Source organism: Balaenoptera musculus, chromosome 13, assembly GCF_009873245.2.
Source record: "Balaenoptera musculus isolate JJ_BM4_2016_0621 chromosome 13, mBalMus1.pri.v3, whole genome shotgun sequence".
NCBI lineage: Eukaryota > Metazoa > Chordata > Mammalia > Artiodactyla > Balaenopteridae > Balaenoptera > Balaenoptera musculus.
In genome coordinates, this window is record NC_045797.1 from 38,441,223 (window position 1) to 39,003,073 (window position 561,851).

Below are 561,851 nucleotides of genomic sequence, written 5' to 3' on the forward strand. Positions count from 1 at the left end.
GCAACTGGGCCCGTGAGCCACAGCTACTGAGCCTGCGCGTCTGGAGCCTGTGCTCCGCAACAAGAGAGGCCGCGATAGTGAGAGGCCCGCGCACCGCGATGAAGAGTGGTCCCCACTTGCCGCAACTATAGAAAGCCCTCGCACAGAAACGAAGACCCAACACAGCCATAAATAAATAAATAAATTAATTAATTATTTAAAAAAATTAAGTGGATACTAATGATTCCTTTAACGAATTTTCACCTTCCAGCAAAAACTTTGCGCCAACTATTTGGGAAATGTTGCTGACAGGTCTGCGGGTATTTATTTAGCAGGCAGAACAGGTATGGAATTTTGGAAGTCTGGAAGTACCTCACTGTTCTGTTCCACTGTGATGGACTGTCCTCTGCCTGTGGTCTGTTCTCCTCAATGAAATAAACTGGTAGAGAATACTTTCTCCATTTGCTTACCAGAGCTACTACATTCCAACGTCATTTTCCAAAAAGCTACAACAGTTTTGTAAGCAGACTGTTTACCAAGTGCTTTGACCCCCAAACAAAATGACATTTTGATTTCACCTTTTACACTTTACTTCACCAAATGCATGGACAGCTAACACAAGGTATCCAAAATTGCCTATTGGATAGGCAATACTAGTGCGTACTGTTTTCTTGTGAATTAGCTGTTCATCTTTTATTCAGTTCATAAAGAATATTACCAATGGAACAGCACATAGTGAGATATGTATCATTGGAACCTGGGGTAAGACTTACAAGAAAACTTACAGTATATGAAGTACTGAGAGTAGTCAAAATCACAGGGACAGAAAGAACAGTGTTGCCAGGGGCTGCGGGGAGAGGGAAGTGGGGAGTTATTGTTTAGTGGGTATAGAATTTCAGTTTTACAAGATGAAACAAATTCTGGAGATGGAGGGTGGTGATGGTAGCACAACATTATGAATGTACTTAACACCACTGAACTGTACACATAATGGTTACAATGGTAAATTTTTTATGTGTATTTTACCACAATAAATTTTCAAAAAACCCTCTAAATCAATGAGTAAAATGTTGCTGGGGAAGAGGATAATCATGCAATATGGAGGTATATCAAACATACCCCTGCTCAGTTTACTTACTAACTACATTCAAAAGGGAAAAGTAATCTTTACAAGGGAGAAATCTGGCAACTAACCACCTTAACCAAATGGTCAAACTCAGCATCACCAACAATGGAGCAAACTGACAGGTGTACACCATCACCTAAGTAGCATTCCTGCCAAAAATGCTTATTCTGAATCTAATCATGAGCAAACAATCAGAAAAATCCAAATTGAGGGAAATTCTGCAAAATGGATCTGGCCTAAACTCTACAAAAATAAACATTTCATGAATGTCAAAAGAAGACTAAAGAGACGTGGCAATAGATGCAATGCTTGATCCTAAATGAGCTCCTGGATCCAAAACAAACAGTTTAAAATGACATAATTGGGGAAATTTAAATTGCATTTCAGACTGCATACTGGATAACGTTGTGTCAATGTTAAATCTTCTGAGCAGTTAAACTTTGGTTACAAAGGAGAACATTCTTGTTCTTTGGAGATTACATGCTGAAATATTTACAGGTAAATTGTCACGATGTCTTCAATTAACTCAGACAGAGAAAAGCAGATAAAGCAAGTGTGGCAAAGGTTGACACCTGGTGAATCCAGGTGAAGTGTATCTGAGGGTTCCTTGAACTATTCTTGCAACTCTTCTGTAAGTTTGAGATTATCTTCAAAAGAAAAACTGGGGGGAAAAATTGAGTCAAACATCTTCAGGGTCAAAGCATGGGTTCTAGCCTTTTGTAACCATCCAGTACTAGGGTGGGTAAAAATTACACCACAACATTTATCGAGCATCTACTGTGTGTCCAAGTCTGCTGTATGCTGGAGTGATCACGAAAATAAGACATGGGGCTCAGGCAGTAGTGGAGGAGACCAGTGTGAATTCACCTTCATGGTAAATCCAGTGTGCCCTGGGAGCACAGAGGAGAAAGTGCCTAACTCTCCCTAGGGGAGTGTGGTGCTGGTGTAGTTCTCTTCTCAGAGGAGGCTTATAGAGTGAGGACTCTTGTCTTCAAGAGAGCAAAGGGGAGCAGCAAGTGCCCAGGCACAGAAGCATGGAGAAGCACACTGCACCAAGGGGGCTCTAACAGAGTCATGTAAGAGGGGCTACAGGAGATGAGGCTGCAAGGGGGCAAATTGCCCCCTCATGAAAGGCCTCATTTGCCCTGCTGAGGATCGTGGACTTTGTTCTGTAGGCAACAGGAAACCACTGAGGTGATCTAAATGAAGAAATGACGTGATCGGACTTGTGTTTTAGAAAAATCATTCCGATGACAATTTGAACAATGGACAGGAGTGGGATAAAAACTGGAAGAGGGGATATTTGTCAGAGTGGAGAGGAGGTGGCAGATCTGAGAGGCATTATAAGTGGAACCCGTGATATGGGCATGCAGTGGAGGAAGTGTTTTTCAGAGCCTGGGACTTGCACCTTGCTTAGTCACCATCATTCTGAGAGACTAGAATGAAAAGAGGCTGGCAGAGGGCTTAGGTGATCACCCTGGAGATCAGCATGCAGGGGATGGGCAGAAAAATGGAGCCTGAAAAGGGAAACCGAAAGAAGGAGGAAGAAAACAGAGAAGACATTTGATCATGGAAGCCAAGGGTCGGGATGGAGGGAGTGGTCAGCAGCGTTAGACATGGAAGAGGGCAAGTAGGATAATAAAGAAATTGTTCTTTGGATTTGACAGGAGGGCCATTGGGCCCTTTGCAGGGAGCAGTTTCAGTGAACGACTGGGGCAGAAGCCAGGTCACAGTGGACAGAGGAGGTGAGAAAGTTGAGACCATGCTTTCAAAATGTTTGACAGGATGGGTAAGAGAAATGGACAGTAGCCAGGTACGGATAAGGAGTGAAAGGAGATTTTGCCTTTTCCTTTTAAATGTTTTCACATGCTGATGGGGACTAGCTGGTGAAAGAGGGCCAGGTGGTAAAGCAAAGCCCCAGAAGCAATGGGAAGAGATGAGTCCAAAAGCAGGAGGGGCTCATCCTGGGATAGGAAGACCCAAGGAGAAAGGATAAGGATGGTTGTTGCTATACCAAGCTTGGTTTTGATCAGTTTGATCTGGGGAGAGGGAGAGGAGATGAATGAGGTGGCAAGTTGGACAACTTCCGGTGGCATCTTACCTGCAGCAAAGTGAGGGTGATGACACTGACAGGCTTTGGGGGAAGAAATGCAAAATGCTGTAAGAATGTCTTTTTTTCCCAGAACCCATCTATACCAGGGTAAGCCCAAATCATTGTCACCTTTTCTAAACACAGCTGTGCCACACTTTCTCTGTCTAGAGAAAGGGGTTGAAAAGATTGTATCCAGGATCGACTTTCGTTAGCAACGCACTAGAATCAGGACTTTGATTCAAGTTTCACACCACAACAGGTCTAGAAGAGGCTAAGATTCTGCTTTTATGGAAGTCACCACTCTAATTTATTTCTATAATTCTGATGCCTATCTCTCAGTTTAGTTTAATTCCGTTAATATTCATTTACCAGTATGCACGTCTGCCCCGCAGCCCACCAGAGCTCGCAGTGCACAGAGAGCAGGCGTTGCTCTTGGGCTCTGAGCTGTGCCCAGCACACAGCAGGCACCAGGAAATGTTTGTTTGGATAACAGAATGGAAAAGGGAACGAATATTTCTCAAACCTGTCTTTCCAACCTATTAGTAGGCTGTAAAAACAGTTCAGCAGGCATCCACCATCAGTGTTATCTCAATGAAAGAGAATAGAGTTTAAACATCAGAGTGATGACATGTGGTAAAGGTAAACATTGCTTCTTAAATCATCATATGTGTGGGGTATGTTATGGTTATATTGAGTGAGTTTGTTGTTGTTTTGGTTTGGGGTTTTTTTTTTTTAGTGTTTGAAAGCCACTGTTGCAGCAAACACAAAGGTAAGTATGATAGCTTACAACTAACTGTTGATCTGTTTTGCGCATTGTAGAATCCCCAGTGCCTAGCACACAGCAGATCTCAATAAATACTGGTTGCATGAATGGGGGCAGGGTTAAGAAGGGGAGAAGTTAAAAGGATTTATTTTAACATGGTTCCCATAGATGAGTTTATATAATAACACTAGGGACTATTTAGCACAGGAATTTCCCGTCTTTAGCTTTTCCATATGCTGTAGATTGAGCGAGTCTTTTATACTCTCTAACTTCAGTTTGCATGTCTATTATTAGACTTTCTCAACTAGGGCTCCTCATATGAACTGCAGAACACAAAATGACTTGAGTGACTATTTTCTTGATTCTTCCCAGGATGGTATGTAAGTAGTGTCATTCTTAATACATAGGAGAAAAAAAATATTGGTTGAATGAATCATTTCATACGAGTAAAAGAAGACATTGGTTGAAGAGATATGAAAGGAGAGAACTGGGCTTTGAAGGTAGAAATGGGAGAGGTCGGTCCAGACCAAAGAAGAAAAGCATCAGCAAAGATGTGAACGTCAGGAAAGTAACTGGGGGGAAGTAGGCTGGACACAAATGGAATGGGCACTAAGACTGAAATGAGGACATTTTGAGGAAGGTGTGAAAGCCAGTGTGAAGAGTCTTCTTACGCCAATGTGAAGGAAATGTGTGCCGAGTTGTATCTCCCATAGCAGTATCAGACCACGCTGGCAGGCTCTGCAGCCCTGTGCTTGGATCCAAGTCTTGGCTCTGCCACTTACCAGTTGAGTGACCTTGGGCAAATTCCCTAACCTCTTTGTACTTTGTAAAATGGGGGTAGTATTACTACCTATCTGTATTACCGTTAGATTCAACTGCTAGTAACAAAGTAGCAATAACAAAATAATACAAGATAGCCTTTTCCTTTCATGTAAAAATAGGCAGTCCATGGTGAGTATGGAAGATATACAATCATCAGGGACCTGAGCTTACATTAGCAATCCTCACCACATGGCTTCCATATCAGGGTCCAGTTCCAGTCAACACAACCACATTCTAACCAGAAGGAAGAAGAAAGACCAAGAGTACATCCTCAACTTGTAAGACATATCCCAGCACTTCTGCTTAGATCCTATTGGCCAGAACACATCACATGGCAACACCTAGCAAAGAAGGCTGGGAAGTATTATCCTTATTCTAGTCAGCCATGTGCCCAGCCAACATTTGGGAGTTCTGTTCCCAAAGAAGGGAAGAAGAGATATTGGGGGACAACTAGCCGTGTTTGCCACCCAACCTCATAGGTAGTGTGACGTTAAAGGAATTAATACAACTAAAGCTCTTAGAACAGTTACAGGCATGAAGGAAGCACTTAAAAATGTTTTTGTCTTATCCTCATGCTCCCTGGGTGGTCTCCTTTACTCCCAAACACAAGCTACCACCAAACTCCAAACACTCCTCAACTGACACTTCTAGATTTACCAGCCAAGCCAGGCAACTCCTAGAGGCAATGTTCCTGTCAAAGGAGTCCTGCATCTTGCAGTAATGGTATCCTTGCCAGTTCAGACATTAGTTAGGAGCACCCTGAGGGTAGCCTTGGCACAAATGCAGCAGTGTCTCAGAGAACAGCAGCAGGGCTGACTCTCAATTATGCATCCTGCCCAGGAGATCTGAGAGGTACATTTTCCTCTGTCACTTTACACCCCACTTTTACATAGCTTCTCTGATAGTTAGGATACAAACTAGGCTTCTGTAGCAAGAGACTTTCCCCACCCCCATCCCCCATTCCCCATCCCCAAAGTGGCTTAAACCAGTTGGAAGTTTATTTCTTTCTCACTAGTGGTTTAGGACCAGTGGAAGCTGGATGTGTGGGGCTTTCAGATTGTATGTTGCTGCTCTGCCATTTCTGAGATGCTACCCGCAACTGCTTTGTCAAAGATGGCTCACAACCACTTCCCTATTCTTACCTGCAGGAAGAGGGAAAGATAAAAGGCAGGTGCGCTTCTCTCCTTTCAAGGGCAAGACTCAGAAATTGAGACATCACTGCTATGCTCACCTCAATGGCCATAACTTAGTCACACACTCCCAGATAAAATATAGAGGAGGGAGTTGTTAATAAAGGAAGAAGAGTAGAATGGACATTTGGAGAATAACTTACAAGCCCTGGCTCACTGCCACATCCCTGAGCCTGCTTCTCCTCTTGTTCCCCTCCTGGCTTCCCTCTGTAGGCCTGTGGGCAACATCACCTATCATCCAAGGGCTGGATGTTTTATTCATCTGTGCTCCACTCTGCCCTAGTCTCCAGAGCTCCACCCCACATAGCTCAAGGGGGCACCGTCCATGTTGCTGTCTACACTTCACAACAAGTTGTACAGTAAGGCAACCTTGCTTATGCCTCACAGTTGACTGGACAGCCTATCAAGTCTACCTTCTGTGTTTTTCTTGAATCATTTTTTTCTTTATTCCATCCCACCCTGTTTTGCTCTGGGTCTTCACTTTTTACTGCTTGGCTCTTTACAATGTCTTTCCTAATGGTCTCCCTGCTCCCACTAGTTTCTTTCCTCTCCAATCTATGTTCCACGGCCTCCATAGCAATCTTTCTAACAAAACCATTATATAATAGCTCTGCTTTACATTCTTGACCCCCTGCCTGCATCCTGTGCAGCAGCCACGCTCTGGGGCTCTCCGGCACATCTGTACCTCCGCACTTTCAAGACCCTCTGCCTGGGGGGCCTTTCCTCTCTCGCCTCCTTCACCAAGACTTTGCTCTAATATTTTCCTCTGCAAAACTTTCCTTGATGTCTCCTTCACCTCTCAGAGAGTGACACTTCCCTCTGCCAGTACATTATATCATAACATTATAATCACATCACACATTTTAATAGCTCTGAAATCAGAGGGCATCTTCAATTGGCAGTGCCCTTGACCTCTATTGAAGTCAAGTTCTCCCAGAGAGGACTGCCCAGTCAACCAAGGCAGTACCGACCAGAGACTCTGGTAGACAGCCTCTAGGATGACCATCAACAACCTCTGCTTCTTGGCCTTCATGTCCTTGTGTATCTCCTTCCCTTGAGTGTGGGCTGGACCTAGCAACTTGTTTCCAATGAACAGAGTACAGCTGAAGTCATGGCATGTCATTTCCAGGATAAGGTTGCCAAAACCCTGCTCATCTTCTTGTTCATTCTGGCTGCCTGTCTCTGAGAACTTGCTAGAGAAAGCCAGCAAGTTTATACATTCGTAAAGTTTTTCAAGTGTATCATAGAGTAAATTCCAGACAGTGGGATTGCTAGCTCAAAAGGTGCTTAATATTGACAGAAACTGCCCAGTTATCTTCCAGAGAGACTTACCAACTTATACACCTATTTATGCTTTTCCCGCATCCCTTTATCAGTGTTGTCCATCTTTCTAATATTTGACAGCTTGATAGATTTAAAAATTCACACCTTATTGTTTTGATTTGAATTTAATTATGAAGTCAGGATGAGCATTTAAAATTTTTGGCCATTTATTTTTCTGCCTATACATATTATCTTTGCCTATTTAATTTTATTTATTTTTGGCCACACAATGCAGCTTGCAGGATCTTAATTCCCTGACCAGGGATTGAAACCGGGCCCTGGCAGTGAAAGCACCGAGTCCTAACCACTGGAATGCCAGGGAACTCCCCTCTTTGCCCATTTTAAAATTAAGTAATTTATATTTTTCTTATTCCTTTGGGTGAAATAATTCTTATGCCCCTGAGTGCTCTTAATAATTTCTTTATAAATATGGAAATCATCCTTTTGTCATAAGTGTTCTTAAAAATAGGCTTTCCCACAGAACTAGAACAAAAAAATTAAAAATGTGTATGGAAACACAAAAGACCCCAAATAGCCAAAGCAATTCTGAGAAAGAAAAACGGAGCTGGAGGAATCAGGCTCCCTGACTTCAGACTATACTACAAAGCTACAGTAAACAAAACAGTATGGTACTGGCACAAAAACAAAAATATAGATCAATGCAACAGGATAGAAAGCCCAGAAATAAACCCATGCATCTATGGTCAATTAATCTACAGCAAAGGAGACAAGAATATACAATGGAGAAAAGACAGTCTCTTCAATAAGTGGCACTGGGAAAACTGGACAGCTACATGTAAAAGAATGAAAGTAGAACACTCTAACACCATACACAAAAATAACTCAAAATGGATTAAAGACCTACATGTAAGATCGGATACTATGAAACTATTAGAGGAAAACAAAGGCAAGACACTCTTTCCCATAAATCACAACATCTGTTCAGATCCACCTCCTAGAGTAATGAAAATAAAAACAAAAATAAACAAATGGAACCTAATTAAACTTAAAAGCTTTTGAATAGCAAAGGAAACCATAAGCAAAACAAAAAGACAACCCACAGAATGGGAGAAAATATTAGCAAACGAAGCAACAAACAGGAATTAATCTCCACAATATACCAACAGCCCATACAGCTCAATATCAAAAAAAAAATCCAATCAAAAAATGGGCAGAAGATCCAAATAGACATTTCTCCAAAGACACACAGATGGCCAAAAAGCACATGAAAAGATGCTCAACATCACTAATTATTAGAGAAATGCAAATCAAAACTACAATGAGGTATCACCTCACATTGGTCAGAATGGCCATCATAAAGTCTACAAACAATAAATGCTGGAGAGGGTGTGGAGAAAAGGGAACCCTCCTACACTGTTGGTGGGAATGCAAGTTGGTACAACCACTATGGAGGACTGTATGGAAGTTTCTTAAAAAACTAAAAATAGAACTACCATATGATCCAGCAATCCCACTCCTGAACATATATCTGGAGAAAACCATAATTCGAGAAGATACATGCACCCCTATGTTCATTGCAGCACTATTTACAATAGCCAAGACATGGAAGCCACCTAAATGTCCATCAACAGATGAATGGATAAAGAAGATGTGGTACGTATATACAATGCAGTATTACTCAGGCTTAAAAAAGAGTGAAATAATGCCATTTGCAGCAACATGGATGAACCTAGAGATTATCATGCTAAGTGAAGTCAGACAAACATAAACATCATATGACATCACATATATGGAATCATAAAAGATGATACAGGGACTTCCCTGGTGGTCCAGTGGTTAAGACTCCGCACTCCCAACGCAGGGGTCCTGGGTTCGATCCCTGGTTGGGGAACTAGATTCCACATGCTGCAACTAAAATATCCTGCATGCCACAACAAAATATCCTGCATGCCGCAACAAAAGATCCTGCATGCCACAACTAAAGATCCCGCGTGCCGCAACTAAGACCTGGCACAGCCAAATAAATAAATATTAAAAAAAATAAAAAGATGATACAAATGAATTGACTTACAAAACAGAAACAGACTCAAGACTTTGAAAACGAACTTATGGTTACCAAAGGGGAAAGGTGGAGGGGAGGGATAAATTAGGAGTTTGGGATTAACATACACACACCACTATATATAAAATAGATAATCAACAAGGGCCTACTGTATGGCACAGGAAACTCTACTCGATATTCTGTAATAACCTACATGGGAAAAAATCTGAAAAAGAATGGATATATGTATATGTATAGCTGAATCACTTTGTTCTACACCTGAAACTAACACAACATTGTAAATCAACTATACCCCAATATAAAATAAAAATTAAATTTAAAAATTTTATTAAAAAATAGATTTTCCAGCATAATAATCACCAAAATCAATGGTGCTGGAGCCAAGGATATGTGGCCCTGTGTTTGGTGGAATAGTGACATACAGTGGGATTGATAAAATGCATAAATGAATGGAGCATAATGGGAACCAGGTTTCTCACTATTGGAGAAGGAAATTATAGAGCAGGTGAAACTAGAGTAGACCTTGCTGGATTGGAATTGGAAGTATTGGTATAAGTTCATGATCTTTCTTAAGGATAGATAGCTATAGATATTGATATTGTGGTGGTTTTAAAGTAGGTCCAGGGCTTCCCTGGTGGCTCAGTGGTTAAGAATTCGCCTGCCAATGGAGGGGACACAGGTACAAGCCCTGGTCCAGGAAAAGCTCACATGCTGGGTAGCAACTAAGCCCATGCACCACAACGACTGAGACTGCACTCTAGAGCCCGCAAGCCACAACTACTGAAGACTGTGCACCTAGAGCCCGTGCTCTGCAACAAGAGAAGCCACCACAGTGAGAAGCCTGCACACCGCAACAAAGAGTAGCCCCCGCTCGCTGCAACTAGAGAGGCCCTCGCACAGCAACGAAGACCCAACACAGTCAAAAATAAATAAAATAAATAAATAAATAAATAAATAAATAAATAAATAAATAAAGTAGGTCCACATTTTGGTGGGTTTTTCTTTTATTCTCTTCCGTTCAAAGGTAGAGTATAATCTCCTTGCCCTTGAATGTGGGCTGAACTTAATGCCTAGGTGACCTCCAATACTAGGTCATGAAAAGGATACAGCATTCACCTTCTTTCTCTCTCTCTCTCTCTCTCTCTCTGCTTGACTTTGGAACCCAGTCACCAACTTGTGAGGAAGCCAGGGTCCCATGGACAGGCCATACATAGGTGTTCCAGTGACAGCTCCTGAGCTGACAGCCAGCAGCAACTGCCACATATGTGAATGAACAACCTTTGGATGATTCCAGCCCCAAGGACCCAAACATCATGGCACAGAGAAAGTCATTCCCCACTGTACCCACTTTGAATTCCTGGCCTCATAAACCATGAGAGACAATACAGAATTATTAATTACTTAAGTCACTAAGTTTGAGGGTAATTTGTTACATAGCAATAGATAATTAATACATATTATATGTCTGCATATACGTGTATTATGTGTTTGTACATACATATATTTCCTACCTCTGTCCACTGAGAGAGTCTAGAAACAATGATAACTCAGGAGTAATGAGCATACCTAGTGTGCAGATCTTGTTTTCAGAATACCAATCTCCCCTAAAGAAATAGCTGATTCAGGGTCTGGGGCAGAGAAAGTACAAGATGAGCTTGGAACATCCTGTATAGCAAAGTGCTTAAGTATGTCTAAAGGACCAAGAGCCAACTTGAAGGGGTCCCCACTGGCCATATCTGGGAACATATGAACATCCAAATAAATAATGATTGTAAAGGATTATAACCCACTGAATAAACAGGAATCTAAAAGTTCATACTGATATATTTAATGAATGAATGAATGAATAGGAGAGAAGGGAGAGCCTTCCTTTCAGTAGACTTCCAACTAATATTGTTTATTAATAAGTAAAAACTACTTATTAACTTTACAGGGGAGAAATCTGACAAACACCATCTCAACCTAGTGGTAAAAATTAAATTACATCAATACATATGACAGCACATGCCTCCTGATATGATGCACTGAGATCACAGGATCACCTATGGAATATTCCTGCCAAAGATACATGACCTGAACCTAATCATGAAGAAACATCAGGTAGACTTCCCTGGTGGCACAGTGGTTAGGAACCCGCCTGCCAATGCAGAGGACATGGGTTCAAGCCCTGGTCCGGGAAGATCCCACATGCCGCGGAACAACTAAGCCTGTGCTGAGCCTGCGCTCTAGAGCCCGCGTGCCACAACTACTGATGCCCACGCCTAGTGCCCGAGCTCTGCAACAAGAGAAGCCACTGCAATGAGAAGCCCGCGCACCGCAACGAAGAGTAGCCCCCACTCGCCGCAACTAGAGAAAGCCTGTGCACAGCAACGAAGACCCTACACAGCCAAAAATAAATAAATACATACATACATACATTAAAAAAAAGAATCCGCCTGCCAATGCAGGGGACACGGGTTCGATCCCTGGTCCGGGAAGATCCCAAATGCCGTGGAGCAACTAAGCCCTTGCGCCACGACTACTGAGCCTGCGCTCTAGAGCCCGCGCTCAGCAACGAGAGACGCCACCTCAATGAGAAGCCTGCGCACCACATGAAGAGTAACCCCCACTCACCGCAACTAGAGAAAGCCCACGCACGCAGCAATGAAGACCCAATGCAAATAAATACCAAAAACAAATAAATAAATTTATTTAAAAAAATTAAGTCTTTATAAAAAAGAAAGAAAGAAAGAAACATCGGGCAAACCCAACAGTGAGGGACATGCTACAAAGTAACTGATCTGTAATCTTCAAAAGTGTCAAGGTCAGAAAAGTCAAGGAAAGTCTGAGGAACTGGTCCAAACTGAAGACACTAAAGAGACATGACAGCTAAACAGAAAGCATTATCCTGAACTGGATCCTTTACCTATAAAGAATATAACTGGGACAACTGGCAAATTTTGAATGAGGCCTGTCAATTAGATGGCAATAGTGTATCAACGTTAATTCATGGATGGCCTTGGTTATGTGCATGTCCCAGTTTGTAGGAAATATGTGCTGAAGTGCTAAGGCTGAGTGATATAGTGTATTTGCATCTTACTCTCAAATGCTTTAAGCACGAATTTTATGGAGAAAGAGAATGATAAAACAAATGTGTTAACAAACTGTTAACTGGGGAATCTGAGTGAAAGCATACAGTTCTTTGTACTACTCTTGCAACTTTTCTGTAAATTTGAAATGACTTAAATATAAAACTTTTTTTTAAAATAGGTTTTCCCAGTTTGTTGTTTGTCTTTTGACTTTATTTTTTCCTAAACAGAAGTTTTTGTAAAAATACTCTACCAAGCTTTTCCCTTTTGGCTTTTGGGTGATATGTCTTGCTTGGGGTAATCATTTGAAGAAGGTCCCTGGGTCCACAGCTAATTAAAGAGGAAAGGTGGTGAGTTTGATCCCACTTCTACAAGAGAAACACCAATGGGCATTGAGAAGGTAAGCTCAGCTTTTAACTGGAGCCATAGCTTAGCAGATGGAAATGGGGAGTCCTACAGCTTTGCTGCCCCCTGGGCAACTTCAGTTGAATTTCTGGTGGACACCTCAAATTTGGCAGAGCTATCCCTTCAACTAGTCACCTCTCTGGACATTCCTATCTCTGACAGTCAGATATCCAAACTCAGGAGTCACTTTTGTGTCCTCTCATTTTTCCCATATCTAGCCAGAAATTGACATTCTTTACTCCTGGTGTTCTGCCACCTCCCTATTCCAGACCCTCATCCTTCAACCCTGAATTGTCACGAGAGTCATCTCCATTCATCTCCAAGTTGCTACTCATCAATAACCTAATCCTGTAGAAGAGTTCTCAGGGACCCCCCCCCCCCTTAACTGCCTTAAATTGTTTATTATACACAGTGTTACTTTAAACCATGTAGAAACATAAAACTGGATATCAACTCATTCTTAGAGCTCTCATTCAATTCTAAAATCAAAACAAATTTACAAATAAAATACAAACAAAAGTATAAAACTAATAAAATTCAAATTAACATTTAGTTAATTTGACTCACCCCGTAGTTGTGGCACCATTGATTGGCTCTTCTGGAATTCCATGTGCCTGTACTATCATGGGCACTGATGGCCAATTTTCCCACTATTTTCTTCTCCTGGAAGTTTTACAAAACCTCAGCTAGTACAGTCAGTCACCAGGAAATTGGCCTTCACTTTGACATAGATGCATTACTTATGGATTCATTCCTTCTCTACTCTTTTCTTGTTAGTTTATGACAAAGTAACTTGGTTTTATAAATATGGACTCAGATACAGGCAATGAAACCATGACATCATATGGGAATACTCAGCTATAAATGGTCATCTAGCTATGTCTGAAATTTCTTAGAATTTTAAATATTCAGAGCAACATGATTCACAATAGACAAAAGGTGAAGCAATACAAGTGTCCATCAACAGATAAATGAATAAACAGATGAATAAACAAAATGTGGGATATGCATACAAATGGAATATTATTCAGGCTATAAAAGGAAGGAACCTCTGACACATGGATAAACCTTGAGGACATTATGCTGGGTGAAAGAAGCTGGTCACAAAAGGACAAATACTGTGATTCTGCTTGTATGAGGTACTTAGTCAAATTCGTAGAGAGAGAAAGTACATTGGTTGTTACCAGGGGCTGGAGTGGTGGGGAATGAGGAGTTCATGTTTAATGGGTACAGAGTTAGAGTTTTGCAAAATGAAGAGTTCTGTGGATGGATGTGATAGCTATACAATGTGAGTATACTTAACATTACTTAACTGTGCACTTAAGATGGTTAAGATGGTAAATTTTCTGTGTATTACGGGCAAAGGATTAATCTCCAAAATATATAAACAGCTCATGCAGCTGAATATTAAAAAAACAAACAACCCAATTAAAAAATGGGCGGAAGACCTAAATAGACATTTCTCCAAAGAAGACATACAGATGGCCAAGAGGCACATGCAAAGCTGCTCAACATTACTAATTATTAGAGAAATGCAAATCAAAACTACAATGAGGTATCACCTCACACCAGTTAGAACGGGCATCATCAGAAAATCTACAAACAACAAATGCTGGAGAGGGTGTGGAGAAAAGGGAACCCTCTTGCACTCTTGGTGGGAATGTAAATTGATACAGCCACTATGGAGAACAGTATGGAGGTTCCCTAAAAAACTAAAAATAGAATTACCATATGACCCAGCAATCCCACTACTGGGCATATTCCCAGAGAAAACCATAATTCAAAAAGATACATGCACCCCAATGTTCATTGCAGCACTATTTACAATAGCCAGGTCATGGAAGCAACCTAAATGCCCATCGACAGATGAATGGATATAGAAGATGTGCTACATGTATACAATGGAATATTAGCCATAAAAAGGAATGAAATTGGGTCATTTGTAGAGACGGGGATGGATCTAGAAACTGTCATACAGAGTGAAGTCAGAAAGAGAAAAACAAATATCGTATATTAACGCATATACGTGGAACCTAGAAAAATGGTACAGATGAACCGGTTTGCAGGGCAGAAATGGAGACACGGATGTAGAAAACAAACATATGGACACCAAAGGGGGAAAGCGGGGGTTGGGGGTGGGGGTGGGATGAATTGGGAGGTTGGGATTGACATATACACACTAACATGTATAAAATAGATAACTAATAAGAACCTGCTGTATAAAAAATAAATAAATAAAATTCAAAAAAATTTTTCTGTGTAGTTTACAATTCAAATTTTAAAAAAATTTTAATGTTACCATCAGGTGAAAGATCAATATTTTTAAGTGCCTGTAGACAACTCACAGGCTGTGAATGAATACTTCTGTAGACCCCCTCCCCCAGTGCACACTGCTTTACTCCATTCTCCACCCTATACCTCTAGTCTGGGATCCTCAGAGTTACCTTACTCTGACCCCTCACTACACTTTGCTGTTGCCTTTCAACTCTCCTCAATGCCAGCCTGGCTCCAGCTAACTGGTGCCCACCAAACTCAATACACATTCTCACCTCTTTGCCTTGGCTTGTGCCTGTCGCCATTGGAAATACACTCTTCCCTCTGCTTGTATTAGCCAATCTTTCCATTCCGTTAAGTCCCTTCTCCTCCCCACAGTGGAATGGTCCCAGACCACAGGGACTTCGCCCCATCAAAGGGTGTCAATACTCCCCATTTAGCATTAGTCACACATTCTAAATTATTTTATCACTTATTCTCCCAGTCACTCAATAAACATTTATTAAGCATATGCCGTATACATGACAATGCGCTAGTCTCCTGAATCAAATGCTATGTTTTCTGCTTTTTACCTCTCTCATAGCCCCTTACGTATCTTACAGATGTTTACTGCAATGGTTTGGATGATGTTGTACTGGTCTGTACTGTCATATTCCACATATGAAAAGGAAATTTTAAACTACTGAAATCAAGAATAGTATAGGACTTCCCTGGTGGTGCAGTGGTTAAGAATCCGCCTGCCAATGCAGGGGACACGGGTTCGAACCCTGGTCCGGGAAGATCCCACATGCCGTGGAGCAGCTAAGTCCGTGCGCCACAACTACTGAGCCTGCGCTCTAGAGCCCGTGAGCCACAACTACTGAGCCCACGTGCCACAACTACTGAAGCCCGCACGCCTAGAGCCCGTGCTCCGCAACAAGAGAAGCCACCGCAATGAGAAGCCCACACACCTCAACGAAGAGTAGCCCCTGCTCGCCGCAACTAGAGAAAGCCTGCGTGCAGCAACGAAGACTCAGCGCAACCAAAAATAAATAAATATATTAAAAAAAAAAAAGAATAGTATAATCTCAGGATTTGCCTAAATAACAGGATATTCTGTCGGTTGATGGTAGTTGTTTTGGTATCAATCTTAAAAAGCAGTTGTCAGGACAAGAAAGGTTTCAGGACTGAATTCAAAGGGAATTATATAGTAGGAGACGCTACATGAAAGTTTCCATGATGATAGCAGTAATGTTATTTGGTCATAAATGTCTGTGATCAAAGCATCAAGAACCTGTGCTGTTTCCAAAGTCCCCCTTGAATATTATTTACCTAAAAGACATCTGCACAAACACAAATAACTTTATTCACATGTTAGAACAGTGTTTGAGCAGACAGAGTTTTAAGGACACAATACAATCAATTTCTTGAGCTCAGATTTGAGTTTTTAGAAAAAGCTGTATTCAAGCTCTGGGTATTCTACTTACAGAATTTTGCACATAGTCCACCTTTTATGCACAAAGGTGAAATACTATCTGTATTTACTTAATTCCCCATTATTTTGCTGTTTCAACATGATTTTGTACCCCCAGTCATTTCATTGTTAGTCTAAGGTTGCATCTCTTTCACTCTCAGCCTTTTTTGAGCTTCATTTTCTCTCTTTATGTAATCGAGTATAGCTTCGAGCTATAGGATTGTCCTTTCCAAGGTCCACAACAATTACCTCCCTAGAAAATGTCACTCCTTTTAAAGGTCTTTTATGGTTATCAACAACTGAAGGACTTCCAGTGACAGGTATGGGTGGTTTTTGCAAACAGTCGTTCTGTAAGAGAATGGAACAAATAGTATAAGTGATCAATTTATGAATGCAAGAGCCCTGCTTTTAAAAATATAGGTTATATGTACCTTGTTAGTGAGAAACAGAAAAAGGATTTCTAAATGATATAGGAAAGCAGTAGTAATCCATCATGATCTAATTTTCATATTTCTATGGTTATAAAAGCACACATTGCTATATTCAAATAGCAGTTGGTGACGTGTTATTCTCTCTACAAAGCAGTCAAACCCAAGAGCCACCTGGACCATCATTCCGTCTCCAACTGGCCATGGGTCTTATGTGGGGAGGGCACGTGAGTTGTTCTTATTAGGGAGCCCCAAACATGGAGCTCAAGAAGGCCCTGGCAATGTTTACAGGCTGTTGTAGAAGGAGCCTGGAAGTAGAACAGGCGTTTGGGGTCTGGTCCTGAGCTCAGCCATGGCGGAGAAGTGACTTTGAGCAATTCATCTTATTTTCTCATTTGTAACATGAGAGGGCTGGATCCCCAAATGATCTCCAAGGCCTCTTCCAGCTCTAACATCTTAGGATTCTGAGTAAAGCAAAATGAAGGGGAATTATTAAGAAAACCACAAATGTAAGAATGAAGATGGAACAAGTGTCCAGGCATGGCATGTGTAACTGACTTAACAAAATGAAGCAATAAGCTAAGAAGAATGTTTTAGATGACTGTGAACATTGCACTCCTTCCAGATACAAACCTAAGTTACAGACAAGACCATCCTTCATTATACCTAGCCAAGGAATTTACCTCTTCTTCAATCAAGCTCTAAATGCCCCTTAAGAGTAGAAAAGCCCATCACCTCTTGACCATTTTCTCCAGCATTCTCAGCCTTTTGCTTCTCTTTTATTTTGTCCTCCTCTTCATCTTTCACATCCCCTCCATTTCCTAAGCGTGTGGCCACCACTGCTTTACTCCGTCTCTGGACAAGAATGCCAGGTCTCGTGGGTACAAGAGTCCTAGAAAATCAATCCGCAATGTTTTTAAAATTCATACGTCTCAGCCACCATTATCACACACAAAAATGGCATTCTACCACAGTCTAAGATGCAGACTTACTTTTCTTTGTCTCCTGAATTGTTCATCTCTGTATTAGCAGCTGTACAATCTTCACCTCCATTAGCATCTATACAAGGACGTTTTTCTGTCTCTTCATCTGTCCTGCTTTGGGAACTGAAATCAAAAAGGAAAAAATTTGGAAAAGAAAGAATGGTCTTGATGTTAAGGCTTGGAAAGGAACTTCACTTTTAAACAGGAAATTAGCATTTCTAAAACCCTGAAATAGGAAAAAACAGAAAGCTACAGCCTTATTATTTGCTGCATTTTAAATTGTTTTATATTATTTCTAGATACATTTACTAGTGTGACTTTAAATCTGATCCCAATTTATCAGCATGGATTTATACCATTTATATAAAAAAACCACCAATAAAAAGAAGATGCAACTGAGGCAAATTAGAAGGATGACGAAGAAAGTGAATGCTGTGGTTTCAAAGCTCATAGGGTTAGCTAGAAGACTCATCCACTCTCACAGTCACAGATCGTCCAGATATACTTTTCCAGCTCAGTTTGAATGTAGTTCTCTTGTTCTTTAAATTTTCTGGAAACAGAAGAATAAAAGGGTGCTTTCATTGTTGTTCTCCGGATCCGCTTCATCAGATATGCTCTGCTTGCTTTGGTGGCGTGGACTCACACGGGTTAATTCCTCTCCATAAACATGGTAGGGGCTGAGGTGGCTAGAGGGGAGACTGAGCTGGGGCACGTGGGACTCAGTCCACCTCCCCTCACCCCAAAATTCAGAGGACAGAGGAATTGGAGCAGCTGGAGCCGAGCCCAGCTCCCCATTCTTCCTCCTGCAGTGACATCATAGAATCACGGAACCGTTGAGTTAGAGGGATCAGAGCACCAGGCCAACCCCGCCCACCACCTGAAGTCAGAAGAATCACGAAACTGCCCCCTGGGCGCCAGTCTATCTGTCCTCCCCTCTGAGAGGGCCGGAGTGGCTTTGGATAAGGATTTTCTTCCTACACTCCAAATACCATCTCTCAGAAACAAATACTGTTTCTTTCACAGACTATGAACAATCAGTCCACTTCCTTCTTACACAATCCGTCTCCACAGCCCTGTGGTCAGTAATCGACTTACTTCGTAATGGTGTTCTCTCCAGGCTAACTAGCCCACGTCCTTCAGATCCCACATCATCGGACGTAATTCCTGGACATACAAAAAAAGTAGCAGCTCTGCAGGCCAGAGCTGAAGAAGCAGGAGTAGAATAAGACGATCAGAGTAAAGATGACCCCCCGCCTGATGCCCATGACACGGCCGGGGAGAGTAGTGCTAGAGTAAAGATGACCCCCCGCCTGACCTAACTTCAGGTGAGTAGGTGATGCCCATGACACGGCCGGGGAGAGTAGTGCTAGGATTTTCTGAGAACAGGAGGATAGAAGGAGTATGGCAGCTGCTGCCAACCATGTCTGAAAAAGTCAGAAGGTGAGCCCTGGGGGTTTTTGGGCTGCAGTGACACTGGCTCTTCTCTAGAGGGGCAGGGACATTGATTTCTTTATCTTTGAATTCTCCACCAAGTCAGAACCTGCAAATTCCATAAATGTTGAATGAATGCGTGTGGGTGGGTGTGTGGGTGTGTGGGTGTGTGTGTGTATAGAGTTTGTTGGAGGGCTCAGGCCAAAGCTGATTTTGCAGAATATGTGAACATCTGAGCCACTCCTGGCAGAGTGAATTTTTGCAGAATTTTTGGAGGCTTCCTCCAGCTAAAGCTCCCAGATGAAGACTCAGAGCCTGTCTCACCCTCCTTACACTACACTGCTGCCAGACTGAGATTTTAAGAGCCCAGATCTTCTCATGTCTCATGTATTCTAGCAACGCACAATGGTAATATTTTATATCTACCTACTGGTGGTTACACAGGTCCAGACATGCATAAAAACCCATCAAACTGTGTGCTTAAGATTAGTGCACTTCATGTGCTCTATGGTGTGGATATTATACCTGAATAAAAAGGTATAATTTTTCATCCCCGTGCCTAAATTTGAGTGTGTGTGGTGCAAAGAGTAACGCGGGACTAGGGTGCACCCTTGCTGGTTGGCTCTGTCTCCAAGATTGTTTGCTACACATAACACATATTCTGAGACCAGGGACCTTTGGCAAGAATATAGTAGTAGTAAAAAGTAAGGGCTGGTAAGACTGTATCATTAGGGCTTTCTTTCACTGAATGTGGCTTGCGAACAGATACCCTAAATTGTTAGTTAACATAATTCTGAATATGTATAGTTAATATAATTAGAGTATAGTTAATACAAATTCTGAAAACTGGAAGGTTATCAAACTTTGGTCTCTAAATCACATTGTAAATGCATTGGACTGTAAACTTTGTGATGCCATGGAATCTTACTCAGAGATAGGTCTGCAGAACCTAACACAGTGTGCCTTGCACACAGAAGGCATGTGTTCAAAGGTTATTTGTAGTGGAACATTATTACCAATTCTACAGAAATAAAAAATATTCTAAGAGAGTACTATGAACAATTGTATGCTAACAAACTGAATAACCTAGATGAAATGGAAAAATTCCTAGAAACAAAAAACCTACCAAGACTGAATCATGAAGAAATAGAAAATCTGAATAGAACTATAATAAGCAGGCTGAATCAACAAACAAACAAACAAACAACCTCCCAACAAAGAAAAATCCTGGACCAGATGGTTTCACTGAGGAATACTATCAAACATTTAAAGAAGAACAAACATCAATGTTTCTCAATCTAATCCAAAAAAATTGAAGAAAAAGGAATACTTCCTAACTCATTCTATAAGGCCAGCATTACCTTGATACCAAAGCCAGGCAAAGATACCACACACACACAAAAAAAGAAAACCTAAAGACCAATATCTCTCATGAATATTGAAGCAGAAATCCCCAACAAAGTAATAGCAAACTGAATTTATCAGCAGCATATTAAAAGGATTATACACCATGACCAAGTGGGACTTATTCTTAGAATGCAAAGATAGTTCAATATACAAAAATCAACATAATACACCACATTAATGGAATGAAGGGGGGAAAATGATCATCTCAATTGATGAAGGAAAGGCATTCACCAAAATTTACCATCCTTTCATGATAAAACACTCAACAAAGTAGGAATAGAAGGAAACTACCCCAACATAGTAAAGGCCATATATAGAAATGCCACAGCTAATATCATACTCAATGGTGAGAAAATATTTGCAAATCATATATTTGATAACAGATTAATATCCAGAGTATATACAGAACTCCTATAACTCAACAACAACAACAAAATCCAATTCATATATGGGCAAAGGACTTGATTAGATGTTTCTCCAAAGAAGATATACTAATGGTCAACAAGTACATGAAAAGATGCAACATCACTAATCATTAAGGAGCCAATCAAAACCACAATGAGATATCACCTCACACCCCATTAAAAGGCTATTATTAAAAAACAAAGAAAAAACAAAACCAAGTGTTGGTAAGGATGTGGAGAAATTGGAACTCTTGTGCACTGCTGTTGCAAATGTAAAATTGTGCAGTCGCCGTGGAAAACAGTATGTCAGTTCTTCAAAAAAATTAAACACAGAATTCCATATGATCCAGCAATTCCACTTCTGAGTATATACACAAATGAAGTAAAAGCAGGGGCTCTAACGGTACACCCATGTTCATAGCAGCATTATTCACAATACCCAAAAGGTAGAAACAACCAAAGTATGCATAGACAGGTAAGTGGATAAACAAAATGTGGCATACACATACAACGGAACGCTGTACAGCCTTAAAAAGGAATGAAATTTTGGTATGCTACACGTGGATGAACAGTTGAAGGCATTATGCTAAGTGAAGTAAGCCAGATACAAAAGGACACATATTGCATGAGTCCACTTATATCACATTCCTAGAACAGTCAAATTCATAGATACAGAAAATAGAATAGTGGTTACCAGATGCTGGGGCGAGGGGGAAATGGTGAGTTATTGTTTAACGGATATAGCGTTTCAGTTTGGGATGGTGAAAGAGTTCTGGAGATGGATGGTGGTGATGGTTGCACAGCAATGTGAATATACATAATGCCACTGAACTGTACACTTAAAAATGGTTAAAATGGTAAATTTTGTGTTGCACATATTTTATCACAATTTTAAAAAATTATTTGTGCAAAAAAGGAAGGGTAACTAATCTGTAAAGTGGCCTGGTACAAGGCAGGCACAGGAGAAACAAGACACCCAGCACATAGAGATCTTGTTTCAACCTCCATCCATTTGCTCAGTTTGTTTCCCCACTGTAATTGTCCTCTCCCTACCTCAGCCCTGTACGTGTCCCCACCTCTAAATCCTCCAAGACTTGGCTCTTGGACCGCTCTTCCATGGTGCCATCACCACCCACTGGCCTTCCTTCCTTCTTGCTTTTGCTCAGTGACATACCATGTCACCTGCCTGCATCCCAAACCCTTGTCCCGTTCAGCTCCAGCCACAGACATGCCTCTCCCTCCTGCCTTCAGTTTCCTTTGGGGTGGTGGCCAGAGGATATGGACTCCTGGCAACAGGGTCCACAGCAAGTTGTGCTCCAGATGGGTCCAGGGTGCATGTAAATCCCCAGCCATCTCCCTAAGGCCTTGATCCATGTGATCTGGTGAGCTCCTCTGACAAAGTATGATCCCTGAATTGCAGGACCAAGATGAGGACATTCAGAGGACCCACAAGTCACAGCTGCCTGAACTTGGAAATCAGGCATGAGCACAGGACCCAGGCCTGGCTGATCAGAACAGTCTACAGTTCAAGGGTCAACATGTGACCTAACCAGCTCGGTTAGTCTCAATGTCAAGACATTTGCAGAAACTAACAGCACAGAAGAGAATAGGGCTGAGAGAGGTGTATGGAGAGAGACAAATTGTACATGACTCTGCTTGATCTAATCATGCTTGAAGCCTTGATTTTCAGTGTGGTCTGGAAGTGGGGCTTTCAGTTATATGAGCCAATGCTAATATAACATTTTGGCTTAAGCTGGTTTGAGTGGGGTTTATGTCTCTTGCAATCCAAGATTCGTGACCAAAACACAGAGTGGGGTTTATGTCTCTTGCAATCCAAGATTCGTGACCAAAACACAATGTAACCAACATCATACTGCCTCCCTTTCTGAGCCCTCGATTCCTAACCTGAGATTCCTTGATTCCTCACACAAGAGCCACTGAGCCCGTCAACCATGTCCTGACTTTGTTGAACATCAAATATGTTCCCTCTAGCCTCCAAGGACAAGTGGAATAAAATGAGTACCTTTTCTCTTTCATCAGATTAGTGCAGCCTTTTTCCCTACCACAGCTAGTGGGGCTGCTTGGAGGTCTTATTTTAGATTTTGGAAAGCTAAATGGAAGTTACTGAAACTCATCAACATCGAGCTATGATATTTAACAGGGCACTTGGATTGAAACAGTTTTTTCCTTCTACCTTAATGGCCAAAACCTGTCACTTTTTACTAGAGGAAGGAAAAAAATGATATTAAACATCAAGGTAAATGGCTAGTATGTCAGTACATATAATGTCCACACAAGAGAAACATTCTGTTGAGAAACCTTCATTATTTATGATTCACAGTTAACCTTTTCACACAGAAACTGTTGAAAACTTCAGAAAGTCACTGCAGCTTGATAAGGTTTTTAGGCAATCCATTCATCACCCCGTTGTTTCTCATGGAACAAGTAACACTGAGCTAGACAACAGGAAACGCTGCCCTTGGCAGAGGTGATGACACCAAGACAACACTTCTCTCATCAAGGAGACGGGCACCAATTCCAAAATGCCAGTTAAGCAGAAGAGCCTACAAATTCACTGCAAAAGATTTAGCAACACTTTATAGCTAATATCTATCCATCTGGAATTGAAATGTCTTTGAGAGAGGGTATGTCAGAAGCAGTGTACTATTAATATTACATTATAACCACTAAAATTGGGTAAATACATTCCTGGCTTCAACCACGATAGCCACAACACTTCTGAGATGTCTGGGAAGAGTGTTAAAGCTGACCTGATTCATCGGTTCCTGGGAGACTTCCTGACCTCAGGAATCCAACCCAGGGAAGAGGCAATAGGACATTCTTTCCTACCTCAGGGTTTGTATAGGCTGCTTTTGCACTTAAATTGTTCTCAAGCCCCTTTCCCATTTCCCATCCCTGCAAAAACCTGTAACAAGCAGTGAGAGCCATAACCAAGGGGCAGATGGGAGACTTCCTTTGGTGTTTTAGTTTGGAAGCTCGAGGCTTAGAGGTTGATGGCAGTGGTTTTGTTTTGTTTTCTCCTTTTCTATTCGTTCTGTTCAATCTGTAAGCTTTTTGCTTTTATTTCCTTCTAAACATAATTTTCTCTAAATCATTTGTACTGTTATGATTTTGCATATCTTATTTTAATGTTTTAGTTTTTAGTTTTGATCAACCCTTTGATCTCAACATTTCTGAAAAGGATATTAAGGAATTATCTAGGGCAGAGCTTCACTAACTCGCTGTGGTGAAGGAGCAGGTTTTTATTTTTAATCTCAGTCCACTGAGGACCAATATTTTAGTAAAACAAAATTAAAGCAATGATACACTTGGATATTACAGCAATGTAAAATAGCTATTTAAAGTTTCTAGGTATTTACTCTCAATTTCTGCATTTAGTTGCAGACCAGTGACAATTAGGGACCAGCACCAGTTCACAGGTCACATTCAGAGTAGCACTGGTTACCAGTTCCCTCATTTATTTGTTTTAAATGGCATTTTTCATTGTAGAAAATTTGGAAAATGAAGAAAAAAGAAAACAAAATCTCTTATGATTCCACCACCTAGAGAGAAAAACTTGAAATATACTGATATTTTATACTATATATACTGATATATGTGCTTACATATGTATGTGTGTGTATATATATATATAGTGGTTGCACAGCCATCATCACAATCTAAATTTAAAGCATTTTTATCACCTCTACAAGAAACCCTCTACCATTAGCAGTCACTCCCTACTCCCCACTCCCTAGTCCCTGGGAACCACTAATCTAATTTCTGCCTCTACAGATGTGCCTCTTCTTGACATTTCGTATAAATGGAATCATACAATATGTGTTTTTTTGTGTTTGGCTTCTCTCAACTTAGCATAATGTTTTTTTTGTTTTTTTAACATCTTTATTGGAGTATAATTGCTTTACATTGGTGTGTTAGTTTCTGCTTTATAACAAAGTGAATCAGTTATACATATACATATATCCCCATATCTCTTCCCTCCTGCGTCTCCCTCCCTCCCACCCTCCCTATCCCACCCCTCTAGGTGGTCACAAAGAACAGAGCTGATCTCCCTGTGCTATGTGGCTGCTTCCCACTAGCGATCTATTTTACATTTGGTAGTGTATATATGTCCATGCCACTCTCTCACTTTCTCCCAGCTTACCCTTGCCCCTCCCTGTGTCCTCAAGTCCATTCTCTAGTAGGTCTGCGTCTTTAGTCCTGTCTTGCCCCTAGGTTCTTCATGACCATTTTTTTTTTTTTTTAGATTCCATACATATAGCATAATGTTTTTAAGATTCATCCATGTTGTGGCATGTAACAGTATTTCATTCCTTTTTATTGCTGAATAACATTATGTTCTATGAATATATCAAATTTTGTTTATCCATTCATCAGTTGATGGACATTTGCGTTGTTTCCACTCTGGCTATTATGAATAATGCTGCTATGAACATTCATATGTATAAGTTTTTGCATAGACATATGTTTTCATTTCTCTTGGGTAAATACCTAGGTGTGAAATTGCTGAGTCATATGGTAACTCTGTGTTTAGCATTTTGAGAAAACACATATCTATTTTATAATTTAAAAAATTAGAACCAGTGTATATACACTTTGTTAAACTTAATACCATGTTTATTATGAACATTTTGCAATGTCTTTCAATAATCTTCAAAAAGATGACTTTCAATACTTATACATTTTTCCCTTTTATATAAGCATTGCAATTATTTTCTTATTGTTGGAACCTACTGCTTTTATACATAGCATTGATGGGCATATTTGTACATAAATATGTGAGCACAACTCTGATACTATTAAATCTTTACTTTTATTAAATGTTAATCTTTTCATTTATTTTCAAAAGCTTATTGGCTTCTGGCTCTTTTATTTTAAATCTCATCCATTTTGTGTCATTGCTTTTTGGCTCCAAATATCTCACATATTGATCCATTATTTTTAACTTCTATTTATTCCTCCCCCCCTTTTTTTTTTTTTTTACCTTATTTCTAGTTTCTTAGATTTAGTCTCCTCTCAACCTTTGTTATGGCAAAAGTAATATTCTGCTTTAGGTTTAGAAACTGTTAAAAAAAAACACTTTGATTTCATTATAATTTGTCTCATTAACTTATACAAAGGGGGATAACAAAAGGGGATAATAAATCACAATCATCTAAAGAACCTAACACTTATTCTTGCTTTTTTTTTTTTTTGCTTTGGGGAAGAAAAAAATTAGAAAAAATACATGCATCGATGATGTGACTTGAATTTTAAGAAACATATTTCATAAATAAGCACTATTTCCCATAAATGCACTCTTTCTGATTCGAAGCAATTTTCTTCTTCTTTTCTTTTTTGGCAAAATATTTAATGTCTGTAAGTGTGCCTCACCCTCCCATTCCTGTTATGATTCGATAGCCTCTCCAAACTGGCTGTACCAGAGAAAACATGGGCATATTTTCCCAGCGGGATTCGAAAACCATTAAAGCCCTGGTCCTCTTGACTCAAAAATGACTGCAAGTGAGTTCCTTCCACAGCATGCCTCAGGCGTCTCTGCTCAAGGGAAAAAGCCCCCCATTTCTACAAGACTCCTGAGGTGTTCTGTTATTCTGCAGCTTGGCACTGGGAGCTGGGCAGCTGGAAATAGTGGTAGGCTCGGGCACTGCAGAGGTAGTCCCCATACACAGTGAGAAGCATCATGGAGGTGGAGAAGGTCTTGTAGCCAATGTTAGCTAGTTTCTTGGCAGTTGGCATGTTGTCCCCCTCTAGGATTCAGCTCCCAACGCGAGCTAGGGCCCCGCGGGCCAGATGTAGCATAACCCCCCGCAGCAAGGCTGGAGCCCGCAGTGGTTGCCCAGAGCAATTTTCTTAAGTCTAGAAGTTAGTTTCTCTTGTAGATGTCAAAGTCTTTCTTGATCATGAGCCTTTATTACCCTATTTGAATTAAAAGAAACCCCAGATTCACAAATTTGCCATTTGAGCAATTTAGTTTTTTAGAAACTTGCTTAAACTTCATTAATCAAACACTTTCAACTTTTCTGTTACCTTTTCAATCTCAAGGTAAAAATGATCATGGTACATCACTGATTACCTAATACTTCCTCTCTGTATAAGATTTTGGTTACTGCTGGGTAAAAAAAGGAAAAAAAAAAACAACTTTTTTTTAGTCGACTTTATTTTTTAGAACATTTTAAAATTTACAGAAAAATTGAGAGGATAGTACAGAGAGTTCTCATATACCTCATACCCAGTTTCCCCTATTACTAACATATTACATTAGTGTGGTACATTTGTTATAGTTAATGAACCAACATCAACACATTATTAATAACTATAGTCCATAGTTGTTTCAGATTTCCTTAGTTTTTGTCTAATGTCTTTTTCTGGTCCAGGATGCTACATTATAATTAGTTGTCATGTCTCCTTAGACCCCTCTCTGCTATTAAAGTTTCTCAGACCTTCCTTATTTCTGATGACCTTGACTGTTTTGAGCACAACAGGTCAGATACATTGTAGGATGACCCACTACTGGAATTTGAACATATATATTTTTAATTCCAAATTTTCTCTGAAGTAAGACACATCCTTTTTTTTTTTTATTTTATTTATTTTTGGATGCATTGGGTCTTCGTTGCTGTGCGCAGGCTTTCTCTAGTTGCAGCGAGTCGGGGCTACTCTTTGTTGCAGTGCATGGGCTTCTCATCACGGTGGCTTTTCTTGTTGCCGAGCATGGGCTCTAGGCACTCAGGCTTCAGTAGTTGTGGCTCGCAGGCTCTGGAGCACAGGCTCAGTAGTTGTGGCACATGGGCTTAGTTGCTCCTCAGCATGTGGGATTTTCCTGGACCAGGGATCAAACCCGTGTCCCCTGCATTGGCAGGCAGATTCTTAACCACTGCACCACCAGGGAATCCCAAGACACTTATTCCTTTTTTTAAAATTTATTTATTTTATTTATTTACTTTGGCTGCATTGGGTCTTTGTTGCTGCGCGTGGGCTTTCTCTAGTTGCGGCAAGCGGGGCCTACTCTTCATTGTGGTACACGTGCTTCTCATTGCGGTGGCTTCTCTTGTTGCAGAGCACGGGCTCTAGGCACGTGGGCTTCAGTAGTTGTGGTTCGCGGGCTCCAGAGTGCAGGCTCAGTAGCTGTGGCGCACAGGCTTAGTTGCTCCGCAGCATGTGGGATCCTCCCGGGCCAGGGATCAAACCCATGTCTCCTGTGTTGGCAGGTGGATTCTTAACCACTGTGCCACCAGGGAAGCCCCCAAAACACTTATTCTTAATCCCACATCTTCTATCCTTCTATTGTTGATTTACTCAAACATTTTAAATTGTCTTCTCCCTCTTTGTCTACATTTATATTTTTCCTTTATTTACATAGATGTTTGGTAAACAGCATAGCCAGGCTATAGGCATAGTTTTAAGAAAACAGCCCACTCTATGGCAGGGGGTTAGCGGCACCCCCATCCTGCACATCCTAACGCATTCTCTACACCCGATCATTCTACTTCTAGCCTTAGCACTTAATCACCCAAAGGCCTCACTTCCTAATAACCTTGGGGGTTAGAATTTCAACATGAATTCTGGTGGGACACAAACATTCAGACCATAGCATCAGCCAACACCAAGTGGAACAGATCCCAAGCACCCAGTTGATCTAAGCCAACCCATGGAATTATAAGAGGTAAAAAAATCCCAAACCCCATTTCCTAACACATCAAAATTACAGGCTTTATTCTACATCTGAGTAGACCCCAAACCCCTTTCAAGATTTGTCTTGGGAGCAAGGGCAGAGGGGTCTCTTGACACTCAGGGAAGATTAAATGTCTGATGTTCAGCAGGGGTGGGGAAGGTGGACCTTATTAAAAGTAATCAAAATTCAAAGAGACTATTTGAAAAGAGGATTCTGATCAAATACATTTGAAAAGAGGTCTAATAAATACTTGAAAAGAAGGGGAGTCACGGTGTTTCTCAAGAAAAACAAAGGAAAGTATGCCATTGAAGATCTGTAAAGGGATCATGATGTTTGTTTGAGGGGGTAATACACTAAGACTAATTTTTGTTCAAGTTTTAATTAACTATGTGACAAGAGAAGTTGCTGGGAGTTTTGGGTTTTTTGTTTGTTTTTGGCAAATGGATTAGGCTAATTTCCCCATCTTTATAATTTATCACTTTCACACTGGTTATTTCTACTTGGTGGAACCAACTGTGAAATTATCTTGTACTTTTCTCTCACTCTATCTGGCTCTGTCCTCAGTATCCCTTTTGCTATGGGACCCTTCAAGTTCATTGTATCACTGTCAGTAGGGGAGAGGGTTGTTTAGAAGACTGAGACTTGTTTGCTCTCTAGGGCACACATGCTCTAAAGATGTCTACAATTGGGTATTGGCACTTTGACCAAGACAAGTCCTGTCTTGGGAGGAATCATTTATCACAAAGAATGAAAAGATTTTGTAGTCAGTATTGTTCTACTCCAGCTAATTTTATTTATTATCAAGGACAAATGGGGCAAATTCAATCAGTACTTGCAGGGTATCAAAAGCGAGAGTGGGTGAGACATATAATATTTCCTATAATTAACATATCTATAACAATTTGACATTTGAATATGCTGCTTTTGTAGAATATTTGAGCTTTCAATGTTTAGGACTTTTAGTAAACATTCAAAGCAAAAATGTCAGTTTTCCCAATAATTGTTCCATATGTCATATTTCATGATTGTTGGAAAAAGAGCAAAAGGCTGGGAAACAAACAATAGATGCCTGTGTGACAAAAATGAGATGGATCCATTTGGAAACAGGATTCTACTAGATAACCAACTTTAAAAAAAATTTTTTTTTATAATTATTACTTTTTAAAATATTTATTTATCTATTTGGCTGCACTGGGTCCTAGTTGTGGCACATGGGATCTTCGTTGCTGTGTGCAGGATCTTCCTTGCAGTATGCAGATCTTTAGTTGCGGCACACGGGATCTTTTAGTTGAGGCGTGCGTGTAGGATCTAGTTCCCTGACCAGGGATCGAACCCGGGCCTCCTGCATTGGGAGCGTGGAGTCTTAGCCACTGGACCACCAGGGAAGTCCCAAGATAACCAACTTTTAGATAATAATATATTCATACAACTCAAAACATTTTAAATATAGAAAGGTTATTTCCCATCATGAGAAAAAAATTTGTAACTATATGTGGTGATGGATGTTAACTAGAATTATTGTGATGATCATTTCTCAGTATATACAAATATTGAATCATTATGTTGTACACCTGAACCTAATATAATGTTATGTCAACTATATCAATTTAAAAAGAGAGAGAGGTTACATGGGAAAAACGTCTCCCACACGGCCCTGACCCATTCTGTCCAGTTTCCACACCAGCATCCATCCCATCCCCAGGAAACCACTGTTATTAGTTTCTGGTGTTTTCTTCCAGAATGTCTTTAGGCATATAAGCAATACAGATATATATTCTTATTTTGTCTTAAAAAATCTTTTTGTTGAAGCATAACATTGATACATATAGTAAGTTCTAGTATCTGCAAGAACATTTCCCCAACATCTTCCCCAAAACCCTCACACTCCCTTCTAGACAGTATCCCCCAAAGATAACCACTATTCTGACCTTTATCACTATAAATTAGTTTTGTCTGTTCTTGAGTTCCATATACATGGAATCATGCAGTATATACTTTTCTGTGTATGGCTTCTTTCACTCAGCATTACATCTGTGAGGTTCATCCATGTTTCTGTGTATGTCAATCTCTTGTTCTTTTCTTCTTTGATATGTATTATTCCACTTTCTGATTATACCTCCATTTGCCTACCCATTCTACTGTTGATAAACAGTTTAGTTGTTTCCAGTCTGAGGCTGTTAAGAATAGTGCTGCTATGAACATTTTTATACATATCTTTTGGTGGATATAGCACTCATTTCTGTTGCCTATATAGAATGGTTTAGATGGGCCATATATAGGCCTTAGAAGATACCATAAGACAGATTTCCAAAGTAGTTATAACAATTTATATCCCCCCAGCAGCGTATAACATCTAGTTGCTCCATACCCACAACAACCCTTTGTTATTGTCAGTCCTTTTAAACAATATGAAACAAAGTATCATTATTCACCTTGGGAGGATGCTAGGGAGCCAACTTATTATTTAAACCAGTAAATAAAGGGGGGGAAAATCAAGCATTTTTCTGTTTTTCTTATATGATCTCTACTTCAGGATAACCAAATAATGAGAAATTTCTTTTTCTGGATAAGAGTTTCAGATAAGAAACAGAGGAGAACTATATTAGAACTCAGATATTATCATTTTTCAGTCCATCATGTATCAATGGATATAGGCATTGCTATTAACATCACAAAAAAAGAGACAGTCAGACACCAATTAGACTCCTAATGGGATTACACATCAACACCTATAATGTAGTCTTACCACACTTCCTTGAAAAAATTTGAATCTCTATCTGAACAAGCCTCTAGATCTAATTACCAGTTTACAGGAAACATAAGGGCCAGAGGAACATGTCAAACAACATCACAGGGGGCAATCATCTAAATGCAGACTACAGGGAAATCATATAGGAAGAGAACCTGGTTTTGTCAACAACAAGAAATAAAGGAGTTTTTTAAATGATAGAGAGGAAAACCATAGATTAAAAGAGATTTAAGATACCTATGAAACAACTATAACACGTAAACCCCATTCAAACCCTGATTCAAACAAATTGTACTAAAAAAGAAATAAGACATTCAGAGAAGTGTGAACACTGATTGGGTAGTTAATAATATCAAGGAAGTGTTAAAATGCTTTTAGGTGTGATAAGGTATTGTGGTTATGTTTTTAAAAACATTCTTATCTTTTAGAGGAATATACAGAAATATTTACAGATTAAATTACATGATGCCTGGGATTGTTTTAAAAATAATCTGGGACTTCCCTGGTGGCAGAGTGGTTAAGAATCCACCTACCAATGCAGGGGACATGGGTTCGAGCCCTGGTCCGGGAAGATCCCACATGCCATGAAACAACTAAGTCCGTGTGCCACAACTACTAAGTCTGCACTCTAGAGCCCATGAGCCACAACTACTGAGCCCTCGCACCACAACTACTGAAGCCAGCATGCCTAGAGCCCGTGCTCCGCAACAAGAGAAGCCACCTCAGTGAGAAGCCTGCGCACCACAACGAAGAGTAGCCCCCGCTCACCGCAACTAGAGAAAGCCTGTGTGCAGCAACGAAGACCCAACGCAGCCAAAATTAAATAAATAAAATTTTAGAAAAAATCTGGATGGGGAAAATGGAGGGTCTGGATGATATATGATTATCCATATGTTGATAGTTGATGAATCTGGGTAATGGAAACATTGGGTTCATTATATTATTCTCTCTGCTTTTGTATATGTTTGGAACTTTCCATAACAAAGCTTTTAAAAATACTTTTAAAAACTGTCCCTGTGGTATTTGCTATAATAGCAAATATTTGGAAACAAACTAGATGTTCACAGTATGAGAACAGCCAAAATAAACGTAGTATATTTGTATAGTGAAATAATATATACAGTAGTTCTCAAACTTTTTGGTCTTAGAAACTTTACACTATAAAAATTATTAAAGACCCCAAAAGTTTTGTTTATGTAGGTTGTAACTATTAATATTTTCTATATTACAAGTTAAAACTGACAAATTTTAAAATTTGTATGGATATATTAATCATTTTAAAATACTGATAATAAACCCATAAAAATTTATTAAACAGAATATGGGACATGTAATATTTTACATTTTCAGGATGCTTTCAACTGCAAGTAATAGAAAATGTGACTAGGGAATTCCCTGGCAGTGCAGTGGTTAGGACTCCATGCTTTCACTGCAGGGGGCACGGGTTCGATCCCTGGTCAGGGAACTAGCCATGTGGTATGGCCAAAGCAAAAAGAAAGAAAGAAAAGAAAATGTGACTAAAAATAGCTTAAATAACAAGAGATTTATCATCTCACATGACAAGAAGCCTGAAGGTAACAAGGCTCCAGGGTTGATTAATTTCAGGGTCAGTGACATCATCAAGGGTCAAGATTCTATCTTTCCTCTTTGCCACCTCTGTTTATGAACAGGCTCCCTCGTAGTTATGAGATGACTATCACAGCTCTAGGTACCACACAAATGTCAAAGGCAGAAAAATGGGACCTAGAGAAAGCCTGTGTGCAGCAATGAAGACCCAACGCAGCTAAAAAAAAAAAAAAAAAAAAAAAAAGAACTGGTCTCGTACAGTGCTTCCCTAACTCAGCTATCAAAAAGAAAAATGGGACCATCTGGGGTTCAACATAAACATCAATGACTGGTTCTTGTTCATTTAAAACACCATAGCAGGGCTTCCCTGGTGGCGCAGTGGTTGAGAATCTGCCTGCTAATGCAGGGGACACGGGTTTGAGCCCTGGTCTGGGAAGATCCCACATGCCGCGGAGCAACTAGGCCCGTGAGCCACAACTACTGAGCCTGCGCGTCTGGAGCCTGTGCTCCGCAACAAGAGAGGCCGCGATAGTGAGAGGCCCGCACACCGCGATGAAGAGTGGCCCCCGCTTGCCACAACTAGAGAAAGCCCTCGCGCAGAAACGAAGACCCAACACAGCCATAAATAAATAAATTAATTTAAAAAAAAACCATAGCAACGTTGTAAATCAACTATACTCCAATATAAAATAAAAATTAAATTAAAAAAAATAATAAAACACTATAGGCCAAGTTATAGTGTTAACAGTGAGAATGACCTCTCCCCCCTGAGGTTTCCCCTGAGCACACTGGAAAGGATGCCAGCAATCCAACTGGATGTCCCAAGCTAGTAAATATAATCCAAATGGAATATTAGGATAATAAGCAAGAAAAGTCCTCAGATTTAAAGAATAAACTAATCATTTTATTTACTGCATACTTTTGCATTTATGCCAACATTTTCATCTATATCATCTATTTTCTCAAAGGTTATAGTTTAAAGTACCAACTTGGAAAGTCAATCTATCACTTGTTGCCAGGTGTTCTATATGTATTTGGCTCATTTAATCCTCACAACAACCCTGGGAGTTAGGCATTATTATCATCTCCACTTTCCAGATGAAGAAACTAAAGCATCAAGAGATTTTGTGACTTTCCCAACTCACACACCACTCTGTGTGGAGCTAGGATTCAAATCCTAGCAGTCTGGCTCCATTGCTTTCAACTAAATGCTTACCTCTATATGGTTTTAGAAAAATATGCTCAAGCACATGAGTTGAAAATTTAAGGCTAATTGGTAGAAGCATATAGAGTATAATTTTCAAAACAATAGAAGAAAATAATCAAATAAAACTTGATCGATTCAGCAGAAGGCCAAAAAAAGGTGGGGGAGGGGAATCTTTCTCTCTGGCTGATAATTAACCACCGTCATAAATGACAGAGCAACTACCTACACCAGGAAGTTGGTGACAAACCTACTGCTTCAAAGGGTCATAGCTGTCCTTCACCCTAGAAAGGCAACAGTACCTAAGACATTAACTCTGCAAAAACACATGTGTGTGCAAAATCACAGATGTTATCTGTGTTTTCAGATTCAGACCCATTTTGTCATGGCTTTGGCATGAACTATTATTTCTAGGATTACACAAAGAAAAATAAACTCATGGCCTATATTGAAAGAGAAAGACCTCAAGAAAACAGCAAAAGGATTACAAGAATAGATGAAGAAAGTCATGGGGTGGAGAAACCAATGTTGGAGCTAGCAACAAAGAAGGATTAAACGCCTTGATTTGCTTCACTAGAGAATAAACTGTATAAAAACGAAAAGGGGATGGATGGGATGGTAACAAAGAGAAAGGACAGTAAGTTTTAAAATGCATCCAACTAGTCCAAAACTGAACTTTGTCTTACCTAACAAACATGTCCTGCCCCGGAGCTCAAAGCTTCACCAGCTTCTCGGTCCCAAGCCAGAAGTTTGGAAGTCAGCACAGACTCCTTGCTCTTTCTCCCTGTGTATCCAATAATGACCAAACCCAGCTGATTGACATCTTACTTATTTTCCAAACCATTCCGCCTTTCCATCTGTACCACCTGTGACCCGGGTCAGTCAGGATGTTATTAACCCTGCCTAGTCTATTACAAGAGCTGCCTAACTGGTCTCCTTACTTCTGAATTTGTTCCTCTTCAATTCACCCCTTACCAACTCATCAAAGTTATTGTGGTCAGATACAATTCTGGTAACGCCACTCTTGGCCTAAACCCTTCGGCAGCTCCCCATCACCTACCAAATAAGCTTTCGGTTCAAGTCTCCGCCTCTTTTCTCCAGCCTCATTTCCCATTGCGATTCTTAGCATTCTCTAAAACTGTGGTGCTGTGCTCTTGCTGCACACCTGTCCGTACACTTGTCACCCCAGCCTGAACTCCTAATCATTCCTCATGGTTCATCTCATGTTGTCCAAGAAGCCTTCCCTGCTGCCCAGCCACCCTCAGTGCTCTGCAGTGCTTACTATGATGCACTGAAATCATTTCTTTTCCTGTCTGCAGTACCACTAGACTGAGTTCTTTGAGGAAAGGGGTTGAAGCTTATTTATATTTGTATACTCCGAGTCTGGCATCCATTTGAAAAATATTTATTGAGGACCTGCTATGTGGCAGGCACCATTCCATGGGCTGGGGATACGGTGGTGAACAGGGCAGACAAGGCACCTGCATTTCATGGTGCAGACAGTCTGCTTCTAAGAGACACAAAAGGCACACCTGTGGAATGAGCTGGATTCTATAGGTGCAAATAGAAAGTATTTTTTCTTTCCCATCTGTCCTAGACAAACTCCCTTTGCTGAATAACGTTTTCCCTGCCCCCACCTCTTAGATAATAAGTGGATAAATAAATGAATGCTCTCTTTGTTTTGACTTTTAAAATCCTAGCCCAGTGAAATGATCAGATCTTCAAACTAATTTAGAGCATCTCCCCTTCTCTAGGAGGGGTCTGACAAAGCCTTGACCAGTGAATCACTGCTGTTTCTTTCCACTCCAGACTTCCTCTCTAACACTCTGGGTGATACTGGGTGGAGTTAGAATGCTCTCAGCCATTCTGAAATCTGGGGAAGTTGAACTGGGGATATATTCAGTTTGGGTTCAATGGGATACATTTATATGATTTCCAGTTACTTCCATGTATAGTGAAATTATTGCTAGCTGTCCTGGTATAGGAATAGCTTCCTGGTAGGGAATACTCCTCCCTACCACTCACAGGGCTCACTGGCTCTGCAACATGAGACAAAGGTGCCAGGCCAGGGCTGGATAACAATATGAAAGTGTCCTACAGGAAATATTTTAACAACGGAGGAGAAACAAGTTTCAAATGTAAAGAGCTAGAAGCTAGTGTGTGGGAGAGTTGTCTAGTTATTTGACTTGTATCATTGTAAGCAGAGGACTCATTGGAGAGCTCATTGGTCAGAAAGAAGTTCTCTCTTGGGCAGGAATGTACACAGTCAATGTCATATGAAGAGGTGATTGAAGAGCATGCAGCCAAAACACAGAAGAAAAAGTATTATTGAGATGTCTCAGGCAGTTCATTTTAAGAAAATATTATCTTGGGACTTCCCTGGTGGTGCAGTGGTTAAGACTCCACGCTCCCAATGCAGGGGGCCCGGGTTCGATCCCTGGTCAGGGAACTAGAATCCCACCTGCATGCCGCAACTAAGTGTTCACATGCCACAACTAAGGAGCCCGCCTTCTGCAACTAAGTTCCGGCACAACCAAATAAAAATAAATATTAAAAAAAAGAAAATATTATCTTATTTTTCTGGATGTGTGACATTTGTGATATGTTTGTGATATATTTTTAAATTATATAACTTGTTTATTTTCTCTTCTTAAGTAAATATTTACTTTAATACCTCATTTTATTTGTAACTTTATGTTCTTCTTTTTAAAGAAGTACCAAATGTAGTAGAGCTTCAGGGTCCAAAGAACTGCATCCAACCCTGAGCAGGGTATGTACGTCAGAAGCCCTCCAAGAAGTCTCTTTTAAAGAGGGGTTAGCCCCTCCCTCCCCACAACCATGGGAGGGGCACACATGCAGAGCATATTGACAATGATCTCTCCTGGGAAATCCTCCCTTGAGATCCCCCAAACTCTTTTATGGGTTATGGGTGGGTGATTGCTGTTGTAGGAAGAACCAATTTCTCCATCCCTTACTGTGCGTGGGGTCCTAGGAGTACTTGCTACCTCCTATACCATGCTTGGCCTTTGAAGTCTCTGCTAAAATTCTAAGTCAGAGCCCCTTTCTAACATTCTACAACATGAGTAAACAATCATGAATTTCAGATCTTGGGTAATGCTATTAGGAAACTTAAATGATAGAGATTAAGAATGGAGACTACTTTCCATGACCAGAACCTAAATGAGGAAAAGGAGCCACTATGAGAAGATCTGGGAGCAGAGAGAAGAGCAAGTGCAAAGACCCTGAGGAGAAATACCTGGGTGTAATCAAGAGTCCAAAAGAAGGCCAGTACATCTAGTGTGTAATAATCAAGGGGATGAGTAGTCTGAGTTGGAGTCAAAGTCTGGCAGGAGCTAGATCATACGGGATTTTGTGAATTCTACAGAAATTTATTTCATTCTAAATAATGGGAAGTCATTGGACAGCTTTAGTAGGGATGTGATGTGCACAGCTTTTTAATTTTATTTTTTATTATCATTATGGTTGCTATGGGAAAGCAGATTGTAGTCAGGAAGGAGAAAAAGCAAGGAGGCTGGAAACTGTTCAGATGAATTGGATTAGGTGATCCAATCAAACCACTGAGGATAAAAAAAAAAAAAAAAAAGAAAGAAAAATCACTGTGGTGATACAGAACTAGCCTGAGACATGTGGATGCCCTAAGCAGGTAAATAATTCAGCACTCCTTCGGTCAGCAGGTAAATAAAACAGCCCCCAACTGGCTGTTTTCAGGGTTGGTGACAGTCAAGCCTTCAGACAACATTGCAGACCTTGGGATGCCACCCTGATTGCAGCCTTAAGGGAGACTGTGAAGCAGAGGACCTAGTTGAGCTGTGCCCAGAATGCTGACCTACAGAAACAGTGTAACACATGTGTGTTGTTTTAAGCTGATAAATATTGGGATAAATTGTTACACAACTGGCAGGTAACTAATGTAGCTCTCAAGTGAAACTGATGTTCTTGATCTGAGGACCACACTGAGTAGCCAGGAAGTAAAGGAGAAGAATAAGTTCACTGAAGAAGGGCTAAAGTAGTCAACAGAAGGCACTGGGTCTGTGGTTTGAGAGTGTCTTGGCTACTGTTTGTCTCCCTGGCGCAATTACAACCAGCATAAAGAAACCAAATGTTTGCGTGCACGTCTTTCTTCACCTGTCCCAGAAGTTGCTAATGATTTGTAGGTTCTCTGAAGAAAGAAAATCATTGGGATAGGGAGTCAATAAAATTGGCAAATTCTCTTGAAAATTTACTTAGGATTAGAAAATTACAATTTTCTGTAAAGTTCATTACTGATGATCTCAGTTATCTTCACAGACTTGATTTTAAAAACCAATACCTTCATTTTAGGTATTGATTTTTAAAAAACCGCTACTGAATTTAAGAACTTGAAAGAAAAATTCAAGGCCATTGTTTCTCTCTTAGAATGTTGTATTACCTAAGCCAGCCAATCAGATCTTCCAAGCGTGTGGTGGGATAAAAAGAAATACGTGCGTTATATTTTTAAGAATGTACAAAATTGTTCATAACATAGCAGCTCTATTCATCATAGTAAAAAAAAAAAAACTGGGGGGAAAAGCAACATCTAACAACTGGAAAATGAAGAAACAAATTGTGGAATATTCATACAATGGAATACTATGCAGCAATAAAAAGAATGCACTACTGATATATAGAGCAACACAAATACATTTTTAAAACATTTTGTTGAGTGAAAGGAGCCAGACACGAAAAGATAGACACTGTATGATTCCATTTATATGAAGTACAAGAACAGGCAAAATTGTAGTAATACTAGAGACCTCTGAGTAGGGGGTATTGAATGGAAAGGCCACAATGGAACCTTCAGGCATGACAGAAATGTCTCACGTATAGATCTGGGTGGTGGCTATATGGATGTATATACATGTAAAATTCATTGAGCTGTAAGTTATACCTTATTTTTTTTTAATGGAAAAAAAAAGGAGGTAATGGGATAGAAGATCTGGTAAGATATCTGAGCTGCAAATGTAAATTTGAGATTTTTCTGCACAGAAAATATTTAATGTCATATGTCTGCACAAGATCAATTGAGAAGAGAGTTTAGATAGAGGAGAGACCCCCAGATTAAGCTCTAGGGAACCAGAGGTTGGGAAAAGGAAAATAAGTCAGCAAAATAGAGATCATGAATGAGAGAGAGAAGGAGGAGAAGAATAAGGTCTCAGAGAAAATGAAGAATGGAGTGGTCCACCTGCATGAAACACTACTGAGAGCTAGAGATGAAGACCGAGAAGTTTCAGTACAAAAGAGACATCCAGCTGTCAGAATAGGCTCTGTCTAAGGTAGTCCAATTACCCTCCACTTCCAACTCTGACTCCACCACCCATGACCTCAACACACAGCCCTTAAGTCCTGAGAGCTTCTGATTTAAAGAACAATCATAGCTTTTAAAAAGTCTGGGGCTTCCCTGGTGGCGCAGTGGTTGAGAATCTGCCTGCCAATGCAGGGGACACGGGTTCGAGCCTTGGTCTGGGAAGATCCCACATGCCGCGGAGCAACTGGGCCCGTGAGCCACAATTACTGAGCCTGCGCATCTGGAGCCTGTGCTCCGCAACAAGAGAGGCCGCGATAGTGAAAGGCCCGCGCACCGCGATGAAGAGCGGCCCCCGCTTGCCGCAACTAGAGAAAGTCCTCGCACAGAAACGAAGACCCAACATAGCCATAAATAAACAAAAATAAATAAATTTTTTAAAAAATGAAATGCTTAAAAAAAAAAAAGAATAGGCAATTTAGATCAATTTTCCTAGAGGACAACTGGAAAAGCCAGATAAAATATTTTAAAATATCTGTTTTAAAGCATATGAGAGCAAATAAGGCCATGAAGAATTACACGCCAAGATTCAGGAGAAAACAGAAAGATGGAAATCTAGGTAGCTGAGTTCAGTATTTGGGGCTCTGCCAATCTTCCAATTTCAGAAGGTGCAGCTGAGAAGCTGGACAGAGCTTTGTACAGACTTATGGGGTTGGGGAACATGATTTAGGGCAAATCCTCAGGCTTTGGGTTGGGACGCAACAGGTCACACTAGAGGAGTAGGTTAAATAGGCCCTTATAAGCACTAAAGCCCAATTCTGAATTATCTCAATTTTGGAACAGATTAAGTTGTTCTGAGATTGACAGTGTTCCTAGCCATCTGTCAGAAGCAAACATGAATTCTCTCTTGAGGGAAAGGGCACTATTTTAGGCTTCAAATTATCTCTATAATTTTTCATAGACAATGACCACATTTCAAAAAAAATAGCCAGGCATAAAAGGAGACAAGTTGATATATTCGAAAATCAAGGGGAAAAAAAAAAAAAGACCCAAAGGGGAACCAGCAAGTGGAGTTATCAGATATAAATGTTAAAATAGCAATTCTTAATATGTTCAAAGAAAAAAGACAACTTTGGTGCAGAGCACTGAAAACTAAAAGAAATAAATGGGAATTATAGAACTAAAACAAACAACCCCCCCCAAAACCCCAGAAACTAAGAACTCAGTAAATATGTTTAACAGCAGATTGTTTAAACAGGGCCAAAGAAAAAGTACCACCTATCTAAAAAAACTGATAATTGAACCATGTTAAAATTAAGACCTTCTGTTCATCAAAATATATTAAAGTGAAAAGACAAGCCAAAATGAGTTCATGTACAAAGGAAATATATTCAGAATGTATAAAGAACTACTCCAAATAAGAAAAAGACAACCTAATAGAGAATGGGCAAAAGACTTGAATGAGCACTTCACACAACAGGATATCCAAATGACTAACAAACATAAATGGTGCATAAATTTAAACATATAACAGACCAAGAGCTTTTGGTTTTAAAAACTCTGTCCTGCATATTTCTGAAGGATGTAAATAGTATACATCATAATTAAATTTTTTAAAATATTTTTAAGATTAAAGCAAGTAAGATGTTGGAAGAACATACACCTATCTATTAAAAGTAGTTACCTTTAGAAGGGGAGGATTTTTCATTTTTTATATTACATATTTCTGCATTAAAAAAAGTTACTATAATTTTATTTTTGTTTCTAATGGATAACATTCACATGGTTCAAAAAGCAATACATTATAATGCATACACTGAGAAGTCCCTCACCCTGTCTCTGTCTTCCCCTCCACCCCACAGGAAATCATGATTATTCGTTTCTTATGTATCTTTCCAGAATTTATGTGGAAACAAGAAAGGATCATAGAATCTTATTCTCCTTTCCTACACAAAAGGCATATCTTACTTACTTGCGAAGTAAAAAGCCCAGATAGGTACCTGGGCTTTTTACTTAGCAAGATATCCTAGAGATCTTTCCTTATCAGTACATAGGGAACTTCCTCATTCTTTCTCACAGCTGCATAATGCTCCACTGTGTATATGTACTATTTATTTATGGCTGCATTGGGTCTTTGCTGCTGCCCGTGGGCTTTCTCTAGTTGTGGCGAGCGGTGGCTTCTCTTGTTGCAGAGCACGGGCTCTAGGCTCGCAGGCTCAGTAGTTGTGGCGCATGGGCTTAGTTGCTCCACAGCTTGTGGGATCTTCCCGGACCAAGGATCGAACCCCTGTCCCCTGCGTTGGCAGGCGGATTCTTAACCACTGAGCCACCAGGGAAGTCCCTGTACTACTGTTTTCAAAACCAGTCCTCTGATGGATATTTGAGTAGTTTCCAACCTTTTGCTAATTACAATAAACAACTTCATACGTCATTTCATATGGAAGCAAGTGTATCTATAGGAAAAATTCCCCAAAGTGGGATTGTTGGATCAAATTGTTTGATAACCACGAAGGGTTGCGACATTCTTCTCTCCCATCTGCACTGTGAGGCAGCGCTCGTTTCCCCATATACCCCTACAGAGTACAGTATATCGCCAAATGTTTCAATGTTTGCCAATCCAATGAGTGAAAAATAGTATCTCAGTGTAATTTGCCTTCTCTTATCACAACTGATGCTAAGCATCTTTTTGTATGTTTAAAGCGTATTTCTAATTATTTTTCTGGTAAGTCTTTGTTTTCCAGTCCTTTGCCTATTTTTCTAGTGGGCCGTTGAACGTAAATTGTTAGATATTTTACAAGGCGTACTCAGTATATATTTGTATTTGGGAAAAAAATGATTTAAGAAGGAAAAAAAGATGTTAAAACTTCAGTCATAAAAACGAATATACCACCAGCCTTTCTGCCACGAGCCTGGAATCCGGGCAAGGTGGCGGTGGGGACGGGAATCCTCAAGGAGTCTCTGACCACTGCGACAGGCGCCAGACCCGACGACGCATGCTCGGAAAAGTCTCGCCTGACTCCGTACATCTGTTGCGCATGCTCCCCTGCTTCCAACACAAAATCTGTGTGCGCATGCTCCTAAACCTGCCTTCCTGGGAGATTTCCCACAAAGAACTGAAGGCGTTTGCTGCTACGGATTGCTGGCGCTACAAGTCTCGCGTGCTCCCCTGCTGTCAGAAAATGTCCTGAAGCACCATCCCTGATTTGAAGAAGGAATTCCACTACAAAACCAGGCTTCTTCCTGTGGCTCTTAAACAAACAAACAAAAACCCCACTGCATTACGTCAGCGGGTATTCATCACCGCCCCTCTCTAAACAGTGTCTACAGCGAGTCTTTCAAATTGATGCTTTATATTGAGGAGGAAGTAGATGATAAATGACTTTCAAGCGTGTCAGGATTCTAATAGTAAGCTATATACTTTTTAATGTTCCATAGGCTGCGACAGAGAGAGAGAGAGGCTCCTAGACAGAAAAGGCTGGGGGGGGGGGGAAGAATCTATTATTCAAGGAGAAAAAGATGCTCTGACTTTCCCCGTTTGGTTGACGCGATGGAGAATTAAACCTTACCGAAGGATACCATCGACTCCAAAAAGAATGCTGCACCAGTCACGTTTCTGCATTTTGTGAGGCTTTTTGAAAGCTCTAGAGGTAATGCCCAGGGTTTTTAAACTGAATCCTGGAAAGGCGGTTCTGGATGCCTGAGGACTGTTTTCCCCAATAAGAAGCTGTAATGTTGGCTCCACTCTCCCCTCCCCGCAAAACATCTTGTGTTCAATACCTGGTTATATGTGGCCTAAAGAGAGAAGTTTGTTTAGGGACCAGTGAATTTTTTGTTAGTGAGTCCTGCCAAACTTTACCTTAATATTTTAAATTTCCCTTTCTAAATAATAGTTTGAAATGTCAGATAGTACCTGCTAAGAAGAGGGTGAGATAGCGATGGCTGAGCCAAATGTTTCTTCAAAACACGCAGTTTTTCCTACCATTTCAGAAGCTGCCAATGCCTGGTGAGATACTTCATCAAAGCTCTAATGGGCCAGCTTATTTCAGAAAATGGACCAGAGCCATGGCTGCATAAATGCAGCTTTGCACAACTATGGCGCTCGTGCTTGGAGCCAGTTGGATCAGGAGACCTGTCCCTAAACTAATGTATCCCGTGTCCTGGTCTTTATTAATAAAGTTAGTTATAAAATAGGTGCACTGTGTTCGACCACTGTGAGAGTAAGTTCTTTAATAGCAACTTTGGGTCAGATTTCTGCATTAGAATTTCTTTTTATCTTTTCCTGAAGCTTATAACTACTTCTTCCTCTTGATGTTTATTTGGATTTAGCAATGTGGATATTGTTGATGGCCTTTGTAAAAGTATTTTCAATGGCATTGTGGGGTCAGAGGTGCAATTAGGGTGGATTTTAAGAGAGAATAGGAGTCAGTAGAAAAAGCATGTGTATACCAGTGGTCTTTAAACTAGGACACACAAAGACTTTCCAAGGGACTAATTTTCAGGTCTTCAATTTCATATAAACTCTTTTCTAAAATTGCATTTTCCTAAAAACACTCTTCTTGAGAGCAGGCCTGTGTTGTGGGCACAGGTTCCCCTTTCCCACTTCAGCTTCCACAGTCACTCTTTTCCCTTTTTCCAAAAGAAAGGCATACATCTCCTCCTTGTATGACAATGGCATGTTGCCCCAGGGTGCAAAATGTCCAGGGATGACAAGCAGAGGGACAATTCACAACATTGACATTGAGTTGAGAAAGCAGTAACTCCAATAAATTATTTTGAATGTTGGGTGTTTTCATATTCTTTCAACAAAATTGAAGAAGATGATAATGTGATAATAGTACACAGAGTCATTTGGGGCATTAATTTAGGAGTCCAAAGAAATGACTGATATTGCTGCAACAGATTTTCTTCTATTTCTGTCTACTTAGTAATGTGAACAAGTTTCTTATCACAAAAAAATGAAAAATTGGAATTTAATTGATGCTGAGCCCCATCATTCTGAGCAGTAAGCTATCATCAAAGATATAAGCCAATCAGGGAATTCTCTGGCAGTCCAGTGGTTAGGACTCCGCGCTTTCGCTTTCACTGCCAAGGGCCTGGGTTTGATCCCTGGTTGGGGAACTAAAATCCTGCAAGCCATGCAACCAGAAAAAAAAAGAGAGAGAGAGAGAGAGAAATATAAGCCAATCAAAAAAATCTACTCATTTCACTTAAGATAGCATTTCCAATAAAATTTTACTTCAATGTGATTTTGATCTGTTATGTTTTAATAATTACAACAAATTCACAAGCCACTTTAACTTTTAGAGACTTCTGGTCACAGGAAAAATGTAAACATTTTAATTTCATATACTTTTTTTTCAAGAAAGTATGATAGGGCTTCCCTGGTGGTGCAGTGGTTAAGAATCCGCCTGCCAAGGCAGGGGACAAGGGTTTGAGCCCTGGTCCGGGAAGATCCCACATGCCGCAGAGCAACTCAGTCCGAGAGCCACAGCTACTGAGCCTGAGCTCTAGAGCCCACAGGCCACAACTATTGAAGCCCGCGCACCTAGAGCCTGCGCTCTGCAACAACAGAAGCCACCGCAATGAGAAGCCCTCGTACCTCAATGAAGAGTAGCCCCCACTCGCCGCAACTAGAGAAAGCCCCCGTGCAGCAACGAAGACCCAACACAGCCAAAAATAAATAAATAAACTTTAAAAAAAAAAAAGTATGATAGGTAATCAATAGAAGACTTTGAAGCATAAGATATGTTACATTAGGATAAAATTCTATGAAGAAAGTGAATTAGAACTAGGAGTTAAACTTAAAAAAAGGAATGATGTAAAATTTGTGCGCTAAAGACGAGCTTTTTAAATTGTTTTTGGTTTTCTAGTGAATGATGAATATCATGTTTAGATTTACTGATATATTTTAAAGACTGATGTGGCAGTGTTAAAACACCAATATTTACAATATTCTGGAAATTATAGCCTTTGCAACTATATAAACAATGTGAAAAAATTTAAAAGTTAAACTAATAACGTGCCAAGGGGGTACATAGCTTTACAAAATTCTTCTAGGGTGTTGTAAGCAAAAAACTTTGAAGACCACTACTGAGGAAAAATTCTTTCAGGTTTTGCTGTGAGGGAGAATGGAGAAATGGGATAGTGGCTGAAGGGTAAATATTGGGTCAAGAGGGATGATATAAAGTATGAGATGAGGCATGTTTTGAAGCTGATGGGAGTGGAGGGGAGGAAAAATTCTTCTCTACCCTCTTAGGGTCTCCAGGTGGGCTTCAGAATTAAGCTAACATTAGGACAGATGAGCAGGAGAAAGGTATACAAGTTTTATTAAATTTTTACATGTACATGGGGCCTTTACAAGAGACTGAAGGCCTGAAGAATTGACTAGATTAGAAAGTTTTTATACCTTTTAGACGAAGACACCATAAACTTGTGAAGAAATGACAAGATAAAGGGGTTTGGGCTGGTGCAGTAAATTAAAGGAAAGTGGCTTCAAGATATATTGGGGCAGGGAAAAACAGATGAGTTATTTTAGTAAGTTTGTTTGTAGAGATCTATTTCAGCATTGATTCCCAGTCTATGGTGATAAAAGTTTTCTTCTCTTCCTGGTACAGGGAGGACACCTTTCTCATGCGAAATTTTATGGTGTTTTTTAGGTAGAAAAAAGGAGGCCAGAGAGCCCTTCCTGCATCTGCTGTTTCTTAAGTGCCCTTGGCTCAAAATAATCAATATGCCAAAGTGACATATTTTGGGGTGGTATGTCCTGATAGAGCTGATGTAGGAGAGGGGAGTGAAGTTCTAGGCCAGTGAGAGCCAAAGGGATCCAGGGTAGAAGCAGAGTGATTGGTCAATTTTGATACAGGAGGCAAGGAGAAGGAGGCTGGAAGTATAGGTAAATGATAGATATGGTGGAAGGAGATGAGATAGTCTCCCTTTTTTTTTTCAATAAAAAATGGAATGAGATGGGGCATCAGCTGAGAGGTGTGGGTGTTGTGAGAAGTGAGTGTTTAGGAGATGTTGAGAAGTAGGAGACAGACCACATTGTATATAAGTATAATCTTATCTGAAATCTACATTTACAACCTAGATAGATGTCCAAATGTGTTTGGTAGTCTGTGGAAAAACATATGCTTTTGCTTTATGGAAGGGAACTTGTGATCTATCACGCAAGGAATTCTTATCAAGAGAGAAAACATTAAAATGAAAATTTTTTTCCTATTATCCAACCCCATATAAATACTATCACAGTTTTCACTCATATTTCCAACATTTTGAAATCCCCTTATAAATCTCAAAAAGTCCTTAACGTTTGATATATATTGTCACCTCTGACTCTGAAAGGCTATGCTGGAATACTAGAGGATCGTCACTGCCTTTTTTTTTGGATATTTTCACACGTTTTATGTCAACTTGAGAAAAAATACGGCAGTCATATAAGTCAAATAATGATAAAAGTCCGTGTTATACCAGAAGTGAATACGGAAGAAATTTTTATTTTAAAACTCTGCTAAGGGCTTCCCTGGTGGCGCAGTGGTTGAGAATCTGCCTGCTAATGCAGGGGACACGGGTTCGAGCCCTGGTCTGGGAAGATCCCACATGCCGCGGAGCAACTAAGCCCGTGAGCCACAATTACTGAGCCTGCGCGTCTGGAGCCTGTGCTCCGCAGCAAGAGAGGCCGCGATAGTGAGAGGCCCGCGCACTGCGATGAAGAGTGGCCCCCACTTGCCGCAACTAGAGAAAGCCCTCGCACAGAAACGAAAACCCAACACAGCCATAAAAAAAAAAAAAACAAAAAAAACAAAAAAAATTCTGCTAAAAGTGCTTTGTTCCTAACATCAAATTTGTTGTTTTCTTCATTGAAATCTTAGAATGGTGCTGAATATTTTAAAAATTGCATTGGTTTGTGTAAAGATAATAGATTTTTGTCAAATTGATCACTCGATAGCAAATATATTTCCTTAGTTCTTAACAAGCCTACTATGTAAAACTAAAATACTAAAAAATAGGGCTTCCCTGGCGGCGCAGTGGTTAAGAATCCCCCTGCCAGTGCAGGGGACATGGGTTCGAGCCCTGGTCCGGGAAGATCCCACGTGCTGCGGAGCAACTAAGCCCGTGTGCCACAACTACTGAGCCTGTGCTCTAGAGCCCATGCACCACAATTACTGAGCCCGCGCGCCCAGAGCCTGTGCTCCACAACAAGAGACACCACTGCAATGAGAAGCCTGCACACTGCAACGAAGAGTAGCCCCCGCTCGCCGCAACTAGAGAAAGCCCGCATACAGCAACGAAGACCCAACGCAGCCAAAAATAAATAAAATAAATAAATTTTTTAAAAAAGTTAAATAAACTTGAGTAATTTCTTGATTTCACATGGTACTTGTTTATTAGCAAAGAAAAGGATCCTCTGCTATTTATTTTCAGAATTGATTGATGTCACAAGGGAGAACGTAATGGTGGCCCATATAAGGATGATATCAGAGCAGGGCAACAGGGATAACTCTATGGTAGCAGGTAATGGCAACCCATTGTGAGGAGAGCATTGGAGAGAGGGGCAGGGGCAGGGGCAGGAGACTGGCTCATACAGAGGATTCAACACATAATAAAAAATATTTCAGGGACTTCCTTGGTGGTCCAGTAGGTAAGACTCCACACTCCCAATGCAGGGGGCCCAGGTTTAATCCCTGGTCAGGGAACTAGATCCTGCAGGCATGTCACAACTAAGAGTCTGCATGCCTCAACTAAGAAGTCCACATGCCGCAACTAAGAAGCCCATGTGCCACAACTAAGAAGCCCACATGCCACAACTAAGAGTCTGCATGCTGCAACTAAAAGATCCCGCATGCCACAGCGAAGATCCCGCGTGCCGCAACTAAGACCCAGTGCAGCCAAAATAAATAAAATATTTTAAAATATATATATATTTCAGATAATGGTAGCCAGATTTCTCACTGACTGACAAGAAACAAAAAGAAAAAGGGAGAAAATTAGATGAATCCCATGGTACTGACCTGGGTTTGGAGTTATCAATGTGAAATAATAGTTTACAATACAAAAAAAAAAAAAAAAAAAAATAGTTTACAATACAGGTGGATAGTTACAGAAATAAATATAGAAGGAAGGTATATACTTATACTTCCTAGGTCTGACCACAGAGTGGGACTGGAAGCAGAAATATCCCAGTAGAGTGTATCTAGGACCTAGATGTTGGTTTCTAAATAACATCGTCACTAAAAGGAACCAGTGTTCCTTGAATAAATAGCTGATTCCAGAGAGGAATAGGGAAAATACAAGTTGAGCTTGGAACATCTTATTGTGCTGAGAAGTATGGAAGTGATAAAAATAAATGACGGAGCGATGCCAAGAGGACTCAGGATCCGGCTTGAAGGGGCTCCCACTGGCCAAGTCTGGGATAATTTGAGCATCGAACCAATGATATATATATATATATTTAACCCCATTTCTGGTACATTCTAGCAGAGTCACCACAGGCATTTAATCACCTTGAACCTCATTATATTTCTTTTTTAAAAAAAAATAAATTTATTTATTTTATTTATTTATTTTTGGCTGTGTTGGGTCTTCGTTGCTGCGCACGGGCTTTCTCTAATTGCGGGGAGTGGGGGCTACTCTTCTTTGTGGTGTGCGGGCTTCTCATTGTGGTGTCCTCTCTTGTTGCCGAGCACGGGCTCTAGGCACATGGGCTTCAGTAGTTGCAGCATGTAGGCTCAGTAGTTGTGGCGCATGGGCTTAGTTGCTCCGCGGCATGTGGGATCTTCCCAGACCAGGGCTCGAACCCGTGTCCCCTGCATTAGCAGGCAGACTCCTAACCACTGCGCCACCAGGGAAGCCCGAACCAATGATATTTATATATTATAACTCATTGAATTAAATAGAATCCATGATATAAACAAATGAATAAAATAGGGGGAGAAGAGACAGCTTTTTCTTATAGTAAGAGAGAAATACAAAAATACCATTTGGCAACTATCACAGTAGTAATTGAAGAAAGAATCATCAATAGGTGCTAACCCTAGTAGATAAAAATGTGATGAGGAACTAAGTATTTGTATAGTTTCATAGTATCTCCACACAAAATACTTATTAATTACAAAGAAGAAAAATAACTTCACAATGGAGAAAATTAGAAGACATCATCTTAATCAAGTGATCAAATTTAACACCACCAACAATGTACAAATTGGCACTGTGTATCACTCAATAGGATATGAGTGTTCATCGGACAAATCCAAACTGAGGGACAGTCTATGAAAATACTATGTCTTATAATCTTCAAAAATGTCAAGGGCGTGAAACTCAGAGACTCAGGAACTGTCCCAGATTTAAACAGTCTGGAGAGACATGACAATTAAGTACAAGGCACGAACCCAGATTGGATCCTTTATAGGTAATATAAAGAATATAATTGGCAGAATATAATTGACAGAATATAAAGAATATAATTGACATCATCAAAAAATCTACAAACAATAAATGCTGGAGAGGGTGTGGTGAAAAGGGAACTCTCCTACACTGCTGGTGGGAATGTAAATTGGTACAGCCACTATCGAGAACAGTATGGGGATTCCTTAAAAAACTAAAAATAGAGCTACCATATGATCCAGCAATACCACTCCTGGGCATATATCCAGAGAAAACCATAATTTGAAAAGATACCTGTACCCCAACGTTCATTGCAGCACTATCTACAATACCCAAGACATGGAAGAAACCTAAACGTCCATTGACGGATGAATGGATAAAGAAGATGTGGTACATATATACAATGGAATATTACTCAGCCATAAAAAAGAACAAAATAATGCCATTTGCAGCAACATGGATGGACCCAGAGATTGTCATACTGAGTAAAGTAAGTCAGGCAAAGACAAATACCGTATGATATCGCTTATATGTGAAATAGAAAAGAATGGTACAAATGAACCTATTTACAAAACAGAAATAGAGTCACAGATGTAGGAAACAAACTTATGGTTACCAAGTGGGAAGGGGGGTGGTGGGGAAGGGATAAACTGGGAGATTGAGATTGACATAGACACACTACTATATATAAAATAGATAACTAATAAGAACCTACTGTATAGCACAGGGAACTCGACTCAGTACTCTGTAATGACCTATATGGGAATAGAATCTAAAAAAAAGTAGATATATGTATATGTATAACTGATTCACTTTGCTGTACAGAAGAAACTAACACAACATTGTAAATCAACTATACGCCAATAAAAATCAATTTTATAAAAAAGAATATAATTGGGACAATTCACAAAACTTGAATGTGGTCTTTGGGTATATATGGGAATTCTCTGTACTATTCTTAAAACTTTTCTGTAAGTTCAGAATTACTTCAAAATAAACTGTTTTTTTAAAAAAAGATTAATTCAATCGGTTTCAGAAATCACTTTAAAAAAATTAATTCATTCATTCATTTTTGGCTGCGTTGGGTCTTTGTTGCTGTGTGCAGGCTTTCTCTACTTGTGGCAAGAAGGGGCTACTCTTCCTTGCAGTGCGAGGGCTTCTCATTGAGGTGGCTTCTCTTGTTGCAGAGCATGGGCTCTAGGCGCATGGGCTTCAGTAGTTGTGGCACATGGGCTCAGTAGTGGTGGCTCGCAGGCTCTAGAGCGCAGGCTCAGTAGCTGTGGTGCACGGGCTTAGTTGCTCTGCGGCATGTGGGATCTTCCCAGACCAGGGCATGAACCTGTGTCCCCTGCATTGGCAGGCGGATTCTTAACCACTGCGCCACCAGGGAAGCCAGAAATCACTTTTAAAAAATATATTTACTATCTTGGCCAGAATTCCTTAGAACTCTTTTTTTTTTTTCCCCCTAGAATTCTTTTGGCTCTGTTAGGATGCATTTGCTTGCAAGTAACAGGAAATCTAACTCAACTGTCTGAAACAATAAAAAAAAAAAAAACAGGGGCTTCCCTGGTGGCGCAGTGGTTGAGAATCTGCCTGCTAATGCAGGGGACACGGGTTCGAGCCCTGGTCTGGGAAGATCCCACATGCCGCGGAGCAACTAAGCCCGTGAGTCACAATTACTGAGCCTGCGCGTCTGGAGCCTGTGCTCCGCAACAAGAGAGGCCGCGATGGTGAGAGGCCCGCACACCGCGATGAAGAGTGGCCCCCGCTTGCCACAACTAGAGAAAGCCCTCGCGCGGAAATGAAGACCCAACACAGCCATAAATAAATAAATAAACAAATTAATTAAAAAAAAAAAAAAAAAAGAATCTACTATTTAAAAAAAAAAAAAAAAACAAAAACATGTTCTCACAAAATGTTCTGGGGTAGTTTAGCCAAAGTGTTAATCACCAGCCCCAGATTTTCATTAAATTGTTCCCCTCTTCCGTCTCTCAGCATAGCAGCTTTGTCCTCCTCTCTTGGCTCTCCTCATGACTGCAATACGGTTTCAGCAACTCCAAGCTTAATGTTCTGACATTACAACATCCAAAGGCCTGAAAGGGAAGAAGAGTACATCCCTTACTCATGCCTATTTTTAAACATCAGGGAAAATTTCCCAGAAGCGCTACAACAGACTTTCCCTCACCTCCCATTATCCATAATCACATGCTCCTGCTTAAATGAACCACTGGCAAGGGAATCTGAATCACCATTACTAGGCTGGACTAATCAAAATTCACCTTCTGGGGCTAGTAAAGGGTCAGCTTCCTTTACAAGCATTTTACCACTTAATACCTGAACAAAATTGGAATTCTATTAGCAAAGAAAGAAGGGAATGGCTGCTGGGTAAGCAACCAACATTATCTTCCACATAACACTCCTTAATTTGATTGAATAATCTTTAAAGATTTCTTTAGATAGCTCTGTTTTCCAGTGTATAGGAAAGTTAAAAGAATATATGTTATATTTAGTGGATTAATGAATTTACTTCACCACATTCAGGGATTTGATTTTTATAAATCCAATTATAACCAGTTCAAACCTCCACTCACAGTCCCCTCCTTTGAATCACATCCATCCCACTGCTGGCTTCCCTGGACACATAATTCATTTATCTAGTCACTGGCTTCCTCTCAACCTCAGCAGTCACTGATACGGATTCACATCTTCATCTGATCACCATCTGTGTGGCCCAGTAGAGACCAAGGTATAGCTTGAATGGAGTAGGAAAGAAGGGTGAGCGATGAACAAAGGGATTGTAGGGACGACCCTGCCCCCTTCCCACATATGTTGATCCTAAAAGTGGAAAACCAAACAACAATGTTTACATTACTATGATTGTGTAAATACTTTTCACTGAAGAGCCAAAGACTTTTTTCTCTGATTGTACTTTCTTCTCTGGTTCCAGTGCATGACTGAAAGAAGGTCCTCTTCATGTCTCTCCTCTGTTGGGTCCCTTGTTTTTTGGGTAACCACACCTTCTTTTCCTTTTGTTGGTGTATTACATACACAAATAACCTCCTGAGACAGTATGTATGGAAGGTAAACTTCCTGAGTCATTGACTAACTAAAGATCTCTCCACTGTGCTCTCATACCTGATAGTTTAGGCACAGAATTCAAGATTCAAAGCATTTTCTATTGTCTTCTTTGCCTTGCTCCATTGTCCTCTACTTTCCCATGTTGCTCTTGAGAATACAATGTCATTTCAATTCCCTGTAATTTGACTATGGCTTGGTTTTTTCCCTCTGCAGAAGGTTTTAGAGTCTTCTCTTTATCTGTGGCATTGTGAATTTCACTACGATATAGATACACCTTGTTTTTTCATTCTTTTTTTTGGGGGGGGCATCACTTACTTTTACTTTTTATTGTAAAAAGCACATACAAGAATTTTAAGAAATGATTAATATAAGACAAATCAGAACCACGGTTGAGTTATTAAACCCCTTTTTGTATACATACACTAAAATTCCAAAAGTAGAATATCATTAAATATGAGAAATATGGTAGCACTATCATATATACACAGCTCACACAGAGATCTGTCTGGGTCATCTCTGAATCTTTTATGTACATGCCATTGATACAAAAAGCCTGCAATTAAACTTCTACTCTCCAGTTGTCCTTTTCCTGATATATATGGTTAAATATTTAAGGAACTTTAGAGATATAAAGAAAATGCATTGAATGCTAAGAGCTCTATGTGCTTTACTCTGAACAATTGTGCACTGTACCTTGGGAAAAAACTTTTGTAGTCCATTCCTAGCTAAGGTAGTGGAAGACTCTTCTAGTTCCTTTTTAGTCAGTTTATTTTTTTCCTAGTCAGTTATTTGAGGGCGAAGTACAAAAATAGCTTGGGAACCAAATCCCATTTTTACATTGTTAAGTTCATTATAAAATGCCAATCAATTTTTAAAAGTCACTAAAAGGACACTTTCTGTAGCAAAAAAGGGCTAAGTTCAAGTTTTTGTTGTTTGACAAAGACACAATAATGCAATACATACGTCATATAATCATTACAGCCTAAAGTGAAGTGTATGCAGTTTAGGGAAAAACAACTTTGCAATTATTTGTTTCTCGTCTCTGTCCCAAACAATGAGGAGAATCTCTTGTCATTTTATCTCTGTACTTCTTTTTTAAACCTTAGTTTATATGCTGAAAGTTTACTAATCTATTTATATTCAAAACATGTAATGGCACTTTTCTAGACACAGTGGCTTCTCAGTGGTTTAGCTGAGTTCTTCTGCATACAATGAATTGACTTCTAGGTAGCTGACAACTCCTGGGTGGGGCTCTCTCCTAGAATGTTTGTTTCAGTGTGAATGACAAGAAGCTGGGCACAATTCTACCAGATGCCCCAATCCAAGTCTGCTCTTCTATTTTAATTTCTCATTTCAGCCAGTGGCTCTTCCAAGAAAAAATCTTGAGATTATCCTCAATTTTCCACCCCGTCCTACCATTTCATAACTCAATTTCCAAGTTTTGTTGATTTTATTTCCTAAACAGCTCTTGACTCTCATGCTTCCTATTTCATCCCCACTTAATCATTTTATGTGTCAATTTGGCTACGTTATAGTACCCAGTGAATCTATAATTGAGACAGGAAGGAAGAGGGCAGGGCACAACCATTAAGAACAGGATACCACGAAAACCGGTTAGAACCTACTAGGCCCAAGATGGCAGAAGATTCGACTGCCAATAGACCTTGAGCCTTATTATACACTCATTGTAATATATTAGCATATGCTAAAGGACACACCCACAGGTGCCATGACAGTTCTGAGGCCCACCATAAAAGGCCAAAAAGTGGGTGGTGCCCCAATTCCTGGAAATCCCCACTCCTTCTCCAAGATAGTTAGAATATTCCTGCCACTTGTTAACCTGTGAAATTACCCAGTCCATAAAAACTAATCATCCGCACACCTTGAGGCCGCTCTCACCTTCTGAGATGGCCCAAACTCTGTGAAGTGTGTTATCTCTCTAAATAAGCCTGCTTTCACTTTACTATGGCCTGCTCTTGAATTCTTTTCTGCATGAAATGAAGGACCCTCACTTGGTGGCTGGTCCCAGGGACTCACTCAAGACATGGGACAAGACCATCCTCTGGTGCTCCATTTTTTCCTACAACATAATGATTTCAAAATAAAGTTTTTAAAAATAAAAACTATATAAAGAGTTATGCTCAGAGAAGCCTAGCTTCTCCAACCCTAACCCCTCTACCTCATTCCTGCTGCCCATTGATAACCAGTTTTTTTATTTTTTGGTTGATTTCTGTTTCTTTTTGCAAAAATAAATAAATGTGTTTGTTGTTGAACTAAAATGGATATATTGCTAAGCAAAATAGTGAATATATATATTTTTTTAAAAATAAATTTTATTTATTTATTTATTTATTTTTGGCTGCATTGGGTCTTTGTTGCTGTGCGTGGGCTTTCTCTAGTTGCGGCGAGTGGGGGCTACTCTTTGTTGCAGTGTGCGGGCTTCTCATTGCGGTGGCTTCTCTTGTTGCGGAGCATGGACTCTAGGCGTGAAGGCTTCAGTAATTGTGGCTCACGGGCTTAGTTGCTCCGTGGCATGTGGGATCTTCCCAGACCAGGGCTCGAACCCATGTCCCCTGCATTGGCAGGGAAGCCCCACCTATTTGGATTTTATTCAAATGAAAGGTAAATTTCTATTGTGTTTGAGCCATTTTGGGATTTGCAGTTAGAATTACCTTAAACCAGAATTTAGTGTGTAATAAATTCAGCATCTCAAACTAGTGGAGGAAAGAATTCTATCCAATGAGTGTTTATCGACACCTTGGAAACTGGGTAGCCATCTGAAGAAAAATAAAGTTGCATCCATAGTTCACACATTATACCATGAAAACTTTCAAATGAATCAAATACTTAAATGGGAAAAATAAAATCATACAAGTTCTAGAAGAAAACATGGAGAATTTCTTTATAGCCTTTAAATGTGAAAGACCTTTCTACATGTGACTCAAAATCTAAAGTCATGAAAGATTAGATTGGTAAATTTGAGTAGCTAAACATAAAAACTCTGAATGGCCAAAAGACACCATTTACCAAGTAAAAGTACAAATGATAAATAGGAAACTTCTTCACTTTGTTTCCTCAGCCTTAAGGGTGGTGGCTATACCTACAATTACTCTAGTACCTCAATGTCCTCTTTTCATTTTTTAAATCCTCCATTGCCTGTTTAATCAATTTCTTTTTTTTTTTTGGCTGAGCGGCTTGTGGGATCTTACTTCCCAGACCAGGGATCAAACCCGTGCCCCCTGCAGTGGAAGTGTGGAGTCCTAACCACTGGACAACCAGTGAAGTCCCTAACCAATTTCTAATATTAACACCCATCTAGTGAAACACCTAGTATGGTTTCCGTTTCCTGACATGCAATCTTTTTATAGTCTTTAATTTTTAAACCAGGTAAACTATTTTTAAAAAACAAGGGACTTCCCTGGTGGCGCAGTGGTTAAGAATTCCCCTGCCAATGCAGGGGACACGGGTTCGAGCCCTGGTCCGGAAGGATCCCACATGCCGCGGAGCAAGTAAGTCCGTGCGCCACAACTACTGAGCCTGCGCTCTAGAGCTCACGAGCCACAACTAGTGAGTCCACATGCCACAATTACTGAAGCCCGCGTGCCTAGAGCCCGTGCTCCGCAACAAGAGAAGCCACTGCAATGAGAAGCCCGTGCACCGCAATGAAGAGTAGCCCCCGCTCACCGCAACTAGAGAAAGCTCGCGCCCAGCAACGAAGACCCAACAGAGCCAAAAATAAATAAATAAATAAATAAATAAATAAATTTGTTTAAAAAAAAAGAAAAAAATAGAACAAGGTAGTTGGACTTAATCAGATATAAAGGCCTTTAAAAAGCCATAGTAGGGACTTCCCCAGTGGCACAGTGGTTAACAATCCACCTGCCAATGCAGGGGACACGGGTTAGACCCCTAGTCCAGGAAGATCCCACATGCCGTGGAGCAACTAAGCCCGTGCGCCACAACTACTGAGCCCGTGCACCACAACAAAAGAAGCCACTGCAATGAGAAGCATGCACACCACAACGAAGAGTAGCCCCAGCTCACTGCAACTAGAGAAAGCCTGTGCGCAGCAACAAACGCAGCCAAAAAGAAATTAAAAAAAAAAAAAGTTAAAAAAAGAAAGCTGTAGTAATTAAGACAGTGTAGTTCTAGCACAGGATTAGACAAAGACCAATGGAACAAACTAAGGATCCCAGAAAAGCTTATACATAAATGGAAACATGATACTACATGACAGGCAGCATTATAAGTCAGGGAAGAAAGTATGAATGAAGCTGAAATCATTTTATATTTAAATGGAAAAAAATAAGAATCAGATCCCGGGACTTCACTGGTGGTGCAGTGGTTAAGACTCTGTGCTCCCAATGGATCAACTAGGGTTCAATCCCTGGTTGGGGAACTGGATCCCACATGCATGCCACAACTAAGGAGCCCGTGAGCCACAACTAAAGGAAACTGCCTGCTGCAACTAAGGAGCCCATGTGTCACAACAAAGGAGCCTGTGAGCCGCAACTAAGGAGCCTGAAAGCCACAACTAGGACCCGGCGTGACCAAATAAATAAAATAAATAAATATTAAAAAAAGAAAAAAGAATCAGATCCCCACTTTGTATCACACACGAAGTCAATACCAGATAGATTAAAGTTCTAAGTGTGAAAAGGCAAAACTTTAAAACTTTTAAAAAACTTTTAAATTTATTTTTGGCTGTGTTGGGTCTTCGTTGCTGCGCGCGGGCTTTCTCTAGTTGCGGCGAGCGGGGGCTACTCTTCATTGCGGTGCACAGGCTTCTCATTGCAGTGGCTTCTCTTGTTGCAGAGCATGGGCTCTAGGCGCACGGGCTTCAGTAGTTGCAGCACAAGGGCTCAGTAGTTGTGGCTTGCAGGCTCTAGAGCGCAGGCTCAGTAGTTGTGGCGCATGGGCATACTTGCTCCGCGGCATATGGGATCTTCCTGGACCAGGGCTCGAACCCGTGTCCCCTGCATTGGCAGGCGGATTCTTAACCATTGCGCCAACTGGGAAGTCCCAAAATTTAAAAACTTTTGAAAGTAAATATTGGTGTAAATATTTGAATAAGAAAGGATTTCTTGGGCTTCCTTGGTGGCGCAGTGGTTGGGAATCCGCCTGCCAATGCAGGGGACAAGGGTTTGAGCCCTGGTCCGGGAAGATCCCACATGCCGCGGAGCAACTAGGCCCGTGGCCACAACTACTGAGCCTGTGTGCCACAACTACTGAAGCCCACGCGCCTGGAGCCCATGCTCCACAACAGAAGAGGCCACGACAATGAGAAGCCCGTGCACCACAATGAAGACCCAACACGACCAAAAATAAAAACAAACAAATAAATAAATTTAAAAAAAAAAAAGAAAAAGAAAGGATTTCTTAAATGAGACTCCGAAAGTACTAACCATAAGGGAAAAAACTGTCAAATATGACTACGTTAAAATTAAATTCCACGAACAAAGTCACCTTAAACAAAGTGGAAAGCAATGCCACAGTCTGGAAGAAGATATTTATAGTGCATAGAATCAATAAAGGATTAGTAGCCAGATCATAAACATATCCTACAAAATCAGATTTTAAAAACTCAATAGAAAAATGGGCAAAGGATATCAACAGGCAATTTTCAAAAGACTAAACACACTTGGGCAATAAACATCTGAATATATGCTCAACCTCAGTAATAAATAATAAAATAATAAAATAAAAATAAATAAAAAATAAATAAATAAAAATAAATAAAAATAACAAGTCACCATTTCATACTCATTAGACTAATAAAAATTAAAGTCTATCAGTACCTTGGTAAACATTCACAAACATTCAGACCCTAAAGGTAGGAATGGGGATGCTTTGAGGTGATCACGTCTTGTTTTGGCCAATTAAATGTGAGCAGAAGTGATGTCCGTCACTTCTGTGCAGCAACTTTCACAGCCAGAGTGGGAGCCCTTTAGTTCTTTCTCCCTGCCTCTCAGAAGCACGTGTCAGGATGGATCCTCTCAGCCCAGGTCCCTGAGTGACTGCGACGAACGGCCCTTCACTGTTTACCTGCACTGCACTTGCAGCAAGAAACAAACCTTTGAATTAAGTCACTGGTGGTTCTTGGTTATTGTGGCTTAATTTAGTCATCCTGACTGATACAACCTTCATTGTTGGTGAGGAAGCTGAACAACAGGGACTCTCACATACTGCTAGCAGGAGGCCAAGATGGTACAGCAACTCTGGAGAAAAGTTTGGAAACTTTTAGTCAATTTGTGCAACTCATATATGCACAAGGACAATGATGGAAAGTTATTGCAGCATTATTTTAAGAAAAAAACTGAAAATAAACTCACTGCTCACTGACAGGAAATAGATATATACATTTTTGTAGATTCATAGAATAGATGACTATAGAGTAGCTAAAATAAATAAACAGAAGCTATCTGTCTCAAAATGTATAAATCTCAAAAACATAATTTAGAGTATAAAAAATCATATAAGGAGATGAGTTCACTATATAAAGTTTAAATAGTATATTATGTTATGGATACATAGTATATGTAGTAAAAGTATAACAACATGCATGGGCATAATAAACATCAAATTCAGGGAAGTGTTTACTTCTGGGAAAGGAAGAGCTAGAAGCAGTGTTATCTATGTAGGGTGAGGGTATCTGAAATGCTTCATTTCTTAAAAAAATATATATATCATATTATTATGTTAAAATGCTGGGTGGTAGGTACCTGAATGTTTGTTGTATTATCCTCTGTACTTTTCTGTCTAGTTGAAATATTTAATAATAATTAAAAAGAAAACACAGGCAAACAACAATGAAAAGAAAGAACATCTATAATTCTGCCTCACCTGCTCCATCCCTGAAATGACCTCTATTAACATATTGGTGTAAACCTGTCTAATGCTTCTCTGTGTCTTTGTGTCTCTGCCCAGCTGGCTAGGAGGAACAGGGTGGCAAGCCTTCAGATAACTGCAGTGAGGACACTGCAGAGTTTTGCAGGCTAGATATTTTGGACCTCAACTTACTCATTTAGAAGACATAGTTTTGCTAAGTTAAAATATTTATTAAAAGGAGAAACATTTCATTATTCTATATTTAAGAATTTGCATTAATTCATTTCCCATCACTTATTTTGATTTTTTTAACATTTTTCCTCTCTCAATTTTTCAGAACTATTAGAGACTTCTAAATGCATATAAAACCTTTAGAATAAACATACAAAAGCATGGCTATGAGAATAGACAATTCTGGCATTGAAGAAGGGCGTCATATTTAAGCTTGATCTTTTAAGTGGTGTTTCTCGTTTTGTTTTTCTGCTTTTCTACCTTTTTCTCATTTGCCTTCTAGGATTCCTTATTAGCTAAAATTCCTCTTGTCAGCTCTTTCCCCAATATTCTGTTTCCTTCTACAAACAATATGCGTATGCACACTTGGTAAGGAAGACTAAGCAAGCATGAAGCTTAATGTGATTTAATTTAAACTATGGTTTCCTTGAGCTTTTAGCGCCGCCTTGTGGCAGCACTCTGATGTCAGAATCTATGCTTTCCTGATTTCTTTTTATGCTCCTGAACACAACTCTGACTGAGGTTTACAGTATTAGTCATTTAAAGATATCATGTCACATAGCAGTATGGTTCTCAACGTGTCTGCAATAGAGTCACCTGGTGATCTTTAAAAAAATACTAACCTAGGCCCACTCCAGAACCACTGTCAGAGAGACTTACACTGATTTGTTGGACAAAGCTAGATATTTAACAAATATTCAGCTATCGCACATCACTTACTGGGAAAAAGTCATGTTTCTTCCCTGAGTATATGACTACTTAACATTAGAAATGAATAATGCACTTTAGAAATCCCCCCTCAAGTATTTGTTCTTGATGTAAAATAATTCTGACAGTTGCCTATGTTTCTTGCTGAAGTTTCACTTTTTCTTAATTTTTTTTGAAATTCTCACCGGCATGTGGGATCTTAGTTCCCCGACCAGGGATCAAACCCGTGCACCCTGCAGTGGAAGCGTGGAGTCTTAAACCACTGGACCGCTAGGGAAGTCTCTTGAGAGTCTCATAATTTCAATGGTCAATAGCTTCTGGTTGGCTCAATTTTTTTTTTTAAAGAATTTTTGATGTGGACCATTTTTAAAGTCTTTCTTGAATTTGTTACAATATTGCTTCTGTTTTATGTTTTGGTTTTTGGCTGTGAGGCATGTGGGATCTTAGCTCTATGACCAGAGATCAACCCGTACCCCCTGCATTGGAAGGCGAAGTCTTAACCACTGGACCACCAGGGAAGTCCTCAATTTTTTCCTTTAATTTGGGAAAATATATTATCTACAGACAAGCATAGTCTAAAACAACCTACCACTCAAAATTAACAAATGTGAACACCGTTGTTTGTTTCATATATAATTTTACTAACACAGTATTAAGAGTTGGTTGGGGAGTCAAGGTCAATAACAGCAGCAAAAGCAGTGAGAACATCTGACTGTTAAACTGTGGCAACGTTGTGAATGCAACACGATTCAGAGAAGAGAGAGGTCAGCAGATTCATGGAGAAGGTGACATTTGAGCAGGGACCTGGAGCAAGGGGAAAACTTCAATAGGTAGCAAAGCAAGAGAACAATCTAGATGGGAGAACAGCATGAGGCAAGGCCAAAAGTGGGAATGAGCACAACATAGTTATTTCTAAATGACAATGGTCTAATAATATTTTACATTTTTTGAGCACTTACGTATGTCAGGCACTGTTCTAATTGCTTTACATGCATGTGTTAACTTGTTTAACATAGCAATACCGTCATCAAGGGCACATTGCTCAGGTCATTCTTTTCTGTTTCTCTTAGACAAGTTGCCATGTCTGAGACTCAGTTTCTCCATCTGGAAAAAAAAAAAGCAGATAATACTGTTCTGTGCATGGATATGTGCATATAGGTAAACACAAGAAGAGACTAAATAGAAAATGATATACCTGTTAGGGTAAATTGGTAGATAAATGGTAACTCTATGTTTAATTTCTTTCGAGGAACTTCCAGACTGCTTTGCAAAGTGCAAAATAGCTGCTCCATTTTACATTCTCACCAGGAGTTCATGAGGATTCCAATTTTGCCACATTCCTGGCAACATTATTAGGTGGTTTTTTGGTGATAGCCATTCTACTGGGTATGAAGTGGTAACTCATGGTTTTCATTTGCATTTCCCTCATGGCTAATGATGTTGAGCATCTTTTCAAGTGGTTTTGGCCAAATGGCCATCTTCTTTGGAGAAATGTCTATTCAAATCCTTTAACATTTAAAAAACTGGGTTGTCTTTTTTAAATTTTGAGTTGTAAGAGTTCTTTATAAATTCTGGATATAAGTCCCTTATCAGATATGTGATTTGTAAATATTTTCTCCCATTCTATAGGCTGTCTTTTCACTTTCTTGATTGTGTCCACTGAAGCACAAATGTTTTTAATCTTGGTAAAGTCCTATTTATCTATTTTTCCTTTTGTTGCTTGTGCTTTTAGTGTCTTATCTAAGTATCCATTGCTAAATCCAAGGTTGTAAAGATTTACCCCTGTGTTTTCCTCTAAGAGTTTTACAGTCTGCTTTTACAATTAGGTCTTAGATCCATTTTGAATCAATTTTTTGTATATAGTGTGAGATGGGGTCTAACTTCACTCCTTTGCATGAAGCTATCATTTTCCCAGCACCATTTGTAGAAAAAACTGTTCTTTCGCCATTGAATGGTCTTGGCACTATTGTTGAAAATCAGTTGGCCATAAATAGATGGGTTTATTTCTGGACTCTCAGTTCTGTTTCATTGATCTGTATGACTATCCATATGCTAGTACTACACTGCCTTGATTACTGCACCTTTGTAGTAAGAGTTGAAAGCAGAAAGTGTGAACCCTTTGTTCTTTTCCAAAATTGTTTTGGCATTTCTGGATCCCTTGAGTTTCCATATGAATTTTAGGATTGGTTTGTCAATTTCTACAATGAAGCCAGCTGGAAATCTGACAGGAACTGTGGTGAATCTGTAGATCAAGTTGAGGGGTATTACCATCTTAACAATATTAAGTGTTCTGATCCATGAACATGGGATAATCTTCCCATTTATTTAGATCTTCTTTAATTTCTTTCAACGATATCTTGTAGTTTTCAGAGTACACATATTACACTTCTTTTGTGAAATTTTTTCTTAAGTATTTTATTCTTTTTGATGCTATTGTAAAGGGAATTTTTAAAAATTTAATATTTATATTTTTCATTGCTAGTATATAGAAATAAATTGATTTTTGTATATTGATTGTATATCCTGAAATCTTGAACTTAATTATATGTTCTAATAGTTTTTTAGTGGATTTCTTGGGATTTTCTATATACAAGATCATGTCATCTGTGAATAGATACGGTTTTACTTTTTTTAAAATTTATTTTATTTATTTATTTTTGGCTGCGTTGGGTCTTCGTTGCTGTGCATGGGCTTTCTCTAGTTGCGGTCAGTGGGGGCTACTCTCTGTTGCGGTGCGCGGGCTTCTCATTGCGGTGGCTTCTCTTGTTGCAGAGCACGGGCTCTAGGCGCATGGGCTTCAGTAGTTGTGGCTCGCGGGCTCTAGAGCGCAGGCTCAGTAGTTGTGGCACACAGGCTTAGTTGCCCCGCGGCATGTGGGATCTTCCCGGGCCAGGGCTTGAACCCGTGTCCCCTGCATTGGCAGGCGGATTCTTAACCACTGCGCCACCAGGGAAGCCCTACTTCTTTTCCTATTTGGATGCATTTCATTTTCTAGCATGGAAGACAAATTGCAAACCGACAGACAAAAAAGAAAGAAAGAAGGGGTTTCCCTGGTGGTCCAGTGGTTAAGACTTTGCCTTCCAGTGCAGGGGGTGCGGGTTCAATCCCTGGTCGGGATCCCACATGCCTAGGGGCCAAAAAACCAAAACATAAAACAGAAGCCATATTGTAACAAATTCAATAAAGACTTAAAGAAAAAAAAGAAAAGAAAAAAATAATGATGTAATAATGTCAGATTTGTGATTTGTACAGAAATAAACTATGATGGTGTAATGAGAGTGACTTGGGTAGCTACTTTAGATTGGGTACATGGAAATGCCTCCTGTGAGGAAATGACATCTAACCTAAAATCTGAATTATAATAAGGCTTCTAGACAGTGGGAACAGTAATGTGAAGGAGCTAAATGGTGGGAATGAGCTTACTTATTGGAGGACCAGGTAGGCCATGTGACTGGAATGTAGTAGCAAGAGGGGAAAGGAGACTGAGAGGCAACCAGGGGCTAGGCTGTGTGGGACTTTGTAAACCCGGGCAATGGAAGTAGGATTTTATTCTAGGTTTGATGAGGTGCTACTGGAGTGTGATGTGATCTGATTCACATTTCAAAATTACTGTAGTTGCTTTGTGAATAATAGAGGTTAGAGTGGGAGCTGGAATCACTTAGGAGGCTTGGAGATGTTAATAACTTGGAGTGATGGATTATGGCGATGGAGGGAAGCAAATGGATGTAGGTTTTATATCAGACTTGCCGATGAATTGGATGTGGGGAGTGAAGGAAAAAGAGGAATTATGAGGAATTTCTAAACATTCGGCTTGTGCACTTGAGTGGGCAGTAGTGCCATTTACTGAACGAGCAGGGAGTTGGTGGTGGGTTGGGGAGATATAACACAAGTCCTGCTTTTATTATGTTAAGTTGGAGACACCTACTGATATTCCAAATACAAATGTCAAGTAGGCACTTGGATAAACAAGGCTAGAACCACAGGGAGTGAGCTGGGATCACCTGTTTTCAGTTTGAAGGAGCTGCCAGTGAGCCAGGAGGCACTCTAAGAGAAAATGTTTCAGGTAATCCAAGGTAAAATTGTTTCAAGGTGTTGGAATGTGCTGATAGGCCTAGACTTCAATCCCAGTGTGCGGATTACTTTAGCTCCCTGAACTTTCTTCTCCACCTATAAAATGGGGATAATACCCGATTTGGGGGTTTATTGTGAGACTGAAGGAGATAAGGTACTTAAGAGAGCTAGCAGCATTCTCAGCAGCTACTAATTTAGCAACCACTCTTCCACAGTTTGATAAGAACTACTCTTGTCATAGACAAGTAGTAAAAGCGAAACTAGCTACGTTTTCTCAAGGAAAGATAATCTTGGAAGGAGAGCTGCTATAAGACCATGCTGCAGCCTCACTCTCTCCTTCAGTAAACCTCTCTGAAGACAGCCCAGGTCACTCACCACCACATAGCAGGAAATAGTTTTCCTACCTCTTCCTACAAATCCTGTTTGTACTGCTTAAATAAGGCAAGAGGTTTAGTATAACGAAGTAACAAACGATGTCACAGCAACCACTGAACTATTATGTGCCTCTTTTCTTTCTTGCATTAAACAAACACACATCAGTCTTAGCAACTCAAGTTACAGGAGGAGGGATATCAATCTCCCATCTTAAAGACTTTTAAGGGCACTTCCCAAATATTAAAATAACGGAATTCCCTGGTGGTCCAGTGGTTAGGACTCCACACTCTCACTGCGAAGGGCCCGGGTTTAATCCCTGGTCAAGGAACTAAGATCCCACAGTGCAACAATAATAATAGTTAACATTTCTGGAGGCCTTACGATTAGCCAGAAAATACTGTGCTAATTGTTTTAGATCTCTAAATCATTTACCTGCCCCCGCAACAGTCCTATAAAAGTGGAAATAATATTATCCCCATATCATCCTCCCCGATAGATCAGCTTTAAATGAGAGAGTTAGCCAATTAGAATTGAACTGGCTAGGGGCTTCCCTGGTGGCACAGTGGTTAAGAATCCACCTGCCAATGCAGGGGACACGGGTTCGAGCCCTGGTCAGGGAAGATTCCACATGCTGCGGAGCAACTAAGCCCATGTGCCACAAATACTGAGCCTGCGCTTTAGAGCCCGTGCACCACAACTACTGAGCCTGTGAGCCAAAACTACTGAGCCTGCGCGCCTAGAGCCCATGCTCCGCAACAAAGAGAAGCCACCGCACTGCAACGAAGAGTAACCCCCGCTTGCCACAAATAGAGATAGCCCGCGCGCAGCAACAAAGACCCAACGCAGCCAAAAATAAATAAATAAATAAATTTTAAAAAAGAATTGGACTGGCTAGGTATCCCCAGTGCCTTTTTTTTTTTTTTTTTTTTTTTAATTTTATTTATTTATTTATTTATGGCTGTGTTGGGTCTTCGTTTCTGCACGAGGGCTTTCTCCAGTTGCGGCGAGCGGGGGCCACTCTTCATCGCGGTGCGCGGGCCTCTCACTATCGCGGCCTCTCTTGTTGCGGAGCACAGGCTCCAGACGCGCAGGCTCAGTAGTTGTGGCTCACGGGCCTAGTTGCTCCGCGGCATGTGGGATCTTCCCAGACCAGGGCTCGAACCCGTGTCCCCTGCATCGTCAGGCAGATTCTCAACCACTGCGCCACCAGGGAAGCCCCCCAGTGCCTTTTAACTGAGCCGTGTGAAAAGGTGAGGTTCATAATAGTTCTTTAAGGAATAGTTGAGGGTTGAAGAATTAACTCGAGGTACTGGAGATAAAAGGGTTTTTGTTTGTTTGTTTGTTTTTATACTAAGATTTGCCTGTGGCAGATTAGCATGATAGGGCTTCAGCCTCAGCTTCCAAAGCACTTAGCATATCTCACAATACCTGGCTGAGCGTTCTGAAGAAGGACAATAACAAAATGACCCAACAGTATGGAATCAGCACTGTTACCAAATTATCTTTTCTGCAGTATTTTACCCTTAAATGTTTTGTTGAATCTTTACCAGGATAATCTCATTTAAAACAACCTTAAAATTTACAAAGTTCACCTCTTCCATGAAAACCTGTGATCTAGAGCCCATCCGAACATTTTTGAGAAGATGGAATGATTCAGATCAAGGGACTTTGCAAACAACTTTTGTCATTAATGTTTATTTCAATTAAATAAATGTGAATTCGGAATTAATGGAAGATAAAACCTCAAAGTATTTGGCAAAACAAATGCTATTACGAGTTTGATTAAAATGTTTGTGGTACCTGTGCTTGAATTACAGACGTCCACAAAATTAAAAGCACATTCTGAAGAAAATCAAATTCTGATAAATTCTGTTTGTAAAAATTCAGTGGTACAGTCCCCCCAGGGGAGAAGTAATTTGCCTTGTTACCATCAGTTAAAAATCAAATGAGCATATTTTCCTCTTTTAATTGTGACCGTCACAGCACTGTAGAACATGTACAAACCTAAACCCTTTTGATCAGAGTAAACTAAACAAGACGCTGGTATTTAACAGGGTGTACAGATCATGTAGTATAAAACATTTTCTTTTGAAAATAAAAATTTTATAATCTGTTTCAAAAATATCAAACAATTGAAAAATATATCGACTGCAACAAAATTTCCAAACAGAAGTTCAAAAATCTTGGCAAAGCCATACATATAACATCAAATAAAATCTAGCTTCACTTACCAACTAAAACACTCATTAAAAATAATGATTTCTGTATGTCTAAACTGAGTGTAACACTTGGACATTTCAATAGAAATTGCTGTTCTGTCATACACTATTAAAGTCTGTTCTCTAATTTGAAGAAATTTCAATTATAAGGCAAAGGAAGACTAAAAATAGAAACAGTGCATCTTAAAGTTTTTCAGAGACCTACATATAAGTAATTTCCAAACACATAATTTTTATATGCTTATGGTTTGGAACAAATTTTCCCTGAGCACTCTTTCTGCTTGGTTAGAAAATTAAGACATGATCTATAGAATAGAATTTGATTTTGATTTTTCTTAAATATATGCAATTTTTCATCCATCAAATGTATTTGGGAATATTTCCTTCTAGACATCTCTAAAGTAATAACTAATTATAACTGTTTTAAGGGGCTATTCGAATGGCTATAGAAATATGGTTGAGTTTTAGTGCCCTGAGAACTGTCTCATACAACTGAAATGATTTACTAGCTTTAAAGTTATCAATGGTTATTTTAACAAATTCAGAATGGTACTAGCTTCACAGAAGAAAGAGGTAATAATCAGTAATTCCAGCTCAGATGACCAATAATAACTACTAAAAACTAAAAAAAAACAAACCAACAACAAAAAAACACAACTAAAAAAAAAAAGAGTTGGATTAACATTGTGCTTTCTATGGAATAATGCTGAAAAAAATTAAGGCTTCTGCCCAACACAGGAATACTTCATCTTGAAAATTTATTTAATGCAGTCTTGAGATCTGTAACTCCTTAATAGTCATGCAAACTTAAAATTAGCATCACTGGAAATTTCATCACACAAATTGCAGTTCTCAGTGCTATCCCAAGATTTACAGCCCAAAAGACATACTATAATTAGTGCACATGTACCATACCACTACCAGCTGTGTTCCCCTAATTTTTAAGGTCTTAAAAAACTCTTAGCTACTTGAGAGTTTAGACCTCTTCTCTTTCAAATAAATAAAGGATAACAAATACTAGGAGCCTTAACTATGCAAATTTGTAAATACTAATTTTCTACATAGCCTAGCATCACACCAAAGGAAAATTAGGTTTAAGAAGTTTCATATTTACAATTAGATTTCATAAGACCTAACTATATATTTCCCTTAGCACTACGATTTATGTGGCTTGCAAGAATAATTAATAAATAACTTAAAACATTTAGAAGTCATCGTTCTGAAGACCTTCAAGAAGTGATGAGCAATTTCAAATGTCCAGAGGTGAGTCTTCTGTCTTCTTAGTAATATTTTAAGGTGCTTTACGCAGGCCGACCTTGACCAAAACGACTTTTAGACCTAGATTTTTTAAACAGAAAAGAAGGTCAGAGGTGCTTCTAAAACAATAAGTTGCCACTGCTTTAGGTCATGTTTGCTTGACAGTGTCAAAGTTTAATGAAACTTCATGTAGCTCCATAATCCATTTTCAAAAATTCTTGGAGATGTATTTTGGAATTCAGATATTTTTTAATTTGGGGGAAATAATATGTACATATATTGTATATCATGAATCTGGAGCAGTGCCCCACAACCAAACACATTAATACTTCTTCAGTGAAACAAATGAGCATTTACATTAAGTGGGATAAATAAAAACTATAAATAGTACCACAGTAGCTCAGGTCAGGCTTGAGTTGCCACAAATGTATGAAAAAAGCTTTTGGCTTTCTGAGCTTTCTGGATTTCAGAATTGCAGATAAGGCATTTGGATCTGTAGTATTAATAATCAAATCTCAGTTACTGTTAATCTTTCAAAGAAAATCTGTGCTGTAAAATGACACAGAACATACAAATTAGATTTTATTAAGAGAGATAGAACAAGAAACAAGAAAGGTTTCAATGATTTATATAAAGTAGTAATATATTATCTACAAATAGTATAAAAATTCTGCTAATTCACACTATAGCTTACATTTTTATCACAGTTGGATCAGAATGGAGCTGACTCAATAAACAAAAAACTTTAAAAAAAGTATACTTTCATTAAATTTTGTGATCATGACCTTTTAAAGTCTTAACTTTTAAGTTAAAATCTGGTTCTAATTAATGTCTTGATGATCAAATCCCTGAAACAAAATAAAACCAAACTCAAATTATGTGCTTCTAGTGTTCATATGATTTTTCCAAAAAAAAAAAAAAAAATCACTTCAAAGCTAGTGGCATTCTGAATTCATTTATGCTGATTCACCTTGTGTTTTTCTCTGAGCTGCTTTGCCGTGCATTGACTGGCACTGAGGCCTTGATTTGTGCTTCAAGCCTGGAATAAATACCTCCTGCAAACTGCAGAGTAAAGGAGAAAAATTAAGTTATTATCGTTAAGGAACCAGTAGAAGCTCTGCTTTATTGAAATGGCATTACTTGTTAACTTAGAAGTAATTTTATTTTGATTTTTTAAATTCAGGCTCTGAGTTACAATTTATTTTTATTATTTTATATAAGTAAAATTCACCCATTTTAGTGCACTGTTCTGAGTTTTGACAAGTGCATACAGTTGTGTAACCACTCATAATGGAGACATAAAACAGTTCAAACACCCCAAGAAAATCCCCTTGTGCCCCTTTTAAGTCCAACGATTTGACACTACCCATTCCTGGCAACCACTGACTTGTTTTATGTCCCTATACTTTTGCATTTCCCAGAACATTATATAAATAGAATCATACAGTCTGTAGCCTTTTGAATCTGGCTCCTTTTGCTTAGCATAATGTGTAGGATATTCATCTATGTTGCAACATGTATCAATAGCTCATTCTTTTTATCTATTCTACAGTCTTACTCATTTATCATGTAAAGAACATTTGGGTTGTTTCTAGCTCTTGGCAATTCTAAATAAAGCCACTGTAAAGATATGTGTGAAATGATCTGTATGGTGAGTAAACATTTAATGCTATAAGAAACAGCTAAACTGTTTTCCCAAGTAGCCATTCCCTTTTGCATCCTTACTAGCTATATACGAGAGTTCCAGTTGCTCTATATTCTTGCCAGCATATTTAAAAAACTTTTTTAGCTGCAGAGCAACTAAGCCCGTGTGCCACAACTACTGAGCCTGCCTGTGCTCTAGAGCCCTCAAGTCACAACTACTGAAGCCTGCACGCCTAGAGCCCATGCGCTCCACACAAGAGAAACCACCGCAATGAGAAGCCCACACACCACAACGAAGAAGAGCCCCCGCACGACACAAATAGAGAAAGCCCGCGCGCAGCAACGAAGACCCAATGCTGCCAAAACAAAACAAAACAAAACAAAACTTTTCTAGGCATTCTAGTGGGTGTATAGTGGTATCTTGTTGAGGTGTTAATTTACATTTCCCTAATGACTAATGTTGTTGCATCTTTTCCTGTGCTTATTTGCCACCTATATCCCTTCTTTCTGAAGTGTATGATTAATCTTTTGCCCACTTATTGTCACTGGATTGTTTATTTTATTATTGAGTTTTGAGAATTCTTTATATATTTTGGATACAAATCCTTTACCAGATAAATATTTTACACATATATTCTCATAGTTTATGGCTTGTCTTTTCGTTCTCTTAATAATGTCTTTCAAAAATAAGTTTTAAATTTTGATGAAGTCCAATTTGCCAATTTTTTTCTTTTATGGGTAATGCTTTTGGTGTGGTAGCTAAGAAATACTTGCCTAACCCATGGTGATAAAGATTTTTTTCCTGTGTTTTCTTCTTGTAGGGAAGTAAATTTTTAAATAAAAGAATTAGGGGCAAGTGTAACTGTGACTACATAATACTGGTACTAATGATGATACATAATGTTATGACTAACATGTAATTCCGTAAGAGTACAGGTATTTCTTGTGATCATTTTCAGCAAGATAACATCTTATTTTAAAGATAATGTCTAAGCAGTGCATGCAGAGTTGATGAAAATTAGCAACTTCCAGGGGGTCACCCTCTGGACAGTCTGCAGTGCAGAGCTAATCTGCTCTTGGTTGGACATTACACTTTCAGTAACAACGTACTTTACTATGTGTGTTATAGAGAGGACCTATGGACTGTAAGAGGTGGTGAAAAACTTACGTGAACAAACAGGCTAACTGGTACAGAATATAAAAAAAAATAAAAAATTTATTCTTTTAAAATTATAAAGCATCTTTATACTTATGATGAAAATAAAGTAGGAAGGCATATCCAAGCAAGCACAGTACACGAGTAAATAATTCTTACTTCTTTTGCTTCCTTTGACTTGACTCGGTCCAGATCACCCAATCTCATCTTTATTAGGTGCCCTGTAATTTCAGACATCCGCCGTTGATCTGAAGGTAAAAATTAATAAACCTTACTTTTTATGAGGATGTTTTATTACTTTTATTTCTTAAAGAAGATTGCAATCATCAAGAGTTTATGAAAATATCATTGGATATTATTTATAGACACATACACCTATTTATCTTTGAAGTATTTTAGGCTGCAAGTGGCAAAATGGCTCAAATACAGATAACTGTGCAGCTTTTAATATTACTGTAAGTCAGCCTAAGACATATTCAGCCTTCTTGAGAGTGAAGTAGTGGGTGAAAGTCAGTCTGAGAGGTCTCAAAATGACAGATACATAAAACAACATATTATCTACTGGGATTGTCTAGTAATGAAACTCTGGTTGATGCCTAAGGGAATGTGCTAATTCTGGGCCTTATTCCAGTTGGAATCTTTAAAGCTATTCAGCATACTTCATAAAATAAAAGATTCCTATCATTGCTATTTAGACCTAATTTGTACATTACACAAATAATAAAACTTACCATCTTCTCTTTGCGCATCTTGGTTGAATCTCAAGGATCTTGTGGCATCCCACTTATTCTTCTGCATACTCACACTATTGAAAAAATTAAACAAAAATCAGCACTGATGCTTTTACAGTGAACATCTGACTGGATTAAGGAGCAATACTCACATGAAAGGAGACACATCTCTAGAAGTTGACTAAAAAAAAGTAGACAACATTAAGGCCCAATTAGAACATATTTACTGATTAGCGTTATAGGTAATACAAAAAGAGTTTACATTTATTGGGTGAAAGATACTGTACCAAGAGCATTACAAGCATTCTTTCACTGAAGCCTTGCAACTACCATGTGAGATAGGTGCTACTATTATCTCTATAATAAACAGCGTCAGAGAAGTTAAGAAACTTGTCCACAGAGAAACAGACCTAGAATTTGAACCCAGTTTTATTTGTCTGACCTGGAAGCCCCCCACCTCTATGCAATCTTTTAGAATTCACTCATTCTGTGCCTCTGGTCCTTAACATGGAGATGAACGTACAACCCGTCCAACATATATTGTGTGGAACTTGTTTGAACTCCAGCTTTTCACACATTTTTAGAATCTATAGTTTCTCTTTTAGCCAACTGTAGTTATACTGTTCTCTTATTCCTACCTGGCTTTTTACTCCTTCCTTTGAAGGCATGGGGAAATAAGAATAATTTTAAAAGGTCATAAAATATTTATTTTAAAAATTTAAAGCCTACTTATTTTTTGAGTAAGTAATACTGGTTCAAAATTCAAGAAGTACAAACAGCACATACAGTAAAAAGCCTCTGTCCCCCAGACATTCAGTTCCCTTCCTTAGAGGCCACTAATTTTATCAATTTCCTGTATAGCTTTCCACAGATATTTTATGGATATACAAGAAAATTCATATATATTCCTTCATCTATTCTACACAAATGGTAGCATAATATGCCACTATACATACTGCTCTGCACTTTTCCTTTTTTCTTTTTTTTTTAATTGAAGTATAGTTACTTTACAATGTTGTATTAGTTTCTGGCGTAAAGTGATTCAGTTTTATATATATATATGTTCTTTTTCACATTCTTTTCCATTATAGTTTATTACAAGACATTGAATATAATTCCCTGTGCTATACAGTAGGACCTTGTTGTTTATCTATTTTATATATAGTAGTAGTTTGTATATGCTAATCCCAAACCCCTAATTTCTCTCTCCCAAACTCACTTTCCTTTTTTCATGTGTCAACATACCTTAGAGATCTTTAATCTCGGTCTTTATAGTGATTCTTCACTCATTTTTACACTGCTAGCATTCCACTGTGACACTCATTACTCTTCTTTTTCGAATTTTTCCTGGCTGTACCTGCTTATTTCTCAATATGAACTTTAGAATAGTAATAGATAATTTAGTGTTACCTTCTCCAATGCCTTTTCTTTCTTCTGACCACAGGGTGAAGACATCTGCTTTTTTGGTTGTTTAGTGAATTTCTTTGGCTTCTCCTTTTTCCCTGATAACAGAAGGTCAATGTTATGAGCATAAGTCCCATATACTTTTCCCATGCACTTGTCACAGTCAAACAATAAAACCACTGAAAAATAAAACATTGTTTTTAAAAACTAACAAATTACCTTGGGATAAAAAGTAAATATATGGAGAAATCAAACTAAAAGTGCTTTACAGAGGTTCATTTTAATTACTTTTCTTCTTTCTACTTGGTAAAAATCTTTGCAGAAAAAATGAGGGCAATGAATTCCAAGTGCCAGTGAAATTAAATACAGAAAAATGTTGGGGAAATTATCCATATTTCTTTCTCTGAATCTAATTTGACAGTGGAGTCACACCTCCTAATTCCAAATTTTTTATATAAAAAATAACTATAACCCAGAAAAACACAATCTGAGAATGGGAGGAGAGAAGAGCTCACAAAAAATCTTTAAAATGTCTTTTGGGGCTTCCCTGGTGGCACAGTGGTTGGGAATCTGCCTGCCAATGCGGGGGACACGGGTTCGGGCCCTGGTCTGGGAGGATCCCGCGTGCCGCGGAGCGGCTGGGCCCGTGAGCCACAATTACTGAGCCTGCGCGTCTGGAGCCTGTGCTCCGCAACAGGAGAGGCCGCGATGGTGAGAGGCCCGTGTGCCGCGATGAAGAGTGGCCCCCACTTGCCGCGGCTGGAGGGGGCCCTCGCGCAGAGACGAAGACCCAACACAGCCAAAAACAATATAAAAAATAAATAAATAATGTTTAAAAAAATAAATAAATAAATAAAAATAAAATGTCTTTTGTTCATGCAGGAGGTGGGCTATGAAGGTAAAAATGGAGGTAGAACATAAATGATCTTGTGAAGAACCAGATCTGGGACAAAGTATATTTGAAACTAAGGCATTCCTGCAGTCAGTATTCTGCTTTACTCTGGCTGACAGTTTAGTGGAGAAAGGAGAGAGGCAAAAAAGAGGGAAGGGAAAGAAATATTTCTCTAAAAACAATGTTTGAAGGTTAAGAATAGCACATTAGATCATTGTTTCCCAAATGTCAATTATTTGTACACCACCTTCACACTTTTTGCTCTATCTTAAAAGGGAAACTTTATCACTACCATAAATGAAAAACCTGTAAAATGTGCTACATAAAAGATAATTTTGAAGATAACAGAATAAAGACAACACAACATCAATAATCTGGATAGATTTATTTGCCTGCTGGCAAACCCTGAGCCCCTGACGTGTCTCTTTGTTAAAGTGGGAGATTTAAGTTATAAAATTTCTAAAAGCCATGATAGGGTGGGACATATGATAATGGCAGTGTGAAAAGGTTGGACAATTTCTTCCCTAAAAACAGAACAAAAATATTATAAACAACCATCTGCAGGTACTGGGGAATAGTCAAAGGAAGATAGAAAGTTCAATGTTTACATTTGAAAGATGCACGAGCTAAGAACTGTGAGTTTGTGGCTTTCTTGTCTGAGGGCACCTCCCCACCTCCCCAGTTCAGGGAGGAAAATTACAGCCTTGAGTTCTAGGGAGAAGATGATAAAGTTCGAAGCAACAGAGAAGCTGGAATTTTTTTTTTTGGCCGTGCCACGTGGCTTGTGGGATCTTAGTTCCCTGACCAGGGATTGAACCCATGCTCCTTGCAGTGGAAGTGTGGAGTCCTAACCACTGGACTGCCAGGGAATCCCCAAGAAGCTGGAAATTTGAAGGGGAAAATATGGAAGGAAGAAAGAGACTTGAGGTCTAAAATGCGAGTATAAACTACGCCCAAATTTCTAGCTGAGTGTTAAACTCTGCAGGTATATGGGAGACCCGAGGAAGCCCAGCTAAAAAGGCAAGCAGAAACTAGGGTGGGGTGTTGATCCTTGCAAGACAGAACTGTTCTTTGTGAGATGTGGGAGTTTCTTGTGCCTTCTGACTGAATGATTTCCCCGAACTGCCTTTAGCTTGAGCTTCTAAGAGTCTTATAGGCTTGAGGTATCAGAGGTCAGACTTGGGAACTGGGAAAACAAGTAGGAATCTAGGAGGGAACCCAAAAAGCAAGGAAACCACTAAGCAGGTGAGCCCCCAAATCTGAATATAAATTCTGTCCAAATCCTTGGCTGACTACTAAATTACACAGGCTGGTGTGGCCCCTGGCGGGGGGGCAGGCTAACGTAGTAGCAGTCAGCAGCCAAAAAACCTATGAAAAACACCATCCACTGCATACCAGCCAGGAGACGGATTTTGCAGTTTGGCTCCGGCAGGTTAATTGCTTACTAGAACAAAAATCCCAACAATCCTCAGAAGAACAAAAGAGATTTCAGAGTTGCACAAAGATAATGTACGATGTCCAGTTTTCACTGAAAAGTTATGAGATAAAGAAAGTGAAAAGAAAAGAAACAGAAAACACTCAGAAAAGAAACAGTCAATAGCAACTGATTCTGAGAGGGCCAGCATGTTGGACTTAGGAGACAATAACTTCAAAGCAACTATTATAAATATGTTCAAAGGAAAAATGGTAGTATTGAATAAGCACATAGAGAATCTCAACAGAGAAACATAAAGTATGAAAGAACCAGGGGGAAATTCTAGAGCTGAAAGGCACAATAATTGAAATGAAAAAATGTACCAGATGGGCTCAAGAGAAAATGTGAAATGGCAGAAAAATGAATCAGTGAATGTGAAGTTATCAAAAGGTCATAGGTGTACTGGAGCTCCAGAAAACGACTGAGAGAAAGGGGCAAAAAACATAAAGAAATAACGATTGTAAGATAACATTAATTTACAGATCCAAGAAGGTCAACAAATCCCAAGTAAGATAAACACAAAGAAAGTCACATCTAGGCATATCATAGTTAAGCTTCTAAAAGTTAAAGATAAAAAGAAAATCTGTAAAGCAGCATGATTAAAAGTGCACATTACATACAGAGGGGAACAATTTTATCACAATGACTGACTTCTCATCAGAAACAATGGAGGCCAGAAGACACTGAAATGACATATATTTATTTTTTAACTCTGGCCAATATTATGTTTAATGGTTAAACACTAAAGGCATTATCATTGAATAAAGAACAAGACAAGAATGAAAACTACCACCACTGGAAATTTTAGCCTCTGTAAAAAACAAGGAAAAAGAATGAGATATATGAGACCAATTTTATCAAAATGACTGACTTCTCATCAGAAACAATCAAGGCCAGAAGACATTGAAACGTCATTTAAAGTGCTAAAAGAAAAAAGAGTTATTAACAAAGAATTACATATCAAGAAAACTGTACTTCAAAAACAAAAGCAGGGACTTCCCTGGTGGCGCAGTGGTTAAGACTCCGCCTGCCAGTGCAGGGGACACGGGTTCGAGCCCTGGTCCGGGAAGATCCCACATGCCGCGGAGCAGCTAAGCCTGTGCGCCACAACCACTGAGCCTGCGCTATAGAGCCCGTGAGCCACAACTACTGAGGCTGCGTGCCACAACTACTGAAGCCCGCGTGCCTAGAGCCCGTGCTCTGCAACAAGAGAAGCCGCCGCAATGAGAAGCCCATGCACCGCAACGAAGAGCAGTCCCCGCTCGCCGCAACTAGAGAAAGCCCGTGTGCAGCAACGAAGACCCAACGCAGCCAAAAATAAATAAATTAATTAATTTAAAAAAAAAAAAAACCAAAAGCAAGGGGCTTCCCTGGTGACGCAGTGGTTGAGAATCCGCCTGCCAATGCAGGAGACACGGGTTCGAGCCCTGGTCCAGGAAGATCCCATATGCCGCGGAGCAACTAAGCCCATGTGCCACAACTACTGACCCTGTGCTCTAGAGCCCGGGAGCCACAACTACTGAACCCACGTACTGCAACTACTGAAGGCCATGCGCCTAGAGGCCATGCTCTGCAAGAGAGAAGCCACCACAATGAGAAGCCCGTGCACCACAAAGAAGAGTAGCCCCTGCTCACCACAATTACAGAAAGCCCGTGAGCAGCAACGAAGACCCAACATAGCCAAAAATAAATTAATAAAATTAATAAATTTTGTTTTTAGACAATGATATGGATTTTCTTCTTTATTCTGTTAATATGGTAAAATGTATTTCCAAATGTAAAACCAAATTTGCATTCCTGATATAAACATTACTTGGTCAATTACTTGATATATTAACCTTTTTTTTTTTACTGGATTTTATTTGTTAATATTTAAAAGGTTTTATTTTGATGATCATATGATTTTTATTCTTCAATTTGTTAATATGGTGTATCACATTGATTGATTTGCATATATTGAAGAATCCTTGCAACCCTGGGATAAATCCCAGTTGATCACAGTGTATGATCCTTTTAATGTGTTGTTCAATTCTGCTTGCTAGTATTTTGTTGAGGATTTTTGCATCTATATTCATCAGTAATATTGGTCTGTAATTTCCTTTTTTTGTAGTATCTTTGTCTGGTTTTGGTATCAGGGTGATGGTGGCCTCGTAGAATGAGCTTGGGAGTGTTCCTTCCCCTGCAATTGTTTGGAAGAGTTTGAGAAGGATGGGTGTTAGCTCTTCTCTAAATGTTTGATAGAATTCACCTGTGAAGCCATCTGGTCCTGGACTTTTGTTTGTTGGAAGATTTTTAATCACAGTTTCAATTTCATTACTTGTGATTGGTCTGTTCATATTTTCTATTTCTTCCTGGTTCAGTCTTGGAAGGTTATACCTTTCTAAGAATTTGTCCATTTCTTCCAGGTTGTCCATTTTATTGGCATAGAGCTGCTGGTAGTAATCTCTTATGATCCTTTGTATTTCTGCGGTGTCAGTTGTGATTTCTCCTTTTTCATTTCTAATTTTATTGATCTGAGTCCTCTCCCTCTTTTTCTTGATGAGTCTGGCTAATGGTTTATCAATTTTGTTTGTCTTCTCAAAGAACCAGCTTTTAGTTTTATTGATCTTTGCTATTGTTTTCTTTGTCTCTATTTCATTTACTTCTGCTCTGATCTTTACGATTTCTTTCCTTCTGCTAACTTTAGGTTTTGTTTGTTCTTCTTGCTCTAGTTCCTTTAGGTGTAAGGTTAGATTGTTTATTTGAGATTTTTCTTGTTTCTTGAGGTAGGCTTGTATTGCTATAAACTTCTTAGAACTGCATCCCATAGGTTTTGGATCGTCGTGTTTTCATTGTCATTTGTCTCTAGGTATTTTTTGATTTCCTCTTTGATTTCTTCAGTGATCTCTTGGTTATTTAGTAATGTATTGTTTAGCCTCCATGTGTTTGTGTTTTTTACGTTTTTTTCTGTGTAATTGTTTTCTAATCTCATAGCATTGTGGTCAGAAAAGATGCTTGATGATTTCAATTTTCTTAAATTTACTGAGGCTTGATTTGTGACCCAAGATGTGATCTATCGTGGAGAATGTTCCACGTGCACTTGAGAAGAAAGTGTAATCTGCAGTTTTTGGATGGAATGTCCTATAAATATCAATTAAATCTATCTGGTCTTTTGTGTCATTTAAAGCTTGTGTTTCCTTAGTAATTTTCTGTTTGGATGATCTGTCCAATGGTGTAAATGAGGTGTTAAAGTCCCTCACTATTGTTGTGTTACTGTTGATTTCCTCTTTTATAGCTGTTAGCAGTTGCCTTATGTATTGAGCTGCTCCTACATTGGGTGCATATATATTTATAATTGTTATGTCTTCTTCTTGGATTGATCCCTTCATCATTATGTAGTGTCCTTCCTTGTCTCTTGTAACATTCTTTATTTTAAAGTCTATTTTATCTGATATGAGTGTTGCTACTCCAGCTTTCTTTTGATTTCCATTTGCATGGAATATCTTTTTCCATTCCCTCACTTTCAGTCTGTATGTGTCCCTAGGTCTGAAGTGGGTCTCTTGTAGACAGCATATATACAGGTCTTGTTTTTGTATCCATTCAGTGAGCCTGTGTCTTTTTGTTGGAGCATTCAATCCATTCAGGTTTAAGGTAATTATCGATATGTATGTTCCTATTACCATTTTCTTAATTGTTTTGGGTTTGTTTTTGTAGGTCTTTTTTTTTTCTTTTGTGTTTCCCACTTAGAGAAGTTCCTTTAGCATTTGTTGTGGGGCTGGTTTGGTGGTGCTGAATTCTCTTAGCTTTTGCTTGTCTGTAAAGCTTTTGATTTCTCCATTGAATCTGAATGAGATCCTTGCTGGGTAGAGTAATCTTGGTTGTAGGTTCTTCCCTTTCATCACTTTAAATATGTCATGCCACTGCCTTCTGGCTTGTAGAGTTTCTGCTGAGAAATCAGTTGTTAACCTTAGGGGAGTTCCCTTGTATGTTATTTGTCGTATTTCCCTTGCTGCTTTCAATAATTTTTCTTTGTCTTTAATTTTTGCCAATTTGATTACTATGTGTCTTGGCGTGTTTCTCCCTGGGTTTATCCTGTATCGTACTCTCTGCACTTCCTGGACTTGGGTGACTATTTCCTTTCCCATGTTAGGGAAGTTTTCGACTATAATCTCTTCAAATACTTTCTCTGGTCCTTTCTCTCTCTCTTCTCCTTCTGGGACGCCTATAATGCGAATATTGTTCCGTTTAATGTTGTCCCAGAGGTCTCTTAGGCTGTCTTCATTTCTTTTCATTCTTTTTTTTTTTTCTTTATTCTGTTCCACAGCAGTGAATTCCACCATTCTCTCTTCCAGGTCACTTATCCGTTCTTCTGCCTCAGTTATTCTGCTATTGATTCCTTCTAGTGTATTTTTCATTTCAGTTATTGTATTGTTCATCTCTGTTTGTTTGTTCTTTAATTCCTCTAGGTCTTTGTTAAACATTTCTTGCATCTTCTCGATCTTTGCCTCCACTCTTTTTCCAAGGTCCTGGATCATCTTCACTATCATTATTCTGAATTCTTTTTCTGGAAGGTTGCCTATCTCCACTTCATTTAGTTGTTTTTCTGGGGTTTTATCTTGTTCCTTCATCTGGTACATAGCCTTCTGCCTTTTCATCTTGTCTATCTTTCTGTGAATGTGGTTTTTGTTCCACAGACTGCAGGATTGTAGTTCTTCTTGCTTCTGCTGTCTGCCCTCTCTAAATAAATTTATAAAAAAAAAACAAACAAAAGCAAGGGACTTCCCTAGTGGCACAGTGGTTAACACTCCATGCTCCCAATGCAGAGGGCCCTGATTCGATCCCTGATCAGGGAACTAGATCCCACATACATGCCTCAACTTAGAGTTCACATGCCACAACTAAGGAGCCCATGTGCCGCAATTAAGAAGCCAGTGAGCTGCAACTAAGGAGCCCTCGAGACGCAACTATGTAGCCCGCCTGCCGCAACTAAGAGCCAGTGCAACCAAATAAATAAATGTTAAAAAAAAACACCACAAAAATAAAATAAAGACATTTTCAGATGAATAAAAATAAGAGAATTCACTAGTATACCTGCACTACAGGAAATAATGAAAGAAGTCTTTCAGAATGAAAGAAAATAACATCAGATGGTAACAAAGACACAGAGACAAATGATAAATATAAAAGACTAATTGTATATATTTTCTTTTATTCTTCTCTAAATGACATATAACTGTGTAAAGCAAAAATATACATTTATGCATATAAATGTATATGTATATCATGATATATGATATTTATATACACATATATATGACAATAATAGCACAAAGAAGGGGAAGAAAATGGAACTATATATTATTTTAAGGTTCTTCTATTTTACCTGGAATAATTCATATTACCTTTAAGTAGATTGTGATAGGTTAAAGAGGCATGTTGTAATCTTTAGAACAAATGCAAAGAATATAACTGAAAAGCAAATAAAATAATTTAAATAATATCCTAAAATTATTTTCTTAGCACAAAAAAAGCAGGAAAGGCTAAACAGAGAAGCAAAACATCTGAAAAAATTAGAAAATGAATAGTAAAATGGCAGACCTGATACAACCATATCAATAAACACATTAAATATAAATAGAATAAATGTTCCAGTCAAAATGCAGAGATTGGGCTTCCCTGGTGGCGCAGTGGTTAAGAATCTGCCTGCCAATGCAGGGGACACAGGTTCGAGCCCTGGTCCGGGAAGATCCCACATGCTACAGAGCAAATAAGCCCATGTTCCACAACTACTGAGCCTGCGCTCTAGAGCCCACGAGCCACAACTACTGAAGTCCACGTGCCTAGAGCCCGTGCTCCACAACAAGAGAAGCCACCGCAATGAGAGGCCGTGTACTGCAACGAAGAGTAGCCCCCACTCGCCACAACTAGAGAAAGCCCGTGCACAGCAACGAAGACCCAACACAGCCAAAAATTAAAAAAAAAAAAAAAAGCAGAGATTGTCAAACTAGATAAACAAGCAATTACCAACAATATGCTATCTACAAGATACACAATTTAAATTTTATTTATTCATTTATTTTTGGCTGTTTGGGTCTTTGTTGTTGCGTGCGGGCTTTCTCTAGTTGAGGCGAGTGGGGGCTACTCTTCGTTGTGGTGTGTGGTCTTCTCATGGTGGTGGCTTCTCTTGTTGCGGGGCACAGGCTGTAGGTGTGAGGGCTTCCGTAGTTGTGGCATGCAGGCTTCAGTAATTGTGGCACACGGGCTTCAGTAGTTGTGCCTCGCGGGCTCAGTAGTTGTCGCTCGCGGGCTCTAGAGCGCAGGCTCAGTAGTTGTGGCGCATGGGCTTAGTTGCTCCGCGGCATGTGGGATCTTCCCGGACCAGGGCTTGAACCCGTGTCCCCTGCATTGGCAGGTGGATTCTTAACCACTGCGCCACCAGGGAAGTCCCCACACTTTAAATTTAAAAACACGAAGAAGGGGCTTCCCTGGTGGCGCAGTGGTTGAGAATCTGCCTGCTAATGCAGGGGACACGGGTTCGAGCCCTGGTCCGGGAAGATCCCACATGCCACGGAGCAACTAGGCCCGTGAGCCACAACTACTGAGCCTGCGCGTCTGGAGCCTGTGCTCCGCAACAAGAGAGGCCGCGATAGTGAAAGGCCCGCGCACCGCGATGAAGAGCGGTCCCCGCACCGCGATGAAGAGTGGCCCCCGCTTGCCGCAACTAGAGAAAGCCCTTGCACGAACCGAAGACCCAACACAGCCAAAAATAAATAATAAATAAATAAATAAAGTAGCTATAAAAAAAAATTAAAAAAAAAAAAAAAAGAAAATCATAGACTTTAAAAAAAAAAAAAAATGAAGAAGTTCAAAATAAAAGGATAGAAAAAAGATATGTCATCCAAATGGTAAACAAAAAAAATCCAGAGTGATTATGTTAATATTAAACAAAACAGACTTTAAGACAAGCAGTTTTACTATAGACAAGGAGGGGTACATCATGATAAAAGAGTCAATACACTATAAATGTATATGTGCCTAATTACAAAGCTGTAACACATACACAAAGCAAAAACTGACAGACTTGAAAGGAAAAATACGTAAATTAACAAGCACAGCTTGAGATTTCAATACTACTCTCTTAGTAATTGATAGAACAAGTAGTCAGAATATGATTAGAGAAGACTTGTACCAGAAAATCAAACCAACTTGACCCTACATTTAAAGACTACTCCACCTATAACAGCAGAATTCACATTGTTTTCATGCACATCTGGAACATGTGTCAATAAAATTTAGAAGATGAAACCACAGAGTACATTTTCCGACCATGATGGAATTAAATTAGAAACCGACAATTGAAAAGTATCCAGAAAAATCTGAAAATATTTGGAAATTAAACACATTACTAAACAACACATGGGTCAAAGACAAAATCGTAAGGGAAATTAGAAAATATTTCGTACTGAATATAAATGAAAAAAAGATATATCAAAATCTGTGAATACTTAAAAGCACTGCTTAGAGTGAACCTTGTAGCTTTAAATGCTTATACTAGAAAAGAAGTAAAAAACCAATGATTTAAGTTTCCACTTTAAGAAGCTAAAAAAAAGAGGAAATTAAGTCCAAAGTAATTACAAGGAAGGAAACAGTAAATATAAGAGTGAAAATCAATGGAATATAAAATAGACAAACTATAGAGAAAGTCAATGAAATCAAAAGCTGGTTCCTTGAAAAGATCAATAAAACTAATAAACCCCTAGCTAAACTGACCAAGAAAAAGAGATAAAACACAAATTATCAATATCAGGAATGAAAGAGGGACATCACTAGAGATCCTTCAGACAGAAAAGGATAATAAGAAAATACAATAAGCAACTTTATGCCAATAAATTTGACAACTTGGATAAAATGGATACATTCCTTGAAAGAAATTATCAAAACATCCAAGAAGAAATAGAAAACCTGAATAGCACTATATTAATTAAAGACCTTAATTGATAATTAAAAAGCTTCCTATAAAGAAAACTTCAGGTCCAAATGAGTTTACTGCTGAATTTCACCACACTTTTAAGGGACAAAGAATACAAATACTACACAAATTCTTTCAGAAAAGAGAAGTGAACATTTTCCAACTCATTTTATGAGGTATTAACTTGATAACAAACTTGAAGAAGACATAACAAAAAAACTACAGACAAATATCCCTCATGAACAGAAACAAAAAATCTTTAACAAAATACAAGCAAGTCCAATACAGTGACACATAAAGAGAAAAACACCTCACGACCAAGTGGAATTTACCTTGGAAGACTGATGTAACACTTGAAAAATCAATGTAATTCATCATATTGATATAATAATGGAGAAAAACTATATTATCATCTCAGGAGATGGAGAAAAAGCATTTGACAAAATTCAACACCCATTCATGTGGCAAACTAGAAATAGAAAGGAACCTCCTCAACCTGAGAAAGGACGTTTATGAGAAGCCAACAACTAACGTTACGTACTTAATGGTTAAAGATTGAGGGGACCTCCCTGGAGTCCCAGTGGTTAAGACTTCTCCTTCCAGTGCAGAGGGTGTGGGTTTGATCCCTGGTCGATGAGCTAAGATCCCACAAGCCTCGCGGCCAAAAAAACCAAAACATAAAACAGAAGCAATACTGTAACAAATTCAATAAAGACTTTAAAAATGGTCCACATCAAAAAAAAATCTTTACAAATATAAAGATTGAATGCTTTCCCCCTAAGATAAGGAACAAGGCAAGGATGTCTGTTCTCACCACTTCTATTCATCAGGTCCTAACCAACGCAAAAAGGCAAGACAAAGAGATAAAAGGCATACATACTGAAAGGAATCTAATAAGCAAAGAAAAATTAAGTCAATTTAGCAAGGTCATAGGATACAAAGTCAATATACAAAGACCAGCTGTATTTCAATATTACCATTAATGAACAATTGGAAAATTTAAAAAACCTACTTCCATTTATAAAAGCATAAGAAAATACTTAGGAACAAATTTAACAAAAGATGTTACGTTTGCATAGTGAAACTACAAAACATGATTGAGAGACATTAAAGAAGACTTAAATAAATGGAGAGACAGTCCGTGTTCATGGACTGGAAGACTTGCCATTGGGAAAAAAAAGAGCAACATACAGCTTCAACACAATTCCAATAAAAATTCCAGCAATATCTGTGTAGAAATATCCACACTCATTCTAAAATGTATAGGAAAAGCAAAGCACCTAGAAATACCAAAATAATCTAAGACAAGAGAACAGTTTTGGAGGACTCACACCACTAGATTTCAAGAGTCACTGAAAACTACAAAAATTAAGACAGTGTGACATTGATATACTGATGTAAAGACAGAAGAATCAATGGAAGAGAACAAAGTTCAGAAGTAGATCCATATGTAATGGTCAACTGATTCTTTAACAAAGATGCTAAAGTAATCCAATGGGGAAAGAACAGTCTTTTCAACAAATGGTACTAGGACAACTGGCTATGCCTATGGAAAAAAAAAGGAATCTTGACTCTTACCTCATACCACACACAAAAATTAACCTGGAAGGGATTGTATGCTTAAATATAAGAGCTAAAGTCATAGAACCTTTAAAAGAAAACATAGAAAATCTTTGTGACTTTGGGGTAGCCAAAGATTTCCTAGCTAGTAAAGCCTGAAACATAAAAGGAAAGCTAAAAAATTATAGTTCACAAAATTAAAAACTTTTGTTTTCAAAAGACAATGTTAATAAAAGTAAAAGGCAAGTCATAGACTAGGGAAAAATATCTGCAAAACATATGGACTTGTATCCACAAATATATAAAGAACTCTTACAATTCAATAAGGCAAGCAATTCAATTAAAAAAGATTTAAGGCAAAGATTTAAACAGACACTTCACAAAAAAGACATATAAATGACCAAGAAGCACATGAAAAGATGTGTAGGATTACACATGCACTAGAATGCCTAATATTAAAAAAAAACCACAATAATACCAAGTATTGGTACAAATGTGTAGTGACTGGAACTCTCATACATTGCTGGTGGGATGCAAAATGGTAGTCACTTTGCAAAACAGTTTGGCAGTTTCTTATAAAGTTAAACATACACTTAGCATGTGACCCAGCAATTCCACTCCTAGGTATCTACCCAAGAGAAATGAAAACATATGTCCACACAGACTTTTACGCAAATGTTCACAGCAGCATTATTCGTAACAGCCAAGAACTGAAAAGAACCCAAATGTCCATGAAATGGTGGATGGATGAACAGATTATGGTATATTTCTACAATGGAACACTACTCTGCAATAAAAAGGAACAAACGACTGATACACACAACAAATGGATGAATCTCAAAAACATCATACTAAGTGAAAGAAGCCAGACACAAAAGGCTATTCATGATTCCATTTATATGAGATCTTAGAAAAGGTAAACCACAGTGACAAAAAGCAGATTAGTGGTTGCCTGGGATTGGGAGTGGGGAAAGGGAGCTGAGTGTAAAGGGTTAAAAGGAAACTTTCTGGAGTGATATTCTAGGTCTTGATTTTGGTGGTGGTTACATGACCATGCTTAAACTCATCAAAGTGTACACTTAAAAATGAATGAATTTTATTACATGTAAACTATACCTCAATCAACTGTGAAACACACACACACACACACACACACACACACACACACAACATAGTAGCATTTTCTCCTTCACTAATTAGTATTGAAAAATAATTGATAAATGACTAGTTTTTTCATTAGGGGAATTCAACATGTAAAGAAAAATTATATAAAACTTAGAAATAAGACAAAGGGAAGACTGCATGTCCTTTAAGTGATATATTGGAGGACTGCTTACTTAATCCTCTAAGAGAATGTCCTTATGTTTGACTTTCCTGTCTACTATTGATTGAAGGCCCAGATGCTGTGAAGTTTCACGTTACCTTACAAATTTTTCTAATAGAAATGCAAATGATTTCTGTCTAATAGAAAAGATAACCCTGGGACTTCCCTGGTGGTCCAGTGGTTAAGACTCTGCGCTTCCACTGCAGGGGGCACGGGTTCAATCCCTGGTTGGGGAACCAAGATCCCGCATGCCGCGTGTCGGGGCCAAAAAAAGGAAAAAGGGAAAACAAAGATAACCCCAGTGGTTATGGGTTTATTGCCTTGTATGACATTAATCAGTTTTGTATCTAATTTGCAATCTTTTTTTAACATTCTTTTTTCAAATGCCTACAAATACCTGAGCCTTCAAATGCTTAACCCTAATCCTAACTTTCCCTGCTATTTCTCTCACTAATGGGTTGAAAAATTTTGACACAAGTTCATTCTATAGGTGTATAAGGTTATGGCTTTAACTTAAAAAATCATACTTTGATGACTATTATTTAATGCTTCATTTGAGTGTCACTTCAAATCATCTCAGGTACAATGAGATAGTCACACATTTTGAGAAACCCATTAGGTTACACCTGAAATGAAAACTCGGAGGATTATTTCTTAGTATACTGCACTTTTAAAAAAAAATAATTTTATGAGTATTCTGTGTTAGTGTCAAGGTTAGGGAATCTTGATGAAGCCTCTATTATTTATTTTTTCCACGTTGTAAACTACCATGTAGACTTATAAAGCCAATTCTTCATCCCTTGCATTAAATCCTTTGGAATATACCCTCCTCATAAAAGTGAGACTTGATTTTTAACTTAGAAATCCATACTTTGTTTCTTGGATACTTCTTCTTCATCTCCAACTTCATCTTCAGTGACCTCAGACCCAGTGGTATATTCTTCTTCTTCTGAAAATAATGACTGTTGTTTCTGAATTAAAAAAACAAATACATCGTATTAAAACTGTATATTATCACATCACCAATGAATTCTTTCAAACACACCCATCTAAATTTATTTTGGATGAATGAGCCAAACAAGAACTGATAAAATGACCACTGTCTAGCACAACTTTCAGGAAATGGATGTAAGAATTTCTACATTTAGGACAGGATAGCATTACATTAAATATTTTAAAAATTTATTTCCTTCACAGATTCTAGCAGAGTGATGGGCACATTATAAGTACTCAGTATTTGTTGAACTGCACTTCTATCACTCAATTGAAAGTATTTTCCTTGATATTAAGATTAAATTAGGGACTTCCCAGGTGGTCCAGTGGTAAAGAATACGCCTTCCAATGCAGGGGGATGCAGGTTCGATCCCTGGTCAGGGAACTAAGATTCCACATGCCGTGGGGCAACTAAGCCCACGTGACACAACTACTGAACTCATGCGCCTCAACTAGAGAGTCTGCGTGCCGCAAACCAGAGACCACGCTCTCTGGAACCCACGTGCCACAACTACAGAGCCCATGTGCCCTGGAGCCTGCGTGCCACAACTAAAAAAGAGAAAAAAAAAAAACCCCACATGCCGCAACTAGAGAGAAGCGCGCGCAGCGCAACGAAAAATCCCCTCATGACTCAACGAAGATCCCACGTGCTGCAACTAAGACCCGATGCAGCCAAAAATAAATAAATAAACCTAAAAAAAAAAGATTAAACTAAAATACACTAATTGCCAATATGAATGTAGTCTCATAAACAAGTAAATGTGCACATTCTCTGGGTGAATGTGGCACTGGATTATCTGAACGTATCGGCATCAGTTTCCTCCATCTATCTACCCTACTGTCTGTTATCACTGATACAAATTTCTATTCCATTCTTGTGAATACTGGTGGCAGATAGCATAGTAATGGCAAATAGGTAAAAAACAACAAAAAAATCAATAAATCAATCAAACAACCAAATAATTGGAACTTAATTGATATGTTGTTTTGTTCAATGTTCTAAATGTGACTTAAAAGTGACTTTAAAAAAGTCATTTAAGAAAACTTATGGATTATGCAGCCAGATAATGGAGTATATGTCTGTTTTAAACAATGGCTTTTTAATAAGTGTGAAATTACAGAAGCTGAAAAGGATGATATACATTTAACTAAAATCTATAAAATTAGATACTCATGAGATTCTATTAAACTGAACTTTGATTTAGGAAGAAGGAGATTCATGAAAGTGAAATATAGTTGCTCACTTACCAGCTGCAGTGTCCAGTTTTTCAGTGATAAGAACTATAAAAAAGACAGAGGAATAAGAGATTAATATATCTGCATCTACCCAGATTGCAGCTCCTTATTTTCATATGGATATTGTAGAAGAGTTGGAAAAAGTTTAAAAAGTTCATTCCCTTCTAGGTTGAAACATAATTTTAAACTCATCTAAAAATGATATAGTACAATCTTTTGTATTCCCTGCCCAGAAAAAATGTGTATGTCTACAAAAAAGAAAAAAAAAAAATCAACATTTCCTAGGGTCATTTCCAAAGGACAAGTAAATCACATATAGAGATAATATAATTTTATATTGTGAATTATTTCAATCACTTTTTAATGTTTATATTCTATTATAAATTAAGGAACCAGATTATATATGGATATTCAAGAAATCTAATTTGCTATTTTGTATATAATTTATAAATAAATGTTAGTAATTAAACACAGCCATCTAAAGTTTATAATGCATTTTACATGGAATATTTCACTTTCTCAAGTAAATGCTACTTCAACTAACACAGACAGGAAGTTCACAGGCAAACAGAGACTCCCTGGCTGTTAGTAACAGGAATCAAAGGAATCAAAGCTTTCCAGTCACCTTGAAAATATCTCAGTTTTGAAACACTGGAAAAACTAAATGCATTACTGAATACAATTAACAAAAAGAATTTCATACCAAAAAAATGTTTACAGGACTAGGAGGGGATAAAATATCCCATTCATACTATCTTCATTTCTCAAATCATTATTTGTCCATAATAAACCCTGAAGACTATATTTTTCCCCCAAATTTAAGTTGATTAATTATTAATTCTTTGAGTGCAAGGAATGTATCATCCTTATAGTCCTGTTAACTCAGCATAATACCTTGTTATGAGAGTTAATGCATATTAATGGCAAATTTCAATATTAATTTAAACCGATCAAATTTCTGTCAAAGATTAAATATTATCAATTGTTTTTATAAATAAAGAATAAATGAAGCAAGCTACTTACAGCATTGAGCTCCCCACTCTTGGGGCCCCATGGTGTATTTGGCTCCAGTAAAACATCACAGTCTAGACCCTTTTCATCACAGGGACCACCAGAATCACTTGAAAGGAAAAGACATTTTATGGAGAAGTGTTCAATTTAAGATTTTTTTTTTTGGCCTTGCTGCGCAGCTTGCAGGATCTTAGTTGCCCAACCAGGGATCAAACCTGGGCCCTGCCAGTGAAAGCTGCCGAGTCCTACCCACTGGACCGCCAGGGAATTCCCCAATTTCTTAAGGATTTAAATGTAAACAGTATCTTTTCTTATTGCAAATGTTTTATAAATTGCTCTTTAGAAATACAGTTCTTGAGTATAAGGTATGCCACTTCAACATTTACATTTCTTAATGCATCTAGTGACTCCCCCAGCATAAGTCACTCCATATGGGGGGAAGCACCACTATACTCCAAGCATGGTACCTGCCAGGTGGTGAAACAGGCTGCTATGGTGGATACTGCTTTGAGAACAGCTTTTATTAGAGTCCTCCTACCCGCAACCTGACAGCCTGCTGCAACTGTAAAATGATGGAAGTGACTTCATTAATTACTGAATCCAAGGAGTTCAAATTTATGCAAAGATAACCTCAACCATCAATTTTTTTTTCTAGTTCCATCAGTTAGCTAAGATGGGCTTCAGTAACTTGGAATTTTTTAAATCCTCTAAAATTGGAGTGTGGGCCCCACCCTTTGAATCACCAGGAACTCCTATTATTAGTTTTTCTTCCCCTTGGACTTCCAATATTTAGAGGTTTTTTTTCTATCAAATAAACACCTGCTTGCTCTTATTGTAAGCTAACATATAATTTCAGCTAGGCTTTCTGAAATAACGAAAATGACTGCCATTACTGATTTGGGGAGGTACTGGGGGGTAGAGGATTCCAGGATGCGAACCATTGAATAAAGCCGCAGTACACCGTTTCCCCCACCTCACCTGACTGTATCTTTAACAAAAGGCACAAGAATGACATCTTTGTGTTTCTGCAGATCATCCAGTATTCTGGCAGTTGGGCAGGACAGCAAATCTTCACCTTCACCTTGATCACGAACAGCAACCATGTGGTCCTTCACTTTACAACCCTGTCACATAAAAGACTAAATTTGAGAGGTTGGTTCATTATAGAAACATTCCTTTAAAGACGGCTGTATGTTTCTGTTCTTCTTTGCCCCGTCATACCATCCTACTAACAATTTTACACCTTTCTCAGTATCTCAAAAAATAATATTCATACAGAAAAGAGCATGAAACATAAATGTATACCTTAACAAATAACCATGTAACACTATCCACACTAAAAAACAGAATATTGCCAATACTCCAGGATTCCTCTTGGGCCCATTCCCAACCATAATTGCCGCCTCCATCCTCCCCAAAGGATAACCTCTACCTCGACTTTTATGGTTCTCACTTTCTTGCTTTTACCTTTTACCACTTGAGAATGTATTCCTAAACACTACAGTTTAGTTTGTCTCATTTGTTTGTTGTTTTTTTTTTTGAAATAAATTTATTTATTTATTTATTTATTGGTTGCATTGGGTCCTCGCTGCCGCACACGGGCTTTCTCTAATTGTGGCGAACGGGGGCTACTCTTCGTTGTGGTGCGTAGGCTTCTCATTGCAGTGGCTTCTCTTGTTGTGGAGCACAGGCTCTATGTGCACGGGCTTCAATAGTTGTGGCACATGGGCTCAGTAGTTGTGGCTCATGGGCTCTAGTGCTCAGGCTCAGTAGTTGTGGCCCACGGGCTTAGTTGCTCCGCGGCATGTGGGATCTTCCCAGACCAGGGCTCGAACCCGTGTCCCCTGCATTGGCAGGCGGATTCTTAACCACTGCGCCACCAGGGAAGTCCCATCTCATTTGTTTTAATACTATGTTTTTGTGATTCAACCATGTTACTACATGTAACTAACATTTGCTTTAATGGACAGTATGCCATTGTATGAATAATCACAATTTGCTTATCTATTCTACAGCTGGTGGATGGGTTATTTCCAGTTTGGAACTAGTCCAAGTAGTAGTATTATGAACATTCTTTAACATGTTTCCTGATGCACAAGTGCTCATGTATACCAAATTAAATTACTATCAGCAGTGTATGAGAGTTCTCATTACTCTATGTTCTTGATAACACTTAGTGAGACATTTTAATTGTAGTCATTCTGGTGAGCATGTAGTGGTATCTGTGGTTTTAATTTGCATTTCCCCAATTAAAAATGAGGTTGAGCTCCTTTTCATGTTTACTGAACAGCAAGGAACTTTCTGGTGTGAAGTTCCTATTGTCATTTTCTTATTAATTTGTACAAGTCAAAAAAAATCTTAATATGAACCTTGTATGGATATGTGTTGCTAATAACTGGTCCCACCTGTGAGTTTGTCTCCTCAGTTTCAGTTTATTTAATGTAGTTAATGTACTTGAATTTAAAATCTCTCCCTTTATGGTATTATCTTTTAATAGCTTTATTAGTTTTTTGTTCTTTTTTGGCCACCCTGCACGGCTTGCGGGATCTTAGCTCCCTGACTAGGGATCGAACCCGCTCCCTCGGCAGTAAGAGCACGAAGTCCTAACCACTGGACTGCCAGGGAATTCCCAGCTTTATTAGCTTTTGTTTCACATATAGGCTTTTTTGGGGGAATAGTTTGGGCTATTTTTTCCCCATTTTGATATCCCAGTGTCCCAGTACCTCTTATTGGAAAGTCTATCATTTGCCCACTGCTCTGTAATGTCACCTCTGTCACAGTAGCTAAGTAGCTTTGAGTACAAAGTACTCAAAGTATCTAAGTAGTTTTGAGTACAGACATTCCTTGGTATCTGTGGGGGATCGGTTCTAGTAGTCCCCGTATATACCAAAATCCACAGATTCAACTAACCACAAATTATGTAGTACTACAAAGATGTAGTACGTCTTTATTTTTTTTAATTCATGTATAAGTGGACCCACACAGTTCAAACCAGTGTTGTTCAAGGGTTAAACGTACTTCATTCTCTGCTACTTGTCCATCTGTTTAATCTTTATCAGTATCACTCTGTCTTAATTACCTAAGACTTATAATAAATTCTGATACTGAGCAGAGAAAGTACTTCTACCTTTGTGTTCTCTGAGAGTATCTTAGCTATTCTTGGCCCTTTGTATTTCCATAAATATTTCAGGATCAGCTTAGAAAAGTTCCTGATAAAAACCTGTTAGGATTTTTAGTGAGATCGCATGGATCTATATAGGTCAGTTTGGTGAACATTTATATCTTTACAATATTGAGTCTCTGAACCCATGAACACGGTATAAAAATCCATTTTTTAGTTTTATTTTCTCTGAATAATGTTTTATGTTTTCTATATAGAGTTCTTGTACTTTATTAGATTTATTCCTAGGTACTTATTTTTGAGGCTACTGTAAGTGGTTTCTTTTTATAAATTTCATTTTCTAATCTCATTGGTTTATAGAAATACAATTGATTTTTGTAAACGATTTTTAATAGATCAATCTTAAATTCTTACTAGTTCTAATGATTTGTCTGTAGATTCTTCAGGGTTTTCTACATTCACAATTATCATCTGCAAATTATGAGAGTTCCATTCAATCTCTATAACCTTTTAATTTCTTTTTCTTGTGTTAATATACTGTTCAGGACCTCCAGATCAATTTGAATAGAAGTATGTTGACAATGAGCATCCTTATCATGCTCCCAATTTCAAAGGAAAATTTTTCTACATTTCACTATCAAGTGTGATATTTGCTGTAAGTTTTATATTATGCATCCTTTATTAGATTACATCATTTCCCTTTTATTTCTATTAGTAAGAATTTTAAATTTTTGTTTCTGCTTTTTTATCATTCCACTCATTCCCTTCACACACATTAATTCAGAAGTTATACACTCTTCTATGCTTTCAGTGGTTACCCTAGAACTTATAACATGTATCCTCGACTTATCAAAGTCTAATTTGTTAATACACTCCCTCATGCAAGACCTTTTAAACTCCATTTCATCACTCTCCCAACTTATAGGCTATTATTATGGGTTTTAATATTATACACTAAAATGTATAGTATATAACAATTATTTTAAAATTATCTATATGATTAATGCAATTATACATTTACTACAAACACACACATAAAGCATTACCACTATTGTTTTACCATCATTGCTTCATACAGCTAATGTTCATTTAGATTTACCAATATATTAATTTCTTTCTTTGGTCTTCATTCCTTCCTGTATCTTGAGAACATCCATTAGTATTTCCTTTCTTTAAAAAAAAAAATTTATTTATTTATTTGGCTGCACCGGGTCTTAGCTGCAGCACGTGGGATCTTTGTTGCAGCATGTGGGATATCCTTAGTTGTGGCACGTGGGCTCTTAGTTGCGGTATGTGGGATCTAGTTCCCTGACCAAGGATCGAACCCGGGCCCCCTGCATTGGGAGCGTGTAGTCTTAACCACTGGACCTCCAGGGAAGTCCCAGTATTTCCTTTTTAAAGAAGTTTGCTAGTTGCAAATCCTTTCAATTTTTCTTTGCCTAAAAAATCTTTATTTTGCTTTCATTCTCAAAGGATATTTAAGGAAGGCACAGATTTTCTAGATTATTAACTATTTCTTTTGTCACACTGCAGACCTACTGGAGGGACTTCCCTGGTGGCGCAGTGGTTAAGAATCGCCTGCCAATGCAGGGGACACGGGTTTGAGTCCTGGTCTGGAAGATCCCACATGCCATGGAGCAACTAAGCCCATGCACCACAACTACTGAACGTGCGCTCTAGAGCCCGTGAGCCACAACTACTGAGCCCGTGTGCCTACAGCCCATGCTCCGCAACAAGAGAAGCCACCACAATAAGAAGACCGCGCACCACAACAAAGAGTAGCCCCCGCCCGCCGCAACTAGAGGAAGCCCGTGCGCGGCAACGAAGACCCAACACAGCCAAAAATAAATAAATAAATTTATAAAAACCAACAAAAAAGACCTAGTGGACTATACCTTGGCTTCCATTGCTATTGCTGAGATGTGAACTCTAATTATTGAAGTTTTGAAGAGATTCTATACTTTTTCCCTCTGGTTGCTTTAAAAATGCTCTTTTTGTTTTCTGCAGTTTCACTATGATAGGTATGGGTATGATTTTTTTTTTTTCCTGAAAGACATTCTTTTTTTAAACTAAAAAAATTTTTTTAACAGTGGTTAAAGACTCTGTTATTAAATTTCAACATCAATCATAAAAGAAATTTCACCCTTGTAGCATTCAAATAATTATCCATAATCTATGGTATTAAATACAGGCATGGAATGAATAATTAAAATTCACAGAAAATGGGAAAGTTTTGGATAACGGTTAAGTGTTCCATTGGATGCTTAAGCCTTTTCAATTTTTGATACACCAGAATAGCAAATCTGATTAATCACCATTTTATATTTTCTTTCTTCCCTTGCAAGGGATCTGAGAATTAAAATGGTAGGCTATAGGACAAATCCTAGGCCTTGCTGAAAACAAGGTCATGGTTTGTAAAGTACTGATTAACTGTCCAGAAATAGCTAAGTTGACTTTTTTCATTTCTAACTCAATAAAGCATCAAAGCTATATTTCCTTCCCCTTCACTCATTTTTCGTAAAATCTCAGAGTTGGAAAGAATGCAAGCATACACCAGTGCTTAGCTCCTATGTGGATTTTTGACAAGGGGTCATACAGTTTCTGCTTTTGTGGTGCCAGTGATGGGGAAGTCCAATTTATTATCCAATTGACTTCAGCTCTGTTTGCTATAAAGTTCTATCTCAAACTGAGCCTAAATATGTTGCCATAGTACTTTCACCCACTTGTCTCGGGCCTGTACCCAAAGTCACACTATGTAGATTTGATTCCTCTCCCACAATATAATCTTTCAAAGAACATTTTTAAAAACTGTCATGTTTTTTACTCGACATAAACAGCTATACTTTTTTCCCACTTCTTTTAGTCATTCTTCATATGATCTTCTACCAGCCAAACCCTTGTCTTCAGATCAGCTCCAGAGTATTGTTTTACAATTCAAATACTACAAATAAGGACAGCCCAACTCAGAGAGGATCTGACCTATGAAGGCCTCTATTATACTTCTATTTGGATAACTTAAAATTCCATTTGCTATTTTTAGTATCTATATCACATCGCATTTGTTGCTCTTAAGCTGTACTCCTGTGTGGTTGGTTTCCTGGGCCAAGTTCCAGCCATTACATTTGTCTATATTAAACTTTATTCTCCTAAAAAAAAAAAAAAAAAAAAAAAAAATTTTTTTCTTCCAGTTTATTGAGACATAATTGACCTACAGCACTGCAGAAGTTTAAGGAATACAGCATAATGATTTGATTTACATACATTATTAAGTTATTATCACAATAAGCTTAGTGAACATCATCTCATATAGGTACAGAATTAAAGAAACAGAAGATTTTTTTCTCTTGGGACAAGAACTCTTAGGATTCACTCTCTTAACATTTATATATAACAGTTATATTTATCATGTTGTATATTACAGGATTTCTTATCTTATTGGGAGTCAATGAAATTCTTGAATCTATAAATTAGTATCTCTCAATAATTCTGAAATATCTTAGCCATTATCTCTTCAAATTTTGCCTCTGATCCATTCTTTTTCTCTTCTAAGGGGAAACCCCATTAAAAACTTAGACCTTCTCACACAAAAACACAAATACTGTATGATTCCACAATAGAGGTAGTCAAGTTCATAGAGACAAAGTAGAGTGGTGGTTGCCAGGAGGCAATGGGAATTGTTCATTAGGTAGAGAGTTTCAGCTTTGCAAGAGGAAAGAGTTCTGGAGATGGGCTGCACAGCAACAGGAATATATTTAACATTACTGAACTGTACGCTTAAAACATGATGATGGGGACTTCCCTGGTGGCGCAGTGGTTAAGAATCCGCCTGCCAATGCAGGGAACATGGGTTCGAGCCCTGCTCCAGGAAGATCCCACATGCCGTGGAGCAACTAAGTGCGTGCGCCACAACTACTGAGCCTGTGCTCTAGAGCCCGCGAGCCACAACTACTGAGTCTGCGTGCCACAACTACTGAAGCCTGTGTGCCTAGAGCCCGTGCTCTGCAACAAGAGAAGCCACTGCATTGAGAAACCCAGGTACCACAACAAAGAGTAGCCCCTGCTCACCGCAACTAGAGAAAGCCCGTGTGCAGCAACGGAGGCCCAATGCAACCAAAAAAAAAAAAAGATGGCAAATATATGTTATGTTTATTTTACAATTAAAAAATATTAGACATGTACTCTCTAGGTCTCTTACTTTTTTTTATATTTCTCATAATTTTGTCTGTCTGTGCTTCATTCTGGATAGTTCCTTCTGACTTTTATCTTTCATTTTACTAATTTTTCAGCTATAACTAAGCTGCTGTTAAATTTGCCACTGATCTTAAATTTGTTATTACGTTTTTCAGTAGTAGCATTTCTATTTGTTTTTATTTAAACTCTTTGTCACTTTAAAAAATATATATTTATTTATTTATTTGGCTGCGCTGGGTCTTAGTTGTGGCATGTGGAATCTTTTCAGTTGCTGCATGAGGGATCTTTAGTTGTGTGCATGTGAACTCTTAGTTGTGGCATGTGGGATCTAGTTCCCTGACCAGGGATTGAACCCAGGCCCCCTGCATTGGGAGCGTGGAGTCTTAGCTACTGGACCACCAGGGAAGTCCCTCTTTGTCACTCTTTATAGTTTATAATTCCCTGTCAAAAATTTCTGAACTTGGCTTCTATCAACTTAAACTAGTAATCTTATTATGTGTCAGTAATTCCAATATGTGAGTTCTCTGTCATTTATTTTTGTTGTCTAAGTTCTGCTGTTCCCATTCTTGGTAACTTATTTTCATCTATGTCAGGTTATCTTTGTATGCTGAATATTTTGTTTAAAAAATTTTTTGTAGAAATAATTTGAGGTATAGAATAATGTTCTCTTTCTTCAAAGAGGATGTTTACTGCTTTTGCCAGATGCCTGGGGACCATGGCAATCCAGGATTACCTTAACCCAAGTTCAGGGCCTGAATTTCTTAGGCTACCCAAATAAATCAAAACCAGGTTGCTATTCAATCAAGGGATGGTTTGCTTCTCATTTGCTCTTATTTTCTTTGGGATACCAACACAAAGTGTAGGGTTGGGGATGTTATTCATTAATGTCCCCATTCTTGGCATCCTAACTATGCCCCTAAATCCTGATAGGGCACCAAAAGCTCAGCCCAGACTCTCAGCTGTCTCTTTCAGTTTGGTCAACACCTCCAGGACAAAAATGGCCCTAAGTGCTGGCTCACTTCTTTGGGTTCCCATCATCTCTTATATCTTAACACTAATTCCCCATTAGCTCTTTGATGCTTTTAATATAATCTTTACATTTATATTTCATACGTCTTTTTTTAGTTACCTTTTGATGGGAGGATTAGTCTGAATTACTTAGTCTGCCATTACTGGAAATATAACTCACCAAATGAGCTATTTATATTTCACTTAGTCTAAGAAATCACTTTAATCAATATCCATGATGTTGCACACCAGACTTAAAATACAATTTAGTTGCTATTTATTCCTGAATCTTCTCACAATGAATGGAATATCAGTAGTCAATACAACCAGTAAATAGAAAACAAAAAGCCAAAGAGTTACAGCTTTTAGAAATATTGTTCAAAGTGATATAAATGTGACAGTTAAAACAGAAGCTTGACCATAAAGAAATGCAATGACTAAACCATGTTACTGCCAAAACATAACAATAATCATGAATTAATGCAATTATCTTGGGCCTATCAAAGCGAATCCCATTTTGCTTAAAGCCTCATGCCCCATTTAAATAGCTTTGGTATGAAAAGCATTATCTAAAACTTTAAACATGAACATGAACATTATAAGGGTAACCTATTTATTACTTCAGCAATAAAATTTCTGACTAATCAAAACTGCTAATTGATCGTAAATATAACAAATTTCCTAATCCAGCTTAAATTTCATGATCCATCATTTTAATAACATTTATGGCTAATACTCCAAATTCCTTACCCCTAAATTTCATTATACTCATCGGGATGAGCTCAAATACCTACTTTCTCCATGCCTGCACTCAAGCAGCTAAGGACTGCTGGAGAGAGTAATATAAAAAGGCATTTTGGATTTCACTGTAAATTCACGATCACCAATCTCCAAAGGGCTTTCAAACTGCCTAACAACCTACAAGATTTCTTTGGAAAATTCACTCTCCTGGTTTCCAAAAAGACTATTTCAAACCTTTGGTACTTCTTTCAAACCTTGGACCCTTCCCTCTTCCCTCTCATTCTTTTTTTTAATAAAGAATTCTTTTTTTTTTAAGATTTATTTATTATTTATTTATTTATTTTTGTTTTTATTTTTTGGCTGCCTCAGATCTTAGTTGCTGCACTTGGGATCTTCGTTGCGGTGCACAGGTTTCTCTCTAGTTATGGCGTGTGAGTTTTCTCTCTCTAGTTGTGGTGCACGGGCTCCAGGGCACGTGGGCTCGGTAGTTTGCGGCACGCAGGCTCTAGTTGAGGCGCGTGAGCTCAGTAGTTGTGGCACGCGGGCTTAGTTGCCCTGCAGCATGTGGGTTCTTAGTTCCCTGACCAGGGATCGAACCCGCTTTCCTTGCATTGTAAGGCGGATTCTTTACCACTGGACCACCAGGGAAGTGCCTTCCCCCTGATTCTTAGCAGATGACTTTACCTTCTACTTTACAGAGAACAGAAAAGACAATAGGTTAGAACAACTTATCATCCAAATGACAAAAACACAATTTTACTATTATCTGCAACCATCCTCTTCTCTCCTGTTATAATAGAGGGGCTGCCCTTCCTCCTCTCTAAACGAATCCTGCCATATGTGCTTAAAATTGTACCTTATCCTGCCTCCTCATAAACCTTGTACTATCAATCTCTCCTCCTCAACTGGATCCTTTCCACTGACTTTTAAAAATGTCTCTCCTACAGTCTCTTCAATAAGTGGTGCTGGGAAAACTAGACAGCTACATGTGAAAGAATGAAATTAGGACATTCTCTAACATCATACACAAAAATACACTCAAAGTGGATTAAAAACCTACATGTAGGGGCTTCCCTGGTGGCTCAGTGGTTGAGAATCTGCCTGCCAATGCAGGGGACACGGGTTCGAGCCCTGGTCTGGGAAGATCCCACATGCCAAGGAGCAACTAAGCCCGTAAGCCACAATTACTGAGCCTGCGCATCTGGAGCCTGTGCTCCGCAACAAGAGTAGGCCACGACAGTGAGAGGCCCGCGCACCGCGATGAAGAGTGGCCCCCGCTCGCCACAACTAGAGAAAGCCCTCGCACAGAAACGAAGACCCAACACAGCCATAAATAAATAAATAAATAAATAGATAGATAGATAAATAAATAAATAAATAAAAAACTCAACCTCACAACTCTCACGTTGTGCATTTAAAAAAAAAAAAACCTACATGTAACGCCAGATACTATAAAACTCTTAGAGGAAAACATAAGCAGAACACTCCCTAATATAAATCGCAGCAATATCTTTTTTGATCCACCTCCTAAAGTAATGAAAATAAAAACAAAAATAAAAACAAAAATAAACAAGTGGGACCTAATTAAAATTAAAAGCTTTTGCACAGCAAAGGAAGCTATAAACAAAACGAAAAGACAACCCACAGAATGGGAGAAAATATTTGCAAATGATGAGACCGACAAGGGACTAATTTCCCAAATATACAAACAGCTCATGCAGCTCAATATCAAAAAAAGCAAACAACCCAATCAAAAAATGGGCAGAAGTGTACACACTGCTATATTTAAAATAGATAACCAACAACAAGGTCCTAATGTATAGCACAGGGAACTATATTCAATATCCTGTGACAAACCATAATGGAAAAGAATATAAAAAAAGAATGTATGGGGCTTCCCTGGTGGCGCAGTGGTTGAGAATCTGCCTGCCAATGCAGGGGACATGGGTTCGAGTCCTGGTCTGGGAAGATCCCACATGCCGCAGAGTGACTAGGCCCGTGAGCCACAATTGCTGAGCCTGCGCATCTGGAGCCTGTGCTCCACAACAAGAGAGGTCACGATAGTGAGAGGCCCGCGCACCGTGATGAAGAGTGGCCCCCACTTGCCACAAATGGAGAAAGCCCTCGCACAGAAACGAAGACCCAACACAGCCATAAATAAATAAATAAAATTAAAAAAAAAAAAAAAGAATGTATGTATGTGTATAACTGAGTCACTTTGCTGTACAGCAGAGATTGGTACAACATTGTAAATCAACTATACTTCAATTTAAAAAAAAAGAAAGAAAGTAAAAATAAAATAGACAACCAACAAGAACCTACTGTATAGCACAGGGAACTCCGCTCAATATTCTGTAATAATCTAAATGGGAAAAGAATTTGAAAAAGAATGGAAAAAATAAAAATATTTTTTTAAAAAAAGAAAAAAATGGGTGGAAGATCTAAATAGACATTTCTCCAAAAAAGACATACAGATGGCCAAAAAGCACATGAAAAGATGCTCAACATCACTAATTATTAGAGAAACACAAATCAAAACTACAATGAGGTATCACCTCACACGGGTCAGAATGCCCATCCTCAAAAAATCTACACACAATAAATGCTGGAGAGGGTGTGGAGAAAAGGGAACCCTCCTACACTGTTGGTGGCAATGTAAATTGGTACAACCATTATGGAGAGCAGTATGGAGGTTCCTTAAAAAACTAAATATAGAACTACCATATGACCCAGCAATCCCACTTGTGGGCATATACCCAGAGAAAACCATAATTTGAAAAGATTACATGCACCCCAATGTTCATTGCAGCACTATTTACAATAGCCAAGACATGGAAGCAACCTAAATGTCCATCAAAAGACGAATGGATAAAGAAGATGTAGTACATATATACAATGGAATATTACTCAGCCATAAAAAAGAAGATAATGCCATTTGCAGCAACATGGATGGACCTAGAGATTGTCACACTGAGTGAAGTAAGTCAGACAGAGAAAGACAAATATCATATGATATCGCTTATAAGTTGAATCTTAAAAAATGGTATAAATGAACTTATTTACAAAACAGAAATAGAGTCACAGATGTAGAAAACAGATATTGGGACTGACACACACACACTACTATATATAAAATAGATAACTAATAAGGACCTACTGTATAGCACAGGGAACTCTACTCAATACTCTGTAATGGGACTTTCCTGGTGGTCCAGTGGTTAAGACCCCGTGCTCCCAATGCAGGGGGCCCGTGTTCTATCCCTGGTCAGGGAACTAGACCTCGCATGCTGCAACAAAGATCCTGCATGCCACAACTAAAAGATCCCACATGTGGCAACGAAGATCCTGCGTGCTAAGACCCAGTAGAGCCAAATAAATAAATATTAAAAAAACAAAACTCTGTAATGATCTATATGGGAAAAGAATATAAAAAAGAGCGGATACATGTATATGCATAACTGATTCACTTTGCTATACACGTGAAACTAACATAACATTGTAAATCAACTATACTCCAATAAAAATTTTTTTAAAAAGACAGAAACAATAAATATCCATAACTTAATTATTGATCCATCTTCTCCCTTTCTCAAATTTCCCAAAAGAGTTGTTAATCACACTGTTTCCATTTGTTTTTCTTCTACTCACTCCTCAACCCATACTAATCTGGCTTCTGAATCTAGCACTCCACCAAAACAGTTCTTCGCACTTAAGAATTCCAGGTCACCAAAGCCAAAAGACACATTTCTTTCATTATTTTATTTGACCTCTTAGCAATAATTGGCATCGTGGACACTCTCTCCATCTTCAAATACTGCTCCCTTGACTTTCATGACAACATTCTTGGTTTACTCTGTCCCCTCCTGATCATTCTCCTTTGCAGGATCATGCTTCTCTATCCAGCCAATAAATGTTGGAGTTTCTCTAGGCTCTGTTGTAGACCCTCTGCTCTTATGCTCACCTATACCTGCTGGCTTCAATTATCACTTATTTGCAAGGCTTAGAAATTATTATCGGGCTTCCCTGGTGGCGCAGTGGTTGAGAGTCTGCCTGTCAATGCAGGGGACACGGGTTCGAGCCCTGGTCTGGGAAGATCCCACATGCCACGGAGCAACTAGGCCCGTGAGCCACAACTACTGAGCCTGCGCGTCTGGAGCCTGTGCTCCGCAACAAGAGAGGCCACGATAGTGAGAGGCCCATGCACCGCGATGAAGAGTGGCCCCCGCTTGCCACAACTAGAGAAAGCCCTAGCACAGAAACGAAGACCCAACATAGCAATCAATCAATCAATAAATAAATCTTAAAAAAAAAAATTATTATCTATAGCCTAGCCACTCTCTAAGCACCAAAACCCACGTATCTAACACTCTTTGCCTGGTTATCTCATAAAGTACCTCAAACTCAAAATGTCCAAAACAGAACTCATGAGCTCCTCTCCAGACCTGATCCCTCTGTTATTTTCCTCCTCAGTGAACAGCACCACCATCTATCCAGTAGCAGAAGCAAGAAACTGAGTCATCCTTGACTCCTCCAATCCCCTCTGTGAAATAATCCAACAAGTCAATTCAGTTTTACTTCCTAAATACTGAATTCATCCATTTCTCTTTGTCTCCACTGCCCTAGTCCAAGTCACTGTCATCTCCCTAAGACTATTCTGATAGTTCCTCTTGTACCTGACTCCACTGACTATTCCCTAAGCCGTTCTCCACACACAATTGATATTTTCAAAATCTGAAATAAAGAAGAAACTAAAGCACGGCCTAGGAGGTCCTGCCCCTGCATGGCTGACACCTACTGACCTCTCCAGCCCCGTCTTGAGCCATGCATGTTTTTTACAACAGGCACGGTTTCTTTCAGTCTCATTTACCCACTGTGTTCCTTTTGGCCTTGCTGTTCTGACCAAAGGGCTCTTTCCCTTCCTCTTCGCCTCACATACTCCTACCCACCTTTCAGATCTCTATGCCACCTCCTTAAGGAGGGAGGCTTTCCTTGACTTCAAGGGCCAGATCAAACCAGCCTATTACAGAAATTCTTCAAACATTCCTTTGCCTGCTTTTCCCCCACTTTTGACATTATTGCCTGAACTGTAAGCTCCATGAAGGCAGAAACTACCCAATTTTACACACTACTCTCTGCCTTGCACAGTCTGTGACACAACTTTGGCACTTCATAAATATTTACTGTGTGGATGGTGATGATGAAGACCTGAAGGTTCCTTTCGTCCACTCACGAAACTTAATTACATAGCATTTTCAAAAATGTTAGTGATCAAGGACTCTAAGCTAGGGCAATACTCATATATTGCACCAAGATATATGTGCAAGGATGTTCACTGCAACACTGTAATATTATTAATCTGGAAACAACCTAAATGTTCATCAATAGGAGATTGGTTAAATAAATTGTAAAATATGCACAGCTTGGAGTATTTATTACACAGCAGTTAATATTACACAGAATGATCACCTAATTATATTATTGAGTGAAAAAGGCAAACTACAGAATAACATGAATAGTCTGATCCTATTTCCAGAAAGAAAAACAACATATAGTTTGTGCCTGAAACGTATAAAACAAGGTCTGAAAGAACTGTGAACAGTGGTTACCTCTAAGAAGAGATGTAGAATGAGGGAGTGGTGTGAAGAGAGATTTCTACTTTTTACTATACTTACCTATGCATTGCTTTAAGTCTTTTCTACGTGAATGTATATTTACATTTTAAAAACACTAAAAGAGGAAAAGATTTAAATACGAAGTGTTAGTGAGTGCTGTAATTACAAAAGGGCAACATTCAGAATTTACCTTTGTAAGCTGAGTGGGGTCAAACCGAAGAACCTTTTGGTTACAGCAGGGATAGATTCCAGTGCCAACAGTACTTAGCGAACTTCCTGCAGTAGGATAAATCACTGTTTCTGAGTGATATTGACAATGTGAAAACTCTATACACAGAAAAGCCTGAATAAAAGAAATACGTAAAATCAAGTATTATTCCCACAATGAAATTATACATCTCAAAAATACTTCACTCAAGACCACATACTGTATGTTCCATCACATAAAATGTACAGAAAAGGCAAATCTCTAGAGACACAAGGCAGATTTGTGATTGCCTGGGGTTAAAAGTGAGATGGGGTTGGGGAATGGCAGCAAATGGACATGAGGGATCTTTTTTGGGGTGATGGAAATGTACTAAAGTTGGATGGTGGTGATGGTTGCACAACTCTGTAAATTTATTAAAAATCAGAAAATTGTACACTTAAAGTGAGTGATTTTTATGGCACGTAATTATACCTCAATAAAGCTATTAAAAAACAAAATCAAAAACACTATTTAAGTTCATATGAATTAAATTCATCTTGATGTACATCTAATTTTATAATTGGCCAATCACATAAGAGGTTTTCCAATGGAAAAAACTAAATAAAAATTTACCTCACTTATTCTTTGACATATTTTTTTAAGGTAAATACTTAGCATCGGTATTAGTGACAACTATGGAGTAACCTTGAATCACTGGTGAAAATCTTATCGAAGTTTAATTATAAAATTAACAGTCATGTTTCAGATATGTTTATAAGTTGGTAAGATAATTTAAAGAAAATAAAAAGATCCTGAACACAAAAGCAAGAAAGGATAGTCTATAATTCAGAATTCTTAGTTGTTAGTTCCAATTATGATTTTCAAATAATAGTTTTTAATTAAAATTTTCTGCATCTGATAAAATCTATAAGGTGCACACTCATACAAAGTATTTTGCATACAAACTATTTTATGAGTTTATGAACTCTCCATAGTAAAATATTAAATATTATAAATCAAGACTCAATTTCCTATGAAGAAGGGAAAAAAAATCCTTCAAATTTTCTGCGTTCTGACATGCTAAACAAGCCAGGTTTTAGAAGCCCGATATCCTTGATTATAAGCGACACTCCATTGTGGGGAGGACCACTACATAGCTATTAAGTTAAAAAAAAAAAAACAAACCAAAAAACCAACCTGACAATATCAAGTGCTAGTGAAGATGTGGGGCAACTGGAACTCCCATACACAGCTGGAAGGAATGTAAAGTGGTTCAGGGACTTTGGGAAACTGTTAGGCATGGTAAATGTTAAGCTTACGTTTACCATCAATCCAGCGATCCTACTTCTAGGTAACTACCCAAGAGAAACATATTCACATGAAAGCCTGTATGGGAATGTTTATAGATGCTTTCTTCATAATGGCCCCAAACTAGAAACACCTACAGTCCTTCACTGGTAAGTGGGTAAACATACTGTGATATATTCATATGATGGACTACTACCTAAGGCTAAAAAGGAACAAATTGATAGATACAACAATGTGAATAAATTTCAAATCCATTTTCCTAAGTAAAAGAAGCTAGACTCAAAAAGCTAAATACTGTATGATTCTATTTATATGACATTCTGGAAAAGTCAAAACTATAGAGACAGTAAACAGATCAGTGGTTGTCAGAGGCTGGGGTGGAAGAAGGAATTGACTAAAAATGGGCACGAGGGAATTTTTTAGGCTGACAGAAGTGGTTTATGCTTTGATTGTGGTGGTAGTTACATGACTGTATGAGTTTGTCAAACCTCACAAAAAGGATAAATTTTACTGTATGTAAATTATACTTCAATAAATCAAGCTTTTAAAAATTGTGGGGACATAGGGAGTCCACTGCTCTTCATTCCTTCTACTGAAAATAATTACCCAAGTGAGAGAGGAAAAGAACTGGGAGCTGGGAGACCTGAGGGATTCATAAAAAATTTTATGTAGAACACTCTGGATTTATACATAAGACTAATTTGGAATGACTGTGACCAATAAAGATCTATTTATTCTAGAAGAGGATTTATTATAGGTACCTTCAAATAGCAAGCTTTCTTGTGCTTTTATGATAGACTTCATTTAGAAGAAAATGAACAAAACCTTTTTGGTAACACAATTATTTTAACAAGAAGGGCATATCTCAATAGTATCCTATCTGCAAGGGTGTTTCTGAATTTCTAAAGAAATTTATGGGCTAACAGAGAAACAGTTTGGCTGGAAATAATGAAAGGCAGTAAGAATTCTGTTATCTTTTTTCCATTGAAAAAAATGGATTTGATCACTTAAAACCTGTTGGTTTTATAAAAATTCATCAAGTCATCGATTGTTTCAGCAATGGAAATAAGAAAGAGGAAGAACCATAGTAAGAGAAATGAAGTCAGATGCAAGCAATGTTTAATAGCACCATCGTTTTGACACTAGTTTCTTAAAAAGATGTCAGATATTGTACAAACACACCCTAATTAAACAGCATATATCAAAAGAGGCTGCTCTCAATGTTTGCAGAGCAGGATATTAGAAAAAGACAAAATTCACCTGATAACATCTTGAACAAGTTAGCCAGTTGACTGTTCCCCACAAGCGCCAATATACATCTCTCCAAGATTTTAATTCTTCAAAAAGACTATTCAAATACTCATGAACATCCCAAGTCTTATCTCTGGGGAAAAGAGCCTCAGTTGTTATATTATTTTACACACAAGCAATATAAACAATTTGGTTTAAACAAATATTTAAATATTTGTGACATATTTCCAAGAACATTCCCCAAAAGACAGCTGTGGAATGGACTACACTGCATGGTAGATAAAATTTCATTTGGGAGTTTGTTTATTCTTTTATTTTCCTGTGGACAACAGAAAAAGTTGTGACAGACTGAATGCCAAATTATTTTACTATGCTAGATAAAGGGTTACAAATTAAATATAGTTTGAGCAGGCTAACATTTGGGACTTAGGCTTATGTTGCTAAATGGAACTTTTTATTCTAATTGTACATATTATAAAATAAGTTATTAATTATCGGTGATTCTAAACATTCCATTAATGTATTAGTTCTTTATATTATTTTCACAAGGCATTTTCTAGTAATTGAGTAACAAAGTAATGCAAAATCAGGTCTTGGTAATAACACATTTTTAAGTTATGTGATATAAACTTAAAAAAACAGGCAAGGCTTATAACTCCATTTGCTATGGTCATATGTAACAGGTTCCTATTTTTGTCTAAGTTCCCAATCTTTTTGAACTTTTGTTATTTTTGTCCTTAGTTCAATAAATAACAAAATGCCATCATGTTATTAGAAATTACATCTGTTTTAAGTTTAAGACATTTTTGAAAAATGTCATCAACAGCTGACTTGCAGGAAAATACTTTGAATAAAACAACAAAAATGGATATCAAAGTTAATAACCATTTTTTCACATAGTAATATTAATAGTTATTGCTGTCAAAATGGAAGTAATTTTCAAAAGGTAAATCAAGTCTCAAGATAAAAAAGTATAAAATTTGATAAAGGAGGCAAGGATATACAATGGAGAAAAGACAGTCTCTTCAATAAGTGGTGCTGGGAAAACTGGACAGCTACATGTAAAAGAATGAAATTAGAACACTCCCTAACACTGTGCACAAAAATAAACTCAAAATGGATTAGAGACCTAAATGTAAGACCAGACACTATAAAACTCTTAGAGGAAAACATAGGAAGAACACTCTTAGACATAAATCACAGCAAGATCTTTTTTGATTCACCTCCTAGAGTAATGGAAATAAAAACAAAAATAAACAAATGGGACCTAATGAAACTTCAAAGCTTTTGCACAGCAAAGGAAACCATAAATAAGACGAAAAGACAACCCTCAGAATGGGAGAAGATATTTGCAAACGAATCAATGGACAAAGGATTAATCTCCAAAATATATAAACAGCTCATGCAGCTCAATATTAAAAAAGCAAACAACCCAATCCAAAAATGGGCAGAAGACCTAAATAGACATTTCTCCAAAGAAGACATACAGATGTCTGAGAAGCACATGAAAAGCTGCTCAACATCACTAATTATTAGAGAAATGCAAATCAAAACTACATTGAGGTATCACCTCACACCAGTTAGAATGGGCATCATCAGAAAATCTACAAACAACAAATGCTGGAGAGGGTGTGGAGAAAAGGGAACCCTCTTGCACTCTTGGTGGGAATGTAAACTGATACAGCCACTATGGAGAACAGTATGGAGGTTCCTTAAAAAGCTAAAAATAGAAGTACCATATGATCCAGCAATCCCACTACTGGGCATATACCCAGAGAAAACCATAATTCAAAAAGACACATGCACCCCAATGTTCATTGCAGCACTATTTACAATAGCCAGGTCATGGAAGCAACCTAAATGCCCATCGACAGACGAATGGATAAAGAAGTTGTGGTACATATACACAATGGAATATTACTCAGCCATAAAAAGGAACGAAATTGGGTCATTTGTTGAGACGTGGATGGATCTAGAGACTGTCATACAGAGTGAAGTAAGTCAGAAAGAGAAAAACAAATATCGTATATTAACGCATGTATGTGGAACCTAGAAAAATGGTACAGATGAACCGGTTTGCAGGGCAGAAGTTGAGACACAGATGTAGAGAACAAACGTATGGACACCGAGGGGGGAAAGCCGTGGGGAGGGTGGGGATGGTGGTGTGATGAATTGGGCGATTGGGATTAACATGTACACTGATGTGTATAAAATTGATGACTAATAAGAACCTGCTATATAAAAAATATATATATATCCCAAGTGCTTATAATAACTAATGAATATTCCCTTTATTATATGGAGAGGAAAATGAAATATTTTAATGTTGACTGTGCTATTACTAACACTAGGGTCAAATGTCATGTGTTTCTCTGTGTTTCTGTTTTAATGTTTAAAATATGAAATCTAACATTTGTAGGGTTTTTTCTTTAGTAAAAGTACTGTACATTTTTAATATAGGAAAAAAAGCAAAAAGCAAACGAAAATCATCCATAATACTATCACTCAAAGGTAACACCACAGTTAACATTTTAGTGAACATGTTTCTAGTTCTGTTTTATAACCTGTTTTTTTTCTTATTTAATTTACCACTAACAATTTTCTGTGTGAGTATATATTCTTTTACATTCTCAAAGGCTGCATATTAAGAATTGATTAGATGCGTTTTATATAGATATACTATTTTACGGATATATTTTTAGTTCACTTAATCATTTCAGTGCTTTTTTTACTTTTTCTTATTTATATAGAGCAATAAATGTCCTTATTAAGTGCTTTCACAAATCAGCATTACCTCTCTGAATAAACTCCTAGCAGTAGGATACTGTCAGAGAATATACATATATATTTTAAAGTTTTTGTTATCCTGAGACATTATACCAATTTATAACACTCTCTCCCTACTCCCCAACTCAGGATGAGAACTAGTTTTGAACTTAAAGGGGAATTAAAAAGGACTATGCAATAATGGAATACTGACGAAGTATGAAGAATAAATTATGAAAAATCCAATTTTAAAGACAATTTGCCTCACTCACCAACCAAAATTTATCTGAAAGTAAATTTGGTTGTCTTCTCAAAAACACTTATATAATAGATAACTAAAATCTGTTAGTGAAAAGAAATCATTTTAATGGCACTGATCAGAATATCTCTCAAGATAAAATAAAGCTTTTACAACAACTTTGTTTTGAAAGTAGCACCTTTGTAAATCAAAGTTGGATCATGTGCAGAAAAGATATTATCCTATTCCTTATAAGAGTAGTTTTGCTTTTAATAAATACACTATTAATTCACATTTAAAAAGCTGTATTTTCTTTTCACTGCACCTTATATGAATGTAGATAATATTTCCGTGTTGATCCACATTGATTTTTCCAGGAATGCAAGGAATTCTTCTTTCTGTTTCTTTTGTTAAAAGTTTCTTACACAAACAGCATCTATAACACAAAGACACAATCAAAAAAACAAACAACCCGATTAAAAAACGGGCAGAGGAACTGAACAGACATTTTTCCAAAGAGGAAATACAGATGGCCAAAAGGCACATGAAAAGATGTTCAACATCTAATCATCAGGGAAATGAAAATCATGACCACGATGAGATATCATGTCACATCCATCAGAATGGATATAATCAAAAAGAACATAAATAACAAATGTTGGCAAGGATGTGGAGAAAAGGGAACCCCTGTACATTGTTAGTGGGAATGTAAATTGGTGCTGCCACTGTGGAAACAGTATGGAGGTTTCTCAAAGAACTAAAATTAGAACTACCATATGACCCAGCAATTCCACTCCTGGGTATATATCCAAAAAAAAAAAAAATACCCAAAAAACTAATTTAAAAAGATACATGCACCCCACAATGATCATAGCAGCATTATTTGTAATAGCCAAGATACGTAAGCAACCTAAGTTCCATCAACAGATGAATGGATAAAGAAGATGTGGTATACACACACACACACAATGGAATATTACTCAGCCATAAAAAATGAAATTTTGTCATTTGCAGCAACATACATAGACTTGGAGGGCATTATGCTAAGTGAAATAAGTCAGACAGAGAAAGACAAATGCTATATGTTATCACTTATATGTGGAATCTAAAAAATACAACAAACTAGTGAATATAACAAAAAGGAGGCAGACTCACAGATACAGAGAACAGACTAGTGGTTACCAGTGGGGAGAGGGTAGGGAGGGGCAAAATAGAGGTGGGGGAGTGGGAGATACAAACTATTGGGTATAAGATAGGCTCAAGGATGTATTGTACAACACAAGGAATATAGCCAATATTGTGTAATAACTGTAAATGGAAAGTAACCTTTAAAAATTGTATAAAAAATTTGGGACTTCCCTGGTGGTCCAGTGGGTAAGACTTCACACTACCAATGCAGGGGGCCCAGGTTCAATCCCTGGTCGGGGAACTAGATCCCGCATGCATGCCGCAACTAAGAGTTCATTCACATGCCGCAATTGAAGAAGTGCGCATGCCACAACTAAAGGATCCCTCATGCTGCAACTAAAGATCCCATGTGCCACAACTAAGACCGGGTGCAGCCAAAATAAATAAATAAATAAATAAATATTTTAAAAAATTAAAATTGTATTAAAAATTTTAAAAATTAAAAAACAACAACAAAAAAGAAGATACAAAAACATCCAAGAAGAAAATTTCAAACGTAGTAAGATTAAAGAATTTAGCTGCATTATATAGCATACCAAAGAAAAACATATCACTGTACCTGTATAATGTTGCTGCATTATTCTGAGAATCTGGATTCAAGTACTCAGGATCAAATAGTCTCTCAATCTTCTTACAAAAAAGTTTACTATTAAGAACAAATGAACAACAAATTAATTTTTTATATCTACTTTATTAAAGTTACTTGATAGTGATGAAAATAAACACTGACCTATCTGCACATGTAGAAAATAAGACTAATAAATCCTTAGAGAGCCCTTCCTTGGGAATTTATAATAAATTTTTAGTGTTCTAAGTAAATAAACCTACTAATGAGAACTGCCTGATCAAGAATCCATTTTCACAAGAAAAATGAGACAGATGGATATCTACCCCTCTTTCAGTCCTTTGTTAAGGAATATTCAAGACCGAGGATTTTGGAAATTTAACAATCCGGGGTCTATCAATAATTTGGTATGTGATCTTTGGCAACTTAACATCTTTGAACCTTATTTTCTCCATCTATGAAATGGGGTTAGTAATTTCAAATGCATAAGATTTTATGAGGGTTAAATGAGATAGTCCTTTTTAAAGAGTGCCAGACAGTATTAAACATTCAATAAATGTTAATACTTTATTACTATGCATAATATAATAATGTTCTGCATGAACTTTAAGTCTTTTAAGTATGTCATTAATTCCAAGTGTACACCCTGACTGTCTCCATTTTCTCTCAAGTAATGACTGCTATTAAAGGCCAATCTAGGGAGATGCAAGAGGGAAGAGATATGGGAACATATGTATATGTATAACTGATTCACTTTGTTATAAAGCAGAAACTAACACACCATTGTAAAGCAATTATACTCCAATAAAGATGTTAAAAAAAATAAAAAATAAATATGAGCAAACCGCCCCCCACCCCGCCAAAACAAAATAAAAAATAAAGGCCAATCTGGATTTAGGATCCCGATTCCATTTTCAAGTATTTAGCTCTTGGATAATTCCCCTGTGTCTCATTCCCCTTAAGGACTAAACTCTTAGATAATTCCCTGCACTATCAATTTCTCCCACTGTAAGGAATCATCCTCATCCTGATCAGCATATATAAATATAATCTAGTATCTCCCTTCTTAAAAAAAAAAATCCTTTCTTGAGACTACCTATCTTTAATAGCTACTGCTGAATTTTTCTGCAATCATTCAGAGCAAAACATCTGGAAAAAAGTTGTTTAAATCCAATTGGCCACATTTCTGTTCTCATCTTACTCTACATGGTAGCAGCATTCCACACATTTGACCACTTAATCACTTCCTCCTTTTTGAAACCCTCTTTCCTTCTGCCTTCCCTTTGACCCCCTGGCTCCTCCCCCTCAGGATCCTCGCTGGCTCCTCCCTTGTTGAACCTCCAAATGTTGGACAGTCTTTATCAATACTCTCTTGCTAACAGTTAGAAAATAAAATAAATAAAAATAGCATTTACAATAGCACCAAAAAATTCAAATGCCTAGGAATAAATTTAGTTAAAAAAGGAAAAATATCTCTCACTAAAAACTATAAAACATTGCTAAAATAAGTGGAGGGTCATACCGTGTTCATGAACTGAAAGACTCAATATTATTAAGATGTCTCTTTCCAAATCTACAGGTTGAATGTTAACCCTCAAATCTGCAGGGTTGTGTGTGTGTATGTATGTGTATGAGAGGGAAAGAAAGAGAAAATGGGCAGGCTGATTATAAAATTCATATGGAAATGCAAAGTATATAAAATGACCAAGACATCAATCTTGAAGGAAGGCAAAGCTGGAGAATTCAGATTACTAGATACCAAAAAATATTAGAAAGCTACTGTACTTAAGACAGTGTGCTACTGATAAAAGTACAGACAAAGAAATGAACAGAACAAAATGGAGAATTCAGAAAGAGACCTCACATGTATAGTCTCCTGATTTACAGTAAAGGTGCCACTGCAATTCAGTGGAGAACATATGGTATTGTTAGGAAATCTCATTCACTTCCATGGTTTCAAACCTCACCTACTCTTATATTTCTATTTTAAGCCCTGACCTCTGACCTAAACTTCAGACTTACATATCCAATTATCTCCCTGCCATCCTACCTGTGTGTCCAAGAAGTATATTAAATATATTAAATAATCTTAACAAGACCTAAACCCATCTCCTGACTCCCCTCACCCCAGTCATTGCCCTCTCTATTAATGACACTAGCACGCTTAGTTGCTCAACCTTAAAACCTAGTAATTATCCTAAAATACTCTCTCTCTTCCCACATCATTCCATTTGAAAATCTGTCGAATCTTTCTATTAACATATTCTGAATCCATCTACTTTCTTCCAGCTCCCCTGCCTCCACTCTAGTCCAAAGCCTTTCATCTCTCACTAGACTGCTGTACTAGACTTCTAATAGGTCTTGCTTCTTATATTCTTAGTCTATTCTCCACATAGAATAGACTGAGCTCTTAAAAACAAATCAAATCATGCCACTCCTCTGCTTCCATTCCACCTAGAATAAAGTATACACTCCTTGCTATGACTTAAACAGCCCCTAAGTGCTGCTGACCTCATCTCATACCACTCTTCCCCTTTATACTAAGGCCTGTCTTAATAATTTTTAACATAATTCACCACTACAATCTGCTTATATGTGCCTTATTCAGAGTAACCAATTTAATTACTAATTTTTACCTGAGCCACTGGCTCAGAATATATTTTACTTCATTTAAAATAAAATGGAAATAGATTTCTAAATATATTCTAAATATAGAATTTTTACTAAAATGAAATAGAAATAATACATTTCTTCTAATAGGAACATTACTTTTAAAATTAAATTTAGGGACTTCCCTGGTGATCCAATGGTTAAGACTCTGTGCTTCCACTGCAGGGGGTGCAGGTTCGATCCCTGGTCAGGGAACTAAGACCCACATGCCGGGTGGTGCCACCAAAAGTTTTTTTAAAATAAATTAATTAAATTAAAATTTAAAAATTACCTCCTAAACTTATCTTTCTTGTCCTTTAAATCATCAACTTCACTGTGTGTGAACAGATCAGCTATACGTGTAAGAAGATTTGCATTAATACAGTTCATGTTGCATGGGGTAGCTACTATGGCATTCATATTTTTGTGGCAATACTGAATACATTGTTCAACCTAAACAAAAAACACAATAGAAAATGAATATTGAAGATAGTAGCATAAAGGATAATGTCATACCAATACTTTTCAAAGATAAGATTCATTAAAAGCCTAATCCATGTATTGCTACACAATAACTTAGTTCTGCCTATTTGGGTTAATCTACACTGTTCCAAAGTGGTCTAGCAGGCCAAATTTGTACAAACATAGCTAGAAAAATAATTTTCACACTTCTTAGAATATTTCGAACGATAATGTAATGAACATCTTTCATGACTGTGGCAGATATAAATTTTAGTCCACAAACTCAAGGATACAAGATATGTGACTTCCTATAACTAAACTTAGTGATAATTTTAAGCCTCCGTTTCTCTGAGTGGCAGAAACACAATTTCAGTCACTTCAGGGTTTTCTCAGTTGTGTTGTGCTTGCTCGCTGACTTTCTTCCTCTTTCTTCACTGTGAGGTATATTTATTTACTTTTTGAGGTAGATTTGGGTTTTGGGGAAAAACAGCACTGGTTAATTATGCATTCTTCTAAATATTTTGCTATGGCATAAAAATCATCCTTTAGGGCTTAGATTTCAAAAATCAAAACTCAGAGACTCTTTTAGTCTCTGCTTTTTTTCTATAACCCTCCCCTGAAGCAATAAATACCAACAACTGAAAGGAGAGGGACTAAGGAGTACAAAGAATACAGGGAACTAATAAAACTTCAAACAAATAAACTTCACATCTGTTAACACAGCAAAGGGGTATTTTGCTCTGCTTAGTTTTACCAGAGGTTAAAAGCAAATATTCATTTAAATGTTAATTTAAACCACAAAAACGTATAAAAAACATTTGAACAATAAAGAAATTTATTAAATAAAAGGAAAAAGAAGAAAAACAAATATATCTAATGTTAGAGCTTGATATGTATATGTATATATTATGCTTTTATGTTTTATCAACTATTCTTAAACAACAGACATGAGCATGTGGATTACACATATAAAATTACATTTTTTAGTAGTTGGGTATTTGTTCTTAATTCGCTGAACTATAAATGAAAGACACAAATAAGTAAAACATGCTTAAACCAATTACTTAAATAGTAAAACAAATGTATTCCAATTAATTTTCATTTAATTTGGTTTCAGAGCAAAATCCCTTTTGGGGTAAAATTAATTCTGTTTAGTTTCATCTAATGCACCAGCTAACTCCTCCCTTGAGGATAAATTGTTTGTTTTATAGGCATCATATACTAATGATATATAGTAGCCTGAACAATAGCCTTCCCAATAGAACAAAGTACCTCCAAACACCAGCAGTTTATTCTAATGAATCACACTCTTGAATTAACAACTACTTCAGGAAGATGTCTTAGAATTTTCCAGATACTTGAAGGAAACATCAAGTTATATGTTAAATCAAGTATGGGTGAATAGAAGAGCTTGAATCTCTTTTTAATACTTACTAATGAATCCATTTTCAAAAATTCTGAAGAAATAAGAATTGAAATGACATTTCCTGGCTCTAAAAAAAAAGAGAGAAAAATTAAATTCTTTTGATTTGTACCTCAATCTCCTTAGAACAGGCTCCTTCTCACCTTAAAAGAGGATGTTACTTTAATAAGAACAATTTAATAAAAGCTTACTATGGCTTATATACATGAAAGAAAGAAAACGCAATGTTAAAACTTACAGTATAGAGAAAATGCATAGTAAATTTGCCTTGGAATTAGATTCATATCAAGTAAAAAGACTCCGGCTAAAGATATGATATATGCAAACTCCTTAACTAAACCAGGGAAAAAGATAATTAAAATTGTGAATATAACTCATCACACAAAAATGACAGTGAAGCTACTTCAAATGTGGTTCAAATGATTGTTATGAACAAATACTTAATTTAAAAGATTCTGAAAGATAATATAAAATTTACTATTGCAGAAATGCAAAATTACTTTCTAAAGGCAGACTTCGGAGGCACAACCAGGGAAAGGGGGATGCCGGCTGATGCTATCATTTTAGTAAAACAACCTCAGTCATCTCCCATGAGGTATATTTTTAAGAAAAAGAAAACAACTGTGATTTTTACCATTATAGTACTAAGACAATCCCCCTAAATAAAGGACTATGCAGGCAATGATTAAAATAGGTAATCCCAATCTTTCCTTAAGTAACAATTCTAGATTAAAGGTTCTCAAAGAGCAAAGGTAAAGGGAGGAAAGAGCTGGTGAAAAAGTTCCTCAAGAAACTATAATATAACCCATTCCAGTTAAGACACAAGGTCTGGATTATTAGCAATTTAATTAAGCATTTTGGTAGTTTTCCTAGTTAGAATAAAGATTGCCTTTATAAAAGCTTACATTTGTAGCCACTGATTTAAGGTCCAAGATTACAGAGACTAGTTTTGCACCACTTTTTCAACCTTTACTATGTTCTTAAACATGTTAGATCAAACAGTAATATTTTTCTCTCTACGTATTTTGATTTTTATTTCACACATACATATCTCCATGGTCTGGAATCTCTGGGCTCTGACTGGTTGAAAATTTTGATTTAGCAATTTTGTAATTTTAAGGACCATTAGAAACCTTTTCTATTAATTTGGTCACAAAAATGTATTAAATTATGAACTTCCTCAGAAGACTTCTTATATACTGTCAGTATAGGTTTAGTTACTAACAAGAGTTTAGAAATATTTTGCTACTACTGTAAATTGCAATTCTAGTGCACAGAAAGACTTTATTAAACCACCAGTGTGATTTCCTATACAAGTCAATGCCGCAAAAAGATTACTTAGTAATTAGTCTTCCGATCCTCTAGAACACTGGTTCTCAAACTTTTGCTCTCAAAACCACGTTAAAAAAATCTTAAAAACTGAAATTCCTGGAGAGCTTTTGTTTATGTGGGTTATATCTATCAGTATTTACCATATTGGAAATTAAAACAGAAATTTAAAAAAAAATTAATTCATTTAAAAATAATGAACTAATTACATATTAACATATTTTATGAAAAATAACTATTTCCCAATAGAAACAAAAAAAAAGTGAAAATAACACTGTTTGACATTTTTTATAAATCTCTTCAATGTCTGACTTAAGGGAAGACAGCTAGATTCTCATATCTGTTTCCACATTGAATTTCTGAGTAGTCTTTCTTAAAGGTTAGTTGCAATGGGAATTGAAATCATATCAATGAACTTTTCCTATTCTGCTATCTCAAAATCCACTGATTTATCTTGTACTTTGAGTGGACCTTCAACCCATGCATGATTTTTTTTAACATCATGCATTGGTCATTAGGAAGATATTGGTTCACTGAGTTATGCAAATCTTCCAAATGTTGAAACATTTCATTGCACAATACACACACACACACAAAATCTCACCAGTCTCATCAGAAACATCTTTAAGTACTGAGGAATTGTCAAGCACATGCAAGCAGATACAAGTTTTCCAATACTCTCTTACTTGAAAGCTTGAATTTTATCATTGGCAACAAATATTGTTAGTTGTTTCCCTTTAATTGACTGGCTCATTTAATTCATTTTCAAGAAAATATTTGTCTGGGGAGTTCCCTGGTGGCCTACTGGTTAGGATTCTGGGCTTTCACTGTCGTGGCCTGGGTTCAATCCCTGGTCGGAGAACTGAGATCCCGCAAGCTGCACGGTATGGCCAAAAAAAAAAAAAAAAAAAAAAGAGAGAGAGAGAAAATATCTGCCAAATGCCTAAGTCTGAATAACCATAACTTGTCAGCCATTCTTCCAAGTAAAAATGGTTTCGTAAAAAAGCAGCTAGTTTGCAACTCAAGTAACTGTACAAATGCTTTTCCTTCAGACAACCATCATACTTTGGTGTGTAGCAGGAATGCACTTCCTGTGTCATTACACAGAATATCAAAACGATGTATACTCAAGAGTCAAGAGTTAATAAAATTAGTAATATTTACTGCCTCATCAAGGATATTCTTACGTGAAACTTTTTTTGTCTTCTTTTTTCCTATGAGCACATGGTGTTGAAGAACACAGTGACCACTAATACAGTGTGATGCTCCTTGCTTGATGTGTGCTAAAGCTCCAACAGTTTTACCCTCCATTACTTCTGCACCATCTGAACAAATGTCAACACAGAGAGAAAGACAAGCAACATCCTGGCATTATTAAGCAGATTCTCTTGACCTTGTGGATCCTCTAAAAGGATCTTTAGGACTCCAGTGGTCGGTCACTGTACCATACAGTGAAAATAGCTGATCTAGAGACCTGTCCATTTGCCATAAATTCACTATAATTGGCTTAGAAAGGGTGAGGTATCAGTTTCCTAAAAGGTGATTACTAATCTGAGCATAAATACTAATGTTTGAACAATTTTCCACATTTCATGTTTGGCCTGAAGCAACTTCCAGCTGACACAAAAATTGCACTACAAAATAAGCAATAGATTGTCTTTTACCTAAAGTGGGCATCTCACAATCTTTATTCTCCTTAGTGTTCCTTTTAACATATTTTATCAACCAGTTGAAAATGTGAACGTCACAATGAACTGAAATGTCCACCTCTTCCCAGCGCTGGGCGTCCACAGATAAATATTCAGCAAAGTACTTCATTTCTGATATCAAAAGATCTCGTGGGCAAATAAAATCTTCTTTCAAGTTTTTTGCTTCATCACATACATGGATCACCATGTTTGGCCTTCATAAAAAATGTTACACAGAAATGAAATTATTAGAATTTTAGAAGAGGAGCCAATAATATTGACATTTATTGGAAGTATGAGAACAAGATAGTTTTCAAGGTTTTAACCACACATCAGTTTCACAGGGTCTGACATTCAGAAGTTTTCATAAGTGTCTTGCTAACCTGATCTGTATCTGAAAATTGACTAATTTTAGTTAAGCTATTGATTTAATAAAACAAATAAAAATATTTTTACTACAGAACTTATAATTTACAGGGTTTTACATTTATTTTCAAATTATAAGTTAATTATAATGTTTTTAAAAATACCAATTCACAAAGAAAATTTAAATTATACATTCTAATTCTTGTGAGGAACATAAAACAGCACTTTTACATGGTAATGGGTATGGGAGGGAGATATAGATTAAATACTAAAATTTTCTCACTATTAATAAATAGGAAAAACAGTTAAAATTATTCATTGAAGTATCAAAAAATTAGCATAGCTACTTTGTTATTTTTTTTTTACTTTGTTATTTTTAACAGCAAGAATGCTTGTTTCTAGGCATTCAATAAATATAAATTAGTAAATGTGGTTAAAAAATTCTTAAGACTACAATGTGCTTATTTACATATTTAAAAAACAATTTAAGAATAAGTTTAGATGATGCATCAGAAAGATTGCTTCAAAAATTATAAACTCCTTGAATTTATATGCTCTTGAAAATTACATCACCACAAAAAGAAACACTAGTGTGATCCACAACTGCCTTCATGTCATTACAAAAGGAAGAGATTAGATAGGAAGTGACAGACTACCCTATAATATGAATTTAATGTGTGTTTAATTGAACTTCAAACAATTTTAATAGAGAAATTACATTTGAAATAAAATTGGCTACAGAAAAAGGATTAATAATCAATGCTCTGTCAAAGTCAAAGGAATTTAAGTAACTTTGCAAGTTTTTCTTTCAAAGAAATTGTGGTCAAAATATAAACAGGTAATGGCTGGTATAATGAAGTATGAAATTTCTGTGGCTTTTTGGGCCACAAAATGAAATTAGATAATCCTAATTAATTTATCAGATAAATTTTTGTGCCATACACAAAACCTATCAGTTAAAAATCTATGTGAGGGGGGGCTTCCCTGCAGTCCAGTGGTTAAAACTCTGTGCTTCCAATGCAGGGGGCGTGGGTTCAATCCCTGGTCAGGGAACTAAGCCGTGCGGTGCGGCCGAAAAAAAAAAAATCTATGTGAATAAACTAAAATTCACTAAACTATAAAAGGGTGAATTTTTTTATTGTGGTAAATACACACAACATAAAATTTGCCATTTTTAAATGTACAGTTCACTGGCAGTAAGTGCACTCATATTGATGTGCAATTATCACCACCATCCATCTCCAGAACTTTTCAAAAGGATAAATGTTATGGTATGTGAATTATATATCAATAAAGCTGTTATAAAAAAACTATCAGAACTAAAAACATACAAAGGAGCTTTTAGAGATGATGAAAATGTTCTGTATCTTCATTGGCTATATGGCTAAAACTCATCAAAGTGAATACTTAAATATGTGCAGTTCATTGTATATAAAATACACAAAACAATACAAAATTATCAAAACTTGCATTATATCGAAAGATGTATTTTAATTTTTAAATATTTCTACAATGAGTAATTATATTCAAATAGTTCTAAAACACACATCCAGTTTCTTTAATAAAGTTGGAGAACTAATGGCAGAGACTTTTCTTTGGGTTTTAAAATTTACTTTTCAAAATTTTATGTTAATAGATGTTATTTCTAATACTTACAAGATGAAAATGAATTTTTAAAGTGGAAAACTGTTGTCCAATTTATAAGTAATATGAATAAGCCATACGTTTACCTATCAAGCAATTATTTATAGTTCAACACATCAACTACCCTCATTTCAATTATTTCAGCAATTGCATAATGTGAAATTCCTAAATTATGGTAACTGATATATAAAATTAGCAATCATATTTTTATAATTTAAAGTTGATATTCATATTAAAGCTTATCTAGCAAAGAACCAGCCTCCTACCCTTCAGATTCTTCAGTCTTTTCTCCACCATTATGAGTAGTACAATTTTCACTTTCTGAAGAACAATTCCTTGTGGAAGCTATACTATGTCTTCCTTAAATACAGAAACAAACACATACAAAAACAAAGGGGGGAGGTTAGCATTTCTAACTGACAATGGGTTTTTACTTATTGAATGGTTATACTATAAATTCATGGTTTCCAAGAGTACTTAAATATGGTACTTTGTCAGGTGCCTTAATAGTTCTAAAGGTATATGGAAAAAACAGTACGAAAAAAGGATCACAAATTGTTAACACTACACTGAAGATTTAAAAAATACTAACATGGTGTGAAGGGATGGGGTCAAATTTTCAAAAGCCTACATATAGTTTTCTCTTCCTGAAGCAAATTTTTATATCAATACTCTGCTGCTGTTGAAATTAAAATAATTCACTACACTGAAGATTTCTAAAACCAGTTATTATTTCCAATGAAGTTGTGGAAAACATCACTTCTACACCGCTGCTATGTCATCTGAAGCTACTGCTGACTCCAATAGAGGGGAGCTGTAGAAAAGACAACATGAGAGGCAAGCAAGATTCTCCCAGTAAAAAAAAAAAATTAAGTAAAAGGTACAGGTCAAATCCCTTTAAAATTTACAACATAACATAAATAGGCTGATGGACTGGAGTAGTAAATTTTGATACAGTAAAAAGCTCTTTTGGGTAATAGTGTTTGACCTGTATGTTAACATCTATACTTTTTTTTTAAATACAGCAAGACAAATTTCTAAAGCTCAGGAAAATACAAATACTAATAGATTTTTCTATTAATGTTTCTATTAGCCTTTACATAAAGAAAAGTTGATGGGAATACATAGTATTTTGTAGAACTGTCATAAGGACAAGCACTGCATTTTGTTTTTAAACCCTTACCTGTTTTAGAAACTGCATCCTGACCAACTGGAGTCTCCTGAAATTCTCTTTGTGTGCCAAGAAGCGAGGATTTGATATACGTGGCTAAAGTTTCAACAGGACTCTCTCCAGCAGCCATGAGGGGACTATAGTGGTTGTCCACAGGTGAGCTTCCACTGTTCTTCAGTTCATCAAATCTCTTTGCACACTGTAATGACATAAAGGAAGGAAATGTATGTCTGGGGGGTTTTAAATCATTTTTTTTTTTTAGAAATTCACGTTCTTTTATTTATTTATTTATTTATGACTGTGTTGAGTCTTCGTTTCTGTGCGAGGGCTTTCTCTAGTTGCGGCAAGTGGGGGCCACTCTTCATCGCGGTGCGCGGGCCTCTCACCATCGCGGCCTCTCTTGTTGCGGAGCACAGGCTCCAGACGCGCAGGCTCAGTAATTGTGGCTCACGGGCCCAGTTGCTCCGTGGCATGTGGGATCTTCCCAGACCAGGGCTCGAACCCGTGTCCCCTGCATTGGCAGGCAGATTCTCAACCACTGCGCCACCAGGGAAGCCCTTAAATCATTTTTTATAAGTGAATCTCTTGGGTAACATCTAGAAAATTAGTGCACATTTCAATATATGAAAGCCTCTGACTTACTTTTTTCTTTTTTAAAATTCAGGGTAGTTTTTAAAAAAATATGCTTTAACTCAAAGGCATAATGTATTTATGCTCTTGTAGAAAAATGAAGAATGCCTTTATCAACCATATTTCCCCATGGTCTACGTCTATCATCAGTTGATAATTTTAATAATTTAGTTAAAAACTTGGCTTTTATTTTCACACTGAGTTTCCACCAGGAACAAGACCAAATTCTAACCTTCAAAGAAAAAAAAAAACAAAAAGTATCTTATTTGTGACACTAGATTTTCTTTATTAAAATAATGAGTCTTTGTTCTTACTAACAGTGAGGTTCACCATGCACAAAATACTGTAGTAACACTTCACAGACACATATTTGGGCAGTTTGTTCTAGAACAGTGTTTTCCCTTAACCCATTGTTAGTCACGGAATCAATTTAGAAAAGTCCAGATTAGCAACTAAAAAAAAAGAAATAAAATACAATAGATTAGAAAATACCAAGAGTGCATTAAGTATAATAAGGCTAAGTAGTCCTTCATGAAAATGTCATTTCTAAGTGTGTACTACGTCACAACATAAAATGCGGGTCTTGGTCAAACAACACTTCCATAGCATTAATGTTTAAATATCCATCAGTAGCAACATGGGTGGCAAATTGCATAGCAGACCAAGTAATCTGGGAGGTGCAAAAGGAGAAAAATATATATCATGTATACACGTATATGTTAAGTGAATAATGCATTGGGTATGGCATCATTCATTTATTACACAAAAATTTATCAAGTACCCACTAGATATTAAGCACCATTTTCAGAAAAGATTGTTTACTAATAGTACTATAGTACTATTACTACAAAGAAATCCCTATTCAAGGCTTAGTCCTTTGAAAATGCATTTAAAAGACACGTAAGTGTAGGACTTCCCTGGTGGTCCAGTGGTGAAGACTCCATGCTTCCACTGCAGGGGGCATGGGTTCGATCCCTGGTCAGGGAACTAAGATCCCACATGCCCCATGGCACAGCCAAAAAAATAAACAAAAACAAAAACAAAACAAAATGATACATAAGTTTAGACTAAAATATTATACTCAGTATGTATGCCTACCTCTTTAAGCAAAGTCTTAAAATTAAATAAAAATAATTAATATGATAAATGAGAACAAAATATTTTTGTATGAGGACTGAAAAAAGCAGTGATGAAGACCTGGCAAAGAAAAAAAATGCTGTAATGATTAGAAGAATGTACAGGTTCACAGGTACATCTATAGGATAAAGAATATAAGTGATTTAATTGAATCCATTTTTCATACAAAATGAGTTTATTTTCTGTAACAGAGAAAGTGGTTAGGTAGGCTTTTTTTAAAATATAAATTTATTTTATTTATTTTTTATTTTTGGCTGCGTTGGGTCTTTGTTGCTGCTAGCGGGCTTTTCTCTAGTTGCAGCGAGCAGGGGCTACTCTTCATTGCAGTGCGCAGGCTTCTCATTGCGGTGGCTTCTCTCGTTGCGGAGCGCAGGCTCTAGGTGCGCAGGCTCAGAAGTTGTGGCGCACGGGCTTAGTTGCTCCGCGGCATGTGGGGTCTTCCCAGACCAGGGCTTGAACCCATGTCCCTTGCATTGACAGGCGGATTCTTAACCACTGTGCCACCAGGGAAGCCCTAGGTAGGCTTTTAAACTGTAGATTCTTCTGATATCTTTTAGGTAACGCTTATAGCTATATTGGAAATTGAACGTAGATTTATCTTATTTAACAAAGCTTACAACAATTTCTAATACTTATGAAATATGAAAATTATGAAACCTGAATATTTGAAATGAACACATGATTGCTTAAACAAAAAGCAAGTGAACTGTGAATAATTTAAAGTACATTGTTAAATCTTCTTTTGTGTTTAAGCAAAAATTACATATCTATATGCAAAAGAAAGGTTGGACCCCCTACCTCACACCATATAAGAAAATTAGCTCAAAAGAGATCAAAGACTAAGTATAAGAGCTAAAACTATAAAATTATTAGAAGGCAATATAGGTAAAAGTCTTCATGACCTTGGTTAGGTGATAGTTTCTTAGATATAACACTAAAAACACAAGCAACAAAGAAAAATTAGATATACTAGTCTTCATTAAAATTTAAAACTTTGTACTTCAAAGGACACCATCAGGGAAATGAAAAGACAGTCCACAAAATAGGAGAAAATATTTGCAAATCACATGTTTGACAAGGGACTTGTATCTAGAATACATAAAGAACTCTTACCACTCAATGATAAAAAGACAAATAACGCAATTGAAAAATGGGCAAAGGATATGAATAGATATTTCTCCAAAGAAGCTCTATAAATGGCCTATAAGCACATTGAAAGATGGTCAACATCATTAGCCATTAGGAAAATGCAAATCAAAATCATAATGAGTTAACACTTCACACACACTAGGATGGCCATAATAAAAAAGACATAATAAAAGTGTTGGCAAGGATGTGGAGAAATTGGAACCCTCATACATCGCTGGTGAAAATGTAAAATGGTATAGTCACTTTGGAAAAATTAGATACATTATTTCAGCTAAGGTAAATGCTTATCTAGAAAATTTTAATTCATCCTTTCTCCACTTTCAAAATACCAACAGGTCAACTTCAAAATGAAAAAAAAAAAATCCGGGAGATTAAGAGAACATTCAAGAAACTTAAAAAATATATAATTTTTGGGACTTCCCTGGTGGTCCAATGGTAAAGAATCTGCCTTCCAATGCAGGGGACGCGGGTTTGATCCCTGGTCAGGGAACTAAGATCTCACATGCTACGGGGCAACTAAGCTTGCATGTCACAACTACTGAGCTCGCGCACCTCAACTAGAGAGCCTGCATGCCACAAACCACAGAGCCCACGCACTCTGGAACCGGCGCACCACAACCACAGAGCTCACGCACCCTGGAGTCTGTGCGTCACAACTAGAGAAGAGAAAACCCACACGCCACAATGAAAGATCCCATATGCCTCAACAAAGATCCCGCGTGCCGCAACTAAGACCGGACACAGCCAAAAATAAATTAAATAAAAAAATAATAAATAAACCTTAAAAAATATATATATATACAGTTTTTTTTGTCCACCAGATAGTATAACAATATTGAAAATAAGTCAGTACGAACGGTCAATAGGATTAGATAGATCAATGGATTAGAATGGTTAAGTCGAGAAATAGATCTGAAGGTAAAATTTCAAACCAGTAATAAAGAATGGACTATTCAATAAATGTTGAGGCAACTAACTAGTAATTAGGAAAAAAGTTAAAACTAAAAAAATTCCAGGGACTTCCCTGGTTGCACAGTGGTTAAGAATCTGCCTGCCAAATGCAGGGGACAGGGGTTCGAGTCCTGGCCTGGGAAGATCCCACATGTCGCAGAGCAACTAAGTCCGTGTGCCACAACTACTGAGCCTGCACTCTAGAGCCTGTGCGCCACAACTACTGAGCCTGCACTCTAGAGACCGTGTGCCACAACTACTGAGGCCCGCATGCCTAGAGCCTGTGCTCTGCAACAGGAGAAGCCACCGCAATGAGAAGCCCGCGCACCGCAACGAAGAGTAGCATCCGTTAGCCACAACTAGAGAAAGCCGGTGCGCAGCAATGAAGACCCAATGCAGCCAAAAAATAACTAAAAAAAAAAAAATCCCAAGTGGAGTCAAGATTTAAATGTAAAATAAAAAGTAGTCCGCAAAATGTAGGTGACTTTATATTATACACAGTCTTCAGGTTGAGAAGGTTTCTAAACATGACAAAAAAGAAGAACATCAAAGTAAAAGATTCACAGATTTTTAACATAAACTTTTAAACATTTGTATATAAGAGACTATCATTAATAACTTATAGCTGAAAAAAAACTGAGAAAAATAAGCTAGATTAAGGGTTAATATATTCAATACATAGAAAACTGTTATTAAACTAGTAACAAACAAAAAATTTACAAACAGAAAAAGGATATGGAACAATAAAATATAAAACATTCATCCTTTAGGATTTAAAGAAAGAAATGAAAACTGTGGTAACATTTATTAAAATCAAATATATATTTATTTACATATAAATAAGAATTTTGAAAAGACACACAGAGAAATAATATTTAATATATAAAGTGCAAGGATCAGGCACTCAGCTATTTTGACTGGAGTACAACATGGATGACCCTTCCAGTGGACAGTATGTAACAAAAGCCTTAAAAATGCACATGCCCTCTAATGAAGCAATTCTGCTTCTGAGATTATCCCCTAAGAAAAGAATAAGATATTTGTTACAGTGGTATTTGCAGTAGTCAAAAGTTGGAAACAATAGCTTAAATATCCAATAAAAGGTTCAATAAATTATGATTTAGCTCAAATAAAAGAATGACAGTATACTGTCATCAAATGTAGAACTCTAGCAACTGACACATAAAGATGTTCACAATATGCTACGTGAAAAACAAAGCAGCAAAGTAGTACATTTGTTACATGTCTTTAAGAATTCATATATGAATAGAAAAGAATCTGGAAGGATATATACAAGGTTTCAACAGCTTACTTTAGGTAGGGTCAGATTTATAATTCTGATTTTTCACTTGTTTCCTTGTGTGTGTGTGTGTTATGTGTGTGTTTGTATTCTTTGAGGATATGTCTTGTCTAGTAATAAGAAATGAATTAAAAATTCACATTACTTAAAAATAGTCTGATTCACATTCAGTTGCATTTTAGTTAAAAAAATAATTTCTTGGGAATTCCCTGGTGGTCCAGTGGTTAGGGCTCCGTGCTTCCACTACAGGGGACACGGGTTCAATCCCTGGTCAGGGAACTAAGATCCTGCAAGCCGCACAGTGCGGCCAAAAAAAAAGTTCTCAACTGAGTGAATTTGAATATGCAGTGGATATTAGATGATAAGATGGAGTTATTGTTAATTTTCTTAGCTTTGATCATGGTACTGTAGTTATGTAATAATATCCTTATTTTAAGATGTATGCTACAGTCTATGAAGTATCGTGATGTCTGAAACTTACTTCTAAATGTCAAAAAAAAAAAAAAGTTACATAAAGAGATCAAGCAAACACCTAGAATTGCTGACTCCAAATAAAGGATATAGGGATGCTATACTACTCTTTTAACTTTTCTGTATGTTTGAAAATATTCACAATAAAAAGTTGGAAAAACAGTCAAATTCACAGGTTTGCCTTGTTTTAAAACCTAACATGTAAAAATCCAAAAGATGAAAAAGTATAGATTATGGAATGATAATATACACTTAATAATAAATTCCCTCATCATTTCACAAAGACCTATAACATAACCGAGGGCAAGTAATCCCTGTGGGTACTGGTTTTCTCAGCTGTAAAAGCAGAGGGTAGAATTTGGTTCATTCACTGATCCTATAGGTATTTATTGACTGTATATTATGGGCCAGGTAGTGGTGCATATGCTTCAAACCTACTGGGTAAAACCACTAATGTCCTTTCTACTTCTAGAAATCTGAGATGATTCATCCACTTTAGGGTTCCTTTTAACAGCAAAAAATTCTGATGTCAGTGTTTCTCCAACCAGGGTTCACAGATGAATTACCAGAAACCTAAGAGTTCCCTAGAAGAGTTTTTAGATTGTGAGTTTTGATTCTGAGGATAACCTTAATAAAATCATCCAGGTCATCAGGATGACAGAATATTTCCATGCCTATTTGCTTTTCTGTTGTAAATTAATTGTAAATTAAGTTGGTACCAAGAAATATTTTAATTGTCCGTGGCTAATTTTATTTTTTTATTTTTTATTTTAAAAAATTTTTATTTTATTTATTTATTTATTTATTTTTGGCTGCTTTTGGGTCTTCATTGCTGCGTGCGGGCTTTCTCTAGTTACAGTGAGCGGGGGCTGCTCTTCGTTGCGGTGTGCGGGCTTCTCACTGCGGTGGCTTCTCTTGTTGCGGAGAACGGGCTCTAGGCGCGCGGGTTCAGTAGCTGTGGCGCACGGGCTTAGTTGCTCCGCAGCATATGGGATCTTCCCAGACCAGGGCTCGAACCCGTGTCCCCTGCATCGGCAGGCAGATTCTCAACCACTGCGCCACCAGGGAAGCCCCCACGGCTAATTTTAATAAAGGGCAATGTGGAGAAGAAACCTGGTGTAGAGAAGAGATGTGTTAGTGCCAAGGGAAGGCAAGTAATGTCCTGGCACAACACACGGCTTCACGGTAGAGGGTTAAAGAGAGAAAAGTGGAGAAAGAGTAAAGGCTTTGAAGGGCACATGGCAGCACAGGCTAAACGCAAAAAAATTTTGTGCCACAAGAGGCTACATAAATATTTGCATTATAATCAGCAATTTAATTTCAGCAAAATACTATTACTTATCACATTAAGCTTATTAGTTTGAATTGTGTTGGTTTGAGTTTTCACTTGTGTCTATAAAATGTAAATTTGGTTTATGATCATATAGGTGTGTTTATACCCAGTATTGTTAGTGCACATTTAATTTCCACTATAATAATAATTTAAGTCATCATTGGGAGTTTTCAAGTTTTTTTTCCTTTAAAAAGGTCTGTACATTACTCAAGTTTTGAGAAGCATAGCGTTAGCAATTTAATAAAACTGGATTTACAAAAATGTTATCTACCCATTCAGTTGTAAACATGTAAGATAAGTTTGAATTTAAACATACCAGGTGGGTTAATATATAATTTACATAGATTATATTTAGCCAAATTGCATCATATGTACGCATATTCAGTATTTATATGTGCATATGAATATGTAAAACTCAAATATTTCTTCTTAGTATAACAGCTATTCCTTTAAATTGATCACTTTTTCTGATTTCTTTTCAGTAGATATCTGAAAGACTGTTATTTACCTCTTTAGGTGTTAATCCAGGCACAAGCCTTGCCACTGATTCCCAGTTGATGGTCTGGTGGATTCCAATTAATGGGTAAAGGATCATGTCCAACACCATTTGGTTGTTATTGTTTAGGAAATTGTTGTTTTCTGAATATCCACGACTCATCTTTGGGAACTAGAGACAGAGAAGACAAATAGATTTATTTGCATCTGAAATCCAAATATTTTCAGAACATTATAAATCAGTTATAATTCATTCCTAAGAATTATCTACTACTACATAAAGGAAAGATAAAACTGACCTAAAATCAAAACAGAATATATAGCTCAAATCTCTTCAAATATAACAGTATTTGAATATTATGGATTGGTGGGTAGATAGATAGATAGAAGGATGGACAGATGGGTAAATATGTGATTAAAAAGTATGATAAAATGTTAAGGGTAGAATATAAGTGACGGGTATACAAGTGTTCACTATAAAATTCTTTTGATTTTGCCGTATGTTTAAAATTTTTCATAGTAATATGTTGAGAGAAAAAGTTGAACACAATATATCTTCTTTAAAAAAAAATCCTTATGTATGCCTGATCTGTTATTTTGATTAGCAGTTCATGGATGGTAGAACTAAACTAAACTAAACTAAACTGAAAAAAAAAAAAGCTAGTTAAAAAGAATGATAATTTCATTGCAGTCCTAAGCCATATTTCCTTTATTTCTCTGTGAGTGAATGTCCATGCTATAAACAATCGAGGCTGAGTATACTTAATTTTGACTGATGTAATCAAATGAAACTTAGAACTAAGTTAATCTGACATTTTAGGATAAGCATAATCATTGTTACTGTGCATGTGATTATGAATTACATATGGTGGGGAGTACATCAACAAATGTAATTAGCATTGTTTTTATATGTTTGAAACATTTTTTGGAAAGTCCTCTTATTCCTTATCTTCAGAAGCAATGTGACAACTGGCCTGATAAGGTTTAACCCTTACACACACCCAAACACACACCCTGACTCTCATATATAAAAAGCCAAGGCACCTCCACACACATACACACATGCACTCACACTTGCAGAGTGGAGGCTTCGCCTGCTTCTTCATCTGGCTCCCCACCCTCTCTCCTACCATCACATGTCCTCTGGTTTAATCCAGGAGACCTTGAATCAAGTGACTAAGGGTGTGTCCAAAATCATCAGGCAACAGGATGACCAAGAAAAAAGTCTCTAGAAGGCTTTCCTAATGGATGTAGCTCAATAAACATTTAGTGAGTCCCAACTATAAGCCAAGCATTGGGGATACCATGATAAATATGGCATGGTTCCTGTCCTCAAGGAGTTTACTAGTAGAGAGTTAAGGATACAAACAGACAAACATCATCTTAATATCATTTGTTGACAGCCAAAGCAGAGGGGAGCCATCAAGGGGCAGAGGAGGGACACATAATAGCTGTTGGTATTGTGGAGGAGGGTAAGACCGAGGTATCAAAAAGAAGCTACCTCCTTCAACCTTAGAGAATTTTAAGAGCTTATTTACTGAGTATTTACTAGGAGCCTGGAGCTGGGCTAAGCCTTCTATATAAGTTATTTCAATTCTCACCACAACCCTATAAGATTGATGCTTTCCCCAATTTTACAAGACCAAGAAACACATTCAGAAAAGTTAAATAATCCGTACAAGGCCACAGAACTAACAAGAGGCAGATCAAAGACTCAAATCCAGGTAAAACTGACTCTCAAATCCATGCTCTTTCCATTATATTCTAGAAGGAGAGTATAGGGGACACAGCAGTTGGGAATGATGGCTTAGGGTAGAGAGAGAGTCTAAATATTTTGAAGTTAGTTACGATTCAATGAAACAATTTTGAAAGCTGTTTGTGAGGCAAGGGAGGGAGAAGGCTGTGGTATCGAAGAGAAAAAGAAGCTACTCCCTTCAAATTTAGAAAATTTTGAGAATTTATGTTGATTATATCTCAATAAAGCTGAAATTTAAAAAAAAAAAGAAATTTAACATTTACTGAGGCCTCACCATGTGCCAGGCATTATATATGAAGTCAGAACATAAATTTACAGATGAAAATAATGACAAAGATTTACAGCTAGTCATATCTATGACTTAATTGATGTTGAATCTGGGTTGGGAATATAATCTCCAAATATAAGCTGTTCCTATGGAAAAATATTATCTATTTTAGGACAAGAACTATAAAGCAAAGATCCACTGAGAGACCAGTGTAGTGGAAGAAGCAATGCACATAGGAGTCTGAAGCTCTGGTTTGAGTTTTAACTCCACACAAGTTAGTCAAGGCAAGTCATTTGAAATTCTGCAATAAAAATTAAGTGCTGGTAATACCTCTACTTGACATCATACAAATAATCAAAGGGATTATTTTTGTGAAGGCACTTTGAAGACAATAAAAGCACCTCACAAATGTGATGCAACATAAAATAACAGTATCTACCTTCTAGGATCCTGCTAAGGATTATGGGAGATGTTTAAATGTTGGAATGCAGAAGCTCTCAGTTAAGTGTTAACTATGATTAGTACTATGTAATTTTTTACATAAAATACTGATGTAGGACATCAGGTGGTAGACATCATAAAGTTATCCTACATGTTTCTGCATGAACATTAAAAAGAAACAAAGAAAAACACTAAGCACTCTAAAAATCACAGCTTCCTAGCAACCAGAGAGGTACCTTGTTGATGGGCCAGAATCGTGTTGGGTATGGACCCTGGAGCCAGACTACCCAAATTTTTGTCCTGGTTCTACCACTTAAGGTATTATCTGGTTCTGATTACGTATCTCTATGCCTCAGTTTCCTCATCTGTAAAACAAAGAAAAATAGTAGCTAGCCCACATACTTTTGAGGACATATGGACAGTACTACCTGGCACATAGTACTACATAATGTTTGTAGTAGTAACGTTACCATTCCAAAGATCCTCAGATTAAACGGATTCAAAAAGATAAATGTGACAGATGAAAGGAGAGACAGCAACTTTCCAATGAAGTATGCTCTCAGCAAAATGAGTAGAAAGTCAGATCTAGATTCTTACCTAGTTTACCATTTCCAGCAGTACAACCTATGATTTCAGTGGTCTCGGCTACAACATAAGGAAAATAATACCTACCTTTGAGGTTATTGTAAGGATTAGATAATATATATAACACACTACCTGGCATACAAAAGGTGCTCAATAAATAATTTATTATTGCTATTATTATTTTCCTATTTTGGCCATTATTGGCATAAAAATTTCCAAAAATTAGTTTAAGAACTGTAAAACAATGCCTTGAGACCAGTTGAAAATAGATTTTACAGAACTTCACTGTTCTCTACTTGTGTGCCTAGCACATCATCACTTTTCATACCACGCAATTTGAGAAGTATGTTAGAGGATGGGGTATTTTATTACAATTTGTTTGGGCCTCAATAAAAATTAGTCTGAAAGAGAATTCAGGGAAAGGACGTGGGTGCTGTTTTTTACTTCACTTCCAAAAAGATTCATTTAAAATTTCTAAAGTATTTATTGTGGCCTACAATGTGAAGGCACCTGTTAGCTAATCAAATATACTGTTCATATAAAATAATTAAAACTTGTATGTGTATTTCCAATATAATACTACTCATTTATAATATATACGTTTAAGAATAATTTAAACCATCTAAATGTGAAAAATTTTTTTCTGTTAACATTTTCTTTACACAACTGAATCATATCAAGCAAGGGAAAACTACCCAGTATTAATTCCAGTTAAACGAATGTTCAAGAAAGCATCCCTTAGAGTCAGAATGTAAGTATGAAAGGTATAGCATTGACGGATAACCCTTAATAAATTCTCTCAGAGTAGCTGTCACAGGGCACCCTATTCTGGAAAAGAAGTATAGACTTATCGAAAACTGCCAATAAGAAAAAGTCTGAAGCTCAAACTACACTTTTACTAGATCTACGCTCATTCATGATAAAACATGAAAAAGATGTTAAAGTTTAATGTGAAACGTGTTATTTACCAAAAATAAAAATTCTATTTGTTTAATACTCTACACTTTTAAAGAGCACACCTCATGTCCTCTCCCCCATTCCCACAATCGTAATTTAAATGTATTAATAAAACCAATGTAATTAAGACCAAACAGAGGTCCACGACTGGCACCTGTATTTTCGTTTTCTTTTTTCAAACAGAAAAAGGGTCTTGTAGACAGACTTTTTCCCCTAGGCAGAGGAAGATGGGAAGCGAGGGCAGCCAGTAGGGCAGGTCAAAGGCCTCTGGCATAACAGAGGGTGGGAGGTAACAGAGTTATTCCGCATTAGGGTAGAAGCCTTGTGCCCAGGCTTTCTGACCACGAATGAGAACGGAAGCAGCTGGCTTTCATCGTGAAGGGGAAAATAAAATCACAGCTGAAACCCAGGAAGACTAGATCAAAGCCCTGCAAACCTTCGGCCCAGAGGCTCGCTGCGCAGCACGTCCTTGGGGCAGCCCAGACCTTCGCGATCTCCCCGCCTCCCCCGTAGGGGCAGAAACTCCGGGAGCTGAGCGGGTGAGGGGCGGACAAAGGCGCGGGGCGGGCAGCTAGGCGAGGGAGGGGAAGATGCGGGTCAGGGACCCGGGGCGAGGCCGGGAGGCAGACGCTGGGGCTCCCTCAGCTGGTTCGCAGGCTGGACGGGCTTCGGGGACCTGGAGTAGGCACGGCTGGCGGGCTGCGGGTTGCGCGTTGGGGCGTTCGGAGGCACTTTGGGCGAGCTGGACCCCGGCCGCCAGGGGAGGAGGCCGCAGAGGGAACCCGCTAGCTGCCAGCGGTACCGCCTCTCGCCGCACTTCCCGCCCCCAACCGGCACCCGAGCCCCCTCGGCGTCTCGCTCACCTCTAAGCCGGGGCGGCCCTTGCTGCGCCTCCGTCACCTGCAGAGACCGGTACCGCCCGCGCCATGAAGCTGCCGCGACCACAGCCGCGACCCCGGCCGCGGCGCCCTCACAAGCCACCCCCGCCCGCTAGCAGGCGACTGCGAGGTACCAGCTCCGCGGGGCGGGGGAGCGCGGGGATCGACGCCGCCAGCCAATCGCAGGCCAGCGCCTCTGCGGCGCAGCCAATGAGCGACAAGCTCCTGCCGGGAGGGCGGGAGCGGAGGAGCTGCGGCGGCGACTGGCCGCTGCGCCTAGCCTTTGCCTTCCTCCTCCCCGCCCCTGCCTCGCATTCACTCTAGTCGCAGTGCAGCGTGCCACCTTACCAGCGTCTTGTCTCTTAGCAACCAGATACCTCGAGCCAGAACTTAACGTGATCAACTCTGAGTCCAGAAGAAAGGGGAACGTAGGGGAGATAGAAGAACTCAGATAAAAAATGGCTGAAATTGTTGGAGTCTTTGGTACACCTGCTTAGGTAGAATGGGAAAATTGCATGATGTGAGCGACATCAAAAGAATCTAGGGTGAAGCATTGTCTTCATCAGGAGGCATCTCTTGAAAAATGTAAATAGCTCTGGGTTACACGTTGAGTTTTCATACATTAATATGTTCAGCAAGTATGTTATTGTGGTGACTACTGTTGGGAACCTAGTCAGATGCATAAAGTTCAGTCTTGTAGGGTAAATGCTACCGGTTAGTATTCCTTTTTTAAAAAAAATTTATTGAAGTATAGCTTATTTACAATGTTGTGTTAGTTTCTGCTGTACAGCAAAGTGATTCAGTTACACACATATTTTTCATTATGGTTTATTACAGGATATTGAATATAATTCCCTGTGCTATACAGTGGAACCTTATTGTTTATCCATTCTACATATAATAGTTTGCATCTGCTAATCCCAAACTCCCAATCCACCCCAGCCTCTTTCCCCCTTGGCAACCACAAGTCTGTTCTCTGTATCTGTGAGTCTGTTTCTGTTTCGTGGATAAGTTCATTTATATCATATTTTAGATTCTACACATGAGTAGTACAATATGGTGTTTGTCTTTCTCTTTCTGACTTCACTTAGTATGATAGTCTCTAGGCCCATCCATGTTGCTGAAAATGGCATTATTTCGTTCTTTTTGATGATTGAGTAGTATTCCATTGTGGAATATATATATATATATATATATATACCACATCTTCTTTATCCGTTCATCTGTCGATGGACATTTAGGTTGTTTCCATGTCCTGGCTATTGTGAATAGTGCTGCTATGAACATAAGAGAAGCCATTTGGGCCTAAGCCATTTTGTGATCTAAGCGTGGCTTCGATGCTTGCCTTTGAACATGTCTCAGTAATTAATGATCTTAAGGGAACAAAAGGACGCAGGAACAGAGAAAGTACAGTGATAAAGCAGAGTCCTAGTTCCTCCTCAAGGGATATACATAATAATTATACCTTTGAGTTCTGCAGGAACTAAGGCCCCCATCCAGGTGAAGGATGGAATGATGATGTTGACCCTCCTGACTTCAGTCAAGTAAGACTTGGACTCTGTTGACCTTTGCACCAATTTTATGCTGAATCCTCCTCTGCTCAAGCTCCTTCATGAATATGCATGTACCCTTAGCTTAAAACTTCCCCAATTTTGCTGTTCGAGAGACACTGCTTTGGGAGATTCCCTGGTGTTCTCCTTACTTGCTGCAACCCAGTTTTCGAGTAACACTTTCACACAAGCTGAAACTCATTTGTGATGGTGGTGAGCCAGCTTAAACCATGAGGGCAAGAACAACCCATACAGGATTGATTACAAAGCAATTAACAGAAGGAACCTGGGTCCTGAATTACCTTGTGAAGCAAAGCTGCCTAATAGGCCCTAGACTGCCTGCCTACCTGAGGAAAATGTTTTGTCTCGCTTACAGAAACCTAGTGTATTCCCTAAAAGAGAAAGTCCCTGAAAGTGATGTGCTACAATAACTAAGATCTAAGATACATATGGGATTGGTGGGTAGAAGCAAATTGCAGGCTGCTGACTCTTCCCAAATGTATTTTCACCTGTATTAACTTGAAAGGCAGATTATCAAGCCTATGGCTTTGAGGTAAGTGGTTTAGAAAAGGTCAGAATGTGAGTTTATTTTTGACTGCCACCTCTTGCTTTTAGCAAGGTTTGACCAAAAGAAATGAAATCAGTTAAGAATTAACCAATCTGCAAGCAGAGATAGAAGAGAATAGAGCTCTACTACTGGACTCCATCCATAACTGCTCCTGCTGTTGATCCACGTACTACCATCCATCTCTGAGGGATCAACTTAGGTACTTAACATGTGAAGCTTTTCCTCACCACTCTCCAAGAATATACATTTACAGAATGACAGAGCTAGAAAGGATCCTTGAGAGATAACTTCTTCAATCTTCATTTTAAGGTCAAACAGAGAAAGTTTTAAGTGACTTGTCCAAAGTCAAAGGAGCCAACTCTTTAGGTTCAACGACCTTTGCCTGAGGAAGAATCTTTCTTTGGAATTGTGCAGAGTTCCTTCCTGAGGCCTTTTATGTGGAATGGGCAATTTCACTTAAGACTTCAATACACTTCCTGTCCTCACCCAGTCTAAACCTTTTGTGTTCATAAGATCATCTATCCCTCCCTTAGTTTTAGTACAGACTAAGTTGCTTTAATAAAGAGACCCAAAATACTGTCGCTTAAACAGGCCTCTGAAATGGCTGCTGATGGCTCACTTTTACTTCCACACCCCACGGAAGGAATGCGAGACAGGGTAAGGAATGCATGCCCAATACTTTTAAAGATATGATCCAGAAGTCACATTCATCACTTCCACTTCTATCCCAGTGGCTACAACATAACCACAAGGGAGGAGGCTAGAAAAGGTAGAACCCACTTGAGCAGCTGTGTAGCCAATTAAAAGGTGGGAGTACTACTTTTAAATTACAGGAGAGTGAATATTGGTGGCCAATTACCATTCTCTACACAATAGCCTGGTTTCTAGGATTATATGCTACCCAGACCTCTTTTACTGACTTCACTAGAATCATTTTTTTTTTTTTTTTAATTTTTATCTGTTTTTTTGCCATGCCACCCAGCTTGTGGGGATCTCAGTTCCCTGATCAGGGATTGAACCCATGCCCCCTGCAGTGGAGGCATGCAGTCCTAACCACTGGACCACCAGGGAATTTCGTGAAATATTTTTAACTACAGTGAAATGTGAAACTAAAAAAGAACTGCATTATTACTGCAAAAAACATAAACAAGGAAAAATGTTTATGGATAAAAGGCAATAAAAATAAATGCAAATATCTTTTGTACTCCAGCTGCCATCAAATATTACTGGAGAACATGATTTAAAATTAAACATGACTTTCTTCATGATAAGGCAAAGGGTTGTATAAAACAACAACAAAAACAAAATTAATGTGGAAAAGTAAAAGATAGGTATCTATAAGCACATTTCCTTCATCTGCCTTAAGACCTGAAAGAAATTAAAAAGGTATGTGTTGGAGGCCATGTTCATTTCCCAAAAATGTCTCCAATGGTTACTATATCCCAGCATAGAGCTTTTTTTTTTCAACTACCAAAAAGTAGAGGCCCCTGTTCACAATACCCACTTAAATTGATATGCCACATGCTCAGCCTGCAAGTCCTGCATCTGTGTACATGTGTACATATACATACATAGTCTACACATATGTGCTATGTGTGTGGCAGTTCTACGCTCAACATTGTAGAATCTTGACTGCTTACTCCTGAACAATAACTTTTCCCCTTGTCCCTCAGTACCTGTGCTAGTAACAGGTAGAGATAATTTCCCACTCTTCTAATAGGCTGCTACTAGAGAACATCTCTGTTCCAAGCGCACCGTTCCACCTGATCCCCTGAGCAGGTCCTTGGTCCTTAAAGACAGCTCCTGATTCAAAACTGCATCTTGATAACATGGTTATTAAGAAGTACTTATCACCTTTAACAAGAGCCCTTATTATATGCTAGGTACTTTGCTTAACACAGAGTATCCTTTAGACCTCTCAACAACTCAATAAAGTAGATATTATTTTGAACTTAATAAATATTACCAAGTTTCAGTTAGAAAATGTGTTAACCATTCATATCAAGAAATTAATTTTTGCTGGCTTTAAAAATTTTGTTCTTTCACATACAAATGGAAAAAGAGTAAAGCATTAAATGTTTAATCATTAATACAGTGGTTAAGAAGTGGGTTTTTCCAATTAATTTATGAGTTTAGTTGCCTTATCATATATGGTTGAACATACATGGATGAACAGTTTTCAAAGAACTTCAAAGAATATTGCCATCGACTATAAAAAATACATAAAACTACACTATTATAAACGTATCTGACTTTCCTTTGATGAGCCAGAAGTCACTTAGGAATCTTCCTAAATCTTAAAGCAAAAGTTTCCAAATATCTGTCTTAATTTAAGGACCTGTGAAGATCTGTGGCAAATGAGAAAAATAAGGTGAAATATATATGCTTGCTGGTTTATTAAGTTTATTAATAGAAATTATGCTTTGTTTACTTTCTGGTATTAATATCGTTTCTTCATTCCTGGTTTCTCCTCATGTTCCATTGGGGATATTGAGATTCCCAGTCAATTTCAATGTAAGGATTAGTTTTTATAAAGTAAATATTAGTTTTACAAAAAAGTCTCAAAGAAACAAAAACACAGATATATTGGATGTTCCACAATGTAAAATTTGAAATAACTGTTTATGAGAGTCTGGAAATTGGAGGAAACTTCTACTTTTGGCATTGTGGTGGGCTACACGTGAGACTCTCCTGCTGAACAAGTAAGACTCTGGCTGGGATACGCACATTAACGCACTACTGATCTCATACGAAGTAGGGGGAGAGGCAAAATCCATCAAAACTGGTGGAAACTGCAGGCAGAAGAGAGGGGTATGAGTGTCCCGAGAGGTGGATGCCCATAGCAACTTAGCTGTGAGGATTCTGAGCTTTGGCTCAGAAGTAGAGTGAGGGGGAGGGGAAATTAACTATCCCCTACACTTACTCAAGACCTTCAAGGAAGGACTGAAATGGTCCCAAAATAATGATGCCTGTATTATACCAGCAGAGGCAAAAGTGAATCCTCTGCAGTCAAGCCTTACTCAGTTTTGGCCTGTGGAATTTACAGATTAACAAGCAGTGAACTCATAAAGGGCACCATAAATGTGAAGAGGCCAGATACTATGTGTGAGAGTCAGCACAAGCAGTAAGCATTTTAACTTCCAAGGACTGCAGATATTTGAGTTCTTGTAGACATTAACATAGCATACTTAAATAAAGGGCATAATAAATGATCAATAATAAATAGGCAGCTTGAAAAAAAACAACTTCTAGATACAATTATTGAAATATAATTAATTATAATTATTTAAATTTAAAATATAATTATGGAAATTTAAAGAAACCTCAGTGAATCAGTTAAATGGTAAATTAGAAATAGCTGAAGAGTGAATATGCAGATGCTGTATACATGAAAAATTAACCAGATTGCAGCACAGAGACAAAGAGATGAAAAATATGAAAGACAAAGATATGGAGGGTAGAATGAGGGCTAAACATATGTCTAATATGAATTCTACAGAGAACAGAAAGGAGCTAATTGTAAAATTTCCAGAATTGATTAAAAGATGAATCCAAAGATCCACAGATCCTGAAACCAAATGTACGTTGAATAGAATAAATAAAATGAAGTTGCTGGGGGCAATTACAGTTTCAATTCTAATTATGTCATCTAAAAAGTATGCTATCTAAATGACTTGTAGTCTTTTCTCTGGGGCTTAATTTCTAACTGAAGCTTACTAAAGCTGGCTTTAAACTAAAACTTTAAGTATGCTAGGTTATGCACATATTATTGGAGTTGAAAATCAACCAAATTTAAACTACACAAAATGTAAATGATAAAGGGCAGTTTGATATTTCTATGGATTTTAATCTTAATTTATTATTGTCTATTAATAGTATAAGCCAGCAGTCCCCAACCTTTTTGGCACCAGGGACCGGTTTCATGGAAGACAATTTTTCCACGGATCGGGGGTTTGGGGGGTAGGGGAGAGAGATGGTTTGGGGATGATTCAAGAGCATTACATTTACTGTGCACTTTATTTCTATTATTATTACATTGTAATATATAATGAAATAATTATACAACTCACCATAATGCAGAATCAGTGGGAGCCCTGAGCTTGTTTCCTGCAACTAGATGGTCCCATCTGGGGGTGATGGGAGACAGTGACACACGAAGTGTGTCCAGTGCTTATGTCCAGTCTACTCCGTAATCTCGTTTTGGTTGCTGTCACTGCAGAAAACCCTGCTTCACAAAGATAGGATGTTGGAAATGGAAGCAGGCTTTTCAGTGCTCTTGTGGCAATCTCAGGCTATTCCGCCTTGACTCTAATCCAGAACGTATGGAAATTTGAAGTTGTCTCAAACATACTTTTAAGGCCATCGTCAACTGCGATCTCAAGCAGTTGATCCTCTTCTAGCACGGACAAGGTCGATTCACCTGGCTTATTCACAAATGGGTTGTGGATCCATTCCTTCCCAGTTTGGGGGTCTTTTGTGGTTGGGAAGTAATGCTTAAACTCTTTTGAAAGCTGAGATGGGTGATCATGCACCAGCTGGGAGAAAGAAGGCCCTGGCTCAGTCTCTTTCAAAATCTCTGCTAATCTTTGAAACATGTCAAAAATCCCAATGTTCACTAGTTGCCCCCATAATTCCAGTTTGGCTTTGAATGCAGCCACATTATCTGCACACTTGAATACAGTTGTCGTTCTCCCCTGAAGTGACAGATTGAGTTCATTGAGCAGGTTGAATATGTCACACAAGCAAGTTTTGCGACCCATTCTGTGTCACTGAAATGTGCTGCCAGTGGTGACTGTTCTTCTAAAAGAAATCTCTGGAGCGGCTCTTGTAACTCAAAAACCCTGGCCAGTGATCTACCTTTAGAAAGCCATCTCACTTCTGTGTATGAGAAGACGTGTGTGCTCTGGGTCCATCTCCTCACAGAGCTGCACAAACAGACGTGAGTTAAGGGCATGTACTTTAATGTGGTTGATAATTTTAATCACATCCTGCAAAACGTTGTTAAGTTCAGGTGACATTTTTCGACTAGCCAGCATTTCTCTATGGATGACACAGTGCGTAGACTCACATTCAGAAGCGACCTCTTTGACCTGAGTAGTGAAACCACAAAGCTGTCTAGTTATGGCAGCCGCTCCATCCGTGCAAATACCAACACAAAATGACCAATTCAGTTTTCCTGTTATGTAATCATTCAAAGACTTGAATAGTTCTGCAGCTGTGGTGTTGGTTGACAACACCACAAAGTGCACATAACATATCCTCATGCACATCCTCCTGAAAAATATATCACACAAAAACAAGCACTGTTGCCTTGTTGTCAACATTGGTAGACTTGTCAACCTGGATTGTGTACCACGGTGACTCGTTAATCCTCTCTAACAATTGTGTCTCAATATCCTCTGCTATTTCATCAATTCATCTAGTTATGGTGCTAGCCAAAAGAGGAACACGTGCCACCTTTTGAACTGCAGTCTCTCCTAAAATTTCACAACAAATGTCCTTAGCAGCAGGCAGAATCAACTCTTCACCAATGGTAAAGGGCTTCTTAGCTTTAGCAAGGCGGTTAACCACTAAAAATGATGCTCTCGGGACTTCCCTGGTGGCACAGTGGTTAAGAATCCACCTGCCAACGCAGGGGACACGGGTTCAATCCCTGGTCCGGGAAGACCCCTCATGCCGCAGAGCAACTAAGCTCGTGCGCCACAACTCCTGAGCCCGTGTGCCACAACTACTGAAGCCCACACGCCTAGAGCCCGTGCTCCACAACGAGAAGCCATTGCAATGAGAAGCCCGCGCACCACAACAAAGACCCAACGCAGCCAAAAATTTAAAAATTAATTAATTAATTAAAAAAAAAAGAATGATGCTCTTAGTGCAGACACATTTGATGAAGTGGTGGCCTTCAATAATTGCTTCTGTTCTTTGTGTTCACTTTTTTTTCTTTTGAAAAACTCCAAAGGCTTGTCTTTTAATGCAGGGTGCTTGGTCTCTATGTGGCGAAGCAGTTCTGAAGGTTTCATGGCTTCGTTGACAGCCAGTCGCCACATATTATACAAAGTGGGCTTGGAGAATGTGAATCACCTGTTGCAATGAACCCGTAATTTAAGTACGACTCTTGGTATTTTCTTTTAAATGCAGCTTTCTTTTTGTTGGCAGTCTTAGAGTCTTCTGCTGTCTCATCACTGGGTCTTTCTCCCTTTTCAAAGAAGCTCTCCAGCGACGTTTGTTTTTTTACTCATTTTGGCTAGGGTTAGCTTGTGGGCTTACCAAAACTGTGACCGAGACAAGTGCGCAGCGTGGGAAAGAGGTGTGGATGGAAGTGGTAAATAAAATAATGGGCAGGGTTCTTCCCTGGTGGCGCAGTGGTTAAGAACCCGCCTGCCAATGCAGGGGACACAGGTTTGATCTCTGGTCTGGGAAGATTCCACATGCCATGGAGCAACTAAGCCCATGTGCCACAACTACTGAGCCTGCATGCTGCAACTACTGAGGCCCACCTGCCTAGAGCCCGTACTCCACAACAAGAGAAGCCACCGCAATGAGAAGCCCGTGCACATTGTAAGGCAATTATACTCTAATAAAGATGTTAAAAAAAAAAAAAGAAGCTCGTGCACTGCAACGAAGAGTAGCCCCTGCTCGCCGCAAGTAGAGAAAGCCCGTGTGTGCAGCAACAAAGACCCAACGCAGCCAAACAAAAAAAAAATGGCAGGCCATGTGTGGACTAAAATTAGTGTCAGATTCTGATTTAAAGCCTGCCACCAGATGCAGCTGTACAACTGAAGTACATCAACTCACTTGCCACTATAAAGCCTGCCACCAGATGCAGCTTAATTGTCACTTGCCACTCACTGATAGGGTTTTGATATGAGTCTGCAAGCAATTGATTTATTATGGTCTCTGTGCAGTCAAAACTCTCTGCTAATGATAATCTGCATTTGCAGCTGTTCCCCAGCGCTAGCACCACCGCCTCAGCTCCACCTCAGATCATCAGGCATTAGATTCTCATAACGAGCGTGCAACCTAGATCCCTCATATGTGCAGTTCGCAGTAGGGTTTGCGCTCCTATGAGAATCTAATGCCACTGCTGATCTGACAGGAGGAGGAGCTCAGGTGGTAATGTGAGTGATGGGGAGTGGCTGTAAATACAGATGGAGCTTCGCTTGCTTGCTTGCTGCTGCTCACCTCCTGCTGTGCAGCCCAGTTCCTAACCCCTGGTAGAAGCAACAAAACATTGATGAATTATAAATATCTAGGGAAATATTGCATACTTAGCTAGTAGTTATGAATTTAAGCCATTAACTTACCTTGCACTGTTTGTCATTTACTATTAACATTAGTGTTAATTTCATAACAGTCGTATATGCTCTTTTTATAGTGAAACGTTTTGACATTAATGAGAGTATTAGGAACAGGTAACTACTATGATTTATCCACTCATTCTTTCAATATAAATGAATGCCTAAATTTGCCAGGTAGTTTCAAGTATGGGGATGCAGGAGGACACAAAGCAATATATGCTGCAAAGAAAAAAGCCAGAAGGATAAGGGAATGCAGAGGGAGAAGGAAAGGGTTGCAGTTTAAAATAGAGTGACATGGATGGGCTCACTGAGAAGACGACTCTTGGGCAATGACCAGAAAGATGCAGAAGAGGGCTGTGAGGATATCTGGGAGAAAAGGGCTCCAGACACAAGAAAAACTATGTGCAAACCTCCTATGGAAGCATGCCTACAATATTCAAATAACTACAAGGGGGCCAATGTGACTCCTGGGAGGAAAGTAGAAGGCAAAGAGCAGAAAGGGTCAGATAGCTTAACACCATGTAGACCACTATAAGGACTTCGAGTTTTTACTGAGTCAAATGTGAAGCCACTGGAGAGTTTTTAGCAGAGGAGTGTTGTATTATGACTTAGATTTTTTAAAAAAAGGATCACTCTGTTCCTGTCTTGACAACAGACTATAGGTCTGGTGAGGTAAAGGCAGAAGCAGAGCCACAAGTCATAAGGCTATTACAATAATCTAGGCAAGCAATGATGTGGCTTAGACCAGAGAGAGGGCAGTGGAGATGGTAAGTGGCTAAATGCTGAATATATTCTAAAGTTACTACGAACAGGATTCCCTGATACATGTGGGGTATGAATGAAAAAAAGAAAGGATTCCAAAATTTTTGGCCTAAACAAACGGAAAGATGGAGTTGCCATTTAGTGACACATGGAAGAGAATGAAGGAGAAACAGGTTTTGAAGGAAACATCAGGATTTTTAAGCATACTTAACCTAAGATGCCTAGTAGATACCAAGTGGAGATAGTGAAGTGGCAGGTGGATATGATTTTGGAATTCAAATAAAAGATGAGGCCTGAAGAAGGCCTGAAAAATTTTGTAATCAAAACATATGGTATTGTAAGTCACCAGACTGGATGAGATCATCAGGCAAGTGAGTATACAGTAGTGGTCCAAGGTCTAAACTCTGAGGTCCAACATTTAGAGGTAGGGAATATGAGGAGAAACCAGCAATGAAGACTGAAAAGAAGGGTTCAGTGATATTGCAGGGAAACCAGGAGAGTATGGTGTCCTGGTAGCCAAGGGAAAAAAGATTTTCAAGGAGGAGGAAGTAATCAACCATGCCACCTTAAGTCAAGTAGAACGAAGACTGAGAATTGGTCACTGGAAAGCAGTGTAATGGTCACTAGTGACCTCAACAAGAGTTTTTTTTTAAAATTAATTAATTAATTAATTTATTTATTTATTTATTTATTGTTGGCTGTGTTGGGTCTTTGTTGCTGTGTGTGGGCTTTCTCTAGTTGCGGCGAGTGGGGGCCACTCTTCGTTGCAGTGCGCGGGCTTCTCGTTGTCGTGGCTTCTCTTGTTGCAGAGCACGGGCTCCAGGCACACAGGCTTCAGTAGTTGTGGCACGTGGGCTCAGTAGTTGTGGCTCGCGGGCTCTAGAGCTCAGGCTCAGTAGTTGTGGCTCACGGGCTCTAGAGCTCAAGCTCAGTAGTTGTGGCACACGCGCTTAGTTGCTCCGCGGCATGTGGGATCTTCCCGGACCAGGGCTCAAACCTGTGTCCCCTGCATTGGCAGGCAGACTCTTAACCACTGTGCCCAACAAGAGTTGTTTTGATGGGGGTGGCGGTGGTGGGAAAAGCCTGTTGAATTGAGTTCAACACAGAACAGGGGCGGTATGGAGGAATGAATGGGCAGCACTATGGATAACTCTCTCGAAGGTATATAACACATGGTTGCAGAAAACCACTTTGTTTTCTAGTTAAATACAAGAGATTATTCACCTTGTTCTCCTTTCCCCTCAAAATCTCCCCCAAAATGACAAAAAAAAAAAAGAATGCGAGGTATTAAACAACCAGGACAAAGCATAAAAGACAACGTTTTTTTGTTTGTTTTTGTTTTTTGGCCACACCGCACAGCATGTGGGATCTTAGCTCCAGGGATCAAACCTGCACCCCCTACATTGGAAGCATGAAGTCTTACCCACTGGACCACCAGGGAAGTCCCAAGAGAAGACAACAATGAATGAGACTTTCAGAAGCAGTAAGAAAGCAAATGGATGTTAGGTAACTGACTTAGCAGAGGGGATGAAATTATACCAAAGACTGGGATTCTGACAACTAAGACTGTTTACACTGCAGAACTCTTGAAAGGCTCAGCACTTTGAAAGCATTAGGCACCACTCCTTTTAGCCAGGTACAGTACATAGAAACTAGGCAAATAAAAAAGCAAGGCAATGTCAACACCAGGAAAACCAGAGAGTTACATAAGAAATGAACAACAGAGAAGAAAGAAACAATATTTACATGGTCACAATAATGCAAACATTTTCACTGACTTGACTAAAAGTTAAAATAATATTAGGGAGCTCTGACTGCCACAGCAACAGTCAGCTCTACCCACCACCAGAGCCTCCCATCAAGCCTCTTAGATAGCCTCAACCACCAGAGGGCAGACAGCAGAAGCAAGAAAAACTACAATCCTGCAGCCTGTGGACCAAAAACCACAGTTACAGAAAGATAGAGAAGATGAAAAGGCAGAGGGCTATGTACCAGATGAAGGAACAAGAAAAAACCCCAGAAAAACAACTAAATGAAGTGGAGATAGGCAACCTTCCAGAAAAAGAATTCAGAATAATGATAGTGAAGATGATCCAGGACCTCGGAATAAGAATGGAGGCAAAGATTGAGAAGATGCAAGAAATGATTAACAAAGACCTAGAAGAATTAAAGAACAAACAAACAGAGATGACCAATACAATAACTGAAATGAAAACTACACTAGAAGGAATCAATAGCAGAATAACTGAGGCAGAAGAACGGATAAGTGACCTGGAAGACAGAATGGTGGAATTCACTGCTGCGGAACAGACTAAAGAAAAAAGAATGAAAAGAAATGAAGACAGCCTAAGAGACCTCTGGGACAACATTAAACGCAACAACATTCGCATTATAGGGGTCCCAGAAGGAGAAGAGAGAAAGGACCAGAGAAAATATTTGAAGAGATTATAGTCGAAAACTTCCCTAACATGGGAAAGGAAATAGCCACCCAAGTCCAGGAAGCGCAGAGAGTCCCATACAGAATAAACCCAAGGAGAAACACGCCGAGACACATAGTAATCAAAGTGGTAAAAATTAAAGACAAAGAAAAATTATTGAAAGCAGCAAGGGAAAAATGACAAATAACATACAAGGGAACTCCCATAAGGTTAACAGCTGATTTCTCAGCAGAAACTCTGCAAGCCAGAAGGGAGTGGCATGATATACTTAAAGTGATGAAAGGGAAGAACCTACAAACAAGATTACTCTACCCGGCAAGGATCTCATTTAGATTTGATGGAGAAATCAAAAGCTTTACAGACAAGCAAAAGCTAAGAGAATTCAGCACCACCAAACCAGCTCTACAACAAATGCTAAAGGAACTTCTCTAAGTGGGAAACACAAGAGAAGAAAAGGACCTACAAAAACAAACCCAAAACAATTAAGAAAATGGTCATAGGAACATACATATCGATAATTACCTTAAACGTGAATGGATTAAATGCCCCAACCAAAAGACATAGACTGGCTGAATGGATACAAAAACAAGACCCATATATATGCTGTCTACAAGAGACCCACTTCAGACCTAGGGACACATACAGACTGAAAGTGAGGGGATGGAAAAAGATATTCCATGCAAATGGAAATCAAAAGAAAGCTGGAGTAGCTATACTCATATCAGATAAAATAGACTTTAAAATAAGAATGTTACAAGAGACAAGGAAGGACACTACATAATGATCCAGGGATCAATCCAAGAAGAAGATATAACAATTATAAATATATATGCACCCAACATAGGAGCACCTCAATACATAAGGCAACTGCTAACAGCTATAAAAGAGGAAATCGACAGTAACACAATAATAGTGGGGGACTTTAACATCTCACTTACACCAATGGACAGATCATCCAAAATGAAAATAAATAAGGAAACAGAAGCTTTAAATGACACAATAGACCAGATAGATTTAATAGATATATATAGGACATTCCATCCAAAAACAGCAGATTACACGTTCTTCTCAAGTGCGCATGGAACATTCTCCAGGATAGATCACATCTTGGGTCACAAATCAAGCCTCAGTAAATTTAAGAAAATTGAAATCATATCAAGCATCTTTTCTGACCACAACGCTATGAGATTAGAAATGAATTACAGGGAAAAAAACGTAAAAAAGACAAACACATGGAGGCTAAACAATACGTTACTAAATAACCAAGAGATCACTGAAGAAATCAAAGAGGAAATAAAAAAATACCTAGAGACAAATGACAATGAAAACACGACGACCCAAAACCTATGGGATGCAGCAAAAGCAGTTCTAAGAGGGAAGTTTATAGCTATACAAGCCTACCTAAAGAAACAAGAAAAATCTCAAGTAAACAATCTAACCTTACACCTAAAGAAACTAGAGAAAGAAGAACAAACAAAACCCAAACTTAGCAGAAGGAAAGAAATCATAAAGATCAGAGCAGAAGTAAATGAAATAGAAACAAAGAAAACAATAGCAAAGATCAATAAAACTAAAAGTTGGTTCTTTCAGAAGATAAACAAAATTGATAAGCCATTAGCCAGACTCATCAAGAAAAAGAGGGAGAGGACTCAAATCAATAAAATCAGAAATGAAAAAGGAGAAGTTACAACAGACACCGCAGAAATACAAAGCATCCTAAGAGACTACTACAAGCAACTTTATGCCAATAAAATGGACAACCTGGAAGAAATGGACAAATTCTTAGAAAGGTATAACCTTCCAAGATTGAACCAGGAAGAAACAGAAAATATGAACAGACCAATCACAAGTAATGAAATTGAAACTGTGATTAAAAATCTTCCAACAAACAAAAGTCCAGGACCAGATGGCTTCACAGGTGAATTCTATCAAACATTTAGAGAAGAGCTAACACCCATCCTTCTCAAACTCTTCCAAAAAATTGCAGAGGAAGGAACACTCCCAAACTCATTCTATGAGGCCACCATCACCCTGATACCAAAACCAGACAAAGACACTACAAAAAAAGAAAATTACAGACCAATATCACTGATGAATATAGATGCAAAAATCCTCAACAAAATACTAGCAAACAGAATCCAACAACACATTAAAAGGATCATACACCACGATCAAGTGGGATTTATCCCAGGGATGCAAGGATTCTTCAATATACGCAAATCAATCAATGCAATACACCATATTAACAAATTGAAGAATAAAAACCATATGATCATCTCAATAGATGCAGAAAAAGCTTTTGACAAAATTCAACACCCATTTATGATAAAAACTCTCCAGAAAGTGGGCATAGAGGGAACCTACCTCAACATAATAAAGGCCATATATGACAAACCCACAGCAAACATCATTCTCAATGGTGAAAAACTGAAAGCATTTCCTCTAAGATCAGGAACAAGACAAGGATGTCCACTCTCACCACTATTATTCAACATAGTTCTGGAAGTCCTAGCCCCGGCAATCAGAGAAGAAAAAGAAATAAAAGGAATACAAATTGGAAAAGAAGAAGTAAAACTGTCACTGTTTGCGGATGACATGATACTATACATAGAGAATCCTAAAACTGCCACCAGAAAACTGCTAGAGCTAATTAATGAATATGGTAAAGTTGCAGGATACAAAATTAATGCACAGAAATCTCTTGCATTCCTATACACTAATGATGAAAAATCTGAAAGAGAAATTATGGAAACACTCCCATTTACCATTGCAACAAAAAGAATAAAATACCTAGGAATAAACCTACCTAGGGAGACAAAAGACCTGTATGCAGAAAACTATAAGACACTGATGAAAGAAATTAAAGATGATACCAACAGATGGAGAGATATACCATGTTCTTGGATTGGAAGAATCAACATTGTGAAAATGAGTATACTACCCAAAGCAATCTACAGATTCAATGCAATCCCTATCAAATTACCAATGGCATTTTTTACGGAGCTAGAACAAATCATCTTAAAATTTGTATGGAGTCACAAAAGACCCCGAATAGCCAAAGCAGTCTTGAGGCAAAAAAATGGAGCTGGAGGAATGAGACTCCCTGACTTCAGACTCTACTACAAAGCTACAGTAATCAAGACAATATGGTACTGGCACAAAAACAGAAACACAGATCAATGGAACAAGATAGAAAGCCCAGAGATTAACCCACGCACCTATGGTCAACTAATCTATGACAAAGGAGGCAAAGATATACAATGGAGAAAAGACAGTCTCTTCAATAAGTGGTGCTGGGAAAACTGGACAGCTACATGTAAAAGAATGAAATTAGAATACTCCCTAACACCATACACAAAAATAAACTCAAAATGGATTAGAGACCTAAATATAAGACTGGACACTATAAAACTCTTAGAGGAAAACATAGGAAGAACACTCTTTGACATAAATCACAGCAAGATCTTTTTTGATCCACCTCCTAGAGTAATGGAAATAAAAACAAAAATAAACAAGTGGGACCTAATGAAACTTCAAAGCTTTTGCACAGCAAAGGAAACCATAAACAAGACGAAAAGACAACCCTCAGAATGGGAGAAAATATTTGCAAATGAATCAACGGACAAAGGATTAATCTCCAAAATATATAAACAGCTCGTTCAGCTCAATATTAAAGAAACAAACACCCCAATCCAAAAATGGGCAGAAGACCTAAATAGACATTTCTCCAAAGAAGACATACAGACGGCCACGAAGCACATGAAAAGCTGCTCAACATCACTAATTATTAGAGAAATGCAAATCAAAACTACAATGAGATATCACCTCACTCCTGTTAGAATGGGCATCATCAGAAAATCTACAAACAACAAATGCTGGAGACGGTGTGGAGAAAAGGGAAACCTCTTGCACTGTTGGTGGGAATGTAAATTGATACAGCCACTATGGAGAACAATATGGAGGTTCCTTAAAAAACTAAAAATAGAATTACCATATGACCCAGCAATCCCACTACTGGGCATATACCCAGAGAAAACCGTAATTCAAAAAGACACATGCACCCGAATGTTCATTGCAGCACTATTTACAATAGCCAGGTCATGGAAGCAACCTAAATGCCCATCAACAGACGAATGGATAAAGAAGTTGTGGTACATATACACAATGGAATATTACTCAGCCATAAAAAGGAACGAAATTGAGTCATTTGTTGAGACGTGGATGGATCTAGAGACTGTCATACAGAGTGAAGTAAGTCAGAAAGAGAAAAACAAATATCGTATATTAATGCATGTATGTGGAACCTAGAAAAATGGTACAGATGAGCCAGTTTGCAGGGCAGAAGTTGAGACACAGATGTAGAGAATGGACATATGGACACCAAGGGGGGAAAACTGCGGTGGGGTGGGGATGGTGGTGTGCTGAATTGAGCGATTGGGATTGAAATGTATACACTGATGTGTATAAAATTGATGCCTAATTAAGAACCTGCAGTATAAACAAACAAAACAACTAATACTAAACTTTCATTGGGCTATTTGTATGGAAATATGTTAATATAAATGTTTCAGACATTACATGAAATTTCTAAAAATCTTGTATTTGTATGGAAATATGTTAATATAAATGTTTCAGACATTACATGAAATTTCTAAAAATCTTATATGTTCTGGTATAATGTTATAAGTAATAATCCTAGTTATTACTTTAAAATGTATATCTCAGAAATAACTAATTTTCTTGTCAACTGCATTATTATGAACTTTCATCAAATCCTTAACCGTGGTCATTTTTAAGTCTTTTGTCATTTACAGACAGTTCTGGGTGTACTCTGATGATTTTGCAAATATGTTCCTATAAAAGGGTTTCATCTTCAAGAAAGTCATGGAAAAGACTCTGACAAGTACAGGTTTCTGGTAACTGACTGTACTGCTGAACTGAATGAATAAGCATTTTCAGAACTCTAATGAAAAACTGATGAACTCATAAAAGTGCTAACAAAAGATCAAGATGAAAAAAAATTAATTACGTGGGACTGAGTGAACTGATGAGGATGAGTATAATTTTTGTGACTTTCTGTCTGAATTAAAAAAAAAAAATCCCACAAGGACTCAGAAGCAAAGAATATACAAATCAATTTTCACTGCAAAGTAAAGGAGCTGTTACAGTGGAGGATTACTGGATTGAATGTCAATATTATGACATAGTATGAGTATGTTTCATGTTTGGTAATTGCAATCATTGTTGCTTTTGTTGTGGTCATCCATGTACAATGCTTGGTGTCAGTCTATTTATCTCTTGTAAAAATAAAATACAGTGTGTGTGTGTGAAAAAAAAAATAATAATATTAGGAAGATGAGTAAGAGGAAGTGTGGGATAGTAGTGTAAGGTAGCCAAATCCTCCATGGCAGGGGGTGGGAAGGAGAGGGTAATAGATAACTTCTAAAGTTGGTAAGTCAAAATAGTGAGATGACCACATTATTTAGAAATAAGAAGATAAAAACAGATTAGCAAGGAGTTAAACGTGGTTGATTCTGGGATCAGGACTCTGGAGTGAGGCAGGTGACTACTTTATTTCCTTATGTGTTTTTAATCACAATTTGATCTTTAAAACCATGTGATTATTAGTTTGATGGTTAAACACATAACTGAATGGATAAAACATATATAGGAATTAAGGATAAATAGTAACCTCAGACAAGTTATTTGTTCTACTAGGCAAATATTCAAAATAAAAAATTAACTGGAATAAAAAACTCCAAGTGATACCAACAAGTGAAAGAATAGGGGCAGGGAGACAATAGGAAAAGTGTCTGCAGAAAGCAGGGAGGATGATAGTGTGCCAACATCCTTGTGTTATTGTAAGACTCCAACACTGATAACTTTAAACGCTGGTAGAGAAAAATAATCATAATCATGGGTTAGAAGTAACCACAACGAGAATAAAAATAGAATGTACAGCTTCCAAACCTGCAGAAAGAAATCTATAAAAAAAAGAAACAGAAAGCATGCTAAGTACAAAACTTATAGTAAGGTAGCAAAAATATACAAAGTAACAACTGATAAAACCATAAGACTATATCAACAACTGGAGATTTTTAAATATATTTCTCTTAGAAACAGCAAAGACCCCCCCCAAAGCAAATATGAAGACAAATTTAAAATATACATTCACTTTAACATACTGTACAATCTAACATAATTCCCTACTCCATTTTTTCACATGGAAGTATTTCTCTAGAATAACACTGGTGCCTCTTTCTCCCTCCTTCTCTCCCTATTTTACTAACAGCTTCTTAGGGAAGGAGTGATTTAGCTGATTGGCGAGTTTGGAAGGAGAAACTATACACATGCAGTTTTCCATTCTCTCTCTACTCTCATTGGAGCTGCCTGCCTACCTACAGTTAAAGTGCTTTCTGTTCTGTTTTCCTGACCATTCTGTAAGTTTGGTGGGTCACTCTACCTGAGACTGGATAGAAAGTTTAATTTAGGGAAATATTAGCAAATCGTATGTCATGCGTTCCAAACTACCTTTAACACAAAGTTCACCGACAACAAGCCCTCCCTATCTGCTCAAAGTCTTCAATCAGCTGTTCAAACTCTTATTCTTAAATATAAGCAGGCAGCCAAAGTTCAGCAGAAACCTGAGGAAAATCTTTATTGTGATAGAGATAAAACATAAACACACACACACACACACACACAGTAACACAGGGGAAAGAAAAGACTATGTAGGAAAATGGAAACTTCAAAACAAAGTAATTTAGGGACTTCTCTGGTGGTCCAGTGGGTAAGACTCCAAGCTACCAATGCAGGGGGCCCAGGTTCGATCCCTGGTCCGGGAACTAGATCCCGCATGCATGCCACGAGTAAGAAGTCCACATGCCGCAACTAAAAGATCCTGCATGCTGCAACTAAGACCTGGTGCAGCCGAAATAAATAAATAAACAAATAAAAAACAAAGTAATTTACAATCATTAATGTCCTCAGATGGATCCTACAAGCTTCTAGAGAGGAAAACAAAAACAAAAACAAAATAGAGCACATATAAAGGATCAAGAATCAGAACAGCTTCAGCCTTCTCAGTGGCCACAATGGAAGCTAGAGACAACAGAGAAATCCCTTCACATTTTTAAAGAAAAACAACTGCAAACTTGGAGTTCTATATCCATACTATTATTCAAATTGAGATTAGAATTAAAGACATTTTCAGACATTCAAGGACCCACACTTTACCTCCCATGCAGCCTTTCTCAGGAAGCCTTTACTCCAAGAGAGTAAACCAAGAAAGAGGCAAATGTAGGGTACAGAAATAAGAAAGATCATAGGACTCCTCAGGAAAATACAGAACCCGGGGTAATTGTGCACCAGGCAAAGAGAGCAGCCAGTTCAGATTTGTGCAGAATGACTCAAGAGACTTCAACTGATGTTTTCTTACGGTATACCTTATTTTTAAGAAATCTGACAGTGCCTGGGTGAGCCTGGCCTAGGTTATTAGCTGTACTTGGCTTGCGAGACCATGTGCTGATGGTCTAGCTCTTTCCTTCTGCTCCCTGGATCTTTTGAGAACACACAAGTGTTCTGCTTTGACCTACTCCTGAGTGCTGAAGGATAGCCATAAGGAGCTTAAAAGCGGAAAAGCCTAAGCAGCCCACTCCTCCTGTGTCACAGGCAGTATCCAGCTCTAGGAGCTGGCACATATTTCAAAATACATAAACTGTGGATAACCCTGTTTCCCAATATTTGCTCAGGGCCTTGCCCAATTACTTTCTCCAGAAACGGCTCTTGTAAAATTTCAGAGACAATGAAGCCAGACTATGACCCAGTGCCTCTTTTCAGCTTATCTTCTGGGACACCTCAGCAAACAGTGGCAATTCTGCCTTCTGAATATAGTTACATTTCTGCATGATACCCCACTTTTATATTAATCATCTTCCATGCTCATTTATATGTGTATTTTTGATAAAACAAATTATTTCATTGAAAAAAATAACATCAAGTAGGAATGCAAGAATGGTTCAATACCAGAAAATCAATGTTATACTCTATATTACTATTACTAAAGGTGAAAAATCAAAAGATCATCTAAACAAAGGCACATTTAAATTATCAATAAAAGGGAACTTCTTTTGATAAAGACTAACTAGCATAAAACTCCAGCAAACATCACATTTAATAAAGCAACTTTAGATTCTGAAGTAGAAATAAGATAAAAATGCCAGCTACCACAACTACTGTCAAATACAGACTGGCAACCTGGCTGAAACAATAAAGAGGAAAGAAAGGTGTAAGGACTGAAAAGGAAGAAATAAAACTCATTACTTGCATTTGCACTTAGATAGACAACCAAAGAGAATCAATAACTTTAGAACTAAAAAGCATTCATCAAAGCTGGAAATACAAGATCAACATCAAGTTCAACATATTTCTCTGATCAGAAATAATAGGATACCATTTTCAATGGCAATGAAAAGTATGAAGTACCTAGGAATTAGCCAAAAAAACAAACGAATAAAAAACCCATAAACACATGATGTCCAGAATAAATGAAGAGAAAAATTATGTTCACAAATGTGATGATTTGACCTTGTAAAAATGTTAATTCTAAATTAATCTGCAAATTCAATTCAATTCCAATAAAAATCTCAGCAGCTTGTTTTGGGGAACTTGATAAACTGATACTAAAATGTATACATAGAATAAAAATCCACAAACAGCTAAGGTAATTTTAACAAAGTAGGACAAATAGATTCACCTATTAAGACATATTACAAACTTATATTACAAGTGTTGTACTGGGAAAGAAATTGACATTTATCAATAAACAGAACAGAGAGCCCCAAACAGTTTCATGCTTATGGAAACTTGGTATGTAATGAAATGGGAAAATATGGAGTTAATAGATGGTGTTAGAAAAACTTACAATTCTACTCTGCATGCCCGGCAGACATTCACACTCACAAGACCCAAAAGGCACCAAGGTCACTTAGCTTGCCAGAAAGGTATAGCACAGTAAACACAGCATATAGAGGAGAGCATCCACTTTAGGTAAGCCTCACATGCCACAGGAACCACTATGGTGTAAAAATCCCTAAAGGTGGGTTCCACATCTCCCCAAGGAGGAACAAGCTTGGTTATCAGTTGTACCTTACTCAGAGAAATCTCAAAGCCTGTGCTTTTTACAATAAAAAAATGTTGCTGGGTAAACAGCTGGCATTCCTTATTTATCTTAACCCACTGTTTCAAGGAAATAGTGCTAAGGAGAAAGTAAATCCAAGATAATTTTCCTCTAGAGAGAGAGAGAGAGAAGTGGTTTTGTTAATAACACTTTTCCCTTAATGATTAGCTGAAGAAAAAGTTGGATTCATACCTTACACTATATCCAAAAATAAACTCCAATTATATTACATGTAAATGGTAAAACTATAACACTGATAGAACAAGACCTAAAAAATACAAACAACTGGGGGCAAAATTTAAAATGTCTATTCCAAGAAGGACACCAAAGACAAGAATTAATAAATGACAAGCCTAAGTTATTTCCAATACCTGAACCTGACAAGGAAACATTATTTAGACTATATAAAGAATTTCTTGTACTATAATCAGCAAGAAAGAGAAAAGTCTAATAGAAAAATGGGCAAATTATACGTATAGGCAATCCATAGCCTGGAAAACCAGAATTACTAAAAAGCATATGCTTAGACTTATTAGTAATCAGATAATGCAGATTAAACAAAATACAATTTCATACATTATCAGATTAACAACAATCAGAAAATATCAAGTACTGCTGAAGATGTAGAGAAAATGAAATCCTCATGTCTTGCTGGTGTAAGTGCAAATTGGTACAACCATTTCCGAGAACAATCCAGCATTACTAACTGAAATTAAATATGCATATACTCAAAACCCCAGCCATTCTACTCTAGGACATATATACCAAAGAAACTACAGGGCAGGGTCATAGGAAGAAATGTACAAGTTTGTAGAAGTGGGAACAGCTGGAAATAACCTAAATATCTATGACTAGAGGAAAAGATAAGCTATGGTATGTGAATACAATAGAATAATATGCAGCATGCTATATACAGTAACATGAATAGATCTTAAAAACCTAATATTTTATAAAAGTTAGAAGCAAAATTAAATTTATATCATATCATTTATATAAAATTTAAAAGTTATACAAAATAAATGTTATTATATAGTTTTTCAAAGAAATATATCAAAAATTTGGGAGATGGCTTGGAAGGATAAACATTAAATATAGCAGAGAGTGGGGAGTATGGAATTGCAGGCAGGAGATGAAGAAAAACTATTAAGGTAAAATGAAGCAGAACAAAAGTGTAGGTTTTCTAGACCAATGATACTGCTGTCATTAATAAAGAGTATAATCAATGATTGAGTCAATGCTGAGCACATGAAATCCTTAAAAAAAGAAACGATTTATATGAGGAGAGAAACACAGTTAGACTAAAACATTTCTTCATTAAATGTGAAGAACTATCCATAGGGCATAATATAGTAAGTACCCCATAGGATTCGTGAGTTAGCTGTCTTTAAAAGAAACAGTTCATTCTCCCAAATAAGATAAGCTAAATAAAAACAACATATAATATGAAAGGACACTTAAAGGCAATGCTTAAAAAACAAAATTTCTTTGTGTTGAACAAATATTTCACTGCATTTTTCTAGGCTGTTCTGGTATTCAGCAAAATAATTTAAAATTACATTTTGGGCAAAGTTATAAGTAAAAGTAAACTAATTTTAATTTTTAATTATGTGTGAATCTGAAATTTTAGAATGATATAAATACCTTGTGACATTTTAACAGGATGTAAGAAATTTAAATATACATGGAAAAAATTACAAATAAGTAGTTGCCATAATCTCTTACTTTTGACTGTGCTTCATATTTTAAAAAAAGTACTCTCATGTGAGGCAGATGTAGTAGCTATCTCCAATGTTATCAATGAGGAAACTGAAAAATAATCTTACAGTAAGTAAGTAGTGGTGTCCAGACTAGAATCTAGGTCTCCCAAAACCTAGATTTGAGGCCTTATTTTTATTTAACTCACCTTCTAGATAATTTTTATATAAATGTAAATTTAATATTTTCTTTAAATCACAAGGAAATAGAGCAGACACATTGGTTTGCAGTAGTTAATATACACAATGTTATGAAGAAAAATACAAAGACTTTTACATTAATTGCAATCCTGCAAAAAGAGTTAACAGTTTGTCTTCAAAAAATGTCAGTGAAGTTTAATATATTTTTATTTGTCCAGTAAAAGTAACTTCACAATCTATTAAAAATAAAATTTTAACTGCATTTAATATCATTCTTTTTTATACTAAAGAAAGCACAAGATAAAGGACAGCAGTATTCAAGTAAATATATAATTATGACACACTGATAGACTAAATCAAGTACCTAAATGAAATGTTAAAACATGAAAATTTATAGTCCTCTTACCTTTTCCTTTCTACACTGATAAACTACAATCAGAAAAGAATTTTAAATGAAACCTGTTTTCTTGTTGTAACGTGTGATTTATTATTTTATTTAATTGAAAGTGTTTTAGTTTCAGTTAGTAATTTCTGTAAAGCAGCAGTCCTTAAATAAGTTCCTAAAAATAACAATATTGGAGCCTTAAACTTTACATTTAGTCATCTAAAAAAGGTTACAAAATTTCTCTGCTTATTCTAGTCCTAAATTCCTTTTCTAGATTCTTAATAGAAAAGGAATTTTCAGACACAAATCGTTACCAGTCAGATAATATACATTGCAATTTAGCATTCTTAACCAAAAACAAACAAACAAAACAAAACCAAAAACACCCTAAGAAAAGTCAATTTTTTTTTTTTTTTTGGTCATGCCATGCAGGCATGTGGGATCTTAGTTCCCCAACCACCAGGGATGGAACCCGCGCTCCCTGCATTGGAAGCTCGGAGTCTTAACCACTGGACCACCAGGGATGTCCCAAGTCAAATTATTTTTGTCATTCATTCTGTACTATACTCTTCTCCCTATACATCTTTAATAGCAATCACAAGTACTATCTTAAAGACCCACCTTTTCTAATCTAAATAGCGCCGACTCAACATTTCACCTCTACTTCACTTCTAGTATTCAATTTAGATGTCTCAATGCCAAATTTAATAATTTATCAAAAATTGTTTCAATAACAAAATTTCCATAAATTACTTTCTAACAAACAAAGCAGGACCTCTAATTGTAGAACACAAATGGAAAATAATATATAAGTAACTTTATCTCCTTAACTTGAAGGTTTGAAGAACCGGATGTTAGAAAAATATGCCTAAGATAAACAGATTTTACTATCTTATTACTTTTTCTGCACAGGATCAACATTTGTATTTTAAATGATATATTACTTATTATATTGTCTCAAAAGAGAGATTCCCAAGAAGCCTTTAGTAAAATTCTATGTTGCTTATACACATACTTGGTTCCTAATGTTTTAGTTTGAACTGTTCTAGAATTACTTACTTGTTGAACATAAAGACTGTAAGAAGAAAGATAAAAATACTAAATCAAAATCTTTATCAAATAATTCCAAGTTTTCAACAATATATGTAAATGTATTCTTGTACCCTGTATTCCTGATAGTATTATTTTTGGAGTATGATCACAGCAAGTACATGAATTTTCCAGTTTTGTGGGGAAATATTCAGTGTTCTGAAATTTAACTAGATTTAAAATCATTATTAAACAAAAAACAAGTCAAATAGCACTATCATATTCTAAATGGCAATTCAGCATTGTATTTATAGTCTCAGTAGTAAAAACCAAACCTAAAAGAAATGTGTACCCAATATGACACACTCTCAATGTTTAAAGAACAGCCTGAATGTGGAATTTTAAAAAGTTAATTATATTAGGTAGAAGCAGAGAATCTATGAAAAGATTTAAAATCGCTGCTGCTAGAACTGAGTTGGAAACTCAAAGGACTTGAGTCTTGGCTGGAGGAAAACAAAGTAAATCTTTCATATATGTATTCTGATTCACCCAGGATGAAAACTAATCATACTGTAAAGGGATATGATCCTCTGAAGAAATGGAAATAATCTGTAAGAAAGATAAATTATAGCCTCTTTATTAGCAGGGAAAACTATTAGGGCTATATGTCACCCTGGAACCATTTCCTTCACAATGCTTCTAGTGACTTTTCCAAGATAAATTTTTAAAAAATACAATAAAAGATAAAAGTATCAATTGTCGGTGGGTGAAAACATATTACTACTGCCTAAAGCAAACCCAATACCGGATGTAATACACATCAGAAAATTTTTATTATTCTGTTTAATTAAAGTTGTAGAAAAATTAGCCTTTTTGCCTGTTCTGATATTTATATGTTGTCACTCAACTTCTGAGGATTCCAAGTCAACTAATCTAGAATTTTAAAATGCATTAGTGATCCCTACTGCAGCAAACTGTGTATTCTATAGTTCATGAATCTTATTCTTTCAATAAACACAGGGTTTTAAATAAGATGAAAATGATAGTCTCCATAATCTTAAAATCTAGGCAAAACAAATATCCTCATGGTCCAGTAACAACTCATAAAATGTAACCAGGTCACTAGACCAACATACTAGTGTACAACTTTAATAATTTCTAGCAGCAAAACATCTGGAATAGCCATTAGCAAATGTTTTCACTGGATTGAAGATTAATTTCTTTGTAAGAAGAAATTTTTTAAAAGTACTCTGAAGTATAGTTCAGCTGCAGGTAAACATGAAAGTTATCAAAGATCTTGTTTATCTCCATTTTTCCCAGTGGAATCAAGTGCAACTGGAACCTTATTACTTTCAACAAAAACAGATTCAAAGGCAGCTTCCTGTTCATCCAAAGAATCAGCAGCTGTTGCTCCTTTCATTAGTGTTGTGTTGGTAAAAGACTGTTGCTGTTTGGAAATTTTACTGGATTCCACTGTTTTTCTACCTCTTCTTTTACCAAGAATTTTGACATAATTAGCAGGTATAAGTCCTGTTGTTTGACCATCAAGACTGGCCAGAAGCCAACCACGCACTCTGGGTTGCTGTTCTGATGGAAGAAAAGACAGCCTTGTAATTATCATACTTTGAGGGTCCAATAGAATATTGATAATAAAATGTTAAGTAAAATCTCTGTTACACTTACATAATAAAGTACATAAACAAATAGTGTACATGAATATTCAAAAAATCAAGATGAGTAGGTTTAATTTAGGATCCCTTCTTATAACTTACACTTTTAATTTTATATTTACTAAATATTTTTTCAGCCTTGAAGAACATGAAGTTTACATCAGTTGGTGCATTCATAGAGTAAAAAGATTCAGTTCTATCAAAAGATGAAAACTAACATCAATGTCTTTCATATTTTAAATTGAAATTTAAGGAATGAATATCTCATCACTTCTCAATAGGATAAGTTAGGGGTAAGTATAGAAAATATATACATTTACGTAAGGCAGCTTTCTTTATATACTTTTGGCTGAAATATAAAATTCATTCTATATGATTGTGATGTATAATCCTGAAGGACAGTGAATGTTAATTTTAATCCAAGGTGGGCAAAAATTGAAGACCTCAGTTACCTATAGCTACATAACAAAAAGTTAAAGGCAATACTCTAAGCTTAAAGTAGGAAGGATTATTTAAATATTCAATTTTGTACTTTGATATTCTCCCACCTATTTTATCCATGTCTTTAAAAACCTGTTTAACTGTTAAGTTTTAGTTCAACACTATAATTTAGGCACAATATGACATTTTCATGTTTAATACTACTCTATAATAAAAAAAAAAAAGTTAAATTAACTATGTTTGTGACTGATTTTGTTCTAAATGCCCACACACAGTTTACTTGAGCAATGGAGGAAAGCAACGAAGCAAAGCCAAAGTGTTAAAAGGCACTATTAGTTGAAGAATAATCTGAGATATAAAATTTTTCTGGAATATTATAATTTAGTTGAAAGAAACAACATTTGATCTTTATTCTTTAATTAGATTTATTAAAACTAATTATCTGTATTTTCCTCTAACAATAAATCTTAAAAAGAAATAATTCTTTTGAAATCTAAAATAGTAAGTTACTATTTTCACTAGAAGAGAAACATGAATATAATACCTAAAAGCCAGGATTTTTGAAAAGTTACATTTTATTTTATTATTTATTATTTAAAAATTTTTCTTGGAAGCCTAGGTTTTGTGTGTGAAGAGATGAGGCAGAGATTTAGCAAATTTGATCCAAAATTTTCTATTATTTATACATTAAACTAATGATTTGAACATTGGAGGTATTTTTCCCTTATGTAAACAGTGACTAACACCAATAAAAGTTTAAAGTTTCCATTAATAGATCACATGGAAATCAGCCAAAGTGGTTAAAAATACAGGTTCTGAAGTCAGATAAACCTAGGTCTAGAGTCCAGCTCCAACACACTGGACAATTTACTCATTCCGAATCTTGCTTTCCTCATGTGTAAATCAGGAACAGGATAATAACAGTACTCACTTTACAGCATTATTATAAGGTTTAAATGAAATATGTAAAGTACAGTGCCTAGTACATTGTTTTTTTCTTTTTTTTTGGCCGCCCCATGGCTTGCGGGATCTTAGTTCCCCAACCAGGGATTGAACCTGGGCCCTTGGCAGTGAGAGCGTGCAGTCCTAACCACTGGACCACCAGGGAATTCCCCCTAGTACATATTAAGCAGTCTATAAATGGCAGCTGTTATTATTGTTACTAGTATCTTTACCAACAAAATGTGACTTTTCGTAGCAAACCTGAATCCCCACAAATACACAAAAAATCTTTTTTTTGTAAATCCACAAAAATTCTGATCATTACTGGGGAAAGGTGGAGGAAAAGGCCATTTTGTCTGGAGCCATTAAAAACTATTAGTGACCTCGTCTGAAAATTAACCTGAATGCCTATAAATTTCTTGCTGAGGTTCTTTAATACGTCATGACAGTAATTCCTAAATGTTCATGTTGAAGTTTCTAAAGTAAACATTATTCAAGTAAAAAAGAAAGCAATACTAGTCCCAGCAATAAAAGACCAATAGGGATGCTTAGATGATGCTAGACAATTACTTTGGTTTATTAGATTTGTTACACTTAGCGCTTACCTCATGTTTTGGGGTGGTGATTAAAAGTGTTTTGAGTTTAGAAGAGATTATATAAACAAAATCTTTCCTTATCTCAGTGAAATATTATTGGAACAACTCTGATGGGACATTTTTCTCCCACTCCCCCAGATTTAGAAGGTCTACATTGACAAAGAGAAATCCTAGTAACTACTTCTGAGTTAACTAACAGTGACCAAGATCCTTTAATGCAGTTTTTAATATTAAATTTACAAATTCTAAAAATGCACAGATAATTCCAATTTATTCATGTTTTGTTACCTTTGAGAGCTAAGTTTAGCATATCACCAGCACGGAAAGAAATTTCTTCTTCGGATACAGCAACAAAATCATATTCTGCTCTAGCAACTACATGGTCATCCTCACCACTTGCCCAGTTGGTATTGTCTATAAACCAAATTAAGAATTAAGATTAGGTTAGTAAAACTTAAAAAAAAAGAAAAAACATATTTCAGTGTCTATGTTTTGCAAACTGTATAAACTTATTTGCCAAGAGAAAAGTTCCCCCCAAAGTAAATTCCACAATTAACACTGCGTAAAATCAACAATATGTTCATTACGATACCTATTATAAACTTTTTCCTATTCTTTAAGCTCCAAATTCTAGTTCCCTTAAAGCCAGGGGTCAGCAATTATTTTGTAGAGTAAAAAGATTTTTGATAGTAAATATTTTAGGCTTTGTAGGCCATGAGGCAAAATTGAACATGTTGTATAGTTTCTTATATAAAGAGAGAAAAAAATTTTCCATAAATTTTATGAAAAATTCAAAATGTAACAATTGAATTCTTTTTTTGTAATATAGGTCTACTACAAAGAACGGAATCTTTTTGGGATAGGATAATATTTCACTTAATTTGGGGTTCAAAGGTAGTGTTATCATCAATATCAATTGCAAATATTCATCTGTTAACGCTAATTTGTAATGAGATTTGAGGTATTTCATTTTGAAAATGTTTTTTCACATAGATATGTATTGCCAAATTCTGATATCAATACATTGAACATGTGGTTTTAATTGAGCATATTCATCCTAAGAAGATGAATAGAGTAGAATTCTGTTAAATTCCTTCGATATTAACCTTTTAACATGTCCTTACATTAGATACTAATCACTTCCAAATGAAGATTAAATGGAAACTCCTCAACGGCAGTTAAATGGATTTTGAAATATGGACATTTCCTTCGCACTTGCATGGAGGTCCAAAAACACTTCTGAATTGTAGTTTGAGCTTGAAAAGTGTATCTGCTGCAAATTTATGTGGGAAGGGAAATCTCGTTTCTTTAACTTTTGACAACCTGGGTGGGGAGTGTATAAAGCAGTGTGACATTACTTGCGAGTCAAACAATATTAGTTGTTGTCAAAATAACTTCACTCCAATGTAAGTTTCACAATATAATTGCTATTCTGCCTTATAGTTTTAGGTTGAATTCATTAAGAAGATTACCAAATCTGCAGCAAAAGCTGATTTCCAAAGCCATTAGGCGTTTTCTAAGAGTGGCTGATGGTGGTTCTTGTTTTTCAGAAAAATTTCAGTCTTGGCCTTGATCCCTCAAAAAGAGTAATAAAACTTAACCACTGACTGCTCAGCCATCTAACTGCTGTGTGGTAGGGCAAGTCAGGATCTTCAGCTTCTACTTCTGACAAAAATTCACAGAACTGACAATAGTTATGTCCACAAGGGTGACTGAAGTTCACCTTTGACATTACTAATTCAGTAACACATGATAAATTCAAATATTTTCTGCAATGTACCTGCTGATGAAGAATACAATGAATAACTATAGGCTTTAAAAACCTTATATTTTCAAAACTGTAAATTTTGTCCAACTAAGCCTTTTTCTGTTCCACACAAATTTTTACCACCATCAGTCACAACACATCTTTGCAGATGAGTGTTTTTTCCGAATTCTTTGAAAATATTCTTGTCTCTAGTTGTTCCATGCAGACTATTCAGAGGCTACATCTTCAGCCACTTCAGATTCAACATTGACTCTTCCAATAAACCACTGAGCAGTAACAATATCTATTGGGTCATCATGAGCCAAGTAAATCCATTTGAACTCATCTGCCTTGTTTTAAAATGACTATTAAAATGATGTTGTTTCAAATACTCTTCAAGAAACTGTTCTCCCTGAAAGGTTAACAGTCTTAAACAAGTTTACTTTCTCTGACACATTTCCTTGGCTGTTGCAATAACCACTGGTAAACAGATTTCCTTGCTAATCTGACAAATGAGCCTCTCAGAAACTTATTTTGGTTGCAGGCTTATTTTTTCTTCTTTTGCTTATTTATTTGTTTATGGCTGCGTTGAGTCTTCGTTGCTGCATGCGTGCTTTCTCTAGTTGAGGCGAGCAGGGGCTACTCTTTGTTGCAGTGCACAGGCTACTCATTGTGGTGGCTGCTCTTGTTGTGGAGCACAGGCTCTGGGCGCGTGGGCTTCAGTAGTTGTGGCACACGGGCTCAGTCGTTGTGGCTCGCAGGCTCTAGAGCGCAGGCTCAGTAGTTGGGGCACACGGGCTTAGTTGCTCTGTGGCATGTGGGATCTTCATGGACCAGGGCTTGAACCCATGTCCCCTGCATTGGCAGGCGGATTCTTAACCACTGTGCCACCAGGGAAGTCCCTTCTTTTGCTCCTTCCCCCGACCCCTTTTGGGTGAGGAAATTCTGCTATGATGAGCTATTCCATTTTAAATTTTCTAATTTTTCTGACTGTTGACTTCCTGTGAATTGGGAATATTGGGATGAGTGCTCAGTCTGGTAATGTTGATGTACTGGATTGGCCAAAGAGTTTGTTTGTTTTTTTCTGTAAGATGGCTCTAGTAGTGCTTAGTTGTCTTTAACTTCATTTGAAACAATTTTGTTAGACTGTTTTGTGACAGCTGTTATATCAGCAAAAAAAAAAACAAAATTGGTGAATTTTTGTGTAGCCATTTTAATATTGAGGATGGAAGGAAAAAAGCAACATTTTCAGCATATTATGCTTTATTATTTCAAGAAAGGTAAAAACACAACTGAAGTGCAAAAAAAGATTTGTGCAGTGTACGGAGAAGGTGCTGTGACTGATCGAACGTGTCAAAAGTGGTTTGCGAAGTTTCGTGCTGGAGATTTCTCGCTGGACGATGCTCCACAGTTGGGTAGACCAGTTGAAGTTGATAGCCATCAAATTGAGACATTAATTGAGAACAATCAACGTTACACCACGCGGGAGATAGCTGACATACTCAAAATACCCAAATCAAACGTTGAAAATCAGTTGCACCAGCTTGGTTATGTTAATCGCTTTGATGTTTGGGTTCCATGTAAGTTAAGCGAAAAAAACCTTCTTGACAGTATTTCCACATGTGATTCTTTACTTAAACGTAATGAAAATGTTCCTTTTTTTTTTTTTTTTTTATGGGAAGCCACTGAGGAGTGTTAGTTTGAAATGACTAGTGGTCAGATTTGCGCAGCATTGTGCAGGATACACAAAGCACGGGGTGCCAAAGGGGCTTTTTTTTTTTCAATTTATTAATTTATTTATTTTTGGCTGTGTTGGGTCTTCGTTTCTGTGCGAGGGCTTTCTCTAGTTGCGGCAAGCGGGGGCCACTCTTCATCGCAGTGCGCGGGCCTCTCACTATTGCGGCCTCTCTTGTTGCGGAGCACAGGCTCCAGACGCGCAGGCTCAGTAGTTGTGGCTCACGGGCCTAGTTGCTCCGCGGCATGTGGGATCTTCCCAGACCAGGGCTCGAACCCGTGTCCCCTGCATTGGCAGGCAGATTCTCAACCACTGCGCCACCAGGGAAGCCCTGTTCTGTTTTTAAAACAAATTATGACGGGCGATGAAAAGTGGATACTGTACAATAATGTGGAATGAAAGAGATCGTGGGGCATGTGAAATTAACCACCACCAACCACACCAAAGGCCGGTCTTCATCCAAAGAAGGTGATGTTGGGACCTCTCTGGTGGCGCGGTGGTTAAGACTCCACGCTCCCAATGCAGGGGGCCCGGGTTTGATCCCTGGTCAGGGAACTAGATCCCACATGCATGCCACAACTAAGAGTTCACATGCCACAACTAAGGACCCCATGTGCTGCAACTAAGGGGTGGGTGAGCTGCAACTAAGACCCGGTGCAACCAAATAAAAATAAATAAGTAAATAGATATTAAAAAAAGAAGAAAAAAAAAAAAACAAAGAAAGTGATGTTGTGCATAAGGTGGGATTGGAAGGGAGTCTTCTATTATGAGCTCCTTCCGGAAAACCAAACGATTAATTCCAACAAGTACTGCCCCCAATTAGACCAACTGAAAGCAGCACTCTATGAAAATCGTCCGGAATTAGTCAACAGAAAACACATAATCATCCATCAGGATAACGCAAGACCACATGTTTCTTTGATGACCAGGCAAAAGCTGTTAGAGCTTGGCTGGGAAGTTCTGATTTATCCATGGTATTCACCAGACATGGCACCTTCATTCAGATTTCCATTTATTTCAGTCTTTACAAAACTCTCTTAATGGAAAAAATTTCAATTCCCTGGCAGACTCTAAAAGGCACCTGGAACAGTTCTTTGTTCAAAAAGATAAAAGGTTTTGGGAAGATGGAATTATGAAGTTGCCTGAAAAATGGCAGAAGGTAGTGGAACAAAATGGTGAATATGTTGTTCAAGAAAGTTCTTAGTGAAAATGAAAAATGTGTCTTTTATTTTTACTTAAAAACCAAAGGAGGACTTCCCTGGTGGCGCAATGGTTGAGAATCCGCCTGCCAATGCAGGGGACACAGGCTCAAGCCCTGGTCCGGGAAGATCCCACATGCCGCGGAGCAACTAAGCCCGTGTGCCACAACCACTGAGCCTGCGCTCTAGAGCCCGCGAGCCACAACTACTGAGCCCGTGTGCCACAACTACTGAAGCCCATGCACCTAGAGCCTGTGCTCCTCAATGAGAAGCCACCGCAGTGAGAAGCACGTGCACCACAACGAAGAGTAGCCTCCGCTCATCGCAACTAGAGAAAGCCTGCACGCAGCAACAAAGACCCAATGTGGCCAAAAATAAATAAATAAAATTTTAAAAAACACAACAAAAACCAAAGGAACTTTTTGGCCAACACAATATACTGTAATCCTTTAACATAGCTATGTTGTCTCTGCATAATAAATGTAATAATGGTTTACCACCTAATTCAGTAACAAAATAATCCAGACTATACTGTGCCTTAAAAGTGTGACCTTCAAAGTCCACTTCACTCTTCTTTTCTTGTGTGGCATGTATGTACTCATAATAAAAATATATATTGCAGTATAACAATACATGTGGCACTCAACACATTGCCAAATTATGTTACTGACATCTGCAGCGTGCAGAACAAGTGCAAAGCAATGAGAGTGCCAACATAGATAGGATCTCTATGTTACAAACTCCTCAACTCTGGTCTTTCAGTACAAAAGTAGCCACAACAATACATACATGAATGAATGTGGCTGTGTTCTAATAAAACTTTACTAATGGACACAGATATTTGAATTACATATAATTTTAACATGTCACAAATAGTATTCTTTTGGATTTTACTGTAAAAACCGTTCTTAGTTTGTGGGCTGTACAAAGACAGGAGCAAGGCAGATCTTGCTGACAGGCTATCGTTTGCTGACCCCTGTCCTAAGCAGCTAAGAAGTCACAGGGCCTAAGCTTCCTCAGTTCCACTTTTCCTCAAAAATGTCTTAGTATCATTACCCATTGCTCCCTCTTTGGCCTCAGATTAAAAAATCGCCCCTCCTTTTCACCTGCCTTGGATCGTATCTTCTCCCACCTCTTACAGGAGGCTTCATCTTTTGACTCCTGTTTCTCCCTCCTCAACAATCAATCCTTCTCTACAGACTCCTTTCTTTCAGCCTAAAAACATTCCCAGATTTCACTTCATAAAAGACAAAGCACAACAAAAAAACTGAAAACTACCACATCAACTTGCTCTTACCCAAGCAGGCTGTTGATTTTTCTTCCTCCATTCATTGTTAATCTTTTCTTTTTTCACACCTTCTGATTTTATATACCCTTTATACTCCTCCATGGTTTCTGTCTCCTCCACTTTACTAAAATTGCTTGCTGGAGCTGATGACCTCCAATTGCCAAATCTGATGATCTTTTTTCAATTCTCGATCTTATCTTACTACAGCATCTGACACCAGGCATCATCCTTCTCCCCCTTCTTGAAATTTCCTCCTTTCACCTTCACTTCTATAACACAGGATTAACACAGTTCTACTTCCGCTCTTCCTGGTTTCCATCTTAGTCCCTCTTTTCTCTCTACCACTGTAATATCATCCACTAACACTATTTCAACTCTCACTTTTATGTGGATGACTCTTAAATATTTCATTTTTCACCTCTTTCCTAAGATCCTTTCCTGCCTTTTAAACTGCTTTCTAAAACTTTCTCAAGTTCCATTTGAATGTCCCACTGGCACAACCAAACTCAATATAGCTCTAATGAAATGAATGATAATCATTCACAAACCAGTTGTTCCATGTGATTTCTCTGCAATTATTTTATTGACTTTGCCTTCAAATAAATATCCAGAATGTGACCCACCTCAGAACCTGCATCACTGTGACCCAGAGCCAAGCCACCATCATTTCCCACTTGAATTACTATTAATGGCCTCTTGATTCTCCAGACTGGTCTCTTTGGCCCTAGCTCTACCTAAAAACCGTTCTCAGGAAAAAGATTTTTTTTTTAAACATAAGTCAAATCATATCACTCCTTTGCTCAAAATTCTGCCATGACTTCGCATTTCAGAATAAAAGCCAAAGTTCTTAAAAATGTCTACAAGGCTTATACCATCTACACACTGTACTCTTCCCTCCTTCATCTCCTGGTACTCTGACTTTGCTCCATTCGTACTGGCCTCCTGTCGTTCATGTGACATGCCAGGCACACTGCCACTTAAATAACTTTGCAGTTCTGCTGTTCCCTATGCCTCCAGCAGTTCTCTCATACAGCTTAGCCCCTTTATCTCCTTCAGAGAGGCCTTCCCTGTGTGTAGCTCTGTAACCCCATTTCCTATCACTGGCACTCTGCAACACTCTTCCCTGCTTTATTTTTTTCCTATGGCACTTATTACCTTGTGACTTACTATATATTTGACTTACTTGTTTATTGCTGTCTCTAACCACTAGTCACAAGGGCAGGAACTTTTAAAATCTGTTTTACTCACTGCTATATCCCTAGATCCTAGAACTGTGTCTGGTATGTAGTAGGCACTCAACAAATATTTGTTAACAAATAAAACATTATCCCTCTCATAACTCAATTTTAAAGGTCTAGGGCATTTCAATTCCTCCTTTCCCTTTATGTACTCCATCTAGCTAGTAACTAAATCTGTTACATCTATTATATCTTTGCTGCTTTTCACACACCCTAGTTCAGGTCTTCATTATTTCTCATCCATTCAAATGTAAAAGCATCATAAGTGATGTCCCTAAATTAATAAATATTTATTAAGCACCTTCGATATGCTGGTCAGGTTGTTAGCTTTTGGGAATACAATGGTAAATATAACCCAAAATTGTTTATTACTCTTACCATCCAATTTCAACCTGTGTTAACCTGCACTGACCTATTTTAAACACTTAAGACAGACTAACCTCTTTACAGCACTGTTTATATGTATGTCACAAGCCTGCTTTAGAAAACAAAAACAAAAGCAGACAACCAAAAAACCATCCTTTCCTTACTAAATGAAGATTAAGTCTTGTCATGGAAATTAAGATCTTCCATTATTAGGCTCCAATCTAATTTCTCAGCCTTACTTCTTAATATCCTTCTATTCAATACTACAGGACAGCTGATGAACAAATATCATATTTCCTACCTATATACTTTTGTTCAAACTACTCCATCTGCTTCAGTCTTTTTTTTTTTTTCCATGTAACTGATGGAATGTTACCTATCTTTCGAAAATCTAACTTAGATGTTACTTCTTTCTGGATACAAATAGTCAAAAAATGTCAGCTTCACTTCTGACCTGAGATAATACTCTGTACCAGTTGACAGAGTAGAGGCTTAACAGTCAAATATGCCTGGTTTTGTTTCTGGTTCTGGCTTATTAAAGATGTGACCTTGAGCAAGAGACTTTGAACCTCAGTTTTATCACTTGTAAAATGAGGATAATTTCTCTTAGGATTGTTGTAAGAATTAAATGAGTAAAATACACGAAATACTTAGCACAGTGTCTTGTATATAAAAAAGGCTCAAGAAGAAGGAAGAAGAACTACAGTCCTGCAGCCTGTGAAACAAAAACCACATTCACAGAAAGATAGACAAGATGAAAAGGCAGAGGGCTATGTACCAGATGAAGGAACAAGATAAAACCCCAGAAAAACAACTAAGTGAAGTGGAGATAGGCAACCTTCCAGAAAAAGAATTCAGAATAACGATAGTGAAGATGATCCAGGACCTCGGAAAAAGAATGGAGGCAAAGATCAAGAAGATGCAAGAAATGTTTAACAAAGATCTAGAAGAATTAAAGAACAAACAAACAGAGATGAACAACACAATAACTGAAATGAAAAATACACCAGAAGGAATCAACAGCAGAATAACTGAGGCAGACGAACAGATAAGTGACCTGCAAGACAGAATGGTGGAATTCACTGCTGCGAAACAGAATAAAGAAATAAGAATGAAAAGAGGGGCTTCCCTGGTGGTGCAGTGGTTGAGAGTCCGCCTGACAGTGCAGGGGACACGGGTTCGGGCCCTGGTCTGGGAGGATCCCACATGCCGCGGAGCAACTGGGCCCATGAGCCACAATTGCTGAGCCTGCGCATCTGGAGCCTGTGCTCTGCAACAGGAGAGGCCGTGACAGTGGGAGGCCCGCGCACTGCGATGAAGAGTGGCCCCCACTTGCCACAACTAGAGAAAGCCCTCGCACAGAAACGAAGACCCAACACAGCCAAAAATAAAAAAACGCACCATAATGGGGGGGGGGGTATGGGAGTGCAGAGGAAGGATGGGGCGAGGGGGAGGGGAATGGTAGTTTAAAAAGAAAAAAAGAAAAAAAAAAAGAATGAAAAGAAATGAAGACAGCCTAAGAGACCTCTGGGACAATATTAAACACAACAACATTTGCATTATAGGGGTCCCGGAAGGAGAAGAGAGAGAGAAAGGACCCGAGAAAATATTTGAAGAGATTATAATCGAAAACTTCCCTAACATGGGAAAGGAAATAGCCACCCAAGTCCAGGAAGCGCAGAGAGTCCCATACAGGATAAACCCAAGGAGAAACACGCTGAGACATATAGTAATCAAACCGGCAAAAATTAAAGACAAAGAAAAATTATTGAAAGCAGCAAGGGAAAAACGACAAATAACATACAAGGGAACTCCCATAAGGTTAACAGCTGATTTCTCAGCAGAAACTCTACAAGCCAGAAGGAAGTGGCATGATATACTTAAAGTAATGAAAGGGAAGAAACTAAAACCAAGATTACTCTACCCGGCAAGGATCTCATTCAGATTCGATGGAGAAATCAAAAGCTTTACAGACAAGCAAAAGCTAAGAGAATTCAGCACCACCAAACTAGCTCTACAACAAATGCTAAAGGAACTTCTGTAAGTGGGAAACACAAGAGAAGAAAAGGACCGACAAAAACAAACCCAAAACAATTAAGAAAATGGTAATAAGAACATACATATTGATAATTACCTTAAACGTGAACGAATTAAATGCTCCAACCAAAAGACACAGGCTTGCGGAATGTATACAAAAACAAGACCCATATATATGCTATCTACAAGAGACCCACTTCAGACCTAGGGACACATTCAGACTGAAAGTGAGGGGATGGAAAAAGATACTCCATGCAAATGGAAATCAAAAGAAAGCTGGAGTAGCAACACTCATATCAGATAAAATAGACTTTAAAATAAAGAATGTTACAAGAGACAAGGAAGGACACTACATAATGATCAAGGGATCAGTCCAAGAAAAAGATATAACAATTATAAATATATATGCATCCAACATAGGAGCACCTCAATACATAAGGCAACTGCTAAGAGCTCTAAAAGAGGAAATCGACAGTAACACAATAATAGTGGGGGACTTTAACACCTCACTTACACCAAATGGACAGATCATCCAAACAGAAAATTAATAAGGAAACCCAAGCTTTAAATGACACAATAGACCAGATAGATTTAATTGATATTTATAGGACATTCCATCCAAAAACAGCAGATTACACTTCCTTCTCAAGTGCGCACAGAACATTCTCCAGGATAGATCACATCTTGGGTCACAAATCAAGCCTCAGTAAATTTAAGAAAATTGAAATCGTATCAAGCATCTTATATGACCACAACACTATGAGATTAGAAATCAATTACAGGGAAAAAAACATAAGAAGCACAAACACACGGAGGCTAAACAATACATTACTAAATAACCAAGAGATCACTGAAGAAATCAAAAAATACCTAGAGACAAATGACAATGAAAACACAACAATCCAAAACCTATTGGATGCAGCAAAAGCAGTTCTAAGAGGGAAGTTTATAGCTATACAAGTCTACCTCAAGAAACAAGAAAAATCTCAAATAAACAACCTAACATTACACCTAAAGGAACGAGAGAAAGAAGAACAAACAAAACCCAAAGTTAGCAGAAGGAAAAAAATCATAAAGATCAGAGCAGAAGTAAATGAAATAGAAACAAAGAAAACAATAGCAAAGATCAATAAAACTAAAAGCTGGTTCTTTGAGAAGATAAACGAAATTGATAAACCATTAGCCAGACTCATCAAGAAAAAGAGGGAGAGGACTCAAATCAATAAAATTAGAACTGGGCTTCCCTGGTGGCGAAGTGGTTGAGAATCTGCCTGCCAATGCAGGGGACACGGGTTCGAGCCCTGGTCTGGGAAGATCCCACATGCCGCGAAGCAACTAGGCCCGTGAGCCACAATTACTGAGCCTGCGCGTCTGGAGCTTGTGCTCCGCAACAAGAGAGGCTGCGACAGGGAGAGGCCCGCGCACCGCGATGAAGAGTAGCCCCCGCTCGCTGCAACGAGAGAAAGCCCTCGCACAGAAATGAAGACCCAACACAGCCAAAAATAAATAAATAATTAAAATAATAATAATAATAAAATAAAATAAAATTAGAAATGAAAGAGGAGAAATCACAACTGACACTGCAGAAATACAAAGAATTATAAGAGATTACTACCAGCAACTCTATGCCAATAAAATGGACAACCTGGAAGAAATGGACAAATTCTTAGAAAGGTATAACCTTCCAGGACTGAACCAGGAAGAAATAGAAAATATGAACAGACCAATCACAAGTAATGAAATTGAAACTGTGATTAAAAATCTTCCAACAAACAAAAGTCCAGGACCAGATGGCTTCACAGGTGTATTCTATCAAACATTTAGAGAAGAGCTAACACCCATCCTTCTCAAACTCTTCCAAAGAACTGCAGAGGAAGGAACACTCCCAAACTCATTCTATGAGGCCACCATCACCCTGATACCAAAATCAGACAAAGATACTACAAAAAAAGAAAATTACAGACCAATATCACTGATGACTATAGATACAAAAATCCTCAACAAAATACTAGCAAACAAAATCGAACAACACATTAAAAGGATCATACACCATGACCAAGTGGGATTTATCCCAGGGATGCAAGGATTCTTCAATATATGTAAATCAATCAATGCAATACACCATATTAACAAATTGAAGAAAAACCATATGATCATCTCAATAGATGCAGAAAAAGCTTCTGACAAAATTCAACACCCATTTATGATAAAAACTCTCCAGAAAGTGGGCATAGAGGGAACCTACCTCAACATAATAAAGGCCATTTATGACAAACCCACAGCAAACATCATTCTCAATGGTGAAAAACTGAAAGCATTTCCTCTAAGATCAGGAACAAGACAAGGATGTCCACTCTCACCACTATTATTCAACATAGTTCTGGAAGTCCTAGCCCCGGCAATCAGAGAAGAAAAAGAAATAAAAGGAATACAAATTGGAAAAGAAGAAGTAAAACTGTCACTGTTTGCGGATGACATGATACTATACATAGAGAATCCTAAAACTGCCACCAGAAAACTGCTAGAGCTAATCAATGAATTTGGTGAAGTTGCAGGATACAAAATTAATGCACAGAAATCTCTTGCATTCCTATACACTAATGATGAAAAATCTGAAAGAGAAATTAAGGAAACACTCCCATTTACCACTGCAACAAAAAAGAATAAAATACCTAGGAATAAACCTACCTAGGGAGACAAAAGACCTGTATGCAGAATACTATAAGACACTGATGAAAAATTAAAGATGATACCAACAGATGGAGAGATATTCCATGTTCTTGGATTGGAAGAATCAATATTGTGAAAATGACTATACTACCCAAAGCAATCTACAGATTCAATGCAATCCCTATCAAATTATCAATGGCATATTTTACAGAACTAGAACAAAAAGTCTTAAAATTTGTATGGAGACACAAAAGACCCCAAATAGCCAAAGCAATCTTGAGGGAAAAAAACGGAGCTGGAGGAATCAGACTCCCTGACTTCAGACTACACTACAAAGCTACAGTAATCAAGACAATATGGTACTGGCACAAAAACAGAAATATAGATCAATGGAACAGGATAGAAAGCCCAGAGATAAATCCACGCACCTATGGTCAACTAATCTATGACAAAGGAGGCAAGGATATACAATGGAGAAAAGACAGTCTCTTCAATAAGTGGTGCTGGGAAAACTGGACAGCAACATGTAAAAGAATGAAATTAGAATACTCCCTAACACCATACACAAAAATAAACTCAAAATGGATTAGAGACCTAAATGTAAGACCAGACACTACAAAACTCTTAGAGGAAAACACAGGAAGAACACTCTATGACATAAATCACAGCTAGATCTTTTTTAATACACCTCCTACAGTAATGGAAATAAAAACAAAAATAAACAAATGGGACCTAATGAAACTTAAAAGCTTTTGCACAGCAAAGGAAACTACAAACAAGACGAAAAGACAACCCTCAGAATGGGAGAAAATATTTGCAAACGAATCAATGGACAAAGGTTTAATCTCCAAAATATATAAACAGCTCATGCAACTCAGTATTAAAAAAAAAAAAACAACCTAATCAAAAAATGGGCAGAAGACCTAAATAGACATTTCTCCAAAGAGGACATACAGATGGCCAAGAGGCACATGAAAAGCTGCTCAACCTCACTAACTATTAGAGAAATGCAAATCAAAACTACAATGAGGTATCACCTCACACCAGTTAGAATGGGCATCATCAGAAAATCTACAAACAACAAATGCCTGAGAGGGTGTGGAGAAAAGGGAACCCTCTTGCACTGTTGGTGGGAATGTAAATTGATACAGCGACTGTGGAGAACAGTATGGAGGTTCCTTTAAAAAAGTAAAAATAGAATTACCATATGACCCAGCAATCCCACTACTGGGCATATACCCGGAGGAAACCATAATTCAAAAAGACACATGCAGGGCTTCCCTGGTGGCGCAGTGGTTAAGAATCCACCTGCCAATGCAGGGGACGTGGGTTCGAGCCGTAGTCCGGGAAGATCCCACATGCCGCGGAGCAACTAAGCCTGGGCTCCGCAACTACTGAGCCAGCGTGCCACAACTATTGAAGCCCGTGTGCCTAGAGCCCATGCTCCGCAACAAGAGAAGGCACTGCCGTGAGAAGCCCATGCAGTGCAACATAGAGTAGCAACAAAGACCCAATGCAGCCGAAAATAATAAATAAATAAATTTATTAAAAAATAAATAAATAGGGCTTCCCTGGTGGCGCAGTGGTTGGGGGTCCGCCTGCCAATGCAGGGGACATGGGTTCTAGCCCTGGTCTGGGAGGATCCCACATGCCGCGGAGCAACTAGGCCCGTGAGCCACAATTACTGAGCCTGCGCGTCTGGAGCCTGTGCTCCGCAACAAGAGAGGCCGCGATAGTGAGAAGCCCGCGCACCGCGATGAAGAGTGGCCCCCACTTGCCACAACTAGAGGAAGCCCTCGCACAGAAATGAAGACCCAACACAGCCAAAAATAAATAAATAAATAAATAAATAAATAAATAAATAAATAAATAAATAAATAAATAAAGGCGTTCCTTTAAAAAAAATAAATAAATAAGTTAATTAAAAAAAAAAAAAAAGACACATGCACCCCAATGTTCATTGCTGTGCTAGTTACAATAGCCAGGTCATGGAATCAACCTAAATGCCCATCGACGGATGAATGGATAAAGAAGATGTGGTACATATATGCAATGGAATATTACTCAATTATAAAAAGGAACGAAATTGGGTCATCTGTAGAGACATGGATGAATCTAGAGACTGTCATTCAGAGTGAAGTATGTCCGAAAGAGAAAACCAAATATCGTATATTGACACATATATGTGGAACCTAGAAAAATGGTACAGATGAACCAGTTTGCAGGGCAGAAATTGAGTCACAGATGTAGAGAACAGACGTATGGACACCAAGGGGGTAAAGCAGCGGGGGGTGGCGGTGGGGGTGTGATGAATTGGGAGATTGGGATTGACATGTATACACTGATGTGTATAAAACGGATGAGTAATAAGAACCTGCTGTATAAAAAAATAATTAAAATAAAATTCATAAAAATAATTTTAAAAAAAGCTCAATAAGTCTTATGTTTCTCCCCAAGTGTCGTACTACTTACACTCTTTATGCCTCATTACAATTACCTATTTATGTGTCTCGCCCACCTCTCTCCCAGTAAGTTTTAGAAAGATAAAGGGATTATGCCCTATGTTATCTTTGTATCTTCCACAGCATCAAGTTCAGTGACTTGTGAACAGCAGTTAAGTAATGTGTGCTGTTAAACTGAACTAACAAAGAATAAATCAACAAGCCTGTTTTTGCTACATGTTCCTCTTCCAGTTTTGAAGTTAACTGAAAATATAACTGGATCAAAATATTAAATACAAATGAATAAAGAAAGCTAATTTAATCTATTCTTGAAATTTGAGATTGTTATATGGTTTTTGAACCCATTCTATTACTCTTACCTGTTACTTCGTCACTGTGAGTAGACAGCAGTTTCCAGATGAGGTAAGGACCACCAAGGATAACAGCAAAGAACAAGAATATTGGCCAAGATTTTGCTGAGTTAGTTGCTCTGTCCTCAGCACCAAGGCAAGCGACAGTTCCTTCACTTTCTGCCCATAGGTCCTCATTCTCAGAGTCTCTTCTTAAACCTATCATCCATTGTAACCGTCTGTAAAGATACCTTATAGTCCTAACTAATGCAAAAGCTGAAAAAACCTTTGTGAAGTGTATTTTTAATCGGGAAAAGTGGTTTGCTACATCCAATACAGCCCTGAAACTGTTATAGACAGCTGAAAAGGTAGCATCCATCATCATGCTGACAGAGGCAAATGCATGCACAATACTTTCAATGGACTGAAATGCACCTCTGCTGCTTTCTTCAGCTTGCTGAACAAATCTACTAGGTGGAAGATCATCTATACGAAGGCGGTTATAGCCCAACCCATTATACCCATAACTATAAGGGCTATAGCTTCCATAAAATGAATTTCCATAGGCACCATATCCAGAAGAAAATGAACTGTAAGCAGGTCTGAAAGTGTTCACATTACTGCTTCCTGTCTGCTGAGATGGCCTTGGAAGAATAGGCGGTGGCACTCTGGTAAGTGTTGGTTGTCCAGGTCTTGTCAATAAAGTAGGACCCAAATCAGCAGATCTAAAACCAAAAAGGATTCAAAGTTGTAACTTAAGCACACAATAAATCCATTCAAAGTAACTATTAAACACTTTGTATATACCTAGTGTTATGACAGATCCTACTAAAGATGTCTTAAGAGTAAGGAATAGTCTCTAATATCCAGATGCTTAGAATCTGTGTTAAGACAAAATGGATAAAAGAGCTAACTGAACTCTATATTCTTGTTTACTTATGCTGCATTATTAGTAGTATCTTCAATCTGTGGTTTCCTTTTAAGACACATGTCCATTTCCTCAGGGTTAGTTACAACTCGATATCTGTCCATCCTTACACCTAAATGGCACTATCTTAATTACTGTAGTTTTATAATAGGTCTTAATATCCAATAAGACAAATCTTCCTACACTATTTTTCATCTTCAAGAGTGTCTTGGGCTTCCCTGGTGGTGCAGTGGTTGAGAATCTGCCTGCCAATGCAGGGGACACGGGTTCGAGCCCTGGTCTGGGAAGATCCCACATGCCGCAGAGCGACTAGGCCCGTGAGCCACAATTGCTGAGCCTGTGCGTCTGGAGCCTGTGCTCCACAACAAGAGAGGCCATGATAGTGAGAGGCCCGCGCACCGTGATGAAGAGTGGCCCCCACTTGCCGCAACTAGAGAAAGCCCTCGCACAGAAACGAAGACCCAACACAGCCATAAATAAATAAATAAATAAATAAAATTAAAAAAAAAAAAAAAAAAAAAAGAGTGTCTTGGCTATTTGACCCTTTGAATATCCATATATATTTTAGAATCAGAGTTTGAAGTTCTACACTGTTCTCCCCACAAAAGCCCTACTGAGATTCTGGTTTGGGATTACATTAAATTCGTAGATTAATTTGAGGTGGTCGACATCTCCATTATATTGAGAGTTTCAACTCAATATAACATCCTCCATTTACTTATGTCTTTTAAAGATTTTTCTTAATAATAGTTTTTTAAAATAACCACTGAGGGACTTCCCTGGTGGTGCAGTGGTTAAGAATCCACCTGCCAATGCAGGGGACAGGGGTTCGTGCCCTGGTTCGGGAAGATCCCGCATGCCACAGAGCAACTAAGCCTGTGAGCCACAACTACTGAGCCTGCGCTCTAGAGGCCACAAGCCACAACTACTGAGCCCATGCACCACAACTACTGAAGCCCGCGTACCTAGAGCCTATGCTCTGTAATGAGAAGCCACCTCAGTGAGAAGCCTGCGTGCACACCGCAACAAAGAGTAGCCCCTGCTCGCGCAACTAGAGAAAGCCTATGCACAGCAATCAAGACCCAACACAGCCAAAGATAAATAAATTAATTAATTAAAAAATAAATAAAATAACCACTGAGTCTCAATGTTTTATAGTTTACTGTGTGGAGGTCTTTCTTTAGATTTATTTCTATATATTTGATTGTTTTGATGCTATTGTAAACGGTGTCTTTCTAAAATTTCACTTTTTTGCTGTTATATAGAAATAATTGATTAAAAAAAATATGGTCCTTATATCTAGCAACTTTATTTTGGATTCTTCTTTTGTATTTTCTAGAATCTTAAGGATTTGCAGTCATATTGTATGTGAATAACAATAGGTTGTTTCTTCCTTTTTTCAATTCTTACAGCTTTGATTATTAAGGTATTGCATCTAGGACCTGCAGTACAATCTTGAATAGAAGGGATGATAGAAGGTATCCTAATCTCATTCCTAATCTCAAAGGGAAAATTTTCAAGACGTCACCAATAATTATGTTTGTTGTAGATTTAGTAGTTCCTTTTCTATTTCTTTTTGATAAAATTTTTTTACCACGAATGAATGCTGAATTTTATCAAATGATTCCTTAGCACCTATCAAGATGATTATATGAATATTTTCCTTTGTCTTTGATGAATTACATTAATTTTCAAATGTTAAAACCAACCTGCATTCCTGAAGTAGAATCAAGTAGGCCACAATATATTTCTGAATTTGGTTTGTCAATATTTTATTGAAGATTTTTTTTATATCTATGTTCATGAATGAGACTGTCCTAATATGTTTTTTTTTAATTAATTAATTAATTTACTTATTTTGGGCTGTGTTGGGTCTTCGTTTCTGTGCAAGGTCTTTCTCTAGTTGCAGCAAGCAGGGGCCACTCTTCATCGCGGTGCGCGGGCCTCTCACTGTCGCGGCCTCTCTTGTTGCGGAGCACAGGCTCCAGATGCGCAGGCTCAGCAATCGTGGCTCACGGGCTTAGTTGCTCCGCAGCATGTGGGATCTTCCCAGACCAGGGCTCGAACCTGTGTCCCCTGCATTGGCAGGCAGATTCTCAACCACTGCGCCACCAGGGAAGCCCCCTAATGTGCTTTTATTGTAGACGTCTTTGTCAGGTTTGGACATGAAGGTTGAACTAGCCTCTTAAAAAGAGTTGGGGGAGTATTTCATTCTTTTCTATATTCTAGAAAAGTTAATTATTTCTTCCTTAAAGGTTTCTAGAGTTTACCAGTGAATCATATGGGCTTGGAATTCTCCTACTGGGAAGAATTTTCATTATGAATTTAATTTCTTTAGTATCATGCTACTTAAAATGTGGTCTGTGGACCAGTGCTATTTTATGAACCATTTTATACCAATCTATAATAAGAAAAGTACAGAAAACGAGATTGTGTTTAAGTAATTTGACACTGCTATGATATTTTTACTGCATTTTATAAAAAGTATTAGTCATCATCACAAATATTTTGAGAAGCACTGCTTCAAGTGTTAAAGGACTACTTATCTTTTCTATCTGTAAAATATACCTTGCTTCATCCTCTAAATCTCTTCCTTTCCTTTCTGTATTTTCCTGTCCTTTTGTCTCTTTGTACTTCCTTCTAGATATTTTCTTCCCAACTATTCTTTTTTTTTTAATTTTTATTTTATTTATTAATTTTTGTCTGCGTTGGGTCTTCGTTGCTGCACGCAGGCTTTCTCTAGTTGCTGCGAGCGGGGGCTACTCTTCATTGCGGTGCACAGGCTTCTCATTGCGGTGGCTCCTCTTGTTGCGGAGCACGGGCTCTAGGCACGCAGGCTTCAGTAGTTGTGGCACGTGGGTTCAGTAGTTGTGGATCGCGGGCTCTGGAGAGCAGGCTCAGTAGTTGTGGCGCACGGGCTTAGTTGCTCCGTGGCATGTGGCATCTTCCCGGACCAGGGTTCAAACCTGTGTCCCCTGCATTGGCAGGCGGATTCTTAACCACTGTGCCACCAGGGAAGCCCTCCAACTATTCTTTAGGTCACTGCTACTCAAGGGGCCAATCCGCAAGATAAGGAGCTTGCACTATAATGTAAATCAACAAATTCTTTCTTCACAGAGAAAGTTTTGCTATCAAGAAAATGCCACTTGAGTGGTGGAGGGATAAACTGGAAGATTGGGATTAACATATACACACTACTATATATAAAATAGATAACTAATAAGGACCCTACTGTACAGCACAGGGAACTCTATTCAGCACTCTGTAATAGCCTATATGGGAAAAGAATCTAAAAAAGAGTGGATATATTTATATGTATAACTGATTCAATTTGCTGTACACCTGAAACTAATACAACATTGTAAACAACTATACTCCAATAAAAATTAAAAAAAAAAAAAAAAGAAAATGCCAGTTGAACTAAATGGTGTGCTCAGGGTCAATTTGTTCTACATTCTGATACAAATTTCCTATCTTGTTGTGGACTGTTACTACATAGTTCAAAAAATAGCAGCCAGCCCATAGACTCTCAGTAGCTAAAGAACACGCTTCGAGTAGTACTGCTCTAAGTCACTAATTCTCTATGTAATGGTGTCTAATCTGTTTCTAAACCTAACGAGTTCTCAATTTTGGTTACGTATTTTTTGTTCTAGAAATTCCTTTCCTCTTTTAATAGTTTCCAATTCTCTGCCAAAATTCTTCATCTTCTCTTTTATTGCCCTCAACATATTAAAGATAATTTAAAGTCTCTTTGCTAACTCCAATATCTAGAGTCCCTATGAATTTGTTTTTCCAGATGTTAACTTAGCTGCCATTTATGTTACATAATGTCCTCCTGGGTCTGGCTATTTGATTTTGCTGTGCGTCAGCAATTATTATTGTAGCAGTAATTTGAGATTCTGGATGATGTTCTCTTTCTCCAGATGTGTTTCATTCTGGATATTATTTCATTTTTTTTTAATTGAAATGTAGTTGATTTACAATGTTGTGTTAGTTGCAGGGGTACAGCAAAGTGATTCAGATATATATATATATATATATATATATATATATATATATATATATATACACACACACACACACACACATAAAACTGAATATGTGTATTCTTTTTCACATTCTTTTCTATTTTAGGTTATCACAAGATATTGAATATAGTTCCCTGTGCTATACATTAGTTCCCTGTGCTATACAATAGGTCCTTGTTGTTTATCTATTTTATACATAGTAATATGTATCTGGATATTGTTTTCTGAACTATTCTCTAATTTGGTTCAGGCAGGCTGCTAAGGCTACTATGAATTCATGATGTCCCTAATTTAATTTCAGGAATTGATGATTTCAAGCTGGGCTTCTGTTCCTATAAGGGCCTGTCTACTTCTTTTATACCCTTATATCTAGATGTACCTAACACTAGGTATGGGTAATTTATCAGTATCTCATCTTGGAAGACGTCTGAACTCCAACCATGCTTCAAGAGTCTGCCAATGTATATACACTGATCTGTATAAAACTGATGACTAATAAGAACCTGCAGTATAAAAAAACAAACAAACAAAACAACTAATACTAAACTTTCATTGGGTTATCTGTATGGAAATATGTTAATATAAATGTTTCAGACATTACGTGAAATTTCTAAAAATCTTATATGTTCTGGTATAATGTTATAAGTCATAATTCTAGTTATTACTTTAAAATGTACATCTCAGAAAAAACTAAATTTCCTTGTCAATTGCACTATTATGAACTTTCATCAAATCTTTAACCGTGGTCATTTTTAAGTCTTTTGTCAGTTACAGACAGTTCTGGGTGTACTCTGATGCTTTTGCAAATATGTTCCTATAAAAGGGTTTCATCTTCAAGGAATTCATAGAAAAGACTCTGACAAGTACAGGTTTCTGGTAACTGTACTTCTGAACTGAATGAATAAGCATTTTCAGAACTCTAATGAAAAACTTATGAACTCATAAAAGTGCTAACAAAAGATCAAGATGAAAAACAAAATTAATTACATGGGGCTGAGTGAACTGATGAGGATGATTATAATTTTTGTGACTTTCTGTTTGAATTAAAAAAAAAAATCCCACAAGGACTCAGAGGCAAAGAATATAGAAATCAATTTTCACTGCAAAGTAAAGGAGCTGTTACAGTGGAGGATTACTGGACTGAATGTCAATATTATGGCATAGTATGAGTGTGTTTCGTGTTTGGTAATTGCAATCATTGTTGCTTTTGTTGTGGTCATCCATTTACAATGCTTGGTGTCAGTCTATTTATCTCTTGTAAAAATAAAATACAGTGTGTGTGTGTGTGAAAAAAAAAAAGAGTTTGTCAAAAGTTCTACTCAACTAGCTTCATTATCTAAGCTGCTTCTTCTGAAATCAGCAGAAGTTTCTATGGGAAAAGTGCTTTCAAAGGCCATGCTCACCTTTGTGAATTTTTAACTTTCCTGAATCTGGGCTCCATAAATCTTTATTTTCTTTTTTGCCCTATAATGCCTTCCAGCAGATGTTTTATATTCTGCTTAGCTTTCTACTTGTCCTCAATAGTTTTTTTTTTTTCCTAGAGTACTTATTCTGCCATCATCAAAAGTCCTTCCTATAATTCTTTGTCCATATTTTGTACAGTATCTTACATTTATTTATACATCTGACTCTTCCTGTAAACGGCGAGCTCCTCAAAGGCACAGGAGCTTTCCTTGTTTCTCCATCACCTAACTATAGTGCTTAGCATATAAATAGGTACTGATACAAACACTATACTGGAGTCTTTCATTAGTAAATATTTAATATACATATATCACACAGACTATTAATACAGATTTTTCTTTATATATCTTTGTATTGTTTCATAAATTGTGATGAATATGTAACTTAAAAAATTATAGGGAATTACATTTAAACATTTGGTAATAAAAAAATAAAGAGCTTTCCTCTTACTCTTCTTTGTGTTTTTTTTTTTAAATTTTGGCTGCCCTGCTCAGCTTGTGGAATTTTAGTTCCCCAATCAGGGACTGAACCCAGGCCTTCGGTAGTGAATGTGAGGAGTCCTAACCAGTGGACCACCAAGGAATTCCCTCTTCTTTGGTTTTAATGTGGTCTGTTTCCGGCATACACAAGTGCATTCAGTGTGCATGTACAGTCTTGCTTTCTGTTACAACAAGCATAATAAGAACTAAAGAAGCCTATGACTTAGAAGAACAAATGATTTATTCTCATTGCTGAATGTGCAAAGTCTCCCCCACCCAATTTTTTATCTTGAAAAGTTTCAAACAGGAAAAAAAAATAACTTGAAAGAAAAGTACAATGAGTATCCACATACCTTCTATCTAAATTCAACAACTGCTATCATTTTGCCACATTTGCTTTCTCTTTATCACTCTCTAGTCTTTTAAAACTTCTTGAACTATTTGAAATTAACTTGTAGACCTAATAAATTATTCCTAACTACCTCAGCAGGCATTTCCTAAGAATAAAGATATTTTATACAAAAACATAATACTGTTTTCCCATCTTTGAAAATTAATAATTCCATATCATCTATTACCCAACTGATATTCAAAACATCCATTAATCTCAAATATCTTTGTCTAAACAGCTTTATTGAGATAAAATTCACATACCATAAAATTCACCCATTTAAAGTATAAAAAGCAACAGTTTTCCATATATTCACAGAGGTGTATAACTATCACCATACGCAATTTCAGAACACTTTCATCATCCCAAATAGAAATCCCATATTTATTAGCAGTCACTCCCCATTTCTTACTCTCCTCCAATCCTGCGCAATCACTAATCTACTGTCTGTCTCTATAGGTTTGCCTACTTTGGACATTTCCTATATAATCGATTCTTGTTATTTGCGATAGTTATGTTCTATAAACCTGCAAACAGTGAATCAGCAAATACTGAATCACTGCTCCTGGAGGAAACAAAGGGTTAGGTTCCTTCAAGCCTCTGGTCACAACATTTTCATCTACTGATCAATACATATACTTTTTTATGTATGTTTCTGTTTAAAGATACTTTATCTAATTACATTGTTGACTCATTAACAATGAATTCATGGCCAAAAGCACCACAACTCATGTCTGAACAAAGTTTATCTAATGCTAATATTTTCTCCATAAGGCCTTCTAGGAACACTTCAGCACTATGCTTAGGGGCCATTTAAAGACAGTGAAATCATCAACAAAAATGTGAAAAACGCGGCTGGCACTTAATTGATTTTGAAAAGGACACCTGTTTACAGTATGAGAGCTGAAACAAGAAGCCAGAATGTTGCTTTTTGTTCAACCTTAGCTGAGAGATGACTCAGATCTCTCACTGCTCTATGTGTGTCTCAAAAGATCATGAAAATGCCTCAAGTACTGATTTTAGGGTTACAAATAAAAATCATCGAGTAGGAGAGTTTGCAAATACTGAATCTGAAAAAAATGAGGATCTACTGTAAATGAAACTTACAATATGTAGTATTTTGTGACTGGCTTCTTTCACTTAATGTTTTGAAGGATCATCTATGTTGTAGCATGTATCAGTACCTCATTCTTTTTTATTACTATATTATATTTATCCATACATCAGTTGATAAACATTTGGGTTGTTTCCACTTTTGGGGTATTATGACTAATGCTTCTACGAACATTTATGTACAAATTTTTGTGTGAACATATGTTTTCATGTTTCTTGGGGGTGATACTGCTGGGTCATATCGTAACTCTGTGTTTAACCTTTTGAAGAACTGCCAAATTGTTTTCCAAAGCAACTGTACAATTTTACGTTCCCACCAGCAGTGCATGAGGGTTTCAATTTCTCTACATTTTGCCAACACTTGTTATTATCTGTCTTTTTTACTATAGCCACCCTAGTGGGTACGTCACTGTGGGTTTGATTTACATTTCCCTAATGGTTAATGATATTGAGTGTCTTTTCATGTGCTTATTGGCCAGTTTTAGATCTTCCTTGGAGAAATGTCTATTCACATACTTTGCCCATTTAAAAAATTAGGTTATTTGTCTTTTTATCATTGAGTTGTAAAAGTCAAAATGTCTTTTTAGGTTTTTTTGAAACAAAAATTCAATTAAGTCTCACATATTGCATTTGGTTGGTTGTGTCCCTATTCTCATCTAAACAGAACAATAATGTCCTGGACTTTTTGAAGAGTCCAGTCAATTTCTTCTAGAGTGTCCCACATTCTGGATTTGTGTTTCCCCCAAATGTTGTTTAACTATTCCCTATCCTCTATACTTCCAGTTAAACTGGAAGTATAAACTGGGAGTATGAACTGGAAGTATAAACTGGAAGTATGCATCTAAAGGTTTGATCTAAAGGTTTTGGCAAGCATAAATCATGAGCGAAGTTGTTTACCTCAGATTGTATTACATCATAAAAAAAGGAACAAAACTTGAAAAAGGGTCAGTAGACTACCAAATAGTGTAGTATATTCAGGTTTGGATGAAGCAGCTCTGAGGGTAAGTGCTCCACTCAAATGAAACTAGTTCATTGCTTGAGGCTGGGGACTGGGAAGTGCCACCTTGCCTCATAAAAATTTGCTGACAGTGGTAAAAGAGTTTGCTGAGGACACTTTAGGATTTTTAGAAAGTTACAAAACTAAGAATGGGGGAAGACTCTGATAAAGCCTCAAACTCAGGAAATGAAACAAGTTAACAACTGACTCAATGACTTAATCTGTGATATCCTTAATCTAACCCACTTTATACCAGATTCTTACATGGAGAGTGGATGCTGAGCAGGAGGTACAAGCAACAGGAAGCCTACCAGATAGACAGAGCTGAATGTAGAAGGAAAAGTGAGACAACAGAACCCCAAAATTCCCACTCAAAATGGACATATCAAAAATACTACACACAAGAAGAAAAAAAAACACAAAGAGACCAAACTAACAAAAATCAACAATAAGAATGAAAAGTCATTCAAGGAAAAACTAATTTTATATAATAGCTCATCAAAGATTCTAAATATGTTTAAAATGGTCAAAGAGATAAGCAGAACAAGAATAATATGAATTGAATGAATTGATTTTAAAAAAGTCAAAGAGATAAATGTAGCAATAACATCTGTGAAATAAAAATTGAAAAAAAAAAACACATGTAAAAATGAAAAAAATTTCATTAGAAATCTTATACACAATGCCCACAGCCACAAGGCATCTTGTAACTATGAGGCAAAAAGAAAATTAGTTGTTGTACACTAAGGAACAGAGTAGAAATATAAAACTTGCAGAATTCTACTTCAAGTAATGGTATTCTAGGTAATCAGACCAACTCTTTCACAGAAAACAATTAGAAAAGCTAGAAAAAACATAAAATTATCTGTTTAAAGCATGAGAGGACAAGACACTGAGGAATTAGAGTCAAGATTCAGGAGTAAGAGGAAACCTAGAGAGCCCATTTTAGATGTTTCTCAAGGGAAGAGGGCCAATTCCAGAAGAGATGGCTGACAGGATGAGAAGTTGAGTAGAGCTTTTAATAGACTCTCTGGGCTAAGGAGACAAAAACTAGAGCTCAGAAGCCCCAAAAGAGGGACAAGATAAATGCCCACACTTCAGACTGGGACTTTAAACAGCCACATGCTAGGAGTAAGGGGGAATAGGTTAACAAGAAATAGACTAGCCCTGGCAGAAACTGAAAACCACTATTTCAAGTTAGCTCAAATTTGAAATTATTAAAATGATCTTAGATTGCTAGTGGTCCAAGGTGCCTGTCAAAAGTAAAACTCTCTGGAGGAAGAGACCATCCTAGGCCTCAAATCGCCTTAAATTATCTATATACAATGCCCAGCTCTCACTGAAAAATAATTGAGCCTCTATGATGACAAAACTACACGTTAAAAAAAAATGAGTGACATTAGCCAATATAAAATGATCCATATGGATCCAGATAATGGAGTTATCAGGTGGATACCTAAACAACTATGCTATACATATTCAAGGAAAAAAAGGCAAGATTGAGATTTTCAGCAGAAAATAGAAACTATAAAGCAGGACCAAATGGAAATTCTAAAACTAAAAAAATAAAATACTTGAAACTACGAACTCAATGACTGATTCGTTTACTATCAGATTAGACACACTGAAAGAAAAATACCGGTGAACTAGAAGAGTTCAGAAGAAAATACCCAGAATGAAGCACGAGTAACAAAAGGATACATACAGAAAAGAGTGTAAGATACAGAGTGTATAGTGAAATATAGAGCATATATGTAATTGGGGTCAGAGAAATGAAAAGAGGATGGGCAGAAGCGATCAAGTCAGATTCAAGTATCTCTATGAATCCCACCAAAAATAATAAAATGAAAAATACACTGAAGCCCAACAAAGTATAACTGCTGGGGAAAAAAAAAAAAAGATTCCTTTAGAAGGAGCAAGAGTAAGACACAGATGACTGAAAATGTCAGAAAGCTGACAGAAAAAGGAAGCCAAGAAAAATGTAGGTCCCTTGATGACAATGGTGAGTTAGCAGATCTCTAGACTTCTTGTCAACTAAACAATAAATGCCTCTATAGTTGAAAGCACAGAAAGTCAGATATTGTTACTTGGAGCAGAACTATTCCTGATATGTTTAATAGTAGTTCCAGAAGAAGAGATGGGAAAGAATAGTGCTCAAACAATATTTAAAGATAGGATTCGTGAGAGTTTTCCTGAATTAAAGACAGACGTGAATCCTCGGATTCAACACTGTGGGTACTGAGCATGAACACTGTAGCTGCTGAGCATAAGGAAAACATATACACGTACATATGTATATCTGAATATTTGAACCTAGATAGAGCCTAATAAAGCTGTAGAGGACCAAGGTATCAGGGAAAATCTTAAAGGCTGCTAAGGAGAACATAGTCTGTAAAGGAATAAAAATTAGACTCAATAGAAAAATTTCTGTAGCTACAAAACTCTGATACCAAACCAGAAAGGTATAATACAAAGAAAGAAAATTATAGGCCAATTAGGAACATATATGCAAAGATCTTAAAATATTAGATTTCAGCATTGTATTTTTTTAAAAAAATCAAAATTAAGCAGAGTTCATCCAGAAACGCAAGGATGATTCAACACTGGACAGTTAATCGATGCAATAAACCACATTTTCATATTAAAATAAAAACACATAATTATCCCAACAGATGCAGAAAAGTTATTCATAAAATTTGATACCCTTTCATAATAAAAATCTGAGCAAAGTAGAGAGATAGAAGTTTGATAGGATATCTATTAAAAACAAAAAGCAAACATAATTTATAGTGAGACTTGAGAAGCATTCCAATGAAAGTCTGGACCAATACAAGGATGTTGGCAATTTATGCTGGCTTATTTGTAAATGATAGGATTGTCAACATGGGGCTCAAAAGAATTTCAACCAAACCATCAGAATAAATTAAGAGTCTGACATTATGTGGATAAAATATCTATATCTTATAAATGATGGGAAAGGACTTCATGGAAACAATTATAAAACACTACTTAAAGCAAAAAAGAATGTCAAAATCTCACCAATTGCACCTTACACAATATTCATGGATGAAAAGGCTTACTTGATCTTTACATAAAAGTTCCAATAAAATATAAAGTTCTAATAAAAATCCCAATAAATCTTTTTATAAAGGCTAAGTGCAACAAAGGCAATTACGAAGAAGAGCAATGTGTGGAGGATCTTGACATACCAAATATCAAAACTTATTATAAAGACAGTGTGGTGTTAGCATAAGAATAGATAAATAGAGCAACAGAACATATTATAAAGTCCCCCAAACAGAACCACACATTTAGGAAAACTTGGTATGACATAGATGGCATTATAAAGTAGTATGGAATAAACTACTTAATAAATGGTGCTGGGACAATAAGTTATCCACATGGAAAAGAATTGAATTCTCTATTTCACACTGATTTTTGTACAACAAAGCCAGTTCCAGGTGGATTAAAGATATGAATGGGAAATGAACAGTTAAAAGAAGATATAGAGAAAAATTTTCCTTATCTGAGGTAGAAAGGGTTTCTTAACCAAGACAGAAAAAGCACAAATAAAATATGAAAAATTTGGCTATATTAAAATTAAAATATCTGTACAACAAAAATGAACATGAATGTAAATAAAGCAATAAAACAAGCCATAGATTGAAAGATAAAAACAAAATAGGATCAGTACAAACAATAAAGTACTCCTACAAATTGATAAGCAAAGATAAAGCCAACATAAAAGTGGGCAAAAGATGACCAACAGAAAAAATTTCAAATGGCTAATAAACATTCAAAAAGATCCTCAATTTTATTACTGATCAGAGAAGTGCAAATTAAATACCATTTCACATCTATTAGATTGGTAAATACAGTACTACAAAATAACATCAAGTGTTGGGAAAAATGTAGAGAAACAGAATACCTTGCTAGTGAAAACGTAAAAATTGGTATACGACCACTTCGAGGAGCACCTTGGTGATAGTCAGTACTTGAAGATAAGCATACCCTTCCAACAAGCAACTCTCCTCCCAGAAAACCTCTTGGAAACGTGCACAAGGAGAAAGACACAAGAATGTTGATTGCAATAGCTTTAAATGTTTAACAACTAATACTCTAATATCTATAACAGAACAAATAGTTTGCTTTTATATAACAGAATATCCTATGGCAGTAAAACGAACTACAGGCACACCTGATTTTATGATGCTTTGCTTTACTGCACTTTGCAGATTGTGCTTTGTACAAATTGAAGGTTTGTTGCAACCCTGTGTCAAGCCAATCTATCTGCACCATTTTTTGAACAGCATTTGCTCACTTCATGTCTCTGTGTCACATTTTGGTAATTCTCACAATATTTCAAACTTTTTCATTACTATTATATTTGTTTTGGTGATCAGTGATCTCTTATGTTACTATTCTAGTTGTTTTAGGACACCATGAACTGTGCCCCTATAAGACAGCAAACTGTCAAAATAAATGTGTGTGTTCTGACTGCTCCAGCGACCAGCCTTTCCTCCCATGTCTCTCTCTCTCTTCTTGAGATTCCCTTATTCCCTGAGACACAAGAATGTTGAAATTAGGCCAATTAATAACCCTACAATGGTCTCTAAGTGTTCAAGTGAAAGGAAGAGTCACACGCCTCTAAATCAAAAGCTAGAAATGATTAAGCATAGAGAGGAAGGCATGTCAAAAGTCAGGATAGGCCAAAGGCTAGGCCTCTTGCACCAAACCGTTAGCCAAGCTGTGAATGCAAAGGAAAAGTTCTTGAAGGATATTAAAAGTGCTACTCCAGTGAACACGCTAATGATAAGAAAGTGAAACAGCCTTATTGCTGACATGACGAAAGTTTTAGTGATCTAGCTAAATCAAAGCAGCCATTAACATTCCCTTAAGCCAAAACCTAATCCAGAGCAAGGCCCTAACTCTTTTCAATTCTGTGAAGGCTGAGAGGTGAGGAAGCTGCAGAAGAAAAGTCTGAAGCTAGCAGAGGTTGTTTCACGAGGTTTAAGGAAAGAAGCCATCTCCATAACATAAGAGTGCAAGGTGGGGCTGCAAGTGCTGATGTAGAAGCTCCAGCGAGTTATCTAGAAGATCTAGCTAAGATCATTAATGGAGGTGGCTATGCTAAACAACAGATTTTCAATGCAGACAAAATAGCCTTCTATGGGAAGAAGATGCCATCTAGGGCTTTCATAACTAGAGGGAAGGCAATGCCAGGCTTCAAAGCCTCAAAGGACAAGCTGACTCTCTTGTTAGGGGCTAATGCAGCTGGAACTTGAAGATGAAGCCAATGCTCATTTACCATTCTGAAAATCCTAAGGCCCTGAGGAATTATGCTAAATCTACTCTGCCTGTGCTCTATCAGTGGAACAACAAAGCCTGCATGACAGCACATCTGTTTACAATATGGTTTACTAAATATTTTAAGCCCACTGTTGAGACCTAGTGCTCAGAAGAAAAGTTTCCTTTCAAAATATTACTGCTCACTGATAATGCAACTGGTCACCCTAGAGCTGATGGAGGTGTACAATGAGATTAATGTTGTTTTCATGTCTGCTAACGCAATATCCATTCTGTAGCCCATGGATCAAGGAGTCATTTCGACTTTTAAGTCTTATTATCTAAGAAACAAATTTCATAAGGCTATAGCTGCCATAGATAGTGATTTCGCTGATGGACTTGGGCAAAGTAAATTGAAACCCTTTCTAAAAGGATTCACCATTTTAGATGCCATTAAGAACATTTGTGATACATGGGATGAGTTCAAAATATCAACTTTAACAGGAGTTTGGAAGAAGTTGATTCCAACCCTCATGGATGACTTTAATCCATGAAGCAAGTAACTGCAGATGTGGTGGAAATAGCAAGAGAATTAAAAATGGAAGTGAAGCCTAAAGATGTAACTGAATTGCTGTAATCTCATGATAAGACTTTAACAGATGAGGAGCTGCTTCTTATGGATAAGCAAAGAAAGTGGTTTCTTGAGACGGCATCCACTCCTGGTGAAGAAGATATGAAGATTGTTGAAATGACAACAAGGGATTTAGACTACTATGTAAATTTAGTTGATAAAGCAGCATCAGGGTTTGAGAAGATTTACTCCAATTTTGAAAGAAGTTCTACTGCGGGTAAAATGCTATCAAACAGTACTGCATGCTACAGAGAAATGTTCAAGAAAGGAAGAGTCAACCAATGTGGCAAACTTCATTGTTGTCTTATTTAAAGAAACTGCCACATCCACCCCAACCTTCAGCAACCACCTCCAATGAGTCAACATCGAGGCAAGACTCTCCACCGACAAAAAGATTACAACTGGCTGAAGGCTCAGATGATGGTTAGCATTTTTTTTTAGCAATAAAGTATCTTTAAGGTTATGTACATTGTTTCTTTAGACATAATGCTATTGCACACTTAATAGACTACAGTAGGGTGTAAACATAACTTTTACATGCACTGGGAAACCAAAAACACTCATGTGACTCGCTTTATTGCGATATTCAATTCGCTTTATTGCAATATTTGATTTACTTCGGTGGTCTGAACCCAACCTGCAATACCTCCCAAGTATGCCTGTACAGTTACAAGAATGAACAAGATAAATCTCAAAATAAATAATACTTAGTGGAAAAACACTTTGCAAATGATACATACAGTTCGAATGTATTTAAAGTCTAAAAATATACTGAATAATAATACATACATATATACATACGTAATGTACACACAAAGCTAAATACTGAAGTATAAAAACATTGTATACAATAAAAACCAAATAGGGACAGTAGTCACCGTAGGAAAGAAGAATGGGAGGGTTTAACTGTTGCTCTAATTTTTATTTTTTTAAAAATCTGAGGCAAATGTGGTAAAATATTAATATTTCTTAAAGCTGGGAGCTAATACACAAGTATTCATCATCTTACTCTCTACCAGTCTCTAGGTGTTTAAAATACTTCACATTTTCTTAAAAAGTGGGAAAATGGTTAATTTTACATAAACAGAACTTTAATAGATTCAAAAATAAAACATCTCTCTTCTAAAGAGCAGTCCAAATTTTTAAAGAGGGTCAAACCACTCATAAAAAAAGGTAGCAAAGGGGCTTTCCTGGTGGCGCAGTGGTTAAGAATCTGCCTGCTAATGCAGGGGCCACGGGTTTGAGCCCTGGTCTGGGAAGATCCCACTTGCTGAGGAGCAACTAAGCCCATGCGCCACAACTACTGAGCCTGCGCTCTAGAGCCCACGAGCCACAACTACTGAGCCCGTGTGCCACAACTACTGAAGCCCATGCGCCTTGAGCCCATGTTCCGCAACAAGAGAAGCCACTGCCATGAGAAGCTCACCCACCGCAACGAAGAGTAACCCCCACTCGCTGCCAACTAGAGAAAGCCTGTGCACAGCAACGAAGACCCAACGCAACCAAAAATAAATAAAATAAATAAATTTATTTAAAAATAGTAGCAGAAAGTGTCACCCCAACTTAATAGCATAATTAAAGCTTACTACTTATGTACCTTCATTATTAAAGTAGCAATTGTGTTCAAACACCTTAAAAAAAATTACAAGATTTTAGAACATAGCAGAAATACATTCCAGTATGGTGGGGATTTCTATGTAAGTAAACCTACCACAGTAGGCAATCTGACATTCGAGTCTCACCATCTGAATTAAGATGCCCAGATCCACAGACTTAGAGAACAGAACTTATGGTTACAAGGGTGGAAGGGATAGATTGGGAGTTTGGGATTGACAATGTACACACTGCTATATTTAAAATAGATAACCAACAAGGACCTACTGTATAGTACAGGAAACACTGTTTAATGTTCTGTAATAACCTAAATGGGAAAAGAATTTGAAAAAGAATAGATACATGTATATGTATAACAGAATCACTTTGCTGTACACCTGAAACTAACACATTATTAACCAACTCTGCTCCAATATAAAAAATTCTTTAAAAAAATGTCCAGATCCACCCAACACAAAACACGCAAGGCTGTGAAATTCTTCTCTTTTATTCAATTTTAACCTTTTTTGAGTTGTAGACCCATTTAACACTGATTAAAACCAAACAAAAAACCACAGGCCTTAGGAAAAAATCACACACTATCTAGCACACAAAGGCCACTCGTAGGCCTCAGTTTTTAACTCCCGCTTTCAAGTTGCTTTTCCAAATCTTTATCCGAAACATTGCTGAGTTATGCTGGAAAAGAACGCAAACTGTACAAGCTTGAGTTCCAGTTGTGTGAAAGTGACCTTTTGGGCTTTTACCAACTTGTCGAGAGATGGTTAAAAGCTTTAGAGAGACTTTGCTCCCTAACGAGCCGGGGCGGGCAAATGCCTCTCTCACCTGCTACGGACCGAAAGTCTTAACTCTTTAAGGTGGGGGTGGCGGGGGGAAGAGAGTCGTGCAGTTCAGTCTGGGTGTCCCCCAAACAGAAGGGACAGCTACCTGACCCCTTCTTCCAAGCACCGGCACCCAGACAAGAACCCAGGACTATCGCCACCCACACCCCCACCCCCCCCGAAAACGTCGCTGCCGAGAGCCGCCGAGTCAGAAACAGCTGACACCGAAATTCCCCTTACAGGCGCCCCGGCAGCACTTCGACCCCCCTTAAGACTAGGGGTGGGGGTGGGGGCTGGTTGAGAGGGGGAGGGGACACTTCACACCCAACAACGGCCTCAACCGCCTCTTGCCAAGTCCCCGCTACGGCCCACAAAACTCGCAGCCTGAAGAATCGCACACTCACTGGAAAGTGGTGCCGGGTCCTGACCCCGGCCCGGCCCCAGGAATCCGGCGGGTCTCCCATGGTTTCGGGGGAGGCGGCGGCTGGGACGCCATCTCCGCCTCCTCTCAGCTCCCGCTCTGCGCTGGGACTCTCCAGGCCCGAGGACACCAGCTGCTTGAGCGCCAGGCACAACATGCAGAGTACCGAGCCCTCCACCCGGCCCTCCCCTGCAGTCAGGATGTGGCTTGTGGTGCTTTGCTGGCTGAGATTACAGCCTAGGAGGATGCCACTAACCTATGGGAAGAAACGCTCTCTTTTTATTTGCCCTGGAAAGAATTTCCGTTCTAAACGGAGGGTAAGCGCTCATCGATATTTCTGGTGGCGGCTATAATGTCCTAGACGTCAGAGTCCCACGGAGGCTGCCTGGGACAAGTCCTGCACCCGGACGGGAGTAATGCCCCACGCACTCCTCCACCCGCGGGGCAGCTAGGGTGCGTGGCGGCCGGCCAGGCATCTTGACTGATTTCTCTGCAAACAAGCAGAGAAGAATTCACTCAGTCCTCGCGTGAGGGAGCTGGTACTTTTCGTTCTATAGCTCTCGTTTCCTCGGGGAACAGAATTGCTAGACGCAATAGGTGCGTTGTCTTTAGTCTTCCCCGTTCCCTCCGAGGGCTGGAAGGGGTTAAATCTCTGGCTCTGGCTCCGGCTCCGTGGGAGAAGGTGAGGCAAGGGAGGTCTGAGGAGAGGGGCTGAGGACTGCGTGCCGGAGAGGTGTGGATGGAAGCGATCGTTTCCTTCCTGTGGGAGAGGCTTTGTTAGCAAGGAGGGGTGAGTGGGAAGTGTTTTTGGACCCGACTGAAGGTGAGAAGGGCTTTCTTGGTTGGCCAAAGGAAAGACTGGAGGTTAGACCTGGGGTTGAACTTTCCAGAAATCTAGAGTAGATTCCACTGCTGAGTGTATCGGTAGCGCGATGAAGTTACGAGCGCCTTTCTTTAAAAATTCACACCCCAACCCCACCCCACAAGACGAATGACACCCTTCTGTATGAAAATGAGTTTTAAAAGATCCCGGGATGTGAGACTCAACCTGGTTATTTTGCCTGCTCCTGGCCTGTTTGTAATAAACAGTTTCTGTAATCGTTCGAGAAGTGAAAAGAAAAACCATCTTCTTTAGTAAACCAGAGACGGGGCTAGTTACCATTGATTTGTGGCGCAGGGAGTCGATCGCCGTAGGATCCTGACACCTGGGAAGAGATTCTGTTGCAATGATATGTTGCAGTTCTTTGGGTAAAGTAAACACGTAAACGAAAAGCAAACATCTTAAAGGCAACCGACAATGAAAACCTTACAGTACGGGATGCATTTCTCAGGGCTTGGTTTCAAAGATAATAAATCTAATATGGAACAACTGATTTCTGATGTCTTATGAAATCCTGTCATTTCAGCGCTGTACATCAAGATGAAACAACCAAATTTAAGAACGTATTTTTTCCTAATGTTAACGCGCTTGGGAAGTCGCTAGATTGTTGCTAGGTGAAAATGATCTTGAGAAATTTGTAAGCCCATTCGATTACTAACATAATTACGGAAGAGGGTTTTGTTTTGCTCTTTTAAGACCTCTTCAAATTACTCAAGACAGGAGATTTCCTAATTCTGAACGGGTTTGGAAACTTTTTAGAGCCAAGAGATTATAATGTGTCATTTATTGACTAGCGTGATACCTTTATTCTAGTGAACCTATTGGAGAAACAAACATTGTCTTTAAGCCAAAGGGGGGAAAAAAGCATACATTTTAATACAACTATTTAACTTAAGTCTCCTGGGAAATCTTTGATACAAAGTGTTCTTAAGCACTCACTCCTGGATGTATTTATTGGACAGGAGTGTTTATTTGTTTCTCTTTCTGAGTTAAAGGTTAATTCTCAATTAAATGAAATCCTTGACCTTAGCTAATGGAAAGGAGGAGAAAAAAAGGACGAGATAGAAACAGTTTCTCTGTGAGGGGAATGCAGTTGGGATACACTTTAAATGCTGATAATCAGCTCCCCAAAGAATCCCAACCCCTTATCAGCATCAAACTATTAGATTAAATGAGCTGGGGGAAGGGATTCAGATCGTTTGTAAATAACGATGATCACACAGAGCTTCATTATGCAGAGGGTGTTCTTTACATATTCTGTACTTTCTGGAGCTCAAATTTACTTAGGCAATCCTAAATCAGTATTTCCCAATCTGGGTGTCTGAAAGTTTTCACTGGTGTGTCCAGAGAAGCTTGGTTTTCTTCCCTTCCCCTCCCTGACAACTCACGTATTCACCTGAATTAGAACCCAGCCACAGGCAATCTGGTTTTTGTAGTCCTGCCTGCTGAACTTATTTTTATGGTGAAGAGTTCCATAGTACTATCTATTTTCTGTCAAGGATCTACTCTTGATAAGTGGCCACAAACATTTAGAAACTTGCAAGTAAGTAGTGGGTTTTAAAGGGTTAGAAAACACAAACTAATTCTAAGAGTCACATCTTTATAGTAAGCAGTTGGTAAGAGCTTCACCCTCCACAAATATTAAGTTCATTTGAATTATGAAACTGCACAAATTAAAGGTGCCACAATCTTTTATCTCTATGACCTCAGTACCATTACCATGCAATCATGGTTTTATAAAATATCACTAGTTCCTCATTTTAAAGTAATGTGAGCTGATTCATTAATCAGAAGACCTTTTTTACCCTCCAAACAGAATGACTACGTAATTTAATTTTTATTACCCCCTCCTTCCTGGCAACAAGAACCCATTCTCTATGTAGTATTTACTTCCAAGTGAGTTTGTTCAATTTGCAAAAAAGTGGCAACTTGTTTTAGACAATAATCACTCAAATATTTTGCACTTAATTTGTTTTTGTTGGAGTTTTTACTTGTGTATGAAAGGAGAAGCTTTTTCTCATTTTGCTAATAGTTGGTTATTTAGTTATTATTTCATCAAAGTAAAGTTGATGTTTTTGAATCTGATCAGTTTGCTTTGAATACTTGACTGCTTAACTATCATTAAGGTCAGTCAAGTATTACATAACGTAGACTGATCTGATTATTTTTTCTAGCAAACTCATTTCTTATTTCTAACAGGAAAGTTTATTGAATTTACAACTCTGTGTTCTCAAGCAATACTGAATGGTACAAAATAAAAAGCAAAATTACACTCTGTATTCTTGTTTTCATTACCCTCCTTAGAGACAGCCATTTTTTATTAGTTTTTATGTCTTTTGATTGATTTAGTTATGTTGATGCACTTTATCATAATCCAGAATGTTAAAGTCCTTGACAGTTAGAAACTTTTACCTGATCCATCTAATAAATTGCCTTCAAGTTTTTGTTTCAATATGGATATAATGAAAGGGACATTATTGGAGAATACCAAATAGTGATTTTCAAATATAAATGTATTATCTTTAAAGATTTTTATCCTTAAAGGCAACCATATATTTGTCTGTGAAAGTAAAACACAAAAGGTGCTCATTAGTTTTACTTTTTCTTTTTTTCTAGTTGTAGTTATTTAATATGTTTCCACTGACTGTGGAAAACAAGCATGTGGCCCAGTTGTTGCTCAGTACTGGTACCTGTCCAAGATGTATCTTCAGATTCTGTGGTGTGGATTTTCATGCACCATACAAACTTCCCTGCAAGGTAAGAGTATTTTTTCTTTCTTTCTTTTTCCTTCCTCCTTCTCCTTCCTCCTTTCTTTCTTCTTTCTTTCTTTCTTTTCTTTCTTTCTTTCTTTCTTCTTTTCTTTCTTCTTTCTTTCTTTTCTTTTCTTTTTTCTTTTCTTTTCTTTTCTTTCTTTCCTCTCTTTCTGTTAAGAAAGGGTCTTAAATCAATACCTGTGTATTTGAGGGCAAGTATCTGTTCATAACTCTTCATTAAATTTTTTAATAAAATAGTTACCGATAATGGTAATTTTGGAATTGCCATTACCATGTAAAATGTTAAGTTCCCTCTTAAGTGATTATATTTAACATTTAATGTAGTGAGATCTTTGTGAAGCAATTCGCTGGTGCATTTAATGTTTGCATAGACCTTTCCTAAAGAATATCTAAACAGAATATCACAAAATAGTGCGTCTCACCAGATATTAGTAAAATGTAATGGGGGGGTGGAAGCATGGTGGGTTTGGTTGCCTTTTTTCTTTTTCTGTTTTCTGTATTACCACTTGTTTACACATAGGTGTTTGCAACTCTCTAGAAGTAAATGCTTATTATCATTTACCACTATTAATAGCAAAAGTAATACACTGAGGTCTTTGACATTTATGGTAATATACAGAGAGCTTTGACATTTAATAGAATATTTCATATAAAATATATAACATTTTGTGAAATATATTTTATTCTAACAGTGGTGTTCTTTTCAGAGGCAGATAGTAATTATATACATATGTGTAAGTATGTACTTATAAACAGTACGAATACACCACAAACACACACACACACACACACACATTCAGTTTCCTATAATTAAAAAAAATTGCCCAGGAGTTAGCAATAGCAGTCATTTCTCCTATGTATTTCTATTATTTTGGAAATAATTATATCCAGTATTCATATAGCATTATTATATGTCAAGCTCTCATATAATCCTCACAATAACCTATTAGGTAAGTACATACTATGATTGTCTCTATTTTCAGATGAAGAAACTGAGGCACAGAGAGGTTAAGCAACCTGCCCAAAGTTACACAGCTATTAAGTGAGCAAGCTAGGATATGAACTGTCTGTCTGAATCCAAAGCCTAGAATTTGGAGCTAGAAGACATGGATTTGAATCCCAGTTTCAGCACTTTCCAGCTTCAGTTTTCTTCTCTGTAAATGGGCGTGATGATAACATCCACCTCACAGGATTTTAAGGGACAATATCTAATAAAGTATGTGAAAACACTTTGAAAACTGGAAATGGTACATATGCTATGATGATTAATATATACATCTATATTCCTTTATATGCATAATGACTATGAAGTAATAAGATTGAGTTTGTGTAACTTGCCTTACAATTTTTTTCAGACACATTTATAATCTATTATTTTATACATATGTTGTAAGTTTTAAAATATATATTATAGAAAGAAACTTAGTGTTACCAACTTTTGTATCATCTTATGTAAATAAACATGAAAATATCTGAGGACTTTTCTGGGTAAATATATTTTGATACTTTCTATTCATGTGATATATGTACACATGCATGTATCTGTATGATATATTGACATTATAGGTCTTAGGTAATAATAAACATATTTGTGTGGGCCATAATATGCCTGTATGTGTATATGTGTATGAGTATGTATTTCTCTGTTAAACATTTCATAGGAGAGCTCATGTCTTAATAAAATGAATTAAATTTGTTTGAGTGAAAGATTTTTCCCTTTAGAGTCAGTAAATTGTAATATGAGTGAATTTCAAAAGGATATTTATTCAACAACTGAATAATAAAACCTGCCTAAACAGAAGAAAATTCCTCTGAGTATTTAGATGAGTGGAATGTCTGAAATATGATAATGGTTTGAAAGGAATGCCACTTTTTACATTCCAATACAAAAAGTGACAGAAATTAGGCAAACCAGAATGTAGTAGAGGGCTTTTTTCAATTAATGCCTGTAAATGGTTTGTAATTATGATGCCAAATTTCAGCATTGCCAGCATCTGTTTGCCTTTGTTTAGTAAATTGCCTAGAAATTATTTTTACTTAATAGACTTCTAATCTATGTAATTTTTCATATTTCATATTAAATATTGTACATATGAAGTTTTAGTGGTTGTGAGATTATTAAATAACCTAGCATAGATGGAAATTCAGTTTGCATTTCTATTTGCTAATAATTAGAATTGAAGTTGGTTTTTTTTGTTTCTGTTTGATTGTTTTGCTGAAATTAGCAAGTGAACGACCCTCACAACAGAACTACAGGCCAAATTAATAAATTTGTTAATGGAGCCTTTCCATCTCAGATTTAGGATTTTAGCTTCACTGATGTATGAAACTCTTCTGAAAAAATATTCACACATATATTATAGGAATTAGGAATTCTCTTTTAAATTCTCCTGAAAGCCAGTGCTGGCTAATAAAACTAACTGATTGCTCCAGAACTGATATAAGTCAGCATTGTATAAGTCTGTGATATATCATAATTTTCACGCTTCATCTTACCCTTAAGGACATTGTCAAAGGGTCATTACTTTTTTTCTTTTTTTTTTAATTAACTTTCCAGGAGTTGCTCAATGAACTGCAAAAATTTCTGGAAACTGAAAAAGATGAATTAGTTTCAGAAGTTCCAAACCCACCTCCCAAGAAAATTCGACTACAAGAACTAGAAGATGGGATTGATGGGATGGATAATCTGAGTCAAAATGGAGAGGGAAAGACCTCGATTATTGAAGATGGAAGCATTGCTTCCAAGAACTCAAATTTAAATGTATGCAATGTATGCCTAGGAATTCTTCAAAATTTCTGTGAAAAAGAGTTCATTAAAAAGGTAAACTGTTTTTTTATTAATATGTGATTCATAAAGATTTTCAGTTCTAAAGCCTAGAATTCTTGTATCCAAAGGAGCAATGCCATTCGTTTCAACTTGTTTCACACAAATGGATCATTAGAACGTTTTCTTAATTTTTTTTTAAAAAAGCCTACTATTCTCAAATTACCTTTAGTATCAACATGTCTGAAAATTAATGAAATATGTATCCATGTATTTCAGTTATGAGTGCTGTTCAATTGAACAAAAATGTAGCAGTTTTCCCTTTGCTGTTTAACATAGCTAAGGATTAGAGAAAAGTTCTTCTTAGCATACCTTTTAGTGTCTAGAAAAGACTAGTGTTACAGCTCTGAGGAAGGTACATGATTGAAGGTGGGATTGCTTTTTGTTTTTCCAGGTATCAAGAGTGCTATTTGGCTTATTTGTTTAAAATCTTTTCTGAATTACCAGGTGACTTAATAGAAAAGTTATTTTGACATTCAACAGGTTGTTCTGCAGGTGAGTCCTGGCTCTTTTGGCACCTTGTGATATCAGTCCTCAGGGTCATAGTTGGCAAATATTTGATTTCAGGATGTTTGTGAGAGTTTCCTACTCAAAGGTAAAAGTTTAGGAGTTTTGCAGTGTCATCTCCTGGACCAAAAATTTCATGTTATGAAGATTAGTGTAAAATTTTCAGCAATTCCTGGGAATTTATATAATACTTTTTTATATACTAAAAAATATTTTTTATGTAATACTTTTTTAGGTGTGCCAAAAGGTTGAGGCCTCTGGGTTTGAATTCACCAACTTGGTATTGTCAATCTCCTTCCCACCACAGCTATCTGTAAGAGAGGTAAGGTCATTTACATACATAAAACTATATGTGAAGTACATAATAGAAATTTCTAAAAAAATAGGAAAGTATAAATATTCCTTCCCATATTATATTTTCACATTTTATGAATTTATTGAATGACTGAAAGCATTACATTATTATAGCTGCTTAATGATGTTGAGTGAATGGATGAGAAAAGGAATTATTGGTTCAAGTTAGTTTATTCATCACAGTACTGCCATCTTTTAAAAAAGTCCTTATTCAGTAGCAACATTCATTGAGTGGCATGTTGATCAGAGAAAGATATTTGACCAGGACTTCAGAGATCTTTTGGGGCAGATGTATGTGTTTTATGATGGTCCTAGGATAAGATCATTTAATTTTGATAAGCCTTCTCTTTTCCAGAGTAAAATATAAAAAGACGGCACCTCTTTTAGTCAATGGAAAAAGGGAGAGAACTAGCCTCATATTTATTTTAACTTTTTTCTTTTGGTAAGTGAAAAAAATAATAGTAGTCATTATTGTAACGTTCCTGTGTGTAGAGAAATGATGTGAAACACAAAACTATCTTTGTTAATACTGTTAAATGTAGTTAGAGAGAATGGCCTCTGTAATCTCAAATTATAATGAGCTTGTAAACACATCCATTTATTTGTATGAGGTATATTTTCCCCAAGAATCCCAAAGCATCACCTTACATCTTATACCATCATTTTCTTTGGGTGAATATGTTTATTAGTCCCTAAAAGGCTAAAGATTGACTTAAGACTTGTTGAGGCTGGATAAATGATAGTGAAGAGCTGGGAAGTGAAAAAGAGTAGAGTGATTTTAAGTAATATCTCTGTTGATGACAAGATAATGGAGCAAATGGAAGAGTAAAGGCGGTGATAATGATAATACTGAGGTTTATAAACACTTAAAGTCATTTTCTAGTCAATCATCAATGCATTTCTCACAGATAGGTCATCTCCAGGGTCCAATTTTGGTAGAGAAAAACAGACTTCCAAAAGCTAAGTGACTCACAAAAGCTTTCACTGTTTGAGTAACAAAAATAGGAAAATAAATATATTTTCTAAGTGTGGTTATATATCTTACTACCAATCTTCATCTCAAAGTTTATATTTTTACATTAAAATTTGTATTGTCCATTTTTACCACATGTGATGATTTTAACAATATTAACTTAATATTTGTTGAATACTTATGAAGTATTTATATTCCATATTAGAAATAGAAGATGCTGTTTTAAAAAATAGAATTATTCTGCATAAACTCTTCTTGCTTTTATTTATTTATTTTTGGCTGCGTTGGGTCTTCATTGGTGCATGAGGGCTTTCTCTAGTTGCGGCGAGCGGGGTCTACTCTTCATTGCGGTGCATGGGCTTCTCATTGCGGTGGCTTCTCTTGTTGTGGAGCACAGGCTCTAGGCACGCAGGCTTCAGTAGTTGTGGCTCGCAGGCTCTAGAGCGCGGGCTCAGTAGTTGTGGCGCACGGGCTTAGTTGTTCCACGACATGTGGGATCTTCTCAGACCAGGGCTCAAACCCATGTACCCTGCATTGGCAGGCAGATTCTTAACCACTGCGCCACTAAGGAAGTCCTTAAACCTACGTTCTTATACTTGGGTTTAGAAAAACAACTGCCAAGTAAAGGATGAGGCACAAGTGGCTTGAGCTATGTTTAATTGGAAGATTGGGATTGACATATACACACTACTATATATAAAATAGATAATTAATAAGGACCTACTGTATAGCATAGGAAACTCTACTCAGTACTCTGTGATGGCCTATATGGGAAAAGAATCTAAAAAAGAGTGGATGTATGTATATGTATAACTGATTCACTTTGCTGTACACCTGAAACTAGCACAACATTGTAAATCAACTATACGTATACCAATAAAAATTTTAAAAAAAAAAGTGCTGTGTTTATAGCGATGGCTTAGGAGTTTTAGTTAGTAGCCCAATGAGAATTATGGGTGTGATTAGATAAGTTCTTTGGATTTTCACCCAGATGTTAGAAGTATAGTATCTGAAAAGATGAAGGTGACAATCCTTTTTTACTCAGTGCTAGCCATTCTTAGAGTACCATATTCAGATGGAATGTTCTACTTTAGGAGGAACAAATACAAATGGGAAGGCATTTTGTAGTAGTCCATGTACTAATCCCCCAAACTTGTGAATATGTTATCTTGCATTTTAAAAAAAGGGACTTGGCTGAAGTAACTAAGATTAAGGATGATGAGATACAGAGATTATCCTTAATTATCTAGGTGGGCTCAACCTAATCATGTGAGTCCTTAAAAGTACCCTTCCTGGCTGAGGTGATGGTAAGAGAAAAAGGTGATTGTGGAAGAATGGTCAGAGAGATACAATGTTGCTCACTTTGAAGATAGTGGGAGGGAGCCTTGAGCCAAGGCAAATGAGTGGAATCTGAAAGCTAGAAAAGGCAAGGAAACAGGTCCTCCTAGCCTAGAGCCTCCAGAGAAGAATATGGCCCTTTTGACCCAGTGAGACCAGTGTCAGGCTTCTGACCTAAAGAACTGTAAGATAATAAATGTGTGTTTTAAACCACTAAATTTGTGGGAATTTGTTATAGCAACAATAGAAACAAACACACACTTAGATGAGTGCATTTAGAATGTTGGAGACATCTGAACCCTGGTCACAGGAGCTGCTGCCAAAGGAACTTGGGTTATTTAATTCAGAGAATAGATGATTTAGTGGGACAAATTTGCTCTCCTTAAATATTTGAGGGGTTTTCTCCTGGAGAGATAGAGTAATTTTCAGCTGTAAGGAGGATTATCCAAAACAGGATAGACTGTTTTCAGGAATGGTGAGTTTTCTGTCACCAGAATGTTTAAGCCAAGGCTGGGCAACTACTTGGCAGAGATATATATATAAGGAAGTTGTGAACCTATAGTTGGTTAGACTAGAGACTTTGTTCAGCCTTTACAAACTTTAAGATCCTATATAGTTTTAAGAAAAATATTTATTATAGTAATTTTTAAATGTTACCTTATATTCATGATTGATTCCTCTAAACTCCTACACCACATTACATTACTGCCACACTAAAATTACCATAGAGTGAATAACCCAGACTTATGCTAATATTAGGCTAACCTGGTATTAATGGAAAAGGAGCATTCCAAGTAGGTCCTTTTGAAAGTAAGCACTTTAAAGTCCTGTTCTTCTAGGTTTATCTTTACTAGTATAGTTCAGTAGGGGGCAATATTGTACTATCAGTTTGGCCTACTGGCCCCACCTCAGGAGCAGCGTGTGGGAAACCGTTGTTTACTACTGACTTTTTTGTTTTTAATTTTTATTGGAGTATAGTTGATTTACAATGTTGTGTTAGTTTCTGCTGTGCAGCAAAGTGAATCAGTTATACATATATCCACTCTTTTTTAGATTCTTTTCCCACATAGGTCATTACAGAGTATTGAGTAGAGTTCCCTGTGCTGTACAGTAGGTCCTTATTACTATTGACTTTGAATGTTAATTGTCCCTTAAATGTTACTTTGGTCATATGAAACACCTACTTCTCTATATGCAAATTGGTATAGTTTGAGTTTTATTTGTCAAGTCAAAACCTTTTTTCTCTCACTTGTTATACTTTGTAATATTTCCATGCTTTGCACTAAGTACTATAAGTTATACACAGCCCTAGAAAAGTAGCCAAAAATAAAAGCAGTACCATTTCTGTGGTAGCAGTTTATATTTACAAAATTGTTCTTTTCTTAAATTCTGACAAATGGGTATTCAAAAGACTTTGGATTTTTACTTAAATCTGTGCAGTCTTAACCAGTTTGGGACCATCATCTCATTAAGAATCTAAAGAAAGCAATGACTCCCTTGTCCTAAAAATGCATATATTCAGACTTTTGCATGTATTTATATAGGCCTCTTAAACTCCCAGCCATCAACCTAGGATCTTTCTTAATTGGACACTCCAGTAATTTTTCCCCCTCTGTAATTGATTGATGTGCTTACTTTTTCTAAAGGGCAGTGTTTTTTCTAATTATGATTAGCTCATAGTACAGAATTTGACGAAATCTCTTTGACTTCAAGTACAGAGAGCTACACTTTCAATTTCATATTGTATGTGTAGGCCTGAGCTGGCTATCTTCATTCATTAACCCAACTCTCTAATTTAGCATGCATATTTTTACTTTTCGTTCATTTTCCGTGACTTCTCAATTTTTATTTTGTATGACAAACACCCTACTTAGATCAGTTTTTGTTCTCTCTTACCCAGCATTTCGTACCAACTTAAGGTTCACTTCAATCGATAAACTTTCTGAGCTTACTAAGGAGTTTTCAGACTTTGTAACCCTATTTTTTGGTTAGGTTAGTTAGTTAAGACTTGCTTCAATCTCTATATCGTCCATTTATCCATGTAAAGCATTTTTACAGGGTTGCTGAATGAGGCACTGAAAAGCATGCAAAATTATAGCAATCACTGTCTCGGCCTCTTAGGGATTTTTCAGTAGATTCTTTATGGATGGGTTGAGGGGATGTAACCTTGCTAATGTTTTGCATATACAGGCTGCAACATTTTAAGCCATTCAGAGGACATGAAGCAAACCCATCTTCCTTATGGGAGGTGACCCCAATAGCATACCTCTGTGAGCACAACATCAGTATATGGAAGTCTGCATGATCAGAATCACAGAATCATAGATCTATAGGAGACCTTGGTGACCATCTAGCCTCATTGAAAAATGACATGTATATGGTCGTGATTTGTCAGAGCTCTGGCCATGCCACAACCCCAGGTATAAATCCCTTAAAACCTACTGAGAATCTCTGATAGAGTCCAGGAGTTCCCAACCTTTTAATCTCTGAAAATTTAACGGATCCCCAGTGTCTGTGAATTGGAAAGAAGATATGTTTGGATGATTTTTTTTCAGCCTCACAGATTGGGACTACTTCACTAATCATCTCACTCATCTCATGTGAAGGGGAGAAAACCATAGCTTGCCCAATGTGTCACATTTATTGGAATTTGGGTGTGTCTCCCTCATTCATGCTTTTTTTTTTTTTTTTTTTAATCCACACCATCTGTCCATCTTTTATACTTAGGTGTGTTTTATTTACTTAACTACCTTGGCTCTATGGGCATTGCCTTTTCTTAACTACTGCACTTGTTAAGCCATACACTCGAGAAGGATCAGGGGACAAAAGAATGATAAAATCTAGGTAGAGCTGTTGCATCAGGGGGAACATGGGACTAGACATGGGAGCAGGTTCAGGATTCTGTTACTCCATCTACAATTGGGACGTGTGTTCCAAGGAAGAAAGGATGAGTGACCTGTGATTAGTCAAGGTCTTTGTGGAACCCAAGTCCTGGTTAGTTTAGGGTGGGCAGTCAGCAGTCCAGCTGTCAGGGAGTCAGAGCAGGTATTGAATAGGTTTAATAACTCACTATTAGAGGGTACAGGTGCAGGGAGACCAACAAATAAAGCAAGAACCATTTCCTGAAGTCACTGAGCCTTGTAACAAGGAAGAAAAAATCATATTCCCACGAATGAGATGCCATGGTGAAGTAGGAAAAGGAGCAAGGCTAATTCTAAAAACCATCACAATAATGTATATTGGATTCAGGAATGCAGTTGGTGGAGTATTCAGACATATGTTTAAATACTTGAAGATGCGTATGTTTACTTCCTAGCTTTGCTTTTTTCTTGGCCTGAACCAGCTAAGTACAGGCAGAGGAGGCAGCAAGAAAGAAAAGGTTGCTATGGCTAATCCACCAGTGTGGGTGGTTGAGAGGTAGCAGGGTGTGTTAAGAGCATGAGGCAGCCTTAAAATTTTGAAGTTTATGTTTTAATTTGTATGGTCTTATTCTCATGAATTGTTACATTTTGCATCTTTAAAATTTATAGTGAGAAATGGTTATATAACAGAGTTAATAGGAATACAAGATGAAGCAAATCCTTTTTCTATTTCCCCATCAAATGCAACATATTATCACATTGCTACTTACCAACTGTTGAGTTCCTTATCAAACTTTCTTTTTTTTTCATTCAGTTTTAGGACTGCATGGCCTAGTGGACTAAGTTTCAAAAAAAGGGAGCTTCTAAATTAGACTCTGCCTATTTCAGATTTGGGTTTCTTTTGTTACATAGAGAAGTCATCTCAATTACCCTTTTTGCTGAGATCACCACCGTGTTTTAGACTTAGTAATTCTCAACTACTAAGTGATTATTTTTGAAAAATCATTCATAATAACTTATATATACAATGTATGTATATAAAGTGATAGTTTATATGTGAAACAGCCACACCACCACAATGTGTGCTTATGTTTTAGGAGCAGTAAGATACAACCCCTTTCTTGGAAAAAACAAGGGGCAGTAGCTGCTACCATTTATTGAGTATCTGTAGGACAGTGTGCTGCCTGTGCTGTCTCATTTAATCATAACAACCCCTTGAAGTAGGTAGTGTTATTATTTCTATTTTACAGGTAATGAAATTGAAACTCAAGGTTACACTGCTAATAAATAACAGAGCTAGGATTTAAATGCTCATGTATCCAACTCCAAAGTATATGCTTTTGATTATTGCTGTCCCCTACTTACTACCTACACTGTGATTTGGTCAGATAGATATCAGAAGTGGGTTATTGTGTATCTGTGTTTACAGGAGAGGCTTAGTCTAGGTTTTGACCTTTACACTCAAATGGTATAGTATCTTCAAAGTTAGGGAAAGGATTCTTGGTAAAAATATATATATATATAAAAAATATATATATATATATATGGAACCAGAGCTCTTGTAATATTTTAAGGAGAGTAATAATTTAACAAACATGATGATAAACCACCAATTTATTTGGTGATTCTCTAAAATTACAACTTTGAAAGTAAAATTAAAATTACATTTTTTAGCACTTTCCCACCACACTTGAGCTCAGGTTTTGTTATCAGATGACTGGAATAGGTACAGAAGAGGTTTTAAATCAAATATCTTTTTGCAGCAGGTGTCTTAAAATAGAGGAATTTCCATTCATTTTTGTGAGGAGCTACTTCTGTTTTTCCTTTAATCTTAGGACGATTGGTAGGTGTGTATGATGATGAATTATTATGTTATTCCCTTAATAATTAGAGGTGGGCATGTCAGGATTTCAGCCATGTCCTTTTGTCATGTATACTCCAAATATCCAAAAAGAGGGAGCTGGTGCCACCCTGAAGTCAGACAAATCCAACTTCATTATTGACTTCTCAGAAACCTCTTTCTTGAGAACTAGTACTGGTACTTTCTTACCTTTAAAAATAAAGAAGAATTAGTAGTATTAATTAATGGTAGTGCTGCAGCTGCTCCTGCTTCTTTTTTAAAAAAAATTAGGTTGTACTGCTTAAAATATTGGATGTTATCTTTACAAATCTTTCCTTTTATTTTTAAAAATATTTATTTATTTATTTATTATTTTGGCTGCACTGGGTCTTAGTTGCAGCACGTGGGATCTTTGTTGCGGCATGTGGACTTCTTAGTTGCGGCATGCGAACTCTTAGTTGCAGCATGCATGCGGGATCTAGTTCCCTGACCAGGGATCGAATGCAGTCCCCCTGCATTGGGAGCACGGAGTCTTACCCACTGGACCATCAGGGAAGTCCCACAAATCTTTCCTTTTAAATGAAACTGTTTTTCCTTACCAGTATTAATACAGGATCAATATTAGTGGAACCTATTTTCTAGAGTAAATACCATTCAAGGAAATGGTATCTGAGAATTTTTTTTCCTAAGAAAAACTGGGTATCTTTTTCCTTGCCATTATTTTTATTATGCAGAGTTATCTGATTTTTTTTTTAATATGATAAATATTTTTCAACCAATTTGGACACTCATCGTTTATAAAACTCTCATGTGAAAGGCCTTAGTTTAGCATTGGATTGTCATTTCACAGTGTTACTTCCTTTTTATTGCTTGTAGCTTTTGGTTTAACAGTTAGTGGGTCGGAGATCAGATGGGTGTATGGCTGTCTCTACAACCTTGGCAAGAGTGCTCAGAGCAGGTACTGGCAGAAGGAAGAGGGCAAGTTTTTTATTTAAGAGGTATATAATTATATAAATTTTTTATTTAAAAATTTATATATATGGCAAATTAAAGAGTCATATATTATTTTTATTATCATTTAAAAGCTATTCAGAGAATTCCCTGGTGGTCCAGTGGTTATGACTAGGTGGTTTCACTGCCGTGACCCGGGTTCAATCCCTGGTCAGGAAACTAAGATCGCACAGGCCGCGCAGTGCAGCCAGAAAAAAAAAAAGACAGTTATTCATATAAGTAACTGTTGAAGTATTGATGTGATTGAAACTCTTGATTCTTTTCTCTGGTGGAATCTCAGTTTTTCTCTGAGGTGGTTGTTAAAATGTTATTGTGAGTATCTGGGCAGGTATAATATGAGGGGAACTAATTTGTGGGGAAAAATAAAATGGATTTTATTTAGATGTGGTCATGATGTATAAAAAAGGAAATGAAATAATGAAATAGATACGTTGGTATCAACACAGGTAGCCCTTTTATTCTTATATAAAGAATCATATCACACCTATTAGAATGGTTATTATAAAAGAGACAAGAAATTGCAAGTGTTGGAGAGAATGTAGAAAAAGGGGAACTCTTGTACACCGTTAGTGAGAATATAAATTGGTGCAGCCACTATGGAACACAGTATGGGGATTCCTCAAAAAATTAAGACTAGAACTATGATATGATCCAGCTATTCCACTTCTGGGTATTTATCCAAAGAATACAAAATTACTAATTTGAAAAGATATATGTACCCCTATGTTCATTCAGCATTATTTACAATAGCCAAGATATGGAAACAACCTAGATGTTCATTGAAGGATGAAAGGATGAAGAAGATGTGGTATATATACACAGTGGAATATTACTCAGCCATGAAAATAATGAAATCTTGCCACTTGCAACAATGTGAATGAAACTTGAGGATATTATGCTAAGTGAAATAAGTCAGAGAAAGACAAAACTGTATGATTTCACTCATATGTGGAACTTAAAAAAACAAATGAACAAATAAAGCAAAACAAAAATAAACTCACAGGGGACTTCCCTGGTGGTCCAGCTGTTGAGAATCTGCCTTCAAATGCAGGGGACATGGGTTTGATCCCTGTCAGGGAACTAAGATCCCACATGCTGCAGGGCAACTAAGCCTGCGCGCCACAACTAGAGAGCCCACGTGCCGCAACTACTGAGCCCACGCGCTCTGAAGCCCACGCACCACAACTAGAGAGAAGCTGGCACACCACAACAAAAGATCCTGTGTGCCGCAACGAAAGATCCTGCATGCTGCAACAAAAAGACCCGACACAGCTAAAAATAATAAATAAATATTTTTTAAAAACCCCTCCAAACTCACAGATACAGAGAACAGATTGGTCGCTATCAGAGGGAAAGGGGGTTGCAAGATGGATGAAATGGGTGAGGGGGGTCAATTGTATGGTGATGGATGGTAACTAGACCATTGGTACTGATCACTTTGTAGTATATACAGATGTCAAATTATAATGTTGTACACCTGAAACATATAATGTTATATACCAATTTTATCTCAATTTAAAAAATCAGGGCTTCCCTGGTGACACAGTGGATAAGAATCTGCCTGCCAATGCAGGGGACACAGGTTTGATCCCTGATCCGGGAAGATCCCACATGGTTTGGAGCAACTAAGCCCATGCGCCACAACTACTGAGTCTGCACTCTAGAGCCCGTGAGCCACAACTACTGAAGCCCGCGTGCCTAGAGCCCGTGCTCTGCAACAAGAGAAGCCACCACAATGAGAAGCCCGCTCACCGCAACGAAGAGTAGCCCCCACTCACCGCAGCTAGAGAAAAGCCCGTGTGCAACAACGAAGACCCAACACGGCCAAAAATAAATAAATAAAATAAAAATAAAAATAAATTAAAAAAAAACTCAACTCATTAAAAAAAAAAGAATCATAATATAAAATAGTTTCTATTTAGAATTCAGTTCACATCTAGGATTTAAATTTTTTGTGAGGCTGGGGTGTTATGTGTATTGATAATATTCTGTTCATTTGGTATTATCACTATAAATTCATATTAGAAACTGTGAGAGAATGATTTTAGTGAGACTTTGGATCGTATTTCTGAAAGCATTACCTATCAAGGTAGAATCTCTCCTTATGAAGAAAGTGGGCATGTACACTCAAGCCCTATTGAATAAATCAGTAACCAGGAATGAATGCTAAATTGGTATTTCAAAAGATTTTTTAAAATGCAGACATGTATTCAGGGCACTTCTTTTGGATAACATTTTTATTCATGATGCAACCTGAGTTATTTTGCAAATAAGATTAAGATGCACCACATGTGTCTTTTGAAGGGCTTTTAATCATACTCACTACAGGTATAGTGTAATGAATCAGAGTGAGTGTTCAGATAAACAATATTCAATTAGCATAGAGACTTTTTTTTCCTGAGCTTGTGATACAGTACGTCTATTGGATAGCTTGTTGGACATCTTAGGTAGTCTTTTTCCAGTTTGTTTTGTCTTTCATGTTTCTCACATTTTAAGTAATTGCCTCATAGGAAACACAGAGATTACATGATGTGAGTCCTTGAAGTTGAAATCTATCCTGGAATAGAAATATTTTCATTTTCTTTTTAGCAATTTATGTTTTTATATTCATCAGCATTTAACCCCTTCCTTCTCACAGATAACCATTGTCTTTACTCCTAAAGCCAGAGTTGAAATGGGCCTGATTTTGAACTTTATATAAAATGGAATCATAAAATGATAAATCTTTTGTGTCTGGCTTCTATCATTTGATGTTATTTTTAAGAGATTCATTCATATTGCTATGTGGAGCTGTAGTTTGTCATTGCTATATGGTATTCAGTTGCATGAATATACTGCAGTTTATTCATACTACTATTAACGGATATTGAGGTCATTTCTAATTTTTAGCTACTTTCAACAGTGAAACCATCAACATTCTTGAAGCTTATCCTAGTGCACATATGCAGGAGTTTATCTATGGTATATGCCTATGAGTGGAATTGCTGAGTCATAAGGAATACATTTCTTTGAGTTTATCAGATTATGCCAAACTATTTTCAAAGTGGTTGTACTAGTCTACATTCCCACTTTCATTTATTTTGATCTTTAATTTCTTTCAGCAAAGGTTTACAGTTTTCAGTGTACAGATTTCACACATATTTAAAATAATTCGTCCCTAAGAATTTCATTGTTTTGGGTGCCCTTGTAAGTGGAATTGGAGTTTTATTGCATTTTCCAATTTTTCATTGCTGATCTGTAGAAATGTAGTTGGTTTTTGCAGACTTGTAACCTGCAATCTTGCTAAACTTTTAAAAATAGTTCTAATAGTTTTGTTGTAGATTCCTTAGGATATTTGACTATGTTTTTTATTACAAATTCAGTTTCTTCAGTTGATAGTGGGTTATTCAAGTTTCCTATTACTTCTTGTGTCAGTTTTGATAATTTGTATCTTTTGAGGAATTTGTTTCATCTAAGTTGTCAGATTTATTTTCATAAAGTTTTTCATAATAGTCCCCCTTCTTATGGTTTAATGTTTTATTCCATGACAATGGTAATTTGTGTCTTCTCTTTTTTTTCCTGTGATCTGTGCAGCTAGAGATTTACCAATGTTATTGATCTTTTCAAAGAACCAGTATTTGGTTTCATTGATTTATTCTGTATATGTTTATTTTATATTTCATTGATTTCTGTTCTTTATTATTTTCTTCCTTCTACTTATTATGGCTTTAATTGTTCTTTTTCTGTCTTCCTAAAGTTGGGAGCTTAGATAGTTTATCTTAGGTTTTTCTTCTTTTGCGCTACAATAGCAGAGTTGATTAGGTGTGCTAGATGCATATGTCCAGCAAAGCCTAAGATATGTACTATCTGGTCTTTAACAGAAAAATGTTGCCAACTTTTGCTCTAGGGGCTATAATAAGCATCTTTATCTTAACTCAATCAGGAATATTATAATCTTACAACATTATATTTCTATTTTACTGTTCTTAGTGCAATTGTTGTATATCTGTTATGTCTATATATGTTTTAACCCTACAATACTGTTATAATTTTTGCCCTGAAATATATATCTTTTAAAGAAGAGATGAAAACAATATGCCTACCTATTATATTTACCACAAATTTACCATTTCTAGTGCTCCTCATTTCCTGTAGATCCAAGTTGCCATCTGGTGTCATTTCCCTTCATGTGACTCATGACCCCCTCATTTTACCTTCTCCAGAAAAAATAGTCTTTTAGAGGAGTTAGGGCAGGTCATGCACCTGGCTGAATGAAGTGGTGTGAGGGATTTGAAGATCTACCTGTTTTTTCAAACAGATTTTCAGTCAAACTTCCTTCTTTTGCTCCTTCTATCCCCACTTCCAGAATTCCATGGTGGTGTGTTTACTCCTCAGACTTTTGCTGATTGTGGCGTATCAGTTATGCGTGCTGCCAGTTTAGGATTCAGCTTTTTGTGTGTGTGTGTGTCTCTGTCCTTTACCACTCCTCTATCTGCTTTCCAACTTCCAGATTTCTAACTACACTCCCACTGTCCCCACCCTGGTGGATTTTATGCTCTTTTAACAAATCTCGTTACTTGTTGTTTTAGAGGATTAGCAAAAGTACATACCTGAATTTGATATTCTCTCTTTACCCAGAAGTCCAAATACACTTTCTTACTTTTAAAATATAATTTTTGCATTTGTCTCATTTTAATTTTTATTATAGTTACATTATTTTTATTTACTACATGAAACAAATTACCAAAATCAAAGTATACTGTCTAGTTTCTTTCATCTGTGAGGTTAGAAATACTTCTTTATGCTATAACAACCCTAATGGAAATCTGTCAGTTTAGTTTTTATTTTACAAATTAATTATATGGAAAAATATGAAGAAAAAATATTCTTGAAGACATTTTATATTCTTTTTTGGCAGTTAATAGTAGGGTTCATACCCAATAAGACCTTTACAATGTTTGCATATTTTAAGGTTATGTAATGGAGGAATGGTAGGTGGAAGAAAAGGGTAGAAAAAATTCATTACCAATTAGACTCATGACTGTATTTAATAATCATTTTTGACATCTCATGAACTTAGGCCTTTTTTATTTGTTTAATTATTTTAGCTTCTATTTTTATATCATATTGTACAAATTAATGGTAGTATATGAATAACTCATCACACTGCCATTTTCTAGAAATGCACTTGAAATGTCCCAGCCACCAAAGCTTTGTCATTAGATCTTGCCGTTAGATAGTCTTCACCAAATTATTCGTAGGAATCTGTGGTTCCTTTTTCCTTCTTTTCCTCTCACTGTCTCTATCTCTTTCTCCCCCTTTCCCTCTCCCTTACCTTCCTGCCTTCCCTTGCTCCCTCCCTTCCTTCCAAATACTATATCAAGGTGTCCTAATAAAGATATTGGCAGGATTCAAACTGCACAAAACTTAAGGTCCAAGGGCCCCTGCCTTTCTCCTTTCCCCAGCGTCATACTGCATTTTGTTGTTGGGTGTATGGTTTGATCTGCCTTGATCATTTGCCTTTATGTCTTGCACACCTGTTAACTAGCATTCATGGCTAGAAACTGGCCCAGTGCGGATGCTGTTCCATTCTAAAATTCACAACAAATCACCTTCCTTAAACTTTTAGACTAAAACTAGAACTGAAAGTTTGGAAGGGGCAAGGCTTGAGGAGATCCCCTTTTTTGTTTAATGTGCATTACTAAACAGAGTTAGGAGACCTGCATTATAAAAACAACAATTAACATTTTGGTAGAATATCTCATTTAAACTTCCAATTATGCAAGAAACAGCATTCTCCCTGTTTTACAGACGAGGAAACAAACACCAAAAGGGCATTTAATTGCCCCAAATTACTTGCTGCTAAGTAGGAACTTGAACCCAGTTCTTTCCATTTCAGACTCCCATACTTTTTCCAGGATGCTTTTTGACCTCCTTCCCATCCCGCCTCTGACACTACTTAGGCAAGTTCCTGGAAAGAAAAAGTGGTAGGCACACTAAACCTTACCAGATCAGAGGAGTTTGTCATTTATTTGGAAAGATTTTGTTTGAAGTTTTCAGGACATTGTTTTAATAAATTTAGAAAGCCTCCAATATTAATACCTTCACACATAAGCTATTTCTCAAATTATAAAATTCATTAACTTGGAGAAAGATTTTTCTCTAAAAATAAGATCATGATATATGGGGTGGGGGAGGGTGTTGTGTGTACATTTTATAGTTTGCAAAACATTCATTCTGTCATCACAGCACTTCTAAAGATAGCTATTGTATTTATGGGGAATGAGGTTTACATTTAAAATGGGTAACTCTTCTCTTTGAATTGATTAAAATTTTGATAAGTATTTCCAAATTGCCCTCCTAAAAGATGTTACCAGTTTACAACAGTGTATTACAACCTTGTACCCTTGCCCAAACTGGGTATATCATACTCTTTCGTATTCTAAACCACGCAAAAATTATCTTGTTTAATTTACACTTGTTTGATTTTCAAGTGAGGTTTCACATCTCTTTTGCATGCTTATTAACCATTGGGGTTCCTTTTTATTTGTTTATTTGGCTCTTTAAAATTGATTTCTAAGAGCTCTTTGGACATATGGTTATTGATCCTTTGTCTATTTTATTTCTTCCAGCCTGTCATTTGTCATTTACCTTTGTTTATGATCATTCAACAAACTTAAATTTCTAATTTTTATGGAACTTTTCAACTAGGAACAAATTTCTCTACATTTTTTCAATTCTTTGTTTGGGCTTACAATTATTTTACAGTTTTCATCTCACATTTCATAAATTTATTCCTATGTGGGTTTTTTTTAACGTGTTTTCATTTTTTATTTTAATTGTAATCTGAGGGGTTTTTTTTAATAACATTTTCTATTTGGTTACTAGTAAAGTAATGTGTGTATGTTTGTGTGTCTTGATATTTATCTTGTAACTGCCCAACTTTCTAACCTCTATTATTAATTCTAGTGGTTTTTCAGTTGATTATCTAAATATGCTATTACCTTATTTGCAAATAATGATCATTTTTCTATTCTTTTTTTTCTACTATTTATGTGTATATTTATTGTATATGTGTGTGTGTATGTATGTGTGTGTATTTATCTTATAGACTTGATTAGGACCTCCAAAACATGTTACGTAACGGTAATACTAGTGACTCTTGTCTTGACCCTCAATAATAGGAATGTTTCTAGAGTTTAAATATTAATTACGTTGTTAACTCTTTTCTGATACATACTCTTTCTCTATTTAAGGAAGTTTGCTTCTATTCCAAGTTTAGGAAGTTTTTTTAATCAGGAACAGATATTTGCAGACATGTTTTTCTCATTTTAGCTATTATTATAGCCAAGTAAATGAATTGATTTTCTTATGTTGAACTTTTGTTGTTTTCCTGAGATAACATTTTTTAGTCATTTTATTTACATAAAAATTTGACTTATTAATATTTTATATAGGATTTTTACATATATACATACATATGTATATATGTATATACATATGTACAGCATAAAAACCATTTTTATGCTACCTTTGGTTTGGGTATTAAATTATGCAATTAGATTACATATTAGATTATGGTTTGAATATTAGATTATGTAAGCCATGTGGATTTAATTAACAGGCTTTCTATCCTTTTTTTTTTAATTTTTAAATTTAATTTTATTTATTTTTTTATACAGCAGGTTCTTATTAGTCATCAGTTTTATACACATCAGTGTATACATGTCAATCCCAATCGCCCAATTCATCACACCACCATCCCCACCCACCCCGGCTTTCCCCCCTCAGTGTCCATACATTTGTCCTCTACATCTGTGTCTCAACTTCTGCCCTGCAAACCGGTTCATCTGTACCATTTTTCTAGGTTCCACATACATGCGTTAACATAAAATATTTGTTTTTCTCTTTCTGACTTACTTCACTCTGTATGATAGTCTCTAGATCCATCCACGTCTCAACAAATGACTCAATTTCGTTCCTTTTTATGGCTGAGTAATATTCCATTGTATATATGTACCACAGCTTCTTTATCCATTTGTCTGTCAGTGGGCATTTAGGTTGCTACCATGGCCTGACTATTGTAAATAGTGCTGCAATGAACATTGGGGTGCATGTGTCTTTTTGAATTATGGTTTTCTCTGGGTCTATGCCCAGTAGTGGGATTGCTGGATCATATGGTAATTCTATTTTTAGTTTTTTAAGGAACCTCCATACTGTTCTCCATAGTGGCTGTATCAATTTACATTCCCACCAAGAGTGCAAGAGGGTTCCCTTTTCTCCACACCCTCTCAGGCATTTGTTGTTTGTAGATTTTCTGATGATGCCCATTCTAACTGGTGTGAGGTGATACCTCACTGTAGTTTTGATTTGCATTTCTCTAATAATTAGTGATGTTGAGCAGCTTTTCATGTGCTTCTTGGCCATCTGTATGTCTTGTTTGGAGAAATGTCTATTTAGGTCTTCTGCCCATTTTTTGGTTGGGTTGTTTGCTTTTTTAATATTGAGCTGCATGAGCTGTTTATATATTTTGGAGATTAATCCTTTGTCCATTGATTCGTTTGCAAATATTTTCTCCCATTCTGAGGGTTGTCTTTTCGTCTTCTTTATGGTTTCCTTTGCTGTGCAAAAGCTTTGAAGTTTCATTAGGTCCCATTTGTTTATTTTTGTTTTTATTTCCATTACTCTAGGAGGTGGATCAAAACAGATCTTCCTGTGGTTTATGTCAAAGAGTGTTCTTCCTATGTTTGCCTCTAAGAGTTTTATAGTGTCCGGTCTTACATTTACATTAAACTCCATTTTGAGTTTATTTTTGTGCACGGTGTTAGGGAGTGTTCTAATTTCATTCTTTTACATGTAGCTGTCCAGTTTTCCCAGCACCACTTATTGAAGAGACTGTCTTTTCTCCATTGTATATCCTTTCCTCCTTTGTCATAGATTAGGTGACCATAGGTGCATGGCTTTATCTCTGGGCTTTCTATCCTGTTCCATTGATCTATATTTCTGTTTTTGTGCCAGTACCAAATTGTCTTGATTACTGTAGCTTTGCAGTATAGTCTGAACTCAGGGAGTCTGATTCCTCCAGCTCCGTTTTTTTCCCTCAAGACTGCTTTGGCTATTTGGGGTCTTTTGTGTCTCCATACAAATTTTAAGACTTTTTGTTCTAGTTCTGTAAAAAATGCCATCGGTAATTTGATAGGGATTGCACTGAATCTGTAGATTGCTTTGGGTAGTATAGTCATTTTCACAATGTTGATTCTTCCAATCCAAGAACATGGTATATCTCTCCATCTGTTGGTATCATCTTTAACTTCTTTCATCAGTGTCTTATAGTTTTCTGCATACAGGTCTTTTGTCTCCCTAGGTAGGTTTATTCCTAGGTATTTTATTCTTCTTGTTGCAATGGTAAATGGAAGTGTTTCCTTAATTTCTCTTTCAGATTTTTCATCATTAGTGTATAGGAATGCAAGATATTTCTGTGCATTAATTTTGTATCCTGCAACTTTACCAAATTCATTGATAAGCTCTAGTAGTTTTCTGGTGGCATCTTTAGGATTCTCTATTTATAGTATCATGTCATCTGCAAACAGTGAGAGTTTTACTTCTTCTTTTCCAATTTGTATTCCTTTTCTTTCTTTTTCTTCTCTGATTGCCATGGCTAGGACTTCCAAAACTATGTTGAATAATAGTGGTGAGAGTGGGCATCCTTGTCTTGTTCCTGATCTTAGAGGAAATGCTTTCAGTTTTTCACCATTGAGAATGATGTTTGCTGTGGGTTTGTTGTATATGGCCTTTATTATGTTGAGGTAGGTTCCCTCTATGCCCACTTTCTGGAGAGTTTTTATCATAAATGGGTGTTGAATTTTGTCAAAAGCTTTTTCTGCATCTATTGAGATGATCATATGGTTTTTCTTCTTCAATTTGTTAATATGGTGTATCACATTGATTGATTTGCATATATTGAAGAATCCTTGCATCCCTGGGATAAATCCCACTTGATCATGGTGTATGATCCTTTTAATGTGTTGTTGGATTCTGTTTGCTAGTATTTTGTTGAGGATTTTTACATCTATATTCATCAGTGATATTGGTCTGTAATTTTCTTTTTTTGTAGTATCTTTGTCTGGTTTTGGTATCAGGGTGATGGTGGCCTCATAGAATGAGTTTGGGAGTATTCCTTCCTCTGCAATTTTTTGGAAGAGTTTGAGAAGGATGAGTGTTAGCTCTTCTCTAAATGTTTGATAGAATTCACCTGTGAAGCCATCTGGTCCTGGACTTTTGTTTGTTGGAAGATTTTTAATCACAGTTTCAATTTCATTACTTGTGATTGGTCTGTTCATATTTTCTGTTTCTTCCTGATTCAGTCTTGGAAGGTTATACCTTTCTAAGAATTTGTCCATTTCTTCCAGGTTGTCCATTTTATTGGCATAGAGTTGCTGGTAGTAATCTCTTATGATCCTTTGTATTTCTGCAGTGTCAGTTGTGATTTCTCCTTTTTCATTTCTAATTTTATTGATCTGAGTCCTCTCCCTCTTTTTCTTGATGAGTCTGGCTAATGGTTTATCAATTTTGTTTGTCTTCTCAAAGAACCAGCTTTTAGTTTTATTGATCTTTGCTATTGTTTTCTTTGTCTCTATTTCATTTACTTCTGCTCTGATCTTTACGATTTCTTTCCTTCTGCTAACTTTAGGTTTTGTTTGTTCTTCTTGCTCTAGTTCCTTTAGGTGTAAGGTTAGATTGTTTATTTGAGATTTTTCTTGTTTCTTGAGGTAGACTTGTATAGCTATAAACTTCCCTCTTAGAACTGCTTTTGCTGCATCCGATAGGTTTTGGATTGTTGTGTTTTCATTGTCATTTGTCTCTAGGTATTTTTTGATTTCTTCAGTGATCTCTTGGTTATTTAGTAATGTATTGTTTAGCCTCCGTGTGTTTGTGCTTCTTATGTTTTTTTCCCTGTAATTGATTTCTAATCTCATAGTGTTGTGGTCAGATAAGATGCTTGATACGATTTCAATTTTCTTAAATTTACTGAGGCTTGATTTGTGACCCAAGATGTGATCTATCCTGGAGAATGTTCTGTGCACACTTGAGAAGGAAGTGTAGTCTGCTGTTTTTGGATGGAATGTCCTATAAATATCAATTAAATCTATCTGGTCTATTGTGTCATTTAAAGCTTGGGTTTCCTTATTAATTTTCTGTTTGGATGATCTGTCCATTTGGTGTAAGTGAGGTGTTAAAGTCCCCCACTATTATTGTGTTACTGTCGATTTCCTCTTTTATAGCTGTAAGCAGTTGCCTTATGTATTGAGGTGCTCCTATGTTGGGTGCATATATATTTATAATTGTTATATCTTCTTGGATTGATCCCTTGATCATTATGTAGTGTCCTTCCTTGTCTCTTGTAACATTCTTTATTTTGAAGTCTATTTTATCTGATATGAGTGTTGCTACTCCAGCTTTATTTTGATTTCCATTTGCATGGAATATCTTTTTCCATTCCTTCACTTTCAGTCTGTATGTGTCCCTACGTCTGAAGTGGGTCTCTTGTAGACAACATATAGACGGGTCTTGTTTTTGTATCCATTCAGCAAGCCTGTGTCTTTTGGTTGGAGCATTCAATCCATTCACTTTTAAGGTAATTATCGATATGTATGTTCCTATGACCATTTTCTTAATTGTTTTGGGTTTGTTTTTGTAGGTCCTTTTCTTGTCTTGTGTTTCCCACTTAAAGAAGTTCCTTTAGCAGTTGTTGTAGAGCTGGTTTGGTGGTGCTGAATTCTCTTAGCTTTTGCTTGTCTGTAAAGCTTTTGATTTCTCCATCGAATCTGAATGAGATCCTTGCCGGGTAGAGTAATCTTGTTTGTAGGTTCTTCCCTTTCATCACTTTAAGTATATCTTGTTCCTTCATCTATTACATAGCCCTCTGCCTTTTCATCTTGTCTATCTTTCTGTGAATGTGGATTTTGTTCCACAGGCTGCAGGATTGTAGTTCTTCTTGCTTCTGCTGTCTGCCCTCTGGTGGATGAGGCTATCTAAGAGGCTTGAGCAAGTTTAGGCTTTCTATCTTTTGTGTTTGGAAAATTTTAGCAACAAAGGAGTATTCTGTTTCTGTTTCTTGAAGTTCTGGTAGACTACACTTAAAAAAACATTTTAGGGAGTACTAAGGGAAGATCTTTATTACTTTTTCAGTTTATTCTTTTGAAGGTTATTGGTCTGTATGGTTTTGTTCATTCATGTTTTGTCAAATTTTAATTATTTGTATGTTCCTTCAAAATTGTTCATTTCAGTCACATCAGTAGTTCTCAGAGTGTGGTGTAGGGACTACTAGGGGTCCTTGCAAGAGGTTCATAAGGCCAAAAGTATTTTCATAATAATATATAATTATTTGCCTTTTTCCTTCTCATCCTTTCAAGAGTATACAGTGGAGTTTTCCAGAGGCTACATGATATGTACTATTGCAGCAAATTGAATGTAGAAGCAGATATGAAAAACCAGCTATCTTTTATTAAGATGTATACTGAGGAAATTGCAAAAATGTACCGCATTGCCATTCTTCTAAATTATTTTGTTTGAAAAATATAATATTTAAAAAGTGTTATTTATGTTAGCATGTAGTAGATTTATTACTTTGTTATCAATTTTAGGTGAATTAATATTTAAAAAATTTTTAGTTTTAATTACTAATATTATAAATATTGATAGATATAACCAACATAAACAAAAGCTATACTGGGTTCTCAAAAATGTTTAATACTGTAAAAAGTCCTGAAACCAAACTGAGAACCACTGATCTAGATTTAATAATTTAATTTTTTTGAAAATGCATGTACTTATCAGCTATGTTTCTTGAAATCTTCTTTGAATAGAATATTCTGCCTTCTGCCTTATGGGTATGTGTGTATATACATGTATATGTATATATATATATATATATATATATATGTATATACACACACACACACACATACATACATATATATATGCGTCTGTACGTACACATACATATTTGCTGCATCTATGATTTTTACATATTTATTGTGTGTCTCTTCATGTGTGCTTGCGAGCAGAACCCCAATGTAGATAGAAGAACTGGCCCACTTGGTATTTTGGATCTTCTTTGTGGCTGATTTTGTCCACAGGCCATGTTTACAGCAGTGACTTAGATATGTGAACTGACAGGCTTCTGATGGTCGGCCTGGATGAAAGGCATGGAGTTCCTGAGCCGTAGCAGGAAGAGTGGGAGGCTCTCCCAGGGAAATTGCTGTCATAGGCCAGCCCCATGCTCTGATGGTTACATTGGATTTCTTGAAACCCATATTGTGTCCAAGGTAGGAATCCAGAAAACTCCCTAGACTGAGTCTGCTATGTACAGGATCCTGGCCACTATGAATCCCATGGTCAGTACTTTTCTGGGGCCTGCAATCTATGCATGCCAGCTGTCTGTCCTCAGTGTACCCTCTTCCCCAGTCCCATCAAGCTGGACTATTTGATCTTCTTATCCATGATGGCTGTCTAGAAGCCTCTGGCTCTGAAGGCCAGTGCCTGTGGAGATGTACTTCAGGGCACAGATGAGATGCCTGGGCCTGGTACCTCCTGCTTGCTACCTGTGCACTGGGAGCTCCTTCTTGGAAGGGAATAATCCAGCACAGTATGAGGCATAGGGTTACAAGCCAAGACCTAGGACAGGGTTTTAGCTGGTAAAGCCTCAACTTATTCTTTCAGCAAATGGGCCAAGGACTGTTGAACAAGGGTTAGTTTGAAGGCATTCAGATCCAAGACTGGAATAGACCCTAATCCTTCTCCTTGCTGTACCTGTCAAAATCATTTCCTTTATCCAGAGGCAGGTTGAGCAATTGCTTGGATTTTTACGGTAGCCTCCTAAAAGCTGTCCCTGCTTCCATGCTTGTCCCCTACCACTTTAAAAAGTAAATCAATTCATGTCCTTCCTTTGCTTACCCTCCTATGTCTCCCCATCTCCCTCAGAGTAAAATTAAAGTTCTTTAATTGCCTACAAGGTCCTATACTGGCCCTACCCTACCGCTGCACCTTAGTTCTTTGACTTCATCACTTGATACTTGTTCTCTTCCCTGACTGTTCCAGCCACATTGGACACAACAGGCACACTTCTGCCTCAGGGCCTTTGCATTGCTATTCCCTCTGCCTAAAATATTTCTCCCTCAGATATATGTATGGCTTATTCCCTCACCTCCTTCATATCTTTTTTCCTTCTCAGTGAGGCTTTCCCTTACTACCCTGTTTAAAATTGCAAATTGCTCTTCTTCCATTCCTCTTTCCTGTTTTACTTTTCTCCACTGTATCTATCATTTCTCATTGCATTTATCACATAAAACAGCGTGTGACTTATTTATTTATTTTGCTCGTTTTCTGTTTGACTATAAATTTTGTAAGGACAGGGATTTGTGTCTGTTTTGTCTACTAATATATGCCTACCACACATGGACACACAATGTTATTTGTCATTGACTGTGGTCACTCTGGACCATATCCAGCATGTCTTACCCAGGTTGCCAGCAGCAGCAGCAGTGGCAATTTATACCTATCCAATGATCAGAGTAAGAGGAAGAAAGGGGGAATGGGAGGAAGGAGGTCTTTCCTTCTCCACTCCCCAGGGACCCTCATACTTCTTTATTTTTTGCTGAAAAAACACAAAACCTTTGAGGTTGAGATAATATCCTTAGAGAAAGAGAGAGAGAAAATTACGTTCCACAGTAAATAACAGTATGTTCTATACTTTTTAACATGTTATATAAAAAGAACAGAAGATGAGAAAAAAAAAAAAACCCTTCTCTGCACACGTGGTTCTAGTCCCTTTTTCATTTCTAATGGTGTTTGTCTATTCTAAGGTTCAGTAAATGCTTTTCACACTTTTTTGCTTATGTACCCTTCTCCAGCCCCAAAAGAATTTTGAGAAACGATGTACTTCCTTACATATTTTAAAATTGACATCAGAAATGTTTCACTGTAAGTTTAAATGACAGCAAAGAATATTGCTTTTAAAAATGTTTCCATTGGAAGATATTCACAGGTGAAATTGTTTGAGATTTTCTTTTAATAACTCCTACCCACCTCCCTCTTAAAAAGAAAAAAAGTAATAGAGATAGATAAAACATGTTTGGCAAAACGTTGATAACTTGAAGTCAGCTTGAAGGGTACATGGGAATTCGTGCATTATTCTTTCCACTTGTGTTTGATGTTTTGGTTTCTTCCTTTCATGTTAGAGATTTTCTTCAAATGACTAGTGATATCTGTCCATTCATTTAAGCATAGAACATTAAAAGGTGATTGAAAGTTATGTGTGTATGGTGTGGGATGGTGGTGCTTGTTGACTGGGTTTTATTGGAAGAGAACAGGTAGTAAACTGACTTTTTATAAGGAAGGACCATATGACATTATCTGAAAAATTTCCCTCAAAAACCATCCAGTTTCTCCAGAGAAGAATCCTCTAATCTCCCATCCAGAAAGATATAAGCTTGGCAGCCTGAGTTCCCAGAGCAGGGTAGGAAAGGGGGTTGCAGGTCTCTGATCAGACTGTAAGCTCTCACTGACCCCTCCTGTTTTCCTTGCAGGGCTTCACTCCAGCTGTCCTCTAGCCAGGGGCTCCTTAGTGCAGACACCTCTAGTTTAGTTTCTCAGAGTATAAATCTCCTATTGCTTGGTGTCAGGGAGCGGGTTGGGGGTCTATCCCTTCTTTATACAAGCCTTCAGCTATTCCCCTTCTTTTTAGCCCATGTTTCACCCTCTATTGTCTTAGGCCTCTGGTCCTCAGCTTTGCAGGGCTTGGAGGAGCAAGCATCTCCCTTTGCTGAGACTGAGGGATCAGCTTCCTGGGCTCTGCTACTTTCTACTCCTGCATTCCCTTTCTGTCACCTATCAAGAGTTGGGGTGATGAGTATTTTCTTGTTTCATTGTAGATGGAGTTTCTTTTTCTGTTTCTCATTCTCCTGATTTTGCGATGATTTTCCAGAGAAGTGGGCAGAAAGGGCTTTTTTCCACCATCTTGAAGCCAGAAGTCTGATTATTTTATAATTTTCTTTTAGTATATTTAAAAAGTAATATCTAAAAATTAATTTTTAAAAATGCAATAAATAAATCCTTATCCCTAAGAATACATTTAGTGCAAATCAAGTTCAACACATGGAATGATTCCAGTCTTGTAATTTTCCTGTGATAATTTTGAATAATTTTAAAATAATTCTGTTTTTAGAGTTCTTGAGTTATTTATTGAAGAGACCTTTTTCAACAATTAGTAGGTTCTCAGCAACTAACAATTAGTTTGTCTCCTTGGTATTCCAAAACTTAAAATTTACTTTAAAATCTGTTATTCTTGTTAGTTGTTTTGAAGTAAAATTGTATTTATGACTATTGAAATTGAGCTAGTTGATACATTGAAGCTTCTTGAATCTGCACATTCACTTCACATTAACCAGTATTTCAGTGAGGATGCTAGTTCTCTAAAATCAAATTCTAGGAGGAAACACATTTGCACTCTCAGCCACACCCAGTTGCTAACAGATATTTGTCGAGATGTCTCTGTTTCACTGATGTTTTGAGCTCTAGAATTACCTGAAATTCAGTTGCCGGGTTATCTCCTCGTTAGTGTATGACGCTGAAGGACAAGACTGAACCGTATCTGTCTTTATTTATGTCTGTCCCAGAGCCTTTCATTCATTGCAGCTGTTCTGTCTTTTCTGTTCCTTCTCTCCACCTCCACTCCTACCCCATCTTCCCACCCCCATAGAATTTCCTCTTGTGATTATTTCCAATCAAGTCCTTCAGAGGTAGGCCAACATCAGCACCTAGACTATTGGAAAATGAAATAGAAATTCTCCTTCTTAAAACTCGCAAAATAGAAATAGTAATTCTCTTGGAAACTGGGTCAGTAGAGCTGTACATTATTTGGCTCTGCAGATTCATTCTATCTTTGCTGATTTGTCCTTGCTTTTTTCCTCTTGCCTTGTCAAAAATAAAATGTTCAACCTTTTTAATGCCATCTGAAGGTTTTTATTGCCAACAGTGGTAGGAAAAGCTGGAGTGAGCTGGTCTTATGTCTGGCTTCATTTTCTTTTTTCTCAACCCTGTGGAGAAAGATAATGTAGAGGATTGGGGTGGGTTTTTAAATATGGCTAACAGAACATTTATCTACCAAAAGAGACATCCAGACTCAGTGTGTTAGTCTTACATCACAGGTCTGACATCTGAGATTCTGGGGAAAAGAAGAGTGGCAGGGAGGTGACGGTGGTGAGGAGATGTGGGAGTAGCTAAGTGGAAGAGTCTATAGGGGTTCTAGGAGTATATTCTCCCTACCTCTCTTTCTGCCACCACACCTGACACCAAACCTGACCCAAGGTGAGGAGCGGGCCCTGGTGAGACAGATGTTCAAAGTGTTGCAGACTGCAGGGTGGGGAGGAGGAGAAGGAAACCTTAGGCAGTTTGCTGGGTGGGAAGAGGGAATAAGAGTTTCTATTGTTACTAACATCATTATTGAGCCTAGTTCCCTACTGGCTATTTGTATGCAAGAAAAATACATAAGAGTGTGTGTGTGTGTGTGTGTATGTGTGTGTGTATGTTGGGAGAAAAAGAAAGAGCAGGGGGTAGTACTTCTAGCTGCCCACACAACTATTGTCATTTCCCTGTTGGTGCATGTCTATATTTGCATTACCCTTGTTATTATAAATGAGTCCAAGAGATGTGTAAGATTCAAAAGACTTCAGAGTTTTAAGGGCATTAGTGGTAATTTAGAAACCCCAACACCACTGTCAATCACCAAGTCCCGCTGGTCTGTCTTTATTGTCTGTTACAGCTGCCTCCTCCTCTCCATTCCTACCGCCACTGCCATATGTGTTATTTCTTACTTGAATTACTGGTTTCGTTTACCAAACGTCTTCATTTCCGTTAGTTCCCATCTTCTTCCTCTAATTCCCACTGCAGCCAGAGTGAGCATTCCTGATGACGAATGTGACCATGCTACTCCACTGCTTAAAATCCTTCTGTGGCACCATATTGCCTTAAGTGTAAAATCTAAACCCCTTAGCATGGGTGCACTAGTTCTATGATCTTAGTCCTGCTTCCTCCTTTGCACTTTGCAGCCACACATCCTCAGCTCTTTAGGGACCATTAACCTTTAGTTCCCAGAACCTTCCTGATGCTCCGTGACCTTTGCACAACAGTTTCCTCTGTTTGGAATGTACTTTCCCCGCTCTTCACCCAGTTAATTCTCAATCCCTGATTCTTCAGAGCTCACATTAGGTGTCACTTCTTGATAACTCTAATGCCAACGGTGAGCTGAGGATGCCCTAAGTGTCCACTCAGAATATGTCCTTGTCACAGCCCCCACCACTCTGTATTTTTATTTTTATTAATATTATTAATCGTTATTTTGGTTTTATTATCATTTTACTTACCTTTATTCTCTCCTAGTTCACGAGTTCCCTTATGGGCAGAAACTAGTCTTTCAGGTCTGTTTTCTCAGTAAAGATATCACCACATAGGAGGTACCCCCCAAATAATGAAGTGTTGAGCCCCTTTATCTTATAGGTGAGAAACCAAGACTCAGAGAGATAAGCCACCTTGCAAAGTGCTCACACAATATTTAGAGCCTATCTTTTAGTCTAGTGTTTGTTTCCCCTCTGTCAGGAATTACAGACTCAGGTGTCTGTAAGGGCCAGATAGGCAACAAATATGAGAAAAGTGGATTGTCTTTTTTGCAGTCATTCTGACATTTTTCTGAACATATGCCTGTTTCATACTGTATTTTCCCATGTATAATAAAGAAATATTTTTGTACAAGAAATACTTTTTTTTTCTCTTAAGCTACCGCATAAGAAAAGCAATAGTGTGAAGATGATGGTTATATTGTGACTTGATCAATTATAGAAGATCAAATGTGCTGCCGTGGGAATTTGTATACACATAACGTGGCACTTCATGTTATGGTTTCAATCTTTGGATTCATGCCCTAGCTTGGCACTCAAAATCCGCTGACCTTTCCAGTTTCATCTCTAGTCATTGAACCCCTACTCACATTTTTGTACACACATACATACCCCAAGCTCCAACTTTACTGAATTGTAGTTCCCCAACATGCCTTTTTTTCTTTTTACTGAAGTGTAGTTGATTCACAGTGCTGTGCCAATCTCTGCTGTGCACCACAGTGACTCAGTTTTACACACATAGACATGATTTTCTATATTCTTTTCCATGATGGTTTATCCCAGGAGATTGGATATAGTTGCCTGTGCTATACAGTAGGACCTTGGTGTTTATCCATTCTATATGTAATAGTTTGCATCTACCAACCCCAGACTCCCAGTCCATCCCTCTCCCTCCTCCCCTCTCCCTTGGCAACCACAAGGTTGATCTCTATGTCAGTGAGTCTGTTTCTGTTCTGTAGATAGGTTCATTTGTGCCATATTTTAGTTTCCACATATAAGTGATATCATATGGTATTTGTCTTTCTCTTTCTGACTTACTTCACTTAGTGTGATAATCTAGTTGCATCCATGTTGCTGCAAATGGCATTATTTCGTTCCTTTTTATGACTGAGTAGTATTCCATTGTATATATGTACCACAGCTTCTTTATCCATTCATCTGTCGATGGACATTTAGGTTGTTTCCATGTTTTGGCTATTGTGAACAGTGCTGCTAATGAACATAGGGGTGCATGTACCTTTTTGAATTATAGTTTTTTCTGGGTATGTGCCCAGGAGGGGATTGCTGAATCATCTGGTAATTCTAATTTTAGTTTTCTGAAGAACCTCCATACTGTTCTCCAGCAGTACAACTTACATTCCCACCAACAGTGTAGGAGGGTTCCCTTTTCTCCACACCCTCTACAGCATTTGTTATTTGTAGACTTTTTAATGATGGCCATTCTGACCGGTGTGAGGTAGTACCTCATGGTAGTTTTGATTTGCATTTCTCTAATAATTAGTGATGTTGAGCATCTTTTCATGTGCCTACTGGCCATCTGTATGTCTTCTTTGGAGAAATGTCTATTAAGGACTTCTGCCCATTTTTCAATTGGGTTGTTTGCTTTTTTGTTGTTGAGTTGTATGAGCTGTTTATATATTTGGGAGGTTAAGCCCTTGTCGGTCGCATCATTTGCAAATAATTTCTCCCATTCTGTAGGTGATCTTTTCGTTCTTTTTATGGTTTCCTTTGCTGTGCAAAAGCTTGTAAGTTTGATTAGGTCCCATTTGTTTATTTTTGTTTTTGTTTCTATTGCCTTGGGAGACTGACCTAAGAAAATATTGGTACAATTAGAGAATGTTTTGCCTATGCTCTCTTCTAGGAGTTCTGTGGTGTCATGTCTTATGTTTAAGTCTTTAAGCCATTTTGAGTTTATTTTTGTGCATGGTGTGAAGGTGTGTTCTAACTTCATTTATTTACATGCAGCTGTCCAACTTTCCCTGCACCACTTGCTGAAGAGACTGTCTTTTTCCCATTTTATATTCTTGTCTCCTTTGTTGCAGATTAATTGACGATAGGTGTGTGGATTTATTTCTGGGCTCTCTATTCTGTTCCATTGATCCGTATGTGACAACACGCCATTTTTAATTCCTCCCCTTCTCTCTCTGTCCTTCCTTCCTTCCACCTCTGCTTGAATCAGCCTCAATCCCTGGCCTTACTGTAACCCACTCTCATAGTTTGGTGCTGGATGCACCCCCAGCTCAGAACTCTAAGCTTAAAAGCCATTCCCTGGACTTCCCTGGTGGCGCAGTGGTTAAGAATACGCCTGCCAATGCAGGGGACACAGGTTTGATCCCTGGTCCAGGAAGATCCCACATGCTAAGGAGCAACTAAGCCCCTGCGCTGCAGCTACTGAGCCTGCACTCTAGAGCCCGGGAGCCACAACTACTGAGCCCGTGCACCACAACTGGTGAAGCCCACATGCTCTAGGGCCCGCAGGCCACAACTACCAAACCCGCTTGCTGCAACTACTGAAGCCCACGCACCTAGAGCCTATGCTCTGCAGCAAGAGAAGCCACCGCAACAAGAAGCCCGTGCACTGCAACACAGAGTAGCCCCTGCTCGCCGCAACTAGAGAAAGCCCGCACACAGCAACAAAGACCCAACGCAGCCAAAAAAAAAAAAAAAAAAAACCCATTCCCAGGCATAGAGTTTCCATGATGTGTGTATACAGGTATATGCTTGTGTATGTGTGTCTGTATGTCTGTGTATGGCCAGAGTGCACAAGCACATTTAGCAAGCACGTTATTCAACTGCCCCATTTAGCAAAGCTGAGCCCAGGATTAAATTCTGTGGTTTCTGAATTTTCAGGAGGTGACATGCTGCCTTTGGTATCAAATTTGATTAAACTTGATAACTTTAATGCCATTTGGTTCTGTTGCGGAGGAAGAATTAAATTGCTTACTCTAGAGAATGAATTTTTTCCACTAAGGAATAGAACATTCATTAAAATTATCTTGGTGACCTGAAAGGGGGAAATGTACTTCTTTTTCCTCAGCAGAAGCAGGTCCAAGGCATTATTAGCACGTGATAAAAATTGAATAATTGAGCAACACTGACGACTTTGGGATTCAGGTTTCCAGCCCCTGCTGTGTGATTAGTTCAGTCCAACCTGCTGGCATGCTTAAGCAGGGAGCCTGCAAAGGATTAGGAAGGAAAAACCCTTTAACAAATCTCAGGTACTGAAGACATTTGATTTAATTTTACATGTTACACATGGTAATCTGGTTTCCCTTGGCAACCTCCAGTTCTACACTACATTATAATCAGAGGATGGCAGGTTGATTACAGACTTGATGGCATCATCTGGAAGTGACCATAGAGAACAGAGTTTTCCTCAAAAGAGGAGAGAAAAAGGTCACTATAAAAGGACAGAAGAGTCTGAGTTCCCTTAAAAAAAGGACAGATAGTTCTCTATAGCTCAGATACCCATGAGGGTTTCATTGATGAGGGAGGTTCCAGAATTACTTATAGCAGAGCAGTTTGGGATGTGAGGGAAAGGGATCAAGCCTTTTAAGTCTTTAAAGGGATAATAATTTTATTACTTGTGAAATACAGATAACGTTTTAATTCAAAAATGACAGTAATAGTTACCATTTATTAAGTACATGCCAGGAATCTTACTTGGTTCTTTACATACATAATTTCATTAAATCCTTATAATATCTCTGCAAGGGAAGTATTAATATCCCTTTACAGATGAGGAAGCAAGTATTTATTGATCTGTTAAAGTATGGAGGCTGAAGGAAGGTGGGGTAACATTGAATACAAGGTTTCAACTTTAGTCGATTTATTTATTTTTTTATTATATATTTATTTTTTTCTATGATCTCAAAGTCCTATAAGTCTTAATAGCCCCTGTTACAAAACAGTATACTAAGTAATGTCCATTGATGACCTTTAGCCATCCAGAAAAATTTAAATTACAATCATCTTAGTCTAACTCTCTTATTTTACGCATTAGGAAACTGAGTGCCAGAAATCTGGTAAAGCCTAAAGCCAGGTCTTCTGACAACTCATAATTTGTGTATTACACCATGCCCATGCACTTTCAGAGAGGGCTTGAGTAAATGGAAGGCAAGGAGGAAGGGGTCTTGCAGCGCTATAAATGGTATTAGTTTGAGCTAGCAAAGTAAACAAACTAACAGATCGGAAGGTACTGATGAGACACTTAGGCATTGGGAACAGTTCTAGTTCTTACCTAGCTAGTGATTAATTTATTCTGCTTGGCTCATGTCTGAACTAAGTAATGCACCTAATGTTTCCAAATGATCCTAAGTCTTTCGCAGTCTCTGGTGCCCCACCAGCCACTTGAGGTTTAAAAGGACAGGGTTCTACATATGAACAACAAAAGCTGTCTCTCTCTCTCTCTCTGTCTCTCTCTTTGTGTTTGTCTTTGTCTCCCTGTCTCTCTCTCTCTCTGTCTTGCTCTCTCTGTCCCTATCTTTCTCCAGGTCTTGAAGTGGATGTGACTGGCCGTTTTTGTGACATGTAGAAGCAGAGACTACTTATGGCATTTTATTGACTTACACATGTATGCTTCTGTCATGTTCACAAAATGCTGTATATACAAGGCAGGCCACGTATTACCTTTCTTTAAGGTGAAAGCTATGGGAGTCTAATGGCAAACTGAGAAATCTTAGTGTCACACACTTACCATGCAAAGCATTTTATATGAATTTCACTTAATCCTCATAACGACCATGATTGTGAATGTTATTGTTTTCATTTTAGCAACTTTTTCAGTTTTTTATTAATCCTTCCCAGAACATTCTCCCTAGCATTTTATTATGAGAATTTTCAAACCTATATTAAAGCTGAAAGAATTGTACAGTGAACACCCATATACCCACCTAGATTCTATACTTGTTGCTGTTTTTCTTTACTTGCTTTATTATATGCCTATCAATTTATCCAGCCACCCATCTTAGTTTTTGTTGTATTTCAAAGTGAGTTATAGACATTAGCACATTTTACTCCTAAACACTTACATGTGGATATCATTAATTAGAGTTAAAAATGTTAGCTCTATTAAAAAAGAAACAAAAAACTGAGTCCTTCTTTGGGGACACAGTATGTACTCCTCAATCACTTTGAGCTTTTCCCTATGAAACAGTAAGATATTTTAAGGAAAAAATGTAAGCTACCCATATTAAAAAACACTTGTAACTCATTAATGAGAAATAGAAATCTGTGGGGAGGAGGGGGATACCCCTGTTGAATTCGTAGGCCACAGCAAGCCAGCACTACAAAGTGGCATCTTACCTCACTTCTGATTTTAAATGAGATTGAGGTCATTGCCGCATTTCTGAACACTAACTCCTCTCCTAAAAAGGAGAGTTTGATTAGCAAATTACTTAAGCAGTTTACTAATGATATTGGAACCAAATTTCAATGAACATTTTTTCCCTTTTCTTTCTGGGTGTGACTAAATTGCCTACAGCATGCTGCATGGTTGCTGGTAAAACAGGAAATGGGGTAAGTAATTTAGGCTGGGAATTTTTACTACCCTTTAAATATAAGCTACCTGATTCTTAAAGTACTTTTACTACTACTAGCTCTTTTTTTAGAGGGAGTTCACTAGCTGCTAGAGAAATTGGCACAAAGAGGAAATTTTTATTGTATATATTTAAGGTGTTAACCTTGTTTAATTGGTTTATTTGCACAGCATATTAGTAGTCTATTAAAGCAGACTCATTTTTTTTTTTGGTAGATTTATCGTGAATGTAAATGCATGTAGTTTGGCAACTTATTTTAAAGGAACACATTTTATACTGGTCTTAGAAACTAAATTATAAAACTAATTATGCTATAAAAGATACATAGTAAAGTCCTAGTTAAGGCAGAACAACAGTGAGTTTATACCTAGATAAGACATAGAAAACATAGGTCCACAATCCTTTATCTGAAACCCTTGGTGCCAAATGTGTTTTGAAATTTAGAATTTTTTAGACTTTGGAAATGTAATGCAGTATAAATACCATATATAATATACCCATCTCCTCCAGGGTCTGGTGTAGTACTATATAATCAAACATTAATATTTCTGCAGTGAAATATATGAATAGTCACACTAAATTTGATAAACAAAGTCTAAATAAATAGTCTCACATGTTCAAGTCATAGTTTGGTTGCCAACTGAGTTAAGGAAAAAATCTTTAATTTCCCAGAGCTTTCTGGATTTTGAAATTAAAAATTTTATACCAGTATGAAAAGGACCATGTGACTACTGGAGTTTCCTGTGTACTCTGGAAAGAAAACCACAGAGAGAAGTATAAATTTCTGTATCAGAATCTCATACTTGGTGTTTTATAGAAAATTAGTTGATTTGGCTTTTGTGTGTGTGTTGTATTTCACATCTGCATTTTTAAAAGGGTAATAACCACATATTTATTAAAGGTTTGGGGGTTCTGTTAGGTATGTTAAATTAGTCTCCAATGCTTGTGATTCTGGCATAATAAAATTTGATCCTATGTTTGAGAAATTTGTTAGCATAGTCAAGTCAGAGCATGCTATTTTTTAAATGTTTCCAGTTTCCATCTAACTTGCTTGCTGTTGTTATTTCTTATTGAAGGATTTTAAACTAAGCTTAGTTCTTCCAAAGATCCTGATCAATATAGGGATACTAGAACAGAAAAAAATATAGAATAGTAGTCTTTTCTCTCAGTGTCCCTAGTTCATTCTAATATCAAAAGGTTGTGGAGGAATTGCCGTTAAAGAATTGATTCAAGGAATTTAGGAAAAAATGTATTGGATGTTTTGGTTCATATTTGCTTTAGAATGGTTATCCTGTTGTATCTATAGCAAAAGTGATCGTAATTGATACCCTCATCATTAGTTATCTAACAGAGGAAAGAGGGAAATGCAGTTACTAAGTGTTAAATTGGTACTGAATTTACCTTAATGACTGCTGATTCCTCTAAAGGACCATCAGCCATAAGCTAAGGACCTTTGTGGAAACATTCACCCTAAATTATATTAGAAAAGCTATTAGCCACATTCAACTTGCAGGATTGAAAATTTGGAGTTTTAAGTATTGTATTTTTGCCTTAAATGTGAGGTTAAGGTTTCCAAAATGTCTCTTAACCCTTTCTTATAGCTCTTTAATCTGGAAGGAAAAAATACCTGTAGTTGAAGTTTTTAAACTGGACTAAGGTGCTTCAAATGTTTTTCAAAGACATGAGGGACTTAAAGTATTAGTTTTCTTAAATATATAATGAGTAATGTTTTAATCCATTTTTAGGATTGGCTTTGGCTACAATCCTTTGTACTCTCTAGAGTCTAAACAATTTTTAAAGGGTTTTCCATTCTTGTGTTTTGTTTCACCTTTTTATTCTTTAAAATGTGTGCTCATACCTTAATTATTTACCTTTCAACTGTGATGCTATTTTATGCAAATATCATTAGTTAAACTGTTGGTACAATATCAAGGTAGTCCTTGAAAATTTCTAAAATGTTTCTGATAGAGAATGAGGAATGGTTTATGAAGCTAAAACGCTTAGTGTTTGAATAAGTTCTTAAGTGTAAAGAAGTAACTTAATTTTTTTATCAGATGTAGGGCTTATCAGAGTATTTCATTGTTAAACCACAATCCCAAAGCATATGAAAGCGTTCTGTTTAACCAATTATTCTCAGCTGGATAAGAATGGGTAGATCAACTATTTCTTAATTTGCATTTTTAGAGGAACAGTGGTCTTTATATGTGTGTGTGTGTGTGTGTGTATATATTTAGATCAATTAAGTTTAGCCATTAGCTAAATTATGTTTTGTTTTCTACCTGTAGTTCAGAGCGTCTTTTGGTCTTGAGGAATTAAATTACAATGGATATTGACTATATTGTCCTTTCTAATAGTGAAAATAGGACATTGAAAGAAATGATTCACAAGTTGGCCTAAACACCTCTTTTGTTAAAAGCAGTCCTGTAAATAGCTATAGGACTGATTTGAAGTTTTAATTATTTGAATGATACGGCCTGTTTAATAGTGATAGTGCAGAGTAGGACTGTTTAAATATTACCATACCATGTTTTTCTTTCCTTTTACTTCAGTTCCTTTCTATCTCATTTTAGGTTACAAACTAAAAGCTAGAACTCATAATTGGGACTTCCCCAAACCTATTTATTGGCTCATGAGTAGATTTGGGGGGAATGTAAAATATTTATTGAGATATTTATATGTTGTTAAATTGATGAGCATTCTAGAACACTGATACTTTAGGATTTAATACTTCTTCTTTACCAGTAAAGAGAAGTACAGCTTTTACATTGATTTCCCAAAAGTAAGCCCCCATTATCAGGAAGAGAGTAGATACAAACATTTTTGGTCTGAGATTATTGTAATACACAGTTTGTAGTTTCTAAGCAATAAATAATCCTCTCTATTCCACCTTTCCATCTTCTGATGTATAAATCCTGGAATCTGGCAATTCTATCTCAGAAAAACCTCATTTGTATGCTTTTGTCTTTGAAGCTTCAAAAACTGTCTTATATGCCATTAAAAAAAGCAGTTTCTTGATTCTACTAGAATATAGGTCCATGAACTGAGGAATTTTGGTCTGCTTTGGTCTCTGCTTTCTATCTAATGTGTAGAATAGTGCCTGGGACATAGTAGGCACTCAATAATACATACTTTTTAATAATCACATAAATTCTTGCTTTCATAAAAATGAAGCTTTTCATGTCAGTGAATTAATTTTTATGTTATTCAGAAAGCAGAGTCTGTCGCTGGGAAGAAATGATATAGTTCAGCTAAAAGAAGCCTACAAATGGATAATTCACCCCCTGTTTTCAGAGGAACTGGGTGTTCCCATTGATGGAAAGGTATTGGGTCATCAGCATTGTTAATTTTATTCTGTGGTTTTACTAGTTTTACTTCATTATATGGCAGAGTTTTGGTTATCCAAAAGAATCTTCTCTTTCAATAATCCAATGAAGGATTTTTAAGCTTTTAAAATGTTAATTTCTAACAGTCTTAAATTGAGGCTAAAGTTTTTCTTTCTTTCTTTTTTTTTTTTTAAAAGATTTCTTTGTGATCCAAGACACTTATAACAGGTGCAGTGTATCCTAATTGACCTTAAAAGGTTAGAAGTGAACCTTTGCCTTTAGTATATTTATAGTTTAATTAGAGAGACAGATTTACTGATACAAAGCTAAACATAAATAACTATGAACAAGTGTGGAGTCAACTCTAGACTATTTAATTTTGGTTATCTCTGGCTAATTTTGTTTTCAAATATGCAGACAGACCCTATTCAACTACAATGAGCATGGGCTCAACCTATCCCACCTTGTTGGTATCTGAGGTCCCTCTGTTTAATTTTAAGCAGACTGCCTTTGAAATGAGAACACTTACCATCTCCCCTATTCCAAGGCAGACCTTGCCTCAGCCTTTGAAATGGATTGAATTTTAGGGAAGAGTTCAATAGGTTTCCAGACATGGAAACAGGACATATTCCCAGCTCCTCTTAAATTAGACTTTAATAGTATGGCCTCATTGCTTCATCATTTTGCGTGAAGGAAATTCCCTGAATATCAGACACACCCCTATTCAAGTAAAGTCACAAAACCATCTTTCAAAGCTAAGTAATTAAAAAATTTTCCTCGTTCTGAATTATATAGCTCTGTTTCCCTCTGTTAGTAAGAATAAGCTCTGTCCTTTAAACTGAATACTAAGAGAATAGAGAATAAAACCACTTCACAGATAGTATGAGGAGGAAATGAGGTGATGAAAGTACTTTGGAAATTAGAGAAGTCATTGATGCAAAATATTTTAACCTCAAATTTCAGTTTGAAGCACAGATAATTTTACATGTTGAATCAGTGAGAACAGAAAATAGAAAACAAAAGATGCGGTAATGTTCTAATGGATTCAGGATGAATGAAGTTTTCTTGAGTAAAAGGAATGTGTTGTAATTTTAATTTTATTTTGTAGATTAGACTAGAGCAAAAATTTAGCTATTCACTATCATGATTATAGAGTCGCTAATAGGCCTGCTGACGATCCAATGCAATCAGTAAATATAGAACTCAATAAAAAAGGAAAAATTGTTATATGGTATGATATTTATATATTTTTCTCAGTGTGGAATTTTGTATAATCTCCATGGAGGTAAATGTATATAGAGTATGAACTTGTGCTTTTTTGTGTACAAGGATGTTCATTGTGGCATTTTTTAAAAACAGAAAAACTTAACTACAACTTAAACGTCCAACAGTCCCTAGAGTGGAAAAGATGTTCATGATGCAATATTAATTGAATTAAGCAATTTTCCAAGTCTGTTTAATATACAAAGAAGTATATACATTTATGTTTATATTCATAAAAATGGCTAGAAGGAAACATGCCAAACTGTTACTGGTTCTACCTCAGTGGAACGGGATTGAAAACCCATCCTGTTTATTTTATAATTTATTATCATCACTCTTTTAATAAAACAAATAATTAAGATCTTGCTTTTAAAAGTCAAATCCGTTAAGAAGTTTGAGCACTTAAAACAAGCCTCATACAGAGTTTTTAAGCATGTGCATAAAGTGCTATTTGCTTTGCTAATAATTCTAATCATAGTACTGACAGGAGTAATTCTTCATTTCTTTCAGTTATCCCTTTCCAATTCCCTGAATTCTCATTCATCTTCATACCTAATTGTACATTTATATATTTTTCTCAGTGTGGAATTTTGTATAATCTTATACAAAATTTATACATGTAGAAAAAATATACTTGTACAAAAATGTATACATGTACAAAAAATCATACAGATTTATTTTAAAATTTGTTTTAAACTTGTTTTTTGTAGGATCACTGATGATTGAGTTTTAGAAGTTAAAAAAAAAAAAGACGATTTCCTCTACAGCTGCCCTGTGAACAAGCTGATTTGAAAACAGTAGTATTTCCAGTTTTCCTTGTCACTCTTTTTCTGAGCCAATCTTTGAGAGTTAATTTCTGTTTCCATTCATAAATTGTCAGATGTTAGTTTCCTTTTGCTCATCTTTAAACTGTCTTTATAATTTTTAGAGCTTGTTTGAAGTGAGTGTGGTCTTTGCTCACCCAGAAACAGTTGAGGATTGCCACTTCCTGTAAGTTACAATGTAAACAACAATGCCAATTGTGCAACATTGTTAATATTTTTTGATTTTCATGAAAATAGTATTGTTCTTCTTTCTAATGAGCCTGTCAGAACTTGTCATGTCTTAGTAGGTTGTGAGCTGTCTGATATAAGGGTCTAGGCAAACCAATGCAGCTCATATAGGGATTCATTTTGTCTGCTTCTGATATCCTGAATTTAGCAGCCATGTTGTATAAAATATATTTGAATTTTATCCTCCCCAAAATAAACTCATTAATCTTTTATATTACCTTGAATTTTACTTAGACGTGTGATATGCCCAGATTGTTTCAAGCCAGCCAAAAACAAAAAGGTAAGGATTCCTGCTTCTTACTCTTTAGTGAGTTTTGTCTGAGCTGAATATTCAAATTAACAACAAAAAGGATATGCATTAGAAATGTTGGCAATCTATTATACTAAGAATCAGTCTTTAAATATTTCCATTTGCTACATTTAATTTAATTTTTTCAATTCTCAACACTTTTGCCTTTGGCTGGGAAGTCGTAACACACAAATGTTCTCATGCTTGTGTCAGTGTCTGGATTGTTTCCCCAAGATTATGTCATCTGGGAAAATACCTGTTCAGTATCATCACCATTCCAAACTTTTGTCTAATATTTATTTTCTAGAAATCGGTATTTTGAAAATATAATCCAAAGTAAATTATTTTATTTAGAACAGTCCTGAGTTAATAGAGCCTATTTCAGGCTACATTTGCCAAAAGGTATTTTATTTAAACTCTCCTTTACTGTCTGATGTGAGCTGGTCTTCACGTTAATGAGAAAAATTAGTTAGCATGTACTTTTAGTTTCTATAATGCCAGGATAGAATGGCATGGCACGATATTGGCAAGCTTTCACACCCCAGTTACTTAGCTGGTTTTGTGTAGACTCAGGCATTCCTAGTTTTACCGACATCCATTTTGCTGTTGTGGTTGTTAAAAAGAATATAAGTTTATTGCCAAAGATACATCTTTTGGTCTTTCCTCTTGCCTGGGGTGGGAGGGGAGGGTTGGGGAGTTTGTAACATTTGCCAAATGCCCTGTGTGGAAATAATCAGAAATGCAGGAAGCCTAAAACACTGCTTGCCTCCTTTTCTCACATCATGGTATACCTAGAACATTTCCATGTTTGGCCAGCACCCTGAGGTTAACAGATGAAGTTGCTCTAAGTTGTAAGCAATAGGCCTGGGGGTTCTCATTGTTCCAGGACCTGCCCCTCAGCCCTTGTGAACTAGAGGGATCTGGGCACAACTGTAGCCCAGTGGTATGCTTTGCCATACCAATTGGGAAGCTCTGCCCAAATGAGCTGGAAGCCATATTTATATTAAAGATCTAGTTTTATTTTTTGTTATCTTTGAGGAAGTATGTAAGTACCAGCATCAAATAATAGAGTAAGGAAGTTTTTGTCAAACGATCATGGACACCACGCCATTTGGCCAGTAGGTGTTGTATAGTCTTAAGTGTAGTTTTCCTGCCTTATGGCTGGGAATAATTTGAATGACGTTTTGAGATTCTTTCAGGCCTAAGATTTCATATCTTAACAAACAGGCACTTAATTTTTAATTCTAACCCTATGACACCGTAGGGTTCCCCAGAATATGGTTTAGAAAATCATTTCTTTGATGATAAACTGTTTAGATACCTACATTATTCTTCTTTTCAGTCAAGTATAATTTCTCATAACAGAAGAAATAATTGTGATTTATCATAGTGACCACAAATATATGCACTAATTAGTTCTAGTATATCTACCATGAGGTTTGGTTTTTCTTATTTTAAAAATCCCAGAGTGGGACATTTGTAGATGCCCTTTTATTCAGTATAGTGGATTCATTTACTTTCTCAGAGGTTGGTGAGTGATATTGAATTGCTAGATGCCAAGTCAGGCTGGTTGGCTCTGTTTTATCCCTTACCCTGGCAGCCAACTCCTAAATTATATACCGTGGCCCCTGAAGGGATGTAGGGAAGAAAAGATAGATGGATCAGTCTAAATTTCTTTTGAGGTCTAGGAAAAAATATTCAAAGCACATTTCCTGCAATGCCATCATTTTTGTATTCGAAGAATACCACATTTTGAGGGGAATGGGAGAGTGCAGTGAAGAAGACATATTCTGCTAGACCCACCTGGTATTATAGACACAGACTAGATTGAAGAGAAGGGTTGTAGGGTCTACCAATCACAGAACTGACAGTATGAACACTTGTGCTTCATTTATTTTCTTGAAGTTATTAAGTATTTCTCCCTTTTAAGTATGGTTTAAAATGATATAATTTCTCCAACCATGTTCTTTGTTTCAACTCTGATGTTTTCTTATATAGGTGATAAAATGTCTTTTCTTTTCATTTTACCCTATATAGTCAGTATTCACTAGAATGGCAGTTATGAAAGCTTTGAATAAGATTAAAGAAGAGGATTTCTGCAAGTAAGTAGAATTATAGAAACAAGAAATAATCATGGAATTTTAGAATAAAGGGAATGTTAGAAATAATCGGATTATCTCTAAAACAAGACTGGATATATTTTAGGGAACAGGATTGTGTCTTAATCTTTATTATATCCCCAATCCCTGGCTCAGTATCTGGCATGTAGTGGTGTTCAGTAAATGTCAAATTAATATTTGAATTTATGAATCATGTCCAACTTCTTTATCTTTTATAGGAGGATATTGAGGTCCAAAGAGGGAGTTGACTTGCCTAAGATTTCAACTGGGCAATAGAGAGTGTACATAGAGCCAGGTTTCCTGATTCTCCAGCCTACTACTGGCCCCATTACATCCCTCATCCTGGTTTTCCTATTATTGTACATCTCCAGAAGAGGGAGAAAAGGGCTCCTGAGTTTCCTTTCTTCTTTTTTTTTTTTTTCTGAGTTTCCTTTCTTGTTAAAATATACTGAACTACAGTAAATCTTAGATTTAATTCTCAGTGTGTTCATTTTATTTAATAAAATATTATCATAGTTATCCTTCCAGAAGAAGTTATGAGGAAGGTTTCATATATTTTACTGACTAAACATGAGTCTCAGAATGGAAATATTTTTATTAAAAAATTTTTTTTTTTTTTTTGGCCACGCTGCGTGGCTTGTGGGCTCTTAATTCCCCGAACAGGGATTGAACCTGTGCCCCTTGCAGTTGAAGCACAGAGTCCTAACCACTGGACTGCCAGGGAATTCCCTATTAAACTTTAGGAAGTAAAGACAGTTACTCTACAGGCAATAGTTCCTGAGTTTCTAAGTGATTTCTTTGTTAAGACATCTTGGGAAACGGAATGAAAACTTTAAGACAAGCATTTTGGATTAAGTCCACATCTAGTCATTTACAGGTAGATTCCATTCCATGGCTTTGGAATTTCTCAGATGGTGGACAGAGAATAAAGCCATACATTGCTCTTTCTGGTCTGTCCTCAGCTGGATTGAAGTTTCTTAGCTAAAGGACAGAGTCTGCCATATTCCACTTTTTCTGGCTCTGTGGTCTGATTCCCAGGGTCATAGTTGAAATGAAGAGGAAAAAGAGAGAAAAATGGTGGCGTACCCTCCCCACAGGTGGGACATGCTTATGTGGCCAGTCTCTGACTGCACACCGGCTTTACCCAAATGACTGAGGACCTTGTCAGCCAGCAGCAAGTGTTCATGGATAGCAAAATGAACCTGGAGAGGTTTCCACTACATATAGATGGATTTTTTTCCCAAATCTCCAGGTTGATTTTGGAAACTGTCATTTGGGAACATGAGGCCTTCTGAGCATGAATGTTATTAGCGAGCCCTTATTTACTTAGTGCCACTCTCATGTGTTAAAAGTGGTACTCCAGAGGCCTAAGAGACCCTTATGGTTCCAAAACTTAAAATTAGGGAGAGGCTTAGTCCTTGAGAGACTCAGGCTCTGTGTAACTCAGACAGTGCTGATTCATCTTAGTTATGTGGTTCAATATCATGTCTGGAAAATAGTAGCTGTAAAATTTATTTTGTTTTGCAGGCAGTTTCCTTGTCCTCCAAACTCACCAAAGGCTGTATGCAGTGTTGTTGAAATTGAATGTGCTCATGGTGCTGTTTTTGTGGCTGGTAAAATATTTAGTCCAGGATATACTTACATTGTCAATTTTCTCTCCTTTCTGAAAAACTCAACTAACTCCTCCTCTGTTTCCTTCTTACTATTGTTATTAATTTCTGATTAGTTAACTCTTTTGAGAACTAGAGCTGATAACCAAGTTTATTGTAGGTTCTGTAGGCATTCTTAAGGGTCACTCAGGAGATTTGTTATTTAAAATGCCATGTTGAAGGGAAATGATACTTCCCAGGTTTTAATAGTTTTCATCAGAGATGGCCAGGTAAAAATATGGGTACATGTACAGACCTGAAACTGGTCAGGAGAAGGGAGAGGATGTTTTATAACATGAAATCAATCCTGAAAAAAGTTATTTTATTATCTGCAAAATGACTAAACATTTGGCTTCTGCCTGGAAAAAGAAATTGTTGCATTGACTTTCCCAAGAGGTAAAACGGGTAGACAGTTTTTGTTTTGAAAGCTACAGCTGTTTCATAGTAATAGCTGAAACGAAATTGCTCTTTAGTCTTGACTATAATACCCTGCCCTGGGGTAATAAAAGCTACCTGCCTTGGCGTAGCTTTTTTCATAAAACAGTGAGTCATATTCTGTTAGGGTTTTTTTTTTTTTTTTTTTTTTTTTGCTTACAAAAACTTCAAAATTTCCTGTATTTGAATTCTTTGGAATACATTATCACCAATGAGTATTACACTGAGAGTATTATTAACCAGGCATAAAAACAGTAGTTGCTCTTTTTTTAAGTGATTCACAGTGTGTTCCATAATATTGTAACTTGTTCAGTCAGCCAAAAAGATTAATAAGTATTTTGAGCATTCCTTTAGAACTCATTTGATGATTCATATCGTGTCTTTAGCCATCTCTTCTATTGCTACCTTAAATTTTTTCATTTAATTATGTGTATGTGTTGACTCTCCAAATTAGATTGTAAGTTAGTTGAAGGCTAAGCCTTGTTTTATATCATAGCACCTAGGATACTGGCACTCAATAAATAGCTGTTGCTTTCCTTTTTATCCTATTGTGTTAAGCACACCATTCCATCCAGGTAATCTTTATATTTCTTTGGCAGGGAGATATAATAAATACTCCAGGAATCTACCACAAACTCCTTGGATAATTGATGGAGAAAGGAAGCTGGACTCTTCAGTGGAAGAATTAATTTCAGACCATCTTTTGACAGTGTTCAAAGCAGAGAGTAAGTGTTATAATATTCATATTTTAGATACATTGTCATTCATGAATAGACTTCTTGGAGGTGGCAGGAAAGATTTCTATATTTTGTAAACCACCACCAAGTCTGGGCCCCTTGGCTGGCAGCTTCCTGTGAACAGGGACCGCCGTGTCCTGAGCTCCTCTGCCCTGGGCTGGATTTGAGCCAAGGTGCCCTAGGATTTCTCTCCTCTCTCAAGATTATGCTTTTTCCTGGGCAAATTCAAAACAATTGAAACTACTTTAAATGAATGCACTTAAGCTCTGACCTTGGGACACCTTGAGCCTCTGCCTCTTTTTGGGAATATGAGGTAATTAAAATACAGCTTCCACATCCAGTGCCTGTTCAAGAATAATCACTGGCAAATGCCCAGCTTCCATCTTAACGGCTAAAGTGTCCTAGAATAAAGTTCAGGCCTAGAGAAAATAGATCAATAGCTACCATTTTACAAAGACTTAATAGTAGTTGTGTTGTTTTAATTTCCTAAGTATTAATGAGCCCAGGTTTGTGGGGTGAGTCAGATCCTGTCAGGCATATGCTTTCTTTGCTCAATAGGGCTATCAGGTCAAAGGAGTAAAAAACCTTGTGATTTCACCGAGGATTAGACTAGAGGAGAGGGACTAAGATTTCAATCACAAGAAACCATGTTGTACATCAGGAAAAACTGTAGACAATGAGTACATATACCATACTCTTTGGAGTGGGTCTCCTAGCATAATTAGAACACCTTTTTTTAAAAAAAATATTTATTTATTTATTTGGTTATGCCAGGTCTTAGTTGCGGCAGGCAGGCTCCTTAGTTGTGGCATGTGGGCTCCTTAGTTGCGGCAGGCAGTCTCCTTAGTTGTGGCATGTGAACTCTTAGTTGCGGCATGCATGTGGGATCTAATTCCCTGACCAGGTATTGAACCTGAGGCCTTGCATTGGGAGCATGGAGTCTTAACCACTGCTCCACCAGGGAAGTCCCAGAACACCTTTTTTGAAGGACCAGATAGACCTAGACATCCATCTTTTTCTCTGACAAACCTTAAGACAAGCCTGCTTTAGGAATGGCGAGCAGGTGACCAAAATGAGACATGGCTATCCCTTCCAGCTCTCTGCTTGTTAAGAGGAAAGAGAAGCACTTCAAAAACCATATCCCTGGGGCTTCCCTGGTGGCGCAGTGGTTGAGAGTCTGCCTGCCAATGCAGGGGACACGGGTTCGAGCCCTGGTCTGGGAAGATCCCACATGCCGTGGAGCGACTAGGCCCATGAGCCACAATTGCTGAGCCTGCGCGTCTGGAGCCTGTGCTCCGCAACAAGAGAGGCCGTGATAGTGAGAAGCCCGCGCACCGCGATGAAGAGTGGCCCCCACTTGCCGCAACTAGAGAAAGCCCTCGCACAGAAACGAAGACCCAACACAGCCATAAATAAATAAATAAATAAATAAATAAATAAATAAATAAATAACCACCATAGCCCTCAAGTAACCTAGCAACCTAATATTTTTCAAAATCTTAGCCATAAAGGGCTATTGCCATTAGCTTTGACCTACGTAATTTAATATTTACACGCTGGTTATCTCATAAGACTTATCCAAGTTACGAAGAAGTGAAAATAAAGCGTTAGCATGAAAAGTGTCCTTCAAACTCTTTTTGGGGGGCTACCTTATTCCCTTTCTGTAAGAAGATTCAAGATTTAGTTCTGATTATTTGGGTCCCAAGGAAGCCTCCATTACCAAGAGGGCTGTTGGGGGGCTCTGAAATAGCTATATGTTTCCCCCTTGCAATCTTTCATGAAGGTGATTTGTTGTCATTTTCCATTTGAGGAGGGGAAAAAAATTTCCCCATACTGAAAATAAAGCAAACTGTGTGTTTAGCATCTGTAATTGTGTGCTGAGGAAATTTATTAAGAGCCGCTTGAGAAAAAGCAGACCTCTGGGCCTCTGTGCTAACTGGCTCCTTGTCACGAAATAAAACCTTGTTGTTCGAAATGCCTGATTAATAGCATCAATTTGCTAAACTTGTGCTTCTCAGATACATTACTCGTTACTTCTGTGATTCACATCTGACAACTCTGGGAAAATGGTTCTGACTGTCGTACCTCTGTGCTTTACAGCTCTATGAAAATAAACCAGTATTGCATGAAGCAGCCTAGCTACTTCTATAAAGCAGAAGTAACTAGTACTCCTTCCCCTCAGTGGGAGATACAGACTTGTTTCTCAGCCACTTCAGACTGACACATCATATTCTCTACTTGCCAGTTCTCTAGTTAATAAGTAAAACTTTGACACACTCTCAAAATCAATATGTCTAAGAAATGTTTTCCTAATACATTTATTACTTCACTTATGGAATAAATATTTGTCATGTCAGTTCCCTGCTGAAAACTGGTCAGTGACTAGCTACAGGGTAAAGTCCAAACTATATAACTTGATATTCTGAGACCATCATCATCTGGCCTCTGCCCATCCTTCAGTCCCATTGTCTATCTGCCCCCAGGTATGAGAGCCACTACAGACTATCGAACCCCTTACAGTTCCTGATCATTCTTGCCCTTGGTTTTGTCCTTGTTGTTTGTTTGTTTGTATGTTTGAAATATCTGTTCCATTGAGCAGAAGTCTGTAGAACTCACAGGATTAGGGGAATAAGGCAAGGCGTAATGTGAGTTTAGAAAAATCAACTAAATTTCAAGCATATATTTCCTCATACTTAAGGCAGTGACTCCTTTTCCTTTTTTTGTCATTTATTATTCATAATTGCAAATTATTTTTTAAAGTTTGCCCCCTGAAGTATTTCTCAATGTAGGGTCCAAATTTGCAACATTTTTCTAAAAGATATAATAAATACCCCTTCTCCCTTAATCTGGATTTAATGTTTCTTTGGACTTCTCAAGAGCCTAGTTTTCTGTACTTTTTTCTTGTTGATGGGCTAGAATTTGTGGGAAGTTTTATGGGCTAATTTATGAATTTGAGATTTCTGGTCTGACTGAGTAGTCACTGGTAGATCTACCTCTTTGTGTCCTGTTCATTCCCTCCATCCCTATCAGTCACAGGTTATGGCTTAGTCACTGTAGGGCCCTGGTTCCCCAGTATTATGCCTGGATTAGAGATAGAGGCGGGCAGGTATAAGACAAACTACAGCCCCCCCACCCCACCCCAGGGAGTATCTTTCAGCTTCCCAGATTCCATTTTGAACTCTCCGTGTAGCTATCCATCCCTAGTTAGCGCTACTCTTGAGTCTGTTGACTCTGACTAGAAGCTACTGATGTTGCTATAGGTTTATTAGCTGCTTGACAATGGAGTATAGACATGGAATGGAGGGTTCTTTGGGACTTAATGGTCCACAGAATCCTACTACCTGCCTGGTGTAGATTCTCCACCTGGAGAAGAGTCTGACATTGTGCCCCTCATGGCTGCCCGTTTGGCTAGTCCCCAGGTGTTAACACTGCACAAGTTACCCAGACCTCTGAGCAGCTTGAATTCTAGGCCGACCTTAGATACCTAGGTCTTACCTAACCAGTCCTGGGTTGGTCCTCTCTGGGAGACCCACAGTTTTGGGCCATGTGGGGCAGAGAAGAGCCCACTTCACCTTGGCAGTGGGTGACAGACAACAGCTTGGAGCCCATGTTTCCAACAAGTGTTGGCTTTGGCTTGCTAAAGGGATGTCTTAAAGGTGAAGGAAGGGTGAAATCTTACTTTCTTCACAGCTAAACATCCTAGAAAGGAGAGCTAATCTTCAGTGTAGTCTTTATAGCACTTTTCAAGCCTTTTAGCCTTCCTTTTTCTAAAATCTACATGGGACCTTTGCATATTGAACCTTTCCTGGGAGAAAAATGTCTGTCAAAATGGTACAGACCCTCCTTTCCTTCTACATTTCCTGTCTGTCCTTCCCAGCAATCTTGTCCTTCCTCATCCTGTGCTCTCCAAAGTGGCTGAACTATGGATTGACCAGGGTTTCCAAAACATCCTAGTCTTTCCCAATCCCTGGTACAAGAGGACTGATTGGTCTTGCTTGTCCCAGTTGGCACGAGTCTGAGCTCTTCCAGCTGTCTTTGTGGTGGTGCAGTGTAGACGTGATTAAGAGACTCTGGAGCCAGACTGCCAGGCTGGTTCAAATCCTGACCCTACCAATTACCAGTGATGTGATCTTAGGCACATTACTTATCCTGTCTCTGTCTCACCTTCCTTATAAGTAAAATGGGGATAATGATAGTATCTACCTCATAGTGTTAACATATATGAAGTACTTAGAATAATGCCTGCTCATGGTAATCTTTGCTGTGGTGAAATCATCAGTTAGTTCTGTATCTAAGAAAGTTGTCATGGAACCACTTCCCCTGCCCACCCACGCTGTATTGACCACTTTCCCGTTCCAATATTTGCAGCTTTTAGTCTGTGATGATCCATCTATCTTAAAATGTATACTAGTTATATTGTGGTTCCAGCTTAGGTTTGCTTATATAATGAATTTGCTTTTAGAATCAAACCTTTTTTTTCCCCTCCTCTTCCTTTCATAGAGTTTAATTCTCAAATAATGTTTTTATTTTGTTTTCTTTTGTTTTAAGGAAAAGACGAAAGATAGATTTTTCACCATAAGTTTGTAGCCAGGGTGGTAGTGGGGCCTTCCTCCAAACAGTGCTCTGCCTTTGGGTTTCCCATGGGATGGTGGACTGGGATGATAAGTAAGGTCTGGCTTTGACATCAGAAACATCTAGCTCTGCCATTTAATCATGTTACCTTGGGAAAAGTACTTAACCTTTCAGAAGCTTGGTGTTCTTTTAATACCTACCTCATAAGGTTATAATAAGGATTGAATGAAATAATGTATGCAGAATTTTAGCTCAGTACCTGGTATGTAATAAGTGCTCAATAAATGGTATTTATTATTATCATTGCTATTTTTAGTAGAGATTGGGATTAGAGGCGTGATGATGACTATTCCTTGGGATTCCCCTGTAGATTGTTTAAGACAAATTGGGTTTCTACCAAAGGATGGGAATGAAAGTCTTAGCACTGTTATGTCTCTGATTTTTTTTTTTCTTTATCTGCTTTCCAAAGGCTTTAATTTTTCATCCTCTGGGAGAGAAGATGTAGATGTGAGAACATTAGGAAATGGTAAGATTGCGACAATATCACTTGACTGGAACTAACTTTCAGATTATCACCCTTTTCAGACAGCAGCTTTTTTGTAGTCACTTAGTCAGAATCAAAGTTGGCAGAGCCCAGAGCTTCTCCATGTGAGGAAGACTTGTGGATTATGGAGCTACCCTTGTAAATTATATGACTATGTTTTAACAGGGATCATTTCTTCAGAGGCCATCTTTACTGAATACCTGTAGGTTATAAAGGATTTCTATGTGCATTAACAAAGAGGTGCCTGATTTTTTCCAAAAGTTTGATAATTAATTGTTCCTTTTAATAACATTTCAGTACCAGTACAGTTTTCAAAATGCATCTCATTTAAATTGCAAAATGTCTTCATTTAAAAAGTGCTTCTGCTCTCTTAGCCTTCGTTTCTCTCATTTTACATTGTTGCATTACAAGAAGGATGATGAGAGTAATCCTGAGCTATTCGAGATTTATAGTCCCTTCTCATGGAATCGCAGCTTTTCATTTCACTAGGCTAGGAGAATGTATTTCAATTTGGTATACCTGGGCATTGCTGCATGTGACAACATTACGTTAGTGTAACCAAGTCAATTAGTGGCTGTTTGGATTTGATTTTGTAATTAACACAGGCTTGTTCATGGACTTTTGGGAAAGCAGTCGTTTTTACATATTGCCTGTCCTGGGGTTTAGCAGCCCCCAAAAAGCCCCTTGATTCTTTTCACACATTCTTCCCTCCCCCAGATGTAGTCATGTCACTAAACTTTCAGTCCTCTAGAGCTCAACTCGTTTTTTCACACCTCCTAACCCTCTTGCATTAGCCCAAATGTTAACTCCATCAACACGTTTCTGTTTCATGACGGGGTGTGTGCTGCCAGGAAGGCCCTTTGCAATTGAGCTGGTGAATCCTCATAGAGTACATTTCACTTCACAAGAAATTAAGGAACTTCAGCAGGTAAACCACTTCATGACATGGAAATTGTCATGTTTCTGCAACTCTGTAACTGAACTAGAGCTGCTAATTGTTTTTCTTTCTCTAATACTACAGAAAATTAATAACTCGTCTAACAAAATCCAAGTCCGTGACTTGCAGCTTGTCACAAGGTAAGGGTAGGCTCACTGGAGATGTTTTCAAGAGGGGAGTTTTGGTTGTAGATCATTTATCTGATAAGGGATTTGTATCCAGAATATATAAAGAACTCCTACAACTCAATAATAAGAAAATAACTCAATTAAAAATGGAGAGATGATTAAGTGAACATTTCTCCAAAAAGGATACACAAGATAACCAGTGAATACATGAAAAAATGCTCAACATCATTAGTCATTACAGAAATGCAAATCAAAACCACAGTGAGATCCCACTTCACAAAAAGACAGAAAATAACAAGTGTTGGCAAGGATATGGAGAAATTGAATCCCTCATACATTGCTGTGGGATTATAAGTGGTGCCACTTTGGAAAACAGTTTGGCAGTTTCTCAAAAAGTTAAATATAGAGTAACCATATGGCCCAGCAGTTCCACTTCTAGATATATACCCACGAGAAATGGAAATGTACATCCACACAGAGACTTCTGCATGAATGTTTATAGTAGCATTACTCATAATAGCAAAAAAGTAGAAACAACCCAAATGTCTATGGATGAACAAAATGTGAATGTGGTATATCCATACAGTGGAATATCATTTAGTAATAAAAAGGAAGGAAGTACAGATACATGCTACAACATGGATAAACCTTGAAAACGTTATAAAGTGAAAGAAGCCAGACATCAAATACCACTTATTGTATATTTTACAATATTCACATTTTAATATATGAAATGTTCAGAGTAGGAAAATCTATAGAGACAGAAAGTCAACAAGTGGTTGCCAAGGGCTGGGGGAAATGAGGAATGAGAAGTGATTGCAAATAGGTGTGGAGTTTCTCTTCTGGGGTGATGAAAGTATTCTAAAGTTAGATTGTGGTAATAGCTGCACAACTCTGTAAACGTACTAAAAATCACTGAATCGTTCAGTTACACAGGGAAATTGTATGTAAATTATATCTCAATAAATCTATTTTTAAAGAAAGGGAAGTTTGGGGCAAGTCTTGTCTGTATTTTATATATTCAGACAAACTTTCTTTTATTGTTTTTGTTTAGAGAGGCAATAGGTCATATGAAAGAAGGTGAAGAAGAAAAGACCAAGACCTATAGTGCCTTAATATGGACAAATAAAGCAATACAGAGGAAGGACATTGAATTCCTAGATGACATAAAGGTAGTTCAGTGCTCTAATTCTTTTATTTTTCTACTGCCTATAAAAGAGTCCTTTGTCTTCTCGTTTATTACCCACAAGTCATAGCGCATAGGCTTTGGGGACTGTGAGACCTGGTTCTGAATCCTGCCTTTGCCATTTATTAGTTAAATGACTGGGCAATTCATCTAACCTGTGTGAGAAGCAGTGTTGCTAGTGATTAAGAGTCTGACTCCAAGGACAGATCGCCTGGGTGCAAATCTTGGTTCTGCATTTCTTAGTTGTGTGACTTTGGACAAGTTGCTTAGCCTCTTTATGCTTCAGTTTCTTCATCTGTAAAATTAGAAGAATTAAACGGGTTTAGTCATATAAAGCTCTTAGAATAGAATCTGGCACATAGAAAACACTCAGCAATGCTATTATTATATTTAGCTATTTGCAAAAAGGAAATGGAAAATAGAACTTACCTAATAGAATTGATGCTCAGATTAAGTGCATAAATAAAACATGTTGTAAATAAATACATCAGGGTGATATATGTAGAGCACAAATGTTTTGGCACGTGCTAGATTTTCCTTCACATGAGCATGTTGCTGTAGAGGGTCTACATGTTCATTTGCATGTTTCTTCCCACCTGCCCCCACTGCTTCCTGTAAAGATAACTTACTTTCACATGCAAGGAATGAGCATAAATGGGCACAAAGATGTAAATCGTTATCACAACATCATTTAAATGGGCAATATTTTGTAATAATCTAGAGGGGACTGGTTTAATCTTATGGCTTATCTGTATGATGGACTATTACTAGCCAGCTGTTAGAAAGTATATGGTAGATGAATATTCATTGACAAAGGAAAATGTTCCTGATGAGTGCTAAGGGGAAAAAAACAAGCTATAAGGATATATAGAGGATGATACATTGTGATTTAAACACACACACACACAGAAGTGTGTGCTTATGTATACACATATGTAAGACTATGTAGAAAACAAATTGTATGGCAAAAAATTACCATAAATAGGATTTATACAAATACCCAATAGAGAAAAATGGACAAAATATTTGAACAGACAGCTGAAAAAAGAGCAACTCCAAATGGCCAGGAATCATTTGAAAAGATGTTCCACCTCCAGACTGAAGTAACAATAAGACATCACTTTATTCTTCTGAGGCTAAGAATGCCTGTTGGTTGGAGGGAGGAGAAGACTAGTTATATACATTTTCAGTAGAAATGTAAGTGTTTCAGCCTTTTTGGAAAACAATGTGGCAGTGACTGTAAAAATAAAAAATACACTGGTCTTCTACCCAGTACTTCCACTACTGGCAGGACAAGAAATAAAACTCCAGTGCATAAGGATATGTGCACAAGGATGTTTGTTGACTTTGTTCAGAGTGACAAAATCAACAACAAAACTGGAAACAAAAGTGAATTTCCTTCAATAAGGAAATGGTAGAACACGTTGGAATATTATACAGCTGTTTAAAAAAACTAAAACAGCATGTGATCCCATTTATGTTATTGTGTGTATATATGCCTAAAACTGTTGGAGAAAAGGATAGAGGTAGGTCCACATCTAGGACTTGTAGGAACACCCATGATATTACCGGAAAAAAGCAAGGTGCAGAATAATGTTTATAGTATGAGTGTTTTGGTGAAAACATACATGCCATTCACCTGCTTAGAGAAGTTCATCTATAAAGTGAGGGGTGGACTAGATGATCCCCAGTGGGCCCTCCACTTCTCAGGTTCTGTGATTCCAAATCTAAGGCCTTCTGGCCTTTGGCCCTATTATCTAGGGTCTTTAGGATGATAGTTATGCTATAGACAGATATCCTTAATATTGCAAAACAAATTTCTAAACCTCTATTCTATCACATGTGTACATGTATACAGCTCATTTAGAATGCTGTGGGGAAAATAAAAACTCATTTTAAAAATAGATTCACAGTTTGGGAGTAGCCATAGAGCTGATTCAGAAATGATGCTGAAAGATGATTGTTACAGGTACACACTAGGTAGTGAAAGGGTCTGATTTAACGGCCCACAGCCCAAGTGGACTGATGAGACTAGGTGACGTCTAATAATTTTTTTAAAGTGTTAGGGTTAAAACATTTTTCAGATATTCCGACTGGCATCGAAAATAAAAAAACTGAGTTACTGCCCCATTCTGCGAAAAGGTCACTTCACATTTACCACTTGTCTCCTTTTTTTTAAGGGCAACCTACTTCTAAGGAAAAAAGTCACTTGCGTGTGTTTCTGAAAATTCAGTATGGGGACAGCAGAGTGCAGTGTTAGAGTAAATGAAGTGGTTTCCTTTCGTTTGCTAGACACAAGCAACCAAAAATGACATGCGAGTGTGTGTTGATCTGAGTGTTATGTTGGAAGCAGTGGTGCATCTACTAGCTCAGTTGTACCTCCATTGACTGCTCCGGGGTCAGAGTCCAGGGAGTGACTCGAGGTAAAGGAAACAGAGGGGAAGGGCACACCTTAGCGAGTCACTCCTTTAAAGGCCAGCTGGTTCTGTGCTCTAAAGTGGAGGCCATATCTTTATTGATTCTATAATAATTTAGCCTTGTCCTTTTTTTGGTCTTTTTGGCCAGAGTAATGTTAAACGTTGTGGAAACAACTTATCTCATCAGAACAAAGTGCTTTTAAAAATCAAAGAATTATAGAATCGTAAGGAGGAGTCATTGACTCACTGCTCTGATAAAAGCAGTCATACCATTTCAAGTGTAGTCTTTGTCAGAACCTGCTCTTCTTTCTTGGTACAGAACTTGGTAGGGGGAGACCAGACAGAAATCTTTCTTTTCTCAGCATGGCTTTAGGCACTCACTAATCATGTAAATCAGGCAGGAGTTGTTCCTACAAGAAATTGCAGAGGATTCAAAGTTCTTATGAACCTGCATTGCTGGTTATGCCCAGTATCTATTTTTAAAAGTTGGGATTAGTTGGCCTTTTACAATATTAACCTCTATTTCTTAATTTATATCTTGTGACATAAAAGGACATCTCTAATTGTGAGAAAAACAAGACTTTGTCCCTAAAAGCCTGAGTTGTAAAAAAACATGCAGTATTATTCTCAAGTAACCTGAACTGGGCTAACAAATATTGAGAGGTCCTGGTTTATTGTACACACTTATTTGTAATTATTATTTGGAAATACCACCCTAGACAGAGATGCAGCTGTTAATTTTCCAGATAAATCCCTTTGTATAACCAAAAAAATAATCCTGTAAGTAGGTATATAGTTCTCCCTAAAACATGGACACTGCCCAGGCACACAGGTGATGCTGATGTCCCACCTTCTACATCATTTCTCACCTCAGTCTCAGAGAGATCCCCACTATTAGGTCACTCTGTTGGGTTAGGAAAAAAAAAGGTAAGAACATTATCTTTTAGAAGAGCTCTGTTTAAAGGGCAGGGTAAGACTCCAGGGTCCAATCAATTTGTTAATATTAGAACAAAAGAGACCTTGGGTATCATTTACTTCAAAGCCTTTTTAAAAAAAAATTTTTTTAATGGCATACTGGGGCCCAGAAAATGAGTAATTGTGGACTAGGTTGTAGGAAGTCCCACAGAGTCTGAACCTTAGAGGATACAATTTATGATAGTATTAGTTTCTATCCTGACAGTGATAGACGGGGTACCTATAGTGAGCCATGGATGAACAAAAGAGGTGCTAAGATGGGCTTCACTGGGCAGCAAGACAGACGCATGGTTAACATATCCTCCTCTAGGACTTAAAGATTGACCAGAAAACACCTTTACGGGTCCTTCACCGGAGGCCCCTGGCTGTGAGAACTCGCATCATTCACTCCATGGAGACACACTATGTGGATGAGCACCATTTCCGCCTCTATCTGAAGACTCAGGCAGGAACGTATCCTTTCACCGTCTGTGCAGCACTAATCTAACCAGAATCCTATTGGGAGAGTTCATGCTGCCCTAGAAAAGAGGTTCAACCTTATCTCGGAACAGTTCGGGAAAGGTTTGGGCTGGAGAAGAATCCTTTTTTTGTTTTTGGTTTTTTTTTTTGGTCTGGAGTGTTTTTACCCATTAAATTTGTGTTTTTCAAGATGACATATTAAACCATGAGGCAGCAGCCAATTCAATGTGAACCTTAAAATTGTTAGTGTCTCACATGATGCTGAGGTGCTGAGGGCATAGTAAGTGCTCAGGGAACACTTTTGATTGATTCATTCATTGATTCATGTCTTTACACATTTTGCAAGTCACATATTCATGACCACATTTGAGTCCTTTCAGCATTTCGAGCATTTGCCCCAAATGATTAAACAGGGATGGTAGATGGGAATGGCCCTACTTTACATGTAGACCTTCACATTATTTGGCCACTGGCCCAGAACAAGAGAATAGTCCCAGTTTGACCAGTTGTTCATAACCTATCCTGCTTTGTGTGGTTTTGTATCATATCTTAGTTGCTGGTTAAAATGTATCAGGGAGCTGCCATAGTCTTAGCTTTAGTTTAGTTTTCAAAGGTGCTCCTGGTTTTTGTTTGTTTCTTGGCTTTATATTATTTTGTGATCCAATAGCATGAAGCATGAAACCTTCTAATTAGTATAAAACTAATGACATACTTATTGGATACAATAGAGGGAAAAATGTTGTTTTAATCACCAAATAGCATTCTCACTATATTGCTATAATTAGTCTGCCTCTCCTTTCCCATCAACCTTCTCTCCCCTCTTCTTTCCCTACTCCACCCCAGGAGTGACTAAGCTGAAACAGGTACAGGTTATTTACTCCTAAAATCTTCTAAATTTTTGCAGTTTGGATCTATTTAGACCAGTGGGCATGGAGCATATTTGCCTATTATAGATGGAATGTGGATGGAATTTCAAAGAAATCACAGATTTTAAAAACATATTTTTACCTAATTTCAGCTTTGGTTTTGGTGTGCTAGGAAGAAATGCAGTGGTCTTATGGAGAAGCTAATGTCTTTTCAATCTCATTAACATATTTTTAGAACCAGCCATGTACATGTACTTAAGGCATTAGCCAAGAAAGGCTATTTGGTAAAACTTTTTTATTTTTTTATAAATTTATTTATTTTATTTATTTATTTTTGGCTGCGTTGGGTCTTCGTTGCTGCACGCGGGCTTTCTCTAGTCGCAGCTAGTGGGGGCTACTCTTCGTTGTGGTGTGCGGGCTTCTCATTGCGGTGGCTTCTCTTGTTGCGGAGCACGGGCTCTAGGCGCGCGGGCTCAGTAGTTGTGGCTCGCGGGCTCTAGAGCGCAAACTCAGTAGTTGTGGTGCATGGGCTTAGTTGCTCTGTGGCATGTGGGATCTTCCCGGACCATGGCTCGAACCCATGTCCCCTGCATTGGCAGGCAGATTCTCAACCACTGCGCCACCAGGGAAGTCCCTATTTGGTAAAACTTTAGATACCACGTGGTTATACACAGAAGTATGTGAATTTTTCTCGTATATTGCTCAGTATACTGAAGTAGTTCATTTGACTTATACCTCATAAAAAACATTCTGGACCTTTTAACTGGTTATTCTGGGGCTTTTTGGTCATCTCCCCTCATCATTGCTACTCAGAAGTAGCACTCTCTAAAGAAATGAGAGAAAAAGGACAGTTGTTAAGTAATTATGAGTTTAGCAAAGAAGACAGTTAATAGATAATTATATGCCTTATGCTTGAGTCAAAACATTTGGTGAAAGTATAGTGAACAAACTATCAGAAAGCGAGGAGGGGGCTTCCCTGGTGGCGCAGTGGTTGAGAATCTGCCTGCCAATGCAGGGGACACGGGTTCGAGCCCTGGTCTGGGAGGATCCCACATGCCGCAGAGCAACTAAGCCCATGTGCCACAAGTACTGAGCCTGCGCGTCTGGAGCCTGTGCTCCGCAACGAGAGGCCGCGATAACGAGAGGCCCGCGCTCCGCGATGAAGAGTGGCCCCCGCTTGCCGCAACTAGAGAAAGCCCTCACACAGAAACGAAGACCCAACACAGCCAAAAATAAATAAATAAAAATTAAAAAAGAAAAGAAAGTGAGGAGGACATAATGTCAGCATATTATGGTGCTAACTTTTTATTTATCATCTGAGAATAAACTTTTTTATATTCAAATTATATTAATTTTTATACTAAGTGCTGCTTTATAGACACAACATAATGCTAAATGAGTGTTTACTGAATGCTGGCAAAAACACATCTTTCAGATAAAATACTGTTAAGATTATAGTAGAGTTCTGTGTAAGGAGTGTTAAGGTAATCTGAATAATTCTAGGATCAGTCATTGACTTTGAAATTTGAAATTTTGAAGATCTATGAGGAAAACACACACAAAAAGAATTAGGTCTATTGCTAACCATGCAAGACTTGCAGACAACTAAAATTTAGGTCCTTTGATGATCCTTCTGAAGGGCCTTCATCAAGTCTAAATTAATATGTTCATTTTCTCTCCCATCCTGTTGCTGTTGTCAGAGTCATGTTATAAGGAAAGACATCACTGAGGTCACTCTATGAGTGACCCTGTGAAAACCTACCATTTGGCAACCGCCTGCTGTCATTATCGAAAAATGATGACCAAATAGAATCTGTGGCAAAAAAGAAAATAGCTGAGGTTTTTTTTTTTAAAGCGTTGAACTATAGTTAATTTTAAAAATCCATATTCAAACCATGGCAGTTGGAGATGAGCCAAAAGAAAAGTCATGACTCTTGGGAAGTTTGATGTAAACATAGGCCTTAAGTCCCAGTGTTGGCTACCAGGCTGGTAGGAACCAGTTTGCCATCCTTAGTTTATTTATTGCCATAGCTGTGATTTCTAAGACATACATCCCAAGTCACGGCTCAGAAATAAACTCCCTTTTATAACCTTTCTGCTTTTGTTTGTCATTTCCCCTTCAACCTGTCAAATCTCACCAAACAGTTGGTATTGCATGACTATCTTCCATTTTTTCCTTAAACAAAACCCAGCTACATTAAAGAGTTTGTACATGGAGACTTTGGAAGAACAAAGCCGAACATTTGCTCTCTGATGGATGTGACTGCAGACATTCTTGAGCTGGATGTTGAGGTAAATCATTTTATTGTGGAAATGCCTGTTTGTACACTGAATTAGCCAAGGTTATGCTTCTTTAGCATTAAGCCAAATAGTACTATTCACTTTAATAGGTATTTGAAAATGGTCAAAATCTCACAGTAGCATTGAATTGCAGGGAGGGACTATCTTCAGAATTTTTATTTTTTAAAAAACACAAGGTCTCCTTTATGATCCTTTCAAATATATAGCTAATTTACTAACTGTGCTTTACATTATGACATGAGATCTAAACCCTTAAACCAAGCAAGGAAATGAAGTTGTAAGTGCCCTTCATATATCCTTTGGACTCTCTTATAAAGAATTTAAGGCAGCCTACTCAGAAACATATATTCAGGACAGGGATAGAAAATGGGAGAGCCAATGGTTATAAATAAAAGCAGTTCTATAAGGGTTCTGTGATGTGGTATAAGAGAAATTCTCTGCTCTTATAGTCTGAATTGAAATCAGATTACATTCTTAAGTAATTAGAAGAATGGAATGAATGGATCTTTCAGACAATTCTCCATAAGCATTCTTCTCACTTGAGCATCAATAGGTATTGAGTCATGAGTTGTGCACTTTGGTAAATATCTGGTTAAGAACAGCTTCCCCATACCCCCCACAAAAAAAGGAATTTTTTCACTTGGGAATAATCTCAGTATAAATAAAAAGAAGTGGGTATAATTGCCTAGTATGAAAACAGCCATGGTAATCAAATGATCACTGGAACGTCATTGCTTTACCAGCACTTCTCTTGAGTGCTTTCAGATTAGATTTTATACACCTGCGGTACAACCAGTGATAGCATCTTCAAGGTTGCAGGGAGTCTTCTTAGTAAGACTGTCATTTTGAAGAAGACAACCTTCTCTTAAAGAAAATCCCAAATGCATTCATCTTCTTTGACCTTAATTCTTAGGACAGCTTAGGAGTGTCAAAGAGCCAAAGGCCAGGGTTTCTCAGCCCTGATTGTCCATTGCAATCACCTGTAGAACTTTTAAAACCCTACAGATATGCCTACCTTCCCCTGACCTCAACACATACAAGATTGTGATCAGTAATGTTTGGTTTTCAAGCTTGAGAAACCACCCATTAATTTATATACGGGTGTTTGTTTTATGGCTATATTCTGAAACAAAACCAAAGTATTTCTTGGCATCTGTAAAAGATACACACACACACATGCATACACACACACAATACTTATTTGGGCTTTTCTAATAAAAATTTACAAATCTGGTAGTGACTCAGATTAATTTTAAAAATAATTTGTAGTAAATCATTTCAGGCTTTACACTTTAAGTCTCGAAAAACTACATGGGTATGGTTGGTTGTTCGTTTTTTGTATTTTTTTGTTTTAACTTCTAAATTAGGCCCTCTAGTGTAGTTAAGGCAAAGTGCAATTTCATACTTCTAATGCCCGGGACATGATTATTATGTGGAGACAAATAGTCTGCTACTGTAATTCCATTATGACTTAAAGATCAAGGTTTCGTTCTAGAAGTGCCAAACCAGGATGAGTAGAGATAGATAAATTCAATTTTAAAAGAAACAAAAATTCTGCTGAAGTGACATGCAAAGATCTCTAATCCTTTTCTGGTTACAGGTGATCTTTCATAACCATTTATTTCACATTTAGTTGCTAAGTTACAAACAAGGTTATAAGTATATAGACTACTTGAGTACTGTTAAATGCAAGATGGGAAAACAGTCAGAAGACTAAAAGTTGCTGAGACTTTTGAGGGAAAGTTGGTGTTGGCCCCTGCATTATTTGCTACTTTTCCCATAAATAACATTTGAAAAATTTAAACATACTCTAGTCTTGTATTGACCAAAAGGTACAATTAATAACTGGCTGAGTAACCAAATACTCAGTGAATTCAGGAACAGACCTCAGGCCCAAGAATCCCAGGTCCTAGAATGGATTTTAGAGTGTTGAATCGTGATGTTCAATGGCTCTTTTCTTCCAATGCAGTTTCTTCTGTTGCATTATATTAAAACTACTAGATTTATACAGCATTACCAGCAAATGCTTACTAGAACAATAACGTTTTAATGACTTGTTTTCTTCTTTCTAGTCTGTAGATGTTGACTGGCCCCCTGCTCTGGATGACTAGCTTTCAATGGGACACAAAGAGTAGGGTTTTCCGGCAAAATGTGGACGTCCATTCAGCATACACTGTAAAATGGCTGTTTTTACTCACCATAACGGTGTCTTGGAAACCATTTGGATCATGTTGATCTATTTTTAAATTTGTTGTAACATCTCAGGATCTATGTACATGTATATTTTGTGTTGAATTGTTCTAAGGATGTCTCATGATTTTTCTCGTTCCTTCTCCAGCCCCCCACAAGCCAAACTATGAATAATGAAACCATTCATTCAGAGAGGTACACAAACAGGATACATTCTCTGAAAATCTGAGAAGCTGTAATTTCTTTCAGCAAAATTGCCCTCCACAGGATAGATACCACTTTTAAAATCATGTTTAAAAATTTTTTAATGATCTTGATAAAAGTTACATCTAGATTTATGCAGCACAGTATCCTTGTAATATTCTAAGATACCAAATGCAAATCTGACATCATTAATATTTTTCCCAGTAAGCTTCAAGCAAGCTATTACCAATAGAAGTGTGTTTTGGTACGATTTGTCACAAACCTTAATGACTCCAAGTTACTCTTTTGACAATCTAAAATTGTCAGTACATTTCCTGGGGGAGAGAGTGTGAGACCTTAGGAATTGAGGCATACCATAATAAGAGACTTTCATAAATCTTTTAAATAAGGAGTCACAAGTGCCTTCAATGACTTCAATCCCAGGGATAAGATTTAGAAAAACTGACATTGCTAAACAAAGGTAAGCTGATATTATTCCAGAGTGCTTCAATGTATTATCCAATTTCAAACATCTTCATCAGGTAGATAGGGTATTATCATCTCCACTTTATGAATATGAAAACCAAAGAATAGAAGTGAACTGACTTATCTAAAATTGTTAGTTACTTCCATATCTAGGACTAGGACTTAAGTTTCCCAGTCTCCAGGGTCTTTTCTAATAAATCTTATTATTGAGCATCTGCTACATGAAGGAGGCACCCAAGAATGTCATTTTAATGGACATAACCATGAGAATTGACTTTTGGAATTTAGATACCAAATCAAGCTTACCAAAAAATTGCCCAAGTAAATTTCACGTGAGCTCATATGATTACCATTTGTTAATTAGTTAATCATTAGTTGGTACTACGAAGAGGAAAAACACTAAAGAAGCAAAGAAAATGGACAGATCATTAAGAGAAAAGTTTCAGGAAAGAGTCTCATTAAAATTTCAGATTTAAGTGCAATTTCCATCACCCTGATTTAACTTTCTGAGCTTATTTTGGAACACATGTGACTTGGATAGTATTGGATTATTCAATTTCCCATCTCTACATTAAACATGCTTCAGAGATACTAAGTTGTATCATTCACCTTAAGAATCAGGAAAACAGTTTGACTGACATGAAGAAATATCATATGTGAATAATAGCAAATAACTTTTTCATTATTTTCAATGCCGGTAAATGAGAAAGGGATAATAGAAATAAACTTGATAAAAAGGTAAGAACGTTTGTGTGAATGTTTCTCAGTTTTGGGGGAAACTTTGCTACAAAAGAGATTTAAATAATTTGGGAAATAGTCTTTTGCAGGTTTCTTTTTGGCTCAGCTTTGAATTCAGTGGATCTGCAAATGGAAGAATTAAGAATCTCCTTAGCAAACTTAAATTAGAAGACTTGTTTTTAAAATTTCTATTCCTGGGATTATACAAAATTTCAAGAGTAAGCATTAGCTGCAAATACTTATTCCAAATATCCATATGAGACATAGGTTGTTAAAAATTAATGTAGGTCTTTATTTAAGCAGAACAGAAGACACTAAGCCATGAAAGTACTACATAGTTTAACTTTTGCCTATATAAAAATATTTTTAAATTACTTTTGTGATCTTCTATAGCTTATTTAAAAAAAAAAAAAAACACTTAAGAGAAAGGGCCCTTTTTACTTTTAGTATCTCTTTGTCCCAAATATAGTCCGTGGTTTAGTTTAGGAAAAACACCGAGTACCTGGAAAAGTGGGAAAAAAAAAAAAAAATTTGGTGAAATGAAAAATTTCCCAAGTAAGATAACTGGTTTCATTTACAAGTTATATGAAATCAATTTAGAAGTTAAATTTCTATTTCCAAAGAGAAAAAGCATCTTACTTAGATAGATCTTTTGGGGCTTTATTCTTTGATTTTTAAGTCCATATGAGAATGAACTTTGATGTAAGCTTTCCTGAGTTGATTTTTTAAAATGCTGCCCTTTATTATTATAGACAAAATATATTTTATATTTTTCAATTCAATTTTTTCATTTTGAAATAATTTCAGACTTGCAAGAAAAGTACAAAGAATGTTTTTCCCAGAAATGTATCACCCTGAATGCATTAGGGTTTAATTCCTACAAACAAGGACAAATTCCGACAAACAAGGACATTCTTCTACTTCCTCACAATGTAACTACAAAATCAGATTAACACTATTACTATTATGTAATCCACAGGACCCCCCCCCCCCCCCCCCCCCGCCTCAAATTTCACCAGTTGTCCAAAAATGCCCTTCATAGTCAAGGGATGATACTTTGTATTTAACTATGTCTCTTTAATCTTCACCAATCTGAAACAGTTTGTCTTTCCTTGACTTTCATTACTTTAACATTTTTGAGGATTTCAGGCCAGTTATTTTGCAGACTGTTCCTCATTTGGGCTTGCCTGATGTTTCCTTATAATTAGGTTCAGTTTGTACCTTTCTAGCAAGAATACCACAGAAGGGAGATTATCTTCTTGCATCTTCTCAGATGTCACAATTTTGATCACTGCAGTTAATGATGACTGGGCTTTGATCAGTTAATGGAGGTGGTGTGTGCCAATCTCCTTCACTTTTATAGTTACCCTTTTTTCCCTTTAATAAGTATCTTGTAGGGAGACCTTCAAACTTTCATTCGCTAGTTTTAGCATTTATTGAAGATTTTCACCTGAATCTATTACCACAATGATTATCAAATGATTTTCTAATTCCACCATTCCTTTTGGCATTACACTGAAACGTAGAGCTTTCCCTTCTTGTGGATTCATGGCTTCCTATTTTATTTGATGGTTTATAATTTGTTACGAACATTTATTTTGATTTCTAAGTGTTGACTTGGCCAGTGGGTGCCCCTTCAAGATGGCTCCTTTGTCCTTGTGACATGTCCCCATCATTCTTAGAGCATGTTCTTACTTTCTAACACAAAGACATTCCAGGCTCATCTTGTATTTCATCTGCACCCGCCCAGGAATGGGCTATTTCTCTAAGAAAAACTGGTTCCTTTTCATGGAAAATGATAGAAAAAAGATCTGGGCACTAGGTGTGCTCACTGCTATTGTGGCATTGCTGCTACCAAGCCCTCTCATGGCATGCACGCATGCACACACCCCTGTATACTTATCTACATATATTGAAAATTATGAGTTTATACCAGTACTTCCGATTCCAACCTTCTTCTAGTTTTCCCCCTTTCCGTATTTGTAAGTCCTTTCTGACAGTGAGAAATCTGGGTCCATTAGCCTTAATATTTTCCTTAATAGATCATTCCCCCTCATAAGTAACCAGTCTCCTGTTGCTGCATCCTTATTTCAGATCACTGAGACTCCCCTCCCTACTACCCTCAAATGTTCCCAGGCTCCACACTGTAATCCCACAATGGGCCACCATCTTCGCCCCCTGTGGCAATAGGTAACTGTACCTTGCTCAGAATAAGCAAATGACTTTTGTCCTGAATTGTTCAGGAAGGGAGAGAGCCAGGCAGGAAATAAGTCAGGAAGGCAGAAAATGAAAATCTCTTTAAAAGGCATTTCAGTACTCTACAAAAATTATCATTTTAAAGGACAGTTACATATGTAAGTATATTCAGATACAGCATTCCATAAAAATGTCTAATGTTTCTAAGCAACCAAAACTGCCTTTCTCTTTAAGGAGGATGCTATAAATACAAGAAAATCTTGATAATTTTAAAGTCAAACAGCAACAAATTTTTGTAAGGGTTTTAGAATTTTTTCCATTTATTATATTATCAAGAAAAAAATCACTGTATACAAGATATTACAAAGGTAATAAAATATTCTGTACAAAAGACATTTTGACATTTTAAAAATGATTTCAACTTTTAAGTATCACACTTAACATTAAATAATTGAACACTACCTGAGAACTTTTAAAAATCATTTTTTTTCAGTGCTTCCAAATTCATTACAGTCATTAAGAAGCATATACAAATACTCAGAACAGTTAAAAAAAAAAAAAGAACAGAGCCATTCTGCAGGGATCTGGATTCCTCAAAGTCAACAGTATTTTTAAGTACATTCTTTTAAAATGGAAGTCATCTCCAAAAGGGTTCATCTGGTCTGAACCATGCATTTAAGAATGCCCGTTACCCCAAAACTTTGTGTTTTCCTTTCCATCTCATCTTAAAGCTATCTGAACTGTGCACCAGCAACCAATATTTTTAGCTGATTACCCAATAAAATCAAGTGTGTCACCAACAAAGTCTCCTGAGACTGAATTCCACAAATGGGTCCCCAAACACTCCAACTTATTTTTCACTACAGTTTATGCAGAGCTGTAATGTTCTGATTAAGGTTTAAGAAGAAAAATAAGCAAGATGAATGATACCTTTAACAAAGTTTATATTTTACTTATCTGCTGATATTCCTGAAAACTTGATTTACTGAAGCACCAACATTTTATACTAATTACTGTGTATTACTGTTCACACATAGGTATTTAATGAATTTTTGGTGATTCTTTAAATTTTTGAAGTCCAATAGTAAACTGAAACTGTAGAAATAAGAGATGTAAGAAAAAAGAGTATGATAAAATGCTACTCCCTTTAAGTAGATAATTACTAGCAGGTACTTTTTTCTAAAGCCACACACATTTAGAATAGAAAAAATATTTAGAAGAAATAATTCTTTAAAAATTGTATCTGTGTTTTATTAGTGAAAGTAGTGGTGACATGATTACTTTTGAGACTTTACTGATGTTAAGTTTGTACTTTAAACTCTGCTAAGATGTATTAGTTAAGATATTAATTTGACCAAGTCTTAGACAAACAAAGGCATAAAACTGGGTACAGACAACTCATACATTTATCTCTGATTCGCTACCCACTCCTGGGCTTATAATGTTAAATAGCATGAAATTTTCTATTACTTGTGATGCAAAAAGCACCCTAATTTTCCCCCTCTCATACTCAATCTCCAGAAACAAAACAGATCAGAAATCTTTACATGGCCACTTCATTAGCTATGATGAGACTCCTTCTTAGGAAGATAGTCATAATACTCCCAATTCATAGAATTTTGGCAAAGAAATTAAGAGTCATAGAATTTCAGAACCAGAAGTCATTAATTGACCTTATCTTCACTATACAATAGGAAATGTTCTGGAAAGAATATGGCCAAATGAAAGTCCTCCATATTTGGGCAATAGCTAGCCACTCTAAAGAGGAAGTCATTCCAGGGTTCCTACTAAAGAATCTAATCCATAGTGATCTGTCACTCTGTGAACGGGAAGGTGTGTTTGGATTAGAGATTATCAGGGCCACAGGATATATGCATATGTTGGTTTACTAACAATATTTGATTTGCACTATACAATTTACAGCGTTTCTTCTTATTCATTATTTTATTTAATACAACACACCTTATGAATTAAGTATGCTGGGAATTATCTGCATTTTATATCTGAAGAGACAGGCCCATAGAAAGTGTGATCTGCTAAATATTAAATGACTTCTAAGTGGCAGAGCTGAAGATTCAAACCCAGATGTTCTGACTAAAAATTACTTACTCTTTCCATTTCTCCATGCTATTTAACATCACACAGTAAGTTTTTAAATCCCTCAATAAATCAATTAATGATAGAAGAAATTATTTGGAGCTAATAGGCAGCCTGGACCACCAATTCTAAGTCTCTCTTAACATGGACAGTATAATTGGTTTTTCTGAAGCATTAGGTTAGAAATTGACAACCCAGCTGTTTTTGTTCACTAAGGTTTTGAGTAGGGAAGCCCAGTTACCAGTGTAAAAGGCCATTAAGATAGTAGGTTCTGATGACAGAAATCAGAATAGTGGTTTTGAGGAGTAGGTAGATTGTCAAGGGGCATGAAGGAAACTTCTGGGGAGCTGGAAATGATTATTTACATATGTAAAAATTCATCAAGCTGCAAATTTAAAATTAGTCCACTTTATGCACTTTACTATATGTTATCCCTCCAAAGAAAAAGACTGACATCTTTGAGAGCAAGACTTTGCCTCATTCACCTCTATGTCATTTCTAGCCCCTAACATGGTGCTTTGCACATTAGACATTCAAAAATGTGACTGATCACATGAATACTGGAGTTTCTGTGCAAGGGTAAGGTGCTGAGGAAATGCACCAGAGGAGAACTGAGATTAAACCTGCCACATAGAGAGAGGAGGAGTAAGGTCAGAGATATGAAACAGTCCTAGTAACTGTAAAATTTCTACGCAATACAGTTGACACTACAGGAGGCACAGGGTTAAAGTACATCACAAGCCTGGTAATCTCGGCATCGCGGCTTTTCCTGCCAGATTAAATACCTTTCCCTTTAAAAACCAGATCCTTGTCCACATTTTTTATAATCACACCTATGTCAATTTCACCCTTCCCTCTCTATCAATACTACCATTTATTCAGCACCAACTGTGCCAGGCATTGCGCTAAGTGATGGAGTTCCAAAGGTGAACTAGAGAAACTTCATATAACTGTATAATTCAGTGAGAGGAGTTCTGCAGTAGGGTGGGTATGTGTAAAGCTGTGCCTCACTAGGATCAAACTTCACAGAGAAGCCCCATCTTGAAGGCTGCTCGCTGTGGAGGTAAAGAGCAGAGGCAGAGTGGACAACGTGCGAAAGGCATGGAGGCCTCGTGGCCTGAGAGAGTCTTCAAGGAATGCTAACTATGCAATACAGTGTATGGAAGAAGGGGTATTATTTTTAACTGGGGCAATCTGGAAAAGATTCTTGTTAGGGAAAAAGAATGAAGGCCTAAACTAAGAAAGCAGCAGGAATGAAGAAAGGACAAATGCAAGAGATTTTTAGGAGGCAGACCCAAAAGGACTTGATAACTCTTTGAGTGTGAGGACGAAAAAGAATAAAATACGATTTTGAGGCTCCTATTAAATATCTTGGATGGTAGGGTAAATGGTAATGCCATTAACGAAAGTACAGAATGCAACAGGAGCAGCCAGTTTATAAAGACATTCAGGTATCGTAAGAGAAAGCTGAAGCTTTCTCCTGAGCACTGATGAGGTCACCCAGGGGAGAAAAGTAGCACCAACTGAGCGCTGGGGATGAGACTGGAAAGAAAGTCAACCTCAGGAGTATCTGAGGAGGGAGTGGTCAAGAGGATAGGTTATGGATAGGTCAAGCAGAGTGAGGACTGATACAAAGACACTAGATTTGACAAGGGAGGGTGTCTCTGGTCACTTTTCCCAGAATAGCATAAGAAAATAGTAGGAGATAAAAGAGAAAGACTGATAGGCTAAAGAATGACTGGGAAGTGAGGAAATGGAGGCTGAAAGCATTTCGTAAGTCTGGATGTGAAGGGAAGGAGCATGATAGTGGTAGGAAAGGTGTTTATCCTTTCTCTTTTAGGCTAGAGAAAACATTTACCATGTTTATACAAGAAAAGCACTAAATGGTGATATGAGGATACAGAAACAAGATGGGGAGAGAAGGAGGAGGGATCCAGTATACAAGTAGAGTTTAGGAAGCAAGAGGTCATCTTTTCCTCAAAACTAAAAGTAGGGTGATAAAAGAACAGATGAAAGTATAAATACATTTAGAGAAAAAGAAGCAGGTTGCCAATTTTTTTAAATTATAAAATAAAATCTATGATCAGTAAATAGCACCTGAAAAATGAAAAATCCTTTGGAAATACTCTGAACACAAATGTAGCAGGACCTTGATTCAACTTACACAGAAAAAAAAACACCCGCAAAACAAGTCCGTTGTTTAATTTAAAGTATCCATTTAGGTAGCCTGTCGGTGTTTAAGCTGATAAGTGCTAGTTACTACAAAATTATAGGATTCTGTATTAAAAAAAAAAAAAGTTCACCATCTATAAGCTACTATCTGGAGATATCTTGGGTTCATACTTTGAACAGGAAAGAAATGCCTTCATGTTTTTTCTCCCTGGTAAGTTCTGCTAAAGTATGTTATATGCTTATGATTTTTAAAGTTATACAACAGAAGTATTTCTTTTTGAAATCATAATTTCTAAGAAATATTAATGATAGTTAGGTGTCTTTAATCTTTTTCTTTTGCTTTCCAAACTATCCTGACCCCAAGTCTTATCTTGCTTTCCTTCTCATTTCCCAGTATCATTCAACTCAGAATTTTAATTTTTATGACATTCACACATTCCCCATTTTGATGAAATTGACTAGCTTTAATCGTTCCAGTAAATTTATGGTTTGGTTGGATACTACACATAAGTGAAAAGACACACTGTTTCTAGCTAGAAATATGCTCAACATTTACATAGATTCTAGCTGTAAAATAAACTAGGTCTTTATCTTTAGCAAGTTACTTAGCATCATGACAATTCCATCACAATTAAGATTACTGTCCAAATTCTACAGTCATTTTGCCACTGGGATTACTCTGCTTTCAAACAATTTGGGTCACCATTATTAGTCATCAACCTGAATGTACATGATTCTGATATACTAAACTCAATGTCACATGAAGCAGAACTATAAAAATCATAAACATCTAATAATTAAAGCTATTCTTTCTTTCAAAAACCAAAGTTCTATTAGTAGTACTTTGAATGTTCAATAAATATTTACTGAGTGCTTAACAGGAAGCAGACACTGTTCTACAAATGTGGGATTCAACAAAAACACAAAACTTTGCCCTCACGGAGCTTATATTCCAGTATAGGAAGACAAATATAAACAAACAGTAAAGTCAGATCATGATAAGTGCTATGGACAAATGTAAAGGAGGGGAGACATAGAGTGCCAATGTATATATAGTCATGGAAGGCCTTGATCAAATAACAGTTGAGTGAGACTGAAGGATGTAAGGCATGAGCTACACATACAGCTGAGTTTATTTCACAACTAGTTCCCTTGTTCTGGAGCATGGGCTCTAGGCACGCGGGCTCAGTAGTTGTGGCTCACGGGCTTATCTGCTCTGTGGCATGTGGGATCTTCCCGGACCAGGGCTCGAACCCATGTCCCCTGCGTTGGCAGGCGGATTCCTAACCACTGCACCACCAGGAAAAGTACAAAGGGTCTGAGGCAGGAGTGTACTCGGTGTTTCTGAAGAGGAGCACTGAGGCTAGAGTGCCTGGAGCTGGATGAGAAGGGGAAAATGGTAGTGAATGAGGGTAAGAGAGGGAGTGTGGGCCTGCTAATTTTAAGGATTTTGGTCTTTAAGTGAGATGGGGAGCCACTGGATGGTTTTGAGCAAGTGAATATGATTTGATTTCTTTTAAAAATAATCACTGTGGCTACTTCAGGGAGAACAGACGGCAGGAGCACAAGGATGTAAAGAGAGATTTTGGAGGCTATAATTCAATCTATGCAAGAGATGACGGTGGTCTGGAATAGGATGTTAATATCAGAGGTCAAAAGAGGTGGGCAGCTTAAGATATATCTTGAAGGTAGGGGTACCAGATTTGCTGATGGATTGGATATGAGAGATAAAAGAAAGAAAAGAAGCAAAGATGACTCCACTGTTTTGGACCTGAGCAACTAGAAACATGGCATTGCCATTTATTGAGTTGAGGAAGACTGAAGGATAAGCAAGTTTGGGAGGGAAGATCAAGAACTCAGCTCTGGGTGTGTTGAGTTTGAGCTTTAATTACATCTCTATGTAGAGATGTCAAATAAGCAGTTTTACAGACACACATAAGCTCCAAGTCTGGAGTTCAAGGGGTGGGTCTAAGCCAGGGGTAAAATTTGGGAGTTGACAGCATGAAATTGGATGAGATCACAGTGAGTTCGGACACATAACAAAGAGGAAAGGTCCAAGGAAACTTCTTCCTCTTAAAAACATGGATGCAAAGTTAAAATCATAAGCAATTTTAAAGGTATGGATCTAAATAGTTCAAAATGTAGAGAACTCCCATACCTTGAAAGCTTACTTCAACTGCCTGATGCCCAACTTAACATTTTGAAGAAATTTTGATTTACATGTAAATCTAAGAAACTCCAGAAAGCCTCAGAAAACCCCTTAGGGGTCACCTTGGCCCATTGGCCTCAAAAATAATAAGGAATTAATTTTTCCAATGACATAGCCATTACAGGTTTTACCTTAAATTTGCTTAAAAGCAAATATCAGTTAATTCATTTAACCAAGAATACCTTAATACATTATAAAAGAAGTATAAAAAGGTGTACCTGGAAAAACTGAAGACTTGCTCTAATGTTCTTCTCTGTCTGTCCTGGGAAAATGTGGCAGGATTCTCATGCCAGAATTCCCACCACACACAGTATCAGATCACATGTTTCAAAAGAAGAAACAGTAAAGCTCTTTTAAATTTCTATTTTGGAATTTTCCTTTTATGACTGTTTCCAACTTTGTATTCTACATACCCAAAGTTGGGTTTTTTTTAGTGGAAAAATTGATTTTATTCAATATTTAACATGTCACAGATTCATCATACACTGGTTTACGTAAATTTTCTTTGTATGTAGGATTCCACAATGCATCATAGCCTAGGAGTTCAGTCTGTGTGGATTTATCTACTTTTGAAGCAAAAGTCTTCTGTAAATGCTGGACTTTCTCTAACTCTTCCTGAAGTTGGGAAATGAGTTCATCCCTCTCTTTTAGCTGCAGCTTCAAGCACTGAGCACTCATCTCTTATATCCCAACAAATTCTCTGCCAGCAAAACAAGAAGCTCCCAAGACAAGACTGCCCGTTAGAAGAATCCCCTACATACCTAAAGTTATAATTACAGTTGACCCTTGAACAACACGGGGGTTGGGGTGCAGACACTCCGTGCAGTGAAAAATCTGTGTTTAAAACTGTACAGTCGGCCCTCTGTCTCCATGGATGTCTTCTGCATCCATGAATTCAACCAACCTCAAATCGTGTAGTACTGAACTACATATTTAGTGAAGAAAATCTGAGTATTAACTGGACCCGCCCGCACAGTTCAAACCCGTGTTGTTCAAGGGTCCACAATACACTGTAGTATAGTCTTAGAGAAATACATAATGTTGCATTTATAAAGGTAATATCAAAAGGGTTACCTTTAAAGGGATTTAATTCTTGAATTACCATTTATATCTTACAAGTTAACTTGAAAAAATTCAAATGCAAATGAGTCACTCAATTGTTCATTCTGCATAGTGCCAATACCTGAATACTGACTATTTTGAACAAAACTGTGACTGTTTGGATTAGTACCGTTTGATGGTCCTGACTCATTTATCATACTGTTATCTGCACAATTAAAGTCAGATCCCTCAAATGCCTCTGATTGTGAAACAAAAGCAGTAGTACTAGAACTGGCGACTGCTGACATACTGGAAGAGGACATCTGATGGAGCTGTCTTAAGTCTCTTGGGTCTAACACTGAAGTACAGGCAGGATTTTCAAGATTCATGCTCACAAGTCTCGGATTATCAGTCTCCCTCATGCTGTCATTACTGGGCGTTATCATGTTCACAGGGCAATTAGGCAGCATGCTGGCATCAGAAATACCATATAAGTCAGCTGGTGACACGGATGATGCTTCCATTCTGCCTATGTCATTAGTATTGTTATAAATACAAGCATTAGACACATTCAAATCACTCACAACAGACATTTCCAGGAATGGTGGGATAACCTGTGAATTAGAGGAAAGTGTCCCTGTTGAAAAGCTACTCAGTGAATTTGTATTGACTGAACGTGAGGTGGCGTGGGCCACTGATGACCAGCTGGAAGAAGGCTGAGGTACCATCGGGGGTATGGCTGAAGCATGATGTGGCAGTGCACTTGAGATGGACACGGATGAGGAATAGTAGGATTCTGCTTGACTTGAAACTGGCCCGGACGTTTCTGTCAAAACTGCACCGTGAGAAAACAAGACTGGTTCTGTGGGGGAGGAAATGTATTTGTACAAAACGGAAATGAACAAAATTATAAAAAGCATTACTTCTAAATTAAAATTACATAAACACATAAAAAATTTTAAAGGAAACCGATGTAACACTTCAAATAGAAATGTTAAATAGCACTAAAAATTATTACATGAGTCCAAAATTGAATTCTTTAATACTAATTGTTTTACAAATACCTATAAAATAATTTTGTTAAGTTACTTTGGTATCGAAAATTTCACTCCAGTTAAATGTGGAAATCTAGCTTCTGAGGCCCTATAAAGATATTTTTGAAATGTGAAAGATAAATATCAGGATTTCAGTTAATGGGCCTCTAAATATTCAAAATCATTTCACATTCTCCTCTTTAGGAGAAAATGGAGGGATGGAGGAAACATTCATTAGGGATGACTTAAAAATCTACATAAATTTCCAAGCTATATTAAGATACTACTCACTCTAAGGTACTACAAAATTCCCAGTCAGAAAAAAATGAAGGAGTCTGTATTTATTTACATGTTATATGACTGCTGTACATATTAAACCAAGAAAAAGCTCTGATTTAAGAATGTAAAAAGAAAAAAAGACTTCTAATTAACCCTGGTTGAATGATCTAAACCAGAATTTGGCAACTTTTTTTTCCATAAAGGGCCAGATACTAAATATTTTAGACTTGGTGGGCCATACAGCCTCTGTTGGAACTACTCAACTCTGCGGCTATAGTACAAGAAAAGCAGCCATAGACAATATGCAATCAAATGAGCTGTATTCCAGTAACACTTTACAAAGAAATAAATAAATAAAGACAGGCAACTGGCCAGATCTAAATCATTTCTTCCATGACACACTGTAATTAGTAAAATTACCACCATATGAATGAAATGTAATTTCTCAAACAATAAATCCCCAAAACATAATCATAGTTGCCAACAGGTCTTTCGGAAGCTGAGATCAATTCATTCAATATTCATAGCATAAGAAATATGTAGGAGTGGAATAAATCGAAGAGGCAGTTTTCATTCTTAAGAATGGAATTCCAATATACTGTGCAAAGCACTGGTCTCTCTAATCACAAGGAATACTCTATAGGGAATAAAATACCTTTTTTGATGAATCTTCCTTCTCCAGTTGATCCTAGGGGACTAGGTCTAGGTCTTTCAGGAAAATTAACTCCTATGATAAATTTTTTCCATTATTAAATATAATTTGAAAAACAACAGTACATCAGTTAAAATTTGAAAAACTGAATAAAGCAAAGCAAAACAAAACAAAACAGATTTACTTAAATACAAATCAATCCAAAATGTTCAGGGATTTCCCTGGTGGAGCAGTGGTGAAGAATCCACCTGCCAAGGCAGGGGACACAGGTTCGAGCCCTGGTCCGGGAAGATCCCACATGCCGTGGAGCAAATAAGCCCATGCGCCACGACTACGGAGCCTGTGTTCTAGAGCCCGCGAGCCGCAACTACTGAGCCTGCGTGCCACAACTACTGAAGCCCGTGCACCTAGAGGCCGTGCTCTGCAACAAGAGAAGCCACTGAAATGAGAAGCCCGCGCACTGCAACGAAGAGTAGCCCCCGCTCGCCACAACTAGAGAAAGCCCGCGCGCAGCAACGAAGACCGAATGCAGCCAAAAATAAATAAATAAATTTATTAAAAACAACAACAACAAAATATTCTTACCACAATCCTGCCACAGTTTCTGGAAAAGCAGAGTTGTTTTTTGTTTCTTTGCTTTATTGCCATATGTGTCTGGTTAGAAAAAAACCGAGAAAATGTGATTCATCATGGGATTATGCTTCCTCTCCTTTAATAAATATGCAGATGCTTTACTCCTACATAGAAAATGCTTTAAATAAATGTACATAAGATGGATTTATAAGTGTCACAAACTACATCCCAAGTCAGTAATAAAGGATCTTTTTCTTAGTAAAAAATAGTTTATAATATTCATCTTGTTTTCTTATAACACCTACAAGTCACCAATGTCAATTAATGCAATAATGGCAGATAAGGACCAAAATGGAGACCACTTTCTGAGTGGCAAGTATGCCATCTATCAAGAGGGCACAATAAGGACCAAAATAGAATCTCAAATGTAAAACAAATTTTGATAAACAGTTTAGATACTTTGAAATTATTCCCGATACCTTTCCTAAGGAAGAGATTCAAAGAGCACAGAGAACAGTCAAAAATCAACCCAAAACTTTCAGGAAAAGAAACATAAATTATGAATAAACACAACTGTATTCAAATGTATCTTACAAGAAAATGTTCTTAGCAGGACTAACTTCAAGAAATATATAAAACATTACCATGAAAAAGTCATACCTTTTTCATCTGGCAGATATCTAAAATCCATAGATTCACTAACTTCCTGGTCAGAAGGTCTTCGCAACTGCATTTTTACTGTTACCGGTTCCGTTATAGCTTTGCAATATGGTGGAGTCTTGAAAACAATGGCTACTTGACGGTGTACATCAGCTTGTGAAAAGATACCTTTTGCTTCCCAATCGTTCAACACAAACCGAACTTCTATGTCATCTAGTGAATAGGAAAGCAAGTAACAATGGGAAAACAAAGTAAAATCTATCTATCAATCTAAAATATATTCTGAATTCAATGAAACAAACAAACAAAAAAACAACAAAAAAAATACCTTTCTGAACTTTGTCACAGAGTAGAAATATTTCATCTCCTCCTCTGACACTTCCACAGTTCTTGTTTACACGACAAATCCTTAATTCTGCAGTATTAGGAGCACCTAAATATAAAGGATATTTTTAATGGGTTGCTACCTTAGTAATATGTCTTATTCCTTTCTGATGGAGAATCTTAGGAAAACAACTTATAGGATAGATAAAAGCTTTAGTGTATAAATAAATTAAGGGCACTCAATACCTTAATCATCCACATCTGTCCCTTTCTTTTCTTAAGGGCATTACCCTGGTTTAGAGTGTTAATGACTTCATTTCTAGGCAATGACATGTCCTCTAATTAAATCTCCTTGCTTCTAAATTCTGATTCGTCCTATCCATCATCAGATTAATCTTTTTAAATCATGACCATAACCCTGTGGCAATGCAGTTTTCATGCTTCCTATTATCTGGTCAACATTATTACAATAATTCCCTGGCATTCAAAGCTCTCCATGATGAGGATATTCTGATTTACCTTTATAGTTCTATGTCCCACTATCCTTCTACATGCAAAACTGGTATAGTCATACACCACTGGTGGGTGCATACATAAGAGTATACAAACACACAAATATTTGAGGGCAATTTCATAATCTTTTAACACTATAAATATCCATATCCTTTGATCTAGCATTTGCCAACATTTCTACTTCTACAAATTTATGCTAGAGACATTTGCACAAGATATGCACATGTGGGATATTTATTGCAGAACAATTTGCTAAAGCAAAAAGAAAAAAATTGAGAAGGAAACAAACCAAATGTCTTGTAATAGGGTAATGATTTAGTAAAATTATGATATAAGGAAATATGCAGCTACCGAAAAGTTGCCAAAAATATATTGTGTGAATGATGGTGATGATGATGAAACAAGGTATTTGTATATATATGAAGAAGAAACTGGTGAAATATCTTTGGAGGATGAGATGTATAGGAGGTTTACTCTCCTTATTATCTACTTCAGATAGATAACATCTACCCCGTAATGTTTGAATTTTTCCTATAATGAACATACTCTTTTTCTAATTACCAAAATACTTTAAAAAATCATTTTAAAGAGCTAAGGGTACAAATACAAGAAAATAAATTACTTACGGTTGTCATAAATTGGGTTAGAGACAATAGGAGGTAGAGCAGTTGTCAAATTACCATGTTCATCAGGGAGGAAAACTTGAAAACATAATCTCACCACATTGAGGTCGCAGTCTTCAATATCAAGCAGCTGTTGCTCAGGGACTGAAAAGTACATTTTTTTTTAAGAATACAGAATAGTCACACAGAACTAAAATCCTGCTAAGTCCTCCTCCCTGCCCAATATAGCCTATAACCTTTAGTAGCATCCAAATCTGTCCTAACAAAAATAGAATGGTACATAATCTCAAGACTGCCTTTTATCCTTTTCATCATATAGTCACTATCCAACATAATTTGTTAAGTTATGACCATGGTCAGGAAGTAACTACCCCAGTCGTGTGAAATTTAGAGCAGAATCCAAAATTGACATAAATCAAATTTTTACAAAAATGGTTGCAGGTTATACACAATAGAGAATAGGCAGTCATTCATTAATTCAACAAATACGTATTTAGTCTAGTCATGTATTAAGGACTCTGTAAATTATCTCCAAAATCTATATAAGAATTACTCCATTTTACAGATGAGGAACTGATTTTAAAGAAATGAAATTGGGACTTCCCAGGTGGTGCAGTGGTTAAGAATCCGCCTGCCAATGCAGGAAACACAGGTTCGATCCCTGGTCCGGGGAGATCCCACATGCTGCGGAGCAACTAAGCCCATGCGCCACAACTACTGAGCCTGCGCTCTAGAGCCCGCGAGCCACAACTACTGAAGCCCATGATCCTAGAGCCTGTGCTCCACAACAAGAGAAGCCACCGCAATGAGAAGCCCGTGCACCACAACGAAGAGTAGCCCCCGCTCGCCGCAACTAGAGAAAGCCCTCATGCAGCAACGCAGCCAAAATAAATAAATTTATGAAAAAAATAATAATAAAAAATGAAATTACTTGTCCAACATTTCACAGCTAAGAAGTGGCACAGAAGAATTCAAACTCAGGCCATTGAATCCAGAGCCTATGCTCTTAAAAACTGAACTCTATTAGAAAATTTTAGATATGTTTTACATAAAAATGACATACACAGGAATATCTACAAAAACTTAGATCAATATTTTAGGGATTAAATACCAAGGGGATACTAGAGGAGGAAAGTCAGCTAGTTTCCATAAGAAATTTTATGTGCAAACTAGGTTTGCTTAAAAAAAAAAAAAAAAAAAGCTACAGCAGGAAAATTTTACAGTTCTGAAAAAAAAGTTTTTAAACATTCTTTATTACAGAATATAATATAATGACAGTTTGTTAAATTGCTATTTAAAAGAAATCCAGTTCCAAAGGAGAAATTACTGCCTTTTCAAAGATACTATAAGGTGTAGCAATCAACCATAACTAACATAGCCGTATTTTTAAAAAGCATGAAATACACATATTAAATTATACGAACATTTTTAGTTTTCAGAAAGTATTGAAATTTGAAATACTAAATTTGAAAACAGTTAAAACCCCAATTCTTTAGTCTTACAATTAGCAATAACTAATAAAAATGACAGTGTACTTTTGACTGTTTTTATTTTAAACTACACTCAGTAGCTATCACAACATTAAAAATTATTCCATTATCAGCAATCTTAAGCCTAGCATTTCAAAGAGCCTACAAAAACATATTTGTACAACTAAAAGGTCAAATGTTATGATACAAACACCTGTACCACAGCAGCATACTCTACTGGCACAATTAGGTAGGCAATGAGAGATCTACCTCTTAAAAATAATTTTTTTATAGCATTATAAATTTAGAGTTGAAGACATTAATGTTTCCCAATTCCAAAGATGAATAATCAATAAACACAAAAATAAACTGACAAGTTTAAAAACAAACCTATGTGAATGGATAAACTGTGACAGCTATACAATAAAAAAGAACTATGGATATATACACAAACATGTATGCATCTCGAAAACATGTGAGCAAAAGGAACTAGATATAAAATATATATCACATGATCCATTATATGAAAATTCTAAAAAAGATTAATTGATGGCAACAGAAAGCAAATTAATAGCTGACTGGAGCCAGAGATGGGAGAGGGAATTGACCGGGAAGTGGACAAGGAAATTTTTTAGTAATAGCGGTGGTAGTAGAAATATTCCTTATCTTGATTGTGGTGGTGTTACATATATCTGGGTGGATCCTACTGTATATAAATGAGACCTCAAGAAAAGTTTATTTAAAATCTTTTAAAATAGCACATGAAAGAAAAATAAACTCGTTAATAAACCAGGAATGGGAATGAAGATATATTTATTATAAATCACAATATCACAGAAACCCAGAGAGGTAAGTTCAGAATAAGAGGCCTCTTTTTTCCAGATATAGCTTGCCAATTTTGTAAGAGGTGGCTAAGAGGATGAGAAATCGAGTTGAACTCTCAATAGACTATAGGCAAAAAATAAAGGAGTTCAGGGTCTGCTAAGGATGGGGAATCTGATAAATGCCCAGTGCGTTGGTTGGGGCTCTGGAGGAGCTATACCCTAGGAGTAAGGGTGAACTGGATGCGGAGATACCAGACCTCACCTAAATCATTCACTAATTTTAGATGATCTGGGACTGCTAGTGTGACTAGCCACCCACCACAAGAAAGTCTTCTGAAGGGAGAAAACACCCTAGACCTGAACAACTTTGCATATAGGATGACTGGTATTCTATTTTAAATAAGCAGGCATAAGAAGAGACAAAGTAATTTTTTTTTAAAGAAAAGAAAAACAACAGACTATAGAAACAGACCACAAAGGTTCCAAATAATGAAGTTTTCAGATACATGATTTAAAATAACTACACTTAATATATGTAAGGAGTTAAAGACAACATTGAGAGTTTAGTAGAGTACTTGAAACTATTGGAAAAGGAACCAAACAAAATTCTAGAACTGAAAAATACAGTAAACTGAAATTTTAAACATCATCAAATTTATCAACTGTTTTATAGAAAATATTTTGTGTCTTGTCTTTCTATATAAGCCAAGGACTAAAATCTATTTACCAATATTTTATACTAAGAGTTTTTGAAGTGTTGATTTACATTAGAGTCTTTAATCTATTTGAAAGCTGATTTTTATATATGGCGAGAGGTAGGGAATCTAACTTAAATAATCATTTTTTCCAGCTTTGCTTATCAAATATTTCCTCCCTTTCTCTTGATCTGACATGCCACCACTGTCATTTACTAAAGTTTCATATTTTCTTAAGTCTGTTTCTGGGCTCTCAATTTTACTCCACTGGTCAATTTGTCTATTGTTACCCCAATATTACTTAATTAGTATTTATTCATAATAAACCCTAATATTTCATAAGTATTTCTTCATAATAAACCCTAATATCTGATAAGGTCAGTTTTTCTTCGCTATTCCTCCTCTATAAATTATCCTCCTTTTCCTGTTCAGAATCATCTTATCACATTTAGTGAAAAATCTTGTTGGGAGTTGTTTGGAATTTCACTGAACCCATATATCAATTTGGGAAAAAATGCAATGTTTATAATATTGATATTAAAGAACATGATATACCTCTCCATCTATTTAGGTGTTCTCTATTATCTCATAATAAAATTTTATAATTTTCTCTAAAGAAATCTTGATCATCATTTCTTAGAGCTGTTGCTAGGTATTTTATATTTTCTGACAATATTTTCTTTAATTATTTGCTGCTGATGTATAAAATGTAACTGACTTTTGTATGTTAATTTTACATGCATTCACCCTTTTAAACATTATATTAATAATCTGTATATCCTTTTGAGTTTTCACTGTAAATAATAGCTTCCAATAATTACAGTTTTATTTCTTCATTTTTGATCAGCTCTGTGCACTGGCTACAATCTCCAGTACAATGTGGAACAGAAGTGGCAAGAGTGCACATCCTTTTCTCATTCCTAACTTTAAAGTGAATGTTTCGGATGTTTCCTCCACTTAGATAATGCTTGCAGTAGGCTTTTAAATATATAGCACAATACAGAATGTCTTATTTTAAAAATTCTGGAATGTGAAAAATGATAGTTGCAAAATCTAGCAAAAGAAAGAATGAGACCAATCAAATTCTCTTAAATTTCTCTTAGTTTAAAATTTCCCTTTATACTTGATCAAAAAGATACATACAAGGTAACAATTATTCTCCTTAATCTATCTTTAGCAATAAATGTCACTCCTTAGTCCTAAGAGCAGTGTATATGCAATAAGAATTTCATTTTTATCAAAAAGATATGACCATGATTTATTTGTTTTCAAAGTAGGGGTTAAATTTTTTAAATCAATTGTAACACCTACTAGCTCTAGAGATCTGACTTTTCTAAAATTTTAATTATTGCTAAATATTACTAAAATTTAAAAATTAACTGCAAAAATGTACAGTATATAGATTAACAATTTTAAGAGCTATGTCTTATTTAAGGGAAAAAAAAACAAAGTTTAGTTATAATTCATTTAATTTCTGTTACTTAAAATGTATAGTTATAATAAAAGCTAATATTTAAGCGCTTGTGTGCCAGGCAAAAAGTAAATGGTCATAGCAGTCTATCATTAATTACTCATTCTTTCAACATATTTATTGGGCTTCTATTATGTGCTAAAACAAATGTTAGATAGAGATATGAAAAGACAGTGCCTGCCCTTAGTGAGATTAGTGTCTGGATGAGAAACAGATGCATAAACTAAAATTACATAATGTAACATGAAAAGTGTTATAATGGGAGTATGTTCAAGGAGTACTGAAGGCATAAAAGGAGTGCCCCAAGTTCTGCACAGGGTAATAAAGAAGGCTTTCTAAAATGACTGCAATGAAGGATAATGAAGTACACAAGAGCTTTTTATTCTTCTTGCTGTTTAGGCTTTAAGTTTTAAGTGGAGAGGAAAGGCTCTTATTTTCTTGTATTAAACCAGACTTTAGAGACAAGAATCTGTTAGAGACTACCTGCCTTTTTAAACTGTATTCCCTTTCAGACTACCAAAATAAAATAATCCCCCCAAACTCAACTGCAAAACAGCCTTTGTGCTCTCACAACAACTCAATGTCCTCTGTACATGGAAAAAAAGTAAAGTGACTAATAAAACAGAATTGCAAATACTTTATTGTAAAAATCTTACGGATTTTAATCATTGAATATTAGAATTCCTTATATGTCATTAAATACATAACTAGAAAATGACAATTAAAAATTTTTTCCCTGCTTTTGCAGTAAGAGTCCCCTATGAAGTCTAACTGACATTTTTTTGGTGCCAGCTAAATGGACACTGCTAAAATTTGATACTGGAGCCCTTAAATAAATTCCTCACACAATTTCGACTTCAGCGCATATTAGATAATTTGAACAGGTATTTTACATGAAGCCTCAAGTTTAATACTACTTGACTGTTATATGTCCCTATCTGCAAGAGACAGTTCCTGTTTTAAAGAACTAATGGCAAGAAAGATAAGGACTCGCCTTAAATCATCCTAGATACATGCAAAGTAAAAACAATTTTTAATAGTCTTTGTATTTTCACATATTTGATCTTTAGGGAACAGACTGTCATAATGAGAAAGTCCATAGACCAGAATTTGTAGACCCTATTCTGCTAAACGTTTCCAATTCCATTGTTTCTATATATCATAAAGATATAACACAAAGTCGGCTAGTATCTTGTTATCTTTACCAGTAGAATTTTCCTGTGTTAAGTGATACATCTATAAAAAAGTGTCAGTTCAGCTCTGACAAATTCCTACGTAAGTCGTAGAAACCAGTATATCCTGAAAATAGCACAGAATAAACAACCAAGAAAGGTCTATAGCTGAGTTCAGACTACTTTAATTAGTTTTTAGGGTTTTGAGTTTTTTCAGGGGGATTAGATATTATATGTTTTGCTTAATATTAGAAATGCATATTTTAGGTTTTTATTTCAATATTCTAGGAAAACAATAAAACACAGAATAATTATTTCTATTATGAAAATCATCTCAGAATAGAGAACGAGGGACTTCCCTGGTGGCACAGTGGTTAAGAATCCGCCTGCCAATGCAGGGGACATGGGTTCAAGCCCCGGTCTGGGAAGATCCCACATGCCGCAGAGCAACTAAGCCCATGAGTCACAACTACTGAGCCTGTGCTCTAGAGCCCGTGAGCCACAACTACTGAGCCTGCATGCCGCAACTACTGAAGCCCACGCACCTAGAGCCTGTGCTCCACAACGAGAGAAGCCACCACAATGAGAAGCCCACGCACCGCAACGAAGAGTAGCCCCCGCCCGCCGCAACTAGAGAAAGCCCGCGCGCAGCAACGAAGACCCAACACAGCCAAAATAAATACATAAAAAAATAAATAAAAAAAAAAGAATAGAGAACAAGGCCTACTCTAACCATTCTGCTTAAATTTATAACCCATCCCCCTAACTACAGGTTCCTGGCTCCTTACACTGCTGGTTTTTTCCCTTAGCACTTTTAGTTGTCTAATAAATTATATACCTGTTTAGTAAAGTTGATTGTTAACTGTTGGTCTCTCTCCGCTAGAATATACCTTATTCAAAGGGAGGAATTTCTCTCTGTTCTGTTCACTGACTTAATCTGAGCACCTAAAACAACCTAGGACCATAAGGATTACATAAGGTAAAAATCTGTCAAAGGAATGAATGCATAAGTAGTTAAGTTGGGTAACCTACTGTATACAGGTAGGAAACACATTACCTGAAGGTACTTAGCTGTGAAGATAGATATCTAATATAACAGTAATACAAATACATTGTTTAGGTGCCAAAGTGAAATATAAATAAGTTCCATCAGAGACTCTGTCCACAATAAGCATGAAATTAATCTGCTTCAATTAAATGACCTAATAGTTGTCACAAAGCTTTCCATGATCAATTGCTGAGTGAATGGTATAATTAAGAGGATATGACTTCAGTTCTTCAGAGAGAACTGAAAAGGCTTTCAGGGCATTTCAGGTAAGGAAAGCAATTTGAATATTTTTGGTAGACAAGTACAAACAAGGCATGTTCATTCATTTGTTCATTTATTCTGTCAACAAATTTTAATTAAGCCTCTTCCACGTATCTGACACTGGTCTAGGTGCCAGAGATGCACAGAAGAGTCCCTACCTTTCAGAGTCTCACGATTTAGTGAGGGAGAAACATGTAAATAAATTTATAGCAAACCATATTAGAATATGTACAGCACTTTGGGAAAACAGAATACTTTGCTCTGAGAAGGTCACAGAAAGCTTGAAAGAAGTGTCCCTTAAACTTGAGGGATGAGCAGAAAGAATTCACCATTGTAGATTAAGGCATTTCATGCTAGGAACTTGCATGTATAAGAACACGTAGTAAGAAAAAATATGGCTCTTCTAACATGACAAGTAATTCAGAATGGCCAACAGTTCAGATGGCATGTGTGCACTCAGTGCTAGGGGAAGGACGGACAGGAAGTTGAGGCAGAGGATGACAGCTAGAAATGACGCTGGAATGGAAAACGGATCAGATTATGAAGGGCTTTAAATGTCATGCTTGAGAAACTGAATCTAGCAAGTATATCAGAGTTTCTCAAAGTGTGGTCCATGGATCACTTGCATTAGAATCATCTAGGGCAGAGATTTTCAAATTGTAGCTTGAGACCCAATGATCATAAAATTAATTTAGTGGGTTCATTAAGCATTGTCTTAAAAAAAAAGAAAAAGAAATGGAATTGAATAGAATAGAAAGCATACTGCATGTACTAAGAGGTTAGGACCCATTGGTCATAAAATTAATTTACTGTGTTGGACATGCATTTTCTTTAAAAAAAAAAATCAAATGGAAAGGAATGGATTAGAGAGTATATTGCATGTAGTAAGAATATTGTTTTTTAATCTATGTGTGTACGTGTGCATGTGTATGTATTGAGTAGAGAAATAAAATCTATTCCCTACTGTGAGCTGCAGTTAAGAAACATGGATCTAGAGGCTTCTTAAAATGCAGAGCCCAAGGCCCCACATTAGACCTATCAAATTAGGGAAAATGTGGCCTGGATTCTACATTTTTAGCAAGTACTAAGGGATTCCTATGCACATTCAGATTGAGAGTCACTGGTGAAGGTGATGTGGAGTCACTGAAGGATAATAAGCAGAGTTTTGAAATGATTCATATTGGTTTCAGAAGAATCTTTCTGGATGTAGAGTGTATAAACTGCCTGGAGGGTGATCTAGAATAGAGGCAGGAACACAAGTTTAGAGGCTATCAATAACGGTCCAGGCTAAAAAACGATGTAAGCTTACATTCCTACAATGGTAGTGAGAAGAACAGAGACGACTGACTGAGAGATGGTCAGGGTGGATAAACAAAACAGTTTTTCTGGAATAGAGAATGGTTCATGAAGAGGAGCAGTGGACAAGAAGGTAGGAAAGATATGTTGGAGCTACATGTGGAAGATTTCCAATTTAGGGCCATTTCGTTTTTAAACTATTTAAGGAGCCATTGCAACTTTTTAATCACAATAATACACTAAAGCACTGTTCTAAGATTATTCTAATGGGGGGGGGGAGTTAATACAACAGTTAATACAACAAGCATAGTTGAGATAAAGCAATGCGCCCGAGAGCCAGGCTACCTGTTTTCAAATCCTAGCTACACCAGGTATTATTTCCTTAGGATAATTTTCAAAAGTAGAAAATTTCTGGGTCAAGAGTATGCTCATTTAAAATTTTGATTTATTGCTAAAGTAAAAGGCCAACTTTTAAATTAAAGTGGCCATCAAGTCTAGGCATAGTATGAAACAGGGATAATGCAGTATAAAACAAGGAGATTATAAATAATAGCTACTACTTATTAAGTATTATTTGTATGTCAAGGAGTAAATGTTAAGTACTTTATGTACACTATTTTATTTAATCATTACAACACTGCTTCACAGAAGAGAAAACCAAAGCTTTGGTTACATAACTTTCCCAAGTCACGTAGCATGTACAAGTGGCAGTGCTGGAATCCAAATCCAGATCTCCTGACTCCAGTGGAAAGGGCATTAAAAAGGGAAATGCAGGAGTCAAAAGGCAGATGGGCCATCTGTGGAAGTTTGGGGGGTTTTCTGATTTTTGTTTTTACCAATCCAGAACAAGGCATGATATTAATAACATATACTCATACAGCACTTAGAATAGTTCCTAGTATATAATAAGTGCTTTACATATTTTACTTCATTTAATTCTTATAACAACCTATGAAGTACGTACTATTATTATCTCCACTTTATAAATAAGGAAATGAAGGCATAGAAAATATTTAAGGAAAAAAAAATCACACAAGAGGGACTTCCCTGGTGGTCCAGTGGTTAAGAATCCGCCTGCCAATGCAGGGGACACAGGTTTGAGCCCTGGTCCGGGAAGATCCCACATGCCGCAGAGGAACTAAGTAACTAAGACCATGCGCCACAACTACTGAGCCTGCATGCCACAACTACTGAAGCCCACGTGCCTAGAGCCCGTGCTCCACAACGAGAGAAGCCACCACAATGAGAGGCCCACACACCGCAACGAAGAGTACCCCCGCTCACTGCAACTAGAGAAAACCCACGTGCAGCAACGAAGACCCAACACAGCCAAAAATAAATAAATAAATAAATTTATTAAAAAAAAGAAATCACACAAGAGTTCAAAGTCTATATTCAATGGAGTTTTTTTAGTAAATTGAAAATAACTTAAACGTTTATTAATAGATGACTAGATAAACAAATTAAAGCCTACCCAAACCACAGAATACTGTTAAAAAGTAAACTAGATTTATAAGTACTAATATGGAAAGATGTTTAAGATATATTCCTGAGTGAAAAGTAAGAAGCAGTAGATTAGGAAGTGTAACATGACTCCATTTATATAAAAAATACATGTGTGTGTATATATATACATGACACACGTATAAAGAAAATTTTAGAAAAATCTACATCAAATTTAACAGTAGTCTCTTACAGTGAGTAATACTGAAGAGAAAGAAGGGGACTTTTGCTTTTTGTGTTATACTAAATAGTATGAAAAATAAAGACCTAGAGAAAAGAGATGCAGACCTTATAATTCATAAAAACACTACTTGTCTATGAGCATATTCTTTAAATTATCATCATATCCCTGAAATTATTTTTAAACATCCACGAAAAACACAAACCAACAATATAAGGATATCTTAAATATGACAAAGAAATCTATTCTTTGAAAATTTTATAGTTGTTCAATACCTGAATTATGCATATTTAAGTGGCTGCAGATGACTTTACAATGGAGACCACTGTAGTGTAGGATGTCAGCTTGGTAGTCATTTTTCTATTCAAGAAATATAGCCCTCACCTATTCTGTAGCAATTGTGGCACCATTACCAGGTGCTACACCAGACAGTGTCATCCCCAACAAAATCCACTAAACAGTAAATATCTAGCCGTACACACAAATATACTATTAAAATATTTTGTATAGCCTCTACTATTTCTATACTACTTTCACACTGGGATTAATTTAAGTTTCACTGTTGAATATGCCCTTGAGTTAAATGCACTCCAATACCTTATAACCACAGTGCCTATTCAATATTCAGAGAGGGGAGTATATATTGTCTGCTGGAGTGGCAAAAGGAAGGCCACATTCCAAAAGAATCAGAATATTTTTGAGAGGGTTTTCTTATAGAAAACAATGACACTCTTCACTGATAGTAGAAAGCCTTGTGTGAATAAGAATTTTTTTTTCAACACTGAAGCATTTTAAATATACTTCAATCCTCATTTACAGGTGTAAGACAAGTATATAAGTTAACACAGAACTTAAGACAGCTTTTTAAAGCACAGGTTGAAAATACAAATAGAAATCATTTAACACAATAAGTCAATATCCAAATAATAGAAATAATTAAATCAAACATACTTACCATTGAAAGGATTGATTCCTGCCCTTATTCTTGAAATAATAGCTTCTTTTACTTCTTTTTTTTTTTACACATCGAATACCCAAATTTTGAAAACTAGAAGGAAAACACAGAGCTTTCAAATTTCCTTATAGCTGAACACAAGGACACATAAATGAGGTTTTATTAAAGAATACTGCAAAAATCAAGCATATATCCAGCACTGAAGGGTCATCATAATGTCAGATGGAGATATGAAAAGCATGAAGTACATTTCCAATTGCTATGATAAAGATGTGAGGATAAAAAAATGGGGCTATATTTCTAAGAGAATTGTTAAAAGAAAAGCAGCGTATACTTTACCACTTTTACATACAGTATTTTATGGTTAGATCTTACTAATATTCCTGCATCAAATATACCAAAGTAGACAAAGATTAAGAGGAAAGCAACACCAAAAAGCTAAAATTCACCACCCAAACGAATTCATAATCAAATCAATAAAATCTGTACATTTGATAATGTAAAGCAAAAGTTGTAAAAAGATGCCCACAGGCTGACACCTACAGGTATAGTTTTGCTGAGCTCATAGAAGTGTTGACTACATTTTAAAAAAATGTGCGTAGACTACCAACATTTAAAAACCAGGTAACTGCATATAAACATTCTGGATTTCTGGCTTCTCTTGAACATTTTAAAGGTCTGGCAACAGTAGATTGGCACAGAAACACCCGGCTGGAGCTAAGCACCTGTGGCCCCATTTATACAGGGCTCTGCAGTTTGCTACAGTGCCTGCTAATCCTCTTACACCTCAGCCTCTCCACTCCACGGACATCTGGTTTTTGACTTCAAATGACTTCACTGCCAGCAGCAGTGGAATATGTTTTGTGCCTTATCATATGAAGTTATAATAATCATTCATCATAAGAAAGCATCAAACTACATAGTTTTTTCATTAGAAAGATATTTCATACTAACAATAATATTTAACAAAAGTTTCAAAATGTCATTTATGGAAAATTTCTCAACTGCTACAAATATTACTAATTTGCATATGTGTAGTACAGATGATGGTGGGGGGAACTCCCCTACCACCACCAGTCATACTTGTTCCCACATGGAAAAACCATGACATCATTAAAGTTGGGTGGGTGTGAATAAGGAAGCAAAACTTGGTTATACTAACATTACTGTTTGTTCAAACTTGACATGGCCCTTTGCACCAGGAGGTCGCTTGCCTTGTTTGCCCCCTCCATGCGTTGTTGTCTTATTGTTCATGCTCTTCACATTCACCACACCTGCGATTTTGTTAGCACCTAAAATATCTTTAACATTTCCTTCTTCTGCCTCCAATAATTAAAAAGTAAATCTTGAACTTGTAATCCTTTCTTGAAACCTTGAAACCATGATTGTCTTCCTCAAAAGTATTGCACTTCTTTGAAAGATTCTTAGGTTGGTTCTCACTTTTTCTTTGACAAAAGATTTTAAAGAACTCTTTGTTTTTATATATTTATACACTACTTGATAGTTTCATCTGAATAATCATATTTGACTCCTATTCACACACTGAAATTCTCACATGAGGAAACCAAGGATCACAGAGATTATATGAATCAATTTCTCATTCATTCATAGTCATTCAACAAGTTCTGGGGTTCCTACTATGTACCAAAAACTCTGGTAAGTAATGGGAGTATACAATCCCTCCTCTCATGGAGCTTACAGTCTAGAGCAGGGTTTGGCAAACTATAGCCCATGGACTAAATCTGGCCCACCACCTGTTCTTGTAAATAAAGTTTTACTCGAACAAACTGATTTGTTGGCATATTATCTACAGGTACTTTCGTGCCACAACAGCAGAGTTGAGCAGGTACAGCAGAGACCACAGGGCCTGCAAAGCCTAAAATATTTACTATCTGGTCCTTACAGAAAAAGTTTGCTGAAACTTTTTTTCTAGTGAAACAGATATGAAGTAATCACACACCAAGATGCTAAACTGAAATCATGACAAGTTTTATAAAGGAGATACACATGATGTCACGGGAACCTATGATGGCAGAGTTGATCAATTAGTATGTTGGTGATGGAGTCATTGAGAGAAGTGGATAGATTCAAGACCTATTTAGGAGGTACCTGTTAGTGAATTCAACGTGTGCACCTCTGTGAGGAGGTGTCAAGGATGACACCTATGTTTGCTTTTATAGCAACTAGTAAAACAAGGTACACTGGAAGACCAATTCTGAGAGGAAAGAGGTATATATGATCAGAGTAAGATCATGGTTTGGAGCATATTCTATTTGAGGTGCTTTTGAGCTATTTAAGAGAATATGTCAAAAAGGCAATCACCCTTATTACCATTCCCTACTGAAAGAAACCAGGGATCCTTAGAAAAAACTGAAGATTTCAAGGCTTGGGCAAGAAAAGTACAAGTAAGTCTTGAACACTTCGCTGTGTCAGAAAGTAAAGAAGTGCTCGAAGAAAGATGGGGACATGTCAAAAGGACACAGGAAACAGTCTGAAGGGGCTTGCATTGGTCAAGTTTGGGTCAATTTGAAAATCAAAATAATAGTGCTAGTAATGGACTAGCATTCAATTATAATACACTGAATAAAAGAATCCATGAGTCTATAGTGGTAGTTTTTCAACTGAGGTAGGGGAAGATGGAAAAGTTTTTCTTTACAATAGAATGCCAATTAATATCACCAATGGGAAAAAACTAATATCGCATCTCCTAAAACATTATTTTGAGAACAATTCAGCATCACCTCTGTAGGTTTCTCATCCAAACTATTTCATGTTAACATGAAATTATTATTCATGGTAACATGGACATAATCATGAGCAACCATTCAGACTAATCCACATTGAACAACATTCTTCAAAACAACCTAAACTCTTCAAAAATGTTAATGTCATGAAAGACCAACAAAGGCCAAGAAACTGTTCTAAATTAAAGGAGACTAAATAAGCATGACACCTAAAAATAATGTATGATCCTTAACAGGATCTTGGATTGAGGGGAAAGGTAGGACAGCCCTAACAGGCATTATTGGGCATCACTGGACATAATTAAGGTAGTCCAAAAATTTAACTGCCTGTAACTAGGATTGAGAAAGAACAGTCAGAGAAGTAAGAAGTACAACAGGAGAGTTTGTTCTCACTAAATCAGAAATCAAGGAATAATAATGTTCCAATAAAGGAGTAATCTACAATGTAAAATGCTATTGGGAGGTCAAATAATATAAACAGGAAATACTTCTTGCCAAGTTTGTATAACTAGATAGTTTATGTTTTGTGTTGTTACTGAAAGAGGAATATTTTAAAAGTATACTTTCTAAATGGTTACTGCTAGTATTTAAGGAGGCTACTAATCTTTTCCTATTGCAACTGGTTTCATTTTTCCTCAAAGGCAACACATGTTCGTTACAAAAAATGAATTATAAAATAAACACCAGTTAAAAGAACATAAAACCCCACAATTCTTTCCACCCAGAGACAACTACTATCAATACCTTAGTGTTTATACTACTATGTATATGTACGTTTACTTTTGAAAAAATTATTTATCACGTACACCTGAAACTAAAACAACATTGTTAATCAACGATACTCCAATATAAAATGAAAATTTTAAAAAGTATTTATCACACATTGTTTTAAAGCCCTATTTTATTTATCTAAATATTGGGAATATCATTCTATACAAAGACATATATGCAAGGTTATTTTTAAGGCTACATAGGAGTACACTGCATGGATATACCAGTTTATTTAACTAATCCCCCTTTGTTTATTATCTGGATTGCTTCTAACTTTTTGCCATCACAAACAAAGCTTCAATGAACATCGTTATAGCTAAGTTTCTGAACATGCTTAATTAGAAATTATTTCCTCAGGATAAATTCCTAGAAATAGAATTGCTAGTTCAAGAGACATTCATATTTTTCAGGCTTTTGCTATGTAGTTGTTAAAGTGCCTACCGGAAAGATTATATTTATTTACACTCTCACCAATAGGATGAATGGATCCATCCAGCAGCCTCAAACACAAAGTATTACATACTTTTAAAAAATCTTAGAACTATTGCTGTATGTTAATTTTATAACTGCCCTTTTCAAATAATAATTCCAGTTTTCCAGTTGATTTTCTCACATCTGGCAATTTTTAAGTTAACTATCAATGAAAAGAGAGTAAAAATTTATGAAACAAAATCTTTCATAAGTTGTTCAAACTAAGAAAGAAAATCGCAGCATAAAATAAGTTTGTTTACTTTTAGTTACAATAAAGAAGTATTCCTGCTACCATGATGGGCTGTGTCTACTAATAAAGAATGAAAGGGTAGTTCCAATGCAAATGATAAGAAAATGTACATGTATACTAAATAGAAGTACAGTGAGGAATTAGTTTATTCTGCTAAAAAATAACAGAGGTACATGGATAGGAATCAAGAGCATTCATTCTATGCTTATTCTATTCCTAAAAATGTCTGTGACTGTGTACTTACAACAAAGGTCTACGTTCTTGTCCAAATTCTGCTTCATAGTAGCCATCTCTGCAGTCTTTTCCTACTAAATCATGAGGATGAGGTTTATATGGGTCATTCTTTGTTACTAATGTAATTCTCACTTTTCCTTTTCCATAGTAGTTCATAATCTGAAAAGGGGGGAAATTAAATATATGATCCATAAATACGTCTCATTAAGAACTGATCTACAAAATGAGAGTTCAATTTATATAATATAGTTAGCCCTAAATAAAGTCCAATTGACTGGCAACTGCAGTTTGGATGAAACTTTACAGAGAATACCAGTAGAGAAGAATTTACCTCTCAGTTCCTTGGCATATTATTTTGTGCCCTAATTCAATTGGTCATATCATCTGATTTTTGCTTATTTTCCTTTGAAAACAAGTAAAATTACACCAAAATATTATCACAGAGCATGAGGAAATTCTAAGATGTTGAGTCACTGAATGCCATGCTCTTATATTCATTGTCATACCATAAACATCCCTTCAAAGTATATATTTAGGGCTTCCCTGGTGGCACAGTGGCTAAGAATCCACCTGCCAATGCAGGGGACACGGGTTGGAGCCCTGGTCCGGGAAGATCCCACATGCCACGGAGCAACTAAGCCCGTGCGCCACAACTACTGAGCCTGTGCTCTAGAGCCCACAAGATACAACTACTGAGCCCGCGTGCTGCAACTACTGAAGCCGGTGCGCCTAGAGCCTGTGCTCCACAACAAGAGAAGCCACGGCAATAAGATGCCCACGCACCGCAACAAAGAGTAGCCCCCACTCGCCGCAACTAGAGAAAGCCCGCGCGCAGCAACGAAGACCCAATGCAGCCAAAAAACGAAAAAGCATATATTTAAACCATAATGGAAATGATAGCACACAAATATGATCATTTTACTTAATACATTACATTTCATTTCACAAAAATATTTGTTAATCAGTAAGCATACTGCAAGTGTTCACTGTATAACAGGCAATAAATCAAGTTGAGTTTTGCAAAATTAAGTTTTCGCACAGAACACTGAGAAAGAAGAGAAGAGTTAAACATGGGAGAGGAAGGAAGCATGTGGGGATGAGCTAATGTTCAGGTTGGAAGCTAGCAAATTTGCAAGCACAAATGGCAAGGCAGTTAAGTAAGAATAGGTGGTTTCACAGGTAAAAGGGCATTAAAATCCATAATTTTGAATTTAAACTTAATTTGAACAGTAACCAGAAAGTATTTATTGCCTTTCTGAATAAAAGAGAAGGTAACAACTTAAATGTGTAAGGTTGGGAATTCCCTGGTGGTCCAGTGGTTAGGATTCCGTGCTTCCATTGCAGGGTCACAGGTTCGATCCCTGGTTGGGGAACTAAGATCCCGCAAGCCGTGTGGTGCAGCCAAAAAAAAAAGAAAAAAAGAAAAAAAGCATAAGGTAGGCTAATGTAGAACTCAAGCTGCAAAGTTGTTTAGAACGTACTGGAATGGTAAGGATATAGATCTTAGAAATATTAAAGAGAATGTATAGAATAAGCTGAATTATGGAGAAGAGTTAAAATTCGCTCTTAAAGGAATAGAAGATTACTGTTTTCTTATTTACCTTTTATTAGCACCTCTCCCATTTTAACATTATATAAAAAGACTTAGATCTAACTCAAATCCATATTGCTAACAAAAAAATGTGATAGAAGATTGGAATTTGTAATTCAATATGTAATTCTGCCATTGGCTTGTTATATAACTTAGCATTTCCTTTAAGTTCAATAGAGTAAACTCTGTAACTAATCTAGTTATAAAATAGTGAATTCAGATCTGCTGATGAAACATTGAATAACACTTTTCAAAAATCCACTCTGCCATTAAGGTTTTAAATTGGCATTTAAAGAATAAAAAAAACAATCATTAAAAACTGAAGGAAATGTATATAAAATACAAATATAGTATAGTTTATAATTATAGTATATTACCAAAGTCAAACTGCTTTAAAAATGTATGCTAATATGAAAAAACTATATTTAAAAAGTGGCGGGGGCTTCCCTGGTGGCACAGTGGTTGAGAGTCTGCCTGCCAATGCAGGGGACACGGGCTCGAGTCCTGGTCTGGGAGGATCCCACATGCCACGGAGCAACTAGGCCCGTGAGCCACAACTACTGAGCCTGCGCGTCTGGAGCCTGTGCTCCGCAACAAGAGAGGCCGCGACAGTGAGAGGCCCGCGCACCGCGATGAAGAGTGGCCCCCGCTTGCCACAACTAGAGAAAGCCCTCGCGCAGAAACGAAGACCCAACACAGCCATAAAAATTAATTAACACAGCCATAAAAGTTAATTAATAAAAAAAAAAAAAGTGGCAGTATTTCAAATCAGTTAAAGCAACCCAGAGTATCAGGGATAGGCAATAAAGGTAAGGGGGAAAAAAAGACAAAAATGTTCTCTTTTTACATAGACCCTAGATTAACCAAGTGACTGCAGGAAGAATTCTAATTGAATTCCCAAATGCATGTTTTCAATCTACAGAACAATTCTGATCACCTCTGGAAGGAGAGAATGCTTTTTCCTCATTAGCTTTTTGTTCCATAAAAGGGATCATCATCCAAGAGCTGCCAGTGTATACTAAGCACTGGGAATCACTCTACTTAGATTAACACACAATGTATCCACAGGGATGAAGAATCCATGCTGTACTTAAGAAATGTCCCTAGAATTCTATGCAGTATAGATCAATTAAAAAGAAGAAAAAGGAAGAAAAAGCTGGTGGAGATCACTGTGAAGAAGCTGGGTCTTTAACATAGTTGCTGTAGCTAAAATATGAAGCAACTAAGAGACACACACACACAGGAGAATGGTCTATTACCTGGATAGATGGGTACGTTCGGTTGTTGTCTGTGCTGTGCTCCCCTGGAATGCTGCCTGCTGATCGCCCTTCACATTTGTATCTAAAACGCATTCCCCTCTGCCTGGGTTGTTCAATTATCTCTATACATGGGTTATATCCACCTGAAAATTTTAAAAGGGGGGAGGGTGAGATTACAATAGAAATGATAATGGATTTTAACCGTTTTGTTTTTTATAAAACAGTAGACTAAAAAATTTTCCCTCTCAATATTAAATTACAAGGTTGAAATGTAATTATCAAAGATTGGGTGGTAAAGACACTCTTCTCTCTCATTCAAATTGAGCTCCCGTACAGTGTAAACACAAGTCATTCAAATCATATTTACTGGTTAGCACTTTATCGTTTAATATCTATAACTAATGCCAGAGTGAAGTTCTGTGATAACCACTTCAGAGATACCCACTTACATGAGACCAAGCAGAAGGGTTTTCCCCCAAAATTCTCCCAGAAGGGTCAAGAAGATAGTCTTCAGAAGTACAATATTATATTCCAAAAGTGACTTTGCTTGATTTTACATTAGACTTAACAGTGGACTAAAAGACTGTTCATTGAAAATGAAAATGTATTTAAATCCTTGCAGAAGGAAATGTTAAGTTTTTTATATCTCCATTGGAATCTTAAAGGACTTATACATAGTAGAGCAAAACAAGTTCCAGAAGGGACTTTACACTCAAAAGAATTTTCAGTCAGTCCCACCTGAAGTATAAGACACAACAGAAGAAAAGAAAATAATTATTTACTTTCTATAACAAATGTAATTCAAAATATGTACCTTTAGAATCAATACTGATACACAGAACAACATGGATGAATCTCAAAATAAATATGCTGAGTGAAAGAAGCCAGATCAAAAGTGTACATACTGTTATGATTCCATTTATATAAAACTCTAGAATATGTAAACTAATCTATAATGATAGAAAGCAGATCACTGGTTGCCTAAGCATAGGGGTGTGGAGTGGATGGGGAACTTTGGGGAATGACAGACATGTTAATTACTTGATTGTGGTGATGATCTCAAAATTGTATAAATATGTCAAAAGTTATAAAATTGCATACTTTAAACAACATGTGCAATTTATTGTACATTAGTTATATGTCAATAAAGCTGTCTAAAACATATGCACTTTTGCCCCCTCTTATTATCCAAATCAAGGAAATGACATTTAATAAAGACACTCAAGTGTGCTTACAAGTAGGGTACTTAGCAACGTATCTTTATTTCAGGGGTATAAAGATGTCTTCCACTAAAAAGACCCCCAAATCAAAAACCAGAACCCCCCAAAAAACCCTCCCTCAATCAGTTTAGTGATTTCTAAATTCCCACAATTAAGATATCCATTTATTTGACTAAAGGCTTATCCTCTGTTATGATGCAAGCAAATCTTCAGAAAGGGTAACACAGTGGGTATTATCAGTGCAGTATGGGGAAGAGGCCTTTTGAGTACTACTCAGCCACATCTTAACATTGAAGACCCTGGAAATATCATATCTCTTAAGTTTCCTACTCTATAAAATGGAGATAATAACAACAGCACCTACCACATAGGGTTGCTGTATTAGAGATAACATGTGTTAGGTTCTTACCAAGTGTCAGGCATATAACAAATATTCAGTAAATGGTCTATTATTATTTTGAATGCTTTCTTGAAAACAATGATTTATAGTAATACCATGACAGTATATATACAACTGCTTCTTTCAAGGATCTTACAGAATAGTGAGGCAAACAACACAAATTATTAGACTATAGAGGAAGCAACAAAATTTTGTTTATGCTAACAAAATTCTGCATAAAATTGTAATAAGAGCAAAAGAGTCAGGAAAGCCTAACTATGTCAAAGGACAAAAAGAGGTACTGAAGCAAAAGGATGGGGAGGGGGAAGGGAGAAAGGCAGGCATTCTAGAGAAAGGGAAGAGTGTGTCCAAAGGTGGAGGCACAGAAAAAAAGAGCTAAAGAATCACAATACAGCCCCAATGGAAATGAAGTACACTTCCACCCTTAGAAAGAGAACCAAAGCCAGAGTACATTTGGAGATTTGGATTTCATTCTATGAGTGACAGAGAATCAATGAAAGGTTTTATGCAGGGGAATCACATGATCTGATTGACATTTTAGAGTAAGAATTCTGGTGGCAGTGACAGATTAAAAAGAAAAGAGAAAGCAAGGTGATCAGTTTAGCAAGGTGATCAGAGGCTGTTACAGTAATGTGGGCAATGATGAGAGTATTTCTGAAATTTGGTAGTGATAATAGGAATGAAGGATTATTTAAAAGATAATATTGACAGTACTTGGTGACTGAACGAACATTAGGGTTAAGAGAAAGTAAAGAATCATTGATGGCTCCATATTTTCTACTTTGTGTTACTAAGTAAAGTATTACTGGTATCCTTAATTTTATTCTGTTTGGTTTAGACTCCCTGCGCTTGAATTTACTACTTATTTGTTTATTCAAAAGACAGAGCCAGGGAAAATTGACTTTAACCTAATCAAGTTAATAATACTTATTTCAATTTTACTGAAAAATGTAATGCATGCAGATGAGTATTTCAATTTTGCATCCTTGGGAGGGATAAACTGGGAGATTGGGATTGACATATACACACTACTATATATGAAATAGATAACAAATAAGAATCTACTCTATAGGACTTCTCTGGTGGTCCAGTGGTTAAGAATCTGCCTGCCAATGCAGGGAACACAGGTTCGATCCCTGGTCTGGGAAGATCCCACATGCTGCGGGGCAACTACTGAGCCTGTGCTCTAGAGCCTGTGTGCCGCAACTACTGAGCCCACACGCCACAACTACTGAAGCCTGCGCCCTCTGGGGCCCATGTGCCGCAACTACTGAAGCCCTCACGCCTAGAGCCTGTGCTCTGCAACAAGAGAAGCCACTGCAATGAGAAGCCCGTGCACTGCAAGAAGAGTAGCCCCCGCTCGCCGCAACTAGAGAAAGCCCATGCGCAGCAACAAAGACCCAGCGCAGCCAAAAAAAAAAGAACCTACTGTATAGCACAGGGAACTCTACTCAATACTCTGTAATGACTTATATGAGAAAAGAATCTAAAAAAGAGTGGATATATATTTGTATATATATGTATATATATATGATTCACTTTGCTGGTACAAGAGAAACTAACACAACATTGTAAGTGAACTATACTCTAATAAAAATTAATTAAAAAAGACAAAAAATTTCACAACCTTATATATCCTTGTATATTTCAAATAATCAAATTCACATTTCAGTTTCAAATATTTCACATCCTTATACATCCTTGTAGGAGTATTTAAAAGAAAGTACATTTTCCTCTGAAAACGAAGTTCAAAATACTCAACAGTATTTTTTAAGTAATATCTTAAATCATCCTTGTGGTTGAACTAAAGGTCAAATAAATCCCTGCCCACTGCTTATTTAAAGGTGTCTTAGTGGGAAGTTGATATAGAATGACATCACTAATGGTAAGTGGCTAACTTTTGAGGCAGGAGTGTGAATAAAAGTGCTAGGCTTAAAGTGAGCACTCAAATATTTCATTGGTTATACAACACTTCCTTAAACTAGAAAGTGTGTTTAAGAAAAAAGTCTGGAGGCAAGAGAACAGAAAAGCAGTTGTTGAAAGATTAAATAAAACATTTTTTAAAGAGTTTTAAATTCTAAAAATGACAAATATTAGTTATAACATCAAGTACTTAAAAAAACTCTTGAACTCTATTCTTTCTATGGTAGAAGCTCTTTATTGGTAAAAAGTCTAACAACCAGAGTTTACTGTAATATTCTCCATTCCCCAGCTGGAAATAATCTTCCCCTCCTCTAAACTATCACAGCGTTTTGTTTATGGCAATTATTGCAAATAACTGTAAGTTAGGGAAGACTCACTGTTTTATTTCTTCTTGAAAAAAAAGCTACTTGTTTTATTTCTTCAAACAACTTGTTTTATTTCTTCAAGCTACCTAAAGGCAGGAATTGTGTCCTACTCATCAGTGCCTTGCACAGATATTCAGTAAATATCTGTGGAATGAATGACTGAAAATCTAAAGATCTTTTTGTTTGTGTACATTATGCAAACATTGAAAGACTATATTAATAATTATTCAGATTTTCCTTATTAGGTTGTACTACTAAGGAAAAAAACAGTGCTTTGTAAGTACTAAACTCGCTACACCTTCATACTCCTCATACCTATTCATATTCTAATTTCTTTATCTGTATTTATAATTTAAAAAAAACTTCCCAGCTGTAAATCATTTATAATATCATGCATCAGTACAGTGTATCATTTACTTCCTTCCTCAGTACCCTGTTCTGAAGTGCCATCCTTCCTGAAGATAAAAAGTGGTGAAATGCAATCATCTATGGAGTGGAAGTTGGTAAAACATAAATCAGGGAACTGTAGAGAAAATGAGTACTCTTAACTAAGATTATCTCAAATCACTACAGTTTTGAAAATCATAGAAATGTCTTCAAAAGTTGGTTCTAAACAAGCTGATTACTGTACTTTTCTTTAACCAATATTATGCACAGCTGGGATTGACCCCTAAATTTTTAACAGTATTGTAAAATGCTCATACAGACCAGAATAACATCTGAAATATAGCCAAAATGTTTGCAAGATATATTTATGTTTTTATTTGCACTTAGGCAAGAAAGAGTGCTCTTTGAGTTTTTAAGATTAAAAAAAGAAAGTACACTGGAAAAAAAAGAAAAAAAAAGAACGTACATTGAAATAAAAGATAAAAGTGGATGATCAACTGTCAGACAGCTAGCACTGGGAACCAGCATTAATTGCACAGTGAAAAAATGTTAATTATAGTAATTAAAACACTGTTTTAAGGCACTTTAATATACATTTATCATTTGATCCTCTTAACTTTAGCCTCATAAAAACAGGACAGGAATTATTATCCCATTTTACAGTTGATAAAACTAAAGTTCAAAATTATATAAAGCTATAAGAAAAAGAAATTATGAATGACATTAGCAAATATGACAGCTGGGATCCCAGGGGGGTCAAATTCAAAGAACAAGCAGCATAAAAGCAGCTGCGGATAAAGTCACAATAACTGATATAGCAAATAAGCTAAAATAAATGCAACTTAGTTTAAGAAGATAATGCATCTTGGCACAGGCAAGTGAGTATTTAGATCCAATGAAATTCCTGAAACAAAGTTCATATTGGGGCTATATATCAGAATCACCTAGGTAGCTTTTTCAAAAAACATACATGTCCTGACCCCACCTGAGATCTGCTGAATAGAGATAGAAATCCATCTAAAGCCCAGACTTGTTTCTGAAAAAAACTTTCCAAGCAATTTGAACACACTCTTGATTAAGAACCATTGCCCTAAAACATAAAGAAGTGGCAACAACAACGCACATATCTGGAGAAGCAACCCCAAAATTCATGTACAAGGATGAGCCAGGTGATGGATAGACTAGGTGGAGGAATTCTGACTACCTGTAACTCTCTCCCACTCTAAAAAGCTTACCCAAATGCAAGCAAGAGAAAAAAAGCACTATTACAGAAATAGCCTTCAACTGCACTGATATTTAAAATAAATCTTTTACAAAATTAATATTTTAACTATCATCAGTAACACTTCTTACAAGACAGCATGCCAATGTGTGAACACCACAGTTTTGAATAACTGACTAGAGACTGAATCTCATTCACTGAAGTACAGGATAACAGATTGCCTGAGACCCAAAGGAGCAAATGGAGCTACCAATATATACTTTTCTAAATATCACCTCTACTCACTTTGGAGAAAAAGAAAAGACCTGTTCTTCTTTCCTCAAACCCAACTGAATTATGTTGATGACCTTCTTTACCTTAAGACACAGCTGAGTATTTCCATTTCTTCCCAATTATGATAAAAATTTAGAGTTACCACTTCCTACACAGAATTGTATCCAATTAACAAAAGGGCAAGGAAAACTCAAGCCTATTCCCATAAAGACAGAAAAAGACTAACACAGAAGGTGCAAAAGAAATCAAAGGAAGGATAAGTTATATCAATCAAATTAGCAAAAGGACACATGGTTTATTTACTAAGCAATTTTTTATTTACTTTCTTCTTCAGAATGCTTACCATCATTTAAGTGGACAAAGGAGACTGCCTCCAAACATCACTGTCAACTTCTACTCCCCTAGTTTAAATATACACAAAACCACTTCAAATTATTTAAAAGTAAATGGGCATGCTTACATATTCTTGAAAGATATATTTTCTATCTAGCATCTGGTCTAGTCTATTTTTATGAAACCTTAAGGTTTTGTAAAATTCTAGAATCATCAGGATACTTAAATAGTATTAAGTGCCAAGTGTTTCTAGGATCTCCTGTTTCCTAGAGGTCTGAGTCCCAAAACAGCTCCAGTACAGAAGAAAACTAACATTTATGGGCATGCATTACCTCATTTGCTCCTATTAAGACTCTGCAGTAGTTATACCCATTTTCAAATCACAGAGTGGCAGAACTGGAATAAAAACCAACCCAGGTCCATCATGGACTAAAATCCAGGTTTACTCCAATATATCAGGCTGACTCTCTCATCTGGGCTTTAAGAATCCAAGTAAGGGAATTTGCAGATGAGTATTTGATGTATGCACCACAAGGTAAATAAAAGATGTAAAAAATTTTGGCAAAGAGATTTTACTGCTAGAGATTCCACTGCTGTTGGGGTGTGGGGTGGACGAATAAGTCCTGAAAAAAAATTTTAACTTCCAGGGTGAAAAAAGTAGAGAAACTAAATTAAAAACAGATGGCAGGGCCAAATCATCTGTCTGGATTAAGACTGTCAGATTTAAAAATAAAAATTATAGGATGCCCATTTAAATACGAATTAAACAAATAATTTTTTACTATAAGTACATCCCATGCAATTATTTGGGTCATGTGCTTACAAACACAATCATTTGCAGAAAACACAGATGAAAGAAAGATGGAATGAAAGGAAACTCTGAGTCCCTCAAATTATATTTGAGAAAGATACTACACACACCCCAGATGTTCCCAATTATGACTCATCATGATTCCTCCCTAGTCATTTCACTTGCTCATTCCCTTCACTCTATGTCTATCATATATCATCTTAATTCTTTTATACTACTGTTATCTCTACATTTTCATGTGTTGCATTTCTGAAGCAGCCTTCATGTTTATGTGTTCAGTCTTCTACTAAAAAAATAAATCACTGTCTTTACCTATCAATTCCAGCTCCAGTTTTTCATTAAAGATTAAATTGTGTCATACTACATTGATTTTTCCCCCTTACTCAAGAGAAACAGTTCTCTTGCAATTTACACTACAAAGTTGGTAAGTAGTGCGATAACAAACACAATTTCTTTGTGTACTTCCTATTATGTGACGTAGCAGAACTACACTAAAGAAAACTGTGAATATGCTATACATAAAATAGATAAGCAACAAGGATTTACCGTACAGCACAGGGAATTATACCCAATATTTTGTAATAACCCACGATGGAATATAATCTGTAAAAAAACCCGAATCACTATGCTGTACATGTGAAACTAAACAATACTGTAAATCAATTATACTCCAATTTAAAAAATAATAATTTTTAAAACTGTAAATAAAAATAAATTACCTAAATTTTAAAACATATTTTACCAAAGACAGTACTATTTATTAGTAAACAGAGCTATGCGCACACAGGAACATTTGCACTTTCTACTGGAACAATGAGAAGCTTTAAATTCAGACAAAAAAAGAGCTAATTTTATTTACATTAAACAGGACAGAATCATAAATATACAAGAGTAATGACTGTCTATGCATACCTTGGATAGGACTGAGAACATTTTTCTTAATGCCTGTCCTCATTAATTGTGTCAAAAGACTGGAACCAAGGTGTAATTTTTTTTAAAAAAAGCAATAAAGATAGCTTAATAGAACTCGAGCTGTGAAATCCTAAATAATATAATTTAATTGAACAAAATTTAGAATCATACATAAAGTCCCAGTTATTCATGGTACTTATATAATTTTATTTATGAAATAATGATCTCTTACTTTCACATTATACAGATCATATATTCAACTACAGACACCTATTTACATATTACATCCGGTGAGAAATGGTCTTAAATGCTTGGTAATCAATAAAAATACTTTTTGAGGTTTTATACAACTTTACTACAAACAGACTCTAAATTAGACAATGATAAACTAATTAAGCAAAAGTTTTGTTGTTGTTGTTGTTACTCTTTCGGTTAAATTACTGTTTCAAAACAGGATGGGAGTTTATAATTTTGTGAATCTTTTTGTCTAAGGTCTTTATGAGTGATTAAGGAAACCCAGACTTTTCCTCAGCAGTTTTCAGACAATTGAATTACAACTTAAATAACTTGTTATATTTTAAACAGTCCCATTTTAATGCAACTCCAGAAAACAGGAAAAAAAGGAAAAGAAAATTACCCTACAACTTTCCATTCCTTTAAATTTTTTCCCCTTCAATTTAGGAAATCAGTCCTCACAATAGGACAAAATATAGTGTCATTAAACAAGTTTAAATTGTATCACATTTTTAAATGATGTGGGTCTTAGGATACTCTATATAAATGGCTAATTCTTTTCTTTCTCTTTTGAAAGAATTAGGAGTATTACATTCATGCCATATATCAACAAAGTTTGGTTAAATTACCAGAAGGCTGACTTTTTTTTCTTATAATGCTGGCCCTTCTTTAACTTTCATACAAAATCTTTCTGATAATCAATAAATTAACCAAGTATTTCAAGTCACTTTGAACTTTTAATCTAAACACGGTTTGAATTTATGAATTTACAAGATTATCTGAAAGTTTAGGGTCACTTAGGTGGCTAAAGAGAAAGTTGAAATATTTTAAACTACATTTGTATTCTCACATGAAAACCACAGACAAACTGAAATCAAATGTCATGTGAACCACCCCAATTTCCTTTTCAGCCTACAGCACTAGCTATGGCTTTGTTCTGCTCAACCCTTTAAAAAAAAAAGTCCTTTATGCTTTCTACTTCCTCTTCTCCGCTACTCATCAGCCTTCTACTGAGGGTCACTGAACCAGGGAGTTGGGAGGATGCGGGTCAAGCATAAACAAGCCTCCCTCTTTAGCCTCCTAGCACAAGGTTAATCCACACTTTTAGGTCCCTCAGCCTCTGCTCACGCTGCTCCCTCTGCCGGGAAAGTGCCCCCATAAACCTTTCCAGACTTCTGTAAAGGTCCCACTCGAATGCAGTCTACCTGATTTACTTCCCTTAGATTACAGGCAGACCTGAACCATGGCTGGATGTGAGGCTCCCTCCCTAACCCTTTAAGCAGTTTCTTGGTAAACTGGTTTCCCCCAAAGCAAGAGATCCACGCATTTATTGACAAAAAATAAGTATTCACATAAGTGACAGAAAGTTGTTTTCATTCTTACTCATATTTTAAAGCACAGGAATTCTAAAAATCCTCTTTTCCCCTTCTTTCCAACAAAGGAAAACAAAACAAAACTCGACTTCTGTACCATAAATTAGAAAGTACGCACTTTACAGTAAAAATGATCCACTTTGTTGAAGCAACATTTCCACTTAAGACCTGTTAAAATACCACTGGTGATTTTTAAAGCCGCACCGCATTTTGTCCAACTGTCAGCACGACAGCGATCACCTCTTGGCAATTGATGAAATTAAACTAAAAAAGATATACCTCTCCTGAGGTCGGAAGGTTCCTCGTTCCTGTTCTAAAATGTAAAACCACCATTTCAATTTAAATCAATTTTTAAATACGGGAAATCTTCGTCCTCCTTTATTTAGATTCTTATTACTTCCCTAATCCAAAAACCAAGTCTTTGGGAAACTCTAAGGCTCCGGCTATTATAATGGAATCAAACTACAGAGCGTGACTGTGATTTCGCACGCAAACCCTGAACCAGCTTACTTTTTAAAAAGGTTGACAGTTTGCCAGAGGCGATTTTAAAGACAGAATGAGTCACAACCAAAATTGAGCGCCCGAAACCCTGAGCGGCAAGAGCCTCGGACGCGCTCCTCCCCCGCCCCCGCCGTCAGGGCCAGGCCCGCGCCCGGCCCTCGGTAGCCAGCGCCGAGAACACTCACCCGAGGCCATGGCTCCGCTCACCGCGCCGCCCCGCTCCGAGCGTCCGGACCCGAGGCCGCTGCAGTCAATCAGCCCGTCAGTCAGTCAGGCGGCCAAGGGACCTCTGCCGGCGGGATCCCCAGTCCCCCTGACCAACCCCGGGGCCTCCTCTTCCTCCTTCCCGCCCTCCTCTGGGTTTGCGGCTCACACCTTCCCACCCGCTTAATTCTCGCGCTCCGGTCACCCTGCGTTGCCCGTCCAGGGTGCAGGAGCCAGGAGGCGGAGCGCTGCTACAGCTGAGGGCAGGTCGGCCCGAGAGGCGAACAGCCCGGCGGGAGGGGGACTTCCCGCGGCTGACGTAAGCTTCTCGCAGCCGCTTCCCCCGGGCTGGGGCGGGGGCGGAGCGTCTTGCGACCGGCGCGCGTGCGTCCGCTCTCAGCGGCCCGCGCCCCGCCCCGCCCGTGCCCGTGCCCCGCCCGTGCCCCGCCCCCGCTCTCCCGGAGCCCCAGTGGGCTTGGGACCTTGTCGTGGAAGCGCGAGCGCGGGACCTTCGGGAGCGCAGGGAACGCTGGGAGCCGGGAGGTGACGGCCCCGAGCGTGCGAAAGCCGCCGGCTACTGAGAAATCCCCCTCCTCCAGGGTGTTCTTGGGCGCGTGGCTTAAAGTTCAGGAGCGGGTGGGAGGGTGCGGTGACGTCTAGAGGGCCGGCCGCCCGCGAGCACTTGGGGGCGGGCCGGGCGGCGAAGTGGGGCCCGTCCTCCCAGGCTGGGGTAAGGACAGCTGGGGTTTTCGTTGGGTGGTTCCCCCTCTTCCTGATTTCGCACATGCAAATCTCCGCCCCCGCGCCGGCGGGCGGCGCAGCGCGGGCGTCCCGGAGCGCCCTCGAGGGGAAGTGCGGAAGCTGCAGCGGCGTCTGCGCGCCTGTAATTAAGGTATTTGCATACGGGGACCCCAGCAGTCTGATCTTATCCCTTTGCATCATCTCAATTGTTCTGTTAACGTACTTTACAAACTAAAACTTTTTAAACTCGTGAGGTCTGCAGTGTGAGTTCGTTGCCTCATCACTCAGTGTGCTCAAGATTAATGACGGGGACACTGCCTTGGGGTTTGACAGAGTTACCCACGTGGAAAGGAGGACGAAAGTTTAGTATGCTAAAGGAATCTAAGTTAACTTTGTTTCCTTCATGTGTAAAGAACCTTCTTTGTGTTAGTTTAGTTACCTTATAATGTATTATTATCCTCATTTTATAGATGAGGCAGTCAGGGTTCAGAGAAGTTAAGTAACTTGTTCATACCTCAGAATGCTACTAAAAAAAAAAAAAAAAAAAAGAACAGTTTAAACTCAGGGTTTTCTGACTCCAAAAGCTCCATGCTCTTTCCACTATCCTTTACTGCGTAAAATAAGTATGGAGGGGCAATGGGAAATATCAGCCATACAAGTGCCAAAACTGGAGGACCCAGTTGGGGAATTAATTAAAAATAAACTCTCCTGCCACGCCCAAAACATCCTCTCCACAAAATATAGAAAAGTAGAAAAGAATGAAACAGTTTTATTATAGAATAAGCATTAAACCATACTGTGATGCACTAAAGAGATTGCAAAGAGAAGAAATCTCACTCGTTTATGTAATCAGACAGATGCAATCAATTACATACCTGTTGTCCTTCTCCCAAGGAAAAAAAATAGGAAGTTACATCTTGGAGCCAAAAGCCAAGGTTTAAACTCCCACAGAGACAGAGAGATGGGGCACCATCCTCCTTGATATTCACATTTCAAAGAGATAGCTCAAAGGCCCCCAAGAAAGATCTTAAGGGGGTGCAAAACTGGCAAGAAGCTTGTTTAGCTTTTTAAAAGGTGTACATACATCTCAAAGAGAGAAATCATTTATAGCTTCTATTTTTCTCAAAGAATTGCTAAATGAAAAGAGAGGGGGTAATGTTCTTTGTTATTTTTGGCACCAGGCACATTTTTAAATTTAATTATTTTAGACTTGTATTTACCCTTACAACCCCAAATGTGAGAACTATATGAATGAACTAAGCATAAATGTTTAAGAATCCAACAGGAGGATGAGAGACGAATAGGAATGGAAAATATTTTGTGTGTATTTGTTTATATTTCACCTCCAGAAATTGATTGGTTTTAGGTGCTTCTTAATAGGACACAATAATGTTTGCTTACTGAAGAGTTCTGGGCCAAACAGAATCTGTCCCAGTTGCAGGACCCCAAACTAGTCCTAAAACCACTCCAATCTATGAAATCACAAGCTGGATCTTATGAGATTTAGTCACACTACAGAATTTTGAATTCATTTTATTTTTATTTTTCAAAGACTCGCTTATTTAAACCTCCTCACTAATAGGATGGCATGTTTGTATTTATTTCCAGGGCTATTTTTATTTGTCACATGAATAAGCTATAGATTTATATTATCTCACCTTTTTAAAGGCTTTTTTGAAAATCCTTTCACTATTTTAGAAACTTGCTGAACCCTTTTTTCAAAGATCCAGTCCACATCTGAAAAGTGAAAATATTTCACTTGTGCAGGATAAACTTAATTAGAAAAAAAGGAAGATTACAAGACAAGGTGATGGATGGACTAAAAACAACAACAAATGTGAGTAGTGGCTTTTATTTTTTTTCGGACTTATGTGGGGGGAAAATAGTTTATTACTGTAAAGATGATTGGCAGCTAGTTGGTAGGGATTATAATGTAACACATGGTACTATTCCTCAAGGGCTTACAGTTTTTGATACTATTTATTCAGTCCAACAAATATATATTCTGTGCCAGGTGCTGTTTAGATTGTGGCATGAACACTAATAAGATAATCAGCTATTCCTCAATTTAAAAAAAAAAGACAAAGTCTCTGCCTTCACACAGCTCTGTCTCACATGAAAGACATCAAGCGTGTTAGCAAATAAGATCATCTAAAATACTATTATTAAACTATTTTGTTTCTTTATTGCTGTCAAGAAAATGAGGTAATGGGATAGAAAGTGACTGAGGGAGAGGGATACTCTGAGGAGGGGACATTTGAGCGGAGTCCTGAGGAATAAGAAAGAGACATCCACGGAAAGATTCAGGGAAAGAGCATTCCAGTGCGAGGAACACCAAGTGCAAAGTCCTTGAGACAGGAAAGAGCTTATGTGAGGGACTGAAACACCAGAGGGACCAAACCAAACTGAATGAGGTTGAAGAGATAAGCAGGAGCCAGATCACGTAGGGCTTTGTAGGCCATGGTGAGGAGGATGGATTTTATTCCAGGTGCACACAGGAACCTACTGGAGAGTTTTAAGCACGTGATTGATTTATGATTCCATTTCGAGATGTTTACTCTGGCTGATGTATTAAACTGCTAGGGGCACTGTATGCTAACCAGGGGCAGGAGTGAAAGCAGAGTGGCAGAGGGGCTGTTGCAGTCACCCAAGGGAGAAGTAAAAGTGGTTTGGACTTATGTTTTAGCAGAGGAGATGGTGAAAAAGGGTCATATTCAGTAAGATTTGGGTGTCAGAGCCTGAAGGACTTGCTGATGGATTGGATGCAGATGGAAGGGGAAAAAAAGGAATCAGGGATAACTCACATTTTTGGTCTGAGCAACAAGGTAAAAGGGAAGGCTGGTGAGAGAAAGGTTTGAGAGGGAAAACCAGGAGTTGTGTTTTAGACTTGTTAAGTTACAGGTGCCTATTAGATATCTGAGTAGGTAGTTGAATATATAGAACTAAGCTAAGGGGCAAGGTCAAAGTTAGAAATAAAGATGTGTGAGTCAGCAGCATTTCATTTAAAAAAAAAAAAAAAAAAAGAAGCACAGAGAAAAAAAATTAAAAAGAACCCAGGAAGGCTGGTAGAAAAGAAGGGGCTGCCAGTGAAAGAAGAGGAAAACCAAGAGACTGTTTCAAAAAGAATGGAAGTGGTCAGCTGTGTTAAATGATGCTGAGAGACTGCAAAAGATGAGAATAAAGAAATGACCTTGGATTTGGCGAGATGAAGGTCATCTTGATGAGAGTCATGTCAGTGGAATGGTGGGAATGAAAGCTGAATTGGAGGAGGTTGAGAAGAGAATGATGGAAAGGATGAGTATATACAACTCTTTGAAGACTGTTAAAGGAAACAAATGGGGCAATAGCTGGAGGGGGATGTGAGGTTGTCTTAGGCTAAGGGCTGTCGCTACCACCTCCATCTCAACAGGTTAACACAAAGGTTATTTATCACTTGAGTCACAATCCAATGTGAGTTGAGTGGCTTTCTTCCAGAAGTAATTCAGGAGCCTAGATGCCTTCTATCTTGTAGCACCAACATGTGGATTTGAAAGTCATCTTGGAAAAGGAAAGAGGGTAGAGAATCACGAATGGGAGATTTTTTTTTTTTTTTTTTTTTGGCTGCGTTGGGCCTTCGTTTCTGTGCGAGGGCTTTCTCTAGTTGCGGCAAGCGGGGGCCACTCTTCATCGCGGTGCGTGGGCCTCTCACTATCGCGGCCTCTCTTGTTGTGGAACATAGGCTCCAGACGTGCAGGCTCAGTAGCTGTGGCTCACGGGCCGAGTTGCTCCGCGGCATGTGGATCCTCCCAGACCAGGGCTCGAACCCGTGTCCCCTGCATTGGCAGGCGGATTCTCAACCACTGTGCCACCAGGGAAGCCCACGAATGGGAGATTTTTATGCGCCAGACCTGAAAGTGGAATACATTCCTTCTGGTCACAGTCTGTTTTCCGTATGGCCTCCACAAGGGGGCTGAGAAATACAATTTGAGAAATGGAATTTAAATATGTGCTGTAGAAGTAGAGAAGAAATTGGATATGAGTAATTACCAGCAGTCTCTGGTACTGCAGTTTTGTTTTGTTTATAGAGGGTCAGATTAAGGCATGTTTGTAAAAGATAAGACTGACTCACTAGTGAAGGAGAAATTGGTGATGATTGAGAGGAAGGGAGTAATGAGTAAAGGAGAAAGAATGAAATCTAAAGCACAGGTTATAGGATTGGCCATAGATTGGAATGGGGACACTTCCTCTGTGGTAACAAGAAGGAAAGTAGAACCTGGTAGACCTGGTGGTATAGAGATGAAGTAAGTAGTCAGTCAAATTGCATTTTTTTTTTCAGTGAAGTATGAGGTATGAGGTTATGTTCAGCTGAGAGTGGAGGGCAACAAGCAAGAGGAGAAGCTGAAAATGCAGTCTGTGAGAGTGGAACATTAGATGTGTCTGGCTGTACTGAATGATCATTTGAAATTTGTGGTCATAAGTATAATGTCAGACCAGTACACAGTATTTCTTGTGTGGTTTTTAACCCAGGGGATATCAATGGGTTTATTTTTGAAAAAGAAGACAAAGAACTTGGAAAATTTAAGTCTGAATGGGAATATGAGGGAGGAATGTTAAGTACTTCTCAGCTCACACACACTCCCTGGGTGATGTCACCCATTGCCATGATTTTACCTATGGTCCCAGGACCATATATCCAGCCTGGATCTTTGCATGGCTTTCAGACCTGTATATCCAGTTGTCTGTTAGGAAACTCATAGACATCCCAGACTCTACCAACACAGCATCTCCTCTTCCAAGTTTACTCTTATTCCCATATTCCTTGTACCACCATCTACCCAGACACAAGTTAGAAAGTTGGGAGCCATCTTTGGCTCTCTCTCTAATCATCCCCTACCTAACCCACAATGTCCCATCATCAAGTCCTGCTGATTTTACCAGTCCAGTATGAATCCATTGCTTCTCCATCTTAACTGCCATTGTCCTTGTTCAAATCTTCATCGTATCTCACCTGAACTACTGGAATGGACTTCTAACTATTATGCCTGTCTATACTTTTGTCCCATTTGAAAGCCACTCAATCATATTCAAACCCATTGCTGCTTGACTCCTCTGGACAAATGCACATCAGACCATACCACTCTTGTGCTTTAAGGCCATCCATTAGCCTTAGATCCAAACTTGGACATGGCTGACAAGTTCCCCCATAATCTGGCCTCTGTCCATTTCTTTAGCCTCATCTTCTGCCCTCCACACCTTGCACTTCACACCTCACTGAACTGCTTCATAGCTTCTCATATTCCATGAGCCATGCCGTTTCTTGTCTTTCTGCCCTGTTCATGCTTTCCTTTCTGCCTAGAATGCTCCTTCCCAGAGACATGCCATGTTTGTGGTTTGAAAGACTCAGTATTGTTTAAATGTCAGTTCTCTCCAAATTAATCTATAGATTTAATGGGTCCCAGTCAAAAACCCAGCATATGTGGTGTTATGAGTTCTGATTTCTGCAATTAAAATCGTTCTGTAGAAGGTGTGATCATTTAAAAATACAAATGTGTCTTGTCATTCTGTAGCCTTTCCTATTACCCAACATTTACTGAACACAGTAAACAGCCAAGCATTCTATTTATTAGAGGCTAGTGATAAGGGCAGGTGATACAAAGATGAATCACATAATCTCTCAGGGAGTTTCTAGACTAATAGAATTGCATTATTAGACAGTTTGAAGCATGTAATCCTAGGCAATCACATTGAGGCACAGTGCCATCGCTTCAGGAGTTAATAGGCTCCATATCTGGCTTCTCTTTTTGGTCTAACAAAGTCTTTTTCTGGTGTATGGGGTGATCCTTAGTCTCTTAAATCATTAAGTTGCTTGACAAGATTCTTGGATCTGGAGAGACTGGGTATAGGGCCGTATAAGAAAAATGCATTCATTTGATATCATATTTAGGGGTGTAAGGTCAGGTAGGAATTTTTACTTAGAAAAAAATGTAAGGCAGATTCCTAATTTGTCATAAAATGGATCCCTTCTTCGCCTAGAGTTTTGGAAAGCTGTGATTTTAGGCAGCATGGACCAATAGGATTTTCTTGCTCCTTTGAGCACAAGTTTTGTAGCTTTTGCTATTTTGTCAGAACATTCTTTGGCCTGTGTGTAGTAGAGAAGTTCCCAAACTTTGGTGAGAACAAATCTTCCTGATAATATTGAGATCTGTACCTTTAAGAAGAAATTTGATTACTTGTGCTTGGTTCTGTTTCTCTCCCCTTTTCTGTCACTCTTCATTCCTTCCATTGATAAAGCTAAATATGTAGAAACAAACGTTGACAGCCACACAAATACTTAGGTTAAGTGCTTTTAAACCAATGGTACAGTATGAAAGAAACTTCGTGGCAATTTTCTGTTGTACAGAATTAATTAGAACTGACCTGTGGGGGATTTATATCCAACCACCTTTCAGAATCCCTTTTCTTCCTTTTGCCCACACTCCTAGCACAATGTGTGGAACACAGTAGATTCTTAATAAATGTTTGTTGAATGTTGCATTCTGCATCTTCCTGAAATAATAGAACTGTCAATAGTTATTTAACAGTAAAATGTTTTAAAAACTTATTTGGAAATTAAGATGTAAGAGATTAGTGCACCAAAGGCAAATCTCATCTCTTAATTGCTTAAAATTGATTATTTCAAATCTTCTTTAATTGAAACTCTTCTGAAGGCTGGAATTTTAAAATTATACCCTTTGTTCAGACCAGCCTCTGAACAAATTAAGGCAATTAAGATAGCATTAAATTTTTGATGAAAAGTTGGCATTTTCTGTATATTAAGATTAGATATTAGCAACTGAAGTTTCTGTGGGTAAGACTTAACTAAAGCTTCCAACATTAATAATACAAAACTGTCATGAATTTGCAATAAAATTTTCTTGGACATTTTTTCCATTGAGGTGAAAGAGTCCATGTAGCCATGCCTCAAAGCCAGTTTACTCACCTAGTACTTCCTTAATAATCCATTGGTAGTTAGTTGTGAAGCAGTTTAACATTTAAGTTTAATTCTTTTTTACTAGTTTTCTGATTTATAAATACTAATTTCTTGGAAAATTTGAAAATTTCCAAAAAGTAAAAAATTCAGTATCTTGTTTTCCCACTATACAGAGATAACTGCAGTTAAATGTTTGGTGCATTTTCTTCCAGTCTTTTTTTTTCAATGTATAAATATTAAAATTATTTCATAGTTGAGATCATGCTGCATATATGGTACTGTATCTTGCTTTTTTCATTTTAACATCATGAGCATTTTCCCCATGGCATTACAACTGTCTTTGAAAAATTGGAAAAAAACAAACAAACACATTTTTTGTTGGAATTGACAAGGTAATTTTTAAATATATCTAGGAATACCAAAGTCCTAGAATAGCCAAGCCAATATTGAAAAATAAAGATGGAGAATGTACCTTACCAGATAGCCAAATTTATTATAAAACTACAGAAATTAAGATAGTGTGATATTGGCATAGTTTTAGACAAATAGAACAATGGGCTAGGTTAGAAAATCCAGAAACAGACCCATACATATACAGTCACTTGTTACAACAGTCTCCACTGCAGTTCTGTGGGGGAAAAGGAGGTCTTTTCATTAACTGGTGCTGGGACAAATTTGTCATCTATATGGAAAATAATGAAACCTGACCCCAAACTTATACCGTACCTAAAATATTATTTTAAATGGATCATAGACCTCCATGTGAAAAGTAAAATAATTAACCTTCTAGAAGAAAACATAGGAGAATACCTTCATAACCTTGGGATAAGCAAAGACTTGCTGAACATTACACAAAAAGTGCTAACTAGCAAAGAAAAGATAGATAAATTGGACTTAATTAAAATTAACTAAGAAATGCCACTAAGATAACGAAGAGGCAAGCCACATACTGGGAGAAGATACTTGCAATACATACATCTGATAAAGAACTCTATGGTATCCCTGAAGATACTCTGCTCAGATCTCCCTTCTCAAGAGGGTCTACCTCAGCTTTCAAGCCAAGGCCGTGTGTTTCATTGGAAGCACCTAGCCAGTTATAAGGACAGTGGTGGTACAAAGGCTTGCTATCTCTGGCCAGCACAGGACTTCTCTGTGGGCATTCTTTGTGTCAGAGCTCCCCATGCGGCTGGCTGAGACTTTATCATAGATGCACCCCAATCTAATTCTATTCCTGTCCACTTCTTCCTTCCTTCCCCCTTTCTTTTCACAAGTGTCAGACCTGCATCTGAACTTTCCCTATCTACTGCTTCTTTCTCTCCCCTTTGTCTTTCGTAGGTGTTACCCCAATAAATCTCTTGCATTGCTCATTTCATATTGGCATCTGCTTCCCAGAGTACCCAACTGGTACACTCATATCCACTTTACAAATCAATAAAAAAAAAGATAGGTAGCTCAATTTTTTTAAGTGGGCAAAAGACTCAAATAGGCACTTTACAAAGGAGGATAGCCAAATGACTAATAAGCATATAAAAAGATGCTCAGAATCACTAGTCAGCAGGAAAATACGTATTAAAAAAACAATAAAATAATGCTACACCTCATCAGATGACTAAAAATAAAAGGATAATACCAAGTGTTGGTGAGGATATGGAATTTTCTTAAAATTTTTTGTAGGAATATAAATTGGTACAACAACCTTGGAAAATTGGCAGTATCTATTAAACCTAAAATATAAATACCGAATGATCCAGCAGTACTATTCTTGGGTATATTCCAAACAGAAATAAGTGCTTGTATCTACCAAAAGACAGATAAGAATATTTAAGGGAACCTTTATTTGTATTATCCAACAATAGGAAGGCAACTAAAATGTTCATCAGCAGCAGAATGGATAAATAAACTGCACTATATTCGTAATACAGATTTCTCCCCAGTTATGAAAAAGAATGTACTATTGCCACATAACAATGTGGGTGGATCTTATAAGTTGAAAAGTCATATACAAAAGAGTATATACTATATGAATCCATCTATATCAAGTTCAAAAACGGATAAAACTAGTTATTGTGATGGACAGCAAAATATTTGGTATCTTTAAGGATGGAAATTGATGAGAAATGGCCCTGAGGGAGCCTTCTGAGTTGCTAGAAATGTTCCATATCTTGATCTGGGTGGTGAGTGAGAAAGGCTCTCTCCTTGACCAAACTCTTGTCAGGCTCCTCTGAGCCCTCTTCTCAACTAGGCCTCAACCTTGGCCTATAACAACTGAAGACTCTCGGCACAAATGATTTTGCCAATCCTCTCTTGCTAAGAGACTTGAATAACACTAGCAAATTTTCTGATAGCTCAAGGCCACATCCCTAAGATGACAACTTCAGCCCCCATCAGTTCCTGCTTGAGAAAACTCAAGGTTGCCAAAAGAATTTACTGTTTATTCCAGTCAACACCTAAAGTCAGGACCTCTATCTCCCAGTCTCTGTGGGAGGGTGGGAGCCTCACTTCCATAAGTGCCAGTTAACAAACCTGCATGGCCTAAATATACTGATCAACTCCCCTTCCCACTTTTTAATAAATTTCCACTTCCCTCATGCTGCTCATTTCCTTCCCTATTCCCTCATTCTCCCTTGAAAATGCCCAGTTACCTCTGCACAAATGAAAGTTGAAGTCAGTTTACACTGGGCTGTCTTCCCTACTGAACTGAATAGAATCTGTCTTTATCACTCTAACTAGTGTCTGGCTTTGTTTATCTTTGACATGGGTTACATATATTTACAAGTTAATTGAGCTATACTGGTGTATAAAGATTTGTTTACTTTATGTATGTTATATCTCAATTTTTAAAAATATTTGAAAAGATTTTTGAATACCTTTCCCCACCAGGGCCACACAACCAGCACAGCCCTACCTTGAGACCCTGCTCACCACCTCCCTCCTCTCCGTGTCCTAACACACACTTCTTTTTTTTTTTTTGTACTCTTTTTTCATTTTATTTTAAAATTTTTTTCACAATGTAATACATTAAAAAAATTTTTATACAATTTTGAAAGGTTACTTTCCATTTACATTTATTACAAAATATTGGTTATATTCCCTGTGTTGTACAATATATCCTTGAGCCTATCTTACACCTAATAGTTTGTACCTCCCGCCCCCCCACTTCACTTGGTTCATTCCTCCTCATCCTTTAAGACTCAGTTTACAGGAAGCCTTTACAGATTCCCCTGGCCAGATAGGCTCTTTCTACAACATAATAGCCAGCATATTATCTATCAGCCGGTTTACCACACTGAATTACAGTTATCTGGTCATGTGCCTGGCTCCCTTACTAAACTATAAAATCCTTGAAAACAGGAAATCTTATTCCAGATGGCTGGCACATAGCAGATGTTCAATATTTGTTGAATGAATTATCCTGTCTAGAGATCAGCACCTTTGTTTCTCAGGCCTGGTTGGGTTATTGAACATCCTACCACGTCTGGTCTTTAGTGTGCTATATATCATACACCTTGCATTTGGATAGCTCTTCTGAGCCTACAATTGATCTAATTCTAAAACTTCGTTATAACTACATCTATTCAGTTGATGCCAAGTGTCTTTTTTATTCTTTCAACAGCAAGATTTAAAATGTTTAAGACATGTTCTTTAGTATCAATAGCAGTGGTTCTCTGCCTTACCAGATCAGTGTCCACTGTTTTATAACAGATATTTGTAACATTCCCTTTACTCCCCTGAAGTGAAAATCATATGTATAATCTACCTTCCATGTATGTTTTCAAACAAAAATAATGCCATAATAGCAATATCGAGGTGAAATTAAAAAGTCATTTATAAAAAATAATATTGACTTTGATATGTAAATGCTTCGGCATGACTGCATTAAAAGACATAATGGGGCTTCCCTGGTGGCGCAGTGGTTAAGAATCCGCCTGCCAGTACAGGGGACACAGGTTCGAGCCTTGGTCGGGGAGATCCCACATGCCGTGGAGCAACTAAGCCCATGAGCCACAACTACTGAGCCTGTGCTCTAGAGCCCGTGAGCCACAACTACTGAGCTCACGTGCCACAACTACTGAAGCCCACGTGCCTAGAGCCCGTGCTTCGCAACAAGAGAAGCCCCCGCAATGAGAAGCCCGCGCACCACAGGGAAGAGTAGCCCCCGCTCGCCACACTAGAGAAAGCCTGCGTGCAGCAACGAAGACCCAGTGCAGTCAAAAATTAATTAATTAATTTTAAAAAAAGATATAATGAAGTTTTCAAATGTTTGCACCTATACATAGAATCACAGGCTACAAATGCAGCCTGACACTGGTATGTTGTATTGGTAAGCTGTCACAGTTAACGATTTTTCAACTTTTAAAAAGTTTTCTAATAAAACAATCTTCTCTTGATTTACACAGTACAGTCAGCCCTCTGTATCCATGGGTTCCACATCTACAGATTCAACCAACCACAGATTGAAAATATTTGGGAAAAAAATTCCAGAAAGTTCCAAAAAGCAAAACTGGAATTTGCTGTGCACTAGCAACTATTTACATATCATTTACATTGTATTTACAACTATTTACATAGCATTTACATTGTATTAGGTATTATAAGTAATTTAGAGACGATTTAAAGTATATAGGGAGGATGTGCTGTAGGTTATATGCAAATACAATGCCATTTTATGTAAGAGACTTGAGCACCCAAGGATTTTTGGTATCTGTGGGGGTCCTAGAACCAATCCCTTTTGGATACTGAGGGACGACTGTAGTTGTATTACTGGGAAATTCAGTTTCTGTTAAAACCATGCAAAAAATATTTTGTGTTTATATGTAAAATGGAGTGGTGATCTAGGCTTATATTATTATAATAGACTTTTCATCTACATGAACGTGAATTTCTGGTGAAACGTAGGTAAGTCATGAGGATGGTGGACAATCCTTAGCCATGCTGCACTGTCCTTTGCAGGGCATCTAGCATCTAGCATTCCTGACCACTCCTGCAGTAAATGCCAGTGGTGTGCACTATTTGGTCATAGATTTCCAAAATATCCCCAGTGGTTTGGAACAGTGGTTCTTGAATTTTGGTTGTCAGAAGAATCACGTGGGGAGCTTGTTGGGAATACAGAGTCTTCGGCCCCACTCCCGGAAATTCTGATTCAGTGGGTAGGAGAAGGGCCCTGGAATCTATATTTGGTATTGACTACCCCAAGAGTGAGAGAGTCTTGAATAATATTTAATGGAGGCTGTGAAAAAAGTCTGTTGAATTATCCCTATTCCATACATAACTAAGGGCCCTGGCTTTGCAAACGACACAGACCTTGGATTGTAGACAGTGGTACACTTCTCTCTCAATACTTTAACGTGCCTAAGCAGTTATTTTTACACTTGTCTAATAACCAGAATGATCCTGTTCATCAGATTCAGTGTGTCTCTTAGAGAATTTTAGATGAACATGACCGCATTGCTTCTCTTTGATACCACTTTTATCCATAGTTTATGCAGATATTTTACATCAATTTAGGCCACAAGGATATTTTACAAGAAATTAAGCCTTATCAAGACTACACAGTAGGGCTTCGCTGGTGGTGCAGTGGTTGAGAGTCCGCCTGCCAATGCAGCGGACATGGGTTTGGGCCCTGGTCCGGGGGGATCCCACATGCCGTGGAGCAATGGAGCCCGTGAGCCACAGCTACTGAGCCTGCGCTCTAGAGCCCACAAGCCACAACTACTGAGCCCATGCGCCACGACTACTGAGCCTGCGCTCTAGAGCCCGCGAGCCACAACTACTGAGCCTGCGTACTGCAGCTGCTGAGACCCACATGCCTAGAGCCCGTGCTCCACAACAGGAGGGGCCACCGCAATGAGAAGCCCACGCATTGCGATGAAGAGCGACCCCCGCTCACCTCAACTAGAGAAAGCCCGTGCATAGCAACGAAGACCCAACACAGCCAAAAATAAATAAATTAATTAAAAAAAAAAAAAAAAAAAGACTACACACTAGTCCCAGTTCGAATACTACCAGTCAGGACATATAGTTGCAATAGCCGGACTCAGCTGTTAGGAGTGGATTTTACCAGAACTCTTCACTGCTACTCTCCTGTTTACTTATTTCCTGTGTGGGCATTGTTTGAGACCTCCAAAATCCGCTTCCGTGGATTAAGAGGTTGTAAAAGACAAAATTAAAGGGAAAAACATGTCATAAAAAAATGAGGACTATAACTCAGTTTTGAACAGTCCTGGAACCATTTCCACTTTCTTCAGCATACTGAAGCACTCTTTGAGAATGGCTGCAATACCGACAGGAGGTAATGCTTAAGTAGGGTGGATGTCATTTGGCTAAGTGGAGAGAAGGGAAGGAGAGAAAGAAAGAAAAACTGGATGTTGGAGAGACCAGGACAATTGAAGCAGAGTGTGTGCAGCAGACAGTGCTAGCTGACTTTCTTCTTTTTTCTGTATTAATTGTAGCTTGATATATGTTGCCCAACTACACTCTATCTCCCAGCTTCCCTTGGGTAGAAATATATGCCCACCCATTCGTAGGCAGAGCCTTTCAGATGTTTAGCCTGCTTCTTTTTTTTTTGCCTTCCCTCAAGCTAATGAGAAGATGTCCTGTCATCCAGATTCAGTTCTAATATTGAGGATGATGTCCTAGAGGTTAGGATCGAGAAACAAGATGGAAGGAACCTGTGTGATTGCATGGAGCATCCTGGAACTCAGACATTAAATTGAGAAATGAATTTCTCTCTTTTCTCATCCATTGCATTTGGATCTCTTTGTTATAGCAGCTAGCATTACAATAACTAATATGAGTATGTGTTAGGAAACAAAGGGAAATAAGGTTAAAACCTGGTAATGGAGGGGTTAGAATGCCAGGAGGAGTAGTTTAGTTTTGTCTCATAGGCATTAGAGAAATATTCCAAGTTCTTAAACTAGAGAGTGCTGTGATGGGAGCAGTGTTTCAGGAAAATCACACTGGTAGCATATAAAGCCTTCATTAGGGCTTCCCTGGTGGCGTAGTGGTTAAGAATCCGCCTGTCAATGCAGGGGACACGGATTCAAGCCCTGGACCAGGAAGATCCCACATGCCGCGGAGCAACTAAGCCTGTGTGCCACAACTACTGAGCCTGCTCTCTCGAGCCCGTGAGCCACGACTGCTGAAGCCCACGCGCCTAGAGCCCGTGCTCCGCAACAAGAGAAGGCACCGCAATGAGAAGCCCACGCACCGCAAGGAAGAGTAGCCCCCGCTCACCTCAACTAGAGAAAGCCCGCTTGCAGCAATGAAGACCCAACGCAGCCAAAAATTAAATAAATAAATTTATTTAAAAAAAAAAAAGGCTCCATTAAGCGGTTATTGCCGTGAAACAAATATGAGTCTGAAACAGACCAGGATGGTGAATGTGGAAATGAAGTAAAAAAAGAAGAGGAAGGAAAACGAGGTATTACAAAGAAAAGTAATAAGCCTTGGTGACCAACTGGATATAGGGAATTAAGAAGAACCAGAAGTCAAAGAAAAGTCCCAGATTTCTAATCTGGAAAACTGCTGATACTGCAGGAATTGCTGTCAGGAAAATGGAAATATGTAGATTAACTTCAAAAATGCATAAATCGTTTGGAGTGTGGCAGCAAACCCAGATCCTGCCATCATCAGTTTTGTCTGCTCCTCCTCCTAACACCAGTCCCTAAAGTAAGAACTATAGCTCTGAGGAACCCTCTCCACTCACCTATTTTCATTTAAGGAACTGAAACGTGAGATTTGTGAACACCCAGAGAAATGAAATCTTAGTATGTGAAAACTCTAAAAAGCAGTCATAAAGCATCCATTTATAAAATACTTCTCTCTTTTTAATCTTTACATTGTGTAGGCCCTATAGTTCTATATATGCTAGTTTTATGTGTATAGCACTGCTTGGAAGTATGACATAGTATACTAACTTGGTTTCTGTAATGGTAGTAATAATAACTGTTGTTTCACAAGCATGTGATCCAATAATTACTTGCAGAGATTTAGAATTAGCATTTTTCAGAACTGGTAATAAAGTCATCATCACCTTAAAGTCATATGATGTTTCTGATATGTCTCAACAGAGGATAGTTAAATTTTAAGGTTGGAAGGAACCCATTTTACACATGAAAAAACTGAGGGACAGAAAATTTTAGTACTATGCCCACGTCATACAGCTAGTTAGTTGCTGAGTTGGAACTTGAAGCTAGACTTCCAAACTAATAGTTTGGATCTTTGTCCTGTATGTGACATTGCATTTCCAAATCTGATCTAAGATATAAAGCAATATAAAAAAAATTTTTAGCAGCCATAATCTTACTATTAAAAATGCTAACATATGGAGTACTTAGCATTCACAGGCTCTATCTTTTAAGACTCTCATTATGTAATATTGTACATCAACTATACCTCAATTAAAAAAAAAAAAAGAAGAAGACCCTCATGCTGTTTTCCCAGAAGTCCTCAATTGAACTCCATGGGAAAAGTAAAAATCATATTCATCATTTATTCCCTACAGTGGTCAGTACAGTGCCCTGAGTATTGAGATGCTCAGTAAATATCTAATGAAATATAAGTTGTTATACATTGCATCAGTCCAGTATTGATATGAGTAACAATTTATTACCACTGGGCATGAGATACTATTAAGAAAGAAAGAGAGGGGCTTCCCTGGTGGCACAGTGGTTGAGAATCTGCCAGCCAATGCAGGGGACACGGGTTCGAGCCCTGGTCTGGGAAGATCCCACATGCCGCGGAGAAATTAGGCCCGTGAGCCACAATTACTGAGCCTGCGCGTCTGGAGCCTGTGCTCCGCAACAAGAGAGGGCACGATAATGAGAGGCCTGCGCACCGCGATGAAGAGTGGCCCCCACTTGCCACAACTAGAGAAAGCCCTCGCACAGAAACGAAGACCCAACACAGCCATAAATAAATAAATAAATAAAAATTAAAAAAATTAAAAAGAGAGAGAGAGAGACACACACACAAGGCTTCAACTCTCCCTCTCCGAAGAGGTAAGTAACCATGCCTGCAGAGAGGCATAATAGTGATTATATTAAGACAAATACCAAAATCATGGATTAATACCATAGAAGCAAGTTGTGCCAACCAGTTAAATTATTCAATAATATGCAAAGTTCTTAAATTTTTGCTAAAATTTTTATTTTTAAATTCCATCAAAATTATACATATAGGGGACTTCCCTGGCAGTCCAGTGGTTAAGACTCTGCGCTTCTACTGTAGGGGGCGTGGGTTTGATCCCTGGTCGGGGAACTAAGATCCCGCATGCTGCGCAGTGCGGCCAAAAAAAAAATTTTATATATAACATTAAAGAAAGTTGTAGAAAAGAAGAAAAATGGCCTATAATTCTATCTTACTAATACAGATATCACCTATGTGCATGTGTGAGTGTGTGTATGTGTTTCCTTCCAGGACTTTTTCATATGCAGGCTTTGATTTATTTCTTCTGCTATTACTTGATTATGGTAAAAAATTGAAGCAGAGAAAATGAGAATCAGTTAAAATGACTTTACCTCCAACCCTGGGAAAAAATTATCCAAGAGTAATGGTTTGGAGTATATCCTCAGATAACTTTTATTACATAATTTATATAGCTACAGCAATGAATACTATGCATACATAAAATTTGATAGCCTTTTTTTTTCCCACTTGATATTTATACCATCCCCATTGTCTTGTGTTGCTACACAGTTTTTTTACTAAGCTCTTTAAGGAAGGAAGCTGGCTGGAAAATGGATGTCCTAGCAAACTGGGAATAGTTCCAAGGTTTGTAGGTCTTACTGAGATTAAAAAACAGATTTTGTGTGACCATGGAGTGAGAAGGTTGGAAAAATAAGAAATTATGAGCAGAAGGTTGGGCTTTTTAAATTATTGCATAAGAAAGACTTGTATTTTGTTATCTAACGACTGAGATTGAAGAAAGCATAATTTTCATCTAATAATAATTTATTATTAATATTTCATCTAATATTTACAGCAAACTATCAAAATCTCTAATGAGGTTCAAACTATATTAAACCTAATTTTGGATATTCCAGAAGGAACTTTTTCATTTTCATAGTAAACATATACACATTTATTTTTATTTAGTACTTATTAAACATTATAGATCAATATTAAAAATCATAAAGTTTTCTTTCATATTACTGGGTATATTTTGTGTATGTTTTTTGCCTTAGACTTTTTAAAATTTATTAATTTTTATTGATGAATAGTTGATTTACAATGTTGTGTTAATTTTTGCTTACAGCAAAATGTCTCAGTTATACACACATATACATTCTTTTCTATATTCTTTTCCATTATGGTTTATCCCAGGATATTGAATATAGTTCCCTGTGCTATACAGTAGGACCTTGTTATCCATCCATTCTATATATAATAGTTTGCATCTACTAACTCCTAACTCCCGGTCCATCCCTCCCCCACCCCCCGTCCACCTTGGTAACCACAAGTATGTTCTCTATGTCTGTGACTCTGTTTCTGTTTCATAGATAGGCTCATTTGTGCCATATTTATATTCCACATATAAGTGATATCATATGGTATTTGTCTTTCTCCTTCTGACTTACTTCACTTGGTATGGTAATCTCTAGGTCCATCCATGTTGCCTTAGACTTTTGATATGATCTTGGTATATCACTGAAATAGGAGGGACAGAGTACAATAGATCATGAAATATTCTTTCCTGCTTTGCTGAGCTCAGAAAACCTTCCCTTCTGTCCAACACTGTATCACAGTCACCTGGGACTCACAAAAGACTGCTTGTGCCTAAAGTCTCACAGAATCTACTATGAATACAGTATCTTTATCTTTCAGCTCTAACCCCTTCTGTGACTCCATACCATCATTAGGCTGATGATAGCAACGAATGCCATCCCATCTCCTCTGTTGCTTCCTCACCTGTCTCTTGAACACCCTTGCACCAGAACTGTTTCGTACATCGCAGCCACAAAATACATTTCACCAACTCATGTGGAGGAAGTGGACAGAGAAAGTCACTCCATTTTTAGCATTTGCGCTCCACTGAGAATACCCTGATAATCCATGAGAGAAAGCTCAGCCTCTCAACAATGTGGAAGATGGATTAAGGGAAGTGGAAGACTAGAGGCAGGTGACCAGTAAGGAAAATAATTGTAACAATGGAGGGGAGAGAAGATACGTGCTTGAATTAAGACAGTGGCTTTGGGGAATAGATTATTGGGAGACATAGGTAAAGAGAACTGCCAGGTTTCTGCTTTGAGCAACTGTATTAATTGTGGTCCCATTCAATGATCTAGGAACTCCACGGGAGGGGAATTTCTCCCTTTGTATTACATTAAATCCAAATATTAGAAGGCTCCCCATCTGTCATTCTTTCTTCTCTTCCCCCTTTTTGTCAGAATCTTGATTTTGTTTGGGTAATTCGCTGTGCTACATATGCCAAGTGCATCTTTAAGCCAATCATGGTAATCCCATTCTTGAGCCACAGAGTGGTTTAGGAATGGGCAAATGATACATTTCTGAGCAATGTAACAAGATGGGAAATTTGCTAGGGAGATTTTGGAATAATTTTTTTCATTCATAATAAAAAGAGACATCTAGGAATTTACTGGACTTTGCTGTGTCTGCGAGTGACAAGTGAACTATAGAAGCCATTTTAAGACCGTGAGTTAAAAATAAAGCCGACATACTGAAGATGTTACAGCAGAAAGATTTAGAGGGAATCTGAGTTTTTGATGACATGGTCAGCTGCTTAAACCATTCTCTTATGGTTTAAGCCAGTTGAGTTGAGGTTCCCGTTGTTTGCAGCCCAAAACAATTTAAGAGCTATAGAACTGTCTCTAAAAGAAAGAATTCTAGCTAGCCTTGTAATCCCTTGGAAATAAGATCTTTGGGGCTGGATCGTTGATGGTCCAACCAATGGCTCAAAGCAGTTCACCTCTGAGAAGGTGAGCTGACTCTTTGAGGTCTGATCTCCTGGAAAATGGTCTCCACTAAAATATGTATTTCCTTAAAGTGGGTATTTAATTCCATCTATATTAAGTTAAGACATAGTATTTTAATTTTCACTTCTGGTATTATACTTGCAGTTACTGTATGCATACTATTGCTCAAGACCACTGGCAGATTCAGAAATAGAACACAGTGCCTAGGCCAAAATGGAAGTTTACAATTTTGACAAAGCCCTTGACAAAGAGTACAGGAAATAAAAGTCAACCAAACAGGAAGTAGGCAGAGTAGAACAGAACAGCCAGAAATATTTGGGTCTGGCGCAAGAATTAGTCTATCTGCAGAACACAAAAGTACCAAGCAAAGTATGTGGAGCTGAAATCTTTAAATTGGAAACATTTTAAGGGGATTGTGAAAGAAGGAAAAAAAACACAAGGAAGTAAAAGGAAGAGAGAAATAATGTCTCTCACTGGAGTAATTATTGCATAAGCCAAAAAATGTCTTCTGCATAGATGATGACAGCTTTAAGAACTTTCTGCAAATTCTTTGACCTCCCATAAAGAGGTGAATTCTGTGGCCCCTCTCTGAATCTGGGCTAAACCTTAGTGACTGGTTGACCAGTAAACTGTGGCAGAAGTGATATTATGTGACTTCCCAGGGTAGGTCATAAAAGGTGGTACAGAGTCTACTTGGTTTGCTGGGCCCTTCATTAGAAACATGAACTACTGTGTAAGAAGCAGTACCACCCTGAGACCACCATGCTATGAGGAAGCACAAGCTAACCCATGCAGACAGACCATATGGAGAGGCCTTCTGAAATGGAGAGAGATGCTCAGCCAGCCCAAGCTCTCAGTGCTTACTCTTCCAGCTCCTGCCACTGAATGGCTTCAACTGCAGAACCTAAGGCAGAACCACCCAGTGGAGCTCTTCCTGAATTCTTGACCCACAGAAACCACGAGAGATAATAAAATGATTGTTGTCATTTTAAGCCAGTGAGCTTTGGGGTGGTTTGTTATGCAGCAATAGATAGCCGGAACAATAGATGAGGTGATTTAAATGCTATGGCTCTTTAATAAGTAAGGAAAAAACTCTAGGACCATTAGAAGTCATTATAGCTAATTACTATAACGAGCAAGGTGAACTGGTGGTTTCCAGTCAGAGGATCTGTTACCGATAATTAAAGCAAATAATTAATTGGTGAGGCCAAGTAATATTTTTTATAAAACCTTGACTCTGAAAGAACTTCACTTTAGGTAAACATGAAATGTTTAAAGATTATGTTGTATTTCTCAAAGGCAATTTGTGTAAGTAATTTTCTTTTTTACCACTTTTTCTTCCTATTTCAGAGATTCATATTATCAACAAACTATGACAGATATTTGGGGTGATTCCTGACTTGTCACAATTCAGCAGCTCAAAAAGCTACAAGCTGGGAGGTTTAGGAACTCTGTGGACTGAGTTCCAGTTTCCTGACCTCAGGACATTCAGTCATGTAACGTTTCTGTAGGGTAAAGTCCAGGACATTTTTAGTCTACATGGGACATGTAGCCAGTGGGACCATATGTGTGAGCTAAATATCAAGATGGGAAAGATGGATGTCAGAGAAGTAAAAGCTTTTTATGGCTCACACCTCTGGTCTTAATTCTTCTTGTTCTTGGTTTAAAGGATTGAAAGAAAATGAATAAAAGTTAAGATCAACCAAAGCAAATGTAGAAAAGTAACATGGAAAGTGTGTATGAAATGTCCAAATCCGTAGACACAGAAAGTAGATTAATGCTTGTCTAGGGCTGGAGGGTGTGGGGCTAGTGGGACATGGGGGCTAATTGCTAATGGGTACAATGAGTAAGAAATTTCTTTATGGGGTGCTGAAAATGCTCCAAAATTGATTGTGGTGATGATTGCAAAACTGTGAATATACTAAAAACCATTGAACTGTACATTCTAAGTGGGTGAATTGTATGTTGTGTGAATTATATCTCAATAAAGCTGTTATAAAAAAAAGTAACAAGGGAAAAAAGTTTATGTCAGATGAAAACAGATAAAAATCAAGCTTCTTTATCATAATTAAAATGTTTTTGGGACTTCCTTGGTGGTCCAGTGCTTCAGAATCTGCCTTCCAATGCTGGGGATGCGGGTTCGATTGCTGGTCAGGGAACTAAGATCCCACATGCCGCAGGGCAACTAAGCCCACGCACTCTGGAGCCCGCTTGCCTCAACTAGAGATAAGCCCATGCACCGCAACTAAGACCCGAAGCAGCCAGCCAAATAAATAAATAAATAAATAAATATTTTTAAAAAATGTTTTCACTGATGCTTAGAAATTTCCTTGGCTAAATGAGAAGATGATGCTGAGATTCCTCTAGGGCAGAGTTTAGCCAACTTTTTCTGTGAAAGGCCAGATAGAAAATATTTTAGGCTTTGCGGGCCAGGAGGCAAAACCATAAATATTATGTAAGGATTCATATAATAAGAGAGAAAACAAATTTCTGCACATTTCAAAATGATGATATTAAAAATATAATAATAATTGAGTATATATTTTTTTGTAATACAGCTCTGCTAATGAGAAAAATGGAATTCTTTTTTAGGAGACAACATTTCACTTAATTGAGGTTCAAAGTTAATGTTTCCTATTCTCAAATTGATTGCAAATTGTACTTCTGAAAAAAAAAAGTTCTTAGCTCATGGGCCAAATAAAAAGTCAGTGAGTCAGTTTGCCAACCCCTGCTCTAGAGGACTAAGTTCCTAAAGCCTGGCGTATTAGCTTCCTAGGGCTTCTGTAACAAGGTACCACAAACTGGGTAGCTTAAAACAGCAGAACTTATTATCTCACAGTTCTAGAGGCCAGAAATCTGAAATCAACCTGTTGTAGAGCCATGCTCCCTCCAAAGGCTCTGAGGGAAGATACTTCTTTGCCTCCTCTAGCTTCTGGTAGCCCTACGTGTTCCTTGGCTTGGGGCAGCATAACTCCAAACCCTGACTTTATCTTCATATGGCTCTCTTCCCTCTGTATCTTTGTTTGTGTTTCTTCTCTTCTTATAAGGACACCAGTCATACCCTAATTCAGTATGACCTCATCTTAACTAAATATATTTGCATCGACCCTATTTCTGAGTAAGATCACACTCATTGGTACTGTGGGTTAGGACTTGAATATATCTTTTGGAGGTACACAATTCAACCCACAACAGCAGTGGATTTGGGCAGAGAGCCCTGGAGGATCTTTGGGTCAAAGATGTCCTCCTTATCATGTATTTCTTAGAACAGTGATGCTACTGATGAACACCAGATTTGGCTCAGGTCTTATCCTACGGAGCACTTGCAAACATGGAGCAAATAGAGAGCACCACCCTTCACGGTCCCCGCAGCTCCAAACCCTGGGACACTTATCTTTTTTATTGTTTTAAGGCCCTCAGATATTAGTCACTTTCATTTAAAAATATGTCACTTACTATTAGAAAAAAGGACTAGAATTCATTCTATATTAGAATGAATGTTTCTTAGCTATTATTTTGGACTTCCTGGAAGCTTCATGATACATTGTCTCTTTAGTTTGTTTCCCCCTTAAAACTTTAAGAAAAGCTATTACTAAGGTCTGGGCAACAGTTACTGGTGGCTTGTACCAAGGTTGTAGCAGTGTTGATGGAGAGAGTTGGATGAATTAATGATTTGTTCATAGACAGGGTATGCAGTATTTGAAAATTCGTGTATATAAGGTTGAGAAGAAGGTGTCAAGAATGACTTTCAGAATGAAATTGGAACACTCCCTAACACCATACACAAAATTAAACTCAAAATGGATTAAAGACCTAAATATAAGGCCAGACACTATAAAACTCTAAGAGGAAAACATAGGCAGAACACTCTGTGACATAAATCACAGCAAGATCCTTTTTGACCCACCTCCTAGAGAAATGGAAACAAAAATAAACAAATGGGACCTAATGAAACTTCAAAGCTATTGCACAGCAAGGAAACCATAAACAAGACAAAAAGATAACCCTCAGAATGGGAGAAAATATTTGCCAATGAAGCAACTGACAAAGGATTAATCTCCAAAATATACAAGCAGCTCATGCAGCTCAATATCAAAAAAACAACCCAATCCAAAAATGGGCAGAAGACCTAAATAGACATTTCTCCAAAAAAGATATACAGATTGCCAACAAACACATGAAAGGACTCTCAACATCACTAATCATTAGAGAAATGCAAATCAAAACTACCAGGAGGTATCACCTCACGCTGGTCAGAATGGCCATCATCAAAAAATCTACAAACAATAAATGCTGGAGAGGGGCTTCCCTGGTGGTGCAGTGGTTAAGAATCCGCCTGCCAATGCAGGGGACATGGGTTCAAGCCCTGGTCCAGGAAGATCCCACATCCCACATGCCGCAGAGCAACTAATCCCGTGAGCCACAACTACTGAGCCTGTGTGCCACAACTACTGAAGCCCACGTGCCTACAGCCCGTGCTCCGCAACAAGAGAAGCCACCGCAATGAGAAGCCTGCACACCACAATGAAAGAGTAGCCCCTGCTCGCCGCAACTAGAGAAAGCCCGCGCACAGCAACAAAGACCCAAAGCAGCCAAAAATAAAAATAAATAAAAAATAAAAAAATGCTGGAGAGGGTGTGGAGAAAAGGGAACCCTCTTGCACTGTTGGTGGGAATGTAAATTGATACAGCCACTATGGAGAACAGTATGGAGGTTCCTTAAAAAACTAAAGATAGAACTACCATATGACCCAGCAATCCCACTACTGGGCATATACCCTGAGAAAACCATAATTCAAAAAGAGTCATGTACCACAATGTTCATTGCAGCTCTATTGACAATAGCCAGGACATGGAAGCAACCTACGTGTCCATCAACAGATGAATGGATAAAGAAGATGTGGCACCTATATACAATGGAATATTACTCAGCCATAAAGAGAAACGAAATTGAGTTATTTGTAGTGAGGTGGATGGACCTAGAGTCTCATACAGAGTGAAGTAAGTCAGAAAGAGAAAAACAAATACTGTATGCTAACACATATATATGGAATCTAAAAAAAAAATTGTTCTGATGAACCTAGGGGCAGGACAGGAATAAAGACGCAGATGTAGAGAATGGACTTGAGGACATGGGAAGGGGGAAGGGTAAGTTGGGACGAAGTGAGAGAGTTGCATTGACACATATACACTACCAAATGTAAAATAGATCGCTAGTGGGAAGCAGCTGCATAGCAAAGGGAGATCAGCTCGGTGCTTTGTGACCACCTAGAGGGGTGGGATAGGGAGGGTGGGAGGGAGACGCAAGAGAAAGGGGATATGGGGATACAAGTATACGTATAGCTGATTCACTTTGTTATACAGCAGCAACTAACACAACAATGTAAAGCAATTATACTGCAATTAAGATGTTAAAAAATAAAATAAACCTGGAAGAGGGCCCTCAAAAAAAATAAAAAAGAATGACTTTCAGGGGCTTCCCTGGTGGCGCAGTGGTTGAGAATCTGCCTGCTAATTCAGGGGACGCGGGTTCGAGCCCTGGTCTGGGAAGATCCCACATGCCGCGGAGCGACTAGGCCCGTGAGCCACAACTACTGAGCCTGCGCGTCTGGAGCCTGTGCTCCGCAACAAGAGAGGCCGCGATAGTGAGAGGCCCGCGCACTGCGATGAAGAGTGGCCCCCGCTTGCCGCAACTAGAGAAAGCCCTCGCACAGAAACGAAGACCCAACACAGCCAAAAATAAATAAATAAATAAATAAATAATTAAAAAAAAAAAAAAAAGAATGACTTTCAGCATGAGCACTTGGGTGGAGAGTGGTTAGATGGAATGAAATAGGGAACTTGGAACAGGTTGGGGTAGAAAGAGGAAGAGCAAAATGACAGGACAGCTGTCTATATGGGTCTGAAACTGGAGATATACATTTGAGAGTGGTTATTGGGATTTAAGGGGCCAATGAATAATGCCCCCTACCTTCTGAGTTCAGAAGCAACTTGAGAAATAGACCTTAGGGAACAAAATCTTAACTTTTTTAATGGTTAAGCTAGATTATAGAGTATAGTTTTGATCTGTAGACAAAACTGGACTTTTTAATATCTTCCCCCAGGACTTAACCTATTGGCCCCCACTGCTTATCTCCCTATTTCAGAAACAGAGCCTGCCCCAGTAAGATTGTATCATGTAGGAGAGAGGACTTGGGTGCCTGCTGCAGGGGGCACGGATCCAGAGAGAGAGATGAGAGGAGAAAGAAGCACCCAAGCCGTCAGTGAGTCACTCCCCCTGGGGGAAGGACTGAGTGTTTCAGCAGGAAATAAATGGTATACTTAAAGAGGTAACTGAAGGGAATATAGCAAAGGGATTATTTGCAGAGGTGTGGGCAAGGTTAAGGATACAAACAAGGGATGTAGAAGCATCCAGGATTTACATGGAAGTTCTAGTTCTAGGGACAAGAGGAGGGAGCTCATACAGAACTCAGGAGAGTTGTAGCTGAGGCAGAGGCGCTGCCCAACAGGAATGTGGCAGAGGGAAGGAGTCAGTGCCCAAAGTGTGCCCTTGACTGCCAGCGGTAGGGATGGGCTGGGGGGTGAAGGGGGGAAATATCCAGCCTACTCATTCTTCCCACCGTCTAAACTCCCTCCCATTGACCAAACGCACAGGAAACCAGAGCACTATAATGACCAGGGAATGTAGTCTGTTAAGCAGTCAGCCTGCCCAGGTACAAAGTAGGGCAGAAAAGGGTGGGAATGGGCAATGAGAAAATAACTAGCACAGGGACTTCCCTGGCTGTCCAGTGGTTAAGACTGTGCGCTTCCACTGCAGGGGGTGCAGCCCGATCCCTGGTCGGGGAACTAAGATCCTGCATGCTGGGCGACAGGGCCAAGAAGTTAAAAAAAAAAAAAAAAAAAAGAAAAGAAAAGGAAAAAGAAGCAACACATGGTTCTGTCCTCACCTTTATGAGACTAACTTCCACACCCTGCCCCCTACCATGTACTGCTCCTTGGAGTCCCTCCTTCAACCACTGTTGGGTAGTTTAGCTTTTGTTCCAGGAATGCTCTGAAATAGGAGCAGAACAGTTATTTAATAAAGTTTCCGGGCTTCCCTGATGGCTCAGTGGTTAAGAATCCGCCTGCCAATGCAGGGCACATGGGTTCGAGCCCTGGTCTGGGAAGATCCCACATGCTGCGGAGCAACTAAGCCCGTGCATCACAAATACTGAGCCTGCGCTCTAGAGCCTGCGAGCCACAACTACTGAGCCTGCGTGCTGCAACTACTGAAGCCCGCACGCCTAGAGCCTGTGCCTCGTAACAAAGAGAAGCCACCACGATGAGAAGCCCGCACACCCCAACGAAGAGTAGCCCCCGCTCGCTGCAACTAGAGAAAGCCCGCGCGCAGCAACGAAGACCCAACACAGCCAAAAATAAAGTAAATAAATAAATAAATTTATTTTTAAAAATAAATAAATAAATAAATAAATAAAAATAAAGTTTTCAATGCCCACTGCACCCAAGGGTGAAAACTCATCACTGTCCTCTTTCCTATCCCATGTTTGCTCAGCTGTATTGTCCAACTGGTTTACCAGAAGATATGCAACGGGATCAAATGACAGTATAAACTTATGATAATATGATGTTTGACAATGATGCAATGCCAATAAAATTGAAATGTCTCAAATAACGTTCTTCCATTACAGAATCTCATTGATTCTAGGATGTGAATTTTTTCCCACATTTTAACTTCTCTAAAATTGGGAGTCATATTACAGTGTCCTCAGCCAGGCAGCTGTTATGATGGAGGTGTCATTGCCTGCCATGTGCATCAAAACTGGCAGAATGGGTGTCAGCAGCTTGGAAGAAAACCCAGCAGACAGAGCGGAGTGTTGTTATAAAATGCTCCCTCACGAGTGCTCTTGACACAGATGGTGATACCATCTGAGATCATTCAGGCCACTCTGAGTTAAAAAGTGGTTCAGCCATAGAGACAGACGGTAGGTCGGTGGTTGCAGGGGCTGGGGGAGTGGGAGGAACGGATTGGGGAGTGACTGCTAATGGATACAGGGTTTCTCTGGGGAATGATGGAAATGTTCTGAAATAGGTAGTGGTGATGGTTGCACAACATTGTGCATGTGCTAAAAACCATTGAATTGTACACTTTTTTAAAAAAATTTTTATTTATTTTATTTATTTATGGCTGTCTTGGGTCTTCGTTTCTGTGCCAGGGCTTTCTCTAGTTGCGGCAAGTGGGGGCCACTCTTCATCGCGGTGCGCGGGCCTCTCACTATCGCGGCCTCTCTTGTTGCGGAGCACAGGCTCCAGACGCGCAGGCTCAGTAATTGTGGCTCACGGGCCCAGTTGCTCCGCGGCATGTGGGATCTTCCCAGACCAGGGTTCGAACCCTTGTCCCTTGCATTGGCAGGCAGATTCTCAACCACTGCGCCACCAGGGAAGCCCAGAATTGTACACTTTTAAAGGGTGAATTTTATGGTATATGAATGGTATCTCATTTTAAAAAAGTGATCCAGAACATCGAGAGAAGCTGGGTAACGGATATATGGGAACACTTTTTACTATTTTTGCAAGTTATTGTGAGTCCAAAATTATTTCAAAGTAAAAAGCTTTAAAAAGTACCTTTTGGAATACCATCCGATATGGAGGTCTTATATTTTTAAAAATCTGTATTCAGTTCAATAAAATTAAATTTTATTAAAAGCTTTTCACAACAAAGGAAACCATAAGCAAAATGAAAAGACAACCTACAGACTGGGAGAAAATATTTGCAAACAGTGCAACCAACAAGGAATTAATTTCCAAAATATACAAACAGCCCATACAGCTCAGTATCTAAACAAAACAAAACAAACAACCCAATCAAACAATGGGCAGAAGACCTAAATAGACATTTCTCTAAAGAAAACATACAGATGGCCAACAGGCGCATGAAAAGATGCTCAATATTGCTAATTATTAGAGAAATGCAAATCAAAACTACAATGAGGTACCACCTCACACTGGTCAGAATGGCCATCATTAAAAAGTCTACAAATAACAAATGCTGGAGAGGGTGTGGAGAAAAGGGAACCCTCCTGCACTGTTGGTGGGAATGTAAACTGGTGTAGCCACTATGGAGAACAGTATGGAAGTTCCTTAAAAAGCTAAAAATAGAGTTAGCATATGATCCAGTAATCTCACTCCTGGGCACATATCTAGAGAAAACCATACTTCAGAAAGATACATGCACCCCAGTGTTCATAGCAGCACTATTTATAGTAGCCAATACATGGAAGCAACCTAAATGTCCATTGACAGATGAATGGATAAAGAAGATGTGGGGTGTGTGTGTGTATTCATATATATATATGAATATTACTCAGCCATAAAAAAGAATGAAATAATGCCACTTGCAGCAACATGGATGGCCCTGGAGATTATCATATTAAGTGAAGTAAGTCAGACAGAGAAAGACAAATATCATATGATGTCACTTATATGTGGAATCTAAAAAAATGATACAAATGAACTTACTTACAAAACAGAAATAGACTCACAGATATAGAAACAAACTTATGGTTACCAAAGGGGATAGCAGGGTGGGGGGGGGAAGATAAGTTAGGAGTTTGGGATTAACAGATACACACTACTATATATAAAATAGATAGCCAACAAGGACCTACTGTATAGCACAGGGAACTATATTCAATATCTTGTAATAACCTATAATGGAAAAGAATATGAAAAATAAAAAAATATCTGTATTCAGAGTCTGCTTATAGACATGTGAACTATCTTTTAGGGGAAAAAAGTAAAAGGATATTCAACAAAAGCTTTTTCCAACTTTGAAAATAAACATGATTCAGAATATTTGAATTCTGAATATAAAGAGCTTCTAAGAAGTTTTTTTGCTCATATTCTTTTTAATATATGCATGAGAACAACGTATGATAAAGATGTATGTCTAAGTCTAAAAGAGCTTATTAAGAAAGTATAAGATAAACATTTTAAGTGACAAGTGTTGTGCAAACTTTAGTTGGCATTTTCTCCCCCTCTCTTGGTAGTGTGTTAGAGGTTATGAAACATAGTATTACATCCCCATGGAGGACTAAAAGCTCCCAAATCAAATCTCCTTGCTCTGGTAAGGTAAAGACCACAGACATTCAGGTCCACAATTATCTTCTACACAAACTCTCATCCTGTTCAGCCTCAGCCCAGGGGCATCACTCAGTGCCTGGGAAGAGTGGAGTTCCCTCAGCGGTTGCAGGCAAAGTCTCTTATATGCTCTACTTTTAGAGTCCAAAGGGTTAACAGGACATAGATTTCCCAGCACCAGTCCCACACCCAAGAAACTTAGAAAACAGAGTCAAATCTGCTGGCCCTACCTGGCATTTAGACCAGTTGTATCAGTCTTGATTCTAGGTTTTGAGCTGCAGAAATCAACTCTGCCTGATTTAAGCAGAGAAGGAATGTATTAGTAGTTCTTTGGGCAGTTGGGGGAATCACAGGGAAGACTGGAAAACCTGGTGTTACCTATGAACTGGTCCTGAGAAGACCCTGTAGTCAGCAGCTGAGCCCTGGACCCAGAGACTTGGGGAATTCTCTGCTGGGGCTGGGTCTGTGTGTCACTGACTCCCGATTCAAAGTCCAAGGTCGGTGGGTCTCACAGAATAAGCCTTGGTCACATGGCCCCACTCTTGTCATATGGCTTCAAGGAAGCTGGGAATGTGAGTAAGCAGCATTTTCTGCTTCTATAAAAGGAGATAGACTCTGCCTCCAACCAAGACTCTTAAGGAGTGGGAAGAGGTGTAGACGATGGGCACCTAAAAATCAAGATGAATGTCTACTTCAGTCAAAATAAAGTTCTTGAAATCCCAGAACACACACATAGTACTGGCACCAACTGAAGACCCAGGCAGAGGTCCAGCAGGATCCGAGGGGAGGAGGGAAGACTGAAAAAACACGAAAGAAAAAACCTTATTGATATTAGCCTTGTCTGAATGCCTCTCCGTCTATATATCACTTTTCTATAGTTCTTGACCTGTGAACTTAAAAAAATTTTTTTTAATTAATTTATTTTTGGCTGCACTGGGTCTTCGTTGCTGCGTGCGGGCTTTCTCTGGTTGCGGCGAGCAGGGGCTACTCTTTGTTGTGCTGCACGGGCTTCTCGTCAGGGTGGCTTCTCTTGCGGCACACGGGCTCTAGGCTTCAGTAGCTGTGGCACGTGAGCTCAGTCGTTGTGGCTCGCTGGCTCTAGAGCACATGCTCAGTAGTTGTGGCGCACGGGCTTAGTTGCTCCGTGGCACGTGGGATCTTCCCTGACCAGGGCTCGAACCTGTGTCCCGTGCATTGGCAGGCGGATTCTTAACCACTGTGCCACCAGGGAAGTCCCTTGACCTGTTAACTTTACATGGTGTTGGGAGAAGTCCTTCATCAAGAGGTTAATTATGGCCTAGATTTACCGTATCATATCTGGAAATTGAAACCTTCCCAGCCTCTTGCAAAATTTAGAAATTTTTAATGATGCTCCAGGACTTATTGGAGGCTCATTTCTTCCCCACTTAAAAACCCCTTAATTTCTATTTCCCCTGTGTCCCTGTCAATCCAAGGACACAGCCAGATTTCCTCTTGTGAGCAGTCATTGCAATGGTGTGCTGGTAAACTAACTCTGTGTAAGAAAAAAAAGCCCTGATTGATAGCACTTGCTAACTTCCTTGGTGTAAATACTCCCACTGTGGAAGGTTTCAAGCTACCAAAGTTGCAGGTTACATCCCTGAATATTTTACTGTCAGCTTTTACGAGCCCTTATGAGCCACAGGCTCTTGCCTGGAATTTCTCAGGCCTCCTAAAGAAGTTGTGTCACTTGCTTAATCTGGAGAACCTCTCTTAGTGGATTCCTCAACTAAAGCTGCTATTGAATATGTGTTTCATGATGGCAGAGGTCTTTGTTCACTGCTGTACTCCCAGGGCCTAAAACAGTCCCTGGCACACAGAAGGTTCTCAGCACATATTTGTTTGTGGTGGTGGTTCTGAGGCTCTTCCCTGGGGCTGGTGAGGACAGCCACCTCTGTCGTGTGCTAGTCCACAGAGCACTGCCTTGCTCTTGGGTCAAAGGCAGCAGAGACTTTCCCTATGTCCTCTTTCTCTGTGAAGTGGCTCATGTCTCTGATCATCTGTTTGCCTCCGTTGTTCCACTTCTCTTTTCAGGAAGACTCAGCCACATTTTTAACATTTTAACTTGCTTCTTGAGTTGATCATTTCCTTCTTTATCACATCAGCCAGCACCATTTGCTGTACTGATTAATGTTTTCCTCTTTATTTCCCTATGGTTTTGAGTCCAGACATTTGCTTTTCCAATATACTCCTTGGATTCTGTCTTGTGGGGTCCACCCCAGTGAGCCACCTGTAGTTAGGAAGTCTTGAGTCTGCCAGAAATGTGGCTGTTGACACAGATCTTGTCGTCCTTTGTCTTCCTGGGTGGGTGACCCTTCATGGATGGTGTTGTCCTACGGGACCAATATCTAAGGCCTGGACTCTATCTGCCACTGTCCTGCCTACTTCTCCTGAAGCTCATCTCACCTTCCTGTGCCTTCCCTGAACGTCCCCTCAAAAGTTTCCTGGGTTACATTTGCCTCAAGGCACACGCCATGCCTGCATTCTCTTCTATTGCAATAATTGAGCCACCTCAAAACTCACTGGTAATGCTAGCAGCATGCTATGCTTCTCTTCCCAGATCTCCCAGCTCAAATCTGGCCACAGTTGCGTGACCAGGTGTAACTGTTGCAGTCTTTAAAGGGTGATTCCCCAATTAAACTTACCGTTGACTCCTTATCTGACCTTTAAAGAGGGCACTTCTCAAGAGCTTCCTGGAACTGCACTCCTGGTTTTGGCTGGCAGGTGCAGATTATTCCAGTCTGTTCTCTGAAATTTCACCTCCCTCCATTAGAGTTCTTTGGATCCCAGTCACCTTTTCTGGTCTAGTAATAACCAAAACAAACAAACAGAATGATTTCTAATACCTTCCTTGAGAGCATAGGTCCAAGCGTATCTCCTTTCGTCTTTTATGTTGGACTAGGCTGGCCTCTGCCATCAAAACCTGTCTCTTAAGGAAATCCTTCTCCCTACATGGCAGTGGTGGTAAGACCCAGTGCTGGCCAGTCAGAATGGACATGGGCTGCAAACATCCAATGGGTGTCTCTGGCTGACACAGCCTGGCTCCTTTATTTATCTTTCTCTCTCCAACTGTTCTCATTCTGATTTCAAGATCAAAGTTTTGTTAGAGAAAAAGTTACTCATGACTCTTACTAAAGAACGGTAAGGCAGACTTTATTCAGCACCATTGTGGTAGTTGTAGGAACCAATGGGGTTTTGCAGTAGGGGAGAGATATTGGGCTCAACTTTGAATTGGGCTCAACAACAAGGAAAAGTGAGAATTTATAGCCAAGGGGCAGGGAAGGGGAGTCAGTGGATGGAAATTTACTGAAATATCAGGGATAAGTGGGGGCGGGGATTTTCGGCTAAGCCATCCTAACCTTCTTGCTGAAGGCAGGCATCCCCTGGGGGATGGTGGAGGATGAGGGACCTGATTAGATATCGAGGGAGATCAGAAATTGAGGATGGAGTTAAACTGACTTAGCGGGGTTCTTGCTAACAATGGACAAAGCAGAGGTGAACACGGAAGCCTGAAAGTCAGGGCCTAGTTGAAAAGAGAGTTCAGAAGAGCCAGACCAGAGTTTGGTCAAGGAGAGAATCTTTGTTAGTTTCTAAACCAATCCAGCTCCTCCTTGATTCCTAGAGACAGTATGTTCCTGGCATTAGGCCTCTTACTACTCATTCCTAGTCTTTGGTTTACTAATATTTTTATTAATGTCCAAAAAGATGTCCTGCCACCTATAAAATAAGGGCCCCTTTTCCTTTATCTGTTTGGTGATGAAAAACCACCACCCTCTGTGGCTGAACCTCCAGATCTGAGCCTTTAACCAAAGCCATAGTCAGGCTTAAGCAATAAAGCTAGAGAGGACGTTGATCTGTGTGGTGGGGTTTGAGGGTGATTCCAGGAGGAGTCTGTAGATAAGTCATGAAGGAATCAGGAGGTTAATTCCACCACAATTTACTCCTTGGCTCTAAAACTGGACTCAGTTCAACATAACATAAGGAGGAAGAGAATTTGAGGCAGATGACTTAATGCACAGCTAGTATATCCTAACCCTGTCCTCAGGTGGTCCTCAGACCAGCAACATCACCTGGAAATTTGTTAGAAAATGCAAATTCATAGGCCTTACCCAAGACCTACTAAATCGGGTGGTGGGAGCCCAGGAAACTATTTTAACAAGTTCGCTAGGTGATTCTTATGAATGTTAGCATTTGAGAACCACAGCTCTCACCCAGGTGGAGCTTAGTTCCATTTACAGGAGGTTTCATGTGAAACTTAGCTTCCTTTGGGCTGTTCCTGCCTGAGAGATATGGTAGGAGCAGCAAGAAATTTTCCCAACCACTAATGCGTAAATAATTTGTTCACTGAAACTCTGCCTGTTTTAAGTGACAGAAAGACCCATCTAATCCCCATGTTGGGCATACCTGCTTAGATCTGTAAGTTGCAAAAACCTGCAAAGCCTGTGTACACTGAGGTGGCAAAGGCTTGGGTCTGCCGAGGTCCTGTGACACCAGGCTCATTAAACTGCTGTGTCTTAAAGCAGTCGAGGACCTGGAAGCCCTGTGCTGACTAAAGTATTGACACCTCCTATCCCTGTCACACCTGAAGCATCGCTCTCTCTGGATATATCTTAAATCTCCAAAGCCCTATCGTTGTGCCTGTTCCTTATCCTGGTTTGTAGGCCATGGTTTGGGGGTGGGGAGGAAACAAATCAAATCCCCCTCCTCTGAGTTCAGAACCAGCTGAGAGGTAGGATCAGGACTCCGCTAGGGGTCAGTATGTCAACTTTATTGCTGATAAAGTTGGATTGGAAAATGCAGCTGGGAATCTGCAGCTACCGCTGGGTTTCCTCACACCTCCCCCCTGAATTGGACCTCCCAACCCCAGCTGCCTGCCTCCTGGCTTGCTGGGGAGATTGCCAGACCCAGAAGAGTGGTCACTAGAGCTAGTGCAGCGTTTCCCTGACCCTCCCAATCAGCTCCTTTACTCGCTCTTTGGAGGAGCATGGTAAGTTGTGGAGAGACAGGCAGGAGAGGGGCTCCAGTACCATTCCTTCTTGGGGAGGACGTGAGGATGCAGGAACAGGTCTTCCCTGCCTGTGGGAATAGTATTTGATGTCACTGGCATCAATGAGAGTCTAGAATGGGAAGAGGGGAAGGTCAGGACTGAGGCTCACATTTAAGCATGGTTTCAAAGAGGAAACCCCAGCCAAAGAGCCTGAGAGGAGAGGCCAGAGAGAGGGGGAGAGGGACCAGGAGCATGGGTGCCGCAGAGGCCGGGGAAGGAGCATTTTAAGGAGAGCGTGATCAGCACAGTCCACATTCCTGAGGAGCCTAGTGAGATGAGGAACAAAAACTGTCCCTCAGATTTAGGCACTTGGAATCCCCTGGTGACCTTACTGAAAGGCGGGAAGGAGAAACAAGCTTTGTGGTAGTCACTGAAGGGTGTCCAGGAGGAGAGTTTCTTAAGGGGGACAAAGCTTGTTTGAAAACTGATGGAGAACAGTCGCCTGCGCTTGTGAGGTTGTGGCAGAGCTAAGTAGCCTGTGCCCCACCCTCCAGGCAGGACTCTGGCTGTCTCTCTGGAGCACAGTTTCCTAATTTGAACAAAGTGCAGTGTGAGCTAATAGCAACCCTGGATGGGAGGATGCTGGTACCCAAGATAGGGGAATAAAGGATAATAGGTCACTTAGTCACCTGCAAAACCGGAACTAGAAGCTGAAGGCTTCTGTCTCCAAATTCAGAGATCGCTCCAAACGCCCTTTAGGGCAGAAACAACAAAGGCTCTTCTTCCCTTCAAGAGCTTGCCTTATTTTTGGCAGTCCCTAATTATTTTAATACTAAGTATTTAAATCCTGATCTAGTAAGATGACCAGGATTCAATGGTCCTAATCCTCCCTTAGTGACAACCTTTAATTCCCTGGGGACTCACACTTTCGATTAATGGAGGTCTACAAATGTAACAGACCACCCTCTGATTCTCGGAATGGGAGAGTGTCTTGCTGGACCAATTGGTGGTCTCTCCCTACTGTCTATCACTAGTGTCAGAGACCATATTCTCTGAGAGCTAGTCTTTAGACAGTTTGACTGTCTTAACCCTTGTCATTGACTTAACCCTTACTTACAATATCTTACTTGTTTCACTTAAATCATTTCCAACTCTGATATAGAAATACTACCATCAGAGACTTCTTAATGATAAGCTTCTCCCAGGTAGTCCCATACTCTTCCTATTTCCGAAATCATTTGTCCACATATCTGGAAAACCAAAAATAAGTGAACTTGAAAGAGAGTGGTTGGCCATTTTGCTAAGGATCTCATAGGTCTCTTGGTGTTTGTTTGTTTTCCTTTTTAATGTATTTGTTTTCCTGTAACATTAATCAAATTCCAGAAATAAAAACATATTATTACTAAGGTACATTTAATTTACATTAAGATTTAAATCTGCTATTGAAGGAGAAAAATTAGGATTGATGATAAAAGTTTATTTTAAATTGGCTCTAGATAATTTAGATATGTAAGTTACTTTTTTTTTTTAAATTAATTAATTAATTAATTTATGGCTGTGTTGGGTCTTTGCCTCCGTGAGAGGGCTTTCTCTAGTTGCAGCAAGCAGGGGCCACTCTTCATCGCGGTGCATGGGCCTCTCACTATCGCGGCCTCTCTTGTTGCGGAGCACAGGCTCCAGACACGCAGGCTCAGTAGTTGTGGCGCACGGACTTAGCTGCTCCACGGCATGTGGGATCCTCCCAGACCAGGGCTTGAACCCGCGTCCCCTGCACTGGCAGGCAGACTCTCAACCACTGCGCCACCAGGGAAGCCCTGTAAGTTACTTTTTAAACACACACACACACGCGCGTGCGCACACACACACACACACACACACACACACACACACACACCCCAATTCTATTAAACAGCCAGATCTTAAAAGTCTAAATTTTGGATACTATAATTAGGAGTCATTTAATCAACAATTTCAAGTTAATGAAAATCTACCCATGTTTTTGGTGTTAAAAGGTAAGTGAAATGACAATATAAAGACTTATTAGGAAATGATTAGATAGAGGAGATAACTGGCCTATACAAGACAAAGTATGATGATCAAAAGTGCTATACATGTGGTCACCAGAAACTTGGAACAGACTGTTTCCTGAGAATAAATTAGTACAGAAACATTACCCATAACATTTATGCCAAACTCTTTTAGCAGATAAAATATTACACTGGGATGTAATAGGCTTTAAAACAACATGATACAAGACAAAACACAGCAGGGACTTATGAAAATAACTTCTAATAAGGTTTTGGCCTTCTCTTTGTGTGGGATCCAAGGTGGAGTGATCTTTGCAAAAGTCCATTCTAGGGTTAACAGTTTGTTGGCTTGACTTATAACTTTTAAATATTTAAACACATATTTTGTAGGCCTCCCTTTGCACTCTTGCCCTGGCAAGTGTAATCCACTGTCTTGGATTGGACTCTGTCTTCTGCAGCACATCTGGGGCTTTGATCGGCGAGCCCTAGAGACACAGCACCCTAACCCAGGGAAGGACCGGCCTAACCAGAGCAGGGCTAATGCTGCAGCAGGTGGGGGGGCACAACAGTCTTTGGTGAGCCTCAAATCCTGCCTGGAGCGTGGCTGCTTCATCTGCCTGTGCCAGCTGGCCCTGCTGGAGAGCTGTGGTTGGCCATTCTGTTATAACTCAGGTGTGCACTTAAGGAAAGCAAACCATCCACTCCCTGTCAGGCAGTGGGGCAGTGAGCATCCTTTCTACCCTCACCCCCCTCTAATGGGAGAAATGGTATTTACACAGGCTGTAAACGGCTCTTCATTCTTTCCTAACACATACCATTCTATGATGGAAATTTTAAATTGAGAGGCTATGATACAACCTAAAAGAAACTCCATTAGTGATGCAAGCAGCCAGAAGGATTCTTTGTTTAGGGGAAGTGATGAACATAGGAGGGACCAGAGAGCTGAGACACAGCCCAGAGACTGGCTTCAGGGCCCCGATGAGGCAGCAAACACTCAGGGCAAGTCCAGTTCCTGTGGGTCATGTGTTCCTCGGAACCCTCTACCCTTCATTTGCCTTCCTCTCCTCTCCTCCCCCTTTCCTTGCCCGTCCCCCAGGCTCCCACACTCCTTTCTTTTTTGTGTTCTTATGAAGACATATTAAAGATTAGAAAGGGATTACAGAGGCAGGCATGGCTAGTCTTTGTTAAATAGAACTTTCAGAAATAAAGGGGAAAACCAAAACTATTTCCCCCTTCAAATGAGTTGTATTTCTCTCAGGCCAAAGAACTCTTGGGGATTTCCCCCAGGATCTCTTTTACCAAGGCTGTTTGTTTTGTTTTTCATTTGTGAGTAGGGACTATTTCATTCACTAAATCAATATTTACTGAGCTTGCATTATAAGCAAGCAGTGTTCCAGGGGCTGGAGAAATTGGAGTAAACTAAAATGACAGAAATCCTGCCCTCGTTCCCTGTACATTCTTTTTTTTTTCCTTTTTTTTCATAAATTTATTTTACTTATTTATTTATTGGCTGTGTCAGGTCTTCGTTGCTGCGTGGGCTTCATTGCCGTGTGCGGGCTTCTCATTGCGGTGGCTTCTCTTGTTGCGGAGCATGGGCTCTAGGCACGTGGGCTTCAGTAGTTGTGGCGCGCGGGCTCAGTAGTTGTGGCGCGCGGGCTCTAGAGCGCAGGCTCAGTAGCTGTGGCGCACGGACTTAGCTGCTCCGCGGCATGTGGGATCTTCCCGGACCAGGGCTTGAACCCATGTCCCCTGCATTGGCAGGCGGATTCTTAACCACTGTGCCAGCAGGGAAGCCCTGCCTGTACATTCTATGGGGAGAACACGCAATAAACAAGACAATGACAACAATAATGCGTGTGTGTTGTGTTTGGGGGTGAGAAGTGCTAGGGAGAAAATAAAGACGAGTACAGTATAATGTAGGGTGGTCAGGGAAGGCCTCACTGAGGAGGTGGAATTTAAAGAAAGACCTGGAGGAGGTGGAAAGAGGTATGAGGATATCTGAGGCAGAAGCATTCTCAGCATAGATGAGAGCCAATGCAAAGGCCAGAGGCAGGAGCATGCCTGGCAAGTTTAGGGATCAACAGGCAGGCCAGTGTGACTGACTCAAAAACAGGATGAGCACAGAAAAGACTAGAAGATGAGGTCAGAAGGGTGTGGGTGTGTGGGTGGGGGATGGTGGAGGGCCTTTTTAAGCACTTTGATGTACTCTGAGCAAGATGAGAAGCCACCATTTGGTTTAAGCCTAGGAGTGACATGATCTGATTTGCATTTTAAAAGGATCCCTTGCTGCTGTGTTAAGAATAAGCCGTGAAGGACAAGGGTGAAACCAATTAGGAGGCTATTGAAATAATCTCAGGAAGAGAAGAAAGTATCAATATCTTACACCAGGGTAGTAGTAATAGAGATGGTGAGGAGTGGGGAGATTCTGGATATATTTTGAAAATACAGTCAAAAAGATTTGCTAATGGGTTGGTTGTGGGTGTGAGGAAGAGAAAGGAGCCAAACAGAATGTCAAGGTTTTTGACTTGAGCAACTAGAAAAAGGGTTTTGCTATGAATTGAGACAGAAGGCTTCACGGGTGCAGGTTGGGAAGAAGATCAGGAATTCAGTTGCGGGAACTTACACCCTAGATCCCTGTTAGACAAGTGAAGGGCCCAAGTAGGCAGGCAGATAGATATATGAGCTTGGAATTCAAGGGTAGGGTTGGGGCAGGAGATTAACTTTGGGGGCCATCAATGAAGAGATGGTATTTAAAGCCAAGAGATGAAGAAGTTTTTGAGGGAATGACAGCAGATGGAGAAGTCCAAGATGTGGGTCCTGGAATGGTCTAGTGTTTATGACTGGGAAGAAGAAGAAAAACAAGCTGAAAGACAGAAGGGCCAGCCAAGAGCTAGAAGGAGAGTAGGAGAAACATGGTGTCTGTCCTGGAAGCCAAGTGAAGAAGACCCATCAAGGAAGAGGGAGCGTTGACTGTTGCTGACAGAGTGAGTAAGATGAGGACTGGGAATCCTCCGAAGTCAGAGTCACTGGTGACCTTGAGAAGAGTCCTGTCAGTGGAGTCGGGGGTGTGAAAGTCTTGATGGAAAGGTTCAAGAACAAATGAAGAGGAGGGATTGCGGCCAGTGAGTACAAACGATGCTTCAAAGGCCACTAGTTGTAAAAGGAAGAGAGAATTGGGGCTCAAGCTAGAGGAGGACGTAGGGTTGAGAGAGGTTTTTAAACATAGAAGAAATAACCACATTTGTACATTGATGGAGAAGATCCAGTAGAGAGGGAAAAATGGAAGATTCAGGGCTAAGGGGCTCTACCTTGTAATATTATGAACACCTACATTGTATTGACTGCTAATATGTGTTAGGTTTTTATATATGCTATTCATTCCTTAAAACATGAGATATATGTTAAGGTTCCCATCTTATTAACGAGGAAATTGAGACTCAGAGACATTGAGTTTCTTGTCCAAGGTCACCCAGCGAGGACAGAGAAGGGCTGGGTCAGAGCCCAGTCTGTCTGAGGGAAGCTCAGGCCATCTTGCTCCTAGGCTCACCGGCTACCCTTCTGGTTGTGGAGTTTCCCGGGCACTGAAGGGGCATATTTACTGTCTTAAATCCCTGACTAAAGGAAGAATCTGTGTACTTCTCACAACCATGACCAGAGACTTCAGTCATGGGGAAAGTCTGAGTCATTCTGCTTTCCCTTCTTTCCTAAACCCTGGGACAGGAGACAACAGAGAAGGTGCCTTGGCGTTTGGTTTGCCCCAAACCTCTATACATTAGACATCTAATGAATAACGTTATGCTGTATGTTGGAATATACAAAGGGATGGAAATCAAGAGTCCTGAGTTTTAGTCATGACTGTTACTATATGGTTATCTTACTTCCGTCAAGTCAATGAACTTTGAGTTCAGTGTCCTCATTAGCAAAAGGGGAATAAAAATATCTGTCCTGTCTGCTGCTTGGGTGGTTGTGAAAACATCACACTATATCCCCTCTACCCCCAGTACTCCCGCCATATGTGAGATCATATGCCATTTCCAAAGTGTATCACATACGATGGCACCAGTGGCTCTCAATACCCGATGCACAACAGAGCCCAGCAAGCTTATACAAATACTGCTCTCCTGCTAGGATGTGGGGCAACTAGAATTCACAAGTGCTACTAATGGAGTGTAAATCGGTACACCCACCTTAGATAGCAGTTTGGCAGCATCTATTGAAGTTGAGCCAATACCTCCCTGTGATCCAGCATTTCCAGTCCTGGGTTTATCCCCAAGAGAAATGAGTACCCAGGTGCATCAAGAGACATGTACAAGGATGTTTGCAGAAGTATTATTTGCAATCGCTCAAACTGCAAACAACTCAAATGCCCATCAACAGTAGAATAGACTAATTGTGGTATATCATATATAATGGAATACAGACCAGTATTGAAAGTTTGCAAAATACAGCTGCAATCACATGGGTGAATCTCACAAATATAATATTCAATAAAAGGAACCTGACATAAAAGATTTTCCTCAAAACATGAGATATCATACAATTAGGAAAATCAGGAAAATCTTAAACCTCAGTGGTGTTAGAAGCCAGGACAGCAGTTATCTTTGGAGAAGAGGGAATGAGTAGATTTTACAGGGAGGGCACAAGAAGGGCTTCTGAGTTGCTGGTGGTGTGTGTGTGTGTGTGTGTGTGTGTGTGTGTGTGTGTGTGTGTTCCTCAGTGATGCTTATACAAATTAAAAATACATACATGTTTGGATAATTTGCTGAGCTGCACACTTAAGATTTGTGCACTTTTTTGTTTTTTGTCTATTTTACTCCAACTAAAAAACAAAACTGCTGCCTAGTTCCCATCCTGGGCCAATTAAATAAGAATTCCTGGGGGTGAAGCCCTGGCCTGGGCATTTTCCAGAGTGCACCCTGTGTTGAGAACACTGCCTCCTGCCTTTGTTGGTGTTGTTCCTTCTAGGGGGGAAGACCTCCAGCTCTGGGTCTGGGTGCTGTGTCTCCGTGCCTCAGGGTGGTGGAGAGGACAGGGCTGTCTGGTGGAGAGAAGGCTGGAGGACCCGGTGTGCTAATGGCTGACAGCAAGAGTGGCCTTCGAGGACATGCCTCTGAGGGTGAGAGAGAGCAACCAAGTTTCTGGAACCTGCAGAATCAGCCTCATGTGGGAATGTGTTAGAAATGCACCCTAGGTTTGCTGGGTTAGAAACTCTGGGGGTAGGCCCAGTAATCTGCTTTAACAAACCCTCCAGGTGATTCTGATGCGTCCTGAAATTGGAGAACTACTGCTCTAAAGAGTAGCAAGAAACCAATTTGGCCAATTTGGCAAACCCTCAAGAGATCCATTCTGGGAATAGGCGTTTTGCTGGTTAGTTTGGGTTTTGCCCTCCCCCTCCCCCATTGGTCTTGCCCCAAATCAAACCTATACCATTAGTTCTCAATTCTGGCTGAGGAGCTTTAAAAAAGGTTTCTCCCCTGATGGGTCTCAGGCATCCAGATGCTTCTGACATGGGCCAGGGCTGATAAACTCTGTTCTATATTCAGGTACTTTTGCGGTTGAGACAGATGATTGTTAACACCTGCCCCCAAATTCTTTTGCTTGTTTCCTGCAAGGCCTGTGAAGCAGAAATCAGCGGCTGCTTGTCCAGATCTAAAGGTGTTTCCTGCGGGCCAGTTTGGCCTTGCTTGCAGGTACCTCTGCGGACCACAACGCTGAACCGAGACACCACCTCCGGACACGCACATGGGGCCGGCTCTTCAGCTACACATCAAACACCAAGTCTGCTGCCCGTGCTGGTTGCCGAGTGAGGTAATGTGAGTTAAACCCCTTAGTTTGGTGCACAGAGAAAATGTCAACAAATGCTAGCTATCCTTATCTTCATTATCTAAAGTGTGTGGATCCCTTTTCATTTAAGCTCATAAGATACCTGCTTGGAAAGGCCCATCTTGGTTGTTTCATCTTGAATTCTCTATCCCCCCAACTTTCCTGCAAAGCCCAGGAGGGACCATTCACATTCATGAGGGTTGTTCTAAGCCAGTGGCTCTTAAAATGTGGTGGTGATGGTGGTTTGGCGTGTGGGGGGCGGGGGGTGGTAGTCAGTAGCATGAGTATCACCTGGGGAATTTGTTAGGCCTGCAAACTCCCGTCACCAAAAAAATTTAATAATAATAAATAGGGCAGGAGGAAACTTTTGGAGATAATGGATATGTTTATGGCATAGATTGTGGTCATGGTTCCACGGGTGTATATTTATTTCCAAATTCATCAGATATATGTTAAATATCTACAGCTTTTTGTATGTCAATCATTCTCCATAAAGTGGTTTTAAAAAAAAAATGCAAACTGTTGGGCCCCACCCCAGAACTTCTATATCAGAAACTCAGGAGCTGCGGCCCAGCCATCCATGTGTGGTTCTGATGCTCACATTTGAAAACTACTGTTCTGAGCCCTTGCCTCTCAAGACTGTTAGAAATGCAGAATCTCACGCCCCAAGCCGGTTGACTGAATTAGAAACCCCAGGTCATTGGGATGCACATTAGAGTTTGAAAAGCACTGCTCTAAGCTCCCTCCCTGGATCCGGTTAGAATTAGAACACCAGAAGGGTGCATTCTTGGATTGCAGCTTCTCGGCTTCTCACAGAAATGCCATCACGGGATGATAATTTAAGTGTAAGAAACAAATGCCTGAAAGACCTTTGTGTATCTGTGAAAAACAATTTCTACTACCTTTTATCCCCCTCAGATAAAGATTCATCCTGTCGATTTTCTTAGAGGTTAGAGCAAGCATGTATGTCTGTTTTTGAGAAAGAAGTTGAAGTTATGAAACCCGTTATACCTAAGTTGCCAAGACAGATTTTACCTCAGTTCTAAGCAATAGTCCTAATAGATACAGGTTCTCTCGTACAGCTCTCCCTTCTCCATAATGTGACCTTAGTGTTTTCATTCTTGTTTTAACAATTCTATTGCGGCTGCCTTTTTTTATTATTATAAGTAGGTTCAGATATTGGGTGAGATGATAAGAAATAAGTGTCTGTCTGATACTTTGGAGCATCTCTGCCTGTATAAAACATAGTGATTTCAAGAGTTCAGTTAAAATCCCTTTTGTTCCATGAAGCTTTCCTGGCGCTCTCCACCACAGCTGTAATTCATATGGCCTCAGATAACATTATATGTATCACATGTTGCCCAGTATTTTGTGAGTTAATGTTTGTAAAGTGCTTGAACAGTGTAGGAACATAGTAGATACTCAAATTATAATGATTACCATTACCACTGTTATTGTCATTGTTTATATATACTTGTCATTCCTACCAGACCATGAGCCTCTTCGGGGTGAGGAGAGGGCCTTATTTATTGTTGGATTCCCAAATAAGCCTGGTTTATGTTGCACTCACAAGAGCTTCTTACACATAACATTAATGAGAGTAAATATGAGAGTGCTTTGAAAAGGAAAACATGATTTATTGCCATTGTTGGAGCATTGGGTCTCGGTGTATCCTATCCAAAGAGAAAAGCTATTGTGCCAACAAGAGCAGCACATCCCTTAGCCTCAGTCCCAGAGGGCATCAGAAAAAAAAAAAAAAAAAAAAAAAAGGGAAGTGAGGGATAAATGTCACCAAAGTTGTCAGTGAAACTCAGTTCAGAAGAAACTCTGACCAAAACCAAAATGAAATCAACTGAAAATGTTAATGGTCATTTTTAGTAAGTCACAAGAATTTGAAGAAAGGCTATTTTAATAAGTAGAATGATTTCGTTTTCCATATAGCCTAGGAAATTAAGATCTAGATAGTTTCTTTTACTTCGTCTCAGGTCTACTTTGCACCTCTTTTGCAGAAAGCAGTATGGTTTCACCTTCAATAACTTGTCAAAAAAAGAAGCAAAATGGATAGTGTCTTAAGTATTTGTTTTCAAGAGAAAAACACATTGGAGGTCATTTGTGGGGTTATTCCACATAGTATTCTAGGGGGAAAAGAAAGTTCAGGCAAGAGAAGAAAATTGAGTTAAGAATCAGGTTTGCATGATGTGCAGAAGCAGGTTCGTGGTGAAACTAACAAAACCTGAGATACGCGGCCCCTCGCTTAGCTCCAGCCTCTTCCAAAGCCCCAAGAGGGACCCTTGCAATTTTGTGTTTGTAATTTGGCATTAGTGTTCATAAAATGGGCTTTCCAAGTTGTATAGGTTTCAGGCTCTATAAAACTGGGACCGCTCCTGAGGAAATGCCTCTCTATTTCTGTAGCTCTTGCTTTTCAGATTTACTTTTTTACGATCTTTTAGCTCTGCTTTGCCAGATAGGTGATGCAAAAACTAGGGGTTTGATAATGAGGAAGAAGGTCCTTGGAGACATGCTGGGAGGAGAGATAGATACAGCTGAGAGCCAAGTGATGAAACGTAGATTCTAGAGTGTTTTCCTTCAAGGATTATCACCGTCCTAGGGTAGAGATTTGCAACCGTGGCTAAGTTTCCCCCCAAGAGACATTTGGCAATGTCTGGAGACATTTTTGGTTGTCATAAAAGGGTTGGTGTGGGTAGGCTGCTGCTGGCATCTAGTCGGTAGGGGCCAGGGGCGCGGCTAAACATCCTACAATCCACTGGACAGCCCCCTGCAGCAAAGAACTGTCTGGTCCCAAATATCAATAGTGCTGATGTTGAAAAATCCTGTTCTAGGGTACTTGTTGCACTGCAGGTCACTGACAACTCAGGTTGTCAAAATGAAGTGCTCAGGACTGCCCTGGCGGTCCAGTGGTTAAGAATCCACGCTTCCACTGCAGGGGGCACGGGTTCAATCCCTGGTTGGGGAACTAAGATCTCACATGCCACCCACGGTGCGGCCAAAAATAAAAACAATAAAATAAAAATGAAATGGTTAGCAAACAGCATGAGGTACCTTCTCAAAGGCATTTTGCAGTTTGGTCTCTCCCATAAACTATTGTTCGGCACATACCTGGCTCTTCCTTCTTTAGTACCCTCCATTCCACCGCCAACGCACAGGCAAAGGCTGTGGGAACAGTGGCTCTAACTAAAATAATGGTGAAAACCTGCTTCCAGCTCTGCTGTGTGAGAAACAGGGAGTCCCTCCTACAGTGGCTTCAATGCTACAGAAGAACCACAGGCCCTGAAGTGGTGCTTTGTTGTGCAAATCCTGATCAAAAGACCAGCTTCCCTAAAACTAAAACAACCAGCTGTTTCCCTTGGCAACGTGAATGTCAAGGCAATGCCATGGAAATGTCCACACCATGAAAATGTTGATCCCACTCCCAGGCTGCTGAGCCCCACTAGTTCAAATCCCAGCGTTGCCAGTGGAATGCCCCAAATTCCTGCCCTCTGACCTCAGCAGGTCCTCACTGCCTTTTGGCCTGCCTTCTAATCACCTTCTAATTGTGTGTCTTATTCCCATGGCAACTCACTTCCCCCAAGGCCCCAAACTTTTCTCTCCCTGTTTCCCTTCTGCAGATGTCCTTGCCTCATGCTTTCCTGAGATGAGTAACAAAATAATCATAGCTGCTATCATTTATGCAGCAACCACAAACACTAGGCTGGTGCAGTATGTACGCTTCATCTGCAACGTATCGATAACCCTGTTTTGCAGATGATGAAACCAGAGCTTAAAGACTTCTTCCAGCCTCTAACTGCTTCCAAGTCACAATGCAGGCATTTGATCCCAGGACTGCCCATCTCCAGGATGAACTTCTTGTACTTCTATCTTCTCCCCTAAAAATATGTCTCTGTCTTGATCCCTGGGTATTGGAGGAAGAAAAGTTCTTTCAACCCAAAATTTCCTCCTCCATCTTGATCTTTTTTTTAAATTTTATTTATTTATTGATTGATTTATGGCTGTGTTGGGTCTTCGTTTCTGTGCGAGGGCTCTCCGTAGCTGTGGCAAGTGGGGGCCACTCTTCACCGCGGCGCGCGGGCCCCTCGCCACCGCGGCCTCTCCCGTTGCGGAGCACGGGCTCCAGACGCGCAGGCTCAGCAATTGCGGCTCACGGGCCCAGTTGCTCCGCGGCACGTGGGATCCTCCCAGACCAGGGCTCGAACCCGTGTCCCCCGCACTGGCAGGCAGACCCTCAACCACTGCGCCACCAGGGAAGCCCCATCTTGATCTTGATTTCCTCCTGTCTCTCACTGAACTTCACTGCTTTGGCTCTCCCCCTTCCCTCTCTCTTTAGCTCAGCCCCTCCTCCCTACAAATGCATTCGGTCTGCCCTGCTTCTCGGACACACTCCTGCTTCATCTGCCTCCTTTGCTTCACTGTTAACTTGTCAATATGGCCACCTCTTCTGCTCCCTCATGCACTCCTTGGCCTGTCCAGTCGCCTATTCCATGAGCAAAACCTAGCTCCCTTTCTGGCTCTGTGTGTCCTTGGCTCCCCTCTGCTCCCTCCTGGATGGGCACCATGTCCATCTCCTACCCTTTTGCTTCTCAGTACCCTCAGGGTGGTGCCCTGAATAGAGAGGGTGATGATGATGACCTCACCTTCAGAACTGGGCAAAAATCAGACAAACACTTCCCAGGGGCCAGGGAGATGGCTGAAGCAGGGCTCCCAGGGAAATTCCTTTGGGCTGGAGTTCTGTTCAGCAGAATGGCCACACACTATTACCATTTTTAGAGCAGTGATTACCAAATGGAAATACCCTATTTCACCAGAGACTGAGACCCGAAGTCACTAGCTTCATATCTAAATGTCATTCACCTCTTCACTGTAACTGAGGCTCTGAGAAACAGAGACACATGACCACATGCTAGGGGATTCAATTCCTGTTTTTCCTTCCTGTTTGTCCTCTGCTAAATTCAAAAAAGAAATACCTAAAAGAAACTTCTTGGTATTGTTATCCTGGTAACATATTATTACTACATCTGTGGAGGTAAAGTTAAATGAAATAATAAATGGTTTTTGAGCTGTTGGCATCAAATGCCATCAGTTTTTAAAAGACAAGTAAATAACATCTAGGCACTAAATCTGTACTTGATAGCAAAGATCCCTTCTCTGGGTAATTCCATTCTCATACCCTCTCCACTGAAGTGTCTATAGGGGTTTCCATACATTGGTATTAGTAAACTTTTGTCTAACATTCATCCATCTATCTATGGGTTCATTCCTTATCAAAACTGTGTGCTCAGTCCTTGGATAAAACAGACACAGTGCCTGTCCTCAGGGAGTGTAGTCTAATCTGGCACTTATAATTCCATGTGATAGGTGCTAAATAGGAGAAATGTGGGGTGTGGTTGGAATATTTCCACAGATACTCACCCTAGACTTGGGCGTGGCTGATCAGGGCCATATCAGTAATATCTAAGGTAAAACCTGAGTGTGTTAGGTGAGGGTGGAGGGGTGAAGTTGTGGGGAAGGGTTGTCCCAAGAAGAGAGAATAGCATTCTAGAAGGCTCATGGCAAGGGAGAGAAAGTTTTAGGGAACTGAAAAGAAGTCATTCTCAGTAGATCAGAGAAGAGAAGAAGAATGGAGAAAGATTATCATCATCATCATCATCCTCATAGTTAATACTTTAGATGCATAAATTGGATTCTGTTATTATCCCCATTTTGCAGATGTGGAAACCGAGGCACTGAGAGGTTACAGTAATTTTCCCAGGGTCACCCAGCCAGTATGTAGCAGATCCCAACACAACCCAGGATCTGTGCACTTAACTGACAAAATATTGCCTGCCATCCTACCTTTGAGATATTCTCCAAACTTCCTCCCAGCAATGATTTGGGGACCCAAGGACAAAAAAATAGATTGAGGCAGTGACTTTATATTTAGTAGGAAGTCTGAGTGGAAATCTTAACCAAAGAAAGCCTGTTCTCCTCTGTCTGCTCCCCTCTGTAAATCAGATTACGGTAGGGAATTCCCTGGCGGTCCAGTGTTTAGGACTCCACGCTTTCACTGCCAAGGGTGTGGCTTCCATCCTTCATTGGGAACTAAGATCCCACAATCCTCGTGGCCAAAAACAAAAACAAAAACAAAAACAAAAAATCAATACAGATTAAGGTAAAGACAATGCTCTCCTGAGGGGAATTTTCATTTAAATGGAGGAGGAGCCAAAAAGTTTTGAGTACCCTAACAAGTAGGGTGGACAGAGGGAGACGATTTGGGGTGGAGGCCCAGCTCTCCAGGGGCTCAAGTAGGTGGTACATAAGGGACTACCTAGTCATATAATCGGAAGCATCTTTTTGGCCTAGAAGAGTTGGTATGAATCACTAAACTCTTAATTTTCTAGTAGGGAATGACTTAGGCTCTTAAGAGTTGCACATTAGAAGTTTTTTCCCTCACTCCAATTATTAATGACATAAGTGAAAATTACTCAAGGTGACTCAAGGAGTAGGCTTATTCAGAGGTAGCTGAGTTTTCTTTAATTCCGTGACTGATCTAGAACAAACAAAAGCTTCATATCCCTTAAGGTGGAAACCAAAAACAGTTTAATGCCATAAACTTTGTGAGCAAAGACTTCAAAGTGGTGAAGTATGTGGACAGTACACCCAAGCTTGGAGCATGGTGATACGACTTCTCAAGACCAGACAATCTCTTGTGGACAATTACCCACTAGTTCGATTAAACCTTGAGCCTATAAGAAATCTAGCATTTGTTCATGACTAATTTTTCCTAGAATAAAACCATTTCAGTATGAAATTTACTATATATCACCTTTCCTGAATAAAATGCTCACTTCTCCTGTTTCATCCCAGTTGCCTAATTCCTTCTCAAGAGAGTAGACAAGGATAGGTGATATTTTAGCTGCTGAGACTGGCTTGAGTCAAAATACCCATCTCCAATACCTCCTGTGGTGAAAAGGATGAGGACCGAGCAGTATTTTCCATGTTTATTTCCCAAATTGGGCAAGTTGATGGTTTACATGTGTATAATAGGTTGGATTAGAAAAGGAGCTTTGGAGAAGCTTATGGCCAGTGGTGGGCCACAGTTACTTGGTTTAGTTAGCTGCCTGAGTGGGCAGGATGTGTGTGTTTCATATCCTTGTTTATACCAGTACTAGGGAACTCAAAGTCACGTGGAAATAGGATATGGTTTATCAGTTAGTCCTTTCTACTCAAACCATTCCCCACCCCTCATCAAAAAATGAACAATAGTTTTATTGGCCCTCTCCCTACTACTTAAAACTCCTTCTGCCACTTGGCCAGATCTGATTTTGCTATTTCTCTCAGGTACATGGATAGAGAGCTTGGTTAAGAAATTCTGCTTCAAAGGGAGATCAGCTCAGTGCTTTGTGACCACCTAGAGGGGTGGGATAGGGAGGGTGGGAGGCAGACACAAGAGGGAGGAGATATGGGGATATATGTATATGTATAGCTGAGTCACTTTGTTATAAAGCAGAAACTAACATACCATTGTAAAGCAATTACACTCCAAGAAAGATGTTTAAAAAAAAGAGTTCGCCTGCCAATACAGGGGACATGGGTTCGGTCCCTGGTCCGGGAGGATCCCACGTGCTGTGGAGCAACTAAGCCCGTGCACCACAACTACTGAGCCTGCGCTCTAGAGCCTGCGTGCCGCAACTACTGAAGCCCGCGCGCTGAGAGCCTGTGCTCCGCAACAAGAGAAGCCACCACAGTGAGAAGCCCACACACCACACCACAACGAAGAGTAGCCCCCGCTCGCCGCAACTAGGGAAAGCCCGCGCGTGGCAACAAAGACCCAACGCAGCCAAAAAAAACCAAAAAAACCAAAAAAGATGGCTCAACAGCTCAATCACAGGAAGGGCAGGGCATCAGATATGAGGGAACCAGGGAAAACATCCCTCCCTCATCCTGCCTCCTCCTCCCACAATCCTTCTCTCTGGCTAACTCTCTACAAGGACGCTTTCTTCTCTCTCCCTGCAGATAGGGGTTGTCCCCAACATGGTGGTGCCACAGCCTCACATTTCCCATCTTCTATCCCTCTCTTTCTCTGTCTTGACTGGCTTAGCCTCCTACCTGACCATCAAATGTTGGAGTTCCTCGAGGCTCTATCCTAGGTCCTCTTACTTCCTCCCTCAGAGATCCTCACAGTTTTAATCACCATCTCTACTTAGAGAGTTCCCATATTTATTCTCCAACACAGACCTTTCTCCACGCTCTAGGCCTATGTAGCCAATTGCCTACCTGGTATCTACTCTTGGGTATCTCAAAGGCATCTGAAATTTTCCCCTTCTTTCTTGGTAACAAAATCCCCATGTTGTTGGAAGTGGCAACGTACCTGGCTGAAAAGATCACATCTTCCAGCTTCCCTTTGCAGTCAGGGGTGGACAATGAGATGTACGCAGAAGTAATTAAGTTGAGCTTCTAGGGAAAGTCCTTTATAAAAGGCTGACTCAGCTGGAAGTTTTGCCATTTTTGCCCTTATGCCTTCCTCCTCCTTCTGCCTGGAATGTGGATGTGATAGCTAGTGCTTGAGCAGTCATCTTGAGAGTATGAGGAGAACTTGAAGATGGAAATGAGCACTAAAAATGGCAGAGAAAATGGTGGAAGGAGCTTGGGATAAAGATGCTTTCTTTCTATCTACAGACAACTTTTAGGTGAGAAATGATAAATGTCTATCTTATTGAAGCCACTCCTATTACAGGTCTCTATAACTAAAACAAAACACAATTCCTAACACATAATGGTCTCTTCCTACACCTCTATCCTCATCTGGCATCTGACCACACTCCAACCTTCTCCCTCTTCTCAAGTCATGCCATCCTCTCTGCCTATACTCACCATGCTCTCTTCTGCCACTTAGTCTTCTCACGTGCCATTCCCAATGCCTAGATCTCAGCTCAGTCACCACTTCCTCTGGGAAGCCAGCCATGACCAATTTCACCCATCACAGGTCTCAGAGTACCACCAGCCTCTTCTTTGTAGTAACTGTCCCCTTTGTAATTTCACCATCTAGTGGGAGGGACTAGTCTAGTCCCTCCCACTAGACTATAACCTCCATGGAGGCAGGACTGTGTCCTTTCCTTTTATTACCATTGTATCCTTTATACCCAAGCCTAGTTTTGTAATAAGTGCTCACCTCCAAAAAAGGAAAATAAATGCAACAGAAAGGAGTTACTCAGGTCTCTCTGGTCCATATTTTTAAAATCCTAGGGAAGAATTCAGCTGGTTTAGTTAAGGCCAAGTTTCCACCTCAGGCCAAGAGCCAGGTCTGTAAGAACATGGCAGCCCTCATTCAAATCACATGTTTGGATTAGGAAAAGAAACAATTCCAAAAGAAGGGAAAGGGGATAGGTACATGTAACAATAAATGTCCACCCCTTTAAGGCCATCTTCCGTGCTTATTGTAACCTGCTTTTACCTGGAGGGGAAGGTGGAGGAAGGAGGGTTCACAATATAATTTGGCTCAGGTCTTGCATGACCTGGGAGGGGACCTGGTCCCCAAACTATTGTGTATAATAAGGGGGCCACCTTGGTACATTCCCTCAGGGTCTATTCCCATTGTGGTCAATAGGTCATGACAATAAGACTGAAAATTCTTGTTTTATCCAATTTTACGACTTCCGTTCAATTCAACAACACATGAAATATAAGCTCTTCACTTAAGTCAAAGCCCTTCCCCTTCTGGCCTCTGCTGCCCTCTCTGATTTCCTCCTATTTCTCAATGCCTGAGCTCAGCCCTGCCTCGGGGACTTTGCACTGCTGTTCCCTCTGCCCTCAACTCTCTGTTCCTAGATCTTGGCAAGGCTGGCTCCTGGGGAGGCCAAGCCAGCAGGGCTGCTATGCATACTTCTGCAGTTTGTATGATGCACAAAGGTGCTGGACTAAGGGCTGAAATTCAGTTCCAGTGCTGCCCACCAAGCTGTGTGCTCTGAGGAAGAGGAGCACTTTTCTTCACCAAAGAGCATCCTGTAGCAAATCAAGGGTCCCTGGGGCTGCATCTGGCCAGAGAGGAGATCTTTGTCTCACTTGTACACAAGCCATGTAAGGCTAGTGGTAGCCCATGGCAAGAGGGCCTTCTCATCAGAGCTGGACAGTTTTTTCCTCTACTGGATGAGGATGACCCTGGGGCTAAATTGACCCTGAAGCTGAAAACCTTGCGACCGACGGAAGGTGGAGAGAGCGCTGTGGGGCGATCCTGAAAGGAAGTTCTGCCTCTGCCCTGTGTCGGCGCTCTTGGTTTAGACTCTTCTTCACAACATCTACTTCATTGTCCCACAAGTATATTCTGAGCTCCCATCATGTGCTGGGGGAGGGATCAGTGGTGACCTGGCTCTGCCTTTTGGGAATTTAGTCTAGAGAGAGAAAGATACAAATCAAATAATCACACCAACAACATTTAACATTAAGCTGTGATGAGCCCAGCAAGGAGACGTGGGTGGGGCCTTGAGAGCTCATGGTAGGAGGAGCTAAGTGGAGGCTGGAGTGTTGGGAAGATTTCCTTGAGGAAGTGACTTAACTGAAAATGGAAGGATGGATGGGTAGGAGGTGACTGGGCAGAAAAATGATGGGACTTGATATGGAAGGTAGCCTGATCCAGAGAAGAATAGAACCGTGAGCCCAGCTCTGAGAGCAGGTCACTCTAGTCCCCGAAGGTGTTTCAGACAATGCTTTTGGGCTGTTAAGAATATGCCGTTATTCATCACTGAGGTTACATCTACAAATCATTCTGGTAAGTCACCTTTCAGGGGCTGCCAAGAGCATGACCCAGGGGTGTGCTGGAGCAGAGGCTCCTTTCCACGGGCCAGAGCTGATCGTACACATCTTCCCGACTCCACACTCAGTGGCGTAGCTTTGGCAGCTTGACATTGGTCATGGTGGGAGTATTTACACCATAGAAATTGGTGAACAAGTCAGGGCTTTTTTTTCCTGCAGAGCCGATGTTAAACAGTTATTAGTATTAGCTGCTGAGCATGAACCACTTCTCACAGCCCTGGAGAGGTTGCTCAGTTTCACAGAGAGCATAAGTTTTCTTGAAGAGGTAGAATATATGACAAAGTGACATGGTGGCCTTTGGATTCTGCCTGAGATACCTGGGAAAAGATACTGCCGACCTACCAGAGGTGGAGTATGGTTTCTGCCACTCACGAGCGTTTCCTGGCAATTGACTTCCAAGAAGCAGAACCTCATAAATGTTGTAACTTGAGGGCGATAGAGGTAGTGGGACTGGGCCAGTCAGCATGCTTGCCGACTCCCTCCATGGTCAGAGACTTTTACCAGGTCCAGGGGCCAAATAGTAAGAGCACCCAAGACTGCAGCCCTCCCCTCTGCGGACTAGCAGTTGGTTCACAGCGTAGGTCAGATACAAATGATGTGTGTAATTCGATCCCCTGCTGTCTTTTACCGTAGGGGTTTGGGGAGGGCTTGATTCAGATGAAAGTCTCCTGAGAGCAGTGACTGACTTAGCCTCAGTTCCTCACAGCATCCGACCCAGTGCCTGGCACACAGCAATCTCTCCCTAGATGCTGGCTTTCATATCAATGCACCCCATGAAAGAGAACCCAGAAAGTTTACACAGCTAGATGCCCTGTTTACCCCAGGCCTCTGTTTGTCCTTATGCTAGCCTTTCTGGCAACTTCCCTTTATCTTGCTAAACTCAGCTGGGGGGAACTTGAGACACTGTCCCTGGTCCCCGAGACTGGGGTGGGGCTGCTGCCTGCACTGTGCAGCGTATCCCCAGTTCCTGTCCTCCCAGGTCGTTCTGCCCACCTCATCTGCTGTGCGTGTCTACATCTCATCCATCCCTCCAGCCCTGGCCCCTCAGTATTTGGAACAAAATAGGTGCCCAATAAATATTTGATGTGTGAATGAGGAGCTGAAGGTAGTGCAAACAACTTAAATTTCAGGAAAGCCACACTTAACAAGCTCCTTCTGCATGCCAGGCATATGACTGGTAACAGAATATGCCTCCCCCAAATATGCCACTCTGGTATAAGGATTATTCTGAACTGCCGGCAGTTGAGAAGAAGCAGATGTAAGAAAAGCTCTCTGTCCTCTCCCTAGTTGCCTAAAAGCAGGACAGAAGTTTATAAAGGTGTCCCTTTCCCCTCTCTACCAGAAAGGACAGAAGTTCATCACTGGAAATACCTCTAGACCCTTATCAGCTCAGAGGTGGCACCAGAGGAATCTATATAACAAACTTTACTAACAAGACTTTGTCTTTCATTCGTTCCCCCATGTATTTGTCTTCCCACAATTTGCTGCCCTAGCAATTCAAAGTCCTTTTCCTTTTCTTGTCACTTCTCAAAGTGTGTTGTTCTTTTGTTAAGATGCTACCTAGCCCGAGTTGTAACCACCCCTCTGAGTTACACACCACTGGGTACTCCCATGGGTATGTGCAATGCACATGTTAATAAACTTCTTTTTGTTTCTCTCTTGTTAATGTGTCTTTTGTCAGTCTAATTTACAGGGCCCAGGTACAGAACCTAACAGGGTAGAGGGGAAAAGACTTTTATCCTTCCCTACATATGGTAAAATGTCCTTATATTCTTTCTCTCTTTTAATCCTTACAACAACCCCATGAAGTAAATTCTGTTATTCCCATTTTAGAGAGAAGGAACTGAAGATCAGAGCTGTTAAGTAACCCAAAGTCACACAGCTCAACAGGAGGAGCTAGTACTCAGGTACAGATAAGATTCTCTGCCTTCCACACACAGTGATTTAGGGTGGGATGTAACCAGAGTACTGAAGTGCAGCAATTCAAAACTGTTTAGTCTAAAGGGTCCCTTTCTCTGCCTTTTTTCCTTGCCTCCAACATCATAGCCTTCATTCCTAGGGGGCAGTTTGCCTTCACATTGATTCAATTTAAGCTTATAGGACATAGGGGTCTATTTTTGTTGCATTTCTCACAGCTTTTCAGGGAACATTTTGCTACATTTGTTCCATTCACTCCAAGTTCTTTAGGTTTATGGAATGGGAACATGTACCAAGATGCCACTGAAGCCAGTAAATACCTTCTGCTAAAACTCTTGACCTGGGCACTTCCCTGGTGGTCCAGTGGTTAAGACGCCGCCCATCCAATGCAGGGGGCGCTGGTTTGATCCCTGGTCGGGGAACTAAGATCCCACATGCCTTGGTGCTGTTGACCAGTGTGTCTTAGAGGGTAACGCCAGGACAACCTGCATCAGAATAACCGGGGGCGTTGGATAAGGGTCAGTTTCTCAGCCCTGCCCTATAGAGTAGGTCTCTGAATGGGACCCTGAAATCTGCATCTTAACCAGGCACCTCTGACTGATTTGTTTTTTAGGAGCTTTCAAGGACCTGTTTAAAATTTTAAGGTGTAATTTACAGAGATAAGTGCACAAATCTTAAGTGTATAGCTAGAATTTTTATTTTTATATAAGTACACACATTGTAACCTGAGTACACCTATGTAACAATCAGTCAGCTCAAGATAGAGGAGGAAATTTCCCTCTAAGTTGTCCCAGAGGTAACTATCAATACTATTCTGAATATCACCATGAACCAATTTTGCCTGTTCTTGAACTTGATAGATACGGAATCATACCATATATGCTCTTTTGTGTCTGTTTTCTTTCACTTACATTGTTTTTTGCAATTTATCCATGTTGTTATGTGTAGCAGTAGTTTGTTCCTTTTTATTGCTGGTAATATTCCATTGTGTGAATATATCCTAATTTATCTGTTCTCTTATTGAAGGTCACTTAGGTTGTTTCCAGTTTTAGGCTGTTACAATTAAAGCTGCTATGAACATTCTTGTACTGGTCTTCTGGTGGACACAGTCACTCATTTCTCTTGGGCAATTACCTAGGAGTGAAATTACTTCAGGCTTAAGGTTTGACTGTGAGGGGTAGATGGGAGTTTATTTACAACCAGGAGCAAGAAATGCAGCGCTGGGGCAGGATGTCAGCAATCACCACTGAAAGGAAGAAAGTGCCAGGCTGGAAACTCCATTGCTGATTCCAGCTCATATATTCTTAGCAGGCGATATTGACCCCAAGGTGTTTCTTAGGTGGAGTGGGGCGGGGGGTGAGGGCAGAGGTATGTGAAAAAAATCTTAGAAATTACAATGGTTTGTGGCCCTGAGATATGTTGATAGACAGTAATGTCATGGGAAGAAGGGCGATTAGGAAAAGAATACCTGACAAGGCTCTTTAGGGGGTAATAATGAAAACAGCTTGGGAAACACTGGTCTAACCTAGACATTCTCACAGTTCCAAAATCTGGAACCTAAGGGGATCATCACTCTTTTTTGGTGCAGGAAGGTAACTTGGGAATAAACAACACTACCCAGAGATGCCCAAGGAAAAACGCAGCCAAGTTCTTGTGTGTGTGTGTTGGGAGGGGCTGGGGCTTATAGGTACAAGGAAAATAATACTCGGAAAGGACAATAGAAAGAACCAGAGTCCATAAAGATCTTGCTGTAATCAACACAGCGGCCAAGTGGCCAGTGAGAGAAGTTTATTTTATTAGCACCTTTTGTTGGGGGAGGAAGTGATGAACGTCTCCATCCGCCCTGCTGTGTGTCTTGTCAGATCAGATCTTGCCGGGAGGAAGTTCTGGAACCGCAATACAGCCACCACACTCGAGGCTTCCTCAGCCGCCAGCACCCATTGTTCTCCTTTCACCCAAGCGTGATGTTTCCGCCCCAGCAGGCCTTCCCTTGTGAGCAAACGGAAAGAAAGTAAAAAAATCTGGAAAGAATGAATGCATCAAAGAGAAAGCAGGCACCGTGAATCAAGGCATGGGGAGATGTTCGCAGCCCCTACCGTAGGCAGGAAGAAGGGGGGCTTGGAGGGAAGCCCCTGTACTTCTCCTTAACCCATGTTTTCTTTAACCCAGGTTTCTGGGGGGCCGCTCACCCCTACTTGCCCCTGAGGGGTGTGTGGTTAGCTGTGAGAAGGGCCCCCGGGGCAGTGTACCCCACCAAACCCCAGCACTGCCTTCGGCCCTGAATTATACACACCGGTAATGTGGTAGGTACAGTGGCCAAACTCTCTTGTAACCTGTGTGGCCTTAGTAAGTTTCCTACCCTTTCTTAAGCTTTCTGTGCCTTAGTCTCACGTGCAAAATGAGGGTGATAAGATTGGCACCTACCTGAAAGCGTTGTTAAGAGGGTGAAACTAGTGAATATATGTCAAGTGCTCAGAACAGAGCTTGGCCCAGTCTCTACATGAGCAGTGGCCTTAGGATGACTCATGGTCTTATGAATGGCTGTACTACTACTTATGATAACTGATGCCTGCCCTCAAGCTGCTCCCACACTAGAGAGGAGACCACCTTCTAATTTCTTATTCAACTAAAAGGCTGACAGGCAAGTATGATTTTAATAATTTTGCCTGTTCCTCTCTAGACTTCAGGCAGGGATATTGCTGCCCCCTTGGGGTTGTCGTTTCTTGATGACTCCTTTTCCCCTCCCCTCTTCTCTCCCACTCAGCAGCCAGGCTCCAGAAGGGGGAGGTGAAGATAACCACTGTCCCTTGGGGCAGGGTACGTAGCTAATAGGAAATTATGATTGAGCCCGATGACTCATGAGTTGCTGCAGATTTGGCTCAGCAGGGTGAGGTCACGGCACAGACAGGGACCCAAGCTGAGGTCTGCTTGGCTAAGAAATGAAGTTGCTTTCACGTGAGGGATGCCCCCGAGCTGTGGCAGTGGTCCTGGGCCACGCACGCCACAGTCTCTTCCTTTCCATGTTATTCTGTTAAAAGGGATATGATGAGCCTGGCTCATGCAAACACAGGTAGGACCGGCTCGTCTGGTTGTTGGCATAGCTTTCAGAGGCCCAGCTTATTTGTTCTGTGTCCAGTTTCCCAAAGATCCTTTGACCTTTCTGGAAAGTCATTGGATGATTTATTCTGAGCATCCCAGGTTGAGCTCCCCAGGAGGTAGGCTCTGCAACAGAGATTTGCCTGCACAAAGTTTATTGGGGAGTGAACTCAAGATCAACGCCTGTGGGAGGAGGAAAGGAAGCAGGATTGTTGGAGGGAAAAGTTGAACTCTGATGCTGTCCCAACAAAGGCTTCACCTGATGTCACAAGGAGCTCCGGAGCTAGGAGGGCCCTTTACAGTTGGAGCTCGGGGCAGGCTTTATACCCCACCTTGACCATTGGATACAGGCTGCTTTGGAAAGGGGCAGAGTGGCCTTGAGGGAGGCGGCTCTCTTTAGGCCAGGGCCAGCCCTGAGGATGCAGCTGTGAGCTGCCGGCTGCCAGCGCTCCCCGCAGCTGCGGTAAAGAACACCCCATCCGGAGGGGAGACCTGGGCAACGTACCTCAGCATCCACCACCCTGAGCGTGGGCGTTAGGCCTTTCTACCTCTTGCCACTGTCCAAATCCTTCCCATTTTCTAAGATCAGCAGAGTACAATGACTGAAGGTATAGGTTTTGGAGTCCAGCAGACTCATGTTCAAGTCCTGTTTCTGCTGTTCATTTGGCGATATTTATAGAGTATATTTCAGGTGCTGTTCAAGGCACTAAGGGTACAAAAGTGGTAAACCCTTCCCTCTGGAGCTTATATTCCATGGGTGGCAGGGGGACACAGGCAATTAAAAAAGGAAAAAAAATATGCATACTTGATATCATATATAATTTTATATATATATTGTATAAATTACATATATATAATGATTAGTGACGCAGAGAATGTAAGTAAGGTGCGAGGTAAGCGAATAATGGGAGTGCTGTTTTGTATGGAGGTCAGGGAAAGCTTCCTTCCCTGAGAAGGTGGCATTTGAGTGGAGACATGAGGTGTCGCCATGATCCGGGGACCGTGGGGTTCAGGTGGAGGGAACCGAAGTGCAGAGGCCCTGAGAAGGGAGTGTTCAGGGAGCACCAGGAGTCCAAGGTGTTGGGTGGGGTAGGAGAGGAAGAGGGAGGAGGTGGGGAGAAGGGGCTTTCAGGAGGCAGAGAGATTTCAAGGCAATAGCCACAAAAGGGAAATCTATGGAGGCGGAAAGCCGGGCGCCTGGGACCGGGAGAGAGGGGGAGATGGGGCAGTGACGGCTAGGGATGCAGTTGCTTTCCGAAATGATGAAAGCGTTGTGATGTTCATTGAGATGGTGGCTGCACAGCTCTGGGAATGTGCTAAAAGCCGCACCGGTGTGCACTGTAGGCAAGCTGTATATTACGTGAATTATATCTGAAAAAGCTATTTTAAAAAATCAGAGCAGTGATTGACAGGAGACCGGATCAGGCAGGGCCTGGTTAGGCCATCTGAGGATCTGAGATGGGGCGCTAGCGGAAGGTTTTAAATGGGAGAGCGGAAAGACGGGATTTACATTTGAAAAGAACCTCTCTGCTGCTGTGCCGAGAATGGGCTGAAGGGGGCAGGCGGGAAGCCGGCAGGTGGTAAAGAGCGGCTTGCAATAATCCAGGTGGCAGGTGCCGGAAGCAGGGGAGTGGGTGGTTGAATGTAGACACCCGTGGGTGGTGGAGCTGACAGGAAGTGCCGATCGGACCACTGAGGGAGGGTGTGTGAAAGAGAGGAGTCGATATTTTTTAGTCCTACCTGGTAGAGCGGAGTCACCGTTTACTAGGAGAAGACAGCTGTGGGAACAGCACATTTTGCGGCGGAATCAGGAGTCTGTGACCATGTGCGTTTGAGAGGCCTGTTAGAGTTGTGGCAGAGGCAGTCGAGTTGTGTCTAGAGTCCAGCCCGGGAACACTCTGGGTTGGTGAGGAATTCTGGGAGTTATCAGCATATTGATGGATTTTAGTCTGGAGACTGGATGAGACCCTAGGGAGGAGTAAAGTGACAAGTGATGGCCAAGTCTGAACCTTTGAGCCTTAGTTTTCCAAACTTGGAAGAGCTCCCTGGCACAGCTGTTGTGAGCGTTGGCAGATGCACGGTGAACGGAAGCGCTCTCTCCTGCTGCCTTTTTCATCTCAGAGTTCCTCAGGAAGACTTACTGTATGCTCAGTGTCTTCAGCCTTATTATTTTACTACTTTATCCAGTTCAGTACTAAGCACTGACTGCAAATCAGCCACTCTTCTGGGAACACCAACTATCTAAAGATCCTGGCTCGCACTGTCTACCCGCCAAGGATGTACCTTCCGATGGAGAAAACAGAAGACCCCATCAACCTAATGACAACGTATGGCAAACTCAAGGCTGTAATAGGTGCAAAACTGGGCTGGGGGTAGGGAGGCATTAATTCAGATGGGAGACATTTGTGAGGACCTCACTTAGGACGCAGGACATGAGCTGGAGCTTGAGGGTTGAAAAGGAATCTGTTGGGGAAAGATGGGGGTGGAAGGGAGGGCAACCCAGGCCGACATGAGAAGAACAGAACCACAGGAGTCCTTTGTGGCTGAAGCATGGCGTTCATGGTGATGGGATGAAGGGAGCTCAGGTTGGCTTGAATCAGACTGGAGGAGTTGGCAGAAGGCACTTGTTTAAGAAACCTGCACCCATGGGCACAGCCTGAGTCATCTGGTCACCCAGAACTGCTCCCCTCTGAGCACAGGCCTAGGGCCTTTTGGTTCCTCTCACTCTTAAGCCCATTAACCAGCTTCTCAGCTTCACTGAGGCTACCTACCATTTTCTATCCATCCAGTTGTGACCTTCTCACCACCTCTTGTTCCCCTCCTGTGGCTCCATCACTGTAGCCCGTCTCTTGCTAGCATCTCCAACTGATTTGCTTCTTTGGCTTTCTACTTCATCATCTTATAAACTCCCAATCCTGGTCATTTCAACAACCTCTTTCTCTTCTATTGCAGGGTGTCAAGGTAGCTGGACAGCAATTCCTTAACTGCTTATTGCAGTAGCTTCAACTTTTTTTTAATCACCAATCTCAGTTGGGCTCTTAAGAGTACTGGCCCATTCTTTCACGCACCCTTAGCCAGCTAAATTTCCCACCTTCCAATGTAGCCATGCCAAACCTTTGTTCTTTTTTTCAACTTGCTCTCAGCACAAAAAATGGAAGGCTTTCAGGCACATGCTCCCTCAAATGTTTGCCTTCCCTGCATGCAAACATATCTACTTCTTAATAGTTATCTATTGCTGCATTCAAAACTTAGTGGCTGAAAATAACAAACATTTATTATCTTATAGTTTGTGGACTCTGGCTATGCTTTAGTTGGGTGCCTCTCCTTCAAGGTCTCTCATAAGAGTGCAGTCAAGCTATTGGCTGGTGCTGAAGGATCCTCTTCTAGGGTCACTGATATGGGCCTTTACATAGGGCTGCCTTACACATGGCAGCTGATTTCCCCTCAGGGGGAGTGACCCAAGGGACAGCAAGACAAGAATGCCCAAGATGGAAGGCATAGTCTCTTATAACCTAATATCAGAAGTGGCTTGGGACTTCCCTGGTGGCGCAGTGGTTAAGACTCTGCGCTCCCAATGCAGGGGGCCCAGGTTTGATCCCTGGTCAAGAAACTAGATCCCACATGCATGCTGCAACTAAGAGTTTGCATGCCGCAACTAAGGAACCCTCAAGCCGCAACTAAGGAGCCCACCTGCCACAACTAAGACCCAGTGCAACCTAAATAAATAAATATTAAAAAAAAAAAAAAGAAGTGGCAGTTTACCATCACTTCTACTGCATTCTGTTTGTTAGAAGTGAGTCAGTAAGTCCAGCCCTCACTTAAGGGTAGGGGATTACACAAGGGCATGAATACCAGGAGGCGGAGATCACTGAGGGCCATCTTAGAAGCTGTCTACTACCTTCTGCCTTCCTTTCCATATTCCTATTCCCTGCTTGGGCTCGTTCCTCAACATGTGCAAATGTTCCTGTCCTCTGGATCCAGCGCTATCAAGTATCCACAATTGTTCCATTGGCTTCTTCTCCTCAAACTTAAGGTACCTTCAGAAATCTCTTAAGTTAAAAATAAACCTTCCCTCCACTTCGATCTATGACCCCTGATTCTCCCTTCTTCCCCTGCTGCTCTTTTGAGAATGTGACCTTTATTCCTTGCATTCAAGTCCACCTCCACAGCGCTGCTCTGCTAAGGTCATCCTAAATGCCAGATCACATGGCTACATTTCAGTCCTAGTCTTAGTGGACTTGTGCAGTATTTAATGCTATTAACTCTTCTCTTTAGCATCTCTTGCCTTGCTGATTTTGCTTTTTCAGCCCCTTATTTCTTCACTTACCCCTAAATCTGAGATTGTCCAGGTTTTTGCCCACACTCCCTGGCTTCACTCCCTCTGAACCCCGCATTCAGTACTCCCAGCACCTCTGTGTTCTGATAACTACTGTCAGAGCTGTGAATCTTAGTCTTCCAACTCTGAAGTGAAGGAAATACACTTCTTGACTTTGTTTAAATCAACTTCAGTCTGACAGTGAGCCCCGATTCTACTGTGCTGGCAGGAAATTAATCTCGGTAAACGTCCCCCCCTTCCACCCAGGGGTGTGCCAAGGTCGGCTCCTCCTGGGAGGCCCCTCTAGGCAAAGCCATTGGTCTTTGGTTCTGGCTGATAACTGCTGAGATGTTCCCTGGTCTGGGCCCATGGTTCCTCAGGGCCAGTGGCCTTGCTGCTTGGAGCAAAGGAATCCTTGGTAAAGTGAGAGCTCCTGGGCCTGGGGTCCAGCCTTTCCAACTGCACTGATCAGCTGCCCTCATTGAGGACTTGTCACCTCCCTGGCAAGTTGACACAGAGCAGCATCCAGACCCCAGTCCTCGGGGACCTGCTGATATTTTCCCTCTTCCCAGTCCAGGGTCGAATCTCTTCTGTCTCCTCTTGCAGCCCTCAAAGCCCTGGCCCCAGGAACACCATGCACAGGCTACCAATGATTGCTTTCTCACCCTGCTAAAACATCTTAGGAAAGATATTTCCACTAACAGGCCTGACCACCTGCTTGGAATGCAGAGGAGAGAAAAGTACAGCAAACAAAACATACACTAGTAGTGTTGGGAGTTTGGCAGTGGTTTCAATAAATAACACCTTCTCCCTCATGAGTTTGTAGAAGACAGATGGAGATCAAAACGTTCGCTTTATTACTGAAAATGCTGATTGGAGACCATAGCTTTGGGTCTGCTTCAAGTGGCTCACTCTCTACAGACCACCCACTGCAGTCCCAGGGAACCACTCAGCACACAGCAGGATAGATCCAGAGTGGGTGAGCCCCCAGGGCCTGGCTGCACTTGCTTAGTTCCTTCCCCAAGATGACCAATCAGATAAGCTGTCCCCTCTGTTTCTCTAGTAGGAGAACCCCTCTCATGAGGTAGTTCCCCACTAAAAAGTGTCTGTAAAGCCAACCCTGCCAAACTGTGAAATCTGAACCTCCAGCCAAGACCTCTCTCCTGGACTCCAGACCAGTACAGGCACACCTCGGAGGTATTGCGGGTCCAGTTCCAGACCACTGCAATAAAGTGAGTCACACAAAATTTTTTTGGTTTCCCAGTGCATATAAAAGGTATGTTTATATTCTAGTTTGTTAAGTGTGCAATAGTATTATGTCTAAGAAAAGTACATGCCTTAATTTTTAAAACACTTTTTGCTAAAATACGCTAACCATCATCTGAGCCTTCAGCGAGTTGTAATCTTTTTGCGGGTGGAGGGTTTGAAATATTGTGAGAATTACTAAAATGTGAGACAGAGACAGGAAGTGAGAAAATGTTGTTGGAAAAATGGTGCTGATAGACTTGCTCAATGAAGGGTTGCCACAAACCTTCAATTTGTAAAAATTACAGTATCTGCAAAGTGCAATAAAATGAGGTATGTCTGTATTTCCCACTCTCTACTGCACATCTCCATAAGGGTGAGCTTGAGGCAGCTCAAATTTGACACTGCCAAATCTGAATTCATGACCCTCTTACCCCAACACTGCCCCTGTGTTCTCGGAATTAATGACAGAAAAATATCTTCCAACCCAAGGAAGTGGGAACTATCCTCTACTCTTTCCCTAATCCAGTTTGTCAGCAGATCCCATCCATTCTACCCCCAGAAACCTCTTGAAATATGTCCCCTCTCTGCTGCTGTGGTTTCTGCTCTCCCCATTTCTTAGCTAGACCATGGCAGGAAACTCACCGTCTCCCTGCCTCTTTCTCTCCCTCTCCCATGCACAGGTATTGGGACTCTGCTGACATTTCTAGCCTCTTCTTAACACCTTTTCCCCAAATGCATCCAGTACTCCTTTCACACAGCCCTACTACACCATCTAATTTCCAGAACCTCCATCCTTTGCACATGTGGTTTCCTCTGCATTGCCTTTCGCCTTCCCACCTCCCCCAACTGTTTGTCTGCCTGGAAATCTCCTAATTGTTCTACAACTTTCAACCCTAAGGTTGTTCTTCCCTAGCACCATCCCTGACCAAAGCAGAAGTAAGGGGTCCCTCTGCTGTGCTCCCATGGTGTGGCAGAACCAAGACGTCAGTCAGCTTCCTACCAGTCTTAGGGGGTCCTTCAGTGCAGGGACAAGTTTCATTCTTGTTTGTGTCCTGGGTGGCTACGTCAGTGCCTGGTGAATGTTGGGGGCTCCATAAACATTTGTGGAATGAATGGCTTCATGGCTCTTGTCTCCCACTGACCCCATCAACTTAGCCTGTCAAACTGATCTCATCCTTTCTTCCCTCCTTCCCCATCCCCTTCACCTGGTGACCTTGGTGCAGTTAAGGGGCCCCGAGCTCACAGGGAATTTAATGGTGCTTTCCCTCTGGTGTGCTCAGCTGGGGGCAGGAAAAGCAGGTGTCTCTGCAGACCGTGAGTGGGCTTTGCTAGAGGAGTGGCTGCTTTGTACACCCTCAGGGCCTCCTGCAAATCAGGCTCAATCGTCTTCACTTCCTGTGCTCAGGGAGATTAGATACTGCCTAATCAACGCCGATTTGTTTTTCTTAATATTTGAAACTACCAAGGACCAGTTGCCATCCTAGTGGGTGGCTTTCAGAAATCCCCTCTTTTCTGATGTTTGACTTCTTGTGAGTTTCAAGAAACCAATCTATTTGGAAAGAACCTGCACTTAGATGTTCTTTGAATTGCCGTGAAGCCCTGGCAGGAAGTGACTTGGAGCTGGGTCAGTCTTGTCTCACTCCCAGGAGAGGCGGGAGTAAAGAGGTATAGGTACGTCTGGGGACGGGTGTGGCTTTGGATCATTCCTGTGGCCATCTCTCCATGCGTGGGCAGGTTTCACAGGTGTAGGCTCACCTGAAATCAGAGGATGCTTGTTTAAGCCAGAGAGCGTCTACTGCACGTTGGTGGTGCAGCTGCCCTGCTAGGCGCTCCGTGAGTCCTGGCTGGCACAAACGGCCTTGATAGGCATTCTCATCTCAGCCTAACCAGTTGTAACATTTAAGCAGACCAAAGAACAAGCCAGTGAAACTCTGTAAGAATTAAATGAGTCTTACATACTTTCTCCAAATAAAACAACTCTTCCAGGAAGTATGTTTAGAGAGGGGCTTGGTGGCAGGGCAGGGACCACTTATCTTCACATCATTGCATGGGAGGTAGAGATCTAGTACTTCAGTCTGGCTGGGGAGACCAGCGCTGGCTTCTTCCCTGATTCTTTGGATGTGTGTTTAGGAGAAGTGGATGCCCATTCAGGGTCAAGCACCATGCATAGTGCCTGATGCACTGTTTTGTGTAAACGTCTAACGCCTCAGTTATTCGTTGAACTTCACTATGTGCCAGGAGCTTCTGGATCTCTCTTTTAATCCATTTAGCAACTCTTTGAGGTAGGTTCTGTTATCATAACCACCATTTTCAGAAGAGAAAACCGAGGCACAGAGAAAGTAAGGAATTTTCACAACTTCTGTCAGTCAGTCGGAGCTGGAGTCTGAGCCGAGGCTGTCTGACTGCAGAGCTTCTAAACCACTTCTCGATGCTTCACTGGTGAAACAGGTATTGATAGTCTCACTTTTCAGGTTAGGAACCTGGAACCCAAGGTCTCACAAGCAGTACGAGTTGGAGCCAAGATCTATCTGTTCCAAAGTCTACAACATTCTCTGACTGCATACTGGTTAGAGACAGTGGAAATACTAGTTTAAAAGGCAAAAAGTTCTACAACTCTTCTTAAAAAACAACAAAAAGTCATCTTCTCCCTTCCTCTTCCTCAGTCCTGATTTCTGCTCCCTAGAGCCATTTATTTTCAAGTCTTTAAGACTTTTCTCCTATTATTTATTCCTAGTTACTATTTATTTTTCTATTATTTCTAAATAACATGCTTACACTATTCTACACTTTTTGGTTTTAGATATTTTCTACTTACTACCACCGATGGTGAGGATTTCACTCTCTTACACCCTATTCTCCCCCCCGCCCTCTGCCACCCCTTCTCAGTATAGGTATAATTTGGGGCTAGTTCAGTATTCTCTACTTACATTATTATGACTATATGAATGTTTATAGCTGAGCCATGTGATATACTGTGGATATATTTCCTTTTTATATACCTTTATATATAAAATATATATATAATATAAAGGATATATTTCCTTTTATATAGTTTCACTGAAACTAAGATGTGTCATTTAAAAAATTATTTGGTTGTTCTCAAACGCTGACAGAAGTGTTAATATCCTCTCAGTATGATCAAGCGTATCAAGTAAAACTTCATTTTTACTTTTCTTTTCTTGGCGATATTTCTCCTGGATCCCTTTTCTTCCTGCTCTTAGACTGATGGCTAAAGAATGCTACACAGCTGTTATTCTGCGAGATTAACAGTCTGTTTGTCCATCCTATTTGTAGAACCTGCCAATCTTTTGGAATATTTTCATGTCACAGCTTCCCCATGAGGTTTGAAGGGCAAGTGTTTCAGGTGGGAGAAAGCAAAGCACAGGGGGGTTGAATGTCTGTTGAAGGTACACAGATGTAAGTGGCAGAGCCTGGGCAGAACTGGGCTTTCCTGAGTCTTAGCCCTGGGCTCCCTGCAGGAGGCCACAGTGCCCCCTGCAGCCTGGCACAAATGACTGTTGCTGCTGCTGGCCAGCCTTCCCTCAAAAGTTCCAGACTCCACAGAAGAATGCAGGGTGGCAGGAATTTGATCCACACCTCCATGTAAGTTCTTTCATAAATGGGAGATATGATTGAGCACTATACTTTGAATCATAATACTTCCTGAGTCTGCCAGCTAATAGTTACGCAATTTGGAGCTGGTCACATAAACTCTTTAAGTCTCAATTTCCTCATTTGTAAAATAAGGACAACAGTGCTACCTTATTAGGATCATTGTAAAGATTAAGTGCTATAATGTTTTAAAAGGCACATCCTAACTGCTTAGGAAATGTTAAACATTTATAATTATGGTCTAGAATTCCGCAGGAGATAGTAATACTTTTACTATTGGACCCCAATTCTCTGGTATCCTTGAGTTCCTGGACCATGTTGGGATATTATATGAGAGCTGTGTGTGTACAATAGAATTTTCTAAATGAGAAATATATACATTTCACTCTAGTGACTCTTGGTTAATAAGTTAAGCCTGTCATTCTTCAGTCCATCCCCAGTCCACCCTCCCGGGATTGATGACACCCCTTGGCCAGCTGAGGTCAACTAACCAATACTAAAATAAATACCATCCAAATGTCCCAATTCTTGCCGTTCGCTGATTTTTTGGCTTTCATGATTTTTTTCCCTTTATTGTCAGTTGATGCAAAGATGTTAAGTCTTTTGGGTAACATTCTTCCTTGGGAGAAAGGAGTAGCTAGCTATACTTCATCTACTTCTCCCCCATGCTTCACCCTACTAGCCTTTCAGTACTATTTGCTGTTAACAGTTTGCATCCTAAAACAGACAGGCTGAATAAAGAAAGATGATCCAAGTTTGAAATGAACTTTTGGGAAGAGAACTTCTAATGTAGTGTATTTCAAATTGTAGGTCACAACTCAGGAGAGGCTGTGAAATCACCTTAGTGAGATCACAGCTCGCTCTTAAAATATCAACCTGCATCTTGCATAGTAGGAAAGCATTTTGTGAAACATGTTTTAATTACCTATGTGTGTATATACATATATAAATTATATATACACACACATATTCATGTATGTATATATACATGTGCTGGCTTGCAATATAAAATGTTTTAAACTAAGTGTTACAGTTGAAAAAGTTTGAAAAATGCATCTTAATGATCTTCTCAGTGAAAAAGAAACGTGCCTTAATGATTTTCACTAAGTTTTGTTTGCTTCTGTTCCTTCATCAGGTCTCTCTTCTAGATAACCCTCTTCAGACTAAAAAGAAAAAAATCAAAACCAACCAACAAAACAGGACTCATGCATTTAAAAAAATTTATTTATTTTTGGCCACACTGCACGGCATGTGGGATCTTAGTTCCCTCACCAGGAATGGAACCCATGCCCCCTGCAGTGGAAGTGCAGAGTCTTAGCCATTGGACCGCCAGGGAAGTCCCTCACACATTTTCTTCTTCAGTATTTTCTGGGTACCCACTACATAAAGATTCTTGGATATAGGTTCGTACTCTCAACTTACAACCTCTCAGGGGAAAGCAAGTATGTAAAGGGAACATTATGCAAGTTAGAGTAACTGAAACGTTGAAAAGTCACAGGTAACATGTTGGGAAGGTAGGATGATTGATTCTGACCAGGTTATCATGGAAGGCTTTATGTGGCCATTAGGCTCAAAATGTCAGTAATCAGAGATTGGCAAGGAAGGGTTTAGAAGTGTGTCTTTTTAAGGACTAATAAGTAATAAAGTTTGGCTGGATATGGTTTGAAAGATAGTTTTTAGAACATGTGCTTTAAAAGCATCAAATTCTATCTTGCCCTTAATAGCTTAATGCATTCAGATCCACAAAGAAACTGTTATGATGTTAATTTAACACATTCAGCATAGTGTGATAATTGTTAAAGTTATATCCTAGGAGCAGTGAGTTGCCCTAATCAGAAATTCACACCCCAGGGATGGTCAGCTGGCATTCCAATCAGTGTACTTCACAAGCGACTATTAGAAGCCCTTCTGTTATCCACAGCTCACTCAATACAGGAGGCTTTGCTAATTAGCTTAATAAATGTCAAGTGTGTTTCCACTGGTGCCATGAGTGGCTTGCTAATAATCTTGATGTAGAGGCAGGTTCTTACTTGTGAATTCAGTACCTGATTTAAGATAGGTGGACAGGCTAAAAACAAGTCATTAACAAGAATGTGACAAGCTCTGTAGCTTGTACTTCTGTGGACAGTACCCAAGATCTGATTGCTAAATGCACTTCTGTCCAGCCATTAGTAGAAAATTCTGGTTGCCTGATGTTGATCACAGGGTGATAGAATTTTGCCCTCAACACTTGAGGCAGATGCTACTGCTTGCTAATGTTTAATCAGATATTCTGTGTAAGGCAAATTGAGTATGAACTCTGCTTTTATGTTAAGCAGGTTGTGGATACCACTACCTGCCCAAGACTCTGTGTGGTGAAGGACCGAATTGGCTGTCAGTTTGAAAAATAAGTTAAAGACGTCTGGTACTTTTAAGTTACTCCCGAATAATATCAGTCAATCATCAACACCTATTTATCAAAGCAAGTTTATTTGATTACTTATTCCAGACAGATAATGAGGCTCGTGTGTACAACTAAGAAATTAAGACAATCCAAATAAAAGGCAGGAAAAATTAATATGAACTACACAAACAGCTAGCTAAAAAGGAACAGGAGCTGCATTCATTTTACATAATACTGTGAAGTGATGTAGCACCATTTACCTCAAAGATATCCTAAGCACTTTTTAAGGTAATTACGTGGGTCCTTGCTAAAAATGCAGCAATACATTAAAAATTATAGCAAGCCTGATGATAATCTTATGTTCAACTACTTCAAATATAAAATTATTCCAGAAAAAAATGGGAAATTTGGGAAGGATCTGACCTTGTACAATTCTTTTAAAAAATCCTAAGGAAATAGTTACCATTATTGAGACCAGTTTTCTTCCACCACTTGCACTATATTCATCACTATTATCATGACCTAAATTCTAAGCTTTGGAAGATTTAATAGGTAGTTATTTATTTAAATATGCACACAATTTTATTTATTAAAAAAAATTTTTTTTACACTAAAGTTCTATTTATTGGTCTGTTCAGTCTGTTCTGGTCTGAACCACAAACATGGAGAAATAAGAAATTTAAGGCTACCAAAATCAAAGGATTAGGATCTTTAATGATAAATCCTATTTTTTACCATTTCTAATCATTATTCTAAGCTATTCTACTCTGATCATTCTTAGGTTGAAATTTGTTGAACTTAAGTTTGACCCTGTTAATGAATCTAAGTTAACTGAAGACACATAAATCTAATCATACACCTTTTTCTAAATACTGATGAAGTTTCATCGGAGATATATAAAGAAACTTGGAGAGAAATTCAGTGTTCCAGCGTCCTTCATTAGCCCACTTTACTAGTTAAGAGCCACAGTACATTTTCAGAAATACACCACAGAAAAATCTTAAGAAGAAAATTGCAAAGAGTTTGGGATTATTCAATCCTGAAAAGCTGTGGTTCCTAACTTTTTTTTAAGGGTCATGACCACTTTGAGAAGCTGATGAAATTATGAACTTGCCCTCAGAAAAATGCATATGAACAAAAACTTCTTATATACATTTGCAAGGGATTCGCTACAGTCCATGATCCGCAGGTTAGGAATTTCTATTTCAAAGCTGTGGGACACAGTGGAAAATAAGTTTAGCCCATTTCAACATTGCCCATCTTCACTTCACTTCACTGCAACTATATAGGACAGTAAGCATTTTAATGATGTTACTAAATTGCTGCCTTAAGACAAAAACTCTTATTGTAAGCATAGTCTTATAAAATCCTCTTGCCCCAATTTTACAAGGTTTTAAGCCACTTATCCTGTCTCTCAAATTAGTTAAGTCCCTAAGGTTTAAACTAGCAGATAATTGTTTCATTGATATATTATTCTTTAGAGCCAGTCACTGAAAAATGAGATTAAAATACCCTTCTGAAAATGAACATGTGTCTACATACTGAAGAACAGGTTATTTGACTTTATAAAATATATTTCTAGTTATATTTCTAGGTATAGTCTCTACACTTTGAAATCAAATGCATCTACCTAGTGCCTCTGAACATAGCACATAACTGCAGACCATTCCCTCTTACTTACTTGGAACCCTTACAATGGAGGTCTCCTACCATGGTAACAGAATGTACAGTTGACCCTTGAACAATGCAGGAGTTAGGGGCACCGACCCACTTACCCCAGTTGAAAACACTTGTACTGCTATCTCTGCTTCAAAAACAAAGGAATTGATACATGACTCACCCAAGGGCAGGAAGCTGAAACAGTCTGGATCGAATCAGGACTCAAACCCTAGTTCTTTTGATTCCACATATTGTGATCTCAATCAAACTTTCCCCTATAATTAATTAATTAAAGTTCTGTGAAATGAAAATACAAGTACTATATTTATTGAAAAAAATCCACATATAAGTGGACCCATGTAGTTCAAATCTGTGTTGTTCAAGGGTCAACTGTACTCAACGTTCTACCTACTGTTCAGGATAGAAAACACTTCATTTCTGACCAAACCCGCTATCTCAAAAGCACCTCATCAACTCCCCAGTTACCAAACAGGTTGAAGAATGCTATCTATCTTTGAGAAGTCTAATGTTAAACTCTTGGCTATGTCTTAACCCCATGTCAAATGGACCATTAAAACAAGAGGAGGAATGACTATACTACAGTACAAAGGTTAGGCCTGTTGCTTTCTTATTAAAGACGAACTCCACTAGTTACTCCAAGGAATCGGTTTATATAATAGGGTAAACATGGATGTACTTATGGGGAATTCTTAAAGTCCTTATTAAAGAAGTTTTCAATCAATCAATGTTTTAAGTCAGGTGACAGTTATTCAGTCCTTTCATAATCATTCACTTTTGCTCAAATAGAGTATTTATAGAACAAATCTCAAAATACTTGAATAAAGAAAAAGGGTCAACTAAGAGAACAGCTTTGCCAAGGAAGCTACAACTTGGTTATGGGATTTCATTCTCGTCTTTTGCTATATAAAAAGTGAATAATGGAACAACTATTGTTTTCCCCTTGCTCTTCTTTACTTCTAAGAAGTCTCCCTTTGTAAAAGTTAAACACTAGAATTTCCATTTCAGAGATGTAGGGGTCAGGAACAGGAGTGGGAAAAGAAGGATCCTGCTCTCTGAAAATCAGAATTCAAGTATTTCAACTCAATGGTAACGGGCTTGCAAGAGAAAATGGACTATTACTCCACTGGCTAAATGGCATCCCATGAGCCCTATAAACTATATAACCAAGAATTTTCCCTGCAGTATTCAAATGTACCATTTTGTGTTTTTCCTACTGGACCTACTAAATGGTGAGTGAAAGCTGAAGAAGGTAATATATACCAACATTCCTGGCTGTGTAATCTATACATTTTCATTTTAAGAGTAATTCAAGCATAATCCATATTTAAAAAATTAGACTAAAGAGAGACAGTAAAGGTTTTAAAGTATTCTCTTTGAAAAGATGGTATCTTACAGTACATACAAAAATACTCTGAAAATACATACGACTTCATTTACAAAACACTGAATCAACATATTACAAGAAGAATTACATGGTTATGGATTTTAATAAATGGAGCATGCATTCATGAAACTTAAAAAATATTAAGAAATGCACTGAAAAAAGCAGTGTAAAAAAAGACAACTCATATATTTAAATAAAAATTACAAAGGTCCTGAGCCAATTAATGGTTGGTAACAATGTCATTCAAAAATGCCTTTAGGTTTCAGTAAAATCCACTGCTCATTTCTGCATGCCTAGTCCACGAAGGAACTGTTTGAAGTTGTGGCGGTAAGTAATGGTCAGGAAGTATCATGCCAAGTTAATCGTACACTTCAAAAATACAAGTTTGCCATACTTAAAGGCATCTTACTGTTGATGCCGGAATGAGTTGCTCCTCAGTAAAAAATACCAGTCAACTAACAAGAATGGCATGAGATAGGATATGTAACAATTTCACCGTTCATATACTGACTTTCAGTATCCTGGTCATATTTTGATTCTTAATAAAGATGCATTTCAAAGGCCTCCATAGGAGGCAAAATATAGAGAATTTATGGTGCCCAACTCTTATGTAATCACTGGACTAATCCTCCCTGGTAACTATGCAACATTTGGATAGAAAGGCACGATAAAAATTTAAATATTCCGTGTGCCAATCTCAGAAAAAATAATTTAAATCAACAGAACAGACAATAAGTACATCTACACAAATGAGGAAAGCAGAGAAGATACCTCACATTCATTTACCTCAGGTTTCACAAAGTGGCTTCAATGCTAAAGTAAATGTGTTAACATTTGGAAAATTACATTTTTTGTTTTGTTTTGTTTTTTGTTTTCAACTTTTTTAGTTCTATACAATGATTACAACATAAGACTTAAAAAGAAGAGGGGGGCGGTGTTCAGGACTTGTTTTATCAGTGTCCAGAGAGCCAAGAACTGGTTCCCACAACAGAGAAATAAGCATCGAAAGTTAAGGCAGTAAAACCTCCAACGCAAAGCCATAATATTGCAGATGATAATTTGATAGCAGGTGATCCTCAGAGAATTGTATGTAGCAATCAATGAGAGAATGCTACAGCATCTGCAGGTCAAAGTGTGAGAGTTCAAAAAACCACTTCAAGGTTGTTAGGCCGATGACTGTAACTTTCACCTTATTTTATGTATGACAGCCACCTCTATCTTAAAAAGAGTGGCTGCATCTATGCCACTAAATGATTGCATATTCACTTAAGTAAGGAGGCACTGCTTTTACCGATTTAGGGTCAGTCGAATGGAATTTTTGATGACACGGATGTTATTTGCTGGAACTGGAGATGATGAATCTGGTAGTTCTTTACTGGGCAGTCTCTGTTAGAAAGAAATACAAAGTAGGAAAAACAAATACACATTATAAAGGTCCAACGAGTAAATCAGTCTCAAAACTCTGCGTTTTTTCCAAATGCTTTAAGTTCCTAAACACTCAAGTATGTGTTGAATATTTTTTCCCTATGTTCAATTCCCCTTGTTTTGGGGACTTATTATTTTTTTTAAACAGGTGAAAAGCAGAGGGATAGGGAAAGGGTAGAAGTGGGAGGACTGTATGAATAGGAAAGAGGACTTTGTTTAATCAGTTGCCACTTCTAGACTGAGAAATGCATAAAGAACGAAGTCCTCCTCAGACTCAGGCAATGTTAAAGAGAAACAGCTGAAGAGCATGGTCACTAAATAGGAAATTCTTGGGGTGCAAGGTGAAAAAATGAGTGTGTGATACAGAGGAAAACTTGATATCTAGTTATATCCTTCAATTAGTTTCTGTAATACATTCATGCAAAAGAATAACCCAACTTGTGAGATAATTAAGTTTTTTGGAAAACCAACTTTGTAGTCAGGGTAGGTAACTTCAGTGATGGTAAAATTCAGGGACAACTATATGAGGGCTTTTGAAGACACTAAAGATTATTATATAATGAAGGCAAAGTCTAAGACTGAGAAACAAAGACAGAAGCCTAAAATACAGATAGTTGTCTGACAGAAACAGCATATCAGCTTCTTGTCAAGAGATGACTGCAAGAATTAATTCTCCTCGCGTGTTACCTTGGCTAAACAAATTATATCATATGCACATCCATTCAAAAAAAAAACATGAAAAATTTCAGATGTGCATAGAAGTAGAGAATAGGAAGGACAATGAAGACTTACTTAGATGCCACAATGAAGACTCACATTATTAAAATTTTGCCACATTTGTTTGGTTTATGCCCCTTACCCTTTATACTTGAAATCTTTTAAAGCAAAACCCAGACATGTCATTTCACACTTTCACACTTTAATATCCATCTCAAATTTTTTTTTCCATTACCATACATAATATAATTATACACCTCTTCTTTTTGTAACCCACTCTTATGTTAAAAGAAATTTTATAAATTCTACAACCAATAGAAAGTATGAGGACATTTTCTATTTTGCTTTAGAATTGCCAATACATCCTGGGGAACCTGGCAGGCTGACAGTTGACTGTGATGAGAAACACTTTTTTAATGGGGGGTGAAAAATAAGCCATTTTGTTTACTGTAACCTCTCAAAGAAGGGCTTTTTCTGATTTACACAAGGCTGATTTTTTTGAGCACCTATAATATTATTAGCTTAAATGGTAATCCTTTGAAAATAAATTTTTAAATTGAGATTTAGGGGCTCTTTAGCTCATGTTTTAAAAGTACTTACTCTGTATACCAGTATATTTGGTTCCTCCAAAATATTAGTAACTATGGTCCCCAACTATCAAACCTAAATTTTGTCAGTAAGCAGTGGTGTACAACAAAAGACTATCAAGTGTTGGTAAGAAATTATTGTGCTGAACACTAAACTGCTTCTTTAAAAATAAATAAAAACAAAGGTTGAACATAACCTGCATAAATCGTGAAGTCTTAAACGACTCTCTCTTTTCTAGACTTTTGAGGTACATACATTTAGGATCATACACTTTGTTTGCTATTTCCAACCCAACTTCCAACTATACTGCTGGTCTTTGAGGACAGGGACAAAATCTTAGTACTCTTTTCCTCACCCCGTGCTAGGCTCTTCTTAGTAAGCTTTTTGTACCTGCAGATTACGTATGAATTTTTACCTGTGTATTTTATAACAAATAAGACTATCTATTACCTTTTTGCGTGATGTATCAATAGTTGGAATAGGCATACATTCTCCTCCAATGGCATCCTAAAAACAGAATTACATACAAGTGAAAACTTTCTTTCCTATATGCAAATGCTTATTTCTACATGAAATAAAACATAACCAAAAGTTGACAGATATAATCTGATCTACTTTTGAATATAGTACTTTTCCTGATACATGGCTCTTTAAAAGTAAATATTTTGAAGCACACTATTGATATACTTACCACTGATTTTCTTTTTCTGTCTTCAGCAGCACGTGATTCCTTAAACGTTGATTCAAGTCGAATAAACTAAAATATGAACATTAAAATGAATTGCTATTATTACCTATAAAAACCACATAAATCTATATAAACTGAGAAACTAATTAGTGACCAGGCTAACATCAAAACTATTACGGGGGCTTCCCTGGTGGCACAGTGGTTGGGAATCTGCCTGCCAATGCAGGGGACACGGGTTCGAGCCCTGGTCTGGGAAGATCCCACATGCCGTGGAGCAACTGGGCCCATGAGCCACAACTACTGAGCCTGCGCGTCTGGAGCCTGTGCTCTGCAGCAAGAGGCCGTGACAGTGAGAGGCCCGCGCACCGCGATGAAGAGTGGCCCCCGCTCGCCACAACTAGAGAAAGCCCTTGAACAGAAACGAAGACCCAACACAGCCAAAAATAATAAATAAATTAATTAAAAAAACAAACCATTACGAACATGGTTTGATGAGGGAAGAGAATTTAAATTAGATTGAATTCAATTGCCACCCTTAATTTCTAAAGTTTTATCTTTTTGTTTAATCTATCCAGATGATAATGAATAAAACAGTTTTACCACCACCTACTGGAAGCAGAGGAGATCAACATTATAACACAATAAATATGATTATTTAGTTACCAATAATGCCTTTATGTAAGTCAAGGAGAAACGAAGATCAATCATTCAAATTTTTAGACACATTAGTAATTTGAATTTTTAAAAAATTAATTAAGTTTTTATTTTTGGCTGCATTGGGTCTTCGTTGCTGCACACGGGCTTTTCTCTACTTGCGGCGAGTGGGGGCTACTCTTCTTTGTGGTGGGCAGGCTTATTGCTGTGGCTTCTCTTGTTGCACAGCATGGGCTCTAGGTGCACGGGCTTCAGTAGTTGTGGCACGTGGGCTCAGTAGTTGTGGCTCGCAGACTCTAGAGCGCAGGCTCAGTAGCTGTGGCCCACAGGTTTAGATGCTCTGCGGCATGTGGGATCTTCCCGGACCAGGGCTCGAACCCGTGTCCCCTGCATTGGCAGGTGGATTCTTAACCACTGCACCACCAGGGAAGCCCAGTAATTTGAATTTAAGATGAACAATTAGTATTATCCTATTAGGGTTTAGGTAAATACTCTTTTTAAACAGTCAAATCCTAATGGAACACTAAGATAACTGTGAAGAATTTGAGTTTCTTCAGCACTATTTTAAGTTTACTTTGAAAAAAATCAACTACTGAATCACCACTGAAGCTGTAATTTTACCTTTTCTATGTCTTTCAACCTCTTAGAAGACCCATCTATGGATGGGGAGTGGGATCTTTTGGTGGCAACATTCTTAGTTATATTTGACATTCCATTTAGATGTGGCTGCCCCTGGGCAGGGCTGTGGGGTGTTGTGATTCTAGGAATGACATTTCGTCCTACTACAGTAGGAATGGTACACACAGCTGGAGGTGATACAGCTTTTACTGCAGAGTCAACTTCTGAAAAGGAAAAAAAGAAAGATTTCAGTAATTAAATACAAATGTAGTAGTATCGTTACTAAAAAAAAGCGTAGATACCTACTTGCACCAATGACGGGAATAGACAGCCCTTGAGCTGGAGGGACAGTCAGTGGCTTTTCCACAACTACAGCAGCAGGCTCAGCATTATTCCTGTTAAAAGTGTTAAAATATCATCATTAAATGATTTAAATAGTATGTATTTAAAACACTCTTATTTTAACATTTAAGATAATTTCTTTCAAGTACTCCTAACTTTTAACATTTCACTGAAGGAAGAGAAAAGGGTAGGGAAAGGAAGAGGACCCAGGAAGAGAATTAAAAGAAAAAATTAAAAGGAAAACCTGCACATTTCTGTGTACTTATCTACTCCCACATACGCATAAACCTATACCATGCCCCAGAGATTACCACAAATTGTCAAATAATTCTAAATAAGAAACTGACTAACTGGCAAAATAAAATCTTTTTACAGTTAAAAAAAATGTAGGGCTTCCCTGGTGGCGCAGTGGTTGAGAATCTGCCTGCCAATGCAGGGGACACGGGTTCGAGCCCTGGTCTGGGAGGGTCCCACATGCCGTGGAGCGGCTAGGCCCGTGAGCCACAATTACTGAGCCTGCGCGTCTGGAGCCTGTGCTCCGCAACAAGAGAGGCCGCGATAGTGACAGGCCCGCGCACCGCGATGAAGAGTGGCCCCCGCTTGCCACAACTAGAGAAAGCCCTCGCACAGAAACGAAGACCCAACACAGCCAAAAATAATAATAATAAAAAATAATAATAATCAGTGTTTAAAAAAAAAAAAATGTATTTAGCAAAGGTATAGAAAAGTTTACATTATCCTCAAATAAACTGAAGACTGAGAGGAAAATTTTGAAATACAGACCTTTCTGTCTCTCCTGAAGGAGGAATATCAGGCTTGGAAGGCTTGTTTGTAGACACTGGGGAATTAAAAGGTGTTCCATTATCAGTGTCTCTGGAGCTATCCAAACAATTGCTATCCAGAGATGATCTTTTGGATTGAGGTCCACTTGAACTTCGACTGACATCAGAAAGACTTTGCTGAAAGAGGGGAAAGCTTTTAGGATTTCAAAAAGTAAATGAGAAAAATGACTAGTTTCAATTCTTAAGTACATATAAAACAAATTATCTTTTGTGATTAATGAAGGTAAGATTTTAGTCCTAGATTGAACTGTCTGTACTTTCCCTCTTTCTTCTCAATAGGTTTGGGCGTTGTAAAAATGCAAATTTGGTCCCAGGATCATTCATCTGAGTTCCACTCAGATTGGAAAGTTACAAGTACAAACTCACCTTTTTCTTCTTCTGAAGAATCTCTGAGGGAAGGTAGTGATGAAGTTGTTTTTTTTTAACATGAGTTGCTTCAATTTTCATTCCCTCCTTTAGCATGTTTATATTGTTTGCCTGTCTGTACACTGTAACAGAGTCAGTATGTTAAAATGGGGAACTTCCTTCTGAACCTAGGGCTCTGTTTTCTTTTTCTGAAATACATACCTTTAATATCTCCACATCACTACACAAACACACATTCCTCTTACAGAACAAATACTTCCAAAACATTTTCACAATGTCACAATCCTATTCAAGTACTGACTAGTTTTCTCATGTCCAACTTCTAAGACTTCCCCATAATCAAATCTAACAAAATAAATGTATGGAAAAAAGGCTTTTTCCAAATCTTGTTTTCTGCTATTTTCCCCAAAGGCAATGTCTTCTCATAATTATTTGCCCAAGTCTGAGCTAATCCTAATACCAAATATCCAAGATGCAATTCAAGTTCTCCTCCTCCATGAAGCTTCTTTTACTACACCAATCACAGAATGTTAGACATGAGAAACCATCTAAAAGTACATCCTTATTATACAGGTGGGTAAATGAGGCTCAACAGCCTTGAATGCCTTGCCAAAATGGGAATACACGTAGCCCTAGGTCCCCAGTCTAGTGCTTTTCACTCCTTATAAGAAAATCAGTTTTATTAACTACCATATAAATTATTTAATGTATGTTAATTGTGAATACCAAATTAGATTATAAGCTTACTCAAGACAGGGATAGGAGGTTTCTTCTGCACAGTAACTACTGTGAAATGTAAATTATTTAATCTCTTGGGGCCTCAGTATCTCTATCTGGAGAAGAACATTTTATAAATCTATAATAAACAGAGCTTCCCAACCCCCTCCTTTTGGAAAAATGAGTCCAAATTAGAATGGAAAAATTTATATCTATGTTTTCATTCCAGATTGCTTATAAAAGAATCACCAGGAGTGCTTGTTCAGTGTGCAGACTCCTGGCTCCACTCCCAGAGCATGTGATTCAGTGGTTCTAGGTGATGCACAGGAACCTGGATTTTCATGATAAATGTGAGTGCTAATTCAAAAGAATTTAGAAAACTCAGATGAGCTAACCAAGAATATTAATAGTATGAATGTCCATTATTCCAGATTATTAAGACAACTCCAAATTTATAACAGATATATTAAGATATTCCAGGGAGATATTCTTAGGGAGCTAGATGTGAAAGACTTTTTTCACTGATTCTGAAACATATTCAGCAAGCCTGTACTGAATGATATTTATTTCATGTAAAAAAAGTAAAAAGCAAGTCGTCTTTATGACTGTGATTACAAACACTGGCTGTGCACACTAAGAATCACCTATAGAGTTTCTTTAGTCTTCTTTTTGTTTTAAAACAGTTAATACATTTACCTGGTACAAAACTCAAAGGGGGAATTTCCCTGGTGGTTGAGCGGTTAAGACTCCACACTCCCAATGCAGGGGGCCCGGGTTCGATCCCTGGTCAGGGAACTAGATCCCACATGCATGCTGCAACTAAGATCCTGCATACTGCAACTAAAGATCCCGCACGCGGCAACAAAGATCCCATGTGCTGCAACTAAGACCTGGCGCAGCCAAATAAATTAAATAAGTATTTAAAACAACAACGACAACAACAAAAACTCAAAAGGGTTCAAGAGTATACAGTGAAGTTGCCTCACTCCTGTCCACTAGACACACCTGGTTCCTTGACCTAAAAGCAACCAGTTCTGCCAGTTTCTTTTTTAAAAAAACTATATATCCTTCCAGAGATAGTCTATGTATTTTTAAGCAAACATACATACAGTCTTTCTTTACACTGGTCTGCAACCCCCCACCCCCCGCCCACCAACATGTCTTGGAAGTCGCTTCATCATGCCTTTACTTTTTTAATAGCAGAATTTATTTTCATGATATAGATGTTCCATCTTCATTTAACCAATTGTGGAACTTTAAAAAATATAGCCAGCCAGATCCTAGGCAGGTGATACTGCGTTACTGCCAAGGTTGAGCACCACAGCTCCATGATGACAAAGTCTTACCTGTATCAGTAAATGACTGTATATCATATGTCAAGTCTATATTAACGCTTTCTGCATTTTCTACTCTCCGAAAAATTATTCCAAGGAACCACATTGATACGTAATTGTTGCTATAAAATAAAATTTAAGAATTTCCATTAATTTTTACAATTTTACAGATGCTATTTGGTAATTAAAACTTGGTCTACGGAAGCATAAATACAAATGTCAATGGTTTGGCCAAATTCTTAAAACTGACACCAATGACCCCTGTTAAGTTATCCTGTGTTATTATAAAAGAGGATTAAATGCTTCGAAAATGACTTACTAAATATATATTTAAAGATGCTCCAAATATTGTGACGGAGTTTTTTGTTGGGGTCTGTGGGCTACCAACATAGCATGTACTTAGTTTTAATGCATGACAACTTGTGCTCAAGTATACAATGTATTATCCTCCATCAATGCCTGTTAAATAGCATCTCACAACTGATGTTAAACCATGCATATTTCAGATACCATTATTTAAAAAATATGATATTAAAAAATAATTAACTTACTCTTTATGATGTTCCTTATTTCCTGGGAATGATTGGGGATTTACATGGGCAAGAGTTATAAATTCATTCCGTTCCAAATTTCCAACAAGTACACGTATTTTAGATTCTACTAATCCAACCCTAAAATAAAACGACAAGATTTTTCCATATTAAATGTGGAAGCTACATCCAAGTAAACCAAACAGCATATTAGCTATGATGCTTTACAGGGTTCATTAAAAAAATTCAGTCCAATATTTTAGGGACTCTGTTTAAAATACCATTCAAGTAAATGACAAGTTACTTAGTGAATTTGTTTCCTCCCCTTTCTTTTTCAAGAAGAACTGATCTATTTAATGCATTCCTGATCTAAAATACCCTGCCTTTTAAGACCATAAAATAGTCATGATTGGAGCATGAACAAAAACTGTCCGTTCACCTGGTTCTAAATCTTTTTCTACTTTCAAATATTATGCCTAAACCCTAAGACTAACATATATTTAAATAATGTTAACAAAAAGAGCTAATAACTAGCCCTTAATTCATGAAATAAACATGCTCTAATCTTTACAAAATTGATACTAGATATTAAATTTTAAAAAGAATTCACTAAAATCAGATCAGATACTACTAAAATATAGAAAGTTTCATCAGGGACTTCCCTGGTGGCACAGTGGTTAAGAACCTGCCTGCCAATGCAGGGGACACTGGTTCGATCCCTGGTCTGGGAAGATCCCACATGCCGCAGGGCAACTAAGCCCGCGCACCACAACTACTGAGCCTGTGCTCCAGAGCCTGCGAGCCACAACTGCTGAGCCCGCGTGCTGCAACTACTGAAGCAAGTGCGCCTAGAGCCTGTACTCTGCAACAAAAGAAGCCACCACAATGAGAAGCCCACGCACCGCAGTGAAGAGTAGCCCCCACTCGCCGCGACTAGAGAAAGCCCGTGCACAGCAATGAAGACCCAACGCAGCCAAAAATAAATAAAATAAATTTATTAAAAAAAAAAAAACTTCATCAGATACCTGCAACTTTACTTTCTACCTCACTTAAATGTGACTACTGTTACTTATCTTATTAACTTATTAATGATTTTATGAATTACAAAGAACTACAAGAACATTTTCACATTTTCAAACGCTTGAAAAAGCTTACACATTGTAATTATGTGTTCTTCAACAGCAGATATACAAAACACTGAGTTACTCCTCTGTGTTATCTAAATGAGATGTTGGCAAACTTTTTCAGTAAAGGGCCAGAGTAAATATCTTAGGCTTTGTGGGCCATATGTTTCTGTCACAACTATTCAACTCTGCCATGCAGCAGGAAAAAAGCCACAGACAATACATAAATGAATGAGTGTGACTGTGTTCCAATAAAACTTTATTTATAAAAATAAGTAGCAGACTGGATTTGCACTATACCATAGTTTTCTGACCCCAAATCTAGACAAATAAAATAATGGTTTAGTGAAAGGATTCTTTTCAGGGTCTCTTTTTTTTTTTCTTGTTTGTTTGTTCATTCGTTCATTCATTCATTCATTCATTTTGGCCAACCAGGGATTTGAACCTGTGCCCTCAGCAGTGAAAGCACAAAGTCCTAACCACTGGATCACCAGGGAATTCCCAAGGTCTCTTTAATTGTCAATGAAATAAGCATTAAACCCTTGAAGCAAAAACAGGACAGTAACATGTTTTCCTTTTCCAAAAATCAGACCCGAGGAAAGCACAACCATCTTTGGTGGTCTAATAGTTTCTGCCTGATGGAGCTAGTGAAGTCAATACAATGGAGGCAGAAGGAATCAGTTCAGATGCGCTAGAAAGAATGTACTAGTCCTTGACCAAAAATATCTCCTATCTGTTGACAGAAGCTTAAGATTCTGAAATCTTTCATGCCACCATCTCCTAAATTAAAAGAATATATAGGCTCATACAACTCAATATCAAAAATAACAAACAAACCAATCAAAAAATGGGCAGAAGACCTGAACAGACGTTTTTCAAAAGAAGACATACAGATGGCTAACAGGCATATGAAAAGATGCTTAAAGTCACTAATCATCAGGGAAATGCAAATCAAAACAACAATGAGATGTCACCTCATACCTATCAGAATGGATGTCATCAAAAAGTATACAAATAACAAATGTTGGGGAAGATGTGGAAAAAAGGGAACCCTTGTGCACTGTTGGGGGGAATGTAAATGGGCACAGCCACTATGGAAAACAGTATGGAGGTTCCTTAAAAAACTAAAAACAGAACTACCATATGATCCAGTAATTCCACCCCTGGCTATATATCTGGAAAAAATGAAAACACTAATTCAAAAAGATACGCGCACCCCAATGTTCACAGCAGCACTGTTTATAATAGCCAAAACATGGAAGCAACTGAAGTGCCCATCAACAGGTGAATGGATAAAGTTGTGGTGTATGTGCAAAATGGAATACTACTTAGCCGTAAAAAGAATGAAATTCTGACATTTGCAGCAATGTGGATGGACCTGGAGAATACTATGCTTAGTGAAATAAGTCAGACAGAGAAAGACAAATACTGTATTATATTATATCACTTATATGTGGAATCTGAAAAATAATACAAATGAATGTATATGCAAAACAGAAACAAACCCACAGATACAGAAAACAAACAAGTGGTTACCAAAGGGAGAGGGAAAAGAGGAGGGACAAATTAGGAGTACAGGATTAACAGATTTAACTATGTATTAAATAGATAAGCAACAAGGATATGTTGTACAGCACAGGGAATTAAAGCCATTATCTTGTAATAACTTTTAATGGGGTATAATCTGCAAAAATAATGAATCATTATGCTGTACACCTGAAATTAATATAATACTGTAAATCAACTATACTTCAAAATACATATATGTGTATATATAGGCTAGGTGTGTGTGTGTGTGTGTGTGTATGTGTGTGTGTGTATATATATATATATATATATGGTAATAGGCTAGGTATCAGAATCATTCAAACTGCCTCACAATTTTGCTTAAATCTGACTCTGAGAAGTGACAAAAGGCAAAAATCTGTACATGTATTCTTATCTCATGTCACTTCCAATTCTGAAACATTAATTTGATGGCATTTCTTAAACACTGATGCTTCATGGTCAAGTACAACAGTCATCAATAAGATTTAATAATTCTGAAAATAGAGAAAATGTTTTAGAAATGATAAAGCACCATATAAATATGTTATCATCACACAGTAAGTAGAGAACTTGAAATGTCTTACCACTCTAGATGATTTTCTTCTGTTGATGCACTGGCAGTCAATACTATATAATGTCTGTGAAGAATTTTCAGCAATAATCAGGGGGAAAAAAGCCAGAGAAACATTGTTAGGGTCTGACTTTCCATCATTACTTTTTCTTTCTCCCTCCCAATGAACAAAACAGCTAATACAGGCACACATTTATGAAAATTAAAACATGCTCTGATTTTCACAAAATTAATTCTAGACCTTGTAATTAAAAACAATTCACTAAACCCAAAACCCCACAAATACTGGGTTAGACACTACTAGAATACAGAGACTTTCTCATCACCTAGGGTTTCTGCTAACCTATTCTTTACCTCACTTAAAATATAAGTGACGTCACTTATCGTGTATTAACTTTGTAAGTTTAACATTCTTCTTCCTTAAACACACACACACAAAATGCAAAATTTCACATACCTATATTTTTGGAAAAAATTTGGTGGCTCAAGGAGTTTGGACCAATCTGATTTCCCTTGAAGAATTTCATCTGTGACTGCAAGACCTAAAGAAAGAGAGACAGACAGACAGTGATTTTGAAAACTGACCATCGTATTATCAGCTCCTGTGTGACCCTACCCCCAAAATTCTAACCCCACCAAATCCCTGGGTAAAAAAAAGTGTAGATTTATTATGCTCTTTCTTAGAACATAAAAGTCAATTTCAACCAGACTGGGGTGGCTCTATTTTTGGCCTTCATATTATCATATATTTTGCAAAACCAAGTACTTAAAAAAATACACATTTGAAAGAACTTTTAGAAATAATAGGCATAACTGCAATAGAGAATAAAACTGTTGTCAATCAAAAACTCGTGGGAACATGTAAAGGGTAATAGGGCTAACAGGTTTACCTTGTTTAAATTCTTCTACCATTACTGTTCGAGTTGATGTGGACACATTATACGTAGAATTCTGTTGTGGGTAGGCAGGGGTGATTATGGGCATGAGATGATACCTATCTGATGGATTTACCTGTGAAATTAGAAGCAGAATAATTGATCTATTCTCCTATTTCAGTTGTCCTCACTTCATTTCCCCAAAAGTCTGAAGAATATGAAATATAAATTTAATACTACATCTCCTCAGTTCTAAGAAGTACATTTCCCCTCCCCAACTTCATTTATTTCTGAAGTCAGATGTGTCTGATAATCAGAGTTAAAGAAAACTCTGCAGAAGTTTATTTCTCCTCCAAAAAGCTGTTAAATGGATGGTGCAGCTTATAAACAGTGGTCTTTTAGAACCAAGGAAATACAATATCATAAGTGCAAAAAGGATTATCTGGTCCAATGGTTCTCTATCCTCTTTCTGCACCTATTCAACAGATGACTTCCCCTTGGTTACTCAGAGGAATGAGTACTCACTCTAAAAGCAAATTAAAATGCAAGGTGAGTGAGAGTTATGCTATCTTGGAACCATGAATCTGCTTTAAACTGTACTGCAAAGTACATCTTTTATATACTTCAGTACTTTATTATTAGTAACTAATTACTTATAAGACAGTTTTTAACAATAGATTATAACATCTTGGTTGATATACCCACTCATCAAGTCTTATATGGGTGATTTTTAATGACATAACATTTGGATCAGCATTGGAGATACAAATCATCTGCACCAAAAAAACACAGTAGAGGGAGGGAAAGGACTACAGTTACACAGAAGGAAGATGAACAGGAACAAGAGGAATTATCCTTAACTAGATTGCACTTTACAGAATCATCCTATTCCTAAAAGGTTTTAATGAAATGCCGTAATAAGTCACATACCCGAGGATCCCAAACTGGCAAATTCAAATTGCTTTCTTCTGGTTGCTTTAGCAGCACAGGATTTGGCCATTCCCTAACATGAAATAGGCAAATAAACTCACATAAGACCTCATTTCAGGAACTACATGAAATGTTAAAATCATTAGATGCTGCTCCAACTTTCACATAGCAAATGTTTTGGTTATTTGGTATTGAAAAAAAAAAGAAACTGACAAAGGAAGGGAGTATACAAAGGAAAAAGCTGCTTATTTTAAAGCAGTGTTCTCTGAAAGGGCAAATACTACTTTGCCCATTAGCTGTAACTAATTTAAACCTGAATTTTTTCTTGCCTTCTCATTTGCTTTCATGGACTTAACTCTGATAATTTAATAACAGCAACAGCTAACATTTACTGAGAATACTCCTAATAAATTGTGTGCAGCAGCTATGGTTATCATCTTTAGTTTACATATGAGGAGATCTTAACCTCTGTATAGCTAGTAATTGGCAAAGACTACTCTCATAAGCTAAAGGCCCACATTTACAGTTCCCCCTAGAAGAAAACACCATCTGGGGTCCCATCATTGCCTCAAATTTGATGTTTTTAAATTTAACTTAAAAAAGGAAAAAAAAAAAAAAAGGAATGTAAGACGACAGAAAAGGTGTAAGCATAGCTCTTAAATTTGCAAACAAATTTACATATAGGCAGAGGTTAGTAAGTAGTGAAAATATGCATATGAATACTTACCACTTGGAAAAAACTAAGAAGAACTTATGAACTAAAGTAGAAGCTGCTGCATTTGGATATAATTGGCAAGTTCTTGCAACTAGCATTGCCCAGGAGACACCACCAAGGAATCCCAACATGTTGGAATAAATACCACGTCCTAGAAAATTAATACAGTTGTTAATTATTGTTAGGACCTACTATCCATGACATTCAAGTGTAAGGAACAGTGTAACTTCCCTCCTAAGATTTGCTTAAAACTCTTCCCCCTCATAGAAACATTAAAATCAACAAACAGACCTTCGTGTTAGGCTCACATTCTTATCAGTAAACCCTAAGCTGCTCATCTTACCCCCTACTTTGCCCTCCAATACAGACATCTCAGTTCCTTGCCTCAGTTCTGACTGTCCAACTGGGCTCTACTGATATGACATTGGAATTTCCCACCTTTCAATATCTGTGGTTGAGAGAGAAATGAAAGGGAGGAGGAAAGATATTCGGAGGGTCCACAAGTAGGGAAGAAAAACTTTTCAACAGTACACTAGTTCCCCCTTATCTGTGGGGGAAACCTTCCAAGACCTCCAGTGGATGCCTGAAACACGAGATGGTAATGATATTTATGATAAAGTTTAATTTATAAATTAGGCACAGTAAGAAATTAACAACAATTATAAAAATAGAACAATTATAACAGTATACTATAATAAAAGTTATGTGAATATGGCCTCTTTTTGTCTCAAAATATCTTATTGTACAAATTTAATGCCCTTTCCATCTTAACTGAGTACTTATCACTAACTGTGGTCGTAACGTTTTAAAAATTAATTAATTAATTAATTAATTTATTTTTGGCCGCGTCAGGTCTTTGGGGCTTTCTCTAGTTGCGGTGAGTGGGGGCTACTCTTCATTGCGGTGGCTTCTCTTGTTGCAGAGCATGGGCTCTAGGCGCGCGGGCTTCAGTAGTTGTGGCACGCAGGCTCAGTAGTTGTGGCACATGGGCTTAGTTGCTCTGCGGCATGTGGGATCTTCCTGGATCAGGGCTTGAACCTGTGTCCCCTGCATTGGCAGGCGGATTCTTGACCACTGCGCCACCAGGGAAGTCCCGTGGCCACAACTTCCGCCGTTTCACAGAGGTGAGACAGCAAAACTAGCACGAATTTCTTTTTCTTCCTTTACAACTTCATGATAGAAGATTCGTTCTTATGTAGATCTTAGCAACCTCAACGCATGGTTTTTTTCTTTCCTTAAGTTGATAACTTTCACCTTTTCACTTAAAGGAAGCACTTTACAGGCTTCTCTTTGGCAAATCCAACTTGCCTGCATCACTACTCTTGCACTTTGGGCCCATTAATAAGTTAAATAAGGGTTACTGGAACACAAGTACTGCAATACCATCCCTGTCCCGGGCAGGACAGCGAGAGATTTCATCACACACACTACTCAGAACAGCATGCAATTTAAAATTTATGAATTGTTTATTTCTGAAATTTTCCATTTAATATTTTCAGACTACAGTTGACTGCAGGTAATTGAAACTGCAGAAAGCAAAATGGCGGATAAGGGGGGACACTACCCTAATCATGTTCTTGGGCATTTAAAAATTCAACTGTAAAGCTGGGGACTGACTTCTGTATTGTGCAAAAATTTGTATACCTCTCCATAAAGTACAATAAACCATTGATATTACTCATTTTCTTGAATGATTGTTTCTTTTTTTTGAATGATTGTTTCTTATAGCAATCTATAAAGAAGCATTACCATATTTCATCAAAACTAAGATGTCCTCAGTTATTATATAATATAGATGATTTTATGTCCCATTAAGCAAGAGAAAAAAATACAAAATATCATTTCAGTTATGTTAAATGTGAAAAACATGCATCTAATAATTGACAAAACATGGTATTTATAAGGAAAAACAAATTGTTCATGATACCCCTTTACTGCAGATTACTTTACCCTGCCTACACAATGTAATTGAGCCCAAGGACAAATTCTACTTGCTTAAGGTCTTTTTAGATGTGTACTGTCCTATATGGTAGCCACAAGTCACATGTGCCTATATATATTATTTTTTTGGTAACAGCTTTATTGAGCTATCATTCACATACCATAAGATTCATCGATTAAGTATAAAATTCAATGGTTTTTATTCTATTCACGGAGTTGTGTAATCATTACTTTAATCAACTCTGGAACATTTTCATCACCCCAAAAAGAAAACTTTAACAGTCACACACCTCTTATTTCCCCCAAGTCTTCCCAGACCTAGGCAACCACTAATCCACTTTCTACCTCTATAGATATGCCTACTCTGAACATTTCACATAAATGGAATTATACAATACGCAGACTGGCTTCTTTCACTTAACATAATGGTTTCAATGTTCATCTATGTTGTAACATGTATCAATATTTCACTCCTTTTAACTGCCATATAATATTCCACATTATGAATATACCACATTTTGTGGTCGTTTCCACTTTGACATTATTAATAATGCTATGAACATCTGTGTAAAAGTTTTTGTGAGGACCTATGTTTTCACTTCTTTTAGATATTATTTAATTTTAAATTTAATTAAAATTAAATAAAATTTAAGTTCAGTTCCTCAGGTGCACATTTCAAGTGCTCAACAGCCATATGGTTACTGTATTGGACAGCACAGATATGAAATACTTCCATCATCACAGAAGGTTTGATTGGAAAGCACTGTTTTAGACTGTAAAACCTGATGCCAGAAGTGCAGCACAGCTTAAATGTAGTTACAAATAATACAAAATGTGCTGTGCCAGCTCAGGGCTGGGTCTTTTATGAACCACATCCTATATATATAAACTAGTACAGTTCAAGGCTTTATTAGAAGAGTGTTGAAAGGTAAAAACAAAAGGTTAAAACTATCACAGTAGGTTCTTCATTTAATAAATTTACTGAACACCTGCTATACACCAGCCTCTCTGCTGGTAATGGGGAGACAGAGATGATAAGATGGTCCTGTCTATAGAGAGCTCGAACATGAGTAAGGGTTTTACTCTTCAAGTTCTAACTCATTCTGACTCCCTGGCTGTACCCCAAGATGTAAAGTCAGGGGCTTTTAGTTTTCACCCCTGGGAGAAGAAGGTAGAGTCACACGTCAGAGCACTGGTAAGCATCACACCTGAAAAAGAAACAGCTTCTCCAAAGCTTACTGCACCTCAATCCCCCAAGGTACCAACAGGTTCAGGAATTCCCATATGTGCTTCTACCATGAGCAACTGAAAATTATAATTTTATAATGCAAACGTAAAATAAAAGACTTGGGATACTTACGTTTTGCCCATAGTTTGACTGCTCTTAGGGTGAGTCTGAAAGTTTCTTTATTTGGCACTAAATGCAAAATTTCATCAGTAACTCTACACCCTGAAAAACATAAAGCATTCATTTTTCATTATGCAACAAATTCCAGTTAATTCAAATGTCCTTCTAACTTTGACTCTCAAATGCTAAAAATATCAAAGATACTAAAATATGAGGTTTAATTTCTTTATGTACTTTAAATTATGTACTTTAAATGTAGCCCTTATATAAGAGAAATCACTTTGCTTATAAAGAATTAAAAAGCACATGGGTTATACAATCCAATATTAAAATAAGAGATGAGTCTGAATATCTTTTTAGCTTTTTTCCACCTTTGGCTTTACTGTTAATCAAATGCCTCCAACTTATAAAACTGTTATTGCTTTAATGCAAACCTTATCCACAAATACAGTGATTTACTGTTGCACTCTGGAAATACAGCAAAATGCAATGATTAAGTTAAACAAAATATTGGGTTGGCCAAAAAATTCATCTGGGTTTTTCCATAACAGTTTATGGAAAAACCTGAATGAACTTTTTGGCCAACCCAATATAAACCAGTGGTTCTCAAAGTGTGGTCAGTGGACTCCTGGGAATCTATTAGGTCAAATCTATTTCTATAATATTAATGCTTTCTTTGCCTGTTTCACTGTGTTAACATTTGCACTCATGGTGCCAAACCAGTGGTGGGTAAAATTGCTGGTGTCTTAGCAGTGAATCAAAGCCATCGCAACAAACTGAAATAGTAGACAATATTATCTTCACCACAAATTTGCAGTTAGAAAACAGGAAAGGAACGTGTGTGATGTTTGAACATGTTCAAGGTAAGCTGAACTATCTGTTTTTTTCAAGGAACACCAGTTTTACTTGAAAGAATGATTGACAAGACAACTACAGTTATTCATACTTGGGTATTTAGCAGACATTTCCTAAAAAATGAACAAAGTGAGCCCCTCACTTCTAGGAAAACAAATGACAAAATTTGTTGCCAATAATAAAACTTGAAGTTTCAAGTAAAAATTAGAATTTTGGACAACTGGTATCTGCTAGTGTGAGCTTGACAGCTTTCCAAGACTCAGACTTTTCTAATGAGATTGGTGGTGACATTAATGAATGTGATTTTTAAAAAATTATTTTATAATGAAATGTGTGTTAACATTTAGACAATCCAAATAACTTTGTGAGCCAGTATTTTCGAAATGACTAAGGCATGATAGGACAAAATCATGCATGGGTAAAAGATCCATTCAAAGAATAAGACAGACCAATAGATTTTAATGCAACAGAGTACAAAAAGTTAACTAATACAGTTTTAGGTTTGATATTCTAATTAACACTTTAAAAAGATCACTTTTATTCAGCAAAAAAAGGAACAAACTACTGATATATGCTACAAACGTGGATAAACCTCACAAACATTATGCTAAGTGAAAAAAGCCAGACACAAAAGACCACATATTATATGATCCCATTTGTATGAAATGGCAAATCTATAGAGATAGAAAGTAGATTAGTGGTTGCCTAGGATTGGGAGGTTAGAAAAAGGAATGACTGCAAATGGGTATGAGGGATCATTTGAGAATGACGAAAATGTTCTAAAATCGGATTGTGGTGCACAACTCTGTGAATATACTAAGACTACTGAATCGTACACCTAAAAAGGATGGATTTTATGGTGTGAAATTACTCCTCAATAAAGCTGTTGAAAAGAAAAAGGAAATTGGGCTTCCCTGGTGGCGGAGTGCTTAAGAATCCACCTGCCAATGCAGGGGACACGGGTTCGAGCCCTGGTCCTGGAAGATCCCACATGCCGCGGAGCAACTAAACCTGTGCACCACTACTGAGCCTGTGCTCTAGAGCCTGTGAGCCACAACTACTGAGCCCGTGTGCCACAACTACTGAAGCTCCCGCGCCTAGAGCCTGTGCTCTGCAACAAGAGAAGACACCGCAATAAGAAGCCCATGCACCGCAATGAAGAGTAGCCCCTGCTCGCCGCAACCAGAGGAAAGCCCGCGTGCAGCAATGAAGACCCAACACAGCAAAAAATAAAATAAATAAAATTTAAAAAGAAAAATAAATAAATAAATAAATTTAAAAAAAGAGGCTTCCACCAGAAAGATTATTTAAAAAAAAAAAAAAAAAAAAAAGGAAATTGTCATCAGTCAAGTTTTGGTGTAGTATTAAAGAATACCCACAATTATCTAAAAAGGTTATGAAAATACTCCTTCCTTTTCCAATTACGTACCTTTAAGAGGCCAGATTTTCTTCCTATACTTCAATCAAAACAAAATTTTACAAGAGATTGACTGCAAAAGCAGATATGAGAATCTAGCTGTGTTCTATTAAGTCAAATATTAAAGAGTTGCAAAAATGCAAAAAAATAAAAAAGCCATTCTCACACAAAAATATATTTATATTCACTTATAATGGGTTTACTATTGTTATTTTAAAATGAACTAATAGTTAAACACCTTAAAAATTTCTCAGTTTTTATTTCTAATATGATAAATTGATAAATATAATTCACATAAACAGAAGATCTTGGGGGGGGGTGGTCCAAAAAATGTTTACAGTATAAAAGGGTACTGAGACCAATAAGTTTGAGGACCACTGCTATAAACATAAACATTTCAAGTAAATTTGTGTTTTAAGATGCTTAAATGTGATCAGATTACTTGTATAAAGAAAATTACATCATTTTTAACCGAGTCTGTCTAATTCTTAAAAAGTCTATTAATAGTTTTGCAAAAAGATCTCTATTTGTCTAATTGTTTTCAAGCAGGTATCTAAGATTTCTCTTTAGAAGCTTACCATTTAGGCTGCGAATACACCTTATATCAAGGCTTCTCAGTCGAGAGTCGTCTCTTAGATCTAAATTATCTGATATGGTTTGTATTGCCAGTCTTGCAAAGACTAGATCAATCTTTGGAAAGATGAAAAAAAAAGAGAGAGAGAAATATTACTTTTTCTCCTTTCAGTCCATTCTCCCCCCTTCCCACCTCAAAAATGTAAAAAGTTCTATTAGTTTGGGAAGTTCTACCAAAACTTCCAAAGGCCTATGCAGGTAATATCACATTGGAAAATCACTGCAAAGTTTTAGGAGAATAATTTTCAAATTAAGGGAAAGCATTTTAATTTTGCCAATCATTAAAAAAAATCAAAACCTTCTAAGTGAATTTCTAGATAAAGATGGCAGATCCAACACATTTACATTCACTCCCTCTTGGAACCCCACTAAAATACCAGCAAAATTTTGTTTTGTTTTTTTGTTTTAGTTTTATTTTGTTTTTAAAGGCATAACCCACTAAGTCAAAGAGAACAGAAGGAGACAACAGTAAAAACCATGAAATGTGGAAAGCAGATGGACAAATGGTAACAGACTCAGCAGATCTAAGGAAGCAGAGATAAAACATATTATATCTGGGAAATAAGGACAGGAGGCTGTAAATAAGTTCTTAAAAAGGAACATTTAGAGAATAAAAAAGTATTCTTAGAAATTAAAAATATGATGGCAGAAATGGAAAACAAGAGAACATTTAGAAGGTGAGAAAACCCCAAAAAAGCAGAACAAAAATATGAAGATGTAGTTATAAGTGGGAAAGAAGAAGTAAAAAAAAAAAAAAAAAAAACCAAAAAAAAACACGGCAGTCCTGGGGGTCCAACATACAAATGTTAGGAGTTCCAGAAAGAGGACAGAAAACAAAGGCGGGCAACACAATTGAATTCAATGCAATTTCCAAGAACTGAAGGACAGGTATTTCCAAATTGAAAGAACTACTTGAGTGCCTTAGCACATTTGGTTGAAAAGACACATACCAAAACAAAGTGTATTACCATGAATTTTACAACTATGAAGACCAGGGAAAAAAGAAGAAAAGAAAATCACACAAGTGGCCAAAAAGACAAAATAGGTCACATACAAACGATGAGTAATCAAATTGGCCTCACGCTCCTCAACAGAGTATGGAAGCTAGAAGACAATGAGGCAAGGCCTTCAAAATTCTGAGAAACATTATTTCCCACCTAGAAGTCTATGCTTAGCCAAACTATCAATTTGGTGTGAGAACAAAATAAAGATATTTGTAAACATTCAAGATCTCAAAAATATGTGCTCTTTTTCAGGAAGCTGGTGGATGAGTGCCACTAAAATGAAAGTAAGTCAAGAAAGAAGAAAACTCAAGAGAGAAGCAAAAGGAAATCCCAGGATGAGAGAAGAAAGGTGTCAGAATGACAGCTGTATATCAGTCATGGAGAACAATCAGTGTGGATTAGAAGAAGTGAGAAGAATCAGTGAGATTTTTTTCAAGACAATAATGACAGGACACCTGAGAAATCCAAATCTATTTAGTGGAGATTTAGACAACTAGGAGAGACTGAATTTGAATTAGTCAAAGTATAAACATCAAGCAAATAAAACACAAAACATTAACTCCCAAGAAAACAAAAGCCACACAGCAAAGAACGGTAACCTAGTACATTTTGTGCCCAGTTTTGAACATTATTTATAAGACCATAATAATATAAACACTGAATACTGCTCCAACTAAAACTATAATAATATAATTATTTTAGGAGATTATGGGAATGAGAAGGATGTGTATAAACATCTTGGGGGTAGGGATGGAGGTTGGTTCCTTTCCCATGGTGAGGAAGGACTCACCATGACTAGACTATTTGATTCCTTAAAATTCGTGCCTATATAAGTCTGATTTTTAAACTATAAAACAAACAAACCCATATAGGTTAAATAGTTCAATTGTAAAGTCAGAAAAATATTTAACACTTACTTCAATTCCATCAAATTCAAATTTTATAACAGGAACAAAGGCATCTTCTACAGCCTACAAAAAAAGAAAACAATTATAACAAATAAGGTGTAATCCTTTATCCTTCCCAAATGCCAATAACATGAATACTTTTTCTCCCAATTTTTATTTAACTCAGTAGGAAAAGTGAAAATTTTCTTAGTTTCTCATTCTAGCTATGCAAGCACTTCTACTTTGTGACTGTGTTGTTTAAGATACGCAAAATGTCCATGACAGTAGTTACCTAACATATTATCCTTCTAAAACTATTCATCAGAAACTGGCAGGCAGAACTGCTATCATCTGGGTATTTACTATTTGTTGAACTTAGCTGAAAACTGATTATTTACAAAAAGCACTAGTGTTAGATATTAAAATATCAGATCCCATGACTAATCTATCAAAAAAAATCTTTATCATTTGGATTTAGTAGAAACGTTTCTCTGAGCCTTCTTTAATCCCCCAACCTAACAATTTTTTTTTCTTTTTTGTAAATTTTTTGGCCCCACTGCCATGTGTGGATCTTAGTTCTCCGACCAGGGATGAAACCCTCGCCCCCTGCACTGGTAGCTTGGCATCCTAATCACTGGACCACCAGGGAATTCCCCAACCTAACAAATTCTTAACCTCCTTCTCCATTCCCAGACACCCAAATAACACAAATTCTCTGAGCTTCACCTTATCCAAGCACTTGAGATTGCATTAAAACTACCTGTTTGTTTAGTACCCCCAGTCCCTCCCTCACATAAACTATCTTGTTCGCTCTTGTATTTGTGGGACTAAGGCCAGTATCTGATGAATCATTGGTGCTGAAATTTTATTTGCTGAATGAATGGCTAGATATACACACATAAAGAGTTACTAGTTGAACATTATACATAATGAGCCACCATTTGCTGTGCACCAACCATTTATCAGATATTATAGTAAATGATTTATGTAAATTATCTCATCAATCCTCCAAAAAAAACTTTATAAGAATGTTATCACTAGATCTTCATTTGATAGCTAAGGAAACTGAGACTCAGAGAGAATAGGTAACTTGACCAAAATCCACGAGCTAGTATGTGGTAGATTCTAGATTTAACGCAGGTGTGTATAACTAAAAAGCCCATGTTTTTAGTCATTACTGTTATTTTAACAAGATACAGCAACTTCTTAAGAAATACGTCAACCATCATAAGCCCTAGCTTTTGCAGTTATCTGTTAACAAATTCAAATTATTAAATACGAGAGGATACTTACTCTTAAGTTTCTAATGCCATCTTGATGTTTCAATTTTTCAAAAAAAGACTGAAAAAAATCAGATCTCTCCACATGTCTTGGAGCAACACAAAGTGCATCAATGTCAGCTCCTGCAAATCAAAGTATTTATTATCAAGAACAGTATATTGAATATGTATTACATTTTTGTATACACAAACATATGTACAGAAGAAACTATGTAAGATGAATATAGGAAATAATATAGTACTCTAGTAGTGAGATAATGGGAATTTTTTCCTCTGTATTTTCTAATTATGAACGACAAGTAAGTTTGTTATCGAAAGTTCTTATCAGTAAAACATAGAAAAGCAATTACCTTTGGTGTGTACTCCAAGCCTATAGGAGCCAAAGGTGAAAATTTTTCCACCAACAGTAGCCACAACAGAAGGTGGGAGATTCTAAAATAAAATAAAAAAAATTTTAAGGCATTCAATTGTTCAAATTATTTAGCATTAAAATTGTCTAAATGCTCTAATACATGTTGACGAGGATGTGGAGAAAAAGGAACCTTTGTAGACTATTGGTGGGAATGTATATTGGTGCAACCACTGTAGAAAACAGTAGTAAGGTTCCTAAAAAAAACTAAAAACAGAACTACCAGGGACTTCCCTGGTGGCGCAGTGGTTAAGACTCCACACTCCCAATGCAGGGGGCCCGGGTTTGATCCCTGGTCAGGGAACTAGATCCCACATGCATGCCGCAACTAAGAGTTTGCATGCCGCAACTAAGAAGCCCATGCGTCGCAACTAGGGAGCCAGCGAGCCACAATTAAGGAGCCTTTGAGCCGCAGCTAAGGGGCACACCTGCAGCAACTAAGACCAGGCACAACCAAATAATAAATAAATAATTAAAAAAAAAATAACTACCACATGATCCAGCAATTACACTCCTGGGTATATAGCCAAAGAAAATGAAAACATTAATTTGAAAAGAGATATGCACCCTAATGTTCATAGCAGCATTACTTACAATAGCCAAGACACGGAAGCAAACTAAGTGTCCATCAACAGATGAATGGATAAAGATGCGGTATATATACAGAATGGAATATTAGCCATAAAAAAGAATAAGATTTTGCCGTTTGCAACAACGTGGATGGACTTCGAGGGTATTATGCTTAGTGAAATAAGTCAGACAGAGAAAGACAAACACTGTATGATATCACTGACATGTAGAATCTAAAAAATAAAACAAACTAGTGACTATAACAAAAAAGAAACAGACTCACAAATACAGAGAACTAACTAGTGGTCACTAGTGGGGAGAGGGAAAGGGAGAGGGACATGATAGGGGTAGGGAATTAAGAGGTACAAACTACTATGTATAAAATAAATAAGCTACAAGGATATATTGTATAGCACAGGGAATATAGCCAATATTTTATAATAACTATAAGTGGAGTATATAACCTTTAAAAATTGAGAATCACTATGTTGTACACCTGAAATTTACATAATATTGTAAATAAACTATACCTCAATTTTAAAAAATTGCCTAAATGCTACTGATACGTACTACATTTGTCAAGTTTGGTGAGCTGACATTTGTAAAAGTACTTCAGAGCTTTTTTGATTGCAGCTGAAGTAATGAAGGTATTCCCAGAGGAAAGACAAGACAAATTTGTGTCCAGTATACATGCACACATCTCTATCTTAAGAAAAACATTTTTTTATCACTTGACCCTACCTGTCCCCCCAAATTACCTGATTTGGCTCCATCACTCTTAATAGTCACCAAGGAACTTGCAACTACCAAATTAATGCACTTTCAGCTCTCTACAGTTATCATACTCTTGACTAATACCATCTCCCCTTTAGTTTTTGTGACAGATATGCTTAACTTATTGATTCTAGCTCTGTAATATTTCTGCAAGAAAGTGGAGTAATTCTTGACATGATCTCCTTATGAGAGCTAATCTAACAACTTTAATTAACATATTTTTGGTTGTACCAGAATTACGCTACTTTTCACCTCTCTCTAGAGCCAATTCTAACTGCCCATCAGATATTTTCACTCAGACTTTCTGATCCACTTCAATATCCTTGCCTGAAACCTAGCAAAAAATTCTTCCTATGATAAACCAGGTATACCTCCTGAGTTCTCTGTTTTTGTTCCTTATTTTCCTTACTGCCCATACCTATAAGTCATTATTATTCTTCCTGGCTTACCAATTCTTAGGTTATATCCCTCACATGTCACTTTCTCCCCACCCACTCCCATTCTGTGCTATTTAACAGTATCGTAAGTTACCCTCTTGCCATCAGTCTTTATTTCTTACTCCATTTTGTTAAAAATTCACTGGCTGGTGTTCTTAAATTAACTCTATTACATAACTCTTCTGCTCAAAACTTGCCAATGCATTCTTCTACGGATACTGATCCTTGGATCCCAAGGACTTCCACAGTATGCTCTTAAGGATCTTTCTTGCCTTGTCTCCTGATATTCCCTTCTGTCGCTCCAACTGCCAACATGTTACATAACCTAGTCTCCTTTCCATTGCACTTGCCATTTTCCTTCTCTCAAATGCTTGCCATCCTCTCTGGGTATCTCAATACCATCTAATTTTCAAAGATCACTTCAAGTTCCACCTCCCTCATGAAGCTTTCTTTGATTATCCACCTCGTAACAAGCTCTTTTTTCCTCCTGTGCTCCTCTACTGTTATTATCTTTAACCACTTTTATACTACATTTATTGACTTTTTTTATTCTGTGTATGTTAGTTCCATCTCTTCAACTATATTTGAATTCCTTGAAGGTGAGAACTATGTCTACTACTTCTACTTCCCCAAAATGCCCAGTCCAAGTTCCAAAGAGTAATATCTGCTAATGAAATTGACTATAAGTATCTGCATAACAGGACATTATGTTTATTTTCTCTGTTTAACGGACATGTTTCAAGAGTACCACAAATAATAGCTAGAAAGAGTTAATAAAATTATTGATGACTAACATGAATCAAAAGGATAGAGAAGCCCCTTTTAGTTTACCTTCCTACTTTGAAAGGCATGATTTCTTCTTGATTTATGAGAAAGTGATAAACTGAATCACAGAGTATTTTCCCCACAAACCACAGTATTTAACTAAAATGATCTGACTTGGAGTTCTGGACTGTTTAAACTTTAAATATTCCAACTGTGTGTAGAATATTAAAATGATCTTTGATCTAACTCAAATCCTTCAGATATTTTTCAAAGTAAAATATGCATAAATGAAAGGGAATTATAATGATATAAAAAAAGACCAATCACCTTATCTATGCAAATAACGATGTTAAAACCAATTAAAATTTTTAAAATGATTAGATATTTTATTTTCTTTGCTTAAAAAATGCCAAATAGTGGCAAAGCCTCAAATTTTTAACAATGGTTTTATGCCTAGAAATTAAATGGAAACCAGCTGCTGGTCTTTGCAGATTAAAGCACTGATGTGAATGAAATGAGGGAAAAAGCAATTTAAATAATTAAAAACAAAAAAACCTTTTGACCTTGGAACAGATTCTACTGGATTTTCTTTTAGGTGCAAAAACCACACAGTAAGAAAATCAGTTAGGTGTATCTCTCAATAAAGTAATCTAGCCTCTTTTGTGAATAGTTTAACACTTGACTTCCCTTGATGTAGCCTAGAATACGGATGGGAGCAAAGACCTCAGCACAACCACATCAGCTGACATAAAGACCACACAAGAAGTCAAAAAGCTTGATACTCTGATTTTAAAATAATTCTAGCAAGTTGTGTATCTGGTTTGCATACCCATAGCAATTATGGGCTGACATTTATTCAATGCCTGAGCTCTGTCCTGAGGTTGCACAGGTGAATAAGACAGGTTTATTTCTTAAGGAGTTGATCAGCTAGTAGCAGAGAAACAAGCATGAATTTTTTTTTTTATTATTACTCATGACTAGCATTTCACCTGCTCAGAATTCAACCTAACTGAAAACCTCTACTATTGATAACCCTGCTGTGAGCTCAGAAATGAGCCAGACAGTCATCTGGCAGCAAAAGTAAACAGCGTAAAGACCATTTATTTAAACTCAATGACTGTAGATTAGCACAGTCCCTCATAACCTTATTCAGAGCCCATTTTTTAAAAGAACCAATTTTATATATGTATCATAAGTACAGAAGGAAATAATAAAAGTTGTAAAAGAAAGAATTCTAACAGGTGTTTATCTAATTTCTAAACTGATGCAGATTAATGGGCAGAAAGGGATTTGACAGAGAGACACTACTGCTGTGAGCCATTAACTTTCAGCTGAATGCTGTTAAGAGATGGGAAAACGGTTAAAAAAAAAAACAAAAAAAACCCTAAAATTTAAAATACAACAGTTTGAGCCACTTAGTGAAGGGGCAAATAGTATTACCCAGTTGAACATGCCCTACCTCATTTTACTATAGCCAGTAAAATAATATTCATAGTGATGATTCCCTGACAAATGAGAATTCAATTATACTCAAAATACTCTAAGAAAGCAAGAAAAATGTAATCGATTTTAGAAGAAAAATAGTTAAGCTACCAGAGGGGGGAAAAAGTTGTGTAAGTATAAATTAGGGTTTGCAAACTCCTATGTCTCATGGGCCAGGCAGGTATGCAAATGACAAAAGTATACACATAAGAAACACAGAAACTGATAAATGACAGTTGCTGTGTCAGAGAGAGCAGGGAGTGATGGGGACCATGAAGCACCGAAGGGGAGGAGCCCAATTCCATTCAAGCCTCTTCCTGCCTTGCACAAAAGAAGGCCCAGTGCTGCCAGACCTGGTATTTCACAATAAGTCTGCAATCTGGCTTTTAAAGTAAAATCTCAGTATTTAAATTTTGATCTACTACACGTGAGTCAAGCAAGACATTTATGTGGAATTGCAGTCAGACACTGGCTACCTCTGGGGTAAATCCTCACTTATTTAGGACTCAATATCTATACCAATTCATTTCCAAGTATACTAAAAAGTTTTAATGTATTTCTGATTATTCTCAACTCTGCATCTTACTACCAGGACATAATGAAACTATGAATTCAATTTGGTTTAGAGTCTTACCTTACTCTCACTGACCTCAGAAATCCATTCCTTTACTAAATTGTTCAGTTTACCAAGAACAACCAGCCTATAATAAAAAATAACATGCTTTAGATGAAAACAAACAAACACCAAAAACAAACAGTATTTTAAAAAGTAATTAAACATATAGGCAGTACCTTTGTGTTGGTGCTAGAGTAAAAGCATATTATACACGTGCTAATGCTATCACATCTGTTGACACATGGCACATCTCTTTGGCATTCTTAGGTTCCTAAGAGTTCCAAAGAGACGATAAATGTGATGACAGTATTTTGGTCTTTGAGCTATTTTCAAAATTCAAAAAGCCTAATAAAAAAATCAAAATTACCTTCAATAAAGCTGCAGAGGCCAACTGAACTGTCAACTTTCTTGGCCTTACTATGGAATAAAATCAATTCAGTGTGGTGATAATAGAGGTTAGCATTCTCTCACTGACAGTTATGAGTTTTTGGATAATAAAACAGGTAATAATTTATTGGCTAATTTTTATAAAATTTACTTAATAAAAGCAATTTGATATTAAAACAAACTTGCAACCAATGCATATCCAAATCCAGATTTAAAAAAAAAAAAGAAAGATAGAAGAGTTAGGCATTCAAAGATAACACATGAAAAACTGAATTCCTGATCTGTCCGAACCTGCTTCTCCTTCAGCCTTCCCCAGGTAATGGAATCCCATCCTTCGAGATGCTGAGACCAAAAATCTTGGCATCGCCCTTGACCCCTCCCCTCCCACCCCCTCACATTCCACAGTCATTAAACCACCCTACTTTTAAAATACATCCAGAATTCTACTACTTCTTATCACTTCCACTGCCATCCCTAGTTCTGGCCACCATCATGTTTTTCCTTGGGTTATTATAATAGCCTCCTTAACTAGTTTCCCTGCTTCTGCCTTTGACCCCCCTTCAGACTATGCTCGGTAAAGCAGCCAGAGTGACTATGTTAAACATGAGTAAATCATGTCAATCTTTTGCTCAAAATCCTAACAGCTTCCCATCTCACTCAGAGTAAAAGCCAAAACCATTATAAATGGCTTTCAAGGTCCTAAGTGACCTTTCCTTCCAAGCTCCTTCCCACCTCATTTACTTTAAGCCCACATTCCCCTTCTTATTCACTCTACTTCACATACCTAGGCTACCCTGCTGTCTATTTCTTAAATATACCAGGTACACTCCCACCTCAAGCCTTCTACATAGAATGCTCTTCCCTCATACCCACAAAGCTCCTCCCTCACCTTTAAAATTTCCCTCAAATATCAATGAGGCCTTCCCTGACAACCTCCTCTCCCAGCTTCATTCTTCTCAGCAGCACTTGTCATGTGTAACACTGTATTTATTTTACTTACTTGGCTAATTGTTAGTTTCCTCCTCTAACCTTCAACTAAAATATAAACTCCAGGAGGGCCAAGTTTTCTCTTCATTTTGTCATTTTTATATCCCTAGGCAGGGACATAATTGGTACTTGATATATGTTCATAGAATTAATGATTAAAGAATGTACTATAAATATTTTGCATTTTTAAGTGACATACCTGTGGTTCAATTCTTCCTCATCTTCAAACACTCCAAATGGTTTCATGGCATCAATTAATTTCTGTGTGTAAATATGATCAATTTCTTTCGGACATGCCAAGCTAATTGGAGAGGTGATTCCATAATGCTTTTGTTGACGCTGGCTGTCCAGCATGGTGTTTCTGTTCAAGAAAAATGAAACAGCAGAAAAAATTTAAAGTATGATATACTGATACATTAAATCTCTCAATCCACTCATTACTTTAGCTACCTTAAAAGTTTACTGAATACTAATGGTTGGAGCCCCCGCTTTTTTTTTTTAAGGAAAAAAGGATATTTTGTGCTTATGTTGATGAAGGACTATTCATACCGCCTCAAGCTTTCATGGTTAGGATGTCTTTTCAAGCCAAAAGCAGGCTGTGTTGGCATCAGGACAGCTGTACCAACACCACTCAGCTCAAATGCAAAGAGCCTGAATGGGAGCTGGGCCAGGGCCACCTCCACTACACACCCTGCAGACTTAAGTCAAGTACCATCTACAGTCAGTCTTTGAAAAGCAGTCAGCCACTTGAAAGAAAGCTCTAAGTAAAAACAATACCCCCCCCCAGAAACAAAAACATCCCATTAGCAGGTCCTTGTGAAATAGTCTAGCTTTTAAAAAGAAATCACAACTAGATTTGTTCCCTGGAAACCGACATTAACATTCCTTGCTTGCATCACAGTTTATCCTAACATTCTGTCACTCTAGTTAACTGTTCTCTTCATTCTCTAAGTGAAGTCTATGACACCAGCTACCTTGGGCCCCACTTTCTTATCTCTATGCTGAAAAAGTTGGCTATCAAGGTCCCTACTAGCACTGAAATTCCAAATCCATTATTCTGAACCTCCCTCATCTAGACAGGAAAACAAAGCAAGCAACAGAATTCCACATTCCCTTCCACTCATCAATTCCACTTATAAGTAAACACCCCTGGAGTAAGTCTAGTACAAGTGTACAAGGAGACATGTACAAAAATGTTCACTGCCACACTGTAACATTAAAAAACAAACAAAAAGAACTTAGAAATGACCTAAAATAATCACTAACAGGAAAAGGACTAAATTAGGGTGTATCCCTACAATGGAATACAATACAGTAGTTAATATGAATTAATTAGAGCTGAAAATACTATCATGGACAAATCTCAAAGATACTATGTTGCACTAAAGAAGTTGTTGAATGACAAGTGTGATACTAGTTATATAAAGCTTAAAAACAAGTAAAACAATGCCAATTATGGACACATACATATGTAGTAATAGCATAAAAAAACATGCAGCAATAAGCATCAAATTTGGAACTGTGGGGAACTCTGGAGAGGGAGGTGGATGGACCAGTGAAGAAGGTAACAGAATCCTTCAGATGTATTCGGTATGCTTGTTTTCTTTTAAATAAAGATATGTGTGTACACACACACACACACACACACACACACACACGGAACGTTATGCTTTGGGAGAGATGGATGGTGGCTACACAAATGATGCTTATGTTATTCTCTGCATTTTTCTGTATGTTTAAATTATTTCCTAACAAACCAAAATGTAAGAAGCTACAACAAAATCTTGCCAAGCACGGACACTGTTTCTGACTTATCAAAGTATGAGCAGGAGGTATAGACCGGCAGATGTACTGTGGATAGGTGGGGAGACCAAGGGAGGGTGAAAAGACCATAGTCATTACGAAAGAGAAACCCATGGGCTGGGATAGGTCATTCACTCCAGGAGACGTGGAGACAGCCGGTCAGGAAGGGAGGAGGGGGAGGGAGGGGGATGGTATTTGCGCCAATGCAGACAGGAGCAGAGACCGGCTCAGACAGCGCTGGGGGCAGGAGAGTGACCGACAATTTCTCCCCACGGACACACGCGCCTCTCTTCCGCCGCAACCTTGTCTGGGGGCGTCCTCAGAGGTAGGGCAGCCAGGGGCAGATGGGGACTCCTGCAGTCCCCGAGTCTGTGCAGCGGTGGCCAGGTGAGCCGCCGGGTGTAGGGGAGGTGCCCTTGCCGAACGGCCGGGAGAGGGGAAGGAGACCACCGAGAGAGCTCAGGGCACGGCGCGAGGGGCAGGGAACAGAAACGGGGTGCCAGGCCGGCCACCCCAGCCCACCCCGTTATGCCTCGCCCCCAACCGCCGGCCCCCACCACTTACGCAGACATCTCTTTCATCGCTTCCTGCGCCTCCCTCACCGGCGAGTCTTTCGCTCTGGAGTCCTGTTCTTGCTCTTCCCTTCTCCTCCTGTCCACTTTCCTCCGCTCGCTTGTAGCTCGCTTGCTCGCTCACTCTCTCACTTACTACGGCCGAGGCATCCAACCGAGTAGTGAAAACACCAGAAAACCGGCTCTATTTATGACAATACAGCGCGGCCGACGCCAATATGGCGCCGCTTCCCAGCCTGCCCCTCGCGCGCTGCGGCCCCGCCCCCGAAGGCCTGGACACGCCCCCGAAGGCCTGGACCCGCCTTGACCCCGCCCCCTCTCCCTTTGGGTCCCTGGAGGCTGCGGTGGCCCCGCCCACAGAGGCGCCGGCTCCGGCTGCCAACACCGGTACGAAGGAGCGTTTGGTCCCCTCCTTTGTCAGTGCGACAGTCAATCCAGGCACTGCTTGGAAGGTAATTTGGAACATGTTTTCCTTGTTTCTCTTATTCTCTTATGAAAGCCTATATCATATATTTTTTAAAACTTCACAGCCTTGCCTAGCGAATACTATTTTAACTCTTCCATTTTACCACACTTTTAATGTAATCGGTTATAGTCATAAATAATCTAATCAACCCACTCGTTGAGGAGATTATGTCGTGAAAAGGTCACACCCAGGAACGTGTGACTTTGCAGTTACCCCGGAGAGAAGCAAGCTTGTAAATTGGAGGCTAACTGTTCACCTCTAAGTACCGCCCCTGGTTCATGGCATTCTAGCAGTTAGATAAGGGAGGTTGATAGGAAGGCTGGCAGTTTGCAATAGGAGGATAAATACAAGGCTGAATCAAAATCGCACACTTTCAAATAGTGGAGATCATGTTCCGTGTGAGTGTGAGGATGAAAACGGGAAAATGATGACAAATTTTAAAAAGTTAAAGGGCAGAAACAATTTAAAACGCTAAGTCGTTACAAGGAAAAGAATGTCAAGAAGCTGCTTTTTCTTGGAATGTGACACAGTAGATAGAGAAGACAGAATCATAGAGAAGACAGAATTATTCATTCAAAAATATTTATTGAAAATCTAATCTGTGCCAAGCACTGTGTGAGGCTCCGGTGCTTTAATCGTGCATAAAACCAGATGTATATTCTTTAATTTTATGGAGTTTAGAGTTTAGTGAGGAAACAGTCAAATATAAGTGATATTCTTCTGTTGTAGAACTAAATAGCCTACTATGTGTCAGGCACAGGAGATACTTAATTCCCTCTCTTGAGAATTCACAGTGTAGTGAAGGAGAACAAGCATATACAAAGATCATTAAAATATAGTATGGTCCATGATAAGATGGGGTCAGGGCATTTAGGGAAGCCTAAAGCAGGCCGCCTAAACTTGAGGGCTGGGAAGGTCAATAGTGGCTTCCTGGAATAGGGTATTCGGTTAAATCAGCAAGATTTGGGAGTAGGGATTGGGTGCAGGTGGTAGGGAGAAGGCAAACCTATCCCAAGCAGGATACAGTAATAGCTAGCATGAGCTTCAGTGTGAGGGAAACCCAAATTTGAATTCTAGTTTTGCTACTTGCTAGTTTTGTGACCTGAGGGAAATTAACCTTAAGTCCTTTCGTCATCTGTAAAATGAATAGGATTGTAAGAGAATTAAATGAGAAGAGTATGTATAGCCAATATGAATCTCAGTCCAAAAGTTCAGACATGCAAGAAATATCACTTTATTTTCTAAAACTTAATTTTTGACCCTGAGCCCCGCATTCTTCTGAGCTGGCTGACAGTCTTGGTTATCCTGGGTCTTTCCCTTCCCACTTCTTGAGACTTAGGTATTGGGGGAGTTAGGGCAAATTGTGTACATCTGGCCCTGGGCCCTGGTAAATGCACCTTCCTGTCCTCTTGGCACATGGGCCTCGAGGGTCCTTGCTGCCTCTAGGTTTTGTCTAGGGCTCATTGGAAGGGCTTGTGGTCTCAGCCCAGAAGCATCACAGGGCTAATTCTTCTCCTACCTCTCCCCATCTCCCCAGCAGTTTAGGACTTGCCAGACTGGGAGACAGAAAGTCTCCTTTCCTCAAGGTTTCTAACCAAGACATTTGTTACTAGCTGCAGAGAGTTCTCTTCAGGGCTCAGCCTTGTTTCAAACCCCAAAGCCAGAAAGAGTTGCAGGCTGATTCTGTTACCTGCATGGGGCAGAGTCCTTAGCTCAGCGCCAGGAACATAGGATTCGATAAATCTAACTCTTATTTACATTGATTACCATAACTTTATCTCCTAATTTTTCTCTTTGTTTATGTATTTAATTCTGAAATATTTCTTTTCCTTCTTTCCTTTCTTTTTTTTCTCTTATAGAATGCTTTTGTTTTGCTTTTTTCTCTGTATAGAATGCTTTGTTTGCTCTTACCTGCTGCAGTAATTTGGAAGAAAGGTAAACTCTGCTTTCAATTCTACTAGTTCAAGGAAATCCTAAAGTGTTTCAAAGACAGCTTTAAGCCTTTATTTATGTAATTATCAAAGTCAACATCAGAACAATACTTTTTAATTCTGTTTTACATTGTTATTTGTAGTTTGCCTCATTTTTAGTTGTTTCTTCCCATTTTCCCCATCTTTGTTAATCTACCTGGGATCGAATGCCAGTCCCCAACCCCCATTTCAATAAGGACACTTTTTTTCAAGGAAGAATATGTTTTCCTTTGTGTGTGTGGGGGGGGTGGTCTACATTGTAGCTGTACTTTTTAAGCTAAAATTTTCCAATTACAAATGTAACCCATGGGACTTCCCTGGCAGTTCAGTGGTTAAGACTTGCCTTCCAATGCAGGGGGTGCGGGCTTGATCCCTGGTCAGTCGATCCCTGATCCCAATGCAGGAGGTGCTAAGATCCCACATGCCTCATGGTCAAAAAACCAAAACATAAAACAGAAGCAATATTGTAACAAATTCAATAAAGACTTTAAAAATGGTCCACATCAAAAAAACACAAATGTAACCCATGTTTGTAAAAAAAGAAAAGAAAGAGTGGAAATCTCTCCCTCCCTTCCATTCCTAACTCCATTTTTACTCCCCAGGGAACCATTATTAACGGCTGGGTATCTATCCTTCCAGAATGTTTTCAATATAACCCAAACCACATATAAACATGTACCAGAGGTTTTGATTTTATTGTTTTTTAATTTTGAAAAAAAATATAAAGGGGTCATACTGCACGTGTTGTCCTGCTCTTTGATTTTTTTTTAACCAAAAAAATCATGAGCATCTTTCTATGGTAGGAAATGTTATGGACTGAATTGTGTCCCCAAAATCTCATATGTTGAAGTTCTATTTTCCAGCACCCAAGAATGTGACTATATTTGGAGAGTTTAAATAAGGTCATTAGTGTGGCCCCTACTCCAGTACAACTGATGTCCTTATAAGAAGAGGAAATTTCGACACAGATGGCACAGAGGAAAGGCAATGTGAAAGCACAGGAGAAGACGGCCATTTACAAGCCAAGGAGAGAGGCCTCAGAAGAAACCAACCCTGCTGACATGTTGTCTCAGATTTCTAGCCTCCAGTACTGTGAGAAAATAAATCTTTGTTGTTTAAGCCTCCCACCTAGTCTGTGTCACTTTCTTATGGAAGCCCTAGCAAACCAATATAGGAAATATACACCTACTTTTTCTTTTTAACAGTAATATGGTATTCTTTATCATAAATAATATGTAATGTTTATCAAAATATATTTAACCATTTCACTGGTTCATTTGTCTCAGATTTGTTTATATTATAAATAATGCTATAGTAAACATCCTTATACATATATCCTCTACACTTTTATCACTAGTCATTAATAGATTCTTAATGATGGGATTACTATGTCAAAGGGTATGTATATTTAAAAATAAAATTTATCAGACAGAGAAAGACAAATATGATATCGAAAACATATCACAGAATCTAAAACAATGATACAAATGGGACTTTCCTGGTGGTCCAGTGGCTAAGACTCTGCACTCCCAATGCAGGGGGCCGGGGTTCAATCCCTGGTCAGGGAACTAGATCCCAACCTGCCGCAACTAAAAGTTCGCATGCCGCAACTAAAGATCCCGCGTGCTGTAGCTAAGACTTGGTGCAGCCAAATAAATAAATAAATAAATATTTTAAAAATAATAAAAAATGATAAAAATGAACTTACAAAACAGAAATAGACTCACAAACATAGAAAACAAACTTATGGTTACCAAAGGGGAAAGGGGGGAGGGGTAAATTAGGAGTCTGGGATTAGCAGACACAAATTACTATATATAAAATAGATAAACAACAAGAACCTACTGTACAACACAGGGAGCTATACTCAATATCTTGTAACCTATAATGGAAAATAATCTAAAAAAAGAATCTAATTTATACATATATGTATAACTGAATCACTTTGCTGTACACATGAAACTAACACAACATCGTAAATCAACTATACTTCAATAATAAATAAATAAATAAATAAAATTTATATATTCCAAATTGTCCCCCAAGAAGGTTATACCAATTTACACTCTAACCAACAATGTGTATGAGATGGTCTATTTCCTTAAACCTTCACAAATGCTAGATATTAAAAATGCTTTTTATCCTTATTATGAAAATTATAAATGTGCAGAAAAGTAGAGAGAGTAGTGGAATAAAGCCATATACCTATCACTTAGATTTAATAATTATTTTAACATTTTGTCATATGTTTCACTTTTTTAAAATTGAAGTTTCTTTAAATATAGACATTGTGACTCCTAAATATTTCACTCCTAATATTTTTTTCCTCCAGTTTTGTTGAGATATAATTGACAAATAGCACTCTGTAAGTTTAAGGTGTACAGCATAATGATTTGATTTATTGGGTTGGCCAAAAATTTCGTTTTCTGTAACATCTTATGGAAAAGCTCAAACTTTTTGGCCAACCCAATACACACGTCATGAAGTGATTATCACAGTAGGTTTAGTGACCATCTATCATCACATATAGATACAAATTTAAAGAAATAGCAAAAAATTTTTTTCTTTTGATGAGAACTCAGGATTTACTTTCTTAACTTTCATATATAACATACAGCAATGTTAATTGTATTTATCATGTTGTACATTACATCCCTAGTACTTAGTTGTCGTGTAACTGGAAGTTTGTACCTTTTGACTGTCTTTGTCCAATTCCCCCACCCCCACCTCACGCCTAAATGTTCTGATATGCATATCTAAATAAGAACACTTCCCTACAGAACCACAATAATATCAACACACCCAAGTTTCCCCCACTTGTCCCCAAAATGTCTTTGCAGCGTTTGTTCATATTAGAATCCAATCAAGAAGTATGATTGCATTTGGTTGTTGGGTCTCTGAAGTGTACTTTAATCTAGAACAGACACTCCTTTTCCTGTCCCTCCTTATCTCCCTCTCACACCCTCCAGCTTTTTATTTTTCCTATGACACTGACTTGGAAAGACCAGGATAGTTGTTCCCTAGAATGTCCTAATTTCTGGATTTTTCTGACTGTCATTTAATAATAACCCCCATATTTTCTATTATTGGAAGTTAACTCTGAAGTCTTAGTTAGATTCAGGCTAAACACTGTATCACATAATGGTGTAACTAGGAGTCACATAATGAAGCTTTGGTTATTCCATTGTTGGTGATATTAAGGTTGACCACTGGGTTTATGTGGTGACAATCATCTTGGAACTAGCTAGTGATCTGTGAGGTGATAATTTTGGCACCAGGTGAATATCCAGCTCTCTATCAAACTTTTACCTAGTAGTTTTAGCATCCACTGATAATTCTTGACTTAATTATGTCCTTAGGGGTTGCAAATTGGGATTTTCAAATTCTGTCTACATTCATAGCTGGCATTTTTCTTGAAAGAAGTGCTTTTCCTCATCAACTAGGACTATTAGGTCACCCTGTGATACAATTACTATTGCAAACGAAAAATATTCCTGTCCCTTTCAGAGTTAAGAACTTGGTGTAATGGTCACCTGCAAAGAAATTTTTATTTATTTTCTTTGCTTGCCTGATTGTTTTATTACTCTTTTTTTTTTTTTGAGTATCATATGGACTCATGGTTTCTTGTATAGTCAGTGTTTTTCAATCAATTACAGTCATTGTTCTTTTGATGATAAAATTGTCCCAAATTTGGCCAATAGGTTCCTCTGTCAAGCTCGTTCCTCTGTTAGTATTCAAAAAGAATTCTTTTAAATTAGTATAATAGGTTGGAAAGTGGTATTTCTTTGTGATTTTAACTTGCATATTTCTGATCAGTGGTGAAAGTGATCATCTTTCATATTTTACCAGCCATTTGTATTGTATTTCTTTCTGTGAGGCTTGCCTATTCATATTTTTTTGTCTATTTTTTTTTTTTGGTATAAGTGTATTTACACCAATTATCAAGTCTCATCCCTACAAATGAAATGTTTTCAGTACTTACTGCCAGTCTCTTCCAGCTGCAACTTCCCTATGCTTGAATTTTTTCTTTTGATCATCTCTTGCTCTAGAATGTGTCTTGAAATAGCTTATTCATAAACGGGGTATGTATTCTTAGTTCTGGCATATTTGAAAATACCCTTCTATTAGATAATAACATTTCCTTGAAAGCTTGGTAAATGTTGCTTTATTGTTACCTGAAGGGTCTTGGACACTTGTAAGATTCTTATTTTGGAAGATTAAAAATTCTCCCTAAATAGGCCTTTGTGTATAGGTCTTTTCCTAAAATATGTCTGGAACAAAATAAACATTCAAAAACTTTTCTGAATCTTGTTTAAAGATTAGGTAAAATTTATTTCTACTTTAAAATTTATTATTGCTTCTGTTTATCAATCAGCTTTTTTTTTTTTTTTTGGTTCATTCAGGTAAATAGAATTTCACCTTGAGAGAGTTTTAAAATGTTAGTACAAGTAATTCAGGAAAAACTCTTTAAAAATTAATATTTTAGCTTTTTAAGATATACTGGGCTGTTTACTTGTCTGTAGGACAAGTAGGGGCCATATCTGTCTTGCTCACCTGCTCATCCTCAGAACTTAGCACAGGTGTTCAATAAATATTTGCCAAATTAATTTATTTCAAGTATTATTCTCTCTTATATCTTTCTTCATCTCATCGTATCTTCATCTTTTTGCCCCAATTGATAGGCTATCTTTATTTTGCCTTCTCCCTGTAACTTAATATTCTGATGTGTCTGAATGTAATACAAGCACTCAATTAAAAGTTTTCCATCTCTGAACAATCTTCCATTAACTCTAAGCACTCCCTTTACCTAGCAGATTGTTGTAGCACGGTACTGTTTACACTGGCCATTAGCAGGTTATTACTAACACTCTTTGAAAAATGAATAGAAGAGTATGATCATCCCAAAATGACCTTGGGAGCTAGTACTGAGGTTGCCCACATATCATGCCAGGAAGGACTAGGGTCTCCCCTTCTGCCAGCAGGACGGGCTATGCCCAAACTTAGCTTTCTAGGATAGATTTCTACCCCTAACAGAAGGGGCTGCAACTTCTTCTTTTTTTTTTAAACCTTAACTATTTTATTTATTTGGCTGTGTAGGGTCTTCACTGCTGCATGTGGGCTTTCTCTAGTTGCAGCGAGCAGGGGCTACTCTTCGTTGCGGTGCGTGGGCTTCTCATTGCGGTGGCTTCTCTTGTTGTGGAGCATGTCCTCTAGGCATGTGGGCTTCAGTAGTTGTGGCATGCGGGCTCAGTAGTTGTGGCTCTTGGGCTCTAGAGCACAGGCTCAGTAGTTGCGGCACGCGGGCTTAGTTGCTCCATGGCATGTGGGCTCTTCCTGGACCAGGGCTCAAACCCATGTCTCCTGCATTGGCAGTCAGATTCTTAACCACCTCACCACCAGGGAAGTCCTGGGCTGCAACATCTTAAGGGCCCCTGAGATCCCCAGGTATTGGGCAGCTGGCACCTAAACTCAGTCACGCTGGCTCTAGTTTCTGTTTCTACATTCTGACAAGGCTGCCCTCTCACAATTTTACTCTAAGAAAGTATCATCTCAAGGGACATGTCCCTCTCCTGGAATACACACAGCACCTAGCCATAGCATCCCTCTCTATAGGATAATGAGAAGACCTGAGACCATGCCATCTTCTCTTCCTGACCCTTGGCTTGTAAGTTCCCCATTAAAGAGTGTTCCTTAACTCAAGCTGAATGACCATGTGGAATTCACCTCAAGCCCTGTTGCATGATAGGTGGCAACCATGCACGGACTCCCTCCCTACTTTGAACAACAAAAATAAAATATATGGTTGAATTTGTTCTCCATGGATTCATGTCCAATATTGCTCAGTTGACTTTGAACAAATAGGAGTTGGATACTGTCAGAAATTGATATAGGTTCTGATTGTTTGTGCCCCTCACTCTCCAATTCAAAGGTTAGAACTAGGGTGGAGTCCTCATGATGGGATTAGTACCCTTAGAAAAAGAAACAGGAAGAAGGTTGCTTTCTCTCTTTGCTTTCTGCTTTATGAGGATACAATGAGAAGATTGACATCTGCAAGCTAGCAAGAGGGCCCTTACCAGACACCAAATCTGCTGGTACCCCGATCTTGAACTTCCCAGCCTCCAGGACAGTGAGAAAAAAATTTCTGTGGTTTAAGACACCAAATCTATGGTATCTTGTTATAACAGCCTGAACTAAGACAGGTCCCCAAGCAAAATTTTAATAGTAGGACAACAGATCCGGATGAAATAAAAAGGAAAAGAAGCAGGCAACAATGACATTTCAGATATGTAGTAATATTTTCTTATCGAATTGTGGGGGAGGACAGAGTGGAATGGGGGAGGTAGTCAGGGTGAAGCCACATTTGTTATCAATGTGTGTAGTGTCTCTGGGAAAAGGACCCTACTCTTTAAGGTTTTATGCTTGGATGACTAGTTTGTGCCTCACTGGGGCCTCAGCCTGTCACCAACGATGTCAAAGAGAGAGGGGCACCCAAGTGTTACAATTCCTAACAGGCCTCTCAACCTGTTTTTCTTCAGTTCTCTGTGACAGGGTGGTCTCTACCACTCCATGTTAGGGGTGTCAGAGGACACCATCTAGCATCTTTTGCTTACATCCATAATTTGTTGTCTCCTCAAAGAAAAAGGATTACTTTCTGTTTTATTTTGCTACCCAGTTCATTCAGCACTGAATTTTAGTGCAAGCCCTCAGTGTTTCTGCTGTGAAATTTCTATTGCTGATGCAGATATTTTGTTTGTACAATTAATTGCCTAAAAAAATGAATTTGGTGCAAAGGAGGGACAAGGCAGGTGCCTATTCATTTTTCTTTATCTAGAATAATATGTAAAGTCCTGGACATGCTTTAAGCAATTCAAGAGCCCATTGATTAGATGAGTTTGCCCCTGAGAGCAACTCCAATTCCAAGTATCTGAATTTCCTGGTTTATGTTTGTGGGGTGAGGCCCCCTGCATCTTCAAGTATTTTCTTGCATTAAAATCCTGCTAGCTTCATTGGAAGAGCCGTTGCTCTGGGCGCTTTGATGAGTCACACCAAGCAAGGCAGCAATCAACAGCTCTCCTGGGAGGTGTCTTAACTGCCTGAAGCTAGGGATCTCAGCAACCCTTCCCAGCACTTTCTTCTCTATACATTCGGAAGGGCAGAAAAAGTCTTTACGCCAATTTAAAAACTTTTCCCCAGAGCTCGGGGGATTAACATATAAACTTAGTGGACAGGGCAGGTAGGTTCCCTGTTTCCCTCCAAACTGAAGCCAAGATTAATTACGGTATTCACCTGTTCCCGAAACAGGCTGGGTAATGGATCCCGGCTGTGCGCTCCCTGAAGCATCACTAATCCGGCAGTTCTCCGTGGACTCGCTGGCTTTGATCAGCTCCTTCCCTCTCAGCAGGCCAGCACCGTAGCCGCAGGACACAAGTGTTTAGTTTACAATCATGTTAATTTTACTTTTTGTTTGTCTTTAGCAGTTGGAGATTAATGAGTAAAAAGGGTGCTTAAATTTTCAACCAGCCTTCTTCTAATCGCTTGGTCGCATTGTTGCTGGAAGTTTTATTACTTTGATTTCCTGAATCAATCAGGTATACGGTTTCCTTGTCCAATATTGGTTATGGTACAGAAAAAGACAGTCCTACCAGGAACTGTTGCTGCCGCTTTGGATTCCACAAAAAGCGATTGTCAAAATAGCACCTTTGTAAGGACTTTTCATAGGATTCCATTGCTGAATGCATCCCTGGCATTTTTAACAAACCCAAGTATTTTACAAAGGATGTTGCTATACTCATTTTTTTCATAGCTAAGGAATCAAATGAGCCTTTATCTGATGGGATGGTGAAAATTAACTCTGAACTGAATTTGGAGTAAATTCTTTAGAAGAGGAGGTTGGGGAGTTCCCTGGTGGCCTACTGGTTAGGATTCCAGGCTTGCACTGCCGTGGCCTGGGTTCAGTCCCTGCTTGGGGAACTGAGATCCCGCAAGCCACGCAGCATAGCAAAAAAACAAAAAACAACAACAAAAAAAAAATTGAAGAGGATGCTACTATAGCTCTGAATTCTGTCTTTTGAACTGAGGAAAACAAACTCCATTCCATTGCAGGTTTTCTTCAATGTGTGCTTCCTGGCGTGTATATAAACAAGCAAGGGCTGGATGATTCTCTCTCAAAGAGGCTTCATATCAAAGAAATCTCCCTCGGGTCTAATACATTGTAATGGAGATTTTGTACACACAGTGCCACTGAGTATTGTTCTTGGCAGTAAGGAACAAGGATAACTTTGCTTTAACATGGCGATGATTTTTCTTCTTTTTTTTTTCTATATTCTTTTATTTGAAATTGAAATATAATGCATTTATGAATTGTCTGTAACAAAAATTAGAAATATTTTAAAATATATACAAAAGAAACTAAGGAAAAAAGTCAAACCTATTGATTTTGTTATTAAAATTATTTCTGATCTTATATTTTTTTTACTTAATATGACCATTTATGAAAAAGATGCTTTAAAGTCTAATACAATGTATTTCTAATGTACTTGCTTTAAATAATTTAATGATATTTTGTTTGGATATATGTTTATAACATATTCTCTTGGTATATTACATGCCCAGTGCTTAAAATGGTGTCTGGTATATATTAGGTGTCTATATATTTTTACTGAATATATGAATAAATGGGTGAGATATCCAGAAATTATCTATTTCTAAATCTTAAAATACATTGGGTTTCTTTTGTATTCTCTTTTATTTGGAGATTTGTTTAGAAGATTTTGACCTGAGGGGAAAATATGGGGCTAGGTATTCTGAAGGGCGTGTGGGTTCAACTGTTCCACAGTCCCTTAGTTAAAAACTTTGCCAACTCAAAACTTTGTAGGCTAATCTTACTCCTAGTTCTTACTGCCACTGATCTTGGCATCTTGGTCTGCTCAGAACACTCATATTTGTTTGTCTTAAGCTTTTCCATCAGTCTTGTTTCATCTGCTTTATATTTTCCAAAAAGTTCCCGATATTCTTGACTGTTGGTGGCATCCTTCTTGAGTGAACTCCATCAATCGACTTGAATCAGAAATTCTATTGAATCCTTATGATCTGTGCATTTAAGTTTTCCTTCACATTAGGTGATGCTTTCTTCTATTATCTTTGAATATTTTCTTCTATATGTTCTATTCAAGAAGAAAACTAGCTGCATATTTCAACTCCGCTATTTTCCATATAGATTATTTATTCTCACTTTAATCTCTTTGTTCCTTTTCTCTGCATTTTGACTTTTTCTCAAGTCTTTGGCACTGAATCTGACACCCATTCGCTTTTCTCTTGTATTTTTTCTGCTATTCTCTAAGGTTTAAAATTTTGCTCTTGCATTACTCATTCACATAGCGATGATTTTTCTAAAGTGCGAACCTGATCATGATACTTCTTGGCTTAACACCCTTTAATGTCCCGTATGTCCTCTGGATCATGTCTGACAAGTCTACAGACACATCTCTCCACCCTACCAGCTCCAAACACAATCCTGGTCGGGAGGAGGCCCTTACTGAGGAGATGTTTGAGGCATTGAGGAAAGAATTTCATCTTGGTACATTGAAATGAAGATGCATTCAGGGGTCTGTCCAGCTGTCCCAAGGGCATAATGGCATTTCTCAGGACCTCTAGCCTGGGTGATGTGTGATACCCATTTTGTAAGCCCACTAGGGCCCTTCCTCATCCTCCAAAACTCTAGGGAGGATATGTGAGAGATGGGCCTTAAGAGCGAGCTTGTGAGACTTCACCATGCAGCTGTGTGTGAAGGACAATGAAGAGAAGATGGGCACTATGCTATTGGGGGTAGAGATAAGATCCCACAAGCTGTGGGGCTTGTGGGATGCTGCTCTGGCAGGTTACATTTTCTAAAGATGGCCTCACCAATATATATCACATGTTCTCCTTACAATGTGACTTGCCACTCCTCCACTGAGAGGTGGGGCCTATGTTCCCAACCCTTGAGACTGAGTGGGCTTTTGTAACCAGTAGTTTGGTGGAATGATGCTGTGTGACTTCTAAGGCTAGATCTTTATGATCTAGCAGCTTCCCTCTGCCTGCCTCTTGGGACACATGCCTTGGGAACCCTGAGCTGCTATATAAGAAGTCCTACCACACCAAAGCTGCTGTGCTGGAGATGTGCTCTAACCACACAGAGTTAGAGGGGATGTTTGAGGAGCCCCAAGTGTTCCAAAATCCAGCTGTTGGAGTCTCCCCAGCCTAGGCACCAGGGATTTGAGTGAAGAAGCTTTTGAGATAACTCTAATCCCAACCAATCAGACTTAAACCTCATAAGAGACCTTGAGCAGAACTGAGTCTGCTGAGTTGCTCTGGAATTCTTGACAGACACTATGAGAGATAAAAATGGTTATTACTGTTCTAAGCTGTTAAGTTTTGGTGATTTGTTACATAACCATAGCATATGGGAAAGGGAGCCTAAAACATTTACCGAAATTGACCATAACCTGGGCATAAATTAAACCAAATAATATTTGAGATTTTTTTTTTAGCCATTTGGGGGTAACTGCAATTTAGTCTTAAAGTAAGAACCTAGCAAATACCTTAACAATTGTGTATAACCAGGTTGAGTTTATTCCAGCAGTGCAAGGTTGGTTTAACATTAAAAACGTTAATCAGGGACTTCCCTGGTGGCGCAGTGGTTAAGAATATGCCGGCCAATGCAGGGGACACAAGTTCGAGCCCTGGTCCGGGAGGATCCCACATGCCGCGGAACAACTAAGCCCGTGCGCCACAACTACTGAGCCTGCACTCTAGAGCCTGCGAGTCACAACTACTGAAGTCCATGCACCTAGAGCCCGTGCTCCGCAACAAGAGAAGCCACCACAATGAGAAGCCCGCGCACCGCAAAGAAGAGTAGCCCCCGCTCACCGCAACTAGAGAAAGCCCGCGTGTAGCAATGAAGACCGAACACAGCCAAAAATTAAAAAAAAACCAACAAAAAACGTTAATCAGTGTAATTAACTATGTTTACAGAATAAAGGCAAAGTATTGTTAACTTAATAGAGAAAAAAAGGGCATTTGGTAAAATTCTACATATATTCATGACTGAAAAAAAAGGTCTAGTGCCAATGGATAGAAAGAATCTTCCCTAATATGTTAAGTGATTCTCCAAATATCTATAGCAAATATTGTATTAAAGAGTAAAATATCAAAACCTTTCCCCCTGAAATTGGGAACAAGAGAAGGATACACACTATCACCATTTCTATTTAATATTGTCCTAGACAGTAAAAAAGGCAAGAAACAAAATAAAAGGTATAAGGCTTTGTAACAGGAGGAAAAAACTGTCATTATATATAACTGACATACTTGTATATTTAGAAAATTCATAAATAATCTACCGATAAATTATTAGAATGAAAAGAATTTAAAAAGAGTTAAAACATTACACATTATAGAGAAGTGAGAGTCTAGAGAGGTTGATGGATACAAGTTTAATCTACTATAATCAACTGAATTTCTATATACCATCAACAATCAGAAAATGATAGTTTAAAAATAGCATTAAAATAGCATCAAAAAACTCAAAACACATGAAATAGGGGAAATAGGGAAAATAGGTAACCTTACTGTTGAGAAGACTGGCAGATACTACTTCAACCAAGTGGGCAAAATTAACATTACCAGCAAAGGGAAAAATGGACATTATGTACCTCCTGATTTGGTGCACAAAGAGAGACACAAAGTTACTTTCATGGTTTTTTCTTCCCCAAATGCATAACCTACATCCAACCATGAGGAAATATCAGACAAAACCAAATCAGGGATGTTGTACAAAAAATAACTGGCCTGTATTCTTAAACATTTCCAAACAAAGAAAGACTCAGGAAATGTTCCAGATGAAGGAAGACTAAAGAGACATAACAAATAAATGTAATATGTGATTCTGGATTGGACGTTGGACCAGAAAAAACAAAAACCAAAAACCAAAAACACCACATCACTTATTTTCTCTTTTGCTACAGGAGACGTTATTGAAGGCATTAATGAAATTTAAATAATGCATGCAGATTAGAGAATAGTATTGTATCAATGTTCATTTCCTGATTTTGATATGTGTATTGTGGTTATGTAAGAGAATATCATTGCTTTTACAAAATACAGATTGAAATATTTAGAGGTAAAATGAAATCATGGCTACAATTTACTCTCAAATGTATAAATGGAGGAAAACAACACATTCATGGACTAGAATATAATTCTCTTTAAATTGATCTAAATATTCATGCAGCCTCAATAAAAATCTTAGCAAGCTTTCTGTTTGCTTGTTTTGGTGGGTTTTGACAAGCCAAGTTTGAAATTTATATGGAAATGCAAAGAGCCAAAAATAGTTAAGACAATTTTTAAAAAGAAGAACAAAGTAGAAGGACTTGCTACTGAGTAAAACTTATTACAAATCTACAGTTATTAAGACAGCTTAGTATTGTGAAAGGACAGATACTAAGGTCTGTAGACCAATTGGACAGAATAGTGTGACCAGCAATAGACACACACAAAAACATTTGATTTGTGGCAAAAGTGACACTTCAGAGCAGTGGGGAAAGATGATCTTTTCAATAAATAGTACTGGTACAATTGGATATCCAAATGGAAAAAAAATGAAACCTGACCTCTACATCATATCATATAGAAAATTAAACTCCAGGAAATTGCAGATTTGAATGTATGAAGCTTCTAAAAGCAATATAGGAACAATCTTCATAATCATGATGAAACGAATTTCTTAAACAGGACACAAAGTTGCGTTAACCATGAAGGAAAAGATTGATAAATTGGACCAAACCAACATTAATAACATCTGTTCATCAAAAGACACAATTAAGAAAGTGAAAAGGCAAGCTGTAAGATATATATCCAGAATATATAAAGAACTCTTTCAAATCAATAAGACAAATACAGACAAGCTATTTAAAAAATGGGCAAAAGATTGGAACAGATTTCACAAAATGACTACTAATATATGAAAAAGTATTCAAAATCAATGAAATTGAAAACAACAATACAGTGTACTGTACACTCCTGCCAGAACGACTAAGATTACAAAGACTGACACATAGCAATTATTGGTGAGGATGTGGAGCTAGTGGGAACTCTTATACATTGATGGTAGAGAGGTAAATTGGAATGACCATGTTGTAAAACTACCAGTATATCCAACTGAATACCTAAGATCCAGCAATTTCACTTCTAAATATATGCCCTGCAGCAATGTGTACATACATATACCAAAAGACATGTACAGAAATATTATTCATATTAGCTTCAAATTAGATATAGTCAAAAGTAGAATGGATAAATAAACTGTGGCATACTCATACAATTTAACACTGTTGGCAATAAGAATGAATGAACTGCAACATATTCAACTACATAGATGAATTTCCCAAACATACTGTTGAGCAAGATACAAAAGAACACATGTGGTACAGTTCCATTTACATGCAGCTCAAAACCAATCCTTAAATTTTTAAAATTTTTTATTGAATTATAACTTAAGTAGAGAAAATACACAAATCTGAAATGTACAGGATAATTTTTACATATGTAAACAGTTATGATAACCATCACCCAGATCGAGATATAGAACATTTTCAAGTTCCAGTGGTGTGTCCCCCTCCCAGATGACAGCTCCCAACATTAACCACTATTCTGACTATTTAGTTTTTTCATAGATTACCATTTCTTGACCAGATTGTTGGTTACATAGATGTGGTCACTTTTTATTATTTATCGATTTGTACATTTAGGATTTGTGCACTTTTCTGTATGTACCTTACACTTCAATAATAATTTTTTTTGAAATGAATGATTCTGTGACCTATGGCCCCTCAAATCCTGCACAGGGACTGTAGAATCTTATTCAGGTGTGTTCTAAGCACTTGCTTCTTCTATTTCTGCTACTGTAGGCATATTTCATGAATTTATGACTATTATCATTTTATGAGTGTATTCAAACTAAAAACTCACATTAAAATAGGAAGGAGGAATAACATTTTAAAAATTACTGTACTATAAAAATCATTGTTTGGGCTTCCCTGGTGGCGCAGTGGTTGGGAGTCTGCCTGCCAGTGCAGGGGACACGGGTTCATGCCCTGGTCTGGGAAGATCCCACATGCCGCGGAGCAACTAAGTTCGTGCTCCACAACTACTGAGCCTGAGCTCTAGAGCCTGCAAGCCACAACTACTGAGCCCACGTGCCACAGCTACTGAAGCCTGCACGCCTAGAGCCTGTGCTCCGCAACAAAAGAAGCCACGACAATGAGAAGCCTGCGCACTGCAATGAAGAGTAGCCCCCGCTCACCGCAACTAGAGAAAGCCTGTGTGCAGCAACGAAGACCCAACACAGCCAAAAATAAATAAATAAATAAATTTATTTAAAAAAAAAAATCATTGTTTCTCTGTGAGGAGAGATGATGAATATGTGCACTATTTTTTCTCCCTCAGCTTTCCTGGTCTTCTCAAGAACAACCTGAAAGACACTCTGATGAGGTGAAGGAGGGGGCTTGACAATATGCAAACAAAAGCTTCTTGTTGGGACCCAGTGTCTACCTGAACACTCTATAGCCCCGTCAGTCCCATTGAGATTAAGGTATGGCTCCAAGTCTGGCCTTCAGCATTAAAGTCTGACACTAATACCCCAAGGTAGAATCTCTCATTATGTCTACCAGTATTCTTTGTATTGAGTTCATTAGTTTCATGGCTGGGACTATATATAATTCTGTCTGCTGCTTTCTGAGAAAACTTACAGGAGGAGTGGATACCAATAATTATGGAAACATGGAGTTCTATGTAGAAATTGACTTTTTGCTGTTTTTATCTCTTCCCCCACCTTCCTCATGTTGCACAATCTTCCTATTAAGATAATGTCCAACTGTTGTTATGGCTAGTGTTAAAGGATATTATTTTTATATGAGTTAGTTCTAATTTAATCTCCATGTCATAAAATTACCTCAAAATGAATTGATGGTTTAAAAAAATAATCACTTTTAGGAAACAGTTTGGGACATTGTGTTTCGAATACTATTAGGTGAACATCAAGTAGAATTTTATGTTTGAAAAATTACAAGCAGTTAATTGCACTCAAATTATGACTCTCTCCTGAGGAAAGTACTTTGCAGACTAGAATTATTAGTCTCACTTTGTAAATGAAAAAGCAAGCATTGAAGAAATTAAGTGCTCTGTGTTAATTTAGAGCCAGGAATGAGACTCAGGATCTCTGGTACCAAATCATCTGACCACAGGCAACTTTTAGAATTTAGCTGAAAGTACAAGAATTTGTCAAAATAACCTTGATAAATTAAAATGCAATATTAAAAGGGAATCTCTACCTTATATTCTTATTGCTGTACCTTATATTCTTATTACTGTACCTTATATTCTTGGTCTCACCTGGTAACCCTTATCACCTAAGCTAGAAACTTGGGAGTCATTCTTGACTCCTGCCTCTCTCGTGTACAATTAGACTTTAAGCTCTGCCAGTTACTCTTTTTCTCTTTGAAATAATTTCAGGCTTTCAAGAATACTGCAAAGAATAGTTTTTCTTTGAACCACTTGCGCATAAATTGCTGACATGGTGCTGTAACACCCCACAAAAATCCCTGGAGATGCATCCAAGTTGTGTGTCAGTAGTTTATTATCCTTCTTCTCCCTGAGTAGGAGTCCATGGCACCACAGTTTTGTTGGTAACCTGTTGAAAGACATCTGGCTGGTTTGCAGGTTTTGGTTATCACAAATAAAGCTGCTATAACATTTGTATACAGGTGGTTTTTTTTTGGTGGCACAGCATGTGAGAATCTTAGTTCCCTGACCAGGGATCGAACCCTTGCCCCCTGCAGTGGAAGGGTGGAGTCTTAGCGCAGAATCTTAACCACTGGACCACCAGTGAAGTCCCCTGATATACAGGTTTTTGTGTGAACATTAGTTTCCTTTTTCTGGGACAAAAGCTCAGGAGGGCAGTTGCTGGGTCAAATGGTAGTTGTATAATTTTATAAGAAAGTGCCAAACTGTTTTCCAGAGTGGCTGTATCATTTTATATTCCCACCGGCAATGTATTAGTGATCGTTTCTTCACATCCTCACCAGCATTTGGTGCTGTCACAATATTTTATTTTGGCTATTCTGATAGGTGTGTAGTGATATCTATTGTGGTTTCAATTTGCGTTTTGTTTCTAATTTTTAAAATTTTTTGGCTGCTTGGGGATCTTAGTTCCCTGAGCAGAGATGGAACCCATGCCCCCTGCAGTGGAAGCGAGGAGTCCCACTAACCAGGGAATTCCCTCAGTTTGCATTTCTTTAATGGCCAGTGATGTTGAACATCTATTCATGTGCTTATTTGCCTTCTGCATATTTTCTTCCATGAAGTGTCTGTTCATGTCTTGTGCCCACGTTCTGATCTGTGCAATCCTCTTTCACATTAAATTTGTGAAATCACACTTAATGTATACTTTAACCAAGATATAAAACATTCTCAGTCTCAGCTGGTAATCCCTATTCACCTAAGATAGAAACTTGAGAGTCATTCTTTTTTTCTTTTTTAATGAATGAATTAATTTATTTTTTGCTGCGTTGGGTCTTCGTTGCTGCGCATGGGATTTCTCTAGTTGCAGCAATCAGGGGTTACTCCTAGTTGTGGTGCATGGGTTTCTCATTGTGGTGGCTTCTCTTGTTGCGGAGCGTTGGCTCTAGGTGCGTAGGCTCAGTAGTTGTGGCACGCAGGCTCAGTAGTTGTGGCACACGGGCTCTAGAGTGCAGGCTCAGTGGTTGTGGTGCATGGACTTAGCTGCTCCTCGGCATGTGGGACCTTCCCAGACCAGGGCTCGAACTTGTGTCCCCTGCATTGGCAGGCTGATTCTTAACTACTGCGCCACCAGGAAGTCCCTGAGAGTCATTCTTGACTCATATCTCTCTCTGGTCTCACTCTCCTGTCTCCTGTTCTAATTGCATTGATTATATTTTTGCTGTTTTGAGTGTTCTATATATATTCTAAATACTAGTCCTTTGTCAGATTAAAGGCTTGCAAATGTTTCCCCCCGGGCTGTAACTTAACAGAGTCTCCTCTTAACTGAGTCTTTTGCAGAGCAAAAATTATTTTTATTTTGATGAGGTCCAACTTCAATTTTTCCTCCATCATTTGTCATGTTTTGGTGTCAAGTCTAGCCTGAGATCCCAAAGACTTTCTCCTATTTTTTTTTCCTGAAAGTTTTATAGTTTTACATTTTACATTTAAGTCCAAAATCCATTTTATGTTAAATGTTGTAGAAGATGTGCAGTTTAGATTTAGGTTAAATTTTTTTTCTTATGAATGTACAGTTGCTCCAACATTATTTGTTGAAAAGGCTATCTTTCCATTGAGTTGTTTTTACACCTTCATCAAAAATCATTTGGTCATATTTGTGTGGGTCTATTCTGGATTATCTGTTCTGTTCCATTGACTTATGTGTCTATCCATCCACCAATATCACACTCTCTTGATCACTAGCTAAAGAGTAAGACTTAATATTGGGTAAAGTGATTCTTCCCAGTTTATTCTTATTTCTTAAAATTATTTGAGCTATTCTAAGGCCTGTGTCTTTTTATATAAATTTTGGAATAAGCTTGTGTATGTCTACAAAATACCTTGCTAGGATTTTTATAGAAATTGTATGAAACCTATAGGTAAATCTTGACCTGTTTGCTATGTTGAGTTTTCTAATGCATGAACATGATATATTTCTCTGTTTATTTAGATCTTTGATTTTGTATTTTCAGTGTACAGATCCTGTACGTGTTTTGTAAGTTTATACCTAAGTATTTAATTTTCTTTGGAGTGATTGTAAATAGTATTGTTTTAAATCCCAGTTTCCACAAGTTCATTGTTAGAATATAGAAATGCAATTGATCTTTGTGTTTTGATCTTGTATTCTGAAACCTTGCTGTAGTTACTTATTAGCTCTAGGAGTTTTGCTTTTTGATTTTTTTGTAGATTCCTTGGGATTTTGTACTTAGACAATCATGTCATTTGCACATTGGGAGAATTTTATTTTTTACTTTCCAGTCTGTATGCCTTTTGTCCCTCTTTCTTCCTCTCCCCCTCTCTTCCTTTCTGTTTCCTTCTTCCTTCCTTCCTCCTTCCCTTCCTTTCTTCCTTCCTTCCTTCCTCCCTCCCTCCCTCTCTTTCTTTCTTTCTCTTTCTTTCTCCCTTTCTTTCTTTCTTCCCTCCCTACCCCACGACTTTCTCTTTCTTTCTGCCTTACTGCACTGGCTAGAACTTTCAGTACTATGTCAAATGAAAATAGTGAGAGGATCTCCTGATCTTAGAGGGAAAGCATTCAGTAAAAACCGTTCAGTACGATGTTACCTGTAGATTTTTTGGTAAATGCTCTTTCTCAATTTGAGGTAGTTCTTTCTATTCCTAGTTTGCTGAGAGTTTTTATTTTGAATGAGTGTTGGATGGTGTTAAATGTTTTTTCTCTCTCAGTTTGCATGATTATGTGATTTTCCTTCTTTAGCTTATGGGTATGGTAGATTACACTGATCATTTCTAAACATGTTGAACTAGACTTGTGTACCTAGAATAAATCCTACTTGGCTAAGTTGCATAGTTCTTTTTATACATTGTTGGATTAGGTTTGTTAATATTTTGCTGGGGATTTTTGTGTCTCAGTGAGATATTGTGAAATATTGGTGGTTTTCTTTTTTTGTACTGTCTTTGTTTTTGGTATCAGGGTAATACTAGCCTCATAAAAGAAGTTGGGACATGTTCCCTTCTCTTCTCTTTCTTTTCTGGAAGAGATTTTGTAAAATTGGTGTTAAATCTTTAAAAGTTTGATTGAATTCTTCAGTGAAACTATCTAGAATTGAAAATTTCTTTTTTGGGAGTTTTTAATTATAAATTAAATTTCTTTAATGGCCACAGGACAACACAAGTTGTCTATTTTCTCTTGGTTGAGTTTGGTAATTTGTGGTTTTTAAGTAATTTGTCCCTTTTTTTCTATTGTCAAATTTATGAATATAAATTTGAAGTACTCTTTGTCATCTTTTTAGTAGCTGCAGAATATGTAGTGATAGTCCCTATTTCATTCCTGATATTGCTAAATCATTTTCTCTTTTATCTGTGGTAGTCTTGCTAAACAGTTATCAATTTTATTAATTTTTTTCAAAGCTCTAACTCTTTAATTCATTAATTTTCTCCATTGTTTTCCTGTTTTAAATTTCACTTATTTCTATTATTATCTTTATTATTTTTTGTTGTCGGTGTACGTTGGATTTTGTTTTCACTCTGCTCTTTCTGGTTTCTTGAGGTAGGAACTTAGATTATTGATTTGAGACATTTTCTTTTTTCCAATATAGCATTTAGTATTAGAAATTTCCTGATTTCAGCATTGCTTTAGCTAAATTCTACACATTTTGATATGTTATATTTTCATTTTCATTCAATTGTATGTATTTTTCATTTCTCTTGAGACTTTATATTTTACCCCTGTATTATTTAGAAGTGTGTTGTTTAATTTCTAAGTGTTTGGGCATTTTCTTGTTTTCTTTCTGTTATCGATGTCTAGTTTGATTTCATTATGGTCAAAGAATACTCTCTGTCTGATTTAAACTCTTTTAAATTTGTTGAGGTTTGTTTTATGGCCAAGGATATGGTCTGTTTGGTGAATGTTCTATGGGTACTTAAAAATGTGTGTTCTACTGTTGTTAGGTATTGTATATTAATTAGATTTTGTTGGTTGATTGTGTTGTTGAGTTCTTCTATATCCTTGCTGATTTTCTGTTTAAGTAGTTCTAATAATTGTTAAGACTAGAGAGTTGAGTTCCCCAAGTATAATTATATATTTGTCTATTTCTCCTTTCAGCTCTCTCACTGTCTGCTTCGTGTGTTTTGTGGGTCATGTGTTTCATGAGCTTCACATGCTTGGTGGATTCACATTTAGGATTGCAATGTCTTCCTGGTGGAATAACATTTATCATATTATCTTTTATAAGAGGGACATTACGTAATGTCCCTCTTTGTCTCTAGTAACTTCCTTTGCTCTGATGTCTACTTTATCTGATATTAATATAGCCACTCACAGCTTTTATTGTTTTTGTTTATTTGGATTAATGTTTGCATGATATAACTTTTTCCATGCTTTTACTTTCAACCTATCAGTGTCATTGTATTTGGAATGAGATTCTTGTAAACAGAATATTGTTAGGTTATTATTTTTTAATCCATTCTGCCAATCTCTTTGTTTTAATTTGTGTGCTTAGACCATTTACAGTTAAGGTAATTATTGATATACTTTAGCTTTTTATGAGTTGTTTTCTTCTTGTTTTCTCTGTTTCTCTCTTATTTGCATATTTTCAAGGATTCTTTCTTGGTTTATTTACAGAGTTTTTAGGCATATTGCTTTGTACAGTTTTCTTAGTGGTTGCTCTAGGTATTCCAATATACACGCATAACTTAGCAAAGTCTACTGGTATTAATGTTGTTAATCGTCTTTTCCCTTCATTTCTAATATCATCTGGCTGTCATGAATATGAATCTCCTCTTCCTACTTCTGGATTAAAGATTTGGGTGCTTCTGAGGATGCAGTTTCACTGAAGCAATCGCACCATCTGAAGCTTTGTGCCAATCTTAAAGAGGATGCTTTCTGAATATTTTCAGAAACAAACTCAAGATTCTTGCCCTTCCTTATATTTCTTGCTTCTAATACTTTAGCATTCATTAATTGTTTCACACAGTCACTTGGAAAAAAAAATTTCTTGAAGCTTGGATCCAGGAATGGGGCAAGAGAAGAATGTAACTGGCTTTTGCAATAACCAAATAATATTTGAATTTCAATCTGTGCCTCTGTTGTGACTGCACATATGCCAATTTCAGCATCTTACCTGGAATAGAATTATAAGAGGATCCCTACAGCAGGTATCATTCAGGAAAGGCTGTACTTGAACTCATAAGGCACATCAATTTGTTTATTTCTTCATCAGGTTCCAGCAAATGAGGCACTTTCTCTGCAACCAACTATTGAACTGCTACTAAGCTCTGCTACATTGCCATTGTTTTCTGTGGTACATTATTAAGGCTTTATTTTGTTCAAGTGCCTTTAAAACATGTAATAGTCACTGTTCCATCTTATTTGAGCATCTTTTATAATAAGTGAAAGATAAGAGAGCTCCTAAATCTCTTATATGTTCAATAGCTTCCTTTAGCTGAAGAATGATGAGGGGCCCTCCACAGTTGAACCCATGGCCAGTAATCCTGTTACATTATGCCATACTACAATTACCTTATTGAACATATAACTAAAAGATGTGAACAAAACATTGAATATTTGTGATTCCTAAATCATTCTTAACCTTTACCTTGCTTGTTTTATGCAGTGACAATTGTATGACACCTAAGTGATTTTCCATTCCATTACTGTTTTATCAATCAGATTCTCTATGCTATCAGTTTTAGGGAAATCCAAAAACCTCTCAGCCATGAAGGAGAGCAAGAGAGTTGATTTAGTTATTATTCCACAGAACCACCAAACTTACAGAAGTCAGATTTTCTCCATATAGCCAAATGTCTACATATACAACACCCAAAACACCAAAACAGCACATTCAATAAAAGCACTACCCTTTTTGTACATGACAAATGAAATTCTGGAAAAGATTTTCCAGTATCTTGTGTTCTTAAAGGAACTTTGTACCTAGAATTCCTAGCTTGGGAAATCTCAAAAGATTTTTTACTTCACCTATGGAAAATGGTAGAAGTTTAATCAGTGAAATCAAAATATGTTTGGGATACTTCATTTTTCTTTAAAAGTTTCATCTTTTAAAATGCTACTTATATTCTTTATTATGTCTGAATTAAAGACATAATAAATGTATTAAAGGTATTAGGGATGTTGTGGTACTTGAAATAGGAGTGAAATTTTGAAGTGGCACAGTTGATATGATGTAAAGAACACCCAAATAAATATTCTTTTCTTGAAACTCTCATGGCCAAAATGGAATTAAATAATTAAAACTTTAATACAATTCTTACAGGTTATTTTGTGTTACAAATGCAGGCTTGTACACCGAGTGCTTCTACAACTATTAAAATTATAGTATAATGGAATCCCTTTTAGTCTGCATTCTATTTTTGGGGGGGGGCGGGGCAGCACTGTGTGGCTTGTGGGACCTTAGTCCCCAACCAGGGATTGAACCTGGGCCCCAGCAGTGAAAGCACTGACTCCTAACCACTGAACCTCCAGGGAATTCCCAGCATTCTATTATTCTTTAAAGTTTTATAAACATATTGGCTCTAAAAGAATATAAGTTCTTTCTACAGACTGGGAGAAAATATTTGCAAACGACACGACCAACAAGGCCTTAATTTACAAAATATACAAACAGCCCATACAACTCAATAACAAAAAAACAAGCAACCCAATAAAAAAATGGGCAGAAGGGACTTCCCTGGTGACACATGGATAAGAATCCGCCTGCCAATGCAGGAGACACGGGTTGGATCTCTGGTCTGGGAAGATCCCACATGTCGCGGAGCAACTAAGCCTGTGAGCCACAACTACTGAGCCTGCGTGCTGCAACTACTGAAGCCCACACGCCTAGAGCGCTTGCTCTGCAACAAGAGAAGCCACCGCAATGAGAAGCCCGCGCACTGCAATGAAGAGTAGCCCCCACTCACCGCAACTAGAGAAAGCCCGCACGCAGCAACGAAGACCCAACGCAGCCAAAAAAAAAAAAGAAAGGGCAGAAGACCTAAATAGACATTTCTCTAAAGAAGACATACAGATGGCCAACAGGCACATGAAAAGATGCTCAATATCACTAATTATTAGAGAAGTGCAAATCAAAACTAAGAGGTATCACCTCACAAAAGCCAGAATGGCCATCATCAAAAAAAATCTACAAATAATAAATTCTGGAGAGGGTGTGGAAAAAGGGAACCCTCCTACACTGTTGGTGGGAATGTATATTGGTGCAGCCACTATGGAGAACAGTATGGAGGTTCCTTAAAAAACTAAAAATAGAGATGCCATATGATCCAGCAATCCCACTCCTGGGCATATAACCAGAAAAGATGAAAGCTCTAATTCAAAAAGATACATGCATCCCAAAGTTCAGAGTGGCACTAGTAACAATAGCCAATACATGGAAGCAAACTAAGTGTCCATCAACAGATGAATGGATAAAGAAGATGTGAGATAGATATATATATATATATAGATATATATATATATATAGATATATATAGATATATATATATAAATATAATGGACTATTACTCAGCCATTAAAAAAGAAAGAATTAACGCCATTTGCAGCAACATGGATGGACCTACAGATTATCATACTAAGGGAAGTAAGACAGAGAAGGACAAAATATTATATGATATCACTTATATGTGGAATCTAAAACATAGTACAGGAACTTCCCTGGTGGCGCAGTGGTTAAGAATCCGCCTGCCAATTCAGGGGACACAGGTTCGTGCCCTGGTCCGGGAAGGTCCCACATGCCGCAGAGCAACTAGGCCAGTGCGCCACAACTACTGAGCCTGGGCTCTAGAGCCTGCAAGCCACAACTACTGAAGCCCGCGTGCCTAGAGCCCGTGCTTTGCAACAAGAGAAGCCACCGCAATGAGAAGCCCGTGCACCGCAACAAAGATTAGCCCCCACTCGCCACGACTAGAGAAAAGCCTGCACACAACAACGAAGACCCAACACAACCAAATATAAATAAATAAGTAAATAAATTTAAAAATAAATAAATAAAACATAGTACAAATGAACTTATTTACAAAACAGAAATAGACTCACAGACACAGAATACAAACTTATGGTTACCAAAGGGAAAGGGAGGGAGGGGTAAATTGAGAGTATGGGATTAACAGATACACACTACCATATATAAAATAGATAAACAACAAGGATTTACTGTATAGCACAGGGAAGTATATTCAATATCTTGTAATAAAGTATAATGGAAAAGAATTGAAAAAAAGAACATAGATATATACATACATGTATATAACTGACTCAGTTTGCTGTACACCTGAAACTAACACAATATAGTAAATCAACTATATTTCAATAAAAACAAAATAAGGTTCCTCATAAAGTTATCCAGCTACCTCACTCTTTCTAAATCTTCATATTAAGTACCAGTCAATTTCTCTATTTAGTTAATAATTTGAAAGTTTTAAATTGATTTCATACGTAAAATTTCTAGCTTCACAGTGATCACTAATAATTGTAGCATTTTACTCTGGCAATAATAAATATCCATTTATATATATTTTACCCAAAAGGGGGAATTTCCACTTATAAACACATAAGGAAAATTTACTCAAAATTGCATCTAGAAAGCTCACTCATTTTGGAAAACAAATATTCTAATACTAACAATGAAACCAAACCAATGCCTTGTTCAATTGTTGCTGTTACACTGATTAGATAGGCTGGTGATCTGTGCTTTCACAGGATCATTGATTACACAGAGGCTCAGGGATGAAAGAAATGACATTCAAAGGAGCACTTGGTCAAAGCCAAAGTCAGTTCAGATTCTGGTTGAATTCTGACGTTGAACCCACTCTTCAATGTGTGTCTAATATTTATTGGTTTATTATATAACATGTCCTATGGCACTAATATAAATATTATGTACATTATAAAACATACACAAAAGTAAAAAAATTAAAACATAAGCTAGAAGTTCTAACACTTTCTTCCTGTATTCCAGTGAATGTTCTTGTGTACACCCTGGGGTGTGTGTACCTCCCCCTTGGGGACCTCTGATCTAAGAGATAAAGTTTAAGCTCTTTAACCTGATCTAACAGAACCCTTCAAGATCTGGTCACTGTTACATAGAGAATAGACTTGTGGTTGTCAAGGGGGAGGGGGTTGGGGGAGGGGTGGATTGGGAGTTTGGGGTTAGCAGATGTAGCCTATTATATATAAGATAGATTAAACAGCAAGGTTGTAGTGTATAGCACAGAGGACTATATTCAATATCCTATGATAAACCATAATGGAAAAGAATATTTTAAAAAAAGAATATATATGTATAACTGAGTCACTTTGCTGTACAGCAGAAATTAATACAACATTGTAAACAAACTATACTTCAGTTAAAAAAAAAAGATCTGGTCACTGTTTTATCAGTCACCTCTCCTTGTCTTGAACATTACACTCCAAAAACACTGAGGTGCTTGTAGTCTCCTATGCATCTTGCTGTTTTTTGCTTCCGTGCCTTTGCTTGGGCTGGACCCTGTGCCTATCGTGAGGTTTTCTTGGTTTGCTTGTTTAACTCCATTCATCCTTTTGTCTCAGCTCAGACACCACACTCTCCAGGAAGTTCCCTGGCACTCCTTTGTCCCTTGTTTGATGATGTGTTAGGTGTCCCTCCTCTTGGCTCCCAAATTCCTAGTGGGTAGTTCTATTCTTACACTTATTAATTGTATTTTAATTGTCAGGGGGGACCCTAAACTGATTTAGCTTATGTTTCTGCAACCCTGGAAGATTGGGGGCTGAAATAGAAATTAAGTTGGGTTATAGAAAAGTAGAAAAAGTTGTATTTTCTGTACACTTGAGAGTTTTCAGGCTGAGGTTCGAATCTATCCTTACCTATCTACTTATCTATCAATACCATCCTTGCTGACCCTGGCCCTTGGTCCAATTATACTCTACCCAGGGGTTAGATTCAAAGATGAGGAAGGTGAAGATAGGTATATATGTGCAACATACTCAGATATATTCAGATATAGTGTTAGGAAATAGATGCAACTGTCAAAGGAGGATGTCTGAAGAGAGTTTAATAAGAGGATGTCTAGGAAAAATTCACTGTGTTTTCCCTTACTCTCACACATATTTCTGACCCCAGGTTGTGGGTTTTTCCTGCAATGACTGATTCTCTGACACCAGCTGGGTGTCCTGCTATCTATTCAATTCTTACACTAACTAGAGTTTAGTGCAGACTCCACAGGTAAAGGGCTCAGTCCCACAAGAGTGCCCCTCACTTCAGAGGCCAGTCCCAAGTAGTAGGTCCTCAGGTTACCCACAACTTCTGTCTGACTTGGCTACAGATTGGAGGTTCCCATAACCCTCTCCTTGGGTTCAATAATTTGCTAGAGTGGCTCTTAGAACCTAGGAAAAATTTACTTTCTATTGTTGATTTGTCACAAAGAATATTTTAATGGGTACAAATGAACAGCCATATGAGGAGATACATAGGGCAAGATCTGGAAGGATCTTGTGTAAGGGTTTCTGTCCCTGTGGATTTGGGGTGTGCCACCCTCCTGGCGCATGGATGTGCTCACCAACCCAGAAGCTCTCTGAATCCTGAACTCTGGGGGTTTTTACGGAGGCTTCATCCCTTGGCTATGATTGGTTATTAACTCCACTTCCAGCCCTCCTCCCCTCTCCAGAGAACTGGGGAAAGCGAGCGGCTGAAATTTCCTAGCTTCTAATCATGGCTTGGGCTTTCTGGTGACCAGCCTCCATCCAGGAGCCCACCCAGACTTGTCTCATTAGAGCAAAAGACATTCCTATCACCCAGAAAATTATCAATACAAATGTCTTAGGAGCTCTGGGTCAGGAATAGGGATCAAAGACTGACTGTTAGAGCGAAAGATTTTCCTAGCACCCTTATTTACAAGGATTTTAGAAGCTCCATGTCAGGAACCAGGGGCAGAGACCAAAACATATTTCTTATTATTTCACAGGGACCACTTACCAAGGTGTCGGCTCTGTGTAGGTACCAAGCGCGTGTAATAGCAAGCTTTGTTTCCACTCCTAGACCTGCAGGGGACACAGTCACCTGAGAGGAGCAGAGACACCCCAACCTTGCTCTCCTGCCCCTCCATCTCTGCTGGTGTCCCCCACCCCTACCCCCAACCTTTGGCTGAACTCAACTGGAAGCCAGAGGGCAACACAACCTGGTGATGCAGTCCTGGGCGCAGAGCATGGTGGGGAAGGTGGAGAGAGGACCAGGAGGGCAAACAGAAGACATTCGCACAGCAGATAACCCAAAGTACCCTTGAAAATCCTTTAAATCCACCCTCAGCCCCTCCTCCACTTAGTGTTAAGGTTTCACATGAGAAACTTTAAATAAGTGACTTATCTAAAGTGATGGCAAATGCTAAAATCTTTCCTTTATTCCCTTACCTCTGAGAGGACTGCTCTCTCTCAGCCGTTCAACCACGGCTCTTTGGCCGAAGTGGTGGGGAATTCTATAATGTAGATTAGCAAAACATCAGACATCACAAACTCAAATGCCTTAGGGGGCCAGGCAGGTGAAGAAAATCAGACCAAATAAAACGTTAGTGGATGCAGTTGCAGGCAGCCAGTAAGTGATCTCAGGCTCCCTTTCTTAATGCTATCTCCTTTCATCAGCCTTCAGTTAATGGTGATGAGCAACTACAGTGTTGACTAATCACTTCTGGATACAGAATGAGATTCATAGAAAGCAGTTTCTCCGGTGCCCTTCCAAAGGACCGACTCCCCAATAACTGTGGGCAGAAGGCTAGGAGCACTTCTCTTCAGGAGGCCTACCAGATGCAAGCACTGTTCTAAGTGCTTCACCTGAATTATCTCCTTTAATCCCTTCCACATCCCTACCAGATAAGAATTATTATGATCACGACTTCACAGGTGAGGAAACTGAGGCACAGAAATTTTAAGGAAGGACCAGGTGACCTGCTACATCTCTTCAGCAGTGCATTCTGGACAGGACTGCCTAACTGGCAAGAACCAAGGGGATTATATATTAATTTTTGAATCTTATTTGACTCTAACTTGGTTTAAAAAATGATTTGAGGTGTCTAGAATATTTCACCTTTCAAATTCATTACGAATCATATCATTAAGGAAATAGTAAACCTAGAAAATAGTAAACCTAGAAAATAGTAAAGTTTACTTTTAGAGGGGCCAGATATTTGTGTGGCCACAATCCTGGCTGCAATAACCTCCTGGGGTGGGAAGTCATAGTAGCATCTCTTCACTTGTTTGGACACCTGCCTGGGCCTCTTGGGACCTGTGGGTTTCCAGGTGTTACAGGTACACTTTGCATTCCAGACATATTCCTTTGGAACAGACAAACGGCGGGGAGAGGTGGGCTTTGTGGAAGGTTCTTCCTCCTTGGCCACTTTAACCCACCACCTGCAGCTCCTCTGTATTGGACAACTTATGAGTGTTTGATCTCAACAATGAGTGTTTAATCACTTCCAAGATACATCAACATAAGACAAACCATTATTTGTAAACATCTAGCACTACGCTGAATATGAGAGGTGGGAAGGGACATCTTGCCTTGTTCCTGATCTTAGGGGGAAAGCACTCATTCCTTTACCATGAACAATAATGTTAGCTCTGGGTTTTTTGCAGATGCTCTTAAAAAGTTGAGGAATTTCCCCTCTATTCCTATTTTTATCATAAATGGGTACTGAATTTTGTCAAATGGATTTTTTCTGCATCAATTAATATGATTATGTAATTTTTATTCTTTAGCTTGTTGATAGGTGGTTTACACTGATTGTTTTTAAAATGTTGAACTAGTCTTGAATACCTGGAATAAATTCCACTTGGTCATGGTATTTAATTCTTTTTTATATATTGTTGGGTTGGATTTGTTAATATTTTGTTGAGGATTTTTGCATCTCAGGTCATGAGAGACATTGGTATGTAGTTTTCTTTTTTGCACTATCTTTGTCTGGTTTTGGTATCAGGGTAACACTAGGTCCATAAAATGAATTAGGAAATGTCCTCTTCTATTTTCTGGAAGAGATTCTGTAGAGTTGGTGTTAACTCTTATCTAATTGTTTGGGAGAATTCTCCAGTGAAGCCATCTAGGCCTGGAGATTTCTTTTTTGGGAGTTATAAAATTTTGAATTCAATCTCCCTAATAGTTATAGGGTTATTCAAATGAGCTAGTTGATATTGGGTAAGTTATGGTAGTTTGTGTTCCTCAAGGAATTAGTTCTTCATCTAAGTTGTCACATTTAGGTGTTCAGAGTTTTTTGTTCTGTTTGTTTTTAGTATTCCCTCATTATCCTTTTGATGTCTTCAGGGTCTGTAGTGATATCACTTGTTTCATTCTTTTATGTTTTCTTTAATTAACAGCTTTATTGAGGTGTAATTGATATACAAAAAACTGCACAACTTTAATGTATGTAATTTGGTAAGTTTGGACCTATGCATACACCCATGAAACCATCATCACGATCAAGGTAATAAACATAGCCATCAACTCCAAAAGTTTCCTTGTGCTCCCTGTCTTTTTTGTGGTAAGAACACAACATGAGATCTACCCTTTTAACACGTCTTTAAAGTGCACAATACAGTATTGTTAACTGTAGGCACTGTGTTATACAGCAGATCTCTAGAACTGCGGACTCGTCTTGCATAACTGAAACTTTATACCCATTGAACAACAACTCCCCATTCCCCGCCCTCTGCCCCACTCCACCCTAGCCTCTGGCAACCACTATTCTACTATCTGCTTCTCTGAGTTTGACTATTTTAGATACCTCAGAGAAGCAGAATCATGCAGTATTTGTCCTTCTGTGACTGGCTCATTTCACTTAAAGCAATGTTCTCCAAGTTCATCCATGTTGTCACATATGTCAAGATTTCCTTCCTTTTTTAAGGCTGAATTATATTCCTTTGTATGGATGTACCACATTTTCTCTACTTGTTCATCTGTCAATGGACTTCTGGGTTATTTCCATATCTTGGCTATTGTGAATAACGCTGCAGTGAACGTGGGGGTGCAAGCAGCTCTTCAAGATCCTGATTTCCAAAAAATATATTTATCCAAAAGAATTAAAATCAGAAAGAATTGAGATATTTTGTCGTTTCACTGACTCTTTGCTCTGTTCTCTCCATTAGGCTATTTGTTTTATTGGTTAATATCTTTAAAATATATTTTTCTTAAACTGTATTTTTTCCCTTTTTTTAAAATTGAAATTTAGTTGATGAACAATTTATGTTAGTTTCAGGTGTACTACATAGTGATTTGTCATTTGCATACATTATGAAATGATGACCACAGTAAGTCTAGTAACCATCTGTCCCCATACAAAGTTATTACAATATTATTGACCACATTCCCAATGCTGTATATTACATCCTGTGGTTTATTTATTTTATAACTGGAGGTTTGTACCTCTTAATCCCCATCACCTATTTCCTCACCCCCCCAACCTCCTCCCTGCTGGCAACCACCTATTTGTTCTCTGTACCTGAGTCTGTTTTCATTTGTTTTGTTTGTGTTTTTGTTATTTAGATTTCACATATAAGTGATATCATACAGTATTCGTCCTTCTTTGACTTATTTCACTTAGCATAATAACCTCTAGATCCATCTATATTGTTCCAAATGGCAAGAGGCAAGATTTCACTTTTTTATGGCTGAGTAATATTCCAGTGTGTGTGTGTGTGTGTGTGTGTGTGTGTGTGTGTACACACACATCTTCTTTATCCATTCATCTATTGATGGACACTAGGTTGCTTCCATATCTTGGCTATTGTAAATAACACTGCAATGAACATTGGAGTGCATATATCTTTTCTAATCAGTGATTTTGTTTAGGTAAATACCCAGAAGTGAAATTGCTGGATCATATGGTAGTTCTATTTTTAATTGTTATAGGAATCTCCACACTGTTTTCCACAGTGACTGCACCAATTTACAATCCCACCAACAGTGCATGAGAGTTCCCTTTTTGGAAGTTTGTATCTTTTCAAAGAATCAACTTTTGGGTTTATTGATCCTTCCTATCATTTCTTTCTTCCTTCTATGTCTTTAATTTTTTCTCTTATCCTTATCTGCATCTTCTTTCTATGTTTTTTGGGCCCATTCTGTTGCTACTTTCAACTTAAGTATTTAGGTGATTAATTTTTAGTCTTTCTTCTTTTCTAATATAAGCATTTAAGACTACAAGTTTTCCTTAAGCATCACTTTTGCTGCATCTCACAAGTTTTGTCATGTTGTATTTTTGTCATCATTCAGTTCTAAGCATGTTTTTAAAAAATTCTGTTATGACTTCTTTGACCAATGGATTGTTTAAAAAAATGTTCTAAAATTTCCAAATGTAAGGGGACTTTTTTTTTGTAATTGAGTCTTATTTAATTGCATTGTGGGCAGAGATTTTGTTCTGTATGATTGATACCTATTCTTTCTATTTCTTGAGACTGCTTTATACTATCAGCAGTTCTCAAGTATAGTCTACAGATCCCTGGGGATTCCCAAAACCCTTTTAGGAGAACTATGAAGTCAAAACTATTTTCATAACAATACTGCGACATTATTTGCTTTTTTTCACTGTGCTGCTATTTGCACATGGTGAGTACAACTGCTGGTGCCCTAGCATGAATCCAGGCGGTGGCATCAAACTGTACTAGCAGTCATTTTATTCTTCACCACCATAAAGCTAGTTTCACTTAAGAATGTCCTTGACGAAGCATTAAAAAATTATACTTGTAATAAGTCTTGAACCTTGAGAACACATCTTTTTTATTATTCTGTTTGACAAAATGGAAAGTACACATAAAGCATTTTTGCTGTACTCCAAAATATGATGGTTTTCCCATGGAAAAGCACTTGTGTGAATAAGTTGAAAGCAGAATCAGCTTTTTTTTTTTTTTAAATAAAATACATTTTTTTTTTTTAAACTGGAGAGAACAACTGACAAACTTTGGTTATTCAGACTTGGGTATATGGCAGATATTTTCTTGAAAATGGTCATAGTAAGTCTGCCACTTTGAGGAAAAATGATTATTGTCAGTGATAACATTTGAGCTTCAAGGGAATATTCAAATTTAGGAAATCTTGTATCCACCACTGTAAAGCTGACAGCTTCCTAATACATAAGGACTTTTCTAATGAGATTGGTGGTGATATCAACAAGTGTGATTTTTAAAAATACACATTGTATAATGAAATGTGTCAACCTTTGGAAGATACCTATACCTCAGTGAACCTTTTCTTTTTCTAACTGATCAATGAATGATGTCCAAAATTATGCATGAATGAAAGATTGACTCAAAGTGCAAAATAGACTGATGGATTTTCATGTAGCAGGGTGTGTTAAATTCATTGATATGGTTTCAGATTCCACAGTCAAGTAACCTTTAAGAAATTCTCATTTGTTGAATTCGGGTGTAGTATCAGAGAATAACATTCACAACGATTTGAAGAGGCTGTTAAAATACTCCTCCCTTTTCTAGGTACATGTCCATGTGTCAATGCCTTCCAGCCAAACACCACCAAGAACAGAGCAGTAATTGAACAAGCTGGGTTTATTTTTCATTGCAGGGAAGAAGAATATACACCAGCAGGGATTGTCTACAGTCTTGGTAAGATGGTTTTAGAAAAAACACAGGATTTGGGTTTAGTTAGGTGTTTTGGGGGGAGGGTTTAAGAAAGCAGAGCTTTGTTCTGGATTGGATACTGTCAGGATGTGGTGGTAATTCTATGATTAGGGTTCTTAATAAATCTTATCTATAGGAAGGTATAATGGATTGAATGGTGACCCCTCAAAAGATATGTCCACATCCTTACCCCATAACCTGTGAATGTTAGTTATTTGGGAAAAAAAAAAAAAAAAGGTCTTTGCAGACAATTGTGATTAAGTTAAAGATCTACAGATGAGATCATCCTGGATTTCCCGGTGGGTCCTAACTCCATGAGTCAGCGTACTCCATGTAAGTACGCTTACAGAGAAAGGCAGAGGAACATTTGAGGCAGACACGAAGAAAAGGTCATGGGAGGGCAGAAGCAGGCACTGGAGTGATGTGACCACAGGCCAAGGAACTCCTGGAGCCCTCCAGAAGCTGGAAGAGATGAAGAAAGATTCTCCCCTAGAGCCTTTAGATGAAGTGTGGCCCTGCCAACACCTTGCCTTCTCACTTCTGACTCCAGAACTGGGAGAGAATAAAGTTCTGTTGTTTCAAGTCACCAGGTTTGTGGTAATTTCTTTCAGTAGCCACAGGAAACTAACACAGAAGGGCCGACTGGAGAAGTGCTGTAGCTGGTAAAGAAGAAGTGGTTACCCAGCCAGAATAGGGAGATGTTTGGCCACTTGCCTGGCTTAGACAAGTTCACGGTCTTGTTTTTGTTTTGGTCCATCATGGTCACAGAGTGGCTCTGTCTGAGGGGATGTTCTGTGACCTTGACCACCAAGGCCAGCTGTGAATGCCAGGCCAGCTCCCAGCAACACCAACTCCTGCTGGACCTCAGGGGCTGCTTTTCTCATTCTCATGGGTGAGGCTGGACTTCATAGACTTCAACCAAAACAACCTATCACAACAGATGCTCCTGGGAAAATCCAGCTGCTTTCTATTAAGCCAGGCATTAAAGAAATTTGCCAAAATGAAACAATGCCATTTTTCTCACTAATTAAAAAAGTTATTTTTCATAAAAATGTTATTTATGTTAACATACAATGGTATTATTATTGTTAATTTAAATAAATATTTGTATTTATTAAGTTAATAAACACATAAATCATCTTTCAGTTTTAATTTCTAATGTAGTAAATATCAGTAAATATAACCTCCATGAACTAAAGTTTTTTGGAGTCTTCAGTAATTTTTTTTTTTTTAATTTACTTATTTTTATTATATATTTATTTATTTATTTTTGGCTGTGTTGGGTCTTCGTTTCTGTGCGAGGGCTTTCTCTAGCAAGCGGGGGCCACTCTTCATCGCGGTGCGCGGGCCTCTCATTATCGCGGCCTCTCTTGTTGCAGAGCACAGGTTCCAGACGCGCAGGCTCAGTAGCTGTGGCTCACGGGCCTAGTTGCCCCACGGCATGTGGGATCTTCCCAGACCAGGGCTCGAACCCGTGTCCCCTGCATTGGCAGGCAGATTCTCAACCACTGCGCCACCAGGGAAGCCCAGTAATTTTTAATAGTATAAAGAGGTCCTGAGACCAAAAATGTTGAGAATCACTGGCCTAGTACACTGGCGATTTTGGTAAATATACCATATATACTGTCTAACTGTTGGGATCAGGGTTTCATGCGTGCCCACTAAATCAAACTTGCTAAGTGTTCTCAGCACATATTTCTTTACTAAGTTTTGGAATGCCTAACTTATCAATAATTTGGAGAGGTAAGTTGAAATTTCCCACTTTGATGATTAATTTGTCAATTTCTCACTGTAGTTCTATCACTTTTTACTTTATATACTTTAAAGACATCTGACTAAGGCAGACTGTCTGGTTTACTAGCTGTGTGATGTAGGGCAATTTACTTATTTCTTCTGGGCTTTATTTCTCACTTTTGTAATATGCAGATAATAATGGTACTGCCTCATGCAGCTGTTGTCAATAAATATTTGCTAATGTTATCTTCACTAGCAGTGATTAGTGTAGGAACAGAAAAGGAGAACAGATGGATTTATTCAGTTGTGATTTTGGCTGGGGGAAAAGTTGGGGAAGAAATATAAGTGGATAAGTATAGTAAGGTGGAAAATAATAGTGGGAGTGTAGGCTGGATAGGAAAAGAAGTGACAAGCCTGAGCTATAGGGAGAAAATGCAGTGGACATCTTAATGAGAATGAAGGATGCATATGGTGAGACGGGGTACTGAGTGAGCTGGGGAGACAATTACTAGAGTAAATTTGAGGTCCAGGTGAAGGTCCCAGGTGTGGGTGGAATAAAGGGGCTAGGATGATGGACTGGTTATTTACATGGTTGCCGAAGCCACGCAAAATGGGTGGTGCTGGATGGAAATGAGACCCCAAAGTCTTCCATACAGCCTTGACCAGTAGATGAACAGGTGACAGTGGAACAACAGGATGTCACAAATCTCAGAGCAGAAGTGATGCTTTGAGAGTGGCACTGACAGCTGAGTGAATGCCAACCCTGCCTGTGGTCCTGGGGACTTCAGAGAACCAGACCTTCAGTAGAGGCAGATGCAGGGTAACCAGTCCTCTGGGAGAGCCAGCTTTCATGGCAAGGGGATGGAGGCACTTCCTGGGATAAGGGGGAGTTGACAGTGTTGGGGAGTGCATTTCCTGTGGAACAGGGTATAGTATAAAGCTTGGGGGAGGAAGCAGTGGGCCAGGGGTCAAAGGAGAGAAAACACAAGAATTTTCCATCTTGAGACATGACCAAGGATGAGAAATGTGTGAGGCATGGTGGGATTGGCCAGGTACAGGTTCCAAAGATTATCTTAGACAATGAGGCCAAGGATAGGGCCCAAGATAGTGTCAGTTTCTTAATAATCTAGACAAGGAGGCAGGCAAGGAGGGGTAGTTACGGACAGATCAGTAAGAAAGAGAACTTTCTTTTTTAAAATTTAAAAATAAATAAATAAATAAATAAATTTATTTATTTATTTTTGGCTGTGTTGGGTCTTCGCTGCTGCTGCGCGGGCTTTTCTCTAGTTGTGGCGTACAGGGGGCTACTCTTCGTTGCGGTGCGCAGGCTTCTCATTGTGGTGGCTTCTCTTGTTGCGGAGCATGGGCTCTAGGCACACGAGCTTCAGTACTTGTGGCATGCGGGCTCAGTAGTTGTGGCTCACGGGCTCTAGAGCACAGGCTCAGTAATTGTGGCTCACGGGCTTAGTTGCTCCACGGCATGTGGGATTTTCCCAGACCAGGGCTCGAACCCATGTCTCCTGCATTGGCAGGCGGATTCTTAACCACTGTGCCACCAGGGAAGCCCATCTTTTTAAATTTTTTTATTGGAGTAGAGTTGCTTTACCATATTGTGTTACTTTATACTGTACAGCAAAGTGAATCAGCTATACGTATACATATATCCCCACTTTTTGGGATTTCCTTCTCATTTAGGTCATCACAGAGCATCGAGTAGAGTTCCCTGTACGTTCTCATTAGTTATCTATTTTATACATAGTATCAATAGTGTATATATGTCAATCCCAATCTCCCAATTCATCCCACTCCCCACTTTCCCCCTTGGTATCCATACGTTTGTTCTCTATGTCTCTATTTTTGCTTTGTAAATAAGATCATCTATACCAATTTTTTCAGATTCCACATATATGCATTAATATACGATATTTGTTTTTCTCAGAAAGAGGACTTTCTAAATGAGTTGGTGCTTAGCTGTAGTGTAGTCTGTCCCACGGGGTAGTGTATTCCTCATTATAACTTTTTTGGTTTGTTTTAAAGGAAGTTGGATGGATGGACATCTTTCAGGGAAGCTGAAAGGAGGGTTGGGCTGCAGGACTTAAAATTCTAAGGGGAAAAAAAAAAAAAACCCCTTCGAACTTAGTGTAGTATTTGGCTATGTCTCCCTCTAGTGGCCATCCTGCAGAATTAACAAAAATGAATTCTAAAATCTCCAACTAAAAGGTTAGCGCTCGTGGCTTTCAGAATACCCTAAATTCCATTTTATGTCAATTCTGCATGAAATCCAGATAGTCATCTGTGCGCTTATTGTTTGAATCACAATCGTTATTTTTCTAAATCAAGAAGATGTCATAGGCTAGTAGACTTCTGTGCCAGGCACATAAGATCTAGGGATGGAGCATAAGACAAATTAGATCCCCTGCCTTCATGGGGCTTACATTCTAGTGTGGGTAAACAGACCATCAGTAACCAGTAAATAAGAAAGTTGCAGCCTCTGATTAGTGCTGTGCAGGAAGTCAAGAGTGCTATGAATGGGACTAAGGAGGATGACTTACTTTGGATAGAGTGGTCAGGGAAGACCTCATCATTAAGATGAAAAGAGGGAGAAGCATGTTCTGGGCAGATAAAAAAAATAAGTGCAAAAGCCCAGAGATGGGAAACAGTTTGGCATTTCTAGCTGCTAACAGAAGATTGGCACAACTAGAACAAAATTGACAAGTGGCGTAAGGCATGGGTTGTGGTTGGAGATGATGGCAGGGACCACATCATGCCAGCCCTTGTAGGCCCGGCATGGGAAACCTCAAAAGCCATGGAAAGTTTGCTAATGACAACTTTCATCCTAACAGGCTGCACCTATTTTAAAAATTAATTTTCTTGAAATTATCTAGATCTATACTTAGCTTCTAAACCAATGAAAGAACTATATATTTTTTTGGCCATGCCACACAGCTTATGGACTTTTAGTTCCCTGACCAGGGATTGAACCCGGGGCCCCAGCAGTGAGAGTACTGAGTCCTAACCACTGGACTGCTGGGGAATTCCCTGGAAGAACTATTTTAAAATGTGAATTTGCTTTCATGTTGACTGATTTGCGCATGAGAGCAAATCTATGGCTCATGAGACCATAGATTTCCTTGGCACTAAACCTTCTTTCTGTATGGGCATTTGGTAGTGAATTGAAACAGAATATTGAATTGGAAACAGCTGGTTCTGTGTTGAAAAATATTTCCACTTACATTGGCCATTGTACTATTGAAGGAAGTGAACAGCACGTTCAAGGCACTTACCTCCTCCTGAGGAGACATTGGAGAGAGCTTTCTCTTTTCATGAAGATGACTTCTGTATTTGAATTACCTCATTCGAAAAGAAGACTTACTGGAATTAGCCAAGCCCCAAACTGTGATTGTTCTTCTTCTGCAATGTGAAAAACTTAATGTCACTTATACTTTGTCAAGAAATTTCAGGAGAAAGTTAAAAATCTAAAACTCAATGTAGAGTAGTCAGCCTTTTTTGAGCTAACTATTTCTTGCTTTAGAGGTGCTGTGAGAAATGAGGATGGTAAATGCTAGATAAAGGCAACACTGTTAAGTGTATAAAAAGGAAAACATTCAGTGTGACGCCATGGTTGGCTGATGGTAAGCACACAGCTAGTGGACCCCCTGCACTGTGCTATGTGTAGACAGCTGTGTGGTTGTGCTGAGGAGCTTGCCTTACCTACCTGTGTATCAGCACCCTGAGCTAGAGAGGTGACAGTCTCACAAGGGGATGAGGGGCAAGCTCACTGCATCAGATAACGCAAGAGACGTGAAGATGTTAGTTTTCCCATCAAAAGTACAATATTAGATTGGTTCAAAACAGGCAGCTGCAAGAATGGTACTTGGCCAGAAGGAGGAAGGGAAGACGGAGAGAAGAGACATATGACTGTATCATCAAAGGTGATATGACACGAGCAAAAGAATCAGAGTTATCTATCTCCACCACCACCCAAAATACCACCCAGAATTTAGGGAGTAGGAGCAATAGTTTTACAACGGGATATTCAGATTCCAACCAGGATTAAAATTTTTGTTGTTGTTGTAAATTAAATCATAGTCTAAAAACTATTACTCTAAGCATAGTTTGGAAGATTTGAATCATGTATATGACACCTTTGAAAGTGAATATTGCCACATGCTTTTAATGCCCAAGTTTGTACTTTTATATATAATCAAGATGGTGCTAAGCGATGACATTTAACTGTTTTGTTTATATTTATAGGATTATTTTATTGTTTTCCATAAAGCACATGATTAACTTAAGTTTGCATTTTGTTACTTACTCCAACTAAAACCATGCCATCTGTTGCTCAGTCAGCTCTTGGCCACGTTTATTCCTGGGATACAAGATGGCTCAATTGACCTACTGGAAGTAAAGCTTCTGTATGTCCGAGAAAGTACACTTACACAATGAGACCAAGACCCGGTCAGCAACACAGAAGTTCTGTGCATCATATTGTTTACACCCCAAACTTAAGTAATAAGTGCATAGTTACCGTACCAAAAGCCAAGAGATTTAGTCAACATGCTGAGTTATCATCAGCTATGCCTATGTGATAGGTCAAGTTGAAAATAAATGCTGGTTAAGGAGCAGACAGAGTTTTGGGGGGGAGAAAATCAGGTCCCAAAGCTGTTTTTTCTGCCTAGAATGTTCTATACCTGCCACTTCATGTGGTTTCTAGTTTCTCAACTTAAATGTCACTTTTTCAAAAGGAAAAACAAGGACTAATATCCATAAAAGAATCAAAAGAAGCAGAAATAAAAACAGTTCTTGAAAGCTGGGACAACTCTAGAGCAGAACATATTAGAGAACTAGTAAATTGAAAAAGTGTGCTGAAGAATTCACCCAGCATCCAATATAAAGAAAAATATGAGCAATCAGTTAAAGATGTGAAGGAAATATTTTGGAGGTTTCAGGCATATCTAATAGGAGTTCTAGAAGAAAAAAATGGAGGGAATTATGGAGAAGCAATATTTGATGAGATAATAATAATTAAAAAATTTCTAGAATTGAAGGAAGATGTATATTCTCAAACAAAAGTGCATTCCAAATACCCAGCAGTATATATAGAAATAAATTCACACAGAAGGCACATTGTGGTGACACTGCATCACAGATAAAGAGAAAATTTTTAAGCAGCCAGAGAAAAAAGGCTTATTATCCACAAGGAATGGTAATTAAATGGACAGTTGTTTTCTAATCAATAATGATAGATGTCAGAAGACAAAGGAGCAAAATTATGAAAGTGTTGAGGAAAAATAACCATCAACGTAAAATTTTATACCCAGTTAAACTATCTATCAAAAAAAAAGGAGAACAAAATTTGCCATAGATTCTCATTGAAGAGACTATTAAGGATATTTTCCATCAAGAAGAAAACCAAACCCAGAGGAAAAGCATGGCATTCAAAAACAACCAACCAACCAAAAAACAGCGAGAACAGGAACAGATAAAATATATCTGGAAATGTGTTTATGTGACTGAAAAATCCCCCACAAAACAAGTTTTTGCATGTTTTTATAAAAAAGATAAAAACTCTCCTTAATAATAAGACTGTGTGTGTGTGTGTGTGTGTGTGTGTGTGTGTGTGTGTGTGTGCGTGCTTAATGGGTAGTTACGTATGTGAAGTCCTTTAAAACAGTTTACCCATCACCCAGCTTTAGCTGCAATCAATATTTTGCCAATTTTGTTTTATATACTGCTAAAGTCCTTAACAGCATACAAATATGGAATAATTTTAGTGTATTAAAAATTTATATTAAGTATATATGCTAAATATTTAAAACAGCCTAAACAAACAGATAGATATATAATCTATAGATTCTAAAATTGTAGTGAGTCTCTGAAAATTTATCAATCCACTGAACACAAGAAAGGAGGGGGCAAAAACTGATACAGAGGATTGCAAGCAGTGAATAAAAAATAAGATGGTAAAAATAAGTCTATCACTGATAACAACAAATATAAATAAATTCACATATAGAAAGACAAGAAGCTATCAGATTTGATTATGCTTCTTACAAGATACACCTATACAAGAATGATATGGAAGGGTTTAAATGAAAGGAAAGTAATAAACTTAAGAAAAGCATAACCAAAAAGGAAAGGGTAAACAAAGTAAATTATATTAAAATTAAGAACTTGTTCTCATCTTGTCAGCATAAAGAGAACAAAAAGAGAAGCCATGGTGAAGGGGATTAAGAGGTGCAAACTTCCAGTTATAAAATAAATACGCCACAGGGATGTAATATACAGAATAAGAAATGTGGTCAATATTATTGTAATAACTTTGTATGGGGACAGATTGTTACTAGACTTAATCATGGTCATCATTTCATAATATATGCAAATGTCAAGTCACTATGTAGCACACCTGAAACTACCATAATATTAAAGGTCAACTATATTTCAATTTTTTAAAAAAGAGTGAGAAGCCACAAACTGGGAGAAACTACTTGCCACATGTATCCAGACTATATAAAGAGAACCTAAGAATCAATAGGAAAGAGACAGCCCAATGTAAAGAGTGGCAAAAACCAGGTACAGGTGTTTTAGAGAAGAGGAACCAAAAAATAATGAAGAGACATATGAAAAGTTGTTCAACTTCATTAGTTACCAGGGAAATGCAAAATAAAAAGCACAGAGATTCTTCTTCACACTTACCATACTGAGAAAAATTTAAAAGTCTGATTATTTCAAGTGGAGCAACAAGGACATGTATATTCTGATGATAGAATAAACATTGGTACAACCTCTATGGTAAACAATTTGGCATAACTGAGAAAAGATTTCTCATATGTAAAATGGGATTAATTACGTTATCCACCTCATAGAGTTGTTTTGAGAATCAAATGACCTAGCATCTTTTGAGGAAGGTATTATTCTCATTTTTTCATATAAGGAAACTGAGACATCCAAATGTTTAATTAATCTGCCTGTGGACTGGGAGAAGCTAATTGCAATGCATATAAATGACAAAGCATAAATATTCAGAATGTGGAAATATATCGTATTGATAAGAAAAAGCATATTCACATAAGAAACTTAAATGGCCAATAAACACATGAAAAGATACTCAACCTTTTTAATAGTCAGGGAAAGACAAAACGAACAAAAAAATACAGTGCCAATGAAAAATCAAAATGACGTTGAAGTACTATATCAAACCTACTGCTGTGGATTATAAACTGATTCAACTGCTTTAGAAGCAGTTTGTCGATACCTGGTGAAGTTGAAAATGTGCACAGCTTGGGACTCAGTAATTTCTCTCTTAGTATTGGGTTGGCCAAAAGTTTCATTCAGTTTTTTCCATAAGATGGCTCTAGTAGCACTTAGTTGTCTTTTAACTTCATTCAAAACAATTTTGTTAGATTGTATGTGACAGCTGTCATATCAGCGTGCATTTAAAAAAAGACTTATCAAAATTGGTGAATTTTTGTATAGCCATTTAAATATTGAAGATGGAAGAAAAAAGCAACATTTTCGGCATATTATGCTTTATTATTTCAAGAAAGGTAAAAACGAGACTGAAACACAAAAAAAGATTTGTGCAGTGTATGGAGAAGGTGCTGTGACTGATTGAATGTGTCAAAAGTGGTTTGCCAAATTTCGTGCTGGAGATTTCTCCCTGGATGATGCTCCATGGTCAGGTAGACCAGTTGAAGTTGATAGCGATCAAATCGAGACATTAATTGAGAACAATCAACATTATACCACGTGGGAGATAACTGACACACTCAAAATATCCAAATCAAGTGTTGAAAGTCATTTGCACCAGCCTGGTTATGTTAATCGCTTTGATATTTGGGTTCCACATAAGTTAAGTGAAGAAAACCTTCTTGACAGTATTTCCACATGCGATTCTCCACTTAAACGTAATGAAAATGTTCCGTTTTTAAAACAAATTGTGATGGGTGATGAAAAGTGGATACTGTACAATAATGTGGAACAGAAGAGATCGTGGGGCATGTGAAATGAACCACCACCAACCACACCAAAGTCCGGTCTTCATCCAAAGAAGGTGACGTTGTATATATGGTCGGATTGGAAGGGAGTCCTCTATTATGAGCTCCTTCCGGAAAACCAAACGATTAATTCCAACAAGTACTGCTCCCAATTAGACCAACTGAAAGTAGCACTCTACGAAAAGAGTCCGGAATTAGTCAACAGAAAATGCATAATCATCCATCAGGATAACACAAGACCTCATGTTTCTTTGGTGACCAGGCAAAAACTGTTAGAGCCTGGCTGGGAAGTTCTGATTTATCCATGGTACTCACCAGACACTGCACCTTCATTCAGATTTCCATTTATTTCAGTCTTTACAAAATTCTCTTAATGGAAAAAATTTCAATTCCCTGGCAGACTGTAAAAGGCACCTGGAACAGTTCTTTGCTCAGAAAGATAAAAAGTTTTGGGAAGATGGAATTAGGAAGTTGCCTGAAAAATGGCAGAAGGTAGTGGAACAAAGCGGTGAATATGTTGTTCAATAAAGTTCTTGGTGAAAATGAAAAATGTGTCTTTTATTTTTACTTAGAAACCGAAGGCACATTTTGACCAACCCAATATATGCCCCAGAGCAATGTCTTCAAACTGGGGTATGCATATCCTTGTGGTTATATGAAGATTTTGCCAGGGTACTGGGGTGCTGATAGTTAAGAGAACCTTCAACTCTCATGTATACTACCCCGCCCCCACCCCCCACACACACTGCCTTGTAACTTTCTGGCAACTTTCCCATCCTCTCTTTCATAATTGCCCTTCTTCCACTCTTCAAAAAGAAAAAAAGGCATACTCCTTCTTTATATTTCAATGGCCAGGATCAGTGTCATCAACCTAAACTGCTTTGGTTGCTAAAAGATGCTTTTCTTTTCTACTAAGTACAGAGTTGCCTAATAATGTATATGGAATTATTTTGAAATTTATACAAAATTTTAAAAATGTTTTCCAAAAGCCAAGCACTAGAGTACAATACATGTACATATTTACTGAAAGAAAATCATGTCATTTACACTATTTCTTGCTTTCAAAACTCATTATTTTAACTATATCTTGCATTGCATTATTATAAACTAAGCATGAGAAACAGCATATAGATTTACTCATGTTTTAAATAATTTATTATAAAATAGATTAATTTTATTAGATATACATAATTTTGATCTTGATGACTTTCATTAATTTATTGTGAAGATATGTTCAATAATTAATTTTTTATAAGAAGTAATTTATTTTCTGATATTCCTTGAAATACATATTAACACATTTATTTTATTACTTTTTAAAATTTTTTATTGGAGAACAGTTGATTTACAATGTTGTGTTGGTTTCAGGTATACAGCAAAGTGGATCAGTTATACATATACATATATGCACTCTTTTTTTTTTAGATTCTTTTCCCATATAGGCCATTACAGAGTATTGAGTAGAGTTCCCTGTGCTATACAGCAGGTTCTTATTAGTTATCTATTTTATATATAGTAGTGTGTATATGTCAATCCCAATCTCTCAATTTATCCCTCCCCTCCAGCACATTTACTTTAAATAAAACACTTAAATTCCTTTTAGCTCCTTCTCCTGACTCTTGTGCTGTTGTTGTCATGTATTTTAATTCTCTATATTTTTAATTTTTAAAAAATTTTAAACTTTTTTAAAAAACTTAATTTATTTATTTTATTTATTTATTTTTGGCTGCGTTGGGTCTTCGTTGCTGCGCACGGGCTTCCTCTAGTTGCGGCGAGCAGGGGCTACTCTTTGTTGTGGTGCGGGGGCTTCTCATTGCAGTGGCTTTTCTTGTTGCGGAGCACGGGCTCTAGGCCCGCGGGCTTCAGTAGTTGTGGCTCGTGGGCTCTAGAGCGCAGGCTCAATAGTTGTGGCGCACGGGCTTAGTTGCTTTGCAGCATGTGGGATCTTCCCTGACCGGGGCTTGAACCCGTGTCCCCTGCATTGGCAGGCAGATTTTTTTTTGTTTTTAACATCTTTATTGGAGTATAATTGCTTTACAATGGTGTGTTAGTTTCTGCTTTATAACGTAGTGAATCAGCTATGCATTTACATATATCCCCATATCTCCTCCCCCTTGCGTCTCCCTCCCAACCTCCCTATCCCACCCCTCTAGGTGGTCACAAAGCACCAAGCTGATCTCCCTGTGCTATGTGGCTGCTTCCCACTAGCTATCTATTTTACATTTAGTAGTATATATAAGTCCACGCCACTCTCTCACTTCGTCCCAGCTTACCCTTCCCCCTCCCCATGTCCTCAAGTCCATTCTCTACGTCTGCGTCTTTATTCCTGTCCTGGCAGGCGGATTCTTAACCACTGTGCCACCAGGGAAGCCCTCTCTATATATTTAAAACCACATAAGATATTGCTTGATGCAGATAATATTCATATATACTTACTCTTTCTAGTGCAGTTCATTCTTTCCTGCATCTTTGTACACCCATCAGGAATTATTTTCCTTTTTTAAAGGCAGGTGTGCTGGTGACAAATCTCTCCATTCCTGGTTTTCTGGAAAATGGCTTTATTTTGCTTTCACTTTTTTCTTTTTTTTTTTTGTGGGACCTTCCCAGACCAGGGATCGAACCCATGTCCCCTGCACTGGCAGGCGGATTCTTAACCACTGTGCCACCAGGGAAGTCCCCTGCTTTCACCTTTGAAGAATATTTTTCCTGGATATGGATTTCTAGGTTGGCAGGTAATTTTTTTTCAGCACTTATAGAGATATCTTCCTATTGTCATCTGGTTTCCAACATTTCTGTTGAGAAGTCAACTGTCAGTATTGCAGCTTTGAAGGTAATGTTTCTTTTCTCTCTGGTTGCTTTGAGTTCGAAATGATTCTTTTTCACAATATTATCTGATGTGTCTAAGTGTATGCTTTAATATTTGTTCAGTTATATTTATTCTATTCGGACTTTATAATAGTTCTTAAACCTGTACATTGATGCTTTCATTAGTTTTGGAAAATTCAGGGAGGTGGGCACCCAGGTATTCAGTATGTTATTTTATGTGCTTTACTGTTTGTTATGAATGTTTCAAAAATATTTTAAGAGCAAAATGACAGGTCCTGCCTCAGGTGCTCACCTAGGACCCTACTCTCGCTTATTTGCTTAGAGGTTGCTCTTCACTCTTGAATTCCTGGCTTGTCATTTTGATTCCTTAGTTTACTTCTTTAAGAATAAGATTTTCAAGTGTTCTGCTCATGAACGTGTATAGTCATGTCACCCAAGATGGCTGTTCTCTTGCTCTCTGTACATCCCCTGCTTGACCAGTCCCCTGCCTCACCTACAGCCTACTCACTTGACTGACCTTCCCTCTTAATCATAGAGCCTAGTCAGTAACTGCCTACATGCTTGCCCCTTGTCCCAGCTAGTGATTATTCTAATCCTTAGGCCAGAATGGCTCCGCCTACTAGTTTATCAAAGGGAAACATCTGCCCCATGAAAGTCTAACCTGAGGGGCTATGAGGGGCATGCCCCTCAGCTGGTTTCGCTGGTAACTGATGAGCCAACCTGACAACAATTTTCCCTGTAATCGATAATCTCCTCCCCCCCCCCCCACCACTTACCCAGGGAAGACTGCTGCTGTGTCCTGCCTGCTGTCTGCTGTACACAGTGGGGTGTCACCCCAGGACCTTGCTTTGAATGTGTAAGCTCCCCTATCCAATAAACCATTGATGTCTCTGTCACTGTCTCGGGCTCTTTCTTCAGTCTTGAGGCTGGGCAATTACAAGGCTTGTAAGCCTGCAGGGTGGAGCCCAAAAGAACAAATCTGAGAATTACCGTCTAAAGTTCAGAAGCTTTCCTGGTGGCACAGTGGTTAAGAATCTGCCTGCCAATGCAGGGGACACAGGTTTGAGCCCTGGTCCGGGAAGATCCCATATGCCGCGGAGTAACTAAGCCCGTGCGCCACAACTACTGAAGCCTGCACGCCTGTAGCCTGTGCTCCGCAACAAGAGAAGCCACTGCAGTGAGAAGCCCTTGGCAACTAGAGAAAGCCCGCGCACATCCACGGAAGACCCAATGCAGCCAATAAATAAATAAATAAAATAAATCTATTAAAAAATAAATAAATAAAGTTCAGAAACTTGAAATACATCTTAAAAGCTAACATGAATGTAGAAGTAGCATGAAGAGGGACACTTGAAAGAAAGCAAGCCTTACCAAGGATAATAAGGTCTACATATAGGGAGAAGGGGAGAAGACACTGTTACAAGGATTGAGTCTATAGAAGCAGCTGTAGGAGCTGTCACAATAATCAGACTCAAGAAAATTGCAGAAGTCTGAGAAATCCTGTGCCGACCTTAAGGCCTATTGAGATGACCAAGAAACAGACAACATATGTCTAGGATCCTTCCCAAAAAAATAAGAAAAGGAGTTATCCAGGATTATGACAGCTAACAGACGATGCCTCTAGTTAGTCACAGTCAGAAGAATTCACTAATTCTCTGTAAGGAATACGTGGTCAAACAAGAATGCATTCATGTATACAGACCCCAATCAGCTAGGGTTAAGCAAACCAGAGCGTGGCATATGGAGTCAAATGTTCTTATTTTGATTTCTGCTTTGTCCTATCTATGTGGCCTTGGCAAATCACATGCCCTCTGGGCTCTTAGTTTTTGTGAAGGAGGATGTTAGAAAGAGCAAGAGACAAAGGACACATGAGAACCAATATAACAGCTTTGCTCTCTTTTGTCTAGGGCTGATTCTAGAGTGAGAAACCGTAGAAGTTCCCCTTTCCCCATACTTTAAGTCCCTTGTGACATGCAAAACTTTATAAATATAGAAAGCAAATCTGAACCTATTTAAAGAGATAGAAAGGAAGGGTAAATATTTCTGTGTCCCCACATGCAAATATGAGAAAGATAATTTAAGGAATTTTTAAACATTTCAAATGCTTATTTTTTAAAAGTACAAACTAGAAGTTGGTAACCCTGCTGTTTTCTCAGCTTACAGAGGAAACATTGGAATAATTGAGAACAATATCTTATAAATAGCTGATTTAATGTAATTATACATCTTTAGAACAATCTTGAATTGTATTAGCATGAAAGACAAGGCATAGATACTGGAAACAAATTTCTCTCCTAAACTACCTCTGGATTGTCATTAATAGCAAAATAGTAAATATATATACATCCTAAGTGTTCTGTGCAGATAAAATTTATCTAACACAAGTTTGAGTCAGTATCACAAATCTGTTACTTTTGGAGATGGCTGGATTCTACCATGTTTCTTTTTCCCTTTTCTAAGTTTTTTTATTCTTAGAAAAGGATTAACACTTTACATGGAAAGTAATTGATATATTTTTTTAAATTACAGGATGTTCTTAGGTGTGGCTAGCATGGTATTAATTGTCCATTTTATAAGTCCATTTTATGGCTTGTAGGTATTTTATTGTTTCCTAGTTGAGGGTTATTGGATTTAGTAGGAATTTTTCAATATCTCAGATTTCATTCCCTGAAGTACCATCTTTTCCTGGAGGAACTCTGATCTGTTCCATGAGAACGGGACTAGCTCCCTCCTGGGAAAGCTCCTTTCAAAAGTGTGTAGCCAGTCCCCATGGTTGGTGTTTATGGTGGCGTTACATCTGCTAAAGATACTCAGGGCGCACTATTAATGAGTCTGGGTGAAGTTGATATTAATCATGTCTTCTGGTAACTCTAGGGGATGTTTAATATAACAAGTCATCAGAGATAAGTGCATGTGAGTGGAAGGCACGCATTAATACTTAGCTATCATACATACCTATTTGGTTTGCCTGTGAAATCAAAATTCCCTTTTTACTGTGGTTAAGGAGAGTTCTCATCCTAACGGTGCACTAACTCTTGTTAGAAGAGTCAAGAATTGTGAAGGGTTTATGATTTTAACCTACTTTCAAACTATCAGGTTAGTCCTCCAGTTTCCTGGATGTTGGAAGAAGACATGAACTTCCTGGGTCAAAAACAAACGACTTCATTACTCATGGCATAGTGGGCAGCGTGATCTTCATGTTCTCATCCATTCCCCTTGCCCCCCACATCCCACAGGGGCAGTGTAGAGGCAGGCCCAAGGGAATGCTGTGTATACAGTGGGTTTCTGTCATAGCTGAGGGACCATGAGCTTAAGATACCACCAACCTTACAAGGGAGTTGCTTGCAAACCTGCCCAAACTTTGCTCTGGACAGAGATATTTTTATTATCCTGCACAGCAAACGAATCTTCCCTATCTTCTGCAGGGAGACACTATATCTATCTTCTAAGACTGTTCATTTGAACATATATTCTAGAATAAAAGCTGTTACAAGATGAACAGAAACACAAAGAACCCATGGAAAATTGTCTGCCCACAAGAAGTAGGAACATTTCCCCGACCCATTATCAGGTCTGAATTCCTATTTTTTTCTTTGGCATTATGTTTTCTATAACCAAGACATAGTTCTCTGTCCTAAGTATCATCTTCTGCTAGTAGGTAACTTCTTTATATGTAAAGGATTGGTTGAGAAAGATACTGGATTATGAACACAGGATATGGAGAACTCTAACAATTCTCTGCCTATGTCTCAGGTCAAATTATCAGAATAAAATGAGGGTGAGAGCCCTGAATGCCTGACTTGGCCTCTTGGAAAAGCTTCAAATGCCCCTAAGTCTTCTTAGATATTAAGTTACATCCAAGTAGGTGAGGCAAGGACTCCATGGCACCAAATAGGGCCATAAAGACAGATGTTTCAATGAACTTGAGAAATTGTGGGTTTGGTTACAAGTGGTACTTTTTGATACTCGGTGGAGCTTAAGAATCTCAAAGATGTTCAGGCAGTTGAAAAGACCTTGCAGAGAAAAAGTGATTTCCAGGGACAGAAGTATGTTGTCCATAAGAAAACACATCACATACACTGACCCCCTGAAATGGCTAACCTTTGCTTAAGGATGCAAAGCAGACTTTCTTGGAATTCTCAGTAAATCCCTGAGGTGATAGGGAACACCGAACACAGTGAATATTTAAAGAAAGGATCTCTTCAGAGCTTCTGCTAATAAAATATTCTCTAAGTCAAAGAGTACCTTCACCTAGCCACTTCTTAATAATGAAAGTGCTGGTCAGGGTAGCAGGCTTCAGGCATCCTCAGTGTTAGGAAAAGACTGACCAGTGCGTGTATATCCTCTAGGAAAGTGTTCTTTTCTCACTCTTTAAAAAATTAACTTCCTCAGTTCTTATCAGGGAACTATAATTTTTTAAAACTCCTACATTTTACTTTAGAACTACTCACTCTGCCAAACCAGACAGAAATGGTAATTGTTTTTCACTGGAGAATGGAAGGCTTGTTACAGTTGTATTATGGTAAGGAAAGAATTCTTTTTCTTCATTTTTGGCAATAAATTATTCAAAAATTGTTGATAATATGATGTAAAAATATTAGAGGAAACTTTGAAAAGGGGAAATAAGTCACCCATAATCATATTGCCTGCACATAGCACTCTTCTCATTTTTGAATGTTGCCTCTTGGTCCTTATTTAAATACATGTATATTTTTGGCGTAGCTGCAAGAGATGTTTATAGCAGGTACCAACTCAATTTATGGATATACCATGCAGGTTCTTAAGGAATGGGATTTTTCTTTAAAAATCATCAGATGTTAATGTGTCTTAAAAGCCATGTCTTAATTTATCTTACAGCTTAACTGTTATTTTACTAGAGGGAATAAATATATTTTCTTCTGACTATAGACACTCAGACCAATTGCTTTTTTTTCTTTTTTTTTAATTTTCATTGGCGTATAGTTGATTTACAATGTTGTGTTAGTTTCAGGTGTACAGCAAAGTGAACCAGTTATACATCTACATATATCCACTCTTTTTCAGATTCTTTTCCCATATAGGCCATTACAGCGTACTGAGTAGAGTTCCCTGTGCTATACAGTAGGTCCTTATTAGTTATCTATCTTATATATAGTAGTGTGTATACGTCAATCCCAATCTCCCAATTTACCCTTCTCCCCCTTCCCCCCGGTAACCATAAGTTTTCTACATCTGTGACTCTATTTCCATTTTGTAGATAAGTTCATTTGTATTATTTATTTATTATTTTTTGGCCACACTGTGTGGCATGTGGGATCCTAGTTCCCTGACCAGGGATCAGACCCATGTCCCCTGAGTTGGGAGTGTGGAGTCTTAACCACTGGACTGCCAGGGAAGTCCCTGTACCCTTTTTTTAGATTCCACATGTAAGCAATATCATATGATATTTGTCAGACCGATTGCTTTTTGGGCTCATTCCTAGTTTTGATAGAGAGACTCCATTACCTTTCCCTTTTAATCTGCTCTGACATGTAAACATGCATTCAGTTAATCTAAAAGTTGTATCAGACTATTAAAGAATAAATTAAACAGAAAAGGGGCTAAAATCATAGCCCCATTTCCTGCTGCTTGAGATTGTAATCTTCTGTAGGAAGGTAATGTTTGCCCACGATAATATTAAAATACAAGCTTCACAAAAGTTTTGATAGCTGGGGAATCCATGTTTGATTATATTATCAAACCTTAGCTGGTACCTCTCTATAGGAGCAATCAGTGACAGCTTCAAACTGTCCTACATTACTTGTGTTTTTTTAATCTATAAGGTTAAAAAAGGCACAGGGGTAGGTAATAATAGATGTAATCCAAAGGAATATTGGGGAAAATCTTCATTTGGTGGTGCTTCATCCTATCTATTTATGACACTTCGCAATTACTCAAATCTCTGGCTCAGGAGAACTGTGAAAACATTGACAATGTAAATGCATTATTGAGTGGGAAGGCTATTATGGCAGAGACTGTCACGTGCTCACCCAAAACTCCTTTTCTCATTTCCCAGGCATACTGGTTGACATTTCCAGCCTCCTTTGCAGTCAGGTGTGGCCATGTGACTAAGTTGTAGCCAATGGTGTGAGAGCCCATACACTGTGTGACACTTCCAGGCCTGGCCCATAATAACCTCTAACGGATGAGCCTCGTGCTCTTTCTCTTTCCTGCTTGATCCAGAAGAGCATCCTTGGAAGCCATGAGTTTCCAAGATGGTCGAGCCATAATATGGAAGCCTGTTTGTGATCCTCATCATCTGATGAGGACCAGCTACTTTGCACTTTACTTTAGTAAGAATCAGACTTCAATTGGGTTAGGCAAATGAGACTTTGGGGTTGTATCCATAACAGCTGCTAATGTTACCCTAATTAATATAATTACAAAATAGAAAGTGATTTGACTTGTATAATCACACACGCAGAGACACATTATTTTAGTTCCTCTGTAAACAAGCCATGATGATGGCAGAGAAGGTAATAGCTAAAAATATTTTGAAGTTAAGCACAGCTGGGGACTGAGATACTACTCAGAGGAAACAATTATCTATAGGATCTAAGAAGCAGCATAAAGTAGTGGTTAAGTGTGAGGGGTCTGGGGCCAGACTGGTTGGGTTCCAGTCCTGTCTGCTATTTGTTATCCGTGTGACCTTGAACAGATTATCCAAACTTTTCTTGCCCCAGTTTCCTCAACTGTAAAGTGGAAATAATAATAATGATAATAGTATGTATGTACTTCACAGGCATCTTGTCAAATTTAAATGAAATAATATATATAAAATGCTTCCAGCAGTGCCAGACAAAGTAAGCACTGGACAAATGTTAGATTACTATTATTAGCAAGTAAGAACCACGTGTCGGGCAAGGACCCAGAATCCAGAGATGAGGAGAGAGCCTTTGGGTGTAGAAACTCAGGTCACGATGGCCGCTCAATCTTCTGGCTAACACTACCCATCACTGACGCGCTTCCCATCCAGGTAGATAAAATGATAGAGGAGCACCTCAAATTACTGCAAAGAATGTCCCTCCTTCCTGCTCATCTGCCATGGGCGTGTCTTGCCTTGTATAAGGACTCCTTCCTTTGTCAGCACCAAGTAGCAGGTTATATACACATCTGTCTTCCCTTTTCCTCTCAAATCTCTTCTGTCTTCCATGTCTTCAAGGTGGAGAAGCAAAAGAGCTATTTAGCCACAAACCTCTGCCATTGTTTATTATTGGTTCTATCTCTGGCTAGCCTTGGGGTAAAAATGAGCTACCTTAAGGACAACTTGAGTGATGAAATAGAATTCTATTTAAGGTCACTAGCATATTGAATCTTTAAGTGAGCTATAGAATTGAGAGACCCAGGCTAGCAATTTGCTAAGTAAAAAATAGGCATAGAGATTTTTAACTCATATTTTAAAATTCTGGTAAAATATACATAACATAAATTTAACACTTTAAATATTTTTAAGTGCACAATTCAGTGGCATTAAGTACATTAACAATGTTGTATAATTATTACCACTATCCACCTCTAGAATTCATTCATCATCCCCTATGTAAACTCTGTACCCATTAAATAATTCCCATTCCTCCTTCCCCTACCCCTAGCAATCCCTCTTCTACTTTTTGTCTCAATAAATTTGCCTATTCTAGGTACCTCATATAAGAGGAATCATACAATATTTATCCTTTTGTGTCTGGCTTAGTTTGCTTAGCACAATGTTTCTAAGGTTCATCCCTGTTGAAGCATGTATCAGAATTTCCTTCCTTTTTATGGTTGAATAATATTCCACTGTGTGTATATATACCACATTTTGTTGATCTACTCATCTGTTGATGGATACATGGACTGTTTCCATCTTTTGGCTGTTGTGAAGAATGCTGCTATGAACATGAATGTACAAGTATGTGTTTGAGTCCCTGTTTTCAGTTCTTTTGGATGTATGCATAATAGTGAAAATACTAGTAATTCATGTTTTTAAATAGGAGATTTCTACATGTGTCTCATTAACCAGAACTGTGTCACATGATGTCTCCTTACTGCAAGGGGATGAGGTGGGGTTGAGAGCATGAGGTTTTAATTCTTTCCCCAGCCTCTGTAGTAGAGAAAGGCAAGAAAATGTGGACTGGAAAAAAATGATGAGTGAATCTGCCTATGGTATCCACCACAATGTACATCCTAGGAGATGAATCTAGAACTGAGATTTTGTACTCCCTCAGCAGGCAATATGGATAAGAATTGGTTTCCTATGGTAACTATAATGTTGTTGGTATTCTATAAATTCAAATGCAATGCTGTCCCTTTCTCCTGGATCCCATTTTGAATGATTTTATGACTTACAGGAACTGCCTCATCTAGTTTCAGTGGGACTTTAGATAAATCTGCTTTTGATAGGTAATTACCCATGGTTTGGTTTATATAAAATAGGCTTTCCAACAGAAGGGGGGCACTCAACTGTAGATAAAGATAATTAAATGATAATTAAAATTGGGTTGTTTAGCAATAACAATACAAATGGGGAAGGGGCAAGATGGCATCTTGGAAAGGAAATCATTCTATTAGAATACTCAACTAGAAAATACAACTAGTTCTGTTTAAAGATTACTATTCAAAGATTATTGTTCAATTACTCCAACATTAGCTGTTTGATTTACCTAAGGACACTCATTTATCACCGGAAGTTTGGGAATAGGATCTAGCCATAGCATTTGTAGACACTAGACGTTCAGAAAGATGATTTATCCTTATCTTAAATATAAATTTTAAATTTCCATTATTAAGGAGGAAATCACCAAGGTGACAATCTTATCAATGATGGATTCAAGAATGAAATGAAGGATGGGAAGATCAAAGCATGAGTTAGGCATTTTGTACTTGTCTGACACATACATAGCTAAAGAAAGAGGAGGAGTATGGTGTTAGGATACAATTTCAGATGCATGTAATAGAGCCCCCAAATAACCATGGGTTGAACAAGAGAGAAGTTTGTTCCTCACTTGTGAAGATGGTCCAGGGCAGGTATAGTGGCTCTTCTCCAAGGATCATCTAGGGTCCTTGGCTCCTTCTCTCCTGTTTCCTTGCCTTTCCAAGCAGCAGAATGGAAGCAGAGGAAAGAGTGAAGGGATGACACATCCCTTACCTTTTAGAGTGTGACCAGAAGTCAATCCTCACTGTGCCCAGGATTTAGACATATGGTCACACCTCACTGCAAAGGATTCTGGGAAATACAGTTTTTATTCTGATGGCCATATGTCCAGCTAAAAATTAGGGGTACTATTATTTTAAAAGGAGAGAGTGGATTTTGAAATACAATGAATAATCTTGCTACCATAAAAGTGTTTCTATTATAGAAAATAGAACAATTACTTTAAAGGAATTTGAAAAATTTCGAGTCAGAGGAGATCTTGGGTTTGTGCAGAAGCGAATCCTTCCCATCCTCTTGACAGATTAGTAATCTATTCTTCTTTATGAGTTTTGGGGCTTTAAAGTGCATGGCCAGAGTCAGCTATTGCCCTGCATTAGCCATTATCCTGAGCAAGACAGGCTCCCAAATAATTATACTACCATAGGAGACACAGAACATGCTCTCCCTCTGACTGCATGTGCCACTGCAGACTGGATTAATTCTCTATTACCGCCAATTATTTTCTGTGAGGAGGATGGCAGCCACGTCCTTCCCCTGTAAACTTTACCTGTACCTACTCACCATTCTAATGTGATGCACAGAAAAGTAGTCAACAGAAAAACTAGTACACAACCATGGCGCAGGAGGTGCTGTAGAGAAAGGAGTCAGTGGGTCGTTTGGAGAGAAAAGTTTTCTGTGGAGCCTTGGCATGGCCATGAAGAGAGAGAGGGCTATAAGGGAGGAAGGTAAGCAAGAGAGGGGAAGACAACTGATCATGAGCGGAAGGAAATGTTTCCCTCTCCCTAGTGAAAGTAAAGAATGACTCTCACACATCAGAGGAATTGAGACAGGCATACCTCCGAGGGGGCAGAGACAACTAACCTAACTTCAAGGAAACCTAACAGTGGAGCAACGCTAGGGAATTACAGCAAGAACAGGGGTAACGAATGTGCTGCAGCGCGCAGGAATTCTAAATGGAAACCTCCGCACAGTCAGTCTTTATAACATCCAGCATTCTTCAACCCCGCTGAGACTTTCTGGTCCACCAACCTCATCTCCCTTCCCCACTTCCCCAAAGCCCTCCTCGTGTCCTTACTTCCCACCTTGCTCAGTTTGGATTCCATGGTTCAATCCCTAAAATCACACCCTTACATAGTATTCAATCTACCTGCCCCTCTCTCCATATTTCCCTGGCAAAACCTCAACTCTGATGAAGCCTAACAGACCCACCCAACTCCCTGCCTGCCCCCAAGGAGCTGGATGTGGCTGAGGGAAGCCCGCAGTGGAGCCCACTCTGCTGAAGCTCCAGAGCCTGCAACGTCGCCCAGCTATCCTGTACATCGCCAGGGTCAGCTTAGTCTCTTTTTCTGAAAGAGAGTAACTGAAATTAACCAGAAAGTTATGAGCTCTGCTCAGTATTTCATTAAGTAATGGGAAAATGAAATTCAACTGGAAAATGATTGAAAGCAATGATTTAAAAAAATAAAAACTGCTGTTTGTGTTTCACTGCGTCTAGACATCTTAATAAGTCAGTTGTGTCTATACTTCTCTCCTTTTTCTTTTTTTTTTTTTAATTTTTATTTATTTATATATTTATTTATGGCTGTGTTGGGTCCTCGTTTCTGCGCGAGGGCTTTCTCCAGTTGCGGCAAGCGGGGGCCACTCTTCATCGCGGTGCGCGGGCCTCTCACTGTCGCGGCCTCTCTTGTTGCGGAGCACAGGCTCCAGACGCGCAGGCTCAGCAATTGTGGCTCACGGGCCCAGCCGCTCCGCGGCACGTGGGATCTTCCCAGACCAGGGCTCGAACCCGTGTCCCCTGCACTGGCAGGCAGACTCTCAACCACTGCGCCACCAGGGAAGCCCTCTCTCCTTTTTCATATCTTGTTCTCTTTCTCTTTATTTTTTTTTAAAAAGTTAAATGTATTTTTATCAAAGTGATACATATAAGTAGTTTTAAAAAGTCGTACAGGGCTTCCCTGGTGGCGCAGTGGTTGAGAATCTGCCTGCCAATGCAGGGGACACAGGTTCGAGCCCTGGTCTGGGAGGATCCCACATGCCGCGGAGCAGCTAGGCCCGTGAGCCACAACTACTGAGCCTGTGCGTCTGGAGCTTGTGCTCCGCAACAAGAGAGGCCGCGATAGTGAGAGGCCCGCGCACCGCGACGAAGAGTGGCCCCCACTTGCCACAACTAGAGAAAGCCCTCGCGCAGAAACAAAGACCCAACATAACCAAAAATAAAAAAATAAATAATAATAATAATAATAATAAAAGTCGTATTAAAAAAAAAAAGTCGTATAACTAGTTCTAAACATTTAAAAAGTTTTTAACAATCAAACAGTTTTACAAGGCTTATAATAAAGAAATTATCCAATTTTTTTCATCTGAGGGAATATATATATATTTTAGAAAAGATGGAGATAAAGAAAGCCTAAAAAAACAGTTAAAAAAAAAACCAGTTGCCTCTGATGGGAGGAAATTTGGTAATTTATTTGTTATAAGCCTTGTGAACTGTTTGATTTTTAAAAACATATATATATATTTCTTGATTTTCCAGTTTTATATATTATTCATTGACTTCCTATTATAAAAATGAAGAATTAATTTTTTAAACCTCTTTCTCTTCCTACTATCCTCTCAATATATATCTATTACAATCTTAGTTCAATCAATATTCATTGTTACTGTGACTAGTAAATAGTCATAATTGAGCCTTTTACTGTATTATGATTGTGTTTCCTTTCTTGTACAATCTGTTTTTCTGGAGTCATTTCCTCACTTTTTCCTTTGCTTGGTTTTCTCTGTCCTTACTAACAATTTATCCCCAAACTCTCTGCTAGAAGTATAAGGCAGCTAATATGTGTTTCTTTTCATTGCTTTTTCTTGGAAACATCCTTCTTGGAGTTCTCCACGCTCGTACTCCAGTCTGACCTTGTTGCTCTCTAGGCCTGCTGCATGGATGTCTTTCCGGGATGTCCCTTTGTTCTCCTCCAGGGAATTCCCTCTAGGCTTCCTGTGTTGGGTTCCTTGACTCTTGGGTCCCTCTTTCTTGGTTTAGCTTCTTGTTTTGATGGAGTACATCCCCCAGTACCTTTCTAAGAAGGTATGCATAGGTGGTGAATTGAGACTTTGTTCATTGGAAATACTCTTTATTTTACTCTCATGTTTGATTTGGTTCTCCCAGTGCAGAGTTCCTGTGGTTCATCCTCTCTAGGCTAATAGTCTTTTGATTGGATGGTGGAGGGCCAGTCACCCAGCTGTGTGGGGGCAGAGGAGGGAGTCTAGGAGACTTTTTCCTCTTCAGGAAACTTTCACTCATTCCTGCTTTTAGCTCCTTCTAGCACCTTCATAAGTACCTGGTACCTTCAATTCCTGAGCCTTTCTGAGCCTTCCTCATTTGGCACGAATGAGACCACTTTTTTGTTCCTCCAGACTATAGTTACCTAGCTTTCCATTTTCTTCATGTTGCTAGGTTAGTTACCACTCATCTCTCTGCTTTCCAGGTTTTAAAATTTTGTTGACATCTCTCATATGCTCTCATCACCTCTCTTAGTCTCTCTGTTCCATAGTTTTATGTAATTAAAACACTTTATTGTCATTTTAATGGGAATTCAAGAGGGAACAGAAGTGCAGCTATTCACTCCTCCATTCAGCCTGGAATTCTCGATCCTCTCAACCCACTCCAAATTTTATCCTCGTCATTTTGCTGAAACTGTTTTTATCAAGAGTAAGGGCTTCCCTGGTGGTGCAGTGGTTGAGAATCTGCCTGCTAATGCAGGGGACACGGGTTCGAGCCCTGGTCTGGGAAGATCCCACATGCCGCGGAGCAGCTAGGCCCGTGAGCCACAACTACTGAGCCTGCGCGTCTGGAGCCTGTGCTCCGCAACAAGAGAGGCCGCGATAGTGAGAGGCCCACGCACCGCGATGAAGAGTGGCCCCCGCTTGCCACAACTAGAGAAAGCCCTCGCACAGAAACGAAGACCCAACACAGCCAAAAATAAATAAATTAATTAATAAATTAATTTTAAAAAAAGTAAAACCTTGCCTAATCCAGTGGTCGATTCTCAGTCTTTATCTTACTTGAACTCTCAATAGAATTTGGTACAATTAATTGCCTCTCCTTTTTGCATCACACCCTCCTGCCCTTCTTGCTACCTCTCGGTCTCCATTTCTGCTTCTCCTCTTTCTCACCTCTAAGTCTGTAGGCTCCGTCCTCTACCCCTCCTCTCCTCTTCTCTATTTATAGTCTCTTGGGTGACATGCAGTCCTGTTGGATTAAATACCATCTACATGCCAAAATTTTCCAAATATATATCTTCAGTTCCAATCTCTGCAACACCCTGGATCTCCACACTTACATAAGTCCATTTGCCTATCTGACATTTCCCGTGGGGGGTCCAGTAGGCGTCTCAAATTGGACCTCTTCAATGTAGAACTTGAGTTTATCCTTCAAGCCTGCTCCTACCTCCATCTTCTCCATCTCAGTGTATTCACCCAGATTTTGCTCAGATTGAACATTCAGGAATCATTGTTGATTATTCTATTTCCCTTATACCCATGTCAATCTAACCACAAGTTACAGCAATTCCATCTTCAAAATACATCCTGGTCAGACAACCTCCATCACTTCCCCTTGCTGATCCAAGTCATCCCCCATCTCTCATTTGGAGCCCCTAAAATAGCCTCCTGTCTTCTGGCCTTTCTGCCATCATTCTTGCTTTCCACCTACACCTACAGTCCATTTTCTGCATAGCAGCAAGAATGTTCTATATAAAAAGCAAGTCAGCAATGTCACCCCTACTCACAACCATCCAATGGTGTCCATCACACTTCGAACGAAGCCCCCTCCTTACCAAGGTTGACACGAGGTTGACATGAGCTGACTTCCACCTCCCTCTTCATCTCACTCTCACTCTGCTCCAGCCACACCAGCTTCCCTGGTTATCCCATCTAAGATAAACCTCATCAGTCTCTATCCCCTTAGAAAGTCACCTGCTTCCCAAGGTCCCCATGCCCCTGGAGACAGCTCTTCTCAGTGGTGACCACTGTGGGGGGGCTTGCCATGGGGGTGGGAGAGGCCATAATATTTGGCCCTGAATATCCCACCAAACAGGAGGGAGAGTGGCTAGAAAATGTTGTAGTATGGTAAATATTGATAGATATAACCCACGTAACTCACATAAACAAAAGCTATTTGGGGTTCTCAATAATTTTTAAGAGTGTAAAGGAGTCCTGAGACCAAATAGTTTGAGAATCACTGTGATAGAGCCTGGGGGTGGTGGAGGAATTTATATATTATGGGATCTGTACAAAAAAAAATCGGTGCTATTCAATTGGGTGTGCCATGGGCACTGGGGTGCAAGCTGGCTCTCTGGGCAGAGTCATGACATAACTCCAGGGAGGCACGAGACCTGAGCCTGAGAAGAACCTCAGGGACTTTGGGAATCTGGCCGCCGGCCATCTCCCTTGTAAGGGGGCCACGAGCTGATGCCTTGCCCTCAGGGGGCAGTGTTGGCCAGTGCCAATCATTGGTAGGAGGTTTCTTTCTATTCTTTGAACCCCAGAAAGACTCTTCTGGGGGTTCCTCCTCTCACTCCCACTCTTACAAACATAAGACTCCCATTAGGAGACTGGGCATTTAGAGTTAGAATTGTTTGTAACAGCAGCTACGAGAAGCAGAAAAACCTAAGCCCCAGTGTCCACCCCAATCTCCTCATGCCAGTGTCTAGGGCACTGAATGGTTATGACTTGGTTTATCCTGACAGAATCTTGGGAGACATGGGGCCAGGAGCCTACGAAGCTGGATCACTCCAGGTGAGTTGCTGAGGCTCCGTGTGACATGATGGCACCTGCTGGACCACTCAGCAAATTGTTCCCTGGGTGTAGCTGTCTCAGCTCGACAGTCTGTCAGCCGCATATACTGGGAACCCTCTAGCCATGTGAATCGGTAAGCGATCCAGGCATTGAAGTAGCATTTCCCAGGAGGTGAGGGCTAAGTTACTTATCTATCAAATCTTGTCTCTCTGCTGACATCTGGAAAAACTAGGTGACACCCACACACCTGAGGCCTGGGCAGCAGCCCAGTTAAAGGTTGCAGTTTTTCTTTAGTTACTTTCTGACCTTGGAGTTTGAGAGTGTGCATATTAGGCTTTGCTTCTGATCAAACCGCAGGAATGAATGTTCCAAGGTCTAAGCGTTTGGAAGTGAACGTAGGTGAGTGTGCATACACGTGTGTTACACGCTTTGTTGGGTCACTGTCAGTACGACCTAAGGTTGATCCCTGGACAATGCCTGATCCCTGAGCACTCACTTAATTCCACAGGCAGAAGCAGCCTGTCCAGAAAAAACCCCGAACATGCCACTGGATAAAGGTTTAAATGGGCTTTCTGCCTGTGAATTGCATTTGATAGCTGCGTGGGTGCAGCCCATGGCAGGAATCCACACAGCTCACAGGTGATCTGTGCGGCCCTGGGGTGTTGCAATGTCACTCTGTCTGGGTAAGTGACAGCCAGGATATGGGACTTGGTGATTATTTTTGGTTCGGTTTGTTTCTAGCTCAGAAGAAAGACTATATATAACACTGAGAGAGGCATAACTTCTAGATTGTCAAGGTTGGTGCTAATAGTGAATGATATACTAATATACGTTACATGGAACCACGAGCTTGCAAGAGCAATGCTCACGCACTAGATGAAAGGATAAATCTTCTGTTGTGTAACGGGAAAAGAAAGCTGGCAATGTAAATGCAGTCTTAATATTTTTTTTCCAGCACTGCATGTGTAATTAGGCATTCAGTTACTTCCTCATCTAAGGAAATTTGACTTTAATGGGAGCTATGTGGCTAACAATGGATGGAGTCTTCTGAAAATGCAGGGGTGAGGATGGGAAGGTATTAACTCTTAAGATGGATTATTGCCTTGGCCTTGAAACAAACAAAACAAAACAAACAACCCCCCCCACCGCCCTCCTGCCCCGCCACACACACGCAGTACCCATCTGCCAGCAATATAAGCTATGTGGATAGATGCTAGACTCATTTTCTGAGCCTTAGAAATTAAGCCAGGAACAGAATGGTCAGATAATTTTTGTCTCCTAATGTTTTGGTCATTTAAGGTTCCCCTCCAAAAGGGCTTCTGCTTAATAAATGCAGTTGCATTGGTGTCTGAAAATTGCACAGTTTATGATGCAGTCTCATGATGTCTTGAGAAATTAAGGCATAACCTTGGGTAAGTCCAAAGTCACCATTAGGAAGAGGAAGTTTCAAGCACATAGTTTAAGTACAGCTGATATAACAGAAGCACTCGGGAATTCCCTGGCGGTCCAGTGGTTAGGACTCCGCACTTCCACTGCAGGGGCACAGGTTCTATCCCTGGTCAGGGAACTAAGATCCTGCAAGAAGCACGGTGCATAAAAAAAAAAAAAAAAAAAAAAAGCTAAAGAAAAAATAATAGAAGCACTCCCCATCCACTTTCCCCACCCCCAAACTTCCAGGGAATCATTGGGAACAGCTAGGAGCATTAACAGCCTGACCAGGGTGAGTGCCAGATGTGACAGCACTAAAAATGTTTGCTGGTGCCATTGGTGGAAAGGGTTAAGAAATAAAGGCAGAAACCGAGTTTAAAGACTGTAGACCATGGACAGTCCTCAAAGGCAGCCACTCACTTCTGAAGCCCCAGCTCCCTCTGCATGGGTCATCTCGGGGGTAATCTTTCAGAGAACATAGTCTTAGAAAGCCAAACTGAGTCACCCCCATAATATCTTTAGCTTAAATGGCTACAAGGTTCCAATTCATGGGGCTTAACAGCCTATTAGGGAAAGGAATTCTTTCTCGCCGATAGTAATTAAAAAAAAAAGTTTTGGAATAAATTATACTTACTGTTCTTCTCCTGGCATTCTACAGAAAATATGTTGAGCTGTCAAAAGGGGGCATCCTTGCTTTTCCAGACAAAAGAACAGTTTGAGTTTGCTTTTTAGAGAAGCCTCTGTAGGAGTGGTAGGCGGCAGCAGAGCTTGTAGTGATTCCTAATGCAACAGGTGTGCTACTCAGGACACAGCTGGGGGCACGGACCCCGGTATCTACAGCCTGGCTCCTCCAAGCGTGGCCATGGGCCAGCAGCATCAGTATCAACCGGGATGTGGGATCTCAGCGCAGCCCAGACCTTCTGGATCAGAATCTGCATGTAACAAGGCCCTGGGTGGTCAGTGAGCACCTTCAGCTTTGAGAAGCTCTGCTCCACAGCCATATTCCTCAAACTTCCCTGCAACAAGAATCACCTGGTGGGGTGGGGGGCAGGGTGAGGGTGGGAGGAGGCTTGTTAAAACAGATTCCTGGGCTTCCAACTTTCACTTACCAACCCAGAATTTTCAGCAGAGAGGTCTGGTAATCGGCATGTTTAACAAATGTCCCAGGTGATACTAGTCCTGAGTGACGTGTGAGGAACACTGCAAGATACTTTTTTATTTTGAAGGAAATACATAGTGATCTCAAAAAGAAACTGCTTTCTCCAGAATACATCTTTCTTTTGAAAAGGTGCAGTCTCCCTTTTCCTTCCCACTGCTACTCTTTTTTTTTAATATATAAATTTCTTTATTTTATTTATTTATTTTTGGCTGCGTTGGGTCTCTGCTGCTGTGCGAGGGCTTTCTCTAGTTGCGGTGAGCGGGGGCTACTCTTCGTTGTGCTGCGCGGGCTTCTCACCGAGGTGGCTTCTCTTGTTGCAGAGCACGGGCTCTAGGCGCGCGGGCTTCAGTAGTTGTGGCTCGTGGGCTCAGTAGTTGTGGCTCGCGGGATCTAGAGCACAGGCTCAGTAGTTGTGGCACACGGGCTTAGTTGCTCCACGGCATGTGGGATCTTCCCGGACCAAGGATCGAACCCGTGTCCCCTGCATTGGCAGGCAGACTCTCAACCACTGCGCCACCAGGGAAGCCCCCCACTGCTACTCTTGAAAATAGAATGCTAAGGATGGGGAAGTTGGAAGTGGAGGGGTAGTGTCAGAACCGGGTGTAGCAGGAGAGGCTGGAGGAAGAGGTTCTGGGTGCCCTGTGACGCTGCGGGCACCGGGATTGCCAGCAGAGGGCAGCAAAGCATGCCCTGCTGCAGGGACGGGTGGCAGGAGAGGTGTGGACCGACCAGAAAGACTTAACTTCTGGGACTTTCTGGAGCTGTTGGTGGACCTCAGGTCTGGCTGGACTGACACCATGTTGGTCAAGTCAGTGGGTTGTCAGTAGACTCTGGCTGGGTCTGAGTGGGAGCCAGGTGAGGACTGAACCCGTGTTGTCCAATAGAAATCGAATGTGAACCACACTGATGATTTTAACTTTTCTAGAAGCTGCATTAAAAACAAAATAAAACAAAGCAAAACAAACAAACAAAATGGGTGACATTAATTTTGATAACATATTTAACCCAATATATCTAAAATATGATTAGACCTGTAATCAGTATAAAATGATTAATGAGAAGATAGTTTACATTTTTTCCCCCTGTACTAACTCTTTGAAATCCAGTGTGTATTTTACACTTGAAGCACATGTCAGTTTGAACCAGCCACATTTCAAGTGCTCAGTGTCCGCACATGGCTAGTGGCTACGGTGTTGGACAGCGCAGGTCTGAGTTGTTGAAGAGCTGAGGGAAAATGACAGGGCTGGGGGTGAAGGAGAGATTAGAACCAGAAACAGGGAATCCGGCCTAGGGACAGATTCTTGTGTTTCATCCGTGATCAAATATTCACTGAGGGGCTACATTTCAGTTCTTTATTGAGGACCTACTATATGCCAGGAGTTGGGCTGGAGCCTGGAGATACATAAACCCTTGAACACAGTCTCTGATGCTGAGGACCCGGGTCCAGACTAGTGAGGAGGTAGCCTGTTTCCAGAATCTTTCAGATCCCCGTGGCACGCGCTGCAGCAGATTTCTGAGCAGGCACTGGGTGGACCCTGAGACAAATTGTTTGACCCACCCTGGGGGCAAAGCTCTGAATGACAACTAAGTCAAATTGGTTTGGTTTTGTTTTTTTCCTTCTTATAATCATTTCCAGGTTGACTCAGAAGTTGTTTGAAACACACATGTGTTTGGTCTGGAGAAAGAAAATCTGGCTGAGGTGAAAATCCCTGAGCTGGCTCTAAGATTCCCTGAAAGGAAAAGCCAATGCATCATCAGCTAACACGACACAGGAATCCCATCTGGGGCATCCCCTGACCTTTTACCAGGGGTGTGCCCACAACATTCAAGGTCTCTTATTCCCCCAGCAGCGCTGTTCCAGGTTAATGCTATTTTGGGAATGTGGTTCTTCATTTCAGTGTGAATTTCCTCATCTTTCTGCACAAATTGAGTGAAATCCTTAGTGCATTTTTTTTTTCTTAGATGGATGGAAGCTAAAAGAGAATGGAAGGCCTCCAGCTGTTTGAGGCTCTGTCCTCAACGACAATCAAAATTCTCCATCTTTTCTTGTTCTTGGCACTTTCTGATTGAAATAAGATTCCAGCATTTATCTGCACCTGCAATTTTGACAAGAAAGGAAAATTTAAAAGACAAGTGAAAGAATTCTCTGAGGGAAGTCAATGAGTCGACAGTAGTCAGATGCCTGCAAATCTCTTTTTGCATTCCTCCGTCAATTAAGCTACAGTCACATATTGGAGAGCAGAACTTAAATCTGTGAGTGGAAATGCAAAAATGTGTGTCGATCAGTAGCAGGAACCTTCCTTTGGAGCGAATATTACTTGGAGAGCAGCTGATGATCCATTTGGCATTGAAATGGGGAGGATTTTGAGTCAAAGAGGCCACTTTAAATTATAGATCTGAGTTTAGTTGAAGGTCAGACTTACCTTGCATGAATAAACTCTTCAGAGATTTTGGAATATACTCAGAAAATGCAAACTATCTTGAGCACATAAGCATTTCCTTCAGGGGATAAAAGCAGTTTAATTTTATTGCCCTCTGCATAATTATTGACCATATTAGCATAGGAGATACCGACAAGGAAGGCAGAACAGCGATCTGATGACCTCTTTGATTCTCAGCAGCTAAAACCATGAGCTTTGGCAGAAAGTTACTTGGAGACCAGGGAAGATTGGTAAGGGAATTTGGTAGTAGCCAGTAATTTTACTGGGACTCACCAGATGGCAAAATTACCCACTGAGAGGTGAAAGATTATTTACCCAATCTCATATGACATAAATAGTCTCTCATCTCCAGGAATTTGGGGACCATCTATAGCATCATATTGATGATTTGGTTATCTGGATTCCTCTGTAATCTGACTCAAAGCTTCCTGGCAGCCAAGATGAAGAGGGAAATGTAGTGAGTTACAAACTTGTCATTTGGGAAGAAGAAATGTACTCAGCTCTCAAAGGAAACTCAAAAGGGACATTCATAAGGAAGTACTCTAAACATTAAAACTATTTGATTCATGGCTGTAATATTCTTTCCAAAAGCTACTGGCTCACCTTGCAGATTTATGATTAGGATTTAGGAAAGTGTAAATGCACTTCAAAGGTTTGCAAACCTGTTAATATGAATTAAACTTCTTTTCTCAACTCCTCCCCCATGCTAATCTAAAGCCTATGTTTTTTTTCCCCATGGCTTGCTGTGTTAATTGGATTACAGAGATAATCCCCCTCCTATAAAAAGTAATCTCTGCAGGTTTTGGAATCTACATTCTGCTGCATTTTGTAGGATTATCTCTCATAGGCAACAGATTAGAAGCGCTGGTTGGTGCAAACACGCTGAAGTTTGTGCTGTAATCCCTTCCAGTGAAGATGGGGCCTGGGGAGGCTCGGAGGTTATAAATGAATGAAGGAATGCCAGATTAGCAGTCTGAACACCTGAGTCCTAATCTCAGTATCGCCACTAATTAGTAGCGTCATTTATGGCAAGTCACTTTACTTCTCTAAGACTCAATTTTCTGTGCAAAATGAGGAGATAGTACTAGATCAACATTTCACAAAATTTGGTCCAAGGAAAACTGGTGCTTCAAAATGTTAACAGGGCTTCCCTGGTGGCACAGTGGTTGGGAATCTGCCTGCTAATGCAGGGGACACGGGTTCGAGCCCTGGTCTGGGAAGATCCCACATGCCGCGGAGCAACTGGACCCGTGAGCCACAACTACTGAGCCTGCGCGTCTGGAGCCTGTGCTCCGCAGCAAGAGAGGCCGCGACAGTGAGAGACCCGCGCACCGCGATGAAGAGTGGCCCCCGCTCGCCGCAACTAGAGAAAGCCCTCGCACAGAAACGAAGACCCAACACAGCCAAAAATAAATATAAAAAATAAATAAATAAATAAATAAAAGATTACTATAAAAAAATGTTAATAGATATCCCATGAATGAAGAATTGGAGATCAAGTAAATTTGGGGAAATCTGCATACCATCATCATCTCTCTTTAGAGTAGCAGTCCCCAACCTTTTTTGGCACCAGGGACCGGTTTTGTGGAAGACAGTTTTCCCACGGGTGGGGTGGGGGGGGAGGGGAATGGTTCAGGCGGTAATGCGAGCAATGGGGAACGATGGGGAGCGGTAGATGGAGCTTCAATGGTCCGCCACTCACCTCCTGCTGTGCGGCCCAGGGTTTGGGGACCCCTGCTTTAGAGCACCATGATGCCCATTAGCATATAACATGATTCTTAAGCGTTGTGCAGTAAAGAAATGCTCTTATATATTTATGTGTGTGTGTATGAGTGTGTGTATATATTGATATATATATGATGTATTTTACATATATTATATATACAAATATTTTTTAATGTGGGAGTTTTCAAACTTATTTTGCCCATAGAGCCCTTTTTTTTTTTCTAAAGAAAACTTATTAAGTTCTAGAATATGGATGTAAATGTTGAACTAGATCAGAGGCTCAAACTTTGTTTTCAGGACTCTAAAAAATTATTGAAGACTCCAAGGAGCTTTTATTTATGTGAGTTATTCTACTGTTACTTATCATATTATACATTAAAAAGGATATATTAAAATATTTACTTATTAATTCAGTAAATATAACAATAATAAACATATTGCCTGTTATTATAAATAACATTTTTTTAAAAAGTAACTATATTTGGGAATTCCCTGGTGGTCCAGTGCTTAGGATTCTTCACTTCCACTGCAGGGGGCCGGTGTTTCATCCTTGGTCGGGGAACTAAGATCCCACAAACCGCGTCGTGTGGCAAAAAAAAAAAAAAAAAGGTGACTATATTTGCAAAACCAAAAAATATTGAGAAGAGTAGCATTGTTTTACATGTTTACAAATATCTTTAATGTCTGGTTTGGCAGGAGGCATCTTAATTCTTACATCTGCTTCTGCGTTTAATCTGTTGTGATATGTTGTTTTGCTGAAGCATATGAAGAAAATCCAGCTTTATGGGATTGGAAAGGGGAGAATTCTAATATATGTGGAAATGATATCAATGAACTTTTCAGACTTTTCCCACTAAAATCCATCCATCTTATACTAGAAATGAATTGTTCACTCCCACGTGACTTTTTATTTTTTAAATAAATTTATTTATTTATTTATTTTTGGCTGCATTGGGTCTTCGTTGTTGCACGTGGGCTTTCTCTAGTTGCGGCGAGCGGGGGCTTCTCTTCGTTGTGGTGCGCAGGCTTCTCATTGCGGTGGCTTCTCTTGTTGCAGAGCACGGGCTCTAGGCATGCGGGCTTCAGCAGTTCTGGCACACGGGCTTAGTTGCGCTGAGGCGTGCAGGATCTTCCCTGACCAGGGCTCGAACCCGTGACCCCTGCATTGGCAGGCGGATTCTTAACCACTGCGCCACCAGGGAAGTCCCTCACACATGATTTTATAATGTCATGTGTTCATGATTTGGAAAATATTGGTTCACTGATTTATGCAGGTCTTCCAATTGATGACACATTCCATTACACAATGCCAAATATAAAATATCAAAAAAATCACATTTGTTACTATCACCACAAAGCTATCAGAAAGGTTTTTAGGTATTGGGAACTGTCAAGCTCACCATGGCAGATACAGGTTTTTCAAACTTCAAAATTCTAGTTGAAAGCTCGAATTTTATCATTGGCAACAAATACTGTCAATTATTTTCCTTGAAGTAACAGGCTCACTTAATTATTTTTGAGATATCTGCCTCACACCCAAGTCTGAAGAACCACAGTTTGTCAGTTGTTCCTTCAAATAAAAATGACGTTGCATGATAAAATCGGCCGGTTCAGCTCACAACTCAACAATTGCACAAGTGCTTTTGCTCAGGATCCTCGTGCTGGGAATGCAGCTGGTGTGCTATGTGTACTTGCCATCTTGTCTCATAGCATGTTAACTCAAGGCAAGATTCAATAAACTTAATAATTTTTACTGTTTCATTAAGGACATTCTTTTTTTTTTAAATTAATTAATTAATTTATTTATTTTTGACTGTGTTGGCTCTTCATTTCTGTGCGAGGGCTTTCTCCAGTTGCGGCGAGCGGGGGCCACTCTTCATCGCGGTGTGCGGGCCTTTCAATGTCGCGGCCTCTCTTGTTGCGGAGCACAGGCTCCAGACGCGCAGGCTCAGTAGTTGTGGCTCACGGGCCCAGCCGCTCCACGGCATGTGGGATCTTCCCAGACCAGGGCTCGAACCCGTGTCCCCTGCATTGGCAGGCAGATTCTCAACCACTGCGCCACCAGGGAAGCCCCATTAAGGACATTCTTAAGGGACACTGGCTCTTTTCTTTTTAACTGCTACTGTGTAATGGTGACAAATACAATGACACAGTGGTGCCACTCCTTTGATTCATGCTAAGGCACCAGCAGTTTTTTTTTTTTTTTTTTTTTTTTTTAAGCATGGCACATGTATACCCACAGGTAATCTTTTTTTTAAAAATTTATTTATTTATTTTATTTTTATGGCTGTGTTTGGTCTTCGTTTCTCTGCGAGGGCTTTCTCTAGTTGTGGCAAGCGGGGGCCACTCTTCATCGCGGTGCGCGGGCCTCTCACCATCGCGGCCTCTCCCGTTGCGGAGCACAGGCTCCAGACGCGCAGGCTCAGTAATTGTGGCTCACGGGCCCAGTCGCTCCGCGGCATGTGGGATCTTCCCAGACCAGGGCTCGAACCCGTGTTCCCTGCATTGGCAGGCAGATTCTCAACCACTGCACCACCAGGGAAGCCCCGGCACCAGCAGTTTTATCTGCTGTTGCTTTTGTGTCATTAGTGCAAATTCATCACAGTGAAAAAGACATACAGAGTCTTAGTAATATTATGAAATAAACTTTGACCTCTCAGGTGCCCCAGAAAGGTCTTGGGGACCCCGGGGGTCTGTGGGCTTCAATTTGAGAACCACTGTTCTAGATGATCTTGAAGGTCCTGCTCAGCTTTAAGAATCTAAGATGAGGACAAATTTAGATTTATTTACATTTCCCTCCTAGTCCCTCTTCGTGTGCATCTTTATACAGTTGTCTGGAACTTGGGGTTTAGTTTGTGAGCCTGGAATAAAATAAAACAAAGCCCAGTGGTTAAGAGCATAGACTCTGGAGCCAAAATATTTCAGTTTGAATCCTGAATCCATCACTTCCTAGTTGTGTGACCTTGGGCAGAGTTGCTTAACCTCTCAATGCCTTGTTTTTCTCGTTTCTAAAATGGGCATAATAAAAGTCTCTACTTCATAGATTGTTGCGAGGATGAAATGAGCTATTTACCCATAAAGTGATTAGAACAGTGCCTGACACGTAGCCAGCCCTCAATAAACATGACCTATTATTCTGATTACTGCTCATGGAAGGCCCTATATCCCTGGCTTCGTAAGGGCACAAGACAGAGACTAGTCACCCCTGCCTGAGGACTGCCGAGGCTCCACGAGTGCTGGCAGCCAGTTGTTTCAGCAGCACCTCTGTATGGTTACTACCATCCCACTGTTTTGTATCCAAGCCAGCTTTTGGGGTGGGAGTTTCTATTCCTAATACCCAGAAGAGCCTTAACAAAAATGAGAGCCCATCTTGTGTTATAAAAATGGCTCTTTACTGTGGCTTGACAGATCTGTCATTTTAGTTTACAAGAAACCCCCTCTATCCTCTTCCAGTGCAGAAGAGGTTGTTGAAACACAGCCCAGAGCCTCTAGCTTCTTGTTAACACCTTGTGGTTTGATTTCTGGTCAATTAAGACTACAGGAGCCCCTGATCTCTCTGGTGAACACTTGGTAGTTGGGGACCTAATTAGTGGCTTCCTTGTGCCTGTCAAAGAAAATCATTTAGATTTTTTTTCTATATTAAGAAATATTTACAAAAATATTTCCCACACCCCACTTCTAGCAGTCCCTAGTCCGTGGTGATTGTCTCTTCCAGTTTTTTATTCTTTCGATCAGTTCTCCCCTCTACAAAACCATAACTACCTAGGGATGACCCTGAGATGCCCTTTAACAGGTCATCATCGATTATAAGACTCACATAGCTTTAATTCCAGCTTTGGGGTATGGAGAGAAAAGAAATACATACATACACATTACAAAATTATTTCAATGACAGAAATATTAAAGCAGAAAAAAATCTTGAGTTCTGGAACTAAGGTAATACAGTGCAAGAGGAATGAGACTGAATGCCTTAATATTTTAGTCAGTGCCAATAACATGTAAAAAGAAAGAATGTGTATCTGATAAGTGCATTGTATCTAGTTGTAAGAACTCTTACAACTCAATAATAAAAATAACCCAATTAAAAAATGGTTTGAGTAGACATCTCCAAATAGGATATACAAATGGCCAATAAGTGCATGAAAAGATGCTCAGTATTAGGGAAATGCAAATCAAAATCATTAGGTATCACTTCATACTCAGCAGGATGGCTATCATCACAAAATCTGATAATAGCAGGTGTTGGCAAGGGTATGGAAAAATTGGAACTCTCGCACACTATCAGGGGGAATGTAAAATAGTGCAGCTACCTTGGAAAACAGACTGGCTGTTCCTTGAGAAGTTAAACATAAAGTTACCATTTGACTCAGCTCTGCTTCTATCTCACCAAGCAACCTTCAGATTATTAATTCAGCATGAAAGCGTAGAACTTGGGTTGGGGGAGTGGAAGTTTCTGGCTTCTGGAAAGAGATAACCCATGTAAAAGGAAGAAACTCGTATTCTGATTTATAGTTCAGTCTCTTGTGAGTTTAGTTAGCTGAAGTTTACCACTGAAAGTCTGCTTGCCTCTGAATTTGTTGATCAAGTCCATTTTCAGATACTTAAGTTTGAGAGTCTTATGCTGGTCAGTGAGATATTCATCAAGACCATCCAAGCCGTGAGGTCTCTTGAGAGCCCAGGAGCTGACTTTCCCTGGATAACACCCATGACTTTCCTGTTCACACATCTTTCTAACTATACCCAATGTGGCATCATGATACATGTGCTGACGTTGATCTTCAGTAGCCTGAGCAAGAATCCTGCCAGTACTGTGGACCAACCAGCCAGTTTTTAAGTGAGACCCTTAATTGCTATTGACTGATCTGACATCAGGAGTGTGGACCTGTGGTCATTTGTTTGGCTGCTTTGACTTGGGAGGGTGAAAAATGCACTCAGAAAATGGAATAATGTTTGACCCTGCTGGGAGACTCAATGGCCTAGAACTTGTTACTAAGGCAATTGGTGCATGTCTCTTCTGCTCTCTGCCCTGCTTTTTCGGCTGGTGAGAGTGTGGAGCTGCAGGCAGAAGAAGGCATGTTCTCCAGGCCAGTGATGGAGAGGGAGATGGGTCCAGGAAGTGGGCTGACTTGTAAAGTGAGCAAGGACCATAAAAGGCACATTTTGAGGCTGTACTGTCTCCTTGGGGGTGTTCATTTATACAACAAATACTTACTTAGTTCTAGTACTAGACAGCAAAGAAGACAAACTAGCCACTTCCCCCAAGAAGTTTATAGTCTGAAATATGAGTAAGGTGACTATATTAACTAATCCGCTGATGGGGACACCTAATTGGTTGCATTGTTGAACACATGGTCATTGGTGCTAAGTATTTAAGCCAGGGTGCTGCCAGAAGGTTCAGAAGGTATGGGTCTGGGGATGGTGGAAAGGACACAGATAATGATAAAGTTTGTGAGCTTCAACACTGAGGATGAGCACCCAGGGCAAGTTCGAGCAGCAGAATCTGGGGGTGAGATTTGCATATTGGCCTGCATATGCAGTCAAAGTGCATATACATTGGACTCTACCTTTCTGCTTCTTTCTCTTAACACCCATCTCAAGGTACCCCCAAGGGCCATGTCTTGGGAACCCTGTGGTAATCACCTGCCTTGCTAGAGTGCCTAACAGGTGCCTCACTGAGAAGAAGACAAACTTGATTTTGGAGGAAAGACAGGACCTGGGGGCAGCGACTTTAGGCCTGTCAGAGGCTAAAAGAAAAGAATTAGAGGGAAAGTAAATTAGCAGAAAATTTGGAGACAGATGGTAAAGAAGGAAAGAAGCCCAGAGAGAGGAGAAGCTGGTCAGAGGTTGGCAAAAAGGGGCCGAGGGGGCCTGGCCGGGCTCTTTGCCAGCAGAGGGCCCTGCTACATGGTGGATGCACTCTTCTATTTCCATTTCACCAGACTCTGTTGTTGTTTACACTTTAAAATATTATGAGGTACAGCAGAGAGAGAGGAATGGTATGAAATGCAGCAGAAGTTTGACAGTAACAAATATAACTAGGTAGCAAAATGAAAACAAGAAGATAAGAATAGATTAGGGCATTAAGAAAAACAAGGTATTTCTTTAGAAAAATAAAAGAGGAAGAGAAACTGAAGTCAAAAGAGGAATTTAAAGACGATGAATTTTACTACAGGGCTGGGAATTGGATGCTGGCACAAGAAAACAATTACTAGTCACAGGGGGAAGATCTAGGTTTGGGGGGGCCAGCAGCTTAAAGAGTTTGGGGAGGGGGCTTTCTAAGAGAAAGATTACAAAATTGTGCATACAAAATTGTGCATACAGAATTGTGCATACAAAATTGTGCATACAAAATTAGAAACAGGCCTTGGAAGAGGCGTCTGCCAAGGGTGGGCCCTGAAACTTAAACCAATAGCTTCACAGTAAATCTTCTTGCCAGTTTGTGGTGGGGCCGACTGATCTCCCTGGCACCGCTCTGCCCCTCCGATGCCCTTTGCAGACGGCCTCCAGCACAGTCTGTGGGCAGGCCCTGCTCACCATCCTTCCCGAGCAGCCCTTGACTCCTAGGTACAGGTGAAGCCCCTTAGTGGGCACACCAGGCCCTCCATGGGCCAGCCCAACCCCTCCCCTTCCACTTTGCACGTTACAGGTGATCAGCTCCACATTACTTGTCACTCCCTTAATACTCCAACACCAAATACTCATCTATTGCCTCTGCTTGGAATGTCCCTTCACTCACACTCTCCACCTCCTCTTTCTGCTCATCCTTTAAGGACCCCTAACTCCCCTCATCCTGGGCTGGGTTATCTCGTAGCACTCGGCATACTTCTATCACGGGGTTGTCCTAGGGTAAAGCGGATTGCTGTCTGCTGCCTACCCACCCCAGTCCTCACACCGTATACTCCAGTAGTTAGGGGCATGGGCTCTGGAGCAGACAGCTCAGCTCTGAATTCTGCTTGTGCAACCTTGAGCAAGTAGCTTAACCTCTCTGATACTTCCTCACTTATAAAAGGGGAATACCCACAGTGCTCACCTCATAGAGTTGTGTTGTGAGGGGTAAAGGCAGTGATGCACATAAAGTCTGAGCCTGGGACGTGGACAGGGCTCAGTGGTGCTGAGCCCTGCGGCTTAGAGAACAGACACCACTGAATCCATTCTTGGACCTCCTGTGCCTGGCGCGGTGCCTGGGGTTTAGGAGGATCACTGAATTGAATCAAAACATATACTTTGGATTAACCTGGGGATGGTCAGTTTAAATGACTGAGAAATGAACATTATAAAATGCTTCCCTGCCCAAATTAAAATAGCTGTATTCTTGATGATAGAAATAAAGGTATGCCAAAATGCAAAAATACAAGGATAAAGTAAAACTACTTGGGTGATCATATAATTTATCACATAAACAAACACTTTTGCGAGTGAATGGGCATGCTCTTACAATAGACCTTCCCAGGCAAACCAGGAGTACGGTCACTCCACCTATAAGCGTCACTCCCCATAGATGACCATGGTTAGCATTTTTGTTATATTGCCTTCTAGTCTGTCTTTTCTTTTTTTTTTTTCCTTACACTTAGGTTATAAATACTATTTTCTAACCTGCTTTTCTTTTTTTTTAAAGATTTATTTATTATTTATTTATTTTATTAATTTTTGGCTGAGTTAGGTCTTAGTTGCAGCGCATGGGCTTCTCTCTAGGTGTGGCGTGTGGGTTTTCCCTTCTCTAGTTGTGGTACGTAGACTCCAGGGCGCTTGGGCTCTGAAGTTGTGGTGCATGGGTTCCAGAGTGTGTGGGCTCCGTAGTTTGCGACACACGGGCTCTCTAGGTGAGGTGCACGAGCTTAGTAGTTGCCACGCACGGGCTTAGTTGCCCCGTGGCATGTGGGATCTTAGTTCCCTGACCAGGGATCAAACCTGCATCCCCTGCATTGGAAGGTGGATTCTTTACCACTGGACCACCAGGGAAGTCCCTGCTTTTCTTTTACTTAACGGTATGTCATGAAATCCTTTCATCAATAAGTATAGATTTTTACCCCTATTTTTAATGACTGCATATTACTCCATTTGGATGTACCATAATTTATTTAACTCGTCCTGTATTGATGGATATTCAGATTGTTTCCGACTTTTGAGAATTATAAAATATTTATAAAGAAATTTCAGGTTGCTTGCTATTACTCTGTAGATTGGAATTTTGCAGGGACAATATCCAGGTGACCAGTTATTTTCTCCAAGGTGCTTTGCCCTCCATGGTCACCTCCAGAATCTTATTTCCGTCTTGTGGGCTGGCTAAATGTTCTCCCCATGGCATATGCAGAGAGAAGTTAGCATATCCCCCCACCGCCCGGTTAAATGGAATTAAAATAGAGCCTTTTTATTTAAAAAACTAAGCATAAATGCTAACTAATATTACTGACAATTGTATTTGAGTGGGTGACACACAATTTAGTCAAGAGGCAAAGAACCATGAATGCGTGTCTTTAATTAGATACCTTACTTACTGGCCCTTAATTCTATTGCTGCTTGAGTAAAATGTTTTGTTCATTCATTCATATGTTCATTCATTTACAAACTACTAATCACACTCTTGTGCTAGTCATAGAGAAGCTTTCTGCAATCTAAATCAAATACAGTAAAACTGCATTTATGTGGATGCCTCTGGTTCATTAGAGGACTCTCAATGTGTTCTTCAAACACTCAAACACCTCACTTTAATTGAGAATACCAGCTACTACGTCTGCTAATTATATCCTGTCGGAACTCCAAGGCACATGAGCCCCTGGAGATCCTCAAGGGATATAGCCAAGAGAACTTTGCAATCTCCAAGTCTGGGAACTCCATAGTAGCGCTTCTTGGGGAGTGTTGTGGAGGTGAAGCCAGGTAGAGAAAAACAAAGCTGTGCTGAGGTGCAAATGCTGATGCTGGGCTATCAAACAGAGAACCTAGCAGGTCACAGTGGCATGGGATGCTGAAGAGTTCTGGATGGACTGAGTACTTAACAATAGTTTCAAAGAAGAATAATGAGCCAAGACTTGTGAGCCTATTGGTAAAAAGACAAAGAGAGTTCTAAGCCAAAAATGAAGAGACGTGTGAGAAGTATTTGGGGGAAAAAGGCTAAAGATGACCAAGCTAAACAGGAACAGGCTTACATTAGGTCCTACCTTAAAACTGATGTGATATGAAGAAGCCCCAGGTGAGTATTTTAGTTTTTTATTCCTATGTAACAAATTTCTCCCAACTTTGTGGCTTGAAACAATGCCCACTTATTATCTCATAGGTTCTGTAGGTTAGAAGTCTGGGTGCAGAATAGCTGGGTTCTCTGCTCAGGGTCTCTTGCAAAGCTAAAATCAAGGTGCTGGCAGGGTTGTGTTCTCATCTGGGGCTCAGGGTTCTCTTCTGCAGTCATTCAAGTTGTTGGCCGAATTCAGCTCCTTGTGGTTGTAGGACTGAGCCATGTTTTCTTCCTGGCTATTGGCAGGGGTTGCTCTCTGTTTCTAAAGCTGCTCTCAGGTCCAAGCTACATGGCTCACTCCATAGGCAGTTCACGACATGGCTGTTTGCTTTCTACCAGGCCAACAGGAGAGTATCTGTGGCTGCATCTTGTCTCTTTTCAGGGCTCAGCTGATTAGGTCAGGCTTAGCCAAGATAATCTCCCCTTTGATTAACTCAAAGCCGAAGTCAACTGATTAGGGACCTTAGTTACATCTGCAAAATCCCTTGTGCCATATAATGTAGCATATTCACAGGAATGAGATGCCACCATATTCATAGGTCCTGCCTATACTCAAGGGGAGGGTGTTATACAGGACATGTACACCAGGGGGGCAGAAATCTTGGGGGACATCTTAGAATTCTGTCTACCACAACAAGATAAAGCATAACAACTAGAAAAAGCACTTTTATTGTGGGACTTCAGCTCACTTCAGTTTTTAAACAGGAGTGCAGGAAACACAATGCACGTGGATGCAAATGTTCTGGTGATAACAATTATGAACCTTTGAACAGCATAACGAAAATCTCCAGGAACCATATCACTGGACCATCCCCTTGGTTAAAGCCTTAGGTTAGGGGGCAGTAGAGCAGGGGCAGTGTGGCAGGGTTCAAGTGGGGACAACATTCCAGTTCTTTCTGCTGGGGCCCAGGGAGCTCATTATCTAAGACTACCAGTTAAGTCTTGAGGAACCATTCTGATTGAAGAACACTCTCAATGCCTAGGGTCCTAAGAGAAGGTCTTCAGGGAGTGGGCTCTTAGCAGAGGATGATCAGGATGGTGTGTGGGTTCTGGAGCCATGCAGGTGTGTGTGGGAGTGGGGCGATGGGGAGATGTGGTGAAATGTCAATTTAACCTAAAATACCCAAGATAGGGGTGCCCACTTTTAACCTCCACACTCACTCTTAAGGGACAGATGTGCAAGATGTTGTATGTGAAAAGGCAACTGATAGAGAAGCCAGCTCCATCCCAGACCTGTTCCCCTCTTGCCCACCAGAGGTTCTTGTGGGTGGACCAATGAAGTACCCTTGTGGAAGCTCCTGGAGTATCGATCCCCATCTTACACAGGACTACCTTTTGTTGTTTTTTTGTTTGTTTGCTTGGGGTGAAGTAGAAAAGAATAGCTTTATTGTTTTGCCAGGCAAAGGGGGCCACAGAGGGCTAATGCTCTCACAGTTGTGTGTCCCCTACACAGGACTACATTTTATCTCACAAATCTCAGGCTGCTAAGCGCTCCGTCATCACAAACTTCCACATTCCTTTAGGGGTCAAAATCAAGGGAGAAGGGAAGCAGGGGTTTGTCAGGGCCCTTCCCGTTCTGAAGAGATGCCCTACTCAGCCAGACTCCAGCAGGGGAGGGCAGCAGGCATCCTCGTAATCATGGGAACCAATTAGATAAATCCAGATACAGAGACTTAGACTTTGAGTTAAGGACATTTGAGACCCCAGCCTCTGAAACGCCTGACCCTGGTGGCCACTGTCCTGTGTTGTGGGTTGAACCAGTTAAACTCAGGTTGTCAAAGCTGATGGACAAACGTCCATTTGCAACTACTGAATGCCATCAGCATTGGGAAAAGTCTTGGTGGAACCAAAAAGCAACAAAATTCTGAAACACCGAAGTCTGCAGGAACTTAAACCACCCACACCGGGGGAAACTACAAAGCAGTGCAGCGGTGGAGATGCCTGCTGGGTTTTGTGGCCACCCTAATGCTGCACAGGTGGCTAGGCTTATTCGTTAGTGACATGAAGCACCTTCCTTGCAATGCTCAAGACTTAAATAAATGATTCAGTAGAGCGGCAGTTTGCCCAATTCATGGCCTTCAGAGTCACTCAGGAAGAGTGTTACTCAGCACTCTCAGGAAGTTACAGGTAAGCCTTGAGGGTCAACTGTTTTCTCTGCATGGAGGCCTGGGTGGAAAAATTAGAAGGAAGAGGGGCCCAGCTCTATACTTGTCCTCTAAGTCCTACTATGTGCCAGGAACTATTTTAAGTGATGTATGTTGGTTGTCCCTTTTCTACAGATAGGGAAGTCAAGGAGGGCTTAGAGAAGTCAACTGTCTGAAGCTGTATGAATAATAAGTGACAGAACTGGGATTCGAACCAGGTCAGCACAGGGTCACATCCTCGCGCATGGGGCCAGGCCGTTCTGGCCTCCTGCCACGCTGTGCTGCCTATACAACCCAGAGAGAGCGCTCACAGAACGTGGCACTGTTTTTCAAGGCAGGTAACACTCACAAATTGGATAAAAATGTCTAGTGCATAGAGGGCAGTAAAGTGGAGCGTGGGGTGCCTGGGTGGTGATGATGGGTCTAGGGAGGTGTCCTTTTCTCTCTCCACTGCACACTGACTGCAGGATTCCTGACTGAGGTATTACAGAAATGCCACTCTCCACTTCAGGGCTATTGGTACTTGCAGCACCAGATGGCTGTCCTCAGGGTTCACTGCAGCTGAACGTAAATATAAACCCCGCCACTTCTAAGGGGGGGCCCGATGATGCCCAGGTGTGTGGTTCTGGAGCAACTTTGCCTCAAGTAAATCAGTAGGTCCATATTAGAAGACACGTGTTAATTTATTGCAGCGAGATTTTATGTCTTAGTCAGTCATTAGCAGAATTTCGTACCAGAAATTCTTTCCTCTTTAATCTTGGTGGGATTGGTATTACACATAACTCGACTATTAAGACAAGAATATCTTGCAGATAGGGAGGTCGTTAATCTAAAGGGTTTTTGCAGTGTGAAATGCAAATGTTCAGTGACAGGTATGCCAAGATCCCCCACACCCTGCTTAATCTGCCATAAAGGGATCTAAGGAAAGGTTTGATTGTTTTGTTCACACAAATAAGAAGCCCTTCTGCAGCTCTGCTCTCTTTGCAGCTCCAATTCTTTTACCATTTGTTCAGATAGACTTTCCAGCCCCTAGAGGGCTGGTTCATCAACACCTTCTTTCCCTCTGTGTTCCCAAAAACAGACCTGGAATTTGGGGTCTACATTCACAGAAGGTGAGGGTAAAGCAAACACGTTCTCTCTCCGCTGTCTCCTCTGCGGGCCCCTGTGACCAGCTCTTCCTCGTGTATTCCTCCCTCAGGGGCGGCACACCTGGATGTTTCCACACCCGGCTTCTGGGTTGATGGTGCCCTTGGTTAATTCTGGGAGACAGCGATGTTCACGCAGGAGTCATCCTTGCAGGAAGCCAGGAGTTAGGCGGCTCTGATTCTAACCCAACTCTGTCACAAAGTAGTTGTGGGACCTTGGCCAAGTAATCCCTATTGCCTCAGGCTCCCAGACTGGGACCAGTGATTGCTAAAGTCATTTCAGCTTTAAACATGATCCTAACGTCTGCTCTGCCCTGTGCAGAGGCCCTCAGTAAAGAACCTCATAATTAGCTCACTTTATTCAGGATGATATGCCTTCTAATGTTTGTTAAAGTGGCCCAGGGCTCTGCTGTTGGACTGCTTAGTTCAAATCCTGGCTCTGAGTAACCTTGGGCAAACTTTATAACCTGTCTATGCCTTAGTTCTCTCATCTGATAATAGTACCAACGTCATAGAGAACTTGTAAGATTTAAATAAGCTAATGTGCATAAACTACTTAACACAATCCTTGGTATACACTAAGTACTAAACGTTCCCTGTTTTATTAATTTTATTATTCTCTAGAACTTGGAAAAACTATGGGCTTAAATTTCTATTAAAGTATAACCAGCAAGCCACTCCCTCTTCCAAAAAAAAAAAATTTAGTCTTTATTTGGAGACTTGTATAGAAAGGAGTCGAACCCCTTCCCCCCCTGTACCCCAAGTTCTTACTAGAGTGTTACCTTCACTTGGGAGCATGAAGAGGGGGACAGGAACTTCTCTGGGCTCTGAAGGAAGCCTTCCTGAGGCTGGCCCACTATCTGCTCCCGTCCTGCCTTTCTGGAGTCCATAGACTCTGTCCCCTGCCCCCCAAGTGCCCGACTATGCAGGGGAGCTTTCTGGCTCACCTACTCTCAGAACCCGTGGAGCACTTGCAGAGTCTTCAGTGGTCTTGTGGCAACAAGGGATCTCTGTGTCTGTCTCCCCCTGCCCCTCATTATTTTCTCCCTTTCCTCCTTGGCTCCACCCTCTCCCATTTTCCTCCCTGGGGAGCCCCTTCTGGTCCCTCTCTCTATCTTCTTCTCATCCCCAAAGAGTCCTCCAAGGACTCATCCACAATGGTCTCAGCTTAGTGCCTCGCAAAAAAAAATTCTGTCCCTCTGCACCTTTCAGGGAAACCAACAGCCCCAAAAGATTTGGAAAATAATTCATTATCTTTAATGGGATTTCGTTACCAGGCCCAGCCAGGGGGGACCTGAGTTCCCAGGAAATTAATAAATGCCCTACCAAGGGGTGGGGTCTGGGGGCGGGGAGATATAAACTGAGATACGATTTCTTTTTGAGCTTTGCAATGAAGCATGAGAGTCTTACACAGAAAACCTAAAATGCCATCCAGCCAGGAAAAAGGATTTAAAGCATCCCCGAGAACCCCAGGACTGTTTGGAATCCATTTTGAGCAAAGTGGAAATATTTGGATGAGTGAAACGGCTGCTCTCTTGTAATCGGCATCTGGTTGATCAGGGACTGCTATCTAAGACCATGAGAGCGTTGTCAGGAAAATCAGCATATAGAACATTTCGCTAACAAATTCCTAATTTCATCTGTGCCAGCCACAAAACTTATTGTACTCATTTTGGCTCTCGAATGAAAGAGCAACTGGCGGGTACCTTTGGGGTCTTGGAAGAAGACTTAGAGAGGTTTGTTAGTCTGTTAGAAAACAGAGGGAGCGGTTCTTCCCTTCAGCTGTAAACTCTAGAGAAGTCTATTAGAAACTCTCCATGTAGAGCTCGAATCACCTTCCCCCTTGATTCAATCACCCCGAGTCATTAGGCTGGTTGAACACCACTTTAGACTGTGCACTATAAATAATTAAAATGTAAAAACATGTGCGGTCACCTGATGCAGCCCCAAGAGGAAGTGGTAATGCAGAGGATGTCTGACTTTGTGCCGAGCTTCTTGCTGATTGCCAAGATTTTCAAACTGCATCTCTAGCCCCAGCCTAGTTCTCTAAGCACCAGCCCCATATTTCAAACCGGCACCATCCTGGCATTTGCTGCACCCAACAAACTCCACGGAGCAAATCCTGAAACTAGAACCTACCCCTCTTGGCCAGTTCTTCCTACTGATGTTATGTTTCAAGACTATACTCCAGTCTTCAAGCCACGGAGTATGGCAGATGGTTTTCTCTAAAAAGGCCATGTATTCATTTCCTAGGGCTGCCGTAACAAATGATCACAAACTTGTTGTCTTCAAACTACAGAAATGTATTCGTTCACTGTTTTGGAGGCCAGAAGTCCAAAATCAAGGTGTCGCCAGGGCTGTGCTCCCTCCGAAAGCTCTAGGGAGGATCTCTCCTTGCTTCTTCCAGCTTCTCGTGGCTCCTGGCATTCCTTGGTTTGTGGTGGCATAACTCCAATCTCTGCCTCTGTCTTCACATGGCCATCTTCTCTGTGTGTCTCCTCTGTGTCTGTGTGTCATTCTTCTTTTTGTAAAGACATCAGTCATTGGATTTAGGGCCTACCCGAATCCAGTATGAACTCATCTTAGTTACATCTGCGAAGACCCCATTTCTATGTTAGGTCACATTCCCAGGTGTGGGTAGACATGAATTTTGGAAGGACACCATTTAACCCAATACAGGCTACAGCAATATTTCCTATCCCACGTGCACCTCTAGAACTTTGCCACTCTCCCATTAAGAGGTGAAGTCTTTGCCCTATTCCCTTGAACAGATTGAGCCTTTGAGCTGGCTTCTATTAACAGAGAACAGCAGAAGTGATGCTGTGTGACTTCCAAGGCTGGGCCATAAAAGACATACAGCTTCTGCCTACCTCTCTCTCTTATGACGCTTGCCCTTGGAATAAAACACCATGCTGTGAGGAAGCCCAGGCACAAGGAGGGGACCGCATGGAGAGAATCTGAGGACTCTCACCCCTCGGTCCCAGCTGGGCTCCCAGAGACTGCCAGCACCAAGGTGCCAGTTGTGTGAGCGAGCCATTTGGGAAGAGGGTCCCCTAGCCTCAGTCATCTGCCCTGACTGTTGCTACATGGAGCATAAATGAGCCATCCCCACTGAGCCCTGCCCAAATTGCTTATGTCTAAGCAAAATAAATGATTGCTATTTTAAGCCATTAAGTTTCAGGCTTAAAACTTTTGTTTTTTATGCAGCGTTGGATATCTGGAACACAGAGCCTAAAATCTCTGGAGCATTGTAACCCTTCTGTCCTTAGAGCCTTCTAACCAGTGAATCCACAAGTCTCTTCTCTTCCTTCTGCCCCCACCTGGCCCCCACCTAATTATTTCCCAATGGATTGCATCCTTAGCATTTTTTTTTAAAGATTTATTGATTGATTGATTGATTGATTGCTATGTTGGGTCTTCGTTTCTGTGCGAGGGCTTTCTCTAGTTGTGGCAAGCGGGGGCCACTCTTCATCGCGGTGCGCGGGCCTCTCACTATTGCGGCCTCTCTTGTTGCGGAGCACAGGCTCCAGACGCGCAGGCTCAGTAGTTGTGGCTCACGGGCCTAGTTGCTCCGCGGCATGTGGGATCTTCCCAGACCAGGGCTCGAACCCGTGTCCCCTGCATTAGCAGGCAGACTCTCAACCACTGCGCCACCAGGGAAGCCCCAGCATTTTTTTAAAAATAAATTTATTTATTTTTAAAATTTTTGGCTGCGTTGGGTCTTTGCTGCTGCGCGCGGGCTTTCTCTGGTTGCGGCAAGCGGGGCTACTCTTCGTTGTGGTGCGCGGGCTTCTCATTGCGGTGGCTTCTCTTGTTGTGGAGCACAGCTCTAGGCACACGGGCATCAGTAGTTGTGGCACATGGGCTCAGTAGTTGTGGCTCGTGGGCTCTAGAGTGTAGGCTCAGTAGTTGTGGCGCACGGGCTTAGTTTCTCCGTGGCATGTGGGATCTTCGTGGACCAGGGCTCGAACCCGTGTCCTCTGCATTGGCAGGCGGATTCTTAACCACTGCGCCACCAGGGAAGTCCTGCATCCTTAGCATCTTAACTGACCTGTGGACTTGGGTCCCCCTTTCCTCCATCCTACCAAATGATCTCTAGCACAGTTTGGTTTTGCAACTATCTGCTCAAAATTCATTGATGGATCTCCATTGCTTAGAGCCTTTCCTGTCATTCCTTAACTGAGAGATAAGACTTCTTTAATCTGACCTCAGTTTATTTTTCCTGCCTTATCTCCTATGTCTTCTCTATAAGGATTCTATACTTCCAGCAAATCAGACAACTCACCATTCCAAACACACCTTGAGCTCGCTCTTCTGCCTGGATAACTTGGTTTACTTTCTCAACATTTAATAATGCTTTTTGAGCACTATTCATGCCAGGCAATGTGCAGGAAACTAAGGAATACTGAAACATTGCCCACCCCCCCCATCTTCTCACTTCATCTAACTGAAATTCTACCTGTTTTCCAAGTCTCTGCTCCAAACCTCACCTCCTCCATGAAGCCTCCCCAGATCCCTTACCCAAAAATGATCTTTGTGGTACTTCCCTGGTGGTCCAGTTAAGACTTCACCTTCTAAAGCTGGGGGTGCGGGTTCGATCCCTGGTCGGGGAGCTAAGATCCCATGTGCCTCCTGGCCAAAAAACCAAAACATAAAACAGAAGAAATATTGTAACAAATTCAATAAAGACTTAAAAAAAAATGGTCCACGTCAAAAAAAAAAAAAAGATCTTTGCTTTCCTCTGAACTCTTCTTACATCTTCTTCTCCAAACAAGCCAAGCCTGTGACCGCACCAAGTTTCCCAAGCCTCTTGGCCCTTGCGTGTGCTGCATGTTTTTCCTTCACCCCTTTCCAACTGGCTAACACCCACTAACCTTCATACCTCAACTCAGATATCAATTTCTTTTGAGAAATTTTCTGTGATCCACTTGCTCTGTCTTACATTTCCCCATGTGTGATTACCTGAGGTGCAGGATAGATCCCACGCCTAACTCTGGCCCTGGGAGGGCATGGACTAGGGCTTTTACTCCTGTAGCCCATGTACCCAACCCATGGAGAGGGCTCTATACATGTTTGTTGAGTGACTGAATGTTGAATACATGAGGAACTCACTAGAAATATCTCAAAGACCTTTCGACATGGCTGGATATAGGAAAATTATTTGGAAATGAGGTTTTGCTTAGCCTTAAAGGTTCATGGCTGTATTTCATGTTCCTCGAGGTGATTTTTGAGCTAGGCTCCAGGTAAAGGAACTCTATATATTTCTTTTTGCTGGCTCCCAAACATATTTTGGTAATGAAGAAACATTTCAACCAGAAGACAACCATTTTAACGTTTTGCTGATTGTTCTTTGTTCTCTGTGTAAAAGTCTTATTTCTTCAACAAAATTATAAATTTTTCAAGCATGGGGACTGCATATTCTCTCTCTTTTGATTTTCTCACAGCCCCTATTTTGTATTGGGAACATATAAGCCCCTCAATATTTATTCAGCAGATCTTTGTGGGGAGGTATGACTAACCACCCCCGCCCAACAGATTTCTGTCAGTATCCTTTGAAAAAAATTGCTTTTGTGTGTAGCAATCTAAAAAGCTGCTTCCCAGCACTCGACAAAAAGTGTCCGGAATTGGTCAACTTTAGAAAACGCATAATCTTCCATCAGGATAACGCAAGACTGCATGTTTCTTTGATGACCAGGCAAAAACTGTTACAGGTTGGCTGCGAAGTTTGGTGTCATCCGCCGTATTCACCAGACATTGCACCTGCGGATTTCCATTTATTTCAGTCTTTACAAAATTCTTGTAATGGAAATGGAAATTCAATGGAAAAAATTTCAATTCCCTGGAAGACTGTAAAAGGCACCTGGAATAGTTCTTTGCTCAAAAAGATAAAAAATTTTGGGAAGATGGAATTATGAAGTTGCCTGAAAAAATGGCAGAAGGTAGTGGAACAAAAGGGTGAATATGTTGTTCAATAAAGTTCTTGGTGAAAATGAAAAAAAATATATAAAAATATAAAAAGCTGTTTCCTTTGCTTGAATGGATGGAGAACGTAGCTCTTAGATGTGGACCATTGTAAGAAGTGAATTCTAAAGAGAACTGCATTGTGGGAGGAATTCCCCATCTCACACTCTTTAACTTGTCTTTCCTTTTGGGGATAGAAGGGTGAACCCTGAGTTTCCTGGGATGTCATTATACATCCTGGGGTTTAATCATCCAAGACTTGCCCCCCCTCTCCATGTATCCCCGAGGACTGTGAAGATATTACTGTGGGAGAGAGGTAAGCTCTTTAAAAAAATCCAAGTTTCAAGCTAGAGTTAGATGACCTCTCTTAGTCTCTAATGTTAAATTTGAGACTCTTGAGAGCGTTTGCTGAGGGAATCCATCGTCCTTTTATCTTGTATTTCCTGGGTCTTACTCGATATGATGACTCTAGGGGAAAAAATACCACGACTAGTACTTGAACTGCTGGCACCTATAGTATCTTGAATTAATGTTACTTGCCGCTTTATCCAGGAACAGTTCTGTCGTGAAATACTCAGCTCTAAAAGAAATGAGACTACTGAGAAGGATTCTTTTGAGTGTCTCTGGCATGCAGAGAGGCGATGGGGATCTGTGTGTGTACGTGTGGGAAAGTGAGGGGGTGATAAATTGTGTGCTACTTTTCCTTTAAGAGCACGTCCTTTTATTCCTGACACTTAAAAAGACACTGTCAAAAAGATGTTTTACTGATCTGACTTTCTGTGCAGGAGAACGTGCAACAGTTACCTAGTAAGTGGTTTTATAGGGAGTTTCACCCACACGTTATAATAAACTGAGCCCAAAGATAACATATCTTTTGTGCTTTTACAGTGCTTGGATGATAACTGTGAAAAATTATCTAGTGGAGGTTAGCAAACTGTACCTGTGGTCTTTTTCTCATGACCTCTGTATGATAAAGTTTACTTTCTTGGAGCAGGATGCATTGTCAAATAATAGGTTTGCTTGTCTGGCCAACAAGAAGTAATTGAGGAGTGTTATAGTTTTACAATCCGTGTTTCAATGACTCTGCTGCTTTTGAGTTGTTAGACCTGAACAAAATGGGTCAATGTTGAAAGAATAAAGTTTTTTTCTCTCTCTCCCCCTCCTGCATCTCCACCTTCTTTATGGAGGTGTTTTGACAGGGAGGGATGGGATGTGGGCCTTGACTATGATGATTCTCTGCCCAGCTTTCAGTTGGAGCTTGAGGTGGGAGATCTTGGTCCTAGTTCAATGACTGAGAGCGAATGTGGATTCAACTTACCAAAAAATATCTACTGAGCACCCTTGTCTTTCTTCTGTCCTTGGAGAGAAAAATAGGCTAACAAGCTTACTTTGGTATAAAGATTCTTTGGACCTCAGGTCTATGTCTTTAAGGAACAATTTTCCCTGCACATTCTTAAGACTTGTTAGAAGCAGGTTAAAGTTGAGTGACCTGGATGATCTAGGACAGGAAGTTTTTGATTAAAGAGCTTTTGACTTTTGCTGCGTTCTGTTTTCTCTGGGGTTAGGTCTTGCCCAGGATTTTACAAAGTGTGTTCCATATAACACTAGTTCCATGAGATGCTTTGTGGAGAGGTGAGTTTGGGGAACAGTGCACCTAATCTAAAACCTTATTTTAGGGTCACCTAATGGTGACCATTAGCATATTAAAGGCTTGAAGAAGTCCAATAGCAGAGAAGCACCTTAATTTTGGCATTTCCCAAAGATGATCACAGAATCCCACCTCACCCCCCAACATCCTGCGGAGCTAGTATGCTGCATAATGTATTTGGGGGAATTCTGAAAAACTGAGGTTTTGGTGATTCATAAAAAGAGCCATCATATTTTCCAGAAAGAAACCATTGACAGGTCAATCACTGCTTCCTTCCACCAACACATACACATATGCACTTGTGTTAGAAATGTTGTTTTTTTAATAGCCTATTAAGATTAAAAATTGAGAGCTTCTCCATGTGTAGAAAGTGCTATTTTACTGCTCTGGGGGCCAAGGAGATTTTAGGAAAATAACTTATATAAGATAAATGACTAGGATTCACATTTGTGTAGGAATATTTGATGGACTTATTTGTGTTTGCTGACGGTGGTGGTTACTAGAATGCAAGGAGAGTATAAAGGACTGGTATCCAAAATATACAAAGAATTCTTAAAATGCAACAATAAGAAAACAAACAACTCAATTAAAAAGTGTAAAGCCAAAGCCAAAGACACCTCATGTCTGTTACATATATATATATATATATCAGACAAGATATAAGGATGGCAAGTAAGCATATGTATGAAAAGATGCTCCAAATCATATGTCATTAGGGAAATGCAAATTAAAGCAACAGTGAGGTACTGCTACACACCTATTAGAATGGCCAAAATTTGGAACACTGACAACACCAAACGCTGGTGGGGATGTGAAGCAACGGTCACTCTCATTCATTGCTGGTGAGAATGCAAAATAGTAGAGCCACTTTGGAAGACAGTTTGGCAGTTTCTTACAAACTATACACACTCTTACCACACAACCCAGCAGTTGTGCTCCTTGGTATTTACCCAAAGGAGTTGAAAACTTATGTTCACATAAAAACCTGCACACAGATGTTTATAGCAGCTTTATTCATAATTGTCCAAACCTGGAAGCAACCATGATGTCCTTCTGTAGGTGAATGGATAAACTATGGTATATCCAGAAAATGGAATGTTATTTAGCATTAAAATGAAATGAGCTGTCAAGCCCTGAAAAAACATGGAGGAATCTTAAACCCATTATTAAGTGAAAGAAGCCAATCTGAAAAGGCTACACACTGTATGATTCCAACTATGTGACACTCTAGAAAAGGCAAAACTATGGAGACAGTAAAAAGATCAGTGGTTGCCAGGAGTTGGGGATGGAGGAAGGATAAATAGGAGATGTACAGAGGATTTTTAGGGCATTGAAAATACTCTGTATGATGCTATAATGATGGATACATGTCATTATACATTTGTCCAAACCCATGGACTACACAACTCCAAGAGTGAACCCTACTATAAACTATGAACTTTGGGTGATTATGATGTGTCAGTGTAGGTTCATCAATTGTGACAAATATACCACTCTGGTGAGGAGTGTTAATGGGGGGAATATGCATGTGTGGAGCGGGGGGTACGTGGGAAATCTCTCTACCTTCCCCTCAGTTTTGCTGTGAACCTAAAACTGCTCTAAATAAATAAAGTCTTAGAAAAAAAAAGCAGGGAGGGGCCTGCTGGGGGAGAATCTACTCTAACAAACAAGTGTTAGGCATGATTAGCCAAATTCAGAAATAGGGCTCTGGGGGTCAAAAGGGGGCAGTGGTCTTTCTCTGGTGTGCTGGCTGCTGCCCTGCATGTGTCACCCCTGTGGTGGCATCCTCCCTGCAGAAGGAAGGCTGTGTGTGTCAAGTTCAAGGAGCCCGAAAACTGCTTTGAGACATCTCTAAAAGATACTAACAGAGGGAAGGACAGCTGTTAGATAAAGTGACAATGACAGGGCTCAGGGAGTGTGACTCTGTAGCCAAGAAGTGGAAAGTGATGGCAGCTTCAGCAGTGGTCTGGGGAAGCATGAAGATGGGCTTTGGAGATGAGCAGTGACAGCTATATGGCATGTGAGAAGAAGATAGGATTAAACTGGCAGTTCTGGGGGCACTCCCCACTCTCAGGGGCAGGAATGTTGAAAGCAGGCCTTGGGACTAGTAGAAGCTAGTTCCACTATATTAATAGGACTTAATTTTACCCATAGGGTAAAGCCCATGGACATCCTTCCAATTACTGAAGTAATTACACTCCAGGCTAATCCAGCCCAACTCTTTCAGACAGAAGAGACAAGTGCCTCAGGGAGTACAGCTGGGACATCATACAAGAAAACTTAGGATGGTTGTATTAGTTAGCTATTGCTGTGTAACAAATCATCCCAAACCTTAATGGCTTAAGACAACAATAAACATTTATTATCTCACATAGTAGTTCAGGAATTTGGGAGCAGCTCAGCTGGGTGATTCGGTCTCAGAGACTTGCATGTGGTCCAAGTCAAGAAGTTGGCTGAGGCTGCAGTCATCTGAAGGCTTGACCAGAGGATCCCTTCCGAGATGGCTTCCTCACAAGGCTGTGGGCAAAATCCTCAGTTCCTGGCTGGCTGTTGGCAAGAGGCCTCAGTTCCTCACCATGTGGATCTCTCCATAGATCTGCCTGAATGTCTTCATTATGTGGCAGCTGGTTTTCCCCAGAATGAGTAATCCAAGAAAAAACAGAGAAGAGGCCACAGTGCCTTTTATAACCCAGCCTTGTAAGTCACACACTGTCACTTTGCTATATTCTCTGTTAGAAGCATGTCACTAAGTCCAACCCACGCTCAAGGGGAGGGGTATTAGGCTCCACCTTTTGAGGAGAGAAGTGTCAAAGAAATTGTGGACATATTTGAAAACCACCACAATGGGGTTCACTTGTATTTAATCCCTTCAAGAGGTTAAAAGGTTAACAATCATGTCAGGAAACATATGAGAGAAGGACTTTATTTGGAGAAAGGTGTGGATAAATTTGCTGGCCTGCCCAGAGGTGAAATCTATTGTGAGTCATAGAAATTCTTTTTTATTTATTTTGAAATTAAAGGTGGGCTCCACACATGACTGCTTGTTAAACTGGATGAAATTTAAAATAGCTTAAACATTTGGGAAAGGGGGGAGATGATTAGTTCTCAGGATATATTAAATGTCCTCACATAAGAAGGGAGTCAGCTATTGGGAAGGGCTGCTTTGGAAAACATATGCTGTGTCAAACTCCACCAACAGATGCAGAATCTGCTGCTAAAGTTAGCTCACTGAGAACAGAGCTGGATGGGCTGCCATCACAGATGTCTCTGGAACCAGCACCCAAGACAAATATAATTCTTACCACTGGAAAGCAAGGCCCCACACAAGAGCCTTCTCACCCTGGTGGAGGGGCTGAAGGGAAGTGCGAAGGCAGATTTATGACCCCAAATGCTGACTCTTCTGTGATTCTGGAGGATAACAGATGATTTTTAAGCCACGAGGTGTCCTGGTATTTTGCATTTCTAAATTTGAGAATCCCTCATAAGGTGAATTCTTCGTTACTTTAGGCGGAACCCATGCTGTGTAAAATCCAAGGCCGGATTGGAAAGGTTTTAAAACATGTTTTTTTGAGATTTATAGTCTGAAATGTTGGAAGCAGAGGAGACAATTGTTCCAAATGCCTAAAACACTAAAAGAGGGGTTAGAAAAATGACGATAATGAGAAATGATTTAAATTATTTCATTAGCACAGGAACCAAGTGCTTTTCCCAAATAAGAAGGGGACGCCGTTTCATGGCAGATGACAGATGATGTCATGTGCTGAGCTTCCAATACATTATAGGGCAGGATTTCCCCAAAGTGGGTTTCACAGAGTTTAGTCCACAGGGATGCCTCACAAAAGAAGGATTCTCTGATAAATACAGCTGGGGAATGATGAAAACACGGTTCCCCTCTTGGAGAGTCATGGGCACATCAGCATTTTAATGGCTCTAAGAAGCCCTTAAATGAAGACATTCGTTTAATTTTGTTTAGCTCCTTAGTTCTCAAACATATAATCCTGGATTTTCCCCCCCTCTAAATTCTATTAATTTCCAGCTCCTATTTCTATCCCTTTAGAATGTACACTTCACAAGGATAGGTCAGTTTTATTCACGATTCTATCCCCAGGATCGTGCCTGGAACTGCTCACAAAGGCACCATAAAGTAAGGGGGCTCAAGCTTCAGGATTGCCCTTTTGTGTCCCTGTATCTAGTTTTGTATTCAGTTTTGTGTTCTTTCCCTTAAAAAGGACCTCCACGATTGTTATAAGCTTCAGGTCCTGCAAAACCTGGCTCTGCCCCTGCGTGGAACACACAAGGGGCTCAACAAATATTTATTGAATAAATGAATGAACAGATACTAGGAAACCAGTGTTCCTTGGAATACACATTGGAAAACACCATTGTTGAGACAGGAGACTCCAAACAGGAGGGCCCGGTGGTTAATGTTCACATTAGATGGAGGAGGTAGGAGAGAGGAATAAAATCTCACCTGGAAAGAAAATAACTGCAAAATATTGGAGTTGGAAAAAAAGTCCAACTGATTTGTGACTGATGAAGAGGGCTCACCAGTGTCTTTTTTTAAAAAATAAATTTATTTATTTTATTTGTTTATTTTGGGGGGCTGTGTTGGGTCTTCGTTGCTGCGCGCAGGCTTTCTCTAGTTGCGGCGAGCAGAGGCTACTCTTCGTTGAGGTGCTCAGGCTTCTTATTGCAGTGGTTTCTCTTGTTGCGGAGCATGGGCCCTAGGTGTGCGGGCTTCAGTAGTTGTGGCACTTGGGCTTCAGCAGTTGTAGCTCATGGGCTCAGTAGTTGTGTCTTGCAGGCTCTAGAGCGTAGGCTCAGTAGTTGTGGCACACGGGCTTAGTTGCCCCACGGCATGTGGGATCTTCCTGGACCAGGGCTCGAACCCATGTCCCCTGCATTGGCAGGCGGATTCTTAACCACTGCGCTACCAGGGAAGCCCTCACCTGTGTTTTGTGTGCTCGTCTGTTAGGAGCCATCTGACGTAATGTTGGAGAATTTCATTATGAGGGTTCAGAGGGCAGACGAAGATCAAAACGCAATTTTTAGTCATCTCACTCAGCCACAGGACTTCCTGAGGGTCCTGGTGCTCCTGGACAGAGACCCTCAGCAGCTCCTAGTGCTGGTGAATGCTCTGCCAGCCTGGAGTCGGGTCCTTCTTAGATGTGGCAAATTGGATGCTGACAGTGTTGGATCATGAACAGAGTTCCATAAAACCCAGGGGCTGTCCTGGTCTGACTCTTCCCACCAGTTTTCCCCCTTTCAATTCTAAATTCGGGTTTGACTCTTAAGTAATGAGGCAGTTTTTTTAATAGTCCCATCAGACCTCACATGTCCAGATGAATATTGCCTTTTAAAGATGGTACTTTGGGGAGCAGCACACAGGCTCCAACACAGCTGTTACTAATAAAAGTGTTTGTGGCCCTCGTTTGGAATTGCCTTTTGTGTCAATTATGAGGTGCACGAGACAAATCCATCCCCTTGGCCATATGTTGTTTTTGACCAAAAATGGTCTTACCCAGGTTATCCTGAAAAATGGTCCAGCATAGTCAGCTGGCTTGATTTTAGAATCACTTCAGGATTTTTATTCAAACTCACTCAAATTCACTGTCAAAAGACAAAACATTGCCGATATTGAGATTGTTCCAAAATATATGCCATATGATCTGAAAGCAACTCCCCAAGAGGAGATAAAACCATTTTGAGCCTGGACAGCATCTCCACAGAGCTTGGAGGCTTCTGAGAGGGCTGCCTTCAAGGGGATAGTCTTTGCTGTCATTCCTCATTCGTCAAGTTCTAATAGAGTTTTCATTTGTCTGAATCCTGGCTGTTCATCAGAATCACCTGGGGAGCTTTGTAAACTCTCCATGTGCAGACCTGCTCCCCAGAGGTTCAGGTTCAACCGGTTTGGGGTGGGGCCCAGACATTGATTTTGTATTTGCGTGTGTGTGCGTGCACGCATGTGTGCGTGATTTGAATGTTCAGACAGGATTAACCTCCATGTTAAAGAACCGATCTCATTAACTTTGGTCACAGTTGTTCCTATCTAGTTTTTCTGTTGGGATAAAAATGTGTTGTGACTAGGGCCAAGAAGCACCACTGAAGGTTAATCAAACACAGATGGGGGAAAAGTTTTGTGGGCTGAACTGTCATTAGCAAAACTGGCACTGTGTACCATGACCACTAGGGGGCAGACTCTAATACATTAATAAGTGCAAAGAATGTGTTTAATAGCTTTCAAGAAAAAAACAATCCTGGGAAATAAAAGGAAAAGAGGTCATAAGTTTTGTTTGTGATTAGATCACCTGCCTCAGGTGCCTCGTTTTACTAAGTCCCCTAAATGACATGATTTCTTCAAAGGTACCAGCCATGCAACTGTCACTGCTAATGATAGAAGAGAGAGTGGTAGAGAAAGAAAAGTTGCTGATGTATTTTGAGCACTGTGTGGAGTGCACTGCACCCATTATCTCATTTAATACTGTATAACTCTATGAAACAGCATCGTCACTGCCTTTTTATAGATGAGGAAATTTTGTATACATAATGAGGCCCAGAGGGGTGAAGTCACTTACACAGTGTTACACAGCCAGTAAGTATTAAGAGTAGATCAGGAAAAAAAAAAAAAAAAAGATCAGAGTTTAAAATTCAGGTCTTTCTGATTCCTAAGTCCATGCTCTTTCTTTATGCACACAATTTTTCTGGGGAAGGATGATGCTTTAGTGTGTAAATTTTCATTTTTGTTCTTGTCATCACAGCTCAGATTAAAGAGAGTAGTTTGGTGCTATGCTTGTCAGTCTTGTCAGAATGACTGTAAGTGATGTGTATCTAAACTGTAGATGTACAGTCTTCTGTTGATGAGGAAAGTCAGATTCTTTGTCCAAATACCAGCTGTGAGGTTTAAGGAAAAAAGCTCTGGGCTATAAACCTATGTTAAAATGGTTCATACTGCCTATATCCCCTGAGAGAATAAAAGCTCTGTGAGGGCAGGTCTCTGTCTATCTCACTTATCTGGTGCTTGGTACATGATAGTTATGTAAAAATTTTTGTCAAATACCCAAGCTGAAGAATGAATGCATGCATGACTGCATGAAAGTGTTGAGATCAAAGTTACATTCTTGGCTATACTGCAAAGCTACAGTCATCAAAACAATATGGTACTAGCACAAAGACAGACATATAGATCAATGGAACAGGATAGAAAGCCCAGAAATAAACGCACGCACATACGGTCAATTAATCTATGACAAAGGAGGCAAGAATATACAATGGAGAAGACAGTCTCTTCAGTAAGTGGTGCTGGGAAAACTGGACAGCTACATGTAAAAGAATGAAATTAGAACATTCTCCAACACCATATACAAAAATAGACTCAAAATGGATTAAAGACCTAAAGGTAAGACCGGATACTATAAAACTCCTAGAGGAAAATATAGGCAGAACACTCTTTGACATAAATCGCAGCAATATTTTTTTGGATCTGTCTACTAGAGTAATGGAAATAAGAACAAAGGCAAACAAATGGGACCTAATTAAACTTAAAACCTTTTGCAAAACAAAGGAAACCGTAAACAAAACGAAAAGACAACTGACAGAATGGGAGAAAATATTTGCCAATGATGCAACTGACAAGAGATTAATTTCCAAAATATATAAACAGCTCATACAGCTCAACACCAAAAAAAAAAAAAAACCAAATAATCCAATCAAAAAATGGACAGAAGATCTAAATTGACATTTCTCCAAAGAAGACATACAGATGGCCAACAGGTACATGAAAAGATACTCAACATCACTAATTATTAGAGAAATGCAAATCAAAACTACAATGAGGTACCATCTCACACCGGCCAGAATGGCCATCATCCAAAACTCTACAAATAATAAGTGCTGGAGAGGGTGTGGAGAAAAAAGAACACTTCCACACTGTTGGCGGGAATGTAAATTGGTGCAGCCACTATGGAGAGCAGTATGGAGTTTCCTTAAAAAAACTAAAAATAGAGTTACTGTATGTTCCAGCAATCCCACTCCTGGGCATATGTCCAGAGAAAACTATAATTCAAAAAGATACATACACCCCACTGTTCACAGCAGCACTATTTACAATAGCCAAGACATAGAAGCAACCTAAATGTCCATCAACAGATGAATGGATAAAGAAGATGTGGTATATATACACAATGGAATATTACTCAGACATAAAAAAGAATGAAATACTGCCATTTGCAGCAACATGGATGGGCCTAGAGATTATCATACTAAGTGAAGTAAGTGAGACAGAGAAAGACAAATATCATATGATATTGCTTATATATGGAATCTTTAAAAATGATGCAAATGAACTTATTTACAGAAGAGAAATAGACTCACATATACAGAAAACAAACTTATGGTTACCAAAGGGGAAAGGGTGGGGAGGGATACATTTAGAAGTTTGGGATTAAAATATACACATTACCATATATAAAATAGATAACCAACAAGGACCTACTGTATAGCACAGGGAACTATACTCAATATCTTACTAATAACCTATAATGGAAAAGAATCTAAAAAAGAATATATATATAAAACTATATATATATAAAAGAATATATATATCTGAATCACCTTGCTCTATACTGGAAACTAATACAACATTGTAAATCAACTATATTTCAATAAATTTTTTTTAAAAAACAATAAAAATTACATTATTGGATCTGAAACATTAGCCGTATAATCTTGTCTAAGTCTTGTCTCCTATTTGGACCACAGCTTCCTTATCAGTAAGTTGAAATGATGGTTCTAGATGATACATAAGATTCCTTCCAGATCTAACACTTCTAGGACTCAGCTTTTACCCTCTCACTGGATAGATGAATGTGAAGAGGGATTCTGGGGTTCAGCTCTGGTGTCAGAAATTTACAGAGGGAAATGGTGGGAGAGACCCTCAGAACATGATATGGTCATTAAAGAGCCCAAGGCAGAGAAACATTACTGCTGATGGTGAGGAGGCCTGAATGTGGGAATAGGAAATAACAAGGGAGGAACTGGGGAAACATACTCACAACTTTAAATAAATCTTTGTTGCTTTATCTTTTAAAGTAAAAAAGAGATGGTGTATCATACTAAGTGAAGTAAGTCAGACACATAAAGACAAATATATGATATTGCTTATATGTGGAATCTAAAAAATGATACAAATGAGCTTACTTACAAAACAGAAAGAGACTCACCAGCAGGAGGTCAGAGGGCCGGAGGAGAGGGCTTCGGTTCTGGTCCCCCGTTGTGTCTCTCTGTGAGGACAGTTCCTGCCAGGCGGCCCCTCCTCATGGGGGAACTCCAGCTCTCACCGGCTTCCAGCAATACGACTCCTCCCAGGCCCCTCAAGCTGAGAGATGGAAACTGCTGCCCTCTCTTGCTGCTCCTGGGACCTCCACACCCCTCAGGGTTCATTTCATCCTGACAACCCCTCTGTAAAGAGCCCCTTCATTAAACTCCTCAGTCAAACCCTACTGAGTGGGTTCTGATTCCAGCCAAGCCTTGCCTGATACCCGGTCCTTGCCCCTTCTACCGCAGCTGTCTCCCCTGCAGGTCTAAAGCCTCATCAGCTGAAGCTGCTCCCAGCTGTTGGTCCACTCTGGGGAACTCCCACACTCTTCTTCTGGGGCATCTCTCCTCTGCCCTGCCACACACTTCAATCTATCTCTTCTTCTCCCAACTGTCTCTATTCCAGGCCATCACCTCCTTTACTGGCCTCCTGCTCTGAAATGTCTGTCCTGGTTTCTGACTCTGTTAAAACTCCTTACAATGGATCAAAGATGTCTATTAGGCTCCTGCTATGTGCCTGGGATTATACTAAATGCACTCATACATGTTATCTCCGTTAATTCTCATAATTATCTGATGAGATTAGTATTATACTAAGAGATGAAAAAAACGAGCTTCTGTTGCTTCTGCCTGACGAGCATAATTCCCTCCTTTTCTGCTAATAGCATGCCAAGTTTCCTTTGAGACACCGCTCTTTTCCCACTCTCAGCCCTTGTGATTCAATTGAGGCCAATTCCACCCAGCTCCCGACTTGTAGAGACACCGTGATTGGCTCAGAGATGTACAAACCACCTACACTGGGCCAATGAGAGTTAACTCTGGGTCTTTGATGGGACTATCAGAAGAGGGGCTGTCCTTCTGGAGTTGCTAAGCAGGGAGACTGTAAGGTCTGCTGGTGGACAGCTACGTGGTTGCATGAAGTCCTTCCTGAAGTTGTTCAGTATTTTAAACTTCTGCGTTGAGGTAGAGGGCAGCAAGTTCCCTTTGTAGTTTAAGCTAATTTGAGTTGGATTTCCATCACTTGCAATCAGAAGAGTGCTGAACGATATAGAGATTAAGTAACCTGAATGTCACATATCTGGTAACTGGTAGAGCTGGGCTTGGAACTCAGGTTTGCCAAGGAGCCTGAGCTAGTCCCTCAAGGGCCCTGAGGATACTAATGGCTGTGAGAGCTGCACATGTTCAACATTCCTCCCTGGTGTTTTTCATTAGAGCTTGAAGTAGGGTACATCAAATGAACTGTTTCTTGTCTGGGTGTGATCTTGCTTCCAAGTTGCAGTGTAATCATTATCATGCCCATTTTTAGTGACCCACTGGACTCTCCACAGTCTTCCTCAAAGGAACTTGAGTTCTGTGGCTAGTTTCTTAATATGTATCTTCCCTTCTCCCTTAGTAATAAAATACTTCATGTTTAGCTGTTTATATGGTTATCTAGAATAAAGACCATATTTCTTGGTGGAGCCAAATTTCTTGATGTGACTAAGTTACAACCAATGGGATGCAAGCATAAGAGGTGTGTGAGACTCCCAGGCAGTAACCTTAAAGAGAAAAGCATGTATATCCTCCAGCAATTTCTCCTTTATGTTGGCTGGAATACAGATGATTGTTGGACTCAAGCATCCATCTTGGACCATGAGGTAGAGCCATGTGTTAAGGATGGTGGAGCAACAAGACAGAAGGAGCTTGGGGCCCTGATGATCATTAGGTTTCCATGTAAACCCCAAGTTGCCTACATTTGTATTGGGAGAAATACCTCTTTCATTTATGCCACTGTTTTGGTGTTGTTATTATTGTTGTCATCACTAGCAGCTGAACCTCATCCTAACTAATACAGGTTCTTTCTATAAATCAGGTCCAGGGCAAGGGCAGGAGCCTTTCACAGCTTTGGAGACCAATCAGCAGATGGGTCCTGAATAGAGTCTGAGGGATTATGAATATCAGAGTGACTGACCCCAGAGATGGCTTTATGTGCTGCTGAAGATTTGTAGGGACCTATCCCAGGAGACCTGAAGGGATTTTTTTATTTGTAATTTGTATTCTTTTTCTTCGGTGTTACAAACTTCAGGCTCCACAAAACTTGGATCCAGTGATGGCATGGACTGATGTTTTTGTCTTGACTTGCAAGGGTATGACTCAGGGACACCTCAGGACATCGCAGGAAGGAGGGTCTGACCTGGTGCCTAAAGACATGCTGTTTCCTCTGTCTTATCCCCATCCACCCTGTAGGATCTCCCCCAAATCTTGTCTCCTTCAGGAAGCCTTCCCTGAATGTCAGAAACCAGCTTGTGTCTTTTTCTCCCCAACTAGTGGTCCCCAGGACTCACCTTATTTCCTTGCCTGTTCTCAGCTGGGTGTTGTAGAAAGTGCATTGGCCTTGGAATCAGAAGACCTGGACTTGAGGCCTGACTTGACTTCTAACGAGACATGGAGACATAACACTTTGACCAAGTAACTTAGGCTCTCTGGGCTTCAGGGTTTTGGGTTTTTAAAAAATATTTATTTATTTATTTGGCTGGGCCAGGTCTTTTTTTTGAGATTTTTTTAAAAAAACATCTTTATTGGAGTACAATTGCTTTACAATGGTGTGTTAGTTTCTGCTTTATAATAAAGTGAATCAGCTATACATATACATATATCCCCATGTCTCCTCCCTCTTGCATCTCCCTCCCACCCTCCCTATCCCACCCCTCTAGGTGGTCACAAAGCACCGAGCTGATCTCCCTGTGCTATGCAGCTGCTTCCCACTAGCTATCTATTTTACATTTGGTGGTGTATATATGTCTATGACACTCTCTCTTCGTCCCAGCTTACCCTTCCCCCTCCCCGTGTCCTCAAGTCCATTCTCTACATCTGCGTCTTTATTCCTGTCCTGCCCTTAGGTTCATCAGAACCATCTTTTTTTTTTTTTTTTAGATTCCATATTTATGTGTTAGCATACAGTATTTGTTTTTCTCTTTCTGACTTACTTCACTCTGTATGACAGACTCTAGGTCCATCCACCCCACTACAAATAACTCAATTTCATTTCTTTTATGGCTGAGTAATATTCCATTGTATATATGTGCCACATCTTCTTTATTCATTCATCTGTCTATGCACATGGGCCGGGTCTTAGTTGCGGCACGCAGGATCTTCATTGTGACATGCAGACTCTTAGTTGCAGCATGCGTGCGGGATCTAGTTCCCCCACCAGGGATCGAACCCGGGCTCCCTGCATTGGGAGCGAGGAGTCTTACCCACTGGACCACCAGGGAAGTCCCTGGGCTTCAGTTTTTTTTATCTATATTGAGAGGATGATAGCATTTGCTTTAACTAGTTAGCCAGACGATGAAATTAGATAAAATATGTGTAATTGCTTGATTGATGATGCAATGTGATAAAATTAAGCATATTATGATTACTGGTATCACAGCCCTAATCCCAAGGGTTGTGCCTCTCTTAGTTTTAATGCCATCTGATGGGCCCCACAGATACTCAATCACCTACTATTGTATATTGTTCTCTAACGATTTTGTGTCTCAAATTTTATTTTTCCAAGTAGATTGGCAGGTCCTAGAAGGCAAGGACCATGTTTTATAATCTCTGAGAACCTAGAACAGGGCTGGGCATACAGGAAGCATTTTAGGTACAAAAGGAGGCATAGGTGGAGTCAGAGTTGCTATCCAACAAAAAATAATTTGTTGGTAAATGTACTATTGCCTTGCGTCTAGCTCTTTGCTATGTTATTTTCAGGAGCTGATTGGACTTGGGGAGGCAAACTCACATCAAACAAGCTCACAGGAGACTGATGTATAGCAGCCCAAATGTCAACTTATTAGACTGGAGAAGTGCTTTGTGATCACTGAAATGCTCATGCTTCCTGCCTAGCCCTTTCCTGGTACCTGTATTCCAGGGATTTGTATTAAGAAGGTTGCTTGGTCAACCTGGAATCATGGTGTGGAGAAGCAGACTGTTTTGAGGAATATTCAATCTTGCTTACTCTGTGGTTTCATAAGTCATCTCTGACCCAAAACAGAGTCCACTTCCCCTGGGAATAAAAAGTTCACATCCCCTGGACTTAGGGCCTCTCCCTTGAACACCAGTGAATAAACAGGGTCAAAAATAAAATTTAAAAATTAAAAAAAAAAACCCATAAAGGGTCAACTTCCCACTCCAGACTTCCTTTTCCATGTTCCAGGCGTTCTCTTAACTGGGTACAATAGAATTGATTTTGTGTCTGCTTATTAAATTACAATCATATTGTGCTTCCCCAGTGTCTTAGCTTGGGCTGCTACAACAAAACACCATAGATGGGTATTTATCCAAAGAACATGAGAAGACTAATTTAAAAATATATATGCACCCCTATATTCATTGCAGCATTATTTATAATAGCCAAGATATGGAAATAATTTGTGTCTATTAATGGATGAGTGGATAAAAATGTGGTATATATGCTTAGTGGAATACTACTCAGCTATAAAAAAAGAATGAAATCCTGCCACTTGTGATGACATGGATGGACCTTGAAGATATTACTCTAAGTGAAATAAGTCATACAGAGAAAGACAAATACCTTATGATTTCACTCATACATGGAATCTAAAAAAACAAAACAAAAGCAAACTCATAGATACAGAGATCAGGTTAGTGGTTACTAGAGGGGAAGGGGTTTGGGGGAGTGGGTGAAACAGGTGAAGAGAGTCAACTGTATGGTGATGGATGGTAACTAGACTTATGCTGGTGATCACTTTGTAGTGTATAGGGATGTCAAATTATAATGCTGTACACCATAAACTTATACAATTTAAAAATGCCACAGACTGGGTGGCTTAACTGAAATTTATTTCTCATAGTTCTAGAAACTGGGGAGTCCAAGGTCAAGGTGCCAATATGGTTGCTGGGGGGAGCCCCCTTCCAGGCTTGCAGACAGTCTTCTTGCTGTATCGTCACATAGTGGAGAGAGAGATGGAGAGAGAGAGAGCTCTGGGGTCTTTCTCTTCTTATAAGGACACTAATCCTATCATGGGGGCTCCGCCCTCAGGACCTCATCTAAACCTAATTACCTCCCAAGGGCCCTAATATCATCCCACCCACCTCCTAATACTATCACACTGGGAAGTTGGGGCTTCAGTATATGAATTTGGGTGGGGGGACAAAAACATTCAGTCCATAGCACTAAGATTATACTCTGCTTCATCATCTCAGTCAGTGCTTGCTTATCTATCTACCTATCCATCCATCCATAGTAATTTGAAATTCCTAGTGTTCTTTGTCTCCTAGTTATGCTGCAGGCATGGCTTATGTGCACTTTATTTGCTCTCCTTGTGGATCTCTGTGGCTTTGGGGATGCGAGGGAGGCTCCTGATATAGGCGCTGCCATTATCAATTGGGGTTTGAGACTGCCAAATTTCTCCATCTCTTGGCTTTCTCCCACAGATGAGTAACCACATCCAATGTGTGCAATTTAAAACAAAATGTTTAACTGGTTTAATTCTTGCAGAGAAACTTGAATTTAAGTTCTTGAGGACACCTCACTGCTATCCCTACCATAATCAGGGGTTCTGGGACTATCTATACGTCGAATAATTTTGTAGTGTTGATCCCTGGACACTGTCCTATGTCTTCCAGCCTTACTGGCAGGGACTGACTTGTTGATTTTTATTGCCACCTGTTTTCAACGCACCTGAAATAGATCACCTGAAAATTCACCCAGCCCTGAGCCATAATCCAGTGCAGTTAAAAGGCACTTTCTTCCTGCTGAGAAATTAACACCTTCTCCTTTGTCCCAACTTTCTGGGATCATTTCCAATACGTCCTGGCTGGGAGTTAATTAAATCTGTGTTGACACATACTCAATTTCAAGAGGCTTTGCACATACAGGAAACCTATTGAGATTTTCCCTTTTGGGTTCAAAACCACTGATCCACCCCTTTATTCCAGTTTTCACGGTAAGTTTTCCATTCGCCAGGAAAGGATGGAATTTAAAGTGGGAAATTTATGAGATTCCCCACCCTAAGAAAACCACAGTCTCCCACTTTCCTATAAAGTTTTCTAAATTTCAAGACTTACCTCCTGTATGAAACTTCATATTTTCTATTAAACCAACTGGATTTATGATTACAGGAAGCTCTCAGAGGCAGGGCAGAAGCAAATAAGTAAGGTTAGAACCCTCAACTCCACAGCCCCACAGCAGCTGTTTCAAGAACGCAGTACTCAAAACCAGAGTCACAAGATCTAAATGTAGGTCAAGTAATTTAAAATTCTGATTGGATATTGCCTATGTACAGCCAGGAGCTTTCCCCACCTGCCACCCCCCTACACCCCCATCAAGAGTTAGAGATTTGGGTGGGTTACAGGAAAAGTTATTAGCAGCAACATCTAGAATCTTTGGTTCACTCCAAGAGGCACATGTCAGCCTTACCTGATGTTATGCCTTTATTTCAGTGTCTAGGGAGCCATTGGTGAAGGGGGTGAGCACTCCTCCATACTGACCCGTGGCCGGGGTGCTAAAATTCTTGCATGGGTTGGTCCTCACTTGGCTGGGTCTGTCAATGCCGCTGTGTTACCCTGGGGCTGAGGCTCGAGCTTGCAAACTGGCACTGCAGGCTATATTTGAAACGCAGGTGTGTCTTGTTTAGCGTGCCCAATATTCTCTCTCTCTTTTAAAATGAGCTAACAAAAAAATTAGAACAGGATTTTGTGTTCTTCTGGAAAACTCAGGTGTTCTGTTAACACTGGCATTCCTGCTCGGTAACGACAGGCTGTTTCTGAGTGGTGCTGCCCCCTTAGGATGGGACTCGTATGTCCAGTTTACCAGCTCCCACACAGCTTACGTCATTCATTTACATTTCCTGCTGTGTAAGAATCTGCCACTCTGCCATCCGGCGATGTCCTACACAAATGGCCTGATACTCCTCAACAGCATAAGATTAGATGCTCACAGACTCTGTTGGAGGGGAAAAGACACAAGTTATTCCGTTATTTACATATAAGTTCAGAAGGAGTGTGTCAGAATGGGTGGCCTTGAGAAAATGAGTCTCAAGCTATGGAGCAGGTTTCTTCGTGAGGTGATGGGGAAGGAAGATCAAGGTCTGGAGTAAGGGTGGGAAAGACAAGGGGTGGCTCTGAGACCAGGGAAGGTGGTACCAGAAGGAGGCTGACTCCTTTGCAAAGTAGACTCTGAAAAAGTGTTGGGTTGTCTGGGATAATGCCAAGGGAGAGGTGATGGTCATGTGACACTGTGTATATTTGAACCCGTCCCTTCTCCCCAGGAGACTGTGTGCTCCATCAAGTACAGGGCCGTGGGCAGGGACTCTGTTTCATTCTTCTCTGTGTTATGGTGTCCATGCTAGGGGCTCAGTAAGTGGCCTTAAGATGTGTGCCCGTGTATGTGCATGCGTATGCATGTTGTGGGTCTGTGTGCACCCCTGAGTGCAGACGGGGCAGGAGTGGGGAATGGATGAAGGGTGGACATTAACAGAGAGACAGAAGAGGAAAAGCATCTTGGGGGTATATAACACATGCCAAGAAATGCAGGGCTTTGTCATCAGATGACAATGGTTCGCTTGGAAATATTTCCCTCCCCTCCCAAGGACAAGGAGTAGGGACCGTTAGTGGATTGCATTCTTGCCCCCAAAGCCCAGGAATCTGCAGTGACAGCTCTGAGTAATGAAGGCTGGGGTGAGCGGCCTCATTTAGTAAATCACTGGATACTCACCAACCCTCCTCTGACATCCATTTTCTTTAAATCTGTCCCTGTTTCTAACTCAGAATATTCTCAGCATGTCGTTTGGCATGGATGAGGACGTGAAAGGTGATGTGACAGAGTCGACCTGAAGTCAAACAGACCTGAGCTCGTCTGCACCACACTCCCCTCCCCCCACTTAGCTGTGTGACCTTAGGCAAGCTCTTTAGTCTCTCTGAGCCTTGCCTTCTCTGCTGAAAGTGAAGATAATCAAAATGCTCCATAAATGTTCTCTATTATTATTCCAAAGTTCAAAGCTGAACAAATTTCTCGATCTGTAACTTTCCTTTAAGATGGTTTTTAACAATTGTGTTCTGTACAACCAGACCACTGGCTTAGACATTTCAGATGAAGTGCAGTACTCAGTTCTCCAATATTGCAATTACTTTCCATATTTTGGGGTGTGGCCATGCAGTGGTGACCCGTGGGGATACTACAGAACAGGCTTCTATTTGTGTGCTGTGACACTCTTTATTTTGGAGTGAGGAGCTAGCTCTGGTCTCTGCTGTGTCACACCAACTCTCAGATCACTTACCATTGTTAAAAGATGCCATCTGCCTCTGTCCTCTTTGCAGAAAGCCTCCCTGACTCCCGTCAGTGTGTCCCAGGGAGTTTCCTGACCACGCTGCTCAAACCTCACCATGCTGGCTGCCCATATCACAGCGGGAGGGGTTGGCTCAAAACCTCACACCAATTTTCCCCTCCTGCTCCCTCAGAAACCTGGAACTTATCCCAAGTGTAGACAGAGACCCACTTTGGACCTGAACTAGAGAAAATTCCTCATAGCCCAACACATGAAATTGAAGGCTCTTTCCTACTTCTCCCATCTCCTCCCCTCTCCCTCCCCTTCCAATCGTAGAAAGGGAAGATGAAGTGTAGCATTAGCCCTTGTTCCTACAGCCCAGATCCTCAGTTGAGCATGTCAGGCTGGATACTGTAGCTAAACATAAATGAACGGTTATTAATGATGGTCATAATGTTTTCTAGCAGTTAGTTGGCTGTGATTCTAGGATTTTTTTTCCACTGTGTTTTGAAGGGTTAGGTTATTTAAACTTACCATCAAATGGAATCAAATCAAAGTGAGCTAATTTTTCTTAAACACTAATCATTTTAAGGCTATTGAACTAAATATAGAGGCAGTTCATTAAATCATTAAAACAGCCTGCAATAATGCTCACAAAGTCATTATGGAGCTATTCCCTAGCCAGAGAGGTAGTGTTGCCTTAAGCACAGTTTAATCAAATTAGATGGTGGGCTATGTCATGGGGTTTCTCCTATTGATATTCATTAAAAATACATGATTTATCACTAATCTCTGTGAGGTAGATCCCACTCTTCCAAATGAATTTTGTAAATGTCAAGGGGAAGAAAACAGAATGGCATATTGTTATAATAATTTAAGAGTGGTGTGATCACATTTACATTTTATATACTATGCAATTTAGGAACAGATAATAGCTTTAACAAGGCTAAACTTTTTTCCTTAGTTAAAGTTAGAAGAGAAAGGCTGAACCCTGAGGATTAGCCATTATATTTTATCACAGAATGGGCCCCAACATTTGAATTATCTTTTAGTAGAATGGTAGCTTGGTCCATTGTTCAGCTAATGCTTGTCTCAGATTCTTTGGTGGAGGGATTTCTCCATAAATTAATGGTGCCCTGTTCAGTTGGAATAAGATTCCTTTTTTCAGATCCTGTCATGATTCGGCAGTTGGGAAAGGCGGGTTGTTTTCTGGCCCTGGGAACCCTCCTTCTGTGCTCACACTTCATCTTCCACTGCTCTATGGCCGCAAGATCTCCCCCTCTCAACCCTATTGAAATCTGCTTGGCTTCTTCCTTCTCAGTGGAGTGTAAACGGCTGATAACAGTTTAAAAGCGTTACCCCACCCAGAGGTATCTGCATTTTAACTGGGATCAAAGCTGAAACTAAAGGGATTAAGTCCTCATAGTAGAATTTTAAGCATCAACCAGTGGGTGGAAGAGGATTTTTCTGCGGTCAGAGGGACTTTCCCTCGAGCCTTGATGGGAGAGGAGGACGGTCCATGGTGGGCAAGGTCAAGACCAGAGGAGGGTGGAGGGAAATTTGGTAGCAAGTAGACCTATACTGCTTTTCTCTTTTCCACGTTGTGCTTCTTTTTTTTTTTTTTAAACTCTGAAATGAGCTTTCTCTGTTTTAAGAACTTCCTTCCTGAACAGATATCTTTCTAGGGGATACACCTTGAAATATTGATATTCTGACTTGTCCTCTAAATACTTTTTTCTCTCCAAAAAACTGGGGACTAACATTTGAAACTCAAACTTACATTTTGGTTTAAAACTCTCAATCTTGCCTTTAAAATACCCCTGAAGGAAGAAAGACACTTAAAGAAGGAGCAGTACCCTTCTTTTTTGGTATAAAAATGTGCCCATTCTTAGCAAGACACATGAGATGTCTCCCTACACTTAAGATGCTTATCAAAAGCTTTTCAGACTATGACTTGCAGCCAGAATGGTCAGAATCAGCAGACAGAGGCACTTGATTTGTACAAGATAGGAGGCTTTTAGCATCTTCGCCATTTAACCTAATCTAAAAGAGAAACACAGCTTAAATGAAATCCTACTTATTTTACTCTGCTATATTGCAGAATAATGGAATACCCACCCTTTTCTGCACAGGAGATCTCTAACTTGACTCTTGGCTCAGTGGGAAGCTCTCAGAACCATTTCCAATGCCAAACTCAAGATACAATAGGGTCTGGCCATTGGCCATGGAATCTCCTGCTCGTGAAATAATGGAGATGTGAACAGGATGGTACTGAATTATTAGCAGGAACTGACTTAACTTCTGGAAATAATAAACGAGGGTCTTAGCAAAGCCTCTTGTTAAGTGGCTAAATGTCTAATTCACCTGGGATATTGTTTCAAAATTCATTTCATCTTTGGTAATTTGACGAAAGGAAACGCTGTACTGGCGGTTTCTCTTGTGCAAGGCTGCACGCACCTAAGGGCAGGGCGAATTTATTTTGATGATTAATACCTGCAAGTTTCATGGCTTAATGGGAAAATGCTAGATATATTTGAGATGATACTGCCTTCGCCCCCCTCTTCATTCATCAGGTAAACACCTCGGTTACTTGCCTTCCATGCTTGTGCTCAGTAGAACTTATGTTTTCTGCTGACATTCTGGGAACGTTATTCTTGTGTATTTGTGGTGGGAGAAGCCCGGCAGTGGTGCAGTGACTGGTTTCAAGTGGGCAGTGCTGAGTGTGCATTGTTTAACCCACAGCTCTTTTCAAAGATGGATAACGGGAGGCTGGGAGAACAACCGGAACGAAATGGACTATTTTCCCTTCTGCTCCCATGGCACCCCTAAAATTTCACCAAGAACTGCAGGGACAGCTTTGTTGCTGTTTACTTAAAGGATATGGCACTTATTTTCATAGGTTTATTAACTCTCTGTTAGATATGAGAGGACTGAAATTAGAAGTCACGGAATGAAGAGGGTTGAATAGGACTAGGGTGGACAACTCCTCCTGGTTTTCCGGGGTCTGTCCCCGTTTTAGCACTGAAAGTCCTGCATCCCAGGAAACCCCTGGGCATGGATGGTGACCCTAAGAACTTTCCCACCTTTGTCGTCCTTAAACTCCATTTAAATGACCTGGGTGAGCTAAGAGGCACTTGCATTTTAGATATATATAGATATATATCTCCAGACTGCAAACATCTCCTTTTAAAGCATTCTACTCTTACCCTTAGTAAGTTGAAACATTTAAATAGATATCTAACCTATTAATAAAAATGATTGTTTTACATCTATAATCCTTTCAATAATTAAATTTTTTTCACAGTTTTTGTCCCATGTTGTCCTCAAAATTAGGGCAATAACCCCATTTTAGAGAAAATAAAACTGAGGTTGAAAACAATAGATAGTTTCCTGGCTCCATTTTCGTCCTGCCTGTGGGGTGATGGAGCACCGCCTTGCCCACCTTTCCTAGCTTTGAGGTCTTCATTTAGCAAGTCATCACAGAGCACACGCTCCACACCCAGGACATGGCAAGGAGGACACAGGTTTCAAATCTGCCCCATTTACCTCTTGGGCCAAGCCTTCCCCAGGTTGGATACAGAAATTATGACATTGCCTTAAAATTCCACCCTAAGAGAATTCTAAACTCTCTCCATGTTAAGCGTCAGCACTTTGGTATCTTCAAATGGGTTTCACCCAACAACCAAAAGAATAATTAAGTTCTCCCAATTTTAACTGATGCCATGGTCATTTGAGAACCCAAAGACAGTGGGGTGAGTCTCCTTGGCAAAGTGCTTGGGGTGTGCACAGGTGTGCAGATGTGTGCGCATGTGTGTCTTCTAATAACAACCCTCATTTTCACTGCCCTGTCTCAGTACACCGGAGGAGCGGTTATAGTAGATTATGTCATTGCTAAAAAGAAGTCTATCTCTTTTTTTTTTTTTTTTTTTTATAAATTTATTTATTTATTTATTTTTGGGTGTGTTGGGTCTTCGTTTCTGTGTGAGGGCTTTCTCCAGTTGCGGTGAGTGGGGGCCACTCTTCATCGCGGTGCGCGGGCCTCTCACTGTCGTGGCCTCTCCCGTTGCGGAGCACAGGCTCCAGACGCGCAGGCTCAGTAGTTGTGGCTCGCGGGCCTAGTTGCTCCGCAGCATGTGGGATCTTCCCAGACCAGGGCTCGAACCCGTGTCCCCTGCATTGGCAGGCAGATTCTTAACCACTGCGCCACCAGGGAAGCCCAGAAGTCTATCTCTTTTTTTTTTTTTTTTAATGCTATTCTTGTCTGCTTACATTCTTTTTATGTATGTATGTATGTATGTATGTATGGCTGTGTTGGGTTTTCGTTTCTATGAGAGGGCTTTCTCTAGTTGTGGCAAGCGGGGGCCACTCTTCATCGCGGTGCGCGGGCCTCTCACTATCGCGGCCCCTCCTTGCCGAGCACAGGCTCCAGATGCGCAGGCTCAGTAATTGTGGCTCACGGGCCCAGTTGCTCCGCAGCATGTGGGATCCTCCCAGACCAGGGCTCGAACCCGCGTCCCCTGCATTGGCAGGCAGAATCTCAACCACTGCGCCACCAGGGAAGCCCAAAGAAGTCTATCTCTTTATTGACACAATATAGACTCTTTCGATATATAATAGTGCCATTAACCTCCATGTGGTCACCAGCCAGCCCCTCTCCACAATGTCTTTAAGAGTGCAAACTCCCCCCAATATAATTAACCTCAGACTCATATCTGCCTCTTTTTTCACACACTTGAAGTCTCATCCAAGGCCCTGATCCCACACTCACCGTGGGCCTTGGAGCTGCAGTTTCATGTTAAGTTTGGTGTGTGCCAAGGTCCTGTAGGGAGAAGAGACACACACATGTTATTAGCAAGAGCATCTAGCACAGGGCTATGTACAGGTGGCAGCTTAATAAGTACTCTTGGGTGACAGAATTGAGTTGTCAGGACCTCTGTTCTCTTGGCTATTAATCCTTTTCTGTCATGGTTTAAAAGACAGGATGAAACAGCCAGAAAAATAAAAAACCAAAAGCTCTTTAAAGTCTGGACTTCAACTGATCAGAATAGAAAAGCATATTTCAAAATGATGAGTGAGGTCAGAATCTTTTGTATGGAATGGATGGCCACTGGACCCTCAGACTCTCTGGGCATGGTCTCCAAAGGCTAGTTTTTAAATCGAAAGACAGGGAAGGGTTTCTTTTCCAAAACTTACCTTTTCTTTTTTCTTACATGGAATAACCAGCTTTCATGGTCAATAGCCCATATCCATCTAGGATAGCAAGGCTCTATCTGTCTTTTCAGTGCTTATACCCAGTGCTAAACATAGTGCCTAGTACATAGTAGAGGCTCAATACATATTTGTTGAATAGATGAATATCATAAGCCCTGGCAAAAGGAAGGGAGTAAAAGTAATATTTATTGTTTAATAACAGACTACTGTATACCATCGTAGGTAATAGAAGCTGCATCTGTATGAAGCATGCTTAATGAAATCTTGACTGTTCACACTTCAAGGCTCTAATTAAGCCGTGAAATTTCTTCCTCTACTGAACAATACTAAAAAGGTCTGTGGAGTGCCATATGGATCACGTTTAGCATTTGACCTATAAAAGAAATATTTAATGATGGAAACTACATGGTACATGTTCCTAAAATACTAAGGAATAGGAGAAGACAGGTTGGTGAGTAATCCTAGGACCAGGCTTGATGAGGCAAGCAAGAAATACTCGGTCAGGTGAGTGCCAGCTTCCTGGGATGAGGCACAAATCCAAGCTTTCCACGTATGTCTATCAAAAACAAGGACTGTTTTGCTTCATTTGGGCTATCTATATAATCTCTTGTGCTGCTTTGACTTCTAGACCAGAATCCAAGTATCACAAAAGAGCCCTGGCCAGAGGCATCTGTATTTGTTCCATTGGGAAGGGCATGGGAGAGTCCCCAGGGACAACAGCTTTCCAACATCAAGTATTAAGTGATGTCTTGTTTCTATTATGTTGGTCTGAGTCCTTTCAGAACACAACCTCTCATGGTTCCTGTTTTCCTTAGATGGAGGCATAAAATGCAGTGAAGAGGAGGTACAACGTTGAATATTCAAGGGAAATAGTTGTAAAAGAAGATGAAAGGAGAAATTAAATCTAACTTAAATAATAGAGGGAAGGAGAAACCAACCCAGGGGGGTTTACAACTTCTATAAAACTAAAGACACAGAAAATACAGTTGACCCAACACAAACAAGGCCAACTTGGAGCTGTCTTCAGCTACAACGTGTGTGAATGACATTCTGAATTGCATCCTTTCTCATCACTAACATCTCTATTCTGGTTACAAAGTCTACCACCAGGTTTGAGACTGGGCAAGATCTGCCTGCAAAAAAAGTGTTGCATTTGTCTTCCAAAGAGACAGTAATGTCAGGCATGTGAAGATGAATTCCTTTACCCAAAGGCACAGAAGTAAAAGAGGATCATGGCACCCCTAAGAGGGCATCAGATTGAGGCTGTTTTCAGTCACCCTCCTCCAAAGAGAAGCCAAGGTACAGTGGCGGAACTGAACTCAAACTCTTTCTAGAAAGTCTCAAAAGTTTCTCTCTTATCCCTTCCAAAATAAATGCAAGAGAACAGAGAGCTGACATGCTTCTCAGTCAGATCTCTTTCAAGGCTGAACAATGTTTCTTGATCGTCACAAATGAGGAGCAGGTGAGCCAGTGAATTTTCATGTCATTTGGAGAAAAGTTTTATACCAGGTGTGCTTCTTGTCATTCATAAAACAAAGAATTTTAGCCATTATTTGAAAATCTGAGCTATGTATTTTTACTCAGTGAAAGCTCATGCCCTGATGAGAACAAATTTCTTTATATCCTTAATCCAAAAGGTTGGAAACAATTTATCAGTGTGATGGAACTCTTTTATGGCATGTAGAAAAGACCAGTCTTAAGAAGCAAACAGACACAGTTTTTGCAATCATTAAACATCATCTTAGTTCATAAATCTTTTTTCCTCCTGACCCCAAACTGAATGAGAATAAATGTAATAAGATTCCTGATTCTTGGAACTTTGACATTACAAACAAATGCATACACTATAGCCTTTCCATATTAAATTTCCTTTCTTCTTTTCCAAGTAGGTGGGAGCAAAATGTGTCATACATTGAAAGAGACTCTTGTTTGCTTTACAGAATTGGTCATTGAGAGTAATTAAAATATACTAATTCAGAAAAGTCGACACATAAGAACTATTTTTCATTAATGTGTCTAAAATATAAATTTTGTATTTCTACATAGGAAGAAAAGACAGGTGTCAGAACAATTCAAATAGTATGATTCCACTTTTGAAAACTGAAACAATTACGTGTGGTTTAGAATGACAGGAATGATCTACACCAAAAATAGGTGTTGAAGGTGGTTAGGTGCATGAGCTCATGAGTGCTTTCCCATTTCTCCCTTTTTCTTCTCTTTCTCTAATGCACATGAATTGTTCTTGTAGTAAAAACAAAATAAGGAATTTAAAAAATAAAAAATAATACTAAAATAAAACTCATAAAAATAATACAATACTCATAAAAAATACATCATGGATTTGATGTGTATGTATTTTCTTAGCTTACCTCCTGAGTTCTTTGAGTATCACCAGCCATTCCCTGTGCCTCATTTTCCGGTTATAGTTGACTCCAAGGCCCAAATGCTTCTTGGGAAGATGAGGAAGAAAGTCCTCAGAGGTGGGAAGCAGAAGCTGGCCTGGGACCTGGGACAGCAGAGTTTACTTGGTCTCTTCCTTTTGGTGGTAGTAATACAAAAAGGTAAAAAAAACTAAATCCTGTCTTCCTTTCAAAGCTTAACTTACACCAGACCCGTTTTCTTTCCTGCTTATCTTTCTCCCTCTTTCCTTCCCTTCCTTTATTTTTCTCTTAGTAAATTTGAAGCTTCTTAGAATAGGGGCCTTCTCTTAGCTTCCTATCATGGTGTTAGTCCAAGGTAGGTGCTCAATAAGTATTTGTTGAATAAAGGCCCAGAGATGCTAAGCAATTTACCCAAGGTCGTACAGCTGGTTAACAGCAAGGTCAGGAGTAGAATTCAGGCTAACTCAGAGATCTCACTGGCTATGGAAAGCATACGGTGCCAAATCAAAAGGAATGTTGGTGTCTCAGGCAGAGGGCGATGTTAGTAAACTGACAAGGACATGGGTGATATACAGCATGTGTCACCAGGCTAGGGACGGAGACAAAGGGAGAGAAGGCAGGAATCAAGCTGATATACTTTGGTACATGTTTACGAAGGCTCTGTTTATTATACAGTTGCTCCTTCCTGGAATAACTACTTTTAACCATTATTTTCAACTTCTCATCGGTAAGAAGGTATATAGCTTTGTGAAAAGCGCAGGCACAACCAGCATTATACTTTTGTGGAGACCCTTTGCAATAAATTTCCTCAGCAGAGGAAAAAAATAAATCCATATACACTGAAATCACAATGAACTTGCTTCCATGAAACGTCCCCGAGAGACAAAGCACCAAGTGTGAAAGCAACAAGAGTACAGATGAGAGCTTTCTCCCCCACTGAACTGCCTATTCCATGAGGCAGCCAGTGCAACCTCCAGGCCCAGGAGGTGAGGAAGAAAATCATTTTGTTGGGTAAAAGTATTCTGAGTAACTGTTTCCCTTGGAAATGGAAGAATTTCATTTTTCCATTTGACAAATGGAGAAGACCCTGTTTTCAGTGAAGACACGAGTTAATCGTCCCAGGATAATGGCTACCTTTGACCAAAGACACAGCCCCAGGAGTTGTGGCTTCATTCCCTTCAGGTGTTGATCAAGTCTCAATCTTTGGGATGGTTGTGACATATTCTATTTCTGTAACTCCCTTTGCGAAAAGCATCCTATAATTTTTATCCACGTCTTGTAGTTGCTGCTGATGGTGATTCATATCTCCACTAGAACCATACTGGGCGGAATTGACCCTTGGCAAGCATCCCTTCATGACGTGATGAATAGGAAAATAGAGGGGTGGAAAAAGGAGAAAGCAAGCAGGCAAAGGGGGAGCTAAGGGACAGCACTGGGATGATGGAGACATGAGGAATCAGGATCCCTCAACAATCTGACCCTCACATGCCTTTGCACCTGCATCCAACTTATTTTATGAAAGCCATGTTGTTTTGAAAACCTCTTAGTATCTGGGTTAGAGACATGAAAGCACCCCACGCATGCCAGTAATTTGACCTCCCTTCAAAACAATGTTTTTAAAGAACTGCTTACCTTATATTTAACAGGATAAGGAAAACACTGATTTTCTGGAAATAAAAGTTGTAGTCACAGGCCAATTTCCTTACTAATTCACTTCCACTGACTAACATAGGATCAATGTGCTGAAAAGAAATCCAGCATAAAGTGTCCTACCTTTCTGTTCTCGTCCTCTTTTCCATTTCCTTTTGTAGTGATTTTTTTTGAAACTGACCACTTTCTGGAGGAGTGTTAGTGTTTAAAATTTAGATAAATACATCACTTGTTCCTGAGAGTAGCACTGTGTTAGTGAGGATGTGGATAAATTGGAACCCTTGTGCCTTGCTGGTGAGAACTGTAAAATGCTGCAGCCTCTCAGATGTAGAGAACGGACTTAAGGACACGGTGGGGGAAGGGGAGACGGGGACGTAGTGAGAGCGTAGCATTGCCATATATACACTACCAAATGCAAAATAGCTAGTGGTAAGCTGCCGCATAGCACAGGGACATCAGCTCAGTGCTTTGTGTCCCCCTAGAGGGGTGGGATAGGGAGGGTGGAGGGAGGCTCAAGAGGGGGGGATATGGGGAATATATGTATACATAGAGCTGATTCACTTTGTTTTAAAGCAGAAACTAACACAATGTTATAAAGCAATTATACTCCAATAAACATGTACTAAAAAAAATAAAAAATAAAATAAAATAAAATAAAACAATTTTTAAATAAAAAAAATAAAAAATAAAAATGGTGCAGCCTCTGTGGAAAGCAGGTTGGTAGATCCTCAAAAAGTTAAACGTAGAACTACCATATGACCCAGTGGAACATACCTATGTTCCACTCCTAGGTATGTATCCAAAATAATTAAAAGCTGGAACTTGAAGAGATACTTGCACAACAATGTTAATAGCACCATCATTCTTTTTTATATATATATAAGTTTATTTATTTATTTTTGGCTGCATTGGGTCTTTGCTGCTGTGCGAGGGCTTTCTCTAGTTGTGGTGAGCGGGGGCTACTCTTTGTTGTGGTGCATGGGCTTCTCATTGCCATGGCTTCTCTTTTTTTTTTTTTTTTTTAAGGATATATTTTTTTTTAATTTTTTTTTTTTAATTTATTTATTTTTTAATTTATGGCTGTGTTGGGTCTTCGTTTCTGTGCGAGGGCTTTCTCTAGTTGTGGCAAGTGGGGGCCACTCTTCATCGCGGTGCGCGGGCCTCTCACTATCGTGGCCTCTCTTGTTGCAGAGCACAGGCTCCAGACGCGCAGGCTCAGTAGTTGTGGCTCACGGGCCCAGTCGCTCCACGGCATGTGGGATCTTCCCAGCCCAGGGCTCGAACCCGTGTCCCCCGCATTGGCAGGCAGACTCCCAACCACTGTGCCACCAGGGAAGCCCCCATGGCTTCTCTTGTTGCAGAGCATGGGCTCTAGGCGTGTGGGCTTCAGTAGTTGTGGCACACAGGGTCGGTAGTTGCAGCTCGCGGGCCCTAGAGCGCAGGCTCAGTAGTTGTTGTGCACGGGCTTAGTTGCTCTGCGGCATGTGGGATCTTCCCGGACCAGGGATTGAACCCATGTCCCCTGCATTGGTAGGCAGATTCTTAACCACTGCACCACCAGGGAAGTCCCAATAGCACCATCATTCTTTTTTTTTTTCCTGCGTTGGGTCTTTGCTGCTGCGCGCGGGCTTTCTTTAGTTGGGGCAAGCGGGGGCTACTCTTCATTGCGGTGCACGGGCTTCTCATTGCAGTGGCTTCTCTTGTTGTGGCGCTCTAGGCACATGGGCCCCAGTAATTGTGGCACGCGGGCTCAGTAGTTGTGGCTCACAGGCTCTAGAGTGCAGGCTCAGTAGTTACGGCGCACGGGCTTAGTCGCTCTGTGGCATGTGGGGTCCTCCAGGACCAGGGATTGAACCCGTGTCCCCCGCATTGGCAGGTGGATTCCCAACCACTGTGCCACCAGGGAAGTCCCAATAGCACCATCATTCTTAATAGCCAAAAGGTGGAAAATATTAACAGATGAATGAATATACAAAATGTGGCATATACACACAATGGAATACTCTTCAGCCATAAAAAGAAATGAAATTTTGATGTACACTACAACATAGATGGTCCTTGAAAACATTATGCTTAGTGAAATAGGCTAGATACAAAAGGACATATATTGTATGATTCCACTTGTATGAGGTATCTAGAACAGGCAAACTCATAGAGACAGAAAGTAGAATAGAAGTTCCAGGAGCTGGAGGGAGGGGGAAGGGGAAGTTATAGCTCAGGGGCTACAGGGATTGTACCCATTGGAGAAGGGTTTGATGAAAACAGTTTGGGTAGAGATAGTGGTGATAGGTACACGGCATAGTGAATATATTTAATGGCATTGAATTGTACACTAACAAATGGTTAAAATGATAAACTTTATGTTCTGTACAACTTGCCACAAAAATGTAGCATATGCATAAAAAAAGGCACTGTTTTGAGGGAACAGATTTCATAAGCTCATCAGTTATTGCCACATTGGTTAAAGAATAGTCTCCTTGAGTTCTATTAGACATGACTTCCCTTCCTAAATTCAAAGTCATTAATGTATTGTAACTCAATATAACAAATCCTTGTTGAGTACCTACTCTGTACAAGGCAGTGTCTCTGCTCCCAACTAATCCATTAAAGGACTTGTGGAGGGGAAATAAGAAGAATATTAGCAAAGAACCATGGAAAGGGAAGGCTATATCCAGTTCTGGGATAGAACTGGTTCAAGGAATCATATACGTTTTGACAAGAGATTGGTCTTGAATGGTAGATAAGGTTTCACTAGGCAGAGGTGAGTGAGTGGAGGGGCATTCCAGTCTAGGGAGAGCAAACAACATGAGTGGAGATTCCAAGGCAGGGAAATGCAAGCATATCTGGGGAACAGGAAATAGTCAGCGTGATATAGGTTAGGATATGCTGAGGGAGAACGAGGCGACGAGGCTGTAAAGGTGGCCTGTTGTAGAGAACTTGCAAGGCTGGGCTGGGGGCAACATACATCATTTGGAAGCCAACTGTGAAGAGATATGATTGGAGCTGCATTTCTGCAGGATTCGTCTGGGTTCAGCGTGGTAGTTCAGGCAAGGTCCTCAAATAAGGTGATGGCAGCAGACACAGTCCAGCCCAGAGCAAGATGAGGGATGTTCCTCAGAGGAGAACCTCTTTGGGTGGAGGGTGGAGAAAAGGAAATAGGCAAGTATGGAGAAGAAGGCACTTGAGGAGAGAGGTTGGAGAATTCAATTTCCCACGCTGGGTTGCAAGAGGCCTCACATAGTGGAAGCGCCGCTGATTCATACTTGTTAATCCTAGCAAGGCCTTCCCCACCCGGTTCTCTCTCACTCTCTGCAGGAGATATTTCAAGCCTTCTCCACCTTCCTCAGATTTCCTCCTGTCCCGCCATCTTCCTCCTCATTCTCAGCTTCCGACTTTGCCAAGAACCACTGACATCATCAGATCAGAATCCTGTCAGCTTCTTGCCATCCTAGCAGCAAACTGACTTGCCTCTGAACCTGCGCTCTCCTCCTTTCCTCCTCCTGCACCATGCGCTGAACTCTACCCACCTCCTTCGGAACCTGGAATGATCAGTGATCCCCTCTCCTACAATGCCAACCTTCACCTCTCCGTTGGATCCTTCCCATAGAGGCTTTTAAATGCTCAAATCTCTCTTCTTAAAAGCAAATCTCTCTCTTCTTGAAAAATGAAGGCATTGGCACTTGTCCTTTCCAGATACTGCTGCTTCTTGCTTCCCCACTCCAGCCAATCTTGTTGAAAAAATGGTTGGCGCTGGCTGGCGGTGTACACTCATGGTGAGGTAATCTCACTCTCCTTCCTCGCTTCCTGCTCACTCCTCACTCATCACCTGGCTTCCACCTCCATCCCTCCGCTCAAACTGCTGCTACTGACGTCACGAACAACCTCTTAGTAACTGTCAAAAGAACATTGATCAGTTCTATTCTTACTTGACTAATCTTGGTGGTTTTTTTTTAAAGATTTATTGAGATATAATTTACACACCATATAATACACCCATTTAAAAAGGTACAATTAGTATATTCACATTTTAGTATATTCACAGAGTTGCGTAACTATCACCACAATCAATTTTTTTCAGTTATCACCTATGTATTTTTTTTTATTGTGGTAAAATACACAAAACATAACATTTACCATCTTAGCCTTTTTTTTTTTTTTTTTTTTTTGGCTGCATTGGGTCTTCGTTGCTGCGCGCGGGCTTTCTCTAGTTGCGTCGAGCGGGGGCTATTCTTCGTTGCGGTGCGCGGGCTGCTCATTGCGGTGGCTTCTCTTGTTGCGGAGCATGGGCTCTAGGCACGCGGGCTTCAGTAGTTGTGGTGCGTGAGCTCAGTAGTTGTGGCTCACTGGCTCTAGAGCACAGGCTCAGTCGTTGTGGTGCATGGGCTTCGTTGCACCGCGGCATGTGCGATCTTCCCAGACCAGGGACCGAACCCGCTCCCCTGCACTGGCAGGCGGATTCTTAACCACTGCGCCACCAGGAAAGTCCCTTCTTAGCCGATTTTAAGTATACAGTTTAGTATGTTAAGTACATTCACATTGTTATGCAACCATCATCACCATCTATCTTCAGAACTCTTTTCATCTTGCAAAACTGAAACTCTACACCCATGAATAAACAACTCCCTACTTCCTCTCAACCTCTGGCAACTAGCATTCTACTTTCTGTTCCGATGAATTTGACTACTCTAGGTGACTCACGTGAGTGGAATCATACAGTATTTGTCCTTTTGTGATTGGCTTATTGCACAGCATAATGTCCTCAAGCTTCATATATGTTGTAGCATCTGTCAGAACTGCCTTCCTTGTTAAGGCTGAATATTGCATTCCATTGCATATATATATCACATTTTGTTCATCCATTTATCCATCTATGGACTCTTGGGTTGTTTCCACCTTTTGACTATTGTGACTCATTGCTGCTATTAACACTGGTGTACAGGTATCTCTTTGAGTCCTGGCTTTCAATTATTTGGGGTATACATGGAGAAGTGGAATTACTGGATCATAGGTAATTAAATTTTTAATATTTTGAGGAATTGCCATAGTGTTTTCCATAGCAGCTGTACCATTTTACATTCTATTCAGCAGTGCGAAAGGTTTCAATTTCTCCACATCCTCACCAACACTTTTTTTTTTTTATAGTAGTCATCCTAATAGATGGAAGGTTGTATCTCATTGTGGTTTTGATTTGCATTTCCCTAATGGCGAATGAAATATCTTTTCATGTGCTTATTGGTCATTTGTATATCTTCTTTGGAGAAATGTCTGTTCAAGTCCTTTGCCCATTTTTGAATTGTGTTGTCTGAGGTATTTCTGTTGTTGAGTTGTAGGAGTTCTTTATGTATTCTGGATTTAATCACCATAATCAATTTTATAACATTTTCATCACCTCAAAAGGAAACCTCACACCCTTTAGCTGTCACCCTAAATCCCTCCATCCCCTACTCTTGAGTTTTTGACAGCAGTGTTACTCTTCTCTTGCAGAACTCTCTTGCCTTGGCTTCTAGAAAATTACCCTTTTCTGGTTTCTTCCTACTTCTCCAGTTGTACCTTTGCTCCATTTCCCCTGCCATCAGTTAAACTTCGACATGCTTCAGAATTCTATCCTTGACCCCTTCTCGTCTCACTCTACACTCTCCCTGGGTAGTCTCATTTATTTCCATGATTTCTATGGTGATTCTCGAATTTCTACTTCCGTCCTGCCTAAGACTGCTTAAGAGCACATCCAATCCGTCTCCGCTTCCTGCTGCCTCTAACTCTTTCACAACTCTAAATCCATTGGCTTCTCATCATCTCCACTGCCACTCTCCGATTTCCAACCACCACCATCCATCATCTCTTGCCTGAATTACCTCAAAGCCTCCTAACTGGTCTCCCTGCCTCCAAACTTGCCTCTCTCAAATACACATAGTTTTCCCGAGAGATTTTCTACAGTGTGAATCTGATCATGGTGTCCCACACTTAACAACTGGTTTTCCAGTCACTTCAACGTGACTTCTCTTGCCCTAGGGTCACCATGCACGCTGCTCCTTCTGTTTGAATGTTCCTCTAAAGCCCCCTCCACACACCTGGTTGACTTGCCCCTCCTGTGTCAGCTTAGACATCACTTCTTCCAGTGGGCTTTGCTCTGCTTCCCTAAGCAGAGTAGGTAGCCCGTGCAGCTCTTCCCAAGTGCCTTGTGGCTCTGCTCACACCTTAATTACCCATTCACCTTTCTGTGTCTCCCACCAGAATGCAAGCTCCCTGTGTGTTTGCTTGGCACACAGTAGACCCTCAATATACATTTGCTATATGAATTTGTGATAACTGTTATCTAGCAGAGAATTGGGACTATCACTCTGGAACCTGATGGAGAAGACAAGGTTGGAGATTTAAATGGAAACTTGTTGAGAGAGTAACATTGACATATATACACTACCAAATGTAAAATAGATAGCTAGTGGGAAGCAGCTGCATAGCACAGGGAGATAAGTTCGGTGCTTTGCGACCACATAGAGGGGTGGGATAGGGAGGGTGGGAGGGAGATGCAAGAGGGAGGGGATATGGAGATATACGTACACATATAGCTGAACACTTTGTTATACAGCAGAAACTAACACAACATTGTAAAGCAATTATACTCCAATAAAGATGTTAAAATAAATAAATAAATAAATCATTAAAAATATCAAAAAAAAATGGAAATGAGAATTAATTGCATGCAGGAGACAGTTGAAGCATTGAACTATATTTTATGTTTATTGAATGTGAATATATATCTTATTAAAAATAAGTATATATATACTATTAGTATATATATTATTAGTATATAATGCACATACTATGCTTTAGTATAGTATAAGTATATACTATAAGTATATAGGTATTAAAATAAGTATATATATGTCCTTATCACAAATCTGAATATATGCTTTACTATATTCAGATTTTAAAGGCAATTTCAAATAATTCTCATCTCTCTGCCTTCAAAATTTCAATATTTGTGTTTTTAAGACCAGAGTCATTAACAGCTATTTGGGCAGCTCCAGATGATCTCATTTTTGAGTTGAACTGCACAGACTTGTTCAGTGCTGCAGCTTGAGTCCCTTCGAGTCTGCTGCGTGCTCTGCTAAATCACCTCTACCTGTTGTCCTCTCTCTCTCTCCTAAGGCACCTCTGGCTTTTGGAGGGAATGGAGCAATTTCCAAGTTGAATACTACCTGAATTCTTTGGATCACATGATCAGGAAACAGTTGAAGTTTTGGTTTCCAATTATTTCAAACTTACCCAAGGGTGAGCTTCTTAAACACAATCAGGGACCTGATGAATAGACTTGGGACATAGTAATGACTGAGTATAATTTCCATAAAAGAATGTCTCCTTAAACATCTAGCCCCAAGAAGTATGATGATGGTGTTGTTAAGCACTCATTATGTATATTTAGTCTCCATGACTCATTTAGGCTTCACAACAACCCAAAGAGGTAGATCTCATGACGTCCATTTTACAGATGCAGCTACTGACAGAGGTTATGTGGTTGCCCAAGGTTAGTCAGCTTATGTAGTGAAGCCAGTATTCAACCCCAGGCTGGCCAGACTCAACGGCCAGGCTCATAAGACTTATATTCAGCTTTGTTCCTGAAGCAAAGCCAGGTGCTTGGTGTCTGAAGTCGGCACAGATAAAACCGTACAATGGCAAACACATGGAAAATATAACACGCTTCTAATTCACGATAGCTTTCTACTTCTGTCACTGCTTTTCATCTTTCTAAGAACCCCAGGTGTGCAAGGACAGGGCCATTATCCCCATTTCAGAGATGAAGGGATTGAGGCACATGCAGGTTAAGCGACTTGCCCATTGTCTCACAGCAAGGCAGCGGCTCAGCTGATATTAGAACCCAGGTCTCCCGGCTTTTAGTTAAAAAGCTTTTTTCCATTACAGCACAACCTCGTGGCCTTCAGCTTTCAGACTCCGATTGAACAGCAGCATGTGAATTAACTGAGGTTACTATATTATCTCCTAAAACGATGGCTTCCCATTAAAAAAAAAAAAAAAAAAAAGAACAGCAAAAAATTCACCAATGGAACATGTGCAAAATACATTTTCCAAGGTTATTCTTACCCAGAGCTGTCTTAAAAAAAATTATTATTCTCCATTTGGGCTTTTGGTCCATGATGCCAGGGTGTGGGTAGTCAAATGGTAATTTAAAAATTTAAACAAACGATTTTCAGAATTGATTTCTGGTTAATAGGCCTGATTTGGGAAGTTGGTGGATTTGGAAGATGCATGTTAAAAGGAACTGAGAAATTGGTTGACCAGCACAGTTAGGGAATTTAAAGATGTTGATTTGGATAAGAACAACCCAAAGAGTTCTAGCAGCAGTTGGGTTTGGTGGCCCGACAGGACAGCATGATCAGCTATGTGTTGGTAATGTGTCTTTCAAGGTACGTGCATGCATGATGGATTGTAATGGGGTTAACAACCGTTATTTGGTTATAAAGTACTACATATGCACACTTAGCACACTTGTTGGGACTTGTGTTGGCTTTACCCGTAAATATTTTTGTTTGTGGAAAATATGTCTTTAAAACACCTACAGATATATATATTAGATTGTAATTCAACAGCTATTGATCGGGGCCCTACTCTGTTCGAAATGAGGTGCCTGCTAGGTACTGAATCAGGATTCTTGATGTTACCCGAGTCTGTGAGCCTCAAGGATGCAGGAGTGGTCCTGTGGCTGCCTGTGTCCCATCCTGCCCTCTGCTCTTCGGGGGAGCCCAAGTTCTCGTTTCATCCATTCAGGTGCTTGGGGGATTCCCAGTTTCTGAGCCCCCAGCAATCCAAGAAGCAGATGTTGTGAGGAGGAAGCCCCACCTACCTTTCAGCTTTGTTCCCAGGTCAACTAAAACCAGAGAAGTCTTTCTATTTTGAGAAAAGCAATTTATTCTGGACTCATGTTTTCTCCCACACTTGGGCAGGTGAGATAATCTGAATACAGTTTTATCAGCCTTAACTCTTGAATTCTTGGCTGCTAAACTTAAAAAAAACCTCAAAGAGGCATAAACCTTCCATTTCCATACCAAAGAGCACTAGGCTCTCCTTGGAAAACTTTATCTCTTTAGTGGCGGTGCTTGTCTCATATTCTGTCACAGGATGGTGAGAAAATCAGCTATAAGAAGGGGAAATACTGCGCTGGCAGAAACTTAAAACTAACTCGCTGATAACAATGAAGCAGTAAGCATATGTTCTTTTCTCCCCTCTTTCTTAAGCAAATATGTTGAGAAGAAAAAATGTCTTAACAAACATAAAACAATCTTTCACATCTCCACACAAGAAGACTCAAAACTGTATAGCCTTGACTTCACAATTTATAGATTCAGAGCTGCTTTTGTTTTCAAGCTTTTGCTTAAGTTCTTAAGGAATGCCTCTCAAGATGGATTAAAATACAAAACAAGAAAAATTAAAAGGTGCATATGAGAAAGTAGAACACAAACCAGGGTTCATCTCCAACCACAAATACACGGCTTTTGCGTGTGGTGGAAGTTTTATGGATGCTCTGAAGGTCACACAGATGTTAAGGGAACAATTACAATTTCACGTCCGTGCTTATGAGCTCTATGATAAATCACATTTATCTCTCCAAACATTTCAGTCACTTGTTATCATTTTTCAATTATTTTTACTCTGTTCTAGGGGGCTTTCTCAGGGATAATTTGTCTCTTAAATCTCCTGTTTTTTATTTGCCCCCAGTGAGAGAAGCAGGAAGTACACAGCAGATCTTGGAAAGGAAGAAGTTGGCTGTTCCCCACGAAACTCTGAGTTGCTCTTAACCCCTCTCCCCGCAAGAGACTTTTTTTTAATTTAATGAAAGAACGGCCAAAAATTGAATGAATCAAAGGACAGGAATATACGTTTAAAAACCAGGGAACTTCCTTGAAGAAAATAGTTTATACTTAGGGAAGAATCCAATATGCCCCCCCAACCCCAAAATACAATAAAACAAAATCACATAAGAGCTTATTTAAAATTTATATTTATGATTTTCTATAGATTCACAAGATTTAATTTCTATTTTAAGATATTTAAACAAACTCTTTCCTTTCCCTTTGATTTGTGAATATCAATATTGTCACACTTAATATGTAGCAGATTAGCCAACTTTGTTGAAAGTGGTAAAGTAAGGATAAAAGTAGGACCTCCCAGGGCTGTTGTGAGGCTTAAAATATGTAAAATGTTCATAACAGGGGAGCACAGAGTAAAATGTTTAATATTTGTTTATTATTATCATTATTATGATTACTCATAAGTGTATCTCCATATTTATTTTCCACACAATTGGGATCAAGTTATATATACTCTTTTGTCACCTACTATTTTTTAAACATAATAGCTTTCAGACACTTCTCCTTGTTAGTAACTATAAATTCATATTTTTTAAAAAAGAAAGAACAAAGAAGAAATCGGACTATATTGGATATTTGTTGGACTCAATCAATCAGTCTTGAAAATAAATGCCACAAACCAGGTCCTTCTGCAGATTCCCATCACACGATTCAGTATATAAGTAAATAGTAAGTAAAAGTAAATAACATCCAGGTCTGTGAGCTGACTTGGCAACCAGACCCCAAGCAAGCAGAGGGCAGCTGGTCTCCAAGAGCGTCCAAGGGGCTCATATGCATTAGGGCAGGTTCAAACGCCCCCTGGAAGTCTAGTGACGTCCTAGGGTGACAACATGGTAGAATTACTTCTTAAGCAGAATCAATGCTTTATTATTGTTTGGGGACTTGAATGCCCAGCTGAGGTTTCATCCCCCGTTATAAGCTGATTCTGAGTTGTGGAACCAACCTCGTCTGAAAGTCGGCTGGCCCTGCTGCCTGTCTAGCCCTTGACACCGGTTTTGATCTGAAAGGGCTTCTGGAGGGAGCCCACGGTGAGGAGAAAGGGCACGGACTTCATGCTGGGTGGTAACCACCTTCTGCAGTGGGTTGAATGGTGTCCCCCAAAAGTTAGTTCATGTCCACCTGGAACCCGTGAATGCGACCTTTTTAGGAAATAAGAGTCTTTGCAGATATAATCAAGTTAAAATGAAGTCATACCAGATTAGGTTGGGCCCTAAATCCAGAAGAGGGGAATTTGGACACAAGGAGAATACCATGTGAGAATGGAGGCAGAGGTTGGAGTTATGTTGCCACAAACCAAGGAATGCCAGGGATTGCTGGCAACCACCTAAAGCTAGGAGAGAGGCAGTGAGCAGATTCTCCCTCTGAGCCAAGAAGGAACCAACCATGCTACACCTTGATTTAGGATATCTGGCCTTCAGAACTGCAAGAGAATGAATTTTCATTGTTTTAAGCCACCAAATTTATGGTAATTTGTTATAGCAGCCCTCTGAAACTAATACACTTCTCATGAATATATGCAGACCAGAATGGAAATATGAAAAGTATACCCCCGGAATAGATAGACAAATAAGAAAGGAAGGAAGGAAAGGAAAAAGAAGGAAAGGTAGAGAAAGAACAAGTGTCTGGCTGGCCAATACTGTTTAATCAGAGGATGTCAGCTATTGCTTTGTTAAGGTGTTAAGTCTCATTAGCTCATCTAAGAATCTGGCCCTGAATCCACAGCTGATAGAACATACACACGGATGGAAACACTAGCCAGTGATGGTCAACATAGATGTATCTGTAAGCAGCGTGCTACTTAGATGCCATGTGGACGTCACTGTTACATTATTCACCCATGGTCCCCTGTCTTGAAGACCCAGGCCCAAGTCTAGTGGGCAGGAGGAAGATTTGAGTGTCCCTCAAGGTGCTGATTCTAAAATTACACGAAGCTATTCTCTTTCATGCAAACCTCCATGCCTTGACTGCTGGCGAGTGTGCTCTGGGGGACCTCAGCTGCCTTCGATCTGAGCCCTACTGCTGATGCACAGAACCTGGGTGCGTGTTACTCATCCTTGCATAAGAACAGTTTAACCCCCGTTACTTTATTCCCTGCAGTCCTAGGATTTAAATGTATTTGAATGAACCCCAGCCAGGGTCAAATGATCACATTGAAAGAGAAAGAGTTTTTGCTAAATGAATTTTGGAGTGTCTTTGCTTTACAATGAGGGTCACTGACTGTATCATCTTGCTAGTGCTACCGTGACAAAATACCACAAACTGGGAGGCTTCAACAACAGAAATGTACTGTCTCACAGTTCTGGAGGCCAGAAGTCTGAAATCAAGGTGTTGACAGGGTTGGTTCCTTCTGAGGACTGTGAGGAAGAATCTCTTCCAGGCCTCTCTCCTTGGCTTATCGATGGCCATCTTCTCCCTGTGTCTCTTCATATAATCTTCCTTCTGTACATGTCTGTCTCTGTGTCCAAATTTCCCCTTTTATAATGATACCCATCATACTGGATTAGGGTTCACCTTAATGACCTCACTTTAACTTGGTTACTTGTGTAAAGACCTTATCTCCCGGGCTTCCCTGGTGGCGCAGTGGTTAAGAATCCGCCTGCCAACGCAGGAGACACGGGTTCGAGCCCTGGTCCGGGAAGATCCCACATGCCACGGAGCAACTAAGCCCGTGGCCACAACTGCTGAGCCTGTGCTCTAGAGCCCACGAGCCACAACTACTGAGCCCACGTGCCACAACTACTGAGCCCACGTGCCACAACTACTGAAGCCCGGACACCTAGAGCCCATGCTCCGCAACAAGAGAAGCCACCGCAATGAGAAGCCTGCGCACCGCAACGAAGAGTAGCCCCTGCTCGCTGTAACTAGAGAAAGCCTGCACACAGCAACAAAGACCCAAGGCAGCCAAAAATAAATAAATAAATAAATTTATTTAAAAAAAAAAAAAAAAAAAGACCCTATCTCCAGATAAAGACTCATTCTGAGACCCTGAGGGTGGGCTCCAACATATCTGGTTTTTTTGGGGGGGCTGGATTTCAATTCAACCCATAACACTAACCAAGCCAAGCTAAGAGGCTGGACTCCGAGCCTCACTGCCCAAGTTCACATCCTGACCCTGCTCTTTACTCTGCACCTTGAGGCAAGTCATTTCAGCTCACTGGGTCTCAGCTTCCTCACTGTAAATGGGAATGGTAGTAACGGAACCTCCCTCTTAGGGTGGCTGTGAAACCGTACACATGATTGTGCCTGTCACATGCTTAGCACAGCGCTGGTAGCTAGTAAACACTCAATAAATAGATAGCATTAGAGGCAGAACTTGCTTTATGGCACTTTACTGTGTTCTGCACATACTGGAATTTTTACAAATTGAAGGTTTGTGGCAACCTGCATTGTCAGATGATGGTTAGGATTTTTAGCATTAAAGTATTTTAAAATTAAGGTATGTACATTTTATTTTTTTAGACACAATGCTATTGCAACTTTATAGGCCACAGTGTAATAGAAACACAACTTTTATCTGCACTGGGAAACCAAGAAATTCATGGAACTTGCTTTATTGTGATATTTGCTTGATTACAGTGGTCTGGAGCCAAACCCGCAATATCTCAGATCTGCCTGTACTATTATAAGGCAGGTGGCAGACTGGTCTGAGGAGCAAGGCATCAGTATGATGGTACTGGGCCAGCCTGATGCAAGCTGACCTACTGTGTGACTGGCTATTTCCTAAGAGGGTGGACCTGCAGTGTCATCCTATCCTGGGGTTCTCATGGCCCCAAGCCCTCCTCCCCTCCACCACCCCCCCTGCCCCCGGGCTGTCTGTGTTTCTGGAAGAATCCAGAGAACATTCATACTCACGTCTCTGAAGGTTGACGGGAGTCCACGTCTGGGCTTTGGGCTGCCATTGGCTGTCTCGAAGAACTGAGATCCCCATCAAAATCAACAGGTTCTTTGGAGAAATGGTTATGTGTGTGCGTTTGTTCCTCTTCCTTCTCCAGAAAATGGCAGATGCCCTGCATGGAAGTTAGAAGAGCCTTTTCTACATTGCAGCCCCACAAGGCACTCACTCCACTTGCCACTCCTCCATTTCTTTAACAATATATATAAACAGACAACACTTTAGATGCCAGGAAATGATGTGACCTAGAAAGTGAGATGACAGATAAAATGAGGGAAGGATCTCCAGGAACACAATCTTGTCGAGGTGGATCTTGTCAGAGCAGATTTTCTGTGACCATAATAAAGGCTTTTAACATGAGCTGGGTTGCCTCATTTCCGAGGAGTAGGAGCTAGAGAGATTCTTAAAAAGGAAAAATAAATATTGCTCTAATTGGAGCCAGAGGTGAGGCAGGGTGGGACAATGAGTGAGCAAAGACTATTTATGTTGGAAAAAGGGAAGCATAGAAACGATTTAGCTGAGAAATTCAGGAAGATGAAGGGGCTTGGTCAAAACCAAAGCAGACCTCTTGTTTGAGAAGAAAGGACAGAGTCTAGGAATGAAGAGGAAGATTCAAATTACAGGCAGTGAATATAAGCTACATGAAAAGAGAAACCACTGTTTTCTGCAGGTATTAAAGCCGGGAAATTCAGTGTTAGGACAGGTATGCTGGCTGTATCCTCAAAAGGACTTGGGAAATTCTTGCTAATGAAAAATGTTCATGGTTGGTCAAGATTAGATAACAGTGACTTGAGCAGAGACTGGGGGATATTACAAAGATCATTATAGACAATAGTGTCCCCAACCTGACACTAGAAATTTCTAGAAAGTTGATCCAATGTCCTATATTTTCCTTTTGTATTTCTCCATTAGTGCCTGGCTCATTGGTCATGGCTACCTTTTTTTTTTTTTAAGCAGATAGTTTACATATTTTTTATACTTTACATGTTTATTTATACATACATATTTATACTTTACATATAAAAAGGTTACCCATGATCCCCTTTTACAGTTGAGGATACTGAGGCTCACAGACCCAAAATGAGTTACTCAAGGTCATTGGAAGGCAGAACTGAGATTCACACCCAGGTCTGCCTTAAGTATGAATGAGCACAATTTCTCAGTACATTTCATAGGACCAGAGAACTTGAGACATGAAGTAGAAATTAAAAACCATACAATCTGACCACCTTTTCTCTTACGCTTACAAATGAAGATACTAGGTCCAAAGGTGGGGAGGGATTTGTCCAAGGTCCCACTGGAGATGGCAGAGTAGAGAGTCATTTGCTAGATAAATTAATTCATGAATCTGTGGGATTTCTGTAGCATTAGAAGAAAGATATTGGTGCACCTCACAATTCCAAGTTCCCTCAAAATATCTAGGTATTTTTACACATTACTATATATAAATAGGTAAACAACAAGGACATACTGTATAGCACAGGGAACTATATTCAATATCTTGTAATAACCTGTAATGGAAAAGAATCTGAAAAAGAATATATATGTGTGTATATATATATATATAAAAAACTGAATTACTTTGCTGTATACCTGAAACATTGTAAACCAACTATACTTCAATAAAAAAAAATCTGGGTATTTTTACACTTCGCATGTCTTGAACAATCCACATCTGGGCAAATAAATAAAGAATATGCTCCTATTTTTAACAAATCTCAAATAATAGCATTGGAGGAAGTAAAATTTTTCTTATTAACCTTTCTGCTTCTGCTTAGTCTCAGTTTACCGGGGTTCAACTTATATCAAGATTACTCTTGGGAGTAGAACCAGATTAATAATGGTATCTTTAATCAAACAAAAGTGTGAATGATAGAAATTTTGAAAATGTTCAACAGTTGGAATCTCACTCAACCAACACTTGGTTACCAACGACTCTGCGTGTCCTGCTAGGTGGCGGGCATACTAAGTGGAACAGAAGAAGATTTCAGTCTTCAAAGATCTTATAGCTTAAAGGAGAGACAGACATACAAAGATATAAGTCATCACACGGTCTGAAAAGTGTTCTAAAAGAAACAGAGAATATACACAGATAAGAATTTAACTTGGTAGAGGTCCTTAGGGAATCTGTCAAATTAATAATAAATGTAATTCATAATTAGTAAATCCATGTTATAAATTAGTGTTCCAGAAGTTCTTCAACTGTATTTGAAAATTTGTGACCCACCCTACTCCAGTATGACCTCAACTTAACTAGTTACATCTGAGATGACCCTATTTCCAAATAAGGTCATAGTCTGAAGTTCTGGGGGTTAGGACTTCACATGAATTTGCGGGGCGGCGGGGGAACACAATTCAACCCATAGCACCATCTTTTATGCCCTGAGAGCTCTATTAGGATTCTATAATCCTAATGAAGAGAAGGGTAATGTTGGACTTTGTGGACCCCAGTGTAGATTCAGATTTTCTCCTGAGTTTCTTCTTGCACCAACCATATCGCAGGACACTACTCTTTGGGCAGCCCATTCCCTTTGACTTCAGATAAATTTCAAAGAAAGTGATGAGGAAATGGGAATTTTGCACGTGATGGGCCATGCTTACAAGGCTTATCTCCTGTCCTTGTGTTACTGTAAACACACATCACGGAATTAACAATATGAATTAATCTGCATAGTTACGGAAATCATGTTAGTCTGGAATCACTCAATGACACTTTTCCTTCCCTGTCACAAAGAAAGAGTGCAGCCACCACTCTGCCCAGCCTGTCCAAAGAGACACTGTTTCCGGAGTAGAATGCTGAGCAGCTTGGTTGAGGCACCAACATTCAGCTGCTCGTTACGCTTGTTTGCTTATCTCTCCTCTCTGCTTAGTCTGCTAGGGACTGGCCCCAGGAGAGGGGTACTGATAAAACACCTTGGGGGGCCTGATAGCCTTTATGCCTGCAAGAGCCTCAGGCAGACTGCAGGTAGCTGTTGTGGAAGGAGGCACAGCATGGCCAAATCATGAGGCCTTTTCAAGAGGCCGTTCAATGTGGTAGGGCTCCAGCAGCTCCTGCTCAGATGTCAAAGGCATGAGGACATCAGGTCCACAACGGTGTCTCAGAGACCGGCTTCTCTGTGAACACAGGAGCTCCCAAAACAGAGTAGCAGCTCTTCTCCCTACTCCTGATCTGCTCCGCTTGCTGCCTCTATTCGGCAAATAGTGTTTTGAAGGACTTTATGATGATCTCATAGCCATGCCTTGAAGGCTGTAAGACAAAATACTTCTGCTGGTACATTGTATGCAGTTGGGCAATTATTTGAGTAGTGTAAGCCAGAAATCTTCGCTTTCGATCACAATGCTTTTGCCCTGAGTTGTCTGGAGAGTGCCCAAGTCCTTAGCTCTCCACCCTCTGTTTCTGTTTTATAAACCAGAACACGAGCAGCATTACAGGGGAATAGAGAAGCAGGTTCCAAAAGGGTGGCCCACATATCAGGTGCTGGCACTGTCCATGAGAGTAGGCACTGACTGAGGGTTCCAGCAGTTCTTGTGAACATGAGGGAGGAAGTGGGACTTGCAGAATCTTGTTGGAGGAGAAGACTAAGAAACAGCAAGAGGACCCTGTCCAGTCTAGGCAGAAGGAAAGAAGGAAATAAAAGTCTGCATGGATACAAGAGATTGTGTAAAGGAAGTTGGGCACACCGGCAGTCTCTGGAGTCCCGTGGTGCTCTCCACTCCTTGTTGATTTATCCCAGGCCTCTTCTTACATCTACATGTTCCAGATGGCCCGTACTCATTTTAGAGTCACAGGAACTGAGGTCCACAAAACGCCAGTGGCCCAGAGTTACACAGCTAGCTAGCAACCACAGCAGACACCTCTGAAAACTCAAGCAGGATGAAGACCATGTCAGTATGACTCTCCAAAGGTATCATCCAAGTGCTACTTAGGATGTTATCTGCCATGGTCTGTCTGTTTGTGTCCCCTCCAAACTCCTATGTTGAAATCCTAACCCCCAAAGATGATGGTATTAAAAGGTGGGACTTTAGGAGGTGTTTAAGTCATGAGGTGGAGCCCTCATGAATGGAATTAATGTCTTATAAAAGAGGCTCCAGAGAACTCCCTAGACGCCTTCCACGTGAGGACTCAGGGAAGAGATGCCAGCTAGGAACCAGGAACCTTCACTAGTACTCGACCTTGCTGGCATCTTATCTTGGAGTCCTCGGCCTCCAGAACTGTGAGAGTAGATTTCTGTGGTACCCAGTCTGTGCTATTTTGTTGTAGCAGCCCAAATGGACTGTACAAATGCAGTACTGAATAAAGGGACCAGGAGCGAGAAGGATCAGTCCACACTGATCCTTGAGTGACTGGGGAAGACCTCAGAAAACCAGCTGCTGTTTAAGAAGGGCTCTGAATGTCAGGTGGAACCGAGCATCTGGATGAATGGGATCTGCAGGGGCTTGTTCATCTCTAAACATTTTTCAAGAGCCACTTAAAAGTCACAAATCCCTAACCATTTCCCAACAACCCACACAGAGACCTCTCAGCCTCCTATGCACATCTAAGAATAGCCCACTTGGCTGCAGTTGGCCTGAAATTCTTGCTTTTTGCGTCAAAACACTTGGCCACTGTTTTCAGGCTGACACTCCCTTCTACAAATGAGAAGAGGTGCCACTGCTCATTGGAAAAGTTCTCACTTATTTGCTGCTGGCAAAGGAACGTGTCAGAACCTGGCCAGTAAGTCAAAGAGTTTGCTGAGAGGAATCGCTTTGGTTCTCTGCCTGTGGGAGACTCTTGATTTCAGTGGCTCAAAAACAGGCGGAAGCAGGATTAAAGGATTAAAAACAACTTTTAGTTTATTTAGCTTCCAAGTAATCCAGAAATCTCCAAGGGGGCTTCTCCAACAAAAGGAGTCCTCACTTATAAATGTGGAAAACACCATTAATTTTGGGGGAAGCCCATTTCTGTACAACAGAAGACAGTATGAAAAAGAAGGAGGCATACCCGGCCTCTCTTATTATAAATAAGTCACTTGGATGTATTCTGACAAATAAATTTAGCTCAGTTTTAAATTCTATTTAAAAAGATTGGGTTTTTGAAGGATTTACAATAAGCAGCCAGAATGGTTGTTTCAAGATTGGTGGTCAAATGGATTGTTTAGTTCTGCATCAGATCTGTGCTTTCTCATGCTTCTAGAATTGCTAAAAGAGAGGGGTCCTCATGATCATCGCTACTTGAAGCAGGGTCGAGTCGCGGCTTTCATGAGCCCTCGGCACTTTTGCCTTTGTGGGGCTCTTCCTCCATAAAAAAAAATTCTATTTCACAACTGCATTGGTAGAAAGATGACTATGTTAAGTGTATATGTTAAAACATTTTCTTTAACCTAAAAATTCATATTTTTTCCTTCTGAAAGAAATTAAAACATTTTTATGTGCCCCGTTAGCTTCCTATGGCTGCCGTAACAAATTACCACAGAATTAGCAGCTTCAAATACCACAAATTTATCATCTTACGGTTTCTGGAGGTCAGAAGCCCAAAATCTGTCTCGCTGGGCTGAAATCAAGGTGTTGGCAGGTCTGGTTCCTCCTGGAGGCCCTAGGGGAGAAATCACTTTCAGCCTTGTTGAGCTTCTAGAGGTTGCCCCCCATTCCTTTGCTTGTGGTTCCTTCTTCTGTCCTCAAAGCCAGCAGATTAACATCTTCAGACCTCTCTCTGACTCTCTGAACTCTGCTGCCTTCATCTCATCTCCTTCTCTGACCCTTTTCCTCCTGCTTCCCTCTTATAAGGACGCTTGTGATTATTTTGGGCCCACCCAGGTGATCCAGGGTTAAATTCCCCATCTCAACATCCTTAGTGTAATCACATCTGCAAAGTCCCTTTTGCCATGTAATGCCCACGGGTTCTGGGAATTAGGATGTGGACATCTTGGGGGAGGACATTATTCAGGCCACCACAGTCCCTAAGTGTTGCGGGGCTGAGGCACCATGCCTCCCATGACTAATGGATAAGTTGGTCCCGACTCAAAGCGCCGCTCCAGGAACTGTTTGCACCAGAACGTAAAATGCACTGCTTCCTTCATTGAGAAAGTCTTGTTCTGGAAGAACTATGCTTCGCGACACAGTCTATTTCCCTTTCAGTGCAAGCTCCTCATCTCTTAGCAGACCAGTAACGGACAGTTAGGGGACCGGCAGAACTGCAGTAAGTTGATGAGGTCTGTGTAAAATGGCTACAAGAATCTTTCCATTATTTTACTTGTTCTCTTTTTTTATGTTGGTTCGGGCTATTCTTGGGTGCTCCTATGAGCATGCTCTGTCTTCTCCAAAGCAGATTGTGTTGGTGATAATACAGAAGGTTGAGGAGCCGGCCTGGTCTCTGGTCAGTGCTGGACACTCAGTGGGGCTTCCACGGAGGCTTGTTGAGTCGATGAATGGATGCGTGAATTAATTCAAATTTAATTGACTTCAAATATTGAATGACTCTGGGCCCACAAAGTAAGTGGTCTGTTTCTAAGTTGGTCAACAGTGGTCTTTAAAGAGAGTAAACAAATGAAAAGCTCTGAGCAAACGCCTTAGGAGCCCCGTGTGTGGGAGAGGGGCGCTCTTGGTGATCTCCTGGTTCAGAACCCTCCGTGGGTGGTGCCAATGTCCCTGCAGCTCCATTGTCTCCTGGGTTCTTTCTCCACATGCCCGGCAAGGGGCTCCCCCAGATTCCCGAGGCGCATGGTGGCGGCCCTGGGAGGGTGTGCAGAGCAGGAAGCAGACGGTCTACGGCGGGTGGGTGGGGTAACAAACGCGTAATTTTCTTCTCACTTCACTCATCCCTCTCCATCTGACGTGGCAGGTGTGCTGAGAAGGAACGGTGTGTGAATCGATTTGGAGAGGTTCAGTGACACGACAGCGAGCCGGGGCCGCGCCCCGGGCCATTGATCGCCTCCAAATCAATTTGCACACCGCTCCCACGTAGGTCACCTGCCATTTCAGACAGGGAAGGGAACAGTGAAGTGAGAAGGAAATTACGCCGGGAAGTCTGGGGACCCTCTCTCAAGAACGTGGGGGTCAGCCTTCAGCTGCCCTCGCATCTGCAGGCTTTGGAGGGGATGCTGCTCCCAGCCCAGCCCAGGCCCCTCTCCGACTGGCTCACCTTCAGGGAGGGGAGGCGGGAAGGCTGTAGCAAAACAGGGCCACTCTGAAAATCTATCAGCCTTGAGCTCACCTCTGGGGTTTGGGCTGCCACAGTCATAATCCTAAGAGCTATTTCAGAAAACCCAAATTGCCAACAGTAATAATCTCTCCGCCGCAGGACTGGTTTTCATTTGTGCCTCTCAATGCACTTTACAATTAATTCTCACCAACCTCTGCGTCCCACGAGCCAGGAGTCCAAGGGGAGCCCAAAGGAAGGCTTGGAAGCTTCATGGCTCCCCCATGGAGAGGGCAAAGGGCTTCCCCACTGGGAAGACAGGCACCGAGGCCCAAGTCTTCCTCAAGGAGCCAACGGCAACAGTCTTCCTTTCTGGGAGGAGCGATGGGAAGGCCGTATGTGGTGGTTAAGGAGCTGGAGGATGTCTCTGACTCCTGACGTGTTCCATCAGCTTCAGCTGAGGCAAGAGGCATCTTAGCCACTTATCAAGGCTGAAGACCTGACGAGTGAACGATTTCCAAGGATATTGTCCATCCAAACACCGATCGTGCTATGGAACTGCTGTCTTCTTTGGAGCTGTGGAGAGAGTGGGGTCCACTGCCACCCTTGTTAGGTCACAGGGATCCCAACAAAACAAGATGGAAGTTCACACCTGCTGGCAAGAGCCCAGCACAGTGCAGGGCCCTGAGCGGGTGCTCGAGAAATGAATCTCACTCTGAACCCACTGCGGGTGGACTTGGTCCCTTTCCCAAGTGGAGGGTTTCAATTATAAGTGCACTCCAGTTGGCTGGGCAGATTTTCCAGGCAGTGGGCTCCTTACTGTTACTAATTTCTTTTGTCTCCCCCACCAGAAGCAGGACCAAGGAAGGTCCAAGAGACACCTGGTGGCTGGAGCAAAGGAAAGATGCTCCCATCCTGAGTTCTAAAGAGACAACAGAAAAACCAACACGCCCACCTCCTGCCTCATGCACTTCTCAGACGCAGCCACAGTGCCTTCCCTCACTGTGAAGGAAATGCTGATCAAGTTCTCACTGCCCTGCCAAGCCCCCCTCCCTGCCTGCTGCCTGTGCTTAGGAGATTCATCAGAGCTCCAGGAGAGGGCCAGGGGTTAGATTTTGCATTTTTTGGAACTTGTATCTGGGGAATGGAAATAAAGCCATAGAGACAGTGACTCAAGAAGCTCTCACTCACCTTCTCCTCAAATCAGCCCATCTGCTCCAAGCAGGTGGGCGAAGCGGGGCTCCTGAACGCTCACTGCCTAGACCCAAGCACACACGCGTGCCCATGCCCACACATACACATGCACACACACACCTGCACACACGTATTCCCCTCTACCCAGCCCAGCTAGATTCCCTCCCAGGTGAGGCCTTCCTGGCTCTGCTCTCCCTGCTCTCAGGTCTCCAGCTGATCCCATTTAGCAGGCAGTTTAAGTCTTCTTTATGATCAGGAGAGACTCGGTCAGGCCCTACAGCCAGCCCTGCTGCCCACACTCCTTCCACCCCAACTGCAGGGATGCCAATCTGGCTGTCCCATCGCTTTCTGTGACCCCACAGAGCACTTCCAGGGTAAATAAAGAATCAGCTTAGAGTTCAGTTCAACAAAGTTGAAGGATGATGACGTGGTCCCTGCCTGGAGGAGCCCCAGGCCTGGTGCACATGCCTTGGCTCCTTGGCTAGATTTAATGCTCTCAGGGCCCAGGAATGACTGGGTTCATCTCACAATGCCCAATTCTGCAAATATGTCACAGAGTCAAGGCCGTGGGGAGTAGAAGTAGCTTAAGCGTAACAAATTGTACCTTGGCAAGTGTCCTCATAGGTTAAATTTGCTGGAATCCATACTGGAAGATGGGGTTAGATGGTTAGGAGAGAAGATTGGTTGGAGGGAGATAAGAGTATCATTTCTGAGAGCTTCAACTCTACCTCCTGCCTTCTAAAATAAGCCAGAGGTAACTTGCTACTTTTCTGCTTAATTCCTTCCCATTTTCTGAGACAAAAACCATGTAAGAGGAGTTTAGTCAACGAAGTAGAAGGGACAACAGACACACTTTGCATCCTCACTAAGACTGCAAGAGCCTCACCTGCTGAACAGGGTCTTCAAGCTGGGAAAACTGTACTTGATCACGCATCATTGAAAATGATGGTTAATTCTATTTCTGGGACTTGGCTTGGTTGTCCCTGTGGACCTAGGGTCCCCAGAGGGCCGGGATGGAATGTTTAATGACTGTATGTACTTACTTCTCTTTGGCTCCACGAACATTTGCACATGATACATACCACAGACACATTCTATCAAACATATCTTTATATTATTAAATGCTTTGGTTTTGAACAGGAAATATGTGCACGCAGAACAAAAGTCCAAAGAATCAGAAGCCACCCTCTCGCACTCATCCCCTAGACACACCGGTCCCTTAGGTCACCAGGGCAAGTACTGTAACCAGTTTCTTTTGTGACATTCCAGAGATAGTCCACGCGTATGCAAGCAACTATATTAATAAATATTTTTGATCATAGCTACTGGGTGTTTTTATTCGTTATACATAGACAAGTGTGTCCACTTCCCTCTACTTTTTCTGCTGGCAGTGGCTCAGCTGCCTTTATCAGGAGTGGTAATGTGTTTCCCTAACACACAGCATATCTAATAGTACGCACCGTAGCAGTTTCAAGCAGTCGCCTCCGCTGTGACACCGCGGTCCCCCCGAGGATTCCGTCCAAGCTCGGTGGTTCTGGCCGCGCGAGGGTCGCGCCGCGCCTCCCGGGGCGCAGTGCCCGGCTCCGGCCGCACGATGGCGCCCGCTTCCTGCGGACCCGTCCCTCGGCGGCGGCGCAGACAAAGGCGGGCGCCCGGCCTCCCTCGCGGGGCCGCGGAGGCGGTGGGCGCCCGGGGTGGCCGCGGCTGCCCCTGCGCGCCGAACCTGGCAGCTGACGCCTGCTAGAGCCTTTGTCCTGCGCTGCCCGCCCTTGTGCTAAAGGACAAGGCGAGAGGATGCCGGGCGCAGGCGGCGCCAGCCAGGCATCCACCCGAGTCCCGACTCGGCCCCGACACCCCACAGCTCGGCCCCATGTGAGCTTGGGTCACGGTCAAGAAGCTGGAAGCGCCCGAGTGCGAACGGCCTCCAAACGCCTGCCCAGGAAGCTTCCTTTCCCTTCCACCCGTAGCAAAGAATTTGCCCCAGAATTCCGCACTGTGGAGGTTTTCACCACTGCCCTGACCCGCCTCCCGGGTTGAAATGCTATGGACCTGGGTGTCACGTCTGCAGAGGAGACACTGGCATTTTAGATTTGAGTGGAAATCAGGAGCGACTGGCCTAGGTCGCCCAGCCTCGTCTCTGCAGGGTCCGGGAAAACTTCTTTCGTCTCCTGTCCTCACAAACCCCCTTTACTCCTGCAGCCCAATAGAACTTTCTGTGATGATGGAAATGTTCCGCATCTTCCCTGTCCAGTATTTGGTAGCCATTAGTCACGTGTTAACGACTGCGTGCCTGAATGTGCTGAAGAACTGAATTTTTTAATTGTATTTAATTTTAATGAATTTAATCTATGTAGCCACCTGTGCTCACGTGTATGTAGGTCTATGGGCTACCCTCTTCGACATGGCAGCTTTAAGATCTCAAGTTGATCTGGGCAGTTGAATATGCAGTTACGTTGTTAGCAGCAAAACTTTATAAAAATTCAGATAAAGCATGGAGTGTATGCCTGTTGCACCTGAAAAGATGCCCCGTAGTAGCTGGTGGGGAGAAAGAGACAATGGTGGCAGCTGAGTTTATTTTGGCTTTTGGGGAGATGCTTTTAGAGGGTGAACTGTCTGTGGTAAGGTGACATGGCAAAGAAGGTGAAGAGGAAATGGGATCCTTATAATGTCTTGCTGGTCTTGCAAATGGGGCTGTCTCAGCTTTGAGCTATGTTTAGAGAAAATTGGGGGGGGCATAATCACCATCATGTATTAAGTGGCTAAATATACACATCCCACATGCTGGGCTTCCTGGGACAAGATGGTCAGACCCAGAAACAAACCTTGACAGAACTTGGGTTCTTCTGTGGTCCTGGGTGCTTGCGATGAGTGCAGAGGAGGGCCTGGGTCTGCATCAACCACCGGCCAGTGATGACTGGGGTTATGGTGCTGCTGTCTTCCCTGGACATGTGATAATTATTAAGCAAAGACCAGTGCCTTGTGGGTCAGGAGGGCATGTATCTGTGGGATGCAAGAAATCCCGATAGGAAACCAGAGGATTAGAAGTGCTTCTTCATGAGCAGAATGTCTTAGGTTGCAAGCCATCTTCCTTACTCATCACCAGAGCACAGTTAAATGTAAAACTTAGAAGTTACCTGCAGCAGCAATCAGCAGGGTTCTGGTACCTCAAGACTGCCTAATCTACCTGTTCTCCTCCAAGACTGTTAACCAATCAACAACTTCATTTATTTTTATTGAAAATAAACATGTACACCTGTGTAGGTTCCCTGGTCTAGTTAACTGAATGTTTCCAATAAGCAATCCAATTATGTGGACTATTCTAAAAATCTGAGGTGGATTCTCCCTTTGATCTTCTAAATAACATTTTTGTGTGCGTGTGTATGTCTGTGTGTATGTGGGCGTGGGGTGGAGGCAAATGGAGGGAAGGGGGCAAAAATCGACCAAAAAGCTTGTATTATCTTTGGGGATCAGTGTGCCTTTTAACCTATTCTAAAGTATCCAGAAATAGACCTGGTGAACACTGATGGCTTGTTTGAACTAAAGCTGACGGAGGTGTCCTGGCAGGGCTCCTTACCCACAGTAGGCATTCAATAAATATTTGGTGAATTTTAGTGAGAAGGGAAAACGGGCCATGATTGCATATCCAAATGATCTTTGCGGGTTGTCCATCCCTTTTTGTTTTGTTTGATTTTTTCTCCTGGAGATGTTCCCGACCACAAATAAAGGACAAGGGGGAAAATAGTTAAGCACACCTAGAGCTGCGTCCAAACAAAAGAGGAAAGAGACTAAACAAACCCAAGGTTTTCTATTTCTCCCTGAGCCAAGTAATCCCTTTGATTACATCTAATACCTGCCAAAACCCAGATGGTGTGCCCACCCATCTCCCGTGTGATAATGCCACATTGTGAAATCTACCCATTAATATTAATTGTCAGCTAGAGAATCTGTCTGAACTACTAAAGCTTGAGATTGCCTTGAGAAAGCAGGCCCTGCTTTAACAGGGATTTTAAGATAATTCTCATTCTTTCATTCTGTATCTCACATATGTAGAATGTTAAATAATAGCCTGAGAATGCTTTTCTAATTTCGGCACGTGTCTGCCTCTCACAATCCAGGTCTTAAGCCACTGTTCATTTGGGGTCTACACCTGCTGACCAAAATATTACCTTAAACTGCTGTTGGCTTGCCAGCAACATGTAGGAACCCACTGTTCACCCTATAGAGAGAATTGCAACTCCCTGAGAGCTGTTTGAATTGAATGTGCCCTAGCATGAGACACTCAACTATTTCCCTTTTATTTTTCTCCCTCTCAGTAATTGACTTGGTAATCCTTGAAAAGTCTTACAAAATCTCAGTTTTTTTCAATTATTGGGCAGGCCTTGCTGAGGAAGGAAGGCAGGGGCAGAAGAGAAGGCCTGGGAAGAGAACTTGAGGTCCAGGCATGTTTGGGGTGCCGCTCCTGCCTGATGATCCCATTGGCAGCATTTGATTTGAACTCTGCTCACGAACATACACCCAGGTGGGCTCCACAATCCGATCTGTGCTTCCAGGTCTCCATGTTGAACTGTCTCAGCGTTGCAGTTTCTGCCCTGTTCGCTGAACTGTTTTTTTTTCTTAAGCCACAAATTTAGAATCCATTTATGCCTGAAATAGATATGAAAATTTAGTAGGTGTGAGATTGAGTTTTTCCTCTGGAGTCGCCCCTCTTATCCTCATGGGTTATGGTACAATCGCCTTTTGACAGTCATTCCTAAACCCAACACCTTAAACTTCATGAGTAAATGCAGAATCCAGTGCACACACTGTCTTTGTTTTTGCCGGGAGCATACAGGGCTGGTAAAATGAATGAATTCAATATTCTATGTCCCACGTTCAGGAGGCAGCTCTGTGTCACCCTGAACTTGATGTCCAGCTCTGGCCAGAGCTGCAGCCACTCAGCTTTGCTGACTGGCTGGGGCAGAAGAACACCACACAAATGAAAACTGGAAACAGTCTGTTCTTCTGGGTACATAAATGAACGTTTACTTCAAAGTCCTGACAGTTCTTTTATTAGCAAATAGTAATTTCAACTGAAAAAAAAACCAGAAGACCTTCCTGGAACAGCATGTCTAAATAGATATTGAGATAATTTTAAAAACACCTATTGGTATGTAAAGCAAACTTCCTCATGAAAAGAAGTAACTGCACAAGTGGCAGAAGCCAGTTTACACAGCTAAATATTTTGATTATTTAATTTATTGCCATTATTTTACAAAATGGAAAAAAAGCAATTGAATTGAAATTTTGTTCCCATTCCTGGCCAACTCTGCAATTCTATTTTATATGAATGCTGCTTTTGGAAAGAGATGAGGAATGAGACAGAAAATGGCTTTTTATAGAGCAAGGTGGGTCCTCTCACCTACTTAGCCCTCAGTGTGTATAGGGATGGTGAAGGTGCGTTCAGGCCCCAGTGTGTGAGGAGGCCGGCCTTGCTGGGTGTTCCCTCAGAAGGAATTGTTAAACAGGGCTGCACCTCCCCTTCTGTCCTGCCTGCAGGGATTTTGCAGATCATTCTTCTGGGCCTCCTTCTTGGAAAACGTCAGAGGAGAGGCGTGCAAGCAGGGTGAGGGGGGATGGCGCCCTCTATCCCCTCGGCCCCTCTCACTGGAAAGTTCCTTTCTGATGCCGAAGATTGGGACAAGTCCGTTATAAAGGCACCCAGAAGGCAGAAATCAGCATTTTTAAACTGAAGGTGAACCACAAGGCCTACTTCTGCCGCAACTGCTTCTGTTCAACCATTTAAAAAGACCAAAATTAACTTTTTTTTTTAAACATCTTTATTGGAGTATAATTGCTTTACAATGGTGTGTTAGTCTCTGCTTTGTAACAAAGTGAATCAGCTGTACATATACATACATCCCCATGTCTCCTCCCTCTTGCATCTCCCTCCCCCCAAAATTAACTTTTAAACACACCCATTCTTTACACAAATAAAAATGGGAAGTACACCCAATCACTTTGTAAAACCCAAACGCTCTCTCGGAGAGTTTGTTTCACATGTATATGTTTTTAAATGGCCAAAATTCAGGTTCTTATGGTGTTTAAAAGAATTCGCTCATAGGATCAGACCCGAACATTCCACGCTTAGCACTGAGCAGATTTTTATGAACTGCTTAGAGACCTTTGAAAAATACACTTAATTATAACAAGGCAGCATTATGCAAACATATCTGGATGATGTTTACACTACCCCTTCTTATCAGTTAGAAGAAATACAACAAAAATATTAAAGAGCAAATAAACCAAAATCAATGAGAAGAGAGATGAAAGTATGCCTAATTGTAAAAGAGAATGTATGTGAAAATACTGTAAAAATTGTAAAGTGTCACCACACATAAGGTAATAGCCTATCAGCAGAACTATCTCTAAGTCTTCAGAGGTGGTGCAGCCTTCCCAGTGTGCTGGGCTGTCTGATGGTCTGTATATTTATATATTTAAGTTGCGGTATGGTGAGCCATTTACACCTCTTTGTAAACCAGTTTGTACTTTCCTTTTATGCTGTGCCCCCTCAAAGTAATTTCTAGAAACCTTAGAACATTTCAGATGTTCTTCATGAGAACTCTGGATGGTAAACTCAAAATTGAAGCATAAGCAGTTCCAACGAAACCCTCAAACAGATCTTGAGATGAGAAGGTCAGTTTGAAATCTGAGCCTATGGGGCTTCCCTGGTGGCGCAGTGGTTGAGAATCTGCCTGCCAATGCAGGGGACACGGGTTCGAGCCCTGGTCTGGGAAGATCCCACATGCCGCGGAGCAGCTGGGCCCGTGAGCCACAACTACTGAGCCTGCGCATCTGGAGCTTGTGCTCTGCAACAAGAGAGGCTGCGATAGCGAGAGGCCGCCGCAACTAGAGAAAGCCCTCGCACAGAAACGAAGACCCAACACAGCCAAAAATAAATAAATAAATTAATTAATTAATTTTAAAAAATTAAAAAAAAAAGAAATCTGAGTCTATGGATGTCATTTAAAACCCCCTCATCACCCCCAGATCAGTTTGATTTCCTTTCTAGTGGTCATCTACCAAGGGGCTATGCTAACCTCTGCCCTCAGCCACTCATTGTCCAGAAGCCAGAGCCCAAGAGGCACAATTCAAATGTCCTTGAGGCCTTGGTCTTTAAAATGTATGCTTGCAGTCCCTACTCTGGTTGGAACAGAAACCACTGAGGGCTTCTGAGCTGACACCCTAGGACTTCCAGGGGCTCCCCTTCTCCAGCACGGAGCTGCTCATATGTTCTTATAAACACAAATGAAATCTCTTTGGTGGCTAATCTGTAGTATCTAAAACCCAGTTTCCTTTTGCATGAATAAATTGAGGGATAAAAACTTTGAAAATAACCTATGCCCTCCCAAAACAGAAAAACAGACACGATATAGACATCAATATCTCTGCCCAGGACCTTGAAATTTGTAACTGGCTAGCAGAAAGTTATTTAAAAATAATGGGCAGGGCAAAATAAATACGTAATTTGATAGTCTGTTAGCAACTCCTTTTACTTACCGCTTGCAGAACATTTTCTAATTTTCTCTTTGATTGTAAATAGAAATCTAGTTTATTAAGCAGAAACATAGATTATTAATAAATAAACCACTTGATGCCCATAGAGCACTTTGAGGGCGAAAAGCCTCTACTAAGTGGCAAATATTATTATTTTTATTGCAAGCTAAAGGGAGGGAAGTAAGCTAATGAATGCTTACAGAGCTCCAAGCAGTCATCATACCCAAAGTGCCACATACTGTAAACTATTCAACTTGTTTCTTAGATGGAGATGCGTTTAGACTTTAAGTTGATGCTTTCTAATTTTTGCCAGCGATGAAAGGCAACGCTTATGGGTCTGTAATTTAAATAAGAATAACTCAAGGGATTAATCAGTTTTTACATTTAAATAGAAGTTGCCTAAAATATATAACACTTTTGAAAGTGCAGCTAGCAAAAAAGAAAGAGACAAGGCCAAGACTAATTTTCTGAGTTAAATCGTTGCCAAGGGATATAGCTTTTTATAAGTATCACTTCTTTTGAATATTATCATAGCCATATACTGATCTACATTAAAATCATACCCTAAACAGATAGAGTGAAACCTGATGTTTTAGGGTTCAGGCTGAATGCTTTCTTATGCTGTACTCTTTTGCCTTGACACTGTGGTATATATGATATGTAAGATGAATGAAGTCTTTTACTATCTGATATTTGAAGTAGGGAAACATATAAAAATAATACCAAGCCACAATGGCATAGTTAAGAATGGAATTATGGTGGTAAGTCTGATTTTTGCAAGAATTTTTCTGAAGTCAGATCATAAGGGTTCACTTTTGATATTAGTTAAAGTGAACGCACTGTATACTTCTATATATTATGTTAAATTTGCTGATACACATATGAATATGTGTTTACATACCTAGGGTCTGCACTTTTCGCTCATTCTTATTGAGAGTAGATTTAATTTAAACCAAAACAAATAATTTAACAGAGAAACAGATAATAATTGTAAATGTTACAATAGAAGCTACTTTGTTTGAATCTCCTATAAATATATATTTTGGCTAAATACTGTAGGAGAAATCCATATGGGTTACTTGAGATTTTCCTCACTAAAAATGTCAAAGCAGTCTTCATTCTCAAGAGAATTAGGTTCTGCTCTAGGATCACAGCTAAGGTGTGCCGAAAGGAAAGCATTTAAAGACAATTTTCTTGTACTCTCCCCCCCACCTCCACATACACACACTCCATGTGCCTTTTAAAATGACACCATTATGCTCCATGTCCAAGACTGGAAAAAAAAGTCTCCTCCCGTTTGACAAGATTCAGCCTGCGGTGATTTTAGCAGCCAAAGTACGAGATTTTTAAATTAGGGCCTTCAGAATGGAATATTAGCAGACCCATATTAAAACAATGCTGTCAGCCCTTACGATCATACAGGGTAATTTTCTAATTAGCAGAAGGCTATTGAAATGCAGCATGGTGTCCCATTTTTCATACTGTTATTTTCTACTGGGTAGAACTAGAGAAGTAAAACAAAAGCCATGACACCTCATAGTCAAATTTCTATAAATTGGTCTCTCCAGCCCTGTAAAGATCGAATCTAATTTTAAAGGGTTTTTAATTTACAGAACTTAGCTTTGCTGCACTAGGAGCGTTGTGCTAAAAGCCAGATCACCATCCAACCAGTTAACAGAGCACAAATGCTACTCTTCAGTTATCTGATTTTAGGTTATTTTTAAAAATTTATAATAGCATGTATTATTCATCCTTGTTTTCTTAATATCTGTGTTTGGGTTCATTTTTCTGGAAGAAGATTCAGCAAAGGGATGTGCATATAGTAGATGCTGGATAATACGAGGCTTAAATATCTTCAAACGTTTATTCTTAAGAGGTAGAAAAGAGGGGTTTCTTTCACGAGTTTGGGTCTTACCTTTTGGCATATTGGGTCAGGAGAAGAGGTGAGGGTTGGAGGTAAAAATGTTTGGGATGCATCCAGGGAAAGACAAATTAGATTCTTAGAGATTTCAAATATAGAAGCATTCAATGAACAGATTTTTATACGTGAAGATTCTGAAAGTCAGTCATCCTGTGCATACAAATAGAGATCCCTGTCGAGAGCATCTTCTTCGGT

General features: G+C 39.0%; 7 protein-coding genes and 1 long non-coding RNA gene across 22 annotated transcripts; 2 read left to right on the forward strand and 6 right to left on the reverse strand.

The window, feature by feature from the left end:
• Window positions 1–16,582: 16,582 nt before the first annotated feature.
• On the reverse strand, window positions 16,583–43,427 carry C13H2orf74 (chromosome 13 C2orf74 homolog). The gene is made up of 5 exons (XM_036872561.1): window positions 43,231–43,427; window positions 42,552–42,755; window positions 17,939–18,052; window positions 17,682–17,838; window positions 16,583–16,866 (listed from the first exon to the last, which is right to left on the reverse strand). Exons 1-5 carry the CDS (start codon window positions 43,425–43,427, stop codon window positions 16,693–16,695), a joined length of 846 nt encoding a protein of 281 aa, XP_036728456.1. The 3' UTR covers window positions 16,583–16,692.
• Window positions 26,779–26,928, reverse strand: LOC118906263 (cytochrome c oxidase assembly protein COX14-like). Its single transcript, XM_036873728.1, has one exon. It carries the CDS (start codon window positions 26,926–26,928, stop codon window positions 26,779–26,781), a length of 150 nt encoding a protein of 49 aa, XP_036729623.1.
• A 23,591-nt stretch (window positions 43,428–67,018) lies between the features above and the next one.
• KIAA1841 (KIAA1841 ortholog) lies at window positions 67,019–135,567 on the reverse strand. 3 transcript variants are annotated; one of them, XM_036874042.1, is made up of 22 exons: window positions 135,429–135,567; window positions 130,572–130,730; window positions 123,105–123,291; window positions 122,188–122,281; window positions 119,888–120,126; window positions 116,906–116,964; window positions 115,302–115,462; window positions 112,355–112,441; window positions 110,933–111,043; window positions 107,613–107,736; window positions 105,048–105,200; window positions 91,163–91,308; window positions 90,197–90,293; window positions 89,186–89,218; window positions 87,816–87,915; window positions 73,753–73,844; window positions 72,981–72,998; window positions 72,495–72,523; window positions 72,343–72,416; window positions 71,771–71,859; window positions 69,782–69,873; window positions 67,053–68,892 (listed from the first exon to the last, which is right to left on the reverse strand). In XM_036874042.1, exons 2-22 carry the CDS (start codon window positions 130,719–130,721, stop codon window positions 68,856–68,858), a joined length of 2,172 nt encoding a protein of 723 aa, XP_036729937.1. In that variant the 5' UTR covers window positions 130,722–130,730; window positions 135,429–135,567; the 3' UTR covers window positions 67,053–68,855. The 3 variants fall into 3 exon arrangements, with proteins under 3 accessions (XP_036729938.1, XP_036729937.1, XP_036729936.1); XM_036874041.1 differs by lacking the exon at window positions 72,981–72,998 and adding an exon at window positions 119,411–119,548; XM_036874043.1 differs by lacking the exon at window positions 72,981–72,998 and having other exon boundaries at window positions 67,019–68,892.
• Window positions 135,568–159,594: 24,027 nt separating this feature from the next.
• Window positions 159,595–197,555, reverse strand: PEX13 (peroxisomal biogenesis factor 13). Its single transcript, XM_036873569.1, has 4 exons — window positions 197,420–197,555; window positions 179,297–179,991; window positions 164,484–164,609; window positions 159,595–162,133 (listed from the first exon to the last, which is right to left on the reverse strand). Exons 1-4 carry the CDS (start codon window positions 197,509–197,511, stop codon window positions 161,835–161,837), a joined length of 1,212 nt encoding a protein of 403 aa, XP_036729464.1. The 5' UTR covers window positions 197,512–197,555; the 3' UTR covers window positions 159,595–161,834.
• A 247-nt stretch (window positions 197,556–197,802) lies between these two features.
• Window positions 197,803–265,832, forward strand: PUS10 (pseudouridine synthase 10). Of its 8 annotated transcripts, XM_036873696.1 has the most exons (19): window positions 198,134–198,259; window positions 198,843–198,953; window positions 200,933–201,073; window positions 203,648–203,911; window positions 204,657–204,743; window positions 236,712–236,746; window positions 239,975–240,086; window positions 242,281–242,342; window positions 242,639–242,684; window positions 244,731–244,795; window positions 246,341–246,426; window positions 247,497–247,622; window positions 252,676–252,732; window positions 253,602–253,678; window positions 253,772–253,827; window positions 254,870–254,987; window positions 258,704–258,846; window positions 261,911–262,010; window positions 264,092–265,832. In XM_036873696.1, the coding sequence occupies exons 3-19, from the start codon at window positions 200,948–200,950 to the stop codon at window positions 264,128–264,130; spliced, it is 1,599 nt and encodes a 532-aa protein (XP_036729591.1). In that variant the 5' UTR covers window positions 198,134–198,259; window positions 198,843–198,953; window positions 200,933–200,947; the 3' UTR covers window positions 264,131–265,832. The 8 variants fall into 8 exon arrangements, with proteins under 8 accessions (XP_036729589.1, XP_036729594.1, XP_036729592.1 ...); XM_036873694.1 differs by lacking the exons at window positions 198,134–198,259; window positions 198,843–198,953 and adding an exon at window positions 197,803–198,033; XM_036873699.1 differs by lacking the exons at window positions 198,134–198,259; window positions 198,843–198,953 and adding an exon at window positions 197,839–197,975.
• A 3,228-nt stretch (window positions 265,833–269,060) lies between these two features.
• On the reverse strand, window positions 269,061–309,013 carry REL (REL proto-oncogene, NF-kB subunit). Its single transcript, XM_036872346.1, is given in 11 exon segments — window positions 269,061–276,193; window positions 277,300–277,371; window positions 277,882–277,950; window positions 278,530–278,742; window positions 278,858–278,962; window positions 279,993–280,133; window positions 290,865–290,928; window positions 290,930–290,957; window positions 295,345–295,493; window positions 298,185–298,327; window positions 308,324–309,013. Coding segments are annotated over 11 exon segments (1,785 nt in total). The 5' UTR covers window positions 308,334–309,013; the 3' UTR covers window positions 269,061–275,402.
• A 41,140-nt stretch (window positions 309,014–350,153) lies between these two features.
• On the forward strand, window positions 350,154–417,650 carry LOC118905647. Of its 2 annotated transcripts, none has more exons than XR_005022301.1 (3): window positions 350,154–350,249; window positions 350,746–350,941; window positions 417,442–417,650. It is a non-coding gene; the product is annotated as an uncharacterized LOC118905647 (long non-coding RNA). The 2 variants fall into 2 exon arrangements; XR_005022302.1 differs by lacking the exon at window positions 417,442–417,650 and adding an exon at window positions 387,545–387,627.
• Window positions 378,412–414,379, reverse strand: PAPOLG (poly(A) polymerase gamma). Of its 5 annotated transcripts, XM_036872342.1 has the most exons (23): window positions 414,135–414,379; window positions 411,967–412,128; window positions 410,412–410,478; window positions 405,691–405,772; window positions 405,354–405,463; window positions 404,091–404,144; window positions 402,115–402,226; window positions 399,277–399,366; window positions 395,988–396,126; window positions 395,261–395,333; window positions 394,346–394,466; window positions 393,913–393,997; window positions 393,469–393,522; window positions 390,234–390,353; window positions 389,695–389,804; window positions 387,632–387,753; window positions 387,207–387,382; window positions 386,388–386,476; window positions 386,085–386,305; window positions 384,813–384,878; window positions 384,572–384,628; window positions 382,683–382,777; window positions 378,412–382,511 (listed from the first exon to the last, which is right to left on the reverse strand). In XM_036872342.1, exons 1-23 carry the CDS (start codon window positions 414,149–414,151, stop codon window positions 382,292–382,294), a joined length of 2,442 nt encoding a protein of 813 aa, XP_036728237.1. In that variant the 5' UTR covers window positions 414,152–414,379; the 3' UTR covers window positions 378,412–382,291. The 5 variants fall into 5 exon arrangements, 4 of the variants coding, with proteins under 4 accessions (XP_036728237.1, XP_036728239.1, XP_036728238.1 ...); XM_036872344.1 differs by lacking the exons at window positions 411,967–412,128; window positions 414,135–414,379 and adding an exon at window positions 410,570–410,578; XM_036872343.1 differs by having other exon boundaries at window positions 382,265–382,777.
• Window positions 417,651–561,851: the final 144,201 nt, after the last annotated feature.

Coding starts and splice junctions, on each gene's coding strand:
- LOC118906263 (XM_036873728.1), bottom strand. CDS start 26,928: ATGCCAACTGCCAAGAAACTAGCTAACATTGGCTACAAGACCTTCTCC.
- C13H2orf74 (XM_036872561.1), bottom strand. CDS start 43,427: ATGTTTTGCGGGGAGGGGAGAGTGGAGCCAACATTACAGCTTCTTATT. Junction 42,756..43,230: donor GGAGTCGATGGTATCCTTCG/GTAAGGTTTAAT, acceptor GAAATCTCCCAG/GAAGGCAGGTTTAGGAGCAT. Junction 16,867..17,681: donor CTGGAGAAAATGGTCAAGAG/GTGATGGGCTTT, acceptor ATTCTCTTACAG/AACGACTGTTTGCAAAAACC.
- KIAA1841 (XM_036874041.1), bottom strand. CDS start 130,721: ATGAGTCGTGGATATTCAGAAAACAACAATTTCCTAAACAATAACAAC. Junction 90,294..91,162: donor TTTGTTAAAGATACAGTCAG/GTGAGGTGGGGG, acceptor TTTCCTTTCAAG/TGATTCTGGTGGTCCCTGTG. Junction 87,916..89,185: donor AAAACTGGACACTGCAGCTG/GTAAGTGAGCAA, acceptor TTTTTAATTCAG/AAACAACAGTCATTATTTTC.
- PEX13 (XM_036873569.1), bottom strand. CDS start 197,511: ATGGCGTCCCAGCCGCCGCCTCCCCCGAAACCATGGGAGACCCGCCGG. Junction 164,610..179,296: donor TCACAGTGACGAAGTAACAG/GTAAGAGTAATA, acceptor TTTGGTTTATAG/ACAATACCAACTGGGCAAGT. Junction 162,134..164,483: donor GCTAAACTTAGCTCTCAAAG/GTAACAAAACAT, acceptor TTCTTCCATCAG/AACAGCAACCCAGAGTGCGT.
- PUS10 (XM_036873694.1), top strand. CDS start 200,948: ATGTTTCCACTGACTGTGGAAAACAAGCATGTGGCCCAGTTGTTGCTC. Junction 201,074..203,647: donor CATACAAACTTCCCTGCAAG/GTAAGAGTATTT, acceptor TTAACTTTCCAG/GAGTTGCTCAATGAACTGCA. Junction 253,828..254,869: donor GACTTGCAGCTTGTCACAAG/GTAAGGGTAGGC, acceptor GTTTTTGTTTAG/AGAGGCAATAGGTCATATGA.
- PAPOLG (XM_036872342.1), bottom strand. Junction 410,479..411,966: donor GAGGAAGAATTGAACCACAG/GTATGTCACTTA, acceptor TTTTTATTATAG/GCTGGTTGTTCTTGGTAAAC. Junction 405,464..405,690: donor GCTTGGAGTACACACCAAAG/GTAATTGCTTTT, acceptor TTTGATTTGCAG/GAGCTGACATTGATGCACTT.